Genomic DNA, 576,716 nt, shown 5'->3' with positions numbered 1-576,716 from the left:
GCGCACAACTGCGCGCTCCTACAACTCTGAAAAAATTACAGTCCTTGCTGGGATTTTTTAATTTCGGGCGTACTTATATTCCCGAATATGCCCAGCGTATCAAGCCTTTGCATGCTCTGATACAACCTACTTTTACCAAATCTTGCTGGCTGCCTGAACATTCACCGATTTTGCAATCTTTGCAAGCTGATCGTCTAGATTCTAAATTCTTACTGACCCGTGATAACCACACCAACCTGGTGATAAGAATCATCCCTGGGGCGGTTGGTTTCACGTACCTTACTTTTAACGAAGGAGACACAGTACCTATTGCTTACAAGTCACATTTGTACACTTCAGCTGAAATGCGGTTTTCCTCTGTGGAAAAAGTTTTGACAGCAGTGTAAATGGCGATTCTCAAGGATTGTGCACTGTCGCAGGGAAAACGCATGTTGGTTGTAACCCTGTTTCCTGCATTAGAGGCAGTGACGAAAGCCAGTGTACCGAATTCTAAAGCTTTGCACCCTCGGTGGATACAATGGGCAGCATCTTTGACGTCTCCGGATGTCACGTTTATTTTTGATGCTGTAGTGTAGTTCCTATATTCCCAATAGGCTCTGTGCATTGGAATAATATAAACAATAGTGTAGACGTAGGACTGAGGTCGACTAAGTCTCGAGTAAACAAGAAGGTGTTAACTTTCCTGAATAGACAAGAAGGGATTAGTTTCTGCCAACCGCATAATCATGACAACTTTTCTCTCCCAGAATAAGGAGTATATCTCCAGAGTCGCGGAAACAACAGATAACTATTTCACTCAGTCAATCGTGCATGCTTTGTTTCACCAGAGTGCAGAGAATTTGAGAGACGGGCGTTTTCAATAAAAAGGTTATTTATTGAGCAGTCTTCTTTCTCATGCAAGAGAAGTGAATTGCCACAATTGCAATACTTGTCATAAAGTAAAGTGCATACAGTAAAATGAGTATTATGAAATAGTGTGAAGTGTGGCTCACTGGTTAGAGGAGGCAGACCTGGAAGCAGAGGTCAGCCCGGGACCAGGGTTCAATTCCCGGCTGGGCGGGTCTTGAGTCCTAAAATGTCCACGGACTCGACAATTCTCGCTCCGGTGCCTACTCGATTCATGGGTTCACACTCTGCGACTCTGGGCAATAGCTTGCTTAATCTCCACAACAGCCCCTTGTGGTGTGATGCCTGGCTTTCACCTTGTGGATACCCTGCCGGGGTTATCTCACAGGGGAATACCAGGACGGGTTTCCTAAGCAAGCGCTTACATAGCGGGTCGGTGATTTGCGCTATATAAATACATGTACATTTACATTTACAATACTGTAAAAGCATTTATATGGTTTCTAAGCCATAAAATACTTAAAATGGATAAAATGCATACAATGATAAAATAATGACTAAACATACTCAACTGGTGATTCTAAGATACGCCTACCCCAGTGTACCTAACCTAAGCCTAGTACAGGGAAGGAGTAGATGAGTTATAGTTTTTGCCAAGAATCTGAATCAAGAATTCTCTATGGGTCTAATCAGCTCCGTACCTTGGTTATAGAATGAAGGAGGTCTTGTATCTCTTTCTCAGGACTCGATCTCCCAGCAACCCGCAAGGGTGACAGGGAAACACTGGAGCTGGATTTCTCGGCAGGAGAAAAGACAGAGTCTCTCTCAGTGCGTCAGCAGGGAGGGTCGGCTTCCTTCGGCACTCGCATCAGCAGGGCGTCGGGCAAGTAGATAGTCGATCTGCTCCAATCCACCGTGTCTTGCTTAAGGCAGATGCTGGTATATTTATACCTGGAAGGTGCCGAGTTTGACGTAAGATTGGACATAAGATGTCACTAAGAACTCGCAGTTCTTTCAAGACTCCAGGAGTTCTAGGACAAATCAATACAGAAGCAGGGGGAATTCCAGGGCTGCTGGAGGCTTGGTTTGTTTAGGAACGCGTTGTGCTTTCTAGGAGTCTAGTTCAAGTTCAAGTTCAAGTTCAGTAATTTGTAGAGCGCACTACTCACCCAGAGGGTCTCAAGGCGCTTGGGGGAGGGTGGGTGCATTACTTATCGAATAGCCAGGTTTTTAGCTGCTTTCTAAAGGAGAGGTGGTTCTGTGTAAGGCGGAGGTGAGTGGGGAGAGAATTCCAGGTTTTGGCCGCTAAGTAGGAGAAAGATCTTCCTCCCATGGTGGATCTATTGATGCGCGGAATTGCGGCGAGGGCTTGATTGGATGAACGTAGTTGGCGGGTGGGTGTGTAGAAGGACAGTCGTTTGTGGAGGCATTCGGGTCCTAGGTCGTAGAGGGCCTTGTGTGCGTGGGTGAGGAGACGGAACGTTACTCTCTTGTTGACGGGAAGCCAGTGGAGATCTTTCAGGTGACCGGAAATGTGGGCTTGACGGGGGATGTCCAGTATGAGTCTGGCTGAGGCGTTTTGGATGCGTTGGAGTTTTTTGTGTAGTTTAGCTGTGGTTCCGGCGTAAAGGGTGTTTCCATAATCTAGTCGGCTAGTGATTAGTGCGTGGGTGACTGTTTTTCTTGGTTCGGTGGGGATTCAGCAGAAGGTTTTTTTGAGCATGCGTAGGATGTTGAAGCATGAAGATGTAACGGCGTTCACTATAAAAAAGGGTATCAGAGGGTCAAGAGTTCTACAAGGGATTGTTTTGGATAACGGTTGAGAGTTATTACCACTAGCCATACAACAGATCTTCTTTGTGAAATAAACAAGAGCCAGATCAGTGTCTGGTCTCTAACACCCATCAGTCACCACTCGGAACCTCCCTTCATCATTTGGGGTTCTGAGGACCAACACAGCACCTGGTCTTATCTCTATCAGGAAGGGGCCTAGTAGATAGTACACGGACCTTCCTGTAGGCAGGGCGGGGTCACTTTCTGTTGAAAAGAGTCTAATTGTGTCTGAGTGATGTAACTGACGGGGTAAAAAGTGCAGTGCAGAAAACAATGTGATACCAAAGGGTAAAGAAAAAGTGAGTAAAATTGGTTTAGGAAGCAAAAAAATCTTTAATTGGATACTGCTTCCAATACCAATATTAAAAATAGCCATGCAGAGGGGGACGATCCTAAGATGAGGACTTCCGTTTTGTCCGAGTAGTTTTAAACGGCTGTTCTTCATCCATTCGGCTACTTCTTTCATTCCTTCGAGTAGATTGGTTTTGGCGGTGTTGGGGTCTTTGGTGAGGGAGAGGATAAGCTGGGTATCGTCAGCATAGGATATGATGTTGAGGTCGTGTTGTCGCGCGATGGTTGCGAGGGGACTCATGTACACGTTGAAGAGGGTGGGACTGATTGATGATCCTTGTGGTACGCCACAGATGACTTTGGTGGCCTCTGATTTGAATGGGGGGAGGCGGACTCTCTAGGTTCTTCCGGCGAGGAACGAGATGATCCAGTTCAACGCTTTTCCTTGTATTCCGACGTTGCTGAGGCGTTGTATAAGGGTGTTATGACAGACTGTGTCGAAGGCGGTGGAGAGGTCAAGTAGGATGAGGGCAACTGATTCTCCGTTGTCCAGTAGCGTTCGGATGTCATCCGTAGCAGCGATGAGGGCGGTTTCGGTGCTGTGTTTGGCTCAAAAGTCGGACTGTGAGGGGTCGAGTGAATTGTTGGATTCAAGGAAGGCGGCGAGCTGGCTATTGATGGCTTTCTCGATGACTTTGGCCGGGAAGGGGAGGAGTGAGATGGGGCGGTAGTTCTTAAGTTCAGAGGGGTCCGCTGTGGGTTTCTTCAGAAGGGTGCTGAGTTCGGCATGTTTCCAGCTTTCTGGGAAGGTAGCGGACTTGAGGGAGCAGTTGATGACATCGCGGAGATGGGGTGCGATGATGGAGTCTGCTTTGTTGAAGATGTGGTGTGGGCATGGGTCAGTTGGTGAACCTGAGTGGATAGAGTTCATCAGACGGATGGTGTCTTCAGTAGTGATTGGGTTCTAGGCGCAAAGGTTGTGAGAGTGCTGTTTTGGTTCAGAGGTGGGTGGAGTGGGTTGTTCTTCAGACCGGTTTTCAAAGCTGCTATGAATGTCGACGATTTTGTTGTGGAAGAAAGAGGATAGAGAGTCGCAGAGGTCTTGGGAGGGAGTGATGTAGTTGGTGCCGGCGGTGGGGTTGGTAAATTCTTTAAAGATGTTGAATAGTTCCTTGCTGTTTTGGGCGTGTTGTCGAGTCGATCCTTGAATCTTGGTGGATCGGATCAATTGGTGGTGTTTGCGGGTGGCGTCCTTGAAGGTGGTCAGGTTGTTAGTGGTTGGGTTTTTTCTCCAGGTTTTCTCGAGGGTACGACATAACTTCTTGGATTTCTTAAGGTCATCGTTGAACCAGGGGGCCTTTTTGTTACCTTGTTTGATCTGACGGTTTTTCAGGGGTGCTAATTCGTCAGCGCTGTGGGTGATCCATTGTGTGAGTTTGTTGGCAGCTTGGTTTGGGTCCGATGATATGGCTAGGGGATTTTGGTTAAGCGATGTGAAGAGTTGGTCGGTGGTGATTTTGTTCCAGTTTCTTCGAGGAATAGGTTGTGGTGGGATGTGGGTCGTGGTCTTTTTGTAGCTGAAGTGAACGCAGCTGTGGTCCGTCCAATGGAGAGCTGTGGTATTATTGAAGGAGATGTGTTTGCTGGAGGTGAAGATAGGGTCGAGCGTGTGTCCAGCTAAGTGGGTGGGGGTGTCAACAAGTTGTCCAGAAGGGTGGTGGTGTTGCTGTCGTTATTCTTTTCCAGGTGGAAGTTGCGGTCTCCCAGTAGAATGTAGTTCTCGGAGGTGAGGGCATGTGGGCTGATGAAGTCAGTGATGTCTTCATTGAATGAATTGTGTGCGGGTTCCTGGTGGTCTGTAGATGAGGGTGCCTCTAAGTGTGGTCCTGGGGTCGGTGTGGATCTGGAAGTGAAGGTATTCGGCGGTCGCGAGGTTATCGTCGGAGCTGGTCGTGATTCGGATGGTGTTCTTATGGGCAATGGCGATGCCTCCTCCCGTTTGGTTGGTGCGATCCTTTCGGATGATCTTGTAGCCGTCCGGGATGGCTATGGCGATGTCGGGCGCTGATGAGGCGTTCATCCAGGTTTCTGTAAGGAAGGTGACGTCCGGTGAAGTAGTGTCGAGTAGGTCCCAGAGTTCAGTGGCATGTTTGTGGATCGATTGTGTGTTCAGCAGGATACACTTCAGGTGGTTAGAGACGGAGTTGTGTTTGGAGGGGGAGGAGTTGGCATGGGTCCTGATGCAGGCAAACTTGCAGGAGTGGCAGGCGAATGGTCCGTGGGTGTGTCCTAGGGTAGCTACGCAGCAGAAGAGAAGGTCGAGACCATTTCATCACATAGTTATACAAGACTGTACATGTGCTAGAGACTAAGTAAAAATATTGCCTCTAGAGTTTCTAAAAATAGAAATCGTGTTCTCTAAGAATAGTTCTACTTTAAGCAGAGTATCATGTGCTCAAAAAGTAAATCATTTTGGGAACTGGAAAAAATCAATTTCGCTCTCTGGGGAAAAAAATAGTTCCAAACTTTTTTTAGGCTCTGTTTACCAAAACTGAAGGCCGAATTCAGATTTCAGGGAACGCCATGTGCCTGCTTTTTCAACAGCTATACTTGTTGTTAGGAGAGAACATTAACTCAGATAGGCTGGCAAAAATTTGTCTACAACAGTAGGTGAAAGTTGGGCCATTTCTGAAAAAGGGGAAAATATGTGAGATGCATTACCGTCAGCGTTAAATTGTACCTGTGTGCCGCTTTCATCTCGTACCTCACCACCACCTAATCGTAATGGTGAGGTCTCAACAAATGCCGTCATCAGAATGGGTAGCCACTGGGGACAACATGTTGCATGAACCGTTACCGAACCAAGCAAAGTATCGATATGCATAGATACTGCTGATGGAAGTGTGAGACAGACGTCTAACATGCATTCTTCTCCGCATAGCAGGCATCGTAGAACAGGTAAGATGCAATCTTGCCAGATTGGTCTGAATGAAAGAAACCAGGTAGTATTCAGATCTCTTAGCCGAGCCAAGCCGAGGACTTTAGTCATCCGCTCTCGGTATTGCATTGCTAGGATCATGTCTTCCATTGTAGCCTAAGTTTTGTCTGTGACTTGACTTGCCATATCGGAGCAGAAGGAACAAAAATAAGATTCCTGCTACAAGTCCCAACATGAGAGGCAGGCCGCCGAACACAGAGTGCACGAAATTCGGGAAGATGCTCAGGATTGCTTCAAAGGGTGCTAACAGTCCCGAAAAAATTGTCTTAAATACATGTGCGATGCCACTGGTATTAGACGTGTTTAAGATTTGGCTTAACATTTCTACGAAATGTACGGGACAATTTGTCGATAATAATGTATGTATCTATGCTGCTGTCCTTGCAACTTGCAGATCATAAGTTTCTCTAGACGAGGTTAAAGGCACAGTTGTTTTTAAAATAATAGAATTCATTCTGCTTAAAGTATCAATTCGAATAGAAGTGATATTCAAAGAAGGCCATATTGCCGCCTCCATGTCTAGCTTGCTGTTTGGATACAATACTTGCATACAACAAGTGACCCTGGAAGTAACGCTCACGAGATAGGCCGTTCCTGGCACCATGCCACAACAGCTGTGGTCACTTATTAAAATGTAGCTGCAGTTGGAAAGCTGTCTGAAAAAAGGCTCTATCTGTGTTGCAGGGGTGCCGTGCAGGTGGCATGAAAGGTTATTTGATGAACCTTCGCAGGCTTCGTGTAAGTTAATTCCTAGACACAGAAGTTTACCGCTTAGTGAATTTTTACAGTTGTTACCATTAAGGAATACCTCTTTCTTGCCCCCACTTCAACATCTATGTGTGTAAGGTAAATTCCAGGTTGACTTGATGTACCCTTTACCCAACCTTTCATACAGGCCTGCTGGTATATACTTTTGGCAATATTGAAACTAAAAAGTCGTTATCGGAATTGTAATGGTGCCATGTATTATCCATTCAATGACAGGTCTTTCGGAGACTGTCAATTGTAATCTTTCTAGTTTTTCAATGCTCAGCACCGTATAGTCTGCCCCTCTTTGTGCCAAAGAGATTTGTTTATCAGTAAGGTTAAAGATAGAAAATAATGACGTTGTGTTTATCAGACGCCATGGCACGTAGCCTGAGCGTAGATTTTGTAACGTCCAGCCTAACTGTACAATAGAACGTAATTGAGACTGGCCATGTTGTAACATTAGCATATCCTGTTCTATTATATCAATAGCAGATGATACAATGCTGTCCAGTGAATAAATTCTGGAGGACAGAGTCGTTAACCCATTGTCCACTACAGATAGTGATTTTTCCAAATGAATACGATCAATTTCTCGTATTTTTTCTGCAGTTTCAATTTGCGATACTTTCCAGGCTTCATTGTAAGCTGCGAATATACCGGCGTATATGAAACCTTTTTGACGCTGTTTGCGAGGTCCCAGTAAGAAATCTCCAAGTCAGCACCTTCTTTAAGTAAAGTCAAGTGTTGCTAAATTTCAGGCAGTGTGGATTTCTGTAGCCATTCGAGGCATAGTTTTCCTACACTACAGGTTGTTATTATCCCTGGATGTTGTCTCTGGGAATATCTTGGGTCTAGACTATTCTGTTTGAACCCCTGTATTTTGTTCAGGAATCTATCTTGACAGTTTTTAGTGTCTGTGGGCCAGATCAACCATTTGTTCCAATTAGGAAGTGTTCTGTTATGGTTTAAAATATGGGATATGTCTATCTCCACTTCTGTAGTGCTTATACTATCAGGTATGGGTTTTGGTATAGACGGTTTGTTTAAGTCCTTTATCCTGGCTAGGCCAAGACAGGTCGTTTGTTGAATGGTCTCATTCAGGAACATTATTTGTTCTGGGATCCTGCAGGCTCTGAATAATGATTCTAAACCTTGTACCTGCCAGTCTTTTGTACCCCAGACAGTTTTTGTCTCAATGTTGTTTTTCCAAAATTCAAAACCAAACATAGACATTTTTTCATAAAAGTTGTCAAAATAAATTAGTTTAGTATTTGCCAACATGTTTTTCATTCCTGTCTTATTCATAATTTTAAAATAAAACATTTCTGGATCAGTGATATTAAACCCTGAAAAGTATGGGACTTTCTCATAAAATGTTTTTGAGCTTCCTTTTGGTGGAGTTGGACAATGTTGCCATTGATTATACATAAAAACATTTCTAGGATTTGCCGATTTATGCAAATAGTGATGCCCATAATGATTATAGCAATACATTTCTTCATAATTTGATGAACCTTGTAAATAATCATGTTCTGTATATTTAGCTGACATTTCTAAATCTGACATCATATTGGTAATATTTTCAAAGTCCCAATCATCAGAGAAAGTACTGGGTGATACAAAGTCACTTAAAGAAATCTTGAACTGATGTGGATACTTCAAGAGTTCAACCGGGCCATAGATGTCGTAATCAGTAGCGTCCCATGCTACACCCCCAGGTATAGGAATGGCTGTGATGTTCACTGATGATAGTTCTCTTTTTCCAATGTGAGAGGATCTGTGAGGTTTTAGAACCAAGTTGATGTTTTGACTTGCTGTGTCCATTGCACTGTATTTTCCATCAATCATTCTTCCCAAGCTTAAAATTAAAATGAGCCAGAGAAGGAGGAAAAGTACACCTAACACAATCCACAATTCAATCCACTGTGAAATCAGATATGTTTCCCCAAGTTGATGAAAAAGTTCTGTAATTTTGTCTTTGAAAGTTTTGTTTGCTGGCTTGACTTCATGTTCACTTGAATCATCAGAAAAGTCATCGAAATTGATGAAGTCGCCAGATGCAGTTCTGTCAATTGTTTGGATGGCATAAGGATTGTTATTAATCTTTGTAGTTGCTTCTTCCTTTTTCATATTAGTATAGTCCGAGGCTACATCATTGTAGACAGGTGTTTCTTGATGAACTGTTGCAATTTGGGTTTCAAGAGGCACAAGTTCCATGGCTTTGTTGCATAGTCTTTTTTTATTCACTGCAGGTTTATCGAATGTGATTAGTCTCTCAGCTTGAACCTCTTGGATTGTAGCAAGGTTTGGTCTTCTGCTACTACTTGGGAGTCCACTGGGCCTACTACTTATTATTGGCAACATGGTTGTGGTTTTACCAGGTTGATTGATACAACTCTGGTTCCCTTTTTACCAGCAAGGGGCGGTAATACGACTGATCTTGTTCCGCTGATAGCTAAGACGGGTACTGCTTTTCTGTAAGAAGGCCCAAATTCCTTCTTTACTGCGATTTTTTCTCTGACCAGATCCCCAATCTTTGGAATCCAGACAGGTCTTGCTGGGACAGGTGGTTTTTCTTCAGTGGCCGTTTGCTTTAGCTTTGTGTTACTTAGACTTCTTCTTGTTTCATTCAAGTCCTGTAAAATAGCCAAATGATCTTTGATATGAAACGCTTTTTGATCCACCACTGAAGTCTGACAATCGAGATCTTTGATTATCATTCTTGTACCAAACAAAAGTTCATACGGAGTGATTCCACCCAGAGAATTTCTTGGCAGATTATTAAGACTACGTTGGACACTTATTATTCTCTATGGGTCTAATCATCTCCGTACCTTGGTTATAGAATGAAGGAGGTCTTGTATCTCTTTCTCAGGACTCGATCTCCCAGCAACCCGCAAGGGTGACAGGGAAGCACTTGAGCTAGATTTCTCGGCAGGAGAAAAGACAGAGTCTCTCTCAGTGCGTCAGCAGGGAGGGTCGGCTTCCTTCGGCACTCGCATCAGCAGGGCGTCGGGCAAGTAGATAGTCGATCTGCTCCAAACCACTGTGTCTTGCTTAAGGCAGATGCAGGTATATTTATACCTGGAAGGTGCCGAGTTTGACGTAAGGTTGGACATAAGACGTCACTAAGAACTCGCAGTTCTTTCAGGACTCAGGAGTTCTAGGACAAATCAATACAGAAGCAGGGGTAATTCCCGGCTGCTGGAAGCTTGGTTTGTTTAAGAACGCGTTGTGCTTTCTAGGAGTCTATGGGAGTAGCCTTGCCGTATTTGGACTGCATTGGCTATGCCTTAATGTTTGTATGGTTCTTATGCCTATATAAGGGTATGATTTGATATAACCACATAAGGGCATGAAATCGCGAATATTTACAAGAGTCCTAGAATCATCTACAACAATGCCTCCTTAGAGTCGCAGGAGTTTTTGCAGTATGAATTTGTTCATCCTGCGCCTTTGGCTATGCGGCCTTTGGAGGACTTCCATTGCATCATATACACTGATGGTTCTGAGCAGGTTGCGCATGGGTCTAAACACGCATACGTTTCCGCTTGCGCTATTGTGGTAGGTGCCATGGTGAATGACAAGTTCAAGTCCAGAGTCGTGCACACGCAGACTCTAGGGGACTGCACCGCACAATTGGCAGAGCTTCGTGCTCTGATGTGCCAACTCTTATTGTGAGTGATTCTTACTACTGTGTCCAGTCTTACAATGAAAACTTTTTCTTTTGGATTCAGAATGATTTTCATGATTCCAAGGGTAGAACAATAAAACATATAATTATCTGTGTCTGAGTGGCTGAGCTTAAAGAGCAGATGCCGCTCGTGTTTGTGGTTCATACTCTCGGTCATCAGCACGTGGGAGTCCACGCTGTTGGCAATTTGCTTGCCGATGAGGCAGCAAAATCAGCGGTATCGACATATTTGGTTGCAGCAGTTACACGTTCCAAAAGTAAGATTGATGATGATATATTTGCAGCTGTTGCTGCAACTGAGAAGGGAGGTAAATATCCAAAAGGATTCCCTTCAAAGTATTCATACCACTTAAGTCCTGATAAAGTTCCTTATGTGAAAATTCCTGACGTTGGTGAGAGATTGCTTCCCAACGCGGACCGCAGGCCTACTCTGATTACCGCAGCCCATGAAGGTGTTGCGTCTGCGCATGCAGGCGCTTCGGCTACTGTAGCTCAGTTACAACAACGTTTCTGGTGGCGGGGACTGTACAAACAGATGCGTGATTATGTCCTTCGATGTGACATTTGCCAGCAGATTAAGCCTTCAACTGCTGCACATCCGCCCCAGACACAGTTGTACATTTCTAATAAACCCCTTGGGTGTGTTTATTTAGATCACTGCGGTCCCTTTTCTTCTGATACTGCGTATAAGTACATCTTAGTAGCAGTTGATTCATGCACATGCTTTGTGTGGGTCTGGCCGCACCGCAGTGCTGATTCACAGACTGTCATAAGAGACTTGCGTATCTTTGTAGGGATTTTTGCCTGTGGTACCTTCCATTCGGATCAGGGTCTTCATTGGGGGTCCAAGTCAAGTTTTCGTCTCCATACAGACCTGAGGGTAATAGTGTTGTGGAATGGATAAGCCGAGATTTAAAACAGTCTTTGACGGCTCGAGTTATAGGGACTGGCAGGAACTGGCTAGCCCATCTCAATGGCGAGCAGGGTGCTTTTAATAATCTCCCTAGAAGGTCTCTGACTGGGCGGACCCCATACGAAATGCTCTTTGGTATCAAGATCTATGTACCTGACCTTGACGGTCTAGACTCGGTGGCTCAAGCCGCCTCCTTTGACGTAGATGAACATTGCAATGTTTTACAGGATCTACAAAAGGCAAGAGACAGTCTTGCAAAGGAACATTTGCCCTCCACCTCGGATGATGCGTTGCAGATCCCGGTAGTTGGCTGGCTACCCCAAGTTGGAGAACTGGTTCGTGAGAAGATCGATAACAAGAAAGAATTTGGTCCCTCTTATCGAGCTCCGATTCCAGTGCTTGGAGTGAAGGACACAAGAACATTCATTTTACCACCACTTCCAGGTCGTAAGGGGAACAGGTATATCTCCATTGACAATGTCAAGATACACAAAGTGGCTGATTCTTCTTAGTATGACACCGGCAGTCTCATGTCCTTCGATTTTGAGAAATTCTGTTTTGGCCCCGGTTTCCAATCCTGTGCCTGATGTTGCTCTCGAGTTGCCTGCAATTTCCAGTCCTTTATTGAGTATACTGCCTGGTACTGAACATGATGAAACTGACCATACTTATCCTACTGACTTATCGATGCCTGATTTGCAAACTCGCTTGGCTACAGAATCCATATTTTCATTTGACACTGTATCACACACATCTAATAAGCCCTCGAAGATTTCTAATTTGGCAAGACTGTTTAAAAAACATTTTTTTGATTCCCCCTTGGACTTATATTTGGATGGTGCTTTTGTCGATTTACCTTTTTATGACAATTGGTTTTGTGTTTTATTTTTTCCGTCTCGTCAATGGACACTATATCGAGGAGAGAACTGACATTCGACATATAAATGGAACTTTGGCTCCCCATTCCTCATCGCACAGAGTGCAAAGAGACTTAGCTTTTGTTAACATCACAGCTTGGCCTGTCCTAGATGGGATTGTGTGGGATGCATTTCGATTTCAAATTCATGGGCCCACTGAGGTTATAAATGTCCCCAATGTGCTCAGAGTGTCAATGGGGGATGTGGTTAAACAAAATATACGTTCTGATGATTGGGATGTTCAGGCTCTTGAATCATTGTTCTCTGATTTGAAATATTATGCTGTCTTTGATGCTGAAGATTTATACTTGGAGTCTGCTAATTACGGTGATTTGTATTGTTATATCAACATTTTGGCAATCACTAACTGCATAAAGCTAATACCAGGAGGCTCACTGTAAATTACACCTAGTGGGAACACTGTCCAGCTCCTATACAAGGCAGTTCTGCTACCTTTTTGAAGAGGTTCAATTACTTTACAGATTTTAACCAATCTAATACTAATGCCTTTTATTTTAAAATAGGTGATAAATCCATATCCAAAGTTAGACTTACCAATACTAAATTACTGTATTCAAAGTCCTTTCTAGACCAGTAGGCTGTTGGGGGCTACGAGTTGTGGAAGGATACAATTGACCTTAAATCAGTTTGGGGTTCTAAAAGCTGGCAAGTGCAAGGCACAGAGGCTTTGCACCGAGCATGCCTCATCCCGAACCATATGTTGTTTTTGAATTCTACTATTTCTCAGACAACATGCTTTGGATTGGCTACTCCTAAAAGATTGAATGCTCCTTCCTTTCCTGACTTCGAGGAATATTCCGGTTGGGGTAATTTTACTAAATTTTCCATGTGAGAGTTACAAACTCTATTATTGAATTCCTCATTTAACATATCCAGTTTGGATCCCGAAGACTGGTTGCTCTGGCACAGAAGTGCTGATTCATGCCAGCATCATTTTCTGGGTTTAGCTCACGGCTATACACATGTCCGGGTAGATCCCCGTTTTGAAAGTGGCCATTCTGTAACTACCTATTCTGTAGGCAAATTGTGTCAGAACTGGCTCAGACATTCTACATTGGCGTCAGTTAAATTGCATTTATCTAAACTGACTGATGATGTTGATCTGAATGATTTTATTAAAGGCCCGGCTAGAGGTAGATCAAAAAGATGGATATGTGCTGTTTATAATGAAATTTGGAAAGCTTCCCAGATTGAGGCGGCTACCCGCCTTAGAGCTATAGATCAAACTAATTTAGAAAAAGTGCTAGCAGTTGTAAATAACAGCATTAACACACTCTCCTCTCGCATTTACACTTTAGATAATATTGTGTCATCGGTTGTAGATATTGTGCAAGATGAGGTGTCTGCACTGTACCACGGTCAAAATCAATTACGTTCCATTATGCAGTTTGCATGGACATTGCAGACACTTAAAGCTTCTAAAGTGCCATGGCATTACTTGAATACTTCTGCGTTGTTTGCCCCCTTTAATTTGACTGACAAGCAACGCTTACTGTAAAAGGGTGGCTAGACAACCAGTGACCAAAGACCCTTTTGTGTTGCCCGGCGGTGTCGCCTCTATTACCCACAAAATATTAATCAATGAAGAAGCAGGCGCTGGAGACTGAAAGGCAGGAAACGAGGTTTTATTCTCTCCGGAGGAGAACACATCAATTCGGACAGCAAGTATCGTCACGAGGTGCTCTAACCGCATCTCTGAGGCATGGCCTCTTATACACAGGTTTATTGCTTTATTACATGAAACACATATTTGTCAATACTTTGATGTACGGAAAGGCATCCTAGGAATCCCCGCTTCAAGCCCGTTCCCACACATTTACAGTTGAAGTCCCCACCCCAGTCACAACAGGTGATGATTATCGCGCAGCTGGACATTCCGCCGATTCACGGAATGTGTGGAGTTGATCGGATCTCATGGGGTGAAGGGTGTTCGATCGACTCGAGGGTCTTTTGATAGGGGGAAGCTTCCTACTGTACGGGGGGGGGGTAATAAACAGTATCCGCAGGGCCAGGTGGCGGCCTGGGAACAAGGGAGACAAACGGGCACACAGGAAAAGGGGGTTTGTATCAAAGGACTTGGGACCATGAAAGGGATGAAGGGAGGTGTCGCGCTGGGAACAGGATGGGATTCCGAGGCAGAGCTGCGCTGAAGAGGGGTTTATGACCCGAGGCATATGAGAGCGAGGGGGTTGTCAGCATGCGGGGGATGCCTGCGGGGCTGAGAGAGAGAGTGAGAGACGCGCTGGCTATCAGCGAGGGGAAGAGGGGCCATGGTGCTCAAAATGGCTGCCGCTTACGCGCAAGGCATGTGAGAGCGGGAGTGATCAGTGCTTGGGGGTGCTTGTGAGGGTGAAGAGCCGTGCTGGGGGTCAGGGGTGTGCAGAGGGTGGTTCTGATCAAGTCAGCTAAAAAATGGCGGGTGTGTGCGACAAAAAGTGTGGCATCGGGAAAAAGGGCAAGATGGCGCAGATAATGTTCACCAAACCGTATTAATTTTCTACAGTCCTCCCTTTAACATTTCCAAGACATCTTGCTGGCCTATTTCCTATCTATGTCTACTGCGGTGGTCATAAGTAAGGAAGTGAAAACCCAGGCGAAGGAACTGTACATAAACATCACATTTTAAAATCTTTTCATCTTAGTGGGCGGGCTCATCGTTAAGCTCGTTGCAGGAAAGCCATAGTAATGCAATATCAGACAAAAATTATGTAGTGAGAGCGTTGGGTACAGATCATAGATGCTTATAGTCATTTGGAATAGGAACTGATAGGTTACCACGTAAGTAAGTTCTTTTTGTACTCGGTTGGAGCATAGTCAATTCAATGGTGGTTGGGAGAGAAATGAGACATAGTAAAAACAATAATCAGGGTTTCCAGTGTCTTATGGTCATGGACCATTATTAGTGAGTTCTCAGCATTCTTTGTCGTCTTCTGTTGGCACTGTTGAGCACCTGTATTACAATTCGTTCTTTAGTAGGAATGTCCAAGTGGGTTGAGCCGTTGGAGGTCTGCGGGCAGGAGTGTGTCTTTGTTTTGTTTCGCCAGACCTCGTGGGAGAAATGCGTTACGGTTTTGGAGCAGGTGCATTTTCTTCCATAATCCAGAGCATGGTCATTAGGAGGAGACAGAAAAGGATTGTGATGAAGAGTGCAATTGTCTTTGAGTTGTGGAGTCTGTCTGTCCTTGGGTCTCCGTAGTGGGTATTTCCTGTTGCTTCCATCATCTTCAGGGTGCTCGGTAGCGGGCAGAACCACAGACTTCGTTTAGCTTCTCTTTGAGGCGACCCTCGGTGGGGTTTAGGTCACCGTTCTTAGATTTAACATAGTTCGTGGTCTACTTAGTCGGAGCTCCCTCCCTTTTGACGCAGGAAATACCCTTCCCTGGATGGCACAGTAGGATTTTGAAAGTTCAAGTGGAAGGAGGGGTTTGTGTGAATAGTCTTTATGGTAGGTCGGAGGAAGAGGGGATGGAGCAGGGCCAGATCGGGAACAGACCAGGGGGACGGAAAATTTTAGACAGGCGGGTCCATAACCGGGTTCAGAGAGCGGGGACTTTTCGGCACATGTCGATCATAAAGCAGGGGCCTCAGGTCAGCCCTTTCCTTTCGTTTTGTCGGAAACAGTGCCTCGTCCTGCGACTCCTTACTGTTGCGGTCTCGCCTTGGCCACCGTCGCTGATGTTCCACGATCTGCAGTCAGGCCGCGTGCTCCCACATCCGGTCTCTTCCTCCTCCGACAGTGGTACCCTTAAATGAGTTTGAAAAGACAGTCTTTAGAGATTTTGCAGAGGAAGGTAATCACATAGATCTATTTCTCTCCCAACACTAAGCAACTGGGTAAGCATCCGTTACATTGAGGTTTTTGCAGCCAACGTATAAATAATTGATGATAGGTTTGCTGGGTTCCCTACAGCTTTCCTTCGTGACTATTTCTTTGGCTTTTTGTTGATATTACATTCATTGTCGTGGTACGAGGTCTGATACCTATTCATTGTATTTTATTATGGTCACATCAGTTCTTCTGGCAGAGACCCACTTTCCTAGTACGTGTCTTACGAAGCTATGCCGTTCTTCAGGGCTTTGTATTTTACGGAAAAAGTGCAGCGTGCTATTCACCATGGTCTGATAGGAATCTTTCTGAGGAATGAACATAGGCTAAACGATTTTTCATTATATCAATGCATCCTATCTTTCGGCTAAACATTTTACTTTCAACAGGGTTTACTTGCAACAAGTTCTTTCATTTTTGACTTAATTCTAACTTTGCAAACATTATTCTAAATTCTACATAGTTTCTTATAACCTGGCTACTTTATTAAAAAACTCGGGGCTTGCGATGACTATTCAACTCATCCTCGGGGTGAGCGAGGTCTAATGGAAAACAACTAGGAATATAGCGAACTAGGGCAAGGGACATTTTTCAAACTCTCGTCCAGGGCGGCTGATACGAAACTGGGGGCATTCTGGGAAAACGGGGATGTCTCGATCACTTTTACTGTTTGGTATTGAGATAATTTCGGGACGGGGAAGGTCGCGTTTACCAGAGACATTTTTATCATGGATGCCACTGACAAGTAGTTCCCTCAAAATGGGTCAGATTAGGGAACCTTAGTCGTCTTACCTGTCCCTTTCTTTTCGGCCAATCTAGGTTTCATCAATATTTAGCAAAAAAGGAGAGGTAGTAACGTGGTATCGATGTAATTTTTATTTAAGACAAATTTGTGCAAATACTTGTGGTATTTGGAGCCAATCAGGTGGTGCACCAGGGGTAGTGGTTCGCCAATTAGGTGCCAATCGCTAGGAAGAGTGAAAGTGTGGAGGAGAGAGAGAGAGAGAGAGAGAGAGAGAAAGATAGAGAGAGACAGATAGAGAGAGAGAGAGAGAGAGAGAGATAGGCTAAATAGTACACGTGTGACATGGAGAGTGGCCGTGTACTATTTAGGCTATTCAGTGCATTACCCAACATGAGACATTTTGTGTTTGTGTTAGAATGTAGAAAGCATGCAGTTTGGGACGGAAGAGCATTAGGCCGGGTACATAAGGACATGCATTGAGCTGGGTGTCTTTAGGTGCCATCTTGCAGCGTAGGTCCGCTTCATGTATCGGACATGGCGTGGCTCCAGATCTTTACTATACCCTAGTCGTGATTCCAATGTAACCTGTAGAGGGAGAAAAAGGAAGAAAGGGAGGGGGAACAACATTCGAACATATCAAATGTACGGGCACGAAAGTTCTTTACTTACCACATACTCGTCTTATCTCCTCGGGATATAATCCCTAGGGTCTTGGTTTCTGAAGTCAAGGGGGGCGGGCAGTGTGATAGGTTGTTCATGGGGGGGGGGGTTCGAGGGTGGCATTATAGATCGTGTGTAGGGAAACGCTAAAAAGGAAATCAGAGGTGCCTAGCGCGAGGTATCTGGTTTGTAGATGTATCTAGCTATCGGGATCCTTAAATCATTCCCAACGCTGTGATGTTCTAAGGCATATCAGTTCATCGGCCAACCCTGCCCCTTAGTACCTTCGAGCACCATACCTTTATAACATTCTATCATTCACACCGCTTCACTTTACCCATTCTCAGAAGTCGAGGTCCTTCTTCATGCGTTAGTTCCTGAGCCTAGTCGCATATTTGGAGGCAGCGTATCATACCTTAGATTCGATCATCAATCCGGGGCCGAACAACCATTTTCTAATAACCTTAAAAAGAGAGCAAAACGGTTGCACACAGAATAGCCCTCCCGCCAATTCCCACATTTACAAAAGTATGCGATACCTGTTCATAGTTTGGAAAACCTTTATTTGCATAATCGTTCAGTAAGTAAATAGGTGAGTGCAATCGTGTTTGGCCGGACACGGCGATGGCTGAAGCTCATACAGTAGGGGGGCTATTTTGCAGCATTTAAAAACATTGAAAAACGTCTACTTAGTTATTTGCAAGAAACTAAAAACGTCTATTAATAATTGAGGTATCAGAGGGTATTTATTTCATAAATTGAAACACAGTCAGACTAATTGCAATCACATTTCCTAGATGTATACCGTGGGCGTGCGTCATAAGCTACGTTATGTATCGGTTACAATAAATATCATAATAAATCGTACATTGAAATCAACATTTTAACGGGATCCTTTCAAATGTTCGCCAAGTGAAACCTCCTCCCTTTTTCGTCAAGTGTACAAAGGTTCACATACATATCTCAGAACATCAAGTCTTGTTAGCCAAAGAACACCACGAGGTGTTCGTAAGTTCCTATTGATACCGGCGCCATTTTGGGCGGTGCCGGGTTGGTTGCACCAAAGTCCCTTTCGGCAGTTCAAAAACCTGTGCTAACAGAGGGGCTGGTAATGTGGACCGTCAATCAAAAGGGGAGGAGGTAGAATCTTCCCTACCGGGTCACGTTGAGGTTTCAGCCGGAACTTACTCGAATTCGTTAGCCCACAATATTTTGGATGATTCAGACTGAAGCTGGTGCTGACACGAGAGCACCACCATCTTGTGGCTATGTCGTGGTCATTTCATTAGTGATCAAGGCAGTTGTTCCCCACCGGAAGCCTGTAGGGGCCGAGGGCTCCTGGGACTTTGGTAGAATCTTCAACGCTGTGGGGATGTTGTCGGAGGTGGGGGCTCGTGCCCAGGCGGGCAAGCGCCCGAGTTGCAATACCGGACAAAGTTACTCCAGCAGCCTAGACCCGCCTTCCAGGGGGCCCAGACGCCATTTTGAGACCCTGCAGCAGCCGCCCTTCGTCGTGTCTTCAAGAGTGGAAGAGACTTCTTGGGGCGAAAAAAAATGGAACACCGTGCCGTTGGAGCAGGACATTTGGCTCGGGGCGCTAGGGTGCAGCTGTGGCGCCTCTACCTGGGGAGGTGAGGGAGGCTCGTTCGCGCCGCCTCCCTCTCCCAGTGCACCCCATGCCGTTCCTTCGAATCAGGGGTGTACATGATGACCACCCTACACCCCTGACTCTGCGAGTACTCTGGAGGACCATTGTATGTCCGGTGCTGCGCAAGTATGCCCGTCGGACATTGTATGTTCTGTGCTACGGAAATAGGTCCGTCGGACATTGTATGTTCTGTGCTGCGGAAATAGGTCCGTCGGACATTGTATGTTCTGTGTTGCACAAGTATATCCGTCGCCCGGCTGGAGGATTTCGGCGCCGGGCCGGGGCTGGGAAACCTCCTACCTGTGGAGGTGGGAGAGGCTTGTTCGCGTCGCCTCTCCCTCCCAGCCCACCCTGCACCAGTTCAGCGGAGGAATTTGCGATGGCCGGACCAGGAGATACGAGGGAGGGGGTCATCTGCATCCGCCCCCTCCCTACTCGTGGCCCGGGGGACGCCGCCCCAGGAAGGAGAGGATGGGAAGACCATTTCATGCCGGGCCCGTGGAGCCTCCTGTACATTCTCACCAGCGACCTCTTTGGTCTATGGCTGTCGGCAGGCCCCGCCCCACACGTGCTGTGTGTTTCACCTTCCGGATGGGCGGGACCGTTGACCTGTTACATTTTGGGAACTTCCGGAGTGAGCGTAATATGTTTTGTATTGCTCCTATTAGTGCAGTTTTACTTTAAAGAATGTTTTACTAGTTTTTCTATTTATCGTTGGTCGTGTGTTATCTTTATCGTAATTAAATCTTAAATTATATAACAGAGACTTGGCTTCCTTGAGTCCTTTTTCTAACGGGGCGTTGTCTACGCAGGCCTGTAATTGCTTTTGTTTTTCAGAGTGGGGGGGGGGGGGAAACAGAGAGTAATCAGTCCCAGAACTCAAACATGTCGTTGAATCGGTCTGACGAAATCTGTGCCATCGGGCATAATCAAACGTGGTGGTTCTATCTGTCCTGTCCGCGTTAGTCTGATTCGTCTTTGTCTCGCGCCTTTTCCCTTTCTGCCGGCCTGTTATTTCTGTCGGCCCTCCGCTCTTACCTATGTTCCGTAGAGTCGGGCATTGGGCTTTCCAGTGCCCAAGTATTTTACAAAAAGCACATTGGTTTTGCCTTAAGTCTGTTCGTCCTGCGCGTAGTGTCGGGGGGTTACTTTCAGGTCGTTGTGTCTCGGGGTTGTCCTGTCGGTACGTCCCTTTACACTGTTCCCTTTTTGTGTCTAATCCTTGGAACTGTGTCGTTGCTGCCCCTTCCTTTTGCCTATCAGACGCTTGGAAGGTCGTCTGTCGCGTTTCTTTACCTACTCTGACTTCGTCTCTTTCCTTTCGTTGCATTGCTTCTTTGCGCCACATACCGAGACTGTCGAGCATAATGGGCGTTGTCTTGCTACTACGAAGGGCTATTTCTAACGTTTCTATTTTGTCAAGATCGAAGGATCCTACCAGTGGCCACTGTTTCTCTCGATTTGCTTTGGTATACTTGTGCCATAGCTTACTATAGGCTATGGTAATTAATCCATACTTTGTGAACATTTCTTTATTAGGGGTGCCTTCCAGCAGAGCTAGATGGTCCACCTCTAATAAACGGTCCGGGCTGAACCAGCTACCAATCAGTGGGGAGAAGACAGGCATGACGGATCACAATGGGGATAATAGTCAGCACTACCTATCTTATCACTGCGTGCAAAGACTAGACAGAATATTTCTATTCTACGTTGTTTGCAGGCAGTAAATACCTCATGAACCAATATCGGGCAGTCAATGTTTGGTCAATAAAATGGTCAATGGGGAGAATAAGTAGGCCCGCAAAGGTCTGCGTTACCTACCCTTTCACTATCTGCAAAGAGGGAACCTATTCTTTCCTGTTTGTAGACAGAGAATCTCCAGAAAAATGATCCGTAACAGTTAATCAATGGGGAGGGGCAATTGATCGGTGGGGGAGAAAGATAGGCACGACGGATGCGTTACCTATCCTTCACTGCTTGCAAAGGAAGAGCCGGTTGTTTCTCCGTTTGCCGACAGCGAAACTCCGAATAAATTAACAAAGAGTAATACTAGTATTTTTTTCAATCAATCAAACAATTTCTTAATTCGTCGTGTCTACATGACCTTACCCGGACCGCATGGACAGTTTCTTGTCTTCCGAATCCAGCGCCCGATCGTCCTCTTTTCTTCGTAATCTTCGCGGCACTCCTGATGGTTCCCAGTCAGGACCGTAGATCACTCGAGAGAGGTCTGTTCGGAACCAGTGAAGTTCGGATGATCGGCTGTCAGACGAGGGTCTATCGGACAGGGTACCTCCCGATCGTTGCAGTCGTTCACTCTGTCGTCAGGACCTCTCCCACTGGATCCACGAGTCGCTGATGGGCCCCACGTTGGGGACGCCAATTTGTAAAAGGGTGGCTAGACAACCAGTGAAACCGACCATGAAAGCAGAGACAAACCTTATACACAGGTTTATTGCTTTATTACATGAAACACATATTTGTCAATACTTTGATGTACGGAAAGGCATCCTAGGAATCCCCGCTTCCAGCCCGTTCCCACACATTTACAGTTGAAGTCCCCACCCCGGTCACAACAGGTGATGATTATCGCGCAGCTGGACATTCCGCCGATTCACGGAATGTGTGGAGTTGATCGGATCTCATGGGGTGAAGGGTGTTCGATCGACTCGAGGGTCTTTTGATAGGGGGAAGCTTCCTACTGTACGGGGGGGTAATAAACAGTATCCGCAGGGCCAGGTGGTGGCCTGGGAACAAGGGAGACAAACGGGCACACAGGAAAAGGGGGTTTGTATCAAAGGACTTGGGACCATGAAAGGGATGAAGGGAGGTGTCGCGCTGGGAACAGGATGGGATTCCGAGGCAGAGCTGCGCTGAAGAGGGGTTTATGACCCGAGGCATATGAGAGCGAGGGGGTTGTCAGCATGCGGGGGATGCCTGCGGGGCTGAGAGAGAGAGTGAGAGACGCGCTGGCTATCAGCGAGGGGCAGAGGGGCCATGGTGCTCAAAATGGCTGCCGCTTACGCGCAAGGCATGTGAGAGCGGGAGTGATCAGTGCGTGGGGGTGCTTGTGAGGGTGAAGAGCCGTGCTGGGGGTCAGGGGTGTGCAGAGGGTGGTTCTGATCAAGGCAGCTAAAAAATGGCGGGTGTGTGCGACAAAAAGTGTGGCATCGGGAAAAAGGGCAAGATGGCGCAGATAATGTTCACCAAACCGTATTAATTTTCCACATTACTATCAATGAAGGATACTTCTTTTTCCATGTTGCACATTGAGAAGTTAGAACCTTTACCGTTTTCTGTGGCTGAAGCCAATGCTGCTACATGGCTTATTCATGGTTTGATTACTCTTCTTTTTCCTTTATTTGCATTTACGAATTGTGTGAAGTACTTTGCCATTGGCAGATATGAACCTCTAGGAAGTTCTTATCTCCATGAAGCCTGGACGCTTCCTTTTACATACAGATGTCTTAGGGAAGGAAGAGAAATTTATTTAAATGGTGAAGAATGCACTAAAGCACCGGATCATTCCTTAATGTGTCGACATATCCAAATACATGGCTCTTGCAACCAAAACGAGCCTAATTTAGCCTGAGTTTTAAAAGGTAAGCCCGTGCCTGCAATAGTTCCCACATTCACATTGCTGGCAAACAGGAGTTATTTACTTTTAAACAATGAGGATTGCTGTGGGTTAATTAAAGGGATTGCATATGTTGTTACAGTCAGTGTACCTGTAATTTGTTGCAAGAATGTAATGTATCCACTCCGGCATGGGAAACTTGATGTTTCCATCTGTCCTAAGATTCCGACCATGAAAGCAGAGTTCAATAAGTTGAGTCGCATAAGAGGTCTATTGTACCAGAAAGAAGTTGCCCTCACATCTGCTTGTGAAACATTTGTCCTTCAGGTGGCTAACACCCGCACAGAAGTACATGCCTTATTAAATACTGATCTGCCCTTGCACTTCGGTGAATTAATTCATACAATCTTCAATGCGTCCTCCACTTCGGGGCTGGCTCACTTTTTTAAAGTTGTATGCAGTGGCTTAGTGACTTCCTTCCAAAATATTTTCGGAGTCATTCCAGCCTTCTTCCATTCTATTTTCTCCAGCCTGTTTGGTGGATTTCCCTTACTACTGGCTCTTGCTGCTGGCGTTCTATTGTTGTTCTCTCTATTTCAAAATGGATGCACATCCTGTGTTGCAAGAAGGGCTGTCTCGGCTATGGCTTCTTCGCTCCCGGATGCTTGAGTACTATGGTGCGCTGCCGCTTGCCACACTGAGTGCAGCGTATGGATTATCGTTTCGATTTTCCTACTTTACATGCGTTCAGCCTGTTTTCCATTGCCTGAGTTAAGATTTCGAATGGGTTCTGGATTCGTGTCTCTGCAATATGGTATCTCCCGAAGCGGATTATAATCAGCTTATGAGTCCCTTAGTTGCTCATGAATTGCTTTGTTCTGATGGAGGGATTATGGCCTTTGCAGCGATGCATGGTGTTCTGGGTCGTTGGAATGTGTTCACAGCGGCGCAAGATTTCTTGGCTCGCAGTTTCCTCGAGAACCCACCGAGTTGTCCACTGATGGTGCAAGAGGCTCCGGTAATCGAAGAGCATGTATGCTCTTTCCCTTTGTTAAATTGGATGGCTGATCTGTTTTCAGATGATAACAGTGACTTCCTGTTGGAGGCTGTTGCTGCTTATTTTGCCTTTTCATTATTAGGATGAACTGGATTTGCAGTCTCACATTTTTGACCTGAACATCTCGTTGGATTTGACATTTTTTTGGGACTCTCCAAAAACCTTTTTTAAAAGATTGCCTATTGACTTTATCAATGTCCAATGCTGAATTTTTTCACGACTATTGCAATTTTTTTATCTCCTTCCATTTTTTAAGTGACAAATTAGAGACTTGTGTTTGAACTATCGAATTTGAACTCTGCGTTCCTAAATTGCCCCTTTATACTTATCCTATCAGTGCTTGGATAAAAGGGAGGGTGTCTTATGTATTGGTTTCACCTTTGCACTGTGTCAAGTTGGCATGTGTTAGTTAAAGTTTTAAACGCCATTTTTCCTTTCCTGCTGCCTCTGCACACGACACATTTTGTTATTAATGCTTTTCGCCTAGTTAGGTATTTTGCTTTACACGAGAATAACATGTTTTCTTATAAATAACAGTCTTACTTGGTAAAGCTATGTCTGTACAGTGAGTGCCGATGCCTTCAAGGTTATCTCAACACAGCGCGTATTATTTGGATTGATCAGTGCACAGAGTAGACATAATATGGATGCAGCTGTGACCAACTTTGGTTTTAGGCGAAAATGATATTGCACTGCGCAAGGCAGGAGGCACACACTTGATGTATATCGGTATGCAGAGTGTTGGTGTAGGAAATGATGTGATCCATTTCCACTGAACCTAAAGGTATGGGCCCGCCCTTCTAAACCCAAAGAGACCTTCTGTAGATATAATATAATATACTAGCTAAGGAGGGTAAACTGAGGTTCTATTTAGACCTGTTTCCTTTACCATTTTAATATGCTTTCACCCTTTGTATTTTATGGAATAATAACTATGCTTATAACCTTGATCTTTATAATATGTTTGCTTGTATTAGCTAAGATACTGCGATTGAGAATACTGCATTAGAAATAAACATTTCAAACTTGCAGGTGTCCTCATTGACTCCTCGTTCTGGATTGATATGTTAGTATAACGAAAGAGTGTTCATGTGTTCCACGTTACCTGAGGTGTTCTAAGTCCATATTCTGGGTTGTCTAAATCATTGGGGTTTTGTTAGTACAAATGAGACACTGATTGGTAGTCTGATAGGTGATTTTGGATACTAAGGTGAGTTTTGGCACTCCCTAATTCACTGAGGTTCTAAGTCTCTATGCACAGTTCTATGTAGGAGCAGAATTCCTGCTACAGTCCTTAGTCCATGAGAAGGTTACAATGTCAACAAGCAAAATAAAAATACTTATAATCATACTTGATTCTGGACTTTGCTTTCTGTGCCATGGCAATAAGTTAGTCACTAGTGTATCACCATTTCAACATACTTCAGTAGGTGTTAACCCCTTCCAGATGTTATGTTATGTTATGTTAATTAATATTTATAAAGCGCGCATACGCCCATGGGCTTCTTGGCGCTGGGAAAGAGATTAATAACACAACAAGGAAAATACCAAGAACAATCACTACTCAAGGTATGCCTGTGTGAAAAGCAGGGACCAGACCCCTAATTAAGCCCCAGTTCATTGACAGCAAGCAGCTCTGTTCAAACCTCATCAATGAAATGCAATAGTATAGAAAGAAGACTGCAGTTTGGGAGTCTGTGTAAGCAAATTTAATATCATACTGTTGGCATTAAAGTCTCTACCATGGTCCCCCCCAGTTGCATACGTTATTTTTGCTGTGTGATGTGGATAACTTTGCCTTTGTTGCATGCAGGATTATTAAGTCTCGCCTAGGCAGTGTTTGCGCTGTCTCTTCGAGACATGCTTTATTCAGGATATGGGCATTAAGCAACACCCATCTTTCTAATTGGCTCCTTTTACTAGCCTTTGTAAATAGCTGTTTTTCATTGGTTGATATGGTCACTTGACCCTCCCTTTTAACATTTGTAACCTCCCATGAGGAATGCCCCTCTTACGTGTGTTACTCGTCGTGTCATTTATTAGTACCTGAGCACTCTTTTTTTCATTACAGCTCGCTCCCCCACCTTGGCTACTGCTGCTTTGTAGGTCGCGCTTTATTTGACACTTTATATTTACAAATAGCACTTGCCAATTGCTGCGACCTCGAGCTTTTGTAGTGTAGTTCCAATATTCCCAATAGGCTCTGCGCATTGGAATAATATATTCAGCAGTGTAGACGTAGGACTGAGGTCGACTAGGTCTCTACTGACTATATTAGACTTAAGGTTTGCCAGCTAGCTCAGAGGTCACTAGAAACTTTCTCAAATAAACGAGGAGGAGTTTAACCTCCGTGGATAGACAAGAAGGGATTAGCTTCCGACAACCATATAACATGACAACTTTGCTCCCTCAGAATAAGAGTGTATCTCTAGAGTCGTGTGAAAACAATAGACAGCTATTTCACTCAGTCATTGTGCGTACTTAGTTTCACCAGAGTGCAGAGAAAAGAGAGATGGGCGTTTTCAATAAAAGGTGTAATTTATTGAGCAGTCTTCTTTCTCATGCAAGAGAAATGAATTTCCATTATTGCAATACTTAATGTAAAGTAAAGTGCGTACAGTAAAAAGAGTATTATGAAATAATACTGTAAAAGCATTGATATGGTTTCTTAGCCATAAGATACTTTAAAATGGATAAAATATATACATACATATATACATTGACTAACGTACTCAACTGGTGCTTCTAAATACGCCTACGCCGGTGTACCTGACCTAAGCCTAATACGTGGGAAGGAATAAGTAAGTAGCAGTTTAAGTTAAGTTGGTTTTGCCAAGAATCTGATTCAAGAATTCTCTTTAAGGGTTTAGTCAGCTCCGTACCTGGGTAATAGAATGCAGGAGGTCTGGTATCTCTCTTTCAGGACTCGATATCCCAGTAGCCCGCACAGGTGGCTGAGAACACCGGGGCTGGATTTTCTCGGCAGGAGAAAAGACAGCGTCTCTCTCAGTGTATCAAAGGAGGCGGGGCAGCGTCCGTAGGCTCTTGCATCAGCTGGGCTCTCTGGCAAGTAGTTAGCTGCTCGGCTCCAAAACCACCACCGTGTGTTTGCTTAAGGCAACTTTGGTATATTTATACCTGAAAGGTGCCGGGTTTGACGTAAGGTTGGACATAAGACATCAATAAAGATGTCACTAAGAACTGGCCGTTCTTACAGTGCTTCACAGGAGTTCTAGGATGAAATCAAAACAAAAGCAAGTGGGGATTTCCCAGGTTGCTGGAGGTTTGGTTTGTTTAGAGAACTCATTGTGCTTTCTAGGAGTCCGGGGAAGTAACCTTGCTTAATGTGACTGCATGGGCTACAACTAGATATGGATATGATTCCTATGCCATTATAGGGATATTATTGATTATAACCGTACAAGGGCATAAAATAGAAATATTGATTTAGGTTCCTAGATAAAAACACAATACCCACTCTATGATCTAATGTCCATCATTACTAAAAACTAAGCAATTGTTAATAATTAAGGATGCATGTGTATTCCAACCCACCCCAAAATACATTTTTTTGCATTCAAATTGGTGTATGCGAAATACACGAAAGTGATTACTGGTACTGTACACTTATCAAGCAGTGTAATCATTCAGTTAAACATGCTTATATATATTAGCTGAACGATTTGCGAAAATTACACATGAAATGGCTCTTAATACAGAAGAGAAGGTGGAGAACATTCCATCACATATAAATACAGTTGCTGTAAATGTGCTAGAGGCTGAGGTAATAGATTGTCTCTAGAGTTTCCTAAAAATAGAAACTCTGTTCTTTAAGAATAGTACTACTTTAAGCAGAGTACATGTGCCAGAAAAAGGTAAATGTTTTGGAAGTTGAAAAAAAATTGATTTCGCTTTCAGGGAAAAAATAGTTCCAAATGTTTTCAGTAGCTTTTGTTTATCAAAGCCGAAGGCCGAATTCAGAGTTCAAGGGAACGCTGTGTGCTCGTTGCTTAAAAAGTTATTCTTTCTGTTCAGGGGAGAACATCATTTCAGACAGACTCGCAAAAAATTGGTCTACGTATTCAGGTGAAAGTTCGATCAAGTTTGAAAATGCCGCAACAGTGCAGTCGTGAGAATGATTGCTATCATCGATGTCAGGATCAGCAATGCTCACAGAAGGTCGTACCTGGGTGATGCTGCTCTCATCTCGTACTTCACTGCCACCTAATCGTAGTGGTGAAGTCTCAACGAATGCTGTCATCAGAATGGGTAGCCGCTGGGGACAGCACGATGCATGAGCCATTACAGGACTTAGCAAAGTATCTGTATCCAATGGTACTGCTGATGGTAGTGTAAGACAGACGTCCAACACGCATTCTTCTCCGCATAGCATACATCGAAGCACAGGTAGGATGCAATTTCGCCAGATTGGTCTGAATGAAAGAAACCAGGTCATATTCAGATCTCTTAGCCGGGCTAATCCAAGGACTCTAATTATGCTGTCCCGATAGCGTATAGCCAGTAACCCTGGGCGAAGCACTACGCTACGCTCGCGGAGTTTGCGAAGTTTGCACAACTTCGCACTACGCGAGCTGCACGTAGCACAGTGCGAACACGCGTAGTGCAGCGTAGCATAGTGCAGCGCTCATTTTTTGCTTGTTCGTGGCCCTGAACGTCATGTTCGCAACCGCGAGCAAGCAAAATGACATCCCGGCGAGATTCTCAACGCGGGGAGGTAAGGTTTCTCATTGTGAGTGGGTGCGCATGCTCGCGACCGCTCTCAATGAGAAACTACCAGTTCGCGTTGAGAAAGCTGCAGCTCGAGTAATAATCTACTCGAGCAGCAGAAAACTACAGCTCGCACTGTGCAAGATGCCGTTTTCAATGATTGCAGAGTGCAGGATATTGTCCGCACTGTGCAATCATTGAAAACCCTTTTTTGCAAGTGCGAACATGCTACTACGCAGCTCGCGTAGTGCTACGTGAAGTTCGCGTAGTGCGAAGTGCACTTCGCGTAGCTTCGCGTAGCGCTACTTCGCGAACTACACCCACCCTTAATAGCTAGGATCGTTTCTTCCATCGTTGCTGGAGTCTTGTCTGCAACTTGGCTTGTCATATGGGAGCAGAAGGATCAAAAATAAAATACCTGCTACGAATCCCAAAAGTAGTGGTAGGCCGCCAAAGACAGAATGGACAAAATTGGGAAAAATGCCCAGAACTGCTTCGAAGGGTGTTAGCAGTCCCGAAAAAATCGTCTTAAATATATGTGGGATACCACTGGCATCAGACATATTTAGGATTTGGCTTAGCATTTCTACGAAATGCACTGGGCAATTTGTTGATAAAAGGGTATGTATCTCTGCCGCTGTCCTTGCAACCAGAAGATCATACGTTTCTTTTGATGACGTTAAAGGCACTGTTGTCTGTAAAACAACAGACTTCATTCTGCTTAAAGTATAAATTCGTATAGAAGAGATTTTCAAAGAAGGCCAAATCGTCGCCTCCGTATCTGGAGTGCTGTTTGGATACAATACTTGCATACAGCAAGTGACCATGGAACTAACGCTTACGAGATAGGCTTTTCCTGGCATCATGCCACAACAGCTGTGGTCCACTATTAGAATATAGCTCCCGTTAGAAAGCCGTCTAAAGAATGGCTCTATCTGTGTTGCAGGTGTGCCGTGCTGGTGACATGAAAGGTTATTTGAAGTCCCCTCACAGGCCCCATGTAAATTAATACCTTGGCACAGAAGTATACCGCTTAGTGAATGTTTACAATTGTTACCACTAAGAAATACATTCTGTTTCCTTTCACTATAACATGTGTGTGTGTAAGGCAATTTCCATGATGACTTAATGTACCCTTTACCCAACCTTTCATACTGGCCCGCTGGTATATACTCTTGGCAGTATTTAAATTGGAAAGTTGTTATCGGAATTGTAATTATTCTGTGTATTATCCATTCAATGACAGGTCTCTCTGACATTGTCAATGGTAATCTCTCAAGTTTTTCAATGCTCAGATCGTATAGTCTGCTCCCTTTTGTGCCAAACTGATTTGTTTATCAGTAAGGTTAAAGATAGAGAATAATGATGTTATGTTTATCAAACGCCATGGCACGTAGCCTGAACGCAGATTTTGCAACGTCCAGCCTAGCTGTACAATAGAACGTAATTGGGACTGACCGTGTTGTAACATTAGTAAGTCCTGATCTATTATATCGATAGCAGATGATACAATACTGTCCAGTGAATATATTCTGGAGGACAGAGTCATTAACCCATTGTCCACAACAGAAAGTGATTTTTCCAAATTAATACGATCAATTTCTCGTACTTTTTCTGCTGTCTCAATTTGCATTACTTTCCAAGCTTCGTTGTACGCAGCATATATACCGTGCGGCTATGAAACGTTTTTGACGCTGTTTGCGTGGTCACATTATGAAATCACGCAAGTCAGCACCGTCTTTAAGTAAAGTCAAGTGTTGCTTAATTTCTGCCAGTGTGGATCTCTCTAGCCACTCAAGGCATAGTTTCCCTACACTGTATGTTGTAACTATCCCTGGATGTTGTCTCTGGGAGTATCTAGGGTCTGGTCTGGTCATTTTGAACCCCTGTATTTTGTTCAGGAATCTATCTTGACAGTTATTTGTGTCTGTTGGCCAGATCAACCATTTTTTCCAATCAGGATTTGTTCTGTTTTGCTGTAAAATATGGGATACGTCTATCTCAACATCTGTAGTGGTATTACTATCAGGTATCGGATTTGGAATAGACGGTTTATTTAAGTCTTTAATCTTGGCTAGGCCAAGACAACTGATCTGCTGAATGGTGTCATTCAAGAATATAATTTGTTCTGGGATCATGTAGGCTCTAAATAATGCTTCTAAACCTTGGACCTGCCATTCTTTTGTACCCCAGGTGGTTTTTGTTTCAATGTTGTTTTTCCAGAATCAATCAATCAATTTAGTATTTGTCAACATTGTTTTTATCCCTGTCTTATTTAACATTTTAAAATAAAACGTTTCTGCATCACTTATGTTAAACCCTGAGAAGTATGGGAAATTCTCATAAAATGTTTTTGAACTGACTTTTGGTGGAGTTGCACAATGTTCCCATTGATTATACTTAAAAACATCTCTAGGTTGAGCAGATTTATGCAAATAGTGATCTGCAAAGTGGTTGTAACAGTACATTTGTTCATAGTTCGATGAACCCTGTAAATAATCATGTTCTGTAAATTTTTCTGACAATACTAAATCTGACATCATATTATTTATGCTTTCAAAGTCCCAATCATCAGAGAATGTACTTGGTTTTACAAAGTCACTTAATGAAACCTTGAATTGATGTGGATATTTCAAGAGTTCAACCGGGCCATAGATTTCGTAATCCGTTTTGTCCCTAGCTACCCCACCGGGTATTGGAAAGGCTGTGACATTCACTGATGATAGTTCTCTTTTCTCGATGTGAGATGATTTGTGTGGCTTTAGGACCAAGTTGATGTTCTGACTTGCTGGGTCCATTGTACTGTATTTTCCCTCAATGAATTTTCCCAAACAAAGTACCATGATGAGCCAAAGCAGGAGGAAAAGTACACCTAACACAATCCAAAATTCAATCCATGGAGAAATCTGATAGGTTTCTTTGAGTTGATGAAAGAGTTCAGTTAATTTGTCTTTGAAAGTTTTTGTTATTGGCATTTCTTCAGGTTCGCTTGGATCTTCAGAAAAGTTATCGAAATTGATGAAGTAGCCAGATGCAGTTCTGTCATTTGTTGAAATTGCTTCCGAATTTTCTTTTGCTTTTTCATTTTTTCTTTCATTAGCATAGTCTGAGGCTACATCGTTGTAGACAGGTGTTTCTTGACGAACTGTTTCTATTTGGGTTTCCAGAGGCAAAAGTTCCATGGTATTGTTGCATAGTCCTTTTTTATTCACTGCAGGTTTATCAAATGTGATTAGTCTCTCAGTTTGAACCTCTTGGATTGTAGCAAATTTTGGTATTCTGCTATTTCTTGGAAGTCCACTGGGCCTACTACTTATTATTGGCCACATGATTGTGGTTTTACCAGGTCGATGGATACAACTCGGTTCTCCTTTTTACCAGCAAGGGGCGGTAGTACTACTGATCTTGTTCCGCTGACAGCTAAGACAGGTACTGCTTTTCTGAAGAAGGCCCAAATTCCTTCTTCACCGAGATTTTCTCTCTGACCAGATCCCCAATCTTTGGAATCCAGACAGGCATTGCTGGGACAGGTGGTTTATCTTCAGTGGCTGTTGGCTGCTGTTTTAACTTTATGTTGCTCAGGTCTTTTCTTGTTTCATTTAAGTCCTGTAAAACAGCCAAACGATCTTTGATGTCAAAGCATTTTCTTTCTACCACTGAAGTCTGACTATCTAAGTCCTGAATATGCATTCTAGTTCTGAACAATAGTTCGTACGGACTGAAACCTTTAAGAGAATTTCTTGGCAGATTGTTAAGACTGCGTTGGACACTTGTTAAGTCTTGGACCCACCCATCACACAAACCTAATACCCTCGCCGTTATAGATTGCTTTATGTCCCGGTTTTTTCTTTCCGCAATCCCATTTCCCTCAGGATGGAAGGGACAAGAGTACCGCAATGCAATGCCCATGCTGGTCATGGCCTCCTTATAAGCTCGAGAGCTAAAAGCAGGACCCTGGTCAGAATGTAGCATGCCAATTGCGTATGTGCCGATACAGACTCGCAAATCTTTTATAACAGTTCTGGCGTCAGCCGAGCGCTGGTGTCTCTATTTTTAAGTGAATCTAGTCTTAAAAGGAAATTAATGGGACGCTGGATTTTACGTATAGATAGCCTTATGCTAACTACAAGAATGGCCATGGCAATACTCCGGTCGGTTCACTGCTGCGATCTCTGTTGCAGTTTGGACAGCTATTTGCAAATTTGTAATGTTGCAAGCTCATCCCCGGCCACCAGTATTCTGATTGTAATTCTTTCAGAGATTCCTTGATCTCTTGGTGCCTTAGACCTAATCCCATGTGTGCGTCCGCTATTAAGAAGATTCTCCTGTCCGTGTTTGGAATTACTCTATCCCCCACTCCAGGGATTCGAGCAAAAGGAACGGAGTTTGCATCAATTATGTATGTATAATTGAGTGGATAGTTCACGGGTAGTGCTGCACAGTCGCCTTTTGAAGACGTTTTTACTGCCAGCATGGTTTCCCCGTCTATGTATTTTTCTGAACGCTTTTTTATGGCTACGGAAGCCGGTTGAGTTGCTTCCGCTGTGGCTGTATTAGCCAATGAATTCCCTGCAACGTGAACGCCATCACGTTGATGACTCAGTGTATGTATCACATGAGTCTTTTGTAGTTCTTTCTGTAAAAGAACTACCTGTTCCCAAAGCTTCTTATGCTTTATTGTGGCACCTGTGTCATCTTTGTAATCATTTTGAACCCAGCTCTGCAAGTCATTATTGTAAGATTTGATGCAGAAATGTGAATCACACACTATTAGTGTCGGGAATTCACGATCAGCATTTTCAAGCGCCATCTTTAAAGATCTGATTTCAGCTCGCTGAGCCGAACAGTTTCTCAGTGATTCAGTTTTTGTTATTTTTGGTCTGAATTTACCACAGCGCCAGCGACCTTTAACAATCGCGCATGCTGCATTGTAGGATTTATTATCCACATCGTAATGTTGTGCAAATCTGTCCATATAGATTACACAAGAGTACTGTTGGAGATGTAGAATTTCGATTGGCAGAGGATATTCGTTTTCATATTTTAGATCTTTCAGTTTTTTTCATGTTCGGGTCAAAATAGTATGTAACGTCTTTTGCAGCAAGAGAATTTTCCCACTGTATCCATTTTGGATCTAATGCCACCGTTTTTAGATTAACTGGGCTTAAAACCGCCTCAAGGGCTGATTCTGTTGTAAAAACAGTTATTCTTTTGCCTTGGGCTTGGGCTCTTTCTTTTGCTACAATAGTTTGAACCGCATTTGCAATATTCTCTGTAAGACCGACTGTTTTTTCAGTTTCTGTGTACAAATGTTATTTGTAAGCTATTGGTATCGTTTCTCCCTCATTAGAGGTCAGGTACGTGAATCCGCATCTTCCTAGGATGGCTCGGATTACAAGGTTGCGTGTGTTGTCACGAGTTTGTAATTTCGTTTTAGCTAACATGTCTATCTGCAATGATCTCAAAATTTCTGTGTGTTTCTGAGTCCAATTGATCGGTTTAAAATCAGGTTTTATTAATTCATAGAGAGGTTTAACCCTCTCTGCATAATTTAGAATGTAAGTTTTCCGAAATTCAGGAGACCTAGTATTGATTGAAAGTTTTTCAGCGTTTTTGGTGCTTGGAGTACAGCGCACTTCTCTAAGAAGTTGTCTGCTAGGCTTTTGCCTTCACTTGATATATCATATCCTAAAAACAGGACAGTTAGATGGGCAATTTGTGACTTTTTAAAGTTGAATTTGTAACCCTCTGCTGCGAAACCAAGTATTACGGTGTTCACTCTTTTCAAGTGAGTATCCAGGTCATCATCTGTGAGATAGATGTCATCGACATACGATAATGCCTCATCATCATATATTTGCAGTAACTCTGTTACCCTTCCTGAGAATAATCCTGGGCTATTCTTGAATCCCTGTGGGAGTCAACAGAATTTTTCTGTGACCCCATTATTGAGAAAGCGGTTAAATACCTGCTTTCAGGTGCAATATTTTGACAAAAGAATCCATTAGAGATGTCTAATGTTGTTTTGTATTTTTTGCGAACAATGTTATTCATTAGTGCTGCACTGTGTGAGTTTTGTACAGCAAATGTCTTGCAACATGAGTTAAGGTGTCTGTAGTCCAAGACTAGACGATATGAATCGTCTGGTTTGGAGACAGGAAACAAAGGATTGTTCATTTGAGAGGTGCATGTTTCGATCACCCCTTGGTATTCAAGCTGATCTAAGATCTCCCTGACTTGTTTTTTAGCTACTTGCTTAATTGGGTACTGCCTTTGTGCAGTTGGTTGATATTTTAACTGGATTTTGTGAGGAGGAGAGTCCTCATCCCATCCCACATGATTTTTATACAATGCAGGAGCTTGAGCTACTGCCCATTTTCTTGCATATATGTATTTTCTATGGATTGGAATATGATTTGAGAAGGCAGGCATAATCATTTCTTCGCCATGAGGGCACTCCCTGACAAACTCAGCTAATAGGATGTCATAGCCTTTTGAAAGGTTATCCCAAAATAGACCCCTTACTTTCCTAGTCTTATTTCCCTCTATACGTAATGTTATTTCATAAATTTTATGAGGTTTGCTAACTCTGGTATCTGCAGTTTCCACCTGAATGTACTCATTCGTGTCCACTGTCTCATGATGATTCATCAGGATCTTGCGAGCTATTGTCACTTCTGCTGCGCTGTCTAGCATTGTCTGGGCCCACTCTCCGTTTTTCAGCTGTGTCCTCAGTATCCTCGGCATGTTTGATTATTTTAATACTGGCTACCTTCTTTCTTGGAAATTGTAATTTTTTACTTTGAGCAGGTTCCTTGTCTTTGGACTTGACGTGCTCTTCTCTTTGTTCTGACTGTCCTCTTCTTTCCGATTTCTGTGAGGAAGATCGAGAAAGATTGAGTGAGAAGGATCGGGAGGGACGTGTATCAACATCTTGATATCTGTCAGGTTTTCTTATTTTAACCCTATCTCTAAGGTTGTATCTTTTTTCAGAGGGCTCCCTTTGGGGAGACTTGTCTTCTCGGCCTGGAGATCTCTCTCTACGCTGAGGAGACCTTCCTCTGGACTGGAATCTTTTTCCTTTGGGAGTGGATTGTTTATTTCCATCCCAGCTCTTTTTTGGAGTGTTTAGATTATTTTTAATAAATATCTTTTCAGGATTTTCAGTTAGTTGGGGTTTTACCGGTTTTCAACCCAAACTATCTCTTCCTAGCTCTTCATAGGATTTTTCTATGATTCTGGCAAGTTCAAATGGTTGTTCTGCTATATCTGTTTCCTTCAGTTTCTGGCGTATCTTTATAACATCCTTAGCCAATTGAACTAATTCTCTATATGCCTTTGATAATTCTTTCAGTTTAACTAGGAGTTGTTCGCTTGACATTGTTTTGTAGTCTGGGTGTGTTGCATAGTTGCATAGGACCGGACCCGTTGCTTCTGGTCTACCTAGTGGACCGAGCCTGGTAATGTGATTATTATGTTTAAGGGCGCCTTTAAACCAGAGCAGGTGCTCTTGGTAATTTAGTGGGATTTCAACGTCCTCGAAAGGAGTGTATTCATCGGGAGGTTCCTCTTTTTTGTAATAGTGGAATTTGTGTGTTACAGCGTTTGCTGTTGGAAAATTTATCCATGAGTAGAATACCTCTGTCTGCCGATATTCATGAGCCTCTACCACGAATATGACTGTACCACCTCGAGATGTCAGTCCGTTTTCTATAAGTTTAAGAGTTATAGTTTTTCTTATGTTGACCGGAATGAGTATAGCATTTTTGTCATTCTGTAGGAGACTCGTGTCCTCCTCTAGGAGTTGAGCTGCTATTCTAGCTGCCTCCCTCTCTTCTTCACTTTCTCCCATTTTTACTGGTAGAAAGTTTTTGTTGCAGATCAAGTTTCAAGGAAACAAAGATTAGGTGCACAATATTTTGGAACACTGTATCCTTCAACGTTGACTAAACAAAAACCATACATAGGAATCTCTTCCTACTAAGTTCCGGCGGATATTAACCTTTTACCCACTCCAGACGTCTTTTGGAGTATTTACGGGAAAAAGGGTCTGTGTGAAAAAGCACGACTGAGTTACTCTAACGTCTTGCGTTAGTTTTATCGCCTTACCAAACGTTGGGCGCCATGTAGTGTAGTTCCTATATTCCCAATAGGCTCTGCGCATTGGAATAATATATTCAGCAGTGTAGACGTAGGACTGAGGTCGACTAGGTCTCTACTGTCTATATTAGACTTAAGGTTTGCCAGCTATCTCAGAGGTCACTAGAAACTTTCTCGAATAAACGAGGAGGAGTTTAACCTCCCTGGATAGACAAGAAGGGATTAGCTTCCGACAACCATATAACATAACAACTTTGCTCCCTCAGAATAAGAGTGTATCTCTAGACTCGTGTGAAAACAATAGACAGCTATTTCACTCAGTCATTGTGCCCACTTAGTTTCACCAGAGTGCAGAGAAAAGAGAGACGGGCGTTTTCAATAAAAGGTGTAATTTATTGAGCAGTCTTCTTTCTCATGCAAAAGAAATGAATTGCCATTATTGCAATACTTAATGTAAAGTAAAGTGCGTACAGTAAAAAGAGTATTATGAAATAATACTGTCAAAGCATTGATATGGTTTCTTAGCCATAAATACTTTAAAATGGATAAAATATATACATACATGTATACATTGACTAACGTACTCAACGGGTGCTTCTAAATACGCCTACCCCGGTGTACCTGACCTAAGCCTAATACGTGGGAAGGAGTAAGTAACTAGCAGTTTAAGTTAAGTTGGTTTTGCCAAGAATCTGATTCAAGAATTCTCTTTAAGGGTTTAGTCAGCTCCGTACCTGGGTAATAGAATGCAGGAGGTCTGGTATCTCTCTTTCAGGACTCGATATCCCAGTAGCCCGCGAAGGCGGCTGAGAACACCGGGGCTGGATTTTCTCGGCAGGAGAAAAGACAGCGTCTCTCTCAGTGCGTCAAAGGAGGAGGGGCAGCGTCCATGGGCTCTTGCATCAGCTGGGCTCTCTGGCAAGTAGTTAGCTGCTCGGCTCCAAAACCACCACCGTGTGTTTGCTTAAGGCAACGTTGGTATATTTATACCTGAAAGGTGCCGGGTTTGACGTAAGGTTGGACATAAGACGTCAATAAAGATGTCACTAAGAACTGGCCGTTCTTACAGTGCATCACAGGAGTTCTAGGACGAAATCAAAACAAAAGCAAGTGGGGATTTCCCAGGTTGCTAGAGGTTTGGTTTGTTTAGAGAACTCGTTGTGTTTTCTAGGAGTCCGGGGAAGTAACCTTGCTTATTGTGACTGCATTTGCTACAACTAGATATGGATATGATTCCTATGCCATTATAGGGATATTATTGATTATAACCGTACAAGGGCATAAAATAGAAATATCGTTTTAGGTTCCTAGATAAAAACACAATACTTTAGCTTAAAATATGGTGGCAGTACCTCTGTGTGGCCACTTTAAATTTACAAAAAGCACTTGCGGCACACATCGACGTTGCGCTTCAACATTAATTATGTTTATTTTTACAGTGCGCAACACCGCGCTTTACATTTAAAATGGCAGGTACGCGCCTACCTTTTGTGCTGTGTGGCTTGCCTAAATCACCTTTTAAAACATTCTTTTGTCTTTTTGTCAACAGTGCACCATGCTGCACTTTAACTTTAACAATTAGGCCTGTGCACCTATTTAACAGATTACCATCTCTTTAAAATGCATGCTGTCCTCCTGGCACACTCCTCCAATTGGACACTGCCTGCACCTTTAACTACGTCTGACTTACGTCCTGCTGCAAAGACCACCCACAGCACATACCGCAGTGACTTATCAGCATTTTTATCTTTGTCTGTTTTGCTGCAACGGTGAGTGCGATCTACTTGGTGGAAGCAGTTGGATCATATCGGTCAAGAAATCAGTTCCTTATCAGGAAGAAGCTGTAGGATGCATCACACATTCCTTCCATTCCATCACACATTCCTTAATTCTATTACATATCGTAATCGAGCAATAGTGGCTGGAATAGCATCTGACAGGGATATGCGGATGTTGCTCTATCCATAACTGATGCTGTGAATGGCACCGCACGCTGACTTCGTACACACTGTAGGACCGACCAGATGTTTCTGCTGCTGTGTCTCCTCAACCCGCTCTTTACATGGCCAGCAATTTACCCATTGCGCCCCGCCCCATGCAACTCATTGAGCTGCAAACCTACCCATGCTACTCGCAATTGACCCCCTTTCCCCTCATCCTATGCCGCAGCATTACAGGATGTAGCTTGCCCAGAGGCTGGGGTCCAGCAGACACTGGACTCTTATGACTTACCCCCTGCAACACAGTGTCCCTGGACTGGTGAGCTGGTTGTATCCCAGCTCCTTTGCCAGTGCTTGTTTATGGCCTTGTTGCCATGCCCATTCGCCCACACCCCTCTCCCCCTTGATTCGCTACTTCTACATCTGACGCATTTTTCATGACAAACAATATAAACATTTGCAGAGGCAGTAGCTCAAAGTTTCACTAATGCGAGCATTGGAAATGCTTATTTGTATGCAGGGAGGGGCACCACAAAAACAATACTAAGAGGTGTTTTCCTCTTTCTGTGAGTGCTGCAGAATGCAGCACACATAGAAAGAGGAAAAAACAAGGAGAAATTAACATATTTATCTTCATTATGTCTCACCTCTGGAAGGCGTAGGGATTTGGGGCCAGATGTATCACAGGGACTTACCCATTCTGTGTCTATGGGAAAATGTGGTGATACATAGGGCCCTTGGTGCTTCCCCAGGTTCGCATGATTTTGTAAATCTGGGGCAGCGTCAAATTCTATGGGTGGCCACGGAACATCTCCCTGGCGCAGAGTGAGGCGACACAGCCATTTGCACTGCATTGTCTTGATCATGATTTATTAGCCCAAGTCACACAGGATGGCTCTGCGTGGCTTCATAAATCGGATTGAGAGCCCTGCGTCACGCATGTATCACAAACAGCGCAAAACAAAAAGGCTCTCTTCTGTGTACCCCTGTAAACTTTACCTAGACTGTCCATGTTAATTTTTCTACTTGCTGAAGTGATGCCCTTTATGGCCACTAGATGGCAGCGATATGCAGGCTATTGCATCTGACTGCTACCAAGACTATGACTCTGATTTAATGTTGAAATCTGCCTTCCCCTGTCATTCCACCAACCTTTGTTTCTTATTCCATACTGCCCTTAAACACTTCACAAGGATAAAAGCGAGAACGCTGCCCACAAACCGACACACAGTTATATGACACATAATGCCCTGGGGACACCTCCCATGTGTTATTATTCCCTGGGCTGTTTTTTCACGAGACCCTGCTCACCTCCAGTGCTCTCTTTTCGCGTCAGTTCCGCCCCTTGGTCACCTCAATAATTATTGTTCACACAGCTTGTCCCAAGTGCCCATTTCTCTTCCGGGCTACCATTCCATTGTACACTGTTCCGGTAGAATCTGCTCTACATGTCTGCCTTTTGGTATATTATTGAATTAGAAGTGTCAATATTTGGATCTGGTGTGAAAGGGGATTATGGGCCAATTACGTAATGAGCACTTATAGGATAATGTGGTCCTAAGCAAGCCCTGGAGGGAGTGGGGTACTTCTAAAGTGAAATGTAAGTCCCTCTGATAATCAGAGAACCAATCTGCCATCTTTGAAATATTCTAAGTTGAATTAATGTATAGCAATAAGCAGATTTCCTTTTATACATTATTATTAGTAAGAGCAAAAAGAAGAAAACCTCTTGGCTGTATCAAGACATTTCTGCAATCTTCTGTTCGGATCTTTATGTACAGCTAGAGAGTACAGTCAACGAGTGTTTTTTGCAATGTTCACCCTGAGTGGGCTGGGTATGCTCAGACGTGAGTCCGAGGCTCTCCACATCACTGGAGTCAAGCTATCCAGGCTGATGAGGGCTGATAGCCAGAAACCGGTCCTTGGATGCTTGATTCCAGTCTAGGAAAGACATGGCTTGGTAGTTCGGGCTGGACTGTTCCCATGAGGCACAGGGTCATGGCTGATTTGCATATAGCCAGTTTCTGACCTAGGGTGGTGTGGAGTGCAAAAAAACGATGGATTTAGGCCCAGATCTTTGTACTGGGGTGAATGTAAGACATTGTTCTGCATTCTGTCCATCAACTGTGTTTTTTGCAATTTTCACTCCGAGTGGGCTGGGTATGCTCAGACTGAGTCTCAGGCTCTCCACATCACTGGTGTCAAGCTATCCAGGCTGAAGAAGGCTGATAGCCAGAAACTGGTCCTTGGATGCTTGATTCTGGTCTAGGAAAGACATGGCTTGGTAGTTCGGGCTGGACTGTTCCCATGAGGCACAGGGTCAAAGTTGATTTGCATATAGGCAGTGTCTGACCTAGGGTGGTGTGGAGTGCAAAAAACGATGGATTTAGGCCCAGATCTTTGTACCTGGGTGAATGTAAGACATTGTTCTGCATTCTGTCCATCAACTGTGTTTTTTGCAATTTTCACCTGGAGTGGGCTGGGTATGCTCAGACGTGAGTCCCAGGCTCTCCACATCACTGGAGTCAAGCTATCCATGCTGAAGAAGGCTGATAGCCAGAAACCGGTTCTTGGATGTTTGATTCCGGTCCAGGAAAGACATGGCTTGGTAGTTCGGGCTGGACTGTTCCCTTGAGGCACAGGGTCAAGGCTGATTTGTATATAGCCAGTGTCTGACCTAGGGTGGTGTGGAGTGCAAAAAAACGATGGATTTAGGCCCAGATCTTTGTACTGGGGTGAATGTAAGACATTGATCTGCATTCTGTCCATCAACTGTGTTTTTTGCAATTTTCACCCCGAGGGCTGGGTATGCTCAGACGTGCGTCCCGGGCTCTCCACATCACTGGAGTCAAGCTATCCAGGCTGAAGAAGGCTGATAGCCAGAAACCGGTCCTTGGATGCTTGATTCCGGTCTAGGAAAGACATGGCTTGGTAGTTCGGGCTGGACTGTTCCCATGAGGCACAGGGTCAAGCCTGACTTGCATATAGCCAGTGTCTGACCTAGGGTAGTGTGGAGTGCAAAAAAACGATGGATTTAGGCCCAGATCTTTGTACTGGAGTGAATGTAAGACATTGTTCTGCATTCTGTCCATCAACTGTGTTTTTTGCAATTTTCACTCCGAGTGGGCTGGGTATGCTCAGACTGAGTCTCAGGCTCTCCACATCACTGGTGTCAAGCTATCCAGGCTGAAGAAGGCTGATAGCCAGAAACTGGTCCTTGGATGCTTGATTCTGGTCTAGGAAAGACATGGCTTGGTAGTTCGGGCTGGACTGTTCCCATGAGGCACAGGGTCAAAGTTGATTTGCATATAGGCAGTGTCTGACCTAGGGTGGTGTGGAGTGCAAAAAACGATGGATTTAGGCCCAGATCTTTGTACCTGGGTGAATGTAAGACATTGTTCTGCATTCTGTCCATCAACTGTGTTTTTTGCAATTTTCACCTGGAGTGGGCTGGGTATGCTCAGACGTGAGTCCCAGGCTCTTCACATCACTGGAGTCAAGCTATCCATGCTGAAGAAGGCTGATAGCCAGAAACCGGTTCTTGGATGTTTGATTCCGGTCCAGGAAAGACATGGCTTGGTAGTTCGGGCTGGACTGTTCCCTTGAGGCACAGGGTCAAGGCTGATTTGTATATAGCCAGTGTCTGACCTAGGGTGGTGTGGAGTGCTAAAAAACGATGGATTTAGGCCCAGATCTTTGTACTGGGGTGAATGTAAGACATTGATCTGCATTCTGTCCATCAACTGTGTTTTTTGCAATTTTCACCCCGAGGGCTGGGTATGCTCAGACGTGCGTCCCGGGCTCTCCACATCACTGGAGTCAAGCTATCCAGGCTGAAGAAGGCTGATAGCCAGAAACCGGTCCTTGGATGCTTGATTCCGGTCTAGGAAAGACATGGCTTGGTAGTTCGGGCTGGACTGTTCCCATGAGGCACAGGGTCAAGCCTGACTCGCATATAGCCAGTGTCTGACCTAGGGTAGTGTGGAGTGCAAAAAAACGATGGATTTAGGCCCAGATCTTTGTACTGGAGTGAATGTAAGACATTGTTCTGCATTCTGTCCATCAACTGTGTTTTTTGCAATTTTCACTCCGAGTGGGCTGGGTATGCTCAGACTGAGTCCCAGGCTCTCCACATCACTGGCGTCAAGCTATCCAGGCTGAAGAAGGCTGATAGCCAGAAACCGGCCCTTGGATGCTTGATTCCGGTCTAGGAAAGACATGGCTTGGTAGTTCGGGCTGGACTGTTCCCATGAGGCACAGGGTCAAGGCTGATTTGCATATAGGCAGTGTCTGACCTAGGGTGGTGTGGAGTGCAAAAAAACGATGGATTTAGGCCCAGATCTTTGTACTGGGGTGAATGTAAGACATTGTTCTGCATTCTGTCCATCAACTGTGTTTTTTGCAATTTTCACCTGGAGTGGGCTGGGTATGCTCAGACGTGAGTCCCAGTCTCTTCACATCACTGGAGTCAAGCTATCCTGGCTGAAGAAGGCTGATAGCCAGAAACCGGTCCTTGGATGTTTGATTCCGGTCTAGGAAAGACATGGCTTGGTAGTTCGGGCTGAACTGTTCCCTTGAGGCACAGGGTCAAAGCTGATTTGCATATAACCAGTGTCTGACCTAGGGTGGTGTGGAGTGCAAAAAAACGATGGATTTAGGACCAGATCTTTGTACTGGGGTGAATGTAAGACATTGTTCTGCATTCTGTCCATCAACTGTGTTTTTTGCAATTTTCACCCCGAGGGCTGGGCATGCTCAGACGTGAGTCCCAGGCTCTCCACATCACTGGATTCAAGCTATCCAGGCTGAAGAAGGCTGATAGCCAGAAACCGGTCCTTGGATGCTTGATTCCGGTCTAGGAAAGACATGGCTTGGTAGTTCGGGCTGGACTGTTCCCATGAGGCACAGGGTCAAGGCTGATTTGCATATAGCCAGTGTCTAACCTAGGGTGGTGTGGAGTGCAAAAAAACGATGGATTTAGGCCCAGATCTTTGTACTGGGGTGAATGTAAGACATTGTTCTGCATTCTGTCCATCAACTGTGTTTTTTGCAATTTTCACTCCGAGTGGGCTGGGTATGCTCAGACTGGGTCCCAGGCTCTCCACATCACTGGCATCAAGCTATCCAGGCTGAAGAAGGCTGATAGTGATAAAGCGGGCTGCAGAAAATATTTTATTCTGGCTTGTGGATTCAATTCCCCATAACATTAACTGATTAATTAATAAGGTTTTGGAAATGCTCTTCCTTTTCAGTTATTTCTGCTAATGAATAATATTATCTCTTTATTAAATGCTGAATAAAACTTATATGACTTTTTCTAATGCTTGCTTAATAAAATTCCAAACCTAAGTTTTCTTAAATATGTTTAAATGAACTTTTTAAAATGACAAGCTGGTCTTGTTTATTGTAGATAGTTTATTGCAAAAGTCATTAATAACATATGATCCATTCACCTCACTCACTATGTTTATGGGCCTGGTATTGATTGGTAAGTGGGATAGTGGATTGAGTCATCATTTATAAAGAATTTTAGTTTTTAGGCTCCAACAATAGCCAGAACACGGTCCTTGGATGCTTGATTCCGGTCTAGGAAAGACATGGCTTGGTAGTTCGGGCTGGACTGTTCCCATGAGGCACAGGGTCAAGGCTGATTTGCATATAGGCAGTGTCTGACCTAGGGTGGTGTGGAGTGCAAAAAAACGATGGATTTAGGCCCAGGTCTTTGTACTGGGGTGAATGTAAGACATTGTTCTGCATTCTGTCCATCAACTGTGTTTTTTGCAATTTTCACCCGGAGTGGGCTGGGTATGCTCAGACGTGAGTCCCAGGCTCTCCACATCACTGGAGTCAAGCTATCCAAGCTGAAGAAGGCTGATAGCCAGAAACCGGTCCTTGGATGTTTGATTCCGGTCTAGGAAAGACATGGCTTGGTAATTCGGCCTGGACTGATCCCATGAGGCACAGGGTCAAGGCTGATTTGCATATAGCCAGTGTCTGACCTAGGGTGGTGTGGAGAGCAAAAAAACGATGGATTTAGGCCCAGATCTTTGTACTGGGGTAAATGTAAGACATTGTTCTGCATTCTGTCCATCAACTGTGTTTTTTGCAGACTAATCACGTGCCATCGTTCAGTCTGTAAAGAAATGCATCACCATTGAAAAGGATGATCCGGGGCCGGTGGTCGCGGTCGGAGCGGGTAAGCAGTGGGAGATGTGATTGCCTGCTGGGCTGGCATCTCCAGGCCTTGATTGGTGCTGCCTTTCCTCTCAAATATCCCCTGTTCATTTTCTCCCTCAGAAATTGCAACGTTAGAGTTATACTTGTCTCCCAAATAAAGATTTTCCTTTCAGGTAGAGGTCAATAACTTGTTCATTCACTCACTGGTTTACTCCCAATAGCAGAGAGCAGCTGGAATCACTGGCTGTGAACTTTGCTTTACTTATGTATTTATTTATTTATTTATTTAAAGAGTTTTACGTCACTGCCTTCTCTTAGTGTCCCAGGACAACTTCAACATCATCAACGGAGGTTACCCAGGCTGGCACCTGCGAATAATGTCCACAAGAGAATAACTAACGACTGGGAAGGCCTCCAACTTCCAAAACGTTACAACAACGTCCTTGGGTTGTCCACAGTCCAGCATGATTTAAACACTGCATGCATGACGTATGCCAATAGGCTTCCACTGGACACACCCACAGATTGACTCTGCTTTCTATTACAACTTTTCCTAGTTCCATGACCTACGCCTCACTATAGAAGCTGTGGATTTGGCAACAGTTGAGTCCTTTTTAGGAAGTGAGTGGGGGGCGGGGGAGACCCATGGAAGAACAAGCATCTGCAATGCAATAGGTCTTGCATTTACCCAAGTTTGAGCTATTTGCATTCTAAATGACAATGTCTTTTATTTATTTTTAGTTTTTTTTAAACATAAATAAAAGGCATTGTCATTTACAATGCCAATAGCTTAAACTCTCACAAATGCGATACCTGTTGCATTCCCAATGCTTGAAGGCAACGCTGAGTTGCCCCCTTCAGTAACCCATGGCCCCTGAAGAGCTCCCTATTTGCTACGAGTTAAACAAACAAGCCAGTGGTCACAACTGCCCATGAGAGACCCTCCTGCCCTCCTGCAGTAAGAGAAACTAATTAAAGAAAATAGTGCTTACAGACATAAAGACGCACCATGTAACAAGCGAAATAAAAGGGCCAGTCTCATGGGATGTTACAAATGAAGATACAGTGGTGCTTAGGAGGGACTAACAAGCCTAATAATGAATCAGAAGCCAGTATATTACGAAGGACAATGACACAAGCCAATGACAAATATGGGCGGAGAGTGGGCGGGGCTTCTATTCCATACTCCAATACAGCATGGCTCGCAGAGCAGCACATGCGCTGCCCTGGCTCGACCTAAAAATCTAACACGTCAAATGACATCCAGTTAAAAAAAAAGACAATTGTCTTGCTTCTTATATCACTTCATTCTGGTAGTATAACCTGTTTCCAAGTACTCCAAGCTTTTTATACAGTAGAACTTGGACACATTTCCTTCAAACTCTTGAATGGCTGGACTCAATCTCCCCTAAGGCCAGTGCCAATAAACACACCAGACCCCATTTTCTTTTAAATAAGATTTAGCCACATGTCAATTCTATCCAAAGGGGCAGTATTTGGTGCACTCAGTAAACTTGGCATCTGTACTTCCAGTAAGTCCCACACAGCAGCATTGGTAAGTTCTCACAGCAAGCCACGCCCCCTTCCCCCACCAGTCTTCAAACACGCTCCCCGGCACACTCTTGGATGGGGAGTGAAGTCCCCTTCGCTGCTGGGGGTGGTTAGGGATCAACTAGTCTACCTGTTACCTTCAGTAAGCCACACACAGGGGGATTGCTGAGAGGTGGACACAGGCCATGCCCCCTTTGTCCACCACTCTGCAAATGCGCCTCCTGGCATGCTCTTGGTTGCGGGAGGAAGTCCCCACACCTCCTGAGGGTTCCGGGGGCCAACTAGCCCTCCAGTTACCTCCAGTAAGTCCCACACAGCTGGATTACTGAGGGTGGCCCGAAGCCACGCCCCTTTTTTACACCACTCTGCAAGTGCACCGCCTGGTGCACTGCTGCTCAGGGGATGAAGTCCATTTCAGTCCTGAGGTTCTCAAGACACAAGAGGACCTCATCTCCCCACCAACAGTGCTCCAAAAGGTGCTTTTGCAGAGTGGTGTAAAAAGGGGCGTAGCCTCCAACCACCTCTCAGCAACCCCACACAGTGTGGCTTACATCCAGTAAGCCCCACTGCGTGGGGCTTACTGGATGTACCTGGTGGGCTAGTTGGCCCCTAAGGACCCTTAAGATTCAAGGGGACTGGGGGGCGTGGCCAAGATGGTGCAGAGTGCGGCGAGCATTGTTGAGCGCCGTGCATGGCCGGCCGAATAATCCTTTTTTTTCCCCGACGGGAGCCACTCATTTGGGGCTAAATGTGCAGTGGAGGCTCCCTGCATATATATTGACCCTCCGAAAGAGCAGAAGCCGATCAACTGCGTCGCTCAAGAAGCGGCACCGTCCTTGCGACTGGCCGCTGAATTCGGCTACGAGGGTCTCGCCCGGCTCTACTGGATGAAGAGGACAACTGTGTAATCCTTGCACAAAGACGGCGGGAGGGACAATGCTCTGTCCCCCCTGGAGCTGTCTGTGTCTATGCCATGACTCCAGAGCTGGCTTGCAGCCTTGGAGGTGAGCACAGCCTGTGCCCGGATTCACGGCCGGTGAGATCCTTGCTGCTGGCACCCGATCCGGCGCGCGAGTGTCTGGGCCCGCAACAAGACTGTGTCTTTGCTTTCTCCCCATCCCGCCTCTGAAGACACAGCAGCCAACGGCCCGTGGGGTACTGGCCGCATATGAAAGCCCTCTCCCTTCCCCCCTTTGGATGATGATCTGAGGCCTGATCACAGCAGCGGAGCAGTGCAGTGGGCGAGGTGCGGCCCACTGCATATAAGGCACAACTCAATTGGCTGCAGAGGGGGGATTACATTGCCAGAGGGACCGACCGTCATGGCAGGGTACTTTTCCTGACTGCAAAGCTGTGTCTCTCCCCCCACCCAGTGCCGAGTGCATAATATGTAATTGGACCCAGTGACTTGTATTGCACCCTGGGGGTAAGGAATTTTGCCTTTAATGCAGGACTTTTTCAGCAGTGCAGGGCTGTATTTAAGGCTTGGGGCTGACACTGTTTTCGTGGCCACTTTGAGGACCGCCTTTGAGGAGCTCGCAAATGGTGGAGCGGGAGTAGTGAATTCGGGCCCACGATCCGTCGGGAATATCCCGATACACCAGTTGGCGGCCTAGCATCTCCCACCCCCCCCCCCCGCATGCAGAGAGTTCAGATACGACCGGTGACACAGGGCAGCCCAGAGTTCAAGGAGCGGCCTGCGAGTGCCTCCTGTGCACACTGGGGTACGGCGTGTGTTCCTTCCTCCCACCCTCCTGGGGGCATTAGATCACAAGAGCCACATTGCATGGCATACTACGGCCAACGGAGTGGGGACGATGCAGCGTGACATCCTGCAGGGTGTGGAGGGTCGAGCACTCAACGATCCCCAAAGATTTTCCATCAGTCCCGACATCCCCCATAACTCGAGGGCCTCACTAGTGCCCACATACACAATGGGAAACCACGTACGAACAAGTCGCAACCTCAGCAGGCTGAGGCAATGCTAACGGCGGATGGAGGGAAGAACCCTGCACAACGCGGGGCGTCCAATGCCAGTTCCCACCTGATTATTCACATCGGTTTGATGAGCTGGTGGCAGCAATATTGGACATTAAGACCACGTTGGGGCCCAAAATAGACACCCTGTGTATTAATATGAGCTTCCTGGGAGAGGATCATAAGAAGCTCAAGCCCAGGGTGGAGTCAGATTCTACATTGGTGTCCTTTCAGCCGACAGTGTCTACGGCCACAGACCAGCTGAAAACACTCCAGCAAGAGGTGGAATACTTGGCGGGTCAGCTGGAGGATCAGGAAGGCTGCTCTCGCAGAAACAACATTCACATTGTGGGACTTCCAGAACGAACATAGGGACCACCATGGATCTGTACCTCGAGAATTGGATCTCCAAAGACATCCTGCAGGGTAAGGTCTCAAACTTCTTTTCAATTGAAAGGGCGCAAAGAGTCCTGGGTTTCCCTCCATGTCCAGGTGGCCTACTGTGTCCACTTTAACTATCAAGATGTTTAACTATCGAGATGGGGGTCATATCCTTCAAGTGACTAGGTCCAAGGGTCACTGACAAGTGGAAAATGCAGAGGTGCATATATATCCTGATTATACCCTGTCTGTCCAATGCTGCAGATCCTCCTACACAGAGGTTAAGCGATGCCTGAGTGAACAACAGCTGCAATATGCATTGCAGTATCCAGCCAAGCTAGTCATTCAGCATAAAGACTTCAATGTCAATTGCTCCGCTCCAGAGGAGGCTTGGTCTTGGTTAGATTGAAACAGATTCTCACACACTCCTCCCACCATCCCGCAGATCCCCGTCCACCCTGGACGTTGGTGGGGGCACGCAGGGGGGCGTGGGAGGAACAAGATACAATGGCCCACCAAGAAACAAGTGGCAGGGGAAAGAGCCAAGCTATACAGTTGTTGGAACACTTAAGCGATAATGCTGCTCCAACTAGATCTGACCCTGAGTGGGATGATGGGCGGGACCACCTGTTATCCTTAACAGACTTGCAACGCTCAGAATTACAGGGCGTCAGCCCGAACATGACCTCACTGATGGCAAACAACCTTGGGTGATGCCTGGACGTATTCAGAGTTCTGGCGAAAGGACTTCAAAATTAATAAACAGTTATCCAGAGACTATGTAGGTCTCTCTATACTTTTCCTGTGTACCTGTAAACTGTTAACTGTTCAATTCTTTTCTCTCCACCGGATTTTTGGGGTCTACATTAAGGGGCATTGTAGTGTTGCTTATTGTATGATGGCCAAGGGCAGGCTGGCACAGATCAGGTCATAGCTACGCCCCCACACAACATTAAGTAACTGTGATAGCAATGGCTCTATAATAAGTTTGATGGCATTTCAGTGCATGGGATCAATTGCCTGTTGGCTAGCCGGCCTTGGATGGGGAGTTAGGGGATTGTTATTATTATAGTTTAAGGCGATTTCGTATTCCAAAGGGCAGGTGATACAACGAATGTATGTGGAACACAGCTGGTGGATATGGGGCGGATATGGGGCGGGTGATTGAGGGTATGTGCTGGAGGGCTGTTCAGGGGTAGCCGTGGGAGTTGCGGGGCCCTCTCGCTCTCGTGTTATTGGGGACTGAATGGCTAACACCAAGTACACACTCATGACCAGGAATTTGTGCAGGCTGGCGGAATGTGCAAAACGGCGGCATAAAATATACCGATACCTCCACACTCACAAGGTCTCCATTGCATTGATACCGGAGAGCCATCTCACTACTCAAACATTAGCCTCAATGCTTAAGCGCTGGAGGGGGTCGGTCATAGGCACCGCATATTCTGGATACGCTAGAGGTGCCCTTATCTGGGTGGCACCAGGCATGCCCTTGACGATGGTACACAGTCAACTTGATCCTCAGGGCTGTTACGTGACATTGGAGGGGCTGCTGGACAGGTCTCCATTGGCGTTAATCTCCCTGTATGAATCGAACACCAGGCAGGTGCAGTTCTTACATTCGCTTATGTCGACCCTGCTGTCTGACCCCACGGCACCGGCACTATGGGGGGACTATAACACTACGTACGATCGACCTGGTCCAATCATGCCGGCTGCTCTAGGGAGCACAATCTATTCAAGTCTCCAAGCATTTTAGAGACTGGGTGGGGTGCATGCAGCTGAGGGTCGCATTGCACAGCCATCACCAGATACACACACGTATTTCCACTATTCTTCGTTACATGATCTGCATACGCGGATTGACGTTATATATGATTACATGGGAGCCCTGGCTAGGGTTGCACGGATGGAATACTCAGCACGCACCCTGTCGGATCATAACCCATTGTAGCTACAGCTGGTGTGCGGCACTTGCAGAGGTAAGATGCCGACCTGGCGCCTCCCTGTAGCTGAGCTGAGGGACATAACATTCCTCTCTACCATATCACAGACAATAAACACATATTTTCAGGAAAATTAAGGCACTACCTTCAATAGAGCCATAGAATCACTCAGCGAGGTGCTATTCAAATGATATATGGCTAACACTTGGCACTGATGGCAGAGCTGCAAAAACACAAGACTGAAATCCAGAGATGTGATGGTCTGGCACCCTCGGATCCCCAGGTGATCCCTCGGTTGGCCCAGGCGCAATTAGCGTATAAGGGGACCTCAGACTGCCTGTGTTGACTGGATTATAAAAACTACTTAGCCTGACAGCATACAGAGGGCGATAATTCAGGCAAAATGTTGATTTGGCTCTTGAAAACAGACGGTTCCCAACCCCCAATTACGGCAATATATAATACCAAGGGAGTCTTAGTAAATATACAGGCAACAATTAACTAATCATTTTATAATTACTACACTACATTATACAGGGCGCCTCCCCCACAGGCAAAGGTTCTTGGAACCAGTGCAACTTCCGCAGGTCACGAAATCGCAGCATGATTCGCTAATGGAACCTATCACTGATGATAAAATATTGGACGCCATCAAGTAGTTAGTGGTGGGGAAGTCTCTGGGCACTGATAGATGGCCATCGGAGTTCTATTCCACTTATTCCGAACAACTTGTGCCCCAGTTATCGAGCGTATATAAGGATGCTTATTAAAGAGGAGAGCTCCCAGCATTCTTGCGGGAAGCACTGTTGGTGGTGCTGCCTAAACCAGGTAGGGACCGACTGCAGATGGCATCATATAGTCCCCTGTCATTATTGAATGCCGATTATAAAATATTGGGGGAAGTGCTGGCTAATAGACTACTAGAAATTGCCCCTTATTGATACATGAGGATCAAAATGGTTTTATTCCAGGGAGGTGTACGGGCTGAACTTGTGGCGTCTATTCAGTTGTTGGAATGGGCCCGTGGGGAGCATGTATGACGGAACAACGCTAGCTATTACAACGCATGCCGTTACATCGCAGTTGTTACAACGACTGCGATGTTACCACGCTATGCCATTACAACGCAGGTCTTTACATCGACTTGCGCTAGATGGCGTGCTAACATCAAAAAAGTGTAATTTACTATTCCAACTCCTGTCCACTTACCAGTAGGGAAGGTGTTGGGATAGTAAACTACACTATTTGTAATGTTAGTACGCCATCTAGCGCAAGTCGATGTAAAGACTTGCGTTGTATTGGCATAGCGTGGTTACAGCGCGGTCGTTGTAACGACCGCGTTGTAACAGCATTGCGGTGTAGTGACCGCGTTGTTAACGATGTTTCCCCGTGGGGAGGCTGACACCCACTGGTCGGCAGCTCTGGATATAGAAAAAGCGTGGCAGTATCTACAGGACGTGTTGGGCAAATTGAGTATTGGGCCTAAATACATACGCTGGGTGCGCATCTTATACACCAATCCCCAGTCCAGAGTACGAACAGTACGAGACATCTCATCACAGTTTATTATCAAACGAGGCACCAGACAGGGCTGCCCCCTGTTGACTCTTCTGCTTGCATTCGCTATGGAGCCCTTAGTATGCAAACTGCGACAACGGGTGCTGGACTGGGGGATTCATGCTGACAGGCAGTGGCATATAATTTCGCTATATGCAGATGATGCGCTGGTCTACCTCCGGGGGTACAGCCACGTCCTGCTGGGCCTGATTGCACTTCTGGATGCCCATGCTCGGACCTTCAGGTTAACTAGCCTAAATCAGTGATTTTCCCCATGAAAATTGTCCCAATGGATCAAAGGCGGGCTATGCCAGCGACCCTGCTGAAGTGGGTGTTAGACACATTCAAGTATTTTGGTGTACAGATCTATCATTCCAATGCGAACATCAAAGACGGGAACTTGGGAAAGGCAATATCCAGGGTATGTGCGGACCTACCATTTTGGCGTGGTCTTCCCTTGTCCCCTATGGGCAGGGTGGCCATTGCCAAAATGCTGCTACTCCTCTGGCTCCTCTACTTTTTTACTGCACTTTCACATAGGTTGCCACAGAATATATTCAGAGACCTGGAAATACTCTTAGTTGCACTAATATGGGGAGGCTCTAGGTCCAGAGTGGCACTCCATAAATTGTACTTGCCACTCGCTGATGGGGGTTGGGGGCGTCAAATTACGAACAATATTATGCCGCTGCGCAACTGCAGTGGCCGATGAGATGGCTAGCAAGTGCCCAGGTGACAGAGATGTCCAGCTGGGCAATACATTTATGACGTACAGCCATAAAAGAATGGCTGTCAGGCTCCACTACTCCGATGCAAAGGAAGCAGGGTAACTTGCTCATGACGGCAACTAGACGTAGCTGGCTGCGTTTTATGATACCTAAGAGACAAGCAACTCCATATGCACCCGTGCACCACTAGAGATTCTACCGGGTTAGTTTGACTGTCATCGCCATCCAAAACTTGAGTCATGGGAGGCAGTGGGGTTGGATTCCTGGGGCGATTTATTCATGGACTCACAATTACAGAGCCTAGACAAGCTGATAACAGACTTCGGAATCACACATGGAACATTTATGCTGTATGCGCTACTAGCGCGGCAGTGTCACCAAGTATGGGGGAATGTTGAGTCGGAACATGGGAGGGTTGGACATGAGGTAACTCTGAAACATAGCTCCCTCAGGCCTGGACCTAGCCCCCTCCTAGTCATGCTCCGTACATATTGGGATTCCAAGTTGTCAGTGACCATAACCGACAAGCAGTGGGCGCAATGTATAGGGTACCCTAAAATAATATCTAAAAATGCCAGGTTGAAGTATACACAGTTCAATTATTTGCATCACACCTATTTAACACCACATAGACTGGCCCATATGTACCCCGCATCTGTCGATGTTTGCCCCCGTTGCTGGGGATCAGATACAGAGTTCCTCCATATGGTCTGGGCGTATCCCGGCCTTGGTGCCTACTGAAATGAGATCGCAATGATGCTGGGGTAAGCAACTGACACTACAGTACCTGTGCCAGGCTTACACTTCTTATTGTGTGCAACACATTGCAAAATAATCGTAATAAATTTCTCAACCTAGCTTTGCCCCTTGCAAAGCGGAGGATAGCTATGTCCTGGAAATCAATTGCAGCTCCCAGCACACGGATTTGGCTGTTGGACCTCGGTAGGGCGCTGGTGGCTGCACACACGTCGCAAATGCTGAGAGCCCCCTGTGACCATCCACAGCATAATCCCCTGCAATGGCAGGAATACGTGTCATTTGTTGAAGGCAAATTGAATGCACCTGGGTTCACTCATGGATGAGATGGCTCCCTGCTTCTGGGTGTGAGTGGCAATGCGCTAATATATGGATGTGCGCTGGCTGGGCCCCCTCTTCCGGTGTGATTCGGCCGAACTGGGCAACACCTCTGACCCCTAGGATTGTACGACGGCGCAAATGCACGCAATGTTTCCTCCCCTCCCTCTCCTCCTCCCATCCCACCCTCTGGGGCACATTATCAAGAACAGGTGATAAAATTATCGCTGCTTTATCGGCAGAAAGCTTCAGCTAAAGCGGCAATAATGGCCTTCATAATATGCCCTTGTGAATTCCCATAGCAGCCCAGGTTAACACCAGAACCTGGGCTGCTATGGGAATTCACAAGGACATATTATCAAGGCCATTATCGCCGCTTCCCTGCCGATAAAGCGGCGATAATTTTATCGCCTGTTCTTGATAATATGACTTTTGTTTTTGCAGCCGCCCTAGCTCGGATATGTTCCGAACCACATGGTGCCTGTGGGTTACCTGAAATCATATAATTTTGTGTTTATTTACTTACTTGGTTGGTGTGAAAATGTTGAGCGAAGGACAGTTTGCTGTTTTATTTGATACTCACGTAGTGGATAACACTTATAGACATGCGTATGATGCTAGGAACGGCTTTTATTTTTTCTGTGGTATGTTATAAGCATTGTATACAACCTGGTTCCCCACCAAGTGTCACATATGTAAATGTCACTGTACTGTTCTGTGTAACGCAACTGGCAGATTGCATTAAATTGATACTTGTATAGCGTACTACTCACCCGCAAGGGTCTCAAAGCGCTTGTACAAATACCGCTGTGGAACCCATCCTGGATTTCCCTGTGAGGTCCACTCCTGGGCACCCCCAAGATGGAGGCCAGGCATCCTTAGCGTTGTGGGGGCCGTTGTGGAGATTAAGCAAGCTTTTGCCCAGAGTTGCAGAGTGGGACTCCATGATTGGAATAGGGACCGAGGCGAGAATTATCAGGTCCGTGGAATTTATTTTTGAGCCCAAGACCCGCGGAGGTGGGGAATTGAACCCTGGTCCCGGGCTAGACCTCTGCATCAGGGTCTGCCGCTCTAATCATTGAGCCACACTTCTCCGCATCATGAATAACCTGGGAAAAACCAATAAAGATGATTTACAAAAAGATTTGAGGGGACTCAATCCCCCAACCCAGACCGTGCCAGGAGGCTTGTTTGCAGAGTGGTGCAGGGAGGGGACGTGGCCTCCAGCGAGATACCTTTTTTTCTATACTTTTGATATTTTTAGAAGGGATGCTGTGTGGTCCCCCTTCTCTTACTATTTTTTAGGCCCTGGGGACCCCGTCCTCCAGGGCCTGAGCCATTTTTTAACTTTTTTGTGATGTCACTGACCATGTCAGGAATTATGTAATATGTGACGTCATGAGCAGTGCATTGTGGATACATGAGTTATAGTTAGCTGAACTAACTATCCCAGTGGAATCCTATGGGTTTTTTTCAGTGAATTTCCAAGGTTTTTTAAATGCTAATTTCTAACTATAACGTACCTGAAACCTAAAAAAATTTCTGTGAATTACAAAGGTTTTTAACATGCTAATTTCTAACTGTGACATCCCTATTAAGTCCCCTTGAATCCTGAAGGTTCCTGGTGGCAAAGTAGGCCACCAGGTACATCCAGTAAGCGCCACAGACCTGCGTTTCAGAGAGGTGTTCTGAGGTCACGCCCCTTTTTACACCACGCTGCAAACGCGGCTTCTGGCGCACTGCTGCTTAGAGGATGAAATCCACTTGTGTCTTGATGTCCTCAGGACAAAAGAGGCCCTCACCGCCCCACCAACAGTGCACCAGAAGTCGCGTTTGCAGAGTGGTGTAAAAAGGGGTGTGGCCTCGGAGCACCTCTCTGCAACGTAGCCCTGTGGCACTTACTAGAGGTACCTGGTGGGCTAGTTGTACCCCAGGGACCCTCAGCACTCAGGGGGTTTAAACCCCAATTTACAACGCACCAGGGTGGGTTTTGCACAGTGGTGCAAGGCAGGGCGGGGCCTGATTTGACAAGTGTGCAAATGCACCCTGTAGCACGTGTTGAGTTGGAGGATTAAGTCCCTTTCAATCCTAAGGGTCCTTGGGGGCCAACTAGCCCACCATGTACCACCAGTAAGCGCCACAGAGGTGTGTTGCACAGTGGTATAAAAAGGGGGCCGGGCCTTGGAACACCGGTGGTGGTGGTCCCCGGGGCACAGGGTCAGAAACGGACCCCTGCATTTCCAATATTATTTGGCAACAAGGTAGCCCTTGCTTCAGAAATAGCCTTTTTTGTTAAATGGTGTAAATCCATTCAGTAGTTGCTGAGAAATTAGAAAAAGGAAGTTTCGATATCTGAGCACCAAGAAGGGTTTGTGCACCCTTCCGGGAGTGAGGTACACTCTGATAAGCTGCCAACACTCCAAACCAGGAAGCATGGGCAGCCATTTTGTGAGTCGGTTACCGAGTCAGAAGATAATTGTGGAAAAGAGGATGAAAAAGAAAAATAGGGAGCAGGGTGGGAACACCGTTACCCCATAGGCCTGCTCAGGGGGTGCCACAAGATCTCCCAGGGCCTACCATAATTGTTTTCTTTACAAAACAAATTCGAAGTCGCACTGGGTGTGTGACTCCTGCCGTGAATTTTTTTTTAAAAAAGCCCCCGGGTGGAGGCTTTTTTCATTAATTCATGGATTCATTAATTGCAGGCAATGACTCTGCATTTAATGAATCAAGGCTGAATTTGAATTGTGAGCCCTGCTGACCGCAATGTAGGCGTATGGAACAAAAGATGAAATATATATTGAATACATTGTTGAAATATTCGATCTTCTGAGTAAAATCTTGTTGTACGATATTCTGATGCTGGAATCTGTACTGGGCGTTTGTCATATCGTCCACCTTTTCCAGTGGGGAAGAGCTGTGGAAAACAACGAGCTTCCAAACTTCTTTCCCAAACACTCATGGGAGCTCCCTTCTCTTTCTTCATTTTGAATAATTCAATTCTATTTCCGATCATTTCCTTTGAATGTAAAGAATGTACACTATAATGTTCATGCATTTCTTCAGTTTTGGAGATGTCCACTTTTTAAATTTGGCCACATGAAATTTCGCTATCATCAACTAAATCTATTTCTTCTTCTATAACGTAGCCTTTTGCACTTTACTGACATCTACTAATTCTTGCCATATTTTCCGACTCTTCGTAGGAACACCATTAACTAGAATAACTACAGGTTCAGTTTCCTCTTTCTCTTCACCAATAGTTTCAAGATTTTTTTTAAAATCTAAAGGTAAATACACAACTCTTCCCTTTAAACCTCAATGTATATCTGATGGAGGCAGCTTATCTGTTTTAGGGTCCCTACGAACAATAGCCTGAAACTGGTGTACTTTTGCCTAATAAATTCTGCCTCAATAAGGCCACATGGTGGTGACTTGTGGTGGACTGAGTTAGTGGCACCTGAAGGATTCAGCGTGTGCGCAGACCGCGATGATGCGTGGTCTAGGCGGGGCGCACTTGGTGCAATGTCTTTTGCCTACTGGACTGCATCATCTGTAATCGTGACTCGATCTGAGTTCTAAGCCCTGCTGACCGCAGTGTAGGCCAGAGGCAGCGGTCAGCAAGTGCCCACAGCCATGTGGCATTGACTTGAGCTGCACAGTTAGTGGCAGTTGAAGCACTCAGCGTGTGCACATCCAGCGATGATGCGCGTCCGGGCGGGCCACAGTGGATGCAAAGTCTGTTGCCTACTAGACTATGCAATTAATGACTTCAGACTCAGAGCCCTGATGACCGCAGTGTAGGCCGGAGGCAGCGATCAGGATGGGCACACAGCCACGTGGCGTTGACTTGAGCTGTACAGAGATACTGGCACCTGAAGCACTCAGTGTGTGCACAGCCGGCGATGATGCGTGGTCCGGCCGGGCCGCACTGGGAGCAATGTGTGTTGCCTACTGAACTCTGCAATTAATGACCCCAGACACAATTTTAATTGTGAACCCTGATGACCGCAGTGTAGGCCGGAGGCAGTGGTCAGCAAGGGTGCACAGCCATGTGGTGTTGACTTGAGCTGCACAGAGTTGGTGACACCTGAAGCACTCAGCGTGATGGTCCGGGCAGGCCGCACTGAGAGCAATGTCTTTTGTCTAATGAATTCAACCTCAATAAGGCCACGTGGTGGTGACTTGTGGTGCACTGAGGTAGTGGCACCTAAAGAACTCAGCGTGTGTGCAGCCAGTGATGATGCGTGGTCCGGGCGGGCAGCACTGTGAGCAATGTCTTTTGCCTTCTAGACTGCGTCATCTGCAATCGCGACTCAATCAGAATTGTGTGCCCTGCTGACCGCAGTGTAGGCTGAATGCAGCGGTCAGCAGGGATCCACGTGGTTTTGACTTTAGCGGCACAGAGTTAGTGGCACCTGAAACACTCAGCGTGTGCACAGCCAGCGATGATGGTTCGTCCGGACGGCCGCACTTGACGCAATGTCTGTTGCCTACTGGACTCTGCAATTGATGAATCAAGACTGATTTTGAATTGTGAATCCTGCTGACCGAAGTGTAGGCTGGAGGCAGCTGTCAGCAAGCGCCCACAGCCATGTGGCGTTGACTTGAGCTGCACAGATTGAGAGCATATAGACTTCTTAACCGATTATACTCTCTTACACAATTTGCATCAGCACTAATCTTGAATTGTTAGCCCTGCTGACCCCACAGTGTAGGCCGGAGGCAGTGGTCAGCAAGGGCCCACAGCCACATGGCGTTGACTTGAGCTGCACAGAGTTAGTGGTACCTGAAGCACTCAGCGTGTGTGCAGCCAGCGATGATGCGTGGTCCGGGGGGGCTGCACTGATATCGATGTCTGTTGCCTACTCGACTGCATCATCTGCAATAGCTACTCGATCTAAATTGTGAGCACTGCTGTCCGCTGTGTAGGCCAGAAGGAGCAGTCAGAAAGGGCCCACAGCCATGTGGCATTGACTTGAGCTGCACAGAGGTAGTGGTACCTGAAGCACTCAGCGTGTGTGCAGGCAGCGATGATGCATCACCTAGGTGGGCTACACTGGATGCAATGTCTGTTGCCTACTGGACTCTGCAATTAATGAATCAAGACTGAATTTGAATTGTGAGCTCTGCTGATCACAGTGTAGGCCGGAGGCAGCGGTCAGCAAGGGCTGCAGCCACGTGGCGTTGACTTGAGCTGCATAGAGTTAGTGGCACTGAAGGCACCACACACACACTCACCATGCACAAGGAATGTCAGTGCAAGGGTCTGGGTTTAACATAACAACTGAATGTTACATGAGAGGGTGCAGTAGACACAGGAGAAAGGTCTGATGACATTATAGTTTCAAAAACAAGTTATGGTTCCACCACTGCTTATAGTTGTACACCCAGGGCTTGGACAGCAGTCCACAGCCTTCAATGAGGGCACGCTTGGTGTGCCCCTCTAGGGCACAGGACAAGTCTTGGACATTGCATTGTCAGGGACAGGCCTAGGCCTCTGTGCATACACTAGATTAGGAAGATGCCAGGGCCAAAGTTAAAGTCAGGCTACCGGTTTCACAATCAGATGGGAACTCAGGGCATGGGCAGAAACCCAGACAACATGTAGGGGGCAATCCCATCCCGAAAATTATTTATAGGACAATAGAACTGTATCAAGATTTTTTAACCAGTATTTCCGATAATATTCATGTTAATACTTATTGTATTAACATGCTAATATAGACATTTCATAGAATTCAGACAGGCATTTCTAAAATCTATTAAATGATGTCTCTTTATTCGATTACATTAAACACGCCTATATATTTGTGAATACTGATGGGCAGAATCCTCCTTATTGTAGTCGGCTTGGCTGCACAACGTACATAGAAAGGGCTTTTTTTGTCCATGATCTGCTCTGCGGAAAAAATAAAAAAAAACGGCAAAAAAACTGATTCCTCCCACTTGTCATTCTGCCAGAAAATGGCCCCCACTGATGTCACATTCAGAACAGCTGCTGCTCTCCACCTCATGAGAGGCAAAACATGTTTAAGAATGCAAGCAAAAATCACTGTGAAGATGACTCAAAACTGCCGGAACATAGTGGAAACACTTTGACATTGAAAACACATAATAAATGCGCTTTTAATGTATTGTATTAGAATGTATTGTACTTTGTGTGCAGCCTTGCTCTTGGAACACTGTACAGGAAAACATGAACAGGAAAAAGCACTGGACTCACAGATGTTGCAGCAGCAGGAGTACAGCTATGGCATGTGCGAGGATCTGAGAAACACTGTCACAGATTGCGTGGGAGGGTGAATCAGTCTGGAAATATGTGGACGAATAGACACTGGAGCCTGCTCCTGAATGACACAATTGAATGTTATCATCACACTGTTATCATAAGTTTAACAAACTTACGGATATTAAGCAGTTGCACTAGGAGGAGAGCAACTCGCAGTCTTGCACAAGCAGCAAAATAGCATTGGGCACCTTATATATTTCTTAATTTCCATGAAACTGATATGAGTATTACATCTGTCAGTAACACTGTCGTGTTACATCAACATAAAGCAGAGATCTGTACACTTGAATTGGAGGAGCTCCCCTTCTACCCCCTAGTAACCCCCCCCACAAAACCTTAGGCAGGGGGTTTGAGGGTCCCCAAGGGATGAGACTAGGATTTTGTACTTCGAAATATAAACTCAAAACAGATGAAACAAGAAGAAATCCATTCAAAAGTATTTCAAAAGTGTCAAAGCTATTCATAAATTTCTGATTAACAATTTGATTTTTACAGTTTGGCAAATATAATAAGTAAAAGAGAAAAATATATCATCCAACTGTGACTTTTGCATGCCCTTGGAATTTGAAAAAGCTGCAACTGATGCACTTAGGATATTACTAGAGGTCCCGTGCATCCGACACAAGTCCTTACTGTATTAAGCATGCAAAAAGGAGTGATGGGTGTAATTTGAATTAATCTCAGCCAATGGTAGTTACTCTGACCCGCATCCCAGTACGTCATTATTTCTTTCACACTTTTTTATACACTTATGTGGGACAACCTAAGTGGGATAGGTATGCCCTGTGCAGACTGGCCCACTGGAACCAATTCTTAACAGAAGCAAAACCGGTCCTGGGTTGTTTGTGCTCCCGTTCAGGCCTAGCAGTTTCTGCTGGACTGTTCTCATTGGAGTAGGGTCAAGACTGATTTGTTCATGACTGGTTCCTAACTGAGGTGGATGGTGGGCAAAGTAACAATGGATTCAGATGTATAGCCGAGTACTTACCAGTGGCTTAGATTAATTAAAGCATTCCATCAATTACTTGCTTCTATACTTCAATGTGATGCCCTAAATCAGACTAGTATGTTCAGTTGTGGGTCGCCTGCAGACTGCGCCACTAAAAAACCACGCCATACCTGGGTGTTGAGCCACAATACAGGAGAGACCAGTGCTCGGTTGCTTGACTTCTGGTCCAGAGAGAACCTTGCCAGCAATTGGGTTGGACTGTTCCCACAGGAAGAGGGTCAAGACGGTTGTATGATGTTACAACGCGATCTTTTAAATCGCGGTACATCACAACGCATCTTTTACAATGCAAGTCGTAACCACGACTTGCGCTGTAGGGTGCTGGACTTAGGAATAGTAACATTTACTATTCCAACTCCAGCCTACGTCCAGTAGGGAAGGTGTTGGAATAGTAAATCTACTATTCCTTAGTCTACAGCGCCCTCCAGCGCAAGTCGTGGTAACGACTTGCGTTGTAAAAGACGCGTGGTAATGGCAGCGCTGTGTTTTGACCGCATTGTTATGGATGTTCCCCGTCAAGACTGGTGTGCATATAGCTGGGATCCAACTGAGGTGGCATGGTGGGCAATAAACGATGAATTGGGATGCGGCCCAGAACGATTGCCAATGGCTGAGATGAATTCAAGCATTCCATGACCGTCACCTTGTTGTTGTGCAAAATAACAATGGATTCAGCCTGAGTAATTACGAGTGGCTGGGATTGGTTCAAGAATTTTATCTATCACGTTTTTGTATACTTCAGTGTGGCACCCTAAGTGGGATGGGTATGCCACACTAGGGTCCTTTGCAGACTGTGCAACTTGAACCAAGTTATACCCAGCTGATGAGCCCTAACAAGGGTGAAACTGGTCCTGGATTGCTTGTGTCTCATTCAGAGAGGACCTGACCTGGCAGCTTGGGCTGAACTACTCCCACAGGAGAAGGGTCAAGATAGTTTTGCTTATAGCTGGGTCCCAAGCTGAGGTGGCATGGTGTGCAAAATATTGATCGACTGGGGTGTGACCCCAAATAATTACCAGGGGCTGGGATTAATTCAAGCTTTCCATTCATCACTTTTTTGTATACTTCACATGTCCTTATTGCAGCAGGCTGCTGTACCTTAGGGCTTTACCATAGGTCGAAAGAGTCACACACAAGTTCTTAGTGTGGCAGGCCATTATTAGAAACCTCTTGTGTCAGACAAAAGTCCTAGCTTTAAGCTGCAGTACCTTTTTGTAGTGTAAAGGAAGCACATGCCAACTCACATAGGAACAGAGCATGTTCTTAATTTGTAATACATCAACAAAGTAACCAAGGGTGATCACCCGTCAGCAAGTGCCTTTTCCAACTGTCCCCCAAACTTTCCAAGTACAAAAAACATACACAGAGCATTCAGAGAATTCTAGTTCTACATAGTTTCATATTCTAATGTGAGCAACATTACAAATATAAATGAATACAACAAATGTTCCCCTTTTGATTAAAAAGAAAATCGAATGAAGTGTTTAAAAAGAAATGTAAAAATCATTCAAAGCATTGTTTCACTTCACTGTCTATCACATTGATAATCCATTACCGTCCAGAGATGCATTTAAATAAAAATTCCTTTCTCTCACAACAACTTCCTCACTTCTAGCAAATGCATGTCTTTGCGCATGTATGGATTCATCCAGCTGAACACCCTCCTGATTCTACTGATTACAATTTTCGTTCTTTACTTCACAACCCACAACATCGTAATCAAGCAAACATTTTGGTTTTAACATTTTACTATACTTTCTCTTCTTCATTTTGTCACACAAAGCAATGCGGCTCATGGGATAACATTAGCCATCCTCCAATTGCACAGAATTCCTCATCCCTGTATTCACTTTCAAAGGTTCATAATTTGTACTTATACCCTAGGTACCATACCAGTTTTTTTACTCCTACCTATTGGCCAACTTCAATACAATGTTCTACACACTTATTCACGCTCTCAAATTGACCTTTAATTGCGTACTTTGCGTCTCTTTTCTCTTACTTTGTCTACAGACTGATGCTCAGCCTATGCTTGATGGAATAACCAATAAGGATTATACTTAGATCTGGGCAAACATACTCTCATGATTTTAAAATGGCGTCAGGGGCGTGGCAAAGATGGCGGTGTAGGTGGTCGCACTTGCCGCGATCTCCTCTGCACCCAGGCCCCTAAACCATTGGATTGCTGCTGATCTCCCCCCACGCGGCTCTCTAACGGCAGCGGGAGGTGTGGGGAACTCAGACGTCTCCCCCTGCAGCGGAACGAGCCTTGGGGACGCCGCTGGCGAGCACTGAAAGCCGGGCCGGGACTAGAGACGGCCTTCGGGTCCGGCCGGAAATGGTGTCGGGCCCGCCCTGCGGTGTTGCCTGAGCACGGGAGGGCGCCCTGCGACACCGGATCCCACCCGGACCTGTGCGGAGAGCCCCGCCAGGGCTCGCTGCTGCCTGTACGAAGCTTGGCTGATTTTCCCCGGAATTGGTGACGAGGACGAGTGGAGGTACAGGCCGAGGCCAAGTACAGCGCGAGGCCGCATCGCAGCCGTGAAGAAGATCCGGGGGGTGCTGGGAGTGCCCTCGGGCTTGATCGGCCCCTGCGGGAGGTGCGGCGGCGGCCCTTCCTTTCCAGCAACCCAGCAGCGACGAGTGCCCAGATCCGAGCGGGAGAGGCCGCTTCAGACCACTTGTGTCCCCGACGGCGGATGGTGGATTGAATTGTCGGCAGAGTGGTGCTGTGCCCCGGGTAGACCGCCTTTTCATCATTGCCTACGGTCGGGCCAGGCTCAGCACGTGGGACCGGACCCCCAGGAAGTAGCCGGATTGGGACAAGGCGGACATTAGGTGCAGACGTAAGGGCGCTGGGGATCCAGGAGAACGAGGCTGGTCAGTTGGCGGGTGACCTGGTGACGCGGCGATCATTGGTATCCCTAGTGGGGACTGCAGAACCCGGCATATCGCTCAGGGTGGCTGGCAATAAGGGGAGCAAGAAGGGTGATCGCGCCCTACCGGACATGCTGAACAGCGGCACAGCACGACAAGACCGAGGACAGCACTCCCCAGGACAATCGAGCAGCTCTCAAGGGGAAAGTGGGGGGGAACCGCCAGTCACCAGGTCCTTTTTAGAATCCCTCTTTAGCTCCCTCCGAGACTTTCAGACACTTAAGCAAGAAGTTGCGGGAGAGGTACGAGAAATACGAAGGGAGGTTGACGGCCTGGGGGAGAGGGTGTCCTCCGTGGAAGATGCCGGACACACCAGAGACGAGGAGCTTACGCACCTTCAGCAAGAAGTGATACGGCTTCGAGACCAACAAATCGATCTTCAATCGCATGTGGAGGATCTTGAGAATCGTTCCCGGAGGAACTACATTCGGGTCCGGGGTGTGCCTCTCGGAGAAGAAGGGGAAGACGCTGCGGCCTACTTGCGGGATCTGTTCAGAGACATCTTGGATGGACCAACCGACTTTCTTGTCAGGATCGACAGGGCGCATAGAGCGGGCCCGCGGCGCAGAACCCCAGCGCCCCCTCCCGACCTCTTGGCCTACTTACCGGACTACACCTTGAAAGAAAGGATCCTCAGGGTGGCCCGATCCAAGCCCTCTCTGGAGTTCAGGGGTCATCGTGTGGCCCTCTTTCAAGATCTTTCGGTGGTCACCCTACAGAAACGCAAGTCCTTTAAAATTGCGACCGACTTCCTACGGGAGCATGAGACTCAGTACTCTTGGGGACACCCGTTTCGCCTCATTTTCCATTGGAATGGTACATTGCATCAGCTGCGCTCTCTTCAAGACATCTGTGCGGTTCTGGGCCTCACCGCGACTGATGAAGACGCACCCACCCCACGCCGTAGGCATGTCACCAGAGACGGCTGGCAATCAGTCCCTGGCCGCCGGAATTCAGCATCCTTGGCGAGACCTGACTCGCCTACTATCCGGGCGGAAATGGATAGTGCAGTGAGAGAAGTGGCTAGAGACACGGCGACTGGTGAAGTGGCGCTGACCGCTTGAGGAGAGCTCCGGGGGGGGAGATCTACATCGCTTTCTTGGAATTGCAGGTTTGGGGGCCGGGGGGGGGGAGAGCGGGGGTTGCGTAGTGGCTGGACGTCCACTTTGGTGACTTTCCATAGGCTTGCCCGTTTGGGCCGGACTTGGACATTGGTTCTTTTAGTACAGGTTGCGGGGAGAAGGGGGGGTTTGGGGGGGAAGGGGGGGCCTAGTTGGGGTAGGGGGTTGTTGGGGTGAGAACCGGGAGTTGGGTGTGGGGGCAGGGGTCGTCTAGTGCACCGGGCAGGCATTTGTTGCTTTAGCTGTCCTTCTTTATCTTGCTTTGGCCGGTAGAAGGCGGGACGCGCATGCGGAGCTATGGGGACAGGTTGGACGTTGCGCTGCACAGTATGAAGGCGCTTTAGAGTCAGCCATGCGCAGTAGTTTCCCTGGCGGGGATCTGAACTGGGGGTGGGTACATACATCTTCTATGACCTTCGCACAGAGTGACGGCGCTTCCATGCACACTATCCACTATGCCTCCTTACACCTTTAAAGTCGTGACCTTGAATGTCCGGGGTCTGAACAACCCAGTCAAGCGACGGGCCGTGCTCTCCCTGTTGGAGAATGCTAACGCGGACATATGCCTCCTCCAAGAAACGCACTTACTGCCACATGACACGCATAGACTGCGCTCACACAAGTTCCCGATACAGTTCTTCTCCTCTTGCGCTACCAAGACTGCAGGGGTGGTGATTTTGCTGGCTAGACACTTTAGGGGGGAACATCTCCACAAGCTCACCGAGCAGAAGGGCAGGTTGCTGGCACATAGGTTCAGAGTGGGGGGATTTAGGTTCACGATCGGCTCCCTCTATAGCCCTAACGATGGGCAAGAACGTTTTCTGCAGTCCGCAGTGGAAAAAATCACTGCTTCGCCAGACAGACATGTTATCCTCGGTGGGGACTTTAATATGGTTTTCGACTCCGCAGTGGATAGATCGACGCAGCGCTCGTCGCAGGTTGGGGAATTCTCGGCCTGCTGTAAAGCAAGGCTTGTGGAGGTAGATCTCCTGGATCTCTGGCGTCATATGCACCCCACGGATAGGGACTATTCGTATTATTCCCATGCACATAAGACCTATGTGAGGCTTGATCATCTCTTAGTTACCTCACCGGTGCAGGCGCTGGTCTCATCAGTGGACATGGGGGTATTATCCTTATCGGACCATGCTGCGGTTGAGGCTCCGTTGTGCCTGCCCCCTGCCGTTCAACCCTCAAGGACTTGGCGACTTCGGGACACTTTGCTACATAGGAAGGTGGTGGTTGATCGTATTGAACAGGTGCTCCGTGAATATCTGGCTCACAATGATAACGCCGACACCACTCGGGCCACACAGTGGGCAGCGTTGAAGGCTGTCCTCAGGGGAGAATTTTTGTCAATCTCCGCGGCCGACAATAGAGAGCGAAAGACCAAGAGGGATGAGCTTACTGATAGGGTTCAGGAACTCGAGCTGATTCATCGTAGGACGGGGGCACCGAGGATCTGGCGGCAGCTCAAAGAGGCAAGGAAGCGGGGGGCGCTAGAGGGCGCACTGCGGAATGGCTGGCTAGTGTGTCAGCTCCGCCGGACGGTCGCGCACCTAGCGGCCTTTAACCCCTTGGAACACCACGAAATGAAGCGGCGATCATAAATATGGGCATCGGAAGGTGAGGCCGACATCTCGCATCAAAAATAAACGGCATACTGAGCGGGGAAGGAAAGATCCAGCCCAAAGCCCGGAGTCCTAGCTGGAACATCGCAAAATGGCCGCTCCGGACACTCGGCAGATCGGAGCTTCCCGAGGCTCCTAGCACAGCGGGACACATGCTCACACCCGGCGCCACATGGTAAGTGGCTATTAACCACCAGCGCAACATTTGCGGGGCTCAAGTAAGACCCCTGTGGAAAGTGAGCCCATAATCTTATCGATGCCCAGGCTGCTGGCGCAAACCGCCTCTTAGTTCCCATGTTGAATAATTACCAAATAAAGAGACGGGCGCTGGAAGCAGGAATCAAGAACAGAGTTTAATTCTCATGAGGAGAGCCAGTCATTTCGGACACGAAACACAGTGTCTTTCGGGAGGTGCTCTAACAAGTGAGCTGAGACTCTTGCTTTTATACCTTACAAAACACTTGATGGTACAATTAGGACAGTATGACGCAAAAAGGAAAACATCCCTATAATCCTCGTGTCGATCCTGCCCCACATATGTTCACAATGGGGACCCTTGACCTGCTGATAAGAGGGGAGGGCAATCACGTAGCTGAGTGTTCCGTCAGCTGATTAGGATGTATGCGCCTGATCATAGCCCAGGGGGTGGGATGGTTGGGATCAATAGAGGATCCTTTGAAGAGGAGTGACTTCATACAATAAGGGCAGTAAATGGTATCTCCTGGCTCAGGCGATGGCCTCGGACATGTGTGGTCAGCCGGACTCGGGGGAAGGGGTCATCAAAGGAGTGATATTCATGCCGCGTGGACAATCGAGCGCGGAGGGAAGGCTTGTCAACAGAGGGGCATTCATGGAAGGGAAGGAGGTGTTGGTCAGGCGCGGCCGTGACTCTCAAGGACAGGGCCTTGCAGAAGAAGAGGGTTTATGACTTGCCCATGTGAGGAGAAGGGAGGGGTAGCCAGGGTGGACACAGGGACAGAGTCACACAGAGAGAGAGAGAGAGAGAGAGAGAGAGAGAGAGAGAGAGAGAGAGATCTTATGACCCGTTCATGAGAGAGCGGGGGCAGCCAGGTGCAGCTGGGGAGGGCTATGTCAGCCAGGGTGAAGGATGCTTCTTCAAGGGGGGATGGGGGGGGGTTTGTGCGGGTCAAGCAGGAGAGTCGCCTTTCGCAGCGGGGTCGCACAGGGGGAAAGGGTTTCATGGCTTACGCATAAGAGAGGGGGTTTAGGATATGCGCAGGAGGGAAGCCGGGGGTTCCAATGGGTAAATAGGCCATGGTGCCTAAAATGGCTGTACATATGTATAGGGGTATGGGCTCTGACTGGCAGAGTGATATGGTCAATGGTCTACGGTATTCATGGTGCGCACAGAGAGAGAGGAGTGGGAGAAGAAGGGGAATGAATGCTGTCTATGTACATCAATTTCTTCAACTTTCACAGTCGCCCCTTTTTACATAACAGCAGTCATTTTTGCAATTGATGAGTTTACAGGTAGACAGGCATCGTTGATGAATTAGCATTTTGTCTATACTAGCATTCGGCGTACAATCATAGACAGTCAAGGTGATGGGCAGAATGCAGCACATAGGAAATTGCATTTTCGTTGTGTTCCTGACAATAAAAAAACGCACTACATAGCATAAATCTTTCTAGCTTAAAAATGTGACCAATGAACAGTTTCGACCAGGTAGTTGAGAGCGGAATTCGGTTCAATTACACAAGATCTCTTCGTCACAGTGTCTTTTTATTTTTTGAGCCATCACTGGTAGGCTCTAGTCCGTGTACTTTCGTTGGCGCTGTTGAGCACCGGCGGTGGAGCTATAGGTCCAGCTCAGTCCTATCCTTTCGCGTTGCAGGGTGCGGTCAGTCCTCTGCTGTTAGACCACAGTCCTGTTCCCTAAACAATCCGGTTGGTGGCGCCTTATGCTCGGCACCCATAGTTCTATGGCAGCACCCTATTTCCAGTGAAATTGTGGTCTCGTCCCGTATCCTGTTGCTCTGCGGCTCCACCTTTGGTCGAGGTCACACGAGTCCCAAGATCCGCAGCCAGGCTGTACGTCACATCTGACCCATCTCCTTCGGTGATCGTGAATCTTTGAATAGGTACAAGACAAGGTTTTAGAGAAATGGCAGAAGAAGATATCTACGCATGTGAATTCCTCCCTCAATTCTACGCATTTGGGAGATACGCTCATTGGTCACAGTCAGAGGTCCTATTACCAAGCAGTGCATGTGTCAGCATTCCTACTGAGTTTATGGCAGGTTTATTCATTGTCCTGTTTATAACTCAAGTGGGGAAAATTGAGATTCCCATCAACTGTGCGTTACATCATATTCAACATTACGGAGCATTTCCCTTCAGGACTGGCTAACATTTTCAGACAGGGCGGGGGTGCCATCATCGACAGTCAGGTAAAATAGTGTTTTCTCGGGGGTCAACAGCTACTCATGGTCATCATGTTTATATCCGGGACAGCAACTGGGTTCTATCAAAATGGGGCGGGGATGCTTCGGGCGCTTACGCTTCGGTGCAAAAAGGGGGGTGGGGCAATCTGGGCATTGGGGGTCAATCTAGACGTTGGCGTTCGTCTCTGAAGAACAGACATAAGGTGCCATTGACATACAGTTCCCCTATAAATGGCCAGATTTGGGGGACTTTAGTCGTCTTACCTGTCCTTTCCTTCTCAGCCAATTCAAGTTCATTCATTTTGCAGAAAGGAGAGGCAGTAATATGGCGAGACACAGTCATTTTAGTTTTCGGTCAATTTCGCTGAACACCTTCGCGTTCAATATGTATCAAATCAGACTGGTACCGGTGGGGTACAGTTTTACCAAAAAGAGGGAGAGAAAATAGGGAGACTCTCATAGAGAGTGAGAGTCGTCCGCAATCTAAACGAGCCATTCGGTACACGTATGACATGTAGAGAGAGATATAAGGGGGTGGAGAAAGAGAGAGACGTGTACGAAAATAGGTCATTTAGTGCGCTCACAACACGGAACAGCAAAGGTCAGGTAACACGCAGATACAGACAGAGGGAAGACATAAATTCGTACATTACACACACACAAACTCAGACAGGGAAGACGGCACATGTATTACACATATACAAGACATTCACGACAAGACAGGAAACAATTGTTAGCCTACAAGATCTGTTTTTATATATATATCCTACGTATCTTTACTATCCTATTTATCTACGTGCTTAGCTCTTTCTACCCTCCCCCCCTTTCCCTTCTCGCTTGTCACGCCTGCGAGCGTTCCCAATTACCAATACTTACACCTCGGTTGGTCGATCAGTAATTAACCTGGTCGTGCTAGTTAACCATGGTTGGATCTTAAACCATTTTTCTGTTCCCTCCTTTGGTGGGAAGTTCTCCAGGCTGAGGCAACGGCAAGTATTGATCGGGAGAACAGTCGGACAGCTTGGCTATATCTATAAGAGTGTGAGAAAGGGGGTAGTGCATTTTGAACATCAGCAACATTTCTAACTTCCTAGACGGGTGGTGCCGTGGCAACTCTTACCCGTATAATTTTTCTTTGTCCTTTCCCTACCTAGTCAAACGTCCAGTTACATTATTTAATACGTCATTTCTAGTCAATTTTTCGTCATTCAGTACCTGTCCAGTTTCTATGTCAGTCCATCCTCTCAGTCGCTATGTCCTAAGGAGGAACAGTCATGTTAAGCCTACGTCTTTTAAAAACTTATCGTTATAACGACTACACACATATTCCCTCTTTCCCTTTTTCGTCGGTGGTCCGACCGTCGCTCTTCCACACTTCAGCCGACGTTCTGACGTGACCTGCAGAAGGGAGGGAAAAGAAGGGGTGGGGGGGGGCAGCATTCAAAGTACATCAGCATGTAGTAGTCCAAAAATGTTTTTACCTACCACCTACTCGACCTATCTCCGCGTACTGCATTTCTTTACCATCTCGGCGTTTAAGCCTAGAGGGACCAGTAATGTCAGATAGATGATCATTGACGATCTACATATCTACATGAGTTACTCGGTCGTAACCCTCCCTGTCGGGTGCAAGGGTGACGGCCAGGTGGCGTTTCTGTGGTGTCGTTTTAAGGGTGTCTAAAACACTTTTCCTGGCCGCCTGCGATACATAGTGTAGCTGCTAAATATCTGATCCCTTTTGATCTACATCCTTCATCATACTTATTCTTCGCTCACAGTAGTAGGGCATCCAAAACTCATTAATGCAACTGCTACAACCATGCTTTCTTTTTCAAAATACTTTTAATAAACGAAATTGGTGGCAGTTCATTGCATAAAGTGCAGCAGTGCAATAAAATCGTATTAAAATTTTCTTACAGAGCAAGCATGATGCATGTCAAGAATTCAGTTTTAATTATTTCATAAATTCATTATCCAATACTCATTCTTTATCTAAATTACACCAATTCATTTTCCAAATCATAATCAGTACCCACCCTAAGTCAGTTCATTATCCAAGCACATACTCAACATCCTTCATATCTACTTTCATTATCCAAAAACTGCATATAGATCTCGGGACAACAAGCTGCGCAATCAGGGTGCAACAAAGTTTATTCAAAACGTCTCATTTTGTGTCGGCGCCATTTTGGGAGGGGTCAGGCGAGTTCCAGCATAGTCAGAATGTCTCTAGTCTCGCATGGTTGGCCCAGAACCTTCCGTTGGCAGTTTAAAAAGTTTCGTGCTATGTGGTTAACAGTCTAACAATATGGACCATGAGTCAAAGAGTGGGAAGGGCGGCAACAATTTTTCCTACCGGGTCATCCTGGTGTTCCTCCGGAACTGAACAAGTCTGTGCCGTGGCTGCATTTTAGCCATTTCCAATCCGAGGCTGGTGCCGGCAGGAGTTGCACCGATGTCGTGGTTCCCAGTGAGGGGGCGGGGGCGCCCATGAGGAGGGATCGGGGTGCCCCCCCGGCTCTCATAGAATCTTCAAGGTCGAGGAGAGAAGGCATGGAGCGTGTGCCCGTCCTGGGCAGAAGACCGCTTTTTGATGTTGACCCTCTTTAAGTAAGAGCATTGGGGTGTCGCTGGAAGACTCCACCTGGAGGGAGGTGGGGGAGGCTCGTTCGCGTCACCTCCCCCTTCCAGCGACCCCGCGCCGTTCCTCGGCTCCGTCGCTTCGATATTGGCCGTGCTGGCTATTGAAGATGGGGGGGGTGGTCGGCGGCTGAGGCAAGACAGCCCCCCCTTTTCTCTTGACATGTGGCGGGACTACCTGGAACTGTCCAGGCGTCGACATGTGGCGGCACTACCTGTAACTATCCAGGAATTTGACATGTGGCGGGACTACTTGCAAGCGCCGCCATTCTCGCTTTTGGCTTCGGCCTTCTTCGTGGGTCGGACCAGGCGAGAGACGGAAGGGGGGGGGTGGTCGGTGGCTGAGGCAAGACAGCCCCCCCCCCCCCGTGGCCTGCAGGGCAGCAGAAGAGGAGAGAAGGAGAGGTCTCTGTCATTCTTTGGACCGCCTGCCCAACATCATCTCCTCCTGACCGTGGCCAGGCGAGCCCCTCGTGCCTCGAGGCCTCGCCTTCTGGATGGGCGTAACCGCGAGCCTGTTGCACTTCGGGAGCTTCCGGAATGGGGATAGGTACCTATTGGATTGTTTCTATTTCATGTGACCGTTATTTGGGCGTGGCGGGCAATGAGGCAGGCATGTTGGGAGCAGGAACAGGCAGTGAAGCCTAGCTACCTCGTGGCTATTTTTGCTGCCAAACTTTTCGCTATTTTATATTTCTTATTATGAACTATTTCTAATGTTTCTTATTTTTAGTGAAGTCAAAAGCTCATCAGGGGGTTACTGACTTAGCCTGATTTCTTTTTATTTTTCTTTCTCTTCCTTAGCGTGTTTCGAGCTAAAGCTTTCTGTTAGTAGGGAACGGTGATCACTTCATATTGGTTTTTTTATGTGTCCTTTTCACTAGGGGGTACTTCTGGACGGACCAGACGAGTTCCCTCCAATAAATGGTCCGGGGTGGAACGAGATTATCGATCAAAAGGGGAACATATATTCCTTCATTAGGGTATCATCCTGGACAGACCGAGCGATGTACTTCCATTTACTAGGGTAGCCTCCTGGACGGACCAGATGGTCTACTTCCACTAAATGGCCCATGAGCGGGGAGCATATGTCCTCCATAAGGGTAGTCTCCTGGGCGGACCATGCGAGCTACCCCCCAAATAACCAAACAGTGGGGAGTGGGTAGGACTGACGAATTCACAAAGGGGCATAACCTACCCTTTACTACTTGCAAAGACTAGATAGAATATTTCTATTCCACGTTGTTTGCAGGCAGAAAATACCTCAAACGAAACAATTCCTGGAACAACAGTGTCCAGGCAACCAACCAATCAGTGGGGAGAAAAACAGGCATGACGGATTACAACGGGGACAAATGTCTGCATTACCTGCCCTTCGCTATCCAAAAAGGAAGACAGAATATTTCTACTCGTCTCAGTTTGTAGTCAGGGAAGATCTCAAAGAACAACAATCGATTATTAATCGACTTCAAACAATCCAGTGGGGAGAAAAGTAGGCATGACGAATTACAACGGGGACAAAAAGTCTGCATTACCTACCCTTCTCTATCTGCAAAGAGGGACGACGTTCCTATTCGCCGCTGTTTGCAAACAGAGAATGTCTCGTTCTCAGAAGAGAACCAATATGTCAAGTAGCCTTCAAAGCTAAATGAACCAATACCAACAATATCAGTATACAAATACCGATTCCAATACAAACAATCAATCAATCAGGTGGATAGAGCCACCCTACCAATCAGGCGTAAAAACACCCTACTTAATCTTACCCGGACCGGACCATACGGATAGTTCTTCGACTCCCTCCTCCAGCGCCCGATCGTTCTCTTACTCCATGTAGCATTCCTATGGGATTCCAGTCAGGATAATAGGTCACTCAAGAGAGGTCAGTTCAGAATTGGTGAAGTTCTGTCGATCGGCAGCCGGGCGAGGGCCCTCTCAAGGCAGGCATACCCCGATCATTTAGATGTTCACTTCTTCGTCTGGATCTCTCTTATCGGACCCTATGTCACTGATGGGCCCTACGTTGGGCGCCAATTGTGGAAAGTGAGCCCATAATCTTATCGATGCCCAGGCTGCTGGCGCAAACCGCCTCTTAGTTCCCATGTTGAATAATTACCAAATAAAGAGACGGGCGCTGGAAGCAGGAATCAAGAACAGAGTTTAATTCTCATGAGGAGAGCCAGTCATTTCGGACACGAAACACAGTGTCTTTCGGGAGGTGCTCTAACAAGTGAGCTGAGACTCTTGCTTTTATACCTTACAAAACACTTGATGGTACAATTAGGACAGTATGACGCAAAAAGGAAAACATCCCTATAATCCTCGTGTCGATCCTGCCCCGCATATGTTCACAATGGGGACCCTTGACCTGCTGATAAGAGGGGAGGGCAATCACGTAGCTGAGTGTTCCGTCAGCTGATTAGGATGTATGCGCCTGATCATAGCCCAGGGGGTGGGATGGTTGGGATCAATAGAGGATCCTTTGAAGAGGAGTGACTTCATACAATAAGGGCAGTAAATGGTATCTCCTGGCTCAGGCGATGGCCTCGGACATGTGTGGTCAGCCGGACTCGGGGGAAGGGGTCATCAAAGGAGTGATATTCATGCCGCGTGGACAATCGAGCGCGGAGGGAAGGCTTGTCAACAGAGGGGCATTCATGGAAGGGAAGGAGGTGTTGGTCAGGCGCGGCCGTGACTCTCAAGGACAGGGCCTTGCAGAAGAAGAGGGTTTATGACTTGCCCATGTGAGGAGAAGGGAGGGGTAGCCAGGGTGGACACAGGGACAGAGTCACACAGAGAGAGAGAGAGAGAGAGAGAGAGATCTTATGACCCGTTCATGAGAGAGCGGGGGCAGCCAGGTGCAGCTGGGGAGGGCTATGTCAGCCAGGGTGAAGGATGCTTCTTCAAGGGGGGATGGGGGGGGGGTTTGTGCGGGTCAAGCAGGAGAGTCGCCTTTCGCAGCGGGGTCGCACAGGGGGAAAGGGTTTCATGGCTTACGCATAAGAGAGGGGGTTTAGGATATGCGCAGGAGGGAAGCCGGGGGTTCCAATGGGTAAATAGGCCATGGTGCCTAAAATGGCTGTACATATGTATAGGGGTATGGGCTCTGACTGGCAGAGTGATATGGTCAATGGTCTACGGTATTCATGGTGCGCACAGAGAGAGAGGAGTGGGAGAAGAAGGGGAATGAATGCTGTCTATGTACATCAATTTCTTCAACTTTCACACCCCAGGACACAACGCCACAGAAAATCGGCGTGCGTTCCACTGTGGGCAAGATGGCGGCGCCCGTGGAACGCACCAGGCTGGAGGCGGCGGCGGACGTTCCCGCCGGACAAATCCCCCTCGATGTCTGTCTGAGCAGAGCGCAACTATAGACTGGCAGTGGTGGAAGGATCACGGCGCTTTCCATTGATTGTGCCACGCATCGACCCATGCCCGGCGCACAGACGGCTGGACAACGGAGGGAGCCGTAAGTGGACCAGATACGGAGGTGAGCAGACAGAATATCTCACATACGAAGGCGCCTGAGAATTACACACATATTCATCAGCGCAGCGCCGGCTCCACCAACTGTACGGGGACTGCCCCCCCCACAGCGTGTGGTGGGAGTGTAGAGTGTTGCCCTTGATGTGCCTCAACGGTCCAGTGAACAGCACCGCCTGCCGCACCTGACGGAAGAGACCTCGCTGGGCGCCACCCTACATCCAAGCACCAGGTAGCCCGCAGATGACCACACGAACGGCTAGAGGGGGAACTGCAGTGACGACGCCTCGTGCCATCTCCACAGCCAGTACAACATCGGGCAGCAGCCCAAAATCAGCAGAGCAGCACACGTCCAAACAGCACCCTGAAATGGGGAAGCCTGACCGGAACCAGACTAAGCTCCAGTTCGAAAAGCGGAACCAAGGTAAAAATAACACAACTGACCCAGAGGTGGACGGGAGCCACGAGTCATCGGAGGGCACAGGCATGGAGTCGGTTCTGAGGGCGATACAGCAGAGTTTACAAGAGATGCACGGCAAACTCGACAACGTGGTGCAGAGGGTTGATAACATGGCGGCGAAAATTGAACGACACGACGGGCGCCTCACGGAGGCAGAGCAGCGAATCTCGAGGCTGGAAGATGAGCAGAAGACCACAACCAAGACCTGCGGGGGCCTGGAAAAAACAGTGGAAAGCCTACGAGCGAGGGTGGAGGACCAGGAAGCTAGGTCCAGGCGGAACAACGTACGGATTTCGGGCCTGCCAGAATCCACAAACACAGGGAAGATGGAGACTTATGTAGAAACCCTGCTGAAAGAAATCTTTGGAGCCGACAAACTGTCTCCAGTGTTCCTGGTGGAACGCGCACATCGATCACTGGCGCCTGTGCCGAAACCCGGAGCTGCCCCGCGCATGGTCATTGCCCGCATGCTTAATTACAGGGACAGAGACACGGTCCTGAGACTGGCACGAGAGCTGGGGAAAATTACTCACCAGGGGAACACACTAGAGTTCTACCCAGACCACACTATGGCGGTGCAACAGGCTCGGAAAGAATTCGCTCCTGTCAAAAAGAAGCTCAGAGAACTTGGCCTGGAATACGCCATGTTATATCCGGCGAAACTCAAAGTCATCACCGGCGGGAAACCTGTCATACTACAAACGGTGCAGGCGGCACAGGAATATGTCAAGCAACAAGGCAAGAGGAGAAAACAGCAAGACAGGAATGAACCAACGAGTGACGTGGAATGAGTGAGAAAGGACACTGTCCTGCTAGACGGATTTACGAACTTCGCTAATGAGTTACGGCAATCTATAAACACTGTGGCCTGCAGACAATCTCATGAACCATGATAGCCGCGAAGGTGGCGGCGGCTGGACTGGAATGGCGCTTACGAACATGATGTGAGTGCCGTCCATGTGTCTGAGATGCCGTGGAAGTGCTGTTTAAGTTGTGAGTATACGAAATGCTGTTGTAAACGGGGAGAGACGGGGGGCCGGCTACTAGAATGAGAGGCAGCGGGCAGGTAGCCGCGGCCCTGACCGGCCTGATTGTTCAACTGTTCACTGAGCGGGAGAAACTACGCACGTTACATAGCACAGCCCACATATGCGCTGGAACTAGAGACGTAGGGGAGTCTGGTGTAATGGAGATGTGACATTACACCGGGGCTAATTATGTTAAGTGGGTGTCAGGGGTTGGAGGAAGTCACACGCAAGCTATTCACTAAAACACACGCGTGAGACCGTCCACATCCACTATGTGGATGGAGATGTGTGAACCTGGTGACACCCCCAGGAGGGTGTACCCCGAACTATGTTGGATGCAGAAGTTACCGTTAAAGTTAAAGTTACTTCAGGGATGGCTTTGGCAAAGTTTGGGCGCTAAAGTGGGTGGGGGGAGGGCGGGGGAATCAGAATCTAACCGACTGCAACCTCTGTGTCTGAGAAGCATGGCGAACTCCATGGGAATGTACTGTCATGTGCATAATGTTTGCAATCAGCAGATGACGTTGTCACTATTGAAAGATGTACGCTATGGCACCATGCACACATGTTATAACAAGCAGACTAGACGTCTGAAGTGTATAGTTCATCACCAAATACATACACATGTCACGTAGTCACACGCTGAAAATTCTCACTTGGAATGTGAGGGGTCTAGGCAACCCGAAGAAGATCAGGCGACTATTTGCTTATTTTGATAGATTGCGAATTAACATTGTTTTCTTGCAGGAAACACACTTAGAACGAGATAGCACCTCCACACTGGGGGCCAGATGGGCTGAAACAGTGGTTCACTCTAGCTACTCCACATATTCACGAGGTGTGAGCATATTAATCAGGAAGGGTACGGGCTTTGAAATTACAGACATACAAAGAGACACGGCTGGGCGGAGCGTAATGCTAGCAGGCAGACTTAGACGGCAACAGATTCTATTGGTGAACACATATGGCCCCAATATGGATGAGCCGGGGTTTTTTAGCAAGGTGTGGCATAACATCGCAAACATGCAGGCACCTCATGTACTGTGGGGAGGGGATTTTAATGTCACATTGCAGGACGCTCTAGACAGAGCAGCACACACTTTGGAACAGCATGGTAATGCTAGGGCAATGGTGAGAGACGCAATGGAGGACCTACATTTGGTAGATTTATGGCGGGTTCGTAACCCAGGGGTGGCGACAGCGACACACATAAACGCAGCAAACAACAGTTGGTCCAGGATAGATTACTGGCTGGGCACTCAAGAGGCACTCTCATGGGTGGTAGATGTTGCGCACTTGCCACGTACACTATCGGACCACAGTCCGGTACTTTTAGAAGTGGATATCCCGCACTATGACCCACCACCCTTCACCTGGCGCTTTAACGCAGCTGCATTGAGAGACCCAGTGTACGCCTCCACAATACATAAGGCAATAGGGGACTACTTTGATCTTAACGGCCCAACCACGGAAGACCCAGGTTTGCTGTGGGAGGCCTTCAAGGCTACAATCCAGGGAGTCTGCCTCAGTACGGCCTCGGGCATCCTAAAGGATATCATACATCAATTACACACACGGGAACAAGCCATTCGAGCACTAGAACAGTCATACACGCAGACGGGAGACACCAAAATCTTGGGGAATATCCAGTCACTATTGACGGAACATGCCAAATTCGCAACGGACGAGCTGCAATATGTAACTAAACGAGCTACTGCGAGGAGGTATGGAGAAGGAGGTAGACCTGGCAGGGAGCTGGCCGCAAAGATATGCACAGGCAAAACACCGCAAAATATCACATCCATAACCACTAGCACCGGGGGGGTGGTCACGGACACCAAGGGTATACTGCGAGAATTTATGAAAACGTATGGCACACTATACGAGGCACACCCCTCGCCGTCACAGCCTGAACTATTGAAATACATGGAGGATATTGAGATGGCGTGGCTAGCAGATGGACATAGGAAATACCTAGAACGCCCCATAACTATAGAGGAAGTCACAGACACCATCAGGCGCCTACCTAACAACAAAGCACCGGGACCGGGTGGCTTTGTTGCGGAATTTTATAAGGCATACGCTGACCTCCTTGCACCGCACTTAGTACAGATGTACGGGACGGCACATGAGGCCCAGAAACTACCGGCTTCGCTAAGGGAAGCCCTGCTCATCACGTTGCTAAAACCGGGTAAACATGCGGATAAATGCGATTCATACCGTCCTTTATCGTTGTTGAATGTGGATACCAAAATCATAGCTAGTCTGCTGGCAGACAGGCTAAAGCCACTTATGCCAATGTTAATTAGACCCGATCAGTCAGGATTCATCCCAGACAGGGCCACCACACACAACACCCGAACACTGTTCGCATTAGCACATTATCTAGCTCCGGAAACGAAGGCTGTGGCAGTGCTCCTAGACGCTGCTAAAGCGTTCGACACTATTGGCTGGCCCTTTATTCGTGCGGTACTGGTGCGCATGGGGTTCCCCTGGATATTTCAGGGATGGATAGCGATGCTCTACACAGACTTGAAGGCACGCATCAGAGTGAATAGATACATATCAGAACCCATACAAATCTGCAGAGGTACTAGACAAGGGTGCCCGCTATCACCGATGCTTTTTGCTCTGGTGCTGGAGCCTCTGGCCTGCAAAATCCGGCAACATTATCACCACTCAGCGATTCAAATGCCCTCCCGACCCATACACATCTCACTGTACGCGGATGACATGGTGTTGTATGTTAAACACCCGGAACAACACCTAAATCCCCTACTGAGGGAATATATAAAATTTGGTCACCAAGCCGGCTTACAGATAAATTGGGATAAATCTCTGGTGCTGGCACTAACAGACAGCACACAACCGACTAAGCTAGACTATCCATTAGAGTGGCAGGAGGAACCCACAAAATATTTGGGAATATGGTTCCACAGAGACCCTGAAGTGGTCATTAGGACAAACTATGGGCGGACGATTGCAACCCTGGAAGATAAAATAAAGAAATGGAACAGACTGCCACTTTCATTGGCGGACAGGGCAGCGATAGTAAAAATGGTGCTTTTGCCGAAATTTCTATATTTATTTAACAACATCCCAATAAAACCTCCCGCTGCTGTCTTCCGCAATATCAGGACGCTAGTACTTAATTTGCTGTGGGCGGGCAAGCAGGCAAGGATGGACCTGCGCACCATGACATTGCCATATGCCAGGGGGGGTTCAAAGTACCAGACTTCTACCTGTATTACTTATGCGCGCAGGCGCAATACGCACACTTTTGGTATCATGAAGTGCCCTTCCTGACACATGTGGCGGTGGAGGCGGGCGACACTGACCCGATTCCTTTGGCCAATATACTCACGCACAAACGCACCAGGCTGCATGAACGTGATATTAACACGGTCAACGCGATTGCTGAGGCATGGCGACGAATAGGCAGGGAAGCAAATTGCCTGCCACTGTACGCACCCACACTCCCACTGGCACATCACCCAGCCCTCTCGGTAACACAGGAAAAGGTTGGCATGGATCTGTTCCGGCGGGCCGGAATAGACACATTGGGGGACCTATACAAAGATGGAGAATTCCAGACACTAGATAAACTACATTACATCACGAATCCAACTCCACTGTTTAATTTCAACTTCTACAGGCTACAGAGAGCTATACGAGAACACTACCCAACATATCCTGAGTAGCCGCCTACCCTAGTACCTCTACAGCTACTCTTGACTACACCCAAAGCATCTCACATGGTGTCCAAGCTTTATGCGAGTACACAGGGGGCGGTGGGAAACAACACACACAAGGCCAGGGACAGATGGAGCGCTGGGCTAGCAGAACCCCTGACAGAAGTAGAATGGGACTCCGCATGCATGCTTACGGGTATGCTGACACCCAACGGGAATTTGAAAATAATACATTACAAGTATTTACATCAGGTCTACCACACCCCCCAGAGGCTACACAAGCATGGCTTACGGGAAGATTCAAACTGCTGCAGGTGTAAACAAGCAGATGCTGACTTTATGCATCTAGCGTGGCACTGTAGAAAGGTGGCGGGATATTGGGAACAAGTCGTACAGGTATTGAACGAAATGTTAGGGGTTATCATGCCGTGCGAGGCAAAGATCTGTTTATTGGGTATAACTCCGCACTTGAGAGCCTTGAAGCGTAAATTCTGTGCTGTTGCTCTCCTGTTGGCTAAGAGAAGGGTGTCAATCCACTGGAATAGTAGAAGGGCACCAGAGGTGAAACGCTGGATTGAAGACATGGTATATTGCTGAGACACGCTCAACACATACGAGGAGGAACTGCCGATCGGCTCTAGGCCCAAAGACTACTGGGGGTACTTACGTGACTATTTGCTTGAGCATGGTACCTCAGATTCAGAATCTGAAGTGATGTGAATGGACATCTGATGGTGGCAACACAGGGCGAACAAATGTGAAGTGCTGGCACCCAGGAGGGAGGATGCTGTGATGCAGAGGGGAGGATGCAGGGAGAGAACTACAAGTTGGGGAATGTACAATTATGTTGAGTTTCAGTTAAAAGGATCAAAAAACTGTGAAAATGTAAGTTTATTGATGTATCAGGCAGCGAGCATAGCACTGACGTGCGACTGGACTCTATCTGACAATTCGCCGCCGGTCCGCTGGATGTCGGCTGATGGGCTGTGTACATCTAGCACTGTTGCTGATAACCATAGTTGCTGGACGCCGGCCCATTGAGGTTGTAGGCGAGCACGCTATAGGTGATTATCGATTTGTCTTGTATGTGATGAAACAAAGTGCAATAAAATTCTTACACCAAAAAAAAAAAAAAAAAAAAAAAAAGAGGCAAGGAAGCTTCTGGCAGCCTTGGATAAGGATCGGGCAGAATACGCAGCTCTCCGGCTGCGTCACGCCTTTTATACAGGGGGAGATCGTAGTGGTAAGCTGTTGGCCAATAGACTCCGGGTGGCACGGCAGAGTCAGACGGTAAAGGAAATCTCCGACCCCACCGGAAGTCTGTAGACGGATGATGCTTGTATCTCGGCTGTGTTCCGAGGGTTCTACCAGAACCTCTATGCCGGTGATCCGCCGGACGTGCCGGCCACAACCTCTTATTTGGATTCGGTCACATTGCCTTCCTTGGAACAGCTGCAGGTGGACCACCTGAATAGGGATATTGGAATTGAGGAGGTGGTGTCCGCCATAGCCAAACTCAAACATGGCAAAGCGCCGGGTCTGGACGGCTACTCCACCCTTTTTTACAAGATGTTTTGCACATCATTAGCCCCTATGCGTACTCACCTTTTTAACTCTTTCGCGGACCCTGGAGCCATCCCGTCTGACCTTTTGAGGGCTTCTATCACGGTCATCCCAAAACCAGGGAAGGACCCGAAATATTGTGGGTCCTACAGACTGATATCCCTCTTAAATGTAGATTTAAAACTCTATACCGGGATCCTGGCTGGTCGCCTGGCGCCCCATCTGCCCGGGCTAATTGATCCGGATCAGGCGGGCTTTGTCCCAGGGAGGCAGACGGTCGACAACACGAAGCGGGTGGTCCACCTGCGGGAAAAGGCTTCCCGGATTCCTGGAGAGCAAATGATGCTAGCGGTAGACGCGGAGAAGGCGTTTGACCGAGTACATTGGCCCTTTCTGGAACAGGTACTGGTGAAGGCAGGTATTGGAGAGAAGTTTCGCTCCATGGTCCTCAACTGCTATAAAGAGCCAACAGCTGTGGTCCGTGTGAACGGATACACTTCTGCGCCCTTCAATATTGAGAGAGGCACTAGACAAGGTTGTCCACTCTCACCCTTGCTCTTCGCTTTATACATGGAGCCGTTGGCTCAGCGGGTGAGGGTTAACCCGGCTGTGGAAGGGATACGGATGGGTGGTTTTGCTCATGCGATTAGCCTCTACGCTGATGATGTCATCTTCACATTGGCTACACCCCGGACAGCCTTGCCGGCCTGTGTGGAGGAGCTGGACGCATTCGGTGCTGTCTCAGGTTTTAAGATGAATGTGGGGAAGTCCGTGGCTTTGGATAACTCCTTAGAACCGGCCACCAAGGTGTACCTACAGAATAGGTTCCCCCTGCTTTGGTCCTCAGAGGCAATACCATATCTGGGGATTAAGATAGCGCCCACGTTGCCAGCTATGGTTTCGGCTAACTATTCGGCCTTGGGAGCGAAGATCAGAGAGGAACTAGGCCGCTGGAACCGTGGCATACTCTCCTGGTTGGGGAGGATTGCTGCCGTTAAGATGACGATTTTGCCACAGGTTCTCTATCTCTTTAGGGCTTTGCCGCTTCAACCTCCGGCCGGGTGGATCCCGCAGCTGCAGTCAGATGTGGCACGCTTCACCTGGCAGGGGAATACGCCCAGGCTGCACAGGGCCCTCTCCCTTTTGTCTCCTGAAGCAGGAGGTTTGGGCATTCCCGACTTCCGTAAATATTTTCAAGCGACGCAACTGCGGTACTTTGTAGAATGGTGTAGATGGGAGTCGGATAAGCATTGGCTTTTCCAAGACCAAGCGGTGGCGGGTCGGCCTCTGCAGGAGATTCCATTCTTGCACCGGTCCCATTGGCCTAAGAATCTCTACGCCTCCTTTATCACCAGGGTACCTTTGCGGGTCTGGGACGCTACTTACCTTAAGTACGACCTTACCTCGTTTCCGTCGCCACTCTCGCCGCTGGTGGATAACCCGGCTTTTACTCCAGGAATGGAGAAGGGAGCGTTCACGCACTGGCGGCAAGCAGGGTGTAGAGCCCTGTGTCATCTGATTGGGCCCAAAGGGGTCATCCCATTCACACAGTTCCGTCAGGAATTCTCTCTCCCCGAGACCGAGAGGCACCGCTATATGCAGGCCCGACATTGGGCGCTGCAGCCACAAGTGAGAGAAAAGGCGGACAGACTCCTCTCACCGTGCGAGCGGTGGCTGTTGTCACCTACATCAGACTCAAAACTAATCACGGATATATATAGGTTTTTACAATTACCCTCAACACATTTTCATAATCCTGGGAGGGAGAGATGGGAGCAGGAACTCGGGAGAACATTGAGTCCAAAGGAGTGGGACCATATCTCATATAGGGCGCGCCACTCGGCATATCATATGGGCCTCACGGATACATTCACCAAAGTTTCCACATATTGGTACTACACGCCTGAGCGGATACACGAGTTCGATCACAGTAAGGCTGACACATGCTGGCGAGGGTGTGGGCATCGGGGTACGCTTACGCACATCCTATGGGACTGCCCTCTTTTGGCTACTTACTGGAAGGAAGTGCTGGACGAAATAGACTCTCACTTTGGTATTGAGCTCCCACGCTTCCCTGCATATACCTTATTAGGACTCCCAACTGACCTGATGTATCCCCTCAGATCCAGAAGAGGTAGGCAGATCGCTATCGCCCTGGGCTCTGCGGTCCAGAATATTCTGATCCACTGGCGCACTGTTACACCGCCCACCATCACTGGCTGGCTCCATAGACTGTGGCATGTGCTGGGTATGGAAAAACTGTCTCTTGTGGTGGCTGGGGACATAGCACAATTTAACGAACTCTGGCAACCATTTCACTCTTTACTGCTCACGGAGTTCAGAGAACTCACCTGTCCCAGATACCTCCGCCTTCTGCGGCTTACGAACCCGCCGGCACCGGACCGGTGAACTGGTATGAGGTCCCCTCTTCTTTTGACCTACGGCTTTGATGTACATATTGGATGATGATAGTGCACTGGACGACGGGTGGGGAGGGTGGAGGGTAGTTGGGGTGGGGTTACTGGGAGTTGGGGCGGAGGGGGTGTTTGTATTGAAATATTGTGTCGCACTAGGCCTATGCACTCTCTCTCTATTGCTATGCTGGACTACCATATGAGGCCTATGCCTGATAACTTCTGCGATCATTGGGGCGCTCTGGCTAGTATGGGTTATTCTATGCTGATGTGTATTTGTCTTGATGTGTCATGATGAATAAAACACTTTAAACTTAAAATGGCGTCACTCCGGTGCAATTACAAACAGAAGCCCTAAAAGATCATATAGTTTCAAACAACTGTGATACCCAATCAGAATCACTATATAAGATAACTGTAGAGCACTCTTCAACAATCTGTTGAATCTCTCCGCCATTGCATTTGTGCTGAGATTGTGTAGAGAAGTTGTACAATGTAGAGTGCCATTGCTTTAAAAAAATGCTTTATCCTTACCAGAAATGAACTGGACATCATTATCAGTATATACAACAATAGAAGAGAGGTTACATGTGTCTCAGAAACCACAGGGACGGAGCCATGTAAAGGAAATATTTAGCCAGCCCGATTTGGGAGGATAGGAAAGCCTTCACACACCGACCTGGTCAGTGTCATGCTTCATCATAGGGCCCCACCTCGGAGGCCGAATGCCTCCTCGGTGTGCTTCAACGCCAGGAGACTGCGGAGCAGGTTGTGTGATAAGGCGTGCAGTGAAAAAAGGTAAAGTAAAAGTGTCTAAAGGGTATCTCAAAAAGTATTTTATTGGTAGATCCCTGTAACACAGTTAAAATTGGTCTTATGTGTCTGAATTTACAGCCAAAGGTAATGAATTGGTTAATTCAGAGTAGTTTAGTCAGTCAGCATGTTTCAGCCTATTAAGTGGTTTTAATTTACCCAGGCATTCATCAGGACTAGCGTGACCCCGATAGAAACAACATCAATAATGAGTATGAGTTTGATAGTCGGTCCATTAGACAGACTATCAAACTCATACTCATTATTGATATTGTTTCTATTTTGTATGTTTTTCTGTGTCTGTCTGTGTTTTTCCCTCCCTACAGGTGCAGATACATCCTAAATCAGGATTTTGGGGTTTTGGACATTGATCCTCCCCCCCCCCCTTTTTTTGCACTTTTTCACCTTTTTTCATTTTTCACTTTCACGTCCTCTGGTTAGGGTGGATGATTAGAGAGTCCATACCGCCAGGGTCACACTAGTCCTGATGAATGCCTGGGTAAATTAAAACCACTTAATAGGCTGAAACATGTTGACTGACTAAACTACTCTGAATTAACCAATTCATTACCTTTGGCTGTAAATTCAGACACATAAGCCCAATTTTAACTGTGTTACAGGGATCTACCAATAAAATACTTTTTGAGATACCCTTTAGACACTTTTACTTTACCTTTTTTCACTGCACGCCTTATCACACAACCTGCTCCGCAGTCTCCAGGCATCGAAGCACACCGAGGAGGCATTCGGCCTCCGAGGTGGGGCCCTATGATGAAGCATGACACTGACCAGGTCGGTGTGTGAGGGCTTTCCTATCCTCCCAAATCGGGCTGGCTAAATATTTCCTTTACATGGCTCCGTCCCTGTGGTTTCTGAGACACATGTAACCTCTCTTCTATTGTTGTATATCCTTAACTGGGGACTAAGAGAGTGTTTCTCGCTTTCCCTGTCTCTCTCATTGTTTCTCTACATCATTATCAGTAAGCAAACACACTGGGGCCCCTTCGTTCAGAAAAATACCATCCACATTTTCCAAAACAGAATTAATAGCACCCTTCTTTAATATGTTGATCACAGACCATCTAGACAATAAATCCATCGCAACTAAAACCTACTTGCGATCATCACCAACTGGTCCCGTCATATCCATGGTAGTACGCGCCCATGGTGAATCATGGTGAAGCAGCCATGGTTGGTTTTAATGTCCAAGAGCCTTATCTGACCTTACATTTTGTAAATACTCTCACCATTCGTTCAATGGTAATGTCCATACCCAGCCACCGATACAATCTCTTCAGTCTTTTAATTCTGCACTATACCAATGCAATAATATTAGAAGCCTTAGGATTAAATCCTTGAAAAAAAGACACCTCACCTATGTCATTTTTGATTTATTCAAGCATTTCCTGACACTCCCTGCTCCATTCAAATTTGTATTTACAATAGCAGTCCAATATGAAAACATTTACTAAAACGTTTGGCACAAATGTGGGATAAAATTCTGTCCTACCTAAAAATGTTCTAACATCATCTTTGTTATTAGGTGACAGTGCTTGTTTTATTGCTTCCACCGATCAAGTGTGTGGTTTAATACCAGCTCCACTTTTCTAATGTACAAGTTATATCACACTTTCCACAGCAAATGTGCACAGATTCCACAGTCAAAACCTTGTTTCCCAAACTATGCAACACATTACAAACATTCACAACATAATATAATTGATTTGAACGACAAAGGCTAGAGCAACAGCAGTTAATATTCGATGACGGCTAATGGAAAATAAATTCAAATCATCAAACCCACTTCTGATCATATTTGCAATAACTCCGTAGCCTGTTCCAAGAGGGCCACAATAACTCCACCATCTGTGAAAAATACCTCTGGTATTTCGAAATCCTGCAAGACTGATATTGTCATTGCACTAAATTATGTTCCTTCAAATCAATTCCATATGCTGCGAATGTTTGTAATTTGTTAGTGACCGTTGATTTTTCATTATCATCATAAATGTATTTATGTTGATTTATTTATGTTTTTCACATTCATTGAATATATTTGTTATTCTTTTCTACTAAAAAAAGGCCTTCATTGAAAAAGATAAGAGTTGTTCTGTAGGATATATCTTTAATTACAGTAAATGAATGTGTATTGTTAAATGTGAAATAAATACACAGACCACGGTTATGAAATTATTTGATTTGGGTCTTTTGAAATAAGTGTTACAACCAGATGCTTATGCTTTGTTTTCAAATTGAAGGGGCCTAATCTGGCTGGTAGTGATAGGGCCCAACCCTCCAGTACAGAGAAGTGTGGCTCAATGATTAGAGCGGCAGACCCTGATGCAGAGGTCTAGCCCGGGACCAGGGTTCAATTCCCCGCCTCGGCGTGTCTTGGGCTCAAAATTCCACGGACCTGATAATTCTCGCCTCAGTGCCTATTCCAATCATGGAGTCCCACTCTGCAACTCTGGGCAATAGCTTGCTTAATCTCCACAACGGCCCCCACAACACTAAGGATGCCTTGCCTCCACCTTGGGGGTGCCCAGGAGTGGACGCCTCACAGGGAAAGCCAGGATGGGTTCCACAGCGGTATTCGTACAAGCGCCTTGAGACCCTTGCGGGTGAGTAGTGCGCTATACAAGTGTCAATTTACAATTTACATAAACTTTCTAAAAGTGGCATTTTCAAAATTGTAAGTTAAAATCCGACTTTACCCTAAGAGAGGATTTTTCATTACAATTCAAAAGATACCAAACATGATCTGGTGTCCTGATCCCATTTGGAAATTACACCAATGTAATATGGTGACTCCAATGTTATCCTATGGGAAAGGTAGGTCTTGCAGTAGTGAAAAACACATTTATTTGTTGTGTTCTATCAAGACACGTAAAATTAAAATTGCATGTCCTACTTGTCAAATACAATTAACCTTGCAGCCAGTAGTGCAGTTTTAAATTGCCAGGACAAACTGGAAAGTAAACTTTTGCCAAAAGTAAATTTTCCTTTAAAAAAAGTATAATTCACTCCTAAAGTACGCCCTAAACAGCCCTTCGGGCATTTAAAAAGTAGGGAATCTGTTTTTTTAGGTTTTGCATGTCCTGGAAGTTGAAAACTGCTACATATATTTTCCATACAGTAACGGCTATATCCCCAATTGGATAATATTGGGTTACCTTATTTACATTTAACCGTTTTTTGGGAACAGATAGGGATGTCAAGTTTGGACTCAAATGAATTGTAATTGTAAATCCTCTTTAACAGTAAATTTAGATTTGGAATCACAAGTCTGAAAATGCCACTAGAACCTTGGCATCGTCTTGCCCTAACAATTTGTTGCCTGCTGTCTGTGCCCTGGGTCACATGACTGTGAATAGTTTTGCAGTTGGTCTTTGTATATTCCTCCCAGACAGTGCGACAAAGGATACTAGATGTTGGCAGTATGGGCCATCTTTCTGGGATGGACGAGGTGGAGCAGCTTCCTGTCCCACTTACAAATCAAAGGGCTGACTCCAGCACACACACAAAGGAACCTGACACCAGCCTTTGGTCACCCCAGACTTCTTGGAGCATTGGCATGGGAAGGGAAGAACTTTTCAGAACTAGATGTGGGGGTATCCAGGATGTCATACCCACTTCAGAGGCTTCCATCAGGTTTAAATATTGGACATCCTGAACCACATCTTTCAGACAGTCCGGACCTGTGGAAGACTTCAGAAGGACTGCCTTGTACTCCAGAGACTGCCGTGCTGCTTTAGGTGTGCCTTGTACCTAGGGCCAGACTGGCCATTGGGGCCACCGGGCGTTTCCCTGGTGGGCTGCCAGGATGGGGACTGGTTTTGGGCTCCTGGGGGTCCGTTTTTTTACCGGAGGATGGCAATTTTGTCCCCTTGTAACAAAATCGGCCGATACCAGCCACGGCACCCAGCTCGGCCACACCCCCACCGTCCCCCCAGGGGGGGCGACCGAGTAGTTTGCCAGGGCAGATCCTGGTTCCCAGTCCAGCCCTGCTTGTACCTCAGTGGTCTGTCCTGCTGCTACCTGAGTACTGCCTGCTGCTTTGGGGCCTGCCTTGTTCTTCTGAGGATTACCCTGCTGCTTGAGGTCTGCCGTGCTGCTTGAAGGAGAGAGGACCATCTCCTTGAACTAGATTGACTCCAAGGGCAAGTTAGCTGGTATCCTGTCTGAGCTACAGGGACATAACGAGCTCCAAGGCCATTGAACCATGCACTTGGCCACAGTTGGAGTGAGTCCTACCCCGCAAGTAGTGCCCCCCAGGTCCTGGACCCTTGGAAGTGGTGTTAGAGATGCTGATCCTGCCTAATCCTGTAACATAGAAAATCATTAAATAATACATACATAAATATATAAATATACTTCCATAAAGGTATATAGAGGGCCTTTGGTTCAGCTCTGTCATCTCATGGGTGTGTTTGAGTGCCATTTACATTCTGCTTCCATCCATGACAGCGTACTGCACGGAGTAATGGTTCTGGCCACATCAGTCATTTGCTCTCCTGCCCTGTGAATGACGACATTTTATGATCACATGTGTAAATCCATCTGAAAATGAATACGCTTCAGTGTCAGAGTTAGTTGGTCAGTCCTATACTTTGAATTTTTCTTAATTTATAGTTCAGCTTTTATTTTTTTGCTTTTTTGCTTTTTATTTAAATATTTCTTAGGACAATACAACAGCTCTTCAGGAGGTGCTAATGGGTCACTTGCTTGCTGCTCATTCCATCTGCAGTGCGCCACATCACACAAGCCGCTTCCTCTAAACCAGGAGATCATTATGAAGTGCTTTTCTCCATTGTGTATCATTGTTTTTTCTTTCGAAGATAGCCAACACATTGTTCTAAATGTGGTGGCCGTGCAGGAACTTTAAAACACCAATAGACGATTTACAATGCATTTGCAAGACAGACAGCCCCTGCTATGCTTAATTTCATTATTGCAAGCATCAGTCAACCGTGTTTAGCGGGTAGAATTTATTTTTACTTGTATTCTTTTCATTTATTGTGCATATGAGATATGAGGTTGTGTTTGTGTGTGTTTTATTGTGAATGCAAGAGTGAGTCAGTGGATGGATGAATGGATGCATGAATGCACAGATAACAGACAAAGTACATCTGTGATTAATTATTCAGTGCCTTAGCCCTTCAGGGACACAAAAGGCATTTTCATTCATAAGCCAGATGTATTGGCATTGCCAATGACTGTTAAGGAGGTTTCCAAAGAAAAAAACACCAAACCCATCCAGGGATCAGGTTCTCATGGCAACCCAGGCAATCTTTGAAATATTTAATATGTGCCTTCTGAAATGTCTGTATACCTATGGCCTTGTGGATAATGTTTGCAAAATGATCTCCAGAAGAAAACTCGGCAACCCCAGTGAGCATGTGACTGATCTACGTGTTTCATTTGTTCACTGAGTGAACTTCTAGACAGGGAAACAATATCGGCAGCCACAGGCACTGGGAATTAATTAGACTTCCAATAATAAGGCTCCATTAAAAGTGTGAAATAATTTGTGATTAATCAGCGTTTCACTCTTAGTAGCCCAGCCTCCCTGGACACTTCACCGACTAGAGGCTACTGAAATTTGGCTGCGTGAAAAAGCAGCAACATTGGGAACCCAAATACCCTCTGCATTTCCAATCTCCAAGGAAACTTACAGTGTCTTGTAATTGTAATAGTAAATTGTATTCTGATAGTGCTTACAATCCCCGGATGAGACATTGAGCTTTGTGTCGAGAAGCACACTACTCCGGAACCAAAGGTTAGAGGTAAATAATTGCCATGTGTTTGCATCGGTAATTCCAAATGCAGGAATAATGCATCTGTATTTCCGGTGCACTCAGAACCGGTCACTAAGATCTTAAACAAATTCAATGTTGGAGAGTTTGTCCAGCTGTATCGTTCAGTTGCCAAAATCCATGAAATGTAATACCCAAGATCATCAGTATGGTCAAACGCATTGTTAATGAAAGAGAACCCTCCTTCAATGGATGAGATACTTTAGAGGTCAGAGCCGGGCTCTTGTAGAAGAACAAACTGAACTAAATGTGAAAAGCATGTATCTCAACTTCACAACATGGTTATCACACTCTGTTCCTTTCCGGGGATGGACCAAAGACTGATTTACTGAATGTGGAAACACACTGCAAGAACAAAATATATTCTTTTTTTTTTTTAAGTTCAAAGCAAGTTTATTGGAATAAGTAAGATAACAATATTTAAGCGATAATTACATAATGAATAAAAAAGAACATACAGTACAGCAATAAAAATTGGCAAACATACAAATCAGCAAGAAAAAGCATAAGAATATACCATAAAGGACTGTTGATGAATAAAGAAAAATTAAGCAAATATAGAATGGAAAGTAACATACAATATATATAGATGAAACGTATCAACTCGAGGGAAGTCATGGGGGTTTAGGTACTTCTTGCTGGAAGGGAGTTTGAGAGAGAGAACGGCCAGAACAAAATATATTCCATAAACAATTTATGATCCTAGATAGTATAATCAAACAGCCTGAAGGAAGCCAGCATATTTTGCATATCTTATTTGGACTAGTTACACCGCTTTAGTGCATTCAAAGTTTGGCCTGTGGTTTAATTCTTCGAGCCAAGACAGAATATGCCTTGGCTGCGCCTCAGAACTTTCTGGCTCATGATCCTCTGTTCAAAACCCGTAACAGGCATGAACAAGGGCTTTTGAGAATCGTATTTCTTCGAGCCCTAGAACAGCAGGCTTTTGTCTTCCAACCAATCGTCTCTATTGTCAATAATCTATGAAGTTCATATCTTTCTTAATATGCTCTGAGTTTTGTGAATCATAAAAACAATAGCTATTCTTTTTTGCTGCATCGGGCCCTTGGATATGTAGTCTTTTATGGGTTGTTGAGTTGGTATGAGTCCGTCAGAAGGTACAGTAATATAACTTAAGAGATAGGCGATGATGAAATCTGATTATGTGGGGAATCCCTTTTCCCCTACATACAAGGTTTGAAGCACTTTCATGCCGTTCATGCTCGCTTACGCCAACCTTCTCTGGAGTGACTTTGGGTGTGTATTTAGGGTGGACAAATGCGTTGGAATATATTTGAATGCTCGCATATTTTCGATTCATTTTTTCCTTAATATTACTAATAAACGTAAGTCAATGCAAAATCGGTGTATCAGCTTTTACAGACAGGAAGTTCCACTAGTCATGATCAATCAATCAATCAATCAATCAATCATAGCATTTATATAGCGCACTACTCACCCGGAGGGTCTCAAGGAGCTTGGGGAGGGGGGGTCCGCTACTGCTCGAACAGCCAGGTCTTGAGCTGCTTCCTGAAGGCGAGGTGGTCTTGGGTCAGGCGGAGGTGGGTCAGGAGGGAGTTCCAAGTCTTGGCGGCCAGGTGGGAGAAGGATCTTCCTCCTGTTGTGGCTCTTCGGATGTGGGGGACGGCGGCGAGGGCGTGGCTGGTCGATCGAAGGTGGCGTGTGGGAGCGTAGAATTTGAGGCGGCTGTTGAGGTAACTCGGGCCTTGGTTGTGCAGGGCTTTGTGTGCGTCGGTGAGGAATCAATCAATCAATATAATACAATCGTTGTTGTTGTAATACTTTATTCAATAAAAACAAACTTTATCATAAAAGTACATACAATTCATTGTTAAAAAGGTATAAAAACTTAAAAAAGGTAAGATCTTTTCTGAAGCAAGTGGAGACACAGTAAGTTAAAAACTAGATTAGATAAAGTCCTAAAACAGCGAACTGGGGATGGCCTAATGCATTATTATACACAGTTTCCTACCCCGTTCTCGATTTTAGGTGCTTTAATAACATCGAGAAAGGGTTCAAACTTCTTCACCGGCTTGTGCTCTAGGAATTGATCGGTTAAAACCCCCCAGTTTGATTTTTCGAGCTCCTTGGCTTGGACCCATTCCCAGTATATTTTTTTAATTGTTTCTTTCGGGGGTGGTGATTGGGACAATCATGTATCGCTTAGCCCCAAATTGGCGATCAAGTCCCTTAGGTTGTCCAACCATGGAATCTTAGTCATCTTGTTCAGGGTAATAAGTTTGTCCAGAGCTGCAGCATAGTGTACCAATTCCGGTGTCCTTCTTAGTCGCACCCAAAATAATAACGAGCGAAGGGTAACAATGTCTTTAATTGCACGACGGCCCATGTCTTGAAGCAGTGGTTTCAAGGGGGTAGAGACTGGGAGGCCCACCAAGTCTCTCAAGAACTTATTTTCAGTTTTCGTTAGTTCTGTGATGTTGTCGAAGCCCCATAGTTCCGACCCATATATTGTTGCAGCCAATGCTTTCCCCTCATAGATGGCAAGGACAGGGGCAATGGGCCTACTTGCAGACGCTCGGTGTTCTCTAGCAATGGCTCCCGTAGCCCTTTTCAAATTCAGGTGCATTTTTGCTAGATGGGAGTCCCACTTCATTCTCCTGTTCACCCTTACTCCCAGATAATCAAATGCATTAACCTCCTCCAATGAACATCCATTAAGCGCAACATTGATCTTCCTTGGTCTCTTAGTTTGGGACAGTACCATTAGTTTAGATTTTGCTGTGTTAATTGTTAACCCACGTTCCTCACAGAAGGTGTCAAACTTGGTCAAAAGTGTTTGGAGACCAGAGGGGGTTTTGGACATGAGGAGGGTGTCGTCCGCAAAAAGGAGGGTCGGTATTTTTTCACCTGCCAGGGTTGGAGCACCCGCAGGGTCCTCCCTCAAATGGCCTGCCACCCCATTTATAAAGAGGGAGAACAAAGTGGGAGCCATCACGCAACCCTGGCGGACCCCCCTGTCCACTGATATTTTATCAGTTAGTTGGCCCTCACTCCCCCATCGAATCCTTGCATACGTGCCTTCATGCAGTCTTTTGACTAGCTCAAGGAGGTAGCGTGGGTAACCCATGTCCTGAAGTATCTGCCATAGTTTAGTGCATGGGACAAGGTCGAAGGCGGTTTTCAAGTCTATAAACGCCAGATATAATGACCCTTTACCGACAGAAACAGTCTTCCAATAAATCGCAGTGAATCAGAAGACTTGGTCTATCGTGCCGACCTTTTTTCTAGAACCTGCTTGTAGGTGTGTTAAAATGTCACCCTCCTCCAGCCATGTCACCGTTCTAGATGTGAGGACCCTGCCAACCACCTTCTGAATTACATCAATCAGACTGATTGGTCTATAGTTGGCAGGGTCCTCTCTAGCCCCCTTTTTATATATCATAACCACTTCTGCCCCTTTCCACGACTCAGGGACTGGATATCCCTGGGTCAGGAGATTCATTAGCGGAGAAATAAGATTGGCCCATAGGGTCGGATCATGTAATAAAAGATCTCCAGGCAAGCCATCCGGGCCAGCAGCCTTCCCAGGGGCAATATTTTTGATAGCTGCTTGGACCTCAAGAAAGGTGAAGGGATCTACTTGTTCGATATTCAAGGTAGTTGGCTCAGAGTCTAAGTGTGGGTCTGGCAGTTGTACGGAGTCAGCCTCGCAAGAGTAGAGATGCAGGAAGTGGGAATACCATTGCTGTTCGGTTATGTGGAGTAAAACAGAATCCCCTCCCCTTCTTGATGTTTTATTTATTAGATCCCAAAAAAGAGTTGAGTCTTTTATGGAGGCGGCCCTCCTAAGTTCCTGCCAGTGGTCTACAATCAATACTAGCCATGAATAATGATTTGGGAATCCCAAATGTTAAATCCGCTTTTTTCTAACTGGAGATCCCAGCTAAATGTGGATTCATGTGTTGTAAAAATCATTGCTTGAGCCAGAATCTAGTGCCAAAAATAATTGATGGCCTGATTTAAAGGATGCAGGTCTTTGCTCGGTCTGTGATGGTGGGATCTCTGTGCCATCAAGGCGATTCCTCTAAATGTGCTGCAAGGTTGGTGCTGTTCCACCCTCTTTCAGATGGCCACTCAACAAACTTTTTTGCTTTTTAAATATAAACTCCCAAAGAAGGTTAAAAAAAAAAACATTAATGACCACTGTCTTTATTTTTCTCATAATTTTTTTGTCTCTTGCAGTGAGCTCTAGGTGCTTTCCTGGCAGTGACGGGCAAGAAAAAGACATCAGCGACTCCACACTATGAATTGGGGATGGTCTAATGTCCTACGTCAATGTAAGTTTTCAGACAGCAGAGTCAACAGGGGTCACACTGTTGAAAAGCTGACAATCAGAGCAGAACAGATGGGTGGACTGAGAGTTTGGTGGTCATGGTACTCTGAATTGTTTGTGACAGAGAACACTTTCTGCCAAACACTAAATAAAGCCCTTAATGTCTTGAAAAATCAATGGTTGAAATGACTTTAAGGTGGATGCAGAATGCAATTAATCAGATCATCAGTTATGATTGTGAAAAAACTCTCACACCACTGTTTATAAAACAATTCTATGGCATTTAATGTGGTTAAAACTCAAAGCAAGTGCTGGTAAGACATTGTTTGAAGGAAATGATATAACAACAGAAGTGAGAGGTGGTCACTCCCTTAGCGAAGGATGTCCCCAATCCCTTTGTCCACAACCCTGGGAGCTGTCATTTTGGGGACTGAACTCCATATGCCTACAGCTGTGATTTTTGGCATCTGGCATCCTGTACTGCAGTCATTACTTTAGCATTATTTGCATCATGGTCAAACTATTTATCCTTGGTAACTTTTCTGTGATATCATTCAATCGAAACATCCTTTTCCCTACTCCTACAATGCAATAACAATGCTGTTTACAAGCAGCAGTCCAGTGAAACTTCTCACCAATGCTCAGCCTATAAACGCCCCCTGACCTTAACCACTAGTGTGGATACTCCCTTGTTAACTGTGGCAGCAGGGAAGCCATGTTACAGGTACAAAATCAGATTATCAGAGGCTGCATAATTTTGGACCTCTCAACCAATCCTTTGTCCTTACGTTCAGGAAATATTGAAAGACTCCCCTTTCCAAGTTATTCCAGAAATGATATGGATGCACAGATTAGCAGTAATCACTATTTAGTAACCTACTTATTACTCATTCATCTCTGTTGTCATCTGCTACAAGGTTTTCGCACTATGGTCTTTTTTACTATAAGTTAATTTTCTATATTAAGTGCACTAATGAGGTGCAATTGCCATTTTGATACTGAGGCAATGTAACGTGTGCTGTTAGAATGCACATAGAATTTAGAGAGAGTGACATTGATGGCTTTAGAAAGCTCATAGAGAAAATGGTGGTTCCCCCTCTCAAGCGTGGCCATCTGTCTCTTTGGTCTATTCTACACATTTTAGCACAGTCATAGTTCCCCTGGGCCAAATTTATTAAAGTTTTACGCAAAGCAATGCAGCATTAGAACTTGCTGCACTCCGTTGCGTGAATCAGAGAGAGTAGAAATGCACCATAGCTAATGAGATATGGCACACTCTGTTCCCTCCTTGGCTATCTGACTGCATGTTGCCGTAAGCCAATGTAGGCCCTCTTGCTCCATGGTGCAAGGTGCCTGCATTATATTAAAAGGAAATTCTTTATTTCTGTGCGTGATGTTGAATGCATCACACATGGAAAGAGGAAGTGAAGAAGGAGAAATAAAAATATTTCTCCAAATAATGCCACCCTTGGGAGTCGCACCATTTTGGCACAATTCCAGTTTTTATGATTTTAGTAAATTTGAAACTGCGCCAAAATCCATAGGTGGATGCACAGGAATGTGCATGCTCTACCTATGGTACACTGCCGCTACGAAACTAAACGTAACGCAATGCAGCACAAGCCACTACGTTGCATTATCTTTCTTTACTAAGTCACGCAAGGTACCACATATCACCCCTTGCGTGGCTTAGTAAATATCACATAAGGACTTTTGTTGCCTTACATATACTTACGTGATGCAAGGAAAACGCAAGTCCTTGATAAATCTGAGTCCCTGGGTTTTAGAATCCCTAGTTGAATAAATAGAAATTAATTTTCGGATAAACTAACAGATGTGGAACATCTGAATGTATATTAATAAGTGGGTCCAAAGCTCCGTTGATAGTGCTTGGTTATGATCCAGTCCTCAGCCTACCTGACAAAACCATTAAACATCTTTATGTTGCCAGATCACTTCTACTTCAAAGATGGCGATCGGATTTAATGCCATCAAAATATGAATGAGTCTGGAAAATGGCACAGGTTAAAAGAAGTGAACGAGCATGTGTCTTACGAACGGGTGGGCTGAAGAAGTTCAATAACATCTGGGATGAGTTTTTTAATCGTGATGCTTAATCAGCAGAATCGGTATTGGAATTTTCATTGGTGGCATCCTGGCTTTTATGATCCTTACGAAAAAGGTAGTAGCACTATATTATTTTGTTTAGAATAGTTTCTACGATCTTAGTAAACTATATAGTATCTAGTTACACTTTTTGATATATATTTTTACTTGGTTCATATTTTAGAAATGCTGATCTTCCTAGCTCACCCAGAGCGTTACCTGCGCGCTGCGTGTGGTTCCTGATTGAATAGCGGCTATTCGTGAGATTTTAAAGCTCCTAGTTTTGTATTTGCGTTAACATTTTTATTTGGGCATTATCCCTTGTTTTTAGCCTCCAGCCCCCACTTGCACCATAATTGTTTGAAACCCACCGCTGTTGGGCGGGCCCTCTTCCCGGTTCGGATTGATTCCGTGGCGGCCATATTGGGTGTACTCTGGGACGCCTGCCGGCGCCATTTGGGAGCTCAGACGTTCTAGTCATCATAAGGACGCTAGACGTCTTGAAAAGGAGGTCATGCCGACGCGCAGCGGTCACGCGCAGCGGGGACGCCGGACTTCCGCCGGAGTTACGCCTGAGTCAGCCCGTCTGCGCCCGTCCGCGCTGAGGACGTGCTGGACGCTGGACCCCCTCTTCCTTTTCCACAGGTAACTTGTTGTTACACTTCCCGGGAGATATTGGCTTTTAAACCATCCCCTCTGCCCTGTGATCACAGATTTTCTCCGGAGGGTATATTACACTCCTCCCTTTGCTACACCTGCAAGTCGGCTCTTTTGCCACCCGCTACCCCTGAGAGTAGTCTTCAGAACTCGTCGATGTCACCTGGGGCCATTCCATCTAGAAAGGGCTTTCTGGTCAACGCTAGGTCTCTCGTCAAAAATAACATCGCCTTTCACGAGTTCGTGTCGCATAGACAACCCGATTTGGTGTTTGTGATGGAAACGTGGGCTTCTGGGTCGTCAGGCCATGATTTATTGTTGGCAATTCCTGATGGCTTTAAACTGCTTGGACAGGATATAGTCAAACGCAGAGGGGTGGGGGGGGGGGGTTTGTTGGCCGTTCTTTGTAAAGCCACTCTGCCCTGTACTATAAAAGCTCTGTTTGAGGCCTCGGACCCTTTTGAGGCATTGTACTTCTCTATTTTATGTGCTCCCTCTGTCTCTTTTACCGGTATTCTCATTTACAGACCGCCTGGCCCGAGAGCCGGTTTTAGCGGTGATCTTCTGAGAATTCTTGAACCTTATTTTGGCAAACCCCACCTCACCATCTTAGGGGACCTTAATTTCCATTTGGATAATTTGGGGGACACTGACACCGGTATGCTGGTGGACTCACTTGGAGCTTGTGAGTTTACCCAATTGGTGCATAGCCCAACCCATCGGACGGGTCACATTTTAGATGGTGTGTTCACTAATGACCCTAGACTTTCAGCTGGTCTTCCGGTGCCTTTAGTTTGGTCAGACCACTTGGCAGTGCCCCTTGAATTAGCATCTGCCCCGGCAGAGATGCCTGCTCTGGCTGCTATCAATAGAGGTCCCAAAAGGAGCTATAGGAATATTACCAACGAAGCCTTGCTCCTTATATAAAGACCAGCGAGCACTCCTTTTTGGGAGAAGCTGACGAGGCAGCCCAAGAGCTTGCTAACTCCATCACCAAAGTTGTTGATGAATTAGCCCCTGCATCTCATCGATACTCGGCATGGCGTAAACCCTCTGCTCCCTGGTTCACAGAGCCGTTAAGACTTTTGAGACAGAGTTGCAGGAGACAGGAGAGAAGATGGAGGAAGGCTTGGGACCCTATAGAAAGAGATGCACACAAGCGCCTGTTGAGAGAATACAAGGCTAGTGTAATTAAGGAAAAACAGGAGTTTTTCTCAAAACGCTGTACAGCATGGCTAAAAGACATTGGCAAAGCCAATAGCCTTCACAAAGGTGAGATCTATTAGATTTTCTGATGCTTGTTTAACTGCATTGCTTTTTTGTTTCTGACTACAGAGCATCTCCTTCAGATTAAGCTTTGACTCTGCTCATGCTAGTGAAGTTTGAGTTAAATTTACTTTCAAAAGGTCTTTGGTGTGTCTGAGCAGTGTCTTCCTAGAGAGATTGCCATATCCAAAACCCTTGTAAAAACCTTTTCCCTTTCACTCTCAGCAGCCTTGCTGCAGTAATTCCTACAAAAAGTGATACAGGTAAATGTGCACCCCAAACCGGTATGAGTTCATTGATGATGCAACAACCACATATTACCCCTCTTTTCCACTATGTTCACTCTCAAGAGTACCAGCACAGCTGATAGAAGCACATTCGGGATAGGATTCCTGAGAGTCCCACTGGCAGGAATACTAAGTGCAGAAACAGCAACCCAAATAAAACTCCTTGTTTTCCAGCTAAACCTCCTTTCGTTTCACAAGCTCATCAGCACTTACCATGGTACGTCCATTTCTGTAGTTTATGTAATTTACGTAACTTTAATATGGCATGCAGCACTAGCTCTTTGGACTTTTCTTGGGTGCAATGTTAGCTTTCTGTCAGTTCCCTTCAATTTACTTTGAAAAGCCATGTCATGATAATTGAATGCAACCTCAACTTAATAGGATAGTGCAATGGTGAGGATGCCTGCTTCAGACATTTTGGCAACATTGGTGCTTATATTATGGCATCATATCGCGTTGTCCTAGCGTTTTGCCCTTCTGAGATCAACTATATGGAAGTCAACTATGGTTCCTTACAAATGTGGCAGGTTGATAAAGCTGTGGGGCGAACCATGGCCATTTATTTGCACTGTCCCTACTGGATTTAGTATTATTCATTTTCTTTTTTGATGCTATTGTCATTGGGCAATTAGCATCACTATTGTGAAGTGCCTTGTAAGAGTGAACTTGTAAGGCATTTTCTGAAAAGCACATCCTTCTGAAAAGCACATCCTTCCACCTACAGGATTCGCATGAACAATGCATGCAGCACACAAAAAAGCTTAATAGAATCTTACAGCCTGATTCATGTAGCTAAATTGCACTCGCAAACGGCCAGATTCTCAGAATCTGGCCCTTTGCGAGCGCAATTTTTGCATTTGGTATTCATGATACCAAATGCAAAAATCGCTATTTAAGAATTCGCATATTTGCGTGGAATGGCATTTAAGGAATCTCTAATAGAGATTCCTTAAATGCTATTCATGACACACAACAAAATAGCGATTTTGGACTTTTGGGGCCGCTATTTACCGACAGGTCAGACCTGTCGGTAAATAGCATAAACTCAGAAAAATGCTTTTAAAAGCATTTTTCAAAGTTGCATGTAGCACACACACATGTCCTTTGGACATGTGTGTGCGCAACACCTGTCCAAAAGTGCATTTTAGGGGTGCTACAGGGCGTCCTTTGGACACCCCTGTCACCCTTAAAATCGCTATCTCAGTTGCGAGTAGCAAATTGCTACTCGCAAATCCCCAATCATTCCAATGGGCCTCTTGGCCCATAGGAATGAATGGGGAGTATTTGCGAGTAGCAAATTGCTACTCGCAAATAAAGAACATGTAGGAATCGCTATTTAAGTAGCAATTCCTACATGAATGCCGTTTTGCGTGTCCTCAATAGCGAATCGCTATGATTCGCTATTAGGGACACGCAAAACGGCCCGTACATGAATCAGGCTGTTTGAGCCTGCCCCTTACTTGCAATTACTTACCAATGGTTGTCTTGCCTGTCGCTCTTGGTTCCATTCTTCTTATTGGTCAGATGCTACCCTGGCTTCCTGTTTCCTCCTGGACTTCGAGTTTCTGTCCCTGCAATGGAGCATGGCAGCAAATGCAAGAATGAAGCCCTGCAAGGCACTGCCAACCTCTGTAGCTGCATTTGCTTCCCAAAAAGGAAAACGTATATTGTTTTTAAAATTCCTTACAAGAAATAGTACTGCTTTAAAAAAAAATTCCTTTGCTGAAGAAAATTGCATGAGCAGTCAGGTCTGCGCCCCCAGAGGTGCCAAAAGTGTTCCTCAGGGGACACCATCCCTTTCTGCATCACAAAATGGCTCAGGAACTTATCTTAGTTTACCGTTGTCATTTCTATTTTTGTCCTTCTTGTGTTTTATCAACAAGAAGAAACTTACAATGTCCTAACGCTGCGAAATAATTTTCATTAGTATATTATAAAAATAGATATACAATGCTCAACATTGTTTCATATTGAGCCAACTTTACATTTATTGAATCATATTATAGTAAAATTCACAGTAGTGTATGAGTTTCCCAAGAATTTACAATCCAGTGCACATCATAGATATACTCCAATAATAGTGTATCTACTCCACATATTATTGTCCATGCATAGCACATTTTACTATTTCCTAAAAAATTTAATGTGGGTATCATTCAATGAAATCAGGTGACTCTAAATGTTAATTACACAGTATGTGGAAAGTAATCTTATTGACTAAGATATCACAGATTGATGTCAGACATATCACTTAAAATCACTCCTCGGGATATTAAAAATTTGTATCTCATTAGTACCCATTTGGCTTCATGCATTTTAAAAATGATGTGGAACTACAACATATGACCGCCACAGGACGTTAAAATGCATATTATAAGGTAAAAAATAACATAGCTGCATAATAGCTTGCCAGAATTCCACATTTTTTAATCAGTAAAAGTAGTTGGTTACTAGATTCTAAGGGTGGCATTGATGAAAAAGTTGCATCACGTTTGCACCACACCACGTGGTACATGTGTGACGCAAAGCTCTAAGTCAGATTTTTGAAGCCACTTTGCATGACTCTGTGTGGCTTAAAAAATCTGGAGTAACGCAACGCAGTGCAAATCGCTGCATTGCGTTACTCTGCCCTGGGTAGACGTTCCATGGGCATAGCGTGGGTGTTCCCATGCAACTCCCATGGATTTTAATGCATGGCCAGATTTACAAGAAATCGTAAACCTGGGTATGCGCCAAACACTTACACCTTCACAGGGGAGGCGTACAGAGGCAAAATAACTCTATTTCTACTTATTTATTCCTCTTTCAGTACACATAGAAAGAGGAATATGCCTACCAGATCCCCTTTCCTAATAAATGAGGCCCTTTGGGACAACTAGCATTAGTTAGATAGTATATCCAACAATTTATAGAGAAGTGCCTATAAATGTGTTTATTTGACTAAAAAGTTAAGGCTTATTTTGAAGCACATTCAACAAAAATATTTATTTAGAATGCACTGTATTCCATAGTGTATGCAAAAGTGAAGGACTTGCTGTGTCCTTAACTCAGACGTGGGAACTCCAGATCACATAGGCTTATTATAAATGTAGGGCGGATGAGGTATTACAGCATAAAGTAAATTTTAACCCAGTGGAGTGAGATATTTACTGGGTCTGGCTAATAACTTCAATTCCAAAAATTCACTTGGAAAATCAGCATTTCCACCGGAATATATCAGCAGGGCTGAACTGTTGAAATTTACATAGGGGAAATTGCTGGAGTACGATAGTGACTGAAGCATCTAGGCCTGCTTGGCCCTTCGATTCCTTTTGAAGTCCAAGAACTTGGGTCCCTGAGATCGACAATCAACTTATAAATATCTTTCAATTGTCCCCCAATCCCAATTATGCATGCCTACACCCCATACATTCCACACAGTCATACAGGTGAAGTCAAGGATTCCACCAATAGTTAACATAAAAGATTTTACATAAAAAATAATGGTTTCCTTACATTAGTGTCTGCATGGAAAAAAGCCTATAGACCAAATTATCAACCCCATTAAAAGCAACCATACATTAACTCAGAGATGGTATTCAGAGGGTGGGGCAACAGCAATTCTGCTAGAAGATGAGTAGCTCCTCTGGTTAAAAGCATTTTTTAATCCTGGCATAGCTTGGTCAGCTCTACCAATAAGTTTAATAATTGCAGTTATTAATTGAGGAGCACTGTAGAATGACAATAATCCAATAAGGGGAACCAGAAATATGACTTTTTGAAGATTTATGTTGAAATGGGCCAAGAAAAAGTAAAGCATTAATCAGGTGTCACTGTTCGTGGTTGACCAGGTATGATTTCTATTCAATCACAACAGAGTGCCGGTCAAAGATTTTACCTTCTGACAAAGGGCCTGATTTTGATTTCAGCGGACGGGTTACTCCGTCACAATGGTGACAGATATCCCATCCGCCAAAATATAAATCCTATAACATCCTATGGGATTTATATTTCTGTGGATGGGATATCCGTCACCATTGTGTTGGAGTATTCCATCCGACGAAATCTAAAACAGGCCCATAGTCTTTCATATTGAAGTCAAAATCCTCCTGCAGGTCATGGTTACAGGCTGTATCCACAAGCCCTTTCGAAGCCAGCAACCTGTTGGACGAGATCCGCTGAAGCCTTTGGTTTTGGCAGCTACCGAAGTGCTCGCATAGTCAAAAATTCTACCTTCGGACTAAGTCTTTTTCTATAGTTTTTTTTGGAGCTCATCATCTTCCAGGAGGACAAGCCTGAAGCTGTATCTGAAAACATCCCTTCAAAATGCTTCAACGTCGGGTGCTAAAGGAGATCTGTAGCACTCTTGTAGAAATACACTAGAATATCTTACTATGTACTCCAGTACACTTGGGTGCTTACAATAATTTGGAGAAGAGAACACCCCACTTCTCACTGCGTAATTCAAAGAATAAGCATACTTAAAGGTCAAAGAAATTGTAGCACACCACTTATCAAAACATTAACAGTTTTCTCATTCCCTCAAAGCACAAAAAACAATCAACAAGGCTCTTTTGAAGTTTCTTCTTATTTAATTTGTTTCCAACTTCAATCCCATGCCAACGCGTTTCGTCGAGGTTACTGTTAACCCATCGGCTTCCTCAGGGCTCAACTTTGTTTCAGTCTATAACCTCATATCTGGAAATGAGAACGTCTCCAGTATCTTTAGTCCTCTATGAGGCCATAAGTTGGAAAAGTCGTATCCGCATCTGTGTGTATCAGGCAGGGCGTGCAATATGATTCTACGGCTTCCAATTTACAACTTCCAATTTCTGTATGAAACTATGTTCGATCCATCTTATACTCGCTGTTTTTCATTTTAATCTTTCGAGTTCGCCGACGCCCGTTCTATAAACGACTTCCCCTTTCCCACTGTGTGTTCTTCCCGAGTACAGGCGAAGTGCACCAAGCCAGAGGGGTGTAGGCATGGCACACAGAGATGTGTGACATGTCGACTCTTCACTTTCTTCTGCACCACAACACGCAACCTGCAAAGGCAGTGTGTGTGTGTGTGTGTGTACAGGTACAGGGCCTCTAAGGGTGGCACAATAAGTGCTGCAGCCCTTAGAGGTCTTCCCTGGTCACAGTACCCTAGGTACCTGTGGTACCATTTACCAGGGGCTGGCCTGTGGCTAGAGATGCCAATCGGGGAAAGAACACAGGCCCTGGGAACCTGATTGGCAGGTACCCAGGGTACATCAAGTCAAAGTGCATCAGTAGTCTGGCAAAGAAGTGGGGGTTTACTGCAATAGAAACCCGGTTTCCTACGCACATTACCAGCAAGAACATATCAACCTTGAAACTAACTGAATTGTAGGTACCTAGAAACACAACTAATATCCAACACAGATCAGGACACAAGAAATTCAGTTAAAAATTTCTACTAAAAGCTCCTGGAAGCAATTGATCTCCTAATTCCAATGAATTCAGATAAAATACCAAAAGAAAAAAGCGCCATGGACAAATGCAGAGCTAAAAAAGTCGAAGAACAAATTGCAAAGCTGCAATGCACATGGCTCAAATCAAACAAAAATCAAGACAAACTTTGTCTACACAAACACAACAGAATATACAAGTCATCTATCGAAAATGCTTAAATAAAAGCTCCTATTTAAACAGAAATCCGAATGCAAAATTTGCAAATAAAGAATTTTATAAAATTGTCACTGAATTTTGTAAACCTAAACGCACAGAAGGAAACCATCCTATTTCTCAAGAAACACAATGGGGCCGCTACTCTAATTCTCTTGGACCGTTCAGCTGCCTTCGACACAGTTGATCAAGACACTCTAATTCAAACACTCCTCAAAGCTGGCATAGAAGGGATGTCTCTTGACTGAATCACATCCACCCTTCAGATCCATACACCTCCTTTCTTATACAAACCTTACATCATAAAAGTAGGGGTCCCTCAAGAATCTATCATTTCACCTATGCTTTTCAACATCAAAATGAATTTGTTAACGGCAATTATCAATGAATTTCAGCTCACCCACCATAGCTATGCAGATGACACACAAATACTTCTTAAACTAGAAAGCCCCATTAGAAACTCAAAAATCTTCAGTTGCCTCTGAGCCGTTGATCAATGGATCACATGGTGCTTCCTCAAATTAAACGTGTCAAAAAATGAAATACTCATCTGTGGTGATTGGAAAATTATGACCGACTCTCTTCCTGGCCTGACGATCTGGGACCTCCTAAAGTTAGTCCAAGGAAGAAAGAAATGTCGGAATCATCATGAACTCTGAACTATCAATGAATGCCCAAGTGGCAAGATCAAGCTTCATTACTATGAAAACTCTGTGACGCATCTTTCCCCAAGCTCTTATCTCTCTTGTACTGTCTAAACTTGATTAGGCCAATGGCCTCTGCCATGGATGATCTCTATCAACTTTTAAAAGACTACATCAAATTCAAAACTCTGACTACTTCTACATATAAAGCCACAAGCCCACAGCTCTCCTCCTTTCCCTGGCCTAAGACCTCTACATTGGTTACCTTTTGCCAGAAGATCCCCTTTCAAGCTGCTTTGTATCACCCACAAAGCAAAACATGGAGCAGGACAACTTTTCATCAGGAAGAAAACGACAAAATACATACAACAAAGAAATCTTCACTCCAGATTAGCACCCTACCTAAAAACCCCAGCATACAAGAAGATAAATCATTGGTGGAATATCTTTCTCTGTTCAAGCAACCAAACTATTGAAATCATTACCCCCTTACTATAAGATTCATAGATAACCATCTTATCCTTAGAAGATTATTCAAGAACTGGCTCTTCCCTATATGACCACCATATTCAAAATACAAATATACAGCAATATTATGCACAAGACACCCATGGTGCATGTACTTGTGTTTGTAAACATGTATAGTTTGATAACATGTATGTACTCAGATATGTGCATTTCTTTGCACAAATGCACATATTACTTCTGAATACAAATATATATACTGTCTTATATTTAGGCATAACAAATGTGTATAGTATTTTTGGTTAAAATATACACACTCCTTAAATGTATGCTTAAAATGTATATGGGTCATTACATAAATAGCATATAAGTATTTTACTACATGCTTATTATCACTCATATCACATCACATAAACATCAAAGTATGTGTAAATGTTAACTATTCAACAGTTATTACTTAAACAATTCATAAAAACATAAAAATCGAAATAATAAAATAAAATAATATCAATTAATGATATATGTGTGTGTCCGTGTATACACTGAAAAAAACATAGGTTTCAGGGGTGTTATATTTGGTAAACAGTCAAAATATCGAGTTTTTAATTTCGACCTACACTTATATCGAGTTGCTAATATCGATGGGACAGAATATCGATGTCCAGAATATCGATGGCCAGAATATCGACCCTAAGGTAAGTAATATCGAAATTACTAATATCGATAGCATATATATCGATGTAAGTAATTTCGATTTACTAATATGTGTTAGAAATATTAGTTAAGTATTTAAATTAATTGTTATAATATGTGTTTAATATGTTTTTATAATTTAAAAATATATAAAAGTAAATAATATGTTTTACTACCACAGCGGGTTGTGGGTTTATAGGGGAATAGGGTGGGAAGTAATTTATTTGTAATTAAATAATTATTTTTCAATGATTAATTTATTTTGCAATTAAATATTAATTGGCAATGATTTATTTTAATTGATTAATTGATTAATTAATTGATAATTTATGTATATTTTTAACTAAATTATATGTTTTACTACCACAGCGGGTTGTGGGTTTATAGGGGAATAGGGTGGGAAGTAATTTATTTGTAATTAAATAATTATTTTTCAATGATTAATTTATTTTGCAATTAAATATTATGTGGCAATGATTTATTTTAATTGATTAATTGATTAATTAATTGATAATGTATGTATATTTTTAACTAAATTATATGTTTTACTACTGGAGCGGGTTGTGGGTTTATAGGGGAATAGGGTGGGAAGTAATTTATTTGTAATATTAATTAATTTTGGGTAAAGGGGTATTTTTAGGGTTCAGGGTCAGTTTTCAGTTTTTGGGTAAAGGGGTATTTTTAGGGTTCAGGGTCAGTTTTCAGTTTTTGGGTAAAGGGGTATTTTTAGGGTTCAGGGTCAGTTTTCAGTTTTTGGGTAAAGGGGTATTTTTAGGGTTCAGGGTCAGTTTTCAGTTTTTGGGTAAAGGGGTATTTTTAGGGTTCAGGGTCAGTTTTCAGTTTTTGGGTAAAGGGGTATTTTTAGGGTTCAGGGTCAGTTTTCAGTTCTTTGGTAAAGGGGTATTTTTAGGGTTCAGGTTCAGTTTTCAGTTTTTGGGTAAAGGGGTATTTTTAGGGTTCAGGGTCAGTTTTCAGTTTTTGGGTAAAGGGGTATTTTTAGGGTTCAGGGTCAGTTTTCAGTTTTTGGGTAAAGGGGTATTTTTAGGGTTCAGGGTCAGTTTTCAGTTTTTGGGTAAAGGGGTATTTTTAGGGTCAGTTTTCAGTTTTTGGGTAAAGGGGTATTTTTAGGTTTACGGGTCAGTTTTCAGTTTTTGGGTAAAGGGGTATTTTTTGGGTTCAGGGTCAGTTTTCAGTTCTTTGGTAAAGGGGTATTTTTAGGGTTCAGGGTCAGTTTTCAGTTCTTTGGTAAAGGGGTATTTTTAGGGTTCAGGGTCAGTTTTCAGTTTATGGGTAAAGGGGTATTTTTAGGGTTCAGGGTCAGTTTTAGGTTTTTGGGTAAAGGGGTATTTTTAGTGTTCAGGGTCAGTTTTCCCTACTGTTGCACCCACTGGAGTGGGAATAGTAATTATTGTTAAGTAATTATGTATTATATATGATTCATCATTTTATTTTTTTATTAAATATGTATTATTATTTTTTTAACAATTATTACATATATTTAAATATGTTTAAGTAATTATTAAGTATTATTTACAGTTTTTTTATGTTATTTTAAATTTAAAAAAAATCGATATATTTAACAACGATATTTTTAACATCGATATTAATTTTTCGATATTTTGGTACTTACCATGTTGTACATAGGGCGTCGATATTTTTGCTATCGATATAATTACGCCGATATTTGTGTAGGTCGAAATTCTGTCTGTCGAAATTCTGTCATAGATCCGTTATATTTAGCTGGACATTTCACTCATACAAAACCATTGAAATTCCTCCGTTATAGTTAGTTCTACTAACTATAACTTGCACGCCCGCAATCCACTGCTGATGATGTCACATATTACATCATTCATGACATGGTCACTGACATCACTGATAACATCACTGATGGCATCTCAAATGACATCACTGATGACATCATCCAGTGAATGTGGTTTGGTACGATATTTAAATATGTATGTATTATACATATAGCAATCTGCATTTAAGAATTAGTGGATGTATAATTGTTTGGATGGAGCACTGTGATTGACTGTCTAAGTGACTAATTTAAAGTGTCTCACTAAATATATGGGATAGTGATTAAACTGTGTGAATATCTGTTTCACTCTATCTCTTGTTGTGTAAACTACTACATAAGTTGGTTACTAGCTATGTGAAAGTCTATATTAGTATTAATTATTTAAGTGAGTATTTGTATGGGATAGTGAATGTGTGTGTGGTTGGGTGGGAGGTGTGTGACTGTCCAAAGATGTGTAAATAGTTGATTTAGTTTGTATATGAGGTTAAGACTGCACATGGAAACACTTGTTTGGGTGAGTGAATTTCTTTATGGGTGTGGTGATGAGTAAATATATTTCTCAATGATACATGTCCAACAAAATAGAAATCTAAAAGTCAGTGTATGTGACAGTTGTTGTTTATAAATAAGTATACTTAAGACTCAGTGATTGTATCAGTGACTGTATCGAAAACATTATACTTGTAATAATGATTTTATAACACATTAAGTATGAGTTACTATCTATATGAATAAATAAAGTGGTGTTTGTATATGTTTGTAGTTTACTAAATGTAAGTATGATCAATTGTTTGCATAAGTGAGTAGGATGACTGCATAAGTGAATAGGATGTGTGCTGGTGTGTAATGTCGATATAGGTGTATAAGTATATTTATTAACGTTCTATTGATCTTTGTTAGCATGTATGAGTGAATCTATAGGTAAGTGATTAGAGGTGTGTGTAGATGTAGGAATTACTGAGTGGGTTTTTAGAAACTTGCACTGGTGTGTCAACGGTTTCAAATGTGATACTCCATATTTTATAATGAGTGTTAAAAGGTTATACTAGTGTATGATGAGGTGTATCAGATTGTCACGTGGATGATGTCATCACTGATGTCATCAGTGATGTCATTTGAGATGTCATCGGTGATGTCATCAGTGTTGTCACTGACCATGTAATGAATGATGTAATATGTGACATCATCAGCAGTGGATTGCGGGCGCGCGAGTTATAGTTAGTAGAACTAACTATAACGGAGGAATTTAAATGGTTTTGTACGAGTGAAATGTCCAGCTAACTATATCACCCCTGAAACTTATGGTTTTTTCAGTGAATTTCTAAGGTTTTTTAAATGCGAATTCCTAACTATAACATGTCTGAAACCTATGGTTTTTCAGTGAATTTCAAAGGTTTTTTAAATGCTAATGTTTTTTCAGTGAATTTCAAAGGTTTTGTAAATGACAAATTTTAAATGTATTAATTGTTATATTTATTTTTTTGATACTGATTTACTACATTTTTTTAAACTATTTATTTTTAGATATTTTATTTTGTAAATTACATTATACCTTACATTACAAAATATACTTTCTCAGAATGAATTACTTTAGTTTAAATATACTTTTAAGTACAGTAGTTAGAGTTGTTGCAGTGGGCAACACAATTTCAAACACAATGCAACATTGAGCTCAATGTGAATTTCTAGTTAAATGCAATTAGTTACTTTATGGATTACTTTTCTAACCACAGGACTGGATCCTAGATTCAGTCCTGGGACATCTCCTGTAAACAGTTGAGTAAAAACGTTAGTTACAGTTGTGATTTGTAAGGAATATTATTGTACTTTAAAAGTTGACCAACATTTTTTCACATAGAATCATTAGAAGAATTTCCAAGTGAACCCAGTCAATGTTAGCCTATGGAAGAAAATTCAAGTTACTGGTAAGTACTATTAGAATTTCTCTTCAGGATCAGTACTGGGCTCAAAGATACAGCACTGAGGTCTCTCCTGATAACAGGTGAGTAAATCGGAATTCGTCGTTCGGCTGATTTTATAGGAATATTTTTAAGTTCCAAAACTCCATACTTAGAAGAATTTACAAGTGAAACCAGTCAATGGTAGCCTATGGAAGGAAATTCACATAGCAGGTAAGTAGTGTTATCGTTACTTTTTCTTACTCAGTGGTGGATCATGGATCCAGCACTGCTGCATCTCCTGTAAACAGTTGAAAGAATGTTTTTAAGTCATACAAGCGATTTTTTAGCAATATTTGTAGTTTGTGAAAATAGACACTGAAACTTTTCTGGTGAAAACAAGACAATGGATTCCTAAGGAAGAAAGTTCAAGTTACTTTGTAAGTACGGTTAGAATTACTTTTCAGGGTCAGTGCTGGGCTAAAAGATGCAGCACTGGGTTCTCTCCTGATAACAGGTGAATACATTGGAATTCGTAGTTCGGCTGAATTTGGATGAATATTTTAAAGTTCCAAAACTCTACACTTAGAAGAATTTCCAAGTGAAACCAGTCAATGTTAGCCTATGGAAGGAAATTCAACTTACAGGTAAGTATGGTTATAATTACTTTTCAGGATCTGTACTGGGCCCAAAGATGCAGGTCTGAGGTATCTCCTGATAACAGGTGAGTAAATCGGAATTCGTAGTTTGACTGATTTTAGAGGAATACTTGTAGGTTCCAATACTCTACACTTAGAAGAATTTCCAAGTGAAACCAGTCAATGTTAGCCTACGGCAGGAAATTCAAGTTATTGGCAAGTACAGTTAGCATTACTTTCCAGGATCAGTACTGGGCTCAAAGATGCAGCACTGAGGTCTCTCCTGATAACAGGTGAGTAAATTGGAATTCGTAGTTGGGCTGATTTTAGAGGAATATTTCTACGTTTCTTAAATCAACACTTCAAAACTTTTTCAGCAAAAAGCAGGCAATGATATCCTATGGAAGGAAATTCAAGTTACTGGTAAGTACGGTTAAATGACTTTCCAGGATCAGTACTGGGCTCAAAGATGCAGCACTGAGGTCTATCCTGATAACAGGTGAGTAAATTGGAATTCGTAGTTCGGCTGATTTCACTTCGGTCCAGTATATATAGAGCCACTTTCCTACACCATTCCCTCCCTTCACCACTGTGCAAAGTTGGGCAAATAATTCTCCTTCAATTCTGAGGGTCCCTAGACTCCAACTAGCCCACGGGGTACATCCAGTAAGCACCACAGAGCTGCGTAGCAGAGAGATGTAAAAAGCGGCACGGCCTGCACCACCTCTCTGCGACGCAGCGCAGTGGCGCTTCCTGGAAGCACCTGGTGGGCTACTTGGCCCCCATGGTCCCTCTAGATTGAAGTGAAATTTTTTCCCCAATTTAAAACGCACCACAGGGCGTGTTTGCACACATCACCTCAGGCCCCGTCCCCTCCCTTTTACCACTGTGTAAAAGCGCCCTGTGGCCGTTCTAAGTTGAGAGATTAAGTCCTCTTCAATCCTAAGGGTCCCTAAGGTCAAACTAGCCCACTAGGTACCTCCAATAAGCACCACAGAACTGCGTTGCAGACAGGTGTAAAAAGGGGCGTGGCCTCGGAACACCTGTCTGCAATGCAGCTCCCTGGCGCATACTGGAGATACCTATTGAGCTCTTTGACCCTCAGTATTGAAAGAGAATTAATTCCCCAACTTAAAACGCGCCACTGTAGCGCGTTTTAAGTTAGAGAATAAATTCCTCCTCAATCCTGTGGATCCCTGGGGGCCAACTTGCCCACCAGGTACCTCCAGTATGCACCAGGGGGCTGCGTTGCAGAGAGGTGTTCAGAGGCCATGCTCCTTTTTACCACACTCTGCAGCTCCGTGGCGCTTACTGGAGGTACCTGGTGGGCTAGTTGGCCCCCAGGAACCCTCAGGATTGACAAGGAATTAATTCCCCAGCTTAAACCGTGCCACAGGGTGTGTTTGCACACATGTGAACTCAGTCCCCGCCCCCTTCCTTCACCACTGTGCAAACGCCCCCTCTTCAAATGCGCCAGGGGGTGTGTTTGCAGAGTGCTACAAGAAGGGGGAGTGACCTCCGGCGCTATGCCATTTTCTGGGGGTATGTTTTTAAGAAGGGGGCTCTGTGGCCCCCCTTCTTTTCCTAATAATCTTGGCCCTGGGGACCCCATCCCCCAGGGCCTGCCCCCAGTTTTTTTTTTAATACAAAAGTTGGGAAGGGGGCCGCGTGGCCCCCCTCCCTTGGCCATAATCTGCAGCGGGGACCCCATCTTCGGGACATGGCCATTGTTTTACTTTATTTTTCTTTTTGGATGGGGGCTGCCTTGCTCCCCTCCTTAGACCATTTATGCCCCCGGGGACCCCATCCGCCGGGGCCGGCCTTTTTATTAATGTATTTTTTATTTTAAAAAATTCATATTTGAGGAGGGGGGCCACGTGACCCCCCTCCCGGGCCACTAATAGTTCCGGGAACCCCATCCCCCGGGGTTGGTCCTCTCCGTTGGGGACCATGGGGGGGTCCCCAATCCCCCCACGGTACCACCGGCTTCCCAAATCCTGCGGGAGATGCATTGCTTTTCCACATGGGGAGCTGCTAAGATGCAGCTCCCCCTATGCAGCTCCCCCTGTGGAAAAGCAAATTGCTTTGCTATTTGGAAGAGAGAGCAGGTTTCCTGCTGTCTCTTCCAAATAGCAAAGCAGTTTGCTATGGCAGGATGGGATGCGAGGCTCCCGTCCTGCCATATCAAACTATCAAACTGCCACATCAAACTATCAAACTATAGTGTCCCGGGGGTGGGCACCCCAAAACATTGCAGGAGCCGGCCCTGGGGGGTGGCGGTCCCCACACCCATAACAAGGCTCCAGGAGGGGGGCCGCGTGGCCCCCCTCCCACCATTTGCAAAGCTGCAGGACTGGGCATGATGGCTCAGTCCTGTGCCGATACCTGTTAAAATACCTCCCCAGCTAGTACTCCAATGATACAACTGTGGGGGTTTTGGTCAAATATCCCAAGTTTGTCCCCAGAAGGAGGAACCCATGGAGGTCGGTATCGTTCGCAATTATTACTGTGCCCCTTCTGGTTCCAGCCCTCCCTATCATAAGGATGTGTTGGTTAATGGGGAAAAACGACAAGCCTTAGTAGACACCGGCTGTTTCCATAGCGTAATGCAACCTCAAGAAATTCCGGGAGATGTCACTCATCCCAAAGGGTTTGTCAATATACAATGCGAACATGGGGATGAAAGACAATATCCCACTACTGATGTTCAGGTGCAACATGATTCATTGGTTGATGCCCTTCCGTTGCGTGTCGGTCTTATCCCTCGACTACATGAATCCTTGGTACTAGGAAATGATTACCCCCATATGCCCAGATTGGTGAGGGATACATGGACTGAGGGGGAGGAATGGATCTGATTCTGAATATCCCGAATGTAAACCTAAACAAACAGGAAAACAAAAGAAAAGGGAGGAATAAAGTGGCTATAGCAAACCCCACAGAGGCGCCTATGTGGGAACACGATTTGGGTTTCTCACTTGCCCAGAGAGAAGATCCTACGTTACGTGAAGCATGGGGCAGAGCAGATGAAGAGGAAGACCCAAAGCAAGTAGGTCCCCAGTTTCTCGTTAAGAAGGGTCTGTTATACCGAAATGGGGGAGGGATATGCCCCCGCAGTTACTAGTTCCAAGTCAATATAGAGAAAAACTTCTGTTCTTGGCCCATAGTCATCTATTGGGTGGTCATTTTGGGGAAGAGAAAACCGAAAGGGCCATATTGTATAAATTTTATTGGCCAGGGATCTACCAACAGGTTCGTCAGTCCTGCAAAGAATGTGCAATATGCCAAAAGAACAGCAGGGTTCTTCCCACAAAAGTCCCTTTACAACCTTTACCTCTTATTCAGGAACCCTTTTCCAGAGTGGGGATGGACATCATTGGGCCCTTGCTTCCTTCCCATAGTGGATCCCGCTTTGTTTTAGTCATAGTAGACTATGCCACTCGCTTCCCGGAAGTAGTGGCCTTACGCCAGCCAAATGTGACACAGATTGCTAAAGCAATGATTACCATATTTTCCCATGTAGGGTTTCCATGGGAAATCATTACTGACCAAGGGACCCCTTTCATTACGCGCTTGCTGAAACAAGTATGTATGATATTAAACATCAAGCAGATCTGTACCGCAGCCTATCATCCTCAAAAGGTTGAAAGATTAGTTGAAAGGTACAATGCTACCCTAAAAACAACTTTAAAGAAATTGTTGGACCTTGACCCCCGTAAGTGGGAAGACATATTACTTTTGGCCCTTTTTGCAATTCGCTGTAAAGTTCAACGGAGCACGGAATATTCTCCCTTTGAGTTGCTCTACGGCCGACAGCCCCACACCCTGCTTGATATGCTAAAAGAGGAATGGGAAGAAGAGCCGGAAGGGGCAAAACCCCTACTAGAATATGTGCTCAACTTAAAAACCCCTATGGGGCAAATTCGTAGCATAGTAGCCTCTCATCTCGAACAAGCCCAAGCTGCACAAAAAGTGCAGCATGATAAGAAGACAAAGGAGCGTAGTCTGGAAATAAATGATTATGTTCTCCTGCTGATGCCCTCCTCAGATCACAAATTGTTGGGACAGTGGCAGGGGCCATTTCGGGTACTGGAAAAGGTTACACCTGTTACATAACACCTTGAATTGGACCCCAAGAATAAGTCAAATACCCAAATATATCATATCAATATATTAAAGAAATGGGAGGGGCCATACCTGCATGTCTAGGAATCCCTCAAAGAGCATCCCCCTTATTTCAACAAAGCATAGACAGTGACCTTCCTATAAACCAGCGACAGGAACTAGAAGCCCAGTTACGCTCTTTACAAAATGTATTTTCCACAGCACCAGGGAAAAACAATCTAATAGAACATCTTATTTCCACTCCACCAGGAAAACAAGTAAAACTGTGCCCTTATCATATCCCTGAATCTAGGAGACAAGCAATAGAACAGGACGCACTGCAAATGTTGATCATGGGCATAATTGAACCATCCAACAGCGAATGGAACTCCCCCAATAGAACTGGTGCCAAAACCTGATGGGTCCATCAGGTTTTGCATCGACTTTAGGGAAGTCAACAAAATCTCTCAGTTCGACTCTTACCCCCTCCCGAGAGTCGATGAAATGGTGGAGCGATTGGGAAATGCCCGGTACATTAGTACTTTAGAGCTTTACAAAGGATACTGCCAGGTGTTGCTGCGACTACAAGACCGTAAGAAAACAGCCTTTTCTACATATAGTGGTCTTTATCACTTTAGCGTTTTTCCCTTCGGTCTTCATGGAGCGACTGCCATGTAACAACGCTTAATGTATCAGGTATTAAAACCCTGTGCTGAGTTCACAACTGCCTATATTGATGATATCGTCATCTATAGCTCTTCCTGGGAAGAACACTTGATACATTTAACCAAAGTTATACAAGCACTAAGAGACAGTGAACTTACTATAAACCCCACTAAGAGTAGACTAGCAGCCCGGTCTGTGAAAGATTTAGGATATCTCCTGGGTGAGGGAAGTATCAAACCACAGGAAGAAAAGATAGGGGCCATTACTTCTATCCCTTTTCCGCAGACAAAGAAAACCTTAAGAGCCTTCATTGGGGTCTTGGGGTATTATAGGCGATTCATTCCTAACTTATCACAGCTGGCAGCTCCCCTGATGGATCTTCTACAAAAGAATGTAAGAACTGAGAAAGAGTTGAGTCACCCCACACCATACCTTAAACAGGCCTTTTGCGAACTGCAATAAGCCCTTACTTCAAGACCTGTTCTTATGAGTCCTGACTATTCTCAACCTTTTATATGCATCTGATGCCGGCCTTGGTGCAGCGCTATCCCAGATTGATCTCCAAGGGAATGAAAGACCCATTCTTTTTATAAGTAGGAAACTGTTTCCGAGGGAGAAATGATATGCCATCATTAAAAAAGTGGCCCTCGCTATCAAATGGGCAAAAGAGTCACTTAGATACTACCTCGAAGGACGGGAATTTACATTGTATACTGATCATGCCCCTCTAGAATGGTTGTCCAGAAACAAGGGGCATACCGACAGAATACTACGATGGTTCCTTACCCTACAACCATATTGTTTCATTACTTGTCACAGAAAAGGGAAGGATCAAGCAAATGCTGACTACCTATCCAGGTACCCGCTTGACCCTTTTCTTGCTAGCAAGAAAGTTAGGGAAGGAGGATGTGAGGAGGAACCCGCTTTTAACCCAAGCACTAACCTTGACCGTGTAAGATGCCGGACATCCCCAATACACGAAGTGTTAACTCTCCTGGACTCCTCTTATCTACAGGAAGAGAAGAGACACGGAGAGGAAGAGGAACGGCCCAGAGGGGAGAGAGACCAATCAGCGGAGACCCAGGAGGCGGGAACAGCCCTTTAAAATCGGAAGCCGGGAAACGTCGGAGAGCAGGAGGAAAAGGAGCCGAAGGAAGAGAGCAGCACCACGAACGGAAAGGAGACACCCCATCCAGCGGAGAGGACGCTCGACGGACCAGACCCCAGTAGGGGAGAGGAAGAAGCAGCTGAGCCTGACCTCTGGACCGAGGACTGGTGGACGCCCCCGGAGGATGCCTTCACTCTGCCGTAACTCTGTAGAGTTACGGCTCCCGTGGTACGTGCACTGGTAAAGGGGTAGGAAGGGAGGGAGTGGGGAGGACGAGGTCAATTGCCCACGGTGAATAAAGTGGAAGGCCGTTTTTTCTTTCTGGTGTGTTTGGGTGGGGGTGGGTCTTGTTATATGCGAGCACTCGATATAAGCTGTAAACGGAGAGCCTATTTTCCTTTAAACGCTTGCCTCAAGTAGAGCGCGCCTGCCCAGCGGTAACTTGTGAATAAGGGGAAACTGTAGTACCTCGCTCCTATACGGGAAAGCCACTATAGGAAGTCCTGTGTGTTGGTTCTACCGAGGCACAAGATGGCTGCCAACACTTCCTGATTTGGAGTGTTGACAGCCAATTAGAATACAGCTCGTGCACGGCAGGGTGCGCTTAGGGTGCGCAGATCCACCAAGGCCATTGATATATATGTACCTTTAATTGTGATTTTCTCAGGAACTACAGAACGGATTTACACAATTTAAGCAAAAGGCACGAGTCTGAACCAAGGACTACCTCTTTGCCAAATTTGGTGTAATTCTGTTCAGCAGTTCGGGCTGTAGCCGCAATGAACGGTTCCTATGGAAAATTGCATGGGGAAAACACGTTTTGGGACCCCCCTTTTTTCTCGGCCCCCGCTTCACGAATCACGCTGAGACTTTCAGGATAGGAGCGGACCTGAGCTGGCCATTAGTTTTGAAAATTTTGCGAAGATTTGTCAACCGGCGCCAAAGTTATTCCAAATAGAATAGTGAGAGGGACGGGCAGAAAAAGAATCGAGGAGGTCTTATGCGTGGATCAATGATGGCTTTAATGTATCAAGTATTAACATAAGTTAAGGGTTGTGTGGTGATCTTCTTTCTTCTTTCTTCTGATCTGGTCTTCCCCTCCAGATGAGCGGTGGTAGCGTCCCCGGGTAACGAGGGGAAAGAAAAGATGGAATGCGGTAAGTATATGTGGCCTTCTGATCATAGACTGAAGAAAGGGAACAAAAGGGCCGTCACCAGGGTCAAAAAGAAAAGGGTAACACCTCAGTGCACGGACTTTAGGGAAGTGAACTAGGACATCTATTCACAGGAGCCTCTGTCACCTTAAGATCAGGTGACTGTGTTGGGGGACTTCCTATAGTGGCTTTCCCGTATAGGAGCGAGGTACTACAGTTTCCCCTTATTCACAAGTTACCGCTGGGCAGGCGCTCTCTACTTGAGGCAAGCGTTTAAAGGAAAATAGGCTCTCCGTTTAGGGCTTATATCGAGTGCTCGCATATAACAAGACCCACCCCTACCCAAACACACCAGAAAGAAAAAACGACCTCCCACTTTATTCACCATGGGCAAATGACCTCGTCCTCCCCCTCCCTCCCTTCCTACCCTTTTCCGGTGCAAGTACCGCGGGAGCCGTAACTCTCCAGAGTTACGGCAGAGAGAAGACATCCTCCGGGGGCGTCCACCAGTCCTCCGTCCAGAGGTCGGGCTCGGCTGCTTCTTCCTCTCCGCTGCTGGGGTCTGGTCCGTTGAGCGTCCTCTCTGCTGTTTGGGGTGTTTCCTTTCCGTCCGTGGTGCTGCTCTCTTCCTTCGGCTCCTTTTCCTCCTGCTCTCCGATGTTTCCCGACTTCTGATTTTGAAGGGCTGTTCCCGCCTCCTGGGTCTCCGCTGATTGGTCTCTCTCCCCTCTGGGCCATTCCTCTTCCTCTCCGTGTCTCTTCTCTTCCTGTATACAAGAGGAGTCCGGTAGAGTTAACCCTTCGTGTACTGGGTTTTGTAAGTAAACAGAACAGGAAACAGGTGTGGTTCTGTAGTTTATTGGTAGATTGGACCCTAAGATGCCACAGGTAGAGAAGCTCAGCTGCAACTGACTCTCTTGCATTCCTATGTACACACAGTGGAGTCACCAACATTCCACCAGAATTAAAGGAACAGTAATAATATAGAAACAGGAGAATGTAACACATCCTTCTTCTTAAATAAAAAAAACAAATAAAAAAAAAACTATATACATTACAATGATATACAGGATCATTCTATATATATATACAGAGTCACAACAAATAATCTTTAAGCTTGACAGGTTTCACAATGATTCGACCTGACAATCTTCTGGGCCTGGAAACATCCACCTTTGGAAGATCAGATGACGTGGATTGAACATGAGGGGAATGAATAGAACTCGGAACAGAACTAGAACCAGACCCCTTTTCTAACCAAAGATCACGTTCCAAATCATTGCACTTAACCACATTACATACATTCCATTTTTGTCCATCATCCAGCAGAACACAATTACCCAATATTCTTAACACCTCCTTGGGACGAGACCATCTGGAAGAACCATCCTTGGATAACCCAAAACGAGAAGATCTCACCAAATCACCAACTTGAAAACTACATGCACGTTTCAAAATTTTACCATTATGCCTGTCCACATACTTCTTTTGGTAAGAGCTCATCCTACTGTTGAGATTTTCTTTATAATTGCGACCAGCAGAAATCTTGAGCATCCATGCAGGAGTCACCTTATTACCAGCAGAACGCCCCTTCAAAAGATGAAATGGGGATACCATGGTAGCAGAATGTGGAGTATTCCTATAACTCCAAACCAAATTCTTGACGGCAACTTTGCAATCATTGCCACCTGACACAGCTAATTGTATACAATCCTTTAAAACACGGTTGAACCTTTCTACCATGCCGTTCTCCCTTGGACAATAAACAGCTGTAGTAATGTGTTTTATACCACATGAATGTAAGTAACTTTGGAACTCAGAAGCAACGAACTGCGGACCATTATCAGTCGTGATACTCTCAGGAAAACCCTCCCTATGAAAAACCTCTTCACAAAAATTAACAATGCTAGAAGCTTTAACCTCCTTAACAAATGCAACTTCAGGCCATTTGCTATAATAGTCCATCAACACAATGGCAAATTTACCAGTAATAGTACCAACACTGAACGGACCACAAATGTCCATAGCAAGTTTCTGCCATGGTCCGTCAGGGAATGGAACAGCAGAGATTGTGGTTTCTTGAGAAACATGAGATTTATCACTGCATGTGCAAGCAGCGCAGTTCCTTACACACCTATCAACATCCTTGTCCATGCCCGGCCACCAAAAATCACATCTACATCTTCTTTTCATGCCAGACATGCCTGAGTGCCCTTCGTGCATAAGATCCAGTAACTTGTTTCGTAACGAAGACGGTACGACAAGTTTGTCAGCTCTTCTAACCACACCAACCACAAGGTCATAAGAAAGTTCAGGCCAAACTGTTTTATATTCGGACAAGTCAGAATCACTCCAAGAAAAATTATTGCACGGTGATGCTAAGCGTGCAATTACCTCCTTCAATACCACATCATCCTGAACAGCTTGTCTCCATACTTCTAAACTTATAGCACCACTGCAAGCTTCATCCACAGAAGCAATTGACCAGTCTTCATCTTGTTCAACCACTACATCTTCACCACCAACAGGAAGTCGAGATAGGCAATCGGCATTGACATTTTTGATTCCAGGTACGTATTCCATTGAAAAGTCATATTCCTGTAACTTATAAATCCACTTGGCAATTCTAGGTGTGGCTTTGCCTGCACCCTTAGTGGAAAAAATATCAACAAGGGGTTTATGATCTGTTCTCAACTCAAAATTAGTGCCCCATACATAGTTCCTGAAATAATTCACACCCCAAAAACAAGCTAAAGCTTCTTTATCGATGACAGAGTACGAAGGTTCAGCACCTTTCAATGTACGTGAGGCAAAGGCTACCACCCATTCAAATTTGTCTTTCCCTTGCATCAAAACAGCTCCAAGCCCATATGCACTCGCATCTACAACGATGAGCGACCTTTTGCTGGGATCATAGGGTTTAAGTGCAACAGCATTAGCAATTTCTTTTTTTATATCATCAAATACAGCTTGACACTCTGTGGACCATAAAAACTTCGCACCTTTTTTCATCAACAATCTCAAGCAAAAGACTTTAGAAGCGAAATTTGGCACAAATTTCGAGTAGTACTCAGCAAGACCTAAAAAAGAACGGAGCTGGTCTTTATCGGATGGAGCCGGTGCGTTCTTGATGGCATCTAATAGATTCTTTTTTGGTTTAACACCATCTGCGGATAAAGTGTGCCCAAGATATTCTATTTCATTTGTCGCAAATTTGCATTTTTCAGCAGCTACAGTCAACCCAGCCTTTTGAAGTTTACGCAATACATCATGTAGAATCATATCATGGTCACCTTTATCTGCACCCCATACAAGTACATCATCCTGAAACACTAACATATTAGGTGTGCCTTCAAGAACTTTGCACATGACTCTTTGGAAAACTGCCGAGGCGGAAGATAACCCAAAAGGCATTCTCAAGAACTGAAATGCACCCTCAGGAGTGATGAAAGATGTTAGATGGCGGGACTCTGGGTGTAACTTTATCTGATGGTATGCATTGGATAGATCAATGGACGAGAAAAATTTAGCATTTTTAACAGAAGCAACCATTTCGTTAATTTTGGGCAAGGGGTAGCGATCTACCCAAATATTTTTGTTCAAATCTCTTAAATCCACACACATGCGCAATTTTCCGTTGGGTTTTCGTGCCAAAACCACTGGACTAAGCCAATCAGATGCTTCAATTGGTTCAATAATGTTCTGATTACAAAGGCGATCTAATTCTAATTTGAGTTGAGATCTTAATACTAATGGCACATTCCGTACTTTATGGACAATAGGAACACAATCTGGTTTAAGAACAATTCTATGTTCAAATTTTTTGAGACAACCTAATTTAGGATTAAACAAATCAGGGAACTTTTTATGCAATTCTAACACAGCATTGTCATCCTGAGTTACTAAAACTTCTCCAGAAGTTTTTTTATGCCAATTGGGAGATAGTAAAACTTGGTCTGGATGATTTGGATCAAGGGTCAATCCTAAATTCCAAACTTCCTTCCATCCTAATAATGCTCTCCCCTTTTCCACCACATAAACAGTTCCAAGAGCGCTCCTATCCTTAAAAATGATTTCAGATGTGAAACACCCAATCACAGGTAGTCTAATGCATAGATAACCTACAGGAGATCTTTGTGAATGAGTTAAGACGGGTTTACCACACGTTTCCCACATGGTCTTATCAATAATGGTATACAAAGAGCAAGAATCAGCCCAAAGAAATAATTTGTGGTTGTTGATAGTGACTTCACATTTAGGTGGTTGAATCTCTTCAGAGATTTGATTGACCTCATCATCATTCCAAATGGTCATAACTTCAATGTCGCTATCACTATTAGAGTAAACAGATTCATCAATGACATTTACAGAGCTTTTCCAAGCGTTAGGATTCCCTGACCTGCACATTTTTGAAAAATGACCGGTTTTGTTGCACTTGAAACAAGTGACATTTGACGCAGGACACCAAGAATTTTCAGTGGTATGCTTGGCATTTCCACATCTGAAACAAAATTGCTTATTGTTAGGAACCATGGTCCTATTAGAAGACGTTTTGTTATATGTTACAGTGCTTTTGTTGACACCAGAAAAATTGCGAGGTCTAATACTACTATCACGTTTAACATTATATCTACTATTAAAAGTTTTTGGCTTACTGGACACAGTACATACCTCACCAGAATCTTTGTTTTCAGATAACCTCCGATCGGTGCTATGTGTATTGTTCAACTCTTTGACATAACGTGAATTATTTTCAACCCTTCTGGCAACAGAAATAGTTTTATGAAGAGATGGATCTTTTAAGTCAAGTAATTTCTCTTGGATTTTAACATTGTTAGTTCTATTGATAAACTGATCTCTTATGATTTCCTCATGTAACTCTTTAAACTTGCAAGTAACTGCTAACCTTCTTAAAGCAGTAACATACTGTTCTACAGTTTCACCAACCATTTGTGCTCTTGAAAAGAATTTGTGTCTTTCTACAACAATACTGGTTTTCTTACCAAAATTTTCTTCTAGTGCATTAAGTGCATCTAGATATTCATCAGATAAGGTTGATTCAAGTTTCGAACAATCAAATACAATTTCTTCCTCACTGAGATCTTCATCTCCGCCTACACATACTTTTGAATTAACAGAAGGTACAATAGGTAATGTTTTCAGTACTTTCCTACCTTCAACACCAAGACTGTGCTTGAGTAATGCTAATTTTCGTGAAGCAAGGAATACCTCTCCTCCAATTGCTTCCAAATAAGTTTCAAAAGATTCACGCCAATCCTCCCAATTCATAGGAGGTACACCAGGATCTCGTAAAAATTTGGGAGGAGCTAAAATATTATTGGTTTCCATGTTAAGTAATGACTAACTATAAAATGGTATACACAATAGCATAACAGAGATAACAGTATAATTAACGCAAATATTAAGGAGAATAGAATCAAAAAAAAATAATAAATTAACAAACAAAAGGTAGTCACCGTTGTCTTATTCGATTCCTAGAAGAAAAACTGGTTAAAGTGGTTTTCCTGTGAAGATAATGTTGATAAACAGTTTGTTGTGAGGATTAATAAAGTATGTTTTTTTTTTATTGTTGAAATGTCCCAGAATGCATTGCCGATTCTTCAGAGTACATCGCGATGGCAGATGAAATAGCAGGTGAGTGAGTGTGTCGTGTTGATTCTGCAGCTAGAGGTATTGTGAGGACAATTGACAAAATGCTCGTTTGAAGGAAGAAACTTGATAATTAGTTCACTTGAGACAAATTGATCGTTGTTTGTCTTTGTTTTGAACGAGCGTTGCTTTATTGTAGACGAGCGTTGCTTTATTTTAAACGAGCGTTGCTTGGTTAAAGCAGATCCGATGTAGAAACGCGGAGAAAACGCGTTGCTATGCAACCAGAGATCAAAATGGCCGCTACGCGACGTGCCTGACGGTGTCTCAAGTGTTCCGCCTGACGTGTGGCATTTGAGAGATGACGTCGAACGCTGATGTGGAATCAGCTGGAAAAGTTCAACGCGTGTACACACGCTCGCGCCTTGTTGTTAAACAAATGTTTTTTTTGAAAGATGCAAAAGAAACGTTGTGGGTTTTCTCAATTATAACACAGTCTTTGAAACGAGGAAATGTTATAAAAATGTCGTTTTCTTGCTAATTGTAAGCACATTAAGAGGAACTGAAATCATAGTCTTAATAACGCTGTTTTCTGGTATTTACAAGCGTTTTCAGTGAAAGTCGAAATAAGAAGGCAATAATAATAAAAAAATGGACACAACTCACTGTAAGAGATGCTGCTTTTTCTTTGAATGGTTTTGAAGATTTTCTTGAAGGTCTTTTTTTGAAGATTTTCTTGAAGGTCTTTGTTTGTTTGTTGTAGAAGGGTTTCTTTGGTCTTCTTTTCCTTTGTGAATAATTTTTTTTAAAATGAGAATGAAGACATCAAAGGGTCAGGTGGGTTGTTTTCTCCCTCGTCGCCACTTTTGTAAGTAAACAGAACAGGAAACAGGTGTGGTTCTGTAGTTTATTAGTAGATTGGACCCTAAGATGCCACAGGTAGAGAAGCTCAGCTGCAACTGACTCTCTTGCATTCCTATGTACACACAGTGGAGTCACCAACATTCCACCAGAATTAAAGGAACAGTAATAATATAGAAACAGGAGAATGTAACACTGGGGATGTCAGCACGAGAATGTAGCAGATTTCCTATAGAAAATAGGTCCTAACTATAACTACCTACTGGCGACCGCCAGTAGGTAATATACACATATATTTTGTTATACCTACTAAAGGAATAAAAAATAAATACATATATTTAAAATAAATACAAAACATAAATAAATAAAAATATATATATGTTATATACATACATACCTATATGTATAACTTTACAGCCCTATAAAACTAGATAAAAAACTCAATAGCAGATAGGGTGATGAGTGTATTCTTATTGTTTATTTTCCTATAACATGTCTTTACAAAATGTTCACATATAATTATAGTAATTGTATATATAAGTATTTGACTATTGTAATCTAGGGGGACAAATCTTAATTAAAAAAACAATACATTTTAACCCCTAAGTGCTGCCGTCGGCCAACGGTCGTCGCGAGCGCTACCTTACCAGTGCTGCGCACGACCGTTGGCCGATGGGCCAGCATTCGTTCTTCGAACGTTCAGCACTGGGCGCTGAACGTTCGACGCTCCTTTGAGGATAAAAAGCCTGAGTTTGTAAATATTTGCCCATGCATGTTTATAAGGGACTTTATCTAGCATAATTTTATATCTCCTAATTATTTTCCATTTGCGTATCATTGTAAAATCTTTATGAATGTATACCTTTTATGTGTGGGTTTGTATCCACAGATTAATATATTTACCTCACATTACAGAGAAAAAATAACTAATCTCCCCAAACCTTACCAAATCACTACTCAATGACTCATCCTAATCCTCTTCCAAAATATATCCAACCTTCACTCTGTCTCATCCCAACCCTCTTATACCACCACAAAGTCCCAAATAACCCTTTCCAAACTCTTCCCTCCTCTATCCATCCTTTAACCTATACACCCAACTAACAGGCGCTCTCTGACACATCCCAAACCTCTTTTACTACTATGAACTCACAAATTATCCTTTCTAAACTCTTCCCTTCTCAATCTAGTCTCTATCCTATCCATCCGACTGACAGACTCACATGTCTACCACTCCCAGTAGCAAGTTATATTTCCCTCTTCTAATTCACCTCTTGGTTTCAGGGTTGTGTTCTACTCGCCAAAAAGTGCTTCAATGCCCCGTCTGTGGTAGTAATCTCTATACAAATACAATTACAATTACAGTCTCATATACTAATTGGTGCTAGAAATAAATGTGGCATCTCAGAGCACTTTCTGGACCAGCAGAAGAGGACTAGACTTGCTGTTGGTTACCTGAAAAGAGCCCTGAATTACTGGGGTTGTTCTCTCTTGTACCCAGGACAAAGAAATGGGCACCAAGTGTCAGTTGTCTGATCTCCTTTGTTGCTGCAGGGAGACAACAAGCTGCAAGAGACCCTTTCCTGGAAGTACCCAGCTTACCAGTGTCAATTTGGCTTGGACTTGATCCTGCTGTTGGCTTCTGTCTGACACCCTGTGAGTCTCTAATTACCTCCTTTGAGGTCCTTGGGGCTTTTGAAGTGTACTCCTGGGGTTGATATGAACTTAAAAGAATAAAGGCCTGATGTATATTTAGGCGGGCAGCCTGTGTCTCCGCCATGGTGATTAAATTACTCTGTCGCCCTGGCCGAGATGGTGCCCGCTTAAATTGGAAATGACCACCAAGCTGGCAGTCATTTCTAAAGCATTTCCGGGACCTGCTATCACGCCTGTTCTTGTCAATGCTTTTTGCAGTATGATGGAAACTTGCATCAAATTGTTTTCTTCTTTCTTTTCAAAAAGAAAATGCTCCCCTCACCATGAGAGTCCAGTGCCATGGCGAGTGAAGCATTCAGAAGTTTTCAATGACCCTTACGATGGAGACAGGCAGTGAAACCTGAACTTTAATTCTGCCCTTACTCCACAGGCCTGTCGGAGGTGTTAATCACAGCGGCCGAATTTAAATTGGGCGGGCAAACACTATGTTGGCGTGGATGGAACACTGATGCTGTTGTGATGGAGTTCCCTCTCCACCAACATAGAAGTTACCCCTTAAGTCAGAAGGTAAAATCTTCGACTGGGATGAGCCTGATTGGTGTATCTGAGCCACGCTCCTACATGGTCAGCCTGAAATTATGCCTAGGTCTCGGGTCTATCACAACCATAGGCTATCATTGGCACTTATCGCTGTTGGTGCTATTTCTACTTTGACCAATTCATATTTCTGGTTTCCTTTATTGAATCTATGCCATTTTGTTGCCATTTTATTTATTATCTTAATAATTATAGAAACGAATACTGATCTATTGCCAAATACAAATAATAATTATAACAACAGTAACAATAATAATCTGCCCTCTACATAGTGCTTTTATCCAAATTATTTTACATTGAAAACTTTGATATACTATTAGTATTATTAGTATTATCAATAATCAAAAGCAAGTGGTACTTCTTTAACTAACCACAGAAGGATGATTCAGAAGAAGCAAATTACACATAAATCTCAAAAGGGAGTGCTCAATACGTGGACCTACCTTACTTGTGTATGAACTGATTCAGGGCCATATTATCAAGAATGGCGATAACATTATCGCCACTTTAGTGGCAGGAAACTGCCGCTAAAGCAGTGATAATGGGCTTGATAATATACCCTTGTGAACTCCCATAGCAGCCCAGGTTAACACCAGAACCTGGGCTGCTATGGGAATTCACAAGAGCATATTATCAAGCCCATTATCGTCGCTTTAGCAGCAGTTTCCTGCCGCTACAGCGGCTAATTTTATCGCCGTTCTTGATAATATGCCCCTCAGTCTTTCACGAAATCTAAGGTAAAAACATTCCAGTGCTACGTTGGGTCTTTAGAAGCATCACAAGTTGGGAGAGGGGGACAGTCTAAAGACAGACAGTGTCTTTGTCAGAGGGCATCGGAGATAGGTTCAAAAGAGCCCTTACATGGTGGGTTCACTCTCAAACAGACCGACTGCTTATCTCAAATTACTTTTCATCTCTTTCTTCAGTTCTGTACTCTAGAAATGGAGGGTGTTTACTCGTTACAACGCATTTTTTACAACGCACTACTGTTACAACGCATCCATTACAACGCGGATACTGTTACAACTCATGTTTTTAAAACGCATTTTTTTACAACGCAGGTACCTTTACAACGCATACCATTACAACGTAAGTATTGGTAAGTATATAGTTATATTTTAAATGTTATATGTTTGGGGTTAAGGGGTATTTTTAGGGGTTAGGGTCAGTTTTGGGTTTTAGGGTAAAGGGGTATTTTTAGGGTTCAGGGTCAGTTTTGGGTTTTAGGGTAAAGGGGTATTTTTAGGGTTCAGGGTCAGTTTTGGGTTTTAGGGTAAAGGGGTATTTTTAGGGTTCAGGGTCAGTTTTGGGTTTTAGGGTAAAGGGGTATTTTTAGGGTTCAGGGTCAGTTTTGGGTTTTAGGGTAAAGGGGTATTTTTAGGGTTCAGGGTCAGTTTTGGGTTTTAGGGTAAAGGGGTATTTTTAGGGTTCAGGGTCAGTTTTGGGTTTTAGGGTAAAGGGGTATTTTTAGGGTTCAGGGTCAGTTTTGGGTTTTTGGGTAAAGGGGTATTTTTAGGGTTCAGGGTCAGTTTTGGGTTTTTGGGTAAAGGGGTATTTTTAGGGTTCAGGGTCAGTTTTGGGTTTTTGGGTAAAGGGGTATTTTTAGGGTTCAGGGTCAGTTTTGGGTTTTTGGGTAAAGGGGTATTTTTAGGGTTCAGGGTCAGTTTTGGGTTTTTGGGTAAAGGGGTATTTTTAGGGTTCAGGGTCAGTTTTGGGTTTTTGGGTAAAGGGGTATTTTTAGGGTTCAGGGTCAGTTTTGGGTTTTAGGGTAAAGGGGTATTTTTAGGGTTCAGGGTCAGTTTTTAGTTTTTGGGTAAAGGGGTATTTTTAGGGTTCAGGGTCAGTTTTGGGTTTTTGGGTAAAGGGGTATTTTTAGGGTTCAGGGTCAGTTTTGGGTTTTAGGGTAAAGGGGTATTTTTAGGGTTCAGGGTCAGTTTTTAGTTTTTGGGGTACAGGGTAAAAATAAATTATATTTAATTTTAATTTAAATTATTTAAAAGCAAATAAATTAAATTAAATTAATTTGCATTATTTTTGGGGTTTAGGGTCAGTTTTGAGTTTTTGGGGTACAGGGGTACAGGGTAAAAATAAAGTAACATTAATTTAAATTTAAATTAATTTACGGAAATTAAATTATTTAAAATTACATTAAATTATACTTTTAAAATTAAGTTACTATTATATTATTCTTATTTATATATACTTACCAATACTTACGTTGTAATGGTCTGCGTTGTAAAGGTACCTGCGTTGTAAAAAAATGCGTTGTAAATACATGCGTTGTTACATGACCCGCGTTGTAAAAACCGCGTTGTAACAGTATGCGGAGTAAAAGTCCGCGTTGTAACATCATATATCCGAAATGGAGATATTATGAGAGAAATGAGAAAGAAGAAACAAAAGCATAAAGGACCCTGCTTATCTTATCCGCAGTCTGTCACATCAGTGCTTATTGAGCCCGCAGTCCCACAGCAGCCAAAAATGCCTCCTTCGGCCTACTTAGCCATAACAAACGCTTTGTCGCCCGACCGGCTTTAAATTAATAACATTTGTATGGATTTGTTGCATAATACGGATCTTCAAAGACAGAAACATCCAACACTGAACATGTTATATGCATCCACAGGGCAATTGTTGGGTTGGAAAATTCATCAAGAAATGAAAAGCAAACATAGTAATGTCTTCATGCCTGATTTAGGGTTTGCAAGACAAGTGTCTCCATCACAAACGTGCCGGATGCCCCGTCCGCCCTATTACAAGTGCAGACTATCCTATGGCGCTTCTAATAGGGCCCACGGGCCATCCCTCACGTTTGTAGCAGAGTAACCTGTCAGCCAAACTCTAAATCAGTCCCCAGGGCGAATATAATCCATAGTTACAATCGATACCATGTGTTAAAAATGTTTTCCTCAACATCTTTTACTAAAATTTTATTTTTCAAATGTCTTTTTAATGTCATCATCATGTATTTTATCATTTTTGAGAAGAATGCCTATTGAGAAAGTTTAATTTCTTCATAACATCCCTTTACTGATTTTAAAAAAAATATTTCTGGGTTTAATGAAAATATGTTTTCTCTTTCGTATGGGTATGTAATCAGCAACCTTGCCAATTGGTGGAATTTCAATCTTCACCCACAAACGCTTTTCTCTCCCTTAACCTACCCTATCTATTGAGGTGAATCCCCACCACCAAAAACTTATGTGTCCATTTACAGCCCCAAACACTAACCCTTTCAAAGACCTCCACCTTGTCGTAATTAGTAATCAAAGATACGCACTTTAAAGGGAAACACTGCACACGTGAGATTACATGCATCAATAATAATCAATACAGCCACATGAAGGAAATGAGAAAGAGCAGCTCCCTCCATCATTCAAATAAGGAAAATGCATATTAAATAACATCCTGATATAAGGAAAAGTGTCATGAAACTACCAGGAAATTGACCACCCAGTTCAAAAACAATGGCTCCACTAAGGGTAGACACCCAGCTGATTCTTTGGCATCCTCATGGCACCAGTTATTCAATTTTGAATGAAGATCTGAAATGACTACATGTCCACTGCAAGTCTCCAAAAAGAATAGAAGAATACTGGGGAACATAATAGCACCAGCCAGCACCCCAAGGATTAACAGGCAAGTAAGGAACACAGTGACACTTGTGAGTCAGTCTGTGTTGACATCATATAACAGCCTGCAGCCAAAACATATCTTCTCCTCAAAAACAGAGAATTAACAGGGTTGACCGGAAATCAGTAATTAACATGGATGTGGAAATACATATCACATCATAAACTAAACAGGTCGTAATTACAAAATGTAATTAACTGCTCAAAGCAATTATCAACCTTCCACTGTTAAGAATACAGAGAGTGGCATATAACAATTATTAAAATTCCACAAGTCCGTTAGCTGTAATACATGCCTTTACATGTAAGGTTGCAAATCCCAGTATAAACGCCCAGATCTAATTTCCATAGTAAAGGTGAATTTGACATGTTCAGTTACCTGTAATAAAGAAAGGACATAGCTGCTCAACTATAATAAGTTATTATAGTTGACTTCGACATTACAACTCCTGCTGCCAGAGCCATCAGCCAAGGTGAAAGGCAGGTTATGGAGCAAAATGAAAGCTGCAGTTTAAACAAGGAAAGTGGGAGCTTAATTTTCCATCTTCTGATGTACTTCTCTAAAAGGAAAGTACAGAATCTCTGCATGTTTTACCCCGGTTGCAACCACAGCATTGTTTAGCTTGACTTACATTAAACTGATTCTTATATATGTTTTGCAAATATGACTAACTGCATTTTGGTGTGTTGACTTTTTCAGTATAAGTTCTGACTTTATTACTCTTTTCTGCAATGAAAATTAAAGAACAAGACACCATTGATTGAAGTCATTTATTGGAAATGTGTCACTTCACACCACTTGCATACACACAGGGTTTTGAAACCTGGGCAAAAATGTTCCCTGTTTCTGACACAATTCTGAGTTTTTCACACCTTTTGTTTTTTCCCATCTGCCATACTTCTTCCTCCTGTCTGTATTGCCATCAGCATGATCCTTAGATTTTATCAATTGATACTTTTTTGAATGGACATCATCCACCTGAGAGTCATTTTTGAAGACACTGTCCTGCTTCTCATCATTTTCAATGGGGTTATTACTGTAGCCACATGAAGAGTTGATCTGTAAGGTCATACCAATTCCTCAATACCCTTTTTTCTTCTAGAAACACTTTGAATACAATTTACTAGAACCCTAATCAACTTCATCGCCATGTCTTTACTTTAAGGATTCTGATTTGGAGTTATCAAGTGTGTAACACCACACTTAGTCAAAAAGTCAGTCATGAACCTAGAGGTAGATTTCCCATCATTGTCAGTAAGAAGAGAATCAGTAACTCCATCCTGCTAAACATACCTTTGAAGAACATATGTGCATTCTCCATAGTGGGTTTGTTAATGAATGTGACTTCCTCCAAACAGGAAAAGTGATTTACAGGAACCAATAGAAAAAATAAAATATTACCTTAATCAAAGCTATACGTGGAACAGGAAGAGGATCATCAGGAGAAGAACAAATAACTAAAATGTTTGTCACTAAACTTGTATTATGTAAATTTTTCAACTTTCTTCTCTATATTCACTCCAGGCCTCCAAAGCTCCTTCCAAAAGTGCCCTCTTGGTGAGGGTTGCTAATATATATGCCACTCACGTGAAACAGCTATCATTAGCTTATGTAAACCTAATGGGGGGGGCGAGTTTTTAACCCCCGATCAGCAACCATTCTTTCTATAGGAACTCTTCAGCATCCTTCCAAAATAGCTTCAAATTTAGTTTTTTCTCTTGCCAACTTTTAACCAAGAATCTTAAAATATCGTGCATAATTTTATAATGATTGTTGTACGTCAGATAAGCGAATTGCGATTTTCTGAGTGTGACACTGCGTTCCAACGGACTCCAATGCAGAAGCTGCTGCACCTGACGATTGAGGGCGGAGCTGTGAGCTGCAAGCCGACCGAGACGCCGAGGCGAAGCGGGCCGAAAGCCTTCGTTCTCACCCCCCGATGGGGGTCGTACCGGCCCAGCGAGGTTTCATACATCACACCCCTCCCCCGCTCCTCCACGTAGAAACCAGTCAGCCAGCGGGGGCAGGCATCCATATTTGTCTCGTACCCGCCCGAACCCGGGGAGGCAGCCAGTTTTAGTCTGGTGCAGTCTGCAAGGCTGGCACTGCCCAGGCACAGACAGAATCAGTACAGTCTGCACAGTTGCATTGTAAATATCCCTCAGAATGTTCTATGTTTAGGACTGCAAAAGATGGGATGGTCGCCCCCCAATAATAGGGCAGGACAACCATTAGGACATGACTGACGTGTTAGGAACAAGCTGTCAGTTCAGAGGTTTCATATTGTGGAGCCAGTGAAGGCTCCACCATCTGAAACCCAACACGTACTCAACCCTATATAGAACAGAGAAATTGCAAATTTTGAGAGCTGGGACAATCAACGTTTTATTCTAAATGGCCCCTTAGTCTTCTGAGTACGTGATAGATGTTTGTAGTTTGGCCATATGAGATCAAAGTCAAAATAACCTTAATGTTTACTATACAGGTATGAGACACACTGAGGAGCCAGAAGTGGTCAGTGTAACTGAAGAAATGTGTTTTCTTCTTTTTGGAGTCTGCCTTTTCTGTCCTTAGTTTTTAGGTTTCACCTAGGCAGCACTTGTGCTGTCTCTTCGAGACATACTGTATTCAGGTATGGACACGAAGCTCCACCCACTTTCCACCCATCTTTTTAATTGGCTCATGTCACTGTCCTTTGTAAACTGTGGCTTTTCATTGGTCAATAGGCTTACTAGTCCCTCCTTAGTAACGCCTTGTCTCATCTTGTAACCTCCCATGAGGACACCCCCTGTTACATGTGTTGTTACTCAGTAGGCTTCGATTATGGCTTCCGAGCACTATTTTGTTAAATGGTTTACTCCTGCTTTTTTTTTTCCATAGCACGACATGCTTGTTATTTGCGGTGCCTAATGCGGCCTCATGTTTTTTTTCTTTCTATTTATTACTTTTTTTATTTGAAAGCGCCCCATGCCGCGTTTTCACTTTAATGGTGGCCGCACATCTTTCTTTAGACAAGCAGCATCTAAAGAAATGGGTGTGGCCACCATTGAAGTAAAATCGCAGTATGGGGCGCTTTTCCAAAAAAAGCATTTGTTTATCAACTTGACAAACAAATGCTTTTTTGGGGGTAAAAGCGCCCCATACCACGTTTTCCCTTTAATGGCAGCCACGCACCTTTCTTTAGACATGGCTCGTCTAAAGATAGGGACGTATACGCCTTTAAAGTGAAGGTGCGGCATGGGGCACTTTTACAAACAAACATTTGCAATGCAATAGGTCTCGGATTTGCGAGAGTTCAAGCTATTGGCATTGTAAATGACAAGGCCTTTTATTTATCTGTTTTCAAAAACAACACATAAATAAAAAGCATTTTCATTTACAATGCCAATAGCTCAAACTCTTGCAAATGCGAGACCTAGTGCATTGCAAATGCTTGTTATACTTTAGTTAGTCGTGCAGCCGCCTGGTCTTAGTACGTGCTCACAGGGAGCACAGAAGAGACAGGATGCATAACTGAATCCTCTCTTTCTGCGTTTGAACCTCCTGCAACTATGCGCGCCCATTCTTTGAAAGTCTTTGCAGTTTAGATCAAGGCATTGCTGCATACCAAGCCAGTAATACATCTGATTGCCTGCATGCAGCCTTCTTTCTAAGTGTTGCTTCTCTGTAGACCTAATTACTTTATTACACTCAGTTTACCAGGATTCTTCTACATCTGTACTCAAAAAGGGTGCCTTCCAAAATATCTCATACATATTAACTCTTAGTCGACTCTGACATGGCCGTCTTATTCAAATGTCATATACTTTGGGACATGCTAAAGCTAAACAATAGTGTGTGAGGACTGTTAGAGGTGGTCATTTTGGAGACAGGCATAGGCCCCCCTCCAACCTCTAAAACAGACTCTCCATGTGTCTCTTTGGGGTGCACGTCGTATATTTCACTTTTCACTTGCCACTCATGGTATATATATATAGGTTTTGATGTGCCATATGAATATGTTTCCCTTGACCACACCGCTTTCTAAAGGATGATTACCCTCATAGTTTTTGCTAGTGTTACTACGCACCCTTATATTGGAACCTTACTCCCAAACGTCCCATAAAACTCTCTTGATCACATTTATTTTGTGTTGTCCCAGATTCAAGAGTTTTGCTGATCTTGTATGTACCTTGTTTACTTACCTTAGTTTGATTATAGTTTAGTGGACAATAACGGATCACTGAAACAATATCAATGTCAAAAATATCGAAATACCAAAATATCGAGTAAAAAATATAGAATGCCAAAATATTGACTTCCTATCTCCAAACAGGTAAGTACAAAAATATTGAATCAAAAATATTGATGTTAAAAATATAGACAGACAATATATCGACTTTTTTAAATAGTTAAAAGTAATTTAAAATTAATAAAATAATAAATATAACTAACTTAAAAATACTCAAAATACTTAAATAATATCAAAACCAATAGATAATTAATATAATTTAACAAAAAAATAAACATATATATATATATATGTATATATATATATATATCCAAGATTTCTGCTACGATAAGCAAAACACGCTCTCAGAGAAGGTACAGCTATTGGAAGTTTATTCACAAGGTAACGCTACGCGTTTCAGCACAAGGGTGCCTTGATCACACGTTAAACCTTAGACCAATCAGGAACAAGTATAAGTACAAACAGAATGACCACCTTATTTAGTAAACACAAAGGAAGGACATATGCGTCATGAAAATTGCGTCGGCCATTAGTAAATAGTGTAATTACATTGGTTCTCTATTGAATCATAGAAGTAATAAACCAGAAACAATATAATGCAGTAATTCATTGCATGAGAATTGTTTCAAATTACAAGTTAATCATAAGTCCGGGACCAACTATGACAACAACTAAAGCCTGGCATTACCACTATTATATGAGTGCGCCGTTTGCGCTAAATAATATGCTTATGTGGACTTAACCAAAGGAACTGATGTCGTTACCAATTTATATGCAGTAAGGGTACTGTGGATCAAATTGTACATCCAGTAATACTGACATTTCCGCATTTGACCCCAAAGCTGTGAGTAAGCAAATAACGTATAAAAAACATTTAAGTAAATACGTGTACGGATAGTGCCTAATCCGAAATTAGTGCTGACTGTCACAAGCGCTTTAGTACTGACAAGTATATATATGCGCCATAATTAGTAACTTTACAAGTCATATTAGCATACATTTCAGTTAAGGTTGTGTGGATCAAATTATGCATACAACAGTAAATACATTTCCGCATTTAACCCAACATCAACTGGAAGTCCATATATCAGCATCAATAAAGCACATTTCAATCAGAATGTACACCGCTATTCCTCAAGGTGTAACCTACGAGTGCATTTTTCAAAACTGAACACATGTTATATTTACATTGAACATTCAGATTGCTATATCATTATGGAAGAAGAAGACGAACGAAGGAGGAAGGCAGCCACATTATTTGCTCGAGGTTCAGGTAAAGCAGGAACCGGGCTTGTGACACTTGAAAAAACTGAGAGCCGCTCACATATATCGCAATTAAGGAAATATGAAAAATTAAGGAAACAAGAAACCTCCAAATGGTGGGAGGCTACATCCCTTCAAGATTATGTGGACAAAAGTATGGTACCTCGGGGACTGAGAATATATATCACCCCGTCACATGAATCGCCCAATGCTCAAATGTTAGAGGAATGGTCACAAAATTCAGCCGCAAGCAGCAAGAACATGTTGTGCATCTTGATAAAATATGCATGGGAAGACCGTGAATCCATAATTAAACAACTAAAAGAACTTGAGGAGGAATTTAGTAAACATCCCAATCAAGATATGATTAACAAATTCAAGGATGAGCTAAAAGGGCGCCTCAAAAACAATGAAGAAGATATAAAATATTGTAAACAGCGTAAGTTACATAGAGACTCTGGAGATTATGACAGTGGCCGGATACTAACTTACAGTCCTAAATATGATTACCTGTATAAACAAGACAATACCATAACAGAGACATCTGAACCACAAGAAATTGAAGGAGCAGGCTCCCCTAAGGTTATTGCCAGTGAGCCGGATTCAGACGTGTCACGACATTCCACCAGCACGGCCTCAGATACAGAAAAAGTTGTCAAGAAACCGGCAACTTTTTTAGAGGAGTTCAGGGTCCTCAGGACCAGACGGAAAAAGGAGGCGGAATCACAACAGCAGCAGTCATTCCAAAAAACACCAACTCGTGGGAGACCAAGAGGACAACCAAGAGGAAGAGCAGATCACAGAAGAGACGACTCAAGTTCCAGCAGAGAAGACGGAAAGAGTACAAAGCCGGTGGGATCCAAAAGGGGCGGCTACAGACGAAGACGCTAATCATGGATGACGAAATGGTAAACAAAACTATCATAAACTTGTCCTCTAGAACATTGACTCTTAAGGAAAAACGTACTCTTTGTTTGGGATTGACTTTTTGCCCTAGTGAATTGTTTAGTTACTCTGACACTCGGATAGATATTTATAAGTTTGTAAGGAAACTCAAACTTCAAAAATGGCACTCACTCAGACCTAGAGAAAGTACTGATATATCTACTGTAGAAACAGATATACCTGAACTTACCATTAATGATCAAGGTCTATTACTAGATGTATACTCACTAGTGGGTGTGACATCAGACAGTCAACCTGATGACTCTATTGTAGGAGTGAGGGAAACTAACATGAATAGGGCAGCATGTACAAGCTTCAAACCCAGATCTGTTTTTTATCCCATTATGCCACATGACCCCATAGACAATTTTCAAGAAGTAGTCAGTAAAGAACTTGCCAAACTTAAGCACAAACAATATAACAAAGATCAATGGAATAGGAATCTGTCCAAACAAGAACGGGAGTTTATTTTTTCCTTGGCAGATGATAACTCCATTATATTGAGGCCCTCTGATAAGGGAGGCAATATTGTCTTGTGGGGAAGGGACCTATATGTAAAGGAAGCCCTCAGACAACTTGATGGCAATATCTTCTATACTAAATCTAATTCTAATGAATACAACAATAGTATAGAGGAAACATGGAATAGACTACATGACTGGCAAATTGAGGGGCTTCTCTCATGGCAGGAATTCTGCTTCCTTAAACAAAACTATCCTAAACTGCCCATTTTCTACCTACTCCCAAAGGTTCACAAGAATCTTTTAGAACCTCCAGGTAGACCCATTATATCCTCCATAGGAAGTGTCAACGAAAACTTGTCTGTATACATTGATCACTTCCTTAAAGATTATGTCATCAAACTTGCTTCCTATATCAAGGACACAACTGATTTTCTCAAAAAAATAGACACCATTGCACTGACAGAAGGTTCCATATTAATAACCATGGACGTCAGCGCTCTATATACCATCATCGATCATACCCAAGGTATGGAGGCCTGTTACCATTTCTTTAAAAATCGTGAAATAGGATTCAAAAATCATACTGTCATGCTAATAGAGATGATGAAACTATGCCTACGCAATAACATATTTATGTTTGATGGTGTCTTCTTTAAACAAATCCGTGGTGCGGCCATGGGTTCAGCTTTCTCTCCCAACTTCGCCAATCTGTTCTTGGGGAAGTGGGAAGAAGAAATCATGACTAACGTAGACCTTAGAGAGGACTTCACAAAGGTACGCATATGGTCTAGATACATAGACGACCTCTTTGTCATCTGGCGGGGCACAGAGGAAGAAGCAGTTAACTTTATTGCTAAGCTTAACCAGAATAGCTATAACATCCATCTGACATATAACATCAGCAGAGACCAAGTTGATTTCCTAGACACAAGCATTGAGATCCTGGATGGTAAACTTATCTCCAAACTACACAGAAAGGAAACCGCAGGCAACAGTCTACTGCATGCCCTCAGTGCCCATCCTGACCCACTTAAATGGAGCATCCCGTACGGGGAGCTCTTAAGAGCCAAAAGAAACTGTACCAAAGAGGAAGATTACATACACGAGAGCAACAACATCCTTAAACGGTTCAGGGAAAGGGGGTATCCAGAGGGGGTACTCACTAAGGCTATCTCAAAAGCTTCCACTGTTTCTAGATTAGACACCCTTAATCCTGAGCCTAAACCTAATGTTTCCTCAGAACCTCCTAGAATCATAACCACGTTTAACCAGAAGTCCAACCAAGTCCAAAAAATAATGGCAGACAATTGGAAAATTCTCAAATCTGATTCCATCATAGGTCCTAAACTTACAAATAGACCACTCATAACATATAGAAGAGGCCGTAATCTAAGGGACATGTTGGTTAAAAGTGATATTACAGATAAGAAGGGCCAACATATCCAAGGGCTAAGTGAATTTTATCCCTGTGGTCACTGTAGGGCCTGTCGGACAAGTGTCATGGTGAAAGACTTTGAAATACCTGGGACCAACACTAAAAAACAAATAAAACAATTCCTAACTTGCAGTTCTACTTATGTGATATATATCTTGGAATGTCCATGTCACAAAAAATACGTGGGCAGTACATCCTGCATGGCAAAGAAAAGGGTCCAAGAACATTTGAGGGCCATTAACAACAAAGACCCTAAATACCCTATTGCGAGACACTTTCAAGTCGCACACCAATCAAATAACGACCTGTTAAGATACTATGCAATTGAACAGGTCAACATTGGCAAGCGGGGCGGAAACCGCGAACTTGCCCTTAGGAAAAGAGAATCCAAATGGATATTAGAACTGGAGACTAAATTCCCTGGGGGGCACAAATTGGATGCGGAGCTTGCCACCCATCTCCATACGGATTAACTCTACCATGCTTGAACTGCAATATTCATTGAATTGGTCCCTCTTAATATGATTGTGTCCTTATATGTACTATTGGCAATTTGATTAGTTCATGTAATTTGGTTGATGAAATAATATAACCTTCCTGTGTTTTTTAACCTATTTTAATCATTGTTTTGTTACCTTGTTTTCTAGGAGCTTGTCTGGGGCACACTACTCCTTAGAAAATTTGAGCACTGCACTGATCCTCACATGACTGAATTGAATAGAAGATTATCACCTCACCATGATAAGCTAAGAAACACACCATCACTTTTGTTATCATTTAATCCTTTTTGATCCTTCGGATCAAGATGCACTCTGTTTTCCTTGATGGAACATTTAAAGTTACAGACTCTAATGATCACTTTTCTGAGGAGAGACCATATATATATTTTTTCTCTCTACTCCTTTTAATTTCCGTGGACATTATAGAGACTTGGCCTGGTTACTTTTGAAACTCACAATCTTGACCTTCTCGGGCACTAGACCGATTGAAATGTGCTTTATTGATGCTGATATATGGATTTCCAGTTGATGTTGGGTTAAATGCGGAAATGTATTTACTGTTGTATGCATAATTTGATCCACACAACCTTAACTGAAATGTATGCTAATATGACTTGTAAAGTTACTTATTATGGCGCATATATATACTTGTCAGTACTAAAGCGCTTGTGACAGTCAGCACTAATTTCGGATTAGGCACTATCCGTACACGTATTTACTTAAATGTTTTTTATACGTTATTTGCTTTTTCACAGCTTTGGGGTCAAATGCGGAAATGTCAGTATTACTGGATGTACAATTTGATCCACAGTACCCTTACTGCATATAAATTGGTAACGGCATCAGTTCCTTTGGTTAAGTCCACATAAGCATATTATTTAGCGCAAACGGCGCACTCATATAATAGTGGTAATGCCATTCTTTAGTTGTTGTCATAGTTGGTCCCGGACTTATGATTAACTTGTAATTTGAAACAATTCTCATGCAATGAATTACTGCATTATATTGTTTCTGGTTTATTACTTCTATGATTCAATAGAGAACCAATGTTCATGACGTATATGTCCTTCCTTTGTGTTTACTAAATAAGGTGGTCATTCTGTTTGTACTTATACTTGTTCCTGATTGGTCTAAGGTTTTCCGTGTGATCAAGGCACCCTTGTGCTGAAACGCGTAGCGATACCTTGTGAATAAACTTCCACTAGCTGTACCTTCTCTGAGAGCGTGTTTTGCTTATCGTAGCAGAAATCTTGGATATTGACAAACTCGGCGGCGGGATTGGCCGAGTGTAACACGCCAATATATATATATATATATACATAGTAATAATATAAAAAAATACAATATATTTACCATAGGATAGCGAGAGGGTTACATTTACTATTACCACTCCAGTGAGTGCAACAGTAGAAAAAATATTGGATAGCATAGCAGTAAACATTACTATTCCCACTCCAGTGAGTGCAACAGTAGGGAAAACGTCAGATAGCGGGAGGGTAAGAATTACTATTCCCACTCCAGTTAGTGCAACAGTAGGGAAAGCGTTGGATAGCGTAAGGGTAAAAATTACTATTCCCATTCCAGAGAGTACAACAGTAGGGAAAACGTTGGATAGCGTAGGGGTAAAAATTACTATTACCACTCCAGTGAGTGCAAAAGTAGGGAAAGCGCTGGATAGCGTAGGGGTAAAAATTAATATTCCCACTCCAGAGAGTGCAACAGTAGGGAAAGCGCTGGATAGCGTAGGGGTAAAAATTACTATTCCCACTCCAGTGAGTGCAACAGTAGGGAAAGCGTTGGATAGCTGGAGGGTAGAAATTACTATTCCCACTCCAGAGAGTGCAACAGTAGGGAAAGTGTTGGATAGCATAGGGGTAAAAATTACTATTCCCACTCCAGTGAGTGCAAAAGTAGGGAAAGCGTTGGATAGCGTAGGGATAAAAATTACTATTCCAACTCCAGAGACCCGATGAGTACGATCCGGACCGGGGTATCAGGACGCGAGTCATACGGTCCACGTCAGGTAAGGGCGATTCGTACGGAAAAGCGCACAATCACATACACACCAGTGTACCCCATGTACGCTGGGTGTACGGTGCGTACCCCCCGATCATGGAGGGAACACGCCGTACCCGGGGGGGCTGTTCCTTACCTGTTTTGTCGCGAACTCTGCTTTTACGGCTGTTTTCAGCTCCCGTAGAAAAAGGGTCATTTGGTGCGTACCCGACACGTATCGTACTTGCTGGGTCGTATAAACCAGTCGCGAACCGTTCAGATGTCGCGAACAGCGGGTTCCGAGTGAGACTCGTACGGAGATTAGAGTCGTACGGTCTCTGTACGATTCGTACGGAGTCCAGCTCCTGCTACGAATCGTACTTTGTCGTACGTACGGGGGACGTTGCAGGGTACGATTCGTATGGGAAAAACGCTCTTCGGAGCGCTTTTTACCGGATCAGAATCGGCCCCCTAGTAAGTACTAATATTAGATTGGGAGCAGATAGAGATAAGCTTTTTACACTAAAATAAAATTGTAATTTAAATTGTAATTTAAAATCTAATTTAATGGTAAAGTTGGATTTTAAGTTACTATTCTGAAAATGAAACTTTTGGAAAATGTTAAAAGAACAGATGCTGGACGGAATGCTGAACAAATCAAACCTTCACCCCCAGTCACAGATCTGGGTCAAATACATTGTTTTTTGCTTGCCATGCCTTTCCAGTAAGGACTCAGCAAAATGCACATCAGTCTTAACCCTGCCACCCATGGGAATATTCCAGCCTGAACTGCCAAGCCACGTCCTCCCTGGACCAGAAACAAGCATCCTGGGACCGGGTTCGGGGTATCAGAAGAGAGACGTTTACATCTAGCACTGTGTAAAAGACTTTTATCACAGGTCCATGATTAATGACCATAAACACTTGTTTTTAACACATTTATGAAAGGTAATCAAAGCTTTTCACCTCTAATGGTGCCGATTATTTCCTGTCTATAATAGGGGCTCACACCCCAGTAAACCAGTAACCCAATTTCTAACAGCTAGCATATCAAGACCCACTTTCTTATGAATATTATGGTTCTTCACAAATCAAAAGAAATGCGCATGCGCGGGCGCCCACACATGCGCATTCGTCTGAAGAATAGGCGCGTCAACAGGAAGAGGGAGCCCCAGGACGCTGCATCCAAGGTAAGTTCTTTTTCTTTTATTTTACTGTATTTAATACTAAAAATAGGGTTGTAGAAGAGGGCGGGACGGAGGCGGGCGGTGTGTAGTGGGGCTACATGAAGTGTGTGAGTGGGTGTAGCGCCCACCCCACTTCGCAGAGCTTCGCGTAGCCCCACTACTCACACTACGCCCACCCCTACTAAACACACACACTGGCTGAGCAGCAAGAAGATAGGTAAACTACAAGATATGAGTAAGCTATGCAGGGCATAACAGAAGGGTATGCCCAGACATGGGTCCCATGCTCACTGCGCCACTGGATTCAAGCTAGCTTGGCTGATGAGGGGTGATGTCCTGAAACCGGGCCCACGATGCTTGTTTTTGGTCCAGAGAGGACCTGGCTTGGCAGTTTGGGCTGAGCTGTTCCCATTGGAGCAGGGTCAAGACGGATTTGCATATGGCTGGGTCTAAACTGGGGTGGCGTGGTGAGCAAAAGAACAATGGATTATACCCAGATCTTTGTGACTGGGGGTGAATGTTTGCATTGTTCAGCATTCCGTCCATCATTTGTTTCTTTTGCTTTTGTCGCCCTAATTGGGAAGGGTAGGCTTCGACGTGGGTTGCATGCTCACTGCACCACTGGATTGAAGCTAGTCTGGCTGATGAAGTGTGAAGTCCCGAAATCGGTCCCAGGATGCTTGTTTCCAGTCCAGAGAGGACCTGGCTTGGCAGTTCAGGGCTGGACTGTTCCCATAGGAGCAGGGTCAAGACTGATTTGCTTATGGCTGGGTCCAAACTGAAGTGGTGTGATGAGCAAAAGAACAATGGATTAAAACCATATCTTTGTGACTGGGGGTGAATGTTTGCATTGTTAAGCATTCTGTCCACCATTTGTTTCTTTTGCTTGAGTATACTATGTGGCCTTTTTGCTTGCCTTATGTCTAGTAATGATTCAGAAAAGGGGGTGGTGATGGACAGAGTATCTGAATTAAGCAGAACACTCCTACCCAGTCAACAGATCAGGGCTTGATCCATCACCGTTTTTTAGCTCACTGCACCATCCCAGCTCAGAACAGGGCAGACCAAACTACCAAGCCAATTCTTTTACTGGAAAGGAAACAAGCTTCCGGGGACCGGTTTTTGTCCACCAAAAGGGTGGAAGGGTATGCTCAGATGTGAGTCCCTTGCTCACGGCACCATCAGGATTCAAGTAAGCCGGGCCGAAGACAGCTGTAATGCCAGAAACCGGTCCCCGGAAGCTTGTTTCCTTTCCAGTAAAAGAATTGGCTTGGTAGTTTGGTCTGCCCTGTTCCCATGATGCACTGGGCCAGGGACAGACTAATTTGCATGTAGCCAGGTTCTGAGCTGGGATGGTGCAGTGAGCTAAAAAACGGTGATGGATCAAGCCCTGATCTGTTGACTGGGTAGGAGTGTTCTGCTTAATTCAGAGACTCTGTCCATCACCACCCCCTTTTCTGAATCGTTTTGTCCACCATAAGCGTGGAAGGGTATGCTCAGATGTGAGTCCCTTGCTCACTGCACCATCAGGATTCAAGCAAGCCGGGCCGAAGACGGCTGTAATGCCAGAAACCGGTCCCCGGAAGCTTGTTTCCTTTCCAGTAAAAGAATAGGCTTGGTAGTTTGGTCTGCCCTGTTCCCATGAAGCACTGGGCCAGGGACAGACTAATTTGCATGTAGCCAGGTTCTGCGATGGGATGGTGCAGTGAGCTAAAAAACGGTGATGGATCAAGCCCTGATCTGTTGACTTGGTAGGAGTGTTCTGCTTAATTCAGAGACTCTGTCCATCACCACCCCCTTTTCTGAATCGTTTTGTCCACCATAAGCGTGGAAGGGTATGCTCAGATGTGAGTCCCTTGCTCACGGCACCATCAGGATTCAAGCAAGCCGGGCCGAAGACGGCTGTAATGCCAGAAACCGGTCCCCGGAAGCTTGTTTCCTTTCCAGTAAAAGAATTGGCTTGGTAGTTTGGTCTGCCCTGTTCCCATGATGCACTGGGCCAGGGACAGACTAATTTGCATGTAGCCAGGTTCTGAGCTGGGATGGTGCAGTGAGCTAAAAAACGGTGATGGATCAAGCCCTGATCTGTTGACTGGGTAGGAGTGTTCTGCTTAATTCAAAGACTCTGTCCATCACCACCCCCTTTTCTGAATCGTTTTGTCCACCATAAGCGTGGAAGAGTATGCTCAGATGTGAGTCCCCTGCTCACTGCACCATCAGGATTCAAGCAAGCCGGGCCGAAGACAGCTGTAATGCCAGAAACCGGTCCCCGGAAGCTTGTTTCCTTTCCAGTAAAAGAATTGGCTTGGTAGTTTGGTCTGCCCTGTTCCCATGATGCACTGGGCCAGGGACAGACTAATTTGCATGTAGCCAGGTTCTGAGCTGGGATGGTGCAGTGAGCTAAAAAACGGTGATGGATCAAGCCCTGATCTGTTGACTGGGTAGGAGTGTTCTGCTTAATTCAGAGACTCTGTCCATCACCACCCCCTTTTCTGAATCGTTTTGTCCACCATAAGCGTGGAAGGGTATGCTCAGATGTGAATCCCTTGCTCACTGCACCATCAGGATTCAAGCAAGCCGGGCCGAAGACGGCTGTAATGCCAGAAACCGGTCCCCGGAAGCTTGTTTCCTTTCCAGTAAAAGAATTGGCTTGGTAGTTTGGTCTGCCCTGTTCCCATGATGCACTGGGCCAGGGACAGACTAATTTGCATGTAGCCAGGTTCTGAGCTGGGATGGTGCAGTGAGCTAAAAAACGGTGATGGATCAAGCCCTGATCTGTTGACTGGGTAGGAGTGTTCTGCCTAATTCAGAGATTCTGTCCATCACCACCCCCTTTTCTGAATCTTTATGTCTAGTAAGGCGTTTGGAGCACTTAGTCACCATCCGTAGGGGTGGGCTATCAGGGGAACTTGAACTTGAAACCTGTAAGTTCTCCTGTATTTGGGGCAGGGTAAACCAGGAGCTATAGTTCGGAAGTGTTCAACGTTAGGGTGGAGCGGCAAGGAGGAATAAGGGGGTTGTTTTTATTGCCTGACTCAGCCACTGCCGTAAGGGACATCCTCCTTTTTAGTGTGGTCTATTTCATTGCTTATGGTGCTCATAGCTCATTGGATCATTCTATTAAGCAAGGTAGGGGCCGGGGTGTTGCAGTGTTCACGCCACCTCCTAATTTCCTTTTGCCCAGTAGCAGGATCCACACTAAAGTTCTCTCCTCTCCCACAGACCAAGTCCAAAGATGTACCTCAAACCCGGACGGTCAGCAAACCAATAGGGGTGGCTCAGCCCAGCCCCCTCCGGGCTCTGACGGGCACAGAGGGGCCCTACCTTGGTGTCATGGCTCCACTTAATACTCACAAACTTTCTAAGCACTCACAGGAGAAGCATGCTGAATTTTCCCAAGTCCTCCAACAGGCCTTCACCCGAGCTCTCTAGACACAAGAGCTCTGATGAACCCCGTCGGGGGAAAGGGGATTGGGACAGATAAGAGACAGCCTCGCTTCTTGTGGTTCACTAGTATGGGCGTTTCTCTGGTACTGCCTATTTAGTGAACTGTAATTCAAAAACAACACATCATTACTAAACACTATGTACTTCCCTACTCACACTCTATAATATTTTTATTGTCATTATTCTTTTCCTTTCTCTCACTTACCATGTTTTTCGCTTGGCATTGCCCCTCTTCTATTCTCTTTTAGTGTTTTTTATTCTTCTGTATAAATGTACATGTTTGCTAATTAATTAGTAAATTATTGATTATTCCAGAGATTCAATTATTAAACAATTCTTTCTTTCCAGGAGTACTTGCTGTTTTGCAGATGAAGAAAGGTACTTCTTATACAACAAATCTTCGTGAGGAAGTTGAAGAGGTAAGTGAAGTTTAGTTTCTTTCTTTTTGAGTTTTCTTAATTGCTTTTTCCTTCTCTATTTATTCTCAAATGTATGCCAAATACTGGTCACAGCCTAACTAACTATCCGACGCTTGAGCAACATGAGATTACCCTGTTTGCCAAAAGCGCATTCTATGAGAAACAAATCCTACACTAACTCCTGACTAAACTAGAGCATACGCGCGAATGACGCACAATCCTGTAGATACGTTGTTGAAGTGCGCAGCTTAGAACGCTGCCGACACACTCCACAGCCGAGTCTGTTCTCGCGCCTTCGATGGGTTGCGGGAGACTAGACCGGCAACCTGAGGATTCTTTCTGTAATACCCCTCCAAGGATTTCTAAAGGCCGGAAGCTGGCGGATGTCTCACGGGACTTCTGAAACCCCAACCTTCGTCCCCCACTTTGGCTGCAGTAGATAACTGTCGCACAACGTGCAAGGTGGGTAACGGTGGGGGAATCCTGACACTTGGTTCAAGCTTCGTCCAGGTACGGCCAGGGTGCACCCAGGTGCACCTTGCGCAGCGGGAGTTCCTTGGCGCTGAAATAGAATCAGCACCTGCCCCTCTTCTACTGACATGGTGAATGCTGGGGTACTGAGCCCCACCCCAGCAGGGCCAAAAACACACACCACCAGGAAGGGAGATGCTAAGGGCCTCAACGGCTCGGTATGAGATCCTGCGCTGCGGGAGTCCTTTGGTGCTTAAGTAGCTGCAGCACTTGGCCCCTCTTCTACTGGCACGGTGAATGCTGGGGGAACAAGTCCCACCCCAGCAGGGCCGCAAATACATACCACCAGGCAGGTAGATGTTGCGGGCCCCGGACGGCCCGGTATGAGATGGGTTGACTCTCAAATATGCCTTAAAAATGTATCCCTTCCCACTTACAATTATGGAACTTCAGACTTCCAGCTAGGGATGGAGGAGGCCTTTAAGTAATGGATACTTTGGAATTCAACGAAGCATGCAAATGTTGGTACAGTAAGCAACAAAATCTGCATGTTATTCCCCAAATTCCCAGAATAGGTGCTATGTATCGCACCTGATAAATTCTGAACCTCAGTGGAGTATGATTGTATGTATGATTGTAAATTTAAGTAAACAAATAATTCTGTGAAATATGCCCATGCGAAGGTGACTGGTGAAAAATACAAGAACACATTGATAATAGATTACATGTAACAGCACAAACCAAATACATTAATTTATATTATATCTACTTACTACGATTGTACAGAAGTGAAGTGATTTACCTACAATCAGACGATTGCCTGTCATGGGCTGAAGACAAGACTGAACCCCAGATTATGTGTGCAAGGTCAATTACCAGACCCCATCTCCCTCGAAGACACCAAACCACATTTAGCTTAATTTGTTTCTGGACCGAAACAGGCAAAAGAGTCAGCATTTTTCCTCACTTGAGTAAAGCCAGATGCATTTCTGAGAATCGAGGTGAAAGAGGGGGTCACAGCTGCTCTTGCGCTCTTGGAATGTCAGTGTCCTGGCCAGCATTCCTCTCCCAGTGTTCTTTATTTTCTCACATATGTGATGCAAAAAATGTAAGGCTTTCCACAGAGTGTGACTCATGCCGTATGGCGATACGCTTGGCGAAGGGCGCTTGGCGAAGGGTTGTAATGAGCCAAGAAGAGACGTAAAGGAAGTATTAAGCCTAGATAAACGAAAATCAGAGGTTGTGCGTCAGCAATGCAAGTGCCTCCTTGAAACAGCAAAAAAGTCCAAGTGTACGTGTCTTGCATTGTGACGCAAGTATTGCTGCCAAAACACATCTTTTAAAAAAAGATATATATTTTTGTATTGTAATGTCAATACATGTTAAACAGTTGGTCTATCTATGTTACAGTCAACATTAGTATTACATTGAAAGATCGGCGGTGAGAATGGCATGCAAATTAACACAATCGAACACACTAACGGGCACATGCATCATTGGTTTTTGCATTCGCAAACGGTACGAATCGCAGAATTCGGCCGTTTGCGAATCCAAAACTATGTTTTGGGATGCATCAAAATTCATGCTATATTCGCAAATTTAGGAATCGCTATGTAATGTGCGAATTTCTAAAAATATTCGCTAAAAGTGGAAATCGCATTTCTGTCTCAAAAATGTGCATGCATCAAATATCGCTATTTGCATTTTATGTCAAAATCGCAAATAGCATTTCTTAAAATAAGAAGTGGTCTGAGGTGGTGGTATTTTTATTCGCTAAAGGACAACAGGTGACAGTGATAACAAAGGCATATAAGGGGAACACCAATGGATGTCAGAACCATTTGCCATGGCTGCAGTCATCATATTTGGACGTAGGCAGAGATTGAGAGCTGCAGCTAGGAGGAGAATGATCAGTGAAAGGATATTTAGGTTGCGCATCACTTTATTGGGCCAGAGAGATCCAGAGATATATGACAAGTACAGGCTCACTGGTGATTGCATCATGGAATTGATAGCTGATCTGGACCCATATTTACAAAAGCATACTCGTAGGACCCAAGCCATTCCCACACATGTTCAGGTGCTTTGCTCAGTTCACCTTCTTGCCTCAGGTTCATTCCAAGGTGTCATAGCCATTGCTGGTGGTGTGTCCCAGAGTTCACTGTCTAGATTTTTTAATAATGTTCTAGATGCTATGCTTCATAGGATAAGGCATTACATTATATTTCCAAGTACTGCACAAGATTTACTACAAACCAAGTTAGATTTCTATATTTTGGCACATTTTCCACATGAGATTGGCTGGATAGATGGCACACATATTCCTATTTGTCCTCCTTCACACAATGAGTATATTTTTCGCAATAGAAAATGTTACCATTCTCTGAATATTCAAGCCATATGTAATGCCAAAACTATTATTACTGACCTGGTAGCCAGCTTTCCTGGTAGTGCCCATGATTCCTACATTTTCAAGCAAAGTGGCATTCATGGAAGGCTGTTGGCAGGAGATTTTGGTGATGTTATTTGCTAGGTAAGAAATCCATTATTTAAAACTTATCAATGGTTAATGAATTATCTTAGATACACTGTACTAATTACTATTTTGTGTCATCATTACCTATAGGTGACAGTGCTTATGGAATTAGATAATTCATACTCACTCCCTATCTGACTTCAACTACTCGTAAAGAGCAACTGTTTAACCAAGCCCACATATCAAAACGTAATGTAATTGAAAGAACTTTTGGAGTGATGAAATCAAGATTTCGCATACTTCACAAAACAGGAGGCTCCTGACAATATCGCCCTGATGTTTGCTGTACAATTGTTGCTGCTTGTGCCATGCTGCACAACGTTGCAATTAAAAGAGGCCTAGAATTCGATTTTGAAGAAGAAATGCCCAACAATGACAATCAACCCCCACAACCCCAAGCCAGAGTACATGGTCCAGACGCTGCAGAGGGAATGAGAAGGCGGGCTGAGATCACACAACATTACTTTTAATACAGGTATGCCAAAGACAATGTGATAATTTTGCAATTGTTTTTATTAATGTTGTCAAAAAAAGTGATTTTCACATCTAGGCCAACACCATTGTAAGTCATGGTGAAATCAATATATTTCTTGTTGTAACTTTCATAATAAGCAGAAACTCAAGTTCATGTTCAAAGAATAGGGCAATACTCAATTTATAAAGCAACCTACTTCTTTCTCCCTCTGACCCTTAAGGCTTCATTTGTTACATTTTCATTACCCTTGTGCATTATTGTACCTTTAACCTTTTTCCTCATACTAGGGTGTTCTACATTTTTCCCAGAACTCCCTTCCATTGGTACATCATCATTACTTGGAGTACAGTCCTCCCCAACAGACATGTCAAAGATTGACACATTAAGCAATTTTTCTTTAGCAGACATGAGTGATGACATACCTTTTGAAATATCTGTACAAAATTGTCTAAGGCCCTTCTGCATTGTTACTGCATTTCTAATCAGCTGTGCAGTCTGCATGCACATTTTATTCATCACCCTACTACAAGTATGAATAGACAAAACTGTTTGATTTGAGCATGCATTTTAGCACACATTTTGTCCAAGGATATTGCAATTTTGTCTAACTTCTGAGCAGTCATTTCATTTGCATTATCCATGTGCTCAGATATCTCCATTAGACTTCTGTTAATGCCACTCACATCATCAGTCATGCCACTTATTTTCCTTTTGATAACACAAATATCCTTTCCTTGTAGGTGTTGAATTTTGAGGAGTTTTAGTTCCACAGCACTGGCACTGGTGTCCTCCTCATTATTGGATCTATGCTGACCCTGACGTCTCCTGCGCCTGAAAAACTGCTGCAGTCTATGGCGTCTGTGACCTTGTGTTTTCACTGGAGTTGGGTTTTGGGGAGCCTCTTGGACCACAACATTTTCAATTTGAGTAACTTCACTGTCTGAATCTGGCAGCTGACGTATTCTTTGACGTGCATTGGATCTCTGCACTATTTTTTAAAAAGTGTCTTTTAAAACTGTATTAGTAGGTGCTTTTAGTATGTAGAACAAGATTGTCATTTTTTGGTAAACCTATTCACTAGAACTTCAAGTACCACAATGCATTGCTGCTTCTGTCTAAAAACACAGGATTTAATTTAGTTTGAACGATTTTAGGGAAGGGAAAATGTACATTATTTACCATTGTCTATCAAGGGCAAAGAAGTTAATAAATATGACATGAGTCACTCTTACCTTGAGAGGTTCCTGGTAGGTCCGACGTGTCAATATCCAATAAGCCAATGACTGCCTCTGTAGTAAGTGTCCCTTCCACAAGATCATCCAGGGGCCTGTTTGGCTTGTCTTTTGGAGGTCCCCCACCAGTCTTCTTGGCCATCTTCATTCGCGTCGCCATTTTCTCTTTTGCGCGACTGCGCAAATCATACCACCTTTTCTGCAGATTTGTTATGTCCCTATGTGCCACTCCTACAGCGTTGACTTTGGCTTGGATAGCCAGCCACAGCTTCCTTTTCACTCCTTCTGGCACTTTTAGGGACATTTTGCCAAAGCGTTGATCTTGCCTAGCAGTCACCTCCTCTATATCGAGGTCACTGAATTTGACCTTTTCCTACAGTTACTATCTTCTGAGGCATTCACAGGATCCATTGCAGTGGGACAAAAAGACAGGCTCCTCCACCTCCAACAGCCACAGCTTCAACTGCCAGTACACTCTGAAGCATTTGAAATGGTGCATCAGGTGTACTTAATTGTGTTCCTGGCTCACTGGCAGCACCTTCATTGAGATGCATCATGTGTGCGATTTCGCATTTTGCGATATCGCAAAATGCGAATTCGCACTTAAGAAATCGCATATTTTATGCGATTCGGTAAAAATTGCGATTTTTACCGATTCGCATAAAATATGCGAATTTTATGATGCATCCGATATTGCGATTTCTTATTTGCGATTCGCTAAAAATCGCAAATAAGAAATCGCATTCTCTCACGATGATGCATGTGGCCGAAAGTACATTGGGACTCGTATACATCCTTAACGGCACCTAGGTTATGGAACATCGGAGGGTGGTTAGAGGAGGGTAATGTGTCTCTCTTGTAAGCTCAGAATAGCGAATGGAGGACCACGGCGGGTGTGTAAGGAATTTGGGGCTAGATGTAGGTGGGCAAATACCGGTAGGTAACAGTGAAATTCTGTAAATTTCACCGTTACCAACTGGTATTTAGCCCTTTCCAATGTAGGAGGCAATAAATAAGGATTCGGTAATTTACTGATTCATTATTTTAAGGAATCAGTAAAATACCGAATCCTACAAACCTATGTAGGTAGCACTTCAGTGAGTGCATTTTTGCTTTAAGGATTCGTTATTTACCACCAACTACAAGTTGGTGGCAAATACTGAATACCTTTAAAAAAGCAATTATTTGCTTTTTTAAAAGTGCCATGTGGCAGACATACATGCCCCTAGGGCACGTATGTGCACCATATGTGCACACATGCACAATTCAGGGGTGCGACAGGTTGTCAATCTGACACCCTGCCACCCTTGAATATTCTCCCGCTATTACCGATTCGGTATTTACCGAATCGGTAATAGTGAATGGCTTCCCATTCATCACTACGTGCCTCCTGGCCCATAGGAATGAATGGGAAGGTATTCCTTATTACCGAATCGGTATTACCGATTCGGTAATAAGGAATATTACCAAATTGGTAAATTTTACCGATTTATTGCCTACATCACATTTACCGATTCTTAAATACCGAATCAGTAAAATTCGGTATTTAAGAATCGGTAAATTTAAATTACCTACATCTAGCCCAAAGTGCATAATGTGTGCGGTGGATCATGCATTTGTGGGCGAGTGTGCGTTTGGGGATGGCTGTTGAATTTGCATTGGGTGAGCAAGTAAATATGACTTAAGTGGGCCCCAAATGTCTCTCGGGCGCGAGGGAAGTGGAATGAGTTCAGCGTATGTACAGGTTTGGTCTTGCCCTCGTATCATATCATCAAGCCAGTCTTTGAATTTGTTCGGTAGCAACACTGGCTCGCAGATCCTCTACCCTTAGAAGGGATTATATATGTGGTGTATAGCGAGGCGGTGAAACCAGAAGTGTGCATAATGTGCCTGGGCGCAAATATAGTTGAGTTCAAATTTGGGAATGACAAAACTGCCCTGTGAGTAGGGTCGCATGAGTATATTCCACTGTATGCGAGGTTGCTTGCCACCCCATACCAATCTAGTCAACTCAGATCGAAGAGATGTAAAAAAATGACGGCTGGGGTCGTATGGAATATTAAGGAATAGATACAAGAATTTGGGAAGTATGACCATTTTAATCAGGGAGATTCGACCCGCCATGGTCAGGGGAAGCACAATCCATCTCGTGATGCATCCCGAGACATGTTCCATCGTGCAGCCATAATTGAGTATCATCAACTCTTCACGGTCCGCCGTGACCTGTATTCCTAAATATTTCACATCATCCGAAACCCATGCGATGGGGAAGTCCATTGTGAACTGTGTGACTGCAGGGGTGAGAGAGAAGATTTGGGATTTGGCCTAGTTGATGTGTATGCCAGAGTGACCCCCAAATTTAACAAATTCACAGAGCAATGGGTTCCTTAATATATAGGGTGACGTCATCAGCATACAGGGAGATGAGGACAGGATGGAGAAGGCACTGAAGACCTATATCATGGTGATGTTGTCTAATCTTAGTGGCCAGGGGCTCCATGGCAAGGGCAAAAAGGAGGGGTGATAGTGGACACCCCTGATGAGTACCACGAGAGAGGGGAATCGATTGAGAGATTTGGCCATTTAGAAGTATTTTTGCTGTATAGGAGTCGGATCCACGCCACAAAGCTCACTGGGAGACCCATACATTGCAAAATAGTAAAAAGGTAATTCCATTCGACTTAATCGAAATCCTTTGTGGCATCGAGGAACTCCGCTGCCAGAGGTAAGTGCGGGTCAATGGCCTGAAGGATTGAGAACAGTGTCCGAAGGTTGTGGGATGTCACCGTACCCGGGATAAAGCCCGCTTTGTCTGGAAGAACAAGTTTTTCCATCAATAAGGTAAGGCGATTTGCTATGAGTTTTGCGAGAATTTTTGCTTCGGAGTTTATAAAAGAGAGGGGGCTATAGGATTCACATTGATCTGCAGGCTTACCCGATTTAAGCAACAAGGTGATCAGCACCTCTCTCATAGAAGCTGGCAGGATTTGCGTTTCGTGAGCCGCGAGGAATATTTCTTTTAACACCGGTATGAGTTGATCAATGTAAGTTTTGTAAAAATCTATGGGAAGGCCGTTGGATCCCGGTGCTTTACCCAATTGCATTTGCTTAATGGCTTCGTGGAATTCATCCTCTTCGTACAGTGCCGCCAGAAACTCCTGTTGTTGGTCACCCAGCTAGCCCAATGCTATATCCTCTAGGTAGGGGGAGAAGTCGGGTGGGGAGGTACGGTGAGTGCTATACAAATCCGTATAGAATGTGGTGAAGGTCTTCAAAATTTCTAGGCCATCCCTGTGACGCACCCCATGGTTGTCCACCACATCCATGACATAGCTGGAGAAGCGAGGCTGTCTAATGTTGTTTGCTAGTGCTCGGCCAGGACATTCGCCCTCACCATATCGACGGGCAATGAAGTATTTGCCTCTGAATTTGACTTCTCTATCTGCAGTGTTAGTGTAGTCCGTAATTTTGTCTCACAATGTGACCCCCTGCACTCCAGGCCCCCCACCTCCCATGGCTCTCTCAAGTTGCTTTATCTCAGTTTCTAGGCGATACAGGTTTCTACGGATGTCTTTGAGTACCCCAAAGGTTTTTGCCATACAGGAGCCATGTATACTGGCTTTGAAAGCTTCCCATATGGTGCCCACATGAGTGACCGTACCCTTGTTTGTGGCCTAGAAGTCAGTAATTTTGTCTCCTATTTTGGCTTGAAAAAAGACTATCCAATAGTGCCTCCGGCACTAGTCTCCAACAACGTGGGGCAATGATTAGATTGGGGGGGCCATCTCCAGGCATACAGGTGCATGGTCCGAGCATGTGCGGGCCAGATGCTCTACAGCTAGGATCCATGGGGCTACCCCGCAGGAGCAGATCCAATAATCATGTCTTGACCATGTCAGGTGACCTGCTGTGTAGAAGGTGCCCTCTTTGTCATGTGGGTGTACATATCTCCACATGTTGATTAGACAGTGATTAAGAAATAGTCCGGTGAGAGTATCTTGGGTGTTAGCGTAATGGTGCGGGAGAGGATTGGAATGATCCATAGCGAGTGCAGGGCTGTGTTGAGATCTCCACCCCATATAACATGTGTAGACCCGACCTATATTATTTGTCCCCAAAGTGTGTTGAAAAAGTGTGGGTCATCCGTGTTTGGACCATAGCAACAAGCTATGGTGACAGATTGTGTGCCCAGCGTACCCCAGAGTAGGCAGCTCCGTCCAGCTAGATCACTGTACATGCTCCCTCGAATGAAGGGTGTGTTCTTTTTAACTAATATGAGAATACCGCGAAAATATGACAAATATGAAGACTGCACCCGGGTGGACGCCAATTTATAATTGCTACCAAAACAGTTAGAGCGACGGGGATCGGTGTGTGTTTCTTGCAGCATTGCTATCTGTAATGGGTGGCGATCGAGGTATGCTAGTATTTGCCTCCATTTGCGAGGATCACATAATCCCCTGACGTTCCATGTTAGCATTTTAATGCGTAGTTGTTCTGTGTGAGCTGCCATTACATAAACGTTTTACCATTAAACTGTATAGTACTATGTGTGTATCCCTGTGTGTTTGTGTCGATAGATGTTGATGCGTTAGTGAGTTTCTGCACGATATACATTTTACATAAACTTGGCATTCCCATCTCAGTACCTTTCCCTGGTAGTAACCCAACAGTGCCGGCTGCACAGTAGCTGACAAACTCCCCTACCACTCCCACCCACAACAGCACCCCAAACGTGCCGGTATACAGTCGCCCACCCAAACCCATCAAACTCTGTAACCCTTCCTGTAGGGCCAAAGGGGCCCAGTGGAGCAGTAATAAAAGAACAAATCTAAGCAACATAGAAATCAACCATTTCGGGGGATCTCCCATAAGGGGGGGGGGTGCCAGTGGGCCATAAACCTTCCAGAACTCAACCTCTACCTGCTGAATAACCCCCAAGTGAAACCAAGTGACGGTTAGGGGTCCGCAGTGGGGGCGGGGGAGGGTGCCAGGCGATACAGAGTATAAAACTACCTGAGGAATAAACGGAAACATCAAAAATCGTATGTATAGCCACTATCAGTGTTCAAAGCCCAGCCGGGCACTTAACTGTCTGTGACCATCTCATGTACAGGAAGCCTCATCCGAAGAGTGGAATGTGTAACATCAGGAATGGGGTCGATGTTATGTCCTCCATCGTCACCGGGTACCACCCCATCAAACCTTATGCGAGTGAGACAGCAAACCCCAGGCTTTCATATTACAGTTCCATGGATTTTTTAGGGTCATTCCAGAGGCAAAGTAGGGGGGCGGGAGGTATTGTCGTGTCTCGGTGAACGTTGTTGGTTGGCCTTCAGAAAGGCCTCAACGTGTTGTTGATTCGTATAGAATATATGTTTACCGTGACTCGAGATCCGAAGGCGAGCGGGATACATGAAGGCATATTCTATTTGAGCTTTACGCAGCTTCTGCTTGATGGGAAGGAACTTCCGGCGCGCCTCTTGAACAGCCACAGTGAAATCCAGATAGATGCTGAAAGTGAAGCCTTCAAATTGCAGCGGTTTCTGTTCCCGGGCATTCTTCAATGGTGCGTCTCGTTCCCGATAATTCAAGAGTCAGGCTATGATTGTCTAGGAGTCTCTCCTGGCAGCAGTCGAGGACCAGGGGAGCGATGTGCTTGCTCCACTACAAGTTGCGGCGATAAGGATTCAGAGCCAAAGGAACTTGTGAGGAGTCTTTCTACATAATCCTCCATGCGCCCCGTTTTGGTACTTTCGGGAATTCCAATAATTCGAATATTGTTGCGGCGACTTCTCGCCTCAATGTCTTCGTTCTTCGCTGCAATGACTTTGAGGAATTTATCCATTTGTGATATCTGTTGCTGCATCTGCGACGTGGCATCTTCATTTTCTGATATGCGACGCGCTGCTTCTTTCAGTTGCCCATCGTGTTTATCAACTTTTTAAACAAGGAAATCCAGGCGATTGTTCAGTGTGTCCATTTTCCCTGAAAGGTCATTGAGGCTATGTTGATGTTGAACTGCCAGAAGTAGTATCTTCACGTCGCCTCCGAAGGATAATGAGGGGCCCGACGCTTGGTCCACTCCGGCCTGGTCAGAATCTGCGGCGGTGGATCGTGTAGTGGTCTTTTTGGCTTTGAATGTGAGCCTAGGTTATCTCCCGTCGGGCTTGCCCATTTTTTTTGTATGTTTTGGTTTTTTGCTTTTGTTTTCTTCCTCGCAGTTGGCGTAGCTACTGCAGGAGAATGTGTAGAAAGGTGGTTCCAGTGTATTATCTGCCCAATTGAGGGTGTAGCAGTACAAGCTAGAGGTGCGCGCTTTCCGCGCGGGTATTCACATAAGTAAAGAGGCTATTGGTGACACTGTGTACGCTGGTATATTGTCTGTTTCAGCAGTATTGGTAACAGCCGGGGTGTTATGTGCCTCTCGAACCTTCAGGGGGAGGGTAGAGTTACTTGTTAGCAAGGGTGCGAGGGTTTCATTCCAGGCCGCAGGTATAACAAGGCGGCAACGTCCATACAACAAAATCGCTACCTTCCATTCCGCCAAAAAGGTGCTATGTTCACTGCAGTGGGCCCAGGCGATGCATATAACGTGTATATCAGAGTCCAGTTAACACTGGAGGCTCATAAAGATTTATCCACCATAGAACAGATTACTGGGTTTATGTGAATAGCACCACAGTGTCAAAAAAGACAGTCTATTGAGAAAATGGTGTTGGCGTGCTTTTTTCCAAAGTGAGCTCAGTCTCCAGGCCTCAGACGGCCCACCACACTCCTCCGCACACGCTGCTCCGTAGAATGCATTCACCCAGCAGTTCCTCCTTACTGACAGGGGTAGGTGTACAGCTATAAGGTACTTTTGAACCCCACCCCGTCCCCAAACCCCTCCTCCCTCCTTACCCCCCAAAAAATGCATGCTGAGGCTGGTGCAAATGTTCTGGGGTATTTTTACATCCCTTAATGGATGTCAGCAATTCAAAGCCTTAGAAAACGAGCTGGAAAACCAGTGTGATAACGGCTTCTCACGGGAGACCGTGTGATGGGAGCCGATATCATGTGTCACACGGTGCGCTGTGTGAGTTGGCAGGTATGCAGTGTGAAGAGAGTCGCTCCTATGTAGTTGTGTGAGTTCAGTTTGTGTGTTGGCCCCGACTGAAAGATGTGGCATTCAGGCCGAATGCAGTGCGCATTTCTCGCAAGGCCTGTCAGTAGGTCATAAAAGGTTCAGAACATGTGCTCATCCAATCCTTGGCCCCTCTACAAAGAGTACAAACTAATGGTCATGTGTGTCAATTATAATTGTATAACCAAAGTGTGTGAAGGGGTTACACAGCTATCAAAGTATTGGAAGGGCAGAAGTTAAAGAAAATGCAGTGCTTACAGGTGAGAGGGTGCATTGTGTGTGGGGGGTTGTTGAAGTGAAGGAGATGTAATGTTTAATTCACAGGATTTTATTTTATTTATTTATTTATAAAGTTCTGTATTATTATTTTTATTATTAAATTAAATTTGTAGGACGCACAGCTACCCAGAGGTTTCCCGGCGCCAGAGACACAGGCATCAGAAGTCAAAATTACTGGTTAAATAGCCAGGTCTTAAGGCTTTTATGGAAACCAGAGTGATTAGGTTCATGACGAAGAGAGATAGGGAGGGTGTTCCATAGTACAGGTGCCAGATAAGAAAAGGAGTGGCCCCCCATGCGGGCAGATTTAAATCTTGAGACTGAGTATTTGGCCTGGGAAGATTATCTAAGCGGGCGTGTAGGGTGATAGGACTGGACTAAAGAACCTAAATACTGCGGAGCTATACCAAGTTTAATTTTATGCGTGAAGCACAGGGCTTTAAATTTAGTCCGGTTCTCAATTCTGTGCCAGTGAAGGTCCCAAAGGGTACCAGAGATAGCACGAACGTGACCCTAGTGGGTATCAGAGCACTTTACTTGAAGAGAATAAGATTAACAATTGGTCTGGTCAACAGGCAAACATATGTGTAAGAGCCGAACATCTCATAAAGTGAAAATAGGATAACAGGGATGGGACTGGAATAAAGCCAGTACTAGGAAGGACAATCTACATAAAAGTTTGGTATCTATACCTTTTCAATGTCACCAATATATTGACTTAGGATAAGAACTTAGTCAGTAGATAAGATTTGGCTTTTTTTTAAGGTGGAGGTAGAGGAAATTAGGCGAAGGTCCGGTGGTAAAGAGTTCCATATCTTGGGTGCAATAGCCGAGAATGCTTTAGACCCAGTTTTGTTTTTGTGGGTTCGCTGGGGTTTGAGAAGCAAGGTGAGCGCACTTCGTCAGAATCTGCTGCCCCCTGATTTTTCTAGCTTTTGGGCTAGGTAACTGGGGGTGTTGAAGTGTAATGCTTTGTGCGTCATGCAAGCAATTTTCAGTTGGATTCTTGCTTCGCATGGAAGCCAGTTTAAGGTTTTTAAGGCTGGTGAGATGTGCGCATTTCTTTTAGTTCTGAGGACAAGTCTTTCTGCTGCCTTGACGGAGGCACTTAGAAGGGCCAGTTTGTATCTAGGTAGGCAACATAGTGTGGCACTACTATAATCCAGTCTGGGTAATACTAAGGTTTGGACCGCTTGTTTTAGATCTTCGTGTGGTAGGTAGGGTTTAAGTTTCCGCAGAATGGTCAAGTTGGTAGTTTGCTCCTTTGGTGGCTGCACTAATGTGATCCTGCATATTTAGGTGTTTTTCTAATGTAATGCCTAAGGATCTGGCAGAGTCTATGATGTGGGGCGAGCATTTGAGGGCTGTAAGATGTTTCAACCACAGATCAATCTTGGTGTTGTTATGCGGCAGAGAAATGAGAAGAAATTCAGTTTTAGCAGCATTGAGTTTGAGGTGGTTAACGGTGAGCCAGAGGTGTGTATTTTGTAGGATGGAATTGAGGGATATAATGTCCTCTAGAGAGGCGATTTTGATATATAGCTGAGTGTCATCCGCGTCAGGCGCGCAACACCCATTGGACTCACCGGGCTTCAGCCCCCCCGTCGTGTGTGGCAGCCTGGGATGAGACAGATCCCGGGTACACACAGAGCCGCACCTGAACGTTTCACAGGTCTTTAAAAGACCATTTGAATGATAATTAGGCCTTGCAGTTGTTTCACCCCTTCTAAGAGCCCCTGCAACTCCACTCTGCCTACTGATTAAAGGTTCAGCCCCCCCCCCAAATTTTTTCTTAGCCCCCCGCAAATATAGCTCTAGTTCCGCCTCTGATCCGCGTACATATGGTAGTGGATGTTAGAAGATTTTAGGAGGTTTGCTAGTGGTTCCAGGAATAGGTTAAAGAGAATGGGGTAGAGAGAGGATCCTTGAGGAACACCAAGAGTTATCGCGTGGGACGTAGGGAGATTGATTCATTTTGACTCTTAGAGATCTGTTTTGGAGGAATAAAGAGAACCATTGTAATACGACCCCAGATAAAACCATCCTTTGTTCCAGTAGGTTGTCCTGTTTGACGGTGTCAAAGGCAGCAGATAAATCAAGCAATATTAGAAGCCATGATTTGTTATGATCCAGCATTTTTAGTATGTCATCTACAATATGAGTAAGGGCAGATTCGGTGCTGTGATCTTGACAGAAGCCTGATTGGCGTTGATGGGGTAGTTAAAAAGTTGCTTTAAAATGGTTCAAGTTGCTCAAAAATTATAAATTACTACACATATGTATTTTTTAAACATACAGGCTCACAGTCATCAAGATCGCCCGTTGTGGGTTCCCCCCACCCCCACACCATTTTTTATTTGCGGCCCTTGTGTGCCCCCCCCCCCACCCCTCCGAAAATTAAGGTGAACAGGCACTCTGCTGCATGAATGTGTCTTGATGTCTGTCTTTCACTCGAAGTTTGTTCAGAACAAGGAATGCAAATAATTAACTGTTTAGTGGAGATTCACTGCCTTTGTTGCTTTAGGCCCAAATTGGTGGGAGGGGGTGGGAACAGCCTTCAAAGAGAGGGCTGCTGGTTTCTTTTTGTCATGCCCGAGGGTACTCCCATCAAAGACGTCGGTTTAGAGCTGAGAGATTCTGACGGGGGGGCGGGGCCTCTGAAACACTGATGTGGTCACAGTCCGGCTCCTCCAGCGGGCGCGGGAAGGTCTCACCTTTGAAGACTGTATCCCTGCAAACGCTGTGATCTATCCTGTTGAGGTCTCGTAGATTTTGTCAAAAATGGCGTCTGGGATCAATAGTGTAAGAGACAAATGTGGTATTAGGACTGACTCCTCAGGTCGCCTGGCGTTCCCAATATGTATGTATTTGGATCATTTATTTAGGGTATTTGTAAAGAACTGCACATCACGAGGCACTTCAAAGCACTGCAAGAGGGAGACATTTATAGAAACAATAGGCCGAGCAGAGGCATCTGATTCACCGGGATAAACTTCCTTCCACACTAACAGAGCGATGGTAGACTTCAATTGAAGGGCTGCTTAAAAAGTTTGTTTTTCAGGAGCCTCCTCAACTGGAGAAAATAGTCGTTTATGGAGGCCAGGGACGAGGATGTTCCAGGGGCGTAGTTATCAGCAGTGCAACAGGTGCAGTGCCACCGGAGCCCATGGGTCTGAGGAGATGACTACGCCCCAATGAGTGGCTGTTTTCAAACCGGGTGTGGCGACCCACTTCCTTTGCTTCCATCTGGGCCCATGGCCTCAATGCCAAGGCATTCACCGTTCCAAAATGTCACCTCCCAACGATCGTCCACCGTACTTTGTTCTTTTAGAAATAATGCAATGCTGGCAACACCCACTGACGTTTTAATTGTTAAATTGACATATTCTGGATTTACGGACAAGCACACGGGCCGAAGTGGCTTCGTCTATCCGGACATTTCGTGTTTTCCTCTAGCGCTCACATTTTAAAGGTAATGAGCGCATGACAGCGCGTGCATTTTAAAAATACATTATGATTTTTCAGGGCCTGCTGTCCTTTTCTTCTTGGTACTTTGGATGTAAAACTTGGAGTATATTTAATTCCGTGCCATGGTATTTCCAAACGACTGAGACACATATCAGTATTCCCTTTACATCATTTCTCACCCCTTCCTACTGGCACTTTGGAAAGCTCTGAGGACTTGGTTGTTTAAACACCGATTAATGTTAGCATTATAATGAAGCTGGCCCTACTCCACAGCGCCAAGAGACACGAAAGCGGACTAGTGCTTTATAAAAATCCAAGTAAAATATAAGAAATCCTATATAAGGGTCTTAAAGACTTCTTTCTGTTCTGAAACAGTGCTTCACAATCACAAAAATTGACCCAGGAGGTTTTTTCACCGAAGTTGATTCACAAAAATGCGAATCACTGCCTAACCCAAAATGATCACACCAAGGGCTTTAAATGGGCCGGGTCCTGCCGGTACTCCAGCAGTCTTGAAAAGCAGGTGCTGAGACGGGTCCCTATCAAACTCTCCATTTTTGCCCTCACCCTCAGGATTAAAAATAATCTTAACTCTGCAACAGTATCACCCTTCACTGCCTTTGATGTAATTTCAAAGACACTCCTAATAGTTCTTTCACATTCTCATCATTTCAGAAACGAAGCATGTTTCAATATTCTATACAACGAAGCCCTAGCTGTTGCTCATTTAATTTCTGCAACTAACAATCATTGGCAGAGTCAGTAGTCCTGGCTTCTTGTAGGTGTAATACTACTTTTTGGATTATATATCTGGATGCAATGACAGAAGCAGCAAATTACCAGTCGGGTGGCACACTAGGACTATTTGACAGACGTTTCGCTTACTATTAAAGCCATGCCCTAATTACACGGTCGAGGCCCCTTTGAGAGACACCCCCGTTTTTTCCTCCCACTAAAGCTCAGATTCGGCCTTGCAGAATGTGAAGAGGGGCCCCTGACACCCAAATAACTCACAAATATTCATTGGCCTTGGGCTGAATAGCCCCCCACCCAAGGGTTGGGGGTTCCTGGAAGATCAGGGGGGTCTTCACCACAGGGATTGCAGCAGCCTGTTAACCCCCAATGCGACGTGACATCATGCGCTCCTTAACCTCCAAAAACATCAAAGGGTTGGCCTTTAGGTTCATCCTTAGCTGCCCCACAGCCACCAGTTTTCTGTCGATGGCCTTGAGGATCGACAGCAGAGGAAATGCTGGCTGTCAGCACGGCTCTGTGGACCTTCTTTACTTTAAGTTCTGCTGCCTCCTCCATTACCCGAGGACAGCGAAAGCAGGGGCAGTGCCAAGCACAGCTGTATGGGGCAGCAGCGGCTAGTACCCTTGCGCATTGGTTTGACTTAATAAATCCCCATTTATTTGAGACACTCGCAGCCCCTCCCACTGCCCCCCTCCCCTTTACAAGGGCTCTCTTGTATTCAACAACACTGAGAGATTTACAACAAGACTGAATGAGTCAAAGGCAGCCACCTCCCCCATCCCATCGCCCCTGCAATCACTGGCATTTAAACGCTCTTTGCCTTTCTGTCTCTTGCGGGGACAGCAGCTGTTTCCCTTTTCCAGCACTGCTGGTTCGAGCAATTCTGGCTTGAACTGTGAATACTACAATATCCTTAGAGTCTGCTCCGTTGTTGAGTTTTTAGTCATAATAGTTTATACATTTCAGATGTTTTACAATGTGTCCTCCCAGTAAAGCGGATATTGTAAACAGCCTGTACGTTTCCTGTTCTTTAAAGGCCCAAGGGGATGAAATGCACATTTGAACTCCAGTGCTAGAGACATACGAGGACTTGCCTTTCATGTGCTGGTGCCTGTGCTGATAGCAATCAAAAGAACTTGTTTGGAGTTACTTGAGGCATGTTTTGACTGCTCTGTGCCTTTTGCCGTTCTTTCATTGTAATACCTATATAATTGTATTTACATTCAGGGAACATCCTGGAAATCGTTAATCGGAAATGTGTTTCCTTCACTTATGGAGAAAACTCCCAAACGTTTAGGTTTCCACTTTGGCCTGAAATTCGATTGCAAAAAACAAATGGTATCTGCTATCTAAAAATACATATATGTTTCTCAGTATTTTCCAATAAATAGAAGAGGATGTTTGTCATTGATTACTGTACTGTATAGCTCCCCTATGCCTGCTTTTATGCTTGTTAGCTCCTTTTTCTGCATCTTGGGTTACTAAAATACAGTACCGTGCTGAGTCCCCGGTAGGTAGCACTGTTTTTTTGTTGACACTATTACACTCATTTTTAAGAAACAAGTTATTATTTCCTTAGTTCACTTGACTTTCAAAAGGAAATGAGGACAAGTGGTCAAAGTACATCCCAGGAGATGGTAAAGAATGGTTGAGGCCCTTTACCTCTGTTATCCTGGGCCTGAAATACTATGGGTTCCGAGCACCTGGGCCAAGGGCTTCTTCAGCACTGGACTCTAGGTAGCAGCACTGATCGAGCGGTCCAATCCTTTTTGGGGTCGAGGTAGGTGTAGGGTGAGCACAGACAGACTCAAAACTCAAAATACATCTAATTATCTCAATAAGTTATTTCCCTGTCAGATACTTGCTTTTGGGTAAACATAGTATATATATATGCGAACACAACACTTCACAAATAATGTACACCTCCTTCTTAAGACAAGTAAGCTAGCGTTATCTGGGGCGGCAATTGAGCTTTATCTGCCCCTCTAAGGGTCATGGGCATTTCCCATTCACATGAGGCAACACTCGGGCTAGACCCTGCTCGTGAGTTCCAGCCTTAAGAAGTTCTACAATCTTTTTTTGAAAAGTCAAAGTGTCCCAGCACCATAGCACCTTAGTCAGAGTAAGTTCCCCCAGAAATCTGGCAGCGCGGTATTCAGTGTTACCCGCTCCCTCGGAGTGACGTTTTAGAGATACTAGGCACGTGTCACTGGCCTGTAGATGAGCAAAAGGCTGTATGCTGCTGTTGAGGCTGAATACGCCCAGAGTGCTCCTCTGGTCCTACGGTAAGCCTCCCTGAGTACGGTGATAGGACTCAGGTAGTCTGGTTTCGGATGGTTGAACCAATGCTCTTCCTCCATGGGTCATAACCCACAACTTCTTTATGGCTGTCCACATAGGGATTAATCCGCACAGACTGCCTGGCCTGAACAGAGCGTCTTTCTAGCCTGCTCAGACCAATCCCCAAACTGCTCTACAGCACAGGGATTAGATGGGAGTCTGTCCCCAGGGTTGATAGGACCAGAAAGAGGAGAGGCAGCTGACGCAACACTGGAGGTGGGCAGCGGCTAAAGGTATGTTTTTTTAATTAAATATATTATTTCTAACTCCCCGTGCGACACACCTCCGGTCTCCCCTCCCACATTCTCTCCTTCCTACCCGCCACCCTTTGTTTGTGATGGCCACCACTGGAGGACTGCCCTGCTGCTGGAGACCTGCTTGATCTTCAGAGGGCTGCCTTGCTGCTGGAGGTCTTCCCTGCTGTCTGAGAAGGAAGACTGGACTTGCCCTTTCCTCCCAGGCTAACCTGAGTGACTCCAAAGGTCAGATGGCTGACCTTCTGTTCTGAGCTACAGGGAAACAACACTCTGCAGAGGCCTCCCTGCAACTCTCCAGCTGCCCTCATGCCACTGGCCCTGCCTGAGCCCTGCTGGCCTCTACTGGATTGAATTCTGATTCCCAAGAGGTGCCTCCCCATGTCCTGGACCCTTGGCTGGCATCAAATGAGTTCCTCCAGTGAAATCCTGACGTTTTGAACTCTGTGCACCAAACTTTGAGAATGTAACTTTTCAGTGGGATCAATCTGGTCTCTGTATCCGGCATGCACTCTATCACGTCTGCTCGTACTTGTGACTTTGTCCCAATCTAGCTTGACCAGATGCACACAGTTTGCGCTTTCTACTTCTTGGTCTTATTTTTACTGAAGCCTTTAGAATTGAATATCTAATGTTCTACTAATAGGATTTGATTCATTTTGCTGTCATTTTATTTATTAAACTGTATTCTATTTTTCTAAATTGGTGTGGGATTTTTCTTGTGTTGTGTTTTCACCTTGTTTCTGTTTGAGAGCTGCATAAATACTTAACACATTGCCTCTAATTTAAGTCTGAGTGCTTTTGTGCCAAGTTACCAGAGGGTTAAGCACAGGTTAAATTAGTGAATTTAGTAATCACCCTGACAATGATTGTGGTTGTTGCTTGAGAAGGATTTTAGCCACCTCAATAAAAAACTCAATTTCATACATTGGTGCACAGTGGCAATATCCCTTAATCTTCACAGCTGCCCCAACTAGCATATGGGAGTTGTGTAGAGTGCACTGTAAGCCAGGTAGTTTATTAGTTAATAATAATCTATAAACATAGAAACGTACACAATAATAATTTATCAGCACAATAAGATACAAACCTTAAAAGTTCAATAAGCTAAAGTGGTAAAGTGACACATAATAGGGGATCCCCTTAAGTTTATATTGAACTTGGGAGACCTAATGTATAGGGCTGTTATCTTATCCCAAATAATAAAACAGCTTTCGAACATTGGATCACAACACTAACATAGGATTAAACAGTAACGTGCACTAATCAGTAAGTCAATATTGATCTTAGCAATAAGTGCAAAGTCTTAACAAGTCTCCAACCTGAACAATGAACCCTTGCCCTTTTGAATTTGATAAACAAGGGATAAAAAAACTTGAGTAATAAAGTGTATCAGTCACTCCAACAATGCATGATCAGCTAAAAACATGTATCCTCTAGCGATCTTGTAAAAATAAAAACAAAGCCATCAAGGAGTGGCAGCGCCACCCCAGTGTAACCCTAGTTGGATTGGGCAGTGCAGTGCATGGTGTAGTGCATGGTGCAGTGGAACAGTGATAATATCCCCAGTATGTGCAGAGTGGTCCCAGCTGAGACAGACGGCACCAACTTCCCACAGTCTTGTACATAGTGTGGCCTCTAGCAGCCCGGCCGGAAGACCAACACCATTCCATTTGCACCATTCCTAACTAGGAAAGTCCAATCACCCCATTCAGCAGGTACCGTTGTCCTTATCATGTTCTTAGAAATATCGAAATACTGCACCAGCCGAATGTTCAACATCATGTTCTGCAGGTTTAGCAACTCTATAACTGCCAACAAACAAATTGTTATTCCTAAAATGATTAATTAATTCCCTAACAAGGTGTAGAGAGCACTGAATGAATGAATGAAATGAAATGAAATAGGATTTATAAAGCGCATGGCTGCCCATGAGCGTCCCAGCGCTGGAGTACAGAGGACAACCGAGGATAACTGAGGGAAGTACAAAGGACAACTTAAGGATAACTGAGGGGAGCACAGGCTTTTATGCGTCCTGTGGGAACAGGAACGTTTTCAAGAGCTTTCGGAATTTCAAGTAGCTTGGTTCGGTTCGAAGCCTGATCGGAAGGGAATTCCAAAGGGTCGCAGTATTAACCTAAAAGCGGCGCCCACCAGTCCGGGCCTTCCTGACTCTTTGTACTGTGGCCAGATTACCATGAGCAGAGCGCAGAGTCCTGGCAGCCTTGTAGGGGTGGACCATATTTTCAAGGATAGGGGGCCCCTTACCCTGAAGGAAAAAAAAGCATTGTTATAGTCCAATCTGGACAGGATAAGACCTTGAATAAGCAACTTCCTGGATTGTGCCGGTAGTAAGGGGATGATCTTACGGGCTGAGCGAAGTAGGCCCACACAAGTGCCGGCAGTCTTTTTTGCTTGTGTCCTGAAGGAGAGGTCCTGCTCGAGCCACACCCCTAAGCTTTTGAGTTCATTCTTCGAGGCGGGGAGGTCCCCCAGGCACGAGGGCCAGATGGAATTAGAAAGAGATGCTGTTTGATGGCCTAAAAGCATAAGTTCTGTCTTTGTGCCGTTCAGTTTAAGTCGAGAGCTACACATCCATGCGTGGATTTCAGAAAGGCAGCCATTTAAGTTTTCCGTACTACCCTTCTCTATGGAAAGCGAGACGACGAGCTGAGTGTCGTCTGCGTACGTAATAACTTTTTTTATTTTTTATTTTTAAAACCTTTATTTTCAAATAGTGCACACAGCTATTCAGCCTTACATCCCGGAGGCTAGGCAGCAAATTAGTAGACGATGGGTCAAAGTGCAAGAAGCAAGGTACCAGCACGTGTCAAGGTTGTAAATTTTCATTTTTTGTGATTTTTATGAAGAAGGAACAAGTACAGAAAAAGGCGCCAGAACTGGCGCTAAGAAATAAGGCAATTAAACCATTATGCAGTGGGGCCCAATCTAGGAGTCGGCTAGGCACAGTGATCACAGTTAGATTCAAAACAATATGGATGTATAGAACCACGGGGTGGGAAAGCACAGGATAGTAGTGAAACCAGGACGCCAGTTGGAGTTATAGGCTATGGGGTCAAGTGTTCTTCCAGTGGGGCGGTCTCCGGTGGTATGCAGATGTCACCCCTATACTCGTTCCAGCCCCCCACAGCTTCTGCCATTTTTTGGGTTTACCCCTGGCTACATACACAGTCTTTTCTCGGAACATACACCAATCCATGTTGGTCTTCCACTGTACCACCTTCGGGGCTGTTGTCACTCCCCACATCTGCGAAATGTCCCGTTTTGCAACCATATTCCCCAGGGTAACCCATTGGGTTTGTGCCATGTTGTAATCTGTTGGGCCCCAGATATTCAAGAGGCATCTCCGGGCCTCCGCCTGAACTTCCACCCCGGTTACCTCACTCATAATCGTGTGTACCCGCCTCCAGTAGGAGGCTATCGCACCACATTCCCAAATGATGTGCATGAAAGTGGCTAGAGCGCCACAGCCTCGCCGACAGAGACCATCAACCGAATGTCCCATGTGTATTAATCTGGGACCAGTGACATACACTCTGTGCAGAATCTTCAATTGCACCAGTCGAAGCCGGGCGGGAATAGCGACCTCCTTGGGGGACGACAACCCACATTGCCAGTCCTCGTCGTCGATCTCTACCCCGTCCCGTACCCATTGATCTCTCACCCCCGAAGAAGGTCCGTGCGAATATTAATCCGTTTTTTATACGTTAGGGAAATAGCGCTATCCGGCATATGGCCGTCCAGTACCCGATCTTCCAGGGGAGAATATTCGGGTATTGTCTCGCCCTCCGGCATGGCCAACAGGAGTGCGTGTCGCAGCTGAGCGTACCGAAAATATTCTGTACCGCCCAGCTGGAACTCTGTCTGTAGTTGGGCAAAAGATTTTACCTCCCCTCGTATTATCATATCCTCCACCCTAGAAATGCCGATCATGTCCCACTTGTCGAATCCTTTGGTGTGCCACAATTTACCCAGAATCTCAGAGTCGTAAAGTGGAGTTGCCATTGTGAGCCTGTCCTTCCACCCCTGTGACTTTGTAATAGTTCTCCAAATGTGCACAGCTGTTTTCGTTGTCCCAGACATCCGCCTATCAAGAGATCTCGTGTACAGCGCCCTATGGTATTTCCCTCCATCCAGGAGCCACCGGTCCATGGCGTAGCCCGGGCTATCTGCCGGGCCATAAAGGCCGTGATTAAGGGCTGCCAACTGAGAGGCCCAGTAGTATCTCCGCACATCGGGCAATGCTATACCCCCATCATACAACGGGAGCGTGAGCTTCGTGACAGCAATGCGTGGCCGGCCGGCCCAGAGCAGGGCACGTTGCAAGCTCTCGATTTCCCCAAAGTATCTAGCTGGGACCGGATCTTGAGTATTTTGCAGGGCATACAGGAACCTGGGTAGAGACATCATTTTAAATAATGCAGCGCGCCCAAGAAGGGAGAGCGGAAGTCTACGCCAACCCTCTACGTCACGTCGGAGACGAACAAGAGGGGGAAGCAAATTGTTCTCGTAGCGTGCTTTGGGGTCAGTTGAAATATAAATCCCCAGGTATTTAAATCCCTGTCTCGCAACCTGTTTGCCACAGTCCCTCGGAAGACAAGGTGTCCCCCCTCTCAGAACGTACAAGTGCGACTTCGACCAGTTAATGACCAGGCCAGAGTGCCGGCCAAAGAGTCGAAGCACGTCACATACCACGATGAGAGATTTGCACGGGGAGGTGAGATACAGAAGGATATCGTCTGCATATAGTGACACTCGATCCTCGAATCCAGGGGACCAGCGAATCCCGTGCATGTCAGGGTGGTGCCATATCCACGCTGCCAACGGTTCAAGTGCCAGTGCGAACAAAAGGGGCGACAGGGGACAGCCCTGCCTAGTGCCCCTATGAAGGGCAAAGGACGCGGATACACGACCATTGACCGTCACGTTGGCCAGCGGGCTGGCATATAGAAGTTTAACCAACCCTACGAATTCCGGGCCGAAGCCGAGCTTCGCCAACACTGCCCACAGGTAGTTCCATTTGAGGGAGTCAAACGCCATTGTGGCATCCAACGACGCCAGAACGGCTGGCTCCCTGAGCGTGTGAGCCCTGGCCAGGGCTCCATGGAGTATACGAAGATTAAGGGCCGTGTTGCGATGTGGAATAAAGCCCGACTGGTCCAGGTGCACTAAGTCGCCAATTGCGCCAATCAAACGGTTGGCCAGCAGTTTGGCAAGAATCTTAGGCTCAGCATTCAACAGAGAAATGGGACGATACGATCGGCACAGATCTCTGGGTTTCCCTTCCTTATGGATAACCACAATGGTGGCCAGCCTCTGGTCGTGGGGAAGCATGCCCGTCTCTCGCGCCTCCAAGAACATTTTCCGCAGGGGCGGAGATACGACATCGGGCTTGATCTTATACAGTTCCACCGGAATACCATTGGGGCCGGGCGCCTTACCAGGTCTGAGGGAGCGAATGGCAAGGGCTATCTCGTCCGCGGTAATGTCCCTATCCAAGTCATCACGGTCCGTCTCTGACAGACACGGGAGATCTATATCCGCCAAAAGCGCACTGGAGTCGGTCTCAGACCGGTCCGAGACCGAAGTGTAGATGGTCTCAAAGTAGTCCGAGAACGACTCCACTATTGCACTCGGATCGGTGACAAGCAGGCCGTCATCCCCCAACACCTCCGGAACCACGCAACGGGCTCTCTCCTTTTTGTCGAGCCAAGCAAGAAGCTTGCCCGCCTTGTCTCCGACATCGTAAATTCTACTCTGTTGTTCCCTGCCCATGACTTTGGCAGCATCGGAGACAATGTCACGATATTCTGATTGTTTTAGCGAGAGAGCTTGAAGCAACTCAGGCGTCGGGCCCGCTTCCAATTGGGAGTCCAGCTCCATAATCTCTGCTTCGATGCGCACCATGTCAGCATCTCTGCGTCTCCGGACGTCCGCAATAAGGGAGAGAGCCTCACCTCTCAGAACTGTCTTAAACGCCTCCCACAGAGTGGCGGCCGATGCAACCGACCCAGTATTCTCAGAGAAATAGAGCTCAATAGCCCTGGCCAGGAGTCCGCGCGTCTTCGGGTTACGAAAATACCACGGGTTAACTACGACCGCCCGCTCGGTAACCACAATATCGAAGTCGAAAGACCCCCAGACCGGGGAATGGTCCGAGATGCCCCTCGCCAGCAAATGGGCCTCGGAAATTGCCGACGCGTGGGCCGCCAGGGCCAGGACATAATCTATTCTAGAAAGGCTACCATGCGCCCCGGAGTGAAACGAATATTGACTCTGGGTGGGATGCATAAGCCTCCAGCAGTCAATCAGTCCCATGGTGTCGAGGAAATCGGGCAACCAGGATTGTGAACTTCGGAGATCTCTGGGCGGATGTCTGTCCAAGGTCCCCGAGCAGACTGAATTGAAGTCGCCACCCACAATAAGCAACCCCTCGGGTAGGCCCAAGATGGCGCCTCCTAGGTCTTGAAAAGTGTTGCTTTGTAGCCCCGGGGGAACGTAAACTGAAACCAGAATCAGGGACCGTTCCTCCCATCTCCCTGAGACGGCAGCGTACCGCCCCCTCTCATCAACAACGCTGGAGTCGATCTCAAATGGGAGAGACGTGCGCATCATAATCCCTGCCCCCCGGGATCCTGAGGAAAACCCTGAATGCGCCACCATCTTGAAACCCTTCCTGTTAAGCGCTCGACACGTATTTCCCACCAAGTGCGTCTCCTGCAAAAGAATGACATCAGGCATACACCTCTTAAACAGTTGCAAAACCACCCCTCTCTTGATGCGATCACCCAAGCCGTTAACATTCCAACACAGAACTTTTAATTTCCTACCCCCCATCGTCGAATCGTAGGCCTTCGCCAACCCCAATAGGCCTCAAAGATACATTGAAAGAATTAGAGCATTTGTTACATTGCCTTAGAAGAAGAAAGGAGAAACAAACAAAACAAACAAAACCAACCATCAAACCACCCCCCACCCTGCACCCCTGCAGCAGTCTAAGTAGCCCCCCCCAACCAGCAGTGTGCCTGTAGCCCCATGAACTAAACTACAAGAAGACCCTAGAGGAGAAAGGAGATCACGTAGCCCCCCCGCCACCCTCCATAATGGTGAGAAGGATATACAACGTAAAGTGCAGCCGAGGCGCCCTCTGAATGTTCTTCTCGTTCCTCGTGTCTGTGTGGCAAGGTGTCCAGCCAGTCTCTCACCACTTCAGGCATGTCGAAGAATACAGCACGGCCATTATGTTCAATACGTAGTCTAGCGGGGAACATCATCGAGTACTTCATCCCCAAGTCTCTGAGACGCCGCTTCACTCCCGCAAAACTTTGGCACTGTCGTTGAACCGCCCTAGTAAAGTCTGGGTGAAAATTGACATCCGCGTTCTGAAACTTGAGGGGCCCATGTCGTCTCGAGGCCTGTAGGATCACGTCCCGATCCCTGAAGTTGAACAGGCGAGCTATGATGGGCCGTGGCATGGCGCCCGACTTGGGCGGTCCACCCAGCATTCTGTGGTCCCGCTCAACTGAAAAGAAATGGCTGAGGCCCGCAGGGGCCAGATGAATCTTTATCAGTTCTTCAACTAAGAGATCGGTGGCCGATTCCTCTGCGCCCTCCGGCACCCCGATAATTCGGACGTTCTGCCGCCTGGCACGTCCCTCAAAATCTTCTAGCCGCCTCGAGAAGAGATCGTTGGCAGATCTCAGGTTCCGGACCTCCGTCTGCAGGTCCGAGACATCAGCCGTGAGGCTCGCAGTTTTGATGTCTAGCGACTTCACCCTGTCGTTAGTCTTGCCGAGGTCGGCCCTGATCAGGTTAAGGTCAATCGCCAGAGTATCAACTTTGTGCGTTAGGACCTCATGTTGCTTGTGCATCTCTGTTCTGATGCCAGCTATGGCCCCCATGATGTCTCGGAGTGTCGGCTCCGACTCGTCCGGCGATCCCGCCCGAAGGGTGTCTTTTGAACGGGCAGTCGCAGTTGGCGAGATCCTTTGTTGGGCATAGCGATCAATCTTGTTTGTCTGGGGTTGGACCGTCTTCCTACTGACCCGATTCGCAGTTCTGTCTGGTTCGCCCTTGCCCGCCATGTTGGAGCCGGGAAATTGAACAAAGGGTGGTACACCAAAACCTCTTCGGGTATGCGAGCAGGTGCGGGGCGTAGCAGCCTCAGATGTTTGTTCAGCGAAAGGCCATTTCGCAACTTTGCATACTCCGCAGGGCCGGCGCAGGAGTCACTCACACAGCATATCGGTCATGCGTTACAGTGTCGCTGCCGTCGGCCATCACCGAGACAATGGTCCGTCCCTGGCACGAGTCTTCAGCACGACGTATCTCCGTCTATAAGTGTCGGATTTTGAATCGGAAAGCAGGTCCCGTCTCAACGACCATTCACCAACAAGAGTCCACCACCGTGGATCAGGATTTCGATCAGGATTTGTGCGGAGGGTCGGAGGGTCTCCGGAGCTCCGAGCTTACGCGGCCATCTTGCTTGCCCGCGAAGCTCCTCTGCGTACGTAATAACTTTGATCCCAAAGGGAGTAACCACATCCTCCAGGGGGGCCATATAAACGTTAAACAAAGTAGGGCTCAGTGATGAGCCCTGAGGAACCCCAGACTGGAGGCGGATTGGCTTGGAACGCACGCTTCCTTCCCAGACTTGGAAGGTTCTATTCTTCAGAAAGGATGTGAGCCACGACAGGGCTGTGCCCGTTACCCCTAAATTAGAAAGGCGCTGGACTAAGATCTCATGGTCCACCGTGTCAAAGGCTGCACTCAGATCCAGGAGGATCAGCGCCACTGATCCTCCCGAATCCAAGATGCACCTTGCCTCCTCGACCACCGCTATCAGCGCGGTCTCAGTACCCTGCCCTGGGCGGAAACCAGTTTGAGAGCTGCAAAGCAGCCTATTGGTTTCCAAGAAAGCGGAGAGTTGCCGATTTGCAATCTTCTCCGCAATCTTGCTGAGACCTGGTAGCAGTGAAATTGGTCGGAAGTTGGCTAACTCCAGAGGGTCAAGTTCTGTTTTTTTTAATAGCGCCTTTACTATTGCCTGCTTCCAACCAGGGGGGACAATCCCTTGGGCAAACGAGGCCTTAATAAGGTCCGTAGCCAAGGGAGAGATGGTAGGTCCCAATGTTGTAGAATATACATGGGTGCCGGGTCATTAGGGGATCCACTCTTCAAGGATGACAGAGCAGTTTGGAATTCTTCCCTAGATATCTGGGCGAAGGAGTCCAGAGAAGGGTCAGGGATTGAAGCAGCAGAGTCCACAGGAGCATATGTATGGACACTTTGTGGCAGAGATTGTAAGATATTTAATATTTTATTCTCAAAAAAAGCCGCTAATTGGTTACATCTGGAGTCCGACACATCCTGCATCATCTGGGGACTAGGAATTTTGAGGAGATCTTTCACAATCTTATATGTCTCTCGAGATGAGTTAGAGGATGTTCTAATATTCTCCTCAAATAAGGCAGCCTGGGCTGTCTTTCGAGCTAATTTATAGGTCCTCATGGCCGCTTTACACTTATCTTTGTTATGGGAGGCCCAGTCTTTCCTCCACCTACGTTCCAAGTTTTTACAGGTTTTCCTTAGATCTCTAAGTTCTTGAGAGTACCATGGTGATTTGAAGACCCTGCTCTTCTTTTCTATTTTTTTCCTAGGTGCCACAGAGTCAAGGGGGTTATTCAACCATTCAGTAAAATTAATATCTGCCTTTACTGGGTCGGGATATGAAAGGGGAGCAGTCTGCTCTAATCCACGGGTCCAGTTTTCGAAGGCGAGTTTAAACCATGATCTTTTCAGGGTGCGTGGCACCTGTGTCCGTGGGCAGTCAGTATTCGTTTGCCAAGCAAACGGGACCAAAAAATGGTCAGACCAGGGTAGAGGGGAAGGAGGATATGCTTCTAACTGTGAGATGTTTGAAAATATAGGGTCAAGAAGATGCCCCTTAATATGGGTGGCCTCGATGTTTTTTAAATGGAGCTCAAACGAGTTTAGGTCCGATTTCAGATCGGAAGCTGCCTTGTCAAAAGAGTCGTCAAAATGGAGGTTCAGGTCCCCCAATAAGATGAAATTAGGTGACGCAGGAAAGGAAGCAATCGTGGTTTCTAACAGAGAGCCCACAAATTGCCCCAGACTACCGGGGGGGGCGGTATATAAGAAGACCGGATAGAGATTTGTTTGGGGTGATTTGAAGGCTAAAATTGACACTTTCACAGTCAGAGATTCCACCCTCATGTATCCTGCAAATAAACCTGTCATTATAAACTATGGCCAGCCCGCCTCCCTTCCCATGGGTTCTGTTGTGGTGCTGTATAAGGAATCCCTGGGGCAGTGCACTGACAATATCTGCCTCTGAGTTAGAGGACAACCATGTTTCTGTAAGGAACATTATATCCACATTAGTGTCCTGGATCAGTAGATTAATTTCTAGACAGTGTTTCGGTACAGATCTACAATTGAGCAATGCCAAGTTCACATACCTCGAGGTCTGTTCTGTCAAACTTTTGTCCAAGGTGACAGAAGTCGAGCAATTACCTTTCGGAAGTGGATCGTCTGGACTGAATGTCATTGGTTCTGAATATTTTGGGCCTAAATCGAAGGAGTTCTTCCCGGGAATACCCTATACGATGCTCAGGTGAAATGACAATAGTGTCTGGCCACGGGCCCGGACGGACCCAGACGAGCTTGCCTCTGGCGCGCCAACGGCGCGCCAACGGCGCGCCCGCTGCGCCCGCCTGCTGCGTGGACGGGAAATGACATTCATTTTATAGCGCTGAGGCCCCAAATTGGCCTGCGCACTAGACCGCAATATGGCTCCCGAAGTCTGCGCCGGGGGGATTAAGGCCGGTGATTATCCGTGAGCCCAAAGTCGGCTTTAACAGGTAGGGGATCCCGATGGGGCAGTATTATTAAACACACAATTTTAACTTGGTTCCATGCGCTGTTAGTGCAAATTAAAACAAAATAAAGGCACAGAAGTTGCATGTTTTAAAATCGAAGTGCACCCAGCGAGAATTACACAATTAAGAATTTGCGTTCCCTGACTCCCGGCTTTTCGCCTCAGGAGTCCTAGTACTCTAGGTAAAAAATGCGTTAGGCTGAATCCAATTTATAGCGCTGAGGACCCAAATCGGCCTGCGCACTAGACCGCTGACCTGGTCCTCCCGCAATATGGCGCCCGAAGTCTGCACCGGGGGGATTAAGGCCCGTTATTATCCGTGAGCCCAAAGTCGGCTTTAACAGGTAGGGGATCCCTATGGGGCAGTATTATTAAACACACAATTTTAACTTGATTCCAGGCGCTGTTAGTGCAAATTAAAACAAAATAAAGGCACAGAAGGTGCGTGTTTTAAAATCGAAGTGCACCCAGCGAGAATTACACAATTAAGTATTAGCGTTCCCTGACTCCCGGCTTTTCGCCTCAGGAGTCCTAGTACTCTAGGTAAAAAATTGGTTGGTCAAACTTTTGTCCAAGGTGACAGAAGTCGAGTAATTACCTTTCGGAAGTGGATCGTCTGAACTGAATGTCATTGGTTCTGACGGGAATATTTTGGGCCTAAATCGAAGGAGTTCTTCCCGGGAATACCCTATACGATGCACAGGTGAAATGACCATAGTGTCTGGCCCCGGGCCCAATCCGGCCCGGACGGGCCCAGACGGGCTCTCGCCCGCTGCGCCCGCCCGCTGCGTGGATGGGAAATGACATTCATTTTATAGCGCTGAGGCCCCAAATCGGCCTGCGCACTAGACCGCTGACCTGGTACTCCCGCAATATGGCGCCCGAAGTCTGCGCCGGGGGGATTAAGGCCGGTGATTATCCGTGAGCCCAAAGTCGGCTTTAACAGGTAGGGGATCCCTACGGGGCAGTATTAGGTGGCGTCCTTCTTCAGGCCACAAGTTTTCTCAAGGCAGCAGCCCGACTTTCTTCACAGACCTGCACTAGGGCAATGGCCCTTAAGATTCTCAGCAGTCCGTACCTGACATGCAGGATTGTGAAGAAAGCACATGGTGGATGGCGCAATTGGTCTGGCGGTTCCGATAGACCAGAATCTCACACTCAGATCCCAGCATCCACTCAGTAGGATATCCCTCTGAACCTCGCTCACTCCAGACAGTCTTCTGTCCTCACGTGGTCCTCTGGTCTCATGTTAGGCAGAAGCTCCAGGCTCCGGGACAAGTTGTCTTCATTCTCCTGGATGATGTCCTCTTATCCAGCAGAGAGACTGGCAAACTCGTTGTCCCTAGTGCTGGTCCTGGTAATAGGCAGAATTCATGCTGAGCTTCTCTGCGCTGATGTGCAGCTTCAGTCTGACATTATTGGGAGGCACACACTCACCGTTTTATAATCCATTTGCAGACGTAAATGGAATTTAGTGTCTGAGTCTTTGAGGTTCATGTGATAGGGGTTGCCAGGCAATGGGAGTCATCAGAGGATTGTCAGCCTCACTGATATATGTTTATTAAAAGGTTAGCAAAGACCCCCAATCATACTCTTTATGATTCCCTTATCAACCACATCTCCTTCCTGAGGTCTGTCAAGAGCCCTTTGAACAGTGACCTCTTTCGGAATCAAAAAAACATTTTGAAGTGAACTGAAAAGCATAGCTCTTCCTTCCTTCAGTGTGGGTGTCCCACCCAGCTCTCAGGAATGCAGCAATCTACAAATCTGTGCTGGAGGAGAGCTCCTTCACCCACATGCTTCTCCAAAAGGCCTCACTCTCCCAAAACAGAACCCAGAGTCTTCTATGTATTGTGGCCATCACAGACACACAAACATTCTTGTACACACACGCCACACACACCCACAGGCTCCCATATACCTTACAAATTCACAGGCACACATACATTCCAGCACCCTCACACTAAGGGCATGTATGTGTGTCGCATGGCACACAAGCCTGAATCAGGGGTGCAACAGGGTGTCAAAGTGACACCCTGCCACCCTTGACTATTCAGTAATTTTACCGAATCGGTATTTACCGATTCGTTAATTGACATTGATTCCTATGGGCCTCAAGGCCCATAGGAATCAATGGCAATTACCGAATCGGTAAATACCGATTTGGTAATTACCGAATCTTAACGATTCAGTAATTGTTACCGAATATTTACCTACATGGCATTTACCGATTTGTAAATACCGAATCGGTAAAATTCGGTATTTACGAATCGGTAAATGCCATTTACCTACATCTGGCCCTAGGTGTTTTAAAGAAAAGGGTGCCCTCAAGGAAGATAGAGTGAATGGAGAACAAGAACAGTTCACAATACCAATGGTCGCAAGAAGGGACAATACAGAAATGACACACTAAGAGTGAAATCTGCAGAAGTTAAGTTAGGATTTGGTAGGATACTCATTTAATAATAATAACTGTAAACAATTCCTTAAAAATCGTCGATGGGTGGTGATGCTGGCTATGCTTTCTGCAGAAGCTCATCGTCAGTGATGCAATTAAAACAAGCATTGGCTAGGCCAATAGGTTTCGCCTATACAACAGATATTGGCTTTACCAAAGTCTTTTAACCATGGCATAGAGTGAAATGGCGTATCCATGAGTGATGTAAAGTGGCATACACTGGAGTGGAGTGGCATAGAGGTTGAGTGGAGTGGCATAGAGTGAAGTGGACTGGTGTAGAGTAGTGCGGCACAGAATATTGTATTGTAATTGCATTTATATAGTGCTTTCTAACCCTGATAAGGCGTTGCAGCGCTTTTTAGGCGAGTAGCAAGCTACTCCGGAACCCATAAAGGAATAGTGGTGAATTTGTATAGTGAAAATATGAAAGTAATTTGAGTAGTGGCTCTGTTAGTCAGTTATTTGGATTGAGAAGGATAGTGGAGAGATAGAAGAGGGAATTACATAGAAGAGGGAAAATAGTTAGCATTTATATAGCGCTTGCTACCCTTGATGGGGCGTTGAAGTGCTTTTTCGGCGAGTAGCACGCTAATTTGGAACCCAGAAAGGATTAGTGGTGAATTAGTGTAGTGAAAATATGAAAGTCATTTGAGTGTGGTGGATGTGATAGTCAGTTATTTGGATTGAGAAGGATAGTGGAGGGATAGAGAAGTGAAAAAGTTTGAATTCATATAGCACTTGCTACCTTTGATGGGCGTTGAAACGCTTTTTCGGTGAGTAGCACGCTACTTCAGAACCCATAAAGGATTAGTGGGGAATTAGTATAGAAAATAATAAAGTAATTTGAGTTGTGGATATGTAAGTCATTTATTTAGATTGAGAAGAATAGTGGAGGGATAGAGAAGGTAAAAAGGTTTACATTTATACAGCGCTTGCTACCACTGATAGGGGGTTGACATACTTTTTTGGCGAGTAGCATGCTGCTCTGGAACAGTGGAGTGGCATAGAGTTGACTGGAGTGGCATAGAGTGGAGTGGACTGGTGTAGTGTAGAGTAGAGCAGAACAGAGTACAGTGGTGTAGAGTGCAGTGGCCGAGAATGGTGTGGCATGGAGTAGAGCTGAGTAGAGTAGAGTGATGTAGAGTTGAGTGGGTTAGACTAGAGTGACATAGAGTGGAGTGGCGTAGAGTGGCATGGAGTGGAGTGGGTAGAGTGGATTGACATGGCAAGGAGTAGTTTGGCGTGGCATGGAGTAGAATAATGTAAAGTGGTGTAGATGGAGTGGAGTAGAGTGACTCGGAGTGGCATGGAGCAGAGTGAAGTAGGGTAGAGTGAAGTGGCATAGAGTAGAGTGGCTTTGTGTGGCGTGAAGTGGGGCAGAGTGGCATAGGGTGGCACTGTATGGAGGGGAGTGAAGTGGCGTAGTGTAGAGTGGCATAGACTGGCATAGAGTAGAGAGGTGCAGAGTGGAGTGCAGTGGCATAGAGTAGAGTGGTGCAGGGAAAAGTACAGTGGCAAAGAGTAAAGTGGCATAGAGTACAGTGGTGCAGAGTAGAGTAGAGGTACATAGAGTGCAGTTGTGTAGAGTAGATTTGTGCACAGTAGGGGGGCATATAGTGCAGTGGTGTAGAGTAGAGTGGCATAGAGTGCAGTGGTATGGAGTGGTGCAGAGTAGAATAGAATGGCATAGAGTGCAGTGGCATAGAGTAGAGTGGTGCATTGTAGAGAAGAGTGGCATAGAGTGCAGTGGCATAGAGTGTAGTAGCGTAGACTGCAGCAGACTAGAGTAGAGTGGTGCAGTTGCAGTGGCATAGAGTGCTGTAGAGTCGAGTGCATTGGCAAAGAGTGTAGTGGCGTAGAGTGTAGTGGCGTAGAGTACAGTGGCGTAGAGTGCAGTGGCATACAATAGAGTGGTGCAGAGTAGAGTACAATGGAGTGAAGTCCAGTGGTGTAGAGTGCAGTGCCTCGGAGTTCAGTGGCACAGAGAAGAGTAGTGCAGAGTAGAATAGAGTGATATAGAGTGCAGTGGTATAGAGTAAAGTTGTGCAGAGTAGAGTGGCGTGGAGTGAAATGGTATAGAGTAAAGTGGTGCAGAGTAGAGTAGAGTGGCATAGAGTGCAGTGGCGTAGAGTGCAGCGGCCTAGAGTAGAATGGTACAGAGTAGGATAGAGTGGAGTAGAGGGCAGTGGCCTAGAGTAGAGTGGTGAGGAGTAGAGTGTTGTAGAGTGGAGTGGCATAAAGTGCAGTTGTGTAGAGTGTAGGCGAGTTGAATAGAGTTTTGCAGAGTAGAGTATAGGGGCATGGAGTGCAGTGGCAGAAAGTGCAGTGAAGTAGAGTAGTAGAGTAGAGTGGCGTAAAGTGCAGTGCTGTAGAGTGGTGCAGATTAAAATGGTATAGAGTACACTGGGGTAGAGTGAAGTGGTGTAGAGTGCAGTGGTACAGGGAAGAGTAAAGCACAAAGAGTGCAGTGGCATAGAGTTGAATGGTGCAGAGTACAGAAGAGTGGCACAGAGTACAGTGGCGTATAGATGTGCCTACATTTTCCGGTATTAATTTGTTATCTAGGGAAGAGTTTTATTCTGATGGTTTAGTGTCTACCTTTAGGTATAGAGGCCTCTGTATTATGATTTATTATATAATTGTGTCAGCTAGTTTATTTCCCTCTCTTATTGATTTTAAAACAGTGTGGAGTGCTTGTAGTGATCATAATCTGTTATGTGCAGAGCTTATAGTGGTGTTAGCTGAGAAGAAGTCCCTGCTGTACAAGGAGCTGCTTATACCAAAGGAGCAAGTCTGTAGATTAAGGTGGGTCAAGCTAATCCCAGATGACTTTATAAAGAGCCTGGTGACATCCTGCTATACAAACTTCGAAATGTGCTTACAGTTAGAGTGCTCTGAATATAATATTCTGGATTATTTTACTGTATTGGCTCAGAAATCCAGATGGCTCTCACCAGGAAGGGGAGTGTGTCCCTTAATTCAGGGTCTAAGTGGTTTGAGAAGAAATATTGCAACTACAATAAGGTCCTGCTGGGGGTCTTTTATCTGAAACCGAGATGTACGGCAGCAATAAGAGAGGCCATGCATTTGTATGCGGCCGAATTCAAAGATGCCCTTAAAAGGGAGGTCTGGGAGGACCCAACACCAGCTAGTTCAGGACAGCTGGGCTTTTGTTCATACAGATGCTGTGCCTAAACTGACTTTGACTATCCCTTCCCCAGCCTGCGTATGTCATTTGGAGGCTATATATAAGGAGGAAAGCCTATTCTCCTCCACTTTTCCTTTTAGCAGGACGGAGGTACTCCTCTTTATCTGGGAGGAAGTTAAAGGAGCTATGCAGGCTCTTCCATCTGGAGTTCCTGGAGATCTCTATAAAGCCCAGGTAGACCTCAGGGCCCCTATTATCTCTCAACATCTGAATGTGGCAGCTCAAAGCCATATCCCCTCTTCCTGGCAAAAATCTGTAATTTTTCTGGTTTATAAAAAAAGGGAATAGAGCCGATCCAGCCTGTTACAGGCCATTTAGTACACGCAGAAGTTAAAATTATGGGCTGCATCCTGGTGAATCGGCTGACATCGTGTGCAGAGCAGCACAACATACTGTCAGACATACAGTATTGGATTAGACCAGGACGGGGGACGATTGAACAAAACCTAATTCTTTATTGACTAATTAACAAGCACACCACAGTCAAGAAAGGTTCCATTCATTTGGCCTTCACGGACCTCAGCACAGCCTTTGACACGGTCAACAGATCGAAACTCTGGGTCATGCTGGAGTCCATGAGGGTAGATACTGCACTTGCCACTTTTCTGCACTATTTGAACATGGGGCTTGAGGCCTCTGTAAGATTCGGCCCCAATGGGGACCACAATCTGTACTTTAAGGTGGCTACGGGAGTGCGCCAGGCTTGCATTTTAGCACCAATGCTTTATATTTTATATTTTAACCAGTTAGAGTCCTTTCTATTGGAACATTTTAATGATGTCCCAAAGGTGGGTGATAGACATGGACCAGCCCTGCTATATGCGGATGATACTGTCCTTATAGCGCACACGGCTAATGACCTTCAGCACTTGCTAGACCGGTTCATTTTATTTATGGATAGCCTGGGCCTGAAAAACTATTTTTCCAAATCATTCACTATAGTTCTCGATCTGGCCAAATCAAAATCTGAAACGTACTTGATTAAAGGTCAACAAATGGTCAGGGTCGAAACATTATTTTATCTAAGCCTTTTACTAGATGCTAAACTGAACTGGCTTTTTCTGCTTAATGACCAGGTGCAGTCCTTTAACAGAGTATCAGATAGCACTGAGGTGTTCTCTAGGCGGCTCGGCCATTCCCATATTAGGTAAATTTTTTCTCTTTATGAAGCTACATGTAGACCAACAGTTACCTTCGGCTGCAAGACCTGGGGATACAAGGCATGTAACTTAATGCAGGTTGCGGAAAATACATTTCTGGGAAAGGTCCTGAGGTAGCCTATGGAAATCATACATGAGGAACTGGGGTTGGTTATATTTCTGAATACATGAAAGTCCAGCCGTTATTATTATGGCTGTCAGTTTGGCTTTAGGGGGAACTAGTATTTAACAGAAGGATTTTAAGAGACTGCTTTGGCTTGGACCATGGTCTTCACATTCTGTGGTTGAACTGTATCAAATGCACCTTGAGCAACCGTGGTAAACCAGAGTTGTTCTCAGATCTAAATATTATTACTATAGCAGATATTCTGTAGGTCAAACAAAGCCTTTCTATATAAAGCTCAGGAAAACAGGGTGATGAGTGATGACTGAAACTTTTAAAAGTTACCTTATGCACTATTGTATGATCACATCCCCAAACCTTTTTGACCTGTACCTGCTGATTGACATGCCTGCTCACCGTAGATGGCTTTTGACTTATTTTCATCTGAATTTGTTCCTCCAGCTATTAGTGGGCTGGCACAAGTCTTCCAAGTTTCCGCTATGCACTTGTGACCTTGCTTTTATATTTGATGCCTTGCAAATTGTTTTCTTATTCCCTAAATTTTCTAGATTACATTTTAAGTTTATTCGCTCTCTATTTTTGGCAATTAATTTTACACAAGATAAATAAATTAAATAAGTGTCTAAAAATGTAATATACAGTATTAATAAATAATTAATATTAAGTATATTACATTTTTAGACACTTGTATTGTTTTTTTTTAATGTCTGATGGTTTTTAGCGAGATATGCACGAGATGTTATGATGGATAATTTGTCTAACTGTTCGGACTGTTCTTATTTATGGGTTTTTGTCTTTATGTTTTTATGTACTTTTATGATTTGTCTAATTCAAATATAATAAAGTGATTATTGACTGAGTGCCGTGGGGTAGAGTGCAGTGGTGTAGTGTATAGTGGTGCAGAGTAGAGTCGAGTGGCAAAAAGTGCAGCGGTGCAGAGTAGAGTTCAATGGCGTAGAGTGCAGTGCTATAGAGTAGAGTGCTGTAGAGTGCAGTGGTATAGAGTACAGTGATGTAGAGTAGAGTGTAGTGACATAGTGTCCAATGGTGTACAGTGCAGTGGCATACAGTATAGTGGTGCAGAGTGAAGTGCAGCAGCGCAGAGTACAGGGTGGGGGTTGGAGGGAAAAGAAGCAACATGGAAGGGCTGCGGGTGATAAGGAATAGAAACTACATAGACAGGGATATGGGGATGGCCTAAATACACAAGCAATCAAATGGAGTTCTTGAAATGCAAAAATAAAGTGCTTCTAAAAATGGAGCAGTGGATAGATATAAGCACTTGGGTAAGAAGCTTCTTTATTTTCCAAATTCACAGCATGCCAAAAAGGGACCTGTCACCTTAGAAAGAGATTACTCCAACTGCCAGGGATATGTTGGTGACAGAAGCACTACAACATGCTAAGGAGGGGAAAGGGCAGAAAAGGAGAGGGGTTTCCAGAGTGGGAATGGCTTCTGGCTACTAGACCACATATACAACAACAAATTTATGAACAATTGTCAATCCAATCTCAGACCTACATGCAGCAAAGATAAATCAATCAATCAGGTGTTTTTTAAGCGTGACTACTCACCCGTACGGGTCTCAAGGCGCTGGGGGGGGGGGGGGGGGGGTTAGCAGGCTCCAGTCCATCAAGGGGGTGGGGAGCTGTCGAAGAGCCAGGTTTTGAGGTTTCTTGCAAAGATGGGGAGCGATGTTGTCTGTCTGAGGTGGAGCGGAAGAGTGTTCCAGGCTTGGGGCACGAGGAAGGAGAAGGAGCGGCCTCCTGATCTGGTCTTTTTGGTGGGGGGAACCACGGCGTAAGAGAGCTGAGCTGATCGTAGGGTCCTCTGGGGTGCGTGGAATTTGAGTCGGCTGTTCATGTATGCTGGTCCGGTGTCGTGGAGGGCCTTGTGGGTGTGGGTGAGCATCTTGAAGGTGATTCTAGCTTCGATAGGGAACTAGTGGAGTGTGCACAGGTGCTGGGAGATGTGGCAGTGTCTTAGCAGGTCGAGGACTAGTCTTGCGGCGGCACTCTGGATATTCTGAAGCTTGCGGATGAGGGTTTTGTTTATTCCAGCGTAGAGATAATTGACTCTTGAATGAGGATAGAGGGCAACGTGCTAAACTTGTTCTAATCATTCCTCTCAGTGAGGACACTATTTGAAACAGTAGACTCATTTAAATCTGCACCCTGCCTTGTAGAGTAAAGTTAGTCAGATGGCTCAATCATTTTTCCTTTTCTATTAAAACTTCAAATGGCACCTTTGACCTTGATTGTCCAAGACCAGAATATCGCCATATAGCATGATGCTGAAGGCACTCAGATGTAGCGCTAAGTCTCAGCCCTTTGAATCGTACATTCATTAAGATCTTCCTGGATAAACTAAGACATTGGAAGTCTGCCTTCTCCCTAAACCTCAGCCCGAACAAAACAGGATGCAACTGCTATATTCAAAAAATCCCCCAGTTAAAAAATGGCTCAATACCTTCTTCCCACTGGGCATTAGCCTCACTAGTACCTCTTGCCAAATCTCTTGGACTTAGCATTGATACCAACCACAACCTCATCAAACACATCAACAAGCTGGAGAAAACATGTATTATTCACGCGTCACCTCATATGAAATATTAAAATCCTAGCAGACTTGAGCATCCCATCACTTGTAAACTCTCACCTCGACAGATGTAATACTCTTAAAGATGTCCTACCTAAAGCAACAATTGCTTGTCTTAAGACCACTCTTTGCATAGCAGCTACTCAGATCCTCAATGCAACAAAATCGGACTGTATCACTCTCATATTAAAACAACTACCCTGATTTACCATAGAGACATGTGCCGGCTCTAAAATTACCTTTAAAACCCACAAGACCCTCCACACTTTGTCCCTACCTCAAAGACAAACGTCAAACCACTACAGGAGAAGTGATGAAGGAGCGAGCATTTGCAATGCAATTGGTCTCGCGTTTGAGCTATTGGCATTGTAAATCACAATGCCTTTCATTTATCTGTTTTGAAAACCTGCAAGCAATGCACAAACACCCACATTGAGGCACAGTTACTGCCAGCCTTGCTGCTCATAAGCAACAACTATAAGTACAAAGTGTGTCCCTGAATCTTTCTTTCAGTAAAAATCTTGAAATTTACCTCTTCAAAATGCTTATTCCAAATTACCTGATCTCTGCCGTCCTCTTAGACTCTCACTCGAAGTCTTCAGGACAAAGTTCTTTCCTTCCCTTCTGTCCCTGTCTCAAATACATCCCCTAATGTCTCTACTGTCCTCCTGTTCTTCTTTTATCAGTGGCTGCTTTCTTCTATATAACAGTTAAATATTAAGAAGCTGATATGCTTCTACTAGAGTCAAGCTATCCTCATAGTATAGAATACCAAAATATAGACTTACCAAAATATTGTTGACAAAATATAGAACGCAAAAATATTGAATTCCTATCTACAAACAGGTAAGTACAAAAAAATCGAATCAAAAATATTGTTGTAAAAAATATAGTTAGTCAAAATATCGATTTTTTTTAAATGTCTTAAAAGTAATTTAAAATTAATAAAATAATAAATATAATTAACTAAAACATACTTAAAAATACTTAAATAACATTTAAATTAATAAATAATTAATTTAAGTAAAAAAAACATAAACTTTTATTTTTTATTATACATATATATGTATATATATATATATATATATATATATCAAAAAACCAGGTTGTCCCCAATGAAAACATCACTCCTGGAAGGATTACCGCACAGCACCACCAGCAGCAGCATCCACTACGAGCTCTGGCAGCTTCCAATTTGCATATTGCCATACGCGTTTCAAGCCGTAGCCCTTGATCACTGGCATGCAACTGACAACATGAGGCAGAGAGGTAAATTCGGAACACCTTTATTCAATCCAGAGTCCCGCCCATGTGGGCGTAAGCAGGCATGGCATTGTGGTAGATGTAGTCCATCTGCTGAGACTCCTGTCCCAAGTAAAACCAAGTGGCTCTGCTGCCTCACGATGCTGTAAATGTCAACCCGTTTGGGTGGAGGTGTCCAAGAAACACACAGTGTTGCTCCCAATATGATCTGGCGGTGAGGCCCCTTCCACTCCCGAGGCGTGCACGCAATGGCGCGCACCAGGATCCGCCCTTGAGCGGCGGGACATTTCCGCGGCCGGACTAGCCGCAAAACATCAAAAAACCAGGTTGTCCCCAATGAAAACATCACTCCTGGAAGGATTACCGCACAGCACCACCAGCAGCAGCATCCACTACGAGCTCTGGCAGCTTCCAATTTGCATATTGCCATACGCGTTTCAAGCCGTAGCCCTTGATCACTGGCATGCAACTGACAACATGAGGCAGAGAGGTAAATTCGGAACACCTTTATTCAATCCAGAGTCCCGCCCATGTGGGCGTAAGCAGGCATGGCATTGTGGTAGATGTAGTCCATCTGCTGAGACTCCTGTCCCAAGTAAAACCAAGTGGCTCTGCTGCCTCACGATGCTGTAAATGTCAACCCGTTTGGGTGGAGGTGTCCAAGAAACACACAGTGTTGCTCCCAATATGATCTGGCGGTGAGGCCCCTTCCACTCCCGAGGCGTGCACGCAATGGCGCGCACCAGGATCCGCCCTTGAGCGGCGGGACATTTCCGCGGCCGGACTAGCCGCAAAACATCAAAAAACCAGGTTGTCCCCAATGAAAACATCACTCCTGGAAGGATTACCGCACAGCACCACCAGCAGCAGCATCCACTACGAGCTCTGGCAGCTTCCAATTTGCATATTGCCATACGCGTTTCAAGCCGTAGCCCTTGATCACTGGCATGCAACTGGCAACATGAGGCAGAGAGGTAAATTCGGAACACCTTTATTCAATCCAGAGTCCCGCCCATGTGGGCGTAAGCAGGCATGGCATTGTGGTAGATGTAGTCCATCTGCTGAGACTCCTGTCCCAAGTAAAACCAAGTGGCTCTGCTGCCTCACGATGCTGTAAATGTCAACCCGTTTGGGTGGAGGTGTCCAAGAAACACACAGTGTTGCTCCCAATATGATCTGGCGGTGAGGCCCCTTCCACTCCCGAGGCGTGCACGCAATGGCGCGCACCAGGATCCGCCCTTGAGCGGCGGGACATTTCCGCGGCCGGACTAGCCGCAAAACATCAAAAAACCAGGTTGTCCCCAATGAAAACATCACTCCTGGAAGGATTACCGCACAGCACCACCAGCAGCAGCATCCACTACGAGCTCTGGCAGCTTCCAATTTGCATATTGCCATACGCGTTTCAAGCCGTAGCCCTTGATCACTGGCATGCAACTGACAACATGAGGCAGAGAGGTAAATTCGGAACACCTTTATTCAATCCAGAGTCCCGCCCATGTGGGCGTAAGCAGGCATGGCATTGTGGTAGATGTAGTCCATCTGCTGAGACTCCTGTCCCAAGTAAAACCAAGTGGCTCTGCTGCCTCACGATGCTGTAAATGTCAACCCGTTTGGGTGGAGGTGTCCAAGAAACACACAGTGTTGCTCCCAATATGATCTGGCGGTGAGGCCCCTTCCACTCCCGAGGCGTGCACGCAATGGCGCGCACCAGGATCCGCCCTTGAGCGGCGGGACATTTCCGCGGCCGGACTAGCCGCAAAACATCAAAAAACCAGGTTGTCCCCAATGAAAACATCACTCCTGGAAGGATTACCGCACAGCACCACCAGCAGCAGCATCCACTACGAGCTCTGGCAGCTTCCAATTTGCATATTGCCATACGCGTTTCAAGCCGTAGCCCTTGATCACTGGCATGCAACTGGCAACATGAGGCAGAGAGGTAAATTCGGAACACCTTTATTCAATCCAGAGTCCCGCCCATGTGGGCGTAAGCAGGCATGGCATTGTGGTAGATGTAGTCCATCTGCTGAGACTCCTGTCCCAAGTAAAACCAAGTGGCTCTGCTGCCTCACGATGCTGTAAATGTCAACCCGTTTGGGTGGAGGTGTCCAAGAAACACACAGTGTTGCTCCCAATATGATCTGGCGGTGAGGCCCCTTCCACTCCCGAGGCGTGCACGCAATGGCGCGCACCAGGATCCGCCCTTGAGCGGCGGGACATTTCCGCGGCCGGACTAGCCGCAAAACATCAAAAAACCAGGTTGTCCCCAATGAAAACATCACTCCTGGAAGGATTACCGCACAGCACCACCAGCAGCAGCATCCACTACGAGCTCTGGCAGCTTCCAATTTGCATATTGCCATACGCGTTTCAAGCCGTAGCCCTTGATCACTGGCATGCAACTGACAACATGAGGCAGAGAGGTAAATTCGGAACACCTTTATTCAATCCAGAGTCCCGCCCATGTGGGCGTAAGCAGGCATGGCATTGTGGTAGATGTAGTCCATCTGCTGAGACTCCTGTCCCAAGTAAAACCAAGTGGCTCTGCTGCCTCACGATGCTGTAAATGTCAACCCGTTTGGGTGGAGGTGTCCAAGAAACACACAGTGTTGCTCCCAATATGATCTGGCGGTGAGGCCCCTTCCACTCCCAAAACAACGGAGTTCCTCACGAGCACTCAGGTTAGCGATGCACAAAACACAATCCACTCGTCAATCCAAAAAATGCAGGAGCGTTTTTTTGTTTGAAATATATATATATATATATATATATATATATATATATATATATATATATATATATATATATATATATATATATATATATATATATATAACGTAATATTAATAAAAAATATACAATACTTTTACCGTAGGATAGCGGGAGGATAACATTTACTATTACCACTCCAGAGAGTGCAACTGTAGGGAAAGCCTTGGATAGCATAGGGGTAAAAATTACTATTCCCACTCCAGAGAGTGCAACACCAGGGAAAGTGTTGGATAGCGGGAGAGTGAAAATTACTATTCCCACTCCGGAGAGTGCAACAGTAGGGAAAGCGTTGGATAGCGGGAAGGTAAAAATTACTATTCCCACTCCAGTGAGTTTAACAGTAGGGAAAGTAATGATTTAATATATTAATAAAATTTAATTAAATATCAATACCAATAAAACATTAATTCAAATGAATTACCAATTTAATACTATGTCATAACTAATTAATTAGAAATACAAATAAATATTAGTTATCAAAAATTAATTACCTAATCAAAAATAATTAACAACGAATTAATTTTCAATAACAAAAAAGAATCAATAGTAAAAATTAATACCAATTAATAATTAACAGTAAACTAATTATCAATACACAAAAAGTATTTTTAATATGTAATTATTAACAATTAAAAATTAATTAACATTAAATTAAAAATCAATACCAATAAATAAATAAAAATGTATTTACTTAATTACAATTAAATTACTTCCCACCCTATTCCCCTATAAACCCACAACCCGCTACAGAAAATAAATTTAGAAAATTAACATTATTATCAATTAATCAATTAATAAAAATTAATTACCAATTAATATGAATTAATTACCAATTAAAAATCAATTAACAATAAATTCAAAATGAATACCAATAAATAAATAAAAATATTTAATTAATTAGAATTAAATTACTTCCCACCCTATTGCCCTATAAACCCACAATCTGCTACAGAGCTAAAAAGCAAACTTAAATGAAAAATAATTAATAATTGCTAAAAACGAATATTTTATTTAATATAATTAAATTACTTCCCACCCTATTCCCCTACAAACCCACAACCCGCTACAGAATTAAATTTCGCAAAAATTAAATAACATAAAATAAATTAAACATACATTACAAAAATAATATACACTTTTCACACATATACTAACATACAAAACACTTTAAAAAATTCAATATTATTAAAATTTCTATATATTTTAATGCCCGTGCTATATACTTCGATTATTTTGACTTCTATATTTTGACAATCGATATTATATTATTTACCTTCAATTCGATATTTTTACCACTATATTGTGTTCATTCGATATTTTGTCCATCTATATTTTTACTTCAATATTATGGCCATTCTATCTTTTTTTCTCGATATTATGACTAGTTACCGATCTCACCATGATCCCCTTTGATCTCTCTTTTGCTCCGTGTTTCTTTAATATATTTGCCACTGTTCCCTGCAAGTCTAAGATCCTCTTTATGTGCACATGCACATGTCCTATAGCTAGTGCAGACTTTCTAAGATGCAAAATGGGCATGGCTGCTGTGTGGATTATTTCCCCTGGACGAACACTGCGCATACTTCTTTCTGATCTATTTTTCTTCTAGTTCTTATTGAAGAGGGGTCTGGTCCTCTTCACATTTCTTAGTACAACTTCTTGTTCTTCCATTTATCAGCATCAAAGCTCCCATTCAATTCTTAGGCGGCACTCAGTGTCAATGATTTGACACCGGGGAGTAGCTACCAACAGTGCAGCAGTAAATAGTAAATGTTATTGTTCAATTGATTACAATTGTAATTAATTGAACAATAACATCTACCACTTCTACTAGTGCAGCTAGGCCCCAAGTAATAGCTGTCTTTTACAACTAAACTGTGGGTAGGGGGGGTTACCTTTCTTGCATGATGGCCTGTGGCACCCTGGTAGTGTCACTGCTTGACACAGTTGTCCATTCTAGCCAATAGCACCAATTTCCTTTTTCACACTCTTCCCAGCAAGTTAAGTTAACAAGTTAAATCTGTAAGCTCCATTAACTAAAACATTGACTTGACATCAACTCTCCTTTTTTAACATGTATGAAATCCCTCTGGCTAATCGCATTGGTAATCCCAGGCTTTAACATTTAACTAATGCCCTTGGCATAAATTTCCAATCCAACAACTTTCTCTTCCTCTAAAACCTGCCTTTGGCTAATTCCTACAGCACAGTTTATTTAAGCTGAATGGGGAAAGACTTAGGTGTTTGCCATGGTAAACAATCCTCTTTGTGGGTGTCCGGCTCCATGTAAGGCGGAACGGAAATTGGGTATTTTTAGTGATTGTGTACTTTCTTTGAGGACTGATAGCTAATGCCTGCTGTTACCAGAGGTGGATTGGATGCATCTATCACCACAAGCCAGCAGACAATTACCATTAGTATTGACAACACTATCACCATTATCAGCACTGCAGCTAACGCCAAGCACTACTAGCAGTGCATCGGATGTGACCATGACCAGCAGCCAGCAGACTATTACCACTAATAGTAATAAACTGGGTGCAACAAATCCAAATGCTTTCTCTTCCTCTAAGACTCACCTTTGACTAACATCTGCTGGGTGAGGCACACATTATTAAAAACCAACAGAGAAAATAATGAGGTGGGTGCTATGGTAGACCAGCATATTTAGCTCCAACCTCTATGGTTGTGCTCTACTCCATTTAGGATGGTTGGGAGTTTGGCTACTTGATCTGAGAATTAACTCTTTTCTAACCCCTATAGGATTAATACGTATTGCCTGCCATTATTGGCAGTGTATTTTGCGATAAGCCCCGGAGCTGCCCTGACAGTTAAAAGCAATGGGGCGGGGTGGGGGGGACTTGACAGACGACGATGAGGGAAAATTAAATAGTCCAACCCCGCCAAACTGCTCTTACCTGCACGGGCCGCTCCTGGATGAGCCAGACATTCCCTGTCGGAGACTAGGCATTTGTTGTGCCCAAGTCCTTGATCACAGCCAGTTGTGATCATTTTAATAGTCTCTTTTTATTTACTTTTTGACTTTCATAAAGTGCCGGGTGAATTGATCATACCAACTGGTACCAGCTAGTAATCTTGCCATAGCCCAATTGCATTGCTCAATGGTTAGAGCGGCAGACCCTGATGCAGAGGTCTGGCCCGGGACCAGGGTTCAATTCCCGCCTCTGCGGGTCTTGGGCTCAATTTCCTCGGACCTGATAATTCTTGCCTCGGTGCCTATTCTAATCATGGGTCCCACTCTGCAACTCTGGGCAATAGATTGCTTAATCTCCACAACAGCCCCAACAGTGCTGGGATGCCTGGCTTCACCTTGGGGGTGCCCAGGTCTGGACATTTCACAGGGAAAAGCCAGGAAGGATTCCACAGTGGTAGGCATACAGCGCCAGCAAACCCCGGTTGGAGTATAAGTGTGCTTTACAAGTACAAATTCATTTCATTTCATTTCTTGTGTAGCAATGGAATTAGTTTAATTGAAAGTGGTTCATTAAGGAACCCTTCCAGTTGGCAGACCACCTTTTCCACCTAAAAACAATATAGCCCTCCATTCCAGTTGCAAACGCTATTCAGCAGATGCTTATCACATGATACAAGTGGGGCTAGTGATGCTGAAGCTGAGATTTGTTGCATGGCTGATACTTTAGTGGGCTGCCAAGGAGTGGACATGACTGATGCTCCTTCTTGTGTGTAGTTGTCAGAAGTAAGAGTGACTTTTTCCTGTGCAAAACAATATGGAGGACCAGCAGTCACGTTATTTGAAGCAAAAAACATTGTGCCTGTAGGGCTCGAGAGCTGTCCAGACACCATAGGGATGCAAATTTGTACTAGACCAGGGGCCGGTATAGTGATATTTAACACATTTATAAGGCTATTGATTTACAGCAACTTCATTTCAATTTAATGTTATTTCATTTGCAAAATCAGATGCTCAGTGACTTGCAGAAAAGTGTACTTAGGCTGTATCATGAGAAAAGAAAAGTTTATTAGAAATGTAAACATAAAGTAGAGTGCCTCCATGGAAGACTATGTTGCCAATAACAATAGGAATGATTTTTTTGTAGCATTTTATCAGTATACATATATTACAAACATGTCAGTGTAAATATGTTAAAAACAATACCAGTTTTCCTGGATATGAGAGAGAGAGAGAGAGAGAGAGAGAGAGAGAGAGAGAGAGAGAGAGAGAGAGAGAGAGAGAGAGAGAGAGAGAGAGAGACTGAGGGAGCAGCGAAAAGAAATGTGGAAAGGTGAGAATGGGAATTCTTATGAGTGACATGCTTTTGGAATTACTCAGATGCCTTTAAGGACCATCAGGATGCTGAAGGATTAGTTAGTCAGATTGCCTCATAGGTTTCAAGGACGAAGTAAGGGCACCATATTTACATTTTTGTCGACAGTCCCTACTCCACTTGGAAATATCTTATTATATCGAATTGTCTGCACTCTGCTCAAATTGTATCAGCTTTGTAAGTCCTGCAACAGTCCCCATTTCATTTACAACAACATTGGCAAAACCAATAGGTTTGGGCTTGACAAGCTGGTACAGTGGTTACTTTTTTATTATTGCAAACATATGGTGAGTGAAAGTGCCTTTTTCCATAGTCACCCTCCCCCATTGTACTGTGGACCAATGCTGTTGTTCTTTTTAACTCTCTGTTCTCTGGTACTGCTGTTCAGTTCCCAGTGTATGTGCTCTGGCTCCTAAAATGCGCTAACATTGGCAAATCCTAAATTGGCATATTTTTTACTTTCCAGTAAAGCTATATAGTATATGGTGCAGGAAATACACCAATTGCATGGAAAGATAAATGCAAACTATGGACTGCAGCACATATTGTCCCATGGCCTGAGCTTGTAAGGAAAACATGTCTTCAGTCCCACATGTGTAGTCTGACTAATGCAGCTTTAAACCTTCAGATCAGCTATGTAAAAATAACCTAATTTTCACTGTTAGAAACCCAAATTTTAAATATTAAGTAAGTCACCCCTTGAGTAGGCCTTGCAGCTCACAAGGAAGGGTGTTTAGTATTTGAAAGTGGCACATGTAAAACGCTAAGGTTGGGATTCCCCTGCATTAACTGTCCCCTTAAAAGGTATTTTCTCTGCACAGGGCTGTGGCATTTTTGCAACACTCGCTACTGTGTAAAGTACTGATGTATGCTAATTCTGTAATTTTGGCTTACAGTAAGCCAAAGTCCATTCAACCACCGTTCAACCACTGTTTTTGATATTTATTAAAAAGCCAAGTCAATGGTGAAATTGGATTTATGATAAATATAGAGGAAAATAGATTTTTAGAAGGTCATATGTTGCCTGCCTGAAGCTCCCATGGGCAAGTTAAAGTTAGTATGCCCGCTCCTGGTCTGTCAGTGCTGTCTTTGAAGAGGTGTGAAATGCTGGTCCCAAAGTAGAGGCAATGGCTTAAGCCTGGCAGGATGGCTTGGATGAGCCACGTGACACAGCTTAACTAAACAATCATTTGCAATGCAATAGGTCTCGCATTAGGAAAGTTTGAGCTATTGGTATTGCAAATGACAAATTTTTTATTTATGTGTTGGTATGGAAAATAGTGAATTGAATAGCTTTGTCATTTACAATGCCAATAGTTTTAACTTTCGCAAATGTGACACCTATAGCATTTGTAATGCAATATGTGTTGTATTTACGTGACTTAGATGTATTGATATGACAAATAAAAATGGCTTTTATTTTTTTAATAATTAATACTTAAAAGTTATTGTAATTTATAATGGCAATAGCTTTTGTAAATAACTTTTGTGAAGATTATGTTTATTGTATTTTATTGTGATGAAAATCCAAGAACAGAAGTGAACTATTAACATATTTTTGTGACATTTGTAATGAAGCTTGAAACATTGAGAGAACATATTTGAACCAGTTGTTGAATGGTTGCAAAGATTGATGCTGTGGTGGCGCGGAGTGATGTTGTGGTGGCGACAAGTGATGCTGTAGCGTTCAGTGATGCTGTGGTAACGCATAGTGATGTTGTGGTACCCCTGAGTGATGCTCTGGTGGTGCTGAGTGATGCTTTGGTGATGCGATAGATAGATAGAGTGAGTGTGATAGATAGATAGATATAGGGCGATAGATAGATAGAGGGAGGGCAATAGGTAGAGTGAGGGCGATAGATAGATAGAGTGAGGGTGATAGATAGATAGAGTGAGGGTGATAGAGAGATAGACAGATAGAAGGGTGATAGATAGATAGACAGATAGATGAAGTGTATTTATGTTGCATTGAGTAGAGTGTAAGTATGAGGCATGTAATTATATGGCACTGAGTGGTAATATGGGGAGTGTATATTGTATTCAGTAGAGTGTAATTGTGTGCTGTGTAATTATGTGACACTGAGTGGTATTTGGAGTGTATGTTACATTGAGTGCAGTGTAATTATGTAGCGTGTAATTTTGTGGTAATATGGGGAGTGTGTGTTGCATTCAGTAGAGTGTAATTATGTGGTGTGTAATTATGTGGCACTGAGTGGTATTGTGTGGAGTGTGTGTTGCATTCAGTAGAGTGTAATTATGTGATGTGTAATTATGTGGCCCTGAGTGGTATTTGGAGTGTATGTTGCATATAACCATGTGATTAAGGAACAGTGAGCAACCCAAAATACCCTTGAGTGCTTGGGTGAGTAAGTAGAAAGGTATAGGTGCCTTCAAGGGGATTTGTTTAACAAAATATAATTAAACGTGATTCAACTAACTCTTTAGGACAGGTCAATGGTCCTTATTCTTGAAAGGACCATTGACTTGTCCTAGAGAGTTTGTTAAATCACGTGTAATTATATTTTGTTAAACAAATCCCCTTGAAGGCACCTATACCTTTCTGCATATAACTATGTGGCACTGAGTGGTATTTGGAGTGTATGTTGCATTGAGTGCATTGTAATTATGTGGCACTGAGTGGTATTTGGAGTGTATGTTGCATTGAGTGCTGTGTAATTATGTGGCACTGAGTGGTATTTGGAGTGTATGTTGCATTGAGTGCAGTGTAATTATGTGGCACTGAGCCGTATTTGGAATGTATTTTGCATTGATTCCAGTGTAATTATGTGGCACTGAGTGGTATTTGGAGTGTATATGGCATTGAGTGCAGTGTAATTATGTGGCGTGTAATTATGTGGCACTGAGTGGTATTTGGAGTGTATGTTGCATTAAGTGTTGTTTAATTATGTGGCACTGAGTGTTATTTGGAGTGTATGTTGCATTGAGTGCAGTGTATTTATGTGGCGTGTAATTATGTGGCACTGAGTGGTATTTGGAGTGTATGTTGCGTTGAGCCCAGTGTAATTATGAAGCATATAATTATGTGGCACTGAGTGGTATTGTGTGAAGTGTCTGTTGCATTGAGTGCAGTGTAATTATGTGGCGTGTAATTATGTGGCACTGAGTGGTATTTGGAGTGTATGTTGCATTGAGTGCAGTGTAAATATGTGGCATGTAATTATGTGGCACTGAGTGGTATTTGGAATGTACGTTGCATTGAGTGCAGAGTAATTATGTGGAGTTTAATTATGTGGCACTGAGTGGTATTTGGAGTGTATGTTGCATTTAGTGCAGTGTAATTATGTAGTGTGTAATTATGTGGCACTGAGTCGTATTTGGAGTGTATGTTGCATTGAGCGCAGTGTAATTATGTGGCATATAATTATGTGGCACTGAGTGGTATTGTGTGGAGTGTATGTTGTATTCGGTAGAGTGTAATTATGTGGTGTGTAATTACGTGGCACTGAGTGGTATTGTGTGGTGTGTGTTGCATTCAGTAGAGTGTAATTATGTGGCGTGTAATTATGTGGTACTGAGTGGTATTTGGAGTGTATGTTGCATTGAGTGCAGTGTAATTATGTGGCGCGTAATTATGTGGCACTGAGTGGTATTTGGAGTGTATGTTGCATTGAGTGCAGTGTAAATATGTGGCGTGTAATTATGTGGCACTGAGTGGTGTTTGGAATGTACGTTGCATTGAGTGCTGTGTAATTATGTGGAGTTTAATTATGTGGCACTGAGTGGTATTTGGAGTGTATGTTGTATTGAGTGCAGTGTAATTATGTGGCGTGTAATTATGTGGCACTGAGTGGCATTTGGAGAGTATGTTGCGTTGAGTGCAGTGTAATTATGTAGCATATAACTATGTGACACTGAGATGTATTTGGAGTGTATGTTGCATTGAGTGCAGTGTAATTATGTAGCATATAATTATGTGGCACTGAGTGGTATTGTGTGGAGTGTATGTTGTATTCAGTAGAATGTAATTATGTGGTGTGTAATTATGTGGCACTGAGTGGTATTTGGAGTGTATGTTGCATTGTGTGCAGTGTAATTATGTTGCATATAACTATGTGACACTGAGAGGTATTTGGAGTGTATGTTGCATTGAGTGAAGTGTAATTATGTAGCATATAATTATGTGGCACTGAGTGGTATTGTGTGGAGTGTGTGTTGCATTCAGTAGAGTGTAATTATGTGGCATGTAATTATGTGGTACTGAGTGGTATTTGGAGTGTATGTTACATTGAGTGCAGTGTAATTATGTGGCGCGTAACTCTATGGCACTGAGTGGTATTTGGAGTGTATGTTGCGGTGAGCGCAGTGTATTTATGAAGCATATAATTATGTGGCACTGAGTGGTATTGTGTGGGGAGTGTATGTGGTATTCAGTAGAGTGTAATTGTGTGGCGTGTAATGGTGTGGCACTGAGTGGTATTGTTTGGAGTGTATGTTGCATGAGTGCAGTGTAATTATGCATCATATAATTATGTAGCACTGAGTGGTATTTTGTGGAGTGTCGGTTGCATTCAGTAGAGTGTAATTATGTGGTGTGTAATTATGGGGCCCTGAGTGGTATTTGGAGTGTATGTTGCATTGTGTGCAGTGTAATTATGTTGCATATAACTATGTGGCACTGAGAGGTATTTGGAGTGTATGTTGCATTGAGTGTTGTGTAAATATGCGGCGTGTAATTAGGTGGTACTGAGTGGTATTTGGAAAGAATGTTGCATTGAGTGCAGTGTAATTATGTGGCGTGTAATTATGTGGCACTGAATGGTATTTGGAATGTATGTTGCATTGAGTGCAGTGTAATTATGTGGAGTGAAACTATGTGGCACTGAGTGGTATTTGAAGTGTATGTTGCATTGAGTGCAGTGTAATTATGTGGCGGGCAATTATGTGGCACTGAGTGGTATTTGGAGTGTATGTTCCATTGCAGAGTGTGTGAGGGTGCTGAGTGTGAGGGAATGGTGGCATGCTGCGCTTTAGATGAATATGTTTAAAAGTAAAGTGTGCCATACCGCGATTGCTACAATAGTTAATTGTGGATGCGTTAACAATTGATGTGTGCACTGATGGCTGGTGGTGTGTGTGCCTGTAGAAATGGTGCACTGATGGCTGGTGTGTGTGTGCCTGGTGAAAGCGTGCACTGATGGCTGGTGGTGTGTGTGGGCCTGGCCGGCTGGTGGTGTGTGTGCCTGGTGGAAGCGTGCACTGATGGCTGGTGGTGTGTGTGCCTGGTGAAAGTGTGCACTGACGGCTGGTGGTGTGTGCCTGGTGAAAGCCTGCACTGATGGCTGGCGGTGTGTGTGCCTGGTGAAAGCGTGCTCTGGTGGTGTGTGTGTGCCTGTTGAAAGCATGCAATGATGGCTGGTGGTGTGTGTGTGCCTGGCCAGCTGGTGGTGTGTGTGCCTGGTGGAAGCGTGCACTGATGGCTGGTAGTGTGCCTCTGGTGAAAGCGTGCACTGACAGCTGGTGGTGTGTGCCTGGTGAAAGCGTGCACTGACGGCTGATGGTGTGTGTGCCTGGTGAAAGCGTGCACTGCCGTTTGGTGATGTGTGCCTGGTGGGAGCGTGCACTGAAGGCTGGTGGTGTTTGTGCCCAGTGAAAACGTGCACTGATGACTGATGGTGTCTGTGCCTGGTTAGAGTGTGCACTGACGGCCGGTGGTGTGTATGCCTGGTGAAAGCATGCACTGATGGCTGGTGGTGTGTGTGTGTGCCTGGTGAAAGCGTGCACTGACGGCCGGTGGTGTGTATGCCTGGTGAAAGCGTGTACTGGTGGTGTGTGTGTGTGCCTGGTGAAACTGTGCACTGACGGCTGGTGGTGTGTATGCCTGGTGAATGCGTGCACTGACGGCTGGTGGTGTGTGTGTGTTCCTGGTGAGAGCGTGCCCTGACGGCCGGTGGTGTGTATGCCTGGTGAATGCGTGCACTGATGGCTGATGGTGTCTGTGCCTGGTGAGAGTGTGCACTGACGGCCAGTGGTGTGTGTGCCTGGTGAAAGCGTGCACTGATGGCGGGTGGTGTGTTTGTGTGCCTGGTGAAAGCGTGCACTGACGGCCGGTGGTGTGCATGCCTGGTGAAAGCGTGCACTGATGGCTGGTGGTGTGTGTGTGTGCCTGGTGAAAATGTGCACTGACGGCCGGTGGTGTGTATGCCTTGTATAAGCGTGCACTAATGGCTGGTGGTGTGTGTGTGTGTCTGGTGAAAGTGTGCACTGACGGCCGGTGGTGTGTATGCCTGGTGAAAGCGTGCACTGATGGCTGGTGGTGTGTGTGTGTATGTCCCTGGTGAAAGTGTACACTGACGGCTGGTGGTGTGTGCCTGGTGGAAGCGTGCACTGACGACTGATGGTGTCTGTGCCCGGTGAAAGTGTGCACTGACGGCCGGTGGTGTGTATGCCTGGTGAAAGCGTGCACTGATGGCTAGTGGTGTGTGTGTGCCAGTTGAAAGCATGCAATGATGGCTGGTTGTGTGTGTGTGCCTGGCCGGCTGGTGGTGTGTGTGTGCCTGGTGGAAGCGTGCACTGATGGCTGGTAGTGTGTGTCTCTGGTGAAAGCGTGCACTGACAGCTGGTGGTGTGTGCCTGGTGAAAGCGTGACTGACGGCTGGTGGTGTGTGTGCCTGGTGAAAGCGTGCACTGCCGTTTGGTGGTGTGTGTGCCTGGTGGAAGCGTGTACTGATGTCTGGTGGTGTTTGTGCCCAGTGAAAGCGTGCACTGATGACTGATGGTGTGTATGCCTGGTGAAAGCGTGCACTGATGGCTGGTGGTGTGTGTGCCTGGTGAAACCGTGCACTGACGGCGGTGGTGTGTATGCCTGGTGAATGTGTGCACTGATTGCTGATGCTGTCTGTGCCTGGTGAGAGTGTGCACTGACGGCCGGTGGTGTGTATGCCTGGTGAAAGCGTGCACTGATGGCTGGTGTCTGTGTGCCTGGTGAAAGCGTGCCCTGACGGCTGGTGGTGTGTATGCCTGGTGAATGCGTGCACTGATGACTGATGGTGTCTGTGCCTGGTGAGAGTGTGCACTGACGGCCGGTTGTGTGTATGCCTGGTGAAATCGTGCACTGATGGCTGGCGGTGTGTGTGTGTGTGTGTGTGCCAGGTGAAAGCGTGCACTGACGGGCGGTGGTGTGTATGCCTGGTGAAAGCGTGCACTGATGGCTTGTGGTGTGTGTGTGTGTGCCTGGTGAAAGCGTGCACTGACGGCCGGTGGGGTGTGTGCCTGGTGAAAGCGTGCACCGACGGCCGGTGGTGTGTATGCCTGGTGAAAGCGTGCACTGATGGCTGGTGGTGTGTGTGTGTGCCTGGTGAAAGCGTGCACTGATGGCTGGTGGTGTGTGTGTGTGTGCCTGGTGAAAGGGTGCACTGATGGCTGGTGGTGTGTGTGTATGCCTGGTGAAAGCGTACACTGATGTCTGGTGGTGTGAGTGTGTGCCTGGTGAAAGCATGCACTGATGGCTGGTGATGTGTGTGTGCCTGGTGAAAGCATGCACTGAAGGCTGATGGTGTGTGTGTGCCTCTGATCTCCGGTGGTGTGTATGCCTGGTGAATGCGTGCACTGATGGCTGATGGTGTCTCTGCCTGGTGAGAGTGTGCACTGACGGCCGGTGGTGTGTATGCCTGGTGAAAGCGTGCACTGGTGGCGGGTGATGTGTGTGTGTGCCTGGTGAAAGCGTGCACTGACGGCCGGTGGTGTGTATGCCTGGTGAAAGCGTGCACTGATGGCTGGTGGTGTGTGTGTGTGCCTGGTGAAAGCGTGCACTGACGCCTGGTGGTGTGTATGCCTGGTGAAAGCGTGCACTGATGGCTGGTGGTGTGTGTGTGTGTGCCTGGTGAAAGTGTGCACTGACGGCCAGTGGTGTGTATGCCTGGTGAAAACGTGCACTGATGGCTGGTGGTGTGTGTGTGTGCCTGGTGAAAGCGTGCACTGACGGCTGGTGGTGTGTGCCTGGTGGAAGCGTGCACTGACGACTGATGGTGTCTGTGCCCGGTGAAAGTGTGCACTGATGGCCAGTGGTGTGTATGCCTGGTGAAAGCGTGCACTGATGGCTGGTGGTGTGTGTGTGCCGGTTGAAAGCATGCAATGATGGCTGGTGGTGTGTGTGACTGTCCGGCTTGTGGTGTGTGTGCCTGGTGGAAGCGTGCACTGATGGCTGGTAGTATGTGTCTCTGGTGAAAGCGTGCACTGACAGCTGGTGGTGTGTGCCTGGTGAAAGCGTGCACTGGCGGCTGGTGGTGTGTGTGCCTGGTGAAAGCGTGCACTGCCGTTTGCTGGTGTGTGCCTGGTGGAAGCGTGCACTGACGGCTGGTGGTGTTTGTGCCCGGTGAAAGCGTGCACTGATGACTGATGGTGTCTGTGCCTGGTGAGAGTGTGCACTGACGGCCGGTGATGTGTATGCCTGGTGAAAGCGTACACTAATGGCTGGTGGTGTGTGTGTGTTTGTGCCTTGTGAAAGCGTGCACTGACGACTGGTGGTGTGTGTGCCTGGTGAAAGTGTGCACTGATGGCTGGTGGTGTGTGTGCCTGGTGAAACTGTGCACTGACGGTGTGGGTGTGTATGCCTGGTGAATGCAGGCACTGATGGCTGATGGTGTCTGTGCCTGGTGAGAGTGTGCACTGAGGGCCGGTGGTGTGTATGCCTGGTGAAAGCGTGCACTGATGGCTGGTGGTGTGTGTGTGTGCCTGGTGAAAGCGTGCACTGACGGCCGGTGGTGTGTATGCCTGGTGAATGCGTGCACTGATGGCTGGTGGTGTGTGTGTGTGTGTGCCTGGTGAAAGCGTGCACTGATGGCAGGTGGTTTGTGTGTGTGCCTGGTGAAAGGTAGAAGGAAGCGCTATGGACTGTGTGTGAAATTTAAGAAAGAGTTCAGAATGCAAAGGCAGAGGGCAGCTCGGGTTACAAGCTGCCTTTGAAGAAGATCAGGCAGCACTGGGCAACCATGCCAGCATTCCAAGGAGCAGACGGTCTTTCACGTTAGAAGTGTGATGCCCTGAGGACATATGGCACTGTGAGGAGCCTGGGAGACGCACGTAGACGCTAAGTGCCTGAGGAGATAAGGAGCGGAAGGAATTCCTTTGAAGTGTGATGCTGAGGCTCGGTAGAAAAGCGCGTGCACGGGCACATGCACTGTGCGTAATCCGTCTCCCAAAGCCCTTGGTTTTAAGAGTTGGTTTCAACACAATAGTTTCGAGTAGTAAATTACTCGATCTAAAAAGGGAAGTTAAGGATGCTGTAGGAACTTTACTCACTTGAAAGGGGCTGAACTTCTATAGTTTAGTGATAAGGAAAGCCTGTGTTATACAGTTCCTACGAATTTAGTAGGACTGTGCATTAGGTCAACAAAACTTAATAATATAGAGATTAAGTCTACTCATATCATCAGTAAATGTTGGGTCGGGTGGCTCACAGTACACATTAAATCTCCTAAACCTCCTGAGTTGTAGATACTATTAGTGACTTCGGACATGACTACTCTGACTCCCAAGGAATTCATGGAAACAGATCTAACTCTTACGTTTTCACCTTTGCATGCCCAAAGTTGTTATAAAGAAAAAATACAATACTACATATTCAAATGTGTATTGGAAAAATCTAGTCCTTGTATATGAAACTTAGCCTGAGATTATTAGAAAGATGAAACACATCATTGCATGCATTATTAGAATGGAGAAAAGCACAAAACAGTTCAACCATGTTAATTGTTCCTAATATGGCTCCTATCTCTATCATCATGTATCCTATACTAGTGAGAGCGATTCGGACTCTTCTGCCAGACCCTGTTGGAATGATCTAACCCCATACCTTGGTGTATTGTCCCAGGAAGCCGGTCTCACTGCATTAACGAATACATGCCGTCTTAGTGTGCAAGCCTGCACACATCTCTGCTTGTGCAGCTATCTTCCTTCTGAGGATGAATGTAAGGGCCTGTGGGGCTGAGTCTCATTCACAGTTCTCTGCACTATTCATGATAACTCTTTTCTGTGAAGTGCCTCTCACAGACTTCAACACGGAGGGAGTTTAAATATTAAATCACCGGCCTTTGCACATTCTGCTAGAGACAGGGAATAACAATCGTACTTAGTCTGTAGGGAATGGGAAACAACCTTTACTTTGCATCTTTTACTTCACAGATATGTTACTTAGCTGTTTTTAGTTAGCATTGACTATTACTTCGCATGCTTTTACTTAGCATGCCTTTACTTCGCATATGCCTTTACTTAGCATATGCCGTTACTTCGCAGGAGATGAGTGGACCACGGGCAGAGAGAGGTAAGTGGGGCAGTGTAGTTAGGGTAGTGTAGTAGTGTATGTGTAGTGTGGGGGTTGTGTTGTAGTGTATGTGTAGTGTAGGGGGTAGTGTTTTAGGGTTTAGGGTAGTGTTTTAGTGTATGTGTAGTGTAGGGGGTAGTGGGTGTAGTGTAGGAGGTTGTGTTGTAGTGTATGTGTAGTGTAGGGGTAGTGTTTTAGGGTTTACTATAAATCTCAAATGAGTCACCAAATCAAAAGACAGTCAGGCACCATCCCTATTAGCATCAAGGAAAGCACACAATCTTCTTGCCCAACTCCCAAAACCAAGGGGTTCTTACTAACAGTTCTTGCATAGAAAATTAGCTAGAAGTGCCTAACTGTGTATTTTTTAATCTGGAGAAATAGAGGATTGTTACCGCAAATAAACTCCTTACCCTCCATCTTGCATCCATCTTGTCTTTCCGTTTTCAGGATAAGAAATTTTGGAAAAATCTGCACCAGTGAAATAGGGTCCCATCCTTTTTAACGCGACCACCTTTAACTTATGATCAGAAAAGAAATAAAGAAAGAAACCCTGAATTTAGTGAAAATAACTATAGCCATACAGACTGGTAAGAGAATATAAATTCTGAATAGACTCTGTAGATGCATGATTACAACTTATAAATAAGATGGACGCATTGGTGAATTTTTTGCAAATATTCTTTTTAACCATATTATGCACAATGTATATAAGGTCTTCACCCCTTTTCCTCTCCAGGGGATCACCTATATGAGTTGCACGTTGATATACACACGATGGTGCTCTTCTGGGACTATACTTTCTTATATATGTGCACATGAATTCTTTCAAACAAACTTCAATAGCGCTAAACACGACGTGCCCTACTAGACACTTTTTTGATAGCCTAATCCCGTTTGGATTTCTAGTTTAGTATTGTAATCAGTGGGCACCCAATTTCAAAATGGAATAATGTCACTAATTGTTTTCATTCAGTGACTCGTTGAGACAAAACCCTGATGAAGGCTATGACGAAATGCGCGTAGTACAAGAACATACCGTCAGTTCCTGATCATTGTGTCTATCTGTAAATATACTGCTCTATAACTGAGAATGTATATATTATTAATGAATTGTTTGTGAAATTGTTCTATTTGTAAAAACACTGAATGGTTTCTTGAATGGGAAAAAATGGTCCACTTTTATATATATAAAGTGAAAAATCAATAGATCAACTAGTTTGACTTTAAAAATATAAATGCATATCAAAAAAGAGAAATAAATAAAAAAATATATTTGTATGAACAAAAGTTTTATATATATATGCCTATCAAATAAATATCTATTTTTGAATATAATATTTGGTGATTGATTGTCAATGGTTTAGTCACACTGAAATTGTGCTGCCCGCACTTGTTATTATTAGCCTTGCCCAGGTTTGGCTTTTCCCATATTTGTTTATTCCCTGTCAGGGCACAATTATCCTGCACACAGGGGCCCCAGCTCTTTTCCAAAAATACTTCCTGTGACTCTCCTTTCTTCTTGGTTAATTTCTATAACTCAGTAAAGGATGGGGGCGGAGCTAGCCAAGCCTGCAAATGGCCGCTGCGTGAGCGAGCTCCCTGCTGTCGCTGAACAATCCTGAAATTATCCTATGCATGCAGCCAGTTACCTGACATAACTTCGATGGAACCCTGAATTGCAAGCTGGTGGCGACATACTATTCCGGTTTGCGTGTCAATATATCCCCCTAAACAGAAACTACACAGACTCGATTGTGGGGAGAGAAGCGGCCTATGGAGGCGCATGCGCGTGGGCCGCGACCCCAGCGCCTAAACCCAGGACTGAGCGGGGATTGTGGATGAGGAGACACCGTGGTCGGAGTTGAGATCCATAGACATTGGGCGATCCTTACCTCTCAACTTGCCCTGCAGTGTCTCCAGTGGCCCGCCCTTGGCGGAGGAGATAGGAGGCTCCCTGCATCTCGCGTTAGCCGTGGGGGATGTCTGGTGCGTGTCGCCGGATCAGTGCGGCCGGGATCACAGAGGCAGGAATGTGGAGTGAGGGTCCCCGCTGCGGCCCCCTGCATGTGCGGAGACCGCCGCGCCAGAAAGCTGATCGGACCCGCCCGCAGGCGGAGCTGAGGTTCTCGGGCCGACTTCCCACCACATGGGGGACTTCTGGACTGCGTGACTGGCGGCGCAGTGGTGCAACAGATTCACTGAGCTGCTGAGCGGAGCCTCCTGAGACTGCTGGTAGGGAGCTGGAATGCTCGCAATCAGCGAGTGGATGGCATCTAACTGTCTTAAGCTAAATTCCGATAAGACGGAAGTGCTAATATTTGGACCCCTCAGACCGGATTGGTCATCAACCTGGTGGCCATCAGGAATGGGTGAGCCTCCTAAGCCAGCACTCAAGGTTAGGAACCTAGGAGTAACATTCGATGTGGACCTAAATTTCATGGCACATGCAAATAAGGTAGCGGCAACAGCCCACCATAAATTAAAACTGATTAGGAAAATTCTCCCATTTCTCCCTGCTACTGCTGCAAAAACACTAATCACTTCACTGGTTCTAACTTTCCTTGACTACTGCAACGGGCTATTTCTAAATGCCCAAACCAGGATAATAAACAAGCTTCAGTCACTGCAGAATGCTGCTGCACGGCTCCTCTCAGGAACACCTAAATTTTCCTCAGTATCTGACATCCTTAAGAATTACCATTGGCTAACGATCCGCAACCGGATAAAATTGAAATCCTTATGCATAGTCTACAAAGCACTACATGACCAGGCTCCCCAATTTTTTAAGGCAAAGCTGACACCTTATAAACCAACCAGACTGCTTCGATCAACCACTCTGAACCATCTAGTGGTCCCTCGATCCAAGACAGTATCTTGGGGAGACCGTTGCTTTCTGGTTGCGGCTTCAAAGCTTTGGAAAACCTTGCCACTCTGCATCAAGACATCTTCTTCACTTATGCAGTTTCGTAAATTATTAAAAACCTGGCTATTCGATCAGTAGTGTAAAACAGCTTTCTATGAGCGATGAGGGAATTAATGGAATCATTTAGCGCCGAGACGCCCACGGGTATTCGCCGCGCTCAATAAATTACAAAAATAAATAAAAATAAATAAATGTGAAGCGGCAATTTCAGGGCATGCAACACTGTGCAGCTGAAGTATTGGGGCTTTTCACTCTTGACCTGGCTTGATCCTGCACCAGTGGGCCTCGAAATCTCTACACTAATTGAGTTACCTAGAGTTGTTCCAATCACCTGCATAAGCACTATACCCGAGGAGGGCACGTGAGGGTGAATTGTGCTGAGCGGACGCCTGGGGAAGGCCGCGCCGGCCTTCTGGGACATGTGGAAGGGCCATCTCTCGTCAAAGAGGAGAGTAGGATATTTGCTGAACTCCATCTGGCCAAACTATTACTGCCTCTCACTGCTCTCTTACAAATGTGAACTTGACTACGTCTGGCCACTGCTGTGAAATATTGCTGCTTGTGCCGTGCCGAGTGGTGGGGACCCCGGACCCACGTGCAGATGTGAGCTGCCGAAACAGTCATCGGGTAAAGAAATTGCAGCGATCGGGAAACCTGACAGGAATCAGCCTAAAATCCATTTTGACCAGGCAAAGAAGGTGGGGGACCACGGCAGAACGGACCAGGCGCCTGCCCAGATGCCAACGTCGGATGCAAGCTCCCCTGCCCTTGTGGACTTTTAATCCATGTTCACAACAATCCAAGGTACCCTGACAAGCATCAATAGGAAAATTGACTCCTTGACCTACAGAGTTGACGGCATGTCTGAAAGAATGGAACGACACACGGAAAGGATCGATATGGCAGAAAGGCGAATCTCGGACATGGAGGACAGGCAGCGCCAAACGGAAATGAAACAGGAAAAATACGACAAGGCGCTAACAGCTCTTATGGCAAGATCCGAAGATTTGGAGGCGAGGTACCGCTGCAACAACCTGCACATTTAGGGGATAGCAGAATCGACGAACACGGGCAATATGGAGCACTACATTGAAGCACTCTTGGCAACACTAATTGGGCGGGAGACTTTCTCGGAAGTCTTCATCATCGAAAGGGGGCACAGATCACTCGCTCCGCCACTGCCACCGCCACCTGCGGCAAAACCACCCCCGATCATAGCTAAACTATTGAACTATAAGGACCGGGACGCGGCCTTCAGAAAAGTCGGAGAGTTGGGAAGCCACACACACAATGGAATGAACATATCCATCTACCCGGATTTTACGCAACAGGTACAGGAAGCGAGGAAAAAATGTGTAGCAGTCAAGAAGAAACTACGTGATCAGCAAATTTCATATGCGATGATATATCCGGCTCGTCTCCGCGTCATGGATAGTGGGAAGACTGTGATATTTGCCGATCCTAAAGACGTGCTCAAATTCTTACAACACAAGACTTCACAGGCACCGTGCAGAAGATCACCCAGGGGGGAACGGGAGGACCAAGGGAATACCTCGGACATTAAATAATACGAGAGACTACTGTCATTTGCACTCTGCTGGCACATTCCTTACAGATTACCCTCATCTGCGGCTAGCACGGACATGGTGGAGTGCATTTCACAACTTCCTGGTTTGATTTTTGTGATTTTCTCTTTGATAACTATGTTTTCGGACAAATTACGTACTTATGGGGACACCTTCGCTGATTGTGTGGTCAATTACATCATGGAGGGGGCACTGCATCGTCACTATGACTGATAGACTGTATTGCATAACAATGACTCTTTGAAGTGACCCCCCAGGTACCGGCGTTCCTGGGGCGTCCGGCCGGCGACTCCGCCACTCTGTGTGAACCACAACTACATTCTGTTTTTTGTGGGTTTATTTTGAGAGTGGGATGGAGGAACTGCTTGAGGTAAATTGGAATGGGTTTAGCGGTTGTGGTTTGCTGAAGTGGGTGGGGGTGGGAGGTTGGGGAAGTTCTGAGTTGGAGCATATTATTTCAATTGTACCAACGAGCCAAGTACTATTTATGTTTGTCACACTTACTGACAGTTGTGACCGAATAATGGAACCTGCAGTTCTAATCAGTGTCTCTTCAGATGAGTGAGAAGTGTAATTGCTTGACTTGGAACTTCAGGGGTTTAAACACTCCCAAAAAAACAGGCAAATATTTGCCTACCTTGACAGGCATGATATCCAAATAGCTCTCCTACAGGAGACGCATCTGACTACAACCTCTGAGGTCAGGATTACTGTTTGTTGGGCTAGTAATAAATTAGCCACCTCGTTTTCCTCTTACGCTAGAGGGGTCCTCATTTTATTAAAGAGGGGAGTTGCCTTTACACCTATCTATACATAAACGAACAGTGAAGGGCGATGTGCCATGGTGAATGGCAAACTAGGAAATTCTCTGGTCACTCTGATTAATGTACATGGTCCCATAACAGACAAACCAAACACTTACATGCACATCTACACCATTTTGCGTGAGTGGCCTTAGACGACTGTCCTAAGGGAAGGTTATTTTAATACTTACCTATACCCACACCTTGATAAATAGAGCCCATTAGGCCTGCGCACTACGAAGATAGCCAAGAGTGTCAATGATGCAATGCTGGAGTTGGGTTTCCTTGATATCTGGTGGCTGCATCATGGCTCAACCAGAGAGGGCACACACACTACACCTTGCCATGGCAGCTGGTCCAGACTGGACTATTGGCTAATAAGTGAGAGGGCAAACGATTGGGTCTGGGAGGTCGCTACATTACCACTCACACTATCAGATCATAACCTGGTACGGCTCGCACTCAGGATCACAGGAAACGCCCACCGCCCCTACACTTGGAGCTTTAGAGCCCAGGCCCTCCTTGATCCTGTTTACAATGACACCATCAGACGAGCCATAGAACAATACTTTGTAATTAATACGGGAACCGTGGAGAGCACAGCTACCTTGTGGGAAGCCTTTAAGGTGACCATACGTGGGGTTTGCATCAGTACTTCGGCTGGCATTTTGAAAGACATCCGGGGTCAACTGGAACAAATTGAACACAAACTCGCAGAGCTAGAACGCCAATACACAACCGCACCTTGCCCTGAGACGTTCACTCGCATTCACGACCTACTGACTGAATACGACTCACTAGCGGAAATGGAGGTGAATTATAGGAATCGTAGACACACAGCCCGAACCTATAGTGAGGGTGGTCACCCGGGCCGAAGTCTAGCCTTTAAAACCAAGACTCAGGAAGACTACCACTACACAGCTAAGATTACAGACTCCCACTGAGTAGAACACTACACCTCTACGGCTATACTAGATCAGTTCCACAGTTTCTATTCGGAATTATATGCTTCCTGGGGCGGCACATCTGACAAAGACCTAGCAAAGTACCTGTCAGATATAGCATGCGCTTGGTTGTCAGACACTCACCAGAAATATCTAGACCTAACAATACAAGAGACAGATATAACACCTGCAATTCGAGCACTGCCTAATCAGAAAGCTCCAGGGCTGGATGGACTCACTGCTGAGTTCTATAAAGGATATATTGATTTACTTACACATCCCCTGCTGGAAATATATGCAGAGGTGCACGAGACCGGCTCCCGACCACCGTCCCTTTGTGAAGCACTAATCATCACTCTGTTAAAGAAGAATAAGGCTCCGGATGCTTGCTAATATTATCGCCCAATATCCTTGCTAAATCTGGATGCAAAAACCTTAGCAAAAATCTTAGCCATGCGGCTGCAACCCCTTATGCCCAACCTGGTTCTCCCGGATCAATCGGGCTTCATACCGGAGCGCTCTATGTCACACAATCTGAGAACTATTTTCGCCATGTTTCATGTCTTAGATCTTGCTGTGCCTGTTGCTGCGGTGATGCTGGATTCAGCAAAGGAGTTTGACTCCATAGAATGGGAATATATGTTTCACATATTACGATGGTGGAGTTCCCATTGTTATTCCTGGGATGGGTTTGGCTGTTCTACACAGACACATGTGCATTGGTGCGCGTCGGGGTTTGACGTCCAAACCATTCAAAATACACAGAGGCATGCGGCAGGGGTGCCCGCTATTGCCCTTGATATTTGCATTGGCGCTGGAGCCACTGGCATGCATAATTCGCCAGCGCCAAAGGGAAACAGCACTTAATTTTCTACACAGACCGGTGGGCATATCACTCTACGCTGAGGATATGGTCCTGTTCGTCAGAGATCCAACACAACACTTAGTGAAAATTTTGAGGAAATACATTCGGTTCAGACTTTACTCCGGTTTGCAAATTAACTGGAATTAGTCGATCATGATACCCCTAACAGTTAATACATCCCCACCGAATGTGGAATACCCTTTTGTGTGGACCATGGACCCGGTGAAATATTTGGGCGTCTGGGTACACCGAGACCCCGAAGTAGTGATCAAAGAAAACTATGGTAAAGCCTGTACCGCTCTGGACCAACAAATTGATAGATGGAATTGCCTACCACTCTCTCTGGCTGACCGCATCGCCATAATTATAATGGTCAGTGTACCGCGTTTTTAATATTCATTTAGTAATACCCCAATCAGGCTGACAGAACATTTCTGCAAGGAAATGCGTTCCTCACTACATCGCTGGATATGGGGAGATAAGCCAGGGTGAGCTGTTCCACACTGACTCTGGATTATGATCAAGGAGGCTTCAATGCTCCGGATATTTTTTTTATACTACTTGTGTGCCCAAGCACAATATGAATACTACTGGTTCCGACCACATGCGTTCACGCCCCATGTTGCAGTAGAGGACAGGGACGCTCATCCTGTACCACTATCGGGGATGCTCACACACACACTCAGAGGTACACCGAAAACAGAAATAAATGCTATAGACACAACTGTTGCTGCCTGGCAAACTATAGGTAACATGACTAGCAGACTCCCGCTATATGCACCAGCAATGCCTTTTGCCCATCATGCGGAAATCTCAATGACGCAAGAAGAGGGCTCACTCAGGGCACTGAGGAAAGTGGGCATAGTAACTATGCAAGATATTTATCCGGAGGGACACTTTCTCACGGTGGATGACTTAGCTCACATCTCCAACCCCTCCCCACTGTTCAATTTTACTGTCCACAGATTGAGACAAGCAGCTAAAGTTCACTACGTCACGTACCCGACTGAACCACCCACACCGAGTGTCTTACAGATGATATTAGTTGCACAGCATAAGGTTATCACAAAACTTTATAAAGAGATAAGAAAAGACAAGGTCCCCGATGCAGACAGAATCTTAGCTCGCTGGAATCAAAAACCTAGATCCACAATTAGCAATTCTTGACTGGGAGCACATATGCAAACTGACTGGCGCCATCACACCTAATGGAAACCTGCACATTATCCATTTCAAATGTATACATCAAGCTTACCACACCCCCGTTAAACTACATAAGTGCGGCCTGAGGGAAACCAGTGAGTGTAGGCGATGTGGTCATCTTGGGGCAGATTTTCTACATCTTGCATGGGGATGTGAATGAGTGAGAGCTTATTGGGATGTGGTTCTAAAACACATTCACGAAATGACGGAGATTGTGCTTCACTGTACTCTACAAATGTGTTTACTAGGCCATATGCCGCAATTGAAAGGGGTGGTGGGGAAATTTGAGCGCATCGCGCTACTACTAGCCAAACGACGAGTGACTTTACACTAGGAGAGCAAACTAGTTTCAAAACCTGATCACTGATTGAAAGACATGGTATACTGTACGGAGAGTCTCGCACTGTATGCGGAAGAATTACCCGTAACGTCAAGACCCAGAAAATATCTGATAAGACTATCTGTTACCGACTCAGACACTGATTGATATTATTGGTCAACATAACATTAAATATCTGTAATTGCAACTCTATATGCTAATTTAGATAGACAAATGGACATGTAGATATTGGTTGTCAGGTAGATTGCACTATTTATTCTGTTCTGTTGCTATTCCCCTGCCATACACGGCAGATGAAACATGCACACTTCTTGAAATTCCAATAAACAGAGATTTTTTTTAAAAACACAGTCAGGCATCTGGGGTGCCAGATCGATCCCCTTTTTAAGTGATATCAGTCCTTGAGCTATGTCAATCGCATATCTTACGGTTTTTAAAATCATACTGGGTGGGGTTGTAACACCAAATTGAGATCTAATGTAACTCATAGTAACCCCTTTCTGGTTAAAGAACCATTTCTCTATACTTCTACTTCTGATACAAGGGGGCGCTAGCTATTTGAAGCTCTTAGGCATGCAGGCCTTTGTAATGTGATGACAATGGGGACTAGACCATCTTTGGAGCTGCCTACATTTGTTGGATGGGGCAAAGGGTTGATTATCGATTACGTGTTTATATCCAGAACCCCTTGTGAATTCTGTGAGCTTAGAAGTTGTGCATGAAACTTGCTTCAGTGACCATGACCATATAAAAATAAGGGTGGTGGCGCAATCAGGCACCAATTTGCCTGATGGTTAAGGACATGGGGCTGCGGTGCAGTGGAGAAATCTTCCAATTCCCTCCCTGTTGAAGAAATTAGTTAGCTCAAACTTAGATCTTATCATGGAGCATTTATTTGATATTGATACATCCCCTGCAGCGGTTTTTGAACGCCTATGTCCACTTGAATAGTTCAGCAAATGGCATTGTGTGGGAGATGTCTGGTCAGGGTTCGGCAGCCCAGTTTGGTTGGTTTGATAAAGCCTGTAGGTTGGACAACAAGCAACTTCACGAGGTCCTAAATACAAATCCTCGTATTCAGCACTATATAACAGAGGTGAGGATGCATATATTAATTAGCGATTATGAAATGGAAAGCCGACCTTAAAGAGGCTTTATGGGAGCAGTTGTAGTCTATGTGCGGCTCCAGGGATTCTAGGGGTTTGGGGGCTATTGTCAATGGCAGGCAGACTACTATGGCTGCTTCTGATAACATAGGATCCACCATTAGACCAGAACATTGGGTGTTCAATTTTCAAAGGGTCAATGCTCTTGATGCTGATGTCCCTCTAATTTTAGATGACTCAAGTCAGTTGTATACTTTGGAGAATAGGTTTGACCTTGAGGAGGTACATCCGGCTATCTTGGCCAGTCCGTCCAACAAAGCTCCACGTCCGTGCACCAATATAAAGCTGGGGCCCAATTGTGGCCCCCATTTTAGCAAATGTCCTCAATGCTGTTGTGAAGGAGGGTCTCTCCCACCCCGATATAGAAATATGCAGTAATAGTACCCATTTTTAAAAAAGCAAATAGACAAAACCCAACATGCTAAAGACCTATTTACTTACTTAACTCAGTTGTGAAGCTAGCAGGTCGTATCATTGTACAGTGCATGGAAACGTTGGCACAAGTACATAATATACTGTGTCCAGTATGGCTTTAGGGAGGGTAAAGCCATTTTGGAGCAGTGCCTGAACTTAACCCCGGCTGTCCGACATCACAGTGGGCCTGCGAAGGACAGCTGGGGGCCATCCGATCTGTGCACACGTCAGATTAGGCCAAACCCCAGCAGAATGTCTGCCGCGGCGAAGATGTTAAACCTGCTGAATGGAAAATATGTGGTTTCAAAGCATGGTGCATTTTACCTTGCATTCATGGACCTGAGCAGTGCCTTTGACCGGGTCCATAGGTCAAAACTATGGAATAACTTGGAGGCACTATGGCTACCCATTCCGCTGATCAATTTATTAAGGGCTCTACATATGTATGTGAATGCTTCAGAGAGATACGGCATGGGTGGGGAATGCACAGAATCTTTTGGCCTCCTGTGAGGGTTTAGACAGGGCTGCATGCTGGCACCTATTCTTTTCCTATTGTATATTAACAGTTTGAAAACCTATCTGACCCCACATGGGAAAGATCTTCCCAAGGTTACGTCAGCCTTTGTGCCTTCTGTGCTGTACACAGATGATGCTGTGTTGTTGGCCCGTATGGCCAACAGGCTAAAAATGCGTGGTGACCTTTTTGTTCCTTTTATGGGTGAGCTGGAGCTAGATGTGAATAGCAGTAAAACACATTATATGGTGTGTGGAAGGAAATCCGCTAAAGATAGATTAACCTCCATAAAAGGAAAGATGGCTTCTAGGGTGCCTGCTTTTCCCTATTTGAGGGTCACATTTGATTAGCAAAATAACTGGCTTACATGTTGCTCTATTCACTGCTTCCGCTTTTCCCAAGCTTGTAGTGCTCCTTTTAGATGTTCTTCTTCCATTAGTAATAAACCTATCCTATCCTTATTGCAGATCTATAAAATTAAATGTCTTCCTGTACTGTTGTATGGTGCTGCCATCTGGGGATACCATAACTGCAAGGACATTCATTTTTTAAATGCTTTTTTTTTATAAAGTTTTATATAGCACGAACTTGATCCCAAAGGATATCAGAGCGCTTTACAATTATAGGGAAAGCTAACAAATCAAAACATGAGTCTAACATGGGGAGTATAATAGGCATTGAAACAAATAGTGCACACATAACAGCTCATTTAAAAAAACTAATAACCAATACCAAAATAAAATCTAAACATGAGTCAAATGCGGCGTCTACTAGGCATTGAATCAAGTGGTGAACATCTTAATAGATCATTTATACACCTGGGTGAACAAAGAATGGGCAAGATGAAGTAACATAATGTCTTAAGGGGAGTAAATACAATAATTGTGTACAGGAATACTAACTAAAAACAAAATAATAATCATATACTGAAATAATGACCGATACTATAGTATGTCCGATGCACTTAGAGCTAAAAATTGCCCCTCCTGTTAAGGTAAGAACTTATTCATGAGGAATGTTTTTGCTTCCAATTTGAAAGCAGCCTTGGAACAAATCCTCTGAATCTTCGGTGGAAGAGAGTTCCAAATTTTAGGAACAGAGCCAGAGAAGGCTCGTTGGCATGTTCTCTTATTGTGGAAGATCTGTGGTTTCAAGAAGAGGGAATTGGCACTCCTTGACAGTCTACCTCCTCCGGATAGTTCTAGTTTTTGTACAAGGTAGATAGGGGTTTTGAAGTGAAGGACTTTGTGTGAGAGGCAGGCAATCTTCAGTTGAATTCTAGCTTCGTAGGGTAGCCAATTTAGCGATTTTAAAACCGGGGAGATGTGTGCATTACGCTTGGTGCCCATGATCAGTCTGGCCGCTGCATTCAGTGAAGCCTTTAGGGAGGGCCAAAGAGTATTTGGGGAGGCCACATTGCGTAGCACTGCCATAGTCAAGTCTCAGTAAAACAAGCGCTTGGACCACTTGATTGAAATCTGCTTGCGGTAGGAAAGGTTTGAGATTCCTAAGCAGGCCCGGTTCTAGAGGGTGGGCCGGGTGGGCCAGGCCCACCCAAACATGAGCCTGGCCCACCCAAACAGGATCCTTGGCCCTCGCAGTGAGGGCTTGAAGGCAGGTGTCTTTGGGATCTAAGTGCTTCAACCCTCCCCCGTCGCGTGTGTCAGCACCCGCCGAGGGGCGCACACACACAGACAGTTTTAGAGATGATCGCAGCCGCACCGAGTACTTCACAGGTCTTTAAAAGACCATTTAAATGTTATCGAGGCTTTGTTTATTTTTTCACCCCTTCATCTTTGCATGGTGAAAGACGACAAATCCTTTCTTTGACAAGGGTAAACTTTGGTAACCTTTGCCTACTGTCCTGCTGCATTTATATTTCTTTTTCAGTGCAGCCAGGAGAAAAGAGGTTTGTTTATTCCTATTCACCTTTCCTGACCCCTGCAGCGGCTTCTCACATCAGGCCGTGACAGAAAGTTTGACTAATGTAGTAGGTAGAAGAATGTGTTACTATATATTTTTCTTTTTACAATCTTCACAGGCCCAGCAGGACACATACGTGTGTGCTTCATTTAAGCAGTTTTTATCATTATGCAGGACAACAATAAGAATACAAAATGCCCAGATAACACTGGTGATTAATAATCCTGCTGGAGAGCAATCATTTGTCTGTTAGTAGTTTTCAAATGCAGATGAACTGTATTTTATGTGGATAGCTCCAGAGCTTTGAGTGGGATGAAAAAACTGGGGGGTCTCTCAAAGGGGCATGACCAATGTAATTGAGGACGTGGCTTAAAAACTGTACGTTAAAAATCTGTGTTGAGCAGTGTGAGGCACAACTTGTATTTTGCTGTTTCTGTCATTGCATCCAGTTATTTAATACAAGTAACATCAAACCTACAAGTCAGGACTATTGGCTTTGTCAATGGTTCTTAGTTGCATAAGATAAATAACAGCAACTATGGCTTGTATATAATATTGCAAAAGCTTCCACTTAAAGCACTGGTGACATCAAAACAATGTTGCTGCTCCTGAGTTTCAAAAAGAGAAGAGAAATCCAGAGAGAAAATAACTCCCTTTAAAGGATTTCCCTTCCCCCTACAATGCTCACGTGGCATGACATCATGCCATAACATTCCACTTGGAGTAGTGTGAGCAGGGTACAGCGATGTGCCTGCTGTCTCGAAACGGGTCTCTATTGGGCTATGTTTTGTGCCGTGGCACTTTTTTCCAGACTGCAGTGAAAGCAGACTGCTGTCACTGCCGTTCGTGAAAAAAAGGACTACCTGTGACCAGCACACAAAACAGAGCCCGATAGAGACCCGTTTCGAGGCCCCTTTAAAAAAACTGCCGGTGCTCAGACCCAGTGAGACCCGGCCCACTTAAAGGCCTGGATAGCTCAGTGGGTTACTGCCTTTGTCACAGAGATCCTTGTATTACTTGCAGTTCAGAAGTTACAATCCTAACATACAACAGTAACCAATGAACTGTCATCAAAGAGCTGCATACAAACATGAATGGTATAGTTAGAACTTCACTTTTTTGGTTTTGTGATATAGTTAGAACTTCCCCAGTCTTTCATTATTCTAATGTTGTTAAAATTAGTATGTTTGGGCAGATATACATTTTTATCAGAAAAGCTGACCCCCATGGAATACTCTTTAAATCCTAAGGTTGTGTTTCCCCAGACCAAACTCTCTTAAAATATCCCGCCCACCAGTATGGATGACATGTGAGTCATACACCTTGTAATCCTCCTTGGCTTATGTGACATTCCCTATAGACTGATTTACATACTTGTATGATTCATTGTATCTGTATAATGTGTGCTTTGTGTAAAGTACTGACACACACTACACTGATGATATAAGTAGCGATATGCGACAAATGAAATGCATATGAGAGAGGGGCTACGTAAAGATATGGGGCACTGTTGGAGGGTGGCAGTGAGGGAATCCGAGGAGAAGGTAGTGGGAGGGGCGATGGAGCGATGAGTTGCACTGGTGGAGGGTGGCATTGAGGGAATTCGAGGAGGAGGTCATGGGGTGCAGGGGGAGTTAGGGAGAGATGAGGGGCACTGGTGGAGGGTGGCATTGAGGGAATCCAAGGAGGAGGTCAATAGGGGGAGGGGCTATGGGGAGATGAGGGGCACTTGTGACGTGTGGCTTTGAGGGGATCCGAGGAGGAGGTCAATAGAGGGGGCCATTGGGAGATTAGGGGCACTGTTGGAAGGTGGGAGTAAAAGTATTTACGGAGAAAGATGTTATTGGCGCAGCGCCAAAAAAGACTTTCGCATCAGTGCTGAAGCCGGCCTTTCTGTTTTTGTTTATTTAATTAGCAGTTGGGTCATAAGGGCTACTGCTGAAAATACTTTAAAGTGTGTGCTAATTATATTTACTGCTATATTCAATGTTTTCAGTTTGAAGGTGATTTTCCTAATGTTTTTATCGGGAAAAATGAAAGTGGAGCCTGATGGTGCCTGATATGGGGCTGGGACCCAAGGTGCACTAGAGAGGAGTAGTGGATAATCAAGCCTGTAAGGGAGTGCGTTGCAGAGTCTGTGATCAGGTGGAGGTAGTAATGAAGAGGGATTCTCCCTGAAGGCTCGCACAGAGGGAGCCCGAGTAGTGTCACTTGCCTGATACTCCTACCTCAAAAACCTCATCTTCCCATCAAAGGGACATTACATGGAAAAAAAACACTTTTTGAGAGTGATCACATTTAGAAAGAGATTTGGGAAACAGTGCGTTTTACTGGGCCTTGTAAGACTAAGAAGAGATAAAGGAGGGCCCTGAAGCAGGTCTGCCTAGACATATATGCGAAAAATCGAGCTCGCAGTGGCGCACCCGAATGCACCCTTGGCCCACCCAAATAAAAATTCCTGGAACCGGGCCTGTTCCTAAGTGTTCTCAGAAGGTGGTTAGCTCCCTTGCACACATTGCTAATGTGAGACTTCATATTCAGATGCTTGTCAAGGGTAATTCCTAGAGTTTTAGCTGAGTCAATAATGCGGAGGGTGCAGTTGAAGGCGGTGTTCATCTAGAACAGAATCGCTTCTGTAGGAAACTGCTGGGATTTGGCCCAAACTGTTCATCGCTATTTGTCCACTTAGAACTGGGCATTGATTGTGTGAGGACTGTGTGAAACTGGCCCCAGTATTACTATGAATCTCAATGTGGTATGGTGGGCATACAGGGTTGAACAGGGATGTTATTGAGGACTGTCTTGGTTGTGTGTACGGTCACAAAATACCATCGTTGATTTATATCAAGTCAGTCGCCCTGAACTTAGGCTGCCCGACTTCTTCCATAGACCACACTTTCTTAAAGAGGGGAGAGGAGATTAGTGGGGGAGCACTTTCTAAAGCAGCTTAAGGAATATAGGTAATTTGAGGTTCTTATGAAGCCAACCACTAGATCCGTTTTATTTTTTCAAACTGTGGCAGTCCCTGAGCCCTACCTTCTAGCTGTCAGGCAACCGTAGGATAGATCTTTACTAACGAAATTCCAATTGAGCTCTATATGTTGACTTATTTGTTTTCCGCCTGGCCAGTTTAACCCTAGATGGATCGATTCTGTTGCTCCCAACAGACTTTGGAACACTTGGTACTATTCTGTAAATGTTATGAGTTTTTACGACATAAGTATTTATCGCCAATGTTAAAGTCCAGGCGCAGTTTCAGCCAGCTTTCTTACATCTGCAGCTGTTATCTGACCACGCCGTGATGTTAGCGGTCTCTCCCTTTCAGAAGGGTGCTTTACAGTGAAATAAAATTATGAACGTATAATTCATTTTCTGTTGTAAGCCTATGGGCTGCAATTCTAAATGTATTTCTTTGGCTTGTTTTTCGAATTTTTGTATTTTAAGTCTATTATAATGCTGATTTTTAAACCTATGTATATGGTTTTATAAGTTTTTATTTGTTAATGATTATGTTGCAGAATCGAAGATCTGTTCATTCAAATGTGTCTGTGAGCTGTAGATATTGAGTTGCACTACCATGAAAGTGTGCCTGGCTTGCTCTAAATTGGGTGTTTATCGTCCCACCGCGATAAATGCCAGCAGTACTATATATTTATATATGTCACCCAAACACTACCAAACAAAGTTGTGTTTTAAAGGTGGTATTGACTTATCAGTCTAAAGGCCCCAGGAAATGTGTGATACCTTCAGCTGGTCCTGTCTCTTTTCTCAAGACCACCTTTTGCAGTGGCATCAAGGCCCGTGGGTATGATTGGAAATTCTAAAATACAAGATCCAGAATCCAAAGTGTTGCTGATTTAAAGTCCAAGACTGCTTAGAGGTGGCACACACGGCATAGGGTCATTTAGCACTTATTGTTTTTTTAAGTGTAAGATTAGGTGAGATATTGCTTTGCAGAAAGCTAGGTAAAACATTAAGAGCCATGATAAGGCACTCTGGGGGGCCGTTGGCCCAAGCTCGTGGTTTTCTCGTTACAGCCAGAGCAGCTGGACGCCTAGTCGTGTGTCAAACAAGGACAGGTGACAGAAAGCAGCCCTGACAGGAGGGAGGCGCTATAGACTGATGGGGGAGGGTTCAGCGCTGGAGAGGAGATGTTCGAAGGAGCTATGTAGCTCAGGCGCACATGAAGCGCTCGCTGATGCTCAGACACTGTTCTGGGTTCGTTGTTGCTGGAAAACAGTCAAATATGCACTTCCCAGCAATCCTTAACTGTAAATTATATACAAAAATTACAGAGCGCGAGTTCTGTAGATTAATGTGTGTTTAGTCGGGTAAACGTGCTTGTCTATGACATCGAATTGCTAGTGCTTTCCTGTTCTTGTTAAACGTGTGCGTGATCTTCTTCCTTGTGCTTGTTGTAACCCTACACTTTGTGGTGTGGGGGATTAATCGCCCCCTCAGACACGCCCAGCAGGACACTACGAGCATCTGGGAAGGCTGGGGACGCAGAGCCTGTGATGGGCAGACGCTGCTCCCAGCTGCCTGGGATCTCAAAACTTTTAATGAAAGCCAGATGCTTTGTCCACTCCAAGGGCACCTCCCCGGCTTCCCATTGGCCCCTCTCGCTGTCTCCCAGCCAACCCTTTCACTGGGAAAAGTGTAGACCCTCCTTTCCCCCCACAGGCAGAAGGAGGCTGCAGGTCGAACGTAGAGCCCTGTGCTGGAATTCCTGCAGCCAGCGAGGTTATAAAAGCCCCGCGTCGTGCGCCGTCCGCCCTCCCCAGAGTCGAGATCCAGAGAGTCCCAAGATGTGGAGGGAAGGTCTGCGCCTAGTGCTGCTGCTGCACTGCCTACTGTGCCCGGCCGCTGCCATCTCCCGGCAGGAGCTGTTCCCCTTCGGGGAGCACAGGGGGGATCTACTGCTCCCGGAGGGCGACGACGAGACTTCGGAGGTGGTCAAACTGAAGAAGCCTGTGCCGTTCTACGAAGCGGAGTTCGACAGCCTTTACGTGAGTCTGCGCACCGGTGCTTTCAAAGCGCTGTGTCCTTTGAACATGTGGTTTCAAAGCACTGAGCCTTCTGCGCCCAGGGCATCAAAGTACTGCGCTGTATGCTGGGGCTTCAAAGCACTGTGCCCTCAGTTCTCTGAACTACAAAGTTCTGTGTCTTCTGCACCCGGGCTTCGACGCGCTCTGGTCTCTGTGCCAGGGGCGTCGGTGCACTGCATCCTCTGCGCCTCTGCGCCAGGGGCATCGATGCACTGCACCCTCTGTGCCAGGGGCATCGATGCACTGCACCCTCTGTGCCAGGGGCTTCGGTGCACTGCATCCTCTGTGCCAGGGGCTTCGGTGCACTGCATCCTCTGTGCCAGGGGCTTCGGTGCACTGCGCCCTCGGTGCCAGGGGCTTCAGTGCACTGCGCCCTCGGTGCCAGGGGCTTCGATGCACTGCGTCTTCTATGCCTGGGCTGTGGCCGTTGTAATGAATGGACGCTCTGTCAGGTCTGGGCAGATGATTGCCAGGAGTGGGCGTAGCACGGCCGCTCCGAGAGTAACGAATGCCTGTTCATGCCCATTAAGTCCTGGCTGGTTGTACCGCTGATTGATGGCATGGCAGCAGGTCGGAAGGGCGTGCAGTGTTCGTAGCTGTCCGTGGAACGGGAGGGAAGACTGAAACGTGTTTGTTCAGGAAAAGGTGACCCAATGCCCTGCCCATCACTGGGCGACAACGACAACTGGGAGAATCTGGGGGCAGACTTCAAAATGCTGTGGGATTTAATGACGCGCTAAAACTTATGAAAGTGAATGAATGAATCAATGTTGAGTGTAAAGATTACATAATTCAGTCATACTGTGATTTTACATCTGATCGCACCAGTTACTCAGGTTGGAGGGGCCGAGTCTGGGAATTGAACCGAGGGTCCCCGGTTTCTAAGTCTAACAGGGTTACCAAATGCAGTTCCTCAACCTTGGACCAGGGCGCCCCATCACCCCATGGGTATGAAGGGAACGGTTGATGCTTCTGAAGGAAGTGAGTGGGCGGGTCCAAACGCTCCCATCGTTATGGCATGCGAGTCAGAAACGAGCAGAGATTTGGCACACAGGATGGGGCACAGCCACATCCAAGTGAAAGTGTGTCAAACTCGAGTCATTATGAAGGATGTCTAGCTGGGCACATTTTGATTAAATGATGCATCAGAACAATACTATCGCTCATTATGATCGCAAAGCATTGTTTGTATGGTTTTTTTTTGGGGGGGGGGGTGGATGGGGGGGTTAACTGTACGCACTTAGGCATCCACTCTGGCCAATTGCAACCATCAGCACACACATGCTGAAACAGCTACCTTTTCCAGTTTTCACCAATACGGTTAATAGCGCTTAGAGATGTCCGCTTCTTAATGTGCCTAGCCAAGTGTCGTACTGATTTACCAGCTAACACCCAACCCCCAGCATCTAACAGGTTGAATTTTGGAGGCTGGGGACCCTCTTCCGATGGATAGGGCTGCCCAGAGCCTGTTGCGGTCATTTACAGTCAGCTGACCCAATATATCCATATTTTCAAAAACACGAGGGAACCCGAAAGGTAGATAAGGACCTTGGGTAACAGTTTAGTATTAGAACAATGGTCCTTAAAAAGAACAGTATGGTCATCAGGATAAATATAGGCTCCAATCAGTGCTATATTAAGAGTGTCCAGCCGGATAGTCAATTTAATCATTCAAAAATTTAAAAACTTAAAGTATAAACACATCAATACAGCGGGACACAATCCTGCATCCTACATAAACACATGACACGTACACTTTAGGACAGGAACATATCAGGCAAGAAAGGGTAGCTTGTGGAATATTGAACACAAGTTCTAACAAGCTTGAGGAAACAGTAAATACACATTTTTTTTAATCAGATTTGATTAATGTGCAAACTGTTTACATTAGTCGACGACGTTTAGATCCTATTTAAAAAATAGTAGGATCATCATCAGGACAGTAAGGGTACAAGCCTGAATAATTTGAGATTGCCTCAATTCGCTTGCAGAAGGTTAAGCTGCATACCCATTTCTTGGCGGTAGCCAAATTATTAGCATTTTCTGAGGATGAATAACCTGGCGTTTAAACTGTGAAATAACAAGTTCCAAAGCAGCAAGTGGCGATGCATGTTATGTTGTTTGTTATCCCTGCCATCAAGCCTTGGATCATGGGAGTGTTGCATGCCCCCCATAGTCTGGCTATGTTTCTCTTAGCTATTGTCATTCCAAGTGTTGCCCAGGTCTGTGCCGCGGTGTTAAGATTTGTGGCTTTCCATATGTTCAAAAGACATGGTTTAGGTGGCATCTGGACCCCACTGACTCTTGTGACTGTGGACATGACCCCCTCCCAATATCTCGCTATTGCTGGGCATTCCCATATTGTATGATAAAATGTACCTACTTCCCCATATTGTCGGAGGCATTGCGGACTTCAGTCTTCCCTATTTTACATACTACCCTAGCGTAGTAGATCCTATGGAGTACTTTGAGCTGCACTAGTCGGAGTTTTGAGGAGATTGCTACCTCCTTTGGCGATGCTAATGCCTCCTGCAAGTCCGTCTCATCCAACTCTCCTATCTCCTTCTGCCACTTATCCCGGGGAGCCTGTATAGGATCAGGGTGGTTGTTTATAATTTTCCGATATGTTAAGGATGTGGCTTTTTGTCCATGTGGTCTGTGAGAATTCTATCCTTTAGCAGTGAAGCTTCAGGGAGAGCAGTATCGGGGGAGGGGGGGGATGCTAGCCCCCAGGGCATGCTTTACCTGGAGATAGCGAAAGCTTTCCGTAGGTGCCATGTCGTATTGCTCTCAGAGTTTGGAGGATGGGATAATTTTTCCCTTGTCCCACATATCTCCCACCTTTTGATATTCCTATAATATCCCATTGTCTGAATCCTCTACCGTTACGTAATTTGCCTAGTTTACCAGTGTCCCAAAGGGGTGTGGCCTGTATGATCCTATTATTCCAACCCATCTTTTTTGTCACTATATGCCAGAGTCGTAGCATGTGTTTTGTTGGTCCTAGTAGTGCCATCTTGTAGTTAGTGTTATACAGTGCTAAGTTGAGCCCCTCCGACCCCAGGGCAAGTCTATCTAAGTGATAGGCTGGATCAGTTTGCAGGATATGAATCCATTGGTTTATTACGGCCAGTTGGGACCCCCACTAATACATTTGTACGTTAGGGAGCGCAATGCCACCATTGTACCAGGTCCTAAATATTATTCATTGCTATCCGGGCTGGTTTTCAATTCCAAAGAAGTTTGGTCACTTCCGTATCAATTGAGCGGAAGTATGATGGGGGACTAAGAATGGGGTATTATGTAGATATGTAGAACATAAAGGAATCGAGGGAGAACCATCATTTTAAAGAGTGCTGCTCTTCCTAGCAGCTTCAGTGGCAAGGATTGCCAATGTTTGGTGTCCTTGCGTAGTCTCTTTAGGGGTTCTAAGAGATTTAGTCAGCGGACAGCCCTGCCTGGGGCCGCGTCCCAGCAGGAATTCCCTGGAGATGCGGCCGTTCGCTACTACGGGTGCAAGAGGGGTCGTGTATAATAGCTTTACCCAGTAGCAAAACTTGGGTCCGAAACCCAATCGCTCGAGAACCGTAAATAGGGAAGGCCATTCAACTGTATCGAAGGCCAAACAGGCGTCTAGAGAGCCATCGCAGGTTTAGCACTGTATTTCTGCCCCGCATAAATCCAGACTGATCCAGGTGTATTTATTTAGCTAAGTAGGGTTTGATTCTATTTGTCAGGGCTTTGGCCAATATCTTGGCGTCCTCGTTAATTAGAGAGAGGTCGGTAGGAGGTGCTGTCCCTGGCGGGCTTTCCCGGTTTGTGTATAGCCACCACTGTGGCCATCCTCTGATCTTTAGGGAGTTCTCCCAATTCTAAGCTTGCTTTGTAAATGTTTAATAAATGTGGAGTAATTACCGTCGCGCTTCTTTTATATAATTCAATGGGTATGCAATTCGGGCCTAGATCTTTCCCAAGTTGTACTTTCCCTATCACTATCATTAGTTCGTCAGTGGTGAATTCTTCGTCTAGCAGCAGAGTTTCCTCTTCTGCGAGTCTCTGAAGTTTAATGTCACGGAGAAACGCCTCCGCGTCCTGCTGTACCGTGGTTGTAGGGGTGTATACCACAATATAGTGGAGTGCCAGCGTATCTACTATCGTTTGGGGGTGTGTCACTATTTCTTCCGTAGTGTCCTGGAGTTCCGCTACCCAGCGACTTGCTCGCTCTCATTTATCCAGCCATGCCAAAAGCAGACTGGCTTTGTCTCCCACTTCGTAGATTGTATCGAGTGTGGTCGTCATTCTAGTTTTTGCTTCTAGCCATAGGTATTCCTTGTATTCTTGTTTTTTGAGGTGTAGTCGTTGTGTGTTTAGATCTGAGAGGTCCTGCGAATGCACTAATTCTGTTAGCTCCTGCTCAAATGTTGTTACTAATCATGCCTTTTCTCTTTTGTGGTCTTCGATGAGAGATATGGCATGTCCACGAAGAATGGTTTTGTATGCTTCCCACAAAATGAGGGGTGAGAAGACCGAGGCTTCATTTTCGCTAAAGTAGTGCTTTGTGGTTGCGGTTAGGCCCATCCCAATCTTGGGATTTTTAAGATAGCCTGGCTATATCTGGAATATTTGTTTTTTGGTAGTTGTGTTCTGTGTGTATGTAACAGATATTGGTGCGTGGTCCGAGATTCCCCGAGGTAGGTGTGTCATATCTACAATCTTCCCACTATGTCTGGTGAAATCAGTATATAATCTATTCTAGATAAACTGTTATGTACCTCTGAGTGGTATGTGTGTTGTTTTGCTTGAGGGAATTTTGAGCGCCAGACGTCGACTAGGCCCATGTATCAAGGAAGTCCGCCAGAGGAGAGGGTAATTGGCATTGCTGTCTGTGTGGTGTCCTGTCTAGAGTGTCATTAAGGGCTGCATTGAGGTCGCCTTCAAGGATGAGTTCACCCTCTGGAAGTCGAAGCAGAAATGCAGCAAGTGCTTGGAACGCCAATGAGTGAATTGCTGGGGGTAGGTACGCAGTCACAATATTGATTGAGCGTCCCTCCCATTGGCAGGAAATGGCTGCAAAATGGCCTTGCTCATCTGTGTACATGTATTTGATGATTAGTTGGCACTGTTTCCTAATCAGACTCCCAGCCCCTTGAGAGCCGGACGTTAACTCTGAGTGGACTATCAGTTTGAAACCCCATCTGTCTAGAGCCTTACAAGTTGTCCCTACTAAGTGGATCTCTTGGAGAAGTAGGACCGCTGGCACTTTGCGCTTAAGGTATTGTAGCATCAGTCCCCTCTTTACTTTATCTCTAAGGCCATTTACATTCCAAGATATTAGTGGCAGATGTATCATATGTGTAGACGCGGAAACTGGGGGGGGGGGGTTAGAGTGAGTGGATGTATGCATCATTGGAGTTCACATTACATGGGCACAGGCGCTGGTCTGTAAGTGTCAGTCTCTTGCAAGTGCAATGATGGTGCACCGTAAGGCATAACGTAGAATACAAAATTAAGAAACTAAAACTAATACCAATAAACATTCGTCCCTCCCCACTCCATGCCTCCCTGCATGACGGTTTAGAAACTACCCACCTCCCCAACTTTGCAGAGTGCATAATTCCCATTTCCCCGGTAACTCTGTAGCGGGGTGTTGAGAGCCTCCCCGCAATGTCCCCGAACATGTTATACATTATCTGTTCAGTTGTGCACATGTTGTCAAAGATCAGTACAACATCTTCCATGCCATTGTCAAGGCCTTCCTGAGGATGTTCGACTGCAGTGCTGAGGTGGCTATATGTATTTGCGGTCGGCAGTCTTATATTTTTTAATCTCAAGTCAAAGATTTTGCCATTTCACTTGTATCGGTTATAGCCTCTTGATTCTGTGACGGGTTATCTCTGACACTGCTGATTTCTGAAGGGAGGCGGTCTTCTAGCCGGTCATTGCTCTCCATCGGGCATCTCGCTTGTGGACGCTGCGTCTCGTTGTTCTGACTGTGATAAGCCTGTTGCATGTTGCCCGAGGTCCTTCCCAGCTCTACCAGGATGGGTTACCTGGCGCCACCCCTCGAGCCAGTATTCGCCTCCTCCGGCGTTGTAAAAAAACATATGTTACAGTTGGCCACTACACTTGGTTTTGAAGGGAACATCATGGAGTATTTGAGCTCACAAGCCCGTAGTTCTTTCTTCACTTCCAGAAAATTGCGTCAGCTGCTTTGCAACTGTGGTCCAGAAAGAAGGAGATCGTACTATGTTCATACCTTACAGGAGTGGCCACTCTGGCCGTCTGCAAAATAAGATCCCGATCTTGAAAGTTGAAGATGCGGGCTAATATAGGCCTGGGGGGCACTCCTGGCTTGGGCCTACCTCTTGGGACGTGATGGGCCCTCTCGACTGAAAACTAGGTGGATAGTCCTCGAGGTTGGAGGTGGTTCTTAAGTCTTCCACAAAGAGATCAAAGGCTGTCCCTCCTGTTCCTTCTGGCACACCTATGATACAGACATTGTTCCCCAGGTAATGGCCTTCATAATCGTCTAGTTTAGCCGTCCTAGCTTTGTGTTCAGTTTCTAGTCGCAACACCTGCCGTTTGAGGGCAGCGGTATCTTCGCAAAGCGTAGTTGTCGTTGTTTCCTCATCTGTCACCATTGTACTAAGTTGGCAGAAATCAGCACAGATTAGCGTGAGTTCAGTGGCCTCGGTGTCTTTTCTGGACTCCGGGGACGCCTGGACTTTATTTAGAGTTACCAGGATATCTTGGAGTGTGACTTCCTTATCTTCTGATGCAATCCGTTCTGCTGCGGACTTTACTACGTGTCTGGTAACTCCTGGTTTGACTTATTGCAGGCGTATTTGTCGAGTTTGGTTTGATGCATGACACATTGGCCCCATCCTTCCATTGTGCCGGGTAGCTATGGAGTTTATTGGTCGGCGTCCGTTGAGGTGGTAGTACTCACCGCTGCCTGCCTGTGCGAGTAACAGTCGCATGCAGACTTTCAGGTTGTCTACCCCTAAGTTCTGACACTGTTTTTGTAGAGCTATAATGATTTATTCGCCGGGGGACTGCGTCACCAGGTCGCCTTACCGCTCCCCCGGGTACAGGCAGAAGTGTGCCTTTTCCCTTTGTAAAGTGAGCACTTAACCACTCCGGGATGTGCACTAGTAGTGGTGTCGTGAGTGCCCACTTATCTCTTGGAACCGGGTTCACTGCCACTCCACAGGTTGTTAGGGGGGGACTGGACTCGCTGTTTCCTGCTGCCCCAGTAGCGTGATGTGTTTCTCCCCTCCAGACTGCACTGGCTATTCAATTGAGGATTATCCTTGGTTATGCACCAATTGTAGCACGTCTGGTGATGGGCTCTGTTATCATGCGGCCAGCTATGTATTGATGCAAGGTGTATCTGTTGAAAATGGCAGCGCCTCGCCAGGGAGTCTGGATAGCCACCAGTACACTGCTCCTCTGCGTGCGCACGTTCCTTCTATGTGTTCATGTCCATCGGGTCGCGTCAGGTTTGCGCGACCGCTGCTGCAGGGCCGGTGTGCGGAGTGGCAGACACTCCTCTTGAAGGTCTCGGCGATCATAGCGGAGCTTGGCAGGTTATGGGCTGCAATGCGGAGCCTTCCGCGTCCCTGGCAGAGCGGAAAACATGGTACCTTCTTCCGAGCAGCCGGACCACTTGAGGCCCCGGTCTTAGCACGGTATGCAGGCCGCAGCTTCTCTTTACAGCAGAACTCGCTGATTTTTCAGCCACTGTCTACCGCGGGCAGATCGATCGATGCCTGTCTTCTTCCAACATTGGCACGCAGCATTACAGTCGGATTTTAGTGCCGATAGATGTGGCGGATGACTGTGGGATCCCGCGGTGGCCCGGAGTTCCTCTAGGCGGTGGCCATTTTCGTCGGCTGCCGGCCACGCCTCCAGATTAGGCGCTCTTAATTGCAACTTCAGGGATTTGTTTTAGGAAGCTACTAAAGACGTGGCTTTTTGCTCAAAAAGTCTAAATCACTTTCTTCCCCTCTTACATCTAGCTACTAACTTAGCGCCGGGACACCTCCATGTGAGGTAGCTGTTCGCGCTTTAGAAAATTCAGTATTATTAGAAAATTCAGTATTATTACGTCGACCTTGTAAGCAATATCCCTCAAGATACCACGAGTTGTAAAAATGGTGTTCAAAAGAGTTTGCACAAAGTGACAGTAACTCCAACGCTCCAGGGTTTTAAGAAATAGGACAAGCTCCCCCTGTAATTATTGAAACACATGCTTGCTTGAAAGAGTAATCCAATACCAGCAATAGTGAACTAGAATGAGGTCCATGTCCCTGGAGTACAACAATGCTAACGAATTGTAAATGCAACATTAAGGTTTTTTATTCGACTACATGTTATTTTACCACAACCGTCTCACAAGTTTCTTTTATCAATTTTTTCAACTTAGTCCTTTTTCTCCAAGGAAAAATATGTCTAAAAAGTGCCAGCAACTCCAGCGTGGAAGGTTGTATCATTGCTGGCATTGGCCCACTCTGACACCAGCTCACTGCCCCTGCAAAAGTTAAGAGATGCCCCTTGTCGACTCAGCAGGTCAACTTCGCCTAACTAAGTAATGTGTCAAACGGCAAAGAGCCATACCGAGTATTGATCATGGAAGTGTAGTATAGGACCATCAGGTGAAGCCAAGAGATCTACCTGGCCTTCTGGTCTCTCCGACTTTAGAATTCCCACTCACAGTTGTCAGAATTGTTATTGACATCCCGCTGCTGTCTAAGCAGGGCGAGAAGTGTACTGTGCTCACAAGAGGAGTTTGTCCTATGGTCTGGCCATCATGTCACCTGGTAGAAGTGCTTCTTGTCAAGCCCAAACCTCTCCTTTTTTTCGGAGCTAATGGTGCCATTATTGGTCAACCATAGGTGCAAAGTGGCAATTAGTCTTCTCGATCTGAAGAATGTCACATTAAACTTTAACCAGACCCTTGTCACTAAATGTTCCTCTACGACATCAGTTTGTTCACATGGACACCGCCTGGTCCCAAAAGATCTTTATAAGCTGCTGAGTTCTATCCGGTTCTTTTCTATCCCTTATCTTCAACCTCTCCATGGAGCCGCTTGGTGATCTACTCATAGATAACGGAATCAAGCCACACTGATAGTCCAATAATGCCCAACTCTTGTCTCCTCTGCTTCAGGCATCCATCACTTCAAAAACTGCCTGCACTTCATGATGTTCAGTGCTAGCTGAAGCTGAACTCAAACAAGACTGAATTCAGGTTATTTGACAAGAAAAGCAAAAAAGATACAGTATAAACCTGGATCAATGGCTTGAACTTTCACTGCTTCAAACTCCAACTTTCACTGAGCACCAAGTCACTTGGACTCACCCTAGACTCCAACCTCACCATCAAGAAACATATTAAGAAAGGAAATCAGGTGGCCTGGTACCAAAAAAGAAAGTGGTACAATTTCTTCCAGAAAGTGTCTTTAGAACTTCTGTTTAAGACCTGATAGTCTCTCATCTGGATGGTGGTAATGCCCTGCTCCATGACCTTCCAAACTCCACGCCGGCACCCCATAGGGGCATCCTACACACTGCAGCTCATCTCATTCAGGACCATAAGAAATATGTATTTAATCAACAGGGAGGGATGAGGAATAAGTGGGTCCAATTCTTTCCCCAGGGTAAGAGATAGGTTTGATTAAAAATGAAAATGGACACTTGTTACACTACTCGACCTTTAGTTCAGGGAGATTAGGAAACCCTCAAAAAGATCAATGTTTATTGGAATGCGGTATATGTGTTTCCTCCGCCCCACATTGAAATTATGGCAGTTATCATAGGGTGTTCCTAGTTGTGTTGGCTGCCAGCCTCATCCATAGGCACCTCTGGTCTCGCGTGCAGTGTCCACAGACAAAGGGTTTTCCCCACAAAAAAGATATAGGCAATTGATACACATGGGAAATTTAAAAAGGGAAAGGACACCCAAAAGCTTTTAATATGGGGTGAGTTTCCACTGGTATAAAATAGGTTTTATACTCTAAATGGACCGAGTTAAAAGGGCCAGTAGTATGTTATTGAAAAAAAGGTTGTCGACATGTTTCAGCTCCTTAGGCCCTAGGGGTCTGTGGAGCTTTCGTCAGGATTTACAAACATATAATTTAACTCACACAACTTGTGCGGTATTCTTAATTCCACAGAGTACTTTCTTGCAAGGCCTGTGGGCAGTCTGTGACTGCCATGTCGACTTGGCCAAGTGCACCCACTTGCCAGTCCCTAAACCTTCCCTTTGCTTCATATTAGACACCCCTATGGTCGGCCCAAGGGCAGGGTGCATTGTAAGTATAAGGTAGGACATGCCCTGATGTGTGTAGCATGTCCTAATAGTGAATTACAGCCATTTTCTGTTTTCACTATTGAAGGCTACCTGTTCTCCATAGGCCAGAATGGGCAGTTAGATTATTACATTGTTATAATCCTAACTGACTCAGGGAACACGGTAGGAATTCGAATTTAGTATGCCTAAACTCAGAATATTAAAATACATCTTTTAGTACTGTTGGTTGTAATATTCTGTGTTTGAAAGTACCACTTTTAGAAAGTAGGTATTTTCTTGCCTAACTGTCCAGGCATGCCTCTGCTAGGTTGTGTATTCCTTGTCTGGGTTTGAGTAACAGGGCTGGGGGGATTCCAGGAGTCAGGCTGTGGCAGTCTGGTGGTAAATAGCGAGAGCTGCATCTAGATGGCAGGGAGGAGTTGCATCTGGGACCTGAATAGGACTGGGCCTTCCCTCTACAATGCTGGCTCCACCCCCTGTGGTGTGTCTGATGTCTCTGCCCTGCACTGTGAAAGGAGAGAAGGAATCATGTCAACAGAGTGCTCCAGGCTGTGCCGTCCCTCCCCTGTGCTGGCTCCACCTCCTGTGGGGCGGCTGATGTATCTGCCCTGCACAGTGAAAGGAAGAAGAGTCATGTAAACAAAGTGCTCAGGAACTGGTTTCGACTAGGCAGAGGCCTCTCTGCCTTCATAGAACAAAGGATTTTGAGGTGTAAATATTGGGACCCTGAGCCCAAGAAATTAGATCACTTCTGGAACAAGAAACCTTTCTGCCAAGGAGAAGAACCAAGGAAGCTGCAGGAGTTTGGACTGCCCCTCTGCCAGTGTGCTGTTTGCTGGGCTGGCCTGTAGAGGTTGCTTCATTGCCAAGGGAAAGGAGAAGGAACTTTTTAAGGACTCATCGTCTACAGAATATTCTCCAAGGGCTTGAACTGTGCTTGCCTCCTGCTGAAGTTTCAGAGACAAAAGACTTCACCTCCAGCTCCCCTGTGAATTTCCTTGCTGGGAATTCTATCTACAGACATTTGCGTGTTGCTGGGAGCTGGAAGCGCGACGCATTGAGAGGAAGAGCGTCGCCGCCGCAGCTGAGATCGTCGCATCGCCAGAGAAGCCCGCCGTCACCGCATCTCCTTCGAAGCGTGTGTTCATCGAAGCTGCCTGCTGTCGCATCACCGGAGAAGCGTGTCGCAGAGCCTGTTGCGGCTACTAAGTACAGAGTCGTCGCAAGGCTGCCAGGGCGTCATCGCATCGCCGCGTCAAGGGCGCCATCTTCTAGCAGCGCAAATGATCATTGCATCAAAGCGCCATCTTGCGCACCGCAACAGGCCCGCAGGCCGAGAATCTACGCATCACTTCCACACTGGTAAGGCTCACGACGAGTCCCCTATTCTGCGCAAGCATTGAGGCAGGACGCAACCGCCCCCCCCCCCCCGGATCACTGAACCGACGCATCTCCCCTTTTGTGAGCCTTTTGTGCACTTTGCGTTACGCATCCAGGTACTTTGTTGAGAACTTTGTCCCATTTACCATCAACTTGAACTAAGCAACGTTTATCATCTTTAAGTAAACTTTTAGTATAGGATTGTGGATTTTTGTCATTTGTGGTCTTGTGTTAAGTCTATATAAAGAATACTTATTTTTATAAAACCTGTGTTGTGTCTAAGGGTGGGCGTAAAATCCGTTTCGCGGGCGAATTTGCGGATTTGCCGCGATTTCGCGATCCGCGAATCTCGCGAAATCGCGGTAAAATCCGCGAATCAGCGGGGACGAATTTTAAGCCAAGCTAGGGTTACAGCAGCAGGTGCAAAAGTTGAACCTAATTTCTTTGTAACCTTTTACAAAAGGGTTACAGACAAATTAACTTCAACATGGACACCTGCTGCTAATTGCTTCCTAGAAAAACAACACAACTGCCTAAGCTGAGCAGTTATTTTTTGAACAATAATTATAGAAATGTGCATGAAAAATAAGCATGAACACTGGCTTTAGGAATTGCAACGTTTCTTTTAATTCTTTTGCAGACTATTTTGCTTTTTAGTCTTTTCTTGTTTTTTAAGGCATGAGAATACAAAAATTGTGAAGAGAAAATACTATACATTTACATATAAACAGGAAAAAACAAGCTTAGGTATGTACATAATTCATTCAAACTCACATTCAACACATTCTTGGCCATCCAATCATACAAAACACATGCATACTGGTCCCATTGTAATAACACAGTTTATAATACTACAAGAAAAATAACATTTGCTATTTTCAAACGATAGTCAAACTTTTTTCACAGTTCTTTAGAAAAATAATCTATCAATTGAATGACAAATCCATATCAAAAGTGATGACACGGGACAGGCCTTGCTGAGTTTGGAGCCAAGACCCTCTTTCGTTATTCAAAGCTAATTGCTTCCTGGCACCTCGTTGCCTACTTGCAACTATTCTCTGACCCTGCTCTGACCCTTGAAGCAGGGTCAGAGAATAGTTACAAGTAGGCAACGAGGCACCTGTCCAAGGAATTAAACCTCATCAGAAAGCACTTACAGATATAAAAAACAGGAAGAAGGGAGAGGATGGCAAATACACCCATTTTGAGTTGTCAGGAGGGGTTAAACTAAAAGAGACCTTTACAGCACAATTTTCATATGCATTTTGCTAAAAATAAAAAGCTGTATGTTCTGTAGGGGCAACTCAGGAATCTGGCCCTTCAGAGATCCGGCCTCTCTTTCTTTCTCTCGTTCTCTCTCTCCCCCTCTCTTTCCCTCTCTATCTCTCTCTTTATATCTATCTCGCTCTCCCTCTCCCATAAACGACTGCATGGGTAACTTCGCTATGCAAGCGGCTCGCGAAGACGCAAAAATCCCCGCGAACACGCAAAAAACCCTGCAAACACGCAAAAAAACCCGCGAACACACAAAAAAACAAAAATCCGCAAATTTGCGAATTTTTTTTTGTGGATCGCGAATTCGCAAATTTGCGGGTCGCGAATTCGCAAAATTTGCCCATGCTTAGTTGTGTCCATCTGTAGTTTTCTCACTGTATTACTGTGTATATTCACAAATGCTTAACACACTGCCTCTGAGATAAGCCGATAAGCCTGTCTGCTTGTGCCAAGTTACCAAGGGGGTGAGCAGGGGTAATTAAGGAGCGTGATCCCCTTATCCTGACCTTAGAAGTAAGGGTCCCTATTTGGACAAAGGTGAATACCATTGTCAACTAGAGACCCCCAGATCTAACAATAGCCAAAAGAAAGATTTGAGCCAAACCACAGTATATTTTAACTACTTCGTATGAGGTGGTTGTAGTTCCTACTTCCCATAGGCAGTTGCTAGTCACAATGTCATCTCAGGATACTCCCTCTCTGAGGACTTCACTTTGAGCATTATAGGCTGCAAGGGACATGTGCTTCAGGCGACTGTAAAACATTTTGTGGTGTTTGTCGCTGCCTAACCTGTTGTGAAGTTGAATGTCTACTGCATACGTTTGGAAATGAATGCACCATCAGTCTCATGTACATGTTCAAGAGGAGAGGCAATAATTCTCCACCAAGTCTGAAACCGGACAGGATTTGAGCTTATTGGTTGCTTTGCCCACATGAACAATATCAATCTCTATTTGTATATTGGGTGTTCGATTAATAGAGAAATTGATGATTCGTGCTTCTCTAATATTGCATCACAAATCTTTTGCATTTGTTCTTAAAGATTTGCTTAATTGGTTCAGGATGACAGGACCATTCTTTGACACCTTGTCTTCAAACTTGGGAGAGGTCCTTCTTGGGGGAAGGGGGCGAGGGGGTGTAAGTCCCTGGCCAAGAGAAGCATCCTGCTAATAACAGTGTTTTTTGTTTTTAGTGAAAAAAGAGCGCCAGTCAGCAAATAGCCGATCACTAACATCTTATTTCATTGACATTATGGGTAGGAGTAGGTGTAGGTGGGAGTAGGTGTCAAAGAGGGAGGGACTCAAACTCAGTGTGTGAAGGAGTACACTGTGTATTTTTACACTTTAGAAAGACCTGGCACACCAAAATAGTAAGTTGGTAATAACGTATTAGATTGCAATTTTAAAAAGGAAAATGAAACTTAACTGCAGTGTTTACAAATGTTTAATTGCCGCCGCAGAGTTAAGGGGGTGGGGGGCCGTGCAGCACTCCAATGATCGTGACGGAACCGCTCCGTCACCAGCCTCGGGTGCGCTGTGCTGATGACTGAGCGGTTCCGTCACGGCCCCGCCCGCTAAACAGAATGTCCAGTGCAGGCGCCGAATCCGCAGCGCGCCGAGTGGGCCGTGACGGAACCGCTCCGTCATCAGCACAGCGCATCCGTGGCTGGTGACGGAGCGGTTCCGTCACCAGCAGGGGATGGCTTAAACACTGCTAATTTTATAGAACAAAGATATTGTGAAAATCTGTTCATTCTGGGTGCCCATTGATATATATGTACATGGGGCAGGAGGGGTGAGGGGGGTGGGGGGGTGGAGCAAGACGCGGCATTAACATTTTGAGCCCCACTGCCTTAGGTTCTGTAATTTCCCACAACATTTTAAGTAATTGTCTCTAGGCCTGGTTGATTCTAGTCACAAAGTATGCTTTCTTTGATAACTGGACTTCTCAATGGTTAATTTCCTCATGCAAGATTTATGCAGCTTTTTGTCAACTGCTGCTTGGCTTAATGTATACTGTCATTCTAGTGTGTCGCAATCTTTTTATGCTGGCCAGTTCTAAATTGAATCAGTCCAGTCTAGAGGCCTTAGTTTTATTTTGATTTGCAATGAGTAGTGACAACATAAAGTGTTGTGAATATTTTGTTGTGTGACGTGTTGGGAAGTGGGGCTTGAGTTGAGGTGAGTATTCTCTGGAATCTGTTAGCTGAAGCTCTCCTTCATATCTCAGTTTGGGTGGTATGGATATGTAAATGGATTTTAGGCTGGTGTGGGTAGATTCTAGTTTGGATGTAGGGAAATCAGCTTGTGGTCTCTCCGCAATTTATGTTTTGTTACTTCCAATCTGTTGACTCTGCATAAGTGAGCAGAGCCCAGGGAGTGTCCTGCCAAGTGAGTAAAAGAGGAAATTGTGTGGATGTAGGTTTTCTTGCTCTTGAGGTCTAGGCAGAGATTGAGTCTCCCAAGAGAATGATATTGTTTGCTGGTTCTTGACTAGACTGGGTGGGTGCATGTTTTTCTTAATTAAGCACGAATTGTTACCTCATTATCAGTAGACTAATATGGTGATGTGATGAAAGAATAATTAGGCATGTATGTTCAAATGTGGTTAAAGCTCGTCATCTCAGGGCTTATTAGTAATGTGAGTTGGATTCTCCCAACCCTTTTTTGTCCATGTTGAAATCATCCAAACGTTTCCCCTCATCTCTGGCAAAACTACCTCAGTTCTTTCTTGCTGGTTACCACTTGTATGTATATTTTTGTTAGGGAGAAGTCAAGATATCTTTAGTTTGCAGCAGAATAGAAATGCCCCTTGTCTAATGGTTCTTTGCAATTTTTCTCTTATCTACTTTTATGTGCTGCTTGTGATTCACTGTGCTTGCGTACATGAAAGCAAATTCCCAAGGCTAAAGAACTTTAAAAAAATCTTTTTATTCATTTTCATGTTAATCATCATACATTTCAAGAACATGCGACAAAAACATGCATTACAGCATCTCACAGCGTTAACATATATCTTTGTAATTATATCCAGTTCCAAACTATGCATTCTTATAACAACTGAGACCCTCCATTCTTTATGCAGTCTTGGGCAACTAGACCTCTTCCGATCCCGTCTGTCTTCTTGGTCCGATAGTGGATCATAAGGCTCACCCCTGTACTTATTCCACGCCCCCCACCAAGTATTCCATTTTTTAGGGCAACCCCTGTTACGAATGATCACTCTCACCGCAATCATGGCTGCATCCATATCCTTGCTCCATGCCACTAGGGTCGGCACCTCCATTCCCACCCCATCTCTGTGCTATATTTCTTCTGGCAATCATCATGCCCAGCGTAACCCAGCTTTGCCCGATGCGCGTGAGGTCGTTTGGCTCCCAAATATTTAATAATCAGCGCTTAGGCTCCGGCAGTAGTGAGACCCCCTCTACCTGTGAAATGGGCCGCATCACTTTAGCCCAATATTCCGCTATCCTGGGGCAGGCCCATATGGTATCGTAAAATTTACTGTCTTCTCCACAACCCCTCAGGCAGTAGGGATGCTCCATCCTCCCTATCTTATGTAGGGTGTGTCTAGTGTGATAGGCGCGATGAAGTATACGTAATTGCACCAGCCTAAGTCTTGAGGGTATACCCACCTCCCTTGGGGATTCTAACGCTTCCTGCCACTCTGTGTCATCCATTTCGCCAAGATCATGGGTCAGGTAAATTATTTATGAGTTTGCGGTAGGTGAGAGATGTCGCCCTCTTTGGCATGTAGTCTGTTAATAGTCTGTCTTCCAACGGGGACGCTTCTGGGACCTCTGAATCTGCCGGCAGTACTGCCATCAAGGCATGCCATATTTGCGTATATCTGAATCATTCTGAGGGGGCCATCCCATATGTTTGTCTTAATTGCTCGAAGGAAATCACCTCCCCCTTTCGCCACATGTCGCCAACAGTCGATATCCCAATGGCATCCCATTGGTCGAAACCCTTGCTTTGTCTGAGTTTCCCCAGTCGTCTCGTATCCCATAATGGTGTGAGTTGAGTTATTACTCCTCGCCATCCTAGTCGCGCCTGAGCTGTATGCCATAGACCGAGGGTATGTTGTAGTGGTCGAAACCGCGTCATCACCAGTTTTTTTTCATAAAGTGGAGCCAACATATCCTAAATGCCCAAATGCGCTCTATCTGCCTGTACTGCCGGGTCCGAACGTGGAAAGTGGACCCATTGATTATTTACCTTCAGCTGCGCTGCCCAATGATAAAGTTGTACATCAGGGAGTGCTATTCCGCCATCATACCAGCTGCGCACCAGCTTTGTCTGCGCAATACGTGCCAGTTTATTACTCCACAGCAATTTAGATACCTGCGCTGCAATTGCCCTAAAGTAGGAGGGTGCTACTGTATATGGTGTGTTTTCCAGGATGTATAAAAATCGAGGCAAAGCCATCATTTTAAAAAGTGCTGCCTTCCCCAGTAAAGTTATCGGTAGCGTTTCCCAATGACGTATGTCTCGTTTGAGACGGTCAAGTGGCGGCTGTAGAATTTTGTCGTAAAAGATTCCTGGGTCAGTTGTGATGTGTACCCCTAAGTATTTGAAGGTTTGTTCCGTCACTTGCAGCGGGCAACTATCAGGTAGTCGCAGTGGTGGGCCTTGCAGCACGTAGATATTGGACTTTGACCAGTTAATAGTGTATCCGGATGCCCGACCATACGCTGTACATGCATCTAGTAGGGTGTTAATGGAGCGCGCAGGGGAGGACAGATATAACAGGATGTCATCCGCATATAGTGAGATGTGATCTTCCCAAGTGTCTGTCCACTTAAAACCTTTTATCGTTGGTTCCCATAGCACCCATGCCGCAAGTGGCTCTAGCACCAGGGCAAATAGTAGTGGCGAGAGAGGGCATCCTTGGCACGTACCTCTTTCCAAGGGAAAGTCCGCCAATATGTGGCAGTTTGCGGCTACATGTGCTCTAGGTTTTGTATATAGCAACCAAACCCAGGAGCAAAACTTTGGACCGAATCCCAAATGGCGCAAAGTTGCGAATAGAAAGGGCCAGTGCACCATAACGAATGCCATATGGGCATCCAACGACAGCACCACCGCCGACACCTGTAAGTATGCTGAGCATGTGAGCACCCCATGCAACCTTCTAAGGTTCAGCGCTGTGCTCCTGCCCGGCATACGGCCTGACTGGTCCGGATGTACGAGGTTTGTCAGATGTGGCGTCAGTCGGAGTGCTAGCACTTTTGCGAGAATTTTAGCCTCAACATGTATAAGAGAGGCCGATACGAGGCACAGACATCAGCTGGTTTTCCAGGCTTCAAGGTAGTCACTATGATGGCCGTACGTTGGTCCAGTGGCAGCTCCCCCGCCTGTAAACTGTCAGTGTACATATTTAGCAAATGGGGCGCAATGGTATCTGCCATCTTTTTGTACAATTCGATCGGCACACCGTTTGGCCCCACCGCTTTTCCCCACCGCTTTTCCCGATTTTGCAGTGTCCGGATGGCTACCTGTATCTCCTCTACAGTTGGATCAGTCTCTAGTGTATGCGCTTCTTCTGGAGACAGCTTGAGCATGGCAAGGTCTTGAATGTAAGTCATCGCCTCATCATCTGAAATGTCAGAGTTGGAGGCGTGTACCGTCTGGAAATGTCGCAACAGTGTTTGTACTATTATGCGCGGGTCACAGCCGATGGACTATCCCCCCGGTGTCTAGCTGTGCTATCCATCTGTCGTTCTTTTCCCGTTTATCCAGCCATGCCAACAGTTTCCCTGCCTTGTCGCCAATTTCATATATTTTGTGTCGCGTGGTCATTAGTTGTTGCTTGGTTAGTTCTGTCAGGTGCCCTTTATGACGTTGCTGGGCAAGATATAAATTATGGGTTGGGTATTGACTGTGCTGTGCATCCGCTATGGCCAATTCAGATTCCAGAGTTTGCAATTCCATTTGCCCCTCCCGCCTGTGTGCAGTTATGGACGCCAGAGCTTGTCCTCTGATGACCGTTTTAAATGCTTCCCATAATACAGTGGGGGAAGCAACCGATCCCTCATGTTCTTAAAAGTAATTTTTCGTCCCTTTCCGGTGTCCCTTTCTGGTCCTGCGGATTTGGAGGTAGCCGGAGCGTATCGGGTAGATCCGCCGCCGCTGTTGTTGGCGTGTGGTATATGTGAATATTAGTGGCTTGATTTCTACACTGTCCACCTGTGGAAGGCCACCGGTCGAGCCCAGAAAGTAATCTATTCTCGTAAGACTATTATGAACATTGGAGTAGTAGGTGTATTGGCGTTCTGTGGGGTGGTATTTCCTCCATATAACTATCGATCCCAGTGCCTCCATAAAACTTTGAAGCCTTGACATGTCGGTCAGAACCTGTCTCTGAGGTAATCTGTCCAGGGAATCACTTGCCACCCCGTTGAGGTCCCCACCCAAAAGCAACTCCCCAAACAGTAACCCCAGTAGGAACGCACTGAGATCAGGGAAGGCTATTGTGTGTAATGCTTTGGGAATGTAAACTGAGACTATATTGAAGGGCCTCCCCTCCCATTACACGCGTATGGCGGCAAATCTTCCCGTATTTTCAGACTTAACTTGTTTTATTATTAGGGGAAATTGTTTTTTTATTAATATGCCCACCCTTCTAGAGCTGGACGCGAATTCGGAGTGTACCACCATTTTATATCCCCATCTATCCATTGCTTTTGTGGACGTACCCGTAAGATGTGTCTCTTGCAGCAATATTATTGCCGGGCTTTCTTTTTTAATATATTGTAAAACCAGACCACGTTTGATTTTGTCACCCAGTCCACGTACGTTCCATGTGAGCACCCTGAGGGATGGTATCATTGTGGTGGGCCCCCCGTTATGTCACTCTGCATTTCGTCTCCCATTGTGGTAGCCAGCAGGTCTGTGAGTCTCAGTGATGTGTGGTAAAGTGGAACACCAGTGTGTCCCTGTGAACGCTAGCACTGCATAACCATCGCCGCACAAAACAAGAACATAAAATAAATTCAACAAACTAAAAAACAATCCCAAATCCGCCGCCCCCCTCCCTGCCATGCGGACCCAAAACTGCCCACCACTCCAACTTAGCAGAGTGCTTAAATTCCCATTCCCAAAACTTTACTTGCTTGTGCTGGGGTGGAAAGTCCGAGGAAGACCATTCAATCCCTAGTCCCAGAGTCCTTATGTATCAACATTGCCATCATGGTCATTAAAGCAAGGTGAAGTCACCACTGTTACCGTGCTTGAGTGGGCTGAAAAAGTGCAAACTGAGCCTATCTTTCCCACATGGAGGCGTTGTTAGTGAAAAGTGTTCATTCTCCTGATTCTTTCTGCGATTGTTCCTCATCCACTCCCTCCTGCTCCGCGGCCTCCGAGTCTCCTTCTCGTACTTGACGTCTTCGCCCCCTCTGTGTCTTTCCAGGCTTTCCTGCTGTTCGCCATCCCTCCAACCAGTTAGCCGCCTCAACCGGCGTATCGAAGAACCAGGTTTTATCCTCAGCCACTACCCGGAGCCTTGCAGGGAAAAGCATGGAGAAAGATAGTTTGCAGGCTCTCAGCTCCTTCTTGATCTCGAAGAAGCTTCTGCGGCGTGCCGAGACAGCTGCTGTGTAATCCGGAAAGAATTAAATCTGAGAGTTCTGCACACGGATGGGCAGTGCCACCCTGGCCATCTGGAGAATGGCGTCTCGGTCACGGAAATTGAAGATGCTGGCAAACACAGGATGCGGGGGCCCCTGGTTTCGGTCTCCGCCCGGTACCTTATGCGCCCTCTCCACCAAAAAGAATGTTGAGAGTCCCTTAGGTTGCATGCGCGTTTTTATGAGGTCTTCGATGCAGAGGTCCATTGCAGGGCCCCCTTCCGATTCCAGAAGCCCGGTAATGCGAACATTGTTGCGACGGGAGCGACCCTCCTGATCATCCAGTTTCTCTGCCATACGCTTATTTTCTGCCTCCAAACGTGCTACCTTCTTTATCAGGGTTGCAGAGTCTTTGGAAAGGGGGGTCGTCACCTGCTCCACCTCCGTCACCCTAGCTGACATTTTCTGAAAATCAGCTCTCGGGAATGTGACATCAGTTGAGATGGAACCCACCGTTGTTTGTACTTTGTGGAGGGCCTCCATAATATCTTCTAGCGTCACCTTGGGACCTCCCTCGTCCTTCTTTTGCTTCCTCTCCTGACTCTGTGTCCGGCAGTGGGGGGAAGTTTTTAGTGTATGCAAATGTATCCAGCTTGCTTTGCTGATTTACGCGGGGGCCTCTGCCGCTCATCTTTCTGTCTACTATGGCGCCTACCCTCTAGAGCAGGGTACAGAAAAAATGGGTCGGGCGGGGAAGCCCTCAGTAACAAGTCTGATGTGGAGGCTAAAGAACTTTTTAAGTGGAGAAAAGTGGCCTATACCAGGACATTTGTGTCTCCGATAATTGTACTGGCAGAAATATTTAATCAATATTGGCCTTGGACACATGCCTAAAATTAGGCAGAGGAATAACTATAGGAGAATCCATACAATTTGCATGGACTGCTGAGCCAATTTGGGCCCCAGAATCTCATGTGAATCCTCCACGGAGATTTTAAGTCATTGAATTGCAACACGCCAATCATAGTTTTAATGTTTTAAACCCTATAGGCAAAGTCTTGATACAACTTCTATAAACACAGCAAAACACCTTATTTTGTAGGGCTATATAATATACAGATAACAGACAATAACCTGTCTTCTGTGTTAAGGAGAAGACATCCTATGATTTTCTGTGTATTTAACACTTTGCGTTTCTTACATTCAGTTGTGCTCTGAGGACAGCAGAGGTTTAGATGTTGTTGAGACAGATAATGCATTAATCAAACTCATTACTAGACTGTTAATTGAACATGCAACTTTCTCAAATGTTCTGAAAGCTTATTTCCTATTTGAAATTTAGTCCTGGAATATTATGGAAACATATATAAATTCCCCAAATATTGTAAAACCTGTTTCAGCTGTTATAGTTTACCCCCTTGGTACAATCCCAGCTGCTGTCACTCTGCGGGCACTGTTGAAGGCACAAAATAGAAATATTATGTACAAGCTACAGATGGTACAAATAAATCTTTGTTATTTTACATGTGAGAGGGACTGCTCCAGCTTGCAGTCCTTCTTGAATTGTAATCTTGTATGATCTATTCTGGTCTTCTGTAAACAGTGTGGTTGGAATGAGTACTTCTGCCCTGCCATATATTTATATATACTGCATGTTACCAGCATTGCTGCAGAGGTTTTTCCATTCCATTTGTAGCTGATAGTGTGAGACTTTGAAAATGAAGCTAAAGGATCTGTATTTCCCTGTGAGGTCCTGCCCTCAATGAGCTTTAAAAATGCAATTTGGGTCTCCCCTTCGATCAAGTAAAAGACATACTTTTTGCCAAGGTACGAATGGTGCTCATTTTGGCGAGGCTTTTGAGATTGGGCTGTACGGCCTTTTATTCAAAATCCTACACACTCTGGAGGCAGAAACTTTTCTGCACGAGGGCAAAGGCTGTAGAATGGTTTTCTAATCCAACTCTCTTGCTATACAATACCCTAAAGCAGTTAACACTTATCTCTTATGCTATTCTGTTCTGTTTTCCACTGTAAACCTTGACACATGATCCCTGCTGTTCGTTCTGTGGGCATAGGTGATTCACAGATAATAGTTGCCCTTCATGAATAAATACATTTTGCACAGTATGGGCCTGTGCTCCCCTGTACAGCTGGGGTAGTTTATGGGCTGCCCACATACCTAGCAGGATACTAAAATGTAAAGAATGATGAAACTCTACATCCTCCCATCCCACATCAATCACTCGCATCACTCAACGCTGCTTTGCACTGATCAGGATTTAGCCGTGTCAGAAAAACTAGTTTAACCCGTTAAGCGCGCCGCAAATTCCGCCTCAGTGCGGACGTTCGATTGCACTAACGGGATCCGGACGTCCAACGGTCGTGCGCAGCACTAGCGAGGTAGTGCGCGCGACGACCGTTGGACGTTCGCAGCACTGAACGGGTTAAGATTGGTTATACTGACTTACTACAATGCCTATAAAATGTTAGCTGTTCCAGTAAGCTATCAGTTTGTTGCCTTACATGCTATTTCTTTTTCCTCTTTAGGTTGGTACAAATGGGCTGATCTCCACACAGGACTTCCCAAGAGAGACACAGTATGTGGATGATGGATTTCCAACAGATTTCCCTGCCATTGCCCCATTTCTTTCTGATTTAGACACAAGTAATGGAAAAGGTAAAATATTTTACCGCCAGGACACCACTGATGAGGTTCTTGGCAGAGCTGCTCAGGAGGTCCGGCGGGGATTCCCTCAAGCTGCCTTTTATCCCACCACTGTGTTCCTAGTGACATGGGAGAATGTCGGTGCATATGAAGAAGTGACACGTCTCTCAGGACCTTCCAATCGGGTAAGGCTGATTTTCAATAATAAAACCTTGAAGGTGATGAATTTAAAATGTGACTTAAGATTTTTTTTTTAAAAAGTAGACCTATGTTAAGAAAACTATGATTCTCTACAGCTTGGGGAAAAACTGTCCAACCAATGATCTAAGCTAAGGAATTATGCCGTAATCGCAGGTACACTGACACGTATTCAAGAAAAATGTTTTACCTTACATGCTTTACGATGTTGAAGAGTTCTTGTTGTTTTTAGAGTTTGATTCGTTGCATGAGGCTAAGGTATTGTTCTTTGATTCTCTTAACTGTCTGTGGTAGGGGTTGAGGTCTGTCTTGAAAGTGGGCTTATCGGTTGTGTCCATGTTGGTGCACATCTCCTGTCCAATTGTTTACAGTGTCGTTTAGCAGTTCTGAGCTCTTCAGTGTACCAGCTAACCTGCTTGGTGGACTTCTATGGGTGTTCCTTTTTTTTATGCAGAGTTTTATATAGCGCAAGCTTGATCCGAATCGGGTATCCAAGCGCTTTACATAGCACCAGTTGCGTTACATGAGGACACACATTCATTTTTGTTAGGCACCTGGAGATTAAGTGATTTGTCCAGAGTCACAGGCTGTTTTAGCGTCCTTACCGAGACTCGAACCCAGTTCCGAGGTCGAGCGCTCTAGGTGTTCTGGTCTAGGTTGTTGGAGGAGATTTTATTTATTTATTTGAAGAGTTTTATATAGCGCTGGCTAGACCCAGAGGTATCAGAGCGCTTTACATGAGGACAAGTGAGTTACAAGTTACAAATTACATCAGTTACAGGGTTACACAGTGCAACAACATGTAAAAAACAATGTTACAGAGTCGGGGGGGGGGGGGGGGGGAGACACAGTGGTGAGATGAGGAAAACAATGTTCAATGTCCGGCTGGGTAGGTGACGGCCGAGAGGGTGAACCAAAGCCGATCTCCTCGATAGCTGCCTAGGCAGCTGCACCGGGCATCAGCCATATTGCTCAGTCTCCGCTTTCAGGGTAATAATCACGGTCCCTCTGAAGGTTAAAGCTGTTAGAGAAGGGGTTGTGTCACGGGTATTCACTCATCATATCAGTTCATTGTTGACAATTGGCAGCCGTTTTACATGCACAGCTGGTGGACATTTTACATTCACATTGCTTCAACCTGGAGTATCTTCAGATTTCAGACTTCAGAGGCTTGCACATTATATCCCTCAAGATTATATGTATTCAGTCTTTTTAATTGGCGATATGTTGATCAGCGGTGCTTTTACAACTTGGCACACTCCCATGCCTTTTTACTTCTCCAAACGTTGATTACTCCATTTTCACATTCACATTCCCCAACTTAGGGTTCGGCTTCCGGCACTGCGTCCCATTGTCAGGCATCAGGGTCAGGCAACAGATGCAGTACTGCTACACAAATCAGGCGGGGTTCTAACAACTGTGTCCCGGTTGACTGAGTTTGCCTAGTTCAAGAACTGGGGCTCAGAGAACTGTGTATTGGTAAGGCGGATGCCGGTCGATCTGTTTTGTTGCTCGTGGGAAACGTTAAATGGGTGCCATGTTGAGAGCAGGCATCAAGAGCAGGCTAGCTGGTAAGATCGCTTAGATGGACAATATACACGTTATCCCTATTAGCGTTTACATGGGGTATTTAATCTTACTTGTTGTACTTGTCAAGGTTCATGTGACTTTTGTGGGTTGCTCGTGGAACAGGCGCCGGTGCTTGCTAAGGGCCCACACATCCACTCTTCTGTTGCTGGTTATCACTCCCCTCTCACGTTACGGTAGCCTGAGGTTGCCTGCTTCCATACCATGGGATTGCAAGGGTGAGAGATGCTCTGATACATTGGATGAAGTTGGCCGCAGGTAGAGTCTTGCCGGCTTTGTTCCGCTACTATTAGCCATGTGGGCTGCTTTCTTAACGGTCTTGCTCCTCCCACATTCCGCCGTCCACCCACCGAATCTGAGTGGTGGCGAGATTTCTTCGATGTAGAAAAAGTCTCTGGTATTTTATCGGTCAAGATCCACCTTTCTTTGGCCAAGTGCTCCAAAATTAGGACCTTTCTGTGGTTATTGTGGTCCTCCGGAGGGGAGCCAAGAGCTCATGCTGCCATTTTCCTCACTCTCCCATACTTTCTCACGGGGACGTTGCTGCTCCTAATTGGCCAATCAGATTGCAGAAAGGTAGTTGTACCTCCTACGTGATCCGCCAGCATTCCGATTTCGGGACTGGTGTTTCTGGCGGTATATGACCGCGGCAGAGAGCCGCTCTGGATACCGGTGTGCAGGTTCACCTTCAGCTCAGAGCGGCCATTAAGCTGCACTTGCCAAATAAATGGGGTGAGTGGTGTTGATCGATGTGTCCTTTGAGACTTTGCTCTAGCTGCGAAGGGGTGGCATTGGGCAGCCTGGGGATGGAGGTCCATGAGCTGGTGATGTTGAAGTGGATCATGGAGTGGTCGGTCCACAGGAATTCTGTGGTGTGGTTGTAGCTGATCAGTTCGCTGGGGGCAAGTTGAGTAAGTCCAATGTTGTTCATGCTGTGGAAGAGGTAGTAGTGTTGGTATAATTGTGATTGTTGAGATGGAAGTTGAGGTCGCTGTTGAAAATGTAGTTGTTGTAGTCTATGGTAAGGAGGGCAATGAGGGGGCCGGTGAAGTTACAGAAGGCTGGAAGTGGTCCTGAAGGGTGGTAGGTGAGCGTGTCCCTGAAGGTGGTTTTACTGTCTGTTTGGAGTTGGAACTTGAGGTGGTTCATGGCTGGGGTGATGTAATTTGTGGTGGTGCAATGGATGGATTCTTTGTGTATGATGGTGATCCCTCCACCAGGCTTGTTGATGCGTTCACAGTGGGTGATCTTGTATTCTTTGTGTATTGCGGTGGCGATGTCTGGGGCGAAAGTGGAGTTAAGCCTAGTCTCAGTGAGTAAGAGGATATCTGGTGTGAGGGTGGAGATGAGGTCCCAAATGTCAATAGCGTATTTGTATATTGAGTGTATGTTTAGAAGGGCGCATAGTAGTTGGTGTTTTTGTTCAGGTGGAGCCTGTGCTTTGCTCGGGTGGGGCTGGTTGGTGTACTGGTGTGTGTGCTGTGGTAGGTGAAGTGGCAGTGGGTGCATGTGAAAGGTCCTATCATGGAGTGTGGGTTGGCACAGTGGTAGTGTTTGTTGCTGCACCCGGGGTCGATAAGAGCTTAGCTAGGGTGCATCTTTGGGAGGTTGGAGGGCTAGAGGTCTGATGCTAGGGATGGCTCAGTATCTGAGGGGATTGCCTTTGGTGCACCAGTAGCGTGGTCATGCTGCGGCCTGCAGTAGGTAGGTCCTGGGTGGGCGGGGCTTCTGTTGGCGGGAAAAGTGGTGAATGGTAAAACACTGGAGGTGGCAGTGTCACTGATCAGGCTGGAACAAGCAGGAACTGGAGGCCACTGCAAGTGGCAGGTTTAGTGTTCAGGTGCCTCCTCTACAAGCAAGATCACTGGTATTATGCGATTCAGGGGCATGGCTGTTTTTGCGTAATTATGGAATTTCCCACATAATGCTTCATCTGGTGCATAACCTGCAAAGTTGAACAAAAAATATGGTTTCTAACTCAAACGGTTCACGATTTACTACAAATATTGTGACCTATGTTTTTGCGTGGAGTGCAAGACTCTTCTCAAAAGATAACTGGTCATCTTTCAAATGTTTTTTTCTGTATTTCGTTGTAAAACTAACATCAATCATGTGAAGCCGTTGCCCAAACAATATTACCATGTGTAAAAATCACAATGTAATCAAGTGATTCTATCAAAAAAAGTCCTGCGTTATGCAACATATTTTGCCTTTTCTTTCTGCATAATGTAGTCAACCTTGCTGTATAATTTGGTACTTTGCTGCAGAATAATTCCAGTGCCCCGGCCTATGGCCAATCCGACCCTGGGCGTCTAATCTGTCTGAGTCAAAGTAGTGGCTCCTTTCACCCCTCCACCACCTGTCTTCCTAGCTATAAGAGCTGTTTGTGCTAATGTTTTTTGGCAAGCGTTGACATTTTTGTATGTCTGTGACGAGGAGTTATCTTTATTTTGATTGTAATGTGTAGTTCCTTTACAAAAAAAACGTGATTCGTATACTTTAACGTTTGCCTGTTAAATTTTGCATGCAATGCCTGGTGAGTGCAATGTTATAAAGAAGGGGGCACTCACGCGAAACAAGAACCCTGCAACAGAAAACCTTTTGTCTGCATATTTTAAAACCCAGACGGTTTATTTAAGGAAATACGAGCATATATATCCGTTCCGAGTTTGCTCGCTCTGTGGGCGTATAGACTTGCGAAGCTGTGCTGGCTCGCGGTTTTCTGTGATATCGGGCGGTTGTTCTCCTGTTCAAAGGGCGCAATTAGTGGTCTTCGATTGCGCTCCGTTCGTCTTCCTTGCTTTCGGCCCTGATTGCTTACGGGTCGTGGTCTACCGTCCGCATGTCCTTGGAAGCGCTCCCTGGCGGAGCCTGCGGAAGGTTTGTTGAGGCTAGCGTGAGGTGTTTACGTTTGTCTAACGGATGGCCGCCCACTTATGTTAAGCAAAGCCTTTATAAGGCAGTGGGCCAGCTTCGGGCGTAAGGAATGTGTTCTGTGCGCTGTACATCAGAATGAAGTCTCGCTTGTCTTTGTTCTTTATCCTGAGCGTCGCCAGGAGGCCGGAAATGGCGTTGTTCTGCCTCCTGTACATTGCAAGAAGGTATGGAAGGAGACGTGATGTACATCGTTTTCTATTCACCATTTGCAATTATTTTATCCTGATTGTGGTGAAACGATTTCCTTAAAATGTGTCTGCCCTGAAGTGCAGGTGGGCAGGGTTTTATGTAATGCAGGGCCCTGCGGTGCGGGGGAGGGGGGGGGGGGGGGGGAGGGGGGCTCGTGGTGTGTGTCCCCAACCCTTCAGGGAGGGTCAACTCAGGCCAAGGTCAATAAATATCTGTAAGATATGTGAAACTCGGGAGAGGGGTGGGGGCTCCTACACATTCTGCAGGTGGAGTCCAATCACTTTGCTTTATACCACTGCAGGATTCTGAAGGGGGGACACAGGCGGGGTCAATAGGCGGGGGTCATCATTTTGTATTACTCCACTGCCTGATTCTGCAAGGGAGCCCTCGTTTTATGCCACTGCAGGGGGGACAATTTGTGCTGAAAACTTTTAGTCCTAAGGAATGCAATCTAGGTGAATTTGTGAAGAAAACTGCCACAAAAGCCTTGCGTAAATTTGAGAAATGAAGTCCCATCATGCAAATATGACACTTGGTTGACAACAGTGATTGAGAGATCTGATCTATTTAAGCTCTCTATTCCTCTATAAAGAACTTTTAGGCGCTTAGTCTACAAAATAAATGCAGGACTGTCGCAGGGCGATAGAAATATCTGTTTCAATGTATGTGAAAAAGAGAAGGTATGCCGGGAAGAACGGTTCCCCAGGGGTGCTTTGTGCTTTCGTGAAGAGCTTAGATGTTTGCCAAGCCTGGCATCAACTATTCGGTGTAGGGCGGTGGATAATGCCAGTTCATTTGATACAATGGTATAATTGTTTTCAAAGGGCATGCTTACCCACAATACCAATATGTTTCCTCGATGGTGATAAAATTCAGCCTTTCAGTAGAGATTCATCCATCACTGGCTGTAAGAAGACTCGGCATGGTATACTGACCGAATTGTGGCTTAACAGAACTGAAGATAGCGGCAACTTCTGGGGCAAAGGTGACCCTCTGCATGTAGTGGGCTGGCAGCAATTGACGTATTTTGACTTTACCATCACTTGTTAGACTTTACTTTTTGTGTTGTATGCAATTTCTACTACCCATTCAAAGATTGTCATTTAATACTACTCTTAAAGTCTGGTGTTTGACAGTGCAGCTCCTAAACAGACCTATTAATAACAATATAGAGTAGGCTTTGTGTCTTCCCCTTTCAGCTTTCTTCGACCAGCATCTTTCAGCCGTTAGCTTGAGACTTTGTCAACCACACTTTGGCACAGCCCTGTGGAGTATTCATCTCTCCTCAAATGCCTGTAGCTGTTTTGTAGTATCCTTTCACTTCTACTTAAGTGCATGCATTGTGCTGCACCAGGGACTAATTTACAACTATAGTTCTCTGTCTGCTGGGTCCCTCCCACATGTCTCACTCTAATGTGGCAACCGTTCATCTGTGGCACATTAAACCCCGACCTGCTGACTTTGCCAGTGCTTGGCTAGTTATACAGTCACTGACTACATTTGACAAACTCATCCTCTTCGACTCCAAGAGTTATGGCCTCCCATCTGATCCAAATCCAACAAAGAGTATGGAAACCCTGCTTCCAGGAACTAAAGAGGTTCTCCTGACCTCCCTAGATGAAGATTGTTTGGACAAGAGTCCTCTGCGTTGCCTAGAAGCGGTGTATTCTTGTAACCCTGTACTTGTCATCCATTGAGCTCCCCATTCATGCAAGCCCGGCGGATGTGCACCAGGCTTTTGAGTTTATTGTTCTGCTGTCAGGAGGACACCTAAAGTGCAACCCTTTTCTAATCCAGGATGGCTACTTCCCCTTCACCACAGGCTATGTGGTCACTGGAAGAGGTCGGAGCAAGATTATAGTCCACGGGCACATACTTTTTACATGCACTCTGATGGGGAGAATGTCTTTCGGCTCTCCCCAAAGGCTGTTGAGTCACCATAATTTGGGTTTCTTTCCTTTGCACCTGACACATTTATGAAGGATGACCTACGAGCTCCTCACTCAAGCTTACAAGGCCCTCCACAACATCGGACCAGCATACCTAAACAGCCTCTCCTTCCACGCATGCCACTTGCAGGTAGTTTCCCTCCCTGAAAATGTTACACATAATGTAATGCATCATTGTATGTGGAATCCCTTTTTCTCGCAATGCAGAGAAAAGAGCTCATCACCTATCCGGTACAAGTAAGTAAAGGTGACAGCAGGTTGGGCGTTATGGGGGTGTCGATTGTGGGAGTAGGCTGTGTGCAGGCTCAAAAATAGAGTTTGGTATACTGGAAAAGGGTGGCTCAAAGAAAGCAGGGGAAGAGAGAGTGGTAAAAGGGAATCCATGAGGTGGGTCTGGTCCGGGGCCAGGAAGGTTAGACTACCAAGTAAACGGTAGTTGGACTGAAAGGAGAAGACATGACGATTTCATGTCACAACTTTTGGTTAAGATCCTGGTTCACGTAAAGAAGTGTAGTTGGAAATGCTGGGGTGGTAACTGTTCAGAGGTGGAGGAAGGATTATATAAAAAAAAATTGTTAGAGCCTTGACCCAGGCATACTTGCACATGCACCTCAGCTGAAGGATGTAAGTGTGAGCCCAGTTTGCACCGAATAAAAGAAGCAGTGTGTTAAATTCACGTAATTTGTTTTTGTGCAATTACGCAACATTATGTCAAAATTAAAGGTATTTAGATGAATTGCAAATCTGTCAATCCACACTAAATCTTAGTGCTAAATACCTCCTCGTGGTAGTTTTTGTCATGAGAATGCATTTGAGCAAAAACATGGTCAACAACAGCGTTCATGTTCTGCTGTTTCCGGGGCGTTTGTAGTAAACTTTTTTTGTGAATTTTGCAATTCGTGCTCATTTTCTACCAGGAATGGCACATACTTATGTGAAGTGGCATAATGAAGTAATTTCATGTCACAAAAGCATTAGTGGCTTCTACTTACTGGCAGTCTCGCAGGGGGAAGGGAATGAAAAAACCCATAAAAAAATAACTTACCTGCCTGCCACTTCCTCTCGGTCCTCTTCGCCTGCTTCCAGGACTCCAGGGGCAGTAAGCACTTAAGGTTCCAGACTCTCCTAGCCAATCGCAACTCTGTTGATAGCAGCATCATGATTGGTCTGAGCCCTGTGTTTCTGCGCTCAGATTGGGACTGGGAGCCTGGGCATGTTTTCCACCCAGGGTGTGCATTACAGTCCTGTGGAGAACATGTCAAGTGCGTATGATGATTCGGCCAAACTATCATGCGCACTTAAGAGAGCGCTCACCACTCCTCCCCCTGCCCCTCTGTGACTGCCCTGCCCCGCCCCTAACCAGCTGAGCAGCGACGAAAAAATAAAATGCTAATAACAATGCATTATTATCGTTTTCTTTTTACCCTTTTGGCCTGCTCACAGAGCAGTGGGACAACGTTCCTCTGCTTTAGCGGAGGAGCCGCTGCTGCACAAGCACAATGCAAAATTATGTGAATTACACCCCTAATTAAAATTTTTCCCATGCCTAAAAAAAGCTATTTATTAGATCAAGGCAAAAAAGAATGAATTCCTAATTAATCAGAGTTCCATTTTGTTGGAGTAGTTAATTATTTAGTTCCAAATCCCATTTTAACCCCTTCCATGCTGATGACGAACCCCAGCCGTCATGCACTACGGTGCTCGTGTTCTGATGACGGCTGGGGTTCGTCACGGCCCGCCCCTGTTCGTGCTGTTTACAGCACACCAGGGGAATCGCGGCCGCATGGAAGGGGTTAAAAGAGCGATTCTTCAAGATCAGAGTCTCTTATATTCGATCAAACCAGCCAACGCGTGTTTCGCCCCTTAAGGCATTCAAGCCTGGGGCTTTTTCAAGGCTGATATACCAATGTAAACATGGGTAGTATATAAATATGAAATGGGTAATAAAATGAAATAAAAATCTAGACCCAAATTGTGGTAAAGAAAGTGTAAAAGAAAAATGGGGGAAATCAGAACAATCAGAATAACATGATATAACTTCTGCCCCACTTAACCATCATAACGTATGATCATAAATGCAAAAAAATAGTGAATGAACAAAGGAAAATACAGAATCATATATTATTCAATACAGCATAAGATTATTGATAAGTGATTAGTTAGTTAGGCATGTTAAGCAATATCAATAGAAACGGTTACCAGATTTTACAACCCCATTAGTGATATGTAAATAATGTACATACATACGTCATTGAAAATCATCAACAAGGAAATAATGTTTTAGCCCAGAGGAATATTCGAAAAGAAAAAAGTAATATCTTCGGATAAGCAAATAATCGGGTAGTATTAATTCATGTCTCAAAGTGCCTAATTCCCTTCCGAAAATCTTCAAAACATGAAATTAAAAAGTGCTTATTCCTTTTCGGGTTGTAAAGGAGAGTTATCAGAAATTCTTAGTAAAAGATAGGGGTGGAGGTAAAAGCAGGAAGAAGACGAGTCCTAAGGAGGGGCTGTATGCCCTAAAATCGTGCAAATATCCATCTTTAACATACGTTCAACATCCCATATGTAATTTCATCAGAAGGGAGAAATTTGGGATAGCGAATCAGCCAGTAATGTAGTGACAGAAAATAGAGAGTGAAAGCGGAAAAAAGATGGTTCAAGCCTAGGTTTAGGTCCGAAGAATCGTTTCTCGGTGAACTTACACAAAAGTATATTACCCCGTGCAGGTTTTAATCCGGCCCTTACCGTACGACGTCAGTATAGTGTAAGTAGGCATGTCATATATGCTTTTCAAAATGGCTGCAATCAATTAAAGATCATATGCGTCAAAGCTAATGTGTCCACCACAAGCCCCAATTATTCTAACTACCCCGTCCTAAAGTTCCATACCTGTAAATCTTTTCAGGTTTTACGTTTATGCGGACTCGTCGGGCATATAGTATCGGCGGTCTGCTTGGGTTCCTGTTCTCAAGCGGTTCTCTTTCCAGTCAAGCCGTAATACGGATCCTGTTATTAGTTAACATTCAGGGTTGGCCCCGTAAACACCTATCTATTGAAAGTAAAAAAGGACTAGTCTGTATGAACTGCGCAACGCTATGTAGGCGTCAATAAAAGGTTAGTTAAAATGCCGACTATCTAAGTCTATTATATATGTGAAACTAGGGCAAAGGACAGGTGTAAAAAATGCAAAGTAAGCAAATTTCTGTTTTTCTAATCTCTATGTACCTAATACAAGTCTGTATTAATAGATGATCAATTGAGATAATATAGTTGGAAAGGAAGAATGGGTTATTGAGACAACTGTTAGATAGCGTTATTACTTTCATAATATCAAGTAGAGAAACCCTATGGTAAAAGAACATGAAATACAGATACTGGGAGACTGAAATATCCAATCAAAGTAATTTTCTTCTGAACATATAGGAGGATTCTTGTAAGTCTCCTAGTCTTCCTCTAACCAATATTGCATTTCAGTGTCTTTATTAAGTCCATTGGCAACTGTATCATATTTAAGAATCAATTTGCTTTCTTTCCCTTCAGTGAAGTTTAGGCCACAGTTGCCTCCACGTCTGCTTCTGTGCATGATTTCGATACCTAGAAATGTGAATGATTTCTTGTGGGGATGCTTGTCATGGAAGTGATCCGTCAAGGGATATCCAGTGGTAAACTTACTGATGATGTTCATACAATGTTCTTGAATTCGTACACGTAGTGACCTAATAGTGCTCCCAATATATGGTCTATTACAGGGAAATAATGTGATGTATTGAAAATTTTTCTATTGTAGTCCATTCATTTGGTTATCTACAAAAAACCAGCTTTTTGCGCACACACAGCATAATGGATCGGTGAATGAGTATTCTTCCCCCGGTTTACTGGGTTTAGGACTTACTTGATTATGCAATGCATTCTTTGTGAAAACAAAGTTGGAAATCTGTTCCAGACACAATCGTAACTGAGCTGCGAAGTCAGGATTATGAAACACTTGCAAATCAACTACACATTGTAAATTGTGATGGTTGCTATGCAGCTGGGAGAAGGGAGGGATGTATGTAAGCGTGTGTGTTTCTCATCAGTTTAATTGCAAAGCAGTTTATTTATGGGCAGCTCCTGCTCGCTCCAGCTTCAGAGAATGTGTACATCCGCTCTCAGCCTATTGTGTCCCTGTTACGTTGGAGACGGCGCTGTAAACTCACTCCCATCCTGTTTGATCAGCTTCAACCTGTGAAGTGGGAATACACTTCCTAACTTTGAGTCACTTTTCTTCCGTCCTGTCTGCACTTCAGAGAATCAATCCTCCCTTCCTCCTCCGTGAAAGGGCTCCTTTGTGGATGGCTGACTTTTGGGTTTAGGAAAGTGGAATTATTGGAGCTTCCTGGTGTCCCGTTTCTTGGCTGTGTAGACGGAAAGAATTGTTAGCGTGGTCGACGGTTTCCAACTCGTCCTGCAAAGCAAACGACGGGCCTGGTCGCACCTTGGGACATTTCACTGATGAACACAATACCAACTTTTCTACTTTGGACCCTTTTAAATGGTGTGTGTTCAGGGAATGTTGAAAGAAGTCGTTTCCTTTCTTGTTCTGCATTACAGTGGTACTCTCTCTTTTAATGTTGTTTGCTGTGCATGTCCTTCCAAAGTGATTCCTAAAGCTGTATAATTCTAGATAGGAATATTTCTTCTTGTTTTATAAAAACATACCTGAAAATAATCACTGTGCAATTCGTAGGCTATTTAGCAATTTTTTTTCACACCCCACTGATTTTGAAATAGCCTCACTTTATTAATGTGACTTTGTTTAGCCAGAGAAAGTGGAGGGGTTCTTAAGCACTTTCCCTGTGAGATGGTCCCTACTGGGTATCTCCAAGGTGAAACTAGGCCGTTGTGGAGATGAGGCAAGCTAATGCCCAGAGTTGCCGAGTGTGATGCCTGGTTAGAGTATGCACCGAGGCGAGAATTATCGAGTCGGCTGACCCTGGTCCACAACCCTGCCGCGTCGGGAATTGAACCCTGGTCCCGGGCCGTCCTCTGCTTCCGGGTCTGCCGCCTCTAACCAGTGAGCCACACCACTCTGTGCAACATGGCTAAACGACCTTGGCTAAACCAATAGCCTTGTTCTCTGTCTGGCTCCTGGTGCTTCTCTCCAGCTGGCGGGGGCGTCTTGTGCTGCTCCTCCTCCACCACCAGCCAGCTGATCACCCTCCTACCAGCACTCTCCTGGCCCCAGATGCTCCTGGAGTCCTATAGAGCACCTGTGTGTGGGGAGGTGTAAAGGAGTCTAGGTTTCCCCCATAATTTGTCCTCCGGAAGCACAAGGGGGCCAGGTCCACTGGGCCAGGTTGGAAAGACCCACTCTAGTCCTGGGAGTCTTGGCGACAAAGTCCTTAGTCCATCTTTGCAAGGCATCAGGTGGCCCCCTAATAGCTGGGTATCCTTTCCGCTGTCATCAACTCCTGGGTCCAGGGTCTTCTCAACTGTCTCTTCCTTGTGCAGGTATTTTTAAGAGCTGCACATAACCATAAGCAATACCAATTAGGGCACGAGGGGAACTTTTCCCTCATGCCTCAACTTAATTTTTTTAAATACAAAGTCCTTCTAGTGATTGTATCAGAAAGATTTTCTTGAGTCCTGCAGTGGAAGAACTGTTCACGCCCATTCCACTGAGATCATTCTGCAGTGAAAGCGAATCGTTTGTACACTGGTTAGGACAGTGCTGCAGTGAAGATTGTTTTCTGTATACAGTGCATCTACATTATGAAGAAATCATTTAATGATTCAGGTTATGTTTAAAATGGTCACTCATGAATTGTAATTCAGCACCCCCTGGAGGTTAAATGATGCTCTGTATGTCCAATAGCATAAGGTGAGAGGGTAATATTCTGGTGGTTGTGGGGCAGAACAAAGTCCATTCAATGTACCTATTAACCATAGGATTGCATAGACAGAGTGTCAAGCCAGACATTAAAACACTTCTGATGAAAACGAACCTGAAGAACGCCTGCTCCTTGACAGGCCTACTTTCTCCCATTGAAACAATAAAAGGAACCAGCTCCCTAATTGTCTCCACAGGGAATCTCAGGTTTGGTTCCAGCTGTTGCAAGTACATGCACTGGTGGGGTGGTAAAGGGCTTATTGGTTTCAGTGCATGAAGTGATTCTACAAAGTACACGAGCCAGAGGTTTGAATATAGTTCTGTCCCTTATTGGTTGCAACTCTCCATTGCCCCATGCAGTGCATAATTTGTAAAATCATAAGTGCCTGGGCTCTCATCAGTGGGCCACTACAGCTTGCACCACCCATTGCCCCTGCCAACGCTGCCAATGGCAGCACCAACACAACTAATAACCGTCCCACAAGTGTGGTAATTCAGATTATCCTAGGCCCCAACAGATATGGTAATGGTTTGGGCGGTATATATTGGTAGTTTTGTATGTATATTGAATTCATAAACAACTGTTTTTGGGTTCTTCTCTAAATTGCACAACCAGTGGCAACATTGTTGCAGACTGTCATAAGTTCCTTTGTAAAAAATGACGTGGCAGTGCTGAGCATCGGAAAACACCGGCTCAAATTAGGCACTGGCTAAATGCGTTCTAGATTGCACACCACATTAGAAGGTAGGCGGAGTAGCAATTTAGTCGGTGTACAAATTAAGATATATAATGATTACGTTTCAGGAAGAATTTGATCTTGTCGTCTTGCCGATGCACACAGATCTCCTCTCATGTTACCATGTGTCACAAAAATTTTATTTTCGGGATACACGGTGGTCCCCTTGAATTCAACGAATCATTATTAAATAGGTACTAGATTACTTTTGAAATCGTTTCAGGAACAGGAGCACACATCTATATTCTCCAAAGGCATTCAAATGTAGGCTGTGTTACAGGGATAGGTACAAGTGTACTCGTGTGTCAAATTTGATCAACCTATATCTGTAACTTGGTCAAGAATGTGACACAATATTTGTGATTTTGGTTTGTCTATAATCTCATAAAATATCATCAGGTGCCTTTCCACAGCCCCCCAGCCCCATCCCCTGCTTCCCTCCATCAGACAAACCATGCTGGGCAGACCCACTCACTGTGAATCTGATCTCTTGAGCATGCACAATGTTGCACAATGCCAGCTGCAGGGAAACAAACAAACTAACTCAAGTGAATAGGCCACAAAACTTACTAGCAAAGTAACTAGGTTGGCCATGAAATATGCTTTCATCCATCATCTTGTGTGTCAAGTTGGAACATTGCTGTCAGAATCCATCAATACATCTAACTCCGTGCTGAGCATGACAAAAATATATGCTGTGTTTGATTTCAAAATGTGGTAACAAAACCTGGTTGCTAACACAGTAATTATGTATGGCGATTTTCTTATGTTACAAGAGATCTGCACCTTCTGGATGATTTATTTGCTATGTTGATTTGACTTTTCTGAATATACACAGTGGCAAATCGAACAGGTCGTGCACATGGGGATGTCAAATTTTGTAAACAACAAGTTAAAGTGTAAATGTTCTTATGTTACGAATGTATTAATATACTTATAATGTTATGACTATTTGCATATTTTTGGATATGCAACCACTTATAAAAAGTGTAGTTGACAATATCTATAATAATCCAAGAACTGAGACAGTTTCCTGAAGTCACTGAATGTTCACCTAGAGGAAATACTACAGCGCCATGGAATTTGCAGATAAGTCAGCAATGTTGAAAAGTATATGCACCATTTTATATGGAGAAGCTGTGACATATGGAAGAACGTCTGCTATTCTATACCATTTCATGGCAAATCTCTAACAGGTAAAAGAAGGCTTCTATTGAATATTGCCTCTATGGTTAGGCCTAAAGATACTTCATGGCAGTTTTTCTTGGAACGGGCTAGTTAAGGGCATTCATTAGAGGCTCACTTAGACATTACCTTGACTACTTGTCGAATAGATTAATCGGGCTAGGCTTATAGAAACATTTGAAGTGCTGGACTAGGACATGAGTGGCGATCTGACAATTGGGGGAGTTTTCACACTGGATGCTGCTGATGGATTTGAAAGACAGGTTTCAAATATTGAACCAAGTAAATTCGCTCAGAATACTTATTGTCACTGTTGGAACTGGGGTAGCCTGGCCTAGGGCAAGACTAACAATTCAGAGGCACAGTGTTAAGGTTGCAGACCACCCAAAAGTAAAACCACGCAATAGCACTCAAAAAGAAAACACTACACCAACTTGTTGTAAAAATACGTACTGGTTTATAAAAATATTATCTTTGTATTTTTACGTTTAGAATTCTCTATTAAATTTACATTTCAGTTTCTTTGGAATTTAGCCAGAATACTTTAAGTTCTAAATCATATTAGCTACTAGCATTTATAATATAGACAGTTCACTTAATCATAACTGGCAGGTAGCTCTTATTCTTCCTTTTACTCAGTTAAGCATTTACTGTGCTCCGCTTACTTTATATCATTTCTAAACACAGCATTACATTAACATTTGGCCAGAACAGCACCTAAATCACCTAAATCAGTAATAACACTTTCAGAGTTGTTAAATTAATCATCAACATTGACAGTGCATTTAATCAGACTCCAGAAGTCAATGGATATGGTTAATATGCATTACCAGTAACTTCGTCTTTCTAGCCCACAGTCAAAGAGGGTTTCCTCTAGTTCCTCCGCACTTTATGTATTACAGTAGAGGAGAACAACAACAACAATTAATGTATAAGTATTTGATTGCAGGCTCTAGCGCCACCTTCCCCCTTCAGATGACCTCCTTACTGTAGCGTGGAGACGATGCTGTCCCAGTCTCCACGCGTCGCTGTTACTTTAAGGCTCCTTTTGAAGCTCCCCCGCTCTCTCTCCTACTCGGGCCAGCTCCTCTGCTTTGGCACTCGAGCGGAGGGCAGGGCCGATGTCGCAATACCCCCAAAGAGCCGCCGAGTCCCTGAGCTCCCTCTCCCTGCCAGCTCCTTTGCGTGGCGCGAGAGAAGAAGGAAAAGAGCGGGACACTCACTCAGGCGGCAGCTGGTGCTTTTCTTCTGAAGATCGGCGGGGCCACTAATCTCTCCGTCATGCGCAGAAGCGCTCGCGCCAGTACCTCCTTACACTGCGCCCGCTCCCAGGAAGGACGCACTACCCCTGGGCCTGCTCGGTCCTAGGCCCCTCCTGAGGGAATAACTAAAGCTGTCTAGGCATGCGCGACGGCGCCTTGTTGTAGCGTCTCGCCCAGGCTTTCCCCTGTTAACCGGGACTTCACTCAACAACGCGACTGAAGCGCGGAAGGTGCCCCCGGGGTCCCGCTCTCAAAGGGAAGCCTTGCCAGGCTTCACAGGCTCAGTGGATCCCGGGGGGGGGCGCTATCCCAGAGAACTTGGCACCCTTCACCAGGGACTCCAGGGATCAGTCGACTGCAGGTCCGGCCAGGGCTTCTCAGGACACAAGCCTTCCCCAGCACCCAGGAAGGTAGGAATAGCGCTGGTTCGATTTTGTACCCAGTTCCCACTTCGCAAAGTCCTTTTCCTTTTTAAGTCTGGATGGAGGCTGGGGTATAGGGATGAGGGTTATTCTTCCTGAGTCTCGCTCACTGGGCAGAGAGGACTGCGCTTCGCAGCGTCACAGTCTCCTTCTCCTGTTCCCACCCCACTAACATCAAGCTAGGGATTAGTCAGGCGCCCAGGGTCTCCCTTTAACGTCCACAGCGGGGACAGGACAAGGATCCTAAAGGAGGAGTAGAGGAGTGGATTATTTAGGTTGCTTCCCAGATCAGGAGATCACCCCTCACACTAGTCTCTCCCCACCTTCCAAGATAGCCTGTCCTCCAGCTGACTCTCACAGGTAGACAAAATGGCTGCCTCGCATTCCGCCTTATATAGGCTGCCCTTCAGTGGTCCAGAATGGACCAGAAGGTTCTAGAATGCCCTATGCTAGGCTATGGCCAAGTTCTGTGTATGACAGTTAGGGCATTTGGTGGCCACCATTTTAGGTGGTGCCAACTTTCCTGTCAGAACAGGCCTCTGAGCCTGAGGTAAAAGATTATGAGGGGGAGAAAGAACACCTATCCCCCTGGTCAACACCTACAAAAAGTCAGTAGACAAAAATTATTAAGGGTATGAGGGGCAAAAAGGGGACAAAATAAATAATAATGAGGAGGGACTACGTCAAAAAGCCAGACAGGTCTAACAGTCACAATTACCCGAGATGGTAAGATTTTTCACTGGGAAGTAGTAGCTGAATTATGGAAAGTCCAGCCTGAGCTTGTTTAAGTCCCAAGGATCAGGTGTCATTGATTGATTTGCAAGCAAAATGGAAGATGTGGCTGATGGCAGGAGACACTACAGTTTATGGCTACTTTTAATCGGAGCCCGGTTTATTTTAAAGGGGACATCCTCCTTGACGAACAGTCTTCCTGAACAAGACGTTTTTGGCATTCTTCTGAACTGACTGTAATTGCGAACACCACAATGGATTTAAATTGTACAACATTGGATGGTTCAGAGCTAATCCCTTTCTGCTGACTAGGCCAATTCTGCATTTCATCCTTCTAAAGCCATTAAGCAGTTTGCTGAAATAAGAGCAGCACCTGTTCTTCAAAGACGCATGACATGATATAAGGTCTGATAGACAATGTTATTTATTATTCAACATGCACAGACGTCTCCATACATTTAGAAGTGCAAACGCGGTTCCGCAACTTTGAGATAGCTGTGCTTGTGGATAGTGTAGTTAGGAGGTTCTAGAGTGGAAAATATGGTGTTCGAAGCATATTTGAGGCAGTAAAGGATGAATGCAATGTGGGCAGTGGTGTTGGGATTATTAAGGAATACTAGTCGTGGATAATTTATTTTCGTAGTAGCTATCCTGGTCTCATATTAGGCGTGTGAGTGAGCCTTACACAGTCATCGGGCAGTGCAGCCTTCAGATCACTTGGGCAGCTCACTGTTTTGTTTAGCAATACAAGTTTGCCACATTAGCTGCCACGAGTAATGGTGAGGTAGTAGGGAGGGGGGGGCAGATTGACCCACAAGCACCAAAGGCTTTCTGTGTGCCACAGTGGCATGAGAGGGGGAGTTGGAGGACCCTGACTTGGGGGGGCTGTATCGAAATGACCCGCCGCCAAGAGCATCAAAGTCATACCAGCCCAGGCTCAGAATTCTGAGCACATTTCACAGAGCCCAATGTATGTGTGCTGCAGAGATGCAGAATATGGGCCTTTGTGCACAGAAGCACAAAGAATGTCATTGTGATCCACTCCAGAAATCCTAATTCATGTTCCAGAACATTCTTTTCGTTGAACTGTTGCGTCAGAGAGCTGAATTGAAATTCCATATTGCACTCTCATGGGAATACAAGACACTGAAGCGGGGTGGGATTTTTGGTAGTATTCGATCATTTCATACCTATAGTTTCTTGTGCTGCTTATTTTACGGCTCAACGAACTATGGTTGGTGCATTGTTCTACTGTTGCCCGAAATGTTCTATGTTGCGAAACCAATCTTACCTTCGGAAGAAAGCACAGGGTTGAACTGACTTTCTTTGTGGATATCATCATAACTAGGCCTTAAAGATATGTAAAGTACACTGGCGTAATTTGCATAATTTTGGTGAATTTCGTGTTATGCTTGTTATAAGAATTTTCCAATATTACAATCACGCCACTTCATGTAATTATGGACCATTTCTCTGTAAAAAAGTTACAGTGAATCGTGCAATTTGGGGTAGTTAGCGGTAAACATTTTCTCAAATTGACAGGAACAAGCAAATACAAGTTGCAGTTTTCCCCAGTGCTATTGTTTAAATGCATCCTCGTGCGAACAATTGACACAAGGGTGTGATAAAATATATCGCGAAACGACTGATTTGTATTTAGCTCAATAATGTATATTTTCACTTGATTTTGCTGTAGTTTCGTGTATTTGTTGGAAAATAAATTATGCAAATGTTTCACTCCCCGTCCTAACCATAAAACAGCATAGTGATACTATGAGGAAAACTATAACTGATAAGTATGTGTGCACTGCTCAGTGGACAGCCCGTTGTTTCCAAGAATTCTGCTACCGCAGACCCGACACAAAAAGCTCTTTGGGATTGCTGTTAACTGGCCACTTCTTATAAGGAAGATTTCCAGTCACTCCTGGCTTGTCAAGCATCATTGCTAAGCTTCTAGGCTCTTACTTCTTAGGGCAGTAAGAAAATTGCAATCCCACCCCACATATTGCCATATGCCCCAAGACTCCATTATGGAGAAAAAACGGGTATATATAGACATTCGTAGGACAAATCTAACCATATGGTGATGCACTGGGGGAGTAACATCTTTGTCATAAAATTGAAGCAAAAGACTAGATGTTTTTATTTTTTCCCACTATTCTGTAGATTTTTACTGAAATATTAAGAGGTATTAACACCTTAGTAGCTATGGAACGTCCAGCTCCAGTGCTGGACGTTCCATTGCGCAGTTGCAGTTGGAACGTTCAACGGCCGACGGCAGCAGTCCCGAGGTAGTGGTGCCGTCGGCCGCCGAACGTTCGAAGCACTTAAGGGGTTAACAATAGGTCCTCGGTGTGACAGTTGAGGTTCATTTGGTTAAGATAATTATTTTCCAAGAACCTTGTTCCAGAAAATTAGTGACAGAAAGTATAGTGGATATGGCTCTGTCATGCCCTTTCCTGCCCCTATGACATATTGCAGCTGGTTCAGCCAGTGCATTGGTATTAGCAAGAACTAGTTAAGAAAAATTCAACAGTTCTGAGAAGCACTGATCAACTCTTAGACAATTTTACTTAATTTAAATTGGCCACAAATCAGCAAACTGCAGCCTTAAAATCTTTCACAATCCCTTCCTTAAACTCTCCCCAACTACGGGAAGCAGCCTCAAGAAAGCCTCATGTTAGCAAATGTATTTCTTGCAAGCAAAAATCGGTTTGTTTTGGTTAAGGGACCTTTACTGCATGTATGTAATCCTTTAATGTTCATGCTCACTAAAATGATAATTAATAGAAAACCTCTATTTGCCTTTCATGTAAAAAATTTATAGTTTGTATATGTCAATAGAAGAACAGTTACATTTAACTGGATTGTGGAGTATGTCGGACTGCAAAGAGATACCAAATTTCTATTAGGTTGGTGGAACCTTTTGGAATGTTTGAGAATGTAAAAATACTCTATGATCCTGTATGGTGTTTGTTGCCATTGGGGTGAGCCCTCTGAATGTGTATCATTTTAAGCCATGTATATAGAAACTTTTGGCACATGTTTTGCCAGAGGTAGTCAGAACCTTGTAAAGAACGCTTGCAATATGTCAAGTATGGGCTATACCTATTCTAGGGTTAACCGTAATGTTTCCAAAAATGCCCAAAATATGTGAACGATGGAATACAATATTACAGGAATAACTCAACTATTACCTATAATGCTCCCTAATATGTCACGGATGGGCCAGGAACAAGCACTGACTATATCCTAGGCATCTACATCCAGAGACCCGAGAGGCAAATAGTAGAACCTTTAATGATACCCTTTAAGCCATAGGCAACCAATGCAATCAGGCCAGTTGTGGCTTCATTTTGTTCCTGGCCTTGAACAACCTAGACAGTCTAGTTCAGATTTATATGGAGTGCCCCAGTGTTGCATAGACCCGCACATACAGAATTTGAATCATCTAACTGTAACCGGGCATCAGTCTTAGCCAGAGAGATGATTTGGCGTGCCCGTAAATAGCAAGGATTGTTTAAATCCAGCCCTAAACTTTAAATGACAAAATTATAGAATTCAGTGAGTTGTTTATCGTTGGGCAGGTCACTATCAAAACCATACTTGAAGTTTCTCTCAGTTGTGTGTGTGTGTGTGTTGTATGTTGTCTGTCTCTGTGTGTAGGAGATGTTTGAGCCAAGAGTTTATTGAATTTGGGTGCATAGTTTGTCCCTTTGCACCTACATTTCTTCACCACGGAAGTCCACTCTAAGGTCTTCTATCTATGCATACAGACACCAGACTGTCTTGACTGCGTATATCTCACGTGCTGTAAATACAGTTGCATGCCGATTGATGCAGAACAAAAAAATATTTATTTTCTGGTTGCATAACTAGCCTTTCAGAGAAAGGACTGACGACGTATGCCTATTATGTGTGAATAGTATGTTAGGAAACACATGGAAGCAGAATAGAAGAGACATTCGTTGTATCACTTCGCCTTGGTAACAGAAAAAGCTACTGAATGCTGGCAGTAGTAGTCATTTATTACTACTGATGTCAGTCAGGTAAAGACCCTAAAGCACAGAACTAATTTTAAGTTCCCCATAAATGATCACTAACTAGACCAGACTCAAGATTTCCTCAACTTCCTTTGATCTCATGTTGTCACAATGAATGGAGTGGTCTGATCTAACAGCAGTGGCAGCCGGTTTGTGTTGTTGCCAAAGCCCCCCAAACCCTGTTTCCAGTGCATGATGATGTATGTCTGTCAGAGTGAGTGAAGAGCAGTCTAACACTCATGTCAGGGTCATGCAGCCAGGTGCTTTACCTCTGCTAATTAGCAGGTGGCGCCTACATGTGGTTCACCCGGCTGAAGACATCATCAGTCTGGCAATGCACTGTGGGGCTCTTCCACGTGATACTAAGGGCAGTGTCCCTGACAGTCAGGAGCGGACATTTTGGGTTAATGACCTGAAGTGCTGAGGACTGGCTGACAATCAGTGACTCCTCACAACACACTTTCCCAACACAAAATGGAGTGGGGTGGAATCAGCAAGTCTCAATGACTTCCCCCCACCCTGTGACCAGTTAGGAAAGGCCTCTTCTTATTGGCTGATGCATGACAATGTTATCTAATGAGAGGGGGCAGCTGTGTGTTTTTGTTTCTACTACCTGAGGTTGCCTGAAGCCTTCAACTCCCTATCTGGTCACCACACTTCCAACCTCCCGCTGGTGCTGCCTTTGTTGTGGAGCACTCATCACTGCCACGTACCACCAGTTAAGTGGTTCACTGAATGTTTGGGTCCATGTATGGATTGATGTATGTGTATTGGTGCAGATGTGCGTGTTAATGGGAGTTGCAAGTGTTTGCATGTAGGTCCTTGGAATGGGTGTGTGTGTGTATGTATTTGTGTGCGCATGCATGTTTGTGTTTATGGAAGTGAATATGTGTGGCTGCATGTTTGTGAAAGAGCGGTTGGCAGTGTGCATGTGGTTTGGTTTCTGATTGGGTTCTTTGAAACCCTGACTGCCCCACAACTTTAAAAAATCTGCTGCTGTCTAACCATTTCTAATAGAAATACTTTGATGTCTCCCAGTTTTTCCGTGCTGGACAGTGCATAATTCTGGTAAACTTGGTAGTGAATATAGTCCTTCTGAAGGATGCCAACACAAGAGAAGCACAGCCTGACATCTTCGACACCTATGTAAATTACTCCACTTTGCCTCCAGTGCTATCTGTTAACTGTCCAGTAACTGCAGCATCTCACATCATCTGCCCATACACCTTTTCCACATTGTGTATGAAACTTTTTCTGATGAACACTCCTTGCACAATTACATGGGCTGGAGGTACGAGAGACTTTGTCCTGACCCTGTGATGCTGCTTCACTTCTTCCATCTGTGCCAATGCCCTCCCTGCCAAACTGTGCCATCTCTTCTTGGTGCTCAGTTGTGCTTCCTCTTTCATTTCATTTTATTTTCTGATGTTGCTTTCTCTTCACACTGCCATATAGATGTAAGTACACTAGTACTCAGTTCCCACAATGGTCAATTGCAAGAGCCCTTTTGTATACAGTGACGCAGTGACCCCTAATGTCTTTTTCCTATGCTGCCCACTAATGCCAGATTTTCAAATGTCCACCACTTGCACTTCTTTCACTGGTCACTAGTTCCAACCCACCCCTGTGACTCATGCCTCATTCCTCGCATTGGCCAGTAGTTAAAGCCTTTATATTTTTTTAGCAGTAACTGATAATTATTCTGTCCACCAGTGACTCTCTTCATTCTGCCCTCAATACCTGCTGGCCACACTTTCTACCAATGCCATTTCTCCAATCTTGCCATCAGTGGAAATTCCTCCCATTGCCCACCAGTGCAGACTCCAGGCTCTTCTCTACAGTATCAATCCCAGCTGCAACATGCCAATATAGTTTTCTGACACCACCAACCATCCCCTGCTCCTTGCACTGCCAGCTCCTCGCTGCCCATCATTGTGGAAGAGGTGTGGCGCAGCGGCCAGGGTGCCTGACTCAGGACCACGGGGTTGACTGTTTGATCCCCGGTGCCTGCAGCAGGTTAGCCCAGCACCATGCGACTCTTAGCAATAGCTCGCTTAATCTTCTGGACGGCCCCCAGCGCCGGAACACCTCTCCGGAGATAGCTATGCAAATGCTGGTATTTCATTCCATTTATTTCATTGCCACTTCAGGCACTGCCCATCATTGCCTATCCAAGGCACTCCCTGCCAATGCAAGGTTGTCATGCCACCTACCATTAAATATTCTTTGCCCTGCTGTCATTGCCAGCTCCTTATTCTGCATTCTAGTGCTTGCCCACCTGTTGGCCTCACCACCGCTCCGGCGGCTGATAACCAAGGTTTGATGCATGACTAGTTGGACTTTAGCGTCTCCAGTGAGGCGACAATCAGTGTGCTGCTAGACCTTTTCTATTAAAATGAACTGTGATCCAACTTTCACCCCAATTCATGTTCTATTAATTGTTCCACCACTTTTTCTCTGTTATTATTCTCACTCTTTCTGTCCTGGCATTCCATGTTTTCTTAACATTTTCTTCTTTTCTTTTCCCTCTCACACCATTCTTTCTCACCTACTTTGTCCTTTGCTTTTCATCCATCCTTTCTTGAGCTTTCATTTTGTTTCCACTTCACACCTCCTTTCCCTCCTAGCCTGAGCTCAAAGTTCTGATCAATCGTCTACTGGGTGGCTACCCTGCAGCTTGTAATGCCAGTAGTGAGTGTAGTGACATGCGACTTAACAATGACGGAATCCTTTTGGCACCTGATGAACTCTGTAGAGCTATGACATAATGAATATATGTATTGCAGTGAAGGCTGTTTTAGAATGTTACGTGCACAGTTACATGCAAACTAATAAAGACGTGTGATACAAATTATAACATTGTGCATCGAGCAGGTAAGGATCGGAACCCTGCTGTCTACTTTTCCAGAATGCCCATTCAAGGTCAAAGCAGTCCATCCAAGGCAGATGAAGCTTATATTAACTTCTTTGTAAAATCAAACACACCAGTTGCCATTGTGGTAACCCAGATTATCACTGTCACAAGTCATGATAGTGACATGCTAAAGTTGGAAGATATAATTGCACATCAGTCGTAGACCCAGCACACTCTACCTTTCACCAATGAGGGTGAATAACCCAAATACAGAAATGTCAAAGGTGAACCTTCCATAACTCAAGGGCGAGTTATATTGCAAGGGTCAAGAATCTTGATTCCGGAGCATCTATGGCTGAAAATGATTGCAGTGGCTCACGAAGGACATAGGGGAATTGTTGCCACAAACCAAGCTCACAGAGATTGAGTCTAGTTTCCATATCTCGAAGAGTGATTTGAGAAGGAATTAACTGCCTGTCATCTATGAAACTGCCTATCTGCAAAAGTTACTCATCAAACTCTAAACATGTCAGAACTCCCAAACCATGCATGGGAGAGAATAGCCATTGACTTTTTTGGTCCACTCTACAACGGACATCCCATGATGGTGATTGTAGACAAATACTCACGATTTCTATTAATCTAGGAACTCTCATCTACCACTAAAGAATGAGTCCTTGAGAAACTGAGCAGCATCTTTGCCACATGGGGCGCTTCCGTAATTCTAAAATCTAACAATGGCCCGCCTTTTAATAATCAGGAGTTCAAAGAAATCTTAACAGCATCTCAGTATAAAACAAACAAAAGAGCACTCCTCTGTGGCTGCAGGCCAACAGACTAGTTGAGAAATTTGTGAGCATGCTAAAGAATGTTGTGCAGCGTGCTAAACTTGAAAAGCTAAATTTACAAACTGTGTTAAACTCTACATTGCGAGCTAACCATTCAAAACCTCACTCGATCACCAGTGAAAGTCTGGCAACATTGCTGTTCAGGAGGGCAATGACAACCAAGATACCCCAGTGGACCATCCAGAGAGAAAGAGATGAGAATGCAACTCGTATGATGGACTAGGTTCAGAAACAAAAGATGAAAACATATGCTGACTGAAGAAGATATGCGAAAAACACCCTCTTCAAGAAAGGAGACTGAGTGCTCACACGGCAGATGTGGATAAGAAAATCTGATGCTTCTTTTGATGCGGAACCTTTCCACGTGGTGTTCACCAAAGAACATGGTGACTGCCCAGTGCCCTGGGAAGTGTAATACAAGATACTCTTCTCACTTTCGGCATTTGATTCATAGTTCACTAGATCTCCCTGTTGAAGTAGAGACTAACTTTGAAGTACCCGTTACTGCTGCTGCCTTATTACCATAATAGCAGATCGTGATGGTGACCGTTCTCAACTTCCCACAACACACTCTGGTCAAACAATTATAGTGCAAAAGAAATTAACTGTAGATATTTAAATGTATATATGTGTATATCTTTTGTAAAATTGGTACATTGTTAACAGAGTGGGGGATGTAGTGTCTGTTGTGGTGATCTAGCATATGTTAGGTAGCCTTGCTGTTGGTATCCTATGAGGCACCGTACAGCAGTGTTTCTGTTGCATTGTGAGGTCCGAAGGTTCTAAGGTGAAACCATGGGGTTGCGGGAATAGGTTATCTGTTGACAGCAGCAGGCTGTCAGGGCTGTCCACTTCTAGCCCAGATACTGGGTCAGGGGAATTTGCTGAAAAAAGGATTGGTATTACAAGATTTATTTTCTTGGGAAACATCTTTACGAGTTAAGGATGGAACTCTTTTGTCTCCTGATGAACTCCGTAGAGCTACTATGACGTAATGAATATATTGTATTGCAGTGAAGGCTGCTTTAGAATGTTAAGTTCGCAGTTACATGCAGACGAAAAAAGACGATGGATACCAAACTCCGTGTGTGGCGTAGTCATTGGCGGGTATTCTAGCTGGGAAAATGCTACAGTCTAGACCACCACATGGCTCGGGAGGCAGAGCAACTGACTGAGCTTCACGGGGTTAGGAGACACCCTCCTGCGCCTAGCCCATGCGGCTCAGCATGGGAAACTGTTGTAGGAATTGTACAGTTGTGACCTGTCCTTCGTTCATAATTCTCAAGTGTCCTTCGTTGAGAGACCAAACCTAATTTTACCTACCACTTTACATAGAAAAATGACAGATTAATTTTTAAGTTTTGATCCAGATAGGACATTGGAAAGTTTGAGCTGGTTCAGCATTTCATTACTTTCGGTCTTTCACAAGTTTCACAGTTTGAGCGCTCATGATGTCAACACACTTTGTGAAGGATGCAAAGTCTGTGCATAACCTTGTCTTTAATCTTCTGCCTCTTTCTTCCACCACCCTGCAGTAGCTGTCTTTCTCTCACTAGCGCAGATATTTTTGTCTCTTCCTTCTACTTTATCTTTCACTTACTCCTTTTTGCACTCTCCTACTTTATTCGTCGGCTGATGAAAAGCAAATCACAGTCCTGAAAAATAAATGTCAGGCCCAGTGCCTGTACCACTGACATATAATAAGCAGTGAGCATAACACTAAAGACATGCACTAAACAAAGATCTGCACGATCAGCTTTGTCAGAGCCTGATTTATTGTTTTCTCAACCTTTTACTCGAGTCTTTTTCCGTGGATCGTTCCACGGTGCTTTGCAATCTGACAGAAACTCATGTTGATGGAGTTTTTAGGTTGCTATGGGTTTGTTCAGTTTGGTTGTTGGGGTGTTTGATGCAGTACACTTGTGCTGTGAAAGGACATCTTAAGACTATTCTGAAGCATATCGTCCTTACCATAAGTGTTGGATGCTACCATTCTTCCCATGGTGGAAATTGATATCACAGCTGTTTGTGCTGCCCCCAGGTCTAACTATGAAGTAGTGTCTGCTGTCTGTTGCACATTTGGAATATGAACCGTGTCTTAGTGGCTCATATACCAGATGTCTTGTATCCTTGTAAGCCCTTTTCCCCATGCAGCTGTTCGAAGTTAAATCCATATGGGAAGCTTTCCCTCCTAACACCATATAGACTTTAGACTTCCATTGCTTTTCACAAAGACTAAAGCATCTGTGAAAACTCAGATTGCCAGAGCTGTGATCCCCAAACTCCTTTAAGTGGGCAGCACTTCCTAAAGTACAGGACATAGTTTGGGGTGTTAACTGGCTGTGCTTTCTCCATGTGAATCTAGTGTTTTGCTATTTTCAAAATTCAAAAACAATTTTCATTGTGATTGCATCCAGGCAGACAAACTAGCAATTTTGTACCGGGAATATTAAAAGTACAGCACGTGGGGCATTTCTAAAATATGCACCTGCGTGTCTGACTACCTTTTCATTTGCTGGTTGCTGCAAAACTTACAACATATCAACTATTGACTAATAAAGTACAAAAACATGTTTCTCAATCAAATTCTTCGGAAACCTATTCTAACGAACGCTTTTCTGATCTTAAAAGCATATTACCTGAAAACCTAACGGTGATTGAGGAGACACAGTAGAGGTGAAGCACAACTATATCTTCCAGAATACATCAGGCCACTAAATGAAAGTCCAGCACTGGAAAACATGGAGTCCACTGGTAATCTAACTTTGAACAAGTGGTCTTGAAGCATCAGATGGAAGTTGGTGCCAACGAGGGGCTGCTTTGATGTGAACAATGTAGTCACCTTGCATGGTTGGTCAAGTAAATAACAACTTAGTTTGCTACCTGTGGCTGGAAGAATGATTGGTTAGAGTTGTAGCATAGGTGTGCGCCAGTCATTTTGTAGCAAGCATGAGCCGGCTCATTATGCAAAAAGCATGATGCAAAAGCGTGTTATATCTAGTCTGACAGTGTCTTTATACATGCCAGCATGTTTGATAGCCTGATCAAGACACATCATGTTTTAGGAAGCAACCAGGTCTTTAATGCTTTTTGTAATTTAAGGTGATTGATGATTATCTAAATTTAAGTTGTGTTCTTAACGCATGCAAGTTTGTACTAAATGTTCTCTCCAGTGTGCATTTTTCTGAATGGGTGGGTGTTCAAAAATGTGACCATTATGGAACAGAGTAGACTATAGATTATGAATGTGGTCTGTAGGAGGGTTGTTTCAGGCCAGCAAATTGCCCAGCGAGTCATTCAGAGCGCCTTGAAAGAGATTGATTTTCCTACATATAGCTAGTGATGGGCATAGGGGTTTGTGGTAATATTTGTTGAGGTGTAGTAATTGTTTGGCTGTGATGTTACGATTTATACAAGTTGGAGAATTCGGTATTGCAGGCTCCAATGTACAGTCTATTTGCATAGTAATCACCAAACAACACTAAAGCTGTCATGGACTGGGCACTGTAGTGAATCCCAGATAAGGAAATCTACGGCATAGTCTTCTCAATGTGCGAGAAACAGTTTTGTCACTTGGATAACCTATGCTCAGAGTGAAAAGTCAGACTCCATGATAACGCCCTCATTTTTTGCATCTCTCCAGGTGGAGCCAGGCAGTGGTAGGATCGCATTAATGCCTTGGTCCACAGGGGAAGATCTTGATTTAGAGGATTTAAGCCTCAAATCGCTCTCTAGCATCCAATGGTCTACTGCTAGTCTGCATTGCCAGAGGGACTGGGATTCCATATAAAGCTAAAGATACATACCTGCACTATTACTTTTTAGGGTGTCCACATCCATGCTGTTGCTTGGCATAGGTTGTGTGAAAGCAAAGGACTATGGATAAAGTGCACAACATATGCTGTAGATTTTGTTAACACTGCACACCATTTAGGGTTGTTGGACTTGGTGCTCTCTGCCGCGTCACCCCTAAACCATTTGCCTTCATTCCTCCTATTTTCTGAATTCGTTTTTGTTGGCATTAAGGCTCAGCCCTTTAGCACTGCTAGCCAGTGCTAAAAGGTTTATGTTCTCATCCTGAAACATGGTAAAATTGGCCTACACCTCATTGTCACATGTAATGTACTGGTAAGTCCCTAGTAAAGTGGTACTACATGTACCCAGAGTCTGCAAATTAAATGCTACTAGAGGGCTTGTAACACTCACTTTGCTGCATGAATCTCTTCTGGATTCACATGCTGTGCATTATATTCCAGTGAATGGGGGCGCATAGTTGCCCCCACCAAACGCACAACCGAGGTAGCCTAGTGCAGGCAGTAATCCAACTGTTCAGAATAAATCCGTATATTACATTGTCATCCAGTTTATGCAATCTGTTATCCAATTTTTCAAACTTCTTCTCCCACACGCGGAGTGGATTTGCCAATTTACAAGATTTCACATGTTAAAGCTGGGCCATCCGAACCTCTTGCACAGAACACGAGTAGAGCAATTTAGTCAGTCAGTGTAGTTTATTTAAAATACCCAATGCATTTCGGGCATCTGGTGCCCTTCATCAGGGGTCACTGGAATAACAAATGAAAAAACTGCTGTTACCATTCAAAGTTTACAACATCATCAATCGAATACATTGATTCTCAATAAAATTTCAAAACTCCATGTCATTAGACAAACTTATCATGTTGTTATGTAGCCAAATTTAAGCGTAATAATAACGGGAGTAACATTCAGTCCCCGTGTTTAGCTACCCCCACATCCTGCTATAACTTACTCCTTCTGAAATCACATTCCCACCGACCTTGTTACTCTATGGCTTGCCACGGCCTCATGAAGAATCAACACCTCTCAGACACCCGTGCCGATTGTTACTATTATTTCCTCCTTCTCTACCACATTTCCATACAGCACGATCAACACGGTTTTCTCACACATACACATATCTCTTTATGCACCCATATCTATTGTATCACTCTCACTCACACCAAAACTGTCAACATTCGCACATATTACCCTCCTCCCCTCCTCCCTCCAAAACTAGCTTGAGCCCAAACACACATAATCTCACTCGCAAATCATTCCGCCCGACTCCTTAACACAATTACGTCGCATCTCTACATTATATTCCGCCATTTAGTGGTTGGGTCTGGAGTTGTAGTATTTCTTTCCAAATGTTTTTGTTTGTTTTTTTGTTTGTGGGCATCGACATACAACCATGACGTCGATGGGCTTCCTGTGGAAGCTCCCTCCTTTGGTCGCCATCTTCAGATTCTTTTTTTCTGCCGTTGGGTCTGGATCGATACTGAAGGACTTCCCAAGATTGGAGAGAAGAATCAACAAAAGTAAGGAAAAAACATCGGAACAACTGCGGTAGAACGTTTCGACTTTCAAGATTTTAATCAGAACGACCGAAGTTCAACAAAAGGTGAAAACCGAATCTTTGACATTCGGTGAACGTGCATGCAGGGGGCTTCCTGTGCACGGCAATGGACAAGACACCATTCAAGTTTTGCAGAAATTGTCACCACAAGTACGCTCAGGAAGATCAGCACCCAGTCTGCAACCTTTGCCTGCCGCTGAATCTCTGAAGCGAGGACTGTAACGCTTGCTCCGACTTCACCCTGAAGACGTTGAGGGGGAGAGAAAGACAGTGAAGAGCCAACTATAACATGCAAGGCTAAGGCCCACCACCATCGCTGCGCTCCCTGGGCCTCTCTAGTGAGGAGGAGACGATGTCACAGAAGAGTTAGAAGACGACACGGAAAGAGACGTTACGGTCGTGGAGGTTGAGAAGAAGACTTCGAAGGAGGCAAGAGAGTCATCGATCTCGGAAAAACTAGAAGAGTCTCGAAAATCTGACTGTAGACACACGAAGGGAGCCTCGGCGTCGAAGCACTTGACGATCGCAGTTGCATCCAAACAGAAACACACCATAGGATCCTTGGATAAGGACTCTGTAACGGCAAAGACCCTCAAAAAGCCAAAGGAATAGGACACCTCGGCGTCAAAAAGCAGAGGTCTCTACAAGCTTTGACAGCGGGATCGGCGCTGACCAGCACAAAGAGAAAAGCCGAAGGTCTAGACGCCGAAATATATGCGGCCGAGATGGAGAAGAAAAGGAAGAGACTCTAAGCTGAGATGGCAAATATTTTACATCGTAAAAAAGAATTCGATGAAAGCTTGAAACAACTCAAGATACCGCCGAAAATGACAACAGAAGTCGAGAAGATCGTCGAGGAAGTAATGCCTCCGACAACACCTGAACCGTTCGAAGAGGAAGAAGAATTCTTCTTCGGAGAAGATGTCGAAGAAGACAAACAAAAGTATGCAGGATCAGTGATCTCAGAGACTCAAGACCTGCAATTGCAAGATCTTGATGCTGAATCACCCGAGGAGGCTGTGAAAACATATCCTTCGAGGCCATCACCCCAGATGACATTGGCATGTATAATCGGGTGATTAAGAAAGCTGCTGCAACATATGGAGTGCAGCTAGAGGAAGAAAATCCACAATCATGTTTTTTTATTAGAGACTTTGATGAGAACACAATCAAGAAATCAATTCCTTCCAATGCTACCAAGTGTATTGGACCAGGGAAAGAGGCATTCAAATAGCCTGTAACATGCAAGGCTATCGCACCAAGAGCAGAAAAGAAATCTAAGCATTCCTCTAAGGACCTTATATACATCACAAGGTCTGTACCAGCGGACTTTATTACTTCCACAGCAAGAAAAACAAATCTACCAGCAGTGGGTCAATCTCTACAGAAGGAAAGCAAGAGGATGGACCTTGTAGGGAGGAAAGTAGAAAGAAGTGCAGCAAACCAATGGTGCATAGCTAATTCTAATGCATTGCTAAACAGACATGCTTATCAACTTTGGGAGGGGGTAGAATTGTTTATAACCCTACCTGAGCAATTCCAAAGAAGAGCTAGCCATTTGGTGGAATAGGGTAAAAACATTGCTAATACATGCTTAAAATCAGCCCTAGATGCTGCAGAAACATCAAGCAGACAAATGATGATTGGTATCACAGAATGGAGGGATGCATGGCTGAGTATATATGAGGCTTCAAGCCAGAAGTGCAAAGTAATATCATTAACCCACCGTTCAATGGCGAACAACTTTTTGGGAGTATGGTTAATGACAAACTCAAACAATTAAAAAAGGACAACATGACTGCTAGGTCTATGGGAGCGCTCTACAATTCAGAAGCATGCGTAGAGGCACCCCCTCAAGGAGATCAGCAGGGAGATGTACACACAACCTGCTACCTCACATCAAACTTTACAGCAAACATACCAAGGAGCAAGCCAAGGACAGCAGCAGGGACAGCAGCCGAACTGGCAATATCAACAAGGAAGGCAATCCTTTCTAGGGCGTCCCGTGGCATAGGATAGCCACAAAGAGGCGGACAACAGACCACTACTAAAGGACTGCATTACAAAGAAGGTATACTCACGAAGAACAGCAATGGGTGTACACACAGAAAAACAACCAATGCAAAAACAAAAACTGGTCAGTTTACAGTACCTCCAGCATGCCACTCCAGTAGGAGGTGGACTAACATGTTATCTTCAAAGATGGAAGGACATAACGTCAGACAAACGGATTTTAAACATAATAGAGTACTGATACTGTACAGAGCTAACAAAACAACCTCCAAACAGGAGACCAAACCAAAAGATACATTCAAAAGAAGAATTATCTCAACTATTCATAGAGGTACAGGAACTACAAGGGAAACATGCAATAGAGCACATACCACACAAGGAAAAGAACAGAGCATTTTCTACATACTTCCTAATTCCAAAGGTAGACTGAACGTTACGCCCAATATTAGACCTAAGGTTTCTAAACAAATTTATAAAGACCCAACGATTTAAAATGACTACACTGCAAGAGGTGATGCCTCAATTGAAATAAAGAGATTACATGGCTACCATAGACTTAAAGGATGCATACTTACACATCCCTATGTACAAAAAACACAAGAGGATGTTAAAATATGTTGTCAACAAAAGACACTACCAAGACTGTTCACAATGTACCTTGCAGCAGTAGCAGCACATCTCGGAAGGCAGTGGATTCATGTTTACCTCTACTTGGATGACTGGTTAGTAAGAGCAAATTCTTACAGTCTATGCCACAGGAGACAGAGACACTAGTTCAACTGGGTTTCTTCACACATTGGGAAAAATCATCACCAGAGCCAGAACTCATAAAGGTGTTCTAAGGCGCAGAAAAAAATACAGTATTAGGGAGAGCATTCCCAAGTGAAAAGAGGAGAACAGGCTTATTGTAGGAGACTCTTCTGTATCAGAAGGGGCAATACCTGATAGTGAGAACGGTGGGGAAATTACTAGGAATGATGGCCTCATGCATTAATTTAATTCCCAACATTCGACTACACATGAGACCATTTCAAGTATGGCTACAGACACAATGGTCACAGGCAATAGGGAGTTGGGAGGATCTAGTGGTTGTCACACAGACAGTTCATCAGGAGATGACATGGTGGAACAAAACAAACATAGCACAGGTTTAGACTTTTCCCACCACCAACTCCAACAGTGACCATAACAACAGAAGCGTCCCTAATGGGATGGGGCGCACACATAAACAACCTCCAAGTGAGGGGATTGTGGACACAGCAGGGTGCAGTAAAACACATCAATATCTTGGAGTTGAAAACAGTATTCTTAGCCTTAAAGGCCTTTCAGAAAGAGCTCTATGGGAAAAGGGTGTTGATACAAACAAACAACACAACCACAATGTTTTACATAAAAAAGCAAGAAGGAACTCGTCTGTAGCACTGTCAATGCTAGCTCTAGAGATTTGGAGATGGGCAAACCCAAGGGGAATAGACATGATGGCAATACACCTACCAGAAAAGGACAATGTAGAAGCAGACAGACTGAGCAGACAAACAACATCATCCCACAAGTGGGAACTTAATCGAGCAGATATCCACAAGATTTTCAGGAAATGGGGGGCACAACAAATAGACCTATTTGCAACACCCCATTATGCAAAATGCCAAAATTCCAGGCGACCTTGCAATCAATCCCTATGGAATGTGCTATGGATAGACTGGTCAGGGATATTTTACGCTTTTCCCCCCAATATCATTACTGAACAAAGTGATCAGCAAATGCAAGATCAGCCAAATGACAATGATTCTCATTGCACCACAGTGTGCCAGATAAACTTGTTTTTCAGAAATAATGGAGATGTCTCAAGGGACAATGCACAAAATGCCAAAAAAGAAAGATTTGCTAATCATGCAAAACGGAAAGGTACCTCACCCAGAACCAGAGAGCTTAGGCCTATCGGCATGACTCCTGAGGACTTAGAATGTGCACATCTCAAACTACCAGAAAGCACAATGGCTGTTCTAAGAGAAGCTAGGAAACCAACAACAAGGAAATGTTATACAGTGAAGTAGATGAGATATACACAATGGTGCCTTTAAAAAAACGTCTTTCAAGGAAAATTACAAAGGAGAGAACAGTGCTAAAGGACGTGACACATTTACTAGAAAGTAAATTATGCTATACATAATTGAAATTGCACTTGGTGGCAATCGTAGCGTATATCAGAGGTGAAACGGGGAAAAGTTTCTTCACTTCACATGTGGTCAAAAGGTTCCTAGAAGTAGCAGAAAGAATTGCACCTCCAAAAATGGTGCCAGCACCCACATGGAATCTGACCATAGTTCTAGCACAAATGATGAAAGCACCATTGGAACCACTGCTCAAAGCAACGCCACAAATGCTCACACTTTTTAGTGGCAATATAATCCTTGCGTAGAGTTAGTGAACTATAGGCACTAACACTACAGTAACCTTCCTAAATTCATACCAAAAGTGGCATCAAGATTCCACGTAAATTGCGATTCTCCTATTAACATGCGTAGAGAATCTAGATTTCATTAAAGACACGGAGGCTCACATTATGCAATGACTTTTAATTGCAGATCCAAGCCAGTCGCATCACAATATAAAGGTTCCAAAAAGAACACTGACATACAGTAAGACATTACACATAGCAACTATCAGCCTCTTTTAAATCTGGCGAAAGTAGATCCAGTAGATTCCAGGATATTCCAAGTAAATAGAAGCAAAATTGAAGAAGAAGACACATGAACGACCTCCTGATGATGAAACGTCAAAAGTAGATTAAGTAGAAGGGTTATCTGAAAGAAAGAGGACAATGAAAAATTGTATCCTAAAAAAACAATGTAAGCAGTTTCAAAACCAGGTGAACAATTGAACAATAAACAATTCAAAATACATAACATTAAGATTATGAATAACATCATGTTAAATTAAACCCAATACCAAACAGGGATGGGTTGGGAGGGATAATGTGAGCCTCCGTGTCTTTAATGAAATCTAGATTCTCTAGGCATGTTAATAGGAGAATCGCAAATTCATTACAAGAACGGAGGCTACATTATGCATGTTGGTAGCCCTGTAAAACTACATTAGACATGTGTTCAATTGGTTTAAAATAATGTCTTGCGAAGGTACTTGCATTAGACCAGTCTGCAGCTTTAAGGATATCATCCAACTTACCTCCGGACCAAAGAGATTTACTTGCCATGGCACCTCCCACCAGACATGGTCTTGGTTCTTCTATATACTTCAAATTTAACTCCAAATAAATTATATGATCCATTAGAAATCTCCAGAGCTTTAACATCAGAAACTCTACAACAGGAGATAAGGCAAAGAAGAGTTGCGAGTTTAAAGGAAAGAAACTTTCTGCTCAAAAATGAATTATCTGGCCAGGAAGTGAAGAGATCTAGAATCAAATTCACATCCCAGAGAGTATTATATTTCGGCTTTGGGGGCCTCTTTAAACGGATGCTCTTTATTACCCATCAAATAATCACATTCTTACCGATTGACTTGCCGTTAAAGAGGACATGACCAGCAAAGATCGCTGATCTATAACAGTTGATAGATCTATAACTCAATCCCTTGTCGAAGAGTTCAGCGAGAAAATTCACTATATCAACGATAGGTGCTTGAGTGGGATCCAAATCCCTCTCCATGCACCAACGAAGCCAGCATTTCCAGATATTGTTGTATCTGTAGTGAGTTCCCGGTGCCCATGACTCTCTGAGGAGAGTAGAAGCGAATGACGAAAGTCCTGAGACTTTGTTAGATCGCCTGACACTCTCCAGGCAAGAAGGTTCAAACTCCCTGATAGGGTCATTAGGTGAGGATCTCCGTTTACGTCTGTAAGTAGATCTTTTAGGGAAGGTATCAGAAATGGAATTTCGAAGGTCAGTTCCAGAACAGTGGGGAACCACGCCTGTGATGGCCAGAAGGGAGTTATTAAGACTACAGAGCACCAATCCTGCTTCACTTTCTGCAGGACTCTCTGTATCATTGTGAATGGGGGAAAGGCAAAAGCATTGATCCCTGACCAGGTTTGGAGAAATGCGTTCACTTCCTGAGCGCCGGGATCCGGCATCCAGCTGAAGTAACGGTCTAGTTGAAAGGTGAGACGGCTCGCAAATAGGTCTATCTCCAATGGACCCCAATAAGAATTTAGTGAGTCGAAGACAGCGACGTTCAGTTTCCAATCGCTGTAGTCCGAAAGGAATCTGAAATTCCAATCGGCAGAAACGTTCGACTTCCCTGGGCAGTATTCCGCTCTGAGGGCAATTTTGTGTTCTAAACAGAACATCCAGAGTTTCCTATTGATCTACTGGGAGGGTTTAGGGTATTCCAGAATTGGCCAGGCGCACACCCAAGTAACCGCAAATTATTTTACTGATGTGGAGTAAAGAAATCCAGGCAAAAAGGGCGGGCGGTAATCCCTCGTAACCGCTCAAGGTTGGATCAAGAAAATCCACACAAATTGTACAAAAACAACAAAGCCCCTGCACTGGATAAACAATAATAATGTCTGGGTGACTTAGAGTTTCAGTAGCATAAGTCAAACGTGCACATCGAAAATTCCAAAGTCAATGGATTACATAGTGTTGAAAAAGGAATTCAAATGAAGTAAAGTTCTTGGTGTAAGACACCGGTTTATTGTTCCTCTTGTACTGGCCAACACGTGTTTCATCGCAGGGAAACAGACTGCGAATCTTCAGGGCCTCTTAAAGAAAGAACTGGAAATGGTGTTGTGGCCAAAGCCCGATGGGGCGAAGTGTGAAAAATAAACGTTGCTCGCGTGGTTTGATGGTTTCTTATTGTAGTAGGAAGGAAGCCAACAACCGGGAGGAGAAGATTTGAAGCTGTAGCGCTTAAATTTAAGACGATAGGCGGATACACCTGACTGGATGAGTTCCCCCTCCTGTAGTTCCCGGCGCCGTTTTTCAAAGACGGTCCACGGCGCCGGGAACTACAGGAGGGGGAACTCATCCAGTCAGGTGTATCCGCCTGTCGTCTTAAATTTAAGCGCTACAGCTTCAAATCTTCTCCTCCCGGTTGTTGGCTTCCTTCCTACTACAATAAGAAACCATCAAGCTAAAAAACGGTGATGGATCAAGCCCTGATCTTTGGACTGGGTAAGAGTGGTCTGTTTAATTCAGACACTCTGTTCATCACCACCCCCTTTTCTAAATCGTTTTTGGCCACTATAGGTGTGGCAGGGTATACTCAGACATGAGTCCCTTTCTCACTGCTCCATCAGGATTCAAGCAAGCCGGGCCGAAGAAGGCTGAAATGCCAGAAACCGGTCCCCGGTAGCTTGTCTCCTTTCTGGTGAAGAATTGGCTTAGTAGTTTAGTCTGGCCTGTTCCCATGATGCACTGGGCCAGGGACAGACTGATTTGCATATAGCCAGGTTCTGAGCTGGGATGGGGCAGTGAGATAAATAACGGTGATGGATCAAGCCCTGATCTTTGGACTGGGTAAGAGTGGTCTGTTTAATTCAGACACTCTGTTCATCACCACCCCCTTTTCTAAATCCTTCACCAAAGAGCAGGCCTTTTGGATTCAAGGAAGGTTCCTTCTCAGCCATATCTGTGACTTTAGGGTCTAGTTTAAAAAGGATGAGCCTACGCCTTTCAGCGTTATTGCTAGTATTAGCATTACCTAGGAGAATGAGGCCTCTCTGACTCCAACCTCTTATTAGATCAGTATCAAGCTGGGGACCTTTAAGGTAACATTCCTCAGCGGAGTCAAGAATTCTGCTCAATGGACCAAGTACGTCCAATAGGCGATCTTGGCACCCTTTAAACGCTTTTTCAAGACCTTTCCTAGGGTCGCGACCAAGTCTAAATAGGGATTTGATTAATTCAGGATCCAAATTAGGAGATTAACATTCTTTCTCATCGATTTAAGGGTCTTGAACACTCAGCCCTTAAAATATTCCTCGTCCCTCTTTCGAGGGGAAATCGAATCCATTTTTTGATAAATTTAGATACATGCTCCTGAGGAGACCATTGTGTGGAGCGTGGGTGCTTTAGATTTAGGGGGAAAACATTTCCTCTCCCAAAGGATTTAGAATACTATCCTTGGAAGTAGAGGGGGCCTCATCTTCCTCATCAAAAATTCCAGTATCCTCATCATCCAAGTCCAGAACATATTCGTCTGGATCTAAGTCACCATCATTATCCGAGCCCTCTAGGAAGTCTTGAGCAGTTACTGATAATGAGCCGCTAAGGGCATCCAAGGTATTTGGGCCGTAAGGGGCACCCGAATGATTTGTGTCATAAAAGACATCTCTAATGTTTGAGGTGCAAAGACCATCCAAAATTTTTGTGGTGCTAGGACCACCAACAATAACTGAGGTGCTAGGACCTCCTGTGCTCACATGGGTCTCAGTAGTGGTGTTGCTACTTTTTTGGGTGCGTTTTGCACCCACTTTCTCACCATTAAAGGCATCAGAGATATCTTCTCGTAAAGGTATTGGTCTCTTATAGGGGGCGAATTGGGCGAAGGTCTTCTGAAAACAGGATTTTATTTCCTTCTGGATCATACTCCGAAAATCCTTCCTATTAAAGTTAGGGATTGTAGCACTGTTTCCTTCTGATTCTGAATCAGAAAGGTTTTCCATATTGTCTTTCTTCTTTTATGCAACTAATCACCCTTACTACTATTTATGTTTTCACTAATAATATGGGTGAAGCAGAAAAGATTGGTGCATTAAATAGGTACAAGTATTCGAATGCCTAGACCTCTAAGCTCCTTTTTTTTTTTTTTTTTTTTTTTTTTTTTAAGCTTTCTTAGCTCTAAATACTAGCACTGCGATGAAAAACACGAAGCTCCGACGTCTTGAACAGCTGAGTTTTCAACTGTCATGGGGCTGAGGAAAGTTTCTGGGCGAGACACTCACGAAACGTGAGGCTCGCCAGGGTACTTTCCTCTAGTACACGTATCAGGCGTTGCCTGAAACACGGGTCCGGGCGGAGAGTGAATGACGGTAAGCGTTTTACCGAAAAGCTAGTGTCGTATATAAAATGCAGTCGCTGCTTAAGGGCAGCGTTCGCTGAAGCTCGCATTACGCGTTCGCTTCTGTTGCGGAGTGGGGGTTGTCTCCGCACTTCTCCCGGCTGCGCGTGTGATTGAGCTGACGCGTGGCTAACTGCGGGTAGTGAGGACAAATAAACAAATAGATGAAGTTAGAAAGGGAGCAGACCTTATACGTGCCCACAGTTCGAACAAAGAAACTAAATCCTGAGCTAAAACGTGCTTAAATAGCCGATCCTGCGGGAACGCGAATGTATGCTCACGACTTGGAGTGACTCGTCGAAGGGGATATAAGGCGACATTTAAAGCCTAAACAGTGAAGGGAGAAGGTATGATCTCCGAAAATTGCAGATCCGGGGAGGTGGGAGGGTAGGAGAGAGGGTAGGAGGGTAAACCTACATAAGATAGATAAAAGGGAATTCACCAGCGCTATAATGTGAGATTTTACTCATCCTTAAATCAAACCTCCCCAGGATATAAGATCCATAACAATATTAAACACCAATAGTATAAAAAAGAGAGAGAGAGAACATGAGCTACTTATCTGCTTGGAACCGCATTTAACCACATGCGTGCGGTGCATTTTCCCGCTGTGTGCTAAGGAATGCAGGATGCCAGTGTTCATGACGAGCTCAGCTCGTCATGAGCACACGACCAGTGTACTGCATGACGAGGTGAGCTCGTCATGAGCAGCGAAGGGGTTAAAAGAGGCTAATAGTTGCTATGTGTAATGTCTTACTGTATCTCAGTGTTCTTTTTGGAACCTTTATATTGTGATGCGACTGGCTTGGATCTGCAATTAAAAGTAATTGTATAATGTGAGCCTCCGTTCTTGTAATGAAATCAGAGTATATAAAATACCAAGTTTCTTTCAAAACCCAAAGACCAAAGCAGAAAGAGCTATACACACTCTTAACACAAGAAGGGTGGTCATGTACTACATTGAAAGGACCAAGGAATACAGGAAAACAAAACAGTTCTTTGTATCCTTTGCCAATGACCAATGACCAAAAACACCATTGCAAGATGGATAGCGCAAGCCATACAGTTATGCCACAGGCAAGCAGGACAGGCCTTACAAGGTGCCCCGCGGGCACATTGAACAAGAAAGAAATTAAATGAGCAACTATCGCTTTTCTAGCTAATACTCCAATTCAAGACATCTGCATGGCTGCAACATGGTCTTCAGTGCACAAATTCACAAAACATTACTGTGTGGACATTCAAATGAATAAAGAAGCACAAGTAGGACAAAAGGTCTTACAACATCTATTCACAAACCAAAGCTCATCTTCCACCTAGCCACCTCCAGACTAGCACACCCCTACAAAGTCTCTGCACAGCATGTGAATCCTGATATGATTCACGCTGCAAAACAAATAGTTTCTTACCTGTAGGTGTAGTTTTGCAGCTTGAAGATTTTTCTGGATTCACTAGCGAACCCACCCGCCAGGAAAGATGAGAATAGGAGGAGGAAGAAAAAAAGAATCCTAAGATGGCGCCCAAAGGTGGGAGCTTCCAGAGGAAGCCTGTCGACTTCACATGACACCAAATGGTGGTAAGTCGACGCCCACCAACATCAACAAAAAAAGGAAAGAAATATTACAATTCAGGACCCAACCACTATATGGCGGAATAATGCACAGCATGTGAATCCAGAAAATTCTTCAAGTTGCAAAACTACACCGACCGGTAAGAAACTATGCGATATGCTGCCATGAAAGTAGCGGCACAGGGGCAGCCGGGTGCAGACATAGTTAGGCTGCATGTTATCCAATGGAGTGGAGGGGGCCTTCGGTTGGTGGCTGCAAGCAAGCAGGCCACACGGCTGTGGTAGCTGAACTCCTGGTCACTTACTCAGGGCAAGTGGGGAAGTAGAGTAGGGTAGTAGTTGCACTTCCAGCGGCACTCGGACGGCTGGGTGCAGGGTGATTTTGAACCGTCGGGAACCCAATGTTATTCAATGGAAAAGGTAAAAAGGGTACAAAGGCTGCAGACTCGCGGACAGTGATTCTTCAGGTGCGACCACAACTTGGAGAGTTAAGTTGGGCTCATGGAGAAGAGGTAGGTACCCCAAAGGAAGGCACAGGGGCCCACAGGGAGGCGGGTGCAGGGGTGTCTTTTGGTGTCTGGAATCTTACCCTCGGTTGGTCGCTGTTGGGGGGGTCTCTGGTTCTGAGGCTGCAGGCTATGCCTGGGTCGTCGAGGAGGGTCGTAGGGTGCTGGACTTCAGGTCCCAGTCGCCGGGGGGACGTCCTCGTGGTCTTGGTTCACTCGGGCACGGGCTGGGCTCGGCTGGTGCAGAGTGGGCTGGATTCGCGGTTCCTGGCTGGCACCAGGGGTGTTGCTGTTGGAGCAGAACCTCTGCTCATGGGAGTCCCAGTCTCTAAGAGGGTCAAGCCAGGCAGGTCCTGCGGGGTTCTCAAGGTTGCTGCCCGCAGGAGACGCCGGGGTTAAGCAGGAGCAGGTTCAAGGATCAACAGGCCGGTAGGGCTGGGGCCAAGTCAGTTGTTGTTGCCTTTTGTTAGCAGCTGCACGGCAGGTCGTCCTTCTTGTTCTTCTTGCTTTTCAAAACTGAATCTGAGGAAGGAAGGTTCAGGGAGCCCCTAAATACTGAATTTAGGGGCGTTAGAGGTGGCTGCAACCCGGGGTCTTGCTTCACCTCTCCTCTCCCACCTGAGAGGTGGGGTTGGCACAGGCTGGCACAACCCCTTCCTAGGTTTTCCCACCAGTCTTCCCGCCAGAGTGGGGGTCAAAACTGGTGGGGGCCAGTTGCTGGGTACAGCAAATGGTCTGGAGAAGCTCTGGGGCGGCATGCCTTTGAAGCTTCCACCTGCCCATCCTGGGGGAGGAGATCTAGCATGTCGCCCAGGATGTGAATTGTTGCAGGCCCAGGAGAGCGGGCGGGGGGGGGGGGGGGGGGGTTCTCCACCCAGGGGGTCCAGCAACATATCTGCTGTGTGGCAGCCTAGGCAGCCTCTCAGTCCAGACGTGGATTGTAGTTTAGGTTTCAGGAGGCATCTCTAAGATGCCCTCTGGGGCATTTTACATTCAACCTCACACTGGCATCAGTGCGGGTTTAATGTGCTGAGCAGTTTGATACCAAACTTCTCAGTCTTCAGTGAAGCCATCATGGTGCTGTGGAGTTCGTAATGACGACCTCCCAGCACCATATACTCTTAAATGGCAGTACTGCACTTAAGGTGCCCAGGAATGACCCTGGGTTCTGTAGGGGCACAGGGCTCATGCGCCTGTGACCACACCACTGGCATAGGGCACCCAGCTGGATGGGTGGCTGATGTATGCCAGGGCAGTGGGGTTGTGGGCATGGCACACAGGGATGTGTGCCATGTCAACTCTCTGTTTAGTTCTGTACTTAGACACTCAGCCTGCAAAGGCAGTGTGTGGGTGTCGGGGTACTGGGCCCCTAAGGGTGGCACAATGAGGGCTGCAGCCCTTGGGGGTCTTCTCTGGTCACCATGCCCTGGGTACCTAGGGTACCATTTACCAGGGGCTGATAGGTGGCCAGAGATGCCAATTGGGTTTTGTTTCAACACAGCTTTAGGGAAGGAACACAGACCCTGGGCACCTGGTTGGCAGGAGCCCAGGGCACACTCAGCCAAAGCACATCAGCAGTTCAGCAAAAAGTGGAGGCATACCAATGCAAGAAAGATGGCACTTTCTCACAGGAAACACTATGCATTTTAGTTTTTTACTTCTCGTGAACGCGAAATTATCGTAAACTACAACATGGCATGCTTGTGGGTGTATGCCGTGTTAACTGTCTAAACATAGAAGCTGAACCAGCATCTAACATGCTTTTAAATATGGACTTGTTATCTCTGGGGAAGACTGTTGTGCCCTTTGAAGCGTTTTCTAAGCGCTGTAATTAAGAGTTGGGAATTACTTTATCCCAGTGTATGCTTCATCACTGTCCTATTTATCAGGTATTTTCACTGATATTACTCTTAAGATATGTCCATTATATTTGATTGAGTTGCAGCAGAATATAGTTATCAGAATATTGTCGTGACATAAATATTGGGTTTTCAATATTGTCTCCCAAAAACTTTCCCCATAAGAGTAAATGACAAAAAATCTGCAACAATAAAAGTAAGACTTTTAAAATACTCCACTAACTTAAAGGGTTTTTCCACTCTATAAGCAAAGTGGAATACAAATCCGATTTCGCTGTTCATAAATATGACCGTTCAATATTGTTCACAATCAATCTTAACGTGCCTGCATACTTACTAAAAATCCTTTAAAAACAGCTTCTGCAAAGAATCAATTGACATCCTACTGTATGTAACGGGAAGACACGATGCTTTTGCTCCGTGTAGGAGGCGAAGGCCAACAGCTGGATTCCCACGGTAATTTAGTTTTCTAGTCTCGGTGGGAAAAGGGCGGGGCAGTTTAAGGGCCTAATAACATCTGGTTGTGCAGCCTAGAACGAAATGTGATTTTGGTCTTTTCAATGTACGTGTAGCACGTGATCTGGAGTTCTTAAGGCAGGCAGGCCTTGTGAATGCACTCCATTTTACTTAAAAGCAGTGCATGAAGCAATTTAAATACCTGGCTGGCATCTCAATCCGTTTCAGACATTCGTCTGAGCTCTCCTGCCAGATGTGTATCTGATCACACATGGTTAGTGGCTCAGATTCTTTAAAGTAAAGCGTGGAACGGACTGTAATTAAGAATTCTTCTCTAACTTTCGTCCCGAGAGATGCTGCCAGCCCCACTTTTTCATGCTGTGCTTATGTATGGATCTCTTAATGTTTCCAGGACCAAAGTGGTAGCAGCTCATCCAGTGCAGTTTTTTTGCTTTCCATTCTAGGAGTTGTAGGACTGTTTTTATACTCTGATAAACAGGAAATAATATCCCAGAATGCAAAAAAAATATTGTGATCGGGGGCGGCGCCTCCGATGGAGCGGAGGAGTGTTGCCCCACTTGAAATCCCACCCCAAACCCCAGAAAAAAACAAGCATTGAAAATGCAACAAGTCTTGCCTTTGATTAAGAGCCATTTGCTTTGCTAAAGGTACTGTATAGAAAAGCAAATGGCTTTCACTTAATCAAAGGTGAGAGCTATTGCATTTTTAATGCTTGTTTTCCCTGTGGCGGAGCAATGCTGCCATGGGCCCAAGTGCAAGCAGGGAAAATGTCCTCTTTGACTGCTTTGGGATGGTAAAATACAGCACTAATCGGGGTGCAGTGGGCTCCTCAGCCCTTTAAGCCCTGGTGCCAGTCCACCTGCTGCATACTTCATAGTGATGCCCCTGCTTTCTCCATGAACCCCAACACCCAAAGCACGCTGTTAGGCGTAAACAATACAATTAGATTACAATTACCACCATACAGTAGTCGAAAAGTAGCAAAAAAAGTAAGTCGACACGAGTGGAAATGCACTGTTTTCACAGCAGAAAATATTCTGTACCGGTGAGTTGAACTTCATCTTCTCAAGAGGCTATTTCAGAAACAATACAGCTTTCATTAGATCGTTTTTTAAGTAGAAATATGACGTGCAATGGAAAAATATAAGTAGCTGGCTCCCATCTCTTACATTTTGCTCTTGGTGACTTTTTTGGTGGAGGTATTTGCGCTTGCAAGAAACACTGAAGGCCTGCTTGCACAGAGGAAACCTAATAGATATTAAAGCCAGGAAAGCCAAGAATGGTTCAGTTTCTGAGGCCTAGCCAGAGGCTGCCAGCCTGCGAGGGCCGTGGCGGCTTGTCCAGGAACTATTTGTATTAGCTGTTTATCAAATTATTAACTGGACAGATGTTTGGCAGAAGAGCAGCTGGACTCTCCCCACCCGCCAGCCGTGCGAGACAAAGGTCTTGGGAGATAATTGGAGATGTACGTGGAATATTAAATTAATTTACTGCGCTTAATTCCTATGCAAATCTTGACCTTCGGAGCAGACTATCAATTACCCTTCTCGTACAGCGAGAAAAGGGACATTCTTTCTTAACTCTGTTTTTTGACAAGGTAAAGGGGCAAAAGGCAATGTTTGCAAACACGCAAGGGTCGAAAATGGGCAGAAAACATGTCGAATACTGTCAGAAGGGCGTAATTTGGGTGTTTTTTTTAGCGGGGGTGTAATTCCATATGTTATCTTTGAACTGTTTTCTGCATTTAGCCCCAATCCCCTTGCAGCCTCCCTCCCCCGACTACAAATATTCTAAATAAAACGAAATATAGATTCTTATTTTGGAATATAGTTTATACATTTATGTAAGAATTATGTGTGGGCGAACTTTCTCGTTGTGACAAATACATGTTTAAAAAAAAAAGAAATTGTTGATAAAAGCATTATTATCGTCGATTATACCATGACAGGGACTTTATTGAGACACGCACTCTTTTATTTGCACCGTGAGGCTACTGTTCACCTAGCATGAGGCACGCAATGCTCCCATTCAGCTCTTAATATCGCAGGCGGAAATCACAATGCAGAAACATGTTTTCAATTGCTCGCTCGGCACATTGTTACATTATTTAAATGATGTTGATGGCGCGGGCATGAATATGCATACTTAAAACCTTTGTGTAGACAGTTACAACATTTTTTTTTATTAATTCTGAATTACCTTTTTAATTAGGCTTGTGACATAATGGGTTGTCGGTTCAGCATGCCTTTCTCACCCGTCTTCTAGAACTAATAAAACAAAACAAACAACAAACGCAGGCCCACATATGAAAACATGCTTTCACTGTCTTATTTTTTAATGCATTCTGTTATCTAGCGGCTTCCAAGGGCGGACTGTTTTTATTAGCACCATTAAAACAAGCATCAACCTCTTAGCTTTATGGGGCCATGTGTTTCTAATTAGCATGGAACACATGGCCCCAAAATGATAAGAAAGTGCTTTGCGACAGCAGCAATTCAGGCGACCCAGTCCGGATCGGAGGCGAAAGGGCGTTAACAAAAAACCCTCATTTCCAATAGCAGGCCACCGTTTAGCATAAACGGTGACACCAGCCAATGAAAATGAGGGACGGGGCTTAAAGTCCCCTTCTGAAATCTACTCTCCTACAAAATCTCTTGCCCAGCGGGCAGCGCTTTGTGCTGCAACGCCAGGCGAGACCTAAAAATGGTAATTTATTGCCACAGAGCGTCGGGACAGGTTGGGGCAGCTGCTGAATGACCCCAGCATGTCACTCAGCAGGAAGGAGGGTGAAATGGTATGGCACTGTTAAAAGTGCCCGTGCCTTTTTGGACAGCCATCTTGCAATGGCCAGCCGCACATGCACACTTTAAATGGCTCTAACCCAGCTGTTTAAAGACAACTGGGTTAGAGCAAGTCAAAGTTGTGGAGCGCTGAATGAGGCCGCTCCCTCCAATCAGGGTGTTGCTCTCATGCTGCATGAGAACAGTGCCCTGCTTGGTCAAGGGAGTTGCTGCTTCTAGTTCCAGTTGTGAGAAGAGGACCAAAGCGGAGGACAACATGTCACGTTCAGTTATGTTTTATTTATTTGTATTTTATTTTGCACATGCCCGTCCCCCCATACCCTTAGATGCTAGTCACCACTGATCATGACCCCACTCACGCATGGACCTTAGACACTTGAGTGCTCTGTTTTTTTGCTCTTGCGGTTTAATTTGTAAAACATTATCATTCCACAAAGGTAATGGGGCTTGATTTTAAGTTTGACGGATGGGACAAACTGACGAGTAGCCTGTCTGAGGTATTAAAAGTTTATTATATCCAATGGCATTCATAATGAGGGGGACGTATGTCTGTCATGTTAGTGACAGAATTCCCATCTGCCAAACTGTAAATCAGGCCCTTAATTATCAATTTTCTGAATATTATAGCAGTGATGGCTGTGGTGGTCAAACCTTTATAGCCATCCATGCCCCTTTATTAAAAAAATTACCTTTACTTTTGAAGAATAGCCAGTGGTAATCTTGGCTCACTCTGGCTGCAGAAAGAATTTGTGTGTACATTCACTTTATACGGCACTCTTGTTATACCTGTGCGCTCTAAATAACAACCTTACTGTCCTCCTATATTACTATAACTCAATTTACCAACCTTGGATGGATGCAAAGCTCTGTCTTCCTATCTGTGCAACAAACTCTGCATAGAATTCATTCCATGAATGTGGGCCTTGGCCACTAGTAAAACAAACTGAAATCTGGAAATCTTCTACCATGAGAAACCCCTGAAAATTAAATCTGGTTCCATGAACTGAAGGGTGGAAACAGGATTAAGTGTGATCCTTAAAATGACCCCTTTAGGCCACCAGTAGACCAATAATTTTCCACTTCAGTGGGAAACTGCATTTGAACAATGTATTCCTATGTATCTAGGTAACCTATAGTTCTTATGCATACACTTTCCAGCAGTATCAAGGGCCAATCCAGTACAGTTAAAGCATCAGACACAACAGAGAACGTCGGGAACATTGCTAAATGTGAAAGTTGTCTATACTGTTGAATGATGGGACCAGGTTAGCCTGTCTTGCTAAAATGTATCTAACCTCCCTCCTGGCTGGTGTTAAAGTAGAGGTCATGTTTAAAAGCAGAGGTCACTGCTTGGCAACCGGAATGTGCTCTATTCTGGTAGTCCAAACATGCAGGAAAAGGAGAAAGCGGCAAAAGCATAGAAAGTGTGTCGAAGAACTTGATTGCAGGTTCTACAGGCCAGAGGTTGGTTATGTTCTTCTGGTCCAGAAAGAGAGAAAATGTGCATGTTGTAAAGAAATACTATAGGCTGTGGACTTTTGGGGCCTTTGCCTGTTTGTGTCTTTGGACCCCACAACATAGACCCATTCTTTTATTTTGTGATATACGGGGGACCCTTTGGGGTGCGTTCGCACTGCACCTTTATGTGCTTTGGCATGAGGGCCGGGCCCTGTCTCTTGTAATATTCTCGTGCAGCTAGTTCATCACTTCTGAAAACGCGGACCCAAAATGGACGTTTTTAGAAAAAAATTCCAAGTTCCAATCAGATTTCTAAATTTGAAAAACTATATACCTAAGGTAAATGTCAATGAAAATTAGAAGTGCAGTGACATTTCATAGTTTGATACATGTGTTGGTATCCACTTTGGTTGTAGTGCTGTGCAAGGAAACCACTATCTTTGAGGTTTACAAATGCACCCCTCTAGTATTCTGAGATTCTTGTCCCTCTGCTTTTTCCTCGGAGCACTCAGCGGCAGAGAGTATGGAATTCGAATGACTTCATGTCTACTCCTTTATCAGACACCCTCCCTTGAGTAGGAATAGCAAAGGAGAGAGACATTAAGCTGTTAATGTTACTGTCTACAGCTAGAGATCTCCTGCATGTATGAGAAAATGTGGGGCTATAGGCACACTCCATCACCTCTGATGTCATTGCCCCAAGTTACATTGTATTGGCAGGAGGTACTTTCCAGCATCAACACTCTTTGACACAGAGATCCCACAGTTTCACGCCTACACATTATTGGGTCTTCCCAGTGTGGAGACTTACCCACTACCCTCCAGGAGAGGCAAAGCAATCATCATGGCATTATGAGCAGCTACGCAGGAATTCACTGCATTCTAGGGGGAGGGAACAGGGTCTTTGAGCTTTGCTAAGTAGAGAGAAGTGTGGCTCAATGGTTAGAGCGGCAGACCCTGATGCAGAGGTCTGGCCCGGGACCAGGGTTCAATTCCTGCCTCGGCGGCTCTTGGACTCAATCTCCCCGGACCTATAATTCTCGCCTCAGTGCCTAGTCTAATCATGGGACCCACTCTGTGACTCTGGGCAATAGCTTGCTTAATCTCCACAACGGCCCAAGCAGCGCTTGGATGCCTGGCTTCACCTTGGGGGTGCCCAGGGGTGGACACCTCACAGGAAAGCCAGGAAGGGTTCCACCGCGGTATGAATACAGCGCTACGAGACCTCTGGGTAGAAGGCGCTATATAAATACAAACACATTTACATTTACATTTAAGTAGGCTCTAGTAGTTCTTGGGTATGGAAAAGCTCTCAGCAAATCTGGAGAAAAAAAAGAGGCCCAATTGTAGAGAATTTTGGCACAGTGTGTTGAGTTCCTGTCGTCAGAATACAGGGAGCTCACCTGCCCCAGATATTGCAGTGTTCAGCGTGTCACCCAACCTCAAAATACTTTAGAGCAGGGTACTGTTGCGACTTAGTCTTGAGTGGCTTTGGTGGATTGACGTCCAGGAGTAAACTCACAAAATTGATAGCAACAGGAGGAATATTCACTAGAATACATTGACTGGCTGAGGAGGGGAAGTTGTTTTTTTGATTTGTTGTTTGGTTATGATCTGATAACACTATCTTGATGATTGGCAATGCTACCCCATCGCCCAGATGTTGTTAGTGGTTGCATGTGAAAGCTTTTGAAAAACAAAAAGATTTAAACAACAAGAGTGTCTCTATGTCCGCCCTGAAAAGACTACAGTACATCATTAATATGGTCGTTCTAAGGAAGCACATAGTATGAAATTCCTTGAGGAGTCAAAGAAAGGGATTTTTTTCAGTAATCTGGCCCATTTTAAGAAATTGATTCTATTTTGACCTGTTGAGGCCGCAAGGACAACAATGATTGGACACACAATAAATTGGAACACAATTTCGCCTGCTGAATAGGTCTCTATCCTATGAATAGAAATTCTGTCCCTATCATTGCTTTTTGAAATACTTTAAATTCATATACATTTCGTGTTTGGGAACATTGCTTTAGTTACTTAAACTGTCGTTACTTGAAAATGATTACTTGTCTTGAATCATTTATATGCATTGTTACAGTTGCAAAAATGAAATCTATCTTAATGGAAGTCCCTTCTGAAATGCCCCTCTCTAATCTATTGCCCGGTCTACAGTTTAACACTTTTCAGGCAGTGGTAGCGTATGACGATGCGGATGCCTACGCCATTTTTCTTTATCCCGAAGACGGGATTCAGTTCTTTGGAACAAGACCAAAAGAATCCTACTATGTCCAACTTGAACTTCCAGCTCGGGTGGGCTTCAGCCGAGGAGAATCAGACTTCATGAAGAGAGAAGCCCCGTATTATAGCATAACCAGCAGTGAACAGTCTGTGAAAGATCTCTACCAGTAAGTCTTTTCAATGTATCTTTTATTATGTTAAAGATGTTCTTCAGATCTTGGCAAGTGAGAATAACAATGCGACATATCACATGCTAATGCATTTGAAGTGTTTTATTGAGTTGAATCCTTCATTTTGCTCAATTTTAGGTCTTTTCGTATTTGTTTTACACACTTCATTTTCTTTCATTTCCTTATTACTTTTAGTGCAGTCAATCCATCTCTGTTTGACGTAAACAAAATGGTGACTCTTGCATTTGCACGCTGGACCATGTTAGCTGTGGATCAGTCCTGAGATCTCCAAAACTGAAGCAATTTTTCCATTGCATTAGGCCGTGATATTAAATAACTTGTTGGAAGGTTAATTGCAGCTGTATAAATCATAATACTGTCTAAATATATAATTTAATGTATTCAATTTAATTTCTAAAATGCTGGTGTTATTAGTCGTGGTTTTCACCTGTTAGCCTTCCTTAGAATGCTCATTCCCTAACTCCGTGCTGTAAGAACAGGGGTTAACCCAAAAAGTCACTGGGACCTGGGCGGATAGTTGATACAGACAAAGTGGTCCCAGATGATCGAACAATTAACTCAGTGACACTTCCTCCTGTGTTCAGCCTCTTCCCTGACTTATCATTTGTGATTTTATTTGAGGCATGATTGCTAAATTAATTGATGAGTTATTTTTTCCGTTGTGTTAACTTATCATTATTTCTGGTGTATTCAGGTCTCAGTGACCCTTGTTGCAATTCCCATACCCTCACTATCCCAACACTACCCTTCCCTATTCCATCCTTTAGGGGCATTATATGTGATTAACTATCTATTTATTTTATGAATGATTTTTTACGATACACGTTGTGATTAAAAACAATGTTGTTATCATTGTCTTTGTATTCAATTAAGTGATTTTACTGCTGAGTTAATTGTTCCATCATCTGGGACCACTTTGTCCATTCCACTAACTCCAGCATCCGATACGGTTATAAAAAAAAACACATCCGCATTGTCCAATTACTTTTTATTTCTTTTTAGAAAAAGCAACGTAAGAGTTCCAGGACTATGGGTCTTTCACATTGGTAGCATCACCCACATGGACAATGTAATTCCTGCTGGGGCGAGTGAGAAGGCGCCAGGGGTGCAGCCTGTGGTAACACTGGAAGGCACACAAAACAATGAAGGGGAAGATCTGTATCCAGATCTTAGTAATGAAAATGGCAACTATCCTGAATCCTTCTATGGTGAGGAGGAAGATGAAATTGAGTTCCCATTACCAGTACCCACCAATGTGTCTCCAAGGCTTTATGCTCATTCTGAAGACGATTCTCTGCCTTCTAATGCGGATGTTCCCGCTCACTTGGACCACAGTGAACATGAAGAACCATTATTGTCCCAACCTGAAACTCACAATCCATCATTTTCTGAGGTGCTGCGTAACCTGCCTCGTGGGGACATTCCAGAAGAAGTGGACATAGACCAGGAATACCAAGAACCAGTTGATGAAAGAGCCCCGCCAATAACCGTAAACAGAGGGGATTCATTTCTCCCAACGTCTGAGGAACGGCCATCATACAATGAGAATGTTCCTTCCTTCCCAGATGGAGGTGCTGTACCATCAGAAATGGAGATTCTTCCTGTTTACCCCGAGGGAGAGGTTATTCTTCCACCCTCTCAAAATAGACCACCAGATGCAGCTGAGGAGGTCCATCTAGGTGTTGATAGTAGTGGTAAGTTATATGTCTTTTAAATTTGTTTTTGCAATAGTACAGTCTAGATCTACTGTGTGTTTGGAGAGTGACTGACAAATGTTTCAGTGGCAAAGGAAGCATTTAGGTGTGGCAGCAAAGAGTATATACACTGGAAAGCCATTCTTTTACTTTTAACACAATAATTTTGAAACAATGCAGTTGTTGGAAACTTCATTATTATTTCAATTAATTATTTTGTAATGGAATATTTTAACACATGGCCTTATCTGCTTCTATTCTAGCCTCAGTACCTGATAATCAGGGCCTTCAGCTGTGCCTACAGTTTATTAGGCTAAAGGGGTTGGCTTTTGGCATGCCCAGTATCCAGTGCCTTATATCTAACAAATAGCACCAGCGACTGTGCCAAGCAGCAATAGATGAGATCTCCGACCATGCCATGTGCCTACTAACCCAAAAGGCTCTGAGTAAAGTGTGTGGGCACATGGGAGTGTGCCTAGGTGCCTTGTGGGATTGGAGACCATTCCGCTTGACTCCACATGGCCTCAAATTTTTTTCAGAACGAACTTGCCTGATGGGATTTGTAGCCTTTGAGCCCTCTCAGAGTGCAGCATGAGTTCCCACTTCATAGCAAAGAATATGAATCAACTGGAGGAGATAATCTCTTGTGAGAACAGTGCCCTTAAAGTGAGGGAATTGCTGGAGATATCAGTTGGTCTTCAGGTCATGGTATGCAAAATGAGGTTTTGAGGGTTTTTATGTACACAAAAGCAGGAAGGTGAAGTTCGAAAATGTTTACATACTTTGATGCCATGATGTTTTTGTAGACTAACTTGCTTCACTTACCTTAGTAGCTGTTGCCTAATTACATACATTTCCTACATTATTGCTAATACGGAAATGTTGAGGCACACATATTCCCATGGGGTTGATCTGCTGAGCTTATGGTAGTTTGCCTAATAAACTGTACACCAAATACATTAAGCTTAACATGATTTAATTTAACTATTAGATAACTGGTTTTCCAAGTTTACTAGACCATGAATAAATTGAATACCATCTCAACTTGGATTAAATTAACACTGCTGGTTATGTAATTCCATGCTTACCATTCTAAATTGAATATCAGGTTCTGGAATGCTTACGTCTATACTTACAATGCAGCCCATAGAATTAGACAGCTTGATTAATGGTGTGGCACATTATCAAAAACTACAATTACTGCTTAGTAGTTTACATTTTCTTCCCTACCTTCTTTTTCCTTTTGAAAGTGAATTGCTTGTCAGACCTATTGATGTCCATTCTTGCATTTTTGTAGGTTATAAGTGCATTAAGCTTATCGCATCTTTCTCATGCATAAATCTTTGTGTCGAGCACAGGCCATCTCCATTTCAGTCTTTCTTCTCCATATGTATTCTCTGGTTTGTTATTAACTGTTGTGAATACTAAAACATGTCTTGATTAAAGAATTATCCTGGTTCTCTTCTAAGCATTTGTCCACTTTTCATCCCATAAATTCCTTCCTTGTTGAATTGCTTGATAAGGATTTCCTTTGATCCATGTATTTGGTATTAATTGCCCTGCATGTGCCACAATGCCAGTAGATGAATGTCTCTCCCACAGAATGAAGTAGATTCTGCAATGAATAGATCTCTTGTCTAGGCACACGAGGACTCTCCCACTGTTCCTTGAACTCTGCTTGGTGCTCATGGGATGCACTAAATAACAGAAGTTCACTTATGTGCCTGAGACATCCCATTATCCTGCATGCAGAGCCTTTAAATATGTTTGTCTTCCATGTATGCTTCTTTTTTACTCCTACAATATTAATATTATTATAAATAAATGCGTTACACACATCCCTTTAAGTCATAAAGGACTGTTTTAAACATCTGTGCAAAGAATGCTTAATTTAAGAGTCCCTTCTTGGGTAAATCAAGAAACAACAAATATTTTATACCATTGTTTGAGGCCCTGGTTTCTTTTTAAACTTTTCCCTCACCAGCTATGAATGAGCCATGGTAAGCCATTCTTAAATGACTTGAAAATATCTTCAGGTTTATCCAGTAGTTCTTGAAAGATGACATCAACTTTGTTGCATGCAGTTTCTAGGGTGTTGGACCATTCAAAGTCATGGAGAAGCACATTGTGTTTTGCTTCATTATTCTATTCTAGTTTCAGATGCTGCACATTTATTCCATTTAGTAGTTAAGTCTAGAAGAGCAATCCCCTAGTATGTCTTCCTTGTGGAGGTCAACCAGAGGAGTAGTGTTGCCCCTTTTTAACACTGATTGTAATCCCAAAATGGGCAGTACACAGTTTCTATTTTAGATTTTTTTTCTGTCATTGGGTTTGGAAGTTAGTTAGTGTTCCGATTCAATGATAGTCTAACACTGATGAGAAGGAGCAACAAACACGATATCAGAAATTTGATGTCTAAGCTGCATCAGCACCAGAGTGCTGTAACAATGGTGTAGAAAATCAAAAGACATAGTTTTTTTCTATCTGAGCTATGACCACAGGGATGGCTGCAAAATGCATGGACGGTGGTTAGCTGTAAACCCAGGTTCTGATCTATTTCCCTACACCAGGAAGGATGAAAACACACTTTTTAGGATTTTTCCAGTGTCACCACAAGCTAAAACAGAAGAGCCCACATGCATTCTGCAACCTACTTAGGGATCAGAAGTCTGAAGGTTGTAAGGGGTATAAGGCTTTCTTGCACAGAACAAAAAGGTGGACGAAGAACAACCCTCTGCACACTATGCTATGGCTCAGACAAAACGTTCTCTCTGAAAGATTTAGGACTCCACTGAAGACCAAAGGCCAAAGAGACCGCAGAGTCTTGGGAAACAGTTGGGCTCTGATTTTGGAGAGTTGGTATCATTAGAACTAGACATTAAAAACATTAAAGACACCGTTCTTAAAAAATAGTTTACGGTGCTAAAAAAATAATATACCTGCTAAGCCTCAGACTCGGTTTGTTCAGGCTGAGGTGAACGGGCTCGGAACTAGGAAAACAACCCTCACCGTCAAACACTCAACATTCAATTCAGCACCAAAAGACTGGGAACCCTCTGGGCAAAGTCAAAACACACTAGTGCGGACAAGCCTGCACACTTGGGCTCAACTCTAAAATTAGTTGAGATCATAGGAATGACAAAGACAATCAACCCCAGAATGAAGGGGACCAAACTGCTCCCTGTGCGGGAAAAGAGCCATTACAATGCACTACGTCAAATGGGTGTATAAGGAAGGTGATGGACAATCTTCAAGCCGAAATGGCAGCACTGTATCAAAAACATGAAGATAGAAGACGGCTCCAAGGTATTCCAAATTCCAGCTAACCACAAAACACCCAGGAATGAGACTGAGCCTCCACCAACTCTTGACATTTTCTATGTGGATGATTTAGACCTAGCCATAGAACAGGGTAGCCCGGTTGAAGTCATTTGGCAACATGCTGCGACTCTCCCCACGAGAAGAGGTTGATTAGTACTCATATAGGCCTTCCCCAACAGATGACATAACCTTATGTTGCACATTAGTGAAGAGTTTAGCATATACATATTTGGTACAACTAGTGTAACTAGATTGATTCTAGAAATGCTGTTGCCTCCCTTTAAGGTCCCACCCCCAGGCAAAGATAAAATGAGGTTGGAGGCAGTAGGTAGAACGATGGAGAGGGCATCAGCTATGCAATGGAGAATACTCTGCACCAATGTTGTACTGAGTGGATATGGCCACGAGCAGTGTCGAGTAGTAGAAGAGCTCATACGATACCTGCTAGATCAATTTAAGAAATGAGCAAAGTCCGTCATACTACGAGGTAAAGAGTATTGGCAATGCCTATCTAAAGTCATCCCTAGATGCAGTGGACACAGCAAGCTGATACTTATGCTCATGCACAACTTTTGAGAAAGCATGCCTGACCTAGACTATCTGGTTTTAAGCCAGAGGATGCAGGCCAGAACCCTAAACACACTATTCACAGGAGACAACAAACCACTGCAGATGAATTCCTGATGCAGATAAAAAAGTGCAAGAACCATGGGGATTCTACAAGGTAGAGGATCTTTTGGAAGGAAAGTGCCAAATATTAGACTAGGATTGGATGCCACCCTTTCCAATAGCAAAAACAGTTTTGCAGAGTGACTCCTTTTTGGAATCACATGCTGTGCATTATTCTGCCACCTAGTGAGAGGGGTCTGGAATTGTCCTCTGCAGTCTCTTTTTTCTATTTCTTTTGTATGTTTTTTGTCGTGGACATCGTCAGTTGTTCGACCATTTGGTGCCATGTCCCTCCTAGTATGACCTCAGACGTACACACAGCAGATGTCGGCGCCCGACCTCCAGCGGTGCAGAGAAGACCTCGGAGGGGGGGCAGATCCAAACAAGTGCAGCAATCACTATGAAGATGAATTATACTCAAACACTACATTACAAGTGGGATTCGTGTTAGAGCTCTGTGTTCAGAGCAAAGGAAATCCTCACTGAGAAGCAACGTGAAGGACTGAGTTAAACACAGCTCATCTGCTATATAATGTAAGAGAGGAATTCTGCTCAAGCCTTTACATCCAGGGAAGCCATAGATGTGCACGGAGAAAGTGAAATACTTTTTCATTCCAGTCAAAGTGACTGGCAATGCAGAACCTTGATGCCAACAGAATTTAAGAAGAGATTCATACTGCTGTTTCTATAACATGTGCCTCGGTGAACAGAATAAGTTTAACCTCTGGATATATTTATGGAAAAGCATAACCTCCTTTCTGACTTTTATTCTACTCCAGGGCTATGCATGAATATTTTCAGCAAGTCATCATACAGGATTCTACAACAGGGCACATATCGCTGAAAACAATCCTCAACAATAAATGAAAGTATTGCAGGTCTAAATCAGTGAATACGTCTGATCTTAAAGCTCTGAACTCATGAAACCTGTGCAATTGCATTCAAATTAAGGAACATTCCGGTTTTCTATGATAGGTGAAAGACAAGAAATTAGAAGTTGGGAACAAATTGTTCAGTGTGTCTGGGAGATGCCTTGCTTCATTTAAGCACTGTGATTAGACGGAGGTGTGAACATGTTCAAATGCAGTGATTGTGGGCATACTTTGGGTTCCTCATCATCCCTCCACGCGCACCAGGAGATGCACTTGAAAGAGAAGCCATACTCTGGAATGAAACGTGATAAATGTTTCCACTGATCAGATAATCTATTGAGGCACCAACAAATGCTCACTGGTGACAAACCATACACACACCCTGAACGTGGGATAAGTGGCAGTGGTTCATTTGATCATATCCGCCATCTGCAAACCCACACAAGTAAAAGGTCCTATAAATGTGAACATTGTGGAGAAAATTTCTGCCACACATCTACTTTCTTCAAAGAACAGCTCACACATGCAGGGGAAAGACCATGTATATGCTTAGAATATGGAAAGGGAGTTATGCAGTCATTAGACTTGATGAAACATCAGGCAGTACACAATAGGGAGAAACCAGACACAGTGAGTGTGAGCAGCATTTAAATCAGTCCGAAAGTGTAAACCAGCAATACCACACCGGTAAGAAGCCATATGCTTGTGCTGAGTGTGGCAGATGTTTCAGGCAATCAACTGCATTGGAGAGGCACCAAACCTTACATACGGGAGAGAACCCATATACATGTGGTGAGTGTGGGAAAAGTTACGGTCATTCATAAACCCTTATTTCACACCAGCGAGTCCACACAGGCGAGCAGCCATATTTTTGTAATCAATGTGGAAGAAAATGTAGCCACTCACAAGCACTCGTCCTACATCAGCGATTACATACTGAAGAGAAACCGTGTACTTGTAATGATTGTGGGAAGAGTTTTTCTCAATCATCCATACTTATGTGTAACATAAAAATACATGCAGGAGAGAAACCGTTTACATGCAATGTGTGTGGGTCAAACTTCAGCCGTGCATCTTCCCTCGTCAAACACATGCGAACACACACTGGAGAGAAGCCATATAATTGTAGTGAATGTTGGGAAAGTTTCACAGTGTCGTCTGTACTGGTAAGACATAAGCGAAGCCATACAGGAGCAAAACCACAGTCATGCAGTGAATATGCGAAGAGGTTTTTTGATTCCTGTGCTTTATTGTCACACAAATGCCTACACACTGGAGAGAAACTGTATACATGTAGTGACGGCGGAAAGAGCTTCACTCAGTCATCAACATTTATGAGACATAGCAAGATACATACAGGAGACCATTTACATGTAATATATGCAATAAGAGCTTCAATCGGGCATCAACCCTAACTGAGCATTGGCGAACTCACACAGGAGAGTGGGTCAACGCTAGTAAAACATAAACAAAGTCATACATTAGAGAAACAACGTACGTGAGGACTGGTCGACTTATTGTGTTGAATCTTATCATACATAAACCTCTGCATAAGGGGTCCTTTAAATATGGTAACATCCCTGCTGCAGTGTTGTTCCAACACTGATGAGGCTGGCCCTATGTTACCATGACGAGGTGAAAGTCCAATGGGACAAAACTGTTTTGGCTATAAACCGTACTAGACAAGAAATTGTTTAAAGGGTTAGCTGTTTTGTTAACGGCAAAGAAATTAGCCTGACACGACTTGGTGAAGAAATGTGCTTTATACCTATTAATGCATTTATGCATAGGCTAAATTCAAAGACCTACAAGTTCAAGACCAATGGAGGAAACAGTAAATTTGTTCTGTAAGTCCAGATGAACATTAATTGCAATCGTTGTTTATGGCAAACCACTAACACAAGAAGAATACAAAGACAGGACCTAAGAAGAGCAGTGACCTATGCTTAAGACCCATGTTTACCAACCTACCCAAGTTAACAACGAGGAAGCTAAAGGGACCATCAAGTTAACACTGCAGCTGGAATGGCGCATACTAAAAACATGCACTTGAAATGCAAAAAGGCATCTACAAATAAAGCATCAGCCAAATGGGTGATAACAGGAAGCACCACCTACGCACTTCAGGAAAACCTACCACTTCCTGCGTTCTCTGTCCCCTCACAAGACAAACCTCTGAACTGCAAGATATTGTAAAACAATATGAAGGGGGAAAGTGAATAAAGCTGCTTATACAATTTGAGATTTGTAAATATTTATCACTATTATAAAGATACATGCTAATTAGAAAGATTAAAATGAGCTTGTTATGTTAGGCCCATCTAAAGATTTCCGTGTTCAGTTAAAATAAATGAAAATCATAACACCAGTAGTTGCAAAGCTCTTCATTGACCCGATAGATCCCTGAGGCAAGGTTCTTACTAACAGCTACCTGTTCGCTGAAGAGGAGACAGGCTGAGAATCCCCCCTCAGCTGTCACCTACCCAGCTGGACATTGGACAGACGTTCCTTCGTCTCTGTCGTATCTCCCTCCTACCCCTTCACCCTATTCCCTTCCCCCTCTACGCTCCATTCTTCTTGCATTCTGGCCCTTTAATGTTTTTCTGTTGAGACCTAGCTATTTGTGCAATTCCCGGTGGAGCTACCTGATAGCTGAAGAGGAGATGGGCTGCGCATTCCCCCTCGGCCGTCACCTACCCAACCGGACCTTAGGCAGACTTTCCCTTCGTGTCTCCATTGTATCTATGTAAATGTAAACGTAAATGTGTGTGTCTTGTAAAGCGCACTGCTACCCGGAGGCGTCCTGGCGCTATAGACCGCTGGGGAACCCGTCCTGGCTTTCCCTGTGAGATGTTCCCTCCTGGGTATCTCCAAGGTGAAACCAGGCATCTCCGGCGTTTGTGGGGGTCCGTTGTGGAGATGAGGCAAGCTAATGCCCAGAGTTGCCAAGTGTGATCCCTGATTAGAGTAGGCACCGAGGCGAGAATTATCGAGTCTGCTGACCCTGGTTCATGACCCTGCCGCGTCAGGAATTGAACCCTGGTCCCAGGCCGTCCTCTGCTTCCGGGTCTGCCGTCTCTAACCAGTGAGCCACCAGCTATACCCTACCCCTTTCTCCCCTACCCTTCTCACTTCATTTTCCTTTTCTTCTATGCTCCTTAAATGTTTTTACTGGTATCATTGGTAATATGTAACTGATGTAAGTTTGCAACTATGTGGAACCTTTTGTAAAGCGCCCTGATACCTTCGGGTCTAGCCAGCGCTATATCAAACTCTTTAAATAAATACAATTTTAAATAAATCCAGTTTCAATCTTCAGATTCTTTTTTTCACAGTTGAGTCTGGAAGCAGGGGAGAGAGCTCCGGAGTGGAGGGAAAGAGATTCTGTATCCCAGAACCAACAGCAAAGAGGACTGTGCAGCATATGCCAAGTTCTTATCAAAGACAATCCAGGCAAGGCAAAAGCATAGGTGGGCACGTTATGTCATACCCACCCAGCAAGGAAAGCAGGAGTACTTAAGGGAGCTGGGTATGTCGAGTGCAGAAAACGAGACACTAAATGACAAAGAAGAGGCCTAGGAAGAGGAACAGGAATGTGAGGAAGTAGTTGAAGTTCAACCAGAAAAGAGGAGCAAGAAGTCGCAGTGAACCTGGGATACCAAGCCGAAGACCATAAAGGAATAGCCAGCAGCCAAGTCGAGGATTTCTGACTTGAAGCACCCTAAACTGGCATCAACATAGAAAGTCTCAATGCAGGAGGGCAAAACGAAACACAAAGAGCCAAATGGGTCAAAGGTAAAAGACACCACGGTACGCAAACCCCAAAACCAGCTCCACGTTGTACCCAAAGACTGGCTCTACGCCAGTGCCAAAGAGCTTGACAGAGATTCTGAAGAACAGCGTAATATTGAAGCCTTTGATGCAGAAAACTGTTTCAACATCGAAAAAGAGGAACGAAGAGCCTGAAAATGGCATCAGGCAAAGGGGAAGAAGAAATCTATTAAATCCCTCATACAAAAGAAGAGAACGTTTGATAAAAAAATATAGATTTTCTCCCAAACAACAACAGGAAAAACAGGGCAAACAGGAGATGAAGGAATTAAAACACTTTCATTGACCCCACATGGATCGATGGAGAAGGTCCATTTTGAACATAAGGAGGAGCATCCACCTCCGGAGCAAAATCCTCACAGACAGGGAAATCTATGCTGGACTGGTGAAACATCTCCACACGCTCATCAGATGAGTCGGTAGACATATACCCTTCCTGGCCCTCACCACCAGATGACATCACTGCATACAGTCCAGTTATCAAATGGGCAGCAACTACAAATGGGGTACAATTTTTTGAACAGACAGAAGCATACTTCCTCCTGGTAACACAACTGGTGGACCATCAGAGAAACCAATTACTGCCAATGCTAACCAGTTTTTTGGATCAGTTAAAGAGGCTTTCAAGAGGCATGCTCCTGCTTAGACCGAAACCAGACAATTGGTAAATGAGTAACAATTTTCCACCCTTACATCAGGGGCAATGTGCCTGCCTATTTCTCTAATCATGGCAATAACCTGAAAGCCACAGAAACAAGTGACTCGGCAGGGAGCACATTCCTACACAAGTCGCCTCAGAGGATTAATCGAAGAGTTCCAAGAAGAATGGAGAAAGATCTCCTCTGACAAATGGAAACTAAATATCATAAGTAAATAGAATTGTTAAAAAAGCAGCCCACAATATCATCAAATAACAAGCCTTGGCAAAGCCAATGAATTTCACGTATGCGAACTCTATTGGCTTTGTAAATGTTTTTTTTTTTACATATTGTGCATCAGTTGTGCTGCTGTGTAACATTGCGTAATTAAATTTTAAAAAACAACTAGAAAGAAAAAAACTAGAACTTGAAGGAAGATTTGGAAAGTCTGAAAAACAACGCACTACTATGTAAATGTAGTGTATTTTGTAAAGCGCACAGCTGCCCCAACTGGGTGTACCGGCGCTGTATAACGCTGTGGAACCCTTCCTGGCTCTCCCTGTGAGATGCCCCTCCTGGGCTGCCCAAAGGTGTAGCCAGGCATTCCAGTGTTGTAGGGGCCGTTGTGGAGATTAAGCAAGCTATTGCCCAGAGTTGCAGCGTGGGACCCATGATTAGAGTAGGCGCCGAGGCGAGAATTATCGAGTCCGCGGACATTGAGCCCAAGACCCTGCAGCGTCGGGACTTGAACCCTGGTCCTGGGGCCTGATCTCTGCTTCAGAGTCTGCAGATCTTCAGAGTCTGCCGCTCTAACCAGTAAGCCACACTTCTCACTATGCCCCTAAAGTTAGAATCTAGATAGAATGTTAATTGTGATCATCAAGGAGACCTTGATTTCTTTCCAGCATTGAAGAGAACCTGGTCGCAGTTAGAAGACTGAAGCCCATTTTTCATTGTAAATTAGCTTAGGTTATGGGTAGTTTTTGACTGAGGAGAATGTTAATTCTGTCGATAATGTCAGATTAAGATCAATAGAACCCAGACAGAGTATAACTCTAATCTTTAGGGTATGAGACCAAAAGGGAGGAGGAGAGGATCTTCACTGTCACAAAAAGCAAGAGTGATGTAATACAACATGTGGCCAAAAAAACTTTTGTTTTAACCTTCCATTTTTTAGGTCTCGGCCTGATCCAGCGCATGCGCTGGTCTGGCCGAGACATTTGGTAAGCCGCTTTTGGAAGTGCTTCCAAAGCGGCGATCGGCTTACCCTCGTGCGCACAAGCACGCGCAAGATGTGCACAGCATTTTTTTGACGCGTGCGCACAGATAACGGTTTTTAAAATGTATTATTTTTTCATTTTGCGGCCCAGCCGCGCGGCCAATGCTTGTTGGAATTGTGCTCTACATGCGTTTGTCAATGAAGTCCCCATATAGACACCATATCCCTGTGGACTGATGCATCCACTTCACCGATCCTGTATGTTTGACCCTGTGGGTTCTAATATCAGAGGTACAACTTAGCCTCGTCATTCCGAAATCCTTCAAATGAGTCCCCTTCATTGAGTTGCTATCAATAATCCTAGTATCTCACCCCTCTTCTTCCTCATGTTATCCTCTTTTGTTTATCTTCCCTGCCTAATGTTCCCAGGGTTCTCCCCTTGCGTTCCTGGCTTTGCTTGCCCCCACCCTAACCAGTTATTCTCCCTCTCTCGTCCTACATAATTCGCCCCACTCTCTGCTCCAGCCTCCTTATCCTGTTAGTTTAAGCTCGGGCTCATTCTGATGCAGCGCAATCCGTACTAATGTGTACGCTTCCCGTCTCGCTGCGTTTTACGGTGGCTGGTGCATTACTTTCGCTTTTTGTTTCTGGCCTTTATCTCGTCTAGCTCGAGAGCGCCTCTATTCATAGTCATACCAAAAAGCCACAGTGATTTTTTTTTCTTTCGCTCAAACCTGGCAATCATTACTTACTTCCTACCTCCAAGGAATTGTCCTCAGCCCACTAGCAAAGAAAGGATTAGAGAAGATGCACACTTATGCTGTTTTACCAAGGCCGTGCTTTTCAGAAAGCAGCCCAACACTTGATCATAACAAAAGCACCCCACAGCTATAAATTAGCAAAACAAAAGACCCTTTACCACCTGGAGGCATGATGCACGTTATCACGTGGTGAGAAGGGAGACCAGAATCAGTTGCTCGTTATACAGGCCAAATTTCAAGTCCAATAGTAAAAGTGGTCTAACATTAAATCAAGTCTGTTTTATGTATTTTGTTCAAATTCTGGTATGTCTGAATTCCTCGAGCACCTTCAGCTGCCGCAAAGGCCTCGCTCTGGGACAGGAATGATGCTCCCTGCTCACTTCTGCAGCCCGCGTCTCCCACAGCCAGCCTTTGGTATAATGATTATATGAAGAATGATGCACCTGTGAGAAAATGTCTTCAGAGTAGGCAGGATTACAGTTTCGTGTGTGATTCAGTCTACTCGACATTCAATGGAAATCCGCCCAACCCTCGCTTTCACCTGATAACTGTTGGAGATGGGATGGTGTAGCAGAGGGAAAGGCAGTATTGCAACTTCGTTGATGCTGGTAGATGCTTTTGCCAACGTCGTGCAGCTTTCCCTTGCGCTGGGCACGTTTCATGACCCCGATAACCTTTGTTTTAGGAGGAGAGTCCTTTTCCCATTAGGTTCTCGTCAGTCTTTGCTCAGTAAGGGAGCAGCGCCATAGCAATGGCTACAATGGCTCTTATACAAGCAAGGAGGGTGCCACACCAGCCTATTCAATACTGAAAGGTAGTCGAAATTGGGGTGCAGTGGGAACCGCACAGCATGGGCTCTGACGTCACTGCATCCGATGCATTCATCTAGCTACACCACTGCTAGAAGGCTGAATAAAGTCATAGTAAAGAGGATTGAGCCAGGTCAGTAGTCAGGCCAAAACACAGTATCTTGCTGATTCAAACACCCACGGTCCAGTGGCCTATTACTTGACTACTGATTATATTTAAATTATTTCTGTGGTACAGGTTATCAGTCACGGGTAGTCGTAAGGCTGAACTTGCAAATCACAAGATCTCAGTCTCTTCCCAAAAACAAACAAAACGAGGGAAAGCTACTTCATACTAAAGTATACTGTCGACCACATGTAGATTAATTATGCAGTGGATTAAGTTTGCTAATTTCATGCCAAATCTTTTTCCTGAAATTAACTGGAAACGTCACGATTATAGAGAAACACAGAATAGTTTAAGGCTCGCTATGGTCATTTAAGCGAATCTCAAATCGAGTGTAAACATAGAAAGAAAATGGGCACTTGGCGATTTACCCTAAACAGGTACATGTATCGATGGAAGGATCTCCCTTAAGTATTAGGAGTCCAAACAGTAAGGCGCTATTGAAAAGGAAAAGCAATGCCGGAGCAACCTGAAGGCAAGGAAGTTGTGCGAGTGTGACTATAGCACAAACCTGCATCACAGAAATACGTGTGATGCAGAACTAGAGCAGTTATCCACACACACACATACACGAAGCCTGCACTGCTGCTGCCATTCTATGCACATGAGTAAGCCTTGCACCGCTTCTGCACACGTTTGTCTATGCTATGGTATGGGTCTTGGGACACATGCATTGCCTGTTTTAGTGCATTACCTCTTATCAGGTGATCTGAAAAAGAAAAGACACTCTTAAGATTCTAGTGTTTTACATTTTTATATATAATTTGGACCTTCCTCTAGTAATCACAAAATCCAATAGTAGATAAATCTAACCTCCTGTGAGACAGAATTAGCTACCTCCCATAGTTTGTAACTTCACTTAGGTCCTCACCAAGAAAGAGGGGAAAAAGTTCAGCCTCCTCAGCCATTGCCTGTTGAAATAGTAGCATTAGATGATGCTATACGTTTGAAGCGTGCAGTTAGAAAAGCAATGTGGGAAACGCACTTATTAGAAAGGTTTTGTCTCCTATTTACAATCAGTTACACCTGGTATCCTTGGCGTGATTTTCTCCCTAACATTTTTCCTTTAACCCTCCTATTTGCTGAGACAGTGTTTTTGCTGGCTAAAGGACTACTGCTAATCAGAAAAATTGTTTTTTGTAGGATAGTGGCAAAAGATTCTAAACATGTGAAAACATTTTGGAAGCTTACACAAGATGGTACAGGCCTGAATATTTAAAAGCCAATTTTGTGGTCCCCGAATTTAAGTGCATAGCATTCCTAAAACAGAAATTTAGTGATGGGCATACCGATCATCAATTCAATTCATTTCATATTTATTTGGTATAGACCTCTGCTGAGGTCAACAAATACACAGACATACTTTTAAAACTTTGAACGAAATACCCTTAAAAACAGCTTTGGTGATTTATAATTCTAAAACATTTATCATAGCAGGCATCAAAACAACTTTAAAAAGCTCTTTAATAATGTATACAATTGATAACAGACATATTCATCAGGTGGTGATTTAGAGAGCTTTATTAGACCTTGTGTAGAAGAGACATTGTATCTGAGAATAATGGGCCTTAAATACAGCCGCCGGGCTTCTACCAAGTTTGGATTAGGGCAAACTGTCAATACATGAGGTAAATCTTGTGTTCCTCTCTTACATAGGTCACAGAGCCCTGTTGTGTTTTCAGAGTTATTCCACTTTGCTATGTAGACTTACAAAGGGAGGATTTATAAACTCAGTACAAGAATACAGCGCCGTACCCTGTGATCTAGTGAGAAATTAGTATATTTCTCCGGAGATTTATATTCTATATTTTTTGCAAATTGTGAGTAGTGTTTTAATTGAATAGAGTGTTATACATCCAGGTCAAAGCTTACTCTTGGGGTCTCGCCTTTGGGACCTTAAAAGTGTTTAGTTATAAAGCACAATATCCTTGTTTAAAACTAGCCTTTCTCCTCAAACAATGCAGAGGCTGTTATCTTTGGCTACCTAGATGTTTTTTTTAATCCAGCTTCGAAAAATAATCCACTACACCACAAGGACAGAAGGCTGTCCAGGGTGCAACCCTAAATTCAGACAACACGTGCTTTCCCAGTGAACAAGAGTCAGAACAATTGTCAATCAGACACCTCTACCAGGAGGGTCCATTTGACAGTGAGGGCGATGGGGTAGATGATGGCCCCCATGCATCCAACTAATACCACATGTGAGACTACACATGCAACCACTGGGAGTTGACATGATCTAATGGTTGTTACAGACCAGATTCAGAAAGAGGTGGAATGGTGGAACCGAAAGAACATCACAGTGGGGAATTCATTCAAGCCACCAACCCTCTCAATGACCATCACAATGAAGGCATCTCACACAGGATGGAAAGTGCGCATGTTCAACCTGAACGTCTGAGGATTATGGAGTCCCACAGAAGCGGTACAACACATAAATGTATTTGAACGGAAGAAAGCTTTTTGTCACTTGTGGCCTTCTAAAATCACTTGAAGGGAACAACAGTACTCATTCAAGTGGACAGTACAACAGCAATGTTCTACCTCAACAAACCGAGGAAACAAAGTCACACACGTTGTGAAGACTAGCCCAGGAAATATGGAAATGAATAATAGGAAACAGGATATCTCTTGTAGCTATTAACCTACAGGTGGAACTAAACCCACAATTGGACAGGCTAAGCAGAGAATCAAACACACAAGATTGGAAGGTGAAGCAGGAAATTCTACTGTCTTCCAAAGCTAGGGGGTGCCACACATGGATCTATTCGGAACACATGAAGACGTGAAATGCCAAAGCTACGCATCCAGATTCCACCACCTACGCATCCAGATTCCACCACCTAAGATCACCTTGGAGTGCCGTGTTGATAAAATGGTCCGGGGCCTTTGTCTATGCTTTTCCTCCAGTCCCAATCAAACCATGTGTGTTACACAAGTGCAAACAGGGACACTGCACATTAATCCTAATAGCCCCCACAATGGCCTTTACAAACTTTGTTTCCCGATCCAATGGCAAGCTCTCCGGGACAATTCATGAAACTACCAACACATTGAGATCTTATGACAATACAGTAAGACCAAGTATGCTTCCCGGAACTAGCAATCCTCAGTCTATAGCAGCATGGTTCCTGAGGACTTGAGTTCAGCCACCTTAACCTACCCCCAAGATCCATGGAAATATTTAAATAAGATATGTGACCAACAGCAAGGAAATGTTACAGCAGAAAATGGAACACATTCTTAAACTGGTGCAACAACAAGAGGGAGGAAAACAATTGGTCACAAGATGCCACACTGATCAGATCCCTTACTCACCTTTTGGACATGCACCTCTCCTACCTTCACTGAAGGTCTAATTCGCAACCATTGTAGCATACATAAAAGAAGTGATGGGGAGAAATGTTTTCACCAAACCATTAAAAAGCATTTCCTCGAGGAGGTGAACAAAAGTATAACCAGCAAGAAGAGCACCCATAATTTGGAACCTCCATGTAGTACTGACACAACTGATGACTTCTCCTTTGGAGCCAATGCAGAATGCACAACTATAGTTCCTAACCCTAAAGATTGCCTTCCTAATTGCCATCACAATGGTCCCAAAGGCGAGACCTATTGGCTATGCCAATGCTTGTTTTGAGTGAGTGGGTCGTGCAGGTATGCCACTGTGTGCGCTGCGTAGGCGAGACCTAAAAAAGGGAGCAACACTAGCTTTCCTAGAAAGTGTGTGAAGGAAAGAGCCCCATTTTTGTAATGGTCACCCCCACTTTTTACTCTGTATTTGATGCAATTTTGACTGGAAGTGCACTGGGTTCCTGCTAACCAGCTCCCCAGTGCCAGATCTCTTTTCTAACACTGTCTAATTGTTCCCCCAATTGGCAAGACCGTTGCCACCCCAGTATGTCCCTAGTAAATGATACCTCAGGTACCTAGGGCATGGATACCAAAGAGTCCCCAAGTACTGCAGCATGTATTGTGCCATCCTATAGGATCCCTCACCTAATTCATGCAGACTTTCATTGCAGGCTGCATGTCTTGGTGCCGAGAAAAGTGAAAACACAACATGACAAACAGTCCTGTGTGCCATGTCTACAAACACTGCATACAGTATATGTAAGTCACCTCTACAGCAGTCCTTCCAGCCCCAAGGCAGGGTGCACTATACTGCAGATGCGGACATATCTGCATGTGCAGATATGCCCCTGTGCTTGTCGGTACAATTCCTGCCAGTACAAGTGACCAGGGAAGCCATTTTAAGTACATGTGTTGGACACTGGTGAAAACGAGTTCCCCAGCTACATGATGGTTTTATTGAAATCGAAGAAGTTTGGTATTAAACATCTTGTATTAATAAACCCACACTATTTCCAGTGATGGGTTTATTAATACATGCACCCAGAGGGCACCTTAGAGGTGCCCTCTAGAAACTTGCATAAACTAATGTGCTGACCTACTGGTCCTAGCAAACCTGCCACCACAGATGAGTTTGTAACCTCCAGGGGTGAGGGCCTTTGCTCTCAGGAGGTCAGGAACAAAGCCTGCTCGGGAAGAGAACGTTTACACCTCCCTCCCACAGGATAACCTGCAAATTAGCATTCCAAGGCAGGGCGCTTCAAGGAACCCACAGTCTTTGGTATGCAAATCTGGCTTCCCTCACAGGAGGGGATGCTGACCTCTCCCAACCCCCCATGTCCAGAAGGTGGGCTACCTGAAGTGAATACGAAAATCAGACATCCACCATCTTTGTGATGGCACACTTAGGTACTCTGTGACAGGGTTATGCCCACTTCTCACAGGAAGTGCTAATAAAGGGGCTGTAGTTACCCCCGGGGGTAAGTAGCTCATTGGCTACTACCATACACTCCACTAACACCCCTAAATCAAATATTTAGGCGAGCCCCTGGCACCAGGAAATCAAATCTTGTCAACCTAAAAGAAGGACTGAAGAGCCACTAAAAGCAAGAACTGTGGAAGAAGCAACTGACTTGGTGCCAACCCTGTGGCCTGTTCACTATTTCCAATAATGGCACCAAAGTCGACTCACCCTGCAAGCTGATGTGCCTCCAAAAGCCTGGGAGGACTGCCAGCACTTCTGCACAGACTCAGAAACTCCTGTGGAGTTGCTTCCCTGAATCGTGCAGGTAACTCAAGAGGCCTGTGAGGACTCTGGACAGCCAAAACTCTACATCAGAAAGCACCACTGCACCTGAGCTGCCTAGCCTGAGATGAAGTGGGCCAGTGGTGCCAGCGAGGTCCCCCAGTTCTCCAGAGACAAAGCCCACCTTGAGCTCTGTGTACTCCTCAACACCACCTGCAGCCTCTGTGTGCTGGCCCCCTCAACACAGAGTGTCTCCTGTGATGAAAACCTGACACCTAGAACTACCTTTGCACCTGGCTGCCCCGGCCTAGGAGAAGAGGACCAAAGGTGGTACCAATGTTCCCAAGCATTGTGAGACCTGAGCGCCCTTGTTGGTTCAGACCGACTGGTCTTTCAGTCCAAATCTGCAGCAACTTTCCGACTGGACCAATCACTATTGACTAACATTGGGCACCCGACGCTAAACTCACCACTGCACCTAGTGCCACTGGAGGTGGCCTGTGGGTGCTGCCTTGGACCTTAAGTACTGCGGCTTGGTCTCGTAAGGCGCTGTAAAGGAGTTGTATGCAGTATTTGTTTTTCCTCCATAGGATAACATTAGCGCCTATGTAAAGTGTCGACTTTTGAAAGCCAAAAGTATTTCTATCTCGAAACGTACTTACCTGATCATAATTATTCCAGTGCCAATTATTCTATAGAGATATTTTTATTGTGGAGAAGTGTGGCTCAGGGGTTAGAGGCGGCAGACCCGGAAGCTGAGATCGGTCCTGGACCAGGGTTCAATTCCCCGCCTCGGCGGGTCTAGGGCTAAAAATTCCACGGACTCGATAATTCTCGCTCCGGTGCCTTCTCGACTCACGGGTTCACACTCTGCGACTCTGGGCAATAGCTTGCTTAATCTCCACAACGGCCCCTCGCGGCGGGATGCCTGACTTTCACCTTGTGGATACCCTGCTGGGGCTATCACACAGGGGAATATCAGGATGGGTTCCCTAAGTAAGCGCCGGAAAACCCACTGCGGGTAGCTGTGCACTATATAAGCTCAAATACATTTACATTTTTATTTTTGTAAATTAGTGTGGATCTCCTTATTTAGTCGTGTGTGTGGCAGATGTCTAATACTCCTCTCTGATAAGCCTAAGGTTGCTCAAACACACTACCCCCTAAGAGAGCTCCTTGGGATTGCTAGTGTAAGCCCCTGTCCACGTATAAGGAAACACCTGGACTCTTTGCACAGTATGCCTCTTTTTGGTATACTATATAAAGAGATAGCGTCCCACAGAGGGGCACTGGACAATATCTGCACAGCAGCCGCAGGGTCTTCAATGCACACTTCCACAAAACACTGTGTAGCGTCCAAGCCAACAAGGAAGCACACGTGAGGAAAAGAGTACTACAACATGTATTTGCCAACACACACACTCCAGAGAGCTCAGCCTGCTCATGGGACAGAATGCCACTATATAATCAATTCACAGCACGTGCATCCATAAAAAAAATGCTGCAAAACGAAATGGTTACTTATTGGTAGAAGATGTTTTGCAGCTTCAATAATTTTATGGATTCACATGCGATCAATCCACCTCTACCAATGGAGGCACATGTACAAAGACATACAAGGAGGAAACCAGCAGAAGCCAAGGAAACCGACATATCAAAGTCACCAACGAAAGGGAAAAAGAATTCTGATGATGGCGAATATGTTTCAGAGTTTTCAGGGCTCATGTTTGACATCACACAAGAAGGGAGATAGCACCAAATTTAAATCTGTCCATGCGGCGCATAGTGGAGTCAGTAAATTCTTTTAGTGCTTTGCAAACCTTTTTTACCCTGCAGTCATCCAAAGAGATTAAGGACTATTGTAATACAATCCGGTCTACAAAAATGGGAAGATTGGCTTTTTCTCACAACCTTCCACCCTCAGTATCACAGCACTGACTTATCCAGCCTACTTGTGTGTGTTTGGCGCTGGCTTTATTCCTGTCATTTCAGTGTCTTGGTGTCTGGAGATGCACAGTTGCAATTAGCCAAATTGTGTTCATTGTTGCTGGGATTTTTGTGACTGAATTTCTTTCTCATAAAATAGAACTTGTGACGTTTTTCTGCCTGCCTACGATATATCCCACCTCTAGGAGGAATTGTCGATAGACATTCTTGGTCCAGTGCTGGACGCGCAGAGCACCCCGAAATATGTAGTGGTTCTCATAGATCGGTATGCAAAGTGGCCAGAAATAGACATACAGGAGGAGATAGACACAGAGACAGTTCTCAAATTCCTTACAGCCACATTCCTCAGAGAAGGCATCCCCCGCCCCATTCTGAGCGACAACGGACCTCAATTCACATCAGAAAAATGGAACAACTACATGAAGTAAATGGCATCATAGTCAAACACACATCTGTCTACCACCTGGCAGGCAATGGTCTAGCCGAAAGGTTTAACCGAGTCATAATGGGTTCCATACAATCAGCTAGTGGAGTGGGGAAAGACTGGGAAAAGGAAGTGAGGAGTACGCTGTGGGCCTACCGAATTACACCTACAGGCACCGGATACAGCCCATTCCAAATCCTGAGAGGACATGACACTTTCACCAAGGACAATCTGGCCTGGAAGGAAAGGACTGTCACAAGTAAATGGTCACCAGCAGTAGTTCACCACAACTTGGAGAGAGCACAGAGAATATATACGGAGCACCACAACAAGAGACTCAACGTAAAAGAGACATTGTTGGAAAGAGGAGAGTGGGTCAGAGTCAAACTTGCCCAGTTAAAAAGGAAAGGAGACAGCAAGTACAGTGTGCCCATTGAAGTGGAAGAGGTGTATGACAGAGCAGCATTGCTTAGTGATGGAAACATCTGGTCGCAGGAACGCATGTCCAAGTGCAATAAGATACTGCAGTGGGCCAGAGAGGAAGGATCGAGGACACAAGAGAACCAAGGTTCACCTACAGACGGTGTCTTATCACGTGAGGGAGAGATGGACTTGGGAGCAGAAGAAGGAGGAGTTGAGCTGGAAGTGGAAGAAAATCCAAACGCAGAAGAACATCAGGAGAATAATGGCAAGACTCCAGAGAGAGAGAGCCCTAGGGGAGCTGGAAGGAGATGGGCATGCATGGCTGAGGACAGTATGGCGAGTCCTACCTCTACCCCGGTAAGACGTACGCTTGCAGGGAGAACAATGGTAAGGCCTGCCAAATACAGAGAATATGAACTGGGAGAGGTGAAGTAACTTGATGCCATATAGACACTGAGACTTTTCTATATATTTTTGGTTAATATAAAGAAGGGAGATATGTAGTGTTGCGCTCTAGTCATTACACACTCGCGTGATAACGTAGAGCGTGGCCGCCATTTTGGGTGCCATTGAGCGCCGATTCCAGAGCGCAACGGACGTATTCCCGGCGCTCTCCTGCCTGTAAGAAATAAAGTACTTTACATCTACTAAAGTGCACAGCGCTTCATTACGAGGTAGACTAGAATCATCACAGTCAAGAGTTATACTTTCTCCACACACATTGTTCTGATTGTCTTTCCATTTTTTGTGCGTATCCCTGTCTCTGTGCTGGAAGACGTTGAGCATTAGTAGCTGTGTGTTTGTCATACAGTGCTGAGTTTTATTTCTCCTCACTTTTTTTTAGCACTTTCGACTCTGCGGCAGTTTCAACTTTCATTCTTATGTTAATAAAGTCAGCGCGCAGATCACCAAATTTTCTTTGCTGCGCGTATCTCCTCCAGATTTCTTTGTGATGACACGCAGTGACATCACTGCAGATTTGGTTATGTGACACTGTTGGGCGCCCGAGTGCGCTGGGAGCCACCCAGCACAGCTGATCGAGCATGACGCCATATTGTGGTTGGTGCTTGCAGGCAATTTCCTGATCTGCTTTTCACTCGTTGTAATTGGCCTCCGGTGCGGTGCTGTTTTCTCCTGCATCCTGTCTTCATTTTGTGGTGGTATTCGATTAATGTGAGTTTTTACTTTCTCCATTTCGGTACACCGGGATACTTCGGTAGCAACATTTCGTTACTCAGGATTTGGATATGTTCTCTTACGGACGTGTTCGGAAGATATTCTATACAACTTGTGGGTGTCATTTCAGTTGTCCGCCTCAAGCCCATTTGTACTGCATCAACATACACAATGTGTGAGCAAACCACGGGATTATATGCACGTTTTCACTGTTTGTGCTTCATGGTGTTTGAGGAACTGTTGAGCTAGTTGCCATTTGTGCTAAGGTGGCCACAGTGCGTTCTCCAGTGTGTTACACAGGACTTCTGTGACACGCTCACCCTATACTATAACATTCAGCAAATGTAATTTCAATGCATTTCTATTCCGATACCGAATGTATGTTTCGGTATGATTACGCAGTTTACATTCACTATGGTGACATGCACATCATTAACGCTTACTGACTTCAAATGATATTGTGCGGTTAAGCTACCATATGCATACATGTTTTGGATTGTGGTACATTACATTATGGAATTGTCTATCTCCTACTTATCCTTCATGGGATTGTTCAGTAGGATTTAGTGGTCCATTATCTCACATTCATGGACATTTGGGTACACATTCAGGGGTTCATTGTCCATTTTACATGTGTACTATTTACACTTTATTTTACCCTACACAGGGATGGCAATGGGTACTATCTCCACTTGCTCACTATACACGTGCCTACATGGGCTACATACGGTTTTCACCCTTTCACAGGGCATCGTTGCATGGGTGTCGTTCCCATTTACACTCTTTTTCTACCCTTCTCTTGGGGTATATGCTTATGGGTCTTAGTCCCATTCACAATATCTGACCTCCTATTCTTACAGGTAAGTAATTTGTCTTTTCTCTTGTGCAGCTTTTCAGCTACTTTGTATACATTGAGAATTAATGCATGACACCAGGCTCTGTTCGCTGCTTGGTGGCAGATTATGAATTGGACTATGATCATTGCTGTGATGCTGAAACACGGATGTATGTCGTTACTACGCATGCTTAAACAAAGCATGCCTTTACCACGCAGGTTTTACAACTCAAGTCGTTAAAACGACTTGCGTTCGGGGGCGCTGGATAGTGAATAGTTTAATTTACTATTCCAACTCCAGTCCCTCTGGATAGTAAATTAAACTATTTCCTATCCTACAGCGCCCCCCAGCGCAAGTCGTTGTAACTACTTGCGTTGTAAAAGTTGCGTGGTAAAGGTACTGCGTGGTAAAAGTTGCGTTGTAAACGCTGTTCCCCCTGAAACACATCTCACAAATGTAACTAGGTCCGAACATGGGAGCTCTGGACATAAAACAATGACAATGTGGCACATATTTTTTTCTGATGTGCATTTCTTTGAACACTTTTCTTCACATCATTGTCCTTGCAACAAGATAACAATAATATAAATAATACACATAAATATTAGTGACAATAATATTATACATATATTATGACAATAATGAAAATAACCTGGGTAGTTGCTTAGTGCTTCAGAGGACACAGCGTTAATTTCTGCATATAAACTCTGTATGCCAAAAGAATGGAAGCTCGAGTCTGCTTTAACGAAATTCTAACTTGTGATCTGCAAGCAGCAAGCCATGTAATGTTTATTTTTTAATACGCTTGATCGTACAATGCTTATATCTGAATCTGTGCATGGCTGAAGTGTTAATTCAACCAAATGCGCCCAGAACTCAATCAATTCTTTTTTTCAAAAAAATCTTTATTTTTCATTTTATCTTCAACAAATACAACTGCAAATGTCACTTACAATACATTGAGATCAGCTTATTTTATTGCTTGCTATGCTGCTTAGTGTATACTTTTAAGGTTGAAAAACCGAATAAAGTTTTATTGACTGACTGACCTTGAGATCTACTTACAAATTATAGTATTTTAGACTGAGTAACGTTGCAGGCGAACAGAGAAAAGACCATGCATCCAGGCAGCATTTACTGAATTCACTGATTGTAGTAACTCTTCTGACTGCCTCAACCGATTGTAAACAGTTTCACTATCAGAGCCGTTAATCACCACTTCAGTATATCTGGGGCACTTGTATTCCTCCAGATGTAGGATGCTGTCTTCTAGTTCATCTCTGTTTAATAACAGTATCTTCTCAAGTTGTGGGTTTATATAATTCTGCTCCTTAGAAAGTATGGGTGCAGGAATTTACCAATTGTTTACACAGATCTGTCAAATAGGGATAAAAAGATCATGATGATGCTGCTGTATGTATGGCATGTGAGAGATGTACTGGGGGTGGGGGGGTTGGGGGGGTGGAGGCCTGATTTAAATTCCTATTTCTCCGCAAGGGCAAAAGAGGAAAGGACTCCTTCTCTCTGACGGAGCTGCTGCCCGCCAAATTTAGAAATGTCCACTGGCCCAAGGGGACATTTCTAGCATCGTCGGGAACCGTCGCTATGACAGTTCCTGCCAATGGACTGTAAGTTTAATGGATGGCTCCGTCAACATGACTGAGCCATACAGCAGACTTGCAATATTTTTTTTCTTCCCCAAAAAGGAAATCCCAAAGCAGGATTTTCTTTCTGAAATAAAAAAAAACAGTGCTTCCTCCCCACCCCATGCGAGAGAGCATTTAGCACTTTTCAATGTTCCTTACCTCCTTCATGGTGGTAGCGGGCATTGAAAATTGGCAGTATGTCCGCCCATCTATATTAGAAGGCCCGACATACAGCCAAACCTCAGACAGCCATTCCTTCATGTCACTTCATCAGACCACGGCAGAGATAGAGTAGTGTTCACTGTCGTCAAGCCTACGTCCGCCCAATTCTAAATCGGGCTGGTGGACCATAATGTTAGCAGGGAGGATCATCGTTTCTCAACAGACAGAGTTCCATCTTTGCCAACATTTAAATCAGGCTGTCTGTATTCTTTGAGATTAGTTGTCTCCACATTACTTACTGAGGCTGGAGCATATGCAGGAGTAGAATTGAAAATATATAAACACGTTCTTTCAATAATTGTGTTTTGTTTGGGAGAGTTGACACACTGGCTGGTGCAGAAATAAGTATGTATTTTTATTTTTTACATAGTTATTATTTTATTTATTTCTGTGTGGAATAGTTTGGGACTTCAATGCTCGTTGGTTTAGCACTTCTCTAAAATTGCATCCTAAAGATTAATATATTTAATCTCTTCTTTGAATTTAGTGTATACCTATAAGGCTGCACGAAAGGACACTTGTGAGGGAAGCCATGGACAGTGTTCCCAGCATGCTTTTTGCACAGATTATACTTATGGATTCTGTTGTCACTGTCAATCTGAATACTATGGAAATGGCAGATATTGTCTACCAAAAGGTAACTATACGATATATTTTCTAAATAATTTTTTGGTCTTTCATTAGCAAACGTAAATGATGCAATTTTCCTTTTATCATTTTCTCAGGTGCACCCCATCGTGTTAATGGTAAAGTGAGCGGAAGAATATTTGTAAATGGAGAACTTGTGGAATTTACGGATGTTGATCTACATGCCTATATAGTTTTAAATGATGGGCGAGCCTACACTGCTATTAGCCACATCCCAACAGTAGCTGCTCGGGGGCTAATGCCATTGTCCCCCATCGGAGGTCTATTTGGTTGGCTCTTTGCTTTAGAAAAGCCAGGCTATGAGAATGGCTTTAGTATTACTGGTAAGTCCTAGCATCAAAATGCCAAGAGATAAATAGATAAACATTTGCTCGGCATTAACCAAACTGAAGATAGAGAGCTTTTTCTGTTTTTTGAATTTTTAGATTCTTTTTGCAGATGATCTGTTATTGAGTTTCTGTGTCATCTAGGCATCAAGAAAATTGTCAAGGAGATTTTGGCGAATATGTGAGAGTTTCCATATTCTTAGATCTAACCTAGTCTAAACAATTTATTCACATACATATAGAAATGGAATGCGTAAGAAAATACACGTTGAAATATAAAAAGCATATTGGTGAATCACTAGTGACGTACTATTAATTTCAATTGATTTGAATGCTAATATATATATATTAGGATGTAGGCATATTCAAATGTGATTTATTGTACCTACGGGTGCATCTATTTTTTATTTCAGGTGCTAAATTCACTCACAATCTAGAAGTCATTTTCTACCCTGGGGAAGAAAAAATTCATGTTACTCAGACAGCTAATGGACTTGACTCCCAGAATTATTTAAACGTTAAAACAACCATAAAAGGACAGGTTCCATTTATCCCAGAAGATGCCACAGTTCAGATTGAACCTTACAATGAGCTGTACCACTACTCTGGCTCAGGTATGGCATGCCAATGTGTATTCTGTTCTGCTAAGATCTAATATATTTGTTGGTTATAGTCGATGAGCATTCTGTGCATTTGGTAGTACCTTTGTCTTAGGATATCAGAAAGTTTTAATTTTACTACACATATTGAGAATTCATTCCACACTTCTGTACACCTTGCAGTCTGCAGGATAATGCTCCAGTGCTACCTACCACATATTCTAGTAAAGCCCCCGAAACATTGTCTTGGAAGTCCTCTCACACTTTGTGACCTCTGCAGAATAATCTTTGGTGTGGCTTTCAGTTGCTAATAACATAGATCTGTGATGTCCACATGTGTACCATGGCTTCTCATGGAAAGTCCAACAATATTCCCAACTGGCTTTTGGAGAAGGGACTGTGCAGTACAGATGGCTTCTAGAGTGGATCCCTCTAGGCCACCAGGGAATCCTAATTGGCAAGGTGAGTGGGTGTAGGTCATTTGTTGCCCAATGCACACTTCTCACCTATAGTTAATGAGCAGCTCCTGCTGAGAGACAGATCAGCCATTCTGGCTTTTTTTCCCTAATTTGATTTTACACTAGCGGTAAACTCCTTCTATCCCACCAAGGAGTCACTGGGTGTAATCAAATCAATGGTCTTTCTTAGACTGTCCGCTCCATCCAAATTTATTTCTATTATGGTCTATCACCTCCTAGTCCACTTGTTTTTTAAATAAAATTGTATTTGAAGGGATGATGGTTGAAGGGCTAGCACTCTGCCCTTGCGTCTGCCTAGACCGCCACCCACCATTCTCCTTCCGCTATCTGCAGCCAGTTTCGAGGGTCCAGTGTGAATTAATTCCTGGATCTGCTAAACTGTAGTCGCTGTACCCGTCTAGGTTTCCAGGATAAACTTGTAAACTTGGTACTTGTATAGCGCACGACTCACCACTGAGGCATCTCGGCGCTGTACTCATACCGCTGTAGGAACCCTTCCTGGCTTTTCCCTGTGAAGTGTCCACTCCTGGGCACCCCCATGGTGAAACCAGGCATCCCAGCGCTGTTGGGGCCGTTGTGGAGGTTAAGCAAGCTATTGCCCAGAGTTGCAGCATGGGTCCCATGATTAGAATAGGCACTGAGGCGAGAATATCAGGTCCGAGGAAATTTTGAGCCCGAGACCCGCCGAGGCGGGAATCGAACCCTGGTCCCGGGCCAGAGCTCTACATCAAGGATGGTTGTAGTAAAGCGATGTCCAATATGTAACTTCACCATTACACAAAATGCCTATGGGTTATTAGAACTATTAAATATGTCACCAATGTGATACTGTGCACAGTCTCCTACTAAGGTCAGTGGGCCACATGCACGTAGGTTTTATTTTGCGAGTTCCAAATAGTAAATGTTTGTGTAGGAGAGTAGGGTCTGCTATCCTATGGTCACCCCAAATTTTTGCTTTTTGCTTCACTGGTTTCTGACTTAATGTGGCTGTGGGCCTGCTAATCAGACCCACAGCCTGCTGTTCTCTCTCTAAATTGATGCCCATGCACTCTAGGTGCATTACGAATTGGAACTGGTTCACCTTATGAGCCCCTGTAATAGTGCACCCTAGGTGCCCAGGGCATAGGTGTATCCAAGGCCTACCAGGGGCTGCAGCACGTATTGTGCCACCCCTGGCCTGGCCTCCATCTGTGACACAACTGGCTGATCACTCAGCTGGGGTAAGTCGGTGTAACCACCTCTTACTTAGGTACAGTATGTCTGTGCCTAACCCTAAACTGGACACATATGTTCCTATCAGCCACTCCTATGGAAGGCCTCATCAATCCTGGAGGCAGAGTGCTTGGAAATATGTGAGATGGTGCTCTAGCATGAGCTGAGCCTGTCTGCAGCTGTCGGGAACCACTCCCTAAGCTGTTCCGGGATATTGCCATACCATATACTCTTAAGTGCATTATAATCCTCGCGGTTAAATGCTATCTTTGGTTTGGCTTTATCAAAACATGTCGAGTAAGGTGTCATACGAATTGGAATACTATCCCCTCGCCAGTTCTGGCGACGGGGATAGCATTCCACCCTTCTAGAGGGACACGACATGTGTGTAGCCTTAACCCCGGTTAAAGTTAAACAGAGCCTCAGCATCACAAAATGGATGCTGCCACCACAGACACAAGTCTGGCCTCCTGCTGCTGACCGAAACTCGACAGATGGTGGCCTGGACAAAGGGTTTCCTGCCTTGGGAGGTGCGAGCACCACCCCAGACAGGATTTTGTGTATTGGGTAGGACAGGGCTGAATAGAATCAGACATGCCCGGGGCACACAAGGTGTCCCCGTGCATAGGCCAGCCCAAACCGGTTCTGGGGCCTTCCAGCCCCAGTCCTGGCGCGGAGCTGGACAAAGGAAAGGGGGTGTAACCGCCCCCCCTTCCTGGTTCCTCCCAGAGGAGGGACCTAGTAGGTGATCCACCCCCTAGATTGGAATAAGAGGGGGAGCAGTGCCATTGCACAGCAGATCATCCCGAAATCAACTTAAAACTAAGAAGAAGACTGGACTTCGACATTCTGCTGCACAGAAGACTGAAGAAGAATCTCCCTTGTGGCCAAGGAGTGACCACCCTGTGAACACAGGTACCAACCAGCAACTCGACGTCTGCTTTGCCGCCGCCTCCCGCCGGAGCCCGAGCCCAGAGCCCGACAAGAACCAGATTCCCAGACCTCTCAGAGCCCGATCCACAGTCCCTGCAAAGAAGGGACCCGTGGAGGCACCGAGTGACGTGGGACCGGACCTCTTGGAAGACACTCGTAAAGCTGACTGCGCAGCTTCTGAGGCATCCTCGACGTTGTGCTTTGGGGATTGAGAACCCCCACCACCGAGCAGCCCTTGCACCGAAGATCAGCCCCCCAGCATCTCCACGATCTGCGTGGGGCCCTTTTGCACTGTGCCACTCGACGCGCCATCCCGGCCACTAGCCACGCGGCCAGCGGCCATCTTGGCGACGAACCCGAAGATTTAAACAGCAGGTCTGGTTGCTCCAGACCTACCCAAGCTCCTGTGAAAAGGAGCACCCGCTCTGACCTTGCTGGTCCGAGTGAACAGCATCTTTCAACTCCTGCGTGGCTTGCATTTGCCAAGGCCTGTTTGCTCCGATCAGGTCGCCGACACCGCCAACAGCGAGAAGCCTACGTGGGACAGCTCGTGACCGACTCCTGGACGTCCTCGACCCCGGGTATCCACGTGGCTGCAGAAAGAAGCTACCCGACAACGCCTGTTTGCACCCGACATCACCTGGTTCCACTCTGGTTCCACGGCAGTCACTGGCTAGTGACTTTGAACACTGTCCCCTCTGCTTTCAGGTCTTCACATCTACAGATCCACCCTTGGATCCACCGGAACTCTTCTCATCGAGCCGCCTGCAGCATCTCCTGCTCCAAGCACCATCGACCAGCGTGACGAAACCCGACACATCTTCGACCCTGTGCACCCGCTTCCTGTGGGTGAGGTAACTCAGCTCCGCCGGTGCTCCTGCACTGGTACACATCCCAAGGGCCTGTGTTTTAAGTTTCAGCTCCGTAGGTCACTCGGAAGGTTCCTAACTTTCTAACTTTGTGCTTTTTACGCACCATAGACTTTGTATTGAGAAGTGCGTGCACTTTGAACACTGCACCCGAGTCCCGTGGGCCTTTCCCGACTTAGCTAACTCCAGTCTCGAATAGCTCCAGCGATTCCCAAGGCCCTAGGCCTCTTCACTTTCCTCCTGGTATCCCTTATACCACTTATTTAGTATATGGTTTAGGTGGCCCCTAGGGCTCATCCATATTGTGCAACTTTTGTGTATTTTAAACTGTCTTGTGATTTTACGCTTGTGCTTCTGTGCTCATAAAGAGTCCAGGGGATTTTATAGTTAATAAATCAATATATATTTTCAATATATATCTGTGTGGTGTCCCTTTCATTTGGTATTCAAGGGGGTTGTGTATGGTATAACAGCTGGCTTCACATGCCTTTCAGAGTTTAGCCTAAGACTGCTTTGTCCACGTTACCACTAGGATAACTGGTCTACAAGGTTGAATTACAACCATCATCATAAGGGTTGCTTGGCATGGTACAAAGTGATCACTAGAACTAGTGAGCATTATATACCAGGCCAACTTCTCACATTGGTGAGCAGCGGATTGGGATCTGAGCTTGCTGTTGTTTTACCATTACAATCTTTGAGATTATCATTTGAAAGATCATACAGGTACCTGCTAGGTACATATAAAACAAGACTAGTATACTTAAGTTCTACTGAACTTAGTTGTTGTAGAGCAAAGGGAGTAGCACACCCTAGCTACAACTACTAGATAGGTTTAGTAGGTAAACACCAGTGTAGGTAGATTGCAACACATCCACCCACACTAGAGCAATGTCTGGAACAGAGGGGTCCAGTGGACTTACTCCTGTTGAGAGTGACCCTCCAAGGGCACCATCCCAGTTTGCTATTTTTCCTTTTAAGGAATTAAGACAGCTTTGTGTCTTAAGGGGTCTGAAGACAGGGCCTACCCCTACTACAGACCACCTAAGAGAGCTCTTGGATCAGTCTGAGGCTCTAAAGACCTCTAAAGCAAACCCCACAGGGAATGCTGAAGGAGGCCATCCTTCAGAGGATGACACTGTAGACACCCCTACCCCTATCATCCTAGTAGATGAGGAAGCCTCCACCACTGGAGCTCCTCAGGTAGATGAAGAGGAAGAAGAAGAAGAGGAGGAGGAGGTGGAAAGCAGTGAGTCAGATGATGACAGAGATAGTCAGGTGCTGGTCAGTAGACTGAACCAGGCTAACTTAAGTCAACTTGGGAATGAATCAGGTAACAACCCATTCAGACCCCCAGGTGGACTTAACCAGGGCCATAGGAGGAGAAGGCATCACTCAGGTGAATCCAACACCTCCCATGTCTCTAGAGGCTCTCATGGTCACTCCAGAAAGGAGATGACTAGCCCTCAGAGAAGGGAACATGAGGCCAAGATGAGAGAGGCTGAGCTTAGGATCCAGAGGCAAGAGTTAGAGGTTGCCCTGGCTAAGGAGAAACTTGCTAGAGCAAGACAGCCTAGAGAGAGTGGGGTAATAGAACCCACTGGTGGCAGCAATATCCACAAGGATAAAGACAGGTCTTTTGATAATAGAAACCTGAGTAAGATTGTGCCCCCCTACAAAGCTGGGGATGACATCCATAAATGGATTACTGCAATGGAGAGAGCCTGCAGAGTACAGCAGATCCCTCAGGAGCAGTGGGCAGCAATCTTGTGGCTCTCCTTTGAAGGTAGAGGCCGAGACAGACTCCTCACAGTTAGTGATGGGGATTCTAGAAACTACCTGGTCCTGAAGAGTGCTCTGATTGATGGGTTAGGCTTAACCACTGAACAGTACAGGTTAATGTTCAGAGATACCCAGAAGACACAGACTCAGGACTGGTCTGAATTTGTTGAGTGTGCCACTAAGGCTCTGGAGGGTTGGTTGCTGGGAAGCAAGGTTACAGACTATGAAGGATTGTACAATTTGCTGATGAGAGAACAAATTTTAAATAATTGTCAGAACCAGCAGTTGCATCAACATTTGGTTGACTCAGATTTGACCTCTCCCCAAGAATTGGGAAAGAGGGCAGATAAATGGGTAAGAACCAGAGTTAAGCAAAAGAACCAGAACCAGAACCAGGGTGGTGACCAGAAGAAAACAGACCAGAAGGGTGGGGAGCAGAAAGCTAAAGACCAGAAGTCTTCAACAGGGCCCCAAACTGAGACAGAGGGTGGGTCCCAAACTTCCAAAAAGAAGAAGAAAGAAGGTCAGAAGAAACCCTGGTGTAAAACTTGTAAGAACACCTCTCACTGGACAAGTGAGTGTAAAAAGGGTGGAGCCCCCAACACTGCAGCCCCTAAGGCACCTGCACCCACTAGTACAGTTAGCAGTGTTGGTCCTCAAGCCAAGGGTTTAGTAGGAATCACTTTGGGAACTGAAGGAGATTCTGACCTAGTCAGAACCCTTACACAGGCTGTTCTGGTTTGTGAAGGGGACATAGATTTGACCCCTGACATAAGTCCCAGTAACCTGGGCAAATACAGACAGACACCTTTGATTAACAACAAAGTGGCTCAAGCTTACAGGGACACATGTGCCAGTGTCACTATGGTGACACCTAACTTTGTGGACCCTGGACAATACATGCCAGGCGATGATTACCTGGTGACCAATGCCAGCAATGTCACTACTACACATAGTGTGGCACTTGTTAACTTTTCCTGGGGAGGGGTAACTGGCCTAAAGAAAGTTGTGGTTAGTGCTGATCTCCCAGTAGAATGTTTGTTGGGCAATGACCTGGAGAACTCTCTATGGTCAGAAGTTGAGTACAGGACTCATGCAGAGATGTTAGGGATATCATCACATGTCCTTGCTGTGACCAGGTCACAGGCCAAAAAGTGCCTCTCTGAACCTCAGGTCTTGGATCCTGGAACAATGGACCAAGTACCTCCCAAGAAGAAGAACAGGAGGGTTAAGGCTGTGCCTTCCCAACTGCCTACAAGTGAGGATCAGGCTTCACAGGAAACTGATCTAGAGACCCCTGAAGGAACTGTCCCTGAAGAACTTGAACCTGATCAGGTTGAGTTTCTGGGGACAGGGGGACCTTCTAGGGCAGACTTGGGGCAGGCTCAGTTAACCTGTCCTTCTCTTGAACCCCTCAGACAGCAGGCTGCTGCTGAGGCTGCTGGGAATGCTCAAGGTGCCCATAAAGTATATTGGGACGATGGACTCCTTTATTCAGAGGCTAGAGACCCCAAGCCTGGTGCTACCAGGAGGTTGGTTATACCTCTGCAATTTAGGGGCTTCCTACTCACCTTGGCCCATGATATTCCTTTAGCAGGACACCTAGGCCAGAACAAGACTTGGGACAGGCTTGTCCCTCACTTTCACTGGCCTCACATGTCTGAAGACACCAAGGAGTTTTGTCGCTCCTGTGAAACCTGCCAAGCCAGTGGTAAAGCAGGTGGAACAACAAAGGCCCCCCTGATACCACTACCTGTGGTGGGGGTTCCCTTTGAGAGAGTGGGGATTGATATTGTTGGTCCAATGGATCCCCCTACAGCATCTGGGCACAGATTCATACTGGTGGTAGTGGATCATGCCACCAGGTACCCAGAGGCAATTCCCCTTAGGACCACAACAGCTCCTGTTGTGGCCAGGGCCTTACTTGGAGTTTTCTCCAGAGTGGGGTTTCCTAAGGAGGTAATATCAGATAGAGGTACCAACTTCATGTCTGGATATTTGACAGCTATGTGGAAGGAATGTGGTGTAAACTACAAGTTCACCACTCCTTATCACCCACAATGCAATGGGCTTGTTGAGAGATTTAACAAGACCCTAAAGGGCATGATTAAAGGATTACCTGAAAAGCTCAGGCGAAGATGGGACATCCTTCTGCCCTGCCTTTTGTTCGCTTACAGAGAGGTCCCTCAAAAGGGGGTTGGCTTCAGCCCCTTTGAATTGTTGTTTGGGCACCCTGTAAGAGGACCCCTGTGTCTTGTGAAGGAAGGATGGGAGTTACCTCTCAAAAAGCCTAAACAGGACATAGTGGACTATGTACTTGGTCTCCGCTCCAGGATGGCAGAGTACATGGAAAAGGCATCCAAAAACCTTGAGGCTAGCCAAGAATTACAAAAAGCTTGGCATGACCAAAAGGCTGTCCTTGTTGAGTTTCAGCCTGGACAGAAGGTATGGGTGTTGGAGCCAGTGGCCCCAGCAGCACTCCAAGACAAATGGTCTGGACCCCATACAATTCTGGAAAAGAAGGGAGAGGTTACCTACTTGGTGGACCTAGGAACTCCCAGGAGCCCCCACAGGGTGCTCCATGTGAACAGATTGAAGGCATATGTCAGCAGGGCAGACATGGGCTTGCTCATGGCTACAGATGAGGGACAGGAGGAAGAGAGTGACCCTCTCCCAGACCTGCTCACTCAGAACCCTGAGGATGGCTCAGTTGATGGTGTGGCCTTAGGTGGCAGCCTCACTGAACATCAGCAACATGACTGCAGACAAGTTCTACAGGCATACAGGCATATGTTCTCATTGACACCCAGTCAGACTAACTGGTGTACACATGTGGTGGACACTGGTGACAGTCTTCCTGTAAAGAGCAAAATTTACAGGCAACCTGACCACGTCAGGGACTGTATAAAGACTGAGGTGCAAAAGATGCTGGAATTAGGTGTCATTGAGCCTTCAGAGAGCCCCTGGGCTAGCCCAGTGGTTCTGGTCCCCAAACCTCACACCAAAGATGGCAAGAGAGAGATGAGGTTCTGTGTGGATTACAGAGGACTCAATGCTGTCACCAGGACAGATGCACACCCTATTCCAAGGGCAGATGAGCTCATTGACAAGTTGGCTTCTGCCAAATATTTGAGCACATTTGACTTAACAGCTGGCTACTGGCAAATCAGGTTAGCTGAGGAGTCTAAAGCCAAGACAGCATTTTCTACCCCTAGTGGGCATTATCAGTTTGTGGTGATGCCCTTTGGTTTGAAAAATGCACCTGCCACCTTCCAAAGGTTGGTGAACCAAGTCCTCACTGGGTTGGATGACTTTTGTGCAGCTTATCTGGACGATATTGCTGTCTTTAGCTCCACCTGGGAGGATCACCTGATCCACCTGAAGGAAGTGCTTGAGGCTCTGCAGAAGGCAGGCCTCACTATCAAGGCAACAAAGTGCCAGATAGGGCAGAGCAAGGTTGTATACCTGGGCCACCTTGTAGGTGGAGGCCAAGTTCAACCACTGGAGAGTAAGATCCAGACCATCAAGGACTGGTCCCCTCCAACTACCCAGACTCAGGTCAGAGCTTTCTTGGGCCTGACTGGGTACTACAGGAAGTTTGTTAAGAACTATGGGTCCATTGTGACTCCTCTTAATGATCTGACATCCAAGAAGATGCCCAAAAAGGTTCAGTGGACAGAAATCTGTCAAAAGGCATTTGATGACCTGAAGAAGGCCATGTGCTCTGCACCTATCCTGAAGAGTCCTGACTACTCAAGAGAGTTCATTGTCCAAACAGATGCTTCTGAGTTGGGAGTGGGAGCAGTGCTTTCACAGCTTAATGTAGATGGCCAGGACCAGCCCATTGCTTTCATTAGCAGAAGGCTGACCCCCAGAGAGAAACGTTGGTCAGCTATAGAGAGGGAGGCCTTTGCTGTGGTGTGGGCCCTGAAGAAGTTGAGACCATACTTATTTGGCACTCACTTCAAGATTCAGACCGACCATAAGCCCCTCCTATGGCTTAATCAGATGAAGGGTGAAAACCCCAAACTACTCAGGTGGTCCATTTCCCTACAGGGGATGGACTTTACAGTGGAGCACCGCCCAGGGACTGACCATGGCAACGCAGATGGTCTCTCCAGGTACTTCCACTTAGAACATGAAGACACAACTGGTCAAGGTTAGTCTAATGTCCCTGCGTTTGGGGGGGGGTTATGTAGGAGAGTAGGGTCTGCTATCCTATGGTCACCCCAAATTTTTGCTTTTTGCTTCACTGGTTTCTGACTTAATGTGGCTGTGGGCCTGCTAATCAGACCCACAGCCTGCTGTTCTCTCTCTAAATTGATGCCCATGCACTCTAGGTGCATTACGAATTGGAACTGGTTCACCTTATGAGCCCCTGTAATAGTGCACCCTAGGTGCCCAGGGCATAGGTGTATCCAAGGCCTACCAGGGGCTGCAGCACGTATTGTGCCACCCCTGGCCTGGCCTCCATCTGTGACACAACTGGCTGATCACTCAGCTGGGGTAAGTCGGTGTAACCACCTCTTACTTAGGTACAGTATGTCTGTGCCTAACCCTAAACTGGACACATATGTTCCTATCAGCCACTCCTATGGAAGGCCTCATCAATCCTGGAGGCAGAGTGCTTGGAAATATGTGAGATGGTGCTCTAGCATGAGCTGAGCCTGTCTGCAGCTGTCGGGAACCACTCCCTAAGCTGTTCCGGGATATTGCCATACCATATACTCTTAAGTGCATTATAATCCTCGCGGTTAAATGCTATCTTTGGTTTGGCTTTATCAAAACATGTCGAGTAAGGTGTCATACGAATTGGAATACTATCCCCTCGCCAGTTCTGGCGACGGGGATAGCATTCCACCCTTCTAGAGGGACACGACATGTGTGTAGCCTTAACCCCGGTTAAAGTTAAACAGAGCCTCAGCATCACAAAATGGATGCTGCCACCACAGACACAAGTCTGGCCTCCTGCTGCTGACCGAAACTCGACAGATGGTGGCCTGGACAAAGGGTTTCCTGCCTTGGGAGGTGCGAGCACCACCCCAGACAGGATTTTGTGTATTGGGTAGGACAGGGCTGAATAGAATCAGACATGCCCGGGGCACACAAGGTGTCCCCGTGCATAGGCCAGCCCAAACCGGTTCTGGGGCCTTCCAGCCCCAGTCCTGGCGCGGAGCTGGACAAAGGAAAGGGGGTGTAACCGCCCCCCTTCCTGGTTCCTCCCAGAGGAGGGACCTAGTAGGTGATCCACCCCCTAGATTGGAATAAGAGGGGGAGCAGTGCCATTGCACAGCAGATCATCCCGAAATCAACTTAAAACTAAGAAGAAGACTGGACTTCGACATTCTGCTGCACAGAAGACTGAAGAAGAATCTCCCTTGTGGCCAAGGAGTGACCACCCTGTGAACACAGGTACCAACCAGCAACTCGACGTCTGCTTTGCCGCCGCCTCCCGCCGGAGCCCGAGCCCAGAGCCCGACAAGAACCAGATTCCCAGACCTCTCAGAGCCCGATCCACAGTCCCTGCAAAGAAGGGACCCGTGGAGGCACCGAGTGACGTGGGACCGGACCTCTTGGAAGACACTCGTAAAGCTGACTGCGCAGCTTCTGAGGCATCCTCGACGTTGTGCTTTGGGGATTGAGAACCCCCACCACCGAGCAGCCCTTGCACCGAAGATCAGCCCCCCAGCATCTCCACGATCTGCGTGGGGCCCTTTTGCACTGTGCCACTCGACGCGCCATCCCGGCCACTAGCCACGCGGCCAGCGGCCATCTTGGCGACGAACCCGAAGATTTAAACAGCAGGTCTGGTTGCTCCAGACCTACCCAAGCTCCTGTGAAAAGGAGCACCCGCTCTGACCTTGCTGGTCCGAGTGAACAGCATCTTTCAACTCCTGCGTGGCTTGCATTTGCCAAGGCCTGTTTGCTCCGATCAGGTCGCCGACACCGCCAACAGCGAGAAGCCTACGTGGGACAGCTCGTGACCGACTCCTGGACGTCCTCGACCCCGGGTATCCACGTGGCTGCAGAAAGAAGCTACCCGACAACGCCTGTTTGCACCCGACATCACCTGGTTCCACTCTGGTTCCACGGCAGTCACTGGCTAGTGACTTTGAACACTGTCCCCTCTGCTTTCAGGTCTTCACATCTACAGATCCACCCTTGGATCCACCGGAACTCTTCTCATCGAGCCGCCTGCAGCATCTCCTGCTCCAAGCACCATCGACCAGCGTGACGAAACCCGACACATCTTCGACCCTGTGCACCCGCTTCCTGTGGGTGAGGTAACTCAGCTCCGCCGGTGCTCCTGCACTGGTACACATCCCAAGGGCCTGTGTTTTAAGTTTCAGCTCCGTAGGTCACTCGGAAGGTTCCTAACTTTCTAACTTTGTGCTTTTTACGCACCATAGACTTTGTATTGAGAAGTGCGTGCACTTTGAACACTGCACCCGAGTCCCGTGGGCCTTTCCCGACTTAGCTAACTCCAGTCTCGAATAGCTCCAGCGATTCCCAAGGCCCTAGGCCTCTTCACTTTCCTCCTGGTATCCCTTATACCACTTATTTAGTATATGGTTTAGGTGGCCCCTAGGGCTCATCCATATTGTGCAACTTTTGTGTATTTTAAACTGTCTTGTGATTTTACGCTTGTGCTTCTGTGCTCATAAAGAGTCCAGGGGATTTTATAGTTAATAAATCAATATATATTTTCAATATATATCTGTGTGGTGTCCCTTTCATTTGGTATTCAAGGGGGTTGTGTATGGTATAACAGCTGGCTTCACATGCCTTTCAGAGTTTAGCCTAAGACTGCTTTGTCCACGTTACCACTAGGATAACTGGTCTACAAGGTTGAATTACAACCATCATCATAAGGGTTGCTTGGCATGGTACAAAGTGATCACTAGAACTAGTGAGCATTATATACCAGGCCAACTTCTCACAGTTTGTGATTCGCTATTAGGAAATCACAAACACCTATGTTTGAATGTGTCCTTGACACATTTATTGATTACTAATGGGGGGTGGTGGGGGCAATTGACCTACGTCATTAATATTCATTAGTTAGGTTGTAATTTGCAACCCATTGGGAATTGCTAAAAGCACAAGGATGGTTGCCTGCAGGGAACAGTAGTCCAACATGCCTGTGTTTGCTTTTAAATATGGCAACGTTTTTTTGTTTCTTTTAATAAATGCAGCCAGTTTTCCTTAAAGGAAAACGAGATGCATTATAAACAAAAATGAAAAGTTTCAGTGAATTTTTTTTAAGAGTTGCCAGTGTCCTTGGGACCACTGCCTGCCCTTAAAAAAGTTTTTACAACCATTCACAAAGGGGAAGGGGTCCCTTAAGAACCCCTTCCCATTTGGGACTGGGCTACCACCTACTTGAAGTAGATGGTAAAATACGAATGTTTTGCGATCGAATTTCAGTCGCAAAACATTTGTACATGGCACTGCAAGCCTCTATTAGGAAGAGACACCCTTAAGACGCCCCTTTCTAATACCGAATCGCAAAACCCAAATTGTGATTCAGTAACAAATTACCAAATAGCTATTTAGGCTTTGTACGTGCCAAAAATGCCTTTTTGCGTTCACATGCGGGCCGATTCTGTTAATCGGCCAGTTTGCAACCGGCAAAAAGGTATGTGCATGTGTCCCGAGTTTCTAGTGGGTTGTAGTCCGATATAGTTGCTTTCAAAATCAGCTTGCTAACTAAGAATTCATACCATCAAATATACTAATTGTTTATTCTTGATAAAACATCATGAAATTACCACAAAATGCAAAGCGAACATGTCATTCAGGGTGCATTCCTCTCTACATACTTCAGCGTCTGCAGTTTTTTTTTTTTTGTAAGACCTACCCAAGATATTAACATACTCTGTGAAACTGCAGCCTGGATTTACTCTGAATGCAATGTTTGACTCGAGCAATTATAAATTCTACACTAATTTTAAATATGTCAGACCATATGTTTAGTCAGTACACATGCCTAACTTGTACATTTGTTATGTTAGACAGCTTTTGTAAGCAGTATTGCAGAGTTTCTTGGCCTGTGACAGTCAACAGGGTGCAAACCTTTGTTAGTTGTGGATTTTTCCATTGGCAGGCTAGGTTGCTTGAAAGGGGCAGATATGTGCTGTGATATAGCCTACAGGATGCCATGAAGGTTTTCTTTTTCTTGTATTATGTGTAACATAATTTCTGCATGTTGTCATAGGTATTGTCTAAGTAGTCTGATGTTTCTTCAAGCAATACTCTTCCATGCTACAGTATTGTGGCGGGGAGGTCGTTGTACATTACCTTACTTAAGTGAAGAGAGACAGATGGCTTCATGACTATTCAAGTCTATCTAAATGAGAGTTCATGACAATGAAATACAAGAAACTCACCCTTACCACTACGATGTTATATGGCTGGGAATGCAACTGACATTTTTAAAGAATTGCAAGTTTGGGGCTTCTTATCCATGCATTTTTCACAAAACCCCACCGGAATTGTGTCAGTAAGATCGACCTGCACATATATCGACCCCTCAGCAAATCATGATACACAGCTGTGGACTTCTAGCTATACTTCGCTCCACATATACTTGCTGTGATTAATTATTGATAGCCCATATTGTGGAGGTATTAGAAGTGAAGGTGGATATTAATACTTTGATATTATTGGTAAAACACTCTTACCAAGAGTTGTATAGGGCTCGGTTTTATAGGTAGGCATTTTTTTAGCCCCTGCTTCTTAATGTGTCTTTTTGTTTCTTGTGTATAGCTGTGACATCTACGACCCGCAGAGAATATACAGTTTCTTCTGGAGGCGAATCACAAAAATACTATTACCGGTTGCATCAGAACATTACATACGAGGACTGTATTCATGACCAACGAGTTCCTCCAAGCACGCAGAAGCTTCAAGTTGAGCGAGTGTTTGTTTTTTACAGCAGAGAAGAACGTGTCCTTCGATATGCAATGACAAACCATATTGGCCCTGTGCAAGGTATGTTACTTTCTGATAATTTTTTGTTTTTTCTTTCTTTCTGGTGGCACAACTTCAGCTGCATGTTCAGTCTAAAGAGCGGATTTGTAGAAATTGTTTTGTATTGTGCACCAGTGATGCTACTAAATACATGTACAAAATAAAAATAAAAAATAGTAAATGTTAACACACTCAGTCAACTCTACCGCTTTAGCTGAAAACAAAGTACATGTGAAATGGTTGAAAATTGTACAGATGTTCTTGCTTTAGCTCAGTTCTGATGTTGGGTGCAAGAAAAGGGGTAAGGGAAGAATGCCCTTATGCAACCATTTTATTTGAGCTATTTCTTATAGTAGGACTCTAACAGCTGTGGCCAGGCTTGACAACTTTTATTGAAACAGGAATATTTAAAACAGTGGTGGTTCCTCCCTTATGGCAGCGGAGCATCACCTCCCCTTCCCACCCACTGCCAGCAGCAAGCATGAAAAATAAAATGGTAATGAAAAGATTTCATTACCTTTTTATTTTTCAGTTCAGCCGAGGGGCAGTGCTGGGCAGGGCCATAGCTGCTAAATGGCAGCAGAGAGCTGTGTCTGCTCCAGCTTTAACTGCGCATGTCACTTTGGCCGGCTGTCTTGCGACGGCCAACCTGACATGCTCATTTCAAACCTTTCAGCTCAGCTGTCTTAGACAGCTGGGTGGAGAGCAGGCACAGGCCCAAAGTACACGAGGGAGAATCGAAGCAGCTCGCTACAACCAATCCTGGTGTTTTTATCATGCTACCTAATATTAGCAGCATGAGAGCAGCATTCGGATTAGTTAGGGGAGTTACTCAGAGATCCCTTGGAGCCTCTGAGTGCAGAAGACCAAAGAAGAACTCAAGGTTTATTTTTTCATAAAACTGCTTTCATGCAGTGTAAGACAATCGCACTACCTTGGTTCAGCCCCCACTCCAGAGCTCTCAATCGTGGCCAATTATAAACGGTGTATAATGGGACCACAATTGAGAGTTTCTTACAGTGCCTGTAAGTGGGTCAAAAGTTTCGCCCCACCATTTTATAATTTAAGCAGCCTCTACTGATTTCAAACATGGGATCAGGTACATATGACATTATGAGGTTTGTGGCCCTGTTAATATACAGAAACCAAAATCTGATGACTGGAATGTAGGGGCACGTTTAATTTAGCTAGTATTAGACACAAATATCAAATTCCCTTTCTCAGACGTATTGATATCAAGTGATTTGCTCATTCATAGTGACATTGATTTTGTTACAGATGCAGCACTCAAAACATCCATCTTTCCCTGGTCTGTGCACCTGTGCTCAAGCGTGGGTTTGGGGGAACTGCTACCACAGGAGGCAGCAAAGATCATAAAAATCTGAACTACAGTCTGAAGCCTGGGTTAGAACTTCATCGAACTCATTAATATGTTATACAATAAAAATTACCAGTTTTCAGCTATGACCTTGCAATGATTTATTTTCAGGAAGTGAAGCCGATCAGTCTTTGGGGCCCATCGGGAGACGGGTAGGGGAAAGACCGACCGGAGACATTTTAAGGTGTGATAAAGGCTGCTTTATTGGGAACAGGTGCATCTTAACAAACCACATCCTTGGCCTTTGCCGTACAAAACTAGTCCTAACTAAATAAACACATACCTGCTCAACCCCCACCCCCACCCCCACAAAGTTCCCCCGCAACAACATATACATAGTTACCAATTACCCCAACGTGTGCCTCAACTGTTTTAAAACTCCTGCCACTGTTCACTCCCTCACCCTCTGTCCATGAAACCTCATTCCTCCTATCCTACCCCCCCCCCTTACCTAGGAAAAGCACCATCACAAACCATTTCCAGCACCTGCCCCCAGCGACATCCTACCATCAACCTAACCAACACACCTGCTCCCAACAAAACCCCTCCAGGAAACCTCCCTTTAAATCAGAAAACCCCCCAGGCACCCTCCCCCACCAAAATATACCTACCTGGGGAGGGCGGGTGGGACAACAACTTCCTAATGCTCGACTGCTGGGTCACTGTCACCAAAATGGTGCCCCGTGACCCAAAATGGCCGTAAATATATCCTCCCAGCCCAAAAGGAGCCCAACCAGCCCAAGGAGCCCAACCAGCCCAAACCTCCTTCCTGTCCCCCAGTCAATGTCTTCCCCCTCCCTTCCTCCCGGGGCCCCAAACTTCCCCGGGGGGGCGAGCCTCCCTCCGGTCGGCCACCCCCGCAAAGCCCCATTGGGGCCCATCGGAAGACGGGTAGGGGAAAGACCGACCGGAGACATTTTAAGGTGTGATAAAGGCCACTTTATTGGGAACAGGTGCATCTTAACAAACCACATCCTTGGCCTTTGCCGTACAAAACTAGTCCTAACTAAATAAACACATACCTGCTCAACCCCCACCCCCACCCCTAAAAAGTTCCCCCGCAACAACATACATAGTTACCAATTACCCCAACGCCTGCCTCAACTGTTTTAAAACTCACCCTCTGTCCATGAAACCTCATTCCTCCTATCCTACCCCCCCTTAACTAGGAAAAGCACCACTCGAAAGCCCCATACAGCTTTCGAACCCCCCCCCCCCCCCCCCCCCCCCCCCCCCCCCAGGGCCCTTGCACCTTCGGATACCTGCGCGGTATTTACCATTGGTGAAGCAAAGTTGTTTTCCACACTTGATTTGTCCCAAGCATATCATCAAATTGTTGCATCAAACCTAAAAACATTTAACATACTTTATAACGGCCAAGGTTTTGCACGAATGCCATTGGACTTGCCTCTTACTCTGCAGTCTTCCAAAGAATTATGCAGAAGTTGTTTGTAAACTAATTTAACAAACTTTTTCCAAGATGATATCTTGGTCTGGGGAAAGGCTTTGAATGATCACAATACTAACTTAGTGGAAGTATTGAAATTATTTAGTGATGCTGGATTAACAGTAAATTTGAATAAATGCAAGTTTGCAGCTGAACAAGTGAAATATTTGGGTCATACCATCTCAGAAGGTGGCAGAAGTCCAAAAATGAGGTTGGTGGAGGCAATAAAAAATGCTCTGCCTCCAATAAATAAGAAACAGTTGAGATCATTCTTGGGAATGGCTGAGTATTACGCTAAGTTTATTTCACATTTATCGGATTTCACTAGAGAGAGACGAGATTTTTAAGAATAGAGTAAGATTTGTTTGGACTTGCTTTTGCACTAATTAAGAACAATAATGTAAATGCTGTGAATTTGAAGCCTTTCGATGCGGATGACCGGCCTATAATAGTTACAAATGTCAGTATGTATTGTTTAGGAGCAGTTTTGATGCAGGAAAGGAATGGTAAAGAAAGAGTGGTTGTGTTTTCTTCTCATACTCTTAAGGGAGCTGGAAGAACGTACAGTGGCATACTGGTATCCATGCTGATTGTTTATCTCACCTTCCATTTCAAGTGGAGCATACTATGAGAGATGGTTGTGAAGGTGATGAGGAGGTGTTTGTGGCTGTTGTGTCAGAATATTGTAATGGAGTTAATACAGAGGAAGAGTGGAATTGTGAAGTTGAATTGGATAAAGAAATGTTGATCGAAAAATGTTTGGTTGAAGATTGGCTAAGGGAACCAGTTTTGTTATTGTATAATTATAAAGCTATTAAGAGTGAATTGGTATAGATTGATAAGTTGTAGTGTGGTGATTATTTGGTTGTTGCAGTAAAATTGAGGGAATGGTTGACTCATTTATTACATAAAGGGCATAGAAATCAGTTTTGTTGGCCTAGTATGGAAAGAATAATTGAGAGATTTTTGAGACATTGTTATCCTGAACAAGAAGTGATTAGTCTCATAAGTCTCAAGAAAAGCCAATACCAACTGTGGAATTCCCAAATGGGCTGTGGCAGACATTAGGGTTGTATATCTGTGGCCCGTTCGATGTAAAGGGATGTTCAGAAAAGTATGCCTTAGTATTGATAGACTATTTTTCTAAATGGCCTGAAATGTAATTTGTGAATTATGTAAATTCCAAAAGTGTTGTGGAGTTTTTGGGTGATGTGTTTGCACAAGAAGGGAGGCCACAGGAAATAGTAACTATTAACGGTCCCCATTTTGTGTCTGGACAAATGGAGGAATTCCTACAGAGGAATTGTGTTTCTCACCATCTTAGCGCTTTGTATCACCCAAGAGAAAATGGTTTGGTGGAAAGAATTAATCTGGTTTTGTCAGAGATTATGCAGTTGGATGCTGGCATTGAGTTACCTTGCAAGGGAGAGTTTAAAAAGATTGTGAAATTATAAAACCAAACCACATTCAGCCACAGGAGTTAAACCTTTTTGTTTATTAAAAATGCAGATAACCTCATTCAAGAGTGAATTTGGGTTGCATGAAGGGTAATTTGTGAGTGGGATGTGATTTTGAGAAAGTAAAAGAAAGAGTGTATAAATATCGAAATAATTAACAGTTGAGGCATGAGAATACTTCAAAATGCAAATCATGTTAATTTATTTTAATTAATTGGGTGAAGTACAAGAGAGGAAGGATGGGAAGGAAGAGTTAATCTGTTTGGTCCTCACGTAAATTAACAAATTGTCATTCTGCAGAAGTTGCAGGAACTGAATAATAAGTATGGTGAACATTTCTCTTATTGTGAATATTATAGTATCAGTTATATATATTATAAGTTATTAAGCGTATACCTTGTTGTGGAACAGTATTTAGACATGTTTCTTCCTTTATTGATTATTAATGCTTGTAAGGAAGGGGGATATGTTCTATTTAGAATTCTTTATCTAGAATGTTATGTTTCTGTAGTAAAAGGGAAAGGGTCAAAGGATTCTAATGACGGCAGTTGGGAAGTTGCGGCCGATGAGACTGGCTGGAGGACACTGACCTTGTCAATAAACTCACCTTTAAGCAATCGAGGTAAAGGCATCCTTACAATGCAATTGCTCAATTGAAAAAATGTGGACCTCCCCATTACTGGTTGTTGCACAGCAAGCATCACACTATCCAAATATCAATATATAGATACAAGACTCGTCTTAAAAACAAGATATAATAAATTGGCAGTGGAGCCTAAAATGTAATCCTCTTAGCCAAGGAAGGTCTGGGTAATATTCAGTTGTGCATCTGATTTTTTTTTTCATCATCTTTTTCTTGACTGATATACAACAATTTACATTCATGGATGGAAGGAACAGGACAGTAACATTCCACTTATGTGGCATGTGTCGTATGCATATACATCAATTATTATCATATTTTTATTGACATCATTGAAAAGCTTCAAACAGTTAGTAAATATCAGTGTCACAGTTAATGCTAAAATGCAGATACTGCCTTCTGAGTTTTTTTTTGTGCTACCAATGCAGGCCTCCTCTCACATAATCCAATGGTCAAATGATCACCTAAACCATTGCAGATTGTGTGGGCCGTAAACTTAAAAAGACATTGCTTTTCGGAATGAAATGTGACCAGCTCAGTTCCCTTCTTTTCAGTTTTCAGTGGTGGTTGTTAAATCAGTTTTTCACATTAATTAAAAAGCAGCCACTCTTCTTCCTAGTTAATTCGTGAATAACTCCACCGTGTATTACTAGAACCTGAGGGAGACATAACAATTGAACTTTATAAGCTTGTTAAAATAAATATACTGAGCTTGTGTGCAATACATAATGGTGAATAGGAGTTGGAAAGATACTACTCCATAAAGCAGAGAAAAGTGTTATCTTTTCAGTAATTAAGGTACCTTCCTTGAGCAGTAAAATATGAATCCACTTTTCCCGAAGTCTGCTTTTTAGTGAACACACCATAAATGTTGGAATAAGCTATTAAAGAAACTGGTGCACAGTGTGATCAAGGCAAGCACCCTACCCAGTACTAGCCTCATTTGTCATATAAATCTGTCACAGTTTAAATTATGTTTCTTCTTCCAACCTAGAGCCCAAGGAGACTCCAATGGTGGTGCATATTCTTCTCTGTTGTCTGTTGTTCTCCATGTTGCTACGTCGGTCAAAACAACAACCAGCAATAGCCAAGCAGAGAGTCTGAGTCTAAAACCAGTTATTCAATGAGGGCAAGAAGATCCATAAAAACTCAGTTGAAACTGGTTACACCATGTAATTTGTAGCAAGATCATGTTTACGTGATAAGGAGAGAAGAACCAGTCAGTTTTGGGAATGGCCACAATAGTTGCATGTGCAAAATGCCTAAATGTCCTGGTGTCCAAGACAATGACCAGCAATGCCATCACAAAAGTAGAACTACGAAAGCAATGCTGTCAGCAAGATGTGGGGATGGCAGGCTGTATAAAGCCAAGCTCCAGACCACCATAAGCAATACAGAATTCAAGAGCAGCTCTTGAAAGTGTATCCTGAGAGTAGTACATTTATTATACCCTCCTAACATCAAAGTTACGAAGATGTTTTTTTACAGGGATTAAGAAGTGCTGAAAAAAAAAATCTTTTAAAGTCCTTACTCGTCTAAATGATGATAAATATTTCTACAGAGTTCAACTCTGCTCTAGTAAGATCAATTAGCAGTTCGCTTGTGAAATTATATAAAAAATTATTTCTTGGCTCAAAATAGGCTGTTGTGAAAACCAAGCTGGCAAGCAGCATAATAGCAACAAGAATTTAAAACCAGTTTTACAATTGGAGGTTAGGTGCCTTCAAGTCCCTCCACCTCAACATTGTCTTCCTTGGCTCCAGAAAACAAAAGCTTCTGTGTCTCAGTAGCTGTTTAATCTGTCATCCCCTTCTTTGGAACACAATACAATATGTTGGGCTGAGCTGTATTAATGAAATGGGTGAATGATATAGTGTGACTATGTTTGCTGATATTTTCTATTCACGATTGCTTTTATAAAGAAGCTTCCGTCAGCACTGGGATATTTAGGTTGGCGTTTTCAACTGAGCACATAGGGCAGAAATCATATTGAACATCTCCCTAAATGGTGGTATATTAAGATGACGCCTCGTCTTGGGGTAGTAAGAGCTATGTGAATGCAATTACAGCTACAAAGATCTGGTATTCATCGCCCACTTCAACTGTATCACTCCATTGAGCGTGTAAAGTACAGGGTACTGCTGGATTCCTGATTGGATAAAGTCGAGAAGGTTTCATCTGTTCTCTTTGGCTGGCGATAGATGCTGGAGTCCTGTCAAGGACTGATATCATGCTGATGTTTGCAGTTTGCTAAAGATGTGTAAGATTAGTTATGTTTTAGTTTGTTAGTCATCTGGAAAAAATGCTCTTGAGGCACAAAGTGCTGACAAAGTTTAATAATTCCAGAGCCTGTTACTCTTCTTGTGTGTTACTTAGATAAGTTAGTCTCAATCGGCTCCCATGACTCTTCAAGTTGAGATTAACTCCTTCTGTGGGCACCCTACTGTGTAGTCTCAGGCTGACTAGACTCGTTCAATTCTTCCTTCTGTCCTTTGGTAGTGCCTGGCTTTAACTCCATGCATGAACCTGTTCAGAAGGAGAATACCACTGTGTTGTTTACAGATGAGGTGGTATGTCAGAATATCAATAAGATAAAAATTGTTTGATATTAACTTTGTGACCTAATTATTATTAACTAAACTATTTCTCCTTTCGGTATATTCTATTACAAGCCCAAATTGAGTGATATTTTGGTAAACCTAATTAAGATGTGGTATTTTAGTCCGACCGTGTTATGGCAGCAATATGCTGGTAGTTAAAATATTTTACCCTTTGGACTTGAAATCTAACTTGTACCTCAGATACACATATACCACACTCATGCACTTGGAATAACTCCAAAAGGGGGACAGTCAATGATATTGCAGATCTTTCCTTTATGACAGAAAAAAAATATGAAAAAGTGCACAATAACAGATCAATACATTTCAATGTTAAAAATGGGTACCTAAATTCTCACAAGCAAAAAAATATATAATTAAAATCCATAGTTACTAAGAAACATTACATCAATATATAATTTTAGCAGCAAACTAACACACGGAAGGAGCAAAAAGTAAGGCAACCATAGTCCACCTTTACAGAGTTAATTGACATTGAAATGTATTGATCTGTTACTGTGCACTTTTTAATATTTTCTGTTTTTGTAATAAAGGAAAGATCTTACTTTGTGGCAGTTGTTATTTCCGAGGAAGAGTAGTGTCCATCAAAGTGACTTGCCTGGACTGTCAGTTCAAGACTGTCCCAGTACACCCATCTCTCATTCCATCTCTCATTCCATCTCTGAGATGATGGGTCCATTTTTCCAACTGCTGCCTGGTATCAGAGTTGGGGTGGTGGAGGCAGCTTCCCACACTGCTCACTCTAATAGTGCTTTGAGGAATAGATAGACCTATTACTTCATGACAGTTATGGTTGATATAAACAATACTGTAGCCTCCTTACAGTATGCACTGGAAACAGGTCCTATTTCTGCTGGCAGTGGGCATTGTTTGGGTCCGCAAACAGCAGCAAAGAATGGACCTACATGGTCAAAGCTCCTACAAATGGGAGGTCCACAAAGAATCCAAATTGAAGTAAGATTGTGCACTGAGTCGGTTTTATGCTTAAGTTACGTAAGTATGCCGTGCTCCAGAAAATCTTTCCCTGCTCTGGAGCGTAGTCTTTAAAATCTGGTAGCAACCCCACGTGGGTGGGGGTGTCTTTCTTGGCACAGGTTTAAAGGTGCTGATTTTTAGAGCAAAGATAAACGGATTCTTGGCAGCGATTGTGATTTCAAAAGTTTTTAAAACATAATTATCCATGTATTTCTTCAAATATACAGAGAAGTATTCCATCATACATCATCACAGTTATCACATTTAGATTCCATCCCATCCCTATGCATTTCAGCACTGGGCCTTCGTCCGGGGAATATCTAAAACAAACGTGAATAACCAATGTTTACTCTTAAGGCATCTCACTTAATGAATCACCGCCACCATTTCAGTGCTAGATTCCGTTAAGTGGCGTCTAGTGAGTGAAGTTCTATGTGGGTACAAGCGTCTCGACAACATGCGATAAAGAAACGTGCTTGGCATGAAATGATCCTAGTGTGTGAAAATAGCAGTGCCAGAAAGTTTGTTAAACAGAAACGCAGTGAAAAGTTCGTCAAAATGGACAAAGTGACGATTAATCAAGATGGCTAGCTTTGTGCTTTTGTGAGCGTGAGTAAAAGCTAAGTTGCCGTAGTGAAGGTTCAAGAAGCCTGTGCGTAATTAATGCTCGTAGTATAAAGTGTAATTTAATATGATCATGCCGCTTGAATTTAATTGGTTGTATGCTTACCTATTTGTGATCGGATGGCTCTAAAGGCGTTACGGCGGGTCTGTTGCTCCGACTCTGCCGTTAAAACTGAATCGGCGTGTATTAGTGCAGACGTGACGGGCTTGTGACCGCAGTTCAATGAAGTTTTGATTTTGAAGGTCCACAAATAAGCCATTAATACAATTTTTCAGTCCTGCAGGCACTGTGCCGTCAGTACCTTGCAACCCACTAAAACATAGAAACCACTGGCATCCTGAATAAGCTAAAATCCAGGTTCTCTGGAGCCCCTGAAATTTCGAACGCACATCTTAAAAACAGTTCATTGCGTTCTTTACAATTCAATTTAAGAAAATAGGAAATGGAAATTATGCAGCCTGGATCCTGAAAACATAGTGTGCAACTGGGACCTACATGAGGGGCCTGCTCTATTAAATGATCTTTCGGTGTCCTTGTGCGATATTTGATAAAAGGTAAAATCGAAGTCGTAAAGCATGCTAGTGACGCATCGCAACTGTCTTGGTAACTTTGGGATGCGTTTTTGTTCCTATAATTTAATGCAACGGAGTAGTAAATTACTAAACCAACTCTTGCGCCCCAAAAACAAATTGTGTAGGATATACAACTCTTGAGTTTAAGTCCCTGGGCAGTCGTTGCTGGGGTCCCAAACATTGGAGTGGCACACAAACTGACTTCTTGGTGTGGGAAAATGTGGTTCTGTTGCAGTAACCCTACTCACTTTTTGCCTGGCTTTTGATGCAACTTTGACTTTAGAGTACTGGGTCCCGGTTCCCAGTATGCCAAGCGACGAAGATCACGAGGCACGCCCCCTCCGGTCCCCGCCATACGTTCTGCTGGTTGGGCGGCCTGGCGGCCAATAGGCAGGCGGCCGCCCCTTGTCCTTCCGGGTCGCGGGTGACGCACATCCGTAGAGGTGTGAGGGCGGAGACCTCGGGCCTACTTAAGGTCAAACTCCCTTGACCGAGGTCTCTGTTCCCTTTGCCACTACTGGACCGTGTGTGCCCCGCAGCTGCCCTCCGACAGGACCGATCTTCTGGAAACTCCCACCCACCCGTCCCTTAGAATAGGGGTTTGAGGGGGCGTTGTTGCGGAAAAGAGACCTGCGAGCAATAAACAGTGATTGATGGGAGGCCGCCTGGCGGACTCCATAGGCCAGCTCTGAGGGGGGATATGGTAAGCTCTCCGCGGGGAGGAAGTCACCACCGGCTGGGGAGGCTAGGGCGACAGATTTCGAGCCTCCTGGGCGTCCCAGGGCAGCCTGGTGGTAGAGGGGTGGGCCCTGGTAATGACGGACAAGGAACAGGAGTGCGGGCCTACCACTCTAGGGGGCAGGTGCACGGCACCTGGCGTAGGATACCCCAGCGCGAGATGCGAACCAGATGGGGCTCCTCCCTTAGGGCTGGGGGAACAGGAAATGTACAAGAGTTGTTTGTAAATGTAATTATGAATATCAATATGCATAGTGTATGCTTGTCATGTTTATTCAATGTTGAGAATTAAACATGGCCTTTTTACCCCACGGAAATCTCAGGGTTATTTGAAATGTAATGTGGGGTATTGCATGTTGTGTTCATGTTGGGGAAGAGGCGGGGGCAGAATTGGAGGGTGCGGGTTTTAGTGTTCTTTCCCTAAAAACATGTCCGGTATAGGTACTTCTGCCTCCATGTAAGTCCCTAGTGGGTAGTACTTTGGGTACTTGGGTCTGGAGGCTGAAGAGGGTCCCCTGGGACCATCTCACTATGACCATGTCACAGCCCCTGCAGCTAGATGGCCCTGTGAGGTAAAACAAAATTACCAAGTCAACATGGCGCACTGGCTGCATGCATGCCAGCTAGCACTCCCTAAGATATAGGTAGGTCACCCTGCTAGAGGCCTTGCCAGCCCTAAGACCGGATGCCCTATACCCCAGATGTGGGCATATCTGCATGAGAATATATGCCTCAACAATTTTAGGGCCTATTCCTTAATATTGTAAGTGCCAGGGAATCCCTAGAGAGTGCATGGGCTGGGAACTTGAGAACTCGAGCTCCACAGCACCATGATGGATTCACTGAACCAAGGATTATTTAGTACCAAACCGCTCCTTGTAATAAATCCCCACTGGTGTAAGTCTGAGATTTATTAAAACATGCACTTGGAGGGCACCTCAGAGGTTCCCCCTGAAAACCTACCAACCCTGGTGGTGGCACTGATTGGCTTCAGGCCGGTTGCCATGCAAACATGTTTCAGGGCCCCTGGGTGGAGAGCCTCTGCTCTCTAGGACCATAAACAATGCACATCCTTGGCAGAGGTGTGAAAACTCCTCTCCCAGGATGGGCAAGTGCTCGAAGAGGGAAGCTTCAAAGGCCTTCTGCCTTTGTAATGCGACCTCGAGCCTCTGATGCTAGCAGCAGATGGTAGCCCCTGGTTTACACCACCACTTTGGGTGGGAAAACCAGCAGGAAAACTTAAAAGAATAGGAGGTGTGCCCACCTCTGCCAGCGCATCTTTCAGTCCCCGCCATCTTGAAGATGGGGGCACCCCACCAATTAGGACCAGGTGTATGCCCACTCCCATAGGAGGGTGGCATATTAGAGGGTGTAGTTACCCCAGGTAAGGTGCCCATTGGCCCTACCTGCTACTCCCCTAAAACAGTACTGAATCTAGTATTTAGGTGGCTCACCCAGACCAATGAACTAGATCTGCTATGACCTATGAAGAAAGAAGATGACCTTGCAGAGAAGACTGAAAACTAGGACTGCCTTGGTCCCAGCCCTACCGACCTGTCTCCAGCTTCGACGAACCTGCAACCTGTCTTGCAGTCAGCGACCTCTGTAACCCCTGGGAGGACCGCTGCCTTCAACAAAGACTCCAATCTCCCGTCAACCGCTGACCTGTCCAGAAGAAACCAACAACTCCAAATCCAGGCGGATCCATGACTTGTGCCCACTTGGCACCCAACTCCCACGGCCCGAGTCTGAGTGGCCCAACTGCCCAGTGAAGTTACCCCAGTGACCAGGACTCAGAATCAAGCACTGGCCGACCTATCCTGTCCCCCACGACCGTGCCTGCAAAGTGAATCTGAAGGGCCACCTGGACCAGCCCGGTAAGAAGATTTCCAACGTCTAAAGGCACCTCTGTACCTGCAGCCCCAAGGCTTTGGTGAGCTCGGCCAGCGGTGCCCCTGTGACCCCCAACACCTCAATTTACCTGTGCTGTTGCTGGTGTTCTGTCGGGACCCTCCATTTGGATGCCTACAGCCTGTTTCCAAAAAGAAGAAACTCCATAGGATTGCATTGGGTGCCCGGTGTTGTGTTTGCATCTTGCATCCCGCCACCTCTGTGGCACTGGTGGTGCAGTGTTGGAACTTACCTACTCTCTGCCCACTGCTGACCTTTATTCCCAAAGACTGGAACTGTAAGTTACGTACTTACCCGATTAACAACAAAACTATTTTCCTCATAGGATTACATTGGACTTTTGTGAATATATTCTGTCGATTTTTCAAAGTGCAAAGCATTTTTAATTAAAAACGTACCCACCTTATTACGAAGATCTTGGTCTTAAAATAAAATTCACACAAAGTATAATTTTCAAAAATTGGTCTGGATCTCCTTCTTGAGTCATGTGTCCGTTATTGATCACTGTTGTGCAATCAATGTCTAGGCCTACGACTGCTCGTCCACTACCACTGATCGACCACTTTGGGTTTTACATTGGGCCCTGAACACTTTTGGGGAACGCCTGGACTCTGTGCACTGTATTACCACCTAGTGGCAATATCCTGTACAGAGCCAGCTTCCTACATTCGGTGAATGAGCATACATATGCGTTCCAGAAATGATCATTATAAATTGCATAGTACCCATTTTTTTCTCCTACAACTTAGTTTGTCGTCATGTCCGTCTGAGAAACCATTCTGTCCTGTGGGAAAACCGAGACAATTTCCCATGCAGATTACCTTTGCGTATTTCCAATTTTTGTTTCTGTAAAATAGCCTGGCGAGCATGCCTGCTAGCAGCATCCTCCCGCACGGCTTCAGGGGCCGGAAGAGCAGAGCTCGAGCTGTGTTCCCTCTGCCTCTTCCTGGGGGAGTTGCTATCTGATTGGAATGCGCGTGCACCAGCTGTTCCTGCAGCTGACATGGGGGTTCATTGTTCCCAGACTCTGGTACAAAGTGCTGTATCTTTTCAACGCACCAGGACTGGTGGCTGCTGAATGTTCCCGCCCCCACCCCTTCCATTGACATGAAAGTTTCAAGAATGTGTTTACTTAAGCGAGAGGCAATAAAAGGCGATTTTGCACGCCCCTTTTTGACCCCCACCTCTTACAAGATGCCTTTCATTGAGATTAAGAGCTGTTCTTTGTGTTTTGCGAGACTTTGTGAATGAGAAGTGGCAGGGGGTGGGTTAATGTAAAGCCTGAGTTTGTAACAAAGGTCTTTTCTCTCTGAGGAACTGAGTAAATTTGTTCCAGATCTTGGGTCAGGAAGTCAGGCTGCCTAGGGTGTGCTATAAAGTGTCACGTGGCGTCCGTATTCACCCGCCAACCACAATAATGGGATACGCGTCAAAGCGCCATAAATCTTGGGCTGGGCTTGCCTTGCGCTACAATGTCGTCCATGATGTTTGTCACGCAGATGGGCCTAGTGTTTTTTGTTTGAATCGTTGACAATCTAGCTTTTTCCTCGGATGAAATCCTTTTGTGCAGAATATTTTAATTTACAGGGTCTGACCAAGTAGTTTTATTTTTTTTGCAAAGAATTTATCCTGACGACGTTTGTGCCAATTCTCAAAGAGCTAAATCTCGGCCCACCGCACATTGTTGTTCCAGAGGCCCACGTCTCTGTTTGTGAAAGTTTCAATTTGTTTCAACGCAAAGATTCATATCGGATGACAGTTCATGTGCGAATAAAGGTCGAATCGATAGTAGTGTTCTTTAACTCCAAGTTATCTCGCATTGTTTCATGTATTTTTGTTGGCTTCGAGTTTTGTTATGCTTTTTTTTGTTTGTATTATGGAACTCGCTTTCCTGTTAGTTCCCACAAAGATTGTTTAGCCATTAAATCACTTGTGATCTTAAAACAATGTTTTGCCTGTACAAGCATGACATATTTGTGAAAACAAGTTTGCGCCATTTCATGCACAGTATGAAGTTTTTATGCACAGTACCGTGTTTTCACAGCAACAGCCGAAATTGTGAGCGATTCAATGAAAACGTATAAAACCTAGAGGAATATTAATCGTTGTTAAGGAGGTGGCGTAAATTTCACATGCGTCACCTCTACAAAATAGCTAGAGCTCCTTATAAAAGGAACCTGGTTAAATATTTATGCCAAGATAAATATGTTAACAACATTGAAAAAACAAGCATTGGCAATACCAATATGCCTGACTTTGACAGACCTATATATGTTTATTTTGTGTAAACTCAAGCATTAGCCATTAGAAAATGTAAGAATTACAAAGTAAAAATGCCTCTACCCAAATGCGGTGTGCTTATGTTTGCAAAAAAAAAGAAATTAAGTAGAAAAATTACTCCTCACTATAATAAGAACAAGTAGTAAAATGCAGAAATGGTCTACTACATTAGCAATAAAGTGGCCTACGTTTTAGACGGATGTGTACAAAGGCAAGAGCAAAATGCTTTCACTCACTGTGAAAAGATCCAATGGGTGAAGTGCATTGACCCATTGCCCCCTGTTGGGCAGTGTGGTGGGCAAAAGCACAATGTGAATGAACAGACCACTAGATGAAGAGAGCTAGCCAAAAGCCCCTGTATCTAGATGTATACGATTGCAGTAAGATTTTTTTGAAAAACGCGAGGTTGGGGAGAAGACTAAACCTGTCTGTAGGCCAGATCTAAAAATTGCATGGGGTTGCATATAAACCCACAACGAAGTTGAACGCACCAACGCCACTGCTACCTCATGCTGCCTATCTGGGGAGTAAATGTACCTTCAGAGCACTGAGGGTCTGTCGCTGTATATTCCTCATCAGTGGAGTAAATAAATGCACCCGATTACAGAATTATCAAGTTGCACTCAAAGTGCAGAAAGTGGTCTCTCTGGTTTTAGGAATGCGATTGCCATGTGTTTGTGAAATTCCCTGGCAATAATTCATGTGGCTCAAAAGGCTCTGCTCCGGCTAGTATTTTTTTTTGCACTTTGAGGAAATTAACCGTTTGGCTACTGCCCATTCAAAGCTAAAAAACATTTCAGTTCTGGGACGCTACAGAAAGTGACTACTCTGCAGATTACTCATTTTGTTCTCCAAAGCATTGTTTGGGTTTCTTTTTGTGTCTGAAGTACCAGCCCAGGCATATTTCCAGTTCCCCTGAAGTCCCTTTTACAACTTTAAGGTTAATTCCACTTCAGCACGTCACGTGCAAACCACTGTTTGCCCTGAAACTGCAAGCAAGTCGGATTGTTTTGGTCAGTTTGCTAATTGCCTCTGAGCTATATGCCCATATGCACATTACTTATCCTGCACTATTTGCCCCCAAGTTTTCGGCAGGTAAACCCTGTGTGGAGCTTGCTGGCAAATGAAAATTCTAATTTGTGTTTTCTGGGACGTGTTTATGGGTGCAAAATTCAGATTTCCACCAATCGCAATTTCACTTTATTTGCTGACACACTTCTCACTTGGTATTTAACTGGTAAAACTTGTGGTAAATTAGTGTAAGGTACATAATTTGCCCATGATCAAATAGCATAAGTGCGATTAATGCATGGGCAAATAATGCCATACTTGGAATCCCATTTCCGGTTCAAGTGACAGTTCCACCCAAAATGAAAATGGTCAGTAATCGTAGTATTGGTGGTCAACCCTGTAAATTGGTTAAAATAATGGCCACAGATACTTTCATAGCACTTATTGCCATGTTTTTGCTCTTTGAGGGCTTTCGAAATCTGGGCGACATTCATGGGTCCGGGGTTCTTATTTCCTGAAGTCAAAGATCTGTTGAAATTGCATAGGGTTAATTTTTATACTATTAATCGGCGTGCCATAACAGATGACGTTAAGGGCTATCTCGAGCAGACCAATGTTATCCTACTCTACTTTCCCTGTATTTCTTATCGCTCTTTTTCATCCTTCCCTGCTCATGTCCGAATGGATTTGGCCTTAGTTGTGAGATGGAAGATCTAATCTGTGTCTGGCTCCAGTCGTTCCTGTGCCTCTGCTTTAAAGGACTACTTCTTCTTTCAGCCTGTTCTTTACATTCACATTTCTAGCCAGTTCAGTTTGAACAAAATCTAGTACATCTGAGAGTCCTTTCATCAGCCTTTCCCTCAAGAAGTTAAAGGTCCACAGAGGAAAGTGGGACACTTGGAATAGCATGGTTCACCGTGCAGTAAGACCTATGATACCCGGTAAAGAAAAAAGTTTCTACTCGGTTTTGGACAGATCATGAAAGGTAGTTGGAAGCTTCTGTGGCTGGCAAATGGAATTAAAATACACCTGGGCCCTTGATGATCTCATTCCATCGGATACTATTCAGACTGAGATTTCTAGTAAAACAGTGGAAGTGGTTGCACTTGCCCATTTATTTATTTATTTATTTGTTGATATTTATAGAGCGCGTACAATTACACTTGGGCGTCTCGGCGCTAATATGCAATGATATCTCTCCCTGATCAGTTGGCTCAGAAGCTTGAATTACTGATTAAATAACCATGTTTTCAGTTTTTTCCTAAACTGAAGGAGTGAGGGGCTTGTTTTTATGTTGTTTGGTAGGGTATTCCAGATTTTAGGAGCCGCGATTGAAAAGCGGCGGTCACCCCAAGAAACTGTTCTGCTGCGTTGAACCACTAGTTGGTTGAGTGAGGTGGATCGAAGGGTTCTGGGCGGGGTATAGGGAATAAGTTGCTCTTTGAGGAAATGCGGTCCCTGGTCCTGCAGGGTTTTATACACTGTGCACAGTGATTTGAATTTTACCCTATTTTGGATGGTTAGCCAGTGGTAGCTTTTCAGAGTGTCCGAGATGGGTGCAAATTTAGGTTTTTTAGACAGCACGCGTGCCGCTGCATTCTGCACGGTCTGAAGTTTTTTGATAACTCTGTTTTGTGCATTAAGCAAAAGACCGTTACAGTAGTCTAAGGATGTCAGAACCAGGGAGGTGACTAACGTCTTGGCTGCTGAGTCAGGCAGATAAGGTATAATTTTTCTTATCATTTTGAGCTTAAAATGGGCATTAGCTGCCAACTTATTTGCGTGAGCCATGAAGTTGAGCTGGTCATCGAATGTTACTCCTAAGTTTCTGACCTTAGTAGTGGGACAGGGGGGAGTACCTAGGGCCGATGGCCACCAGGCTGCAGACCAGACTGGTGAGAGGTTACCGAAGATAACCACCTCCGTTTTATCGGAGTTGAGCTTCAGGCAATTTTTTGCCATCCACTCACCGATAGCTATCATCCCACTTTGGAATCTCTCTGCCACCTTCTGTCCATCACCCTTTATGGCCAGCACCAATTGAGTGTCGTCAGCGTATGAGGCTAGGCTCATCCCATATGCTTTGATGACACTAGCAAGGTCCGACACATATATATTAAATAGTGTCGGACTTAGGGATGAGCCTTGGGGAACCCCACACGGTAGCGACAGATCAGCTGATTGAAAAGGGCCCAATGTAACCGCCTGGGTTCTGTTGGCTAGAAAGGAAGCAAGTAAGTCCCTAGCAGTGAGCTGAATACCCATCCTTTCGACACGGTCGACCAAGATCTTGTGGTCAACCGTGTCGAAGGCTGCTGAGAGATCAAGAAGGACAAGCAAAGCTGTTCCTCCTTGATCGCGGATGATTCTTATGTCATCAGCTGCTTTGATGAGCGCGGATTCCGTACCATGGTGTTTACGGAAACCGAACTGAGTGTCATCCAGCAAGTTGTGACTTTCTATGTATTCCGACAACTGCTGATTCATAGCCTTTTCGGTAACTTTAGCTAGAAAAGGGAGACTCGCTATGGGGCGATAGTTTTTTAGTTCATCTTTATCTAAGCCGGGCTTTTTGAGCAAAGGTTTTATCAGTGTATTTTTTAAAGAGTCAGGATAAATTCCCGATGTCAGGATTGTGTTACAGACATGGGTAATAATGGGGATGACTGTGTCTGGCACCGTCGCGATCACAAAGGTTGGGCATGGATCCAGGGCTGACCCAGCTTTGATCGATTGTACTATGCCCTTGATTTGGTCAGTGGTAAGGGGTTTAAAACTGGTCATGGTGTTTTTTGGAGTGATCATGGGGGTGGTAGCACTACTGCTGCCAGGGTCTGAGTTAAAAGCTTGGTAGATATTGTTTACCTTCGCGAAGAAGAATTTAGATAAAGCATCACATAATACTTGTGATGGGGGTGGATTAAGGTCCGGGGTATTTCCAGAAAGAGTTTTGGCGATGTTATACAACTGTTTACTGGAGTTTTTCGCAGTCTCTATTTGAAGTGTGAAAAAATGTTTTTTTGCTGCTATTATCATTGCTTTATAAGAGGCAAGAGCTTTTTTATATTTTTCCTTATTTTCGCTGTCGTAGGTTCTACGCCAGTGCCTTTCCCTGTTTCTAGTTAGTTGTTTTGGGATTTTTAGTTCTTCTGTATACCACTGGGCTTTTGGCAAACTTCTGTTTCTTGTGAGGGATTTAGTAGGGGCCAGCTGGGTCGTAGCATCACCCAGCCATTTCTGGAATTGATTGGTTGCAGTATTGGGATCTGTGGAAAGTTCCGGGCTGGTGTTGTTTAGAAGCATCGTTAGGTCATTAGGGTTAATGTCCTTCCATGCTTTAAACGTATCAGATTTCGAGTGAATGGCCTTTTTCCTCAGCGAGCCTTTAATAGTGAGGCTACTAAGAATGACTGAGTGGTCTGTCCATGTCATGGGGAGAACTGAGGTTATGCACAGACCTTCCGCATTTGTAAAAATTCCATCCAGCGTGTGGCCTGCCTGATGGGTAGGAGTCGTGACCAATTGTCTGAGGCCCATTATTTCTAAATCAGATATAAGGGCAGTGGCCATGAATGCCCTTAGCCATATGGGTGACTAATTGACGGGAACATGTTCTGGGGTAGTTTCTGCTGCCTGTCTGTTTCATAAGCCTACCTTTTAGGACTTTTTCTGTGCCCAAAAAAGAAGTCTGTCTGCTATCCTTCTTTGCAAAAGCTGCATGGTAAGTATAAATCCAAGCAAGAAACTCCGTTTTGACTCCATATTCTGTGTGCTGAACATGCTTTGTTGAAGTGGTGGGATATCTTGTTTCATACGATGCCAAATAAAGTCAGGTCTTTCCTGCATGTGTAATGCAAGCCTCAAACTGTTGCAACTAAGTCCAGCAGCCTCTTTCAACTTTGTCTGAGCCTATGAGTGGTGGTGTAGGGTTCTCAGAAATATTGTACTGTGGTTAAGTGAGTCACAAGCAAGAAAGAGTATGTTTCCTTCTATGGAGGTAGGTTTGGTTTTGAGCAAACTCTGTCTTCTTTGTGATGGTGTCTTGCGGAAACTTTGGAATCGAGGAAGTCGCATATAGAACATGCTGAATCCACTTGGGCGTAATGCTATTGTTATTTAGGATGATCATCCAATAGGAGAAGTTTGGGCCCACCTATTGCATGACAAGGTAGAGGCATTCTGTCTTTCTGTCTTGTGATTCCATGCGTTTGTTTACTCTGAGGCAGATCCTCAATAGGTTGACTTTGGCTTCTCACCATACTTCTTTCCACTTGAGTGTCTCCATTATACTTCAGCACTGCTATTAATGTTACTTTTGCTTCACTTTGGTGGTAGGGCAGTCTTCAAGATGATAAGTGTTGCTAACAAATGCTCCACACCTTGGACTATGAAATTGACAAATTCATGTGGTCACCTATCCCTTCGCCGCTCTGATGACTCATATTCTCAAACCACCTGCTGTCTAGAAAGAACGTGGAACAGTCCTAAGGGAGTGCAGTAAGGGTTTAAAATTCTCTCGCCCAGAGTTTATGCACTACCACCTCTGACCAAGTTTAAAAAAGAGCTGACGCTTCCGCTCCTCCAAAGAAATGTGTATCTCAATCTTTTCTACAAACCCCTTTTCATAGGGTGTTTTTAAGCCACCTATTTCTAGTTACAAAACCACAGTTTCACACATGTGTAATTAAAGTTTGGTGTGCCACATTTGCTTTCTATTGCTGTGCATATCGTATTCGATTTATTTTCTATTATTGTTCACAGGATTCGTCATTGGCATTCAGTTGATCCCTCTGTTGTTCACCCAGACTGTTGGTCAGCTCATCCATTGTGTAACCTCTAGATATTTTCTGTGTAAATTGTTCTGGCACCACTGGGCAAAGTTTAAGCTACATACAATAGCATAATTATATCCAGTTTGCAATATGGGGGCACCACAGATGATTACTAAGTACACTGCTGGAATAATGTATGTGTTAAATACCATTAAGGACAGAATGGAACTTTGGGTACAGCTTGTAAGAGGGAAATTTTGAGTTAGCCATTTGGTCACACTGGTGCATGTCGCTGTTCTATCTGACCTGAGATGGGGTTGCAGTTCCATCATCATCGCTGCTTACCTTAGCTTGGCTTTGCATCTTCTAAAGGACTCTGTTTAAGTCCTTGTATATCACTTTCAAAGCTTTCCGTCACTTAGGCCAGACTCCTTATGGCAGAAATTCATCCACTATGCACTTAGCAGATAACAATTGGGTATTGGATGATCTAAGCTATCAGTATATAGGATTTTCCGCTCCCGGTCAGGGGTCAGTTGGTCTCTCATGGTACTGATCGCTCCTTATTGTAATCCCCTATATGTAAATCAGAAGGGCTCATTGTAGAAAACTGGAACTTTGTTGCAATTTCCCCCCACTTTTTTGCCCCTTTTAGAACTAATATAAACTGGTTTTCTACTCTGACAGCGCACTGAAGCCTGCTAACCAGGCTCTAGTGCCAGCGCTCTTTCCTTAAACAAAGACCTGCTCAATTGTTCACCAATCGGCAAGGTCTTTAGTACCCCTGTAAGTCCCTAGTAAATATTACCCCTGTTACCCAGGGCATGAGTACTAAAGAGGGTCTGCAGCATGTGTTATGCCATCCTAAAGAACCTACACACAAATTACATGCAGCCAGTCATTGCAGGATGCATGAAAGGGTGCAAACACCTGTGAAAAGTAAACCTGACATGACGCATTCCCTGTGTGCCATGCCCAAGTACACTGCATGTATTATATGCAAGTCACCCTTACAACAGGCCTTATAGCCCTAAGGCAGGGTGCATTATTTTACATGTGCGGACATATCTGCATGAGCAGATATGCCTGTTTGCTGCCTGGTCCAATTTCTAGATAGTACAAGTGAACAGGGAAGCCATCTTAAGTATATGTACTGGGCACTGGTCATAACGAGTTCCCCAGCTACATGATGGCTTTTCTGAAACCTATGGTGTTTGTTATCAAACACCTTGTCTTAATAAAACTGTACTGTTGCCAGTACTCTATTTAGTATGACATGCACCCAGAGAGCACCTTATAGGTGCCCCCTGAAAAACCGACCACTATCTAATATGCTGGCTAAGTTGTATCTTCCTGCCTGTCACCACACACACGTTTCTGACAACCTTGAGGAAAGATCTCGTGCTCTGAGAGGTCTGAAACAATGCCTGCTGTGGCAGGAGGTGCCCACACCTCCTCCCGAAGGATGGATAGTGATTTAGCCTATGAACGTTGTCTCCTTTGATATGCGATCCCAGCTTCCCCCCAGACCTGGGAGACACCAACCCCTGCTCTGAGGCCCATTTGGCACCAGGATAGAATATTAGCTAGTCAATATGCATGTTCATTTACAGACTAGTTACATCCCTAAGATGGGCTGCCTGAAGTGAACAGCGAAAGACGGGTTCTTTCATCTTGTTTTTGGTGGAATTGGGAACTCTGGGACAGGGTTATGCCCACCCCTCTGTGTGTGGAGCTTGCTCGTGATGTAGCCGAAATCAAATTTTATTTTTAGGGTTGCATTACCCTTCACTCCCTTTAACGCCCCTTAGTTGAGTATTTAGGTGGCCCGACACCAGGAACACAGATCAAGTCAAGACTTTGAGTACTGGGAACCAAAGGAAGATGAGGAAGGATCTACAGAGCGAGAACAGAGGACTTTCACCAAAGATTGGAACTGTAGGAAGCGGACTCTTTATTTGGTATACCAAAAAGTGGTATTTCTTGCAAAGAGTCCAAGTATTCGCTTATAAGTGGAAAGGTGCTCTTCTAGTGTGTAGTTTGGTCAAGCAGACTTAGGCTTATCAGAGAGGAGTGTTAGACATCTGCAAATACACACAATTGTCAATAAGGAGATCCACACCAATTATAAAAATAACACATCTTTATATATATTTAGGCACCAGAATCAATACAGTTAGTTAACTACGTTCTGCAAGAGAAATACTTTACGTTTCAAAAGGTCAACAACCTGCATTTTTCAGAAGCTGCAATGTTATCGTATGGGAGGAAAAACAAGTACAGCATTCAGGTATAGTACATCGACTTACGAGACCAATCTCCTCGGCCTATGCTAAGTATGGGGCAAGGTTCAAGGCAGCACCAGCAGGTCACCTCCAGCGGCGGGAAACATCCTTTACAACGCAAATTTTAGCACGCAGTGCTTTTACATCGCAACTTTTACAACGCAAACCATTATAACGCATTGCGATGGGGGGCGCTCTAGGATAGGGAATAGATTTAATTCACTATCCAACACCTTCCCTACTATCCACGGGGACTGGAGTTGGAATAGTAAATTAAACTATTCACTATCCAGCACCCCTCAACACTATGCGTTGTAAAGGCAATCGTTGTAAAAGTTGCGATGTAAAAGCATGCGTGGTAAAAGCATGCGTTGTAATGTCATACATCCCCAGCGGCAGTACGGCGGCCTGGTGGAGTGGTGCAATACAGAATCGGGTGCCCAATGTTGGTCACTGGGGATTGGTCTGCAGGAACAAATGCTGCAGGTTTGAACTGGGCGGCCAGTCTGATTAAATCAACCAGATGGTAGGTGATGCTAGGGTCTGTGAGGAAACCGATGGTCCTCAGGCGGGGTTTGCCGGTTGCAGAGGGTCTTTGAGGTGTTGGGTGTCTTGGTCTGGGAGCACACCGAGGCTGCAGGTGAAATCTGAGAGTTCAGGAATGGTGAAGCCAAGGTAAAACGGTCTCTTGAGGCTTTGAGGACCACTGTGACACCGTTGGCCCACTTCGACATCTACATGGGCTAGGGTGCTCAGGTGCGTATGGTTTTTGCAGGTCTGAAGTCCTTGTGGTTCTTCTTGGGATGCATGCAGGAGAGGAGCTCTGCTGCTCCACAGGAGTCCTGCAGTTTTTTTGAAGGGAGGCAGTCCTACCAGGCTTTGGGAGGCACGACAGCTGGAGAACAATATGAATTTGGCACAAATTTGACGGAAACAACAGATAGACAGGCAGGAAGGGCTGAGGCCAGTTCAACTACTCCTTTTTCAATTTTTGTTTTTGCTGCTCTTTAGTGTCCTTTTTTGTAGGTCAGCAGGATCTGGTTTTCTGGTGCATGGGGCATCACAAGGTACAACATTTACTGATGTTAGGGGAGTGTAGGGTGGTAGCCAGTTGGCTTCCTACCCCTGGAGTCACTACACCTCCTATATGATCACTTCCTGTGGGAAGTGAGCATAACCATGTACCAGAATTCCTAGGTTTGTCATCAAAATGGCTAACATTGAAAAGTCATATCCACCTCAAATAGACCACCTTAGGGGGTGGTCCTAGCCTGAGGGTGGACACGCATACCTGACTAGATAATTGTACCACCTGTCCAGGTGCCAAAGGGCTTTTGACAAAGGGGGTTGGCTTCCTCTCATGTGAGAGAAGCCAGATTCGCATACCAAAGGTGGTGGACTTTTTGAAGTTACCCAGCCTGGAATGCTAATTTGCAGGCCATCCTGTGGGAAGTGGTTTAAACAGCCTCTGCCTGAGCAGCCTTTATTTCTGGCCTCATGAGAGAAAAGGCCCTTACCCTTGAGTCAGAAATGTTGTTTCTGGTGAAAGGCTGGCGAAAAGCAGTCTGTCGGCACACTAGTAGCTGGTATGTTTTAAGGGGGCACCTCTTAGGTGCTCTCTGTGTGCATGTATTAATAAATCAAATACTGGCATCAGTATGGGTTTATTAATAAGGGATGCTTGATACCAAACATCCCTATTTTCAGTGAAGCCATCATGTAGCTGGGGAACTCATTAGGTCGAGCCTAGCCAGCGCAAGCGCTGCTCCGCGAGGCATGCTGTATTTGAGTATGGCCATATTTTTTATTGGCTTCTGCCATTGTCCTTTGTAAATGCTGGCTTCTTATTCGTTAATAGAAGTACTGCCTTGTTTTCATTTGTAATCTCCCACGAGGTCTGGCCCTTTTACTTCTATTACATGGTATGTCATATTTTGTCTGCAAGTACTATTTTCTTCAATGAGTTTCTCCTTCTGGAGGCACGACCTGCTTTCCTGCAACAATCAGTGTGCCATGCACTCCTCTTTCACTTTCCAAGCAGCCCGGGACAATGGCGGCCCCTTCTTTGTAGTGAAATAGGTCTCGCATTTACAAGAGTTTGTGCAATTGCCATTGTATGTGACAATGCCTTTTATTTATGTGTTAATTATCAAAAAAGGTAAATAAAAGGCATGGTCATTTACAATGCTAATAGCTTAAACTCTCACAATTGTGAGACCTATTGCATTGCAAATACTTGTTTTTACTAGTGTCCAGCACATGTATTCAAAATAGCTTCCCTGTTGACTTGTACCGGCAGCAATTGAGCTGGCCAGCATAGGTGTATATCTGCTCATGCAGATATGTCCTCACATGTAATACACCCTGCCTTAGGGCTGTAAGGCCTGCTGTAGGGCGATTTTTCTATACTGTATGCAGTGCCTGTGGGCATGGCACAGATAGATGTGTGCCATGTTTTGTTTTCAGAGCCTGCAGTGGCAAGTTGTTGGTGTACGGTGAGGTGTCTTTTAGGGTGACACAATTCATGCTGCAGTCCTTAACCCCTTGCATGCGTCGGACGGCCCCCGGCCGACCGACGTCACGGTGGGCGTGTGCGTCTGACAGCCGGGGTCTGTCAGATTTGCGCACGCGTAGAATTTGCCCGCCCAGCGGGGGAATTCCAGCCGTGCCCAAAGGGTTAAGGACCCTCTTTAGTCTCCTTGTCCTAGGTACCAGGGGTACCACTTACTACGGACTTGTAGTGAATTCTAAAGGAATTGCCAATTGAGGTACAATTGGACAGTTTTTGGGAAAGAGGTCTGGCACTGGGGACCTGGTTAGCAGGAACCCAGTGCACTTCCAGGCGAAATTACATCAAAAACCAGGCAAAAAGTGAGGATTGGGATCCCACTTGCAGCCTCTTTCTTACATGTACTTTTCCCATTCACTACAACGTGTAGCGTCTGAGACTACCACCCCTGAAAGCACCCCTGCGCCCACACACTCCAGGGCAGATAAAACTAAACTCTTGCTTCCTTCTAGGACCCTGGCCTCCACTCACTTTAAGTCCAGAAGAATGGTCCTGTAAGTAGTTTGCAAGTGACCCTATGCTGTGAATGTATCTCTCATAGGATAACATTACTGCATTCAAGGCTCATGCTTCAAATCCGGCAGCTGTAATTTTCTATTGTTTCTACTGTTAAATGTGATCATGTCTAATGTACTTACCCGATTACGAAGTTCTTGGTGTCTAAAAGTCTGTAAAAATATATATTTTTTTCTAAATTGGCCTTGTTTCTTCTTGTGTATGTCTCATTTATGGACTCTGTGTGTACAACAAATGCTTGACACTACCCTCTGATAAGCCTAAACTCTTTGCACGCACTACCAGAAATAGATTTCTTGAGATTATTGATATAAACCACCTATACTCCTGATTCATAATGCCCTGGAGACCTGGCTCTACACTTCCTAAATTGCCTCTGGACTTGTCACAGTTCTTGCTGCAGTGCCAGGACAACGTTTAGTTAACTGCACACTTAATAAACTGATCAATTAAATCAATCAATGTCGACGAAATTGGTATATTTTGCACACACTTTTAAACTGCCTGTAAAACCTATGGTTCTTGTGCCATATTAATAATGATAATTGTGCTGTAGACAGCACTTGGGCACAGGTCTAATTAGTGCGGCATGTAGAGAGGCAACGAGAACCAGAGTTGTAAGGGACCTACTGCACCCCAGTCATCCTATTTTATTATCAAACCAGTGGTAAAGAGACTTCTTTTCTTGTGTATTTTATGACAAAATGCTCCAGTTCTACCACATGAACTGCTCTATTTGACCCCCACTATCTTTCCCATTTTATTGAGGGCATAAACCATATCACCTTCCCTCAAGGTCTAGCACACTTTCAGTTTAATGATCCAAATGCAATCAAAGGTCACATGCAAAGTAGTCCCCTTTGGAGGATATCTAAACTGCCTCTTACTGCCTAGGTACAAATAGCAAGAGTAGCTGCTAAAGCAGAAATGAAACAGCATGCCAAGGCAGATATCACATGTTTTGACTGCAAACCTAACACCATGACTTCTGAATTGTCTGTCAATTTATTCAGACTGGAGCAATCCCAATACTTATCCAGGATAAGGCTGCAGCCATCAATTTCATAACTTTTCCACCGTGCATAGCAATTAATACTATACCACGTTATCTTTATAGATTCTGGAAACACTGACCCAACTCAAGTGAATCCCTGCTACGATGGAACACATGCATGTGACACTACAGCAAGATGTCAGCCAGGAGCAGGACTGGACTACACATGTGAATGTGCAACTGGATTTCAGGGAGATGGGCGTGATTGTACTGGTAATTCAGTGTGCTTGATATTCAATCATTTTCTTTTCACTTTTATGAACCACATTCAGTTGTATTGTTGTAGATGTACACTGTTGAAGATGACTATATTTTCATCTTCAATGTGTGAAGACAATTTGATTATTTTCTTCACTTAGTCCTACCACATTATCATCCTGTATCATTTCACACTGAGATTTAGGAATATAAAAAGAGTTTGAAAAGATAGTTTTACCACTTATATTACACAGCTGTGTCAGAATTTTGGGAAGACCATTGTGTTCTTCTAAACTGTAAACTATTCATTAGTTTCTGACAATGCTCTTTTTTGTGTTTGCACAAAACACTCAGTCTTGCTGAATCGGTTTACCTTAAGTTCTGTTGCATTAATGAAATACTTTAAAAATATTAAATTAATGTTTTTCTCTTCACAAGCCTCTAACGGACATATCTAACTGGCATGATTTCTTAAGAAAATCCAGTAAATATTTCACTACTGTCAAGTCGCCCTATGTCTAGAAACACCTAGAGAAAGACTGACAGAGTGTCACTTTTTGTAGGCTAAAACAGACCTAAAAATCCCAGCATGTAAATAAAACCGGGGCTGGCATATACATGATTTGATGGCACTTGATAATTTAGGTTCATCCTAGAATTTCAGAATACTTCTGCAGTTCTGATCAAGACTATAATTCACACAGGCAGTCACGTGAAAGTACCCACCTCATTCCACACAGAAGGTCAAAACAATTTTTCATCTGTATTTACTTTTTAAATCTTAAATCTAATGCTAACTAAAAGTTTATTCTCCAGCTGTTGAGATATTATCTCCAGTGTTATTCCTGGAAACAGTGCATTTTACTGTTCCACAGTTCTCAAAAAAGTCTGGAGTCAATAACCAAAATAAGCAATGATTATGATTTCTTTCTAAGTGGGAAGTTCTAAAAATATTATTTATCAGTCCCATCGTGAGAACATCAGATATTGTTTAAAGCATATAAACCTCCTATGTGTTACTGTAGATTTTTGTATGTCAAACTAAGGATATGGTTGTTGTAGTAAATTAAAATAATCATTTTGATAATTGAACGAAAGTTCTCCCGTCAAGCGAAAGTGCCTGCTTTTTAAAATTACCACATTTGTCAGCGTGAGGCTTTTCTGGATTCAAATGCTGTGCACTATTCTGCTGCAAGGAAGTAGGATTTTTTGCAGCTTTACCCTGACTTTCTGCCCCTATTTTGACTACGAGGTACTGATTTAATGGCTCTAAAATGCCCAGACTATAACAAAGGAGAGTGGCCCACTACTCCAAGATACAGAGTTCCTTGGACCAGTAATGCGATAAATGAAAAAATTATCTTGGAGCAATCACCAGTCGCATCAATCACACCCCACTCTATCAACTAACAGGAGTTACTCACTCCCAATCTTAGAAGGACCCAAAAGGCAAGTGAATAAAATCTGTTTAATAATATATAAATTGCAAAGACCATGGTACAGTAGATAAAATTCATGTAGTTAACATTTTCGTAAAGAACATAATACAAGCTAATGACAAAACATCACAAGTGGGAGAGACAACAATACAGAAATCAAACTTTGTCATTAAAAATCTGCTATTTTGAAGAAATCAATAAAATAATTGTTTCTCAAATTTAACAAAATTAAAGGATGCCCTTTGATTTTGGTAAATTTTAGAAACTATGAATAAGTTGTGACACCTTGCACTTTCTTTTGATTACTTCAAATTAACAGATTTTTAATGACAACGATTGATTTCTGTATTGTTTTCTCTCCCACTTGTGATGTTTTGTCATTAGCTTTTAATATGTTCTTTACGAAAATGTTTTTAACTATATAAATGTTATCTACTGTACCATGGTCTTTGCAATTTATATATTATTACACAGATTTTATTCAAATGCCTTGAGCCTTGCTAAACAGAACTCATTGCATGTGCTCTGGTCCTCGAAATGGTGCAGGTTTAATTGGCTTGTCCCCAATTGGCAAAGAATAACTTACTTTCAAGTCCTTCATATATGGTGCCTGTGGTACCCAGGGCTTATAAGTTAGAGTGTCCGCCGAGGACTGCAACACTTGTTGTTCCACCCTGAGTGGGACGAGGTAAAGCATGCCTCCCAGTCTGGCACTGCAGAATGGAAGGGCAGTTTTTATTTACTGCTAACTCGACTTTGTCATTTAAAGTAATGGCAAAGCCCAACACTCCCTTTTTAATGTATGTAAGACACCCCTATGGCAGGCCTAATGAGCCCTAAGGCAGAGTGTTTAATGTAAAAGGTGGAACATGTACTTTTACATATTCCAGCAGTAAAAAACCTAAATTGTGGTTTTTACTGTGTAAAGGGTAGTAGTCCCACTGAAAAGTACAGAGTTGCAGGCTGGCACCCCTGTCCTGTTAACGTCTGAATGGGACTATTATAGTTGGTACTGTTTAGTATCAATGGAATCAGTGCATTAAATCCGATTTAATGGTTACATCGAATTTAATGTCGCTGCTGGGCAATGTGCAACTTTAGAACTTGCCATTTAGGTTGCCCAAAGTTTCCAATGCCCGTTTACTGATGTACACAGGGCTAGTCCTGCAGACTGGTTTCTGCCCTGCTGGGGAAATGTGCTTATGACTCACAGGAAAGGACCCAATAGGGGCCTGCATGGGAGAGAGGTGTTGCCCCCCTCCTACAGCAAGCCACATGGGTGTTAGCCCAAAAGGCAAGCTTCAAAGGAGTAACCACCTTGAATGGCAAATGGGTAACACTTGGGAGAGGGGGCTGCTCTATTGGTTAGGCAGACAGGCTAGCAATGGGAACAGGAAAGGAGATCGCAGTTGTCAAACTGTTTTTTCTAGGTATGTGTAGCCCCTTGGTAGTACACCTCTTGGGGTGGGCTGAGGAGCTCCAAGTGTCGAGAAAGGTGTCTTGCCATGTTGCGAGTGGGCAGAATGGTGTATCCTGGGATAGCCAGAAGCCACACTTCCCATTGGCTACCAATAGAATCCTACCCTGAAGGCATTTTCTGAAGATAAACTGGGCACCCCTGGCACCCAGAACTCCAATCTCAACGGACTTGAAAGATGGACCGAAGAGCTGCCATGCTGCACTGAGTGACCAGCAAAGATAGGCTGCACTGACGAGAACTGAACCTGCTGCACCTGGTGGCTAGCGAAGAGAGGGAATGTGCCTGCCATGTCCTGCTCAAAGAGAAGCCATCTCCAGAGTCCAGTCCAGACTAAAGAAGTCCAAGAGCCAGCTGACTGTTCGCAGCACAGGGACACAACAGCTGAAGAATACTGCTGGGGCAAGTTGTTAGATCAAAGTCTTAAAGTTGCTACCACCGCCGCTATGCAGCACCAAGGACCAAGACCCGATGCCCAGAGTTTCACCTGAGTTCGCTGAGCCTGGGAGTACTGTCGGAGAGTTGCTGGGACCCTCAGAAGGGAAGTTATCAACCCAGGAAGGAAAGGCCTATGACTGTGACAACAGGTCAGCCAGAATGGAGAGGACTTTGTGGGAAATCAGTCCTGCATCCCTGCAGAAAGACCCCATCGAACACGCTGCATCCACAGCATCCTTCGAGCCATTTTCAGCATCCTTCATCCCTTTCATCAGGACCACTCCATTGGAATCTATTGTAACTCCAATAAAGTGCCTGAAACTGCTGAAGGACTGATTCTTCTGTGAAGGTAATTGTTCTTGAAGACCGTGCTGGTCCCCCTGACTAACTCCCTGTCAGAGTTGGTCACCCCAAGTACTTCTAACTGACCGCATTGACACATACGTATTTTTTCTTTACTAAGGTTTGCGTCCAATTTGTTGACTTTGCCAAGGCTTGTTCGCTGTTGAGGAAAATTGCTTTGAATATATTTGCTTGTAAAATCAATATCTCCAGAACCCTCTGATGGATCTTTTTTTATTCCAGTGTCTAAATTAGTATAAAAATACATTCTCTTTTTATAAATTGGTTTGCGATTTCTTGAGTGTCGTGTGGATTCTTCTTCAACTGTTTTTGCTGTTTGAATGTTTTACACTTGTTCCACTGTGTAAGCCTTGCTGCTCCATGTTATAGCTATAGAGCAGGGGTACTCTAGTACGGCCGGCGGGCCGGTGGCGGCCCGGCAAGCTTTCCTGGGCAGCCCACGCACATTGCAGACACCTGTGTTTAAAATTAAATTAATTAAATAGTGTTCGCAAATACAGCCGCAGCAGCGCGGACTCAGACTCTGCTCTGTGGGGGCCCGGGGGATTCCAGTGATTGTCAGAGGGGAGCTGCAGGGGCCCAAGAGGTGAAATTCAACAAAGCCTAATTAACATGTAAATGGTCTTTTAAAGACCCATGAAGTACTTGGTGCGGCTGTGTGCCGGTGAAGCTGTCTCAGCCCGGGCTGAGGGCTGACACACACACACAGGTGAGAGGACAGAGAGGGAGGGAGGGAAACAGAGAGTGGGAGACAGAGAGGGAGACACAGAGGGAGACACAGAGGGAGGGAGACACAGAGGGGGGAAGGAAACCGAGAGTGGGAGACAGGGAAGGAGACACTGGGAGAGAGGGAGACACAGAGGGAGGGAGGGAGGGAGACACAGAGGAAGGGAGGGAGGGATGCACAGAAGGAGGGAGGGAGATACAGAGGGAGGGAGGGAGACACAGAGGGGGGAAACAGAGAGTGGGAGACAGGGAGGGAGACACAGAGGGAGGGAGGGAGGGAAACAGAGTGGGAGACGGGGAGTAAGACACAGAGGGAGGGAGGGAGGGAGACACGGAGGGAGGGAGACACGGAGGGAGGGAGGCACAGAGGGAGGGAGGGAGACACAGAGGGAGGGAGGGAAACAGAGTGGGAGACAGGGAGTAAGACACAGAGGGAGGGAGGGAGACACGGAGGGAGGGAGGCACAGAGGGAGGGAAACAGAGAGTGGGAGACGGGGAGTAAGACCCAGAGAGAGGGAGGGAGGGAGGGATGGAGACACGGAGGGAGGGAGGCACAGAGGGAGGGAGGGAAACACAGAGGGAGGGAGGGAAACAGAGTGGGAGACAGGGAGTAAGACACAGAGGGAGGGAGTAAGACACAGAGGGAGGGAGGGAGACACGGAGGGAGGGAGGCACAGAGGGAGGGAGGGAAACACAGAGGGAGGGAGGGAAACAGAGAGTGGGAGACAGGGAGGGGGACACAGAGGGAGAGTGGGAGACAGGGAGGGAGGGAAACAAAGAGTGGGAGACAGGGAGGGAGACACAGAGGGAGAGTGGGAGACTGGGAGGGAGACACAGAGGGAGAGTGGGAGACTGGGAGGGAGACACAGAGGGAGACTGGGAGACTGGGAGGGAGAGTGGGAGACTGGAAGGGAGACAGATAGGGAGAGTGGGAGACTGGAATGGAGACACAGAGGGAGAGGGAGATGCAGAGGGAGACACAGAGGGAGAGGGAGACTGGGAGGGAGACACAGTGGGAGACTGGGAGGGAGACACAGAGGGAGAGTGGGAGACTGGGAGGGAGACACAGAGGGAGAGTGGGAGACTGGGAGGGAGACACAGAGGGAGAGTGGGAGACTGGGAGGGAGACACAGAGGGAGAGTGGGAGACTGGGAGGGAGACACAGAGGGAGAGTGGGAGACAGGGAGGGAGACACAGAAGGAGAGTGGGAGACAGCGAGGGAGACACAGAGGGAGATTGGGAGACAGGGAGGGAGACACACCGGGAAGGAGACACAGAGGGAGGGAGGGAGACACAGAGGGAGGGAGGGAGAGAGAGACACAGAGGGAGGGAGACACGGAGGGAGAGAGAGGGAGGGAGACACAGAGGGAGAGGGGGAGAGAGAGAGAGAGAGAGAGAGAGAGAGGGAGAGAGGGAGGGAGGGAGGGAGAGAGAGAGAGAAGGAGGGAGAGAGAGAAAGATGTGTGTATGCGGGGTCTGGTGGCTTAGTGGACGAAGGTGGCTACTGCAGGGACCTGTGTTTAACCTCATGGTCACAATTTGTGTTTGCTTTAGCCCCGCCCCCTCCGACCCAGCCCCCACCGGTGCGGCCCTTAGCCACAAACCACACCGTAAATTTGGCCCCCGAGAGAAAGTTTGTGAGTACCCATGCTATAGAGGATTGAGCTGAGGATTTTACTGACAAAACCTCCTGGACTTAAAGAGGTCGGTAATTATATTCTACGGTGAGGTTGCACAACCACACCATATGTACATCACATTTCCTCACATCCTCAATCTAGTGTTGGGTCCAGAATTTCTCTTCTAGTCTGTCTTTTTAGGTCTCGCTGGTACTGCATCCGAAGGATGCGTCCGGTGGAGACTTATAGCTGCCCGTCTCGGGGGAATGAGGGACAAGAGGGTGCCACGCGCTTCTCTTATGCTGGATTTGACTGCATGCACGCGCACCCACGCTCACGCATGCGCACATACACAGCCACACGCATACACAGCCACACGCATACACGGGCACACACACACACACCCCCGTCGCCGCCGCACCTACACACACACTAGCGCACCTACACGCACACACAGAGACCCCCCCCACACACACACACACACACACACACCATCGCACACAGACACACGCGTGTACACCCTCCTCCCCTCCCACTCACCGGGCTCTTTCGGCGTGCTCCGTGTCTCCTCTGCAGCACTGGTCGGGCAGTCACCGGGCTGTTGCTGGGGATCGGGCTCCTCTCTGCGGCAGTCTAGTCTCGTCATGGCACCAGGGGGCAGGACTTCACTTCCGGGGCTCCCTCCAGCATCTGGGAGCCCCGCAACACTCTGGCTGTTTTGATGTTGGCAGCCCCGGGACTCTCCTCAACTCATGGGAGCCACGGGCTGCGGAGATACCATCAGTCGGCCGGTTTCACTTATTCCTCGGCGGCGGGCGGGACTTCCTGCCGGATTGCAGGCCCTGCCCCCGTCTCTGCCAAAAGTGCCTGACTTCCGGTTTTCACGGAGCAGGGCTGCGGCGGTGATTTCTTTCGGGGGCAAGATCTGACGGAGTGCAGTCAGACACTGGAGAGGCCAGGAGTCTGAGGAGACGGCGGCCGGCCCATAAACAGAATAGCTCACCTTGAAACTGTAAGTGTCACATTGTAGACTGTGTCAGCCAAGTGTAAATCATCTGCACATTTACATTTTTAGCGGCAGCGTGTTTTCAGCTGCCAGTTACTTACTGCTAGCTTAATTCTGCTCTGGCTCAAGGCTGCAGCCCATGGATGTGACCTTTAGAGTGTACCGCAGTCTGAGGCTGTATTGCCCAAATTCAATGGTTTGCAGTGGTTGCGACTTGTGGGAATGCTGCGTCAGAGGTATGTGAGTGCACATTTAGATAACCATGCGTATGTATTGTGGTACAGGCGATGTCACAATTTCAGGTGCACGTACATAAGATACAGAGTGGGTGCACTGCAAGTTTCATGCTATCCTCACATGCAGCGATGCCAGGAGCATGAGTGCACATTCGTCAATAAACTCAGATGTGTTGAGGTCGATGCACAGATTGTTGTCTGTGACTGCATATACATTGAAGAATGTGAATTCAGTGCATTTCAGGTGAATGAGTGCAGGCCGTGAGCTTGTCCCCACAAACACTATGTGTTGCCTGGCAATTGACTCCTCTGCGAGTACACCTTAGTTTCAGCATATACTACTTCACCCCCTCGGTCAAACAGCTGTGAAATGCCACTCCTTGTGTTTGGCCAGTTGGTGAGCTGTTCTCATGGCGACCATTGGGAGAGGAGACAAGCTTTTATAGGCATCTCTGCTGAGGAAAGACCTCAAAAGATCTGACTGCCTCCGGTGCCCTGTTGTAATAAGAGGCCACTTGTTGGCAGCTCAAGTCTGATAATTCAGGACTTCTGACATAATATTAATTTACAACATTAATAGTAATGTGCACAAGGGGACAATATCACCTTTTTGTGAACAGCGCTAGTGATTAAGAGGTATTTGAAATGCTAAACCCCTCATAGTTGAAGAGGAAATAAAAGCAAGCTTTAGCAACGGAAGTATTTTATGATCATTATCTTCAGCTCTGACAAATATTAAAAAATACATGCTCACAGCAGTGTAATTCAAATAGATTGCTCTGCCTGTATTAACCGCTGATGAGATTCCAAATTAAATGTGTAATGACAGCAAACTTTTCAGTGTTTTAAAATAGTCCCTCATGAAGTTAAAAGGAGGAGGGAGGGGTGGAATTTCTGCTAATTGTTTTTCCTCATCTTCATTGCTTAATTTTGCTCGCAAGAAAGTCGCTCATAGTTGTTGAAATGTCACTCATCATTACACTGAAATTATGGAAATGTCACACTTAGCAAGCTGAAACCTTGGCAGCTATGCAAGAGGGGTAGGCTATATAAAAAAATACAGAGGTTTTAGCTTTATGTAAACATATACAGTAAATCTCGAATTGAGTATAGGGTTTGTTCACCTCACACATGCTTGTTGAAGCGTTAACATTTAAATAGTCATTTACGTGGAGTGCATCTGGTAACCGCCCTCCTTAGCATTCTCCCTCCCTTCCCTTTGTCCCCGCCTCTGTATCGTATCTGGCATTCCTGTCCAGTTAGTGATCGTTGCGCCCCGCGATCTGTGCTCCTTTTTTTTTTTGTATTTCCTTCTATACTTGCAGTATGTGCTCTCTCCTCCCACTTTGGTTTAAACAAGTTTCCCGCAGCCATTCCCTAGTCTGCCTGACCCCTCCCTCACTCCTTACACCCTTCCTGCACAGGTCCCGCGGGCGCCTTCAAGGTAGGGGCTTCACATCGGCATTTATATTTTTAAAAAGCTGCATGTGTAGAATCATTTCTAGTAAATGGCTGAATACTTGCCCACAGACCAATTGGTAGGAGTACTACATATATTGTGAAAAACAATATCAAAAGCAATACCAAAAGCTCTAACTTAAATACTGCGAGACCTATTGCATTGCAAATGCTTGTTTTGTTTGTTTGTGCCAGTCATTGAGGGCTATTTGTTGTTAGCTGTACCCCTTTCCTCTGGTGATGTCCAACATGTACCCAGAAAGCCCCGAAGCTCCAAAGTTGGGTCGGATGGAGGATTGAGGAGCTCCCCGTCTTGTACAATCGCACCAAGTTACCAGCGAAATTTGAGAAAAACTACAGAATTTGAGACTCCTAAAAAATGAAGAAAAGCAGACGGAAATATTGTGTTACTGGTTTCCATTTATCTAGTTACTCAAAGTCTTTTGGGAAGATGGAGTGCTCTCCTTGGAATTTGACTGCAGTAACACCACAAATGTGCACAGAAAGCTAGCCATGAAGTTTGCAACTTGTTCTTTCTAGAAGATAACAGCACCGAAGCTACGAGACCTTCACCAAATTTCTGCCCAAAACCTTAAAGATACAGAAGCAGGGGTGGGCGCATTAAGCCATGACCCAGTCTCATCAGAAGAAAGCTCTGCTCAGACATCAGGGTTATCCATCTATGATGAATACAACACAGTGAAGACCAAACTCTCAGGAGAAGGCTCTGACACAGAAGATGGACATTGGCATTGAGAGACTGAATGTTGCGAGTAAGGCGTCAAGAGGGCGAACCCAACAAACGCTCACATGTAACAGCGCATAGGCATGCCAGAGGACAGACATTCAAAATGTACTCCTAAGTCCCCTGATACTCCCTGACTCTGAAACATTCGATACTTTGGTGGCCCAGACACAGAGCCTCACAGGTCCATGGCAAAGGACACTTAAGGAAAACCATCAGACACCACTTCAATGCGAAAGAGTGTTTGAGAAGTCAAAGGAAGAGGAGAATGAAGGAAAAGGAAATTCTTGATGCCGAAGATATCGACACTGACCCTCGATGCTGATCATCGTGTGCTTGAAATCGAACACAAGAACGGGTCCAATTGAGAAATAGTGGCCACTTTACTAAAGGGAAGGATTTTGATGAGTTCTTGGAAGCATTCCGTATCCTTTCAAGATCAGAAGAGCTCAGATGTTGAGGAAGAACAGAGAGCTTAATGTCCTGACCATGCTGAAACGATGCAAGGAAGAACTACAAAACCTCGAAACTGCAGTTCTTACTTCTAAGAGGTTGTGCGGTGTGTGGGGAGAGGTGTGGTGAAGAGAAAGAGATGCAAGGAAATGCATGCAGGATGGAATGGGAGTGTGCTGACGAGAAAAGAGATGAGGTTTGAGATATGCATGTGGAGAATTTCAGAAAGATCTTGGAGTGAAAAGGGATGTTGAATTTTTAACTGAATGAGCAAATACAGAGGAAAATGGTGTGATTGAGACCTCTTGAAGACCACTGCCCCTTCCACAGACCTTAGGAATGTTTAATACATTCTCCTATTTTCAGAACTGAAACATTTTCAACTCCAATTATTCACACAAAAACGTTGTTACTTATTTATCTGATATGGCTAATAAGCATGGGCAAAGCCAATTGGATGGGCAATTTTAGGTGATGTATATCATTGTGTGATATTTTCGGATGCAATAACAGAAAACTCACAGAGAGGCATCTAAATTCTGGTTGGGGATCATGCTATCGGATGAACAGAATTTTAGTTTACTTGTTTTGAGCGTCACCTCCATTACATATGCCATGCCACGTGGTTCCTAGTTACACTTGAGACAAGGCCATTTTAGAGATGGACCCCATTTTTTCCTCCTACTTAAAGCCCTGCATGTGTCCTCCAAGGAATGAGTGAGGCTGAGTCCCCCCTGAAGTTATGTGCTTCCACGTGAATACTCCGAAGGAGCAAGCAGCAGGTTCGCCATTGATCCATGCTTCCACCATAGTGCCACCAATGCGCACTAACCGCTTTTTTGTGTTATTCAAGACTCTGCATTTCTCAGTCACGTTTCGGTCATGCAGAATGTCTGGTGATGGCTGGTAAATGACAAAACACCCTTCTGATTCTCTGGGTTGTGAAGGCAGAGCAAGTAACCCTGAGCTGTAGAGGCTAAACTATGTCAATCTTTCGCACCACGGATATTACAAAAACATGAGACGGTGTGGCAAATGGCTAGGGCGGTCGATCTCAAATCTGGGGAACCGGGCTCGAGTCTCAGCAATGACTGACGCTCAAGATCCTGGGATTCTGGGCAAATCACTTAATCTCCCCCGGTGCCTAACAAAATGAATGTGTCCTTGTGTAAACGCGACTGGTGCTCATGTAGAGCGCTCTGATACATTAGGGTGGACTCCAGAGAAAAATATTACTTTTGAAGGGATGAAGGCTTTTGAAAGTGGAGAATATGACGAACGGTGGAACTAAAATGAATAAATGAGAAACCCCACATTCTCGAATCAACCCCTTCCCCACCCCATACAAACAAATACACACACATGCATGCAACCACGCACACACACACTCACTCCCACGCGTCTCATGGTATTTTGTCAGTTATTGCTACTGCTATAAACGTTTTCAATAGTGCTTGAATGGTGCCCCAAAGGATGGGGGTCGAGGGGGGCGCAAAATAGAGTGCCCCTTATTGGACGCATGCATACAAACAGCCCTTCATTTCCTGAGTTTCCTTGATTCCGTTCTACTGAAACCGAGCTAGGGAAACCGTGCATAAGTAAAACCAGGGCCAGGCAGGTGTGGTGCATCCATTGGGGCGTAGGGGCGTAGCCCCACCAGCCACATGGACCCGCATCGCGGCCGCCGCAATCCTTTAACATAAAATTACTCTGTCTGTACAAGTGTTGTGTAAGCAACTTGATTGATACAAGTCAGCTTCTGAGCCGCCGGGACACACCCGGCGATTTCGGACTGCACAGGGGGGGTGGCCTGCTGCAGCTTGAGTGACAGACACACTCAGGCTGCAGCAGACAGACCGTGGAAATTTGGGTTCCAACTTGCCCAAGCATGCGCACTGTAAGTTCCCCAGCGAGACCCAGGGGTACTTGAAGCCTGCCTTAGCCCGGGTTTACAAGGGGCGACAGGGCGAGCAGCAAATGTGCCCCCCTAGCCAATCCTGGCGCTGCATGCAGCGCCAGGATTGGCTGGTCCACCGCCCAGCATCCATCTTTGGATGCCGCGCGTGTTGGTGGCACACACTGCCTCAGCCACAACTTAATGGCCAATCACTGCATGGCTTCACACAGTGAAGCCATGCAGTGATTGGCCATTTTACCAGAATGCGTGTGTTTACGCGCTGCTGTGACGTGGAGCTCAACTCGTGACAAAGCCACACCTCGTGCGTAGGCAGAGACGACCATGATGACTACCAGCTAGCCTAGTACTACTGCAGAGAAAGTTTAACTAACTACAAGAGTTTTCCCGCCAAGTTCAAGGGACTTCGAGAAAGGCGTGACGTGAGTTGAACTTCGTGGCACGTATCCGGTAGGTAGCATCTATTTAGGAACTACGTACTAACTATCCCCTTTCTCAAAGAGCATTTGACCAGATTGATGTTTCTTGCCCTGCTTGTGTTTGTGTCTGTTTATGTAACAGGGCTGTAATTCTTTGTGCCTCCTCACATTTGCTGTGCACTGAAAGACCGAGATCAAATGCCAGACAAAAGGTAGTTTTCTGTCTCTGACTTTAAAGTGAGAGGATTTCAGAATCCCCAAAATCACTCTCGCTTTGCTATTTGCCTTTGTTTTCGCTTTGCTATTTGCCTTTGTTTCCACTGGTTGGTTTGTCTGACTCCTCGGACTGGCCGGCCCGGTACCTACTACTTTCAAAATCCTCATGCTCCGTTGCGCCTTTAACTCTGCTTCCTTTAATTTACTCATGGCCCATAACAGGAAATGGCCCGCTGTTCGCTCCTGTCGGAGCAGCTGCGACAGGGGTGCTCTGCTGCTGTGTGTATATTTACAATAAGGGGTGGTGAGGGACAGAGTCTCTGAATTAAGCAGAAAGCTCTCACCCAGTCAAAAGATCAGGGCTAGATCCAACACCGTTTTTTAGCTCACTGCACCATCCCAGTTTCAGAACCTGGCTGTATGCAAATTAGTCTGTTCCTGTCCCAGTGCATGATGGGAACAGGACAAACCAAACTACAAAAGCCAATTCTTACACTGGGAAGGAAACAAGCTCCCGGGGACCGGTTTCTGGCATTACAGCCGTCTTCGGCCCGGTTTGCTTGAATCCTGATGGTGCAATGAGCAAGGGTCTCACATCTGAGAATACCCTTCCACGCTTAGGGTGGACAAAAATATTTACAATAAGGGGTGGTGAGGGACAGAGTCTCTGAATTAAGCAGAAAGCTCTCACCCAGTCAAAAGATCAGGGCTAGATCCAACACCGTTTTTTAGCTCACTGCACCATCCCAGTTTCAGAACCTGGCTGTATGCAAATTAGTCTGTTCCTGTCCCAGTGCATGATGGGAACAGGACAAACCAAACTACAAAAGCCAATTCTTACACTGGGAAGGAAACAAGCTCCCGGGGACCGGTTTCTGGCATTACAGCCGTCTTCGGCCCGGTTTGCTTGAATCCTGATGGTGCAATGAGCAAGGGTCTCACATCTGAGAATACCCTTCCACGCTTAGGGTGGACAAAAATATTTACAATAAGGGGTGGTGAGGGACAGAGTCTCTGAATTAAGCAGAAAGCTCTCACCCAGTCAAAAGATCAGGGCTAGATCCAACACCGTTTTTTAGCTCACTGCACCATCCCAGTTTCAGAACCTGGCTGTATGCAAATTAGTCTGTTCCTGTCCCAGTGCATGATGGGAACAGGACAAACCAAACTACAAAAGCCAATTCTTACACTGGGAAGGAAACAAGCTCCCGGGGACCGGTTTCTGGCATTACAGCCGTCTTCGGCCCGGTTTGCTTGAATCCTGATGGTGCAATGAGCAAGGGTCTCACATCTGAGAATACCCTTCCACGCTTAGGGTGGACAAAAATATTTACAATAAGGGGTGGTGAGGGACAGAGTCTCTGAATTAAGCAGAAAGCTCTCACCCAGTCAAAAGATCAGGGCTAGATCCAACACCGTTTTTTAGCTCACTGCACCATCCCAGTTTCAGAACCTGGCTGTATGCAAATTAGTCTGTTCCTGTCCCAGTGCATGATGGGAACAGGACAAACCAAACTACAAAAGCCAATTCTTACACTGGGAAGGAAACAAGCTCCCGGGGACCGGTTTCTGGCATTACAGCCGTCTTCGGCCCGGTTTGCTTGAATCCTGATGGTGCAATGAGCAAGGGTCTCACATCTGAGAATACCCTTCCACGCTTAGGGTGGACAAAAATATTTACAATAAGGGGTGGTGAGGGACAGAGTCTCTGAATTAAGCAGAAAGCTCTCACCCAGTCAAAAGATCAGGGCTAGATCCAACACCGTTTTTTAGCTCACTGCACCATCCCAGTTTCAGAACCTGGCTGTATGCAAATTAGTCTGTTCCTGTCCCAGTGCATGATGGGAACAGGACAAACCAAACTACAAAAGCCAATTCTTACACTGGGAAGGAAACAAGCTCCCGGGGACCGGTTTCTGGCATTACAGCCGTCTTCGGCCCGGTTTGCTTGAATCCTGATGGTGCAATGAGCAAGGGTCTCACATCTGAGAATACCCTTCCACGCTTAGGGTGGACAAAAATATTTACAATAAGGGGTGGTGAGGGACAGAGTCTCTGAATTAAGCAGAAAGCTCTCACCCAGTCAAAAGATCAGGGCTAGATCCAACACCGTTTTTTAGCTCACTGCACCATCCCAGTTTCAGAACCTGGCTGTATGCAAATTAGTCTGTTCCTGTCCCAGTGCATGATGGGAACAGGACAAACCAAACTACAAAAGCCAATTCTTACACTGGGAAGGAAACAAGCTCCCGGGGACCGGTTTCTGGCATTACAGCCGTCTTCGGCCCGGTTTGCTTGAATCCTGATGGTGCAATGAGCGCGTTACATGAGCACTAGTTACATTACGCACGTTCATATTCATTTTTTTCGGCGTGGGACATTAAAGTAATGTGCACAGAATTGCATGACGTAAGCCACTCCCACAGTCATACTGACTACAGCCATTTCATATCTCATGCTGACTCTCTCTCACTCAGACTGCACATTTGTGCCCTGTTTTTTTTTCTATCACACTGGTTTCCAGCCACTTAATTATAGTAATTTCAGTAGCCTTTGGTCAAGGTCTGCAAATATCTTGTGGTGAAAGCAAGAAAGCACACGCAAGCAACTGAACCATCTGACAATAAAAACTCTTGGCATACAACGAACAGGGGCAATATGGAGCTTCTGGCACACTTCAGTAGTGAGAAAAAAGCAAAGAAAAGCGGCTGCGGCTGAGAAATTAAAAGCCAACATTAAAGAACCCAAAGCATGTGTTTAACGTTGTCTCCACACACTACCTCCGCGTCCTCCGTTTGCTGTTGACGACAGGTTGGAGCTTATCATGGTCTCCTTATTATTGTAAATTTCGTATGACTTCGTACTGCCTGAAATACGTGCTTTGGATTCCAGTACGACCTGCGGCAAATCAGTGATGTCCGCATACCTTAGTGGACTCTAGATCAAGTATCCCACGGAATCTGAAATCATTTTCTACTCTGGGCATATTCAAAGTACAAAGTACAAAGTAATTTATTGTGATGATTATTTAAAATCTTACAACATTTGCTAAAAAGAACAAAATTCAAACATATATTCCAAGATAAAATCACATAAAATGTCATTTCGTGACCTTACAAACAGTTAAGATTTTGCGATGATTACGTCTCCGAGTTTTCTTTTAACTAACAATAAGAACTTTACAAAGGAAGCGTTTAAAACAATATCATTTGAGGCCATACACTTAATCACGGCCTGCCTGCATGTCCGTATGCCGCGTGATTTAAGCGGAACCTTAAGCAATGTTTTTCTCTCTTGGAGAAGTTCGGGGCAAGTACACAGAAGATGTTGGATATTTTCCTCTCCCATATTACATAGTCTACATTTCGTTTGGGTTTCTTGGAATTCCCATGGGGGGAGATGACATAGCCCTGGCATTATTCCAAATCTCGCTTTTAGGAGCACCTTTTTTTTTTTCCCGTCCACGGTGTTTTCAGATACTGTTGTATCTCCTTCTTTTTATAGCCATTTAGCACCGTCCATGCATGTTTTCTCTTGGTAAGGGTAGCCTTGTCGTTTAGAATGGATAGATGGTCTGCGGTTTTATTAATGATTTTCTTAAAAGATGACTTAGTTATATTTGTTTCCCATATAGACATGACCCCAAACTCATTAATTGCATCTCTAAGGTAAAGAGCAGCACTAGAGTTAGTGTCCTTCTTTAATTCTCTCCATAGGAGGAACGATATCTCATTTTGGTGGTCACTTTTTATCTGGTTCCAGACTTTAATAAAATGGCCTTGCCTTGCGAACTGTTGATTTGTTAGGCCAAACTCCAACCTTAATTGCGCCGGGGAAGAGTTCACTGGGAGATGGAAAAGCACTCGGTATACTCTGATTATAATTTTGTTCAAAGTATCACTGTCTTTACCCATTAGTGCTTCACTGCCATATGTAATAGTTGGTAAGAGTTTTGCACCAACAATGCTCAGGAGAGGACCATAGGTCAGGCTGGGAAGAGACTTTTGCACAGTTCTAAATGCAGCAGCTAGTGCGTTCCCTTTTCTTTGAGCATCAGTTTTTTGTAGATGGTAATTGCCCTTTGCATCGAGTAATACACCTAGATATTTATAGACCTCAACTTGTTCAAGTTCAATTTTATCCATGAACCATTTGCTTTTGTGTTTCATCTTAGCGTTTTTGGCAACTACCATAATCTTAGTTTTGGTCTCATTTATAACCATTCCATTCTCTTTCGAATAGGTATAGGTCCTTCTCATTAAGCGTTGGAGGCCCACTTTTGTGTGGCTCATAAGTATGACGTCGTCCGTATACATCAAGCTTGTGAGCCGTTTGTCAGCTAATTTCGGAGGGTGTGCGTTTTCTTTGTCCAATATTCCTGGGAGATCAGCAAGAAACAAATTAAAAAGAAGAGGGGCTAAAACGCAGCCCTGTTTCAAGCCTTCGTTTGCTGGAATCTCGCCGGATAATGTGTGCCCATCACCCATCCTCACCCTCACCCATGTTTCTGAGTATAGAAGGCGAATTAGCTTGAGTAGGGGAACTGGAATTCTCATTTTTTCTAACTTTTTCCAGAGTAGTTTGCGATTGACGCAATCAAAAGCAGATTTAAAATCTATAAAACAAAGATACAAAGATTGTTTTAATCTAAGCGATTTGTTCATAAGTAGGGCGAGAACCAATGTATTAGTGGTAGTTCCTAATCCTCGTATAAATCCTGTTTGATTCAAGGGCATTCTTTTTTCTTCCGTCACCCAGTCAGTTAGTTTAGTTAGTATTATTCTGGCAAATAACTTGGCATCCGAGTCTTGCAGTGTGATCAGCCTGTAGTTTTCTGGCAGTGCCCAGTTTCCTTTTTTAAAGATTGGGGTTATTAGGGATCCGCGCCATGACTTGGGTACCTTTCCTGTCTGCACGACTTCTAAATACAGTTTCTGTAGGATTGTTGCCCAAAATTCTGGATTTTATTTCAAGAGGGCAAACGGAATCCCATTTGGTCCCGGGGCACCGTTTTTCTGGTGTTTTATAAGTTTAATTATCTCTTCTTTTTCTATAGGAAATTGCATATCCGTAATGTCAATCTCATTGTCGGGTTTACGCCCCTGTTGCATTTCCAGTGAAGATGTGTAAATAGAGTCTTGGTTTAAATGTCTCCTCAGGAACTTGTCCCAATCCTGCTCAGTTAAAGGTGATGAGACTACTTGCTTATTGGGTCTAGCAAGTCCATTGATAATATACCAGAAGTCTCTTGAATTGTTCTGTTTTCTGGCGTGGAATATTTTTGCCCAAATAGCTTGTTTCGCTTTGTTTTTCTCACTCCATAGTAATTTTTTCAAATTCTGATTTAATAACTTTAGGTTGCCAGGGTTTTCTGCTTTTACATCCGGTTTCTTCCTTAGTCTGATAATCCTATTTCGTTCTTTCTTCAGTGTCCTTATTGTATGCGGCAGATTTAAATTGGCTTCATTTTCCTTTTGGGGTTCATTTCCGTATTTAAGCTTTATTGTTTTAGTTTGCCCTTGTGTTTTAGTTAGCATCTCAATCAGATTTTCCCATTGTTCAATTGCTGTTTTTGATGCAGTATCTTGTAGACATTCTTCCAAGATATTCTCCACTTGATCATTCATTACATCTTTGTTACCAATGTTCCAGATCAGTTTTTTATAATTAATAGTACCAAAATGCCCTTGGACCATCTGGTAAGACTTTTTCATAGTTATGCCAATGTCCATTAGTATCGACTGCTGGGCATTGATAAGCGTGGCTCAAATCCACCCGAGTGACTTACCGCACTCACCTATAGTCACTATATAGGAAGTCAGCCGGACAGTGGAGAAGAATAAACAAAAGTCTTTATTAGGCCAAACAACACTCATATGAGAGGGCCCTGTCCGACCTCACTCCTAGGAGTGCGAACGAGAGGACTGACTCTCTGCATCACAGCAATACATTATAATGCAATACAGTAACGAGGGGTACGCCCCTTATGGAAAGTTACCGAGCCCCAGACCATGAAACAATGCTCTCATAGAGCAGGCATCTGCACCTGCGAGGGATACATTATTATCTCTACTCAAGGCCATGGAGCTAGGCTTCGGCGTCTCTGGGCATGAGAACATTACTGATAAAGAGACTTGTTAGTTTCGGCCACAGCAAGCTAAGAAATGAAAACTGCTGTCTTAGTACATTTCTGTATTCCTGCGGGAGGGGCATATGAGCGAGCAGGGTCCGTAGGCACAGAGGGTTACACAAAATGGTGGCACACAGGCTAAGCTAAGAAACTAATGTGGTCACACATACATTTGAATATACGTAAGGAGCAGTGGAATAATTCAGCATAAGTGCATATACGAACGTCATCAGTTAGCCATATGATGCTAACTCATACATCAGCAATAAGTAATTAGGGTGTCAAAGTGAACTCTATCAGCATGATCACTTTCGTTTACTTTCATTAGTTGGTATGAGGTGATGTTATGGAACATATATATTGTTGTCATGGTGTAATCAATCCTAGATTTTGCATTATGCCCGAAGTAACTATATCTTGGTGGAACATCCGTTTTTACCCTACCATTTAGTATTATAAGACCCATTGCTTCCATATCCTTTACGAATTTCTGTCCTGTTTTATTTTTGTTGCAGTTATTATCAGTCCCTAGATCTTGGTCAGGTATTAACCATTGGTGGTTTTGAAGTTACGTAGTTTCATCTCTTAGATGTGATGACATAAGATTGAGGTTGAAATCCCCGGTAATCAGAAAATCTGCTATCGGATCCTCGAGCATTCTATCAATTAGAACATTGTTCAGGGTTCCACATATTGTCTCCCTACTCTTGTTAGTGGGCAGTATGTAAACAGTAGTCAAATATAGTATTCTAGGGTTTTGGTTGTTTATTTTGTAACTAAGTTTGACCATAAGAATGTTCGAGTCACCTATCTCCACTTGCTCGTGGTCTATGTGCAACGCATTGGATATGAATATTGCCTGCCCCCCACTGGCTCGCCCGAACCTTTGTTCCTTTTTTGCATTTTCATAGTAGCCAGCATAACCGTGTAGCATAAATGGATTAAGTTCCCATGTCTCCTGCAACACTACGATGTCGGGATTCCCCACTATAGAGTCTATATGTGCCTTGTGAATTTTCCCCCTCAAACCATTAATGTTCCATGAACATAGTCTTATTGTTTCTTTATTTTTGCCATTAGCTCCTGTTTGTAATGGACTACCATTTCATTGTGTCTGATTACTATGGAGTGCCGTGTTGATGTTATGTTATGTTATGTTATGTTATGTTAAAATGGGACTTTTATAGCGCAACGGCTACTCCAAAGGAGTGTCCCGGCGCTTTGAGCTCCAGACCAAAGAAGAGAGCTGGAAAACATAAAAGTGAAAGAGCAGGGGCCTAGAAGAGGGGACAAATTATCCAGCAAACAGCCAGGTTTTTAAGTCTTTCCTGAAGACAAGCAGGTTTGCGGTGTTTCGCAAGGACACCGGTAGAGAATTCCATAGCTGAGGAGCAAGGAAACTAAAGGACCGGCCGCCTAGCCGAGCCCTTTTGATGCGTGGCACCCGAGCCAAAGCCAGAGCTTCTGACCTGAGGGATCGTGCAGGTCGATAGAAGTCCAGCCTCCTCTGAAGATATTTGGCACCATTGCCATGCAAGGCCTTATGGGCAAGAGTCATGGCCTTGAACAGTATCCTCTTCCGCACCGGAAGCCAGTGAAGGGATACAAGAAGATTGGAGGCACTAGTGCGGTGGTGCAGGCCGAAAATTGCACGCGCAGCAGCGTTCTGGGTGACCTGCAGACGCTGGAGGAGGTATTCAGGCAGGCCCAGATATAGGACATTTGCATAGTCCAATCTGGACCCTATGAGTGCCTGAACAGTGATCCTCCGATGTTGCTCCGAGAGAAGGGGAAAGAACTTGCGCAGCATTCTGAGAATCCCAAAACATGTTCCCGTGAGAGTAGAAACCTGGGATTTGAGCGAGAGCTCGTTGTCAATTTTAACTCCCAGGTTCTTAGCCCACTTAGAGGACTGAGTGGGAGGGAACATGTCAGCAGGCCACCATCCCTGCCAGTCTGGTTCCGATGGGCATCCGAAGAATAGTACTTCGGATTTGTCCGAGTTGCACTTAAGGCTGTTGTGTGAAAACCAGCTAAAAACAGTCCCAAGGCACTCGCGGATCCTTTCTCCATCGAACTCTTCGCTCTTACGACAGGTGAAAAGGAGCTGGTTGTCGTCAGCATAAGAGACGATCCGGGCCCCGTAGGACTCCGCCAATGTCGCCAGAGGGGTCATAAGGATGTTAAATAGAGTGGGGCTCAATACAGAGCCCTGAGGCACTCCGACTCCCAATGGCGGCATCTCGGCGGATCCGGGTGGGACCCAGACCGTCTGGCGGCGGTTGGCCAGAAAGGAGCGAAACCAGTTGAGCACCGTCCCCCCTAGCCCGATGTCATGAAGCCTAGTGAGGAGATCCTCATGGGGGACGGTGTCAAACGCCGCCGACAGGTCTAGCATGACTAACATCACCCTGCCTCCCGTGTCCAGCACCTCTTTAACGATCTCCGAGACTTCCAGGAGCGCCGTCTCGGTGCTTAAGTTGGAGCGAAAGCCCGATTGGGATTCATGAAGTAATTCATTAGACTCCAGGAAGTTAGAAAGCACGCTGTGCACGTGTTTCTCCAGGATCTTAGTCAGTGCTGGAAGGAGCGAAATTGGCCTATAATTAGAAGGTGCCTCTGGGTCAAGATTGGGCTTCTTGATCAGGGGGATGACCATGGCTTGCTTCCAGGCCTGGGGCAGAAAGCCCTGACTCAGGGATAGATTAAGGATGGGATTAGCTATGGGGTTGATGACGTCTGCCATTTTTGCTAGAAATTTTGCTGGGCACGGATCTAACGGTGAACCCGATTTGAGGTTCCTCATCAAGGCTAAAGATGTAGCAGCCGAAAGGGGAGGAAAGTCTAGCAAAGCTGGGCCTGGGGGAGACAGAGAGGCTGTCTCAGTCGGCACTGCAGACACATCATCTGGAGCTCTCAATGGGAAAGAAACCTGGATTAGCCTAATTTTGGTGGTAAAGAAGTTGGCAATAGTATTAGCCCAGGTCTCCACTGGAGCACCCTGAGTAGAGATGGACCGGGGGCTAGTGAATTCACGCACAATTGAAAAAATCTCCTTACAGGAGTTAGCTGCGTCGTCAATCCTTTTGGCGAAATAACATTTCTTGCTCTGAAGGACTAGATCATGGTATGACTTCATCATGATTCTATAACGTTGTTTAGTCTCAGGCTCGTACTGGGCTCTCCAAGCCCGCTCAGCAACTTTGCATTGCCTACGGGCGTGGGCTAATTCCTCCGTAAACCAGGGGGCAGAGACCCGCAGGGCAGCGGACCTGGGTGGCTGTAAAGGAGCGAGCTCATTTAGTCTGGCAAGAAGCCAGGATTGCAGGCTCTCCAGATCTTTCTCCAGGTCGCCCGTACAGGACACAGGGTGATCTACCAGAGCTTGCGTGAGCATATCTGGGGTCACCCGATGGAGTGCCCTATAGCTGCTGCCCTGCTGTCTCGTAGCGCTGGCCGGAGAAGCCACAGTAGCTGGTATTTCAAAATGGGCAAGAAAATGATCAGACCAAACGACTGGCAGAAGTGTTACAGCCATGATAGGTGTGGTGGAAAAAACCTGATCAAGTGTGTGGCCTTTGTCGTGGGTCGGACCAGAGAGATAGGGGGAAAGGCCTAAGGTGGATGCGATATCTAGCAGTTTGATGGCATCCTGGTCATTGTGGTCGTCCATATGGAAATTAAAATCTCCCTCCATTTTTCGTTTATTTCTAGATTTCTTTCTACCGCGTTTTGCGAAGTGGGACATACATTTTTTACTGGTGATCTACCAAGAGCATTTTTTAAGACTGATACAATCTTTGACCCTACCATTTTTTGTTTCAGTGGTGTATCAGCTTCTATAAAAGGGGTAGGGTAAACCTCTGGGATTTGTTTGGTGAGAGTTATACCCCAGGTTTTGAATGTCTTTTGCTCCTTCATTATCTGTTCTACGATGGATAATGATGTAAGTGAGATTAAAGTTGGAGTCTGGCTGCTCTGGTCGTCCTCCATAAATTGTACAGATATAATATCATTACTTACAATGTTGTTCAATGAGGGTATGAATTTAAAAAGTCGAAGTAAATTCCCTCAATTAAGTATGTCGTGTCTACCTCTAGAGCGAAATTCTGGTGTGAACTTAAGTTTCTCAGTAATATTAGGACTGTGTTTATTTGCCACCTCGTTTTTCTCAGTTTGTTTAGTAATGTAGCTGATTGTTTTATTTCCATCCCTACTTTTAATCTGCAAATGGTGTCGTTCAGGTGTTATTTCAGGGATGCTTTCTACCCTCCGCACTATAAGGACGGTGTCTTTTTTTGTATCTTCCTTCGTGCCATCATTGAGGTGGGGAATCATAGTTTCTGTCGCTTTGCTAGAGATTGTTCCATTCGTTTTGTCGGAATTGTAAGTAATTAACTCTCTTTCTTCTTTATTTTGGTTTTCATCTCGGTTATGTACTATTTTTAGACTCTCTGCCGTACTATTTATTACTTGCACTTCCAAAACTCTGTTTTCTCCCCATACCGGAATTTGTGATTCATTTATTTTTTCAGATTTTATTAGAATTTGATCATTTATTGGTTTTTTTCCGAAAATAGGGAAGAAGTTGCTTTTATCATTCTTTTTAGGTCCTGAGGTAGATAGTGTGTGATCCTCGTCTATGTTACTTGTGATATTCAGCCTCGTTTTCTCATTTTTTCTTGCTTTACGAAGTTTTTTCTTTTGACGTTTTGACATCGTAGAGAAACCATCTGACTCAGTGTTGCTATGATTTTGGTCATTTTTGGAGACTTTACATGTAGTTTCACACAATGTTTCTTTTTCCAATGGATCTTTTGCCTGGGAGATTGGTAGACTAACTATACCTCCAGGTTGTCTTATTAGCTGTTGTGGTTCTTAAAGTTTACGGTTATCCATACCAACCCCAGGTGTAATTTTTTCCATTCCCTTCATGCTAGCCATGTTTGTTTTAGAATTTTCTTTACTGTGTTCGATGTTCCTTTTAGCGTCTTCTATTATGGTTGTTAGTACTGCAGGTAGGGCTGATAGCTTATCCATGATAGGTACATAAATGCAGTCAGAGGTTGTTTTTTCATTTTCTCTTTGTGCTCTGATTATCAGATCGTTTAATTGGGCCAATTTGTTATCAATTCCCGCCACATTGTTTGCCATCATTTTCAAAAGGTCAATTTGTATGTCCATTTTATTTGATTGATAGTGAAGAGCTTCTAAGGTAAGGGTTGATGTTTGGTAGAAGATATCCAAGGGTTTCACTGCATTGTGTTGCTTTTCTCCTATTTCTATTGTTTGGGCAGTTTCACACTTAGTTTGCTCAGCTACCTCGGAGTCTATAGGTTCCTCCCTGGTATTGGCAATAAGGCCAGCTTTGTCAATCATGTTTGAAGCTGGGTTATTAGTTCCTTGAGGTCCTTTCGACTTTTCCCCTATGGTCCTAGTATCATTTGTTCGTTCCTTGGGTGTGTTGTTAGTATGAGGGCTGTTTTGGAGTTCCCGATGATGGTTAGTGTATATTTCAGTTCCCTCAGTGGTAGTTCCCAACTTTTTATTGATCTCAACTTTCACTTCAAAGGGGATCCTTTGGACTGCTTGCTCAGTCCTATCTTGGCAGTCTTGTTGAGTAGTTTCCACAGATTGCGACAATAACTTGTTTGTGGTAGTGACATCCAAGTTAGACGTTACAAACGTGTTACTATCTTTCATCATTGTTATATAACAATTTTGCATCTCTTTTGAGGGTTCTTCCTGATTTATCCACGGCTGTTGGTCTCCAGTTGGTATGTCTAAATCAACTGGATCTTTTTCATTCCAGATTTGCTCTATTTGATCCAAATCTGTCACTTGTTTGTTGTTTTGAGACAGATTTAGGGTTTCGGTTTTAGTATTAATAGGTTTCATGGGAGTTTGTAGTTTATCCTTATTTGTCTCCATTCTCATTGACATCATACCTCCTACAGGATCCTTCAAAAATTGGAATTTGTCTGGTATTTTACCAGATTTCTCGAACATGCGCGCGATTGGGGATAAGAGAGAGTGGGTCTGACCTGGTGCATTTGTCTTTGCTTTTTTTGCTATAGAAGATTGCTGCAATTTTTTTGTGCGTTTTGTTGCTGTTCCCACAGTCCTTACTTTTCCTGATCTCATGTCGCTGACTGTGCTTTAGTTGGGCTTTAGTTGTAGCTTTAATTTGCTTTAATTTGCTCCTTGTGTCTGCTACTTGGTTAATTGGTTAATTGAGGCACCCCAGCACCCCAGCCCAGTCCTACGGCTCCCCTCTATCACACAAGTGTCACAAGTCTGAAGATGTCTGAGGATGTCAAAAACTCTCTATCCACCCACACCTCGTGCTCTCCCAAGCCTGTCTACTCCCTCTGAAACTCTGGTGCTGTGCCGCGTGAAATTCCACACAATCAGATTAATCAGAGCAAGGGAGCATCTGCCGTCAGGGGCAGCAATTCAGTGAAGGCAGATTGAGATGTACAAGACTCCCAGAACCTGAGGGGTATGTTGTCCAAAGTCCCAGTCTAATCGTGAGCTGTCGTAACGGCTATGGGTATGGTAGTTCTCCGCCTTGTCCCACCAACCCAGTAACCAACCAATAACCACCCCAATAACCACGAACACACGAGCCCCAAACACTGCACCCCCTACCTATTCAGGTGTGGTTTGGTTGTGATGCGTGGTCCGCAATCTGATTTGCCGTCTGATCCTGGAGCCGGCCCGTTGTAGCAGCCTCTTGGTGCAGCCGAAAAACCCCCTGCCCTCTGCAGCTTGGTTTTACCTGGGTTAATGGCGGTGTTGTTATAACTGCTTAGTGCACACCTCACACCTGCCAGCAGCCAGTAAAGTTTTATAGCACTCTGTATCACCTTGGTCCTTGAAACTTGCCCCTTTCTTCCTCCTTACCAATTTCGTGAAATTGCACACAGGCACAGGCTCACAATGGTGTAGGCAGAGGCAAGTGGGGTGCTGTTATCACAGCGCTCAGTCAACTCAGTCAGCGCTCGCACCTACTCACACCTGCACGCTGCAGATCTCCGGCACCGTCGCGCCCTGCTCCTCCACCGCCCACAGCTCCCTACCGGAGCGGCACATCGGGTAGGTGCGTTCCGTCAGTCAATCAAGGAAACAACAGCAGTTGGAGTCAACAATCAAAAACCTTTTTTTATGCAGCACCTTAAATCGTGCTGACTGCAACTCTCACCGGTGCTCATGGACACAAGCAGCCAGACTAAGGAGACATTGTCCAATTTCTTCTGGCCTGCTGCTGCTTTGTCGTGAGTCCCTGTGTTTATTATTATCGGCGGTATACACTTTGCGGGTTGCGGAAAGCTTTCACCTGGCTCCCGCCGTTCCGCTAACTGCTCCGTTCACAATGCAGTTCAAGTTCAAAAAATGCCTTCCCCGCCTCTTGCCACCTCTACTGCTTCTACCGATTTACTCAGCAACCACTTCTGCCGGTTCGCCCGTCCTCCACTGCAACCGCTCGTTAGCTCACCTCCTGGATGGCGTTATACAGCCGGGCTGCGGTAGGGCACGCGGGTTAAAGAAATATGTAGACGCGGTTCATGGCTTCCCGGCCTCTTGGCCCCCGCTGCCCCGCTCCGCTCTGATGGCTCCCTGCTGGCTGCTCCCCCGGGTAGTTAACGTGATTCCCGGTCGCGGGTCCCGATCTTTCAAGCCTCTTTCAGGCCTCCGCTGGTCCGCAACACCACACAGCTTGTCTTGTTTTCTCCGAACAGCACTGCACAGCTCTCACTCCCGGCCACCCGCAAAAGCCGGACTGGAATCCCAGGCATATTGACAAAGTCCTTTAATTGCGAAGGTTTTTAGTATCTGAAGCCCCTCGTTATTTTTGCTGCAGTCATGTGGCAACGGAATTATTCCTTCCCTCCCAGGTTGTCGACCTTTCTCTAATCTGTTTATTCTGTATGACATTTTGCCTCTTTGCATATTTTTGTTTACTACTTGCTTCCACTTTATCACATTTCCCTTAATTGTGCATCTTTTCCCTTTCCTCCTCCTTAACGCTTTCTCACTTTTGTCCTTTTCTTGCTTTTCTACTCCCCCCCCCCCCCTTCCTTCTCTTTTAATACTCTCTCATATGTAACCCCAATCCACTTTCTCCATTTCGTGGCCCCCACTCATTTGTTTTTGTTTGCTTTCTCTCTCCACTGATAATGTGCTTACTTCAAATCGTGTGCTATTCAGATCGTTGGACGTGCACACACTATGTGGGTTGAATAATCAGCAGTATTCGAGAAGGGACATCTCTGGCTGGTGCCCCATTGCGTGTGTAATGACGGAGAAGGGCACCACTTCTAACAATATTCTGGATACCAGGGTTTGATAGCCCACTAGTGCTAAGGTATGAAATCTGGGCCTATTCCCACCCTTTACAATACTCTTCATAGTAAGAGGCCTAGCTGTTAGCTCTATATAAAACTCTGAGGGAAAAATAAAGCAATCTGGCTAAATCTTTTCCTGTCACCTACTGGGCTGTTTAACCTTTGACTGCTTACAAGTTACAAGTTGTGGTCCCAGTAGCGAAATAGCAGCAGGTGGCAGCGCAGGAGGTTAATGTGCCTGCTGCAAAGAACATTTACCTGATGCAGATCACTAAATGCATATGATGTAAATAGGTTAGTGGTGAGTCACTGCTTTTGTTACTTGCAGTTTGTATGTTAAAATCCTAACACACAACAACAGCGAGCTATTAACAGTCATCTAAGAGCTGCATGCAAACTGCAAGGAAAGAATTGGAGCATTATGATGTTTTCACACAGTCTTTGTTGGATTACCCTAGAACTGCTGTGCAACTTCTTCTACTCTTAGAGCTGAGATTTCCATGAAAGTCTTATAGTCTGAATTCAGCACCTGAGCATAATAGGACGGAATGTATGAAGCTCTGTGGTTATACTGAATAAGCAGCTACCTATGTTATGCCATTTATTAATGTAATAACTGCACTTTCACAATTGCTTTATTAACCTTCCTGCTTTCTCAAATTTGCTTGAAAATGCACGATTTTTCTTCTTTTTTTTCAAAATTTCCTGGGGTGCTGTATGCAAATCACTTTGCGCCCACCACTTTCAAATGTCCCCCACCGCCCCTGGAGCCGGGCTTCAGCCTTGGTGAGCTGGGCCGGCGTCCGGGGCGCCAACCTTCAGATGGGCACCGACACAGCCTGCTGCAGCCTCCCACCAGCCTGGTTCAAAAGAAAAGTATGTTAACTAGGTTTATGAAGTATGCTTTTCTCCTTGTTCTTTCAACCCTCGCCTTCCCCGTCCCCCTCCTATTTCTCACACAGGATGACAATTAAAGATGACGAGGGGACGGGGGAGCCACATTGTGTTTTGCACAGGGCGCTATCTGAGGAATGCCAGCTCTGAGGAAAAGAAACCTTTTTCTTTTCACGTGCACTGCTTTGCCGGATGCATTTGTGTGACTAGCATCACCTTCGATCTTTCTTGCAATCTTCTTACCAGATTTCAATTGTATTCTTTGCAAACATGTTTATGATGGTGCTTGTAACTAGTTGGATTGTATACTGTATACCGTATACTGCTCATAGGATCGACACATCCAAATAAGCACGAACACTATTTCGAAGAATCCATGTAACCGCTTCTGTTCATTTCATTTAGATATCGACGAATGTGCAACAGGCTTCAACAGATGTGGCGCCCATTCCCAGTGCCTCAACCTCCCGGGGAGCTTTAGGTGCCAATGTGAAGCTGGCTATGAGTTTGCTGCGGATGGATACACCTGTGTTTGTAAGTGGCGAGCAGTTATCCCTTGTAACTTATTTGCTGTATCCGTTGTAAACTAAATAGCATTACTTCCCACAGTATACCGCGGAAGAGTGCTTTTGGGAAAAAGGAATAATAAATTAAGCTACTCACTCCAAAGCTTACCAGACGAACACAGCGTGAAAACCTATTTAGGTCTTGTTCGTGAAGTTAGCATCGAAATTAACATTGCTTCAAGAATTGTGGTCTGCCCTTATCAGTTGTAGGTTTCTATCGTCTCCTTCACCCAGACTCTTTAAGTTTTTCATTTCTTCTGCTTTTTTCCAAAATATTTTTGATCCATTGCTTTAGGAAACTAGTGAATAATTTTGTGATCAATTAAACACACTTTTAGAATTAAATTCTAATTCGCCCTTTTTACCAAATAAGGTTAGAAATAACATTAGATTGTTTGAGTTGCTATTTACTGATTTGTAAGATATTCAGTTCTAGCAGCAAGTGTGATGAATTCACACCTTGTGTTCTCCAGCGTTTTTAGGGAATCCTTTTAATTTTCTAGCTAAATTCTATGATTCTGTTTTTTCCAGGGTATCTTAGTGGCAGAAATACTTGAGTGGATAGCAACCACATGTTTCCAGGGCCAGTGCTTTATATATGGGATAAAATAGGTGCAGGTACTCATTAAAAAGAGCTAGAGGTGTGTCAAGTGGGCGGGGCTAGGGGCGGTGCTTAGGGCACGACATGATGATACATAATATGATTTATAACAGTAAATAAAAGCATAAAACATTCAATCACTTCAAAAGTATTTCCGCATACATACATATATAGATTTATAAACTAAAATGAAAGTTAATAAGAAATACAGCAGATTTTCAACACTGCACTAATTTGTGCTAAAATGCATTTTAAAGCCCAATTTCAGAACTGAACAAATATCTGCTACTTTTAACTGAAACAAAAGTGCCAATCCTAACTACAGCTGTCACCTATCCTTTTTACATCCCCCCCCTTCCTTCTATGTTCATCATCTCGTTTCTCACCCAGCCAGATCCATTGCCAGTTGTCACGGGAGGTCATTTCTGGAGTGCTCCAGCGTTCCCTGCTATGCATTGCTCTTTGGGCAGGGCTACTGTCACACCCATGGATCCCTCGCTGTTATGTAAAAGAAGCTATTAGTTGATGGGACACACAAAGGGAAGCAGCTCCTGCGCAGTAAAAAACAAACATGAAAAGAAAAGGTAGATGATTGTGTTGAACGGCCACTTGCTTAAGTGTGGCCAGTGCAGCGCCGGCCAGGCTATTTCATGCACCTCACGGAGAGGGAGCTGGGGGAGGGGTCTAAAGCATTTGTAGCTGAATGGTCGTTACACGCTTAACCCCTTCCATGCTCATGACGAGCTCAGCTCGTCATGAGGCACGGTTGAGCTGTGCTGATGACGAGCTGAGCTCGTCATGATCAATGGGGATCATAAATAGTCAGCACAGGAGGGGAAAAGCCATAGCAGCCAAGAGGTTAATCAACAGTGCAAGATCTGTGCTACAGGCCTACTAGCAGCATTTGATTTACAGGCCATGGGCACACACAGTGCACTGTACTAGGGACTGACTAGTAAATCAAATATGCCAATCGGGGACTTACCAAACCATTATAATAATTGACAAAGGGATCACTTGCACTTTGGCACTGAACAGCAGTGGCAAAGTGCCCAAAGAATCTAGACAGACAACAATTGGTCCTCGACAAAAAATCACACATTGGGTGCCAATAAGCCAATAAAACCAAGAAAAAGTCCAATCAGGACAGTCAATTTAATATACAATATAACAACAATTGAAAATCAATAAATCTATGTACATATATTTACATAAATCATAAGTCAAAATACACTTTTTTTTTAAAAAGAGAGAAAACGTGCACAGAGAAAGAGATAAAGTAAGTGCTCAAGTGAATGATCAAGAGGATCAGAAAGTTAGTTAGTGTAGGTCATTCATATACAAAGAAACATGAGCCTGTCCTAGGTAATGCTTGTAAAAAATACTTCTTTTTTACTAGCCTAATTCTATGTACACTTCCTTAGTCCTTAATTTGCACCGATTTGCAACAGGATTGTCAGGAAGGGGACTTTTTCTTGGTTTTATTGGCTTATTGGCACCCAATGTGTGATTTTTTGTTGATGTGGGCTAGTATCACTAGTGTAATTAAGACTACAGATTCAGTCTTGTTGTGGAATGAATCAAATTGACAAAATGTTAGGATCCTTTTCAATGGTAAAAATTATGTCGAGGACCAATTGTTGTCTGTACTACTGAATACCCAGGTCCTTGGACTAAATTGGGTCAACCCCTGTTTTATAACAGCAAAGAATCTAGACAAGCAAAAACAAAGTCCAACACACAGCGAAAACACCGGAAGTAAAGGCAAAAATACAGGGGAAACCCACGCCAATGATGCCAGGTCTAACCAGAACATTTGCGATGATAAATTCCCAACTTTTAACAATGTATGTAATTGAGTAAAAACCGAAGAGAAGAAAAATGTTGGTTACAAAACGCATAGGAAGAACCCATTCAAGTTGTTCCTGCTTGACAGTGAAGTGGTTTGTCATGCATACATAGAGCGTTATACCTAATGCTTGCAGTGTTTAAATGCTAATTGAATTTAGTTGAGTGTATTTGTACAAATAACAAAACACCGGAATGAATGCAGTTGTAAGACATACAACAAAAGGCTGCTTGATTTACATTTTTACAATTGTGAGAAAGTGCCATCTTTCTTGCATTGGTATGCCCCCATTGTTTGCTGAACTGCTGATGTGCTTTGACTGAGTGTGCCCTGGGCTCCTGCCAACCAGGTGCCCAGGGCCTGTTTTCCTTCCCTAAAAACTGTGTTGAAACTAAAACCCAATTGGCATCTCTGCCCACCTGTCAGCCCCTAGTAAGGGCATGGTGACCAGAGAAGACCCCTAAAGGCTGCAGCACTTATTGTGCCACCCTTAGGGGGCCTGTACCCTGACACCCACACACTGCCTTTGCAGGCTGATTGTCTGAGTACAGAACTAACCAAAGCTGGGTGTCTGTAAGTACAGAAAAAACAAAGAGTCAACATGGCACACATTCCTTTACCCACAAAACCCACTGCCCTGGCATACATCAGTCCCCCCTCTAGCTGGGTGCCCCATGCCAGTGGTGTGGGCACAGGTGCATGAGCCCTGTGCCCCTACAGTACCCAGGGCCATTCCTGGGCACTGTAAGTGCAGTGATGCCATTAAGAGTATATGGTGCTGGGAGGTTGTCATTACGAACTCCACAGCACTCAAGACTGACAAGTTTGATATCAAACTTCTCAGCACATTAAACCCACACTGATGCCAGTATGGGATTTAATGTAAAATGCACTACAGAGGGCATCTTAGAGATGCCCCATGAAACCTAATCTACAATCCACGTCCTGACTGTGTGGCTGCTGAAGCTGCCCCACCAGACATGTTTCTGGACACCTGGGTCGAGAGCCTGCCGCTCTCAGGGGCCTGAAACAATGCACATCCTGGGACGAGGTGCCAGGCCTCCTCCCACAGGAGGGGCTGAGGAAGCTTCAACCGCATACCACCCTTGTGAGCTTCTCCAGATCATTTGCTGTACCCAGCAAGTGGCCCACACCGGTTCAGACCCCCCACTCTGTCGAGAACAACAGCGGGAAACCCTAAGTGGGGAAAGAGGGTGTGCCAGCCTATGCCAATCCCACTCTTCAGGTGGGAGAGGCGAGGTGAAGCACGACTCCGGAAGATGGGGAGCCCTGCCCAATCACAGCTAGGCTCCTGCCCCCCTCCCACAGGGGAGGAGCAGGCTAGGGGGTGTACTCACCCCAGGGCAGGGACCCATTGGTCCCTGTCCTCGCCCTACCTGTAACGTCCCTAAATTTAGTATTTAGGGGCACCCCGAACCTTCCTTACTCGTATCCCGATTTGCAACATCAAGAAGACCAAGAAACACGAAGACCTGCCGTGCAGCTGCTAACAAAAAGACGACACCCACTAACTTGGCCCTAGAACTCTACAGGCATGTTGATCCTTGAACTTGCTCCTGCGAAACTCCGGCGTCTCCAGCGGACAGCAACCTCGACAACCCCGGAGGACCTGCCTGCCTTGAACTTTCCAAAAGACTGGGACTCCCATGAGCAGTGGTTTTGCTCCAACAGCAATACCCCTGGTGCCAGCCAGGAACCGCAAATCCAGCCCGCTCTGCACACGCCAAGCCCGGCCTGTGCCTGAGTGATCCAAGACTACGAGGACGTCCCCCCGGTGACTGGGTCCCGAAGTCCGGTGCCCAAAGACCCTCCTCGACGACCCAGACGACTCCTGCAGCCTCAGATCCAAGGGCCCCTCCAACCGCGACCAGCCGAGGGTAAGATTTCCCAACACCAAAAGACACCCCTGCACACGGCACCCCACGGCCCGCTGTGCCCTCCTTTGGGGTACCTACTTCTTATCCAAAATCCTAACTTACCTCTCGAAGTGGTGGTCGCACCTGGTGAATCTCCGTCCCCGAGCCTGCAGCCTTTATTCACTTTTTAACTTTCCCATTGGATAACATTGAGCACCCGACAGCTCAAAAGCACCCTGCGCCCAGCGGCCTGAGTGCCGCTGAAAGTGCAACTACTACCCTTCTATACTTCCCCACTTGCCCTGAGTAAGTAACCAGGAGCTCAGCTCCCACAGCCACGTGGCCTGCCTGCTTGCAGACACCAACCAAAGGCCCCCTACCCTCTATTGTATTGCATTGGGCCTACTCTCTCTGCACCCGGCTGCCCCTGTGCCGCTGAGGGTGTAACAACTGTACCTTTCTGACCATGGGAGACCCCTGAGTCTATGCCCAGAACCTTAACTCCACCAGTCGAGTACTCACCTGAAAGCAGATAACTCACTTTCCTTCCATAGGCTAACATTGACTGGTTTTCACTGAAATTTCTTCTAAGTGTCAATTTTTGAAACTTTAAAATATTCATCCAAAATCAGCCGAGTAACGAATTCCGAAATACTCACCTGTGACCAGGAGAGAAGCCAGTACTGTACCTTGTAGCCCAGTACTGAACCGCAAAACAAATCCTAACTGTACTTACCAGTAACTTGAATTTTCTTCCATAGGAAACAATTGACTGTCAATTTTTGAAAACTAGAAATATTCCTCAAAAATCATACCAAATACTAAAACGTAATGTTCGAGGCATAAGGGCTGCTGAATTCATATCTGTGCATAGATCGCCGCCTAGTGTTTGGTCCGGATGATTGCACATTGTTGTCCTGGAAGAGTCTTCGAGGTATCACGAGATAGGTGGTTCCTCCCCTGGACTACAGTGCGCATGGGCATCCTCTCCATCCCCAGATTGTTTTTTTCCGCCATTGGGTTCGGATGTCTAATCTTAACTCCAGTTAAATAACTTTTACTCTTTCTATTTCTAAGGTCAAAAGGCCTTCTTCGCGTCGGTATTGTATCGTTCGGTGCCTGGCCCTTTCGGTTCTTCAATCGGCGTCGAAAGAAGATTCTTTCGACTACACAGGCCCCGACTACATCGACGATGGAAAGGACGCCGTTTAAGTGGTGCCCCGTTTGTAATTCGAAATATTCGAACTTGGATGTACACCCTGTGTGCAATACCTGTTTGTCCCCCGACCACGACGAGTCCAAATGTTTCGCCTGCTCAAGGTTCTGCTCGAAGAAAACTATAAAACTTCGACGCGCGGCGAGGCAGTCGGCCCAGCGGTCAACACCAGCACCTGAAAACATCTTCGATGCCGGGGACGATGAACTCTTCCAAGACGATGAAGAGGTTGAAGACGACGCTCCCGAGGAGATGTCGGAACCGGCGTCGGAACACGACTCCAATTTCGAGGTGGACGACCCAGATGAGGACGGCGCCCACGACCAGGACGTCGTCGAGGTAGGGGACGACGATCAGGCCCTCGCGGCCGTTGACGACGACTCCGGTGGAGAACCGAGTCCGCCCAATCAGCCCACTCCGGCTCCGGTCGAGGCATCGCCGAAAGGCCTTAGCCAAGATCCATCCTCTCAGTCTACAGCCCCGCGTCATAGCCAGGCTAAGACCCTTTCGAAGGAGCCATCGGTCGATTCTGCAAAATCGAAACCGAAACAGACTGAGCCGAAATCGAAACCGAAACTGCTCAAGATGGTGGTCGGTTCGACGTCGAAGACCTCCTCGAAGGCTGTCGACGCTCCTTCGGCGCCGAAGATTCCTGTCGGCGCCAAAGCTGGGACTTCGAAGCAGGGCACAGCCACCAAAAGCGTCGCCTCGACGGCCTCGGCACCCGCGTCATCAGCAAAAGATGGCGGGAAGGGCAAGGAACCTACGCAAAGAAAGGACTTGCAGCCGCCCCTCTCGGGTCTCGAGGCTGGGCTGGCTAGAAGGGTCGAAGCCACTGCCAAGGCCGCCCCGACTTTGTCGTCGACGCTCAAGGATGGAGGCGCACCGCGCCGGGAGCTCAATTCGACGCGGTCAAGTGAGAGGCCTATACAGGCGTCGAAGAAAACCGGAACAAGCGCTTCGGGATCGAAGCATGCGGCCTCGACGCCGCTTAAGTTTGGCCTTCCTACTACAGCCCGTCCAAAGCAACTCCAGGTGTCCACACAGGCAGTGTCCTCCCAGGCACGGCTCGTCTATCAAGAGCCTTCTTATGACGACCAGGCTAAGATGTTTATTGACTCGGAGTCGGGCAAGCTCACCGTCCTCAAACGGAAGCTCGCGCCTGACCATCCCTTGGAGGGTTACAAAATTCCCCTCAAACAGAAGAGGGTCTCAACCACCTCTCCGGTCCTTGTGGAACCTATTCAGGACTACTCACACCATAATGTTCACTCTCCTACACAGAGTGAGGAGGACATTAATGCGGACTTTAGTCAGATGGGCTTCTCCTATGATGCTGACACTGATGTGGAGGTCTCAAATCAATGGTCTGGAGCAGGAGATCAAGGCGATGACCCTGATGACCCCCACACCGCTCCAGACTCTCAGTCCTACGTCGTGAAACCATCACCAACTGAGGACACTACTGCGTTCAATGCCTTGCTGGAGCGTGCTGCCCTCAACCATGACGTCGAGATGCATGCTGAGCCAGTGGAAGAGGACTTCTTGTTTGATACCTTCTCCACTTCTGAACGTACCACCAAGACTTTGCCTATGCTTAAAGGAGTCCTCAAGCATGCCCCTGCCATTTTCAAGGAGCCTACTAAAGCCAGGGTTATCAATCCCCGGATCGACAAGAAATATAGGCCTGCTCCAGTGGACCCAACCTACATCAAAGGCCAGCTCCCATTGGACTCCCTGGTGGTTGCTAATGCGCGCAAAAGAGCTAATTCTCAATCCACTGGTGACGCTCCCCCTCCGGACAAAGAGTCAAAGGTCTTTGAGGCATCTGGGAAGCATGTGGCGGCGCAAGCCACTAACATTTGGAAAATAGCCAATACACAAGCCCTGTTGGCTAGGTACGACAGGGCGCACTACGACACCCTAGAACAATTGATGCAGCACATGCCTGACATGTACAGAGAGGCAGCTGAGATGGTTATTCAAGAGGGTAAACAAGTCTCCAATGCGTCCATCAAATGCGCACTGGATGTAGCAGACACTGCAGCGAGGGCAGTCAATACTAGCGTAATGCTTCGCCGCCATGCCTGGCTGCGCATCTCAGGGTTTAAAGCCGAGGTCCAAACAACTCTCCTCAATCAGCCGGTTAATCCGGACTTCTTGTTTGGCCCCGAAGTTGACACTACACTTGAGAAGATGAAGAAAGACACTGAGACCGCGAAATCCATGGGGGCTCTCCAGTCACAGCAGTTTCGGGGCAATTCCTTTCGTCGCTCCGGTAACAGGGGAGCAACAAGAGGACAGGCTCAACAGCATTCGCAGTACGCCAGGGGCAACACGCAATCTACCTACAATAAAAACACCAGAGGTGGTTACCTTGGAAACAATGCCAAAGGGAGGGGCCGCGGCAATAACAACGCCAGGTCCTCCACTCCCAACAAACAGTGACTTCATGTCACTGCCCCCCGACCATCTAACACCCGTCGGGGGGAGACTCCAGCAGTTCCTGCCACTCTGGAACAACATCACAACAGACAGGTGGGTGAGACAACTTATCCGTTACGGCTATTGTCTAGAGCTAACCTCCACCCCCCCCCAACATACCCCCAAGGAGCCGTCCTATGTCCGCAGAGCACTCACTCTTATTGCAGCAAGAAGTACTCTCCATGCTGCAAAAAGGAGTCATAGAGCTCGTGCCTGCCGACGAAAGGGGTGCAGGGGTTTACTCCCTGTACTTCTTCATTCCAAAAAAGGACGGGTCCCTCAGGCCCATTCTAGACCTCAGACCCCTCAACCAATACATCCTTTCAGAGCACTTTCACATGCTAACTTTATAACAAGTCCTACCACTGCTCCTTCAGGGCGACTTCCTGGCCACCCTGGACCTCAAGGATGCGTATTTCCACATTCCCATTCACCCAAGTCACAAAAAGTATCTCTGGTTCACCATCAACGGTCAGCATTACCAATTCAAGGTTCTGCCGTTCGGGGTCACAACTGCTCCCACAGTTTTAACCAAGTGCTTAGCGACTGTGTCAGCACACCTTCGCAGAGAAGGTGTTCACGTGTACCCCTACCTGGACGACTGGCTCGTGCAGGCCAAATCTGCCGAGCAGTGCGGACAAGACATGTCACGAACTATTCATCTCCTTCACAGTCTGGGCTTCTCTCTCAACTACGCAAAGTCTCACCTGCAGCCATCCCATGTGCAACAGTACCTGGGGGCAACATTGAACACCCAGTTAGCCACGGCACAGCCCAACACAGCCAGGGTCAACAGCATGCAAACGCTCATCCGGAGGTTCCAGCCCCAGCGGTCCCTCCCTGCGCAAGTTTTCATGCAACTGATCGGCATGATGGCATCCTGCATATTCATTGTCCCGCACGCGAGGCTGCACATGCGACCCCTTCAAGAATGCTTAGCCCGTCAGTGGAATCAGGCTCATGGCCATCTACAGAACCTAGTGTTGGTGACCGGTCGTGCTTACAACTCTCTGCATTGGTGGAACCCACTGAACCTTTGCAGGGGCCGACCGTTCCGAGAGCCTGTCCCACAAATAGTGCTAACGACGGACGCATCTCTCCAGGGTTGGGGAGCGCATGTCCTCCAACACGCAGTGCAGGGACAATGGACTGCACAACAGCAACGGATGCATATCAATGTGTTGGAACTCATGGCAATCTTCATGGCACTGAAGGCGTTCAAACTGCACCTGTGCAACAAGGTCGTGTTGGTCCGGACGGACAACATGACCGCCATGTATTACATCCAGAAGCAGGGAGGCACGCACTCCCGCAGTTGTCTCACCTAGCCCAAAGCATCTGGAAGTGGGCCATTCAACGGAACATCTTCCTCATGGCGGAGCATCTCCCGGGTGTCGACAACCAGATGGCGGACCTGTTCAGCAGGCACAGTCATCAAATGCACGAGTGGTAGATCCACCCGTCCGTTCTTCGTCCGTACTTCCAACAGTGGGGTCATCCAGACATCGACCTCTTCGCCACAAGCGAGAACGCAAAATGCCCAAACATCGCCGCCAGGTTCCCACACCCGCAGTCTCAGGGCAATGCGATATGGATGAACTGGTCAGGCAAATTTGCGTACGCTTTTCCGCCAGCCCCCCTCATACCTCTGGTGGCGCGCAAACTGCGACAACACTCAATGACACTCATCCTAATTGCTCCAACATGGGCACGGCAGGCCTGGTACACCACGTTCCTGGAGCTTTCAGTGGTGCCTCACCAGCGGCTGCGCCTCACTCCCAGCCTCCTCACTCAGAGCCATGGCGACATTCAGCACCCAGATCCCCATCAGTTGAACCTTGCGATCTGGCTCCTGAGGTCATAGAGTTTGGGTACCTGAATTTGCCTCCAGAGTGCATGCACATCATCAAAGAGGCAAGACGAACGACTACCAGGGCCTGCTATGCAGCCAAATGGAAGCGGTTTGTGATTTACTGCTCCAACAACAACATTGATCCGTTGGACGCGTCCACGCAAAACATCATCTGTTACTTATTGCATCTGTACCAATGCAACCTGGCGTACAGTTCCATCAGGATCCATCTGGCGGCCATAGCCGATTACCTGCAGAACAGGCAGCACCTTTCGGTTTTCAGGGTACCAGCCATTAAAGCCTTCCTAGAAGGACTTAAAAGGGTGATCCCTCCCAGACACCCCCCTTCACCAGTCTGGAACTTAAATGTCGTTCTCACTTGACTCATGGGGCTGCCTTTTGAGCCGCTCCATTCCTGTGAAGTACAGTTCCTCACCTGGAAGGTGGCCTTCCTAGTGGCTATTACATCGCTGCGGAGGGTCCGTGAACTGCAAGCTCTCACGATTCAGGAACCTTACCTGCAAATTCATGCAAACAGAGTGGTGCTTCGCACCAACCCAAAATTCCTGCCAAAGGTGGTTTCGCAGTTTCACCTTAACCAAAATATCGAACTGCCAGTTTTCTTTCCTAACCCAGATTCGGTCGCAGACAGAGCACTGCACACCTTGGATGTCAAACGAGCTCTCCTGTATTACATCGACAGGACAAAAGACTTTCGGAAGACTAAGCAACTCTTTGTTGCATTCTCTCCACAACATAAAGGCAACCCTATCTCAAAGTCAGGTATAGCCAGGTGGATTGTTAAATGTATCCAGATCTGTTATCACAAAGCTAAGCGCACATTAACAGTTCCCCCAAAAGCGCATTCCACACGCAAGTTAGGGGCTTCCATGGCTTTCCTGGGTAATATTCCTCTAGAAGACATATGTAGAGCAGCCACATGGACCACCATACATACATTTACCAAACACTACTGCGTAGATGTACACGCCAAACAGCAAGCTGCTGTAGGTCAGGCTGTTCTCAGAACTCTTTCAGACTGCTGCAGCTGGCACGGGCACCCGCCAGTAAGGAGGGGACTGCTATTTATTCTATGCACAGATATGAATTCAGCAGCCCTCATGCCTCGAACGGAATATGCTACTTACCAGTATGCATCTGTTCTTGGCATGAAGGGCTGCTGACATTCATATCGCCCACCCTCCTCCCCAGTGCCTGTCGCAGCTGCAGCTCTCAGAAGCATTTTCAGGCATGGTCATCATTTTCAGTATTACACTCCATCTCTGCCACAATGGCGAAAAACAATCTGGGGATGGAGAGGATGCCCATGCGCACTGTAGTCCAGGGGAGGAGCCACCTATCTCGTGATACCTCGAAGACTCTTCCAGGACAACAATGTGCAATCATCCGGACCCAACACTAGGCGACGATCTATGCACAGATATGAATGTCAGCAGCCCTTCATGCCAAGAACAGATGCATACTGGTAAGTAGCATATTCCTACTTACCTGTCTTCGGTAGAGGTCCCAGTGCTGAACCTAGGAGTCCAGTACTGGATTTCAAACGTAACAAGAATGTATTTTATCTGTGACTTGAATTTCCTTCCACAGGATAACATTGCTAGTTTTACACTGAATCACAACTGTAACCAATACGCTTTTACCTAACTGTTTTATTTATTTATTTATTTTTTTTGCATTACATGAGGAAGCATTTGCTTTATTGTTAGGCACAGGGAGATAGTGATTTGCCCAGAATCACAGGATGTTCAGCGTCATTGCCATGACTCAAACCCAATTCCCCAGATACGAGGTCGACCGCCCTAGCCGTTAGGCCAACTCCTCTCCCCAGCTTAGGTCCCAGGACTGAATCCAGGATCCAGCCCTGTGGTTAGAAAAGTAATCCTTAAAGTAATTAACTGCATTTATGTAGAAAAACTCGTTGAGCTCAATGTTAAATTGTGTGTAGAATTGTGTTGCCTATTGCACCCTGTAGCTATTGTACTTATAAAGTCTATTGCCTTTCTGCAAAGTATTTACCTGAAGTCACTTATATTGAGAAGTATATTTTGATACCTGTTGGTTCTAAAATAAAACAATTATATTGTTTGATATAAAAAAAATTGGCCTAGAGTTCAGTTGAGTGTGTGAAACCTTTTGCTGACTGAGTGTGTACAACAAATGCTTTACACTGTCCTCTGATACTGCCTTACTGCTCGACCAAGCTACCACTTTAGAGAGTAAGGTCATATCTGACTTTAGCCTCTGTTATACCTCTGGGGACTGGGGCCTCTATACACACTGTACCTTACTTTGGTCCAGTATATATAGAGCCACTTTCTTACAACAATGACACTGTTGTAGACATAAGAAAAATCACTAATACAAATATCACAATATCTTACTTTTCAAGCATGTGCTAACTGTAAAAGATGTGCCTCAGAGTGCATAGGACATTTATGATGAATTGATGCTAGTCCCAAAGACACTGTCATGTGGCTTTGAGGGTGTGATAGCTCGTTGACTGCTAAGCTTAATGATTTAATTGAATACCATTTTAAACTTTCACCTTCCAGGTGTAGTAAAATTATAACATCTGCTTTCAGTGACCCCCCCACCAACAAATCCCTGTGAAGATAGACGCAATAACTGTGCTGCTCCTGATGTGGCACAGTGCATCTCCCATGGTGACGGTACCTTCCGATGTGTTTGTCGTCCTGGATATTCGGGTAACGGGTATCAGTGCACAGGTAAGCAATCCATGAGTTCACCCATTTCCCTATTTTGTTTCCTTCAACATTGTAAGCAATATTTACTAAGTACCAAATCAAGGCAAGAAGCAATATATCTCTGTTCCACCTGCATATGATTTTCATATTTCTGCATGAGTTTATTATTTTTTTTAAAAATGCTTGGATGTATACTTTTGTAGATCACAGACTATTGAAATATCTTCTAAAATATTTAAAGAAAGTAAATGAATGATACATCGATACATTACAGGACCTTTTGCGTGGTCCATCCATCAAGTGTCCCGACATGGCCAAAGGGAAAAGAGAGACACACTACACAGACAGCAGGGTCACTGGAATTACACAGATGGAAATTAATAAATTATGTGGGAGTGTTAACTAAATTATGCAGTAAGAAAAGGCAAATAATGCTACACATTTATTGATTACTTTTTTTGTCATTTGTACCCATCTTAACATTGCCTTAACAAAGGTTTCACCTCATTTGCTCCACTTTAACACCAAAATATGGCAATAAGCCTCTTAAAGATGACCAGTCAAGTCTTGCACAGGGCCTTCCACTGCACAGCAAAACGTGTTGCAATGCTAGAAATAGTTTTAGTCTCCAAATTATGCAGCAGATCATGGATTGTGGCAAATGCGTCAAATTTATTATTTTGAAAAATAAGTGGCCACCGAAGTGCATAATTCCAGTGGCCCTGATATAGTTATATATCAAAAGTTAAAGTGAAGCCATGTTAGCTTTGTTTTCAACACCTCAAGTCCTATTAATGTTGGGGATAAAAATCGAGAAAAAAACCCCACTGAAATTCAAAAGATAAGGTTCGAAGCACAATCCATAACTCCCCGAACAACCATGCTAACCGTAACTCCACCAGCGAGTGCCACTTTCAGGACTGCACCCTTAATGGAACCAGACGTCGTTACAAATGTAAATAACCTTACATGTGAGTACATATCACATTAGCCTTTCCACTTTGATTAGACCTTGCAGCCAGCTTCCCTTGTGCACCACCGTATGATGTATGCAGCAGAGGTTGGCCACATCGCCTGATCTATGACCAGGCTCTGATTTATTTTCTTTATTTTTTAACAGTTCTCGGATCCCAAAATAGGACTCATGATTCTTATTAGCTTATACATCCATTATATATGTACGAGAGCACAGTCAGTTTTCATTTTAACACTGCGTCTTCATCATATCTATTTTTAGCTCCATGATTTAGTCCCAGCCCACCAGTAATGTTTTTGTGTTTGAGTCCAGAACTACAAGTAAATTCTGATTTTGGTCAGAAGGCTTTAAACAAACTTTATCAGCTTTTTTCTTTCTTGGTAGACCTAGATGAATGTGCATTGGGACTAGACAGATGTGGTCCAAACTCTTTGTGTCAGAACTTACCAGGAAGATACCGATGTAATTGCCAACCAGGCTACCAGCTACACACAGATGGGCATTCTTGTGTTGGTGAGTTATGTTACTTCTAATCATGAATGAATGTATAAACATTTATTTTAAAGCCGGGCTTTGTTGTATGAACAGTAAAGTGTTGACATAAAGTAATTGCTTTTTCACATTTTATGCAAACTGGCTGTGGTTTGCACTGTGGATCTTTTCTGAATTTACATACTGTGCATTATTCTATATGACAAGCAGCAACAAAGTGGAGCATTGCCAACTCCAACACGGCCCTAAACCTATATGCCAATCTACAATTAGATGAAGCAGAGGACCTGTGAATCATCTCCATGAGCAATCCAGGAAGAGTGTAGAATGTCATTCAGGAAGGCAAAACATTGCCAACACCTGCCCAAAGTCCTCACATGATGCTTCAGACATAGCCAGCAGGAAGGTGCGTACAGCCACAACTCTGAGAAGACCTGCGTGGCTAAGAGTGTCAGGCTTTAAATAGTATGTGAAAGCCTCAGTCAGAAATAGTGTTTCACAGGGAAGAGTCTCTTCGGCAACACAGTGGATGATGCACTGCAATGCAGAAAGGGTACAATGAGAGTGCAAAGGCATTGGGGCTTTGCAAAGTTAGCAAAGGCCCAATACCTTTGCACTCTTTGTCCCCTTTATGCATTTGTCCCCTTCATCCACTGTGTTGCCGAAGAGACTCTTCCCTGTGAAAGGCATATTTCTGACTGAGGAGTCCTCTTTGAGGAGGAATTACACCCAGGAAGAGAATGCCCACAAATGGAGGCTGACAACGGTTCACATTGCACAGCACCTTCACACCACAACGTGGCATATCAAGCACAATATTGCAGTGGTAGTGCTTTTCTGTAAACAGGCTTACATTCCGTGGGCGATCCAGAGCAAGAGGAATCACCCCATGGTTCCTCCAGCAAGCGAGTTGCCTACAGGGATCCTCCTACTTAAAACACCTATAGATGGCAGGATCGGAGGTTTCACTCAGGGGTAGAAGAAGATCACCTCCAATGAATGGATATTGAACATAATTCAGCTTAGTAATTGTAGGAAAGTGCACCTTTTTGACATTGTCTCCCCACGTTTTGCCTCGTAATTGATGCAATTTTGACAGAAGTGATCTGGGTTCTTGCTATCCAGGTCCCCATTGCCAGATCCCTTTCCCTAAAACTGTGCAATTGTTCGCCCAATTGGCAATACCTTTAGTACCCATGTAAGCCCCTAGTAAATGGTACCGCTAGTACCAAGGGCACGGGTACTAAAGAGTCCATAAGGGCTGCAGCATGTAGTGTGGCACCCGAAGGGACCCCCCACCACACTCATGCAGACTGCCATTGCAGACTGCGTGACATGGTGCAGACAAAAGTGAAGACACAACCGAACATGGCACACCTCCTGTGTGCCATGCCTACAGACACTGCATGCAATATATGTAACTCACCCCTACACCAGGCATTGCAGCCCTAAGGCAGGGTGCATTATATTACATGTGAGGACATATTTGCTATAGTAATTATGTGCCCCTGTGATGTCCAAGTATATTATTTGGCATAGCCAGTGAACAGGGAAGCCATCTCTGGTATATATACCAGACACTGGTCAATAAGAGTTCCCCTGCTCCATGGTGGCTTCACTAAACCAAGGATGTTTAGTATCAAACAGCTCATACTAAAAACTCACACTGATTCCAGTGATGGACTTATTAATGCATGCACCTAGTGGTTACCTTGGAGGTACCCCATGAATCCTACTAGTCCACTAGCGTGCTGGCTAACTGGTCCAGCCCAGCCTGCCACCACAGACGCGTTTCTGAGCCCCCAGGAGGGGAGAGCCTGCTCTCAGAAGTCTGGAACAATGCCTGCTTTGGCAGGAGGTGCATACACCTCCAAACAGGATGGCTAGCAATCAGCATATCAAGGCCAGAGGCTTCAAAGCCATGCCACCTTTGATATGCGATCCCAGCATCCCCCTGACCTGGGAGATGCCACCCCTGACCTGAGGCCCATTTGACTCCAGGACAAGTGGGAAATTAGTATGCGAAGTAGGCATGGAACATACTCTGGTCAGTCACACCCCTAAGGTGAGCTACCTGATGTGCTCCAACCCAGGAAATTTTTTATTTAGGAAACTGGGACAGGGATATGCGCACTTCCCACAGTAAGTGGTCATATAGGGGGCATAATTACTCCAAGGGTAGGTAGCACATTGGCTAGACTCCACTACCCTACATTTAGTGTTTAGGGGCTCTCTGAATACAGGACTCGAGATCCTGACTGAAAAGAAGAACAGAACACTGAAGAGCCAACACCAGCAAGAACTGAAGACTGCTGCAGACATTTGGCGCCAAACCATGTATGCCGCGCAGAGACTCGACACTTGCAAAGACCCAACTCATCTTGCAGCTGTGCATTCTCCACAAGCCCCAGAGGGTTGCCAGCTTTTTGCCCAGCAGCCAACATCTCCCTTGGAATAGAGTAGCTACTCCCCTGCAGCCTGCGACCGTGACGTCCGTTTTAAATAAGCTGCTGTCCACAAGGTCCACCAAGCAGTAACCACCCAGGAGAAGGTCAGCATATTAAAGGACATCCGTCTTTCTCCCAAGCCTGAAGACGCCAAGACTTCCACGAGCCATCTTGAATCGATACCCGGAATACCGGTTCCTGCCACAACCAAAGCTTGTTGAAAGTTAAGTCTGTACTGCAACTACAGCACCGTCGACCAGCCGAGGAGGGACGTCTGCACCTCAGAGGCCAGCACAGAGAATGGCCCAGCTGTCCTGTTTTTGTCCCCCTTGCTGGTCGTGGCCAACACCAGTGAGCACCTTAACGCCGAGAGCCAGCCAACCACAAACATTCTGTGCTTCCAGGACCCTCATGACCCGAGCCCCAATTAAAAGCTCCTAGACTTGTCCCCAAGTACCCCTTACAGCCTATTTCTAGGTGGCCTCTCTTCCCTTCGTCCGAGGAGCGTGCAAGGCTACCAACCCACCCAACACCTCTGCACCCGGATTCACTAGGGCATGTGCGATCGATCTGGTATGATAGTGGGCTATTCAGAGAAGGATAACACTAATGACAATACACCTACCAGAGGTGCAGAACACAGAAGCGGACTGGCTAAGCGGACAGGCAAATGCCTCCGACAAGTGGGAACTAAAGCACCAACAAGTGGAGATAATCCTCCAAAGGTGGTGCACAGCACACATAGCTCTCTTCACAATTGAAGAAAATGCTAAAGCTTCACATGCAGTTATCCACATCACCGGTCACGAGAAGGAATCCCCTTTTGATAGATTGGTCATGGAATTTTGCCTATACCTTTATCCCAATTTTATAGATATCTTAGATGCAACAGAAATGCAAGCAGTAGCAATGACTCATCTTAATAGCACCTTAATGGGCCAGACACACATGGTTATGAGGCTAGAAGACCATAAGAACTTGTTGAAAACACAAATGGGTCAGGTATACCGTCTGGAACCATCTTCCCTTATCCTGCTGAGTATATAGAGTTTGGTCAAGTGGGTCTACCAAAATTTGCCTAGGAGGTCCTCAGAGGCCAGAAGGTTTACCACAAGCAAGTGTGACATTACAAAATGGAGTAGGTTCATAGTCTGGTGTATCAGGAAGGGGCTTAGCAACAGCTGGGCACAAGCCACTCCTGTAGTCAGGTACCTCACTAATTACTATATGAGGGACTTTCATAAGACTCACTCTAGCTACATTTGCCAGCCATACTGCTGTTCACAAGGTGAATAATAGTAAGATTTTATTTGCTGCACATCAGTCATCAAAACATTGCTTGAGGAAGCCAAGCAAATAGCCCCAACACCAATATGGAACCTACACCTAGTACTATCTCAACCCATGAAACCATCCTTTGAGCCTATGCATAATATAGATGTGAGAAATTGCCCCCTTTCTACATGGTTGCCACCATTTTTTGCTGAACTGTCTAATGTGCTTTGACTGAGTGTGCCCTGGGCTCCTGCTAATCAGGCACCCAGGGCCTATGTTCTTTCCCTAAAATTGCATTGAAACCAAAACCCAATTGGCATCCCTGGCCATAGGTCAGCCCCTAGTGAATGGGGCACTGTGGCCAGGTAAGGCCTCTAAGGGCTGCAGCACTTATTGTGCCACCCTTGGAGGTCATGTACCTTTATACTCATATTGCCTTTGCAGGCTGCGTGCCTTGGTGCATAACAAAGTGAAGAGTCGACATGGCACACATCCCTGTGTGCCATGTATACAACCCACTGCCCTGGCATAGATCAGTCACCCCTCTAGCTGGGTTCACTATACCAGTGGTGAGGGTACAGGTGCATGAGCCCTGTACCCCTACAGTGTCTAAGTCCATTCTTAGACATTGTAAGCGCAGTGCTGCCATTAAGAGTATATGGTGCTGGGAGTTTGTCATTACGAACTTCACAACACCATAATGGCTACACTGAAAACTGAGAAGTTTGGTATCAAACTTCTCAGCACATTAAATCCACACTCTCTGTCCCCGCCATCTTGCAGAGGGGGGCCCGGCCAACCGGGGAGAGGTCTATGCCCACCTCCCACTGGAGGATGGCATAATAGGGGGTGTACCCACCCCAGGGAAGGGACCCATTGGTCCCAACCTTTTACCGACCTGTAACTCCCCTAAATCTAGTATTTAGGGACACCCCGAGCCTTGCTTCCTCAGACAAGAAACCAAATGAAGGACTGAACAGCTGTGCCGAAGCTAACAAGAGGACGACGCCTACTCACTTGTTCCCAGCCCTACCGGCCTGTCCCCACATCGAACCTGCTCCAGCGAAATTCCGGTGAGTCCTGCAGCCAGTAACCTTGAGGAACCCGGAGTACCTGACTGCCTTCCATCCCAAAGACTTGGTCTCCCGTGAACCCCAGATTTGTTCACCAACAGACTCCAGCTCTGCAAGGATCCGCAAGTCTGCACCTGACGCCCACAGCCTGAGTTCGAGTGACTCAATACCAAGAGCTGGTCTCCCCGGTGATACTGACCCAAGATCCGGTGATCTCTGACCTGTCTCAAGCCTCCAGCTCAAACCGGAAGGTCCCCAGAACCACGACCAGGAGCTGGTAAGAAGATCCGACCCTAAAAGGCACCCTGCACCCGACGCCCCACGGCCTTGAGTGGCCTAACTTACCTCTCCAAGTGGTGGTCACACCCAGAAGACCTTTGTCTCTGAGCCTGCAGTGTGTTTGCAAACCAGAGATTCCCCATTGAAAGCTACAGGGCACCCAATGCGAAACAGCACTTTGCACCCAGCCTCCCCAGTGCTGTTGAGGGTGTATCTTTTGGGCTGGCTTGAACCCCCATTTGCCTTGAGCTTAAGTCCAGGAGGTTTGCTCTTACAACCCAGTGGCCTGCTAATCAGCAGCCACCAACCGGAGGCCCCCTATCCCCCATTGAATAACATTGGGCCTCAGCACTCTGCACCCGGCGACCCTAGTGCCGCTGACTGTGGAACAAGAGTGCAACCTCGACCCTGGGGGACCCCTGAGTCTAACCACAGAATACAAACTGCCACAACAAAGTACTTACCTGTTAACAGATAACACTATTTTCCTCCATAGGATAACATTGACTGTTTTTCTGTGAAAAGTGTGGAGTTGGAAAATCTAAGAAATCCTTTTAAAACTGTCCTAAGAAACATCGCTTTTACTCACCTGTTTACTGGAAATGACCCAGTGCAGTATCCAGGCATACTGTACTGTGTAAGAAATGTAATGTGTAAAGTAATCTACTCGTCATTTTACTAAAAAGCCTTTACAAAGTATATGTACTGTATTTCCAAAGCATTGCATTTTCAGTAACAGTACTGTAATTAAAACAAAGTGCATATTCAATTGCAATCCAAACTGTTACAACTGCATAACTACTGTAAAGTATTTATTGCTTGCCTGTGCCAAGCTTGCTTGGTTCTAGAAAATAAAATAACTAAAAGAATATTTTTATGGAAAAACAATTTGTCTGAAGTTCAGTCTTTGAGTGTGTGAAATCATTTGCTGACTGAATGTATACATCAAATGCGTAACACTGTCCTCCGATAAAGCCTTACTGCTCGACCACACTACCACAAATAGAGAGTAGGGTGCTATCTACTTTTACCTCTGCCTACCTTTGGGGTTCCACTGGACTCTGTGCACACTATACCTCATTTTGGTATAGTATATACAGCGGTAGTTTCCTACAGACGCTCTGAGGCAAAAAGGAGCAATCCTCTATTTTATTGCTAACGTGTCCCTAAACGATATCTGCATGGCGGCCACACTGTTTTTCTTACACAATCCACAAAATGTTACTGTGTGGAGATTCAATATAAAAAGAAGCAAAGGTGGGACAAAAGGGACTTTGACAGTTATTTGCAAATTCATACACTTTTCAGCCCAGCCCCCCACCGGAAGAAGATACTGCTACAAAAGCAATGCACAGCAGTAAAGTCATCTAAAGTTCACACTGTAAAACAAAATGGTTAATTACCTGAAGGAGAAATTTTGCAGCTTGAATAATTTTCAAGAGTAGTATGTGATCTTCTCACCTTCCCAGTTCCAGAATAAAGTGAATTTTCAAATGAAGGAAATAAAATAAAAAGTATAAGAGGACAGTAAGCCTTGTCTACCACTGGGTCTGATAGAATCTGAAGATGTCAACGATGACAATGTGCTTCCAGGCATACATCTAGCTTCGGACAAGGAGGGTAAGGGCACTGAATTTTTGCCAGCTCAATGACCATCAGAACAAAAATTTGAGAAAAAGGGACATAAAAGGACCATTTGAGACCCAACCACTTTTTTTTGCCTTGTATTTTTATTAACATTTTCTTAAGAGAAACACATTACATGAATGTACATGTAAATTGACATTGTTTTGTGTGCTTCTGATCTGCGGAACCACGGTCACATCTCTGGGTTGATAGTTATCTAATACATAGCATAATTGCTGCCATAAACAATATCACCCAACTTGGCATGTCCTTCACAAGTGGATATATCTCCTTCCCTTCTGTTGCCAGTGTGTTACCTACTGGTTATGGAATTGAATTACTAACTGGGGAGTCTAACTGGCGTAGTGTTCTTAAATTTCAGGGTATATGAGTCAGACAGGGTTTCAAGGCTACTGCGTGTCATTCTTATGCTTATGAGTAATGTCAACAGGTCGGGACCTGCTAGCCGCTACGTCTATCTGGTTGACCTAGTATATGGGTGGTTGCTTTGTCGTGCCCTGTTACGTACTTGGAGTTGTGTGGGAACTACTGTGTGTGCTGCTGATCTGGGTCTGTGGTTGTGAGTTTATCAGGGTTTGTGGTGGGGTGTCGGAATTTCCTGGTTTTGTTTGCTGTTTGAATTGATGTAGCAGTAGGGTCCACTCCATGGATATGAGACGCTTATGTATCTCCTTTACCTCCTCCTCCCAGAGCGTTTCCTTCTCTGCTGCTGCCCATTTGTTCACTGCTCCCACCCAGGCTACTATCGCGGGTCCCCAGGAGCTCACCAGTGCATAGCTATGCCTCTTTTTTTGCTAATAGTGTTGCTAGTGAAGCGAAGCGAATTAGTACTTTGTGCTGTTTCCGTCTCCGTAAGATTCCAAGTGCACAGGCCTCCCATGTGTCCATGTTAGGAAGACCCATGAGTTCCATGAATGTCTCGTAGATAGTGTGCCAATATGGACCTATTTTAGGGCAGGCCCAGAACATATGGTAAAAGTCTGCGTTCAGTATTTGATATCTGGGGCAAAAAAAACGGAGTGGATGGATAAAATTGCTGGAGACGCGCTGGCGTTTGATACGCTCTGTGTAAAATGTAAAACTGTATGTTTTTAAAGCGGCGTTTCAGGAAACCTTTTTGGGATAATCAAGCGCTTGCTCCCATTCCTTGTCGTGCAGCTGGTGCCCTAGCTCTTTCTAGCACTTTACCCGTAGCGTATGTAATGGTTTATTGATAAGCTCCCATGTGGCTTTATAGAGCCAAGTGACCAAGTGTCGACCCGCCCCCATGTGCATGATTGCGTGAAGGGCTGGATGTGTTGTTGGTTCTCCCTCTGTCAAATCATGTAGTGAGCTGTAGCTTTCTGTCAGGCTCCACCTCTATCTCTTCGGAACTGTGCTGAAAGACCTCTACCTTCCCTCGAAGAACCACCCCAACGTCTGAAGTATACACAGACCATAAAGGCAATTCCCCCAGGGAAGGAAAGGAAGGGAACAGCCGGGAGGGAGATCTGAAACGACAAACGAACAGACAATTAGAAGAAGTCCCCCCCCCGTGCCCACTGACTGCTAACGCTCCTCCTCGTTAAATACAAAGCAGTTACATAACCTTTCCTTCCTACCTGTGGGGAGAATATAATAGGGATTAAATGCAAGGAGAAGAGACTTGAGGTGATACCAGGGATTCTTTCTCACTGTAGAAAAAGACAAAGGGAACCAGCATGAAACCCTGATGCTATTAAAGACCACAATGCTCATTCATACGAATCACGCATACCGTCTCTGTACTGCTCACCTAACAACACAGGACCCCTTACTTAAGGTACCCCTCTCTCAGTTCTCCTGCATATGAAAAGAAAACAAAACAGGGTTGTGGAAACAAACAAAAGACAGCAAACAAAGTTAATCACTCCTTAACGCTGTTTGCTTTGTAAAATGTCACAGTATCTCTTATGCACGTGTTGCACGTCCCATAACTCTGACCATGAATACTGCAGCAATTCGACTTGCAACACTTCGCCACTACTTCTGCGACAACAAAGTCTTCGCTGAGCCTTGTATCCCCTCTCTCAGCCGAGAGAGAACGTGAAGCTCATAAACACACGCTACCTGCGTGTCCAATTCTGAGGCATTACTGACTGTTACCAAAAGTCCTTTCCAACACGCTGCCTGCGTGTTCACTATGTTCAAAAATGATCTCCCCAAAGCAATGAGGGACGAGAAGCAAACGGACCGGCTTACCGCTACCAAGGCTTACCACACCGAAGTCTCCGGGTTCAGCTGAATAATCGGCGCCGCCGCCGGTTTCAGATGCCTTCTTATTTCCGGGCGAGCACCTGACCCCGCGTTTCCTGTGCGCCGCGATTCTCGGCATGCCGGGAATTGTAGTTCCACCGCCGGCCGCTTCAGGACTTCGTGTTCCTCTTATCGAGGGGGGGGGGGTCGAGCTCTGACACTTTCTATGATTTGTCTGTGGAGTAGAAATTGGCCGGGGAAAAGATCATAGTCTTCCCACAGCTAGTGGAACGGTTGCAGTTGTCAGACATCGAAGAAGTATTCTATCTCGGTGAGGGAGTGCTCCGTCCATTTGCGGAGCATATTTGTCGTGTAGTACGCCTCTTGTCTGGGCAACCCCACTAATGGCAGTGAAGGAGAATACAGAGGCACCCCTACAGACATTCTGTGTATCCTCTGCATGCATTTACGAGCCACAGACTCCTGTATTAGGTGTGTGTGTCGCAGTTTAGTGCTGGGCAGCAGCACGCAGCAGAGTTCTGGTGTGGACATGGGATCTGTTACTGCATGGGTCTTGTTACTGCATGGGTCTTCCCCATGTGCCTGCCCGCAGTACAATAGGATAGCCACTGCAGTTGCGCAGCCAAAAAGTATGACTCGAAGGAGGGTGCGCTTAGTCCTCTCTGAGTGGTGGGCAGTTGTAACTTGGCTAGTGCTATTCTGTCTGCCTGCTCCCCAAATTAGTGAGCTGAGTAACTAATCTAAGTCCTTGAAAAAAACTCAGCCGGGATGACCGGAAGAGTTTGTAAAGTGCTACAAGATGATCATCTTTGCTAGGGCCACACGTCCTATTGGGGCCAATGGAAGGGTCTTCCAGAATCCCACTGCTGACCTGATTCCGGCTAGCACTTTACTCTGATTGCCTTCGAACAGGTCAGATGGGGAGTGATACAGGCGAACCCCGAGGTATTAGGGGGGCTCACACTCCATGTTATGGTCTGTTCCCCTATCTGAACGTTCTGAGGGGAAACGTCCCACTCCCGATGTTACCATTTGCAAGGGGCTCTACCGCTAGGGCGAACAGTAGGGGTGAGAGTGGGCAGCCCTGTCTTGTGCCTTTCTCCACTTGAAACACGGATGATATGTATCGTCCCATGCGTACGCGCAAGGTAAGTTTAGTGTATAAGAGGCATGTGTATGCTAAAAGTGTTGGGCCTATCCCTGTTTGTTGCAGGACCATAAATAAGTATGGCCATGTAAGAGTATCAAACGCCTTCTCGAGATCTAAAATGAGACAGGCTGCCCTGGGGAACGTGGTCCTCGCCTGATCCTGCACATGGAATGATCGACGTAGGCTTTGGGAAGGGTTTCTCCCCGGGACAAATCCGCATTGGTCTGGATGGACCAGTGGTCGCAGGATTTGCGTCTAACGGTCCGCCAATATCTTCCCTAGTATTTTACAGTCAGAAGAAATCAATGTGATGGGACGATATGAGGCCAGCGGTTGTGGGTCTCGGTTTGGTTTTGGGAATGTAACGAAGACTGACTCCCTAAGGGATCCCGGGAGCTGACCCTTTTCTAGTGCTTCTGCGAACACCTCCACGAGGCAGGGGACCAGTTGGGGGGAGAAGGTTGCGTAATACTCCAAGGGAAAACCATCAAGCCCTGGTGCATTATGGGCCAGGGCATGGATTGCTTGGGTAATGTCCGTAGATTGGATCTCTGTGTCTAGTGCAGTTTTCTCTGCTGCTTCTATTTGTGGCAATGTCAAAGGGTCAAGAAAGTTGTTTACTGTTCCTTGCCCTGCCCCTACTGGATTTCTGTATACTTTAGTATAGTACTGTTGGAATATCTGGAGTATCCCTACCTGGGAGCGCATTAGAGTACCGGTGTGGTCAAGTATTTCCGTAATGGGTTTGATTTCAGAATCCTGTCTGGATAGCCATGCTAGTAGTGTTCCTGTTTTATCCCTCTCCTTGTGTACCCTGGTTGCGTATGCCCTGAAGTTGTATTTGCGTAAATACGATGCAGCAGCTGCATAAGCTGTTTTTCCTTCCGCTACCTGACTATAGTCTCTCTGCTCGCATCCTCCTTTTTGTTAGGGTTGCTAGTGTCCGTTCAGCTTGTGTCATTATTGCGCATTCCAGTGTCCTCTTTACCCCTGGTATTTGTTTTATGCACTCTCCCCGGGCTACTACCTTGAATGCATCCCATTCGATTAATATGGACATCACTGTTCCCGCATTTGTAGAGAAATACTCTTGTATGCTGTGTCCCTGGTCGTGTTTGAAAACCTGCGGTAACTTCCAAGTGGGTACTGGGGGGTGGAGGGGTCTCCAGTGTAGTCTTAATATATGGGCGTCATGGTTGGATAGGACCCAGCCTAGGTAATCCACATACTGAATTTTGGGGACTAACGATGTGCATAGAAATCTATCTAGTCTTACCCGTAGATTGTGTGGGATGGAGTGAAATGAGTATAGTCTGGTGTGCAGGTAGCAGTCTCTCCATGCATCCATGAGTGCCCAATGTGTGACCCATGTTTGATAACGTTCCCTTTGCTTGTGAGCAAGCGAGTGTGCGGCGGAGGGTAGGAGCGATCTAGAGCAAGATGCAATACACAGTTCTAATCGCCCCCCAATATATATAGTATAGTTGTAGATTGGGCTAGGACTCCCACCTAGCTGGGTAGCATATATGCTACCCAGCAGTATCCGCTGCCCATCAAAGAGGCCCTCTAAAAGTGCGTATCTCCCCTCTTTGTCCACCGCTCTTCAGAGTTCTTGAAATGGGTTCCCTGGTCTGACCCAGATCAATGCCCCACGCGCATATACGGAATATGATGTGGCACATATGGTCCCCCGCAGGCGCGCAACACCCATTAGACTCACCGGCCTTCAGCCCCCCCGCCCCCCCCCCCCCCCCCGCCGTGTGTGGCAGCCCGAGATGAGACAGATACCGGGCATACACAGAGCCACACCCGAACGTTTCACAGGTCTTTAAAAGACCATTTGAATGTTAATTAGACCTTGCTGTTGTTTCAGCCCTTGTTGGAGGCCTTGCAGCTCCACTCTGCCTACTGATTAAAGGTTCAGCCTCCCCCCCCCCGCCCAAATATTTTCTTAGCTCTCACCCCCCCCCCCCCCGAAATTTGGCTCTAGTTGCGCCTCTGGTCCCCCGCCATCTAGCCTGTAGCTTGTCTATCTCCTGTATGGTTAAGTGCGTCTCTTGCAAGAGAACGATCTGTGCGTTTTGACGTTTGGTGTAGGAATAAACCGGATAGCATTTACGAAGGCCTTTAACATTCAGCGTCAGGAGGCTAATATCTGTAGTCGTTACTCTGGGTGTCATGTCTTGGCTTCTGTGGGGGCTGGTGGGGCCGGTCCTGGTTGGGTCATAGTGTCCAGTGATTCCCATTCGACGTAGTGTTCCCATAGATAATGCAAAGCTACCTGTCTGTGTGATGTTGCGTACCAGTAATGTGGGGATTGTGGGGAGGGGAGGTTGAACTCAACGTGGGGATTACTTCCCAACTTTGGGGGGCCTACAGCACACGGCGGTCTGTCCAAACTAGACAACCTATGTTAGCGTTAATTCATTTTAACCGGGGGGGTGGGGATCGTGGCCCCTGACGCCTGTGATATATATTCTGATCCGCCCTATGTGATCAGTGAGTCATGTATGCATGGCGCCAGCTATTCTCGCCATCAATGTGTGTTGGAGCCCTACTGTAAAGTTATGGTGGTCTATCCTGAGTCCGCTTAAAGTGGTAGGAGGGGGTGCACGTGTGTTCTCTATCTCCCACCTGGGCTTTAATAGGGTGCATATGGTGTATTACAGATCTTCACAAGTATACCCACAAGGGGTTAAGAGGCGCACTCTAATATTATTCCCTTCTTTAGACTATTTTGACAAGGGTGCTACACTTAAAACATGTGTTGGCTCCCCATGTATAAACCAAGTCCGACCCGGAACAGGAAAAACCTGCTCAAGTGTGCAATGTTCCTAATGAACTAACTGTTCACAGTTTCAAACAAAAATCAATTCCAATTTCAAATCATACTTAATCTAATTATACCACAACGTCACTTTGGTTTGTACTGTTGTTTACTTAATTTTCCTTTTTTCAGAACATAATTATATAACTTGTATTCACACTGATACTAAATTATTCAACATGCAATTGCTGTGTTTCAATGATTGTCCATATTGTTTATACTCATACAAATTCACTCATTAAATCGGGCGCGAAAAGCAATTAAGACGGCAGTCTTCCCGTTGACGGCGGACCGTACGGATGAGATTCACCTTAAGCGATAGTTTTAAACACGTTTAGCAACCAGAGCAGAGTAAACGCCTTTTCATGTCCTCTGATGCGGAGCGCCCAACACTATTATAATACACGACAGCATACAACACGCCTAGAAGAGTACCTGACGACAAGGTTCTTCACAAGCATTGCTGCGGGGCTTTAACTACGAGCTGCATCTCTTAAAATACATTGCAGGGATAGGCGGATATGTCTGCTTGAATATCCATTGAGGCTACAACACTAGGAAGGGTTCACCCTCGCATTTTCGAGAACGCAGCCCCTGAGGAAGGAACCTCGGTTCCGAAATGCATTGGGCCAGAAATTAACCGTGGTTCAGTAGCAAAATGATGATGTTAGATATTCAATGAGTGAATTTGTATGAGTATAAACAATATGGACAATCATTGAAACACAGCAATTGCATGTTGAATAATTTAGTATCAGTGTGAATACAAGTTATATAATTATGTTCTGAAAAAAGGAAAATTAAGTAAACAACAGTACAAACCAAAGTGACGTTGTGGTACAATTAGATTAAGTATAATTTGAAATTGGAATTGATTTTTGTTTGAAACTGTGAACAGTTAGTTCATTAGGAACAGTGCACACTTGAGCAGGTTTTTCCTGTTCCGGGTCGGTATTACAGATCTTACCACTGCATAGCATGCTGCTTAAATGAAAGTGTCCGCAGTCTGTGGGGTTACACCGAGCCATCCCTGGACGTGGTGGTGGTGTCTAGTTTGTCTTCGGGGGTGAAGACGTGAGGGCCCGTCTCCATCCGAACTTCCCCCTATTGGCCCTATTTTTGCCGCCGATTGTAGGGCTCTCCGACGCTCCTCGGCGATTTGTTCAAGGTCTGGGGGGCCCCTCCCTGGCGCCTCTGAGCGGAATGCGGTCTGTCCTTGGGTCACTCTGTTCACCTGGTGAAGTTTGCCTTTGGGGCCTCGGTTGTCATGGTGATAAGCTCAGGGTTTTCCTGTTTGTGGATGCTTTTCCGCCCACCATATGCATCCTTGGGAGACGTAAAGAAGCTGGTGCGTCCAACATGCATTATTTTAAGCCGTGCTGGGAAGAGTAGGGAGTATTGTATCCCTTTTTTCCGAAGCAACCGTTCTAAGAATGTTGCTCGTTGTCGTTGCACCGTACGGAAGTAATCCGTGAGGAGCATGACTGTCTTATCTCCAACCTGTATAGGTCCTTTTTGTCGGGCTGCTAGGAGCACTGCATCCCTATCACAAAAGTGCAGGAGTTTTAGCAGGAGTGGCCGAGGCGGATTTCCAGACGGTGGCTTCCGATCTGGCACCCTGTCTGCTTTTTCCACTGAGAAGGATGGAGTCTGTTCTGTGACCGAGGTGAATGACTTGAGCCATGACTCCACGTACTCAACCGGGTTAGGATCTTCCACTCCTTCTGGCAAGTTGACCACCCGGATGTTGCAGCGCCAGGAGCGGCCTTCTAAATCATCTGTCTTTTCCTCTAGGATCTTGACCCTGCGTTGAAGTTCAGTCAGCGTTTCCTGGTGAGATTTTATTTGAGGTTCTATGTTCTTGAAAACCTAGTCTCCTCGCGTCACTTTATCAGACAATTTCCGATAGTTGTCTCTAAGCAGATTGAAGTCTGTGGCTAGTGCTCCGAATCTATCCTCCATCCTTATTCGCGAGTGTTCAATAGCCACCAAAACTTTGTCCAGTTTGTAGGACATTGATGCTGATGTCCCGACGTCCTCTTCTGTTCCGGAATGTTTTGTGGACTGGGAGGATTGTCTTGTGTGGGCAGGTGTTTGCGGGTTCCGGACTGCTCGCTGCCTACCCATTCTGAAGGGGCTCCAAGGATGTGCCTGTTGGCTATGCCCTGACTCGTTTGTTCGCTCTGCAGCGTCAATCTGCCTATCCTAGTGGTGCGTTCTCCCCCTGGGTTTTCGGAGGGTTCACGGCTTTCCTCTTCTATGTGATAGCTCCTCCGCCTCACCATCGCGCTCATTCTCCATCATGTGACCCTATCCAGCTCACACGCCGCGCCTCGGGTCCTGGCGCGGAGTACTGTGTCCTTCTCAGAAAGACCTTGGGTGCAGAAGGATAGGAGGAGGGCGGTTGTATCCCCCGTGTCTCTGTTAGTCCTCTTGTAGTGGCCCTTTGTTGTAAACAGTGAGAGGGTGGAAATTGCACTGTGTCCTTATTGGTGATCAGGTGGTTGGGTGGGAGGGCGCGATGGGCGTGATGTGGCCTCAAGTGATGCGTAGTGCAGGGAATGTCACTGCCCATTCGTCGGTTTGAGGTGTTTGGTGCTCGTGTGGTAGTGTAGGGCCCTCTGCCCTCTTATCTTACACCAGCCCGCTCCTGGGGAGCGAGAAACTGTTCTCCTGTTGCCTCCAGTGCGGACTATGCGTTTTGCTGTGTCTTCCTTACCATCGGGCACCTTTCCTGCTCTCCTTGTGTTGGGGCTCAGGGGTCTCTTTGGCGGGGCCTGTCCCTACGGCGTCTTCACCCGGCGGCCTTCTGAGACTGGTGTCACTGTGCGTGGGCCCGCAACCCCTTAGCAGGAGTCCGGTTGCACTCTGGGTAGCTGGGGGCAGTTCTCCCCAATCACGCGCAGTTGGTATGTGATCCCCCCCTTAGCTGGCGGTCTCCCCTATTCACCTTGATCAGCCGTGGTGAACTGCCGCAGTTTCTTCTGCCCGGGGCTTCCTGTGCTGCAGCAGAGGTATCACAGCTCTGGTCCCGTATCTCCGGTCGCCGCAATCTTGATGATCAGACCTCAAAGGCCTGCGGGCTTCGCGTCGGGTGGCACTTGCTGCTGTTACCGGGTGGTCCTCCAGCGATCTGCTGGCTTTGCTTCGCTCCTGCCCCCGAGGTCGGCGCAGACTCTCTGCAGGCCTTATTTTCACTGTGATGGAGATCTATGAGCTCGGCGCTGCCATTTTGTCACTGTCCGCCCGCTTGCCGATCCTGTCCCCAGGCAGATTCTGAGTCCCATTGCTCCGATCCTATCGGGGGCAAGCGCGGGGGCTCCTCGTTGTCTCCCAGACCGCCCTGTCCCTGCAATCTGGGCTCGCCTGCACCTGGAACTGGCTCTTGTTTGGGCTGTTTGACGGAGCTCTACTTAGACACGTCTGCCATCGTGGCTGCCTAATCCACGCCCCCTTCCAGACCCAACCACTTGATGATGGAGTAATGCACAGCATGCAAATTCAGAACCTCTTCATACTATAAAACTACTACAGGTAAGTAACCATTTCAGTTTATTCAAGTGCATAGTGTTTCTGCTTATGAATATGTTGGAGGACTTGACACAAATATAATTAATTCTTTTTTTTAGCTTTACTCTCTAATTTGTTTTACTTTACTCAGTAATCATCCCATCACGCAATCCCTGTGAAGATGGCAGGCATAACTGTGCTTCTCCTGATGTTGCACAGTGCATCTCCCATGGAGACGGTTCCTTCAGGTGTGCATGTCTTCCAGGCTACACTGGTGATGGACAAAATTGCTCTGGTAAGTGTTTAAACTCACCTGGAAAGAACTGTTTTGGGATGTCATTTTACCCTTGCTTTAATTATCACTGGTGACTTATAAGCAAAGAAAATAGTATTGCATATTTTTATTATAGACGTCCTGAATCCATTTCATTTTTATAGTTCTCTTTAGTATTACATGGCTGAAAATTCCACATAGGTGCCAGACAAAGATTGTAAGAGTGAGTGAGCTGTTGACTAGTATACCCCTTGAATGTTGCTACTATTCAAGGACTAGCATCATTAACAATGCTTAAAAGTAAAATATTTTGGACATGCAACTGTATATTTTTAGTTATAAACACAAAATCAACTTTTTTAGGGCATTGGCTGATGAACTTGTAAAGGCAGGTACCATAGGATAATCAAAGGCACAACTATGAAAACTGTACTGCCATTAATGGTTTTGTGAAATGCAGACATGCATGAGGTGTCATGTAGCATGAGCACAATTCTGCAATTATTCAGCTGCTAGAGATGAACAAGATCATGTTGCCTTTTACCACTGAAACCAAGATGGACCTTAAAACCACCAAAATATTTTCTGACTTTTGTGTTTGAGTGTATGCAGGAATCCCATTTTAACTACCCAATCATATTAAGATGTCAAAATACTGGCCATATTTGCAGTTCCTAGTTCTGATGTCCTAGGTCAATTACAATAGGACGTCCAACCAGACACAGGTGACCGGGACACAGTGGAGTTCACTAGAGTCCATAAACAAGTATAGGATCCAAGTTGGTTAACATGTCCTCAATGGGAAGAGATGTAGCAGAGGGCTAGTAACCGACTATGTAGTCTCTGGGGAACTATAAAACATCGGAAGCCTGTATCTTTCCCTGACAGTTTATATTTTTGGTGTCTAAGGCACCCACAGGATCAGAGCTCCCACTGAGGACACTGGTCTCACCTGTTTTCACTAGTGTCAGGAAAGATACTAGACTGAGCATGAAACTGGAGTAAGATCAGCAGTCTGGCGAGGTTCAGTACCTGGTGTTATGTTTGCCCAACCCTTGAGTGCAGGGCTTCTTAATGTGAATACAATCTACAAAATATTGGTTCAAAGAGCCCACTACTTGTAGGTCTAGCATTACCCAAGACACATGTATGGCTGTAGATACACGTGCGGTGCATACTCCTGCCATCTAGTATTGAGCCTGAATGTGTGCAAGTTATTTTTCTTTGAAGAAGCCTTGAATATATCAACTATTGCTGGTAATTGTCATGGGCATGGGCTCCATTGTTAGATTGTTGTCTTTCTGCCTTTCAGTTCACATGTGTGTTACAGAACTCCGGATCAACGCTGTTGCGGTGATATCTTCAGGCATTCTCCGTTCCGCCTTTATGACGATATTGTTATTTGGCGCTTTACACTTTTCCGACTCAGTGCGCTTCTGCTTGTCCAGGTTGGGAACGAGAATGACTTCAATGCCATGGTAGGGGCCTTGCCCTTTGAGGCCTTCCCAATCTTTTGTCCACTGCAAACATGTCTCACCTGTTATGGAGCAGACGTTTTTGCGCTACTGTCCTCTCTGCTGAGCTTAATACCACAGGACTGTTCTACACCTGGTCTGCAATCGCAGTCACTCCCCAGGGGTAAGACAACGCCTCATGCGATGACTGCTTCTCATTCTGTTTGAAGAAAATACTTTACCCTGAAGCTTGAGATCACAAAATGTTGCAGAGGAGTGGTGTACCTAGAGGGCAAGCCCCAGCCGGAACAGCCAGCCACCGAGGAAGAGGCCTTCCCACAAGAACCCAGCTCTGATTCCAATCTGGAAATAGAGAACTTTCCTTCCGCCGAGCAGGCTGGGAGTACTGACCCACCTCCCCGGCACCAATCCCACCCTGAGCATCCCTTGTCAAATGGTCAGGCATCCTGCCTCGGAGCCCTCCAACAGGCTTCCTGCCTGCCTCCTAGCGATGATAAACATCGAGCTCACACTTCGGACACCAGGCCCAGCCTTGGCGCTGAAGAATTTCCTGAAGCCTAGGCACTCGCCACTGCTGCTCCCTTGGCACCAACAGCTTCTTCAAAGCACCCTTTGGAGCCAGGACCTTCGGCATTGAAGCCTCGTTCAGTATCGGCGACACACATGCTTGCACCAAAGCACTTTACGTCAAGACCTGCCTCCTCCGCCAGCTCTGTTGAACCCCTTCTTCAGCAACTACAGGAAGAACTCCATGCCCTTCAGCTTTCACATCCTGAGTCACCCACACACTGGACGCATTCTTGCCAGGTACCGATCAAGGATAGCTCCAAATACAAACTCTGCGTCGAGGAATCCCTCGACCTCCCACCACAACCAAAGAGCAAGAGGAGACATGCAAGTCAACCAGCCCTCTACCATTGCCTTGTCCATATCAACTCCTCCACTCCCCTCTACCTGCTGACCCCCTGCTCCCCTCTTGGGTCACCAAACTGAAGGGTTGGGGGGCATAGTCCAGGGTACTAAGGGGACCCCTATGGCCTGCACAGTGGCGTAACGAAACTTGAGGGAGCTTTCCTGCAAAGTAAATGGAAGGGCCCCCTTCTGGACTCACTCATGAGGGCTCATGCCAGGGTACTGTGCCGAGGGGACCCCCTTGAGCTCGGGGGCTCCCGACACTGCGAGGGCCTTTGTTACGCCACTGGGCCTGCTTCCCCGGGATGATCCCTGGGATGAATATGATGTAGATCCTCCAAGTTATATGGACCCTGACCTTTACCCTACCTGTCCATACCTGCCAGATGACACCACCTCCTACCACAAGGTCCTCGCCATCTTTCCACAAGGTGGAAATGTACAAAGACTCCATTGAGGAGGATTTCTTGATTAACTCTTGCATCCTCTCAGCATTCTATGAAATACCTCCCATTGCTGTAGGGGGTGCTCATATAAGCTCCTGATATTTGGAAGCAACCAATTAAAGCCCAGGTGTTTACCTCCAGAGTGGAGAAAAAATATAAAGTTTCTGCATCAGATCCGGTCTACTTCAAAGGTCAACTTCCCCAAGAATCTTTGGTAGTCCACACCGCCCCCAAGTGAGCCTATCCACAGGGAAATAGCAATGCACTGCTACCCGATAAGGAAAGTCAGCCGATTGATGCTGCTGGCAAACACATCGTTGCTCAATCTGACACCCACTGTTACATTGCTAATTCAGTCGGATTACTGGGATGAAATGGAGGGGCTCCTCCAACATTGAGCACCTCAAAAGAGGTCAAGAGTTGGCCTCTGAAGGTAAACCCATCTGAAACACTGCCATGTACTGTGCCCTGGATGTTGTCGATACGAAGGCGTATGCCATTAATTACAGCCTCCTTTTCCATAGGCACGCCTGGCTCCATGTCTCTGGATTCAATCCAGACATTTAACAGCATTTCCTGAACTTGCCTTTTGACGGAGAACACCTCTTTGGACCACAGGTTGACCAGATGCTGGAGAAGATCAAGAAAGACACAGAGACTGCCAAGGCTATGGGCACCCTCCAAATGCCCTCCCTTCTTGGGTCCTTTTGGCAGTCTGCCAACAGAGGCAGCTCCAAGGCCACTTCCCCAGAGGCTTCCACCTTGTTCTACCACCAGCAGCCTCAACAATTCTCCACTAGGCGTTACTTTCCTGGTACCTACAGAGGCACCAGCTCCAAAGAAAGAGTTATGAGTGGTTCCCCCAAGGGTGCTGCCCTTCTCAAGCAGTGATATCCCCTTCTTCCCCCATCACATGACAGTGTTGGGGGTCGACTCGAAGGAATCAACATGACATGGTAGCAGATCACCTCAGATTGGTGGGTTTTATGCATCATATGCCATGGTCACGGGGGGCGTGGCTTGAGCGCCGAGGGAAATGGTGGCGTGAGCCCGGAGCTCCGTGCCTCTTCCCCGCGATAATCCTGTAAAAAAGGGCCGGAGAGCCCGTGTGTGCCCCGGCGCCGATTGAGGACTCGATGGTGACTGGCTGGGCAGGGTTTGAGCTGCTGGCGTCACTGCGGCGTTGAGAACGGCCGCCGATCGCAGCGGCCGCCGGAGCGGAGAAAAAGAAAGCGACGCGCAAGATGGCTGCCGCGGCGGAGCCCTGAAAGACCGAGGGCTAAACAGCGGACCGCACTGCCGGAGTACACGGAAGGGGCACGGTCGCCAGCTCGGACGTCTCCAGCGGCGATACCCCCCACTGCGGGAGACGCTCCTTGGCCCCCGGCTGCGGTGCGCGGCGGCCGCGGAAGCTGGAAGGGAGGACCGCCCGGGTGCGCCACTGCAGGCGGAGCTAGCAGGCAGCCTCCATTGCCGAGAGGGCGAAAAGACGAACAGCGACCCAGCCCTGGGCCCCGGACATGCCAGCAGGTGAGCGGGGGCCGCTCTGAGCGGTGGACCACAGGGGACGGAACACGGAGCAGCACATCTCCCCCCCCCCCCCCTCGCTCCCGCCGCGGAGGCTTGCGTTGTGTGTGGGGACAAAGCAGAGAAGCCCATAGACCAGCGGAGGGCCTGTGGCGCGACCAGCCAGAAACGCTAACCCAGGAGGGTGAGGACAGACTGCCACAGTTCCCGGGGGACGAGCATCACGGCAGGCGCTACTTCTGGTGTGCGGTATCTGCGCAGCGAGACCCCATAGCGCACGGGAGCTGGCCACGTGGCTGAGGCCCGGGGGAAGCAAGCAAGTGAGAAGGACGTGAGCGGCGAGGCCGGCTACAATGGGGAAGCCGAGAGCCAAAGCGGAGGAGGCGGCAACGTCTGATGTGGCGGAGGGGGGCCCCACTGAGCAGCCGGACCTGCAGCGCTTGCAGGAGCGGATATTGGACGCCATAACGGCCAGTCGAGACGCGCTTCACAACGATATAGCGCAGGTGGCGTCGGGGCTGGGCTTGCTCCGGGCGGACCACGACAAACTAAAGGACAGGGTCAAGGATGCTGAAACGGTGATCAAAGACCTGGCGCCAGCTCACAAGGTGATGGAGGGTAAGCTAACGGAGGCCCTGGACCGCATACGCACCCTGGAAAGGCGAGCGGAGGACGCAGAAAATAGAAGCCGGCGCAGTAATGTGCGGATCGTAGGCGTGCCGGAGACGGAGGGGGCGAGGGACATGATTGCCTACATGGAGGAATGGCTGAAAACAGTGGTGGCGCCGGAAGGGCTTTCGCCATTCTTCACTCTGGAGCATGCTCATAGAGTCCCCTCAGGGCCTCCCAAGCCTGGGCTCCCGCCCAGACCGATCATAGCCAAGTTGCTTCACCACAAGGACAGAGATCTGCTCCTGTGAAAAGCCCGAGAGGATGGCCCCTTCCAGATTGCGAACAGCAGGGTCACACTTTTCCCAGATTTCACCTTCGAGACGCAGAAGCAGCGGACCTCCTTCCTTACAATCAAAAAGGAACTGCGGACTGAAGGAATTGCCTACTCCTTGCTTTTCCCAGCCAGGCTACGAGTGGTGGTAGACGACAAGGCGATCTTCTTTAGCACGTCAGCGGATGCCTGGGACTGGTGGGAGACATACAAGGCTGGGACTGACGGTGCCAAGGCACAAGAGGAGCGGGAGAAGGAGCGGGAACGCTCGCCAACACGGCTGCGGAAATCGAAGAGGCTGAGGAAACGAGGGCGGGGGAAGCTGGGGCTGACGGCCTCCCAGACTGAAGCAGAACGGCAGGCCGCATTACTGGAAGTGGGGAAGCTGGGACGAGCGGAGGGCCCCGGCTCTAGGGGGGCCACGGACTCGGACACTCATGTCTCGGCCTCAGACTCGGAGTCGGACCTTTCTGGGATTCATCGGACAGGAGGGCCGCTGGTGACGCCACAAACGGCGGATGAGATCCTGAATATCTGAACTGCTGGCAGAGGACAATGGGTAATGTTTGGATGGCTGGGAGGGGAACCCGTGCCTACGTACATAGCGGGGGTCGGGGCACACCGGGGTGCTCAGAGCAGGGAGGTCATGGGAAATTGGGGAGGGAGCGAGGAGCTGGGCAGCGCAGCCCCCCTCTGGACGAGGCCGCGCTCCGTAGGCCCTTAAGGCACCCACAGCTACGGCTGTGTAGTTGAGACCTGGGTCAATCAGGTGTGGGAGTTTGGATGGGGACTGATATCTCGATATTGGGGCCTGTTCTGGGGGAGGGGGGGGGGCTCCACAGTTGGGGATTGTTTACTCTTTTTGAAGTTATTGACCCTGGGTACACCATGGGTAGGACTGTTGAGATGCTTTGTTTTGTTCAGGGGGGGCACCACCACCGTCGAAGGGCAGGAACTGGAGGGAGTGTTTCGACCGGATCACTGGGACAATGGCTAATGTGAATAGGCTGAACTGTATTACCTGGAATGTGCAGGGCCTGCATACTATGCAGCGCAGACATAAAGTACATGCCTATTTAGTGCGGAGGGGAGTACACATTGCAATGCTGCAGGAGACGCATCTTACACGACAGGAGGGGGCGGCGCTACAGAGGAGATGGCGGGGACAGGTTTTTCACACCAGCTACTCGGCCTATGCTAGGGGAGTACTACTATGGATTAGGGCGGGCACACCTTTCCAGCTCACGCGCCAATGGGTGGACCAGGAAGGGAGGTATGTGGTGGCGGAGGAGAAGCTAGAAGGTAGAGATGTTGTATTAGCTAGTATATATGCCCCGAATACGGACCAGTTGGCTTTCCTCGCGACACTGTCAGGGACGCTGGCTCACTCCCTGGCGGGCCCGGTCCTGCTGGGGGGTGACTTTAATTCCATTGCAGACCCCACATTGGATAGGTCCCACCCCCCCCCCCCCCCCCCCCCCCCTACACGATTCCCCGGTACACAGGCTATCTAGAGGTAGAAGGGAGTGGCAGGAGAGCTGGGAACTTACGGATGTCTGGAGAGGGCAACACCCGACTGACCGGGATTACTAATTTTTCTCCGGGCTGCATGATTTGCATGTCCGCTTAGACACGATACTCTGCTCCCAGGGGGTGCTGCCGTGCGTCACTGGATCGGAGTACCTGTCGAGAACAATCTCAGACCATAATCCACTCCTGATCCGGCTAGCGTGGGTAGCGGAGAAACCCAGGGTCCCGATCTGGAAGCTACGGCCTGAGACCCTGGAAGACCCCCTATTCGAGGCGGCCCTGGCGGAGGGGGTGGCTTTATATTTCACGGAGAATGAAGGGACGGCGACCTCTAGGGCGACGGAATGGGACGCCTTTAAGGTAGTGGTGAGGGGTATCTGTATCAAGGATTATGTAGGCGTGAGGAAAGTGTTGCTGGGCGATTTGGCTAAGGCGGATGCCAAGCTGAGGGAGGCGGAAAGGGAGCGGCCCGGACACCCAGAACTCCAGGAGACACTTTGCTCGGCTGTAGCCATTGAGGTAGAGAGGCTCCGAGCCTTTGACTATAAGCGATATGTGCTGCGCTCCCATGTGGACGGCGATAAGGCGGGCAGCCTCCTGGCGTGGCTTTCGAACCCCACTAGACGGTGCGCTCCCATACTTCAACTGAGGGATACATCGGGCGTGGTACAACACACTCAGCTGGGCATAGTTGACGGCTTCCAGAAGTATTACGAGGGCCTGTACAAGAGTGCCCCAGGAGACCGGACGGGGCTGGCAGAACCCTTCTTGACTGGTTTACCCCTACAACGGCTGGAGGCAGAGCAGGCGAAAGACCTGGGATCGGACATTGAACTGGGGGAGATCAGGTCGGCGGTACGGCGCATGGCACGGAACAAATCGCTGGGAATAGACGGGCTCCCCATAGAGTTCTATGGCAAATATCTAGATGTTCTGGCGCCGCGACTCCTGACCGTTTATAAAGAGGCCAAGGCGGCGGGCCGACTACCGCAGTCAATGCGGGAGGCATTAGTGGTTCCACTGCTGAAGCCCGGCAGAGAGAGTAGTGACCCCGCGTCCTATCGACCACTCTCTATGCTCACCGCAGATTATAAGATCCTGAGCTCCATACTAGCGGCGAGGCTCCTGCCTCACATGACGGGACTCGTGCACGAAGACCAGAACGGTTTTATACCGACGCGCAACACCACAATAAATATCAGAAGGCTTGTCCGTCTCATGGACGGGCTGGACGGCGGGGCTGGGACGGAACTGATTCTCTCGGTCGACATTGAAAAAGCCTTCGACAGTCTAGAGTGGGACTACCTCTATGCTGTAATGGAGCGATTTGGGCTGGGAGCTGGCTATATTCATTGGACGAAGGTCTTTTATGCGGAGGCGATAGCAAGGGTGAGGGTGGGATCGACGGTGTCCCTCTGCTACCCGGTAGAACGAGGCACTCGACAGGGCTGCTCCCTCTCGCCGCTTCTATTTGCATTGGCTATAGAGCCGCTGGCGGCTGAGGCCCGGACGGGGCGGCACTTCCGTGGAGTGCGGGCCCGAGACGGGCAACATTTCATCTCGCTATATGCCGATGATTTACTGCTATTCCTCCACGACGGTGTTGAGGACTTGCAGGGAGCGGAAGCACTGCTAGAGAGCTTCGGAGAGATGTCGGGCCTGAGGGTTAACTGGCCCAATACGAGTTTGTTCCCGCTACTGGAGGGCGCTGCCCAGCCACAACACCGGTCGGAGGCGGCCTGGGAACCTACCTGTATTAAGTACCTGGGGGCCCATATTTACCATAAGACGGATGACTTGCTTGAGGGCAACCTGGGGCGGTGCGTGCGAGGACTGAGGGGCTGCATGGCCTTCTGGGCCACGTTACCGCTCTCGGTGGCAGGCCGGATCTCCTTGCTGAAGATGGTTGCCCTGCCGAGATTATTGTATTACTTCCAGACGCTCCCAATCTGGCTACCTAGCTCCTTCTTTAGGCTGCTTAAATCTCTGATTACGACGTTCATTTGGGGAGCGGGACGGTGCAGAGTGGCGCTGGCCACGCTTTCTCGCCCGAAAGATGAGGGGGGTCTGGCGGTGCCGGACTTTGAGCTTTATTATCTAGCGGCCCAATTGCAGATCTTCACGCAGGAGGTAGCGAGAGTGTTTCGGGGCCCAGAGGACGAAAGCTTGCGGGGGACGCCCAGACACGTCCTGGCGTATATTACCCTCCAGCAGTGGCTGGACAGTCGGGATTTGTCGCTGGAACAACACACGTACCATCAATGCTGGAACCGGGCACAGAGGAGGGCGGGAATTCGGCGCCCATATGCACCAGAGATCCCTCTGGGCATGCTAACAGCCTTACCGTATGGCGGCGACTGGTCGCATCTGCAGGGGTGGGAAGAAGCGGGAGTACAGGTGGTTGGGGACCTCTATGAAAATGGCGCGCTGCTCCCGTTCCAGGAGTTAATGGAGCGCTTCGACATCCCGAGAGGGGGATTTTTGCTTCATGCGGCAGTAACCAGGGCAGTGCAGGCCCACTGGGGTACGGGACTTGAGGAACCTGAGACGGCAGCAGCGTGCCAGTACACTATGATGGCGGCGGGCACGCTCAAGGCGGTAACGTGCCTTTACAATCGAATGGTTAGAGAGAATATCCCTCCTCTTACATCCCTGAAAGCCAAGTGGGAGGCGGACCTGGGTAAAGACATACCTGATACAACGTGGGCACAGCTTATCCGTAGGGCTCGCAACAGCACGAGAAACGCTAGATTTCAACTAATCCACTACTATGTATTGCATAGGGCGTACATGACCCCGGGAAGGATCAGGCGGTATTTTGGCGCGGTAACAGCGACCTGTCCCCGGTGCCCGGAAGAGGGGGCCGAATTAGTGCACATGCTGTGGGCGTGCCCTGCCCTACGGGGTTATTGGCAGGACATAGGGGAGGTGTTGAACGAGGTGACAGAAAGGACCATAGAATATGGACCAGCGGAATGTCTCTTGCACTGGTTTCCCCATACCCCCAAAAACAAACTCACGAGCAAGTTTATCGATATGGGGTTGATGGTGGCTAAGAGGGAGATCACTAGGAACTGGAAGGCGAGGGTGGGGCCAAATCCACGGAGGTGGCGGCAGGAATTTCTAAAATGGGCGACGGCTGACAGCACACACAGGTACCAGCTTGCGCGCAGGACCCCTAGCCAGACAGCGGCTGACACTGCGACCTCATGGGAAGTAATGGTACAGGCACTCAGGGATAGCGAGGCTGACGAGGAGGAGGAGGCCCCCGAGGCAAGTAGGGCGGATGAGGCAAGCTGAGGCCCTAGGAGCAGCAGATATGCAGGGGGGCTGACACCAGTACTCCAGGAATGACCGCTATAAGAGCCTTAGACGGGTGGTGGTGAGTGGGGCGGGACAGGGGGGGGAGTTTTAGGTTTTGCGCAGGGGGTGGGAGTTGGGGCTTAGCGCATAGTTGAGTAGGACTGTAAAAGTAGTCATGCACACAATCCGGACACCAACTACTCCTCTATATTGAACGTCAGGCACGGAAGAGCAGAGACATCATCGCCGCCCAACCCCCGGGTTGTGGGCATGACGGCTGTGTACTGATCAACAAATCATATTGTATACCTGCTCAATTTTATGAAGCTGCTTATATATGTAAGGGCCTGTACAGGTATGACTACAATAAAAATTATTTAAAAAAAAAAAATCATATGCCATGGTCACTTCCACTACTCCAAACATCCCACCCCACAGACACATTCCCTCCCCACAACAAATAACCTACTTTGGGAAGAAGTAAACACTCTCCTCCTCAAGGACGCCATAAAGCCAGTGCCATCACACCCACAAGGCATAGGGGTGTTTTCCTCCATGTCTAATTCCCAATAAGGGCGGGTCCCTCGGCATTATTCTAGAACTCCTTACCTTCAATCAGTATATCCTCTCGGAGCATTTCCACATTGCCATTCTACAGGATGGGATACAGCTACTGCAACAAGTTGACTTCATGACTGCCCTGAACCTCAAAGATGCCTACTTCCACATTCCGATTTACAGAGCTCACCATCACTGTATGCAGTTAGTGGTAAGTGGCACACATTTTCAGTTCAAAGTGCTGCCGTTAGGTGTCGCCACTGCACCCATAATCTTTGCAACGTGTCTAGCAGTTGTAGCCCACACCTGCGGCGCAATGGCATCCAAGTGTTCCCTTACCTGGATGACTGGCTGATCCCTAATGCAAGTCACCAGCAGTGCTTTGCAGACCCTCAGACCACTATAAACCTCCCATATGACTTTGGGTTTACCATCAATGCCACCAAGTCCCACCCTAAACCCCTTCAGCTTCAGCTCATTTAGGGGCAGTACTTAACTCAGTGGCGGGCAGGACCTATCCCAGTCCAGCAAGGATGCAGGCCTTCCAGGCATTGCTTCCTCTTTTTTAGCCAGATCATCAGGTCACAATCAGCGCAGTCATTTGCCTCTTCGGAATAATTGCATCCTGCAATGCCATAGTGCTCCAAACCAGATCACACATGCACACGTTGCAAGAATGCTTAGCGCAATAATCACCTCTAGTGGAGTGTCACTGGTAAGATCCATTGTTGGTCAACAGCTGCACCTGTTGCTCTCTGCAGTGGTATATATATCTCTCAGGGGAAACCCAACAAGGCATCTGGGACGTTACAGCAAAAATACATATAATGATGCTTCTGGTATTTATTTTAAGGAACCTTATAGTCAATGGACAGATACTATAAATTGTCTGTCCATGCGTATTAAATTGCACACAGAATTAATCTACTGACAAAGATCTTTCGTTCATCTACTTACCATCGGAAAACATTACACTAACAAAAACGAAAAAACAAATACCAAATATCGATTGAAAATATTTGTTTTAGTCACAAAGTTTTTATATATATATATATATATATATATATATATATATATATATATATATATATATATATATATATATACTAAATTTCTTTAGTTTGTTTCCTTTTATATACATAAATATTCACATTATATACACTGTACAATACAACATAAATAAGACATACAAAAAGCCACACATTTATACCCTTATTCTCCTGGGTTGTAATGAAGCCCAATTTTTTACACATAAAGGAAAATTTGGCATATTATTCTTTGACCTTAATTCCTTTTCTCAATCACCATATATTCATAGAGCTTAAGAAGCTTGAATGACTTTATGCTTCTATTTTATGAAAAGCTCTCAAAAGATTTTTCACAGTCAATTTCCACTTTTGTCTGTGTTGAATTATGGGAAATGTCGACGCGTTTCGGCTTATCAAAAAGTTAAAGCCTCTTCAGGACTTTGGGCAACAAGTACAGAATTTCCTAAAAAATAAAGAACCAAAATAAATACAGGTCTATATACATTCACGACTATAACAGTCAGGGACACCGGTACCCAAAGGTGCCCCTCAAGCTACGAGGAGAAGAAATAATTAAGAAGAGAACAACATTCCTAAGGTCTTGGCAACATTTTTAAAAAAAGAAAAGAGATAACACCCCTAATGTGCACCAGTCCAACTCATGATTGGCCCAAAACCACTACACCACCTAATAACAATCGTTTCTATTACATATTAGTATTTCCAAAACAAAGTGCCACAGTTTAAAAAAAACACACAAACCTACCAGCAAAAAGCTGTATCACATCGCCTGTTATAAGTGGAACCTCAATCGTCCTCTCTCACTCTCTATCAAAGTCGAGAAAAATCGATCTCTAGCACCTACCACTAGGGTTGTGCTACGTGTAAACTTGAGTAGACTACGCTCTCTAATTCTATAGATACCGAGACAACATAATAAAATATACTCCATTCTTCTCACTACACCACATAAAGTCACTATTATTGTATGACAAAAAATTATGTATCTAGCGTGTCTTACTTACCGATTCGATTCTTAAGTAGCAAAAAATTGGTGGCATCAAACGTCCCAATACGATTAAATCGGTATGTAGGTTGGTAAAATTCCTTCCAAGTGGTATCGAGTTGCTTACTCACTAAGTAAAGCCCTTTTCACCATTCAATATATATTTCTCTTTAAATACTTCCGAAAAGACGTGACTTCCGTTCACGCTGCCGAAAGACCCGAAAATTCAACCTATCTGTATCCAGGTTTCCATAGTACATAAAAACAAAGAAGAGACTATTCCTGCTGCTAGTAGGCTCGAAGACGGACTACACGCTAAAGGTCCTCATAGGAGCCTGATCCAAGATGGTGGCACGTATTCCTAGCTAAATCCAAAATACTCATCAATATCCTTCTTGAAAAGACGAGGTGATCTGAGCAACTGTGTAGTAATCAAATAACAAAGGCCCAAATTAAACTAATAAGATCAAAAAATAAATTAGATATAATATATTGTATATCGCATAAGTGATTAGAAAAACCTTATATTCCTAATAGTTGCCATTGCCTCTTACAATCTAAAAAAGTTTCTTATACATAACACACAATTCATTAGAACAATTCAGTATATCGAACACACAGTCACATAAACCGTCGGTACAGATCAATCCATTTTAAGTATATATATAGATGGGCGACCCAAGTCCAGCTACATATAATTGTCAAATGTATGCATGGTAGACCAATCAACCGAGTAATGACCAGACTTCATCTTTATCATTTAACCCGGTTTCGGATGTTTGGTATTTTTCAATCAGTCTCGCTTCCAGGTGGTTGAGTTTAAGTTCGGTTTCTCCTTTATTCAAATTTGTCACACAGCACAATACTGACCAATACATGTCTGTAAATAAATGATTATGTGTAACATAATGATTGACCAAAGGAGCCCCTATGGTCTGACATTTAATTCTGGATTTATGTTGTAAAATCCTGGTTTTACTGCCTGAGTGGTTTGTCCAATATAACATCTTTTGCATGGACACATGATACAGTAAATCAAATTTTTTGAATTACAGTTTGAAAATGTTTTTGAATGTGAGTATTGCCATTAATGTTAATTTCCTTTGAATCCTTAGTCAAGTCACATGCCACACAATTGTGGCATTTATAATGGCCAATAACCGGAGGCAAACCTAGAAGATTTCTAGTGTCTCTCGTCATTTACTTGTCAGTGTTACTCTTAGCTCTCACTAGTTGACTTCGAATATTCTGCCCTTTCTTGAAAGCGAACAAGGGTTTAGGTATGTCCAAGTCGCCCAACAGTTTCCAATTTTTTTGAATCACCTTTTTAACTTTATTCGCTCTTGGATATATATTGCATGGTGAAAAGGGCTTTACTTAGTGAGTAAGCAACTCGATACCACTTGGAAGGAATTTTACCAACCTACATACCGATTTAATCGTATTGGGATGCTTGATGCCACCAATTTTTTGCAACTTAAGAATCGAATCGGTAAGTAAGACACGCTAGATACATAATTTTTTGTCATACAATAATAGTGACTTTATGTGGTGTAGTGAGAAGAATTGAGTATATTTTATTATTTTGTCTCGGTATCTATAGAATTAGAGAGTGTAGTCTCCTCAAGTTTACACGTAGCACTACCCTAGTGGTAGGTGCTAGAGATCGATTTTTCTCGACTTTGAGAGAGAGTGAGAGAGGACGATTGAGGTTCCACTTATAACAGGCGATGTAATACAGCTTTTTGCTGGTAGGTTTGTGTGTTTTTTTTAAACTGTGGCACTTTGTTTTGGAAATACTAATATGTAATAGACACGATTGTTATTAGATGGTGTAGTGGTTTTGGGCCAATCATGAGTTGGACTGGTGCACATTAGGGGTGTTATCTCTTTTCTTTTTAAAAAAATGTTGCCAAGACCTTAGGAATGTTGTTCTCCTCTTAATTATTTCTTCTCCTCGTAGCTTGAGGGGCACCTTTGGGTACCTGTGTCCTTGACTGTTATAGTCGTGAATGTATATAGACATGTATTTATTTTGGTTCTTTATTTTTTAGGAAATTCTGTACTTGTTGCCCAAAGTCCTGAAGAGGCTTTAACTTTTTAATAAGTCGAAACGCGTCGACATTTTCCATAATTCAACACCAGACAAAAGTGGAAATTGACTGTGAAAAATCTTTTGAGAGCTTTTCATAAAATAGAAGCATAAAATCATTCAAGCTTCTTAAGCTCTATGAATATATGGTGATTGAGAAAAGGAATTAAGGTCAAAGAATAATATGCCAAATTTTCCTTTATGTGTAAAAAATTGGGCTTCATTACAACCCAGGAGAATAAGGGTATAAATGTGTGGCTTTTTGTATGAAGTATTTATGTTGTATTGTACAGTGTATATAATGTGAATATTTATGTATATAAAAGGAAACAAACTAAAGAAATTTAGTATATATATATATATATATATATATATATATATATATATATATATATATATATATATATATATATATATATATATAAAAAAAACTTTTTGTGCCTAAAACAAATATTTACAATCGATATTTGGTATTTGTTTTTTCGTTTTTGTTAGTGTAATGTCTTCCGATGGTAAGTAGATGAACGAAAGATCTTTGTCAGTAGATTAATTCTGTGTGCAATTTAATACGCATGGACAGACAATTTATAGTATCTGTCCATTGACTATAAGGTTCCTTAAAATAAATACCAGAGGCATCATTATATGTATTTTTGCTCTCGGCAGTGGTGGCACACTAACAGCCTGTTACAGGGGTGGCCCTTTCTCAACCTCTTTGTGCAACGCTTCCCTGACTGGGTGGTAGGTGCATTTACAGGGCCTCACTGTAAGGGTCCGTGGGCATTCTGACATCAGGGTCGCCACATCAGTTACCTAGAACTGTTTGCCTTTCACCTAGCACTGAAAGCCTTCCATGGTCACATTGTGGACAAAATGGTCCTCATTCATGCAGACAACATGACCCTCATGTACTATCTCCAAAAACAAGGCATCACTCTCTCCTCAGCTGTCTGCGTTGGCTCAGGCTTGTTGACAGTGAGCAATCTGCCCCCAGATGGACTCTATGGTAAAGTACCTTCCAGAATTGGGCAACAACTTTGCAAACGTCCACAGCTGGATGCAGCAACAAGTCCATGAGTGGGAACTCCCGCCACAAGTCTTTTTCTAGTACTTCCAACAGTGGAGGTTTCCTGTCAGACCTCCTCACCAATGCCAAAAACACAAATGCCCAAGCTTCACTTCTAGATACACACACAGTCCATGGGCAGTACACTCCACTGTGGATAAACTAGTCAGTGACATTTGCCTATGCTTTTGCGCCACTCATACTTCCGTTTGTGGTTCAGATGCTTTGGCAGATGTCCCTCACCCTTATCTGGTTGGCTTCTACATAAGCCAGACAACCCTGGTTTCACCACCTTTCTCCAACTCTCAGTGGCTCCGCATCAGAAGCCCCCCAATAGGCCAGACCTTCTCACCCAGAGCCATGGAGAAATCAGGCACCCTAACCCCAAAACACTCAACCTTACGATTTGGCTCTGTCGGGCTTAGGGTTGGTTATCTAAACCTTTGTCCAGAAAAAAATAGACATTCTTAAGGAAGCAATTGGGTCCACTAACCCAACCTGCCATGCAGCAGAGTTGAAACGATTCGTCCACTACTGTTTATCACTGTTTATCACCACACATTGACCCTTTGGCAGCAAGTGTGCAGGACATTGTCTATCTTCTATTCTTACAGACCTGTGGACTATCCTACATTTCAGTTTGGCTCCATCTAGCTGCAGTGGCTGCCTACCTTCAAAATAGAGAACACATAACCCTCTTCAGGATCCCTGTTATCAACGCGTTTGGGGAATGTTTGTGAAAAGTTATTCTTCCACTGGTACCCCCAGCCCCTGCATGGAATCCAAATGCTGTTCTCATTAGACTCATGGGATCTCCTTTTCAGCCCCCCCACACCCCCCCATTCTTGCTCTCTGATTCTTCTCCTGGTAGGTGACCTCCTTTGTCGCTATCACTTCTCAGGTGTGTTAGGGAGTACCCAGGTTTAACATTGGGAAAAAATGTCTTTCAAGTCCACCGAGATAGTTGTCCTCCGCAATAACCCTAAGTTCCTTCCTAAGGTGGTTTCTCCCTTCCGCCTTAACCAATCCATTGAGCTACCAGTTTTCTTTCCCCAACCTGATTTAGTCGAAGAGAAGGCGCTCCATACTCTGGATGTGAAGCGAACCCTTATGCACTGTGTAGATAAAACAAAATCTTTTCGTAAAACTCAACATTTTGTTGCCTTCTCAAAGTCGTACAAAGTGTGGCCTCTTTCCATATCAAACACAGCCAGGTGGAATTTTGAATGTTTTCAAATATACTATGCAAAAGCCAAAAGAACTTTCCCTTTCCTCACAGAGCCCACTCTGCCTATAAAAAAGGTACCCTTATGGCCGCCTTAGGGAGAATTCCTATAGCTTAGAGCTGATACTTTTAATGGGCAGTTTTTTAAGTGTTAGAAGAAAAGTATCTAGGACACTTCTCTCTGCAGCCCCCACGCAACAATTCATATCTGCACACTATTAGCCAGATGTACTGTTTGTAATCTGTGCCCTTTATTGTACGCCAATGCTTTAATTAATTGCTGTATTTGTAGGCTAGGGTTTTGTTGTTTCCAATCTGTCAGATTTTTCTGCGGGAACAATATTTTCATTCCTATTGGGGTGGTCCTTTCAAAACTGAGCTGCTTAATTGACGAGGGAGTATAAACTATTCCAGCTTTTAACAGCCCTTTTTGGTCCAATCCTCGTACTTCTTATTGGCCTGTTTCTTATCTGTCCATTTTCAGCACTTTGTTCTTCCTGACTCAAATACAATTCCCACATGAGAGATTAAAAGAAGGAAGAGAAACCGCAGCAGTAATTTATCTTCGTAAAAACCTCTGCCAAGCCCCAAGCACTGCCAATTCGAGCATGTCCAACACTCCCACTGAGCAACAAATAGTTTTTCATCCTGCCAAGCTAATCTTACATTTAAACTTGAGTTCCAAGTCATGAGTCCACATTCTTAAGCACTGTGGAAAGAATTACACCACACCTGTTCCTGATTGCTGAAGGGGAGCTGTGCTGGGAAGGTTACTACTTTTAGGTGCATTACATTCTTGCTCCAATTAAAGTTACTTATTTCATCATATATCAGACATGTAATCAGAGGTTTTTCAGAAAAAAAGCCTTGTTTGGAAAACACATTTTCTCCCTTGGCTGTAATCACAATTTCAGCTAATTGTTAAATTAGAATGTGAAACTTCATGACTTGGCACTGCATCCATCCATCCATACATGCATGCGTGTGGTACCCAGTCGGTCTTTGGCGGGCTCTGTGGTTTCATAAGTGGGATAAAGAACTTGCGGCACCTCAGGAAAACGCCTTAAAATTAGAAATACTTTCCCACTTAGGTACATTTCCACTTTAATCTCTGTGTTGTACATCATTTAAGATAATTAAGCTGTTTGGTACAGCCTTCTAGTTGTTAAATTTATCAACTGACAGTGGAGCTCACAAATGTTCACATTTTTAGTGCGGTGAAGGCAAGCACCCATTCCACTGATACACACATGAATGCAATCTGGAACTCTGAGGTAATATTTATTTCCTTCATGAAAGTTTCCACAGTGTAGTTTTACTTGGTGCGCTAAAATGTAAACATGTGACCTGTGCACAAAAATTGCGACATGCGTTTCTTTTTGAAGGAACAGCATTTTTTCTAACGAACTAGTAAATACTTCATTGCATGATGGTGGCTGCTTTATGACCATTTATACCTTTCACAATCATTGTTAATAAATGTTACTGTCTGTTTGATTGTAAAGCCTCTTAGAGCTACACATGGAAATTTAGCCATGAAACTACATTTACTCAAAGGATATTTTTATTTTTATGTAAGATTATGGGATTACACTGCCTTGTCCATGCTGTATTCGACCAGTAATCGATCTGTATGTACAAAACGCTGCTTTTCGATAATAATACATGATAGTGTTGGAAAGCCTCCAGTCCGGGTTACGTGGGAGAGCCTCTATACAATTATTGATGATTTTTTTTTTAGCTAAAATCCATGACATGAAGGGTTTAAAGAGGCAGGTTAATGTTCTCCATAAGTTAGAGTGGGGGTAGCCCAAATATCAATTCCTTTGGAAGAAGTAGACAAATATGTTGGCTAAGTACAACAAAACAAATCAGGGAAAATACATTAAAGAAAACTTGATTAAAATAGGAGCAGTTGACCACATAAATCATTGGAGACAACCGCTAATTTAGGATCTAGAGTTCAGTGGAAAATGCAGGACAATGGTAGAAAAGTTATAATCAAATTGTCATGTTGGAAATTTTCAGGGCAAGTGAAGAAGAAATTTAAACCAGCAAAATATGATGGCAGCATCCAGTACATAGTTTTTGTTTGCTCACTGTGCCACTCAAGATTTGCTGCAGCCTTGATCTGTTCATCAGTGACGTGCAGCTTGGATCCTGTGCCAAGTGAGCATGGGGTCTTAATCCGAGCATTCTCATCACACTTAGGGCCTCATAATAAAAGAACAAAAGGTGATAGGTGCTATTTAATATTTGCTACAGGTTTGAGGATTACACTGCTACATGGTCCTCTAATGTGTTTAACCTAAGGGAACAATTGTACTGACTTCTTAGAAGATCAAAAAGGTGATGGATGTAATGCTTAAATTATTCTCAGCCACTGGTAAATAATCAAGCTCACTTTCCAGTACATAATTTTTCTGTCCTAACAGCAATGAAATGCATCATTTGGCCAGATAACATGAGGTAAGCAACTTCCGTCACTCCCTGGGGCATGCTCAGACATCCTGGAAAGCTTGCCTCACCTTCTTCTGCAGAAAGATTCTCAGAACTGAAGGGAGAGTAGGTGAGGGCATTACCAGATGCAACACAGAGTTAGTGAAAACACCTGATCTTTTCGGGGCTGAGTAGATCCAATGAACAACATATAAAGAGGCCAGATACAAGAAAACCCATAGAACCTGTTCTCAGAGTCCTCTAACGTCAAGGGGAAGTTGACTTTTCAAATCCGCATCCCAGCATGTGCCAGTCTTGGGGTCAAAGACGACGGTTATACAACACTTATCGACGGCACCTCAAGATTATTTGTGAGCATCTAAACAACCAATGACTGAAGCAGAGCATCACTCCCTCGTGAGTCTGGACTTGAGAACAGGGTCGAAAATGGCCTAAATCTGCTGGTCCCGCACCTCTAGCTAGTACATCCTGGACTCAAAAGTTTGTTTAGACTTGGCGCAAAGCCCGCCCAAGAACAGCAAACACCAACCTGCTCCGTTGCCCCTCAGTGCCTAGGTACTGGGAAACCTCACTCTGCACCAAAGCCACCACCAGCACGACCCGAACCTAGACAAACCCTACTCTGAACTGAAGTTGGAACCGAAGATCAGCAAATCGAACCAACCAAGGTCTGCGCTGAATCCCCTTCAGTGCAGAGATAGGGCACCTCAAAGGGGCCGGTCTTCAAAAAGCTGGCAGATGTCTGGGACAAAAAGCACACAAATGTCTTTATTCACTCAAACCACTTCAAAATACTAGCCAGACCTCTGGCTCCAGAGTTCATCACCATTCATAAGAGGAAGGCTACTCACCTTCAAGGAAGAACCTTCATCCTCTCTTCTTACAGCATCAAACCCCAAAAGGTTTAGACAGGCAGCTATTAGCTTTACACCCTTTCCACTATTCGCCTCAACACCGCCTCTTCCACCACCTCCTTTCCTCTCCATCCACGCTCCCTCCAAACTGACACACCGGCCATAAACTCGGACCTAGGTAGTCCTTAGTACCCAAAGGACCCCTATGAGGAGCCCTTTAGGTCTCAGAAGGTAGATGATCCTTTGGAAGGATTATGTAGTGGACCCACAGGAAAACCCTGATCTCAAGCTATATCCTGCTAAGGTATACCGACCGAACGATACTACTGTGTATCAAGCAGTAGTGCAGCGTTTTGCTCTACACCATCATCTCAAGCTCCATACTGTGGAGGATGGGGATCAGTGACTTCAACATGGAACCTTTGTCCAAGACAGAGCGATCCATTAGCTATTTTCCCATGCCAAAGTAAATATTAAATGAGGCCAGTGGCATCTTTAATGACTCCGCTTAGGCCAGAGTGGTGACTCCCAAGATAGAAAACAAATGTAAGCCTTCCCTGACAGATCCAGCTTATAGTTGTGGGAATATAGTCCTGGATTCCATTGTGGTACACTCGGCCCACAATAGGGCTTCTGCACAGGCTACTCAGTAAGGAATCCAAAAAGATTGATACTGCAGGGAAGCGAGTGCTACTTGGGGCAGCCGCACTTTGGGGAATTACCAACTAGGTAAGCCTCCTGTCCAGGTACAATTGTTACCAGTGGGAGTAGATGGAGGAGCTCGTAAAGCACCTACCTGTGGCTCAGTACAAAAGAGGACAGGAGCTCATCTCAGAGAGCAGAAAAATTTGCAATGCTAATATTAAGTGTGTCCTTGGTGCTGGGGACTCAGTGGTAGAAAGTCCTTCTTCGCAGGCATGCCTGGCTTAGGGTCTAGATACAGGCGTTTTGAAGACTAGCATCTGTTTGGCCCTCGGGGTGACAAGAAGAGCAGTCTTCAGTCCAGTTCCAGTGTAAGTGGCTCTTTGCCATTGACTACTATGGAGTGGTCCTGAAGCAAGAGATGCACGTTGCTCAAGATGCTCAAGGATGCTGAAGATGCTGTAGGGGTCTTCCGGAGCTACTCCTCGATCGACAGGTTTTGAAAGGTGATCCAGGCCACAGAGGTTGACATCCCTTAAAGTCCACTCGAACTTGGCAGTAGTCCGGTCTCCAGTGGGCTACCAGTCGCCTGTTACATTGGTTTCCTTCTTGTGGCAGTAAACCTGCCTTCTAAGTGATAAAGCTGCAATCCAAGTCTCAGGTTCATCAGACTCAAAGGCAAATTTTGAGTGTCTGGTCCTGGTCCTGGTCCTTGGTGTTGCACAGAGGGGAAAAGCAGTGATCCTGTGATCTGGGCTACCAACTCTCCCCAGCAGGCTTCTTCGGCTGTTGTGGCCCTGTGCTGTGAACAGGAGGTCAGCCAACTGAGCCTTGGAGTCTCTTGCTTCAGCTGGGCTCAGGATTTGACTTCTCAATGAGCGTGACACTGCTGGCACAAACCTTGTTTTGCTAGCCTCCAGGTGCAGTCCACGTCGGTGCAGCTTCTCTTTGCCGTGTCCAGGTGTGGCACAAGTTACAGTTAGGCAGTAAAGTTTAACTGAGCAATTTCATAGATTAATTTTTTCGGTGGGGGTAGGGTTGGGTTTGAACGCTAATTCTTATACATATTACTGTACCTTACTATAACCTTACTTTAACCTTTGTTTTTGTTTTTTGTGAATTTGATGTATTTTTTATCCTAAAGTAAAACCTTATTGCCATACCCATCTTTCACGTCACTTTACCCTTTGGTTTCTTCAGTAAATTTGATTTCTTTTTTTATAATATTCACCCAACTCCCTCATTGCGCATAGCTTTAGGCCATGAGCAGCGTGGGATTGGTTCCAAGGCCTGGCCTGTGGCTACGCTATGGGTAAAACCCGCAGTGAGCGGCAACACACCCAAGGACTCACACCCCACATTTTTTTTTCTGGTACGTGGTACGGTACGAAAGCTGAAGCACCACCCATGATATGGCGAGATTGCGCAAGCTTCACTTGTGGATGTTTGTAATGCCTCGCTGTACCATAGCTAACACAAGAGATCCATTCTACCACACAGGGGCTGTGCTGCATACTGCGAGAGTACCTCGAGACCTAGGGTACAATATTTATTTTTTAATATTGACCCCTGTCACCATCCCCCTCCCATCAAGGGCCAGAGGTCAGAGTACACCAACCCAGCCTCAATGTATTTTATTTATTTCAAAACACACGAGCCCTGCGATGGTGGCTACAACATTTCTGTTTATGCATGGTCGACCAATGTAATTGCTCAGTCATGGAACAAAGGCCTGCGTGGGGGTGAAAAGACTTTTCTGCCAATCAGAATGCTTTATTTTTTACATTCACTGTACTGCTGGATTACTGGGGTACTCCTGCAAGATCAACCTTCCAGATATCACTGTATTTTGGACCATCATTTCTTAAATGGCTGAACCGTTTTACATCAAATCACAAAAATCATGTTTTCTGAGTAAAGATCTAGTTGCACGGAATAAAAAAATTTTCGTACACTTTTTTTATCAGCTCCCATTTTGACGGTTCATCCCAAAACGTTACATGAAGGAGCTAAGGTGGATGAACTTTTCTTTTGGACAGTTACATGAAGATTCATCAAATGGCACCAAAGTTATTAGCCAAAAAAAACGTTCTTCCTATGCAAACTGTAACCTAACATATAACTACACAGTGGTGACTGCCACTGTGTATTATGTATATATCTATTGATAGATGTGCTTATATATAATTGGTAGAACCTTGGATTTGGTGGCAGATAAAGATCTCTAAGCTCTCCCTGTATTCCCATTCCTTTGTCTTTTTTAACTATCCCCTTTTCTGGTCTCCAACTCTAGGTTTGACAGCACAATTGTTACCCCTTCTTTTTAGGTCTCGCACCTGGCGATGCAGCGCGAAGTTCTACCACCAGCGAGACTTATTGTCGCTGACTTGGCTCTCAAGGGAGACAGGAGATGGGCACGCGCAGGCCGGAATGGAAATGTGAACGTGCTGCACGGCGCACATCTCCTGTCCCCCTTTGGAGGCAAGCCAGCATGCAGTTTCATTTTCATTGTTAAAGCTGTCGAGCTGGCGCTTGCTTTCTACTAGATTTACTGTACTTTCTTTTGCAACACCTCACGCAAATGTGCCGGGGTCGGCACTTACAGAGCGCCTATGGAGTCCCCTAGCTCTTCAGACATGCTCTAGATGACGTAGATTCCCAATGTAATCATGTTCTGAATGAGTCACAAGAGACCCAGGGCTGTAGGCAAGCTCCTTTTTGCATAGGGTCTCCTCACACCACGCCCCCTTCACTTAGCCTCAGGAGGCTGCAGTTGGATGGGATGTCGACAATCACTACTTCGACTTTACCTTGTAGGGCCGTAAGTAAATGTCTTAAAATCAACAGCGGCCCTGCCCCAGACAGGAAAAGACAGCATTGAAGCGGGATACTCGCAGAGCTAAGGCCTACAGCCAATCAAACCATACGTTTGCCTAAACCACTTTCATTCTGTTTTAAGGCTTCCACGTGTTGCATATTAGTCTCTCCTGGAGGTGAGCTGTTACTTCCAGGCACCCTTTGCCTCCCAGGATCAGTTTCCCAAGTTACTCAGACCTGTATAAACGACGTGGACGAGGGTCACACGCTGTAAGGTCTCACTAAGAGGGAGATCAAGTGAGGCCTGGTGCACACAGAAGAGAACGTGAACGGGGGCTATTGGCGGTCAGAGAACCGCTTTAATAAATACAAGGCAAGGGAGAGAGGCACTGTTGTGAGGTTCCTGTCAGGAGACTCGCAGTTCAAGCTTTAGCCCCTTGTGCAAGAAGACATTGCGGCTTTGAAAGGAAGCTCCGAACAGGGCGGTAAACGTGCACGTTAACACTAGTGTTAAAAAATAAGTGAACAGTGTTAAAGTGGAACACCACCCGCATTGCATGAGCATTACTTGTGTAGTTTTCATTCAGAGGAGGTATGTGTTCAACTGTTTCATGCGGTACACTGAAGCCAGTTGTTTGCACATTCACAACTGCAGTCAGTGCACCATGGAAGCGAAGGGGGAGGAGGGCAAAAAATGCCCCTTGTCGTTGTCTCTGGTCTATCCACATTTCCATTGCTTTTCTTTCTAAGGGTGGGGTACGGTGCTGTGCGCGCACGTGACCTCCGCAGGGCAGTTCGCCCCTTCTTCTTAAGGCCACACAAAGCCCCTTCAGTCCATCCTTTATTCGTTGTCACAGAGGGAGAAAATAGTGGATTCCCAGAGGCCCTCTGCCATAGCGGGTGCAGCCTGAACAGCAAGAACCCTCAGCCTACAAAAGGAGGGATTAAATATTAACCCTAAAAAGCTCTGCCAAAGTAGTGGAGGGACTGAATGATAGACCCTCAGATAGCCATTTAAACATCCGAATGGCAGTCCCTATGTACTGTAGAGGGATAGAACGACTGCCCCTGTGAGCAAAGAGCAAACTGAAGACCGGGTCGGCCTAGCACAAAAAATAGGCCCAGGCTCCAAAATAAAAGTGCTGAAAGAACAGTTGATGGGCAGATTGCAGAACAATGTCGTACATTCACCCCAGTACAGAGATCTGGGCCTTTATCAATCGTTTTTTTTGCTCCCCATAACGTTCCAGTTTAAACCCAGCCTCTGCATATCAGTTTTGGCCCTGCTCCCAATGGGACAGTCCAGCCCGAACTGCCAGGCCAGGTCCTTCCTGGACTGCAAACAAGCACCCTGGGACCGGTTTCGCCAGGCTAGCTTGACTCCAGTGGCATGGAGAGCACTGGACCCACGTCTGTGCATAACCGTCCCACTCGGGGTGACAAATGCAAAAATAAAAGTGACCCTAATTAGTGAATTACATAGCTAAAAAAAAAAGTGACCCACATTTGCAAATCAGGCCATTTACAATGCAATAGGTCTCTCATTATTAAAGTTTGAGCTATTGGCCTTGTAAATGGCAATCCCTTTAATTCCTTTGCATCGGTGCGTGAACAAGCACTTTGTACTTATAGTCCATGCTTATGAGAAGCAAGTCTGGCAGTCTCTTTTACTGCCAGCCTTGCTCATCGTAAGCATGGACTATACGTTCAAAGTGCGTGTTGATGCACCGACTGCAAGTTTTAAAAAAGCATGCCAATTCCAATAGCTCAAACTTTAATAATGCGAGACCTATTGCATTGTAAATGCTTGTTCTTTTTGCAACCATACAGTGTCCCATAGAGTGGATCATGCATTCCGGACAATGATTTATAATGGTGTTTATGATCCACAGTGCACCCCCTGCATACGCGTTCTGGGAGTAATGTGTCACTGAAACTCGTTGCCTTTTGCACCGTTACTTGTTATCTAGTCATTTTTTTCACCCTTCTTTCTCCATTGTATTCATGGTTACATTATGAAGCCTCACCTCTTGTCCAGGCGATGGTTCCGTTTAATAGCCTATCTCTACATTGACTTCAGTATTTGTTCATGTGTCAAGAGATGGATACAGTGGTCCAGATGTGGGCTTTGCAGTGCTCAGTATAATAGCAATCCAGCTTTCCTTTTTCTGATGGTTCGGACTCGCACAGTTTACCAAATGGTTCCCGTCTGTAACATCTGTTCAAAAAGGAGATTCATTAAATTATTTCCTGTGGATGTTGGCCTCCCATGCAGCGGATGTCTGTCTGCTAATCACAAATCTTCTGCCTGTTCTTCATAACTTGCACTTCCTTTTCTTTCGTGTGATTGAGCCCGTAAGACACCACATCCATTTTATTTCCTATTTGTCCATACATATGCCAGACTCTGTCACTCGGATTTAAGGCTTACTCTTTTCTAAAATTATGTCTTTTTTCCTCCTTTCCAGATGTAGATGAGTGCAGTGAAGGCAGATGTCACGCAGATGCTGCCTGCTACAACACTCCTGGCTCCTACACTTGCCGATGTCGACCAGGCTATGATGGAGATGGTTTTCAGTGCACATTAAGACCAAGTAGGTATCACTCTGAATAGAGACACTGTTTTTAGCAGAATTATTTTTTTTATAATATGTTGCTTAAATATTAATTAAAACAGTGTGGCTATGCCAACTCGAAATAGGCCAGTCATGAGCACTCAGTCTGGTCATTATGTTATAGAATGTTGCATAATAATTGTGGTGTCCCTTGGCATCTGAGTATCATCCTACAGCGTGTGCCTTATTTTTACACAGACCGAACATTTGAAACTCTTCACTAACATGTAATGCTATTATGTTGTAGAGCGCGGCTTTGCCATTAGTATTGCATTGCAACACTGGTGGCGTTTGGGTACTTTCACACACTCATATCGAGCACTCTGTCGCAAAATGGGGTCCGGTTTCTGGTTGTTTGAGTTGGCTTCTATATAGTGTGGGCATAGTTAATGTGCTGCTTTTGTGTACATATAAGATGATGTTGTACATTTTGGAGCAATGTCATGTGCCATCATCACAGTGCAAATTGGTATGGCATCATTGAAGAAGCAGGAGGTTCTCTTGGTATCGACCCCCAGACTGTATTGTGTCTACCTGAGTTGTTTGGGTATGTCCTTCCCAACACATCTGCATGATAGCGCTTTAGCTCCAGTGTATATTGGTGCCATTCTCTTTTTAAAACTTATAATTTGATTGCCAAGGTAAAAACCATCTACAAGATCAAATAACACAACATTCCAATGATGGTAATCATTATCTAAGAAAAGGTGTGTATATAATCAGTGTCGTCCTTAGATAGTTCACACTCTTATGTTGCTCTTATATAGGGGTTTGGAGTTTTTTTTCAGGTTTTCCACTGAAATTATAGCAGTAAGACATTTGAAATAATCCCCCCTCAGTATGCATGGGCACAAACAATGTTACTGCTTGGCTGGTATTTCTTTCAAAATTCGCCCCACCTCTCTATCTGCCCTTCAACTACTTGGGCAGCACTGAAGAAGAATTGTATCTAATTCCATACACTTCCTCGTATAGTGTTCCCCAAGCTTTCAATAAGTTGTCACAGCACTTACATTAGAAAAAGCAGTCTTATTTCTGTCATCTGTGATTTTTACGTTTGCTGGACACACCACTGATGCATGCACTAAATTAAAAAAATCTCCCTCCTTTTGCCATTTTGTTAGCGGTCAATCCAAGGGAAAATTAACTATCGGGCCCTCGTGTACAACATCTTTCATACAAGGTGCAGCTTTTAGAATATCCTTCTTCCAATGAAGTTATCAGTTCCATCCACATCTTTTGTTTTAAGTCCTCTATGTTGTGTAACATTCTCTAAATGTCTTTGTTTAGCTCTGTCAACGTACCCTTGTATCATTCTAGACCGCCATGTGTGTTTTTTGCCCACAAAGTGAGCTTGAAAATCATGTATGTCCACCGGAGGGTTTCCCTTTAATGTATTTTTTTCTCCATCAAGTTGTGATTGGATACAGGGGAACACAGGGAAACGTTTTTCCTGTATGAAAGTGGCTGCTGCACTATGAAACCAGGTTGTACTTTGGCTCACGGAGGAAGTAATGTACATGTGTGTGTGTGTGTGTGTGTGTGTGTGTGTGTGTGTCTGTGTGTGTGTGTGTGTGCATGTGTGTTATCTATGTATAAATCAAATTGAGTGCTGGGGTCTATTAGTCCAATGTTGTGTGATTGTGTAGGTGGTGCTATCTATGAATATGTGTGTTTGTTATGATGGTGGTCTCCTTTGTGGTGTTCTGGTAATATTCAGCTCAGATATTCTCCCCCATCCAGTACATCCCCTCTTATGTCCCTCCCCAAAATTGGTGCACCTGGTGCGAGTGTAGGTAGTAACCAGCCCGCATCCCTTTGTTTTGGTGCAGGTTTTCCCTGTTTGAGTGAAATTAACATTCTTCATTTTTGTGTTATGGTAATTTCCCCTATCCACAGCACTGCAGTCTGAAGACACAACACAAAACACCTGATCTAGCCCAAACTCAATTCCATGTGGATCCAGAGTGAAAGTATATAGCAACACAAGGGGAAAATGTCCCCAAAGGTTTGGGGGAATGAAGATAATGACTTTCAAAAACTGCTGTCCCTCATATTGGTTCTCGCAGTCCGCCTTAGAAAATCAATTCATATAAGTACAGGAGTCCTCAGCCAGCACCTGGTTCATCTTTGTGGAAAAGGCAAGGATGAGGCTTATACACCAGACCAAGGAAGAAAGGGTGTTGGACCAATATTGGAGCATCTTATGGTTGCTATTCTCCCTTCTGCCTGAGCTTGTCTGGTAAGCCTATCTGCTCATGTCATAGCCTCAGTAGAGAAAGGAAGACCTCCCTGTCTGTTTGTATGAGGGAAGGCATTGAGCCTGCTTGGAGGACTGACCTCGTCTAAAGGAAGATGGAACCAAGCCTGTCTAACTGAATGACTCTTGTGAGGATAGATCAGAGAACAACCCTGTCCAATGAGCAATAAGATCACCTCAGCCCAGCTGCCCAGGGAAAGCAAGATCTACACACAGGTCAAGGAGGTACTCCACTACCTTCAGATGTCAAGCTTGGTAAGCTTGCACCTTCCTGACCCTGCAAGCGCCATAGTGTACCGGTACCTAGTTTTTCTGGAAAGGACATAATAGGTGGATTGGGGTAGAGTGGCAGGGACTCTGGACCCAAATCTGACCATTAGTGTCCGTATACCAGCCGGGTGGAATAAAAGGGGTCCACTTAATTGAGGAAGAGAGTAAAAGATGTCACCCCGAAAATTGTATATCCCAAAAACCACCCATCAGTTAACTAGTAGCCTCCCCAGCAGCGTCTCTGTCCTCATTGTGCTCCTAGGGAGTTGATGTGACCCGCTATTGGCTCACCAGTGACCAGTTTAAGACACAACTGGCCCTCTTTCGTTTCAAGGGAATGATTCGAGAAAGGGGACAAACTCCCACTATTGAATCCTAAGGTTGTCTCTTGGGTTATCCTTCAAATTTGTTTCAAGTGGCATAGGCTCTAAAACTGCAAGAGCTAGAAAGATGGTTCAAATGCTCCTGGAATCAGAGGGACTTCCAGTGGAGGCAGAGACTGTGCCAGGCATGTGAAGGCTGAGACCTCGATGGTCCTTCTGAGGCTGAAGGGGGTACGGCATACAGGCACTATGCAGGACTATTTGAGGATGGTGCAGGCTCATCCTCAAGTAATCGACAGCAGGTGATGGATCAGCTCCAAGACCTTCAAGTATGCAAGGGACCCTAGGTGTGGAGCTAAGGCAAAGCTTAAGCTGTGGAGAGGAAAAATGCAGTGTCCCCATAGGTGTAAAGGTAAAAAGGCTTGTGTCCTTGGGCTATGATCCTGCTGCCACCATTGTACCTAACGCCGACATGCAGCTACTCATGTGGGCTTCCATGATTGTTGAGTCCACTGGAGAAAAATACACTGTAAGCCAGAAACATGCACAGGCAGCACAGCACTACTTTCCAAGCCACCAAGAGGACTGTTCTCCGAAAGGGTAGCCGTTAATTCCTGGAACAGTCAAATGATACCGGGATAGGCTTTATATAGAGCTGAATGAATGAAAATGGCTGTTCTCTGTCCTGTTCATCGATGCCTTCAGTGTCCTGTTGAAGGAAAATCTGTTATCTAATATCTCTTCAAAAGCGGACTTTCTGCTCCAATGCTTTCTGAACGGGCTCTCACAAGGGATTTTGTTTTATCCATCAGGAGAAATATGCTGCAACTTAGCCATAGGCGTGAAACCAGTCGGCACCTTCTGTGCTTGCAGGGGTTTCCCTTCTGTGTAAATCAAACAACTTTACTGAATTGCAACAAAGTAAACCATCTTGGGCGCTATATCATGAAAAATTTGCTAATCAGTCTATGAACTTAGATGTACGGACTGCAGCAGTGCCAAGCCCTCATCATACTTAGATATCTATGCCATGTGTGACCAAGGGCGCAATTCTGAGTAATATTTTAATTAGTTTCAAGCAGACACATTTCCATTAAGCTAAGATCAGCATTTCTGTTAAAAACTTGTTTGTTGGTCCCTGCAGAATATAGAGGAAATAGTCCAAACCTGACCACAGGCATGGACATTATCTTTTGGGAAAGGGAAGCCATGGATAACTTGTCATGCTGCTACTTGCAATACTTAAGAGACTAGTGCAACATGTTTAAATAATCATCATATGAAAGAAAAAAGTTTGGAGTGAGATGTCCAAGAGAGGTCTAGGACAGTTGGATCCATGCCAGATGTCTAGAACCGGAACCAAGGGTATAGGTTTGTAGTAGCATTAAGCTGAAAATTCGTTTTCAAAGTTAAATTGGAGTTCTTCATCATTTATTGGGTACAAAACAGAGTAGCTTTCGTTTGAAGTTGTAATATTTTGTCTATTTTTAAGTGCTCTTCCAACATTGTTGACTTAATATGGAAAATTGTAGATGAGGACCAACCAACGAGTGTTTTTCCCCCCGAGGCACATAGGCCTGGTGAATTTTCAAGGCGAGACAACCGAAAGTAATGTTTGGAATCAATAGTATCTGTGATTTGGTCTAAGTAGCTGATTAATACTTTAGAGTCGAGTAAGTTGTTGATTTTCTATTCCTTGAGAGATCTTTTCTCTGGGCATCATGTGTAGGAGGAAAACCAGTCACTGTGCTCATCTGGGAAGAAGGGTGGAATCCTATGTCATACCTGTGTTTTGTTTTAAATTAGAATAACCACTCATCAAATACGTTCTTGTGAGATGAATTGTACCTACATGTATTTTTTGTGCATCTCTTTACAACCTGGCATAGATCTGGCCATGCTGGTCTAACGTTGAATAACTCTGCTTTCTAACAATGTAGAGATATGAGCCCCATGCAACACCTTTTGATGAGACCATCTATTTTCTGTGTTTTAATTCCGATAACATCAATATGTTTGTTCATGTATGTTCAATCTGAATGCCTAATCACAATTTCTAAATTGCAGGTTTTGCCCAACCAAAGAAATGTTACTGAGGAATAATTGTTTCTGTTTGCATAGAAGTAAATTGTATTTGCATGGAACAAAAGTCATTGAAATAGGAAAAAATCAATCAAGTGCATGGTTTGGTGGCAGAGGGTATTGCCCATTTTTCTTAAAAGGTCTCCTTTTATTTTTTTTATCATGTTTGATGAAGGTCCTATCAAGACACAATGTCAGCAACAGCGTGAACAGCTGCAGTCAGGACTTGGCCCCCGAGGTCCCCGGCCACAAGTAGGAGCCTTCATTCCACAGTGCGATAGTGATGGCAACTATGTACCTCAGCAATGCCACAGCAGCACAGGTGAATGTTGGTGTGTGGATAGGAATGGACAAGAGATACCTGGAACTCGAACACGGCCTGGCAGCACTCCTCAGCAATGTGGTGTTCCAGGTTAGTCTTTCTTCTAAAATCCATTCCTATTGCACCCCCAGGTATTAAAGATACATATAAAAATGGGAGAGAGCGGCAGCGCACCATCATGATTTACTTGTGGGTAGAATAAACTCTGGTTTCTATCAAATACAGCTTTATTTCACTAACTCTTTAGCTGCTTTTTCCTGGATTTATGCATGTGATTGGCTTCTTTAATTTATTTTACTTATGTTATTCTATGACCAAGATTGGTAATTGGTAGCACAGGTTTTCTACATAAGACGCATACTGTTCGTGGCCAAAATGTAGATTTCAAGGTCCTCATAAAATATCTAATCCCTCATATTTTCGTTTTTTGAGCTTTTAAAATCTTAAACCAAAATAAGAGACTAAACTGGAGAAGCTGCACCAGCACTTCTCTTGTACTGCATTGGAAAAAATTGCCCATGTCAAATTTAAACGTCACTGTCTGGTGAAAAATAACTATTTGAACAATAGGTCTGCTATGTTATCACTATTTCAGATATACTTTGCCCTATTAATTAAAGCTTAAACTGAGCGGATCACCGGCATGGTTAGTATAGCGTAAAGGCAAGAGGCGGACAGCATGCATCTCTACATGCACTGAGAGTCTGAGCCGGATGTCGTGTGCTGTAGCAGGGGAGTGCAAAGAGAAAAACCCTCTCTTAAATCTTTAAACTTGATCTGTTGCTGTAAGCCTATTTCATAATAATACATTAAGCAATATCAGACTGTGCCACTTTGAATACTTGTAGACTTAATGTAATATTTAAGGAATTTGCTCACACGATGAATGTGCATAACAGAAAATAATTAGGAGCCCGTAAAATTGTCTAGCGTCATCCTTAAGAGCGGAGTGCTCGGGTGAGTTGGGCATGGACCTCTGAATATGCTGCTTATTGCATGTTCAGTTTCTTTTCATATCCGTTTTTAAAGTGGTATTTATGAATGCGAAAAATCAATACTACAGAATCCTGAAATGTGGAATGGGTTGTAAGGTGCAATAATGTAGATCGAAAATCACCAGTTTGACACATTTTCCAATTTAGGAAATCGAGGGTTAGGGTTAGGGATAGAAATTATTTCACGGTGGTTCCCCCTGAGAAACCTACCAACACTGGCCACTTGGTATGTTTGTGGGTATTAAGATACTTCATCCAGCAGCTCAGTTTCCACTGTGGTATCACACCAAATGCAAACATGTGAAATACTGGAGTAACAGCCTATCCAAAGTCAGGAAGAGAAGGGATCACTCTCACGCTACATGAGGTGTGTTGCTGGAGGTGAAGTGTCCAATTCACAATGAAGAATTGTACTTCTGAATAATGAAAAAAATTATTGTGCAATTGACACCTATTTTTTTTCATTCTGTGACTAAATTCTGTAACCTGAAATAACCCTGGAAATTTCAAGTCTTGCTGATTTCCTGTAATATTCCTGGGATTCTTCATGAAACTCGTATTGATCTTAACTACTCAAAACATAAGACTAATTCTGCATATGTTATTGTGTAATTTTAAAATGTGCCTTCGTGAATCTGCCTTTCAATGTTATTCTTGTATAAATGGTGAACAGTGGACCCTTAACTGGAGTTTTTCCCTTTCCTAGTGCCTACTCAGAAGCCACAAACGGTATGTGAGCGATGGAGACAGAGCCTTTTGGAGCACTATGGTGGCGCGCCCACTGCTGAGCAATACATACCACAGTGCGACCAGTACGGCAATTTCAGCCCTCTGCAGTGTCATGGAAACAGTGGCTATTGCTGGTGTGTGGATAAGGATGGAAGAGAGATCCAAGGAACGAGGAAAGAGCCTGGAATGACTCCTGCATGTAAGGCCCAGTGTTTGAGACATAAGCCTTCACTAACACTATAAACTTAGAGTGCCCTAATTAGTACTGGCTGACTATTAGACATTTTAATAATGTATATATTTTGAAAGAACACTACCCTTTTTGTTAAAGAAAATATGGAAGCATTGCATAAAATGAACTTTAAAAGAATATTGCACATAAAGAAACCTTTTCTATTTTGTTTTTCAAATGTATTTATTTTGTGTTGGCACCTGCCTAATATAGTGCCTTCAGACTAGACTTAAAGTAGTCCGTGGTGTTTGGTTACTTGGCAATGACTGCAACCCTTTCCTTTTTGAGCAAACCCGTTTGGATGTCGAAACTATACACACAAATTAGAACAAACACTCCCCTCGTTCATACAGTTTTCATGCTTCCCCAAAGTACCCGACACTTTTTCACTAATAACAAACCTAATATCTGTTTTCTAAAATATGAGCACACCTATGTCTGCAATTTTTAAAAGTATCTACTGGTAACGTTTTGATACCAGTCTTACGCATCTAGAATACTTAATGTTTACATGGCAGCTAAGACTGCAGCAAACTAATGCAAACCAAAGTAGATTGCCTTTGGTTAGACAGGGCTCCACAGGCTGCTTCAGATCTGGAGTTTGACTTCTTACACGTACAAGAGTCGCTAGTTGGTATATTCACTTTAAATACAATATACTATATTAGTTGTCCCTGAACCAGAAGACCAAACAAATGGTTCACAATAAGACAATTGTAGAGTGTATTCATACATAAACCCACCCAGTGGAGGTTTGGGGAGATGATTCTCATTGCAGTGTCTGGAACTAATGATCTTTTGAAAGAGTTATTCATCACCACATTATGATGCTGGGATTTTTGATTCTCAGAAACTGGCGTTGCTAGGTTTAAGGGATCACCAGTAAAAGCAGTGAGAGGAAACTTTGTGGCACTGTGCAATCAATGGCAGCCCAAACCCTAATTGCGGCAGAGATAGGGATAAAAGCAACAACACAGTTTTGAGAAGTTCTGGGGCATCCTGGCCATACAGTTCGGATCACCAAATACTGGTTGGCATGTGGCATCCACACCGAGATGAATTGGGAATGAGAAGAACTGATCATTCGATATGTCTCGGGTGGTGGAAACCTGTTTGGATTGGTTTGTTCATTTTTGATAACTAAGAGAAATTCGAGTCCGTAATGATGCCAAAGGTTTTTCTTCCTCGTTTAATTGCATGGGATGAGAAGTGGAACCCAGGGAGGTGGGCAAAGGAAGGGGAGAGGAAAGTAGAAAACTGTTGTCAACTAAATCTTTTAATTTTTATCACGGTTGAGCTTCAGATAATTGTTTGTTCTCAGTTAGTTCATTTTTATTATGCAATTGTTTATGCTTTCAGAGTTTTGGATTTTTTTTTTTTTTATTTGATGATGATTAGCTAATGATAAGGTCAGCAGCTAACCTCATTGTGCTGATCTGTTCTTAACCACGTTCCTTCCCTGTGCACTGCGTCGAGAATTTTAATACCTTCAGCATTATAATAACATTTGGGACTATCTAACTTGCAAGGGCAATCGTTAGGGCCCTAAATTGAGCATTCTGTGCTTTTTTAAAGGGTGCGACACGGGGGCTGATAACGCTTACCTTATCTTCAGTTTGGTGATTGTAGTGTTCCCTGCGTCTGCTACCCAGTCCACCACAGCATTTGCTGATTGTGTGGAGGTAGCGCTGACGCGACATTTCCCCCACTTCTGGTGGGACAATTACAGCCGCCATTGTGGTGCAAGAGACTAGTCTCTCAACATAGAACCCATTAGCACAACATAAAATGGAGGGACCGGCGCTGACGCGCAACGGACACGTGCAGCGGGCGCGCCACAGGCAAGCCCGTCTGCACTCGTCCACGCCCAACACTCGACCAGCACCAGTCTTGCTTCCAGTTTCCAACCAGGCAGAACATTTTCAGCAAATGACTTGCATGAATTACATTTTAATAAACATTGCAAACATTTTATAGAACTTAATAAAATTAGAGGCCCGATAACATGCAGGAAATGCAAGTTGTTGATACCATTCTACGAGCCATCTAAAATAAAAGGAGAAGGAAATGGAGTCGTCATCAAGTGGGCGTAAGGGGAGGCCTAATTAATTCACGATCTTTAGGCCAACATGCCCTTGATGTCCAGGAACTGATCATGGATAATGATCTGGACTTCCTATGTGTTACGGAATCTTGGCTAAAAGAGGACTCTAACCTGGACATCGCGGTGGCTTTGCCACCCAACTTTACAATTTGTAGGAAAGATGGAGAAGGTGGTGCGGGGGAGGAGTAGCTATTTTACATAGCGAGAACTTATAATGGAAAGTCTTCATCCTACCAGGGCTTAGAGGGGCGGAACACATGGGCTTTTGTTGTTCTATTAATAATTCCTTCTCCTTTTCTGGGGCTTTGATATATCGCCCTCTAGGTAATAGTAAGGCATGTCTGGATTTGCTGGAAGATGCCCTTAGCGAAGGCATGCTTAGATATTCAAATTTCACTCTATTAGGCGATGTTAATTTGCACTTGGAAAGCAATGATAGTCCAGGGGTTACATCCGTTTTTGGAAACGGCCAATTTGTTAGGCATGAAGCAAACGGTTTCGGGGACCAACACATAAAGCAGGACACACCCTTGATGCGGTTTGTACTAACTTTAGCGCACTCCAGACAGGAAATCCAATTTCTCAAGTCCGATCATTGTTTTATCCCGTTAGCTTTTCCAATTCCTAACACGGATGGTGTAGCGAGGAAGAATGATTTAGGGACCCCAATGAGGGATTGGCACTGTCTAGCCACTAACCCTTCTTTGCTCAAAATCGTCCAAGACAAGGTTCCAATACTCATGGAGGAACCCGGAGAGGATTCACACTGATTTCATAGCTGGATCTTGTCTATAGGCGAAGAATTAGCCCCGATTGGGTGCACAGCCAGACTGAGTAAAAGAAATATTCACAAAGACCCTTGGTTTTCAAAAGAATTAGAGGGACTTGATCTGCAGTCTAAACAGCTGGAACGCAGATGGAGATAGGGATATGATGTTCTCAACTTACAGTTCTTTAAATCTTTTAGGAAATGATATCATTCAGCCATTAAATTGGAAAAAAAAGAATATGTTTATAATAAAATAACCATGGCAAAGCATAATCAAAAATAAATGTTTACAATTGTAAAATCTTTTGTCGATCCTAAAGATTTACATGTGGAAATCACTCCTTCTCAGAATTTATGTAATGAAATTATAACACACTTCGAAAATAAGATCAAGGCCATCCAAAAGAATTTCCGAGACCCATAATTCCTTGAAGTTCATGAAGGGTCAGGTGTCAGATGATAGACATGATAGGTCTGTCTCCACACCTTTCAAATGGCCACGCTTTCCCAGACCAAGGAGGCTATATTGGCCTGCAAATCGGGTCCCCCTTTGGACGCATGTCCCCGATCCTTCTACATCAGATTATCGACATTGTGAATCCGATGATCAATAATATTGTGAACTCATCACTTTCTACCGGTATTGTACCCGACGAATAGAAATTCGCTACAGTAAAGCCATTGAAAAAAAATCGAACATCGATTCTTCTAATCTCTCTAATTATAGGCCTATATGTTACCAATCTTAGGTAAGATTACAGAGAGCATAGTATATAAAGAACTCTCTAGTTACTCAGTCAACACAGATTTTCCATTCCAGTTTTCCCCTAAAACATTTGACTGAGTCTGCGTTACTCGAGATATCGGACACCATTAAATTCATAATGGGCAACGGTAAGAAGGCAGTCTTGATCCTTTTAGACTTGTCTGCCACTTTTGATTCCATTTCACATAACATCTTGTTAGCCAGATTGAGATCCTGTGGCGTATCTGATTCCGCATTGGCTTGTATTACATCTTTCCTGTCAAACAGGAAGCAGGTGATCTCGCTGGGATCTTTTCTTTTCACCAGCACGAACCGTTTCCACTCATGTGCCACAGGGGGCTTCACTCAGTCCACTTTTATTTAATATATATATGGCCCCTCTAATCTCGCCGATCTCGACCTATGGGATTGAAATCACATCATACGCAGACGACACTCAGTTGATTCTATAACTGGATAAGAACTCCACTGAGGCTGAAGAAAATTTTAAATCCTGTTTTGCAGCAATAGTAAAATGGATGAAACATAATCATTTTTGTTGCAACACAGACAAAACAGAGATTTTACCAATTGGTAAAAACAATTTCTTTCAACCAAAGGACTGGTCACAACACTACAGCTCCCCCATAAACGGTGGACGTAGCAAAACATCTGACCGTTTGGTTTGATGCCTCCCTTTTGTTTAAGCCCCATGTTCTGAAAACAACTGGGACCTGCTTTGGTCTAATAAAAATCTTGAGAAAATTCTTCAATTTGATTCCGCTGGCTGCCAAGAAAACGGTGGAGGTGGCTCCTATTCTATCGCGGCTGGACTACTGTAATAGCCTCCTCGCAGGAATTAATAAAACCATCCTGAGGACACTACAGGTAGTCCAACACGCTGCTGCCAGACTGGTCCCAGGGCTCCCATGTAGGGCATCGGCCTCGGCTGCCCTGAAGACCCTCTACTGGCTTCCAGTTCATAAAAGAATTTTGTTTAAATTACTACTGACGACCTTCAGAGCATATCGTCATTTGGGCCCAAGGTATCTTTCAGCAAGATTTAAGCCATACACCACAGCAAGAACACTAAGATCCTGTGCTGCAAGCTTGCTCAAAGTGCCAGGCTTCAAATTAGCAACTAGAAGTGGGAAATCAGCCACTATAATGGGAGAAAAGGCTTGGAACTGTATGACAAAGGAACTTAGAGAAATGGAACATGAGAGGCAGTTCAGAAAGGCACTAAAGACGGATCTTTGGGACATCGGATGCCTGCTGTTTAGGCCTAATCTAGGTTTTATTACACGTAACTGATCCTTGTCAGGTACAGTGCCAGGAGACTCTGTTAGGAGTGACAGTCGCGCTATATAAAACTCACTTTTCATTTAATTTCATTAGTGTCCGCATAGTTGTAACACAAGTGACTTGAGAAGGTGGTGGCAAGATAGGTCCTTGAGGCACCACATAAGAGAGCAAATCGGGCAGAACATTATTATTGTAGACTGCTCATGTAATAAGTGAGTTTTTGATTCCAGAGTGTTGAATCTATTGATTCTTTTCATTAGAATGTCATGTTCGATGGTAACAGACCACACTGATTAAGTTCTCCTGGAGGGTCTGAACCCCACTTGTGTATCATGTAATCACATGTTTGAATTCAGGTGTTTTTGGGGTTAGAGGTTCTGGAGTGCTTCAGTACTTTTACTGGAATGAGAAGTCTGAGACCAGTCAATGGTTGCTTGGATAAATTGAATTTAAGGAGCTATTTTTGAGGAGTGGTTTAATATATGCAGTGTTGAATTTCGGTGATCCCACCCCCTGTTCCATAAGGTATTTACGATATGTAGATTAGCTACGGCTGAAGGGTATGTCTAACTGAGACCATTGTTTAACCTGTTCTTTACCTATGTTTTACTGATCATTACAAAGCCGTACATATTCTATTTTTAATTTATTTTTAAATTTCAGGTATACCCACTATTGCACCTCCCACTACGAAACCAGAGCCACGAACTGATGTGACGCCTCCTGCAGAAGGCACGTTCCTCCTGTATGCCCAGGGGCAGCAGATTGGTGTCCTACCTTTGAATGGCACACGCCTTAACAAAGCAACTGCAAAGACACTGCTCTCCCTACATGTAAAGTATCATCTTTGTTACATTCTGCTTCAGATTTTGGGGTATTTTTTTTTTTTTAATCCATGGAGCATGAATATATTTTGATATTGGTAGTTACCACCTGTGTGGAATTGCAGTACCTTTCAGTTGTGTCCACGTTATACCTTCCCAAACGTTTCCTTCATATAGGAGTCTGCTTCAGTTTTGTGGCAGTGTGGCGTCAGTAGAGCTGTATGATAGTTTTAATGCGTTGTATAGATTTGCTTGGATGAGTGAAAATAGAGAACCGTGCCAAACTCCTTACACAGTTTCTTTGTTGGTCAGTCAGGGCTTTAAGTGGGCCGGGTCGAAAGGGGACTGAGCACCGGGAGTTTTTTAAAAGAGGCCTCGAAACGGGTCTCTATCGGGCTCTGTTTTGAGCCCTGGCGGTCCGTTATTTTTCCAGACTGCAGTGACAGCAGTTTACTGTCACTGCAGTTCGGAAAAAAGTGCCAGGGCACAAAACAGCCAGATAGACACCCGTTTCGAGACAAGCACCTGGATGTGCGCTGCCAACACTGCTCACTTCTTAGTAATGGAGAAGTTACGGCATGACGTCATGCCAGGTGAGCTTTGTGGGAGAAGGGAAATCCTTTAGAGAGAGTCATTTTCTCTCTGGACTTCCCTTCTCTTTCTGAAACGCAAGAGCAGCAACATTGTGGTAGGGTCACCAAGGCTTTAATTGGAAGCTTTTTCAATATTATATGTAACAAGATGTAGTTGCAGCTTATTTATCTTATGCAACTAATAACCATTGACAAAGCCAATAGTCCTTACTTGTTGTAGGTTTGATGTTACTTATTGTATCACATATCTGGATGCAATGACAGAAACAGCAAAATACAAGTTGAGCGGCACACTATACTAAACAAAGATTTTTAGAGCAAGTGTTTAAAAGCCACGCCCCTAATTAGTGGCCACGCCCCTTTGAGAGACCCCACAGTTTTTTCATCCCACTTAAAGCCCTGTGGTCAGTCAACCATTGCCTGGAGAATTAATAGGTGTGTCAAGTAGCTGACCGTAGCTGTTGCAATTAATTGCATATTTTTGTTGTATTTGTATGTGGATCACATTTCATCCTGCTCTAAAAAGATTCAACAAAAGTGTTGAGGAAGCTGTGTTGCAGAAAATGTTGTCTGAAGAAGACTAAACCGCAATCAATTTCTGCAGCAGTGGATAATTACTGCACTTGTGGATTCTCTCCACTCATCCCACACTTGACAATCTATGTGTTGGAAAAATGAAAAAGCCAAATACCAATGTTTCCTCCACTTTACATAAAGCTGCTACCATCAGGCTTTGTAGTTCCTGGTCCTATGGTTTTTGATATGCCACATAGGAGGCAGAAGTGCAATACGCGAGAGCTTTGTCATATGTTATGTATATGAAGACCTAACTATTACTAGACCTCCAGCTAACAAAATAAGTCACTCGAAGTTAACTTAAATATCTTACTGACAACCTCAATGTTCTATATATTTTATCTGCAATTTTTTTTAAAGCTGTTGCTTACAGTGCCTTTCTGCCCATTTTGACTTACTTATTGCTTAACTTCTTCAACTAGAACAACCTTAAAATACATCATAACACTATATATATATATATATATATATATATATATATATATATATATATATATATATATACAAATAATATTCCAATTTATATTAACAACATATTATGTTCTAGGTACATAGAAGCAACCAATGAAGTTTTGAAGGGATTGTTCCATCGAGTTTTATTCTAGTAATATGTGTGCACATCCAGGATTATGCTAGTGCTCAATACCCATCAGGATTTATACTGGCTGTCTATGATGATAGCAGGTTTTATGTAGGTCTATATCACTCTAATAACTGGTAGCCAGTTTGCAGAATCCCATGGTTATCTTAAAAGGATTGTTTTGCCATATCATGATCTATACTTTAACTTATTTCCTGCATTTACATTGTTGTCTGTGTTAATTTGCACTTGCAGGATCTAACTACACCATAATGTATACAACTAATATTTGGTTGCACATGAGTCAATTAGCATTTGCTTTTCCTTATCCTAGTGTGTGCCATCATGCAGCTTTTCTTTCCTAATTTTGAAAAGTGTATTGACTCCATGTCAAGCTTACAATGCCATCCACAGAGATAGTACAAAACTAACTTGCGACTAAAAACCATGGCTGGTTAAGACTGTGTAAAGCAGATCAAAGAACTGGTTACAGCTGGAAAAAACAAGGACAAGGGTAAAAGAAGGCATGAGAAAGGGGGATTTGGAGATGCCAGTTATCTGGATCTCTGGTATCAGCAAAAGAGGAAACTGATGTAATTTATTTCTCTTTAACCACCTTCTCTTCAAAGTGACTTGTTATGTAGTAGAAAACTCACTTTGTTTGCATTTTGCAAATCTATAAATTAGGTTAATGATGGCAAGTGCCGGTTAGTTGTATTTTTCAAGTCACATAAATAATTGACCAATTAACTAAACTGTTTTTTTCTCCACCAAATCAGTACCGTTTGTTAGTTGCAGTAGTTCCTTATGATTGTTCAGAAATTATGAATCTTAAATATTTTTCGCAGCGTGAAATCTTTTCCGGACTCACATACTGTGAGTTATTCTGCCATCTAGTGGTTGTAAGTTTGTTGGACCACCAGGGCTAAAACAGAAATTTAGGATATTTTAATTCACCTTTTGGGTTTAAGTGGTAAAGGAGTATATTACTCCTTAAAATTATTTATTAGAAACCATCAGTGGCACATCCTGATTTATGCAATTTCACATTGTCATCCGTTTCGGCCAAAAACACTTTTCTGCTGCAGGACACTCTGCAGCCATCGTGTCTTCATTACCCAGTCATCAGTCCCCCTCGTCCCAGTCTGTAGAGAGACCCCCCCCCCCCCCCCCCCCAGGCTTGTACTATGAAAAGGCTTATTTCAAATTATGTCATATACATTAAAACAAACTTTCCCCCCATTTTGCATACATCCGGTTTCTATACCTGAACGTTTTTACAGTTTTGGAATTGTTTGTACTATTTAACTGTTTAATGCTTACCACGGTACTCTGCAAGTGATAATCCTCCCTGTACCACCCGCGGTTGTGCTAACCGTCCATGTGCAAGGCTGGCATGGTGAGTGGATGCCAGTGCATCATTGACGAGCCACTCCAGGAACATCAAGAGGGTTTCCTGAACCCTGCTGAGTTCACAAGTATGCACAAAGACCAGGAAGGCTGCAACTTGCTTATTTTCAGCAACCTTGTTTCTTGAGAGTCTTGGTTGCTGGGCAACCAGTACAAATATGAAGTTGTATCTGCTCTTAGCTTCCAACCTCATGGAGTCTACCAAGTCAGGCAAGAAGGGAGAGAAGCTGTAAAACATTGAGGCATTGGAGGAGAAGGATATCCTCCATATCTGCCAGAAATCTGGGTGTGGTGTTCGATACTTCACTCTCGATGTCCCTACAGGTGAATCGGACTTTTGCGACCTGCTGGGGCATGATCAGGACGCTTAACAGAATTCGCAGCTATCTGTCTCTTCAAGCACGCAAGCAGATTGCAGTCGCCCTTGTTGGTTCCAGGTTAGATTATTGCAACTCTCTCTACATGGAATCCAACAAGGGCCTCATACACCGACTGCAAATCGTGCAGAACGCTGCTGCACGTTTTGTCCTGGATCTTCCTAGGGCTTCTTCTGCTACTGCTGCGAGGAGAGACCTTCATTGGCTGCCTATTCAGCACAGAATTTACTTTAAAATTCTGTGTCTGACCTATAGAGCTCTCGAGGATGGACCTAAAGGCGCTATCAGTTCCCTGCTTACTCGCTATCACCCCACAAGGTGTTTGCAATCTTCGGGACTATTCCAACTTGCTGTCCCTCGCTTTAAGCTCACCAGATGGGGAGCTAAGGCCTTTTCCGTCGTTGCCCCACAGCTCTGGAACATCTTGCCGATGGAGATGAAGACCCTACCCTCTCTAGCGCTGTTTAAAAAGGCCTTAAAAACGTGTTGCTTTTCTAGAGCTTACACAGGGTGAGCTGCAGGGTTTTTGTTATGAGCTGGATTTGGAATTAGGCGCCTTGATGCCCATTGGGCTAAGTTTGCGCATGATAAAACCCCTTTATTATTATTATGATAAAACCCCTTTATTATATGTTGGGCAGATGTGCAGTAGCTAATTAAGCATGCTGTGGATGAGGCATTCAATAATACCCAAACAAAAAGACCGAGATGAAACCCTGATGATGATGATGATGATGATGATGATGATGATGATGATGATATGGATGCCTCCCGAAAAGTGAAATATGTTAAGGGAAAGATTTTTTCGGCATGTTGTGCCATATAAGAGAGGTTTTGGGGTTCAAGAAGAAAACACAAGATGACAAAGGGTTTACCCAGAACAGTGGATCATTGGTAGACAACCTTCTTTTTCATGATATTATTAAGGACATAGTTTTGGCTGGATGTTGATAAGCAGAATATCCCTAGATTCTTGAATAAGAGAGATTTAAGGGAAAGGTTTGAGAAGAATTTTCCCCACCTTCCAAAAGTTAACGCTAGTCTCTTTTTTTTTATGGCTTCCTCATCATTGTTGTCTTCTGAGGACTCTACTTTAACTGACCCAATTGACAAAAAGGTGGATCTGCAATTTAAAGGTCCTATGCAGCTTCCCATTTTGGCATAAAGGTCAGCTCTTGTGCCGGTTATACATCCCAGGTTCTCTTGAAAGACTTCCAGAGACTGTTCGATTGTATAATGGAGAATGCGGACCTTCTAGCAGTTTTTGGCGTAGATGGAAGTGTTGTCACAATTACTTTCGGATTTTACATTTAATAATTTGTAGGCTTCTGCAAAACTAAGCATGGAGAAAATCAACATTCTAGAGTAATCATTTGGCTCCTGTGATTTTCATGCAGGCGGTTTGCTGGGCTGAAATGTTAGAAACTAGAGTCAAACCTCCATGTACTGGGATGAAGCTTTTTGGGTAAGAGCTGAATGACGTGGGGCAGAGAAGAAGATATTAAAACCCATCAACCTCTATTAAGGGAAAAAATTATTTGTCGATGAGCAGAATGAGCAGAGGTAAAAGGAAAGCCATCCTTCTCCCTTTCGCTGCCCGGCCCGTGGTTGCAGAGCCATATTAATCAATTAGATCCAACCTTAAGGACAGTTCGAGAAAGGCGCTAAAACCAAATGACGTTATAGAAGGTGAAGGCGGACTAAAGTTCTTCCTTCCTCTGTGGAATGCTCATGTAACATATTATTGGGTTCTCTAGATAGTTCAACTGGAATGCACAACTCCTTTCAAGCAGTTTCTTCCTCTCCTGGTTTTCAGGACTGGACCATGGTAAAACAGCAGTAAAAAGATAGGTTTGTTGTGAAGCTTAGAAAAACTGCTTAGCAAACGGGTGAGTGTCCATGTCCAGTATGAACAGAAGTAGAAGGTGTTTTGATTCAAACCTTTTCTTGGTATTAAAAACAGATGGATCTTTTTGTCCAATACTGAACCTGAAGGCGTTAAGCAACTGGATCCATCTGGAGCAGTTTTGAATGGTCTCTTTACAAACTATTATTCTTCTGATCAAAGGTGACTATCTGGTGACTCCAGATCTAGATGACTCCTATTTTCTTGTACCTATCAATCCGAACAGATCGGACATTGTGGTGGAAGCATTTCCAATTCCAGGTGCTACTATTCCAAATGTCAATACCTCAAAGAACCTAAACAAAGGCATTGGCACTGGTAGTGGTTATTCTGGAGCTTAGCGGGTTTTCTCCTCCTACCTGGACGACTGGCTAATCTGCGCATTGTCTGTATCTAAGGCTCTAGAGGCAGGGATTGTGATGACAGACCTTCACTAGCCAGGCTTCAAATTGAACACCCTCATCTCTTTGATGGTAGTCCAAGTCAAACAGCTCATAGGAATGGTATTCATTACACAGAAGGGGCTTTGTTACTCCTTCAAGACCGGATCAAGTCACTTCAGAGAAACCTTCACACTCTGCTGATTCATCCATCTGCATCAGCAAGGTGTTCGTTGCAGATCCTTGGGCAGATGGCCTTGATGTCAGTGGTGATCCATGTTTTCTGTTCTACCTGAAGCTCCTGCTGAACCACAGTTTGAATCATTGGGATCTGGCGCTAAGAAATTACATCACAGAAATTCTAGTGACCCCCGAAATGGGTCAAAATCTCAGGTGGTGGTTGGAGCCTCCCAACTTTAAGATTCCTCTTCCACCACAGTTAGCAGATGTGGGGAATGAGTGCAACTTTAGAGGACTGGAAATGCAAGGGGAAATAATCCCAGGAGGACATGCTTCACTATTCCAACTGGAGAGAACTGGCTGTAGTCCTAGGAGCAGTTCAGTTTTTTCAACCTCCGTTGGAGGGGAAAAGTGTGATTGTCCATACAGACAGTCTGGTTGAATGATACTACCTGAATCGGCAAGGGGGACAGGGCAGATAATTCTCATTGAAACTGGCTGGCAACTAAAATTTGTTGTTGGACAGAAAACCACCTCTTATCCCTGAGAACAGTTTACATTCAGGGAGCACTTCATATTCATGTAGACACCCAGAGTCACAATCTGCCTTCTTCAGTATTGGTCCACTTGGCAATTTCTAAATCTCAACAGATCTTACCGTTGTGTGAATCCGTGGATAGACCTGTTTGCATCTCCATAGAATGCAATGCTTTAAATATTTTTTAAGTGCTCTTGTCCACAGGCATTGGCTGTTGATGCTGTCTTAATTCCTTTGCCTCAAGGTTTTCTCTACGCTTTCACCCAGATTTTCCTCCTCCCTATGGTGATGCTACCGATTCAGCAGGGGCAGTGGGTGGGCGAGGGGGACAAACTAATAGTGATTCTTGTAGCATCTTTTTTGGCGGGTTCTCACTGTTCTCTCTCCTGATGACCGTGTCCAAAAGCGCATTATTAAAATTTCCGATAGGCCCATCCCCCATTTACCTAAGTTACCTCTGAGTCAATTACAATATCCGAGTTTAACAGCTTGGAGTTTGAGACTGGGTTTAGATAACTTGGGTTGCTCTAAATAGATTGCAGAATAGATCCAACTGTCTACAAAAGATTATATTCCTTTCTCCATTGAAACTAATTCTCAGAATGGTGTTCTACTTAATGCTTCGATCCTGTTCTAGTAGATCCTTACCAAATTGTGGAATTTCTAAGAGGGGGGGTCAATAAATATCTTGCTCCCTCAACTATAGCAGCAATGGGTGGCTTTCAAAGCATTTAGGGGCTTGGTGATGATCTAGTTAATATGACTTCTCTTGTGTGCAGATTGTTGAACAGTTTTTTGTTTAATGAAACAGAGTTCTTTAGCAAGGATCCCAATTTGGAATTTGACTACTGCTTTGTGAGGTCTACAGGGTGAAAATGTAAGCCCTTAGAAACTACAAAGACAGTATGGAAAGCTGTGAAACTGCCTTCATAATGGCAATTACATTGGCCAGAAGAAATGGACATTGGGTTTTTAGTGGTGACCTACCCCTATGTTAACATTCTACTGGACAGAGTGGTTATGATACTGGATCCCAAATTTATTCACAAGATTAATTCCAAATGTCATCTTCAGTGGGTAATAATCTTTCCAGTACTTAAGAGAGGTGAACAGCACACACTTTCACCTCCCTTGATGTTAGGAGAGTCATTTTACTCTATTTGCAATATACTAATAAACTTAGAATCTCAAAATCTCTCTTTGTTTCTTTCAGAAACATTAATAAGGTTAAACGTTGTCCTCATCCACACAGTAGGTGGATTCAGCAGATCATTTCCCAGGCTTACAAGCCAATTAGGAAACTCCTCAATCCCATATCCAAGTTGATTCACCAACTCTGTCTTACTTTTCATGGGTGGCGGTGGGTTCAGTTCCCATACAGGAAATGTATAGGGTGACCACATGGGCATCCAGCTTTACATTTGTGAATCACTACAGGTTCAATTTATTGAATAAAACATCTAAATGTTGGCTCAAATGTCATTAAAACAGCAGTGAAGTAATTGCTGTTGATTTTAGGTCCGTGCAGAATGAATTTGTTTTGGGGCTTGTGAAATGCTCCTCTCGTTACGGACTGGGAAAAGGGGGACCGATAAGAGCATAATGAAACCATTCTCTTCCAGGGGATCCTCATCAATAGTCATAAGCACTGAATATTCCCGCCCATGTGCGTGACCCTGGAAACCATATAAAAATATATATGTAAAAACACATATATCTCGCTCCACATATATGTACGTACATATATTATTTTTCTCACACCAATGCAGCTCCAAAACTGAGGCTAAAACAATGTATGTACATGTACTGCAATTAGTAAGGAAACAAAAAAACACATTAGGTCAAATATCCCTTGAACTTTGTGTTTTAATGAGTAAAACCACTCATAAATCCTGAAAATTGCTTATAAATAGCATTGTTAGCCCTCAGGATGCATTGTAAAACAATAGCATAGAAAATGAAACCATTTTCAACAAAAAACTGGCACCGTGCCTTTAAGGCAGCCCTGACCCCAGGCTTACTGAGTTACCCCGGATCAGGTCCCACTTAGGACCCCCTGTTTCCTCCCTCCCGGTGAGTTTTTAGGCTGAACGTAGGCAGCGCACATGTGTTGTCTTCGAGACATGCTGTATTCAATGTATTAGCTTCAAGCCTGCTCATCACTTTTAATTGGTTCTTCTGTGCGCCTTTCTAAATTCCTTACTTTTGAGTGGTAAATCATCGCCATTTGTCCCTCCTTTTGATGTGTTTCCTCCTATGGCTACTGGCCCTATTGCATGTCTCATTTCGGTTCTGTTCATTTCAGTTTGTTATTTTAGATTGCTTCGGGTCGTGTTCTGATGTACGTGTGTTGATGTTTGTAACCAGTGATACTGCTTTCCCCTCTCACCGACCATTTCTCCATGGTCTGTCCCCTTTGAACCACCTCCTGCCCAATCAGAAGAAAGGAAAAAGGGTCTACTCAAGGTACTTCCTAGTGCCAAAATAAGACTTAACACCAAGACCAATACTAGACCTCAGATACCTACACAAGTTCATATGAACACAACATTTCAAAATGACGACTCTACAAGAGGAAATTCCACTCCTAAGGAGGGAGATTACATGGCCACCATAGACTTAAAGGGCGCCTACCTACATATACCAGTGAGCCACAGATACAAATGTTACCTCAGATTTTTCTTGTCTTATACAAGGTAGATTACCAATTTAGGGCCCTACCTTTTGGCATAAAGACAGAGCCAAGGCTGTTCACAAAATGCCTTGAAGCAGTAGCTGCACAACTTAGGAGACAGAGGATACATGTCTACCCTAACCTAAATGACTGGCAGGTGAAGGCAAGATTAAGGCAAAGGTGCCATCATGATACTGTCATTGACATGCTACAACACCTTGGCTTCACCATAAACCACAAGAAACCATCTCTGCTCCCGGAGTAGATGAAAGCATTCCTGGGGTGAAAATGGACTTGAGGACAGCACACACATACCTGGTACCCAAAAGTGCAAAGGCAATAGCAGCACAAGCTTGTCTGTACCAGAAGGGTCTGTCTCTGACAGTGATGACTGTCATGAAATTAATGGGCATTATAGCATTGTGCATCCTCTCATACACATAAACCTTCTGGAAATCAAAACTGTCTTCCTAGCATTGAAAGCCTTCCAGGCCCACGTAAAGGAGCAGACCGTGCTGATTCAGACAGACAACACAACATTTTACCTCAACAGAGAAGAGCACAATCATTCCAATTGAGAAAAAATAGCACCGGCGATATCGAAGTGGGTGATCCACTGGAACTGTATTTTAGTAGCAATACACCTTCCAGTAGAACAGAACACAGAAGCAGACTGACTAAACAGACAAGCAAACACCTCCCACGAGTGACCTGTAAGAGGAGCTGGACAGCGTGTTCTGACCCTTGAGCACTCCAAACATTAACCTCTTCTCAAGCCCAGAAAACGCCAAATGCCAAGAAATTTGCATCCCTATTTTCCACACCACCAGTCGAAGGGGAATGACCTGTCAGTAAACTGGTCAGAAAGAATTTCATGCACCAATTCCCCTGATCTCAAGGGTGTTGGACAAGGATAAGCAGTCAAGGATGTCACTCCTACTCCTCAGACTGACTTGGTACTCAGAGATAACCGAGTTGGTCAGAAGACAGATCAGACCCATGAGACCATCGCAGGATCTGCTCACAATGGAAGGTGAAGGATTTGCCACCTGGAACCAGCAACAGGAGACAAAGACAATAAGTTAGGGGAACCAAATCTTCATCTCCTATGCCAGGACAACCAAATGTAACCCAGTCTTGAAGGGGACAATTGCACGTGGCTAGTAGAGACAATTCAAACCTGCCACATAAGGGCAGTGAAAACTTTGCCCTCCCCATCCAGAGCACACTCCACAAGCAAGAAGGGCATGATCCTAGCAAATGTACCCATCCGCGACATCTGCCTGGTTGTGACATGGTTATCCACACACACCTTCACTACCGTCTGGACATCCAGATAAACAAGGAAGCATAGGTGGGTCAGAGTGTACTAGAGCACCTGTTAGCAAACTCAAGCACATTTTAAACCCATCCTCCCCAAGGACATGAAATCCCTATGTAATCAATGTACAGAATGTGAATCCAGAAAAGAACTCATTCTGCAAAAGAAATGGCTACTTACCAATAGGAGTAGTTTTGCAGCTTGAAGAGCTTTCTTGATTTGCATGTGAACCACTGCCTCCCCAGAAATGTAAAGGAACAAACAGGCAGGGTGTATACGACTTCCAGGTAGGAGGAAGGTTCACCTACCAAGTTCACCAAGAGGAATGAAGAATCTGACAATGACGACCACGCAGAAAAACCTCCAGGGTGCACGTCTGACGTCACATAGAGGATGGGCATCGCCAATTGGTGGTCGACGACCCCCAGGAGAGCAAAAAAAAGAAAGATAAGACACGATTCTGGACCCTACCACTAGATGGCAGAATAGATGAACAGCCTGTGAATCCAGAAAGCTTTACAAGCTGCAAAACTATTCTTACTGGTAAGTAACCAGTTCTTTAGTTGTGATCATTAATGGGGACTGTGTGAGCTCATGCATATAGTTGGTGGGTTTAATACTGGAGTTAGTGGATATTAGGTATTGTTAGGTTGCATAGAGTAGATTAGGTATTGTTAGGTTGCAAAGGTGTGACTTTCGGAGAATGGAGAAAACGTGAATTGTAAATCAGTTGTGAGCAATTTGCAGAAACAAAGTACTGGGGAATAAGGCAAACATGCATGTGACACTGTAGGTTGTGCTCAGAGAGTAGGCATGTAGAGGATGGAAGGGAAGGAGGGAAACATTTGAAAGAGAAGTGATTTCCTTCTTAGTGATACACCACAGACTGAAAACAAAACAAAAAACCGATTATGGAGCAAGTGTCACCTATAACCACATTGGTTTTCGTACATGCAAACGGTTTGTTGTTCTGAATTGTTATGTGCCCTAATGTACAACATTTCTCCTTTGGAATGGTCTTGTGGAATGAATACCAGCATCTGTATTTCTTGTGTGGAGTCATTAAGTTGACAAACGAGCACTTTCAAAATAATCCTAGCAGGTATCTGAAAACCTTTTCGCCGCATGAAGCTGATCAGGTAGTCTGTTTCCTCTTAGAATGAGAAGCGGCAGGTAGTATAACAGACAGATTCATGTTGCGTCTTCTCTTTACTCCAGGGTTCCATAGTTGTGGGCATTGATTACGACTGCAAGGCAAGAATGGTTTATTGGACAGATGTTGCAGGTCGCACAATCAACAGAGCCAGTTTAGAAGCAGGAGCTGAACCGGAAACTATCATTAGCACAGGTAAAACCCTGGATTTCTGTTTTCTTTGACATTTTAAAAGATTACGTCTTGTCCCTTTACCCTTCTTTTTGGCTATTAAAAAAAAAAATGTAGTTTCAAAAATCACATTTTTCAAACTGTACTAAGTGTTATCATGAGTAATGTAAAATTGTAGTCCATTTGTGATGCTGCTGTGCCTGTACCATTGATTTACATAATGTTATTCCTTGGTTTTAATGGTCTACTAACTGAATAATTCTTAGAAGTCGATCTGATAAGGTAATCAAAGAAAATACTGGAAAGTAATAGTTTACCGTATAAGTGTTGAGGTTTAACACTAAAATATGTTCGTACTGGACCCAACAGAAATGTGATCTGGTGTGCTCAGACTATGTCCTGCCATAAAGACCTTGTTGGTGCTAGCCATTATGAAATCGAAGCCTTCCCTGAGTATCTTCCAAATGCAAGTGAAGAGCTTTGTGTCAGTTTCTTGCATCAGGTATTGAGAAGCAGGCCTGCTGAAAGGAAGCATGTTTTGGAGCGTGAATCTATTCCTGATTCTCAGGCTGTGTATTTTAAAGACCATCTGGTAGTTAGGTACGGAAAAGTGAAGTGTTTCTTTGGGTGTCAGAAAGAGGCAAAGTTGTATTTTCAACTGTAAAAGGAATGCAGTTTGTTGGAATGTTTATTCAGTAGCCCTTTATTTAATGCTGCATAGCCCGCCAAGGTTTATCCACGAACACACTGCCACTATTAAGTATGCCAAAGCACTCCGAAGTAGTCACAAGGTGACATATCAGTGCTATACATAAATTCTTTGAATTAATCCGTAAACAAGAAACCTACACAAGAAGACTTTTAATGTACTTTCTTATTGCTGTTGGGGGTATCGTGTTTTGCAAGAATAAAGTAAAATATACTTTATCTTAATACCAAATATTATTAAGTCCCCATTCAGTATATATTAATGGACTAGTTATAAATCAATACATATTTAAAAATAATATTCAAATGTTTTAATGTTACGATCAGACCTGCAGAGCAGAATTAATTTTTGCAGTTGTAATGATCTAAAACTAATCCGTGGGCCTCATTCTATTTTTAAAGTGATATATGCTTTGTATCAAAAGATGGCTGAAGAGTTGCGTACTGACTTCTATCTCTCGACAGCAGTCATGTATTTGAAGAAAATGGATTGTGAGCTCATGTTTATCTGGTTACAATAGGGATGCTCAAAGTAGTCGTAAGAGGGCTGTATTCAGTTGTTTATTTCTAGGATAATCACAGGCTTTGTAAATTAGTTCTACTCACTTTCACTGTTTGCAAATAGATGGCTATCCTGAAAATCTCTTATGGATTCAACTTTCCTAGATCTCTGTTCGGCAATCTTGAGGTAGAGGATCAAACCAAGGACTGCTCTTGTTGAGCCGCATACACTGCACATTGCCTTGCTAAGTTATGTTTCATCATTCTCAACAGGACTGATGAGCCCGGAAGGGATTGCCATTGACTACCATCGCAGAACCATGTTTTGGACCGACAGTGGCCTTGATCGAATTGAGAGTGCGGAACTTGATGGCTCTGGACGCAAAGTCCTGTTTGACACTGACCTTGTGAATCCTCGCGCCATCACTGTGGACTCTGTTAGGGGGTAAGCCACAGTCTGTGTACTAACAGCACACTTCCAGAGTGTTGTGGAATTGTAGCTAGATACACTGGTTGCTCTACTTATCTAAACACTCATGGGTACTAATCCAGTAGTAAAATATTTCTTAGAATATTTTAATTCTCCTGATCTACATAGGTACCATTGTCACCTCACATGGAGAGTGGTGGGTGGGTCATAACCTCAGACAGCAGATATGTGGTGTTAGTATAGGCACACTGGTTAAGTCCGAATGTAGCTATGGAACTCCTCCTTGGTGACTGATCATTTTAGTACAATTCGGCTCCTTAACCATAACACTTTGCTTGATGTACTCTCAAATAGGAAAAGCCTCATAACACAAGATGACCGGGATGGACTCATTTTCATTACCTACGGTTGAGGTAGGGCAAGGTTCAGGGGTGAAGCAGGGAGCATCACGGTAGCAACAGAATGATAAAAAGGGAGGATGAAGCAAGGGTCTGGCCCCTAAGGGCCTGACCACGCCAAGAAATGCCACAGACCCGACACCTCAAACACAAAGCTCTAGTTGGGGGCCAGGTAGGACATTTCCTGCAGAAATAGAAGAAAAAAATATTCGGACAAGCGGGTTCTAAATATAAGATCATGTTGTGGTTTGCGGGCAGGGAGGGCAAGGTTTGGGCACCTTTTGTGGTTAAAGCTCTCTGTTCCCAGTGCCTGCTGCCGTGCCCAGAAGGTGTTTGGACAGCGATCATGTGTGCTGTTCCCAGTGAATTCTGGATTTGGGTTTATGGGCTCCTGGCTTGACTGAATGCCATGCACTCTGTCTGTTGGGTAGTACAGAATATTCTCTCAAATGCATTTGCGATTGGCTACTATTGTCACTGTGTACAAAACTAACATTTTTGGTATAAAGCTCCCCCCTCCCCCACCCCCCAAAAAAACACTACCTTAAAAATCCTCCGTTCAAAGGTGTGAGTGTGTGTGTGTGCGTGCGTGTGTGTGCGTGTGCGTGTGTGTGTGTGCGTGTGCGTGTGTGTGTGTGCGTGTGTGTGTAAACTAACTCAGCACCTAATGAAATGACCAGACTGGCTCACTAAAAAGTGGACCAGGTAAATGGTAGAGGTGCTGTTACTGCACAGTTATGTACATCAGTGGCAGGCTGCAACAAATATCACACCTCACCCCCACTGTAGGACAGGATGTGTGCGCATCATTATCCTGGTGGTACTGAGACTTCCTGTAATTGTGCTCTCACAGGCCTCCAAATAACATCCTGATTGTGTTGGAGTGAAACACGAATAGGCCTCGGGAAACATTTACGTTTAATAGGCCGCTGTTTCCTTTGGCAAAAAAACTTGGAAGCCTCCTTTGTCTTTGAAAAGACGCGCATAATGGCAAATGGCTGGCAGAATACCCCAAGAGCAATAATTGCCACTCGCTGGCCCCAACAGCACTGGCTAGTCCAAGCTTCCTTTCAACGTGACTTCAAACAACAAAATGACCCCGTCCACATGAAAGGCTTAACGAGCGGTCTGTGGGTTTCCTTCTGATTAGATGCCGCTGTCATGCTCGTTTAACTGACCGACCTTTTTATGTTGGTTTTTTTACTACAGCAATCTGTACTGGACTGACTGGAACCGAGAAGCTCCTAAGATTGAAACCTCCTTTGTAGATGGTTCAAACAGAAGGGTTTTGGTGAATGTAGACATTGGACTTCCCAATGGTTTAACCTATGACCCCTTTTCGAAACAACTCTGTTGGGCAGATGCAGGTAAAGTAACTTTGATTTTAGAAAGTTGTCTGAAGACGTTAATTTTGTGATAAGTTAAAATATGTAGAACAAGTTCATTGAATGCATGCCTCACATTTTTATGTGGTCAATATGTCCATCCGAGGCTATTAATTATTGTTTTTGTCAATATACTTTAATGGATTCTGCTCTTGCAGGATATAAAAGTCCTTTCTAGAACTCACTTGAAGTAGAAAGAGGTGGTGGGGTGGATGAGAGATAAAGTAAAACCTTCCATTCCCTCCATAATATGTATTAATTATGATTATGTCCGAACATTGGGTAGCAAAAAGCTCTATGAATCTTTTTTTAAAAGTATTGTTTTGGTGTGCTTGTGTGTTGCATATATATAATGGTGATGTGGGCCGGCGTGTTGACTGACATGGTATTATTTCATAAACTTTGAAGTTTCTACACTTGAGGCAGGGTATTTCCAGTTTACATTCTGTATTGGGCATTGTGACTTTTTGGGGGAAAACGTATAACATTATGAATCTCATTGCCTTTCTGGAATATAGCATTATTCATGTTGTGACTAATTTGAGCAATGTTCGGTAACAGACTCCTCTCTGCGTTGTAGAATTGTTTATTCTGGCTTTTTGATGCCTTTTGGAAGGTTTTTTGGTGTCTGCAGCATAAACGGACTAGAAACAATGTATTCACTTTCTGTTTCTCTGCGCTCTTGTATTTATATACGCTATTTCTGGTGTATTTTCCCTAATTAGGGCTTCGGTATTGTAAAGAAACCGAACGTACTCATTTATGCCCATGCATGATGCACCGTGTGTGTGTGGCTTTTCAGGCCGAGGTCCTGAGAATCGTCCTGTAGTGTAATATGGTTGTTTCTTGCAGTCCTGCGTGGCTGCTGTGATAGGTGCGTGTTGCTTTTTTAAACTGGCCTGGATTAGCAGCATACATTATTGATGCTTGTTTGTTGACGAGTTTGTTTCTGAAGCCTCCTACAAACAGGACTAGGAAAATGCTGCTTATCCTAGTTGTGTGACAGATTTTACAATAACCACCCTAAGGGGACGAGTCCCAAAAGCCGATCAGTACGGAAAGTAGTATTACAGGAGTACACTTTTGCCTACTCTTGAACGCCTTTGTCAATTGAACACCCAACTCCCAATTAGTAAAAAAGCAAAGAGGGTACAGTGATTTCCATTTATACTAATAGTATACCCATTTTAGAACCTGTGCGGATAATACGCGGATATTTGTAAGGAGTACTAAGAGTCCTACAGGAGTACTAATTTACATATTTCAGAATGCCTCTTGGTTAGGCCCCAAAGTTCAGCTCTTGGGGCCTGATTAAGAGTTTGGCGAATTGGTAACTGTTGTAATCTCACTTGGTTCATTCCCACCCCCCTCCTTCCCGTCCCTGTTGGTATAGTCCACTCAATAATGCATGAACATTCCAGAGCTGCCTCCAGCTGACTGGAACCTGTGGTGGTGATAAGATGGAATAAAGAAGACTTATACGCTACTTCAGTGTACCTCGTTATTTTATTACAGTAACTATTATCATAAACGTGCCGGTTATCCCGTCCGCCATTTTACAAGTTCCATTGTATCAATGGAACATAATGGAACCCATAGTAGGGCGGATAGGATATCCGTCACGTTTGTGATGGAGTAACCCGTCCGCCAAACTCTTAATCTGGTCCTAAGTGATATCCAGTAGAGGTGCCTCACAGATCTTCTGCAAAGGCCTCTGTCTATTTTAATTGCTAAGTTGTTTTGTTGATTTGAGGAACTGAGGACCAGACTTTCTGCTCTCGCTGGCTTTTCAAACGACTAGGTAAGGCATCGACCCTCAGGAACACAGAAATGCCCTTATTGCTCACGCTTGAGTAGTGTTACAGTAGACAAAAGCTAATTTGCTGGATTACTTGGAAATCCATGCACCTTTCCAGCTCCATGTGGGGATTCATTCCCATTCCAACTGACCAAATGCAGTTTCTGACTTTATGAAATATGTAAGGCAGTCAGTCAGTAGATTCACCCAACACAATTACATTTTCCACAGTACTTTCAACACAAGTCTAACAGCAGAAGCTCAGCTTTGCAACTTCTCAATTCTGTCCGTAAAAAAATTATTACATCAGTTTACTCTTGCCTTCTTTTCAGTATTCCATGCTTAGTAGTCCATACTTTCCCCATCCCCGCCCCCAAAAAATAGAAACACTCTAGGTTTGTTACCCTTACCTCCATCATTTGGTTTTCTTTGTTAAGCAGGCCACTCTCGCCTCCCTTGAATCAGCCACGGTTTCAACACTACCTCCATATTAATGAATGTTAAGTATTGGGGAGGGAAGCGCTCAGTGTGTGTGTGTGTCGAGTGGCAGTGGCGCTCAATACGGGCGGGTGTGGTAAGTCGATTCTAATGATTTCAGATTGTGTCCTATTCTAGCTAATGTTTCTCTTCTTTTGTCAGGAATACTTGTGTTAGCATCTGCTATATTTACTTTTAGCACATATTCTTTATGTTAAATGTATACATACAATTGGATTATTAAAAGGAATCCACAGTATTTTATACTAGGTAATAAAATCAAATAAACTATACTTGAAGGTAGGAGTCAGGAGGTATTTAAGAAACCATTTTCTGTCCATCTCTTCACGGTCAATATTTTTTTCTTTAATTAGGAACAAAGAATTTGGAGTGTATGTTACCGAATGGAACAGGAAGGAGAGTCGTGATAAGTAACCTGAACTATCCCTTCAGTATTGTTTGTTACGCAAATCACGTATATCACACCGACTGGAGACGGTAGGTTGCATTAAAGTTGTTGTGCTTCTGCTCCACTTATTAAACAGCTTGGCAACAAGTTAATTCACTTATTGTTAATATCACATCATTAAACCATTTTCAGAGTAAAAACATCTAGTAGAAATTCCGCACTTTGAGTCCTAGGTAAGTATATTTGTCAGACGAGTATGGACCAGGCAAGCTTTAATCATTTTTTACCGTGAAATACAGACGGATAACAATATATTTCCATGCTTGTGTTTCTTTTTAAAAATAGAAAAATAGTGACAGTCTCTGTTATGAGCCTCAGGCATGTTTAGACTGACAGCATAGAAAGGTAAACCAGCCTTGGCAAATTCAACAGCTCTACGTTGTGACATGTTATCTTTGTCAATGCTTTTGTTTGCCACTCTTAGATGACTTCATGCATTGCTGTTGATTTGAAATTCATTTCATGTTAAAAAACCCCAATCAAAGATGATGTTAAATTGAAAACATTCTATTCGAAGATTCCTGCTGCAGATGCCCACACATCTGCAGCAGGAATCTTGGAATAGAATGTTTTCAAATTTAACAAAATACATTGAAAAATGCCCACTATGCATGCGTGTGCACACCTAGGCAGCCATCTTGGAATGATTTTAAATTTAAAAAAAAAACATTTTAAGATGATCGCTTCGGATAGCACGCCAGACGGTACTCAAAGCTTGAGGGAGCTGGTTTGGCAAGTAACAGTTTGGGTAAAGAAGGGAGTTTATTAAAGAGAGGGGATGTGTGAGAAGTGAGAGGAGGGATAGACGGGAGGAAATAGTCCCTCACTGCAGTGCAAGGTCTGACGTCGGCAGAAGAAGTATTTTCAGTCAAAACAGTGAGACCAAAATACTCCCGGGAAGGAAAACGCAAGAATAGGGAGGAAAGCAGTTGAATCCGCAGCAGGGAAGTAGGATGGACAATTCAACCATCCAGTTGCAAGAAAGGGTCTGACAAAAAGCCCACTCTAAATATATGTAGCATATTTTAAAACAATGGGTCTCTACTAAACAATAGATAACTAAAGTTGTCTGATGGCGGGACATAGATAGATGTGATGTCCTTAAACCTCTGTAGATGTGCACTTTTGTACTACAATGCAGATATTTATATATGAGTTTAATTGTACATGGCGGTATGCACTGAGTGATTTGCGGTCAGTGTAGCTCCTGTTTCTCTTCCAGGGGATACTCATTAATAGTCATAAGCACTGAATTATCTCCGCCCATGAGCGGGGACCTCCCCGCTCATGGGCGGAGATAATTCAGTGCTTATGACTATTAATGAGTATACCCCTGGAAGAGAACTAGGATTACAGGTAAGTAACTAATCCTTCTCTTCCAGGGGATACTCATTAATAGTCATGAGCACTGAATTATCTCCGCCCATGAGCGGGGAGGTCCCCGCTCATGGGCGGAGATAATTCAGTGCTTATGACTTTAATGAGTATACCCTTGGAAGAGAACTAGGATTACAGGTAAGTAAATAATCCTTGTCGTCCTCCGCCATCACTTCCAAATTGTAGGGATGAAAACACCAAGGCTCAGGACAATGGCTCTTAGGCTTCAGACAGCACACCTGTGTCTGTGTCACTGCAATATTAGATTTCATCATGCAGAGGAAGACCTTGTTCGTATGGAGGACTGGGCTTTTGTTCCAGTTACCCCCCCACATATTTTCTGCCCCCTTTGTAGCTACTGGAAGCTAATTTGTGCCTCTGGCTGTGCCCTGAGGGCTGCTAACCAGACTCTGTGCCAGTGTGTCCAGCCTGGCAGTACAACAAGCCTCCTGCGTAGCTAATTTCCCACCTTGTCCAGGTGCCAAATGGGGCCTGGTCAGGGGCGGCGGGGTGATGGGGAGTCGACATACTCTCCTGGGAACAAAGCCAGATTTGCATACCAGCGGCGGCCAAGCTCCCCAAGGCCCAGGGACTTCGGTGCAGGGGTGTCCTTTAACGCTGGTTTTCTCTTGCCAGAGCTGGTCGCGGTTGGGGGAGGCTTTGGATTTACACTGCAGGCATCATCTTGGAGTCCAGGAGGGGTCAGCAAACACTGGACTTGGATTAAGGATCGCTGGGGAAACTTTTCTGGACTGGTGAGCCACGTGGACTCAGGCCGGACGCATGGGGTGCAGAGTGATAAGGGATGGTGGTTCTGGAGAGCACCAGAGTCCTTTGTCTTGGTTTCTTGGGGACAGGTCCACTGTCCTCTAGAGTTCTGGTTTTCCTTAAAGGCAGGCATTCCTCCCTGGGGTTTTGGAGGCTGTTGGCTGCAGGACAGGTGTTGTTTTCTTTGCAGGATCTTTGAAGGTGCAGACAGGCTGGTAGGGCTTGGCCCAACTCAGTGGGTGTCTTCATTCTTCTCTGTAGTGCGTATTCTTCATCCTTTCTCTGCTTAGGCCAGCAGGAACTGGTTTCAGGGTCTGGGGAGCCACCTAAATACTAGACTTAGGGGTGTTACAGAGGAGTAGTAGGTAGGGACCAATGGGTTCCTTACCTGAGGTAGCTACACTACACTTTTATGCCACCCTCATGTGAAAGAGGACATAGCTCTAGCCCTGATTGGATAAGTTCCACCCTTTTCAAGATGGTGGGCACTGAAAAATATGATGTTCGAGGCATATGAGCTGTAGATCATATGCTTTAGCATAGATCGCCATATGGTGTTGGGTCCAGATGTTTGCACTTTGTTTTTGTTCTAAGAAGTCTTGCAGTCACGAGGTAAGGGACTCCTCCTTTCGGTGATCGCGCGCATGAGCATTGACTCCATCCCTAGAAAGTTTTGCTGTGATGAGTTCGGCACTGTTTTCTTCCCCCTTTGACGCGCAATCCACTACCCTCAATGGTATTGTTATAGATCGCGGTTCCCCATTTGACGCGCATCGTCTCACTTCGAAAAGCTTTTCATCTGAAAACTCGAGGTGGGCCGTCGGGCCTACCTGTGCCGACTGCGCTTGCAGTCAATTGACTGACTCGATTTAACCTATGTCCGAGTGTTGTACTAAATTTCTACGCACCGACTTGCATGAAGTTTGTAACCTCTGCTTGTCCCCGAAAAGGACTGCGACAGGTGTCGATCATCCTGATAGAAAAAGACACTTTGTGACCGTCGGGCTCGGCGCCACCAACTGCAGCTTCAAAGCGACTGTATTCCGGACATCTTCGGAGAAGATTCCGGTATCCAACCTCCAGCTCAAGAGACAGAGTAAGAAGATCAAATCTCCATGTCCAAGGCAGACTCCAACTTGGAACAAGAGGAAGACATCACTGCGGGTCAGCGTACCAGGAGTACATACCCCCCTGTGCCCACTCCATATAAGGCAAAAGCTCCAGTCCATCCTTTTCCCTCGGGTTCAGGTCGGGAGCGACAAAACGTTTCCGATGCCCCGCCCGCCGGCCCGGCTCCGAAACAAAAAGAGAAGCCTTCTGGCTCTGGCTGGAGCCAGCCCCGCTCCGATGCTCATCCGACACCTTCGGCAACAAAACATAAGATACCTTTGGTACCGAAGATTCCACCTACAACTTTGAAGGCTTGGAGCCAAAACCCTCCAAGCCTAAAGAATTGGAGCTGAGATATTCCAACGCTAAATACTCAGAGCCAATATCCTCCACGGTCTCAGAGCCAATATCCTCCACGGTCTCAGAGCCAAAATCCTCTAAGGTCTCAGAGCCAAAATCCTCTAAGGTCTCAGAGCCAAAATCCTCCAAGGTCTCAGAGCCAAAATCCTCCAAGGTCTCAGAGCCAAAATCCTCCAAGGTCTCAGAGCCAAAATCCTCCAAGGTCTCAGAGCCAAAATCCTCCAAGGTCTCAGAGCCAAAATCCTCCAAGGCCAAAGACTAGCAGCCAAAATCCTCGAAGGCCAAAGACTCTGAGCCAAAACACTCCAAGTCCAAACACTCAGAGCTGAAACCATTGACACCCAAAGGCTTGAAGCTGAAACCTCTCGGCGCTGAAATCTCCACTGAAAGACAAAGACACTGCTCACAAAGAGCCTCCATCTAATTAGTCGACTATCGACCCAAAGAAGAAAAAGCTGGTTATAAACCCTAAAACAAGAGATATTGAGGCAACAATTCTAAAGAAACGGAAAGCTGACTTGCCAGAGGACTATAATTTCCCTCTTAAGAAGAAGAATGTGGGCACTAACCCCTCTCCTCCTTATATTCCACCTCCTTCTTCTCCTCCTCCTAATCCTAACTTGCTTATTACACCATTAAATTCACCACCAAGGCCTATTACACCTGGCCCACAGGATAAAGGGGATGGGGATGAGGATCAGGACACTGATGCTTGGGAAGATTACCACACAGATCCAAATACAGATAATCACCCTGATTTGTATCCCTCCAGACCTTCCCCATCTGAATACTTCATTGGCTAGCTCGAGCTCCTTAACAGGGCTGCTCGTTATCATGAGGTAGAAATTCATAAAAAACCTTAAGAGGATTTCCACTTTCTTCCTCAGAAAGAACTCATACCTTGCCAATGCTCAAAGGCATTTAAGAGCAAGAATAATCACACCTACAGTGGAAAAAAAATATATATATACGCTTTTACAGATCCTATTTATATTAAAGGACAGCTGCCCTTAGACTCTCTTGTAGTCTCCAACACACACGAGAGAGCTAACTCGCAAACCACAGGAGAGATCCCTCCTTCTGACAAGGAGTCCAAGCTTATTGATGCCTCAAGCAAAAGAGTAGCTACACAGGCAGCAAACAACTGGTGCATTGCCTACGCCCAGGCTCTGCTAGCTCATTATCACAGGGCTCATTACAATGAGCTAGAAAAACTCATGCAACACTTGCCTGACCAATACAAATCTAAGGCTACCAACCTTATTCAGGAAGGGAAACTTATTACCAACCACTCCATTAAATGTGCACTAGACTCAGCCGACACAGCATCTCATGCAATCAACACCAGTATATTATCAGGCAGACACACTTGGCTAAGAATCTCTGATTTTAAGACAGAGGTGCAAACCTCCATACTTAACCAATCTTTTGACAAAGAGCATCTTTTCGGCCTAGCTGTTGATACCATGCTGGAAAAGATCAAAAAGGACACTGAGGTCTAAAAGTCCATGGGGGCTTTACAGTTACCTACCAGTAGAGGTTCTTTTTGCCACTCTTTCTACACGGGTGGTTCAAAAACTATGTCCACTGACAATGCCTCCTCCTCTTTCAAGAATAACAATAATCCCCCTCGTCCAGAGGTTATTAGACAGTAGGTGTTAGAGGAAACAACGGTAGGGAAAGATGTAGAAGTAATTCCACACACACTTCCACCGCAAACAAACAGTGACTTCCCTCCGATACCCACGATCATTCCACTCCTGTCGGGAGATGTCTCTCCCAATTCCTACCTGTCTGGAATTCAATCACTTCAGACAAGTGGGTGCTATAAATTATCCAATATGGTTACTGCCTGGAGCTTACAAGCACTCCCCCAAATATTCTTCCAAGAGCACATGCAATGTCACCGGAACATCTCAACCTCTTAAAGCAAGAGTTCTAGCTCGGTTAGAAAAACATGCTGTCCCATTAATACATCAAGGGTCCGAGGTATACTCCCTGTATTTCTTAATTCCCAAGAAGGACGACTCTCTCAGGTCTATACTAGAAACCAGACAGCTAAATCTATACATGCAATCGGACCACTTCCACATGGTCACACTCCTACAGGTACACCCACTACTTCAGCAAGGCGACTTTCTATCCACTCTAGACTTAAAGGATGCCTATTTCCATATTCCCATTCACCCTGCTCACAAAAAATATCTCAGATTTGTGGTGGACGGACAACATTACCAGCTTTCTTCCATTCAGAGTAACTACAGCACCCAGAGTTTTCACCAAGTACCTAGATGACTGGCTTATAAAAGCCAGATCACAACAAAGCTGCCCACATCACACTCAAAGAAAAGTCCAACTGCTTCACGACTTGGGGTTCACTATAAACCTCACCAAGTCTCACCTCATACCATCCAACACACAAGTGTATTTAAGAGCCACAATATACTCTCACAAAGATCTAGCATGCCCCAACCCAGTTAGGATTCGCAACATGCAAGCTTTAATATCAGTTTCAGCATCACACTGGCATCAGTGTGGGTTTATTAAGGGGAGTCGTTTGGTACCAAACCCTCCTTGGTTTAGAGAAGCCATCATGGTGCTGAGGAACTTGAGTTGTCGAGTTTCTAGCCCATGTACTCTCTATGGCTGCCCTGCTACTTACAATATCTAAGAATAAACTTCAATATCATGCAGATATGCCCACACCTGTGATATTGTGCTCCCTGCCTTAGGGCCTGGAATGCCTGCTAGAGGGGTGACTTACCTATACTTCAAGCACTGTTTGTTGGCATGGCACACAGGTAGTGTGCCATGTCGACTTGGTTGTTTTTTACTGCACCAAGGCATGCAAGCTGCAGGGGCAGTGGCATGGCTGTGGTGTGGGGTCCTTAGGGGAACCTCTTCAGTTACCATGCCCTAGGTACAAAGGGTACCATTTTCTAGGTACTTAAAGGGGGCTGAAATTGTAAATTGTGGAACAGTTTTGGGGAAGAAGCACTGGCACAGGGGATCTGGTTGGCAGGGACCGTGTGCACTGTAATTGAAATCACAGCATTTTCCAGGCAAAAAGTGGGGGGCTAACCGTGTCAAGAGGCAATTTCTTACAGGGTCCCCAGACCAACAAGAGCTAAGCCCACACTTGGGTTTGCCTAGACAGGACTTAGTCGCTGCCTGCAGCCTCTTTTTGCTGGCCCCCTCCAACCACGAGAACAATTCTGTAAGTTGCTGTCAAGTGCCCAAATGCAATTCATGTCTTTCCTTAATAGGATAACATTGCCGATCCAGAAAAGATGTCCATTTGTAAAAATCCTTAACTCTAAAAGTGCTTACCTGATTCTGATGATCTTGGTATCTAAATTTATATAAAAGTATGTGTTATTTTTATAAGTTGGTGTCAGATTTATTTGTGTGGTCTCATTTACTGCCTTGGTGTGAGTAGTAAATCCTTAGAACTACCGTCTGATATGCCTAACTGCTCGCCAACTCTACCACAAAAGAGAGCATTTGGGGTGTCATATGTGCCTTTGCAATTTCTTTAGGGTTTGCCTGGACTCTTTACACACTGTACCTCGTTTTGATCCACTATGTAAAGCTTCCTATAGTTAGCAAAAAAGTTTAGATGACAAATGTAAAGGTGCCTTACAGCTTGCAAAATTCACTAATAAATCTTCCCATATTAACAACACCAAAAGTGAATTGTACAATATAACTGAGGGTTACCAATTGTCAAGTGTATTTTTATAGGTTATGTATAAAAGCCAGTCACCACTTTAGATTTCCACAGAACTCAAAATAAATAAGAAAAAATACTCAGACGAGCAAACAATAAATAAGGATGAATGCAAACAAAAATATAAAAAAATGCGATCCTGACCTCGATTCTAGTGTTAGCTTACCCCTCCTGCCTCTCTCGATGACTCCTGCAGCCTGAACCTAGAAGTTCTCCCAGACCGCAACCGGCTCCGTTAAGAAGACTCCGACTTCTAAACTCAACCATGCCCCCAAAAACCCTGCGCCCGATGACTTTCTACATCTCTACTTACCTTGGCTGTCATTGATCTTCCTCCTGCAGCCTCAAATATACCTCAATGAAGGAATTATTGCTCATGGCTGCTAAATCTAAACCAAGTGAATCTATAACCAAGTTCATTCGAAATAGACAGCTTTATGTTTTTTTAGATTCTCACGCCACTGGACGCTTATTAAATTGTGTGGTTGGGGAGGGGATTCTGAGGAAAAGGCTTGTTTGTGCACAAAGGTTCCTCAAAAATAACATGAATATTGCATATAATGCATGGACGCCAGTGACATCCGATAATTGCAGGCAATACCGGTTAATGCAGTTTGTTTGCCACATGGACCCTCTACTCTCCCTTCTTCTGAACATGAATATTTACATGTTGCAGAATCATCTCCTAATTGTAATACCTGTAGTCTCTATATATTTGGACCGGCTTCCATTGTCTTGGGTTAAGATGGTATGGAGGATCGTGGCCAGAGTTCAATAGAAGTAAAAATGTATTCAATTTAGAGTTTTCCATTCAATCTTGGTTGACTACTCATTCAGTAGAGCAGCTTTAAGAATCCTTCTTCTCATGTCTGACCAGGTCATTGTTTTGTGTGCTTCAGAAGGCAATAAAATCTCGGATTAAGTTTTCCTTTAGTTAGGATATTTTACAAAAGTGATTTGATATCCTCCTACATGAATTGGAAATGCCAAGCATGGTTAACCTAAATACATTGAAGAGGGGATTGCAGATAATGGTATTCTGAGGAGATGACGCATAAACAATACTTCTCATATAGGGGCAGAGCTATCCTCGGCAGTTAAGTGTATAGCTCTAGGAGGGATGGTTATGCGGAAAGAGAGGAATGGGTTTGAGGCTAGCCTCCCTAGCAAACACATCTGCATTACTGATGCATCAAATGACAGATGTTGCACCCAGGTTACAATAAAATAAACTCCTTAGTACACAGAATAACTCCTGTCACATATTGAAAAGAGAACTAATTTTAGATTTTCTGTACCAGAAAAAAAAAATGTGCATTCAAACAGTTTCCTAAATATTTCTGTATAGTAGGGGAACAGTGCAATAATATATCCTCTGTGTCTCCCAACAGGGATGGTGTTATATCTGTGAACAGAGACAGTGGTATTGTTACTGAAGAATATCTACCAGAACAGCGATCGCATCTATATGGACTTACTGCAGTTCACCCATATTGTCCCTCAGGTGAGGAATCTGGCAAAATCAGGCCCCCATCTTCCTTTCTGTTAATGCCATTTAAATTTGACCTTGTCAATCTAAATCATTTTCTTTCTTTTTTCCATTATAGGAAGGAAGTAAATATCATCTGTAAATTTTACCAAAACAAACTAGGTGAAATACAGGTCTTTGTCCTGCACGACCCCAATCCAAAGGTCAGCAAAGAAGTGAAGACCTCAACAGAAGCCATAGAAAATTATTGAGCCCTAATGACTTACTTTTATGAAACATAAAATATAATTTTGTAAACATTTTTTTACCTCAATTTTATACTACTGTATTTTTTTAAGAAATGTGCAGCCATTAATTATGATCAGTTGGCACACTTTAACAGTGATATAACAATCTTTTTGGCATTATTTCAATAAAACGGTTAGGGTTTAAAGATGTGAATGGCCCACATTTTGATCTAGTATCCCTTGCACAGTTTAAGAAAGCTAAACTTGTTGGGAATTATACATTAATGAAGTGTAAAAATACAAATACTTTCATTATATATGAAGATGGTGTGTTAAAAACAATGTGTATTGGAAAGAACGTTTAATGTATTATTTTTGCTGTGAAACAGTATTAGGATTTTTTTATCCCTCTATTATTTAGTATTTATAATAGAAACATTTCATTGTATGTTTGTGCAGCAGTGACACAATCCTTCCAATGTTTATAAACAGCTGTTCCTTCAAAGAAATTGTCACATGTTTATTCGCTTCAAATATTCCTGGTTACTGAGGAAATAATTAAAAACCTGTTTGCCCTTCCATTCTACGAGGAGATCTAAAGTACAATCTAAAATCCGATGTGTACAGTGAAATGCATCTATGTCGCCAAACTGACTGTGATAAAAATGACATAATGTTGGCTTAATAATAAAATGAGTTTTATTAAAATACGCGATTAAAAGTCTAATTATAATCTTAAACACTTGTTACATTGGTACTCGGTTAATCCGCAGGTAAAGTGTGTGATGGAGAATAGTGGTTGGAGTACTCACTGGTTTCTTGATTACAGTTTGTCTTCCTCACCACAGACTTTATAATATGCTGGAATCACACCATTTTAAGAACTGTGATCAAAAATTAACTTTGGATAAAGCCGTTTTCTATACTTTTCAAACTCCTCAATCATGGAGACCAGTATTGGTGGGTTTGCCCTCAAACTCCTATGATCATTCTCACCACAGGGTGGCCTTCGATTCCCTCCCACTACCTGCCCCTGAATCATTGACATTGCACATCAGCAACCCAACAATACATCACACAACAATCCGACTTAAAACGTACAATACCAGACCGCTTTTAACCACATTTTCCACCTCCATACATCTACCATACAACTTCAATGCACACAACTCCAACACATCCCCAAATATCCTCCACACCCAAAACCCTCCGCTGTCTTAATTTACATACTAGCTATATTTTTCTGCACCTTACTATTGTGCATTCAGTTGAAACATTACACCACACTTGATATAACACCTGACCATTCTCATCAAACTGCACAATTGCAAAAAAAATAATCCACAATAAAATCACAATACCTGCTTTTTTACCTAACGAATATGCTCACACTTCCAAAAAACAGCACAAGAAAAGAGCACAACTCTTCTCTAGGTTCATGCATTACACATACGCCCAAGCAAACACTACCACCTTCTATACGCTAACACACACTAATTTTTGGGCTCCCCATTACACATAGGCAGGCACTACAACTTTCTGCCAGCATTCACATTAGACCACTTTTAATAGGTAACTCTCCTCAACCCTTAAACTTTAGATCATCCACCAAACTACTGAACCACGCACATCATCTGAGTCACTTGCGCAGCTCATCACAGAGATCTGCCCATCTTAAAGTCTAAATATCCCAGTACCAATGAATATTTTAACAATTCACTTGCTTGTCTACACCCCAGAACTTCTACGCTATCTTCATTGGTAAAAGCAGGCCTAACAAATTCCAGCCAAACAAATGACTAACATCAGACACTCCCCTATGCTGTTGAAATATCCAAAACACAGAATTAAACTTGAATCCCACACCAATCCATCACCTTAGACAATGTTTTGGAATCTTTTTGTTTTAATAATGCACATGTGTATATGCATATATTCCTCCCTGTATGCAATCAAAATATTTAAGAGGAACTTACCTTGTGCTGAGTTTTGGAAAAAGAAATACAATGTCATCAACACTCTATATTTGAAATGCTATATTGTTATGAGGCACTAGGGCGATAGGGAGTAATATGCAATATAAAGGGGATGCAGTTCCTAGATCGGTGGCCAGAAGCATTCTTAGCTGAGTCCAGATTGTTATGAGCAACATGTCTTGAAACAGGATTCAGATAATACAGCAGAGCTGATGCAGACAAACCTACTTTGTCAAAGGTACAATGGTCCCTAAGCATTATATGTGAATACAATACTAGTGGCAAATAATAATTCCCAGGGATTTGTTCCAATGACTATAACCAAAAATGTATTTATTGTAAGAATAAAAGACACATTAAGAAATGTACCCTTGCTGAGGTAATCCCAATACAGGTGTTAATAAGGCAAACAAAAAACATAAAACATACAAGTAAAGAGCAAGGTGTAACCAAAAATCATATGCAAAATTAGGGGCACTTATTTAGAGAACAAAGCACTTCTGCACCACGAAAGGAAGTTTATACAAAATCTAATGGGTCAGACTGTGGATCGACAATGTTTCAATCCCTTTTAATATTGAATCATTAAGGACAGTTATTAATTTGCCTGAAACACAGCTCAATAGTCCAGTAATTAATTTATAATAATATTTTATTGCATGTGGTTAATTAAAACCATTACAATTTCATGCTAAAATCATCAATTTGTCAAAAACAATGAACAGATAATAAAAGGAGAACATGTCCTTTTTGCGAAGTTCAACATTGATCAGCATTGATCAGTGTGCAAATTATTTCTCTATTTTGACCATCCTTTGTCCTATAGCTAAAACCATGTGTGAGACACAAGTATATACCAAATATTGTTGATCCTTTGCTTCATGGCTTGGATCATGGGCAAAAAATGCAATATGACTAAACAGTGTGACGGTCATTGTAGGTGGTCAACAAATTTCATTACTGTGATAGTATACAAGAAGTGCAAATGTGGAGGGGCGTGGCCAGCAGCATGGAGGAGTAAGACGTGCCTCGGCTCGGCTCCCGGTATGCTGCACTAATCCGACGTTCATTTCCTTCCAAAACTTCCTAAAGCAACCTAAAACTGTAGCCTGGAATAGCTCCGACACCTCTGCTGCCGCTAAACTGAGTATTTTTGCCAGACTGAGACCGGTAATCGGCCGAGGAGAGAAGAACACCGAAGTGGGGTCGCTGCAGCAAGATGGCGGCCGGGCGGAATCCATCGGCCCGGCTCTGACTCCACCCCGGCATCGGAGACTCCTGCCGTGGGGCTCCCCAGACATCGGGCCGGAGGGAAGGCGTAGCCGGTTGAGGAGGAATCGAACGCCCACACCACACCACTGTCTCCGGTGAGTGCCCGCCTGGAGCGCGGCGGACACTGGCGACCGAGACGGCTGGAGGAGACGCCTGGCGGGCCTGCCCCGGGAGCGGAGCTTGAGCCGGCTGCGCGAAAGCGGCGTGAGGTGTCGCAGCGGCGAAGGGTGTGACACTCCCCGGCCCCGGGAAAGACAAAAGTGAACCAGCCTGAGAAGACACAGAGGAAGATCCTTCACGGAGCAGAGTGCCCGGCCTGACCGCGCGGCTACCCCCTACCTCCGGAAAGCGCGATACGGCCTAAGAGTGGGATCGACTGCAGGAGACCCATCTCAGCTGCATGGGAGCGTGATCCCTGAACTCACCCTGCTGAAACCACTTGGGGCACCCCGTCGTCATTAATTGGAGAAGAGACGACACATCCCACAAGGGAACCACAGCCTGGAGGACCACCGGCGTCTCGAATATCCCCAAGAGCCTCTGGCCATACACGGGGAGATAAAATGGGGAAGAGAGACCCGTCTGCAAGGCAAGCTAGGCAAGAAACTATCGAGAGCTACACCACGACGAGGGCACAGAGGGAGGTGACCCAGAGTCTCCCGGGAACATACTTGGACACGGCCTTGCTTCTGAAGGCGATCCAGGCGTCCAAGACAGATATCAAGGACTCTAGAGCTGCACTTGAGACCAAAATAGGCGAGGTGGGCTCCGAAGTCCTTCTACTGCGCCAGGACTTTCGGAACCTCACTGAGAGGGTGACAACGGCGGAGTCCAGAATTGGTGAGACGGAAGACTCTATTTCCACCCCCCGTAAGGAAATGGCGGAGTTGTAGGCATCCCACAGGCAGTTGTTGTGGAGGGTGGATGATGCCGAAAACAGGGCAAGGCGAAAAAACCTCCGATTCGTCTGCTTTAGGGAGGGCATTGAGAAGTCTGATGTAGTGGCCTTCCTGCAAGACTGGCTACGAACCACATTCCCGCAGGCCCAGTTTTCAAATTGCTTCATTATTGAAAGAGCGCATAGGGCGCTACTGGCGAAACCGCCGGAAGGAGCACGACCAAGGCCGATAATTGCACGCTTTCTGAACTATGCTGACAGAGACCTTATCCTCCGGGAAGCCAGAAGGAAAGGAGAACTTAAAATGGAGAACACGATCATCATGATTTTCCCTGACTATAGCCAGGATGTCCAAAAACAGAGACGATCCTACGACTCGGTCAAAGCGAAACTTCGAGATCTACATATCTCGTACATGCTGCTCTTCCCGGCGAAACTGAAAGTGCTGTTCAAAGGCAAGTCGCATTTCTTTAAGCGCCCGGAGGAGGCCTGGCAATGGCTGGAGGAGAGACCCCTACTCCGAGAGGCTGAGGAGGAAGGCCGAAAAATCCAAACAAATGGCGGCGGCAAACTTCCGGAGGAACTCGCCTAAGACTCAAAGGTCCCAAATCCCGAGAATGAGACAGGGCTCACACCCGTCACCCTATCCGGACCTTCATGCGGCGGGCCGAGGATGCGCCTACAACTGACCCCTCGGACCAGGGATCCAGATTCGGCTGTCTAGCTCATCTACATGGTGCCGAAGCGGGAGGCCTGGACAACGAACATATGTCGGATGTGGAGGACTCCACGGATCGCTCAACACACCCCCTGGTCGAGGTAATCCGTGAGATGGAGCAGGGAGCTACCGGTGGAACAGACGAACAGGACATTGAAACACTAGACTCCCAATCATGAGGAAGATTGGAACTTCCATCCGTAGCAGCAGCATGCCGCTGCTGGTGCCGCGCAAGTTACAAAAACTTTTCTTTTTCTATTGACTGATCACTGTTAATGGGTTATTGATGATGGACCTGCTGTCTTGCTCGACTCCGGCACGACGAGACACAATACACAGGGCACTCACAAAAGGATTAACCCTACTGGGACTCACGTTTGAACCCTGGGTATAGTTTAATTTGGGGTCCAGTGGGTGGGTGACAGACCTTTACCACCTGAAAGTCCTATTGGTCAATGGTTGCACAGATGGGCTGGACAGGGGGGAAAGGTGGGGAGGAAGGGAGGGGAATGTTGAAACAGTTCTGTTGGGGGGGATCTTGGTTGGGGGTAGGGGGAGAGAGAGTTAGTTAAATGCAGTCATGTACTTCGGTGCCTTATACCGCACCTCCGCACTGAACGTCCTTCTCATGCCCAAGAATGCAGCACTACACAATATACGAATTCGTGGGCCACCCCATACCCGGGGACTGCCTGCCTGACTATACGAGACCCAAATCATGCTAGGTGACCTCGAGACACATAGGGAGAGCGGGAGAGGGCTTAGCATCCTGTCTTGGAATGTCAATGGCCTGGGTAGTAAGATTAAGAGAGGACTGGTCAACTCATACCTGAAACGACTAGGCCCAGACATCACACTGCTACAGGAAACCCATCTTCAAGGTACTACGTGCGCCTTCTTAGCCAGAGGCCGCTTTAAGCTTCTAGCGCACGCAGGATACACTTCAGACTCTAGAGGAGTTGCCATCATTCTAAAAAAGACCACTCCATTTACTATAACTCAGACATGGACGGACCCCCAGGGAACATACGTGGCTATCAAGGGGACGTGGAACAGACATGCCTATACTATAATCTCGGTCTATGCTCCACCAAAACTCCAAGCACCCACATTAAAAAAGGTAGCGGATATACTGCTTGAAACGGCCGACACCATACAGATTGTAGAGGGAGACTTTAACGGCGTCCTGGACGTCACGCAGGATAGAACAGGCGCGCCACAGAGAGTAGGGACTCAAACCCCCTTGTCCCAATGGTCAGTTAACCTAGGTCTTACAGATGTCTGGAGGTGGCTACACCCGTGTCGAGGATTTACTCGTACTTCTCGGGCGCCCATAGGTTCTGGAGACTGCACTATGTTTTTATGTCCCGACAGTACCTGACAGTGCAGGACGTAGCAGAATATAAAGCCAGAGGAGTGTCAGATCACTCACCACTGCTGATCAGACAGGGAGCGAAACGCCAAGGTGACACGCGACTGTTGCAATTGACGGCATGGGATCTGCAGAACCCAAATGTCCTGCGGGGTCTGAGAGCGGATATAAAAGTGTATATCGCCGAAAATGAGGGCTCGGTGACCTCGAAAGTGATATTCTGGGAGGCGCTAAAGGCAGTCATGAGAGATAGGGCAAAAAGTAGACTGGCGGAGGAACGGAGAAAGCTCCACTCCGACGCTGAACTCATAGAACAGGACATACTAACCCTGGAAAGGGAATGCCAGATCCCAAGCGACTCAGTGGCACTTAGGAGACTTACGGATAGGCAATCACAGTATAGAGAACTGGTGACTAGAGAGGCGAAAACCCAAGCCCTAGCCACCATACATCGCCTCTATGATGTAGGGGACAAGTCTGGTAAACTCTTGGCATGGCTTAGCAAAAAAAGAGCGTGCGGAGAGATGGGTGGAGCAGATTAAAGACCCTCAGGGAGCGATCCTCCAATCGGACACACACATAGCAGAGGCGATTGCAGACCACTATGTAAACTTTTATGAGGGTAGACATTTAGGGACACTTGAAGATGCCATACAAAACAAACTCCCACTAATGAATCCTAAGGTTGTCTGTTCATTTACCCCACCCCACTTATTACCTACAATTACGCTATACCTAATGGCCTGTTATTCACTCTCCTGTTTGTATCCCCTGCTCTGTAAAGCGCTCTGATATCTGCAAAGATCTTGTTCGCGCTATATAAAACTTTCAAAATAAATAAATAAATAAATATATGGACCAAATTGAACTCCCGACTCTGTCCGTTGAGGACGCAAAAACTATGGACTCTGATATTACCCTCAACGACATCTCTGAGGCCCTGGCCAAATTGCGACCGGGGAAAACGCCAGGACCCAATGGCTTCCCAGCGGAATTTTTTAAACGTACAGCTGACCTCCTAGCGAAACACTTGAAGGGCCTATATGAGGGTGCCCTGCAGGAAGGGAGACTCCCCCCTGACCTGGCCCTGGCAACCATTATTCCAATTTCAAACCAAAAAAGGAAGTGTAGAGGAAGTAATAGAATCACCCTCCTGGTAGATCCATATAAACAAAGAGATTCTATCAAAAAAAGTGCAAGTGTTATTTTTAGGGTTTTTTATATATATACAAAGGGAAGTTGGCTCTTCATCAGACCAGTGGGATGAAGGCACTATGTGCTTTTAAAATACCCCTCACACACTAAGAATCCCTTAGTGTCATGCTTCATCATGGGGGTCTTCCCGTCCCTCTACGGGGCGGGTCGTGCTACGACCGAGCTACGCGGGAGCACTTTTATTGTGTGGTGAATGACTATGTGTTAGTGCAGTGACAGTGGAGGTAGTGAGGTGTAGGGACCTGGTGATGTGATTAAAAAAGGATTTAAAAATTCCCTGGCTAGTGGAAAAAATAATTTTATTCGCTTCCCTAGCTGGGAATGTTAAAAAGGGGTTGTGAGGTAGGGCTGTTGGCACCTACCAGGTCGACATGTTTCACAGACAGTCCCCTACTGTCTGATCATCAGGACCATTGGTGGTCCCTACTAGGAGGTACTCAGTTCTAAGTAGTTTTGCCTAGAGTCCTAGAAACCGATAGCAAAAATAAGCTGCCAGTTTGTGCTTCAGGGCATGAGTTGGCTCCTCGGAGCGGCACGGGGGTAGGAATAAAGCACTGTCGATCAGCGGTTACTTGACCGCGTCGAAAAACCCTCGTATCTGCCGGCTCATGAGGCACGCTTTCTGAACTGGGAAAAGACCAGTGCGTCTTTTTTCATTCATTTTTTAGCTTCACACCGGGCCAACTCAATGTCTACTATTGTGTAGTCTAGGACAGAGTGTGTCTGCTTAGATATTCTGCTTAGTTTCGCTGGTTGGTCTTGCAGGAGGTGACCATTTAAAGTTATCATCCCTATCTCGGCTAATATTGAAGCGCAGAGTTGGCCATGGCAAACTTTTTTTATGATCTTTTGTAATTTCTGGGGGAATCGTTTTCCCTTTGAATTTAATTTGCTGTTTCTTTTGTGCATGGTCCACTTGAAATAAGAACATATTAAAGTCGCCAGACAGCACAATACCTGCCTGTGGAAAAATTGATTGCAATGATTTGATCAGTGTTTTGAGGGTCATGATTTTCTCCTGTTTTGCTTTTGATGCTGGGTGAATGAATTTGTAACAAATAATTAAAAGCTTTTCCTTGTTATGTTGCAAACCATTGAGTGGATCTTGCTAGTAAAAGTTTTATACATTAGATCCCAGTTTGTCCTAGCTCTATCAATTCATAGGACTATGGTATGCTTGTGCTAAGGTAGATTGGTAGACCACGAGATGATCTGCCTAATGCTTTACCTTTAGTGGCATTTTGCTGAAATTCTTTAAAACCGTTGATCGGCATGGGTGCCATGGTCCAGGTTTCCTGAAATGGGAGAATGTCAATTTAAAGGAAGAAAATGTGCAAATCTTCCTCGTCTACCTTTCTGCCAAAGCCATTGATATTCCAAGAGCACAGTTTTTTTGCTTTTACATGCATTGGTTTCCTTTATCTCCGTGCCCCGAGTGGTTGAAAAAATAACTTTTCGGACTTGACTGGCTGCTTCTGGTGCAACTTGATGGATGATGCGTAGGTTTGACCGGCCCTCTTGAGCATTTACTGTGAGTCTTACTGCCCCCCGGAGTCATCCGCTGTGTAGTGTAGTTCCTATATTCCCAATAGGCTCTGTGCATTGGAATAATATATCCTATAGATGTGACGTAGGACTTAGGTCGACTAGGTCTCTCGAATATATTAGACTTAATTGTGAGTGCCAGCTAGCTCAGAGGTCTTTAGAAACTTTCTCGAATACACAAGAATGGATTAGTTTCTGACAACCGCATAAACATGACAACTTTGTTTGCCCAAGATAAAACTGATCTTCAGAGACGTGGAAACAATAGATAGATATTTCACTTGTGCATGCTTTGTTTCATCAGAGTTGCAGAGAAATAGAGAGACAGGCATTTTTGATAAAAGTATTTATTGAACAGTCTTCTTTCTCATGCAAAAGAAATGAACTGCTACAATCTTAATACTGGCTGTAAAGTATAATGCCTACAGCAAGAAGAGTATTATGAAATAATACTGTAAAAGCATGGTATGGTTTCTAAGCCATAAAATACATACATAAATAACAAAGACTAAAAGTACTCAACTGGTGCTTCTAAAATACGCCTACCCCAATGTACCTAACCTAAGTCTAGTACGAGGTAAGAAGTAAGTATGGGTTTAGTTTCTTTGCCAAGAATCTATCCAAGATTTCTCCTAGGGTCTAATCAGCTCCGTACCTTGGTTTTAGAATGAAAGAGGTCTGGTATCTCTGTCTCGGGACTCGATTTCCTAACACCCCGCGAGGGGAGCTTGGAAACACTGGAGCCGGATTCTCAGCGAGAGAAAGGCAGCCTCTCTGTCAGTGCGTCAGCTGGAGGATCGGCTTCCTTCGGCACTTGCTGTAGCGAGATGCGTCGGGCAAGTAGATAGTCGAACTGCTCCAAACCACAGTGTGTTGGCTAGGGCAAGTGTGGGCATATTTATACCTTGAAGGTGCCTGGTTTGACGTAAAGTCGGACATAATAACGTCACTAAAGAACCCGAAGGGAATGGTAGTTCTTTGAAAACACCATGATTTCTGGGACAAATCAATATTCAAGAAAGGGGATGTCCCTGACTGTTGAAGCCGAGTTTTCCAAGAAATCATTGTGGCTTTTTGGAACTAGTGGAAGTAGCCATGCCTGTATTTGGACTGGATGGGTTATGTCTAAATATGGTTATGATCTCTATGCGTATATAAGGGTAATGTGAATTATACCTATATAAGGGCATGAATTGGGAAAATTACACTAGGGTCCTAGAAACGCTATACATCACCCACTCCACTTTATTATGTTCGATATTATTAAATACTAAGCAAAAACATATCTTAAGGATGTGTTTATATTCCCACCCAAAACACATAAAATGCATTTGAATTGGTTTACACGAAAACTAGCAATTGTGCTGTACGCATTTTAAAAGCAATATTGTCTTTCAAAGCATATGTTATGACATTGGAAATGCTATCCGAATGAATCATGAAATTCCATTTATAAAATGGCTCTTAATACAGAAGAAAGAGGTCGAGACCATTCCATGACAGAACATATAAACTTTGGTAGGTTCTGGACAAGATCAAATATTTTCACTTGGAAGTTTGTCAAAGAATTCTTGTTCTCTAAGAATAGTTCTACTTTAAGCAGATACTTTGTGCCCCCCCCCAAAAAAAAATCAATTTGGAAAAAGTTAAATCGAAGAAAAATAGAGTTCTAAAGTTAGAAGTTTTGTTTTGAAAAGTGAAGGGCTAATTCAGAGTTCATCAAAACGCGGTGTGCTAATTTTAAAAGTCATTCTCACTGTTAGGAGAAAACATCAAGTCTTCTAAATTTGAAAAGAATTTGTCTACTACTGTAGGTGAAAGTTGGATTACCTCGTTAAGCAGATCAATTGTACACAGATGAGAAGCATCACCGTCCGCGTCAGTCGCATTAGCAATATTGGCAGTAGATGGTGCCTGTGTGCCTGTTGGTCCACGTATCTCACCGTCAGCTTGTTGTGCTGGTGAGACCTCCATGAATGCCGTCATCAGGATAGGTGGCCGTTGGGGACGACACAATGCATGAGCCGTTACCGAACCAAGCAAAGTGTCAACATTTGTTGGCAGGGCTGATGGAAGTGTTAGACAGATGTCTAGCACGCATTCTTCTCCACATAGCAGGCATCATAGAACAGGTAAGATGCAATCTTGCCAGATTGGTCTGAATGAAAGACACCATGTGGTATTCAGATCTGTTAAACGAGACAAGCCCAAAATTTGGATTATGCGCTCACGACACTTCATTGCCAGGAGAGTTTTCTCGATGGTAATCTGGGTGTCGTTGGTGGATTGGCTTTCCATATCGAAGCAGAAGTAGCAAAAATTAAATTCCTGCTGTTAGTCCCAAAACGAGAGGCAGTCCGCCAAACAAAGAGTGCACGAAGTTTGGAAATATGCTCAGGACTGCTTCAAAGGGTGCTAACAGTCCCGAAAAAATCGTCTTAAATACATGTACAATACACTGGTATCAGACATGTTTAAGATACGACCTAACATTTCTGCGAAATGTATGGAGCAGTTTGTTGATAATCAACAAAGACCACCTGAAACAGACATACAATACATATTCCGATGGTGTTGGAATACACTCAGTGTGTTAAAATACCCCTCACACACCAAAAGGGCCCTTGGTGTCATGCTTCATCATCGGGGTCTTCCCGCCCCCGCTGCGGGACGGGGCAGTGCTGCGACAAGCGGCTACGCCGGAGCACCTTTTAATTGTGAGTACTATGTGAGTGATAATGGAGTGAGTGTCAGTGAGGTCAGAAGTGATGAACAGTGAAATTAAAGTTAAAAAATACCTGGCCTGGTGTTTAGAAAAAATTATTTAATAGGCACTGGCTGGTATCGTTAAAAGGGGTGAGGCGGAGTGCAAGATCGGGTTACTAGTCTTGCTCTCCTGTGTGGGTCAACATGTTTCGGGGCGACATGCCCCTTCGTCAGGACCGGGATGTATAGATCCCCCTGTCACTCACTAATGCGCTCCCACAGATAGAGAGTGTTGTGTTTGATCAATGTGTATAAATAATTTAAATACACGTGAAAGAAGCTCGGTCAGTAATACTGATGATGTAAGCTTATTGAATGATGAGACAATGCCCCATGAGCCAAGCTGGGCGAAGGGTATAGAGGGTCCAATCAACCCCCACACCTCAGTGCTTCCTCCTTCGTCAGTGGCTTCCGTGGTCACCACGGAAGCCACTGACGAATACCCTATACCCTTCGCCCAGCTTGGCTCATGGGGCATTGTCTCATCATTCAATAAGCTTACATCATCAGTATTACTGACCGAGCTTCTTTCACGTGTATTTAAATTATTTATACACATTGATCAAACACAACACTCTCTATCTGTGGGAGCGCATTAGTGAGTGACAGGGGGATCTATACATCCCGGTCCTGACGAAGGGGCATGTCGCCCCGAAACATGTTGACCCACACAGGAGAGCAAGACTAGTAACCCGATCTTGCACTCCGCCTCACCCCTTTTAACGATACCAGCCAGTGCCTATTAAATAATTTTTTCTAAACACCAGGCCAGGTATTTTTTAACTTTAATTTCACTGTTCATCACTTCTGACCTCACTGACACTCACTCCATTATCACTCACATAGTACTCACAATTAAAAGGTGCTCCGGCGTAGCCGCTTGTCGCAGCACTGCCCCGTCCCGCAGCGGGGGCGGGAAGACCCCGATGATGAAGCATGACACCAAGGGCCCTTTTGGTGTGTGAGGGGTATTTTAACACACTGAGTGTATTCCAACACCATCGGAATATGTATTGTATGTCTGTTTCAGGTGGTCTTTGTTGATTATTTAGACGTTCATAAGAGGAGGATTAGCCCACCGCGGTGCCTTGTTGCACCACCTCTTCACTCCCTTTGTTGATATTTTTGGCAGTTTGTTGATAATAAGGCATGTATCTCCGCAGAGGACCTTGCAACTTGCATATCATACGTCTCTTTAGATGAGGTCAGTGGCACAGTTTTTTGTAAAAGAATGGCTTTCATTCTGCTTAAAGTATCAATTTGAATAGAAGAGATGTTCAGTGAAGGCCATAACGGCGACTCCCCGTCTGTCTTAGCTTTAGGAAACAATACTTGCATACAACAAGTGGCCTGGCTGACACTCTTACGAGATAGGCAATTCCTGGCATCATTCCACAACAGCTGTGATCATTCAACATTATGTATCTCCCATTGGAAAGCTGCCTAAAAATTGGATCTATCACTGCTGCCGGAGAACCTTGCAGGTGGCAGGATAAGTTGGTCGAAGAACCTTCACAGGCTCCGTGTAAATTAACACCCCGACATAAAAGTATACCGCTTAGTGCGCTGTTACATTGTGTACCACTAAGGAATACTTCTTTCCCCCCTCTCCAACATTTGTGTGTATGATAAATCCCAGTTTGTCTTTATGTATTCTTTACCCAACCTTTCATACAGGCCTGCTGATATGTATTTCAAGCAATACTGAAACTGGAAAATCATCACTGGCAACGTAATGGTGCCATGTATTATCCATTCTGTGGCTGGTTTCTCAGAAACAGTCAATGGTAATCTTTCCAGTTTTTCTATGCTCAGCACCGTATAGTCTGCTCCCCTTTGTGCCAATGAGATTTGTTTATCTGTAAGGTTAAATCCAGTAAACAATGATGTGGTGTTGATTAGACGCCAAGGCACATAGCCTGAACGAAGATGTTGTAACGTCCAGCCTAGCAGCATTATAGAACGCAATTGAGACTGTCCATGTTGTAACATGAGCAAGTCCTGTTCCATTATGTCTATGGCAGAGGATACAATGCTGTCCAAAGAATAAATTCTGGATGACAGAGTTGGTAACCCATTGTCAACTACAGAGAGAGCTTTCTCTAAATGAATACGATCAATTTCTCATATTCATTCTCCAGTTTCCATTTGCGTGACTTTCCATGCTTCATTATAAGCAGCAAAATTACCGGCGTAAATGAAACGTTTATGACATGGTTTATGAGGCCCTAATAAGAAGTATCTCACATCAACGCAATCTTTAAGTAAAGTTAAGTGTTGTTTAACCTCTGTAAGTGTAAATTTTTGTAGCCATTGGAGGCATAGTTTTGCAGCGTGAATCTTTCTGGATTCACTATGCTGTGCATTATTCCGCGGTCTTGTGGTTGGGTCCGGATTCGTAGTCTTTGCTTTTTTTTTTTTTCTTCATAGCTCAGGTGGGCGTCGACGTCCCACCTTCGGTGTATTTCCGGTGACGTTGGCACGCTTCCTGCGGAAGCACCCACTCCTGGGCACCATCTTCAGATTCTTTTTTCCGCGGTTGGGTCTGGATCGTTCCCGAAAGGGCTCCAGACATTTTTGGAGAAAGAAAAAGAAAAATACGCACTTTTGCAAGAAAAGAGATTGAGAAGACTAAAGAAGACTACATCATCGAAGAGGACGACGAAGGGGAAGAAGAACTTCAAGAACTTCGATGTCCATCAGAGAATGCAAGCTCAGGGGGCCCCCTGAACGCATGATTTGGACAACGCTCCTTTCAAATTCTGCCGTAACTGCCACCACAAGTACGCGCAGAAGGACCAGCACCCGGTCTGCAATCTTTGCCTACCGGTCGACCAAGAGAGCGAGGACTGCAACGCCTGCTCGCTTTCAAGCCGAAGACTCTTTGAGTGAGAAAGAGACAGAGGATAGCCAACGCCACTATGCAGGGCAAGGGACAGCCACCGTCCCTTCGAGACCTGGGGCTATCATCAGACGAGGAGGACAACGCCGCCGCCGAACACGGCGGCTACACGGTCGTAGAGACCGATATTACGAAGACTCCAAAGAAGGTAGGAGACTCTCCAGCCCCTAGGGCACCAAGAGACCCCGAGTCTCGAAAAATTGAGGGCAAAACCTCGAAGGCGCCGACGCCAAAAACTTCGGCGTCCGCGGCTACATCAGGGCACAGCGGATCCACTGAGAAGGACTCCCAAGCGCTGAGAGCTGGAGAACAGCAAAAGATGTCGAAAATCACCCCCGAGAAGGAGCGTTCGACGCCGAGGGAAAAGGACCCGAAGGGCGCTTCAGCGCCACCGAAGGACCCGAGAGCCAGCTCGGCACCGAAACATTTGACTACGAAAGTCGGCTCAGCGCCAAAAAGAGCGGCCGATCCATTCGACGCAGACCATGTGGCCAAAATGGAGAAAAAGAAAAGACGCCTCGAGGCCGAGATGGAAAACATCCTGCAGCGGAAAAAAGATTTTGACGCCAGGATGAAAGAATACACAATCCTGATGAAACCTAGGCTACAGGTGGTCAAGGAAACCGAGGAGGAGGACTACTACGTCGAAGGACAGTCGGTGGGCGTCGAGACCTTCGACGACCAAGAAGAGGAGAAGGTCTCCTACTAAGAGGAGGAAGGAGACGACGACCGCAGGACGCTCCTCGGATCTGCATCCTCGGAGAATCAGGATATAGATTGGCAGGACGTCGACACCGAGAGCCCAGAGGAAGCCGTCGACACGTATCCCTCGAGGCCCTCGCCGCCAGATGACATCGGGGTCTACAACACAGTCATCAGGAATGCAGCTGCAGTTTCCAAAGTAAAACTCGACCAAGAAAAGCAGAAAGCAGACTTCCTTCTCGAGACACTGCTTCCTACACAAACAAGGAGCCAGTTCCTGCCCATGCTCGACAGTGTCATGGCACAGGGAAAAGAGGCTTTCAAAGAACCAGCTACATGCAAAGCCTTCACTCCCAGGTCGGAGAAAAAGTATAAACATTCCTCCAAGGACCCACCCTACATTCAGGGATCGGTCTCAGCAGACTCCATCATCGCAGCCACGGCAAGAAAGAGAGCTAATGTGCCTACTACTTCTGGACCACCTCCAGACAAAGAAAGCAAGAGGATGGACCTGGTGGGGAGAAGAATTGAACGGAATGCCGCAATGCACTGGCGCATGGCGAATTCCAATGCTCTGCTCAACAGGCACCAATACCAGATCCTGGAAGAGCTGGGCGAGTTAGTAAAGAACATGCCACAGGAATTCAAGCAAAGAGACAAAACCTTGTCGAAGAGGGGAAGAATGTAGCCAATTCTTGCCTCAAGACTGCCCTGGATGGAGCAGACACCTCCAGCAGGCTCATGATGATGGGCATCGCGGAGAGAAGACTAGCCTGGCTCAGAATTTCGGGCTTCAAGCCAGAAGTGCAGCACAGCATCCTCAACAAACTGTCCAACGGAGAAACGCTGTTTGGGGCCCCAGTTGACGAGAAACTCAGCCAACTGAAGAAGGATAACAAGACTGCAAGATCCATGGGGGCATTGCAGTTTAGAGGTACTAAAAGGGGCACCCCGTCACGAAGACCTAACGGGAGGGGAGGAAACCAGCCAGGAACAACACACCAGGCGTTCAACAAGCCCACCAAGCAGACACCCAGACACAGCAGGGGCAGCAAAAACAGTCCTGGCCCTACCAACCAAGAGGCCAGTCCTTTCGCGGGAGAGGGAATGAACGTGGACATAATAAGAGAGGGGGACAGAAGCCCGCCTCTAAGTGACTTAATAAAACTCCATGTGTCCACCTGAACAAAAACTCCCAGGGTGGAGCAGAAACACATCGGACAGGAGTTACGCGAAATAGACACCTCCGTACATGTAAGACCAGTGGGAGGAAGACTGAAACACTTCTTCAGGGAGTGGAAGAGTATAACATCAGACAAATGGGTACTTCACATCAGACAGTACGGGTACTGCATAGAGTTGGAAGGAAAGCCAACAGACAGGAAACCAAAAAGAAGGCCACTAGCAAGGAAAGACCTAGAGCTCCTTCGGGAGGAAGCAAAGGAGCTCCTGCAAAAACAAGCCATGGAACCAGTACCTTACAAGGAAAGGAACAAGGGCGTATACTCCACATACTTCCTGGTACCAAAGGTGGACGAAACTATGAGACCCATCCTGGACCCAAGATTCTTAAGCAAGTTCATAAGAACGCAAAGGTCCAAGATGACCTCCCTACAAGAGGTACTTCCTCAATTGCAAGGCGGGGACTTCATGGTCACCATAGACCTAAAAGATGCCTACCTGCAAATCCCAATGACCCGGGGCCACAAACACCTCCTCAGATTCTTCATCGGAGAAGACCACTACCAGTTCACAACCCTGGCGTTCAGGCTCAAATCGGCACCATGGGTTTTCACTAAGTACCTCGCAACAGTTGCAGCACACCTACGAAGGGGAGGGATACACGTGTACCCTTACCTGGGCGACTGGCTGATCAAGGCAAGCTCATACAAAACGTGCAAGCAGCACGCACAGAGAGTGACCAGCACACTGATGAACCTAGGATTCTCCATCCACTGGGGAAAATCCTCCCTGGAACCAGAACAAATAAAAATCTTCCTGGGAGTGCAGATCGACACCTTACAGAGCAAGGTGTTCCCCAGCGAGAAGAGAACGATAGCGCTCGTGAGGGAGACGCAGATCTACCAGAAGGGGCAAGCTCGAACAGTGAGGACAGCGAGCAAAATCATGGGCATGATGGCATCATGCATACACCTAGTGCCAAACGTATGGCTCCACATGAGACCTTTGCAGGAATGGCTACAGGAGCAATGGTCACAAGCTACAGGTTGTTGGGAGGATCTAGTGGTTGTAACGCACGCAGTGCAGAAAGAGATGGCATGGTGGAACATGGGGAACATAACAAGGGGGAAGCCTCTGACGCAACCAACACCAACAGTGACCATTACCACAGACGCGTCCCAGATGGGATGGGGCGCTCACTTGGAGAAACTCAAAGTAAGAGGCCTTTGGACACCAGCAGATGTGGTCAGACACATCAATTACCTGGAGTTGAAGACAGTTTTCCTAACCATAAAGGCCTTCCAAACAAAACTGTACAACAAGAGAGTGTTGATCCAGACAGACAACACAACAGCGATGTTTTACATCAACAAGCAGGGGGGGACACAATCAGCCCCGCTTTCAAAACTAGCGCAGGAGATATGGAGATGGGCCATCCCACTCAAGATAGACATGCTAGCCATACATCTACCAGGAAAGGACAATGTAGAAGCAGACTGGCTCAGCAGACAGACCGGCATCCCACGAGTAGGAACTCAATGCACAAGAGACGAGAAGGCTCTTCGACAGGTGGGGGACACCGTCGGTAGACCTATTTGCAACACGCCAGAATGCAAAATGCCAAAACTTCGCATCCAGGCAGCCTGGGGAGGGCTCCCTGAGGAATGCGTTTGGATAGACTGGTCCAGGACATTTGCTTACGCTTTTCTACCGATACCGCTGATACAAAAGGTACTCAGCAAGTGCAGAGCGAGCAACATGACCCTGATACTGGTCGCACCACAGTGGGCAAGGCAGACATGGTACTCGCAGATCATGAAGATGACAGAGTGCACCCCACAGATTCGGGAGAAGAAAATACCTACTCTCCATGCAAAATGGAGAAGTGCTGCACCCGGAGCCAGAGAGCCTGAGCCTCGTAGCGTGGCTCCTGAGGACATAGAGTTTGCGCATTTGAAACTGCCAGAAAGCACCCTAAGGGTACTTCGGGAGGCACAAAGACCCAGCACACGGAAGTGCTACGTAGCGAAATGGAAGAGATTTACACTGTGGGGCAGGAGGGAAAAGCTACACAATAAGATGAAAAAGGACTCAACAGTGCTAAAGTACCTCACGCACCTGCTCGACAAAAATCTGAGCTCATCCTCACTGAGAGTTCACTTGGCAGCGATAGTCGCTTACACGAAGGAGAAACGTGCAAGAGTTTCTTCACATCACAGGTCGTTAAGAGATTCCTGGAGGGAGCAAAGAGGATCGCACCGCCAAAGAGGGTGCCACCACCTGCATGGAACCTTAACCTAGTCCTAACGGAACTCATGAAGGAACCTTTCGAACCGATTCACAAGGCCTCCCTAGAAATGCTGAGCATGAAAACAGCTTTCCTGGTAGCAATCACTTCACTGCGCAGAGTGAGCGAACTGAAGGCACTAACACTACGGGAACCCTAGATACAGATACACAGCGATAGGGTGGTGATGAGAACGGACCCACACTTCATTCCAAAGGTGGTGTCAAGGTTCCACTTGAATTAAACTATACAGATACTGAGTTTCTTCCAAAAACCAGCAACAAGAGCTGAAAGGGCACTGCACACTCTGGACGCCAGAAGGGCAGTCATGCACTATATTGAGAGAACGAAGGAACACAGGAAAACAAAGCAGTTCTTTGTGTCCTTCGCTAACAGTTTCATGGGGAAACCAGTAACTAAAGGAACAATTGCGCGATGGATCGCCCAAACAATACAGTTCTGCCACAAGCAGGCAGGGCAGGAACTAACAGAGGGAACAAGTGCCCAGGCTACCAGGAAAAAAGGAGCTACAATAGCTTTCCTAGCTAACACACCAATTCAGGACATATGCCTGGCGGCAACATGGGCTTCAGTGCACACGTTCACAAAGCACTACTGTGTGGATATACAGATGAACAAGGAAGCACAAGTCGGACAAAGAGTGCTTCTACACATATTCAATAACCAACGCTCATCTTCCACCCAGCCGCCACAAACATGAGAAACCGCTACAAAGTCTATGCACAGCATAGTGAATCCAGAAAGATTCACGCTGCAAAACGAATAGTTTCTTACCTGTCGGTGTGGTTTTGCAGCTTGATGATCTTTCTGGATTCACTAGCGAACCCACCCACCTCTGCCAGAAAGATGAGGCTGGAGAGATAAGGTGGTTGAAACGAAGACAATACTTGGAAAAGAAGGCTTAAAGGTTAAAGCGGTGAAAAAACTTTAGTTGAACATTGCCATAACTTCGGTAACAAAACGAACACGAGAAAAAAGAATCTGAAGATGGCGCCCAGGAGTGGGAACTTCCGCAGGAAGCGTGCCGACGTCACCGGAAATACACCAAAAGTGGGACGTCGACGCCCACCTGGGTTACGAAAAAAAAGAAAGAAAAGACTACGAATCCGGACCCAAGCACAAGACCGCGGAATAATGCACAGCATAGTGAATCCAGAAAGATCATCAAGCTGCAAAACTACACCGACAGGTAAGAAACTATTAGTTTTCCTACACTGTATGTTGTTACTATCCCTGGATGTTGTCTCTGGACATATCTTGGGTCTGGCCTAGTTACTGTAAACCCTTGTGTCTTTTTCAGGGAGCTAGGCGCTGGTGGTGAGAGGCTTTTTAGCAGGCTAATGACGGGTTGAGTCAAGAACCGCTGTCTTTTAAATTACCTGTGACACATTTTTTTAAACATTTGAATTGTGTGTGTGTGAATATTGGCTTAACTTTGCACATCCCCCTGCACTGACCCTGATCTTTGTCGGTCCCCGGTCCATCACGGCTGTTGGTGCCATTTGAACGGAGGGACGCGACTCCTCCCCCTATTTCACCTCCCTTTCCGGTTTCCCCTCCCCTAAAGGGAAATAGGTACGCGGCCGCGCAGCGGACGTGCGCAGCAGGCGTGCCGACGGTGCGCCAAAGGCAAGCCCGTCTGCGCCCGTCCGCGACCAGATCGCGGCCAGCGCCAGAAACGCTGTCAGTGGGGGGAGGGACAGCAAGCGGATCCCCTGGTCCAGGGAGGATCTATTCGCGCTGAATACAGAACAGCTTTGTAAGGAAAAAAGGGTCGACTTAGCTAACACCGAATTACCGCCGGTATGTTTGCACTGTGGCAAGGCTTTTTGCGAATATTACTCATCACGTAGCTTGATTGGTAAGCATAAGTCTAATTCTGCAGTGGGTCCCCCTATTCTTGATTTTAGAGCGGGCCTACTGAATTGCAGATCCCTTGTGAGGCATGCAGAGGATATCTGGCTACTGTTGGTGGACTCGGAGTGGGATGCCTTGTTCCTGACTGAAACTTGGCTGAACGATAACAACATGACCGCTATCGCCTTAGCTGTTTCTCTGGGCTTTAAAATGTGCTTTTTGAACCGGGAAGGTGACAGAAGAGGTGGGGGGTGGCTCTTATCTTTAAGGAGAAATACACGCTTACATCATCTCTGCCGACTATTATTTCGGGGATGGAAGGGTTACATTTCTGCCTACAAGTTAATCCCCAACATTCATTGGCGGGTTTAGTCATCTATCGACCCCCTGACTGCAATGAGGCTAGTTCAGGTGAACTTTTGGACACTATTGTCCAAAGCTCCCTCCTTCATCCCCATTTTATAGTAGTGGGGGATTTTAATATTCATGTTAATAGGTCCAGCTGTCCCATGGCGGCTCAATTAATCTCCACTCTGAGTGCGGCCAATATAACTCAAATCATTACTGGACCCACGCACAGAGCAGGTCATATGCTAGATCTGATCTTTTCCAACATCCGGGACACGACAGCAGCTGCTGTTATGGTTGGATCATTTCTTGATCACCTTTGCTATCTCATTACCCGGGGGGCGGGGGGGGCAGGCTGCCGGTAGACGCTCCTTTCTGCAGAGGCAATGGAAAAACCTTCGACCTGACACCATCGGCCCGGCACTGGCACTGAACCCTCCTGCATTGACCTCAGACCCAAACACTGATGCGATGGCTATGAATCGATGGATAGGCAATATGGTGGAGACCATCGCTCCAGCAAAACTTGCTGTGTCACGTAGGGAATCCCCCTCGGCCCTTTGGTTCTCAATGGAGTTGAGGGCAGAAAAATCAGCCTGTAAGAGGTTGGAGCGTGCATGGAGGGTGAATTACTGCGAATCAGCTAAGGTTTGCTATAAAACAGCAAACCGTAAGCTGCAAAAGTCAATAAAAAAAGCAAAAAAACTTCTCCATCCAAAAAGCGGAACATTCCAGCAAAGAAGTTTTTAAAATAGTGCAGTCCTTTTTTTAAGCCTAGAATTATCGAAACAGATGTAATTCCATCTGAGGCTCTCTGTGAAAATATTTCGCATTTTTTTGATGATAAAATTAAGAAAGTGTATGGCACTTTCTCCTGCCCTAGTCCCACTGTAATGGCTGATACTGCTAATACTAGCGTGCCCACTGCATACCTAAGCCAACTCCACCCGATTTCGTTCTCTGAGGCTTTGCAGGAAATAAAGAGATGTAAATAGGGGTCGCCAGTCGACCCTTGCCCTCCCAAGCTTTGGAACATGATGGCGGAATCCATTGTGTCCACTCTCTGGCATATATGGAACAGGTCCATTACAACGGGGGTGTTTCCGGATTGCTGGAAACATGCTACACTCCTCCCTCTGAAAAAAAAATCAAATGGGGATCCGGAGGATCTCAGTAATCTCCGACCAATTTCCCTTCTGGCTGCTCCAGGTAAAATGATGGAAAAACTGATTCAGTGCCAATTGAACAGATTCACAGAGGAGAATGACACTATCTTGCATGAAACTCAATCGGGTTTTAGGGCTGGCTTCAGTACCGAGACCGCCCTGATTGAGGTGGCGGAGTCAGTTAGGTGGGCGTTAGATTCAGAAGCATCAGCTATGCTGGTGCTCCTGGATCTATCTGCCGCTTTCGATACTGTTGATCACGGCAGACTCCTACAGCGGCTGGAGGATATTGGCCTTCAGGATAAAGCACTCAGGTGGTTTCAGTCTTATCTGACTAATAGATCACAGAAAGTGGCGTTGGGCTCTTTCTCTTCTAAACCGAAGCGGCTAGGGTATGGGCTTCCGCAGGGATCGGCACTCAGTCCGCTGCTTTTTAATATCTATTTAGCCCCACTTTTCACCCTGATCGCTAAATGGGGGATCACAGCAATTTCATAAGCTGATGACACCCAGCTTGTCTTCCCATACTTAGAAGTGTTGGAGACAGCTTTTGCTAAATTTAAGGGGTGTCTCCGTGATGTAGCCTGCTGGATGAATACGAACAAATTAAAACTGAACGCGGGCAAGATGGAGGTGATCTTTTTGGGAAAGGTGCTCATCCCTTCTCGGATCTATGGTGGCCTTCTGACATGGGCCCCGCGCCTTTGCCCAGCACAAAGGCAAAAAATTTGGGGGTGAGATGGGACGACAGCTTGTCCTTCTCCTCCCACATCCAGCAGGTTGTAGCAGGGTGTTTAAGCAAATTGAGGAATTTGCGTAAGTTCCTGCTGCTTCTACCGAAGGACTGTCGAAAAATGGTAATCCATGCGACCGTTACCTCTAGGCTGGATTACGCAAACGGCCTCTACTTGGGTCTACCAAAATATTTGATTCAACGTTTGCAGACCGTGCAAAATGCGGCTGCGAGGCTGATAAAACATATCCCGTTTAAACAGCATGTCTCTCTGCATCTGCGCGATGTGCACTGGCTCCCAGTGGCAAGCAGAATCAAATTCAAGGCTCTAACTTTGGCCTACAGAGCCCTTCATGGGACCTGCCCCAACTACCTTAAAGCCCGACTCCCTAGATATGGACAGGTGAGACTCCTATGTTCCAACTCCTTGCTTCAATTATTCGCTCCGCGAGTCAGAAGGATGCGTCTCGGTGGCAGGACTTTCTCTGCCAATACGGCAAAGTTGTGGAATGCTCTCCCGCCTGCTATACAGTCGGCAACATCAGAAACTGGGTTTAGGAAGCTACTAAAAACCTGGCTCTTTGTTCAATAGATATGAACCATAGATGCTACTTACCTTCTCACGCCACTGCTCACATAGCGCCGGGACACCTCCGGTTGAGGTAACTGCATGCACTTTATAAAAATCTGTATTATTATTATTATTATTATTATCTATCTTGACAGTTATTCGTGTCTGTGGGCCAGATTAACCATTTTTTCCAATCGGGATCAGTTCTGTTTTTTAGTAAAATAGGTTTTCCGTCGACCCCTCCCTCTGAAGTGTTTTTACTATCAGCTGTAGGTACAGGTATGGACGGTTTGTTTAAATCTTTTATCTTGGCTTGTCCAAGACAGGATGTTTGTTGCATAGTGTTATTCAAAAACATTATTTGTTAAGGAATAATACAGGCTCAAAATAAAGCTTCTATTCCCTGTACTTGCCAGTCTTTTGAGTCCCAGACAGTTTTTGTTTCTATGTTGTCACTCCAGAAGTCAAAACCTAACGAGGCATCTGGGCATAAAAGGCTGCTGAATAAATTTGCTTTGTGTTTGTTAACATGCTTTTCATTCCTGTTTTATTAACATTTTTAAAATAAAATGTTTCCAGATTTGTGGTATTAAAACCCGAGAAGTATGGAAATGTTTCATAAAATGTTTTTGAACTACCCTTTGGTGGCGATGGACAATGTTCCCATTGATTATAAGTATAAACATTTCTAGGGTTTGCAGATTTGTGCAAGTAATGATGATTGTAACAATACATTTGTTCATAATCTGATAAACCTAAATATTCATGGTTTGTGAATTTTGCAGACATTTCTAAAGCGGACATCATATTATTAATAGTCTCAAAGTCCCAATCATCAGAAAACGTGCTGGGTGAAACAAAGTCACTCAAGGAAACCTTAAATTGGTGTGGAATCTTCAACAGCTCGTCCGGACCATAAATGTCATAATCAGTTCGGTCCCATGCTATACCACCAGGTATAGGAATGCCTGTGATGTTCACTGATGGCAGGTCTCTTTGTTCACGATGAGATGATTTGTGTGGCTTCAGGAGCAAGTCGATTTTCTTACTTGCTGTGTCCATTTTACTATATTTTCCAGCTATCAGCTTTCCCAAACTTAATACAAGAATGAGCCAAAGTAGGAGAAAAAGTACACCTAACACAATCCAAAATTCAACCCATGGTGAAACAAGATAAGTCTTTTCTAGTAGCTGAAAAAGTGCTGTGACTTTGTCTTTAAAGGTTTTATTTGCTGGCGTTGTTTCGGGTTCACTGGGATCCTCAGAAAACGTATCAAAATTGATGAAATAGCCAGAGGCAGTTCTTTTATTGGTATTGCATCCGGATTATTTGAAATCGCTGAAGCTGCTTGGTCTCTTGTCATGTTAGTATAGTCAGAGGCTATATCATTGAAAACAGGAGTGTCTTGACAAACTGGTATTTGGGTTTCAATAGGCACAAGTTCCATTGCTTTGTTGCATAGTCCTTCTTTTCTTACTGCAGATTCTTCAAAGGTGATGAGTCTCTCAGTTTGACCCTTTTGGATAGTAGCAAGATTTGGTTGTCTGCTACATCTTTGGTGTACACTGGGCCTACTACTTATTATTGGCCACATGGTGTGATTTCACCAGGTCAATTGATACGAAGCAGTTCTCCTTTCTTCCAGCAAGGGGCGGCAGTAACACGGTTCTTGATCCGTGGATTGCTAGCACAGGTACTGGTTTTCTGTATGAAGGCCCAAATTCCTTCTTATCCGCGATCTTTTCTCTGACTAGATCCCCAATCTTTGGAATCCAGACAGGCCTTGCTGGGACAGGTGGTTTTTCTTCAGTGGTCGTTGGCTTCTGTAATGTGTTGCTTAGACTTATTCTTGTTTCATTTAAGTCCTGTAAAACAGCCAAACGGTCTTTGATATCAAAGGGTTTTTGTTCTACCACTGAAGTATGACGATCGAGGTCTTCGACAATCATTCTAGTACCAAAAAGGATTTCATATGGAGTGATTCCACCCAAAGAATTTCTTGGCAGATTGTTTAAACTACGCTGGACACTTATTAGGTGTTTGCCCCACCCGTCACCCGAACCTAATACCCTAGCTGTTATAGATTGCTTTATGTCCCGGTTTTTTCTTCCCACTACCGAATTTCTCTCAGGATGGAATGGACTTGAGTACCGCAATGCAACGCCACGATTGGCCAAGGCCTTTTTGTAAGCTCGTGCGCTAAACGCAGGACCCTGGTCAGAATGTAGCGTGCCGATTGCGAATGTGCTGATAAAGACTCGCAGATCTTTTACACCATTTCAGACATCAGCCGAGCGCTGAGGCCACATCCAAATGAATCTGGAGCATGAATCCACTGCGGCCATGATATTTTTATAGTTACCATCCCTCTGTAAGGGACCGCAGTGGTCCAGGTAAACACATGCTAATGGTTTATCTGAAATTAGAAGGGGCCTCTGCGCCGGGCGTTTCACTGATGAAACTTTCATTTTCTGGCAGATTTCATGTTCCAAAGCATAGTTTCTGGTTTGTTTCCTCATGCGCGGCCACCAGTATCTTTGTTTTAGTAACGATACTGTGTCGGAGCCACCTGCATGTGCAGAGGTAAGCCCTTCATGTGCTGCTAAGATTAGTCCCAATCTGTGTTCCATGTTTGGAATTACTCTATCCCCCACTCCAGGGATTCAAGCAAAAGGAACATTATTGGCATCAGTTATATAGGAGTACTTGAGTGGAAAGCCTTTTGGTAACGTTTTACCGCGGTCTTCATTGGAAGCGGTGACAGCCTGCATTATGTCGCTGTCTATTTTTGTTTTTGAATAATTGATTGCAGCTAAGGAAGCTGTTTGCACAGCTGCCTTTGCGGCTTCATCAGCCAATGAATTCCCTTCAACGTGAACGCCATCACGCTGATGACTCAGTGTATGAATCACGTGAGTCTTTTGTAGTTCTTTCTGTAATTGAACTACTTGTTCCCAAAGCAATTTATGCTTGATTGTGCCACCTTTTGCATCTTTGAAACCGTTTTGAACCCAGTTCTGCAAGTATTCATTATAAGACTGGGCGCAGTAATATGAATCGCACACTGAGTGTGGGGAATTCGCGAGCGGTATTTTCCAGCGCCATCTTGAAAGCCTGTAGATCAGCTCGCTGTGCTGTACAATCTCCTAGGGATTGAGTTTTTGTGACCTTAGGTCTGAATTTACCATCGCTCCAACAACCTTTAACAATCACGCACGCTGCACTATAAGCTTGTTTACTCCCAATTGCGGGCTGTGCTGATCCGTCTGATTAACTTATACATTCGTATTGTTCTAGAGGTAGAATCTCAGTGGGCAGAGGACATTCTTGTTCGTATTGTAGAAATTCTTGAGTTTTCAAGTAGGGGTCAAAAACGTATTCAACGTTTTTTGCAGCAAGAGAGTTAACCCATTGTATCCATCTTGGATGTAAAGCCTTTGCATTAGGAATGCTAGCTTTTGTCACTGGCTCTAAGGCAGTTACAGGAGTAACGACCTTTATGCATTTTCCCTGTGCGAAAGCTCTCTTTTGCTACTGCAGTTTGAACCGGTATCAGAATTTTTTCTGTTGAAGTGAATTTCATTTTAGCTTGTGTGTACAAGTGTGATTTGTAAGCAATTGGTACTTTTTCACCTTCATTAAAGGTTAAGTACGTAAATCCGCATCTCCCTGGGATGATTCGGATTGTAAGGTTGCGTACATTTACGCGTGTCTGTAAATGTGTTGTTGCCAACATGTCTGTTTGCACTGAACGCAAAATTTTTGTGTGTTTTTGAGTCCAATTTGTTGTTTTAAAATCAGGTTTGATTAATTCGTGGAGAGGATTAACCCTTTCTGCGTAATTTAGAATGTAAGTTCTTCCGAAAATCAGGAAACCTAGAATTGACTACGTTTTTCAGCGTTTTTGGAGGTTGGAGCAGCGTACATTTTTCTAGATAGTTCACTGCCAGGCCTTTGCCTTCACTTGAAAGTTCATATCCTAAAAATAGCACGTTGAGGTGGGCAATTCTTGATTTTTTTTAAAGTTGATTTGTACCCTTCAGATGCGAAACCAAATATTATGGTGTTCCCTCTGTTCAAGTGCCTGTCCAAGTCATCGTCTGTTAGATAGATGTCATCGACATAAAATAATGCCTCATCATCATACGTTTGTAGTAACTCTGTTTTCTGGCTGAAAATAACCCTGGACTATTCTTGAATCCCTGGGGAGATGGCTGAAGTGACGCTGTGTCCCCATAATGGAGAAAGCGGTCAAGTACCTGCTTTCAGGTGTGGTATTTTGACAGAAGAAACCGTTTGAAATATCCAATGAGGTTTTATATTTTTTGCACACAATGTTATTCATCAGTGCTGCACTGTGTGCATTTTGTACTGCAAAGGTTTTGCAACAAGAGTTTAAATGTCTGTAGTCCAAAACTAGACGATAGGTATTGTCCGGTTTGGAGACCGGAAACAAAGGATTGTTCATTGACTAGGTGCATGTTTCAATCACCCCTTGGTATTCAAGTTGATCTAAGATCTCCCAGACCTGTGTTTTAGCTTCTTGCTTAACTGGGTACTGCCTTTGTGCAGTTGGTTGATTTTTTAACTGGATATTATGGGGTGGAGAGTCCTCAGCCCATCCTACCTGATTTTTATTTAATGCTGGAGCCTGGGCTACTGCCCATTTTCTGGCATAGGTGTATTTCTTATGAATCGGAATATGATTGGTGAAGGCTGGCATAATGATGTCTTCGCCATGTGTGCACTCCCTGACAAATTTTGGTGGCCAGTCTTTTTCAGCTAGAAGAATGTCCTAACCCTTAGAGAGCTTCTCCCAAAAGAGTGCTATTATGCTATTATTTTCCTAGTTATGTCCCCCTCCATCCGGAGTGCTACTTCATATAACTTATGGGTACACTAACCCTGGTATCGGCAGTTTCAACTTGAATGTACTCATTCTAGTCCACTGTCTCCAGGTGATCCTTCAGGATCTTACGAGCTATGGTAACTTCTGCTGCGCTGTCCAGCACTGTCTGCGCCTACTCCCCGTTCTTGAGTTGTGTCCTCAAGATCCTCGGCAGGTCTGATTTTTAGACCTGCTACCTTCTTTTTGGTGAATTGGGGTTTCTTATTTTTTGGAACGTGTTTATCGTCTTTGTACTGCACGTGTTCTTCTATTTGTTCTGACCGTCCTCTTCTTTCCGATTTCTGTGAGGAAGTCTGAAAATTACGAGAGGAACGTGTATCAGTATCTTGATATCTATCAGGTTTTCTCAATTTATCCCTATTCCTGAGGTTATACCTCTTTTCAGAGGGTTTCTTTTGAGGAGACCTACCTCTGGATTGAGAACGCTTCTCTTTAGGAAGTGTTTGTCTAGTATTTTCCCACTTCTTTTTAGGAGTAGTGAGAGTGTTTTTAATAAAAACCTTTTCGTGATTTTCTGTTAGTTGGGGCTTTACTGGTTTCCCACCCAAACTATCTCTACCTAGTTCTTCTAAGGATTTTTCTATTATTCTGGCCAGTTCATATGGTTGCTCAGTTACATCAAGTTCTTTTAATTTTTGGCGGATCGCCACGGATGCTGCTTCACCATTAATATTAGCAAATATTATAGCTGAGACATGTTTGAAATCTTTAAGTATTTTCATACCCAGATTTAAAGCAGTCTCTGCCCCGTATTCATTTTGAATTTGTTTCAGGACATCTGGTATTACTGCCATAGATGGAACACCATGAGTTTTTGTGTAGATTGCAGCAAAGACTGTACCCCAAGTGTCCAGGTGTGGTGCTATCCCCATTGGTAAACAGATTGTTAAAATTCTGTGTTTCTCCTGAGGTGTACCATCTGGAAATACTGCCTCTATTTGAGTAATTTTTTGAGCTAACCAGAATGGAATTTGTTCCCGTTTTGCGGGCAATTTACCAATGACTGATAGTATAGTCAGTGGTGTCATTTTATTTGAGTTCCCCTGATGAGGGGTTTGCTGTGGAATCCTTATAGGAGGTTGGACTGTTAGAGTCTGCATGGCATATTGAACCAATTGTCTATGTATTTTTATTAATTGTTTTAGTTGAACTAATAGTTTTGGACCTGACATTTCTTCAATGGCAGGATGTGGTGTATAGCTGGATAGTACCGGCCATGTTGCTCCTGGTCTACCTAGTGGACCGATCCTGGTAATGTGATTTTGATGTTGTAGGACGCCTTTAAACCAGAGCGCATGCTCTAAGTATGTTAATAGAATTTAAATGTCCTCAAAAGGAACGTATTCGTTGGAGGATCCTCTACTTTGTAGAAGTGGAACACATGTGTTAATGGATTTGCTTCGGGGAAGACAATCCATGAATAAAATATCTCTGTCTGCCGATAGTCATGTGCCTCTATGACAAAAATTACCCTACCACCTCTTGATGAGAGGCCATTTGTTATAAGCTTTATAGTGATAGGTTTCCGGGATGATTATTGCATCCGGATCATTTTGTTGGAAACCTGTAACGTCTAAACCTGGTTGGGCTGCAGTCACTCATTTTGTTGACTGAAAGTTTGCAGAGCATGTTTCAAGGAAACAAAGATAAGGTGCAAAATATTTTGGAGCACTGTATCCTTCAACGTTGAACAAACCAAAAAACTAATACATAGGATTTTCGTCCTACTCAGTAATGGCAGATTTTTTATCCTTTAACCCACTCCAGACGTCTATTGGAGTATTTTACGGGAAAAAGGGATCTCTGTGAAAAGCACGACTGAGTTACTCTAGTATCTAGTGTTAAATTAGTGCCTTACCAAACGTTGGGCGCCATGTAGTGTAGTCCCTATATTCCCAATAGGCTCTGCGCATTGGAATAATATATCCTATAGATGTGACGTAGGACTTAGGTCGACTAGGTCTCTATTGAATATATTAGACTTAATTGTGAGTGACAGCTAGCTCAGAGGTCACTAGAAATTTTCTCGAATACACAAGAAGGGATTCGTTTCTGACAACCGCATAAACATGATAACTTTGTTTCCCAAAGATAAAACTGATCTTCAGAGTCGTGGAAATAATAGATAGATATTTCACTCAGTCAATCGTGCATGCTTCGTTTCACCTGAGGTGCAGAGAAATAGAGAGACGGGTGTTTTCAATAAAAGTATTTATTGAACAGTCTTCTTTTTCATGCAAAAGAAAAGAACTGCTACAATCGTAATACTGGCTGTAAAGTATAATGTGTACAGCAAGAAGAGTATTATAAAATAATACTGTAAAAGCATGGTATGGTTTCTAAGCCATAAAATACATACATAAATAACAAAGACTAAAAGTACTCAACTGGTGCTTCTAAAATACGCCTACCCCAATGTACCTAACCTGAGTCTAGCACGAGGGAAGAAGTAAGTATGGGTTTAGTTTCTTTGCCAAGAATTTATCCAAGATTTCTCTTAGGGTCTAATCCGCTCCGTACCTCCTTGGTTTTATAATGAAGGAGGTCTGGTATCTGTCTCGGGACTCGATTTCCCAACACCCCCCTAAGTGGAGCTTGGAAACACTGGAGCTGAATTCTCAGTGAGAGAAAGGTAGCCTCTCTGTCAGTGCATCAGCTGGAGGGTCTGCTTCCTTCGGCACTTGCTGTAGCAAGATGCGTCGGACAAGTAGATAGTCTAACTGCTCCAAACAACCGTGTGTTTGCTAGGGCAAGTGTGGGCATATTTATACCTTGAAGGTGCCTGGTTTGACGTAAAGTCGAATATAATAACGTCACCAAAGAACCCCAAGGGAATGGTTGGTCTTTGAAAACTACATGATTTCTAGGACAAATCAATATTCAAGAAAGGGGCTGTCCCTGACTGCTGAAGCCGAGTTTTCCAATAAATTGTTGTGGCTTTTTGAAACTAGTGGAAGTAGCCATGCCTGTATTTGGACTGGATGGGTTATGTCTAAATATGGTTATGATCTCTATGCCTATATAAGGGTAAAATGAATTATACCTATACAAGGGCATGAATCAGGAAAATTACACTAGGGTCCTAAAATGCTACACAACAGCTGTCCATTGCTGATCTTAACTCGGCTGTTGGTCTTAGAGAGCCAGGGTATCATTCTACTTCTGTTGTTCTTATTTCAATTTACCATTTGGCAAATAAATCTCTGTGACTCCAAACTTCTGTTGTGATATTTGGGTTACTCCAAGTTACGACCATCATTTCTCTCCCTTTTACATTTGGGAGTATTTTGAATTGAATACTTACAATGTGGTTTGTATTTAGCTGTTTGTGTTTCAATGGAATTTGCAAGCTTTAATATTGCACTACAATTAAGAATGTCATGGTTTCCTCTTAAAATGTAGTGTGGATTCAATTCTAACGTTACTAGACCTTCTGGGCAAATTTGTCCTTCACTTTGCGAGCGATCAGCTCTATGGCGATGTAGACTTGAAGAAATTCCACTGAATATGGTTTCTCCTGACGGTATTTTCCCCTCGGTTGAAATTTGGGGGCAATTTGTCTTTATCACGACAGGTTTGATCATATCTGCTTTTGTTTTTTGAAGTTTGACATGGTCTCCTGGTGATGGGGAGTGATCGATCTGAATTGCCAAACCATGCCTGGGTTTTGGTGATTGCTGCAATTCAACCACAGTTTTGCTGATTTGGGCTTTTAATTGTTTTTGGGAAGTATTGGGATATACTTTGTTCTTCTACCCATGGAATTTGCAGTGATTTGCCATCTTTATTTTGATCTTTGATAGAAGGGAATGATTGCCAGAGGTCTTTGTGACTGGTTGTCTGCATTGTTGTTCAGTCTAATAGAGAAATATTCATTCCGTGATTATTGGATTGGTGTTTGAGTTCAGATGACTTTTCAGTTTGGTGCTTATTTGCCTAGTCTTCGACAAGCCAGTTTCCGGGGGTTGTTTTGTGCGGATTCGTCTGGTGACCGCTTGAAGAGGATCGTTCTAGGGCCTGTTTTTGGAAAATCTTTTCTATAACTTGGCATCTCTTTTGCTTGTTTTGCCTTGACTTTCTCAGTCTCTTGCGTTCCTGTTTTGTTAGTGGATTACTGGGGTTTTGTTGCTGTGATTTTGAGGCTGCTACATCAGGCGCTAGGTCGTCACGGTGTTGGTTGTTTTGAGGATTACTTCGTATTGACGTGTCATTTGATGTTTCTGTCTGCATATCTGAGTTTGAATCTCTTAGGGTGCCATTGGTTTCCTCTGTGCTTTCCAAAGTACACAGAGGAAGTATGGGGTTCTGTTGAGTCACAGCTGTTTTAGTAAAGGTGCTATCAACAGGTGTGACAATGTTTGTTGTTTTTTTTTTACTTCACCAGAATGTCTGTCAGAATCGCCGTGATGAACTTTAGTTGATGCATGGTGCTGGAACATTGGCATTCATGATACGTTGTGTGAGGATCTTTCTGCACCTGCTCAATTATAGAATTTAATACTTGGATTTTTCTTTCTATGCCGGAAACATGGCATGGCATGTTGAGTCCCCCATAAGGGGCACCCATCTTGTCGGGATCAGTTGGAGGAATAGCTGAAACGCATACAGACAAAGTACCCTTAGGACAGGGGAGCAAGGCAACAGTGCATCCGCACAATATCATGAAAATACCCCAATGAGAACCTAAGGAAAAAAGCAAAAGAACACTGTGCAGCCACCTGCGTAGAAACCCAACAAGGCCAAGAAATAAGATGTTTTTCAAAGAACTGGGGACCACAACCTGTCATCGACAGAGTAAGAGAACAAAAATGGAAAATACCTGCCAGGGCAGGAGCACCCCACCGGATGCCACTCTGAGGCGGTGAGGGAAAAGAAGAAGCCACAGGCCACCGCCCTATAATGGCTCACACAGAAAAGAACTTAAAGAGACCCTTTCCGCCAATACTGAGTAAGGGGGGAAGAGAAGGAAGATATAGCAGGCAAGGATTTCGTTTTCACTCCACTCCTGACTATCCCGAAAACAGCGTAAAGCGGAGTCCGCTTGAAAGCCAAACAGATATATAACCATCGAAAGGCATGTTCACCAAGGCAGACTAAACAGCATCACAAAAGCCAGAGGTGCATAGCCAGACAAGCCAGTGAAGTGCTACTGAAAGAGCCATGGCTCGTCCGACAATCTTTGGTATTCATGCCACAACTAATCAGCAATTTAGCAGCCTGACTGCCATCCTGGACCAGCTGAGTAAGAGAGTTCAGAGTGTCATCAGGGACGGAGGGTAGAAGGTGCAAGACAAATCACACAACACGTGAGAAAACTGCCCAAAACACAGGCCATATTAAGGGACCATAAAGCGGAGCTAGTAGAAAAATAGAAATATAGACCAAGAGCATCTAAACTTTTCGACTCCCTGTTTAGAAGGACGTCAGGCAGAGGGCTGATGGTGGGGGAAGCTGTAGCAGTCTGAACCACAAAGTTACTTGGAGTAGGCGGTCGGAAAAGGCAGCTCCGTTTCCAGGGGCAGCATAGTGCCTATGAGGTATAGACCAGTCCCTGGATGCCCTTGAAATGGGTTTAGCCCAAGTGCCCAATAGAATATCAAAGAGGGCTTCACTGAAGAGCAGCACAGGTTCAGTCCTCATCTGGCTCTGATGAAGCACCCCAAGTGGGAGATTAATGGCCTCCTCCAGAGGGAAGCTGCAGCCCCAGAATCACAGCAACTCTGCAAAAGCTGAGCTAGCCTCCGAAGTGAGGCTAGGACGAAAAAACATGCCAGAGGATGGGGAAGAATCCAGGCCAGTAGCCTCACCAAGGTCGGACACCCAATGAAACTCTGGAGGAGACTCAGGAATGTCAGTTATGTCATCACTGACAAAACCAAAATGTCTGTGTCCCAAGGGGAAAATAGCAGGGGACTCCTCTGAAAGCGGAGGAAGGTAGCCCGGAAATAACTGTTCCACTGATGCCGTTCCCGGGGTCAACTGGCTTTGGGGAGGAGAAACCAAGTAGTGGCGGTCAGCGTTCTCGATGGCGCTGCTAGTGGATCCAACACTGGCGTCACATGTGCAAACCTCAAAGAGCTGTGCATCAGAGCCGATAAAGGTTCAATCGCGGATTCATAGGGCATCACTGACACCGAGGGAGGTCCCGCCAGTTTGGAGTCGGTCAAGGCTTCACCGACCTCCTTGGGGCCGAGATGCGCACCAGAGGGAGGCTGAAAGCGAAAAAGGTATGAAGGTAAAGCTAGTATTTCCTCATCTGAGCCACAGTCACCTCCGTGTTGGGAAACACCAAAGGTTCAGGACAGATTATCGCTCCGACCCTGAAATCGAAGGAATAGGAGGTGTGTCAGGGACACTGCACGAACGTGGTAAAGTCGGGGAAGACAGCAGCGCCAAACACCTATGGTGTGACTTGACAGCGAGGACAAAGGACTTCCGGAGCTGGTCCTTGAGTGGTACTCTGGAAAAGAAGAGGACCACGATCGATGAGTGACCTTCGATCACCACGTTGCTAACAAGGTCATGCAGCACTCCGATCGTAGCTGAAGACATGAGCTGCACCATTCGGAATCGGGTGCATGCCCAGACACCACATGTAAATAGAATGAGGATGCAGGGTCAACATCATAGTCCACAGGGCGTAGAGAATACTCCAGAAACGTTGTGACAGGCCAAAACGGCCAGAGATACCGCTCTTTGGATCTGCGTGGAAGAGCGGAAAGGAAGAAAGTGATGTCAGCGCGTCGGGGGAGGGTTTATATGGACTCTACCGATGTCACACCCAGTGGACGAAGTTGTCACGGAGTCCCTCAATGCCCTCTACTGACGAGTAGAGTTACTGGTATAGAAAAGTTTCCAGATCCAGTCTGGCACCTGGGGATAATTCTAAGGCAAGAAACCTGTGGCTAGACATCTCAATCAGATACAATGTACTTACTAAAGTACACAAAGCCACGCAAAGTGGTTTTGCACGGATTAATACATTCCCAAAAAGATTTTGTATTGAGTCTCTGCCACAAAAGTGACCCAACATAACATCTTAATAAATCTGCCCATTATTGTATAGCACTGGGCCAGAGCTGACATTGTTGGAAGGAGAGAGAAGTGAGATCTGCTGGGATGTGCATTGTTACTATCATCTCAAATCTGAAAGCCATTGTGAGATGTAAAAAAGCATCCATAGTGCATGGATATTTGAGACCTGCCATCATGGACTAGATTAAAGTCCTCTGATTAACCCACAGTGTGTGACAGATCTCTTGAGTTATTTAATGCCTGTTCATTTAGTAATGTTTGGTTTAGTGGCTGCATTGAACTTGTGATGTACAGTCCTCGTAGCACATATGTCTTAATTGAATGTAAGAGTTGTCGACCCCCTGGTGGTATGGTATAAGTGTGGGCCAGAAAAACTATGAACTTACATAACTATATAATACCCCAGCGAAGAGCATGGGTCAACACTCCTTAACTTACATAATTATTGAAAGCAGTTTGCTGTTTGGATTGTTTCCAATCTGTGGATTGTATACTAAATATTGAGCTAGAGGTTGTGACTGTCTTTCCAGGTTCTGTTGTTGGGATGTGTGGTGGTGTAGTTGTCTTAGAAATAGACATATTTTCAATTGCCTTCTGCATTGTATATGCTCCTGGATGCCTCGAATGCTGGCAGGTAGTGTGTTCCAGAGCTCAGTGGCTTGTACTGAGAAAGCTGTGCCTCCCATGGATTTCTTATGGTAAGGTGGTATGATAAATGGTGCAAGCCTGGAGCGCAGTACACTGATTTGTTTGTATCACTTGAACTTAGCTTGTAGGTATAGTGGTGCTTTTCCTTGGAGGCTTTGTAAACAAGGAAAAGTGCCTTGAACATTGCCCTTCTCACTACATGTAGCCAGTGGAGTGATTGCAAGACTGGCGTCATGTGTTCTCTTGGGTGAAGGCAGAGAAGAGTCTTGCAGTGCATTTTGGATGAGTTCTATTTTGCATTTGATGAATGTGGGTGCTCCAAGGTATAGGCTGTTGGCGTAGCCAAGCTTGGAGATTACGAGATGCAACATAGTGTTTTCATTGACTAAAAGGCACTCAGTTTTCACTGTTAACATGTGGTATCAAATATAGGTCTGAATCAATGGCTACCCGTAGGTTTCAAACTTCTCGATGTTGTTGGAATGGCCTCACTCCATTGGACGGTAGCCTGGTGTAAGATATTGGGTTACTGGTTGAGAGGGGTGAAACCCTACTCAAGCAGGAGCCACAATCCTTGTAAGGGTGAAGTCACAAGCAACTCTAAATTAGCCTGTGCTCAACCCTCGGGTAGCTGGCATAGAGCAGTCAGGCTTAACTCACAGGCAATATATAAAGTATTTGTGCAGCTCTTCAAACAGTAATAATAGGAAAATACAACACAGGAAGAATCCCACAGCAATGTAGAAAGAAATCTAGTAAATAAAACAAGACCAAAACGACAAAAATCCAATTAGTAGAACCAGAGATATGCAGGTTTTAAGATTTCAGTTAAAAAAGCTCAAAGTGTCAACTGTGGATCTATGGTCGTGCCGGACCAGGACAAAGTCACAGGTTCAGGCCAACCGCAATGGAGTGTGAGCCGGATACAGGGACCCAGTTGGGCCCGCTGACCAAGAGTACTTTAAATCCTGGTTGCAGAGCGTTGAGAGGTCCTGCGCTGTCTTCGAGGAAGCCATTGGCAAAGGGACTTGCGATGCTTTGAGGATGTGTTGTCTACCGGCTGATTCCAAAGAAGCTGCGGGGCTTGCGATGCCGAGTCCTGTGTTGTTGTGGGGAATGCCATCAACTAAGGGATTGCAATGCAACGGTCTGTGTCGAGGCTACGTCGCGCAGCTGCGGTTTCGATGAGGTTCTGGGCTTCGGCTGAGATACAAGTTCCTTGCAATAGGAAAGTTCACGCAGCAGGCGTGATTCGTTGGTTCTGCTCCGGGTTGCGCTGTGAAGCAGAGGAGATGCGCTGGCTCTGCTGGATCAACAGAAGGGCTGGAAGAGCACATTCAGCCCACCTTTAAGATTCCAGGGCTGGGGTGGCACCACTTGGTGGGGGTAAGACTCAAAATTGCAGAGTCCAGCTGCTGGTTTCAAGAGACTAGCCCTTGGAGGCACTTTGGTGGTCCTAAGGATAGGTTGCAGGTCTAGTCCGACTCACCTACGCAAAAGGGCAGCAGGTCAGCACAACAGGGCAGCAGTACTTCAGGTCAGGAGTTCAGCAGAGTGGCAGTCCTTTCAACAGCATAGCAGTGCTTTTTCCTTGCACAGTCTTCCACAGGTCCAGAATTGCACTGGACAGTTAGATCCAATCTTTATACCGAATGCTCACTTAGTAGTAGGAGAAGCTTCTAGAGGTTTCCACCCCCCTGAGGTGTCAGGCATCGTATTCCTCCCTGTCCTGGCCCCAGGCTGTCCAGGGTCATAAAAACTAGTGAACAAATCCTCTGTAAGAGTGCTCAGGCAGAGCCTTTGTGATGTTCGTCTGGTAGGTGACAGCGTCTCCACCTCGTTAACTTAGAGTAGCCCCTCCTGCCAACACCTGTCTTCCCTTTGTCTCACTGTCTTAGGGCAATACACAAAGACAAACTGACAGCTACACCTATTCATGTAGCCAGGAATCAAGCTACGGGCACCAAATGGTAGGGACAAGAAAATGCCAACTTTCTAAAAGTGTAACAAAAAACAATGGTTCTTGTGGAAAAAATACTGGACTACGTAAATGCTATAATGCACAAACGCAATAAATATGGGTCATGTGAATGTCTGAAGGAAAGGAGGACAGGTACACTTGGATTAAGTATTGACAGTTTATATTATTTTGTAAAGAATATAAATATGTACAACAAAAATAGTGCATAGTGTCCCCAGTGTAACATGGAACCAAAAAAAGACCGACTAGTGACTTTGTGGCATTTACAATTTGGTTTTGGTTATTCAAAAAACGACCATTTACAATTTTCACAGTATTAGCAGCCACTGTATTCAATCTTCAGAGCTGACACCATGGTTCGTTTTATAAACTTGTCGACAGCGTTTCGACCCTCTGCAGAATACAGGGTCTCGTCGGGACCTAACAATATAGGGACATCTGAAAAGGGAATGCTAAAGCTGCACAGCCACGTGCTGGGAGTGAGAAGCACCGGTCAAATGAGAAGGAAAGTGAAAAGATACTCACACTGGACCCAGTGTGAAGGAAGTGGATGGCTGGTGCTGACAGATGAAGAACAGGGCAATTGCCACTGTTCAGTATGCAAGGCTTCTTAAAGACGCTCGGTTGTGTTCGTGTCTGTATAAACTTTTTCTTACAGAATGATAAAGGCAATGGTGCGGGTACTGGTGGGTCCCATCGAATTGATTTCTTCTGGATGAATCGGGGAGAAGAAAGCGTGCGTCTGCTACACTCAAGACGTCTGAAGCAGTCCTTGCAGGTTCGGTGACCGAACCGGATGGGTCCAGTGTGAGTATCTTTTCACTTGACCGGTGCTTCTCACTCCCAGCATTCCCTTTTCAGATGTCCCTTTATTGTTAGGTCTTGACGAGACCCTGTATTCTGCAAAGGGTCAAAATGCCGTCCACAAGTTTATAAAACAAACCCTGGTGTCAGCTCTGATGATTGGATACAGTGGCTGCTATTATTGTGAAAATTGTAAATGGTGTTTTTTTGAATAACAGAAACCAAATTGTAAATGCCACAAAGTCACTAGTCTGTCGTTTTTTGGTTCCATGTTATACTGGGGACACTATGCACTATTTTTGTTGTTCATATTTATATTCTTTACAAAATAATATAAACTGTCAATACTTAATCCAAGTGTACCTGTCCTCCTTTCTTTCAGACATTCACATGAAGCATATTTATCTGACCTCTTCCTCTGCTTCTTTTGAGCCACCACTTGCCCCTGTGACTTGTCAGATCACATCACTAAAACTGCGCAAAGTAACTCGACTCCTAGTTGAGGACGTCTTTTCTTCTGAACGCAATAGAGCCCAGTGCCGCATTCAAGTACGCTCTTAGATGGACAACCAGAATGGACTGCATGAGATAACTTGGTGTGGGTGGAGGAGCAAGTTGCACTAGGGTATATACATAGTTTATAACTCTGGGCCGCATCCCATTCTGTCATTTTTTGCCCACCATGCCACTCTAAACAACGGCCCAGTACCGACCCTGCTCCCCATGGCAATAGTCCATCCTGAACTGCCAGATGAGGCCCCCTCCAGTAATTACCCGTGGCTGAGATTAATTTAAGCATCCCATCCTCACTTTATTTACTTCACGTGGGTTACCTGCGTGCTGTGGCACTGGAACCAAGCTGCACCCGACAGAGCCCCAACTAGGGCCAAACTGGTCTTGGGTTTTGTAAAGAAGACCCTGTGAAATGGGTTTACTGGAACTTATTTATTCACCTTCACTTTGTCCAGTCAAGAGCAATTGCCACCTTGCGGAATCTTGACGATCAGCCTAGGTAAAACCAAGTGGCTGGTAAGAAAGGGGAAAGAGACAAGAGTGGAATAAACCAAGATGAAGATTGCAACACACCTAATCTAAGAAGAGTATGAGGGAGTAGAATGGGGAAGGGAGAATGAGGTGTATGAGGGGATGACATATCTCGGAAGACCATTAACAATGGAAAATACAGTATAAGAAGCATGAGAATCTATAAATTGCCACAGGGATAATAGCATGAGGATTATCTCATTATAAATTCTGTTTATCATTCAGGGGCCATGCGTTCACTTCGGCGGGTGTCCTTTGCGCTCACCCCTGCTGAAGAAACAGAGGGCACTCCCGCAGCTGCCCACCTTAGCTACATCTTTCAAGTTTGTCCAAGCAAGTCCTAGAGTGTTCTTGTTAATGGTAACCGGGCAGATAGAGAGCGCCGAGGCATAAGGAGGAGGAGCTTGTGGTCATCACACCCTAATGCCTGGGGACGGCCAAGGCGGCAACACTTCCCCATTGCTTGACTACCAGTTCATCAGCCCTCCTGTGACCTGCCATTTGAAATACTTAGAAGCTTTTGTGGCCCGCAAGGGACTCTGGTGAGAAACGTTATGCGTTTGGAGCTGGCAGGTTAGGCACAGAACCAGCCGGAGAAACCCTGGTGCAACTTGCTCCTCCACCCACACCAAGTTATCTCATGCAGTCCATTCTGGTTGTCCATCTAAGAGCGTACTTGAATGCAGCACTGGGCTCTATTGCGTTCAGAAGAAAAGACGTCCTCAACTAGGAGTCGAGTTACTTTGCGCAGTTTTAGTGATGTGATCTGACAAGTCACAGGGGCAAGTGGTGGCTCAAAAGAAGCAGAGGAAGAGGTCAGATCATCCTGGGCACCCAGTTGCACAAGACCAGATATTCCAACTAACGCCACCAATACCAACAAGATGCCGCATGTTTGACTTAACAGCTCACGCAACCGCAATCACCATTTCTGGAGGGTCATGCACTATCCGTTTCCAGCCAAAAATGACCTCTAAATTCATATTTCTAAAAGACACTGGAGCAGTCATCTTTTCCAGCAACACAAACCTTAAAGGACTACCCATCCCCTCTTGAGCCACACTGTGATCATCTGCAAAGGTGCCCTCGCCCACCCCCCAGCTGGAAGAGATCTCAGGAAGTCAATGGGCCCTCATAAGTTGTGAGGACTCCTATAAAGAAGGTGCCCTCGCTGCCCTCGCTGCCCTGTGTTGTAACTTACAGAGGCAGGTAGAAGTTTGTAAGTAGTTTATTGGCAGGAGACAGCTTATACAACCACCAGCAACAAGTACTAAGTCTAACTGTACATCTCTAGTACATGGAATGTTGGGGTAAGAAAGAACCATAACAATTCTAAATGGAACATGGAAAGGTAGGATGCTACACACCTTCCCCCCTAAAAAAAAAAAAAAAAATGAAAGAAAGCAAAAGAGGGAGAGAAAAAAAAAAAGAAACTCAATGAAAATAGTCACGCAACTTTACGGGAGAGTGTTTAACACGGACACTTTTCCTTAAAACAAAATCATTAGAAGAAACAGCATTCTGTATGGTAACATTGTCACTATTTACATTATCTACCCTACTAGATGGTTCCCCATCATGATTACAATTATCAAGCATGGGAATAGGGTTGTCCAAATCATGGCTCTCACATCCAAAAGTGTCTAACAGAGGTGAATAAGAGTCATCATTATGTTCAACAGGACCATTAGGTTTAGAGACAGAATGATCATCAGTAGGAGAACAACCGGGAGGTAATTTTGTGCTCGAATTCAACTCTTTACATAAGGAAATTCTCCTAAAATTCCATATTTTGCCCCCATCAACTCTTACAGCCTTGGAGAAAACTTCAGTAATCCTGCAAGGATCAGACCACTTATTCCATTTGTTACCGAAAACCCTACCAAACTTGACACGCACAAAATCACCAACTTTGACCTTCCTGCAACCATTTTTAGATGACAAAAAATTAGTCTTCATTTTTTCTTGGTATTTCAAAACTCTGTCCTTAACTTTATCAGGATCTAAAGAAGATTCGCACAGCAGCTTAACTTTCATCCACCAGGGGAGCAGTTTGGATCCAGGTTTTCTACCTCTAAGAAGTTCAAACGGAGATAAACCAGTAACAGAATTGGGAGAAGTGCGATATGAGAGTAACGTTGCACGCAAAGTTTTCCTCCAATCTAAATTACTTTTGATAGCCAATTGTATAGACTCTTTAATAACTCTATTAAAGCGTTCTGTTTGACCATTGGCCTGGGGATTATAATTAGACACTCTTTTGTGAACAATGCCACACCTCTGAAGAAAGGATGAAAATTCTTCACTAACAAATTGTGGACCATTGTCCGACACAATCTCTGCTGGAATGCCTTCCCTGCAAAAGACTTCATCTAGAAATTGAATCACTTGAGTGGAGCCAATCTTGTCAACGATTTTTAATTCCGGCCACTTGGAGTAATAGTCAATTAGAACCAACCCAAAAACATTTTTATGAGTGGATAAATCAAGAGGACCGATTATATCAATGCCTACCTTCTTCCAGGGACAAGAAACAAATTCTATGGGTGAAACATCCACAGCTAAGGGTTTGACAGTTTTGTCACTTTTAGCACAAGGAGAGCATGAACTAACCCATTTATCGACCATTTTATCTATACCGGGCCACCAGTAAAATTCACAAATGCGTCTTTTGGTGCTTGACATGCCCATATGGCCTTCATGAGCCATAGAAATGATTTTTCCTCTCAAGGAAACGGGAGGAACTATTTTATCACATCTAATTATGAAACCCTGATCAAACATAAGCTCATCTTTTACCTTGAAGAATGAGAGAATATCACCAGACAAATTACGTTCCTGGGGCCAACCATACTGTAAGTACCTTGTTACCAAAGGCAGGGTGGAATCATTCGCCATAGCTCCTGTCCAATCAGTTTCAGAAATGCTATCAGAAGAACCTACAGCACTGCAATTGTTAACATCATCAATGTTAAAAACAACATCTGGCGTTAGGCGCTATGTTTTGGGCCTGAAGTACCGTATGCCGCAACAGATACTTCACTGTTCTTTGAGGTATAGGGGTGGGGGGGGGATGAGGGGGGCTGGGGTGTTTGGTTGTTTGGGGGTTGGGGTTGGTCGAGGGGGGTGGTGGGGGTTGGGGTTGTTTTCTGTGGGGTGCACGTGCTTCTTATGATATTTGCAACTGGGGTGTTGGGGACCTGGGTCGGGTTCTGGGGGTCGCAGAGACTAGCCCATCGCGACAATGGCTGATGCCCCACGTCCGGTACCTCCTAGTACCTCCATGCGGGTCCTGAGCTGGAATGTTCGGGGGCTCCTGGGCAAGATCAAACGGGGGGCTGTGCTTCGCTGGGCGAAAAGGGATTTGACGGATGTGCTCCTCATTCAAGAAACACACATGTTGGGTACTAAAGCATTGAGTCTGCAGCGGTTTTGCTTCCACCAGGTGTTTCATGCAGGGTTTACAAGGGGTTCGAGGGGGGTGGCCATTCTTGTCCACAGGCGGTTGTCTTATACTCATGAGCGTCACTGGCTCGATCCTCAGGGTCGGTTTGTATTTGTGCAGGGGAAGATTGGAATGGAGCCGGTGGTGTTTGGCAGTGTGTATGCCCCTCCCCCGCTGCAGTGGACTCTAGCGGAGAAACTGTTTGCCTTATGGGCTGAGCTTCCCCATTCCCTGGCTGTGATTGGAGGCGACTGGAATGATGTGGTAGACATGAATTTGGACAGGCAGAGGGGGCAAGGGGTCGTGGCTGTGGCCTCACCTACACGGTTGAATGCCTTGATTGATGGACTGGGATGGGTGGATGTGTGGAGGCATCTGCATGCGGGGCAGTGGGAGTACACGTATGTTTCTGCAGTGCATGGCTCCCTCTCACGCTTGGATTGTGTGTTCGTGCCGGGGGCCTTCCTTGACAGGGTGAAGGGGGCGGCGATCCGGCCTCGCGGGCTGTCCGATCACTCCCCTGTTGCGGTTCAGATTGATCTCTGTAAGGCACGCCAACCGTTCCGGTGGCGGATGTCCACGTGGCACCTACAGCGACCGGCTTACTCCCAACATATGCGCAGCGCGATTGCCCGCTATTGGCAGGATAACCTCACGGAGGGGGTGGACGTGGTGACGGTTTGGGAGGCTATGAAGCCCGCCTTGAGGAGCGTTGACATCGCCTGGTGCGCTTCTGCTCGCCGGACTCGGCAGGAAAGTATTGTTACAGCGGCGGAGCGGGTGGTGGTGCTGGAGACGCGATACGGGGAAGTGGCTGATGACAGAACACTGCGGCTGCTCCTACAAGCACAGCAGTCTTATTCCTCGGTCTTGCTGGATGAGGCTCGCCAGGCATGGCTGGCTACGCGTAGTAGGGTGTACCAGTGGGGAGACAAGTCTTGCACCATGCTCCACAGGCTTTGTCAGCAGACTCTGCAACCGATCAATTTGCCGGGGCTTATTGACGACGCAGGAGTGGTGATAACAGACCCTGCGATCCTTGCGGCGAGCTTTGCGCGCTATTATGCGCAACAGTACGCCTCCCGGGAGAGCCTTTCCCCTGAGGGTATCGAGGGGTTCCTCGCGGAGGTCCCTCCTCATGCAGTCTCGGATGAAGTGCGAGATGCCCTGGATCTCCCCCTGACGGCCGAGGAATTGGGCGACGCGCTGGGTCAACTTAATGTGGGTAAAGCACCGGGGCCGAGCGGGTTCCCCAGCGAATTCTATAGGAAATTCCACTTGCAACTCGGGCCACATTACAGGCGGGTGTTGGAACTGGCACAGGAGCGTGGCAGCCTGCCCCCGGACTTATGTCACGCCAAAATTGTGGTCTTCCAAAAGCCGGGTAGACCCCCTGACCGTCATGAGTCCTATCGTCCCATATCCCTCATCAATTTTGAAGCCAAGCTCCTGGCCAAGGCGCTCGCGAACCGCCTACTTCCGCATATCTCGGACCTTGTCCACCCGGATCAGGCGGGCTTTATGCCGCACCGGGCGACGAGACACAACATTCGGCGTGCGCAGGCTGCGATAGACGCAGTGGGGGCAACCGGGGATCAGGCAGCGCTGTTGCTTGCGGACATTGTTAGTGCATTTGATTCGGTTAGCTGGACCTATCTCTTTACCCTTCTGCCATTACTCAATCTGGGGCCGGTGTTCATCTCCTATGTGAAATTGCTTTATACGGATGTAACTGCCTCGGTGCGTGTCTCTGGGGCGATTTCCGAGCGGTTTCCCATTACCAGGGGCACTCGTCAGGGATGTCCCCTCTCCCCATACCTTTTCGCGCTGGCCATGGAGCCTCTGGCCGCCCTAGTGCGCCGGGATGCACTTTATCGGGGCTTTGTATGGGGGGCAGACCACTCGGATTGCATAGCCTTGTATGCGGATGACGTTCTTTTCTTTATGACTGATTTGCATCGCACGGGCCCCCGCATACTTGAGATGATGCGGGAGTTTGGTCAAGCATCGGGGCTCTTTCTCAATCCACGCAAATCGACCCTGTGGGTGTTGGGGGGTGAATCGGTGACATGCCCGTGGGCCGCGACCCTTCGGGTGGCGGTCGATGGCATGAAATATTTGGGCGTCTTCCTCTCGGCCACGGTGGCGTGGGATCGGAACGTGCAGCCAGTGTGGGATAGGGTTCAGATGGACGTCAAGACTTGGACGCGCATGCCCCTTAATATCTATGGCCGATCGGCCATATTCAAGATGGTAGCCCTGCCACGGCTTCTCTATCAACTGCAGAATCATCCATATAGAATAGACCCGCGGTGGTTCCGACGTGTCAACTCAGTGCTGGGCCGGTTTTTGTGGGCCGGGGGTGCCTCTAGGGTGGCACTGCGTGCATGCTTTCTCTCTACATACTGCGGCGGTTTGGCGTCCACGGATCTTCTGTCCTACTACCAGGCCTCCCACCTCCTAGTGCTCAACGAGTGGTGGTATGGGGACCGTAGCGATCCGGCCTATGCTTTGGAACACTCTCTGATGGGGGGTGCCACACTCCACACCTTACTATACTCGGCCAGACGGAGGAGGACGCTGCCGAGGGTCACCCAGGTGGTCTTCGCGATCTGGCGACAAGCTTTGCACCGTATGGGTTGGTGGGGCAGGCTGACCGCCGAGACCCCGCTATGGCATAATGGTTTGCTTCCGGCGCTGGCGTCCCTGTCCGGATTTGGCGGCTGGGATGCGATCGGGATTTCGTCCCTCGGTCATGTCCTCGCTGAAACTACACTTAAGTCCTTTCAGGACCTTAGCACTGAATTTAATATGCCTAAGTCCCAATTTTTCCAGTACCTCCAGTTCCGCCATGCCCTCGGCCCTAGCCTGGTGGGCTTAGATCAACTCCCCGACTTTAGTCCCATTGAAGCGAAACTCTTTATGGGGGACCTGGGCGATAAGAAGGGCTCTCAGATATACTGCTCCATGGTTACGCACTGCTCCCCTTCCCTCTTAACATTGAAGGCCTCCTGGGAGACTGATGTTAGCCCCTTGGATGAGGATGACTGGTGTGAGGCCCTTGAATCCCCCCGTGGGGCTGCTATAGCCGTCCGTCTTAGATTTATCCAATTCAAATACCTTCACAGGGCATATTATACTAGAGAACGACTATGGCGAGCGGGCCTTATAGCCGCTCCGGAGTGCCTGAGGTGTGGTACTGAAAGGGGGACGCTCTTCCACACAGTGTGGTCTTGTGGGAGATTGACCAGATTCTGGGCTGGGGTCTGGGACTGCCTGTCAGAAGTGTTGGGGTGGGATCTTCCCAGCACCCCTAGATTGGGCCTCCTTCATGTCCTGGAGAACGTTGGGGGCAACATCTACAAGCGACATCTTTTGCTATTGGGGCTAGTGGTGGCCAAGCGAGATCTAGCTCAGGCCTGGAAAAGTGAACGTGCCCCCCCACTCGGCGCATGGAAGGCAAGATTGGACTTTCTCATGGGGCTGGAACTGCCTGCCTTTGAAGCCAGGGGATGTCCCCGAAAGCATTACAAAATTTGGAAACGGTGGGCGGACTACAGGGGGCTTACTCTTGACCCCCCGATTGACATTGATGATGTGCTGCCTCCTGATGTGGACCCTGTACCTTAGGTTGTTGGCTGACACCTCCATTGCTTTCCATCTAATGTTGCTACTCTGTGAACACGTGCACTGGGCTAGGGTGGGATAAGGGGTGGGTAGTTGGGGAAGGGTGTTGGGGGGGGTATTTTTGGGGGTGGGTGGGACGGGGGTGGGACGGGGTTTGTCTTCTACAAATCTGGGTTCTCTGTCATGCCATTACCTGCATACTGTTGACAGTCTCCTCCTGACTGTGGAGAGCTGTATTGATACTTGCTTGAACTCTCAATAAATACGGTTTTGAAAAAAAAAACAACAACATCGGAATCATCTTTTAAGTTGCTAGAACAAATCGAGTTGACCAATGGCAACCTGGACATGCAATCAGCATGAACCTTTAAACGACCGGGGACATACTCAACCACACATTTGAACTCTTGTAACTTTGCTGCTAAGCATGCTAAACGTGCAGTTAAAGTTCTACCACCACCAGCTGCTAACATGTGAATCAAAGGTTTATGATCAGTCCTTAGACGGAATCTAGTTCCCCAGAGGAACTGTCTAAAGTGCTCAGAGGCCCAAGTACACGCTAATAACTCTTTTTCAATGGTAGAATAGTTGTACTCAGCACCCCGCAAAGTCCTTGAAGCATATGAGACTACATATTCTTCTCCATTGTCTTTTTGCATTAATACAGCGCCCAAACCTACGTTGCTTGCATCAACACACACTATACATTCTTTTCCAAGATCAAATGGCCTCAAGAAAGGAACATTGGTAATTTCCTGTTTTAGTAAATCAAATGAATGCTGTTGATCATTGTTCCAAGAGAACTTGATATCTTTTTTTAATAACAGCCTAAGAGGGTGTACTTTTGAGGCATAATCTTGGACAAATTTGCTGTAAAATTCGGTGAGACCCAAAAATGAAACAAGCTGTTCCTTATGTGAAGGTGCTGGTGCTTTAGATATACTTTTGATGTGATTGAGTTTAGGTTTAATGCCCAAAGAGGAAATTTCATGACCCAGGTATTCAACTTTACTCTGTCTAAATTTGCATTTGGACAATTTCAATGTTAAACCCTTTTCTTGAACACTCTTTAGAACCTTTACCAAATTTCTATCATGGTCCTCAAAATCTTTCCCATGTACCAAGATATCATCCTGGAAGGCGATTGCCCCCTCACAACCTTCCAATACAGTTTTCATGAGCCGTTGAAACACAGATGCTGCACTGGCTAGACCAAAAGGAATTCGACAATATTGGAACATGCCTTCAGGTGTAATGAATGTGGTCAGAAATTTTGATTCTTCGTGCAAAACTACCTGATGATAGGCGCTGGTCAAATCAAGTGTGGAAAAAACACACGCGCCTGAAAGAGTGGAGATTAGTTCATGTATATGAGGTAAAGGATGTCTATCAATCCAAATCTCCTTGTTTAGACTGCGGAGGTCTACACATAGACGAAGTTCGCCATTACTTTTAAGCGATAGAACTACTGGCGAAACCCATGGAGATGACTCAACAGGTTCAATTATTTTCCTGGCAACAAGATCCGACAGGATGACTTTCAATTTGTCGCGGTAGGCCAAAGGTACATTTCTGACCTTATGTCGAATGGGAATAGCTGACTCTTTAAGGACAATACGGTGTTTAAAATTAGCAAAAACCCCCAAATTATCATTAAAAATAGAGGAAAATTCACTCTTAAGTCGAGTAACAAAATCATTCTCAGGTGGAACTACATATACAGGGGGAGAAGCATTGGGATCAAGTTTAATCCCCAAACCATGTTGGTGAGGCCAACACAAGATAGATGCGCCTTTGGCGGCAACATATACCTTTCCTCTAATAGCTCTATCTTTGAATTTAATGTCAGCCAACATATAACCCTCAAGATCAATTTTCTTTCCAGTATATCCCCCAGGATGTATATCAGGAGGTAACAACTTCGTTGTGCTCCAATATTTGTCAAAAATATTTCTGCCTATGATGGTGTACCAGGAACAAGAATCAATGAGCATGGATATTTCTTCTCCATTAATGGAAATAATATCACTAGGAAAACCCTTACATTCAGTATCACCCACACATAACATAGTGTTAATTTCAGATGGTTGTTCAAGATCATCACATTCGTCATAAGACAAATAATTTACTTTCTGTGGAGACTTACACATTTTGTTAAAATGGCCCGGTTTTTTACATTTAATGCATATTTTGTTCAATGCAGGACAACCCCTATAGTTTCCTACATGGTCATTAGCTCCACATCTATAACATATGATTTGAGGCTTCCTATTAAAAAATCTGTTCTCTTTCCCAAAGTTTTCTTTTTTAGGAGGAAAAAATGTAGGTTTCCTATAATTGGAAGGAATCTTTACTAATGAGACCTCAGGAATTATTACTTTACTTTTTACATCTTGAGCTCTTATTTCATTCACGAACAACTCGGATTGTTCAATGCCCTTGGCAATGTTTAACACAGCACTAAGAGAGGATTCGGTGCCCATCCACAACCGTTCTTGTATCTTTTTACTCTTAGTGCGCATCATGATTTGATCTCTCAAGACTTGTTCAAAATGTATAGTCTCGAAAGAACAAGAACCAGCTAATGTACGCAAAGCAGCTACATAACTTTCAATGGATTCATCATCTTTTTGTGCCCTGGAGTAAAATTTAAATCTTTCCATGACAACATTGATTTTTCTTCCAAAACTGACACTAAGTTGCTTAATAACAATTTCAAAAATATTTAAATCACCAGAACCAACATTCTCAACAGAAGGTACATTTTCTAATTCTTTAAGTCCTGCACCACCTAAACTGTAGCAGGGTTTCCGTTCTCCCACAGAACTGTGCATAGAGATCTAGAACCTCAGTGAGTTAGGATGATCCAAAACTCATCTCAGTGTCAGAAATCCCCTTACCTAGCTAGCTACAGTGTCTCATGGATCATTATGGAATGATCCATGTCTTAGACAAACCAGAACATGATCTTTAGAATACCTCAGGAATCGTGGAACACATGAACACTCTTTCGTTATATAATCATTTCAAACCAAAACTGAGAGTCAAAGAACACAAGTGCAAGTTTGAAATATTTATTATTCAATGCAAAGTTCTCAAACGCAGTATCTTGTATAATACCAAAATGCAGATTATAAAAATCAGAGTCAGCAGCATAGTCACTAATCCATAGTAAGCAAAAGGTGCTAGCATATTATAATGCAAAATCTATAGAAATCTATATCACCTATATTTCGCGCACCCTATCTAGCATATTATTTTATATCTAAGAAGGTCTCATTCGGGCTTTAGCAGGGCGGCCCCATACCTCTCAATGTCAGTAGGAGCAGATCACATCAACAGCTACCAGCTCTCTTCATGCGCAGCACCAAGTGTCTACGTTCATTCCGTGTAACTCTATCTTAAACCCGCGTAGAGCCCAAAATGTTGGCATCAACATTATTTGTGTTATGTCTAATGTGGTGCGAGGATCAGGCCTCCCAGCAACCTTGTGTTAGGTTAATTTTAGAGTGTGCAGCTCTCAGTGTGCAGACAGTTGTACCAAGTGTACCAGGCAAAGCTGATAGCATAGAAATAACATATTATTCTCAAATAAACCACCTCACCGCTTCTAGGGTGAAAGCGACAACAACAAGTATGTGTCGTGTGCAAAACTGAAGCCGAAGGAAAAAAGGCTGTTTAAACATGTAATGCACTCATGCTAACTTAACGCAATATATGTAACGAAGTATCCATATGACACCCCCCCATTGGTCCGAGCACCGTCAAACATAAGGGAAAAGGCAATACTAAATCAGATACAAACATTGAAAGCAAAGTTCAATAATCTTGAGCTAAAATAAGCTAAAAATATGTATGAATGAATATGTATGAATGCCTACAGTGGCCTCAAGTCTAAAAATAAAAACAAAACTTTCGAACCAAAAGTTATTCGCCAGGTCTCAAAAATATGAAATGTAGGACCAGGCCGCATCAATCCAAATGTCTGTAAGAGAAAAAACAAGGCACTTATCCGATATCCAAAGTCATGTGCCACATTGACGTTATCCTCAGCGACATCACGTGATTGAATTCTCCATCAGCTGAACACAGTCCATCCCTCCAATTCAGCGAGGGGAAAGTCATATTTCACAACAAAGCACTCCTCCCAGGCATGTCATGATTGGAAAGTATATGCAAAGAAAGTTGCAACAGCCTCCAGTATGAAATCACTGCCATCATCCGAAAATAGTTCAGCAATCCAATTCAGCAATGGGAAAGAACATACGTGCTCCTCCAGCATCGGTTCCTCCTGTAACGCCAGAGGACAACTCGGTGGGTTCACCAGATCGCTGTGTGTCAGAAAGGCATCCGCCGCTGCAGAGATCTCCCATTGGCCCAAAACTCCATTTATCGCTGCCAAGGCCATAACTCTTTCGCCAGAACAGATCAGCTCATGAGCCACCACGGGACGCATTAGTTGATCAAAATCGACGTCAGGAGCAGTCCTCAAGCATAGGCACAAATCAATGGCCCAATCGAACTCGCAGCTCAGGCAGTGAAACACAGGTTGGACACACGTGAAGTCGGTGAACCGAAATGACAATCTATAGGCCGTGCTTAATGCTGCAAGCGGCAATGTTCCATAGTAATTGAGCATCCGATTACGGCACAGTGTCAGGAGGCGTTGAACGGCGTCTTGCGCAGGACGGGCATCCATGTTTTATGAAGAAAAACACCAACAGAATGCCTGCGGCTACAGCCAGCAACACAGGTAGTCCACCAAACAAACTCGAAAAAATAGTGTGGAAAAACGTGGGAATGATACCAAAAACTTTTTCAAACGTAGTCACGAGGCCACTGCTTACTAACTTGAAAAAATGTGCAAGCCCAGTCGTTGAAGAAGCATTAAAAATCTGGTGTACCAGCTCGCAGAAATGAAACGGCAAATCAGTATTTAAAAGCGCCTGCACCTCCGTGCGGGTGTTAGCTATGTGAAGGACATAAGTTTCCCGGGCCGAACTCAGGGTCACTTGTTTTTGAGACAAAAGGGCCCTTATTCTGCTTAAACCATTGAATTTTGCTTCCAAGGTTGGAATCCGTGGCCAGATGGAGACATCTAAAGACCCATGCGTGGGTGGGTATAGAACATTCTTGCAGCACACCACACGCTCTGATACAGTTACCACATAAGCCACACCAATTAATAAACCACAACATAATTCGTTGTTTAAAAGCAAATAACTACCATTAGCTAATAATGTGAATGTGGGAACCACTGCTGGAACTGGCGTGCCTTTTAAAACACATGCTAAATTTGGGCGGTCCTGATTACAAGAACCGTGTAACTGAATGTGTCTGCATATTAATGAATAGTCAGGTGACTGTGTGCATTCCTCACCATTAAGATTCACTTCTTTCCCATCCTTCAGACATCTGTATGTGTATGGTAATGACCATGCCTCATGTAGGAATGCATTGCCTAGTGGTTCATATCGTCCTATAGCAATATACCGCATACAGTTAGTAAATTTATATAAAGGAAATGGTAATGTAATTAAACCATGAATAAGCCACGTGGCAGTAGTGGTTTCAGCAACAGAAAAAGGCAAGGATTCTAGCTTCTCAATATGTAACATAGAAAATGATGCATCACGCATTGAAAGCATGCGCTGTTTTTCAGTAAGATTAAAAGGGGCGAAAAGGGATGAAACGTTCAATGAGGTCCAGGGAACTCGACCAGCCTTAATTGTCTGTAGAGTCCAGGCAAACTGCATTACAGAACGCAATTGATTTTGACCATGGTATAATGTGGACACTTCATCATGTACAATATCAACAACAGAAGAAACAATATTATCCAATGTGTAAATTCTGGAAGAAAGCATGTTAATACTGTTATCGACCACTGCAAGCACTTTTTCCAAATTTGCTTGATCAATAGCCCTCAGGCGTTTAGCTGCTTCAACTTGTGAAAATTTCCAAATTTCATTGTAAACAGCATAAATAAAGCGTTTAGACCTACCCCTAGTCGGGCCTTTTATAAAATCATTTAGCTCTATATTCTCATTCAACTGGGACAGATGCAGTTTAACTGCAGCTAAAGTGGAATGTTGTAACCAGTTCTGACACAATTTGCCTACTGAATAAGTTGTAACAGTGTGATCTGTTTCAAACCTGGGATCTGGCCTGATGTGTGTAAAACCTTCAGACAAACCCAAAAAACGACGTTGGCAAGAATCAGAGCTTCTTTGCCACAAAAGCCACCCATCTGGATCAAAACTGGAAATATTAAAGGAGGAATTCTGCAAAAGTGCTTGTATCCCACTGATGGATAATGTAGTGAAATTACTCCAACCTGAATATTCTTCCAAATCAGGGATAGTAGGGGTATTTAATTTTTTAGATGTAGCCAATCCAAAACATGTTGTTTGGGAAATAGTAGAATTTAAAAACAACATGTGATTCGGGATGAGACATGCACGATGCAAAGCCTCAGTGCCTTGTACCTGCCAATCTTTGGTACCCCAAACCGATTTAAGGTCAATAGCATCCTTCCATAACTCATAGCCATCCACAGATAACCTTTCTAGAAAGGACTTTGAATACAGCAATTTTGTATCAGTTAGTCTAACTTTGGGCATGAATTTCTGGTTCACTTTAAAATAAAACGACTCAGGATTTGATTGATTAAAATCTGTAAAGTAAGAGTATTTTCCCAGAAATGTACTTGAGCTCCCCTGTAAAGAAGTAGGGCAATGTTCCCACTGAGTGTAATTCACAGGAACCCTCCTGGAACTTGTCTTGTGTAAGAAATGATTTCCATAATGTTGGTAACAAAACAAATCACCATAATTGACAGAATCTAAATACAAATCCTCATCATCAAAGGCCGCATAATATTTCAAATCAGAGAACAATGCTTCTACGGCCTGAAGATCCCAATCATCAGAACAAATATTTTGCTTAATCACATCTCCCATGTTTACTCTAAGCACATTAGGAACATTAATAACTTCTGTGGGGCCATGTATCTGAAACCTAACCGCATCCCTCACAATCCTGTCAAGGACAGGCCAAGCAGTGATCTCTACTGAATGTAAGTCTCTCTTTAGTCTGTGTGCTGAATGTGAGGAGGAAAGAGGGGCCAATGTTCCATTAAGGTACCGAATTCCTGTTCTTTCTTTCACATAATGGCCATCGATCAGGCGGAAAAAATAAAACACAAAACCAATTGACATAAAAAGATAAAATGAAAATAGTATCAGCCAAATGTATGTCCAAGGTGGAATTAAAAAATGTTCTTTAAACAACGTGGCATATTTTGCAATAGTCAATGGTTTCTTTGAAAGTTCCGAATCAGAGTCAAAAGAGAATCTGGACTGGTTAGCCAAACGAGCATGTAAATCGGACATAGATAAATCAGCAGGATCTGCATATGTCACTTCATCAATGTTAGTAACAGGAATAGTATTTAATAAAGGACTGGATATGGCAGGCATCTCGAGGGACACCTCCTGATCTACACCAGATGTAATAGCCAGCACAGAGTGCCTCACCATGGAAGGACAGGATACAGCCGGTGTCATGCTATGAAGAATCGGCCACCCTGTGTGTCTTGACATTGTCAATAGAAACAAATCTGTTTTCTTTACGACCTGGAAGTGGTGGTAAAATGACTGTTCTTGTGCCCTTCACTCCAAGGACTCGAACCGGCGCTCGATATGAGGGACCAAACTCTTTCTTGTTATCGATCTTCTCTCGAACCAGTTCTCCAACTTGGGGTAGCCAGCCAACTACCGGGATCTGCAACGCATCATCCGACGTGGAGGGCAAGTGTTCCTTGGCAAGACTGTCTCTGGTCTTTTGTAGATCCTGTAAAACATTGCAATGTTCATCTACGTCAAAGGCCGCGGCCTGGGCCTGGCAGTCTGCACCATCAAGGTCAGGGACGTACATCTTGATACCAAAGAGCATTTCGTATGGGGTCCGCCCACCCAGAGACCTTCTAGGGAGATTATTAAGCGCACGCTGAACGCCATAGAGGTGGGTCAGCCAGATTCTACCAGTGCCTATAACACGGGCTGTCAAAGATTGCTTTAAGTCGCGGTTCATTCTTTCTACTACAGAATTGCCCTTAGGCCTGTAGGGACTTGAAAACTTCACCTGTACTCCCAACGAAACCATAGCATCCTTATACGCCTTAGAGGCGAAAGCCGGACCCTGGTCCGAATGGAAAGCACCACAAGCAAAGATTCCCACAAAGACACGCAAATCCTTAATGACAGTTCGCGAATCAGCGCTTCGATGCGGCCATACCCATACAAAGCGTGTGCATGAGTCAACTGCTACTAAGATGTATTTATACGCAGTATCAGAAGAAAAAGGACCGCAGTGATCCAAATAAACACAACCAAGTGGTTTATTAGAGATGTACAACTGTGTCTGAGGCGGACGCGCAGCAGTAGAAGGCTTGATCTGCTGACAAATGTCACACATAAGGACATAATCGCGCGTCTGTTTGTACAGTCCCCGCCACCAGAACCTCTGTTGTAGCTGAGATACAGTGGCTGAGACGCCCGCATGCGCAGACGCCACACCTTCATGAGCCGCTGTAATCAGAGAAGCTCTGCGATCCGAGTTGGGATCTCCAACTTCAGGAATTTTCACATAAGGAACCTTATCGGGACTTAAGTGGTATGTGTACTTCGAAGGGAACCCCGCAGGATATTTACCTCCCTTCTCCGTGGCAGCAACAGCCGCCAAGATGTCATCATCTATTTTGCTTTTGGACCTCGTGACTGCTGCAACTAAGTATTTTGATACCGCTGACTTCGCTGCTTCATCAGCAAGCGAGTTGCCAACAGCGTGGACCCCCACGCGCTGGTGGCCAAGAGTATGAATCACAAACACGAGCGGCAGTTTCTCTTTAAGTTCCGCCACTCGGACCCAGATCATTTTATGTTTTATTGTGCTACCCTTGGAATCACGAAAATCATTCTGAATCCAAAAGAACAAGTTCTCATTGTAAGACTGGACACAGTAGTAAGAATCACTTACGATTAAAGTCGTCACACAAGGATCAGCGTACTCCAATGCGAGCATAAGAGCACGAAGCTCTGCTAATTGCGCGGTGCAGTCTCCTAGTGTTTGCGTGTGCACGACACTGGACTTGAACTCATCGTTCACCATGGCACCGACCACAATGGCGCAAGCGGAAACGTAGGCATGTTTAGAGCCATGCGCAACCTGCGCCGAACCATCCGTGTAAATGATACAATGGAAATCCTCCAACGGCCGCATTGCTAAAGGAGCAGGATGAACAAATTCATACTGTAAATACTCCTGCGACCGTAAAGCGGCGTCAAAAATAAACGTGACATCCTGAGATGTCAAGGATGTAGCCCACTGAATCCACCGAGGGTGCAAAGCTTTAGAATTCGGTACACTGTAGTAGTAGTAGTAGTAAAATCAAAGTTTATTTAGACAATAGTCTATAAACCATACACAAGACCATGGATCCACCTAGCAATAGAAATTTTACATCATAGTTCATTTTAACACTCAGTACACATTTAAAACCATAAAAGCACTAAATTGATATTTTCCATTTTTTAAAATCTTAATATCTTAAAATTTCCCAACTTCCTTGGCTTCGGTACACTGGCTTTCGTGACCGCCTCCAAGGCAGGACACGGGGTAACAACCAACATGCGCTTTCCCTGCGACAGGGCACGTTCTTTAAGAATTGCCATCTGCACAGCCGTTAAAACTTTCTCCACAGTGGAAAAACGCAGTTCAGCCGAAGTGTACAAGTGTGACTTGTAAGCAATAGGTACAGTATCCCCCTCATTAAAAGTCAGGTACGTGAAACCCACCGTCCCAGGGATAATTCTTATCACCAGGTTGGTCTGGTTATCACGGGTCTGTAAGTAGTCAGAAGTGAGCAAATCAGCCTGCAAAGACTGCAGAATGGCTGAATGCTCAGGCAGCCAGCATGATTTGGAAAAAGATGGTTGTACCAAGGCATATAAAGGCTTGATACGCTGGGCATATTCCGGAATGTATGTCCTCCCGAAATTTAAAAAACCCAGTAAAGACTGTAATTTTTTCAGCGTTGTCGGAGAGCGCAACTGCGCGCACTTCTCCAGGAAATGAGGAGCCAATCCCTTTCCTTCATGGTTAAGTTCATAACCTAGAAACAACACTGTGTACTCCGCAATGTGTGATTTTGCAAAGTTAAACTTGTAACCCATGTCTGCAAAGTTACAAATTATGCTGTTTACTCGACACAGATGCACCCAAAGTTCGTCGTCTGTGAGATAAATGTCATCCACATACGAACATGCAACTGGATCGAAACTCTCCAAAAGAGAGACTATGCGGGCGGAAAACACTCCAGGACTATTTTTATATCCCATTGGGAGTCGTTTAAACATTTTTTGTACGCCGCCGCACGTAAAACTGGTCCATTGGGAACTAAGACCATCTAATCGGTGTGCATAAAAACCATTGGAAATGTCAAGCGTGGTTTTGAACCGTTTACGCTCAAGACTATTTACTAGGGCAGAGCCGTGAGTATTCTGTACTGCACAGTTACGGCAATGCGAGTTCAAATGCCGGTAATCCAAAACCAGACGATATGAGCCGTCCGGCTTGTTAACAGTAAAAAGGGGATTATTCATCGGTGACACACACGTTTCAATTACACCTTGATATTCCAATTGTTCAAGGATAGCCGCGACCGAAGCTTTAGCTTCACGCCGTATGGGATACTGGGGTTGTGGCTGCGGCTGTGACCGTAAAGGAATCTCATGGCTAGGGGACAATTTATCCCAGCCACACTGATTTCGGTACACAGCCGGCGCAAGCGCCAGAGCCCACTCTTCTGCAAAATGCAGCGCTTCCACTCTCGATACAGTGTGCGCGAAACTGGGGAGGATTACCTCCTCCCCTCGCGGAGCTGCGAGAACAAAAGGTGGGGGCCAGTCAGCCTCCGAAAGCAAAATGTCATACGTATCCGAAAGATTCTCCCAAAATACCCCTTTTACAGTTCGCTGCATGTCACCTTCAATTAACAGGACAATTTCAAAAAGTCTTTCAGGGGGAGCAACATGTGTATCAGCTGTTTCAATCACAATAAAAGTCTCAGTCGCTGTCACCTTCAACAGTGGACGGAGGGCCTCTCTCACTATGGTAATCTCCGCCGCGCTGTCCAGCAAGGTCAGAGCCCACGTCAGATTCCGAAGCCGCGTTCTCACTATCTGGGGCATATCGATGCGCCGTTAAGGCTGCGACTTTCTTCTTGGCAAACTGCGGTCTCTTTGGCGTAGAGTCGTCCCGCTGATCCCCTTCACTTCGCGTGCGGGGCTGGCCACGTCCTTGCTGGCCACCCCTGCCCCTGCCGCCCCCTCCACCACCGGTTGACGGAGCCGATGAGTCCTGAAAGGAACGAGGAGAGCGTTGGTCAGAAGCCTGAAATCTCTCAGGCGATTTAATCGTCGCGCGATCGCGCAAATCATAAACTCGATCTGACTGCGCAGGCTGCGAAGGTGCAGGACCAGAAACCTGTGTCTGCTGTTGTTGTTGCTTACCCTGCTTCTGCTTTTTAGGCCAATTTTGTTTTTTGGACTTGGGTTGTCCACCCGTTTCCGAAGACTGTCCCTGGGGCTGCTTCCTCTCTTTTTCAGAAAAAGCTTTCAAACCCTTAGAAGTGCGGCCAACCATTTTATAAGCCGCCACAATAATTCTTGCCAGCTGACGGGGTTTCTCGGCCTCGGGAATTAACGCCAGAGCATTGGCCACCTGAAAGTTCACTGCATCCCCCTTGACATTCGCAAGGATAAGACCGCAAACCGTCTCAAACGAGCCGCTCAGGCGCATACCCAATTCAACCGCCGACTCCGGTCCGTGATCATCCTGAACACGTTTAAGGACCTCAGAAAGGTTTGACACAGACGGGGTGCCATAGCACCTCGAGTAAACCGCTGCAAAAGTCTTACCCCATGTTTCACAGTCAGCAAGTTCAGGGGCTAAATCTTTCGGTAAACTAAGCGTAAGAATCCGGTGTTTTTCACCCGGAGTCGTATTAGGAAACACAGCCTCCAGCTGGTCGAATTTCTCGGCAAGCCAGTAAGGAAAATCATCCTTATTCTCTGGCTTTCTGCCCATAACGGAATTCACCAAGACAGGACTGATTTTCAAACCAGCCTGTTCCGCTCGAAGCTGCGCACCTGCGGGGGCTGCGCCATGAATATTACGACCAATGTAATGAACAAGCGCTCTAATCACTCCAACCGCGACATCATGAAGACGCCGCAGGTCACCCACATTACAAGTGGCGCGATTAGGATGAGGAGTAAATCCACCCAAAACGGGCCAATTTGTGCCCGGAATGGACAAAGGACCTAACCTCGAAGCCGTTAAAGAATGGGGTAGGGCGCCACCAAACCAAACTCCGTGCTGCCAAGCGTCGATAGGTACTTCCAGTGCCCTGTACGGAGCATAAGCCACCGGTACATCCGAGGCAGTGTATGAATGGAAGACACCCGAATTAGCGTCCACTGCCGGAAATGTTACCCAGGAATAAAACAATTCGTACGGGTACGCATGTTCCGCACTCACCACTAGAACCACAGCTAAGCCTTCCGCAGGTACATTATATGCCCGCAAGTGGTCGCGAACCGCGACGCGGCTATGCTGCGCAATGTCCACGGCCATGTTAGCACAGGAAGTGAAAAAAGACAAAGAGCACTATGTAGCACAACTGGGTAGTAATTCAAAGAAACCGTTTTTAGAAAAATTCAAGCTTGAAAAGACCTATTTCAAAAATAGGTAGGTTTGTCCGACACCACCGTTTACCGGAAACGGGAATGAAGGTGTCAAGGTTTGAATGATATACTACTCGAGTGTCATGAAATAAGGCCAACCAAACCGTTGGGCGCCATGTAGCAGGGTTTCCGTTCTCCCACAGAACTGTGCATAGAGATCTAGAACCTCAGTGAGTTAGGATGATCCAAAACTCATCTCAGTGTCAGAAATCCCCTTACCTAGCTAGCTACAGTGTCTCATGGATCATTATGGAATGCTCCATGTCTTAGACAAACCAGAACATGATCTTTAGAATACCTCAGGAATCGTGGAACACATGAACACTCTTTCGTTATATAATCATTTCAAACCAAAACTGAGAGTCAAAGAACACAAGTGCAAGTTTGAAATATTTATTATTCAATGCAAAGTTCTCAAACGCAGTATCTTGTATAATACCAAAATGCAGATTATAAAAATCAGAGTCAGCAGCATAGTCACTAATCCATAGTAAGCAAAAGGTGCTAGCATATTATAATGCAAAATCTATAGAAATCTATATCACCTATATTTCGCGCACCCTATCTAGCATATTATTTTATATCTAAGAAGGTCTCATTCGGGCTTTAGCAGGGCGGCCCCATACCTCTCAATGTCAGTAGGAGCAGATCACATCAACAGCTACCAGCTCTCTTCATGCGCAGCACCAAGTGTCTACGTTCATTCCGTGTAACTCTATCTTAAACCCGCGTAGAGCCCAAAATGTTGGCATCAACATTATTTGTGTTATGTCTAATGTGGTGCGAGGATCAGGCCTCCCAGCAACCTTGCGTTAGGTTAATTTTAGAGTGTGCAGCTCTCAGTGTGCAGACAGTTGTACCAAGTGTACCAGGCAAAGCTGATAGCATAGAAATAACATATTATTCTCAAATAAACCACCTCACCGCTTCTAGGGTGAAAGTGACAACAACAAGTATGTGTCGTGTGCAAAACTGAAGCCGAAGGAAAAAAGGCTGTTTAAACATGTAATGCACTCATGCTAACTTAACGCAATATATGTAACAAAGTATCCATATGACAAAACAGTTCTTTAATAAGGCAAGCTTTCATTTTGGATAACAACCATCCTCCTCCACTACATCTACATGCTAAAAATGTTGGAAACCAAAGATCCCATTCTACCTTGGTATCACCAGCTGAGGGTAAAAAATGTGCAGGAGAGGTAATATTATTAGACACTTCTTTTTAAAAGTACCTGAGTGAGATTAAGAACATAAAATAATAAAAGTAGTCACCGTTGTCTAGACCATAGATAATGTCTAATGTAGATCGAAGATGCACATTTTTTTGGTATTCATAAAATTATTTACCCAATACGAGTTAGCTGAAGAAAACGAAGTACAATGTTCTACTTGTGGAGAAATGCAGTGGAAAAACGCTCTAATCTTGATGTCCGATTTCAAAGTACACTCTTGTGCAGATTTCCGACCTTTAGCACTCTTGCGCGGACTTCCGACCTTTGCCAGAGAAGGTTGCTATGGAAACAAACATTTGAAGATGTGAAGGACTGGGTTCTTTGGACCCAGCGGTGCCAGGGCACAACACCTGAAACCTTCGTGGGTAACCTGCTCCGGCGTACAAGTCACAGAGACACGGGACACTTCCTTCGGCGTCAAAGAGTCAAGGTTTATTTACTGCAGGGAACACAGAAGTCACAGGAAGTACATCGAGTGTAGTTCGGGGAGACTGCTTCAAATTGTATTTGTGGATCGCTCCTTTTATACAGTTTTTACCCATAGGATAACATGATACACAATAGTTTACAACCTGGTTCCCACAAGTCGCTCTCAGAGGGGTCGCTTAGATCACTTTGAAACACACAAGATCCGGAACATAAGTGCGGAAACATTTGGCGATTCCCAACTGTAAAAACCCATCTTCCCACCATTAGCAAATTCCAATCAGCAGTAAAGTAGATCGAAATAGGAACGAAGACAGGTGCAGAGGAAGACGGAGACAGTAGGGAGATCGGAAAGGGTGTAAAAGGGGAGTGTCGAGAAGCACGAGATACAGGCATCAAAGGGACGTGCCTAATGAGATGCACGGCTGAGACAATAAGTCCATGCGGCAAGATGAGCCTCGAGCGGCGCCATCTGCCTTACAGTAGCATCCCCCTCGTCATAAAGACACTTACAAAGAACATGCGTCTTCCGCCATATCTTGGGAGTCCCAGGGTCGCGAAGCGGACAGCGTCCGTTCGCTGACTACTTGAGGGCAAGAGACAAAATGGATGCCGTATCTAAGATGGAACCCGTGGGTACAGATGAGAAACCCACATAACAGACGAACGGTTTAAGTTAGCACAGCGAAACTGCGCACACTTACTAAACTCGTCATTTGCGGTTCATAGATACTAGACTCGACCACATTCGTGCGAGTCAAAAAAACACCACTTACAATTGTCACGGAACCTCAGACGCTCCTTTTGCCCTCATGTAGGCAAGCACTAGTCGGAATCATATTCGATATTCATCAGACCATCAAGATGTCGTTGTAGCATAGATCTGTCCGAGCGATTCCCCTTGGTAGCAGGTGGTTGTCTCATACACGTTGTAGCACAGAGGCCACATAAGGCAGGACCACACTGCACACAAAGGCAACACGTGAACAGGAACACTACCACAACCCCGATGATCGTCAGAATCTTCCAACCCCAAGTCGACATCAGGCCCCAAAACCAACCGAGCAGCGTCCAATCCCCTACGTCCACGTGTATGGATTCGGAGATCTTATGCAACTTCGAGATGGCTTGATAGACAGTAGGGGCATTATCAGGTATGAAAATGCAACAGCTCGAATGGATCACTTTACATACCCCACCGCGATCTGCCAAGACGACATCTAAAACCATACGGTTTTGTAACGTCATAAGTCTCTCCGCCTGAAGTTCTGTGGTGATATTACCAAGGGCACTGGCAGTAACATTAGCTGTCAATTCTACCACTCGAGTCAAATGTCTCAGGTTCCTACTATTAACCATAGGTCCCCAAAACGGGAGGAAACCCTTGAAAAAGTCTCCTGCCTCTTGACCGGCAGTATCCTCTTCGCTAATTACGCCTCGTACAACTCTAGTCTTATGATAATCGGCATCTACAGTAAACGTCGGAGGCAACAGATTTGCAACAAAACATGAGCCCATGAAGTCTGCGGGCAACCATGTATATGCACGATCATGACAGATGAAGTACGTACCCTTGGCAGCCAGAAGCACAGGGATCGGGGACATTGACAGAACGTAACTTTCAGTGCAAGCACTTACTCCAAGTGAGGCTTGCGAGCCACGACCCACGATACAAAAATTACCAGTGTGGGGTACGACCCATATCGGAGGCGAGCTTTTAAGCTGCTTTTCATTAGTGAACGTACTATATTCCCCTCTATCCGGTGCCCTATAGGCTTGTACCTCTGCCTTAGGGATGAGAAAAGCATCATAGATCTCATCTTCCAAATCCTGTATTATCATCGATACCACCCACTGCCACGAGGTAGGACCCGGTTTGGGGGAACGTTCTGGAGAGGGGTGGAAACCTAGTGCGCTTCGAAGCATCGTTTGGAATGCTCGAGCTGACCCTTGGGAACTATACGGTAACACCAGATATGGAATTCCCTTACCCGTAGTATGTGGCATCAACCCACACACCCAACAATTAGTAGTGTTAACCACTAACTGATGCTGATGGAGGAGCTGGATAAAGGAATTGTTGCGGAATTCTGCACGTCTAGCCTGTTCGTGTTCCGGTAGAATATGAAAGGAATGGGGAGAAGCAGTAGTAGCAGTAGAAGTAACGTTAGGGTAAGGAGTAGGAGTAGGGGTAGGAAGTAAAAAGTAAGACATAGTGTAATACACCCCACCCGCCAAAAATGCAGAAGCAGTTAAAAACAAAACAAACAACTGGGATACAAAACATTTCGTACGACTAAGTTTCTGCAGCTTGACTCTATATGCCTGAGCTCCTTCCAAATCATTCAGCTTCGAAAATGCCATTTCCCTACGACCGTCCGCAACGTTTCTTGACGCACTTCGTTCTGTGCAGCAATAGTCAATCCCCAGGAGTTCCTAGGAACCGACGGTCTTTAACCTAGTGTCAAGACCTACTGTCCAGAAGGAAGTACGCGTGCGGCCCTACGGCCCTCAATACACAATATGTATATATTAGCACAATATTTCTCAGCTGTGGAAGAAAAAGATACAAGGAAGAAGCTTGATACATATATATATACAAAACAATTTTCAATGATACGAATGTTCAAAGTTGATCATGGGAAACGAAGATATTGCAGTTATCAATTTCAGCAAAGCAAGCAAATTTTTATTTGTCCTTAGTGTGAGATCGCAAAGAATATCGATGTTTCCCGGGACGTGTCTGCACGTCGAACAAAGGATCTGTCGAAGAGACAGCGTCCTGCTGATCAGTTCGTTGGTCTGGTCTTGAGTCTCTTGCTGACAAATGTTCAACAGTGGCTTTCTGCTGCGCTGAGGGTTCTCCAACAAGCTGTGCGTCGCTAAAAGGTACAAACGCCGGCAATGTTTCTATTTCTGTTGACGCAATGCCTTTCCTTACCCACGGGTCTGCCGACAAAGGAATAGGGACTCGCTTACAATGGGTAGCATGTACCCAATTTTTCCGCCCCTCAAGACGAACGGCAGTCCTCGTGGCCAGGAGCACCTGGTAAGGTCCGGTGAAGCGAGGGTCCAGATTGTTTTTTCGTGAGAAATTTCGGGTAACCACCCAATCTCCGGGCTGGAGCTGGTGGCCTGGACCCTCCGTCTGCGTCGGCAAGGCGTCGTAAACCTGTTGATGAATTAACCTCAGTTTAGCAGTCAAGTCATGTAAGTAATCAATCAACATCGGAAACTCAAGATCAGAGAATATTCCTGGCCTAGGAACCCCCCACACATTCGCAGGACGGCCGAACACTATTTCATAGGGACTGAGCCCTATTCGGGAGTGTACAGTCGCCCTAGTTGACAGTAATGCTAGAGGCAAAGCATCAGGCCACGAAAGTCCAGTCGTAGCTTGAATCTTCGCTAATTTTAGTTTAAGGGTGCCATTGTACCCTTCAACCAATCCAGCTGACTGGGGATGATTGGCGCTATGGAATTTCTGATTTATTCCAAGGCCCTTACACACACTCTTCATCACACTTCCAACAAACTCACTTCCGTTATCTGACCACACGACTCTAGGCATTCCATACCGAGGAAAGTATTCCTTCAGTAGGATTTTCGCAGTAGACAAAGCAGTATTGTCTTTGAGGGGATAGGCCTCGATCCATCGGGAGAATGCGCAAACCACAACCAAAACGTATTTCAGGTTATTGCATCGCTCCATATGGATGAAGTCCAATTGGATCACCTCAAAGGGATACGAAGGAGGAGCAAAACTGCCAGGGGGAGTTGGGGTTCCTTTGCCAGGATTGTACATTATACACACCATACAATTCTTCACCAAACGTTCAGCACACTTAGTAATTCCATCATTCTTCCACACATCAGCCAACAACTTGCAAATACCTTTCGCGCTAATATGTGCTAACCCATGTGCCATTTGCACAACGGCCAGTACATACGCATCAGGCAACATCCATCTTTTCTGATCTGACAAATCAATCCAGCAACCATTCACATCCAACCTTCCCGTACTTTCTTTCCACTTCATCTTTTCAGTGTCGGTGGCCTCATTCTGAATTGCTTTCACACTCTCTATAGTATTCTCACACATACTTGATTCTGTAGGCCACCTAACCGAATTCGTCACATACATTCGAGTGCTAAGGTTCCGGGCAGTCTCCTTAGCAATCTCATCTGCAAACGCATTACCACGACCAACATCATCCGTCACTTTACGATGCGCACTACATTTAACAATTGCAACTTGAGCAGGCAAAGTCAATGCATCCAAAAGATCGTTCACAAGCTGGCCATGCTGTATTTTCGTGCCATGTGACGTCAAGAAACCACGTTCTCGCCACAATCGTCCAAAGCTATGCGCTACACCGAAAGCATACTGGCTATCGGTGTACACATTCACACGTTTATCTTTTGCTAATACACATGCTCTAGTAAGAGCAATCAGCTCTGCAGCTTGGGCAGAATTCTGATTCAATCTCGCAGTCTCAACAACAGTATTCAATGTTACAACAGCATAAGCAGTAGTCACATCACCATTCGGCAATTTGAAACATGACCCATCCACATACAGGGTGCCGTCAGGGTCTTCCAATGGGGTGTTTTTAAGGTCCACACGACCTTTTGTTTCCTCCTCTGTCCGCAAGTAACAGTCATGTTCTGTTACTGCATCTGACTCTGCACTAATTGGTAACAAAGTTGCCGGATTTAGGACATTACAACGTTTTATCTGAATGTGGCTTGCCAAGAGCGTCAATTCGTACCCAGATAACCTCGCACTCGTCAAGTGCTGAGTTTTCGTACGGTTCAAAAGAGTATCGACTGCATGCGGAACCATCACCGTAAGCATATTATCCATGACCAATCCTGCTGATTGTCGGATGGAGACCGCAGCTGCCGCAGTTGCTCTCAAACAACTCGGCAATGCTCTAGCTACTGGGTCTAAGGTCGAGGAAAAATATGCACATGGACGTTGCTTACCACCAAAAGGTTGCGTTAAGACACTCAACGCACAACCTTCCCTCTCGTGAACGTATAACGTGAACGGTTTACTGTAATCAGGGGTACCTAACACAGGAGCCGAACACAATGAATCACGTAATTCAGAAAAACTTTTCTGACATTCTTCCGTCCATGGTAAAGGAGTCGAAACATCCTTGCACGTAAGAGCCACCAATGGTTTCGCTAGCAATGAAAAATTTGGAATCCACTGCCTGCAGTACGACGTGATACCTAGAAAAGCACGCACATCTCTTTGGGTTGTTGGCACAGCCATTCGTGCAATCGCTGCAATTCTCTCTGGGGTCAATCTCCTTCCCTCCTTTGACAATAAGTGACCTAGGTAGGTTACTTCTTGACAACAATATTGGAGTTTAGAAGGTGACACCTTGTGATTTAACTCACAGAGATGTTGCAGCAACGACACTGTAGCAATTTTGCAAATGTCCTGAGTATCAGCAGCCACCAATAAGTCGTCGACGTATTGGATTAAAGCCGCACCAACCGGCAACCTAAACGCATCCAGTTGACCCTTCAAAGCTTGACTGTAAATCGATGGACTTTCACAGTAGCCCTGAGGAGCGCGTTTGAACCGGAAACTACGTCCACCAAGAGAGAAACCGAAAAGGTCCCTGCTCTCTTCGGCAATCGGGATGCTGAAAAACGCATTTTTCAAATCAATCACCGAAAACCATGAAGCTGTAGCTGGAATCAGAGTCAGTAGCGCCGTAATGTCAGGCACAACAGGGAATTGAGGAACCACAATTTTATTCACCTCCCGTAAATCGATAACAAAACGATAAACAGGCGGTTTGGTAGGATCAGTACGTTTAAGAATGGGCAGTACAGGACTATTGCACACGTTTCCCCGAGTTTCTTCAATGACATCTTTCTCGATCAAATCATAGATGATCGCTAACAGAGCTCGTTCACCATCAAGGGAGATACGGTACTGGGGAATACGTGGCAATCGCACATTCGATTTCAACTGAACAACATAAGGGGAGATATCAAGTAGGCCCACATCGTTTGGACCCGTCGCCCACAAAGATGCAGGAAGAGAACTCAATTCCGGTGGAAGCTTATCGAGGGACAAGTACATGGGAGAGACTACCCTCTCTCCTAACGTAAGCTTTACACCCGCAGGAGAACAATACAAAGTCGCATACAAGCGTTTAAGCAAATCCAGACCCAAAAGATTTTCGCCACAACCAGTAGACAAAATCAATGGAGCTTCGAGCTCACGTGGCCCAATTTTAAGGGGCAAAGGGCGCGAAACTGGATTGCTAACGGGGGCGCCAGAGAATCCAACGGAAACATTTGTTAAGCCAGACAAAGGTGCGCCAGGGAGTTTCGAATGCATGATAGAACTTTTCGCTGCACCAGTGTCCAACAGAAAAGGCTCAACGACGCCCGATGTAGCAACTGCGACATAAGGCCCTCTCTGATCAACCGGAACTGATACCACTCCCTCTCCTTGTCTGTGGCTGTCCTAGTAATTACTGTCGTCAGTTCCCTGATCGACGTAATAATCGTCTACATTGTACTGCGCAGATCGTCCTTGCGATGATCCACGTTGATCGAAACAATTATTAGAATTTGATGAATGGTCAGAGCGATCATTCTGAGCACCACGACCTCTACCACGTGATGCGTGCTGTGCACCACCACGACCTCCTCTAGACGAATTACCACTATTACGATCATTTAAAGCAGGACAATTGAATTTAATGTGTCCCTCCTGTCTACAATAAGCACATTGATTGTACCCTAATGAAGATCTGTTGAAAGAGGAATCATTACGCGATTGCGATCGATGCGATTGCGACTGTGATCTATTCTGCTGAGACGCATTCTGATTAGAACGCGGCGGATATGCTTGTTGTAACAACACTTTAGTTTTCAGCTCTTTTGTCTTTTTATCGGCACGGTCATTTTCCTCTTTTTCTCTATTTTCGTAATATTGTGCCGTAGCCAATATCTGAGCTGAGGTAGAAACGGCCCATGAACTTTCTGAATTTTTCAATTTATGGCTCAAGTCGGGCAATAAGTTCGATACGAATTTATCCACAAACAACCTCTGTCCACCCTCAGTACCCATATCCTGCCCACTATGATCGACGAATGTTTCCTCGAACCTCGTAAAGAAGTCTGAAACACTCTCATCTTTCTTCTGCTTACAGGCTGACAACTTGTCCCAATTTACCCTCATAGCTGGCATAAGCGTTTTCATTAATGTAATGATTCGCTGGGGAAGAAGTTCAATCAACTGATCGGGTTTAGTAGCAGCCACTTGTCCAGCGTCTGCCGCTGTAATGGCAGCCCAATCACCACCTAATTCATTCGCGTGATCTTGGTGACGAATCTTGGCCCATACCGGTTGCGGTACGACATTGCCAAACAACATGTCGATATCGGCCAGATTCATTATCGTAGCGTCTACGAGCTGCGATAATTCTTTGTAATACCCCGCAGGATTTTTGCGAGGATCAGGCAAAGTTTGTTTCACCTGAAGCACTTCCGATCGTTTCCAAGGGAGGTGTATCCACACTCTCTGGAAATGTGCTGGTATTGGAGCATTAGCATTAGTATTATCAGCGGGTACCCAAACTGGCGGAACTTCACGCATAGGATATTGGCCAGACCCATCTCGTTGTTCAATGTCCTCAACGAACAATGCATGAGGAATAGGAGCGGGACGAAGAGATAGCAACCGCTCAATAGCACGTCGGACATTAGTGTCGACTATCAGTCCAGTTGCGAACTGAAGCCGGAGTTCAGACAGGGCGGTCAGCACCTCGTCAGGCGCATTGGCCGCTATCTGATCATGTAAGAACTTGCACATTTCATCAAACACATATCTCTGAGTAGGTATGTTGAATTGATCAAACGTTTCGAGGACAACACGAGGTGGATTTCTAACAGGGTTTATCATCCAACCCATCGCCATATTGTATAGCGCAACACGTTCTCTATTACCAGGAAGCTGGCTACGTCTCTGTGGACCATCAGAACCTGCAGACCCAAAAACAGGTCCGAGCGACTGAAAGAAGTTTGTCGCAAGGGGAGAATCACGATTACGAGTAGAGGGAGAAGAGTAAGACACAGGACTAACAAGAGAAGGAGTAGAGACGTTAGCAGCAACAGGGGTTAACAACACAGGAGCAGTAGCGTGAGCAGTAGCGGGAACAGGAGTATGTGGAAGCGGAGGAGCAGTAGGAATAGAAATAGGCAAAGGAGCAGGAACAGTCGGAAGAGCAGGTGCAGGTTGAGGAACTGGTGGAGGAATTACAGGTGGAAGAACAGGTACGGCAGGGACCACAGGAGCTGCGGTACCCTGTACGTACGGAGGTGGCGACTTCATAAGATAGGACATTAAAGAATCCTCAACTGCCTCTTCCTTCTTATCCGACTCCGTAGGCAAAACAGGATAGCATTTGTCTATGGACATACGCTGTAATCTCTCAAACACTTCCTTATCCTTATCCTCCTTATCACGCTGAAACTGCTCAGCTTTCTTCACTATAGTAGCAACAGTATCTCGCTGACTACGTTTATTTTGTCTGATCTCTTTCTGTCGGGCTTCTTTGCGCCAGAACCGAAAGGCATCAAACATGGCCGGCCTTGATTTACGTTCGAACAACTTTATTTCCAAATTATCTAAGATCGACGCTTCGAAGCTACCGTGAGGTGGCCAACGAAGATCGCCGTCTTTCTTTGTATATTTTATCCAATAGTCATTAAAAGCAATCGGGCCTAGCCCATGTTTGCTATATAAGTCATAAGTAGGAGTTCCTACCGGAGGTATCGGACACGAGTCCTCCAGCAGGGAATCCGCACCACAAGGTCTAAAGCAACTGAACAAAGTACTGCGACCAGGCATCTTGCACACTAGCCGAGTTTCACAAACTTCAAGGGTTACGGGATTTCGGGATTTACCAAGTCCCAGCAAAGAACTAAACCCTCGGTCTTTGGCGGCTGCAGTCGTCAAACAAATACAACAACAAAGTTACGCTAGCAAAGTGTCACCGACAAAAACACTCACACAGCGTGTACAACAAAGACACCCGCTAAAGTGTCTACAACAAAAACACTCGCTAAAGTGTTTACAACAAAGACACTCGCTAAAGTGTCTACAACCAAGAACTCTGGGAGCGACCCACAAATACTTAACTCAAAGATCAATGGCGTCCTCAGGAAGGCCCGTCAATCGTCTCGCTATACCAAGGTCTACGCCAGGCGCCAAAACAGGTCTACAGTCAGGGCAGCAGTCCGTCGCAGCCGTTAGGAGGCGGGAATCTTCGCGGGAAAAGTCTTCGGGCCACTTATTTCGACAACTGGATCGATGAAGCGGGGTGCACCTTCCCTCGGAGATTTCACACGAAGTTCCTCACGATCGTCGGGCTTGGACCGGTACCACTGATGCAGCCCCACGTTGGGCGCCAACTGAAGGACTGGGTTCTTTGGACCCAGCGGTGCCAGGGCACAACACCTGAAACCTTCGTGGGTAACCTGCTCCGGCGTACAAGTCACAGAGACACGGGACACTTCCTTCGGCGTCAAAGAGTCAAGGTTTATTTACTGCAGGGAACACAGAAGTCACAGGAAGTACATCGAGTGTAGTTCGGGGAGACTGCTTCAAATTGTATTTGTGGATCGCTCCTTTTATACAGTTTTTACCCATAGGATAACATGATACACAATAGTTTACAACCTGGTTCCCACAAGTCGCTCTCAGAGGGGTCGCTTAGATCACTTTGAAACACACAAGATCCGGAACATAAGTGCGGAAACATTTGGCGATTCCCAACTGTAAAAACCCATCTTCCCACCATTAGCAAATTCCAATCAGCAGTAAAGTAGATCGAAATAGGAACGAAGACAGGTGCAGAGGAAGACGGAGACAGTAGGGAGATCGGAAAGGGTGTAAAAGGGGAGTGTCGAGAAGCACGAGATACAGGCATCAAAGGGACGTGCCTAATGAGATGCACGGCTGAGACAATAAGTCCATGCGGCAAGATGAGCCTCGAGCGGCGCCATCTGCCTTACAGTAGCATCCCCCTCGTCATAAAGACACTTACAAAGAACATGCGTCTTCCGCCATATCTTGGGAGTCCCAGGGTCGCGAAGCGGACAGCGTCCGTTCGCTGACTACTTGAGGGCAAGAGACAAAATGGATGCCGTATCTAAGATGGAACCCGTGGGTACAGATGAGAAACCCACATAACAGACGAACGGTTTAAGTTAGCACAGCGAAACTGCGCACACTTACTAAACTCGTCATTTGCGGTTCATAGATACTAGACTCGACCACATTCGTGCGAGTCAAAAAAACACCACTTACAATTGTCACGGAACCTCAGATGGCCGCTGGAACGCAAGCATAAGATTATGCGTGAGGACGTGGCAAATGACGATTGCGCTACGTGATTACACAGCAAGTTGAATAGTGGAACAGTGAAGAGAACGGAAATCCAGGCGCGCTGAACAACCAGCTCCAAGCTCCAAGCTCGAGGCCGAATGACTTCAGTAAGTTTTTAAAAGATGCATATTAGGGTTGACACTCAAAAAGTTATGAAAAATGTGTGAAAAAGTCGGGCAAATAGAGATTTCGACGCAGTTTCACACGAAGGGACAGAAATGTCAATATCAAGTTTTAGACGCTTCAAATGTAAAATTACGAGTGGTACAGAGGTAATTAAACTGCCGCAGGTGCAATCAGGGCACGTAAAATAACATAAAGCTGCCGCTGGTGCAATCAATTTACACAGAGAAAGAAAAATAAATACAATGAGTACCTTCAATTGTCCTTAATTGACACGGTGAACGCTGTCTCAAAACTTCATTTCAAGAGAAAGAAAAAAAAAATCTTGAAGAAGTGGATTATTTACTTTTCTTGTTTCTCTTGCTTCTATATCCCGATCGTCGCCAAGATTATGTTGTAACTTACAGAGGCAGGTAGAAGTTTGTAAGTAGTTTATTGGCAGGAGACAGCTTATACAACCATCAGCAACAAGTACTCAGTCTAACTGTACATCTCTAGTACATGGAATGTTGGGGTAAGAAAGAACCATAACAATTCTAAATGGAACATGGAAAGGTAGGATGCTACACCCTGGGCAGAGATGAGGAACAGTCTGCTCATTTCATCACAAGCATTCACCTTAGCCCCTGGGATCAAGTAGAACAAGAGGAGCCAGATAAAATACTCAGGGAGGCTGACTTAAGATCCAAGGCTGTGGGTGATTCAATGCAGTCTTCATTCATTTCGTTACTGAAAGGGGAAGACTTGTCTCATCTAATTACTCAGATAGAGGAAGAAGAGAAGAAGCAAGTAGCCCCTGGACATGAGGCACGATTCACTACGACGACACCGGAGCAACTAGAGGGAGCATCGCTACCATCAGGCGTCTTTGCCTATACAGGATGCAAAAAATCACAGGCAAATGGGTCAAATTAATCGGCTCATACTAAGGAAGACTCATGATCCCTTGTAAAAGACCGATCTAGAACATGCTGACCTCTTATGGCAATGAAGCGCTTAAAAACTCAAGCCCCCCTGGAGTTCAACAAGAGGAACCCCACGGGTCTCAAGAGTCTCCCTGGGTACCACACTTACCATCTTGCAGAGCTGTGTGGAGGCAATGTCTTTTCAATTCAATAACATTGACTTACAGATCAGCCTCCTGAATACTGTAGCTTTGTATGTAGCCAGAACCGATGAATAGGTTTCAAACCTAAATAATCTGATAAAAAGGGCTCAGGTGGATGCAGAGGGGCTCAGCGATGTATGCAATTGCTCCCCGGTTCTTGATAAGCTATGCACACTTCCAGAAATGATGACACAGTTAGTGGGCAATTTGAAGGAAGTGGCCAATGTGAAACCCCAAAAGAACAAAGGTTGGGAGCAAGAAGAGAAAAATGAAAATGGAAACCAGGCCGGTCAAGGAGATGGCACAAACCATAGCCATGGCAGCTGAGGTTAGGAATCCGCAGCAACTGATTTCAACACACAGCGCCATTGAAGACACCTGTCTGAGTATCCTCCTCTTTAGCTGGTTCTAGCGACACTGGTAGGGAACATTTCACAGCAGGAGTGCCCAAACGAAGGAGATAAAAAAAAAAGATAAGGGCCTAAATAAAAATATAATTCAGAATCATAATATGGTGCCCTACCCAATTTTCCATACTGGGAAAAGTTCAGCCCTCGTCGCCCTGGTAAAAGAACAAAATCCCTCTAGTTACTTAGAAGAAGAGGTTTCTGAAGTTGCAGGCACAACCTCCCAGCTCACTCCCATGCCTCACAAGATCAACACTGTGAAATCTTTCCAAGCAAGCGCCCCACAAGATGCCATTGAGCAAGTCATGATAGAGAAATGGGCTCCCCTCACAACCTTTGTAACATCAGTTAAGCGCGACCTGTCTACTCCAGGCCCAAACAACTTGGCTGGGGGCCCTAGCATTTGGTTGAGCAACTCGCATGGCAACAAGTATGGGATGACTGAGCACCAAATGCCCAAAATCTCGGAAACCAACCAAGAAAGCATCCAACATGACGTCAAAGGACCACAATAAGCATAATCGAGCACCACTCATCGCCCCTTCTGTTATCTACAATGGGTAGGTCGAACCCAGACTCTTACTCCCACAAAGGGGGCTGTTCTTCCTCTCGACAATGCATCAAGCTAAAATAGTGTGGCAACAGTCACATTCCTTGTACTCATGGGAGAATTGTACTCATGGGAGAATCCCACGATCGGCATGCTCCGCCATTCCACAACTTATCTCATACCCCCTCCCATCCGGACAGGGCTGATCGAACAATTAATAAGTATGGTTACGAACAATTAATAAAACACATGATGGCTGCCTAGACACTACACACGATCAAACTGTAACTGCTTGCGCCACGATTATATCTGGAATACAAGTCCAGAATTTTTTTTTGACATTCTAAATTGAGGTAACATCCTCAAGCTATTCCGATCAATGAGCATGGTTGGAGAAGTCACATCGTAAGGCATCAATTTCTATTGAATTTATTGCTCAAGTACCTGGACAGAACAATGAAATGACCAAGGTCAACCTTGGTCATTTCGTTGCTCTACCGAGTTGGCCCTGAAGGTCCTGAGATATATTGATACTTTCAAACAGTGGGGGATTATCATGACTTCATCAAGGGAACCTGTATACCCGCATATTCTCGAAGGTGTGATGAAAGAGGTTAGAACACCGACTTAGCCCAGACTGGTTTACTTGGTCCTTAGAGGCGCATTAAGCAAATTCCTGTCCTGCTGTAACTTAGCAAACTAGCGGTCACCACGAAAAGTCAGCCACTTTCCCAGAAGCGACAGACAATTGGGACTGGCTGTCGGGAAACCTCAACTCAACTAGATCACTATGCTGACAAAAGAGCCCTCTAATTAGTCCCTCTGATCTGGCACTCAAGATATGCTCCTGGAACATCAATGGATTGGCAAACAAACTGGGAGACCTGGAAATCCTTCTATATCTCAGTTCTTTTCAAACTGTGCTACTGCAAGAGACCTGGTCAAAGAAGGCTTACCAACTGGAGGGATACACAAACCATTTAATTCCTGCTATAAAAAACAAAAGTATAGCAGCAGCAGGGCGGTCTGACTTTATATGTATCCAATAGCAGCGTAACTGAATCCTGTGAACAAGACAGTGACGATGCAGGGCTACAAGTAGTAGATTAATCTCTCAAAACTTCCAATGGCCAACCCAAGAAAATCACTTTGGTAAAAGTTTATATCAACCCAAACTCCAGCTGATCAACATTACTTTAGGTCTTAGATCGGAGAAGCCCAGCAAGGACATTATATCAGGCGACTTCAATATGTGGTTAATGAGTGCACTACCTGCAAATGAGATTACAGAGGCGCAAGATGGCTACTGGGCAACACCTCCTCAAGATCCCCGAGGTGGCATAAAGATGATAAGAGAGGACGCCAAACTACAAAACAACTGGAAAGGGGATGGCACACTAGCAAAGACATCACCGGCAAGACCTCCTTCAAACAGCCCTCAACATCTACCACAGGCAGTACGAGTGACCAAGAAAACCGCACGTGCCACACACATCGAAACCAGCTCCAACAACAGTAAGGAGCTTATCAAAATCATCAGAGAATTCCCCGCGACCACAGCGAGCAACATCATGCCCTCCCAGGAACTCTGCGATAACCTCGCCAATTTCTTCCATCACAAGATCACCAAGATCTACAAGAACATCAAACCCCAGTCTAAGCCCATTGACTTCTTAAACCAACTCATCCACCGTGCTACCACCACAAGTAACTGATTGACCGCATGGACAAAGGAAACCACCTCCATCATGAACACTGTCCACTCAGGAGCCCTAGTCGACCCTTGCCCACACCACGTCTTCAAACTAGGAGGCTCCAAGATCAGCCACAAACTCGCCACCTTTTTCAAAGCATCAATAGCCATGAGCACCTTCCCCAAGTGCTGGAAGCACTCCAAAGTCAACACGCTACTAAAGAAACCATCAGCAACTAGCAGCCCATCTTCCTGTTCCCATTTCTGGCTAAGGTCCTAGGGAAGGCCATCAACAGACAACTCACCAAGCTCCTGGAACAGAACCATCTTCTCAACACCTCCCAATCTGACTTCTGCACCAACCACAGCACAGAGACAGCACTGTTCCCAGCCACCGACGACACCCGAACTGTCCTCAGCGAGGTGAAACAGCAGCACTTATCTTTCTCTACCTATCGGCTGCTTTCCACATGGTCTCACACCACATGCTCATCACAAGGCTGCACAGCATCAGCGTTCAAGGAGCTGCCCTTAAATGGATCATCTCCTTGTTCACCAGAAGAACACAGAAAGTCTGCCTGACACCTTTCACCTCCGAACCCAAAGAAATCACCTGTGGGATACCTTAAGGCTTGTTGCTTAGTCCCACTCTCTTCAATACCCGAATGACCCCACTGGCCGACATCATCAAATTCCAAGACCTCAACATCATCTCTTACGCTGATGACATGCAACTCATCTTCTCCCTCTCCGAGGACTCCACCACCAGGACCAACTTCCACAAATGCATGACCAGCTCAACGATTGGATGAGTAACAATCGCCTAAAGCTTAACTTGGACAAAATGAGGTACTGATCTCCAGGATGAACCGCTACCCCCTGGGACGACTGCGCAAAGAACCACGGCATCATCCTGGCCAGCAAGCTAACCATTACAACCCAGGCCAACTCGGTCTCCTCCTCCTGCTTCTTTATATTATGCAACATCTTCTAATGGCTTCCCCAGAGCTTATGGCTCACCATCAACCAAGAACTCATTTACAGGCAACTGGACCACGGCAACGCCCTCTACTCTGGAATCACAGCTCACTTCTCCCATAGACTTCAGGACATACAGAATGCAGATGCCAGACTTGTCCTCAACCTTCCTTGACAAACCCAAATCACCCTTCACCTCAAGGAACTCCACTGGCTTCCAGTATAGAAAGATGCAAGTTCAAGCTACTATTATTATTATTATTTTAAATTTGTAAGGCACACAGCTACCCAAGGGTTTCAAGGCGCTGCCTGAAAGGTGCAAAAAATGAGAAAAGAGGAAGCTTATTGATTGAATAGCCATGATTTTAGTGACTTACGAAATGGACAAACGTAGTCCCTTGTGCTAGCGATAGGGGAAGGGAGTTCCACAGAGTAGGGCCTAAGCAGGAAAAGGATCTGCTGCGTATACGAGACAGTCTATGCCAAGGCACTGTGAATCTCGATTGAGTGGATGAACGGAGAGAACATACTGGGGCATATTGAGGAACAATAGTATTTAAGTATTCAGGGGCCTTGCCGGTTTTGATTTTAAAAATAAAGGTTAAGGTCTTAAATTTGATGCGGTTTTCAACCTTGAGCCAGTGAAGTTCTCGTAAAGAGCTAGCAATGGGTTCAAATTTCGGAATGTGGCAAAGTAGGCGGGCTGCAGCATTTTGTACAACCTGTAACTTATGTATAATATCCTTATTGGCTCCCAGGAAAAGGATGTTGCCATAGTCCAAGTGAGAGATGACAATAGCCTGGACTACCGTTCTCTGGGTAGAGCCTGGCAACATCCACAAAATGTTCCCGAGCCATTTAAGGATGCCAAAGCAGGTTGTAGCCACTGTTACCGCCTGATGTTTCATAGAATCCTAAATTGCGTGCTATTTGGACGGGCTGAGGAAGGGGGCCCAATTCAGATGGCCAGTGTTGGGGACCCCATACTTCTTTATTCTTCCCGAGTATCAACACCTCAGTCTTCTCCCTGTTAAGTTTTAATGAATTGGCTTGCATCCACCATGCAATTTTACACAGCCCTGATTGAAGGGATGAGACCTTAGATGCTCCTTCAGCAGAAAGGGAGAAGATTATTTGGGTGTCGTCAGCATAAGAAAAGATCGCCAACCCTGACTCGGTGGCGATATCAGCCTAAGATTTCACATATATATTAAATAATAAGGGGCTAAGGATAGAGCCATGAGGTAACCTGTAGGGGGACGTGTGGGTTTTGGACGTTGCAGCCGAGGAAAAGACCTGGTATGTGCGATCCTCCAAAAAGTCCTCCAGCCGTTTTAGGGTGGGCCCAACCACACCAATAGATTGTAATGCTTGCAATAGTACAGTATGAAAAACAGTGTCAAAAGTGGCACTCAGATCTAATAGTATGAGTGCCACAGTGTCACCTGCATCTAAATGACTGCGCAGCATCTCAGTATCTCCTAGAGGCGTGGTTTCCGTTGAAAAGCCTTTCCGAAAACCTGACTGAAAGGGATGTAGGAGCTCATGGAATTCAAAAAACTGAGTCAATTACTAGCCCACGCATACAAAGCCCTTCACAACTGCGGCCCCACACACATCAACCACCAGCTGAATTACCGCCAGCCACCTCAGCTCTATCTCCCTTGCACTTGCAATCACCCCCCTGTCCACCGATTCAGAAGTGGTGGACTCTCTTTCTCCTACATCACAGCAGAGATGTGAAACAATCTTTCCTTACTCCTCCGAACCTCCCCTTCATTTACAGCGTTCTGAAAATCATTGAAGACCTTGCTCTTCGACTGAACCACTAGACCCAAGTGAGTGCCTGGATACCCTCACGGATGACCAGCAGAGCACTAGAAATCAACTGATTGATTGATTGATACATGTGTTTTCAGAATAACATGGTATGCATACAAACATACCAACTGTAGTGCACCTATAACGGCAGCTCACAATAGTATATTAAACAAGCATTTTCATTGCAATAGGTCGCCCATTTTTTTAGAGTTAGAACTGTCGACGTTGTAAATGGTAATGTTTATAAGTATGTGTTTTGGTTTTTAGTGCAGTGCGTGGAGCAGCATGTTCCTGCGTGGAGTGCCGTGCGTGTAGTGGCGTTGTGTGGAGTTGCGTGGAGTGTCCGTGCTTGGAATGGGGTTGTGTTGAGTGGCATTATGTAAGAGTGGTGTTGCGTGTAGTTGGGTGCACTGTGCAGTTGTGTAGAGTGGCATTGCCATAAGTGCCATTGCTTGGAGTGGCATTGCATGGAGTGGTGCAGTGTAGAGTGGAGATGTATGGAGTGGCATGTGGCGTGCAGTTGCGTGGAGTGCTCCGGCGTTGCGTGGAGTGGGGTTGAATGGAGTGGCATTGCATAGAGTACACTGGTGACGCATGGTGTGATGTTGTGTGCCACGGAGTGGCACTGCATATAGTAACGTTGCAAGAAGCAGAGTGGCATTGCGAGGAGTGGGGCTGTGTGGAGTGGAGTGGCGTAGCTTAGCATAGAGTGGCGTTACCTTGAGTGTCCCTGCTTAGATCGTAACTGCATAGAGTGGAGTGAGTTGTGTATAGTGAAGTGCACTTGTATTGTGTACAGTTGCGTAGAGTGAATTAGGTTTGTGTTGAGTGGCGCTGCATAAAATGGAGTGGCATTGCGTATAGCAGGGTGGCATTACATAGAGCGGGGTGGTGTGGTGTTGTCTGGAGTGATAATGTACTGAGTGGCGTTGCTTGGAGTGTCACTGCGGGAGTGTCTGCATAGAGTGTCGCTGCGTAGCGTGTCGCTGCGTAGAGTGTCGCTGCGTAGAGTGGAGCGGCATTGCATAGAATGGAGTTGGTTGGGTAGGGTGAAATGCAGTTGTATGGAGTACAGTTGCATAGAGTGAATTGTGTTGCGTAGAGTTGAGTAAAACGGAATGGCGTTATGTAGAGTGGGGTGGCGTGGTGGTGTGTGGAGTAACATTGTACTGAGTGGTGTTCCCTTGAATGTTATTGCTTACAGCGGTGTTGCATGGAGTGCCGTTGCGTTGCATGGGGTTACGTAAAGTGGCACTGCATAGTGTGGTGTTGGGTAGAGGGGAGCTGCGTAGAGTGCCAGTGTGTGAAGTGGTGTTGCATGGAGTGGCGCCGTGTAGAGTGGCATAGTGTGGAGTGGTGTTTGACATGCAGTTGTGTAGAGTGGAGCTGCGCTGCGAATGGTGGCGCTGCATGGAGCGCAGTTGCTTGGAGCGGTCTACGTTGAGTGGTCCTCCATAGAGTGGCACTGCGTAGAGTGGCACTGCGTAGAGTGGCGCTGCATAGAGTGGCGCTGCCATGAGTGCCAGTGTTTGAAGTGGCATTGCGTGGAGTGTCGCTGTGTAGAGTGGCATCTTTTGGAGTGGCGTGCAGTGTGCAGTTGTGTGGAGTGGAGCTGTGTTGCAAAGGGTGGTGCTGAGTGGAGTTGCATGGAGCGGTCTGCGTGGAGTGGCGCTGCATAGAGTGGTGCTGCGTAGAGTGGTGCTGCCATGAGTGCCAGTGTTTGAAGTGGCGTTGCGTGAAGTAGCGCTGTGTAGAGTGGGATTGTGTGGAGTGGCATGCAGTTGTAAGGAGTGCAGCAGAGTGGAGCGGCTCTGCATAGGGTGGCGCTGCATGGAGCAGAGTGGCGTTGCATGGAGTGGCGCAGTGTGGAGTGATGTTGCATGGAGCAGCACTATGTGGAGTGGTGTTGCCCTGAGTGCCACTGCTTGTAATGGCATTGCATAGAGTGGAGTGGGTTGGGTAGGGTGTTGTACAGTTGTATGGGGCACAGTTACATAGAGTAAATTTGCATTGCGTAAAGTTGCATAAAATGGAGTGGCGTTGTATAGAGCCGGGTAGCATGGCAGTGTTTGGAGTGACATTGTACTGAGTGGCGTTGCCTTGAGTCTTGTTGCTTGGAGTGGCGTTGAGTGGAGTGGCATTGCATGGAGTGTCAGAGCTTGGAGTGGCATTGCATTGAGTGGTGCTGTGTAGAGTGGCACGCAGAGTGGTGCTAAGTAGAGTGGCGCTGCCATGAGTGCCAGTGCTTGGAGTGGCGCTGTGTGGAGTGGCGCAGTGTAGAGTGGCATTCCGTGGAATGGTGTGCGGCGTGCAGTTGTGTGGAGTGCAGCGGAGTAGAGTGGCGCTGCGTAGGGTGGTGCTGCATAGGGTGGCACTGCGTGGAGCAGTGTTGCATGGAGCGGCATCGTGTGAAGCGGCGTTGCATGAAGCGGCATCGTGTGAAGCGGCGTTGCATGAAGCGGCATTGCATAGAGTGGTGTTGCACTGAGTGTCACTGCTTGGAGTGGGTTGGGAAGGGTGAAGTGCAGTTGTATGGAGTACAGTTCCATAGAGTGAATTTGTGTTGCGTGCAGTTGTGTAAAATGGAGAGGCATTGCGTAGAGCGGGGTGGCTTGGCGGTGCATGGAATGGCATTGTACTGAGTGACGTTGCCTTGAGTGTTATTGCTTGGAGCGGCGTTGCGTGGAGTGAGTGGTGTTGCGTGGAGTGGTGTTGCGTGGAGTGGTGTTGCGTAGAGTGGTGCTGCGTAGAGTGGTGCTGCGTAGAGTGGTGCTGCGTAGAGTGGTGCTGCGTAGAGTGGTGCTGCGTAGAGTGGTGCTGCGTAGAGTGGTGCTGCGTAGAGTGGTGCTGCGTAGAGTGGTGCTGCGTAGACTGGGGTCACGTGGAGTGCGGCATGCAGTTGTGTGGAGTGCTGCGGCATGGAGTGGCATTAAGTGGAGTGGCGTTGCATGGCGTGGCATTAAGTGGAGTGGCGTTGCATGGCGTGGCATTGCGTGGGGCAGCATTGCGTGGAGCGGAGTGGTGTGTGGATTGGTGCTTTGTAGAGTGGCGTTGCCTTGAGTGGCGCAGGGTAGAATGGTGTTGCCTTGAGTGTCATTGCTTTGAGTGGTGTTGCGTAGAGGGGAGTGGTACTGTATGCAGTGGAGCAGCGTGGAGCGGAGTAACGTTACATGGGTGGTGTTGCATGGAGTGGCGCTGTGGAGAGTGAGGCTGCCTTAAGTGGTGCTGTTTGGAGTGGCGCTGTGTAGAGTGACATCACCTTAAGTGTCATTGCTTGGAGTGGGGTTGCTCAGAGTGGAGTGGTACTGCATGGAGTGGAGTTGCGTGGAGCGCTGTGGCGCTGCATGGAGTGGCAATGCATGGAGCAAAGTGGCGCTGCCTAGAATGACAATGCCTTGAGTGTCACTGCTTGGAGTGGCGCTGCATAGGGTGAGTGTGAGGACCGTCTGACTAGATTGGGAGGGGGAAAGAGGCTAGAAGAGAGAGAAAGTGAGTGAAGAAACATCTATTGCATACATTGGCCAGGACATGCACCAAGGCTTCACAAGCTGAACACAAGGACAAGGGAAACGGGGAAAGAAAGGGTTAGCCACCTGTACATGTTGCAGCCACTGCCTAAGCAAACAGAGGCAGGCAAAGGGGAGTGCTGGTGAGGGGACTCCAGTGTGAGGCCTCTCTGCCATGAGAGAAACAGCTGTGTGTGGGCTTGGATGGTGGGGGAGGGCTCCGAGTGCAAGGAGGGAGTGTGAAATCCACAAACAGGCAGACAGAAGGGACTATCAATGCGTTTGTGAAGAGGAGCGAAGGGAAAGGAAAAGAGAGTGTGCAGGAACAAATAAATATGAAAAACAGAGTACTGCCACAGTAACAGGGGCAATCGCCCTGGGGGGGTCCAAAACGGCAAAAGGCAAGACTAATTCACCATCAGCCTGATTCATGTACAATCCGTTTTGCGTGTCCCTAATAGCGAATCATAGCGACTCGCTATTGAGGACACGCAAAACGGCATTCATGTAGGAATTGCTAATAAAATAGCGATTCCTACATGTTCTTTATTTGCGAGTAGCAATTTGCTACTCGCAAATACTCCCCATTCATTCCTATGGGCCAAGAGGCCCATAGGAATGAATGGGGAGTATCCCTTATTTGCGAGTAGCAATTTGCTACTCGCAAATGAGATAGCGACTGAAAGGGTGCCAGGGGTGTCCAAAGGACGCCCTGTAGCACCCCTAAAATGCACATTTGGACAGGTGTTGCGCACACACATGTCCAAAGGACATGTGTGTGTGCAACATGCAACTTAGAAAAATGCTTTTAAAAGCATTTTTCTGAGTTTCTGCTATTTACCGACAGGTCTGACCTCTCGGTAAATAGCGGCCCCAAAAGTGCTAAATCGCAATTTGAGGATGTGTCATGAATAGCATTTGAGGAATCTCTAATAGAGATTCCTTAAATGCTATTCCTCGCATATTTGCGACTTCTTAAATAGCGATTTTTGCATTTGGTATCATGAATACCAAATGCAAAAATCGCACTCGCAAAGGGCCAGATTCTCAGAATCTGGCCCTTTTGCGAGCGCTATTGCCTACATGAATCAGGCTGCATATCCACCAAACAAAAGCAGCCATTGCAGAAAGGCAGTAATAGAAGCCAATAGGAAAGACGGGAGTTTCTTTGCCCTCACATACCAGATACACAATGCCTCGCAGACTAGCGCATGCACGCTGAGCTAGGCTTGACCTAAAACGTATATGCGATATAAGGCAAAAGTTTGTATCCACAATATCTTGTCACATGCAGGTAAAACTGTGCACACAAAAACTTACTATATAGGCGCAAATGTGGTTTGGACAGAAGCCAAGAATGTAAAATATGTTCTCCTCCACAAATGGAGTATAGAGAAAAGAAACGTGATGCTCAAGGAGAGCTAGACAAACCCACTGGCACAAAAGTGCAAGTAATTTCCAGTTCATTAAATTAACAACCCAAAGTACTTGGGTAGTACTACAAGTCAATCAGGCTCATTTATAAACCCACGTGAAAAGGTAATTCATTGCCACACTATTTGTATAGTAGGTGCTCCTCTTGGTCTTCTATCCACTGAAAATAAATCCAAAATATAAACCAGAACCGGAACTCCTGTTCCGTTTAAAGAGGACATTCGCTGGGAAATATTTCTTTCTTTCAGTTAACTAATCCCACAAATGCATTCATATATAACTTTTATTCGATATTTATTTTTGCCAACTCAGTTTCGGTATACAATGTTTGCTGGATTTCAGAAATTAATATGTATTTATTATTAGATTTTTACAGCGCAATAAAAACAGTGAAAGAAATCAAAAAATTTTATAGAATTTTGTAATGCTTTCAACATGTCAAAAAAATAATTGTAGGCCTGAGTCTCTTAGATGAAACTTGTGAACGCAATATACGTGTTCTGTGTTCACCATATCAGCATTTCTCTCCAGATCACACAATTGCCAAATCCGCCATTTAAAATTCTTGCCTTCTCTTCTGATTACAAACCAGGTCAGATTTGAATTTTGCCATTTACTTTTGTTCATTATCTGTACAGAGTTGTTTTATTTGTCTGACCTTTGTTTCTTATAAAGAAAAATTATGATTCCATTAACTCTTTTTAGTACTTCATTTCAACCCTTTTAAGTCTTCTTCTGTATAAAAAGACAGCTTCACAAACTTGAAATTTCCATTTAAGGTATGGTATGATTATATTCATGAACATTACACACTACCCTTGTCTTAATGTTCTGATGTTGGATTTATGCTCCTTTATTCTCACTCTTTCTTTTTGTGAGGTTTGGCCTACATAGATCATTCCACATGGACACTTCAAAGCACGTGCTATTTCCAACTGATGGCGCATATCTGCAAACATAACCTACTTCATCCTACCCAGTCCGGATTTCCGGCCCTCTATTCGAACGAATCCGCTCTGCTTATTTCTACAGAGACCATTCGGAAATATGTAGACAAGGGTCAGACGGCGGCCTTAATCTTACTAGATTTAAGTGCTGCATACAACACGGTTGCCCATCACACCCTGCTACAATATCTTAGAAAGGGAGGTGTGGCAGGTAGCGCCTTGAAATGGATGGAATCCTTCCTGTTTGAGCGCAGTTTCCAGGTGGTGCAGGGATCCCACTACTCTAAAGATATCAAGCTGAAACAGGGGGTGCCACAGGGGTTCACCCTTATCCCGACCCTGTTTAATCTTTATGTCACTCCTCTGTCGGAGATTATGGATACATTCGGGGGTCAATGTTGTGTCCGATGCAGACGATACTCAACTGGTGGTGTCCCTTACACAGGCACAGGAGAAGGCAGCCTTCAATTTTGTGAGCTGGCGTCCTGGATGGCGAACAACTGCCTCAATTTGAATGGCAACAAGACTGAGGTTCTTGTGATAGGGAAAGCACCATCAGTATGGTCATCAGCATTGGGGCCTCAGACTTTGGGACCCACCCCCACGCCTTGCGAACAGGTTAAGAACTTAGGGGTATGGTTGAACACGAAGCTCTCTTTTGAGCACCATACCAGGTGAGTGGCAGGCGCCTGTCCTGTGCATTCTCTGGAAAACTCTTGTTGTGCTGCCTACTGCAGCCAGGAAAATCATGGTGCATGCCCTGGTGACATCGCGTCTGGATTATGGGAACGTACTGTATCTGGGAGCAAATGCTAAATGCTTTCAGAGACTTCAACGTATCCAGAACACAGCAGCACGCCTGGTCTTAATGCTTCCTAAGAGAGCCTCTTCTAAGAGGGCCTTAGCCACTCTACACTGGCTTCCGATTAGGGAGAGAGTTTTGTTCAAGGCTCTGTGTGTGAGCCATCATATCATACAAAGGAAGGACCCCACCTACGTGCATGACCTATTAACTCCCTATTCCCTGACCCGTCAACTAAGATCTAGCGGGACGGGGTAGGTGTGTATTCCTACCATCAGGAGAGCAAGGATGGGGGGGACCCTCCTTCCGCTATGTGGCAGCGCAGCAGTGGACAAACTGCTTCAGCACCACGGCGCAGGGACACACTAGCCTAGTGTAACCATGCACTTTACAAATGTGTTTATTATTATTATTATTATTATTATTACTCCTTTAAAGTACAAGTTGCAAACTGTTTCAAACTGATATATATAACTGATTAAAGATGAACCATATGTTCCTGTTTATTTTTTTTTATGAATCTTTGATTATTACTAATTTCTTGAACTGTTTGGATCAGAGCTAAGCATGGGCGAATTTTGCAAATCTGGCGTTCGCAAATTTGCGTATTTGCGAACTCGCAATCCGTGAACTCTCGCGAATTTGCGGATTTTTTTTTTTGTGTTCGCAAGGGTTTCTGCCAGTTCGCAAGGGTTTTGTACCAGTTCGCAATTGCGAACTTACTTGTCGGCTCGCAACGGTCGCGACTATGTTGTTTCTACGTCTGGTTCATCATCACAGGTTCCCTGC

The 576,716-nt window shown here is 45.1% G+C and overlaps 1 protein-coding gene and 1 pseudogene across 1 annotated transcript; both read left to right on the top strand.

The window, feature by feature from the left end:
- The first annotated feature begins 222,304 nt into the window (after window positions 1–222,304).
- NID2 (nidogen 2) lies at window positions 222,305–491,342 on the top strand. The gene is made up of 23 exons (XM_086937330.1): window positions 222,305–222,645; window positions 245,775–246,077; window positions 295,967–296,199; window positions 297,226–297,917; window positions 322,463–322,612; window positions 322,701–322,946; window positions 323,363–323,563; window positions 337,593–337,817; window positions 364,714–364,863; window positions 393,136–393,264; window positions 405,782–405,925; window positions 407,265–407,393; window positions 423,967–424,110; window positions 450,442–450,567; window positions 455,699–455,935; window positions 457,547–457,768; window positions 463,388–463,557; window positions 475,302–475,431; window positions 476,890–477,061; window positions 478,654–478,811; window positions 481,479–481,602; window positions 490,310–490,422; window positions 490,526–491,342. Exons 1-23 carry the CDS (start codon window positions 222,445–222,447, stop codon window positions 490,534–490,536), a joined length of 4,410 nt encoding a protein of 1,469 aa, XP_086793456.1. The 5' UTR covers window positions 222,305–222,444; the 3' UTR covers window positions 490,537–491,342.
- On the top strand, window positions 302,981–304,247 carry LOC147689837 (uncharacterized; annotated as a pseudogene).
- Window positions 491,343–576,716: the final 85,374 nt, after the last annotated feature.

This window comes from Lissotriton vulgaris, chromosome 9, assembly GCF_964263255.1.
Source record: "Lissotriton vulgaris chromosome 9, aLisVul1.2, whole genome shotgun sequence".
Taxonomy (NCBI): Eukaryota; Metazoa; Chordata; class Amphibia; order Caudata; family Salamandridae; genus Lissotriton; species Lissotriton vulgaris.
The sequence above is the reverse complement of the archived record's forward strand: the minus strand, read 5'-3'. Positions and strand labels throughout refer to the sequence as shown.

Bases quoted from the DNA above. Each gene is read 5' to 3' on its own strand.
- NID2 (XM_086937330.1), top strand. From the start codon at position 222,445: ATGTGGAGGGAAGGTCTGCGCCTAGTGCTGCTGCTGCACTGCCTACTG. The intron at 364,864-393,135 runs GTAATTCAGTGT...CATTTCATTTAG, and splicing joins AGATGGGCGTGATTGTACTG to ATATCGACGAATGTGCAACA. The intron at 455,936-457,546 runs GTTAGTCTTTCT...TCCCTTTCCTAG, and splicing joins TCAGCAATGTGGTGTTCCAG to TGCCTACTCAGAAGCCACAA.